The following is a 524,039-nucleotide window of genomic DNA, read 5'->3' on the forward strand; positions in this document are numbered from 1 at the left end:
GTCAAATGTTTCAGGTAGCCTTCCACAAGCTTCCCACAATAAATTGGGCGAATTTTGTCCCATTCGTCCTGACAGAGCTGGTGTAACGAGTCAGGTTTGTAGGCCTCCTTGCTCACACATGCTTTTTCAGTTCTGCCCACAAATGTTCTAGAGTATTGAGGTCAGGGCTTTGTGATGGCCATTCCAATACCTTGACTTTGTCCTTAAGCCATTTTGCCACAACTTTGGAAGTATGCTTTGGGTCATTGTCCATTTGGAAGACCCATTTCCAACCAAGCTTTAACATCCCGCTCAGACCTTTTAAAACATGACTTAAAAAACATAAGCCTATGCAACATTAACCAATTAAAAACAGTTCTGTAGCGATGAGGTTTGTGCAGTAGGCTATAGGCCCAATACATTTTCACTGCATATTGTCTTTGCTTGAATTGCCCTGCCAATGTTGTTCTTATATAATTTTGAAGTTATATTTTTAAAAATGTAGGTATATGATCATAGATAATTTGTAGTATTTACCTGTGAGGCACAGCTGAGTGAGCATAATAATTAGTTTAATTTGATGGCCTGCATCTGATGGTCAGTCTGAGGGGAGGGAGGGAGCAGCAATCCGTTAATAATAACGCAAGCTTATCGGAACACTTTGCTATAGTCATTCAGTGCAGCTGCAGTGTTAGTTGTAGCGTGAGTGGAAGGAGGGAGAACACACATTTTCGGTTGGTGACCACTGTTCTATCTTATGTAAGCATATCAAAAGTAACATATCATACTAATTTGAGTGTCCCGGATTTGCGTTTAGTATGTTAAGTCTAGTCTATGAGACCAGTCTGCAGAAACATGTCAGTCCCACAACAACACAACAATACAAATACTTAGTCAGTAGGCCAATGCTTTTTTATTTTCCAATATGCCTCATACAGCTCAGAATAGTAGCCTACTGAAATCCAATGAAGAAATCCAAATCAACGAAAAGAACACTTTGAACTTCGGAATTATACAGTTCAAACAGACATTAGCTAATTGTTTGGACAGAAAGTGTTTGTGTAAAATAAACAAAAAAGAAAAACCATGAATACATCACTATCACTCAAACATATCATTGCTGATGCCACAAATACAGTGGGCATCTAAAATCACATGATAGAGAGATATTAGTGTTCACTCTGTGAGACAAGAATTTCAAATCTTGCAATAATAAGAGATGATACATGAACATTCAGAATTTGATCCATCGCATTCACACATACAGTTGGTAGGCCTGCTATGAGAGAAAAATAATGAAAGAAATAAGTAACACAGACAACGCATGTGATGTATCTCACAATTTCAACTTCATACACATCCATGACCAAATAATTAACATACAATCATTCATTTTCTACTTTATTCTACATTATCTATTTGCTCGAAGCCTATTTCTCACCAGCCACGGACAACAGCAAATATCAAAGTCCAAGAACATAATTTCCATCCCCCTATTCTCTCTAATGTGCCTGGTGTTAACACTGTTACATACCTGGAGATGATTTTTTCCAGGTGCCCACAGTGTAATCACTTGGATAAATATCTTGCAGGAGAAAGAATGTCCTGTTAGATAAACTAGAGAGCTTGATGCTCTCCCCTTCATTTCCTATATAGTTCACTACTTTTGACCAGAGCCCCCGATCTACCCTGGTCAAATGTAGTGCACTATATAGGGAATAGGGTGCCATTTGTGACACAACCCTTGTTCTCTGCCACATGTTCATGTAGTACATAAAAGGCAGCCAGAGAAAATAATGAATTGATATCTCTAAGTGGAGAGCGTACTTAATAACCTGTCTTCCCAACTTGCTGAGTTATAGATTTATCCATTTCCCAAGTTTTAAGCCTGGTTTAGACCCATAATGCATCAGCAGTATTTCTTCTCACTATGCAGTAAGTGTTAAAATCTTGGCCTTGATATATTTATGTAAAGTCTTCTAAAGGACTTACCTAAATATTTATGATTTATGTGGATGTTTGAGATGTGATTTATATCCCAGATCAGTATTCAGCCCTGTGTCCATAGCTCCTTGCTCTGGATGTAAAATGGTTTTCTTGGCTTTAATTGACTCCCTAAGCATTTCCCAGCATCATATTGACACATTTAGTTTGACAAGACATGCGAGTACACAAACACCACAAAAATCAGGATGCAATGTAAATATATCCACAGTTGAACTTCAACATCATAAAACCATCAAACCTGACCCTTTTGTGTCTAACGCCACCAACCACTATCGTAGCACCTGTGTTATGCTGTGTGTTTCTCACAGCTTTAGTGTCCTATCAACTAACGCTATCGTACTAGGTTTTAGCTTGTCGACGCACATTATTGTACTGCACCGCAATTTCACACTTGCCTTGCCTTGTGTTCATTGGTGAGAGTGGGTGATCTGTATGATGCACAGCAAACATAGCAGGTATACTTCACACAGCATTCAAGGTCTTTGACACAAATATATACTTTTCAAAAATACAAACGCAACATGCAACAATTTCAAAGATTTTACTGAGTAACAATTCATATAAGGAATCAGTCAATTTAAATAAATTCATTAGGCCCTAATCTATTTGATTTCACATGACTGGGAATACAAATATTCATCTGTTGGCCACTGACACAGTACCTTAAAAAAAAGGTAGGGGCGTGGATCAGAAAACCAGTCAGTATCTGGCGTGACCACCATTTGCCTTATGCAGGGCAACACATCTCCTTCGCATCAAGTTGATCAGGCTGTTGATTGTGGCCTGTGGAATATTGTACCACTTCACTTCAATGGCTGTGCTAAATTGTTGGATATCGGCAGGAACTGGAACACATCAATCCAGAGCATCTCAAACATGCTCAATGGGTGACATGTCTGGTGAGTATGCAGGCCATGGAAGAACTCAAATTTTCAGCTTCCAGGAATCATGTACCGATCCTTGTGACAAGAGGCCATGCATTATCATGCTGAAACATAAGGTGATGGCGGCAGATGAATGGCACAGCAATGAGCCTCAGAATCTCGTCACAGTATCTCTGTGCATTTACATTGCCATCGATAAAATGCAATTGTGTTCGTTGTCTGCCCATGCCTGCCCATAACATAACCCCACCTCCACCATACATCACTCTGTTCACAACGTTGACATCGGCAAACCACTCACCTCCACAACGCCATACACGTAGTCTGCGGTTGTGAAGCCGGTTGGAAGTACTGACAAATTCTCTAAAACAATCTTGGAGGTGGCTTATGGTAGAGAGATTAACATCATATTATCTGGCAAAAACTCTGATGGACATTCCTGCAGTCAGCATGCCAATTGCATGCTACATCAAACCTTGAGCCATCTGTGGCATTGTGTTGTGTGACAAAACTGCACATTTTCGAGTGGCCTTTCATTGTCCCCAGCATAAGATGCACCTGTGTAATAATCATGCTGTTTAATCAGCTTCTTGTTATGCCACACCTGTCAGGTGGATGGATTATCTTGGCAAAGGAGAAATGCTCACTAAAATTTGAGAGAAATAAGTTTTTGTGCATGTGGAACATTTCTCGGTTATTTTATTTCAGCTCATTAAACATAGAACCAACACTTCACATGTTGCGTTTATATTTTGTTCAGTGTACCTGTCCATTCATTACTCCTATCCTTTCATTTTTATACATGCCAATTACACATTCTGCCTTACAACATACTTTATGCCCATTACGTCCTCTAAAGAAATACTATTGATTTCACTTACTTTGAATGCCACTATCGCCTCACAGTGTTGGATGAAATGAAAGCCTCTGAAGCAAAAAGAAGGGTGGAATTGCACCGTCAATCACTCATTGATTTTTGTCCAATGAAAACTTGATAAAGTTCAACTCAATAGTGGCCCATTTGCTGAAATAGAACCATCATTGACAGTGTCCCCAATACCAAAACATTTACTGGCTTAATCTGTCTGGCATTTATGCGCACTTGAATGCAATGCAACAGTTTGTCTCTCTCAACTAAATTCTGGTGCGGGAATGTCATCATCTGTATACTCCTAGCAGTATTCTCAGTGAAACCGAATAAGCAGATCTAAAACAGACCTCCCTCTTAAACTCTCTCCTATACACATCACAAACATAATAGCTAGCCCCTCACTCTCCTCAATCAATGTGTTATCCCATTGTCCCAAGTTTTATTTAATGGTGATATATATGGCCACAATTACCAGCTTCATCTGAATATCCTGGAGTTACTTTTTGGTCTTGTTATGAAGTAACCATCATGTTTGTCTGCCTCTAGCGTCTCCAGCTCCAGTTAGTGTGGTACACAGATCTGTAGCTCGGCTCCTGCTGGCCCCCAAGGGGCCTTCCGTACCCATGAATAGCCCCAGAGGGCCCGATGTTGGTCTCCGTCAGGGACCTCTGTGGCTGCCACTGTCTGGGCAGGGACCTGTAGCCAGTCGGACCAGTGGGGGCCGAAGCTATGCTCTTGGTCGGGGACAGGAACGGAGGCATAACTCTGCTGTAACTCCGACTCTGATCCTGGCTCTGACCCTGGCTCTGACCCTGGCTCTGACCCCAGCTCTGTCTCTTGTTCCATCTTTGGTTCGGGTTCCATACCTCAGTCTTCCTGGGAGGGTCGTCAGACACCCTAGCCTTCCACTCGGCAGGGGGCTCAGGGAGGAGCTTGCGCTGGGCAGCCGAGCGAACGTTGAAGGCGATGGCCTGCTGGAGGTTCTGGAAGGCGAAGGCCTCGTCAACCAGGCCCATGGGGTGGTGAGCTGCGGCCTCCCAGGGGGAAGGAGGCTTGTGACTCCTGTCCAGCCATGACGTCTGCCTCCCCGGGGGGGCCTGAGCAGCCGAGGCCTGTACCAGGGGTTTGTATGAGGGAAAGGGGGATCCAGACGATGACCGGAGGCCCAGCGATGGTGCTTTGGCGGCGGGTGGGGACAGTTTGTAGCTCCGGCCAAACTCCTGGAAAAGGGACATTCAGACATGTTTACTTCAGACAGAGGCAGATTTTGATATTCTTGTCTGTCTACTAGCAAATAGCAGAGTTTAACTTTGAAAATGTCTTCGACAAATTTTGAGAGCTTCCTTTGAGCATTTAAAATCCACATATAATCTCCAGTATGCTCTTCAATCTCATGCAGCACAAGAATGTGTAACTATAAAACTTATGTTAGGTCATCTTTCAAGTAATATTTTTGATGTGGTATATTATTATTATTAAATCGAGAACCTAACTAAAGCAATTAGATGTTTAGAACCCCCATTAGTTATGTTATAAATCATTTGTTTGTGTTCTCTTGAGTAAATGGAAATAACACAGCATTAGTCCTACATCATATGAGGAGTATTTTGGTAATCAGAATCTTTTAGGAGTTAAGATTCATGCTGCAATGTTCTAAAAGAAGAAAACTACCACAATCAATAGAGGACGACTACTCAAGGAGGCTACTTCACCATTTTCTATTGTCTCAATTCCAACACTTTGGTCTTTGGATTTCTCAGAACAATTGGCTTATGAGTATGTGTTTCCATTGAAAGTCACATTTAGCTTATTTCAATTGGATCTGACTGGCTTCGTGGATTACATGCTTCACTTTTAAGGTATCTCAATGAGTCAGCAAATCTCCCCAATGGCTGTTATCTTGTGCCTCTCGTATCAAAGACCAGGGTCCTTTTAAGTCCCCATTAGAATGCCTGCCCAGGCGGAGGAAATGTGTCGAGTGGGCAATGCCGGCAGCGTCTCTTGTATGATCCAAACAGTCTTCCTGTAAACCGCTCAGATGGGAGCGTGCTGCCATCTGGTGAATATGTGTAAAAACAGCCAATAAGATCAGCTCCTATAGAAACTTGTGACTCATAGGACAGCAAGAGAGTGAAGTCAATTGCAGCAAAATGTGAGTAATTTTAGGGCGAAATTCAATTAATAACTTGTTTAGTCAAGATATCCTGTAAGCTGTAGGAGGAATCCAAGATCCAGCTGTCTTTGTGATCCAGCTGTCATTATTTGGACTGGGACACATATGAATGGGCTTAACTAGATTAGTAGACAATGTAAACTCATATTTATTCTAAGAATGATGTTAAAGAGGATTTGTATGGCCTCCCGAGTGGCGCAGTGGTCTAAGGCATTGCAGTGCTTGGGGTGTCACTCCAGAACTGGGTTCAATCCCAGGCTGTGTCACAGCCGGCTGTGACCGGGAGATCCATAAGGCAGTGCACAATTGGCCCAGTGTCGTCTGGGTTCGGGAGGGTTTGGCCGGACGGAATTTCCTTGTTCCATCGCACTCTAGCGACTCCTTGTGGAGGACCAGGCGCCAGCAAGCTGACTTCGGTCGCCAGCTGGACGGTGTTTCCTCTGACACATTGGTGTGGCTGGCTTTTGTAGTTTTGTAATGATTTTTCCCACTGTTCAAAGAAATTAGTAATTGAAGTTGTTGGGTTTATGTCTCATACTGATATTACCAGGTACTGACCACTAGATTGTGTTGATCCTGAAATTAGGTGATTATTTTTTATAGTTCACCCAAATTACATATTGGTTTTCTTGTAAGCAGTCAATGGAACAGGTATGACAGCAACCCATGCTTTGGTTTTGTTTACATGGCCACTGTTTCAAATGCTAACTTTTTAGCATTTGTGTCACAAATCCAATGCAACTCAATTGTACCTATATTTTCACACTTCCTGTATCAACAAATGTATTGTGTAACTCAATGATGTTACTTATAGATGATTTGAAAATGAAGTGTGAAAGGGCTAATATAGGTACTATTGACTTGAGTTGGATTTGTGCCACAAATGCTGAAAAGTTACTTTTTAAACAGTGGCCAAGTAAACAAAACCAAAGCATGGGTTGCTGTCATACTTTTTCCATCGACTGGTTAACGATTAACCATTAAGTGTTTTGTGATTTGAGTGAACTAACCCTTTAACAATAGTGGGAGGGGGGGGTTCTTTAAAAATCACCTAATAGCAGGAACAGCACCATCTAGTGGTCAGAACCTGGCAATATCAGGATATAGGATATATATCAGGATATAGGATAGGACATAAACCCTAATTTCATAAACCCTAATTTCTCTGAACAGGTAAAAAAAACTCACCAAATGTACTGAGAATATATTGTTCAGAAGGAAGGAATGCCCCAAAAATGGTCAAAGACTCCAGTCACCAAAGTCATAGACAGTTCTCTCTGCTACCGCACGGCAAGCGGTACTGTACCACCAAGTCTAGGTCCAAAAGGTTCCTTAACAGCTTCTAACCCCAAGCCATAAGACTGCTGAACAATTAATCAAATGGCCACCTGGGCTATTTACATTTGTTTATTTAGCTAATTTTGTCTTAACTCTATTTCTCGAACTGCATTGTTGGTTAAGGGCTTGTAAAGTAAGCATTTCACGGTTTTTGTTCATTTATTCTATTTAACATTTATTTAACTAGGCAAGTCAGTTAAGAACAAATTCTTATTCACAATGATGGCCTACCAAAAGGCAAAAGGCCTCCTGTGGGGACGAGGGCCTGGGATTAAAATAAACAATAAAAACAATATAAATATAGGACAAAACACACATCACAGCAGGAGAGGCAAAACAACACTACATAAAGAGAGACGCAAGGCAGCAACACATGACAACACAGCATGGTAGCAACACAACATAACAACAACATGGTACGAACACAACACGGTAGCAGCACAAAACATGGTGCAAACATTATTGGCCACAGTCAACAACACAAAGGTCAAGAAGGTAGAGACAACAATACATCACACAAAGCATCCACAACTGTCAGTAAGAGTGTCCATGATTAAGAATGAATGAAGATGATTGAGATAAAACTGTCCAGTTTGAGTGTTTGTTGCAACTCGTTCCAGTTGCTAGCTGCAGCGAACTGAAAAGAGGAGCGACCCAGGGATGTGTGTGCTTTGGTGACCTTTAACAGAATGTGACTCGCAGAACGGGTGTTGAATGTGGAGGATGAGGGCTGCAGTAGATATCTCAGATAGGGGGGAGTGAGGCCTAAGAGGGTTTTAAAAATAAGCAAAAACCAGTGGGTCTTGCGACAGGTATACAGAAGATGACCAGTTTACAGAGGAGTATAGAGTGCAGTGATGTCTCCATACCCGAGAGAATACTATAGACATCAAGAAAGCCAGTCAGTTGATTATTGACAAGTTTTTCCAACACTTTTGATAAACAGGGCAAAATAGAAATAGGCCTATAACAGTTAGGATCAGCCTGATCTCCCCCTTTAAATAAAGGACGAACTGTGGCTGCCTTCCAAGCAATGGAACCTTCCCAGAGAGGAGAGACAGGTTATAAAGGTCAGAGATAGGCTTGGCAATTAAAGGGGCAGCAACCTTAAATAAGAAAGGATCTAAACCATCTGATCCAGATGTTTTTTTGAGGTCAAGTTTAAGGAGCTCCTTTAGCACCTCGGACTCAGTGACTGCCTGCAGGTAGAAAGCGAGACAGGGGAAAAGGAGGGAGAAGCATCGGGGATGGTTGCATTAGAAGGGGTGGGAGAGAGGAAATGGTGCACGTGAAAGGAGGCATGGCTGAGTCAAATAGGAATCCTGACTTAATAAAATGGTGATTAAAGAGCTCAGCCATGTACTTCTTGTCAGTAACAACCACATCATCATCATTAAGGGACATGGGCAGCTGTGAGGAGGAAGGTTTATTCTCCAGGTTTTTAACTGTTTTCCAGAATTTCTTGGAGTTAGACCCATAGAGAGAGAACTGCTCCTTAAAGTAACTAACTTTGTCCTTCCGGATAGCCTGAGTGCACTTATTTCTAATTTGCCTGAACGATAGCCAGTCAGCTTGAGTAGGCTTGTGCCATGCCTTTCGCCAAATGCAACTCTTGTGGTGGAGTAACTCTGCAAGATCACGGTAAGGTCTACACCTGTTGTATTCGGCGCATGTGACAATTTTTGGGGGATTTGATTTGATAGAAACAATACTCCAAGCTGCAGCTCCATACTACCTTTCAAACATAGAGAATTGATACTATATACTCGTTGTTTGGGTTGGATTGGTGTGGGGATCCGTGTATGGCTTTTGCCCACTTCTTTGGATTCCTCATGTCTTACTCAATAGCTAGGTTTCCATCCAATTGGCAACAGATTTTTATGTGAATATACTAAAATGTGCCTACTCTGGTCTTGGCACGTGCGCTCTAACCAACAACTCGCAGATACAATGTGGGTAGGCTAGTCTACAGGATGAGATTATTATGGATTCTTATTTGTCAAACAGCAGTCAATCATCGATCATCATGTCACCAGAATCTTACCCTCTATATTTATTGGAAAGGAGCATCAAGATCACCCTTCACCACCCTGTGAAGTTCATCATAAGTTATTTCATCTGTAGCCTAGTAAAGTGCATGGTTTCCTGAGTGGTAGTGGGAGGACCACACACCATTTCATCACATGACTCCAAGTTAACTTTGATATGATGGTTATTATACTGAACAAAAATGTCCCTCAGAATCTCGTCACAGTGTTTTTGTTCCTTCAAATTGCCATCGATAAAATGCAAGTGTGTTCATTGTCCGTAGCTTATTCCTGCCCATACTGCCAAATTCTCTAAAATGACATTGGGGGAGAATAAATGGTAAAGAAATGAACATTTAATTATCTGGCAACAGCTCAGCATGCCAATTGCACACTCCCCCAAAGCTTGATACATCTGTGGCATTGTGTTGTGTGACAAAACTGCACATTAAGGGCAGCAGGTAGCCTAGTGGTTAGAGCGGTGGGCCAGTAACCGAAACATTGCTGGATCGAATCCCCGAGCTGACAAGGTAAAGTAGCGCGCTGAGTCAGGAAGCAAGTTCACGGAGGGAGTGTTTTAATAAACACAACACAAAATAAGAAACACGAATAACACAGGAACAGAAACAATAACGTCTGGGGAAGGAACCTGTGTAATGAGTGACAAGTATATGGAATGGAATCAGGGAGGTGATGGAATCCAGGTGAGTTGGATGACGGGCAGGTGCACGTAACGATGGTGACAGGTGTGCGCCATAACTAGCAGCCTGGTGACCTAGAGGCCAGAGAGGGAGCACATGTGACAACAAGGCAGTTAACCCACTGTTCCCCAGTAGGCCGTCATAGTAAATACGAATTTGTTCTTAACTGACTTGCCTAGTTAAATAAACATTTTTAAAAAATTAAGAGTGGCTTTATTGTCACAGAAAAAGGTGCACCTGTGTAATGATTATGCTGTTTAATCAGCTTCTTGATATGCCACAAAGGTCAGGTAGATGGATTATCTTGGCAAAGGAGAAATGCTCACGAACAGGGATGTAAACAAATTTGTGCACAAAATCTGAGATCAATACATTTTTTGTGCATATAGAACATTTCTGGGATTTTTTATTTCAGCTCATGAAACATGGGACCAACACTTTACATGTTGTGTTTATATTTTGGTTCATGTCGAATTAACAAATTATCTCCATCACAGCTGTTGATTTTTTTTATACGGTATGACTTTATCGCATAACAGTGGATAGAAATGTGGTTATTGTTAGAATTTTTGTTGGGTCCAAATTGGATGTTAGGTACTATAGTTATTGAATATTACATGAGTCCTATAAATTGAAATTGCCAATTTGGGTGCAATCAGTTAGCTTAATGTCTCAGAGATCAATTATATTTCAACAAAATAATGTTTCCGGAATGCCTATCTTATCTGTTTCTAACTACAGAAACGATTTCAGAACAATCCGAGATGGTGGGTGTCATGGGTTGCTGAAATGACATGGAATGACCCAGTAGGAGATTGAGAGATTTTGAAAATGATTGGAAAAATGGAAAAGAAATATCCCACTGTTGTGGCGTGTTCTATTTAACTTTTCTATTTGTTTTCCATTGCTAACCCATAGCTTAAGTTTACTTATTCATAATGTATCAAAAATGTATATGAACAGAATGACAGTTGTTAAATGTGGGTAGAATATGAATAAATCAAATCAAATTGTATTTGTCACATTTGCCGAATGTGTGTGTGGGGGGTTGGGTGGGGGGGAGGCATGAACTAATCGCTGATTCCCAGCCACAGCCAGGGACGCTTGGGTGTCTGCCTTGGGTTGGAGGGGGTGACGGTAGGGAATGGAAGGTCAAACTTAGATGGGCACCATTGAGTCTGGCTCTACCACACCATTGGGAAGTCCAGTTAGCATTGCGTGTCACCGTTAGGAATTTGATGATGTCATGGCAACTGGGGCCATTGGAGAGAGAGTTTCCTGGTCTGTCGTGATAGTGCTACAAATGGATTTGATATTTTCTATGTTTTCCACTTGGCTCCTACGTCACTGGTTTATAAGCAAGCTCTGTCTGTTACTACCTGTTGACTACCTGAGATGAAAAATACTGAGATGAGGGCATTTGTTGGCAAAGACATAATGTGTGAACAACATACACATTTTTGGGTCTTGTCTCAATCAATCTACCAGGAAACACGTTGTGCATCAACAAATGCATTTCTGTTCATTCTAGAACTCTCCCATTCCTTAGCTATAAGCCAGCCAGTTTTAGTCTTGATTGTGACTTTCCCGTAACTCATACAGAGGTCTATACAGTAATTAAAATGGACAAGCAAGTAGAACACATTTTACATTTCAAATCTAGTCATCTAGCAGACCGTCTTATCCAGAGCGATTTACAGAAGCAATTGTGGTTAAGTGCCTTGCTCAAGGGCACAACGACAGATTGTTCACCTAGTCGTCACTGGGATTCGAACCAGCAACTTTTAAACCAACACTCTTAAGTGTTAGACTAGCTGCCATCCATCTAAATAAGTATTCCTTAGCATGCATAAAATACATAAATCTACATGAGATTAAGAAGCAGGTGTAGCCAACAGGCCAGGACAGGACTTCAGGTCAGGTCATTCAAGTAGGGATCAAATTTCCACCCGATATAGCCTGTTCCTGCAGCCTGCTCTGGGCACCGATTGATATTAAGACTCCCTCTAAACAGATGACATCCCCTTGACAACCCCTCTAACATGGATCCCAAAACGACGTGATGATGCAAGACTGACGGGTAAACACTTAGGTCACAGCTTTGCTCATCCTCCAATCTTATCCAAAGAGGTCACTCCAAGCTCCAATTCGATGAGGTCGTCAAAGATCGAAATACCCTTGATGCAGAATCAGTGACCATGCGTTCAGGGATGGGAATGTGCCTTTTGAGCACTTTCCTAGCATTCTAGATAACTCTGGAGTTTGGGTGAGGAACATATCCGATTTCTAAGCAGGGGCAGCTGGCTGGTTACAAGGCTTTTATAGAAGGCGAGCAGTGAGCTATTATTGGAAAGTGGTTGGCTATCCATTGAATTTACAATAATAAAACCCAGTGGTAACAGTGGTAGCTATATCCACTCTGACAGTACAAAATCATGTTGGCTATGCCAATAAACATGTCAGTTGTTTAGAAGGTGACATGGATTACCAGCACAAGTTTCTTCTCCTCTGTTCTAGTTGTCTCTATGTTCTCAAAGTCCCTTCGGCTGTGATTATTGAAAGTATGATTTGTATTTTGCTATGACTGAAAATAGTCCAAGATGTGTTGCAGTTTTGTAAATCTAAACCTACAATCCATCCGTTGTCATATTTGAGTAAAGAAGTAACAAAACAATGAATACATATTTTAATTGTGTGGGTGTGGTCATTTGTTTCGTACAGAAAATAGGGTGAAGTGGTGACAAGGTGGGGACAATGTTGTGCCAAGCATAAAGAAGGTATAGAGGAAAAGTAAAGAGTAACAAACAGAACGGGATCTAAACAATGCATGCAGAAGAGACCAACCAAGGAAACGCAAACAGAAGGGTAAAATACATTTTAATTGCACCGATGTGAATCTTACAGAAAGTGCACTATGGAGAAGAAACACACAAAAGAAAATGAAAAAGAAACAACTTGAAGAACGAAAGGAAGCAGCCCTATACGAAATGATACCTTTAACATTTCAGGGTGGTTTCATCCTAGCTCACCTATTTTCTGTAACTGTGCTTATTTAAATATCCCTTTAATGATGTTTGTTTTTGGCATTATGTAAAATCAAAGAGCAGGTGGACAGAAACATAGAAAAAGGATGCAAAGCTGAAATCAGAAAAGTGAGAAAAGACAATAATTTGTAGGCCAAAGCTAGAGAGGTAGTGCGTGACTGCCATTCGTGTAGGTGAAATACAAGCCGACTAACCCTCCCAAACCAACAGCTCTCACTACACACAAACATATAATCTGTGACATTGGGACAGTTTAAATGTAGGAACCTAACATGACGCAACAGCTGGTAAAAAGTTTAAAATAAAACCAAACCATTCAAGTAGGGTCTTTGGAAGACGCTGAAGGAAATTGTACACGAGCTAAATCCTACATTCGTCCAAGTACATTCCACCTCTCAGAGATGGGGGCCAGACACACACACACACACCCTTTAAACCCCCCATGCTCCTTTGAGACCCCTCTTTCAAAGTCACTAAGATCTCTTCTAGCCATGGTAGCCAAAATAATGGGCAACTGGGCATTTTTATACATGACCTTATGCATGATGAGATGAACATTTCTTATTAATGAACTTAGGAACGACACCTGTGTGGAAGCACATGCTTTCAATATACTTTGTATCCCTAGTTTACTCGTGTTTCCTTTATTTTGGCAGTTACCTATATACTTCCATAAAATACAATACATTCACTTTTTGCAATGTAATTTATGAATATTTTTCTGTGAACATTATTTTGGCAGGTTTCCTATTCATTATAGCATATGAGCATTATATCCACCAAATCGAAATAATTTCACTATACATACAAACCATACATATCCTCCTAAGATCCAGGAATTCATTTTCATCCTCTCTAATGGACATTTGTTTTTGGTCCGTATCTCTTAGGCCATACATGCCACTGTGGTAGATCCTGTTGTACCTTTGAGAGGACATTCTGGGCTTTCCAATGATAACATGTGTGGGGGTGTCACCTTGATCATTTTTTTCTTTATGGTTCTTCAAAATGCCTACCATCACAATTAGCACATTTCATAGTAAGTGTCTGTAATTGTACAATTATCATTTTTGTGAGTTTGATATTCAAATGGTTTCTAATAGGTAAATATCTCAGGAATAGTTTGTTGAGTTTTAGAGCAATGTAATCATATGTGACATTAAATAAGAGCTAAACAATGTTCTTTACCTACTGCCCCCACTTACTGTAATCGTTAATATTTTTTCATATTTACTAACAACACAGTCCTAATGGCCACTACAGTGAACATCCTTTGACATGTTTCTTTTCTTCACCCCAAAAACTTAATAAACTTAATGAAAAAAGTATAAATGATCTAAAACTGGGTCTCAGGAGAATATGTCAAATAAAGTCAGACAGTTCTCAAACTTGTCTCTAAATATATTTCAACTGACCAGTCCTGGTCTCCCTTACCATGTTTTAAACCTCTTTAGTCTCTACTAATCATTTAGTCTTCTCTTTGTCATCAAGGTCAATTTTGACAAACCATTATTGCACATCTTAACAGCTAACAAATACACTGTTGATATTGCAGAAGAGATTCTCAAAATTAGCACTCGCTCAGGCACCTCCTTAGTACTCATCAACCAACATTTTCTTAAATCACCTTTCAATCTACTCTCATTTCCATTTTTTTCTCAGCAATAAACACTCACCTGTTCACATTCTGTCAATGCCTGCTCACAGACTCCGATGAATCAACACTGATTCACATCATAAGTCCATTGAATGCATTTCATGGCTTTCCTGAAAATCTACATTTGATCATTTTTGTTGGCTCGGGTAAGTAATAAGCTATACCAATATCATATACTTCATGTTCAATGTGTTTTGCATTGCATTAATGCTAAGAAACAAACTTTGAAAAGCTTTGCTTAGCTGGTGGAAAACTACATCCGAACTTTATGATATTTGACATTCTAAAATGTGTCATATTGTGACATCATTTAAAAAAATATGTTGGCTGTAAAATATTTAGAAAAGCCATCTTAAAAGCCTTCTATGAATATATTGCATTTGTATGAATGTCTATTTTAACTAGATCTTATGTTGTTTCAAGCAAATATCACTTAGTCATCCTATCAAATTCACTCTTTCTCCACAGGTGCTGGCTTCCATACCTGGGCTGAACTCTTTTTGGCCATGAACCTGGGCTTTGGAGCGGTGCTGCCCCCAGAGATGGACTCAGGCTTTGCCGCTATCGGAAAGCTGGGGACCACATAGGTACTGGGAGGTAGTGGCTGGTAGGGAGCTTGGGGTGCTGCTTGGTAAGGGGGGCTATGGGCTGGCTGATATGGACCTTGGGGGGTCGGTTGGTAGGAAGAGTTTGGAGCTTGGGGCTGGGGATGGTGCTGGGGTAGATAAGCGGCTGGAGGGGCTTGTTGGTAAAGGGGATTATATGGTTGTTGGTAAGGGCCAGCAGGAGCTTGCTGGTAGGGGTTATTAGGTGGCTGGTAAGCATTAAGTGGGACTTGGTGGTAGGGACTATCGTGCATGTGTGGTTGAGGGGGCATCCCATAGGGCTGCTGGGGCTGCTGTGGATAGGCAGAATTCATTGGTCCAGCCGGCTGGACAGGGGAAAGTTGCTCATAACTGATTGGTTGGTTTTGGTTTTGGTTTGGAGGGACTGGGGCAGGGGCTGGGGCAGGCTTTGGTGCAGCGGCCTTGGCAGCCTCGGCAGCCTCCACTGCTGGGCCATATGTAAAAAGGGAGGCATTGAGCTGATACGGCTGATGTTTCATGACATCTATAACAGCAAGGGGTTTGCAGGCAGGTTTGCCTTTCCCTTTCTTGGCTTTGGCCACAGGGCTAGATGGAGGGGGTTGCTTAATGGCCCCTGGTGGGTAGGACGGGGACTGTATGGGGTTGTAATTTGATGTAGGGGGAGCTCTGCAATTGGGTGAATATTTCCACGAATGAGGTACGGAGGGAGAGGGCGATGTGGACCTTGCCTTGTTTTCCTGCGCAGTGGCTGCCTGGGCTTGCTGGGCTGCCTGTGCAGTGGCTGCCAGCACAGTGTCCGAATCCACTACATACTTCTCCATACGAGACTGCCTCTTGGCGAACAAATCAGCTCCTTTCCCTGTAACAGCCGGCATCGACAAAGCTGAGCCCATGCCTCGCACTGGTACCAACACGCTGGCCATTGGATTGATGAGGGGTGACGATGACCTTTCTCCAAGCGTGTAAGAATTCATTCGCTGTGGGCGAGGTGGAGGAATAGAACGGGGAGCATTTTGTGGCGCATTCCCAGGTTTCGGAGAAGGTTGAGCCACTCTGTCCATCGGGGTCTGGGTATTTACTGGGGTTTGCTGTGGTTGTGGGGCCCAGGTACTTGTGTGTGTCTGAGGCTGTGCCTGAGCCGGGGCCCATGCATTCATAGGTGGCTGTGGGGGTATCTGCTGTGGAGGTGGCTGTTGCCAGCATTGCTGGGATGGGGATTGGGTTGGAGTTGTTTGGGCCCAATGTGACTGTGGCTGGACCTGATTCTGATCTGGGGTCCAGGTATTAATGGGTAGCTGTGCTTGAGCCTGAGCCTGAGCAGGTGCTTGAGCCTGAGCAGGTGCTTGGGACCATGTATTCATATGGGGTTGGGGCTGAGCTGTAGGTTGGGGTTGGGCTGATTGGGCCCAAGGTGGCTGTGGTGGCTGGGCCTGGCTCTGTGGTGGTGTCCATGCATTCATTGGAGGCTGAGGTGATGACACCCAAGGTGGCTGAGGCTGGGCCTGGGCCTGGGGCCAAGCCTGTTGTGGAGGCTGAGGTTGTTGACCCCATGGTGGCTGGGGCTGTTGCTGTACATGTTCTTGAGGCTGAACCCAAGGTGGCTGGGGCTGTTGCTGAACTTGTTCTTGAGTCTGAGCCCATGGTGGCTGGGGCTGTTGCTGAACTTGAGGTTGAACCCATGATGGCTGGGCCTGTGCTTGTTCTTGAGGCTGAGTCCATGGTGGCTGGGGCTGTTGCTGAACTTGTTCTTGAGGCTGAGCCCAAGGTGGCTGGGGCTGTTGCTGGACTTGTTCTTGAGGTTGAACCCATGGTGGCTGGGCCTGTGCTTGTTCTTGAGGCTGAGTCCATGGTGGCTGGGGCTGTTGCTGAACTTGTTCTTGAGGCTGAGCCCAATGTGACTGGGGCTGTTGCTGTACTTGTTCTTGAGGCTGAACCCATGGTGGTTGGACCTGTGCTTGCTCTTGAGGTTGAGCCCATTGGGGCTGGGCAGCCCAAAAATTAATTGGTGGCTGAGGCTGAGCTTGAGGCTGAGGAGGAGGAGGTTGGGGAGTCACCCAAGGGAGCTGTGGTGGGGACTGACTTGGAGCTGGAGCTTGGGGCTTCATTTCAGCAGGTGTCCAAGTACTCACGGGTGGCTGCAGTTGTGGCTGCTTTTGTGCATGTGTTTGTGGTGGAGCCTTAGAACTCACTTGAAGCTCGGGTTGTGAATGAGGCTGAGGTGGAGAAGGTCCATTTCTTCCCCAGGCTGGCGCTTGCTGGGGCTGCTGCTCTGCCTGGGACCCTGGGGGACTCCATGTGTGTTTTTCTGGAGAGGGGGTGTTGGCAGGAACTTCCTGGGGTGCAAGAGGGGGGGAGGGTTCTGAGGCCGGTACAGGGGTTGGATCCAGTTCTGGAGCAGGGGCGGACTCCGGCTCGGAGGCTGTAGCAGGTGCGGGGACACTATTTTCAGCATGCAGTGGCAACTCCTGGTTGGCCAGCTCAGGCTGAGGGGACCAAGGCGGAGAGTTGGGATTAATGATGGGCTTAGGAGCGACTGGTGGAGGCGTCTTATGTTTGACCCTTGGTGACTGGAGAAAGTTGCAAGCCTCAGCCCCCAAGCTAAGGTAGTCCTCTTCCGTAGCTGACTCGAAATCCAACTTCTTGTCACTCCTGTTGAGGAGATTCATAAGCTCCGGGTTGGGTGGAACTTTGGGAGCCTGTTTGAAATTGAACATTGGCTTGCCCTTGAATCTGTTCCTTGTGTCCTGCAAGATCCCAGACTTAATAGCCGGCGTGGAAATGCGCTCGTCGCGCGAGGCAATCTGCTCCCCCTGACTCATCGCTTCTTGGTTGTTCCCACTCATTGGGGTAAGAAATGGGACGGGCACCTGGTTTTGTACCGAGAAGGGTTGGGGGGTTCGATTGCTCATGGAACTCTGCATTTCATTGCTTTGGTGGTTGGCGACGCCATTCATGTTAGATGAGTACTGTTGAATTTGCTGCTGCTGGTGGTACTGCTGCTGCTCGTACTGTTGTTGCTGCTGGTATTGCTGCTGCTGGTTGTATTGCTGCTGCTCGTACTGTTGTTGCTGCTGGTATTGCTGCTGCTGCTGGTATTGCTGCTGTTGCTGCTGTTGCTGCTCGTAATACTGCTGTTCTTGGAACTGCTGATACTGTTGCTGCTGCTTCTGGTGCACGTTCACGTCCATGTAGGCCTGGCTCTCTGTGGTGGCCTGCATGTACGAGCGCTCCTCCATCTGCTGGTAGGCTGCATGCTTCTCCACCTCCTGCACTCCCTCCACAGGAATCCCCTGGCGCCTCATCTCCTCATGTTCGGCAGCGATCTCATCCATGCGCTGGCGGCGCTGGGAAAACATCGTGGCCCCCTTGCCCGTGGTGTTGGGCAGTTGCTCCATCTCCTCTCCGGAATTGAGCTTGCGCTCGATATTGAGTAGTCCCGTGTCCCAGTCGCAGGTTATCACTCTGCCTCCACCATGGGCATTAGTAATGAAGTCCTCGTCAAGCTCTGAATCGCTGGTGTTTGCTAAGAGGGTAAATTTGATCGCTCGGGGGTCTTTTTCCTCGTAGTCTTCCTCGCTGTCGTCTTCCTCGTACTCTGGTTCGCTCTCACCAGTGCCGTAGCTGATGAGTGTGTACTTCTTGGCCCTCTGTCGATGCCTCTTGAACATCAACACCCCCTTGTTGTTGGGGTTGGGAGCGTCAGCGTTCAGAAGAATAGCAATGCGCTTACATTTAGACTTGGCCTCCTTCACCTGCTTGTCTGACAGGCTCTCACTGCGCCTGAGCCCTGCAAAATAGAGAGAGGGAGAGAGATAGCGAGAGAGAGACAGGTGGAGGGAGGGAGGAAGAGAGAGGGTAGAGGGAGAGAGACGAGGGATATTTCAAATGGTTGCTTCTTGTGGCCTATTTAATTGAACTGCATATAATGGTTATTAATAGCTTGGGTCTAATTGAGACGACCACAAATCATTCCATTTGGATGAACATCCATCGGAAAATGTTTTCCACACCAAGTTACACTGTTTTCAGATACCAGCAGGCCTGCAATGCAACCACATTTTCTTATGAGTCTTATGATAATCTTGAATACATCTTATCACTGCATGTCCACCCTAATGACATTATGAAAACATATCATAATACATTAAAGCAACCACTCACTAATTACGTCCACTGATATTTCACTCATATAAACAATCACTGTTTAAATGGCAGACATGAAAAATAGCAGAAATTCTGACAAACTGCAAACTTAAATCACACCATGCTATTAGATAGTAAATTAAAAGCAGCGCCAAATATCATAGCAGACAATTGTATTCACCCCATTATATTGAAAACCGGAATCTTTTTTTCAAGCAAAAAACATTTGTAGAAATCCCTCAAGTGACATAAATGCAAACAATAACCTACACATTTCCATAAACATACATAAGAGCTAAATCTAATCCATTCATTCAATATTTTCCTGGTCCTGATCTTATACTTGGTTATCTATAGCCCAACAAAAAGTCCTTTAAAGCCCTTTACCTCAGTGCCGATACTTATCACAGAGATTGATCAATCAATCTCCAAAATCTCTATTAAATCAACACAAAAAGCAATTACCTAATTCTCTGACCAACTGTCTAATATCCTCCTAGTTTGTTCCCCGATAATACACGATATTATCAAAGCTGTGAAAGCCTATTCAAATGGGTGGTCCCCATAGTTTGAGCCAATGGCAGAGCATAGAAGAGATAAAATGAATTAAAAATAGTCTGTGGGACGGGAGTGCATTCACCAGCACCCAAGCACCTTACCCACTCCTTATCTGTAAGTCCACTCTCGGATCTGTCACCTAAACCCGAGGCGACGACAGTCATGTCCACACACTCTTTCACAGCACCAACCCTACACACACATACGCAAACATAAAAAGCGGTGATTTAAAAAAGTACCCCGTCCTTACATTTTTATTTCTCTCAGTACGACTAACCTCAAGGTGGAGGAAGACTGGGAGTAGTGAGCGAAGCTCGCTTTACGGCTTGGGCTAAGACATACGGTTTTAAAGGATCGGGTAACGGGCTAGTGCAGCACATGCTGGTGTCCGTCAAAGAGCACTTCTGCAGGCATCATCAATGCGCTGGCATTCAATTAAATGTCATACTTATTACCCTGAAAGAGACATCCTCATCAAGCCACTATTCTATTCTATTTTTTTAAAACATGATCATTCTCTATCTCTACCCATTATATTGCCACAATCCTGCCCTCAGTGATCTTGGATACTACAAACTGGATACTATTCAGGCTTGAACTGGACCTCTCTGCTTCAGTCCAAACAAAACCCCTCCCAAGTAAGAAAGAGCATCTACTATTTTTGGGGCCACATTTTTGTGTGCAACAGGGCACCGGGCTAAGGAATGCACACATGCCTCCCAGAGTTGAGTTGACAAATGCAGTTCACAGCAGTGCTACAGTATGTCAGTCTGCTATTAGTCTGTGCACCCTATAAGACAACAGTAATTTGACCCTCATAAATACACACACAAAGCAGGACAAGTAGCAGTGGAAACAAGCATAGAGTACTCACTGGCGTGCCTGGCCCGGTGCTTGTTGGGTTTCCCAAGGTCCTTCTCCGAATCCGAGTCTGGCTCCTCTGCCGGCTCGGCACCCTCTTTGGGAATTCCGAAGGAGACAGTGAAGGAGGCAGGAGCTCCCTGGCTTTGCCCTGCTCCTTCCTCCCTGGGGGCTCCACCAACATTTCCACTGGCCCCACAGGCACCCTCCCCCTCTACCAGACATGGAGAACACCTTCCGGCTGCGGGATGCTGCAGGGTGATCTCCACCACTCCATGCTGACTTAGGGGCTCCCTACCTGGGCCACAGACGTAGAGCGAGTGGGTGGTGGTATGGAGGAGGGCCTTGTTCTGGAGGGCCTCTCTCGCCTGGATCTCCCCCTCTATTCCAAGAGCACTCCCCAGGGAGGTGCAGACAGGATCCTCCAGGGTGTGTTCAGAGAGGGACAACTGGAGCTCCACCATTGCCCCTGGGGAGAAACCCCCTCCCTGGGGTCCTACTCTACCTCCGTACCCTCCCCCTCCGAGTAACTGGGACTCTGGGCCGCAGAGCTGGGTACGGACCAGATGGGTCCCTCTGGCGGCCTCCGTGTCACTCTCCGTCTCCCCATAGTAGGTCTCATCCTGGGACTCAGCGATGTAGAGCTCTCTGGGTGGTTGGGGCCTGCAAAGGGACAGGATGCGGAGGTTGGTGCTTTCCAAAGCCTCACCAGAGGACTCCCTTGTGCCAAAGTAGGTCTCCTCTGAATTAAATGCCTCGGGGGTTAGTGCACAGCATCTGTATGAGAAGGGGGGGTGGAGAGTTAGGAGCATAACACATCATACAATAGTTCATTGAAAATCACTTTGAATTTACAAGTGCTTAGACTGTGCATAATAAGAGTATGGTCATTTGGTTTGAAATGGGATAGATAGATAGATAGATAGATAGATAGATAGATAGATAGATAGATAGATAGATAGATAGATAGATAGATAGATAATATGTCTCAGTTTCCTTTTCCCTTGAAGACACAGGCAAAAGGTTATCTGGGGACTGGCATAAAACATCTCATTTAAAAAAAACACATGTTTTTTGATCTCATGGTTTGATTACCTGGATTTCCAATATGTAATGTCGTTGAATATTGTGCTGCGCACCAGAGCACTTGACGTTTGTGTTAACTAAAGCCATCTCACCACTGACCCCTCAAGTGTTCACCATAATCACGCAAACTCAATCTCTGTCCCTCATGTTAAATGACTGGAGTGAAGCACTAAAGTGGAAGGTAATCACATTTCAATTGGGCCCCACTTCATTTCCCCTTTCAGCGTCATAGAGAAATGCAGCATGTCGTTGTGTCACTACAATTATTGCATTGGAGTCAATTAGAACCTAGCAACCAAAAGGGAAGGGGGTGAGAGATGTGACCAAGCATATTTAATTAAGTGATAATGTCCTCGAAGCCAGTGTTTGGAGGACATATTGGCACGTATTAATGTCAAAATAATACACAAAACAGGCTCTGCCCCACCTGCCCTGAATTTTATTTTGTTTATTTTTATTTCACCTTTATTTAACCAGGTAGGCTCGTTGAGAACAAGTTCTCATTTACAACTGAGACCTGGCCAAGATAAAGCAAAGCAGTGCGACACAAACAACAACACAGAGTTACACATGGAATAAACAAACATACAGTCAATAATACAATAGAAAGAGTCTATATACAGTGTGTGCAAATGAGGAAGGATAAGGGAGGTAAGGCAATAAATAGGCCATAGCGGCAAAATAATTACAATTTAGCAATTAAACACTGGAGTGATAGATGTGCAGAAGATGAGTGTGCAAGTAGAGATACTGGGGTGCAAAGGAGGAAAATAAATCAAATAAATAACAGTATGGGGATGAGGTAGTTGGATGGGCTATTTAGGGTTGGGCTATTTACAGATGGGCTATGTACAAGTGCAGTGATCTGTGAGCTGCTCTGACAGCCGGTGGTTAAAATTAGAGAGGGAGATATGAGTCTCCAGCTTCAGTGATTTTTGCAGTTCGTTCCAGTCATTGGCAGCAGAGAACTAGAAGAAAAGGTGCCAAAGGAGGAATTGGCTTTGGGGGTGACCAGTGAAATATACCTGCTGGAGCACGTGCTACGGGGCTGCTATGGTGACCAGGGAGCTGAGATAAGGCGGGGCATTGTATGGCATTGTATGGCATTGAAGCCCATCTGGAGGTTAGTTAACACAGTGTCCAAAGAAAGGCCAGATGTAACGGCTCTCCTCTTTGTCTGATGATGAGGAATAGGAATCATCGGACCAACACGCAGCGTTGTAAGTGTTCATAGTAAATTTAATGAAATAAACTGAACACTGAATGACAACAAACAACAAAGAGAGTGAATGACATGAAACAGTCCTGTAAGGTGAAAAAACAACCCACAAAACCCACGTGGGCAAGAGCTACCGAAGTATGGTTCTCAATCAGAGACAATGATAGACAGCTGTCCCTGATTGAGAAACATAAACGTCCAAAAACAAAGAAATACAAAAACATAGAAAAAGGAACATAGAATGCCCACCCTAGTCACACCCTGGCCTAACCAAAATAGAGAATAAAAGCCTCTCTATGGCCAGGGTGTGACAGTAACCCCTGACTCTAAAGGGGAGGGTCAGGGTGGGCCTTCCTTACGGCGGCGGCTCGGGTGCGGGACCTTCTCCACCTCAGTCTTGCAGCGGGCCCTGGAATGAAGACCCTCATAGAGGGCGCCACTGGACGGAGGGGCGCCTCTGGACTGAGGGGTGCCTCTGGACTGAAGGTCTGCGAGTCTGGCAGCTCCAGAGTGAAGGGCGACTCTGGTGGCTCCGGAGAAGGGCGACTCTGGCGGCTCCGGAGTGAAGGGCGACTCTGGCGGCTCCGGAGTGAAGGGCGACTCTGGCGGCTCCGGAGTGAAGGGCGACTCTGGCGGCTCCGGAGTGAAGGGCGACTCTGGCGGCTCCGGAGTGAAGGGCGACTCTGGCGGCTCCGGAGTGAAGGGCGACTCTGGCGGCTCCGGAGTGAAGGGCGACTCTGGCGGCTCCGGAGTGAAGGGCGACTCTGGCGGCTCCGGAGTGAAGGGCGACTCTGGCGGCTCCGGAGTGAAGGGCGACTCTGGCGGCTCCGGAGTGAAGGGCGACTCTGGCGGCTCCGGAGTGAAGGGCGACTCTGGCGGCTCCGGAGTGAAGGGCGACTCTGGCGGCTCCGGAGTGAAGGGCGACTCTGGCGGCTCCGGAGTGAAGGGCGACTCTGGCGGCTCCGGAGTGAAGGGCGACTCTGGCGGCTCCGGAGTGAAGGGCGACTCTGGCGGCTCCGGAGTGAAGGGCGACTCTGGCGGCTCCGGAGTGAAGGGCGACTCTGGCGGCTCCGGAGTGAAGGGCGACTCTGGCGGCTCCGGAGTGAAGGGCGACTCTGGCGGCTCCGGAGTGAAGGGCGACTCTGGCGGCTCCGGAGTGAAGGGCGACTCTGGCGGCTCCGGAGTGAAGGGCGACTCTGGCGGCTCCGGAGTGAAGGGCGACTCTGGCGGCTCCGGAGTGAAGGGCGACTCTGGCGGCTCCGGAGTGAAGGGCGACTCTGGCGGCTCCGGAGTGAAGGGCGACTCTGGCGGCTCCGGAGTGAAGGGCGACTCTGGCGGCTCCGGAGTGAAGGGCGACTCTGGCGGCTCCGGAGTGAAGGGCGACTCTGGCGGCTCCGGAGTGAAGGGCGACTCTGGCGGCTCCGGAGTGAAGGGCGACTCTGGCGGCTCCGGAGTGAAGGGCGACTCTGGCGGCTCCGGAGTGAAGGGCGACTCTGGCGGCTCCGGAGTGAAGGGCGACTCTGGCGGCTCCGGAGTGAAGGGCGACTCTGGCGGCTCCGGAGTGAAGGGCGACTCTGGCGGCTCCGGAGTGAAGGGCGACTCTGGCGGCTCCGGAGTGAAGGGCGACTCTGGCGGCTCCGGAGTGAAGGGCGACTCTGGCGGCTCCGGAGTGAAGGGCGACTCTGGCGGCTCCGGAGTGAAGGGCGACTCTGGCGGCTCCGGAGTGAAGGGCGACTCTGGCGGCTCCGGAGTGAAGGGCGACTCTGGCGGCTCCGGAGTGAAGGGCGACTCTGGCGGCTCCGGAGTGAAGGGCGACTCTGGCGGCTCCGGAGTGAAGGGCGACTCTGGCGGCTCCGGAGTGAAGGGCGACTCTGGCGGCTCCGGAGTGAAGGGCGACTCTGGCGGCTCCGGAGTGAAGGGCGACTCTGGCGGCTCCGGAGTGAAGGGCGACTCTGGCGGCTCCGGAGTGAAGGGCGACTCTGGCGGCTCCGGAGTGAAGGGCGACTCTGGCGGCTCCGGAGTGAAGGGCGACTCTGGCGGCTCCGGAGTGAAGGGCGACTCTGGCGGCTCCGGAGTGAAGGGCGACTCTGGCGGCTCCGGAGTGAAGGGCGACTCTGGCGGCTCCGGAGTGAAGGGCGACTCTGGCGGCTCCGGAGTGAAGGGCGACTCTGGCGGCTCCGGAGTGAAGGGCGACTCTGGCGGCTCCGGAGTGAAGGGCGACTCTGGCGGCTCCGGAGTGAAGGGCGACTCTGGCGGCTCCGGAGTGAAGGGCGACTCTGGCGGCTCCGGAGTGAAGGGCGACTCTGGCGGCTCCGGAGTGAAGGGCGACTCTGGCGGCTCCGGAGTGAAGGGCGACTCTGGCGGCTCCGGAGTGAAGGGCGACTCTGGCGGCTCCGGAGTGAAGGGCGACTCTGGCGGCTCCGGAGTGAAGGGCGACTCTGGCGGCTCCGGAGTGAAGGGCGACTCTGGCGGCTCCGGAGTGAAGGGCGACTCTGGCGGCTCCGGAGTGAAGGGCGACTCTGGCGGTTCCGGAGTGAAGGGCGACTCTGGCGGCTCCGGAGTGAAGGGCGGCTCTGGCGGCCCCGGAGGGAAGGGCGGCTCTGGCGGCCCCGGAGTGAAGGGCGGCTATGGCGGCTCCGGAGTGAAAGGCGGCTCTGGTGGCTCCGGACTGACGGGGGGCTCAGGCGCCTCCGGACTGACGGGCGGCTCTGGCAGCTCCGTACTGACGGGCGGCTCTGGCAGCTCCGGACAGACGGGCGGCTCTGGCAGCTCCGGACAGAAGGGCGGCTCTGGCAGCTCCGGACAGACGGGCGGCTCTGGCAGCTCCGGACAGACGGTCGGCTCTGGCAGCTCCGGACAGACGGGCGGCTCTGGCAGCTCCGGACAGACAGGCGGCTCTGGCAGCTCCGGATAGGAGGGCGGCTCTGGCAGCTCCGGACAGGAGGGCGTCTCTGTCAGATCCGGACTGGAGGGAGACTTGGTTCTGGGAGCAGGCACAGGACTCACCAGGCTGGGGAGACATACAGGCGGCCTCTTCCTTGGCCGATACATAGGGCCATGATGGCGCACTGGCAGTCTCGACCGCATAGCTGTCGTCGTCGTCGTCGTCCCCCCCCCCCCGTTCTGGCTGGATGCCAGCTTCCACCCGGAAAATGCGGGACACTGGCACCGAGCACACCGGCCTGTGAATACTCGGCTGAGACACAGTGCGCATCACGCCATAGCACGGGGCCTGATCAGTCACATGCTCGCCCCGGTAAGCACGGGGAGTGGGCTCAGGTCTCCAACCTGACTCTGCCACACTCCCCGTGTGTCCCCCCCAAAAAATTATTGGGGCTGCCTCTCGGGCTTCCTCGCCAGCCGTGTTCCCTCGTCAACGCTGGTTCCCTTCTCCTGCTGCCTCCCCTCTCCTGGCTGCCTCCACCTGTTCCCATGGGATGCGATCCCTTCCAGCCAGGATCTCCTCCCATGTGTAGGATCCTTTCCCATCCAGAATGTCCTCCCATGTCCATTCCTCCTTTTCTCCACGCTGCTTGGTTCGTTTGTGGTGGGTAGTTCTGTAACGCCTCTCATCTTCGTCTGATGATGAGGAATAGGAATCATCGGACCAACATGCAGCATGGTAAGTGTTCATAGTAAATTTAATGAAATAAACTGAATGACAAAAAAACAACAAAACAGGAAACAACTACCCACAAAACCCATGTGGGCCAAGAGCTACCTAAGTATGGTTCTCAATCAGAGACAACGATAGACAGCTGTCCCTGATTGAGAACCATACCCGTCCAAAAACAAAGAAATACAAAAACATAGAAAAGGGAACATAGAATGCCCACCCTAGTCACACCCTGTCCTAACCAAAATAGCGAATAAAAGCCTTTCTATGGCCAGGGTGTGACACCAGAAGTATACAGAATGGTGTTGTCTGCAAAGAGGTGGATCAGAGAATCACCTGCAGCAAGAGCGACATCATTGATGTATACAGTGAAAAGAGTCGGCCCGAGAATTGAACCCTGTTGCACCCCCATAGAGACTGCCAGAGGTCCGAACAACAGGCCCTCCGATTTGACTCACTGAACTCTGTCTGAGAAGTAGTTGGTGAACCAGGCGAGGTGGTCATTTGAGAAACCAAGGCTGTTGAGTCTGCCGATAAGAATATGGTGATTGACAGAGTCGAAAGCCTTGGCCAGGTCGATGAATACAGCTGCACAGTATTGTCTCTTATCGATGGCGGTTATGATATAGTTTAGGATCTTGAGCGTGGCTGAGGTACACCCTTGACCACATCGGAAACCAGATTGCATAGCGGAGAAGGTACGGTGGGATTTCGAAATGGTCAGTGATCTGTTTGTTAACTTGGTTCGAAGACCTTAGAAAGGCAGGGTAGGAGAGATATAAGTCTGCAGCAGTTTTGGTCTAGAGTGTCTCCCCCTTTGAAGAGGGGGATGACCATGGCAGCGTTCCAATCTTTGTGGATCTCAGACGATACGAAAGAGAGATTGAACAGGCTAGTAATAGGGGTTGCAACTATTTTGGCAGATCATTTTAGAAAGAGAGGGACCAGATTGTCTAGCCCGGCAGATTTGTAGGGGTCCAGATTTTGCCGCTCTTTCAGAACATCAGCTATCTGGATCTGGGTGAAGGAGAAATGGGGGAGGCTTGGGCAAGTTGCTGTGGGGGGTGCAGGGCTGTTGACTGGGGTAGGGGTAGTCAGCTGTAAAGCATGGCCAGCTGTAGTAAAAATGCTTATTGAAATTCTCAATTATTGTGGATTTATCGGTGGTGACAGTGTTTCCTAGCCTCAGTGCAGTGGGCAGTTGGGAGGAGGTGCTCTTATTCTCTATGGACTTTACAGTGTCCCAGAACGTTTTGGAGTGACGGGTCGCCACTGGCTAGCAAGCAAGGGATAAGAACTTTGCCAGCCATTATGACAAAGGATATAGGATATGTGCCAATATATCCTCCAAACAGGGCATTATCACTTGTATGCAATGGGTTACCAACATACTCAAATAATGTTATTTTGATGAATTTATTCATACAAGTTGGAAATCGCATATTCAACAATGAGTGATTTGGAAGGGATCAGTGACAGTGGCTAACTGCAAGCATTGCAAAGCAATCACTAGCCTGCTATTCAGTAGAGTGGCTGTGTGGTCCCAAATCTGGGATTAAGGGGCTCTTATCCAAGTTTAAAATGATAAACATTCATCATTGGCCATGCTGTCAATGAAGCCTGATTTGTGCCACCCTCCTCAAAACTGTTAACTCGGAACTGCGAAAACTTGACTTCAGTGAGTTCAAGACAACTGGGAAGTCGGGAATAAACAACCTCCGACTCGGAATTGTAAATCCGGCCTCTTTCTAGAGCTACGACCTGAAGATGTGTACCAAACTCACTCCTAGACCTTAGTGCTGCTTTTGATACCATCGATCACCACATTCTTTTGGAGAGATCGGAAACCCAAATTGGTCTACACGGACAAGTTCTGGCCTGGTTTAGATCTTATCTGTCGGAAAGATATCAGTTTGTCTCTGTGAATGGTTTGTCCTCTGACAAATCAACTGTAAATTTCGGTGTTCCTCAAGGTTCCGTTTTGGGACCACTATTGTTTTCACTATATATTTGACCTCTTGGGGATGTTATTCGAAAACATAATGTTAACTTTCACTGCCATGCGGATGACACACAGCTGTACATTTCAATGAAACATGGTGAAGCCCCAAAATTGCCCTTGCTAGGAGCATGTGTTTCAGACATAAGGAAGTGGATGGCTGCAAACGTTCTAATTTTAAACTCGGACAAAACAGAGATGCTTGTTCTAGGTCCCAAGAAACAAAGAGATCTTCTGTTGAATCTGACAATTAATCTTAATGGTTGTACAGTCGTCTCAAATAAAACTGTGTAGGACCTCGGCGTTACTCTGGACCCTGTTCTCTCTTTTGAAGAACATATCAAGACTGTTTCAAGGACAGCTTTCTTCCATCTACGTAACATTGCAAAAATCAGAAACTTTCTGTCCAAAAATGATGCAGAAAAATGTATCCATGCTTTTGTCACTTCTAGGTTAGACTACTGCAATGCTCTACTTTCCGGCTACCCGGATAATAACTAAATAAGCTTCAGTTAGTGCTAAATACGGCTGCTAGAATCCTGACTAGAACCAAAAAATTGGATCATATTACTCCAGTGCTAGCCTCTCTACACTGGCTTCCTGTCAAAGCAAGGGCTGATTTCAAGGTTTTACTGCTAACCTACAAAGCATTACATGGGCTTGCTCCTACCTATCTCTCTGATTTGGTAGTGCCGTACATACCTACACATACGCTACGGTCACAAGACGCAGGCCTCCTAATTGTCCCTAGAATTTCTAAGCAAACAGCTGGAGGCAGGGCTTTCTCCTATAGAGCTCCATTTTTATGGAACGGTCTGCCTACCCATGTCAGAGACGCAAACTCGGTCTCAACCTTTAAGTCTTTACTGAAGACTCATCTCTTCAGTGGGTCATATGATTGAGTGTAGTCTGGCCCAGGAGTGGGAAGGTGAACGGAAAGGCTCTGGAGCAACGAAGGGCCCTTGCTGTCTCTGCCTGGCCGGTTCCCCTCTTTCCACTGGGATTCTCTGCCTCTAACTCTATTACAGGGGCTGAGTCACTGGCTTACTGGGGCTCTCTCATGCCGTCCCTGGAAGGGGTGCATCACCTGATTGGGTTGATTCACTGATGTGGTTATCCTGTCTGGGTTGGCGCCCCCCCTTGGGTTGTGCCATGGCGGAGATCTTTGTGGGCTATACTCAGCCTTGTCTCAGGATGGTAAGTTGGTGGTTGAAGATATCCCTCTAGTGGTGTGGGGGCTGTGCTTTGGCAAAGTGGGTGGGGGTATATATCCTTCCTGTTTGGCCCTGTCCGGGGGTGTCCTCGGATGGGGCCACAGTGTCTCCTGACCCCTCCTGTCTCAGCCTCCAGTATTTATGCTGCAGTAGTTTATGTGTCGGGGGGCTAGGGTCAGTTTGTTATATCTGGAGTACTTCTCCTGTCCTATTCGGTGTCCTGTGTGAATCTAAGTGTGCGTTCTCTAATTCTCTCCTTCTCTCTTTCTTTCTCTCTCTCGGAGGACCTGAGCCCTAGGACCATGCCCCAGGACTACCTGACATGATGACTCCTTGCTGTCCCCAGTCCACCTGACTGTGCTGCTGCTCCAGTTTCAACTGTTCTGCCTTATTATTATTCGACCATGCTGGTCATTTATGAACATTTGAACATCTTGGCCATGTTCTGTTATAATCTCCACCCAGCACAGCCAGAAGAGGACTGGCCACCCCACATAGCCTGGTTCCTCTCTAGGTTTCTTCCTAGATTTTGGCCTTTCTAGGGAGTTTTTCCTAGCCACCGTGCTTCTACACCTGCATTGCTTGCTGTTTGGGGTTTTAGGCTGGGTTTCTGTACAGCACTTTGAGATATCAGCTGATGTACGAAGGGCTATATAAATCCATTTGATTTGATTTGATTTGGAGGCCGTCTCTGGAGGCTCCGGACTGGAGGCCGTCGCTGGAGGCTCCGGACTGGAGGCCGTCTCTGGAGGCTCCGGAATGGAGGCCGTCGCTGGAGGCTCCGGACTGGAGGCCGTCGCTGGAGGCTCTGACTGGAGGCCGTCTCTGGAGGCTCCGGACTGGAGGGCGTCGCTGGAGGCTCCGGACTGGAGGCCCTTGTTGGAGGCTTCGTGACATGTCTCACCACTAGAGGCTTCCTGCCATGACTACTCACTGGAAGCTTCGTGCCATGGATCATCACTGGAGGCTTCTTGCCATGGATCATCACTGGAGGCTTTGTACCATGGATCATCACTGGAGGTCTCGAGCTAAGACCCTACACAACCCGTCCTGGCTGAATGGTGACTTTGGCCCGGCACGTGCGGGGCGCAGGCACAGGACGCACTGGGCTGTGCAGACGCACTGGAGACACAGTGCGCAGAGCCGGCGTAGGATATCCTGGGCCGTAGAGACGTACTGGAGGTCTGGAGAGCAGGACTGGCACAATCCTTTCTGGCTGGATGCTCATCCTAGCCTGGCAGATGCGGGGAGCTGGGATGTAGCGCACCGGGCTAAGAACGCGTACTGGAGACACCGTTCTGCCAACAAATTTTCTATAGGATTTAGGTCAGGGTTTTGTGATGGCCACTTCAATACCTTAACTTTGTTGTCCTTAAGCCATTTTGCCACAACTTTGAAAGTATGCTTGGGGTCAATGTCCATTTGGAAGACCCATTTGCAACCAAGCTTTAACTTCCTGACTGATGTCTTGAGATGTTGCTTCAATACATCCACATAATTTCCCCTCCTCGTCACGCCATCTATTTTGTGAAGTGCACCAGTCCTTCCTGCAGCAAAGCACCCTCACACCATGATTCTGCCACCCGCGAGTAGTGGATTTAAAAAGGGATTATAGCTTTCACTTGGATTCACCTGGTCCGTCTATTTCATGGTAAGAGCAGGTGTTCATAATGTTTTGGACACTTGTGAAAATGAATATGTCCCCATACTTTTGGTCCCCTAAAGTGAGGGGACTATGTACAAAAAGTGCTGTCATTTCTAAACGATTCACCTGATATGAAAATACCCTCAAATGAAAGCTGACAGTTTGCACTTTGTCTGCATTGTATCATTTCAAATCCAAAGTGCTGGAGTACAGAGCCAAAACAACAACAAATGTGTCACCGTCCCAATACTTTTGGAGCTCACTGTATGCGTTCCCTTAAATATGGGCATCGGTACAAATATCCGATGGCACACCAGACACGCACGGTGTGTGAGGCCCACTGAGTAACTGTTTAAAAGCTGCTTGTTGAGTGTGCACACAAATCTGCAACAGCTGGTTCGTCAGCAGCCAAGACACTCAAAGGTCAACGCACTTACCAATGAACCACTATCTGTCCGTCCGGCCACCATGTTCCAGGCCACTCAAACGTGTACATGCAATTTTACAATAGTTGGGTCTAATCCTGAATGCTGATTGGTTAAAACCGCATTCCAGACGGTGTCTATTCCACAAGTTGTCGTTAAAATGCAATCCACTGTCTCATCATCCCAGCCAGGCAACTTGATCTCCACTATAAAAAGCATCTAGACATTAACTCACATTTATTTTAGACTAACATCTACTTTTCAAGAGCGGAGATTTGTATAAACCTTACTGTCTGTCTCTCTGACTTTTGCAGCATTGTTTCAATATTCAAATTCGTTCTCCTGCTGTCCTATAGTAATGAATGTGTCGGGACGAGAGACAGGCAGGCAACGTTTCTCAGCCAGTTAAAATCATGAATCAGGCGGCATCATTTTTATGGATATATACAAAAAATAATAATAATTAAAAAGGTCAAATAAAATGCAGCTAATTTAGTCTTTCCAGCTTCAGTTTGGAGTGATTGTGTTACTGTAGCTGTGTTGTTGGCTAGCTCCTCTGAACAACAGTGTCCTGATGAGCGAGCACATTTTCCATGCCAGGCGAAATCCTTGGCGAATAAATGTCACTAGAAAACAGCTTAAACAAATGCAAATGCAGCTACTTTGCTGTTATTCTGGCTGCACGTTTTGGCGTGACTCTAAATTAGCCGTAGTTCTCTAGCTAGCAAGCAAGGTATAAGAACCTTGCCAGGCAATATGGAAATGGAACATTTAGAACGATCGACTGGATGCAGAACTAGCAACCCTAGATTTGTGTCGGGACTATATCTTGTAGAAGGATGAAATAGTATAAATTAATTAATCAGAATAACATCTTTAATGAAAATATGTCAATTGTTATTTTCATATGTTGGTAACCCATTATATAAAAGTGATAATACTCTTGAAGCCGGTGTTTGGAAGATATATTGGCATGGTTTGCCGGCCCTCAACTTACTGTAGCCTCGGGCCGAACAACACCCGTGCCAATATATCCTCCAAACACTGGCTTCTCTGACATTATCACTTAAATAATACACTAGTGCTTGCTGTGTTGTGTTGAACCATGCCCTGTAGTATATGGCCCAGTTTATCACACCAATGTAACATTAAGTATTGACATTAAGCATTGAGCATTGACACAACCCCAAGGTTGTGGTGTTAACATGGCAGTCATTGTTTCCAAAAAAGAGAACTAATAAAAAGGCTAAGTATATTTTGGGGTATATAATTCTGGATATTATGTGCAGACCCTGGTTTGAGAAACCATGGTGTAGTTGAAATGGTGTAGTTAATGGTGTAGTTAAAAATCCAGCCTTTAGGGGTTACCTTTTGACCAGTAATTGCAGGCAGTTGATGCAGGCGTCAATGAGAGCAATAGCTTCTGGGAGGGAAAGGTCACCGCAGGGTTCTCCATTCAGCGACACCACCTCATCCCCCTCACAAACCCCGGCCAGGGACGCACGACCTCCCTCTTCCACCTGCGGAATGACAAGCAGTGGTGAGTCCCCAGGACATGCCTCACAATAACAAAATCACCTACACCTATTATTCAGGTTAGTGTATTTACTTTATGTAACTGAGGTAGTTTTGGCCAACCACAGTTGTTTGATGAGGAACATTGCCTGAGATCTGAAGGCTTGTGTTAGCTCGCCGAGTTAATGCCTAGGACTTTATCGAAGCAGGCTAACACAGCCGTTTGCCATAAAAGATACCCAGGTTCAAACTCCACATGACTGTAGGTAACATTTTCAATAGGACATTTACATGGATAAAAGACAGAAAACATTCCCTATTGGACAATGAGGGCAGTCAGTCAAACAGTTTGAGTATGTTTAACCAACTGGATATCGGGTCATTGGCAAGACTTGCGATGATGTTAGTGATGCATTAAGCCAACTATTTTGTGTCACTGGTCTACACACTACCCCATAATGTCAAATAGGAATTATGGTTTTGGAAATGTTTACAAATTAATTTAAAATGAAAAGCTTAAATGTCTTAAGTCAATAAGTATTCAACCCCTTTGTTATTAAGGCAAGCCTAAATAAGTTCAGGAGTTTTTGAACGACTGCCTCATCTCTGTACCACACACATACAATTATCTTTAAGGTCCGTCAGTTGAGCAGTGCATTTTAATCACAGATTCAACCACAAAGAAGGGCACATTTTGTTGTTGTTGTTGAAAAATCAGAAATTTACCATCTCTTTGAGTAGTGAATTACTAATTACACTTTGGATGGTGTATCAATGCAACCAGTCACTACAAAGATACAAGCGTCCTTCCTAACTCAGTTGCCGGAAAGGAAGGCAACCGCTCAGGGATTTCACCATGAGGCCAATGGTGACTTTAAAACAGTTACCGAGTTTAATGGCTGTGATAGGAAAAAACTGAGGGCAGATCAATAACATTGTAGTTACTCCACAATACTAACCTAATTGACAGAGTCAAAAGAAGGAAGCCTGTACATAACATTCATCCTGGTTGCAACAAGGCACTAAAGTAATACTGCAAAGAATGTGGCAATGCAATTAACTTTTTGTCCTGAATATAAAGTGTTATGTTTTGGGCAAATCCAATACAACACATTACTGAGTACAACTCTCCATATTTTCAAGCATAGTGGTAGCTGCATCATGTCATGGGTATGCTTGTAATATTAAGGACTGGTTCAGTCGGCTTTCCACCAGACACTGGAAGATGAATTCACCTTTCAGCAGGACAACCTAAAACACAAAGCCAAATCTACACTGGAGTTGCTTACCAAGAAGACAGTGAATGTTCCTGAGTGGCCGAGTTAGGGTTTTGACTTAAATCTGCTTGAAAATCTATGGCAAGACTTGAAAATGTTTGCTAAGCAATGATCAACAACCAATTTCAGAGAGCTTGAATCATTTTTAAAAGAATACTGGGCAAATGTTGCACAATCCAGGTGTGGAAAGCTCTTAGAGACTTGCTGTTTGATGCAGCCCTCCTGAGAGGACATGTCTATCCCCTCTCCTATGTGAAGACTGAGGCCATGGAGATCTACATACTGGAGAGCCTCAGGGTTTTATCTGCAGGGTTTTATCTGCCCCGTCTGAGTGCATAGCGAGATTTCTTATAGGCGTCCAGATTAGTGTCCCGCTCCTTGAAAGCGGCAGCTCCAGCCTTTCACTCGATGCAGATGTTGCTTGTAATCCATGGCTTCTGGTTGGGATATGTACATACGGTCACTGTGGGGACTTCGTCGTTGATGCATTTATTGCACTTATTGATGAAGCCGATGATTGACGTTGTATACACATTGGATGAATCCAGGAACATATTCCAGTCTGTGCTATCAAAACAGTCCTGTGGAGTAGCATCCGCGTCATCTGACCACTTCCGTATTGAGCGATTCACTGCTACTTACTACTTTAATTTATGCTTGTAAGCAGAAATCTGGAGGATATAATTATGGTCAGATTTGCCAAATGGAGGGCAGGGAAGAGCTTTGTATGAGTCTCTGTGTGTGGAGTAAAGGTGGTCTAGAGTTTTTTCCCCTCTGGTTGCACATGTGACATGCTAGTAAAAATGTGGTAAAACTGATTTAAGTTTGCCTGCATTAAAGTCCCCGGCCACTAGGAGCACCGCTTCTGGTGAGCATTTTCTTGTTTGCTTATGGCCTTATAGAGTTGGTTGAGTGCGGTCTTAGTGCCAGCATCCGCCTGTGGTGGTAAATAGACTGCTACAAATAATATAGATGAGAACTCTCTTGGTAGATAGAGTACCTTATGATAAGCTGTAGACCACACTACCTCAGGCGATAAATACCTTGAGACATAACTCACCAGCTGTTATTGACAAAAAGACACACACCCCCACCCCTCGTCTTACCAGATGTAGCTTCTCTCTTCTGCCGGTGCATTGAAAATCCCTCCAGCTCTATATTATCAGTGTCGTCGTTCAGCCACAACTCAGTGAAACAGAAGATATTACAGTTTTTAGTGTCCCGTTGGTAGGATAATCGTAAATCATCCATTTTATTTTCCAATGATTGCATGTTAGCAAGTAGAATTGATGGCAGTGGGAGTTTACTCGCTCGCTTACGGATTCTCAAAGGTAGCCTGATCTGCGTCCTATTTTCCTCCGTCTTTTTTTCATGCAAATGACGGGGATCTGGGCCTGTTCCTGGGAGAGCAGTATATCTTTCTCATCGGACTCGTTAAAGGAAACTTCTTCAAGTTCGCGGTGAGTAATCCCAGTTCTGATGTCCAAAAGTTATTCTTTGTCATAAGAGATGATAGCAGCAACATTATGTACAAAATAAGTAAAGAAATAAGTAACAAACAACGCAAAAAAACAAACAGAATAGAACAATTGGTTATGAGCATGTAAAATGTCATCCATCCTCTTCGACGCCATCTTGTCCCATGTCCATTGGTCCTGTGAGTACCTGTGCTATGTTGTATCGGCCTCCATGCTACGTGTTATTCTGCACTTGTTTTACGGGTCTCGTCCCGTGTATTATGTAGAGGGTTACACCTCGCTCTTTTGTTTGGGTGGAGAAATGAAAAACCCTATTACGTATTCCTGCACTTGTCTCCTATCATTGTACAGTGTGACACTTACCCAGAAAGACTCACAGTTGTATTTGCTGTCAAGGGTGTTTCTACAAAGTTTTGACTCGGGGGAGTGAATACTTAAGTAAATTATATATTTCTGTATTTCATTTTGATGACATTACATTTGCATGTGTCATTATAGGTTATTGTGTGTAGATAGTTGAGAAAAAAAATATATATCATAAAGAATAAAGATAAAGAATCACCGACAAGGACATGAGGGGGAACAGAGGGTTAAATACACAACATGTAATTGATGGGATTGGAACCAGGTGTGATGGAAGACAAAACCAAAGGAAAATGAAAAGAGGATCGATGATTGAAAAGGTGGGAAAATGAAAAGGCCGGTGACTTCGACCGGACGAACGCTGCCCAAACAAGGAGAGGGACCACCTTCGGCAGAAGTCGTAACAGTGTGAATATTTTATGAAGGCACTTTTTTGTTATATATGTTTGTAATGTTTCTGCTATTGGGAAGAGAATATGATGTTATGCAGAAAAATATGTTGGAAGGACATGGCTATGTATGTTTGAGCACATGGAAGTCAGTCATTTATGTTTACTATAGGTTAATGAGGTTTTACGAATGTGATGTGACTAAAAGGAAAGGCCATTTAGTTGACTAAAATGGCCCACTGTTTTCGTCATTAACTACACTAAATCATTATTCAACTGACAAAAATGTGACCAAGACTAAATTATATTTTAGTCAAACTGACTAAGACTATACTAAACCTAAAAAAAGAGTGCCAAAATTAACACTGGCCTTAAGTCAAATGTCTTTATTGATATGAGTCCAAATGGAACCTCTATTAAGATATCATTGACTTAGATGACAGCACAACAATACATTACAATACTACTCCATACCACACATTTTCGGTGTAACTGCATTCACATGTTAACCCAGTGCATATCTCAATGCTAGTGTGACCAGCCGGTGTACAGTCGTGGCCAAAGGTTTTGAGAATTACACAAATATTAATTTCCACAAAGTTTGCTGCTTCAGTGTCTTTAGATATTTTTGTCAGATGATACTATGGAATACTGAAGTATAATTACAAGCATTTCATAAGTGTCAAAGGCTTTTATTGACAAGTACATGAAGTTGATGCAAAGAGTCAATATTTGCAGTGTTGACCCTCTTTTTCAAGACCTCTGCAATCCGCCCTGGCATGCTGTCAATTAACTTCTGGGCCACATCCTGACTAATAGCAGACGATTCTTGCATAATCAATGCTTGGAGTTTGTCAGAATGTGTGGGGTTTTGTTTGTCCACCCGCCTCTTGAGGATTGACCACAAGTTCTCAATGGGATTAAGGTCTGGGGATTTTCCTGGCCATGGACCAAAATAATCTATGTTTTGTTACCTGTGCCACTTGGTTATCACATTTGCTTTATAGCAAGGTGCTTCATCATGCTGAAAAAGGGACTGTTCGTCACCAAACTGTTCCTGGATGGTTGGGAGAAGTTCCTCTCAGAGGATGTGTTGGTACCATTCTTTATTCATGGCTGTGTTCTTAGGCAAAATTGTGAGTGAGTCCACTCCCTTGGCTGAGAGGCAACCCCACACATGAATGGTCTCAGGATGCTTTACCGTTGGCATGACACAGGACTGATGGTAGCGCTCACCTTGTCTTCTCCAGACAAGCTTTTTTCCGGATGCCCCAAACAATCGTAAAGGGGAATCATCAGAGAAAATGACCTTACCCCAGTCCTCAGCCGTCCAATCCCTGTACCTTTTGCAGAATAACAGTCTGTCCCTGATGTTTTTCCTGGAGAGAAGTGGCTTCTTTGCTGCCCTTCTTGACACCAGGCCATCCTCCAAAAGTCTTCGCCTCACTGTGAGTGTAGATGCACTCACACCTGCCTGCTGCCATTCCTGAGCAAGCTCTGTACTGGTGGTGCCCCGATCCCACAGCGGAATCAACTTTAGGAGACGGTCCTGGCGCTTGCTGGACTTTCTTGGGTGCCCTGAAGCCTTCTCACAACAATTGAACCGCTCTCCTTGAAGTTCTTGATGATCCGATAAATGGTTGATTTAGGTGCAATCTTACTGGCAGCAATATCCTTGCCTGTGAAGCCCTTTTTGTGCAAAAGAATGATGACGGAAAGTGTTTCCTTGCAGATAACCAAGGTTGACAGAGGAAGAACAATGATTCTAAGCACCACCCTCCTTTAGAAGCTTCCAGTCTGTTATTCGAACTCAATCAGCATGACAGAGTGATCTCCAGCCTTCTCCTCATCAACACTCACACCTGTGTTAACGAGAGAATTACTGTCATGATGTCAGCTGGTCCTTTTGTGGCAGGGCTGAAATGCAGTGGAAATCTTTTTTTTTGCAATTCAGTTCATTTGCATGGCAAAGAGGGACTTTGCAATTAATTGCAATTCATCCGATCACTCTTCATAACATTCTGGAGTATATGCAAATTGCTATCATACAAACTGAGGCAACAGACTTTGTGAAAATGTATATTTGTGTCATTCTCAAAACTTTTGGCCACGACTGTAGACAAACCCGACAGGTCATTTCTCTACTGTCAGAGTTCTGTGACATCAGAGTGTACAGTGTCCACCAGTAAACATACCACAACAGGTGCTCGTCGTGTGACACAACAATGCAAATTGCTGCTTCGTTCAGATCCGTAACCCAGGCATTAAGAATAGCCAAGGAGCTGGAGGGTGTTCAGGTGCAGGAGTTGCCACTGACCTTCTCTGGCACTTTAGATATGGCAGTGATACTATATCTACAGCAAGAACACAAGTCAGCTCCGTAATGCTGTCAGCTCCAAACCATGTCAACTCCATAACTCAAGCATCAGGTGAGGTATAATATTAGATGCATGGACATACCTAAAGTAATAGGGACAACATAAGGTCTCAGCTGACACTGATACTTATTATATTTAATATAACTGTGTCACTTGTGTATTGTTGGCACAGCAATATTAGGTTACTGTACTAATTGAAACTACATTGACCTCTAAAAATATTTGAGAAATACAATGTGGTGGGTACAATTACATCATGCACTGTAGATTAATATAACATACTACTGCAATAACGCTTCACATTATAAAGCTGTAGTAAACCAACATATAAATAGACTGCAGCTAGTTATGGAGTGATACAATTACCACTGTGCTGTGATAAAACAATATAGGGTAAAAGACACACAAACATGTGGTTATTAGTGGAATTAGTAGGATTTGGAAAAAGTTATTCATTAAAAGGCGCAATCTGTGATTGCTAAATTTAAAAAAATACTTTTAAATTAATGATATACGTGTATCCACGAATTCTTGAAGAATATACCTTATAAATGCAGCATGAGCTCAGTTCAACTTGTAGCGGTATTTATTACAAACTGTCGTACCCCATTAGAACCCAAAGTACAAGACTGTTTTACTCCATTGTTTGTAAAGAATGTAATTATAAACAAACACTGTAAACATTTAAAACATGGTTAATTTGGCATACATAGCTGTGTCTATGAGAGTGGTGGCATTTCTCCAGCCTAATTCCTCAGCAGTTAATCGAAAGAGTGGCAGAGTGGCGGCTTTGTTATTGTTTGAACTGCAGATTGCCCCTTTAAACAATATCCAGCACTGGCAGTCAATTGCTTATGGTCCGTGTAGCACCTACTGAAATGGCCAGTGTTGTTTAAATGAAGGTTCTCAAGGGGAGTGGAGGCCAAAAGGTGTGCATAGTTATTCATACAAACCATTTATATGCCAGCAAATCATGCAAACGCAAGCATCACTTTTCATCCGTTTGGTAGTGAATCTACTTTGTTCTTTATTAAACTCTCCATTAAATTGTATATTGCGCAAATGACCCAAAAAAGTGTTTTGAAGCAAAATGGTTTAAAGATATTTTATAATATATCAATTCAAATGCAAAAGAGTAATTGAAACATTGCTTATCATTGAAGCAAATAACAACCATTTCATGGCATCTGTATCCAACTAATTAAACAACTAAAGCCTTGATTGAAAGCATTCCCCTGGTCACACTTGATTTGGATATTCCAGCTGTAGATGCTCTACAGATGGACATACTATCAACAAACTATCTGTTGATAAGCAACTGCTTGCTAAGGTTACGGTTAGGGTAAGGTTTAGAATAAGGGTTAAGGTTAGGGAAAAGGCTAAGTTTATGCTTAGGATAAGGGCTAAGGTTAGGGTTAGTAGATAGTCTGTAGAGCATCTACTGTACAGAGGCACTATCCAAATAAAGTGTTACCATGTGTGTGGCTACATACGCCGGTGCTCCATTTGAACAAATGTAAAGGGAACCCCTACAGAAAAACTAACTGGTTGAGGTTTTTCTCTCTTATAATTGACCCAGTACAGATAATGGCATACATTAGTGTGAAAATGAAATGAACAGATTTTTACTTTGTTATTTTTCAAATATCCTGGTAAATGATATATAAGCATATAAGCATTTACTGCATTTACTGCAAATGAACTCTAAACTGTGTGCAGTGGTAAACCGCATTCTAAACAAAGAAGGCATTCCAAACGGAACATGCCCAACAAATAACGTGTAGGCCTTATATAACATTTACTAATGACATTATTCCCAATTTCAGAAACAAATTATACTGAACAAAAATATAAACACAACAAAGTTTTTCTTAAATATATTAGTATTTATTTCATTTAACTAGGCAAGTCAGTTAAGAGATGTGATTGCCTAGGAACAATTGGTTAACTGCCTTGGTCAGGGGCAGAACGACAGATTTTTACCTTGTCAGCTCGGGGATTCAATCTAGCAACCTTTCGGTTACTGGCCCAACGCTCTAACCACTAGGCTACCTGCCGCCCCAGTTACAGGTCATATGAGGAAATCAGTCAATTTAAATAAATAAATTAGGCCCTACTCTATGGATTTTACATGACTAGGATACAGATCTGTTGGTCACAGATACCTTAAAATAAATGGGCCTTACAATGGGCCTCAGGATCTCGTCATGGTATTTTTGTGCATTAAAATTGCCATCAATAAAATGCAATTGGGTTCGTTGTCCGTAGGTTATGCCTGCCCATACCATAACACCACCGCCACCATGGGACACACTGTTCACAACGTTGACATCTGCAAACCACTCGGCCACACAATGCCACACACGTGGTCTTCGGTTGTGAGGCCGGTTGGACATATTGCCAAATTCTCTGAAACTAAATTACAAAAAAATGATCTGGCAACAACTCTGGTGGACATTCCTGCAGTCAGCATGGCAATTGCACACTCCCTTCAAAGAGAGAGACATCTGTGGCATTGTGTTGTGTGACAAAACTGAACATTTTCGAGTCCCCAGCATAAGGTGCACCTGTGTAATGATCATGCTGTTTAATCAGCTTCTTGATATGCCACGGATGCCACCATTTAATCCATTATTAAAAAGTTGAAAGAATATGGCACCACAACAAACTTGCCAAGAGAGGGCTGCCCACCAAAACACACAGACCAGGCAAGGAGGGCATTAATCAGAAAGGCAACAAAGAGACCAAAGATAACCTTGAAGGAGCTGCAAAGCTTCACAGCGGAGATTGGAGTATCTGTCCATAGGACCAATTTAAGCCTAGAGCTAGGCCTTACGGAAGAGTGGCCAGAAAAAAAAGCCATTGCTTAAAGAAAAAAATAAGCAAACACTTTTGGTGTTTGCCAAAAAGCATGTGGGAGACTCCCCAATCATATGGAAGAAGGTACTCTGGTCAGATGAGACTAAAAGTGAGCTTTTTGGCCATCAAGGAAAATGCTATATCTGCGCAAACCCAACACCTCTCATCACCCCGGGAACACCCTTGTGAAGCATGGTGGTGGCAGCATCATGCTGTGGGGATGTTTTTCCCATCGGCAGGGACTGGGAAACTGGTCAGAATTGAAGGAATGATGGATGGCGCTCAATAGGGTTGAGATCCGGTGACTGTGCCCGCCACTCCATTATAGACAGAATAACAACTGAATGCTTCTTCTCTATAGTTCTTGTATATTTTGGAGCTGTGCTTTGGGTCATTGTCCTGTTGTAGGAGGAAATTGGCTCCAATTAAGAGCCGTCCACAGGGTATGGCATGGCATTGCAAAATGGAGTGATAGCCTTCCTTCTTCAAGATCCCTTTTACCCTGTACAAATCTCCCACTTTACCACCACCAAAGTACCCCCAGACCCTCACATTGCCTCCACCATGCTTGACAGAAGGCTTCAAACACTCCTCCAGCATCTTTTCATTTTTTCTGCGTCTCACGAATGTTCTTCTTTGTCATCCGAACACCTCAGACTTCGACTGTCCATAACACTTTTTTCCAATCTTCCTCTGTCCAGTGTCTGTGTTCTTTTGCCCATCTTAATCTTTTCTTTTTATTGGCCAGTCTGAGATGTGGCTTTTTCTTTGCAACTCTGCCTAGAAAGCCAGCATTCCGGTGTCGCCTCTTCACTGTTGACGTTGAGACAGGTGTTATGCGGGTACTATTTAACGAAGCTGCCAGTTGAGGACTTGTGAGGTGTCTGTTTCTCAAACTAGACATTCTAATGTACTTGTCCTCTTGCTCAGTTGTGCACGGGGTCCTCCCTCTCCTCTTTCTATTCTGGTTAGTGCCAGTTTGCGCTGTTCTGTGAAGGGAGTAGTACACAACATTGTACGAGATCTTCAGTTTCTTGGCAATTTCTCACATGGAATAGCCTTCATTTCTCAGAACAAGAATAGACTGACGAGTTTCAGTAGAAAGATATTTGTTTCTGGCCATTTTGAGCCTTTAATCGAACCCACAAATGCGATTGCTCCAGATACTAAACTAGTTTAAAGAAGGCCAGTTGTATTGCTTCTTTAATCAGGACGACAGTTTTCAGCTATGCTAACATAATTGCAAAAGGGTTTTCTAATGATCAATTAGACTTTTAAAATTATAAACTTGGATTAGCTAACACAATGTGTCATTGGAACACAGGAGTGATGATTGCTGATAATGGGCATCTGTACACCTATGTAGATATTCCATTTAAAAAATCTGCCTTTTCCAGCTACAATAGTTATTTACAACATTAACAATGTCTACACTGTATTTCTGATCAATTTGATATTATTTTAACGTACAAAAAAATGTGTTTTTATTTAAAAAACAAGGACATTTCTAAGTGACTAGAAACTTTTGAATGGTAGTGTAGGTGTGCCAAGCTTTTAGCGTCATACCCAAGAAGAGTCGATGGTGTAATCACTGCCAAAGGTGCTTCAACAAAGCATTGACTAAAGGGTCTGAATTCTTATGTAAATGTAATAGTTCCATTATTTATTTATTTTATTTTCAAACATTTCTAAAAACCTGTTTTTGCTTTGTCATTATCGGGTGTTGTGTATAGATTTATGAGAAAAAATAACAGTTTAATCAAGTTTAGAATAAGGCTGTAATGTAACAAAATGTGGAAAAAGTCAAAGGGTCTGAAAACTTTCAGAAGGCACTTTATGGCATCACTGACAGTTGTCTTGTGAACATCTCTGATTTCTGACAGTTCTCAGTTCTCTCTGACTACCATAGGTCATATCTTTAATGCCCCCTAGCTGCCATGATAGTAATCCATTCTGAGAGGTCCATTTGTAACCTAACACCATTTTCCAAAATAAGCTCTTCCATTTGCTATATTTATAGCCTCGTTACCCAGAGTGACCTCTGGCGACTGCTTTCCACAAAAAATCATGTTCAGCTCTCCTTCCAAGCATAACATTTAGGCATTTATATACAGGCAATTACCAGGGACGATCCCCAAGGACTCTCTGACTATTTAAACAACACAGCTGTTTGAGGCTAACTGTAAATAACACTTTCCCATGCCTCGTAGGATTCTCACAACAGTCAGTCCAATGAATAATGAAAGGAGAAATTAAAGTGTGACATTGGATTCATTGAATTGAGTGTGACGTTAAATGCTTACGGGACAAAACTGCTAAAGGTTCAACCTCAATTTTGCTTTGTTGCTCTGTCCCCAACTGCCCGAAAATGACACTCTTTTCACTGGTTATTGCTCTCAGATCACATGTTTTCCTGTGTACAATCATTGTGTAAATATTGTTTAAGGACACACAGCAGTATTATTACTATATTGTTACTTGTTATTTGCCATGGGATGTTAACCACTGACTAATCTCTCGTGGACAGCTTTGCAAGAGTTTTACTTCTGGGTAACCAAGATTAACCACTGACAACAAACACACCAGTCAATCCTGTTTTAGATAATTGTTCACCTTTGGGTGGGTCACAACATCTCATCATTTACTAAGAGGTGAATAACAAAGTTGAATAAAAAAAAGTTATTTCAAGGGACACTAATTCGGACAAAAACATGTATTTCCCATATAGGAGTACTGCATATAGCCTTGTCTAGTCCGTCATAACCTCTTCCCCAGGCTATTGCACATTTGGGCGGAAAGTTTCTGGGAATGAGATTAAGTCACTCACAACACTGATGTTTGTTCCTATACTCTGGCACTAGAGGGCAGTGTACAGCCAATGTAGGGGAGCACAAGTCATAAACTGCATAAATATAGATTTTTCTCCCAACAGGGAATAAAGCTGGGATAAATAAAGTTGTCTCTACTCCCTTTATAAAAAATTAATAATTGGCTATTGATTAAAGGTAAAGGTCCAAGCTGTTAAGGTGCAGCTGTTTTTATTTCAATATCAAATCATTTATGGGTAACAATTCAGTACCTTACTGTTGTTTAATTAAAATGCAATAAATTGTTTAGGAAAAAAAAGCTTCTTAGAAAATAGCTATTTCCCAAGCAAGAATTTTCCTCAGACTGTCTAGGAGTGGTCTGAGTGGGGAGGGGGAAGCTATCTTTTATTGGCAGAGAGGTTTGGAACTTTCTTGTTGGTCTATTAACTAATTTGCTACCTGGTGAGGCAGGCCAAAACTCCATCCCACCAAAATAGGATGAAATTGCAGGGTGTCTTTTCAAACGGTTCGTACACTAAAAGGGCATTATCATAATTTTCATAATTTCACAGAATTATTCCAAACTTATAGTGTGGCAATATATATATATATATATATATATATATATATATATATATATATATATATATACTATAAGTTTGCAATTTCATCCTATTTTGGTGGGATGGAGTTATAAATATATAAATATATATATATATTTGTATAACGTTTTGGACTGCACTGGGCCTTTAAACGCCCACATAAGTAGAAATCCACTTTTTGGAAGGTCAGAGTTTACCCATGATGTTGCACAACGATGTAAGTCAATAAATCAAGTTTTAGTCGAAGTATGATATATTTTTGGCTTGAAGTGACAAATTCGAATGTGTGACTTTGGATGTTTCTGTGAGTCTTATGTGTCTTTTCCTATGATATGACATGCAAATTATTTTCAGCCTACGTTTCGTTTCAGAGCTGGGTTTTATTTAAATGTTACCACCCACCAGCATGGCAATGTTTATTAATCAGAAACACCTACAGCAAAGTTCTTCCTATTCGTGAGTCAGAGAGCCCAACAGCTTTTCTCTTTAGCCTACAGTTGGATTTCCACTAGATAAAAAAAGCCAACAAGTCCAAATGTGCTATATCATACAAATGAATGAAAACAAAAATGAGCTTTTTTGTCTTAATTTAAGGTTGGCAGTGTGGTAAGGGTTAAGGTGGGAGTTAGGTTTCAAATCTGGTTTTAAGAAGAACAATTTTAGAAATAGACGGGGTATATGACGTTTCGTCTGTGTTAAATAGTGACGACCCTACCCTTGAATGCCTTACCATGGAGCAAATTCAAATAGCGGATGCAAACTAACGTTTTTGCACCTCCCCTTTTTACCAGCTAATTATCTTGATCCATTTGATAATAGATTTTTTAGCTAGTTTGCATTAAAAAAAATATGACCATAAAGCTCCTCCCGTCGCCGCAAGATGAATGATTTTGACCACTAACGTTTTAGGCAAATTCGTTTAGCATGGCCTGGCGCCCCAGGTGTGCAGGGTTTGCTAATTTTCGAAAATTCCATTGATCCTAAAAAAAATTCTCCATCCACCGGGGCACCGGTCTATAGAAACTGAACTCGCTCATTGATTTCATACAGGTTCCAAACCGTTCAGTAGTTAGGCTATCCATATTACCGGAGTTTATATTCTTTATATTTCTATCGTGGATTTGCGGCCGCAATTTATACTGAACAAAAATATAAACGTAACATGTAACAATTTCAACGAGTTTACTGAGTTACAGTTCATATCAGTCAATTGAAATAAATTCATTAGTCCCGAATATGGATTTCGCATGACTGGGCAGGGGCGCAGCTGTGGGTGGACCTGGGAGGGCACCCACTTGGGAGCCAGGCCCAGCCAATCAGAATAAGTTTTTCCCCAAAAAAGGGCTTTATTACAGACAGAAATACTCCTCAGTTTCATCAGCTGTCTTGGTGGCTGGTCTCAAATGATCCCGCAGGTGAAGAAGCCGGATGTGGTGGTCTTGGGCTGGAGAGGTTACACGTGGTCTGCGGTTGTGAGGCCGGATGTGAGGTCAAATTCTCTAAAATGACGTTGGGGGCAGCTTATGGAAGTGAAATTAACAAAAACGGATCTGGCAACAGCTCTGGTGGACATTCCTGTAGTCAGTACGCCAATTGCACGCTCCCTCCCTCAAAACTTGACTTAACAGTCAGTATCTGGAGTGGCCACCAGCTGCATTAAGTACTGCAGTACATCTCCTCCTCATGGACTGCACCAGATTTGCCAGTTCTTGCTGTGAGATGTTACCCCACTCTTCCACCAAGGGACCTGCAAGTTCCTGGACATTTCTGGGGGGAATGGCCCTAGCCCTCACCCTTCAATCCAACAGGTCCCAGACGTGCTCAATGGGATTGAGATCTGGGCTCTTCGCTGGCCATGGCAGAACACTGACATTCCTGTCTTGCAGGAAATCAAGCACAGCACGAGCAGTATGGTCGGTGGCATTGTCATGCTGGAGGGTCATGTCAGGATGAGCCTGCAGGAAGGGTACCACATGCAGGAGGAGGATGTCTTCCCTGGAATGCACAGCGTTGAGATTGCCTCCAATGCCTTCAAGCTCAGTCCGATGATGCTGTGACACACCGCCCCAGACCATGACGGACCCGCTCCAGAGTACAGGCCTCGGTGTAATGCTCATTCCTTCAACAATAAATGCGAATCCGACCATCACTCCTGGTGAGACAAAACCATGACTCGTCAGTGAAGGGCACTTTTTGCCAGTCCTGTCTGGTAAGCGACGGTGGGCTTGTGCCCATAAGCAATGTTGTTGCCGGTGATGTCTGGTGAGGACCTGCCTTACAACAGGCCTACAAGCCCTCAGTCCAACCTCTCTCAGCCTATTGCGAACAGTCTGAGCACTGATGGAGGGATTGTGCATTCTTGGTGTAACTCGGGCAGTTGTTGTTGCCATCCTGTACCTGTCCCGCAGGTGTGATGTTCGGATGTACCAATCCTGTGCAGGTGTTGTCACACGTGGTCTGCCACTGCGAGGACGATCAGCTGTCCATCCTGTCTCCCAGTAGCGCTATCTTAGAGGTCTCACAGTACAGACATTGCAATTTATTGCCTTGGCCACATCTGCAGTCCTCATGTCTCCTTGCAGCATGCCTAAGGCACGTTCACGCAGATGAGCAGGGACTCTGGGAATCTTTCTTTTGGTGTTTTTCAGAGTCAGTAGAAAGGCCTCTTTAGTGTCCTACGTTTTCATAACTGTGACCTTAATTGCCTACCATCTGTAAGCTGTTAGTGTCTTAACGACCGTTCCACAGGTGCATGTTCATTAATTATTTACAGTTCATTGAACAAGCATGGGAAACAGTGTTTAAACCCTTTACAGTAAAGATCTGTGAAGTTATTTGGATATTTACGAATTATCTTTGAAAGACAGGGTCCTGAAAAAGGGAAGTTACTTTTTTTGCTGATTTAGTTACATTTAATTTACATTTTGGTAATTTTGGGATGTTCTCTTACTGGTTTGACATTGGGAATGTTCTCAAATAGTTCAAAGAATGTTAAGAAACAATGTTCTTCTGTAGGAATTTCACTACATCAGGATAACATTTCCAACAAGTTTCCTCAAATCAAATCAAATGTTATTCGTCACATGCGCCGAATACAACAGGTATTGTTGTGAAATTAAATGCTTACTTACGAGCCCTTAACCAACAATGCAGTTTTCAAAAATATGGATAAGAAATAAAAGTAACAAGTAATTAAAGAGCAGCAATAAAATAACAATAGCTAGACTATATACATGTATAATGGTTCTATTTAAAGTAATGTTCTTAAATTGTTCCAAGAACGTTAAGAAACAATGTTCTTCTGTGGGAATTTCAGTACTTCAGCATTACATTTCCTATGGTTTCCTCATGATTTTATTTAAAGGCATGTTCTTAAATTGTTCCAAGAACATTAAGAAACAATATTCTTTTGTGGGAATTTCAGTACTTCAGCATATTGTTTCCTACAGGTTTCCTCGTGGTTCTATTAAAAGTCATGTTCTCAAATTGTTCAGGGAATGTTAAGAAAGCTTTCCATAACAAAACATAAGAAACTTTTGTTACGTTCAGAGAATATACAAACATATACATTCCATTCTCAGCATCAACAAAACTCTCTCTATCCTCTATCTTGTTAAGTGTGTTCAGGTGTGTTTGCCGTGCCCACTAATTGGCCACATCTGATCTTAACGAGTGCTTGTTTCTTTTAAACTGAGGTCTGTTTGAATAGAATAAAATGAACAGCTTTTTATCTGTAAAAAACATGGCATGCTAGCTCCATCCTGGTGACGGAGGCAGGTGGCTAGTGCACTAATTCCGCGGATAGAGAACAGAAGATTACAGGTTTTAATTTCACTGATGCCGTGTCACAAAAAAACATATGTGTTTGCATGATTAATGCTTAAGGACATACATTTCCATGTGTCTTATCTGTGCTTGGAGTTCAAAAAGGTTAACCCCAAATATGCTAGCTGTGTTATTAAGGCTTATTGAAACATTTAGTGAATGTTTTAAGGAAGTTATTCAAAAACCTCAAAATAACCTCGAATTTCCGTTCTAAGAGAGTTAATAAAACCTCTCAGGTAAACTTCAAAAGAACCGAGGTAAAACATTCTCAGAACCTCCCTGCAACCTAAAAATAAATGTTCCCAGAATAGGCTAAATGTTCACTTCTGTTCTCAGAATGTTTTTAAAAAAACATCAGGAAACGTATGGTTTTGTTCCCACAACCAATGTGAAACCAAAAACATACATTCCCACAACTTCCAAGGAACCAAATTTGCTAGCTAGGCTGTTTCTCCTAGCTGTCACTCATTCTGCTTACAACTGTAGCCCAGAATTTATTGTGGTGCCTTGCCTACATTATGTTGATCTACATCCTAGCCACCTGCCTCTGTCAGAGTCAAACCAGAGTTCCCAGTCTGTCCAAAATAGTATCAACATGATATATATATGTATATCGTACCATAATAGTAATATACTTCTACTCCTACAAAGGTACAATTTACAGTACATCACATTATCAAACATTTCAGAGCATAAAGCCAAAAAGTGAAAAGGCCACTACGAAAAGGCCACTACCTGACAATCTGTGATAAAAACAAGACCTTGCTATATATATACAGATATGTTTTATGGGTTTCTTTTATGAGCTGGTAACCATCTGATAAAACAGTGTGACTCCAGCCTGGGTTTTAGGAGCAGTCTGTGTGCAAACAGGGCCCTATATGGAGGCCTCCTGTGAGCCTGTGTTTGGACTCTCTGTGGGAGGAAAGTCTGTCTGGACCACCACAGCACCATTCCTCCCTCCCTCCTCCAAAAAAGGAGGGGAAACCTTTCATTTCTTTCCCCTCCTAAGCCACAGTGATAGACACAGATGTCAAACAATGTTCTGGACAGGACTGCTTTGCCACTGTTAAATATCAGCCATAGATTGCTTATAAAATGTTCCTCAGGGTACGCTATATGTTCCTCTGCAATTGTTATTTCTTTTTTTGCTCTTGGTATAGAAAGATCAACATAGGAAACACTCGCTTATTAGTGTTCATAAGAGTGTTCATAAGAGTGTTCATAAGAGGTTTGAATCTGTCATTCAGATTACAAATCAAATCAAAGTTTATTTGTCACGTGCGCCGAATACAACGGGTGTAGACCTTACAGTGAAATGCTTACTTACAGGCTCTAACCAATAGTGCAAAAAAGGTATTAGGTGGACAATAGGTAAGTAAAGAAATAAGACAACAGTAAAAAGACAGTGAGAAACAGTAGAGAGGCTATAACAGTAGAGAGGCTATAACAGTAGAGAGGCTACATACAGTAGAGAGGCTATATACAGTAGAGAGGCTATAACAGTAGCGAGGCTATAACAGTAGAGAGGCTATAACAGTAGAGAGGCTATAACAGTAGAGAGGCTATAACAGTAGAGAGGCTACAACAGTAGAGAGGCTATATACAGTAGAGAGGCTACATACAGTAGAGAGGCTACATACAGTAGAGAGGCTATAACAGTAGAGAGGCTATATACAGTAGAGAGGCTATATACAGTAGAGAGGCTATAACAGTAGAGAGGCTACATACAGTAGCGAGGCTATATACAGTAGAGAGGCTACATACAGTAGAGAGGCTACATACAGTAGAGCGGCTATATACAGTAGAGAGGCTACATACAGTAGAGAGGCTATATACAGTAGAGGCTATATACAGTAGAGAGGCTATAACAGTAGAGAGGCTACATACAGTAGAGAGGCTACATACAGTAGAGAGGCTACATACAGTAGAGAGGCTACATACAGTAGAGAGGCTATAACAGTAGAGAGGCTACATACAGTAGAGAGGCTATATACAGTAGAGAGGCTATAACAGTAGAGAGGCTACATACAGTAGAGAGGCTATATACAGTAGAGAGGCTATATACAGTAGCGAGGCTATATACAGTAGAGAGGCTACATACAGTAGCGAGGCTACATACAGACACCGGTTAGTCAGGCTGATTGAGGTAGTATGTACATGTAGATATGGTTAAAGTGACTATGCATATATGATAAACAGAGAGTAGCAGCAGCATAAAAGAGGGCAGTGTTCAACACAATCTTGTATAGTTACAATGTGGCATTTACCATACATAAAGATTTTAACAGTAACACATTTTATATTGCCAGCTGTAGGGCTAAAATGAGACGATCTATGCTCACGGCCTGCTTGACTGCTCCTCTCCCAATTTTCCAACACCATTTTTAGTGTCTTAAACACAACACAAAACCACAGGAAATACATTGTGCATTGAACACATAGCTTCAGGCAGTTCCTACTCCATGCAGCTTTAAGTAAGGATGTTTTTAAATCTCAGGCAAACACATTCCATCTGTCTTACAGGTAACTATGGAAGTGGGTTCTGCTGTATAGATTCATGTAATCAATAAGGCACTGATTGACCACCACAGTGAACTCCCGCAGTCACCACAAATGAATGGACCGAGCCATTTGTCTCTCTCTGTAACAACTCTGCGACTGCAGGGAATGCTTGAGAAAAGTGTATTTGATAGTACAGCGTCTTTATCAAGCTCATGTGGTCTACCATTAGGACTAATGCACAAGTAACAAAAGGCCTCTATACTCTCAGGGCAGGTTTCCTGGACACAGATTAGGACAAGTCCTGGACTAATAGGATGTTTCAAAGAGATTCTCTACTGAGCATGCTTTTTAGTCTAGAAGACCTGTCAAAAGAAGGGGAAAACGGCTCTGATCCAGGGGCGATATTCCACAAAATATGGGGAATGACTGCCCTCTTCTGAAATTACTTCCATGCGCCTCAAATTCAAAGTCAGAGCTATGGATGCCAGGATTGGCCATCCATGATATCCAAAATATAGTTTTAACAATGTTTTTAGGCTGTACAGTGTTAGTTTACGTTTACTTTGTTTACAAACATGGAGTAAAACAATTGTATATTTTCAGTTCTGATGGGGTACGACAGTTGAACTAAGCTCACATACAAGTTATATTCTTCAAGAATCAATGAGTACATAGCATTAATTTATACATCCAAATATGGATGTAGAAACTGCAGATTGCCCCTTTAACATTGACATTTACATAAAGGGAGTCAGAAGGTCTTTATATTAAGAAAACATTTACTCTGGTCTTTGGACGACGGGATTGACTTGATACGCAGTGGCATACTGTATCTCGGTAATTGGACGGCCCAAATAACCCTATTCATTCACTTACTGCCATCTGTGTACACTACGTAGGACGGTAACTTGAGGGTAACTTTCAGGATTTCTGGATTCAGTATGGACACAGAATCAGGTTAACTTACAGTTCTTATCTCATAGGATTTAATCATGTTGGAATAGCATCACTAGTGCTTTCAAAAGAGCTGTATTTGAATCCCAACTATATTATTTATATTGTCATAGCAATCCATACTAGCCAAGGCCAGAAAGTAGCCTTCATGAATGAATTCCCAGGGAGTTCTTCATCTCATGCATTTTCCCATGTCTGTCTGTCTGTCTGGAAACTGATACCATTTCAAGGGGCTGTAGAAATCAAAGGACTCCGTTTGTCACAACCCCCTGCACTGTGGCAGGAAATGCCACCTGACAGTAATTGATTAATCAACCATGTGTTTCAAGCACAGTGAATGTTACTCTTTAGGACTATGACCATGAGAGATAGGGAAAGGGAAACCGCAACATCCATGTGGAATGAAAGTGAGTTTGGTGTGGTGCAAGTGTTGTAATGTTTCATTGTATGATTAATTCAGTAGCTAGACTGAACCTGAAAGTACTAGTTTGGTCTCTTTATGCTTTTATCAGAGGTAGGCCTTTCCTTTGGAGTTACAGTCCCCTCCATATGTATTTGGACGGTGAAGCAAAATGTTACATTTACAGTGCCTTGCGAAGGTATTCGGCCCCCTTGAACTTTGCGACCTTTTGCCACATTTCAGGCTTTAAACATAAAGATATAAAACTGTATTTTTTGTGAAGAATCAACAACAAGTGGGACACAATCATGAAGTGGAATGACATTTATTGGATATTTCAAACTTTTTTAACAAATCAAAAACTGAAAAATTGGGCGTGCAAAATTATTCAGCCCCCTTAAGTTAATACTTTGCTGCGATTACAGCTGTAAGTCGCTTGGGGTATGTCTCTATCAGTTTTGCACATCGAGAGACTGACATTTTTTCCCATTCCTCCTTGCAAAACAGCTCGAGCTCAGTGAGGTTGGATGGAGAGCATTTGTGAACAGCAGTTTTCAGTTCTTTCCACAGATTCTCGATTGGATTCAGGTCTGGACTTTGACTTGGCCATTCTAACACCTGGATATGTTTATTTTTTAACCATTCCATTGTAGATTTTGCTTTATGTTTTGGATCATTGTCTTGTTGGAAGACAAATCTCCGTCCCAGTCTCAGGTCTTTTGCAGACTCCATCAGGTTTTCTTCCAGAATGGTCCTGTATTTGGCTCCATCCATCTTCCCATCAATTTTATTCATCTTCCCTGTCCCTGCTGAAGAAAAGCAGGCCCAAACCATGATGCTGCCACCACCATGTTTGACAGTGGGGATGGGGTGTTCAGAGTGATGAGCTATGTTGCTTTTACGCCAAACATAACGTTTTGCATTGTTGCCAAAAAGTTCAATTTTGGTTTCATCTGACCAGAGCACCTTCTTCCACATGTTTGGTGTGTCTCCCAGGTGGCTTGTGGCAAACTTTAAACAACACTTTTTATGGATATCTTTAAGAAATGGCTTTCTTCTTGCCACTCTTCCATAAAGGCCAGATTTGTGCAATATACGACTGATTGTTGTCCTATGGACAGAGTCTCCCACCTCAGCTGTAGATCTCTGCAGTTCATCCAGAGTGATCATGGGCCTCTTGGCTACATCTCTGATCAGTCTTCTCCTTGTATGAGCTGAAAGTTTAGAGGGACGGCCAGGTCTTGGTAGATTTGCAGTGGTCTGATACTCCTTCCATTTCAATATTATCGCTTGCACAGTGCTCCTTGGGATGTTTAAAGCTTGGGAAATCTTTTTGTATCCAAATCCGGCTTTAAACTTCTTCACAACAGTATCTCGGACCTGCCTGGTGTGTTCCTTGTTCTTCATGATGCTCTCTGCGCTTTTAACGGACCTCTGAGACTATCACAGTGCAGGTGCATTTATACGGAGACTTGATTACACACAGGTGGATTGTATTCATCATCATTAGTCATTTAGGTCAACATTGGATCATTCAGAGATCCTCACTGAACTTCTGGAGAGAGTTTGCTGCACTGAAAGTAAAGGGGCTGAATAATTTTGCACGCCCAATTTTTCAGTTTTTGATCTGTTAAAAAGGTTTGAAATATCCAATAAATGTCGTTCCACTTCATGATTGTGTCCCACTTGTTGTTGATTCTTCACAAAAAAATACAGTTTTATATCTTTATGTTTGAAGCCTGAAATGTGGCAAAAGGTCGCAAAGTTCAAGGGGTTCGAATACTTTCGCAAGGCACTGTATCTCTATACTCCAGCATTTTGGATTTGATATCAAATGTTTCATATGAGGCAACAAGACAGAATGTCACCTTTCATTTGAGGGTATTTTCATGCATAGCTCCAGTGATGAACAAAAACTGTGATAGCCACGCACAGACCTCTGCGTTTTAAGTAAGTAGGCCTAATAGATATTATTTTTCTGTAGGTGTTTTTGTCTATTTTTCTCCAACGGCATAAGGACGAACACAGTGGTCAAATGGTAGAGTAAGTTCAAATAACATTTATTCAACATGCTGACTTGTAAAGGGACTGTTCCGTCTTCATGAATCTATATGTTAGCAACGAGGGGACAACTCCACACTAGGAAGCCTAGAGGCCAGCACTACGACGTCAAAAGTTGTCAGTCAGCATCGACGTAACATGTTTCACAAATTCGGTGTGGCAGGATGTGGAGACACCGATGTGTTCAAGTATAATACAATTTCCAGATACAAAATACTTCTAAATTCAAAGTAATTAATGTAGGATTGTCTTTACAGTGAATCAGTTAAGGAAATTAAATGAAAATAGACCATGAATAAAACCAACAAAGAAATATCCCCTACTTATATAAATGTGGCTGCATTTCAGTCAGGCCAAAGAGTTTCTGCACTTTTAAAAAATGAAGTGGGTTGTGACTTCACCAAGTTTGTTCTCCCAAAAACTCAGATTAAAAAACAACTTCCCATATATGGACAACAGCTTCTTGAGTGTTACGAGACCCCCTCGCACTGTGGGCCTACTGCATGTCAGTACATTCAACAGTCACTTTCTCTTTAGAAAGGGAGCCCTGCTCACACAATCCAACAGAAGCTTTGAATAACTCCAATTTATCAGATATGAAAGAGCCCTAACTCTGCTAGTGGAGTATTTCTCACAATCTTGGTATGTTAGCTTTTAAAACTTTTACTGACAGCTCTTCTCCCCACTCTCTGCTCCAACCCTCCTCAAAAAGTCTCGAGACAAGCTTAAAGTTATGTCTTCCAGATGACTCGCTGTTACCACGGTCACTCTTCAGATATCCTCGACTGAGGCATAGACTCGCAAGAGACGTATTGCCATTTCACACTGGTACAGGCAAATATTTGGCAGTTAAGCCAAAGAAGACATTAACACAGGGCTTATATAACAATGTGCTCAAACTTTGGAAAGACCCTCTTTTGGAACTTAGCACCCTTGACCCTAAAATACTTCAGTTTAATCAAACTTCATTTGTTTGACAAATCCAAAAACGAGTTCAATGAGGATGTCATGCGCAAAGCCCTTTTCTTGAGGAGTGGTGCATGTTTTCATTCCACTTCCCTACAAATGTAATTCAACTTTAATTTAATTCAATTTGCCCCTATTCCTTATGCTACATTAGAAAGGTCTCATTCACAGCTGCCTTGCCTAAAAAAGGCCTATTGTTGCTGTCTGATGTGAATTAAGCCAAGTTTCTCTACATCAGTCTTTTTTGGAATGTCAACACACTCCCCAATTCTGAAAAGAACAAGGTTTAAAACGAGACTATTTGTCTAAAAATGGATAGTCGACATTACTGGAGTGGCTGTGGCCGAGTGAGGCTTATCGTGGATGATATGATACAGCAGCATTGTAATACTGTCAATCAAAAGCTATATAACTTGTTCTGCCCTAAATAAATTAACTAAATCAATTGAATGTCAACATCAAGGATGACAGATGAAATTGAATTACACAAAAAGCTAACGTTCTCTAAATAGCCACATGTCAGTGCAACGTTGCATGTCCAGAAATCTGTGTATGTACTGTATTTATGTTCCGTTAACATTTCAAATAGAACAGGACCAAACTGCAAAAACTCACTCTGAAACACATATACCCAGAGGCTAGCATAGGTTTATAAAAGCAATGAAGTTACGGTAGCATAGTAACTGAGTGTTTGTCCAGAAAAACAAAGATATTCCCTTTGATCATGCTCCATGACACTGAACAAGTGCCAGGCACTTAAAGCTCGGTGATAGGCGATTCCTCCCACTCTCTTTGAATACCAACCTGACTTCTATCAGATTCTTCTGACCTTTGTGTTACACTGCAATGCTGTTTTGTTGAAAGGCCACTGAGCATATGGGTAAATCAATAATTTAATAGTTTAGGATTGACCTCAATCAGTAGAACAAATTCAGACAAAGTCAAAAGGCTGAATTAAACTATTATAATATATTTTATATAGAGGTAAATGCCAAAATAAAGGAAACACGAGTAAATAAGGGTTCCGGTGCCTCTTATGGTGTGGGGTGCATTTTACTGAGGGGTATCGTACAAAGCAGGTTTGAGGAGTTAGAGGTAACTTTGGTGGCTCACCTTCTAGCCAGCTACATTTCTATGGCAACAAATCCTTCAGAACTAAGCTGCTCCAGGCCAGGCTAACTCCACTCACCCAGAATGAAATGACTGAGGACCAATGAAATCCGATTCCCTCCCTCTTGAAAAGATTGCGTCATCCACAGGTGGCTGGTGTCATCATAATTGGGGAGGACGGGCTCATAGTAATGGCTGGAACTGAAAAATTGGAATGGTATCCAACACAAACACATGGTTTCCATTAGCTCCATTCCAGCCATTATTAACTAGCGTCCTACCCTCAGCAGCCTCCTGTGGCATCATCACCTTCATTTGTTGAAGATTACTGATTACATGTTTTATTAATCAAACTGTTTTTTTCTTAAAAAATAACACCAAAATGTAACACTTGTATCAGGAGTGTTTAAATGTGCTTGTGCATTGATAAGCACACCAAAGACAGCATTAAAGATAAGTAATAAAATAAAGATGGCACTTCTAAAAGCCTATTTAACACCATAGCCTGAATTTGCAAAATAACATTTCATTTTCATTTCGGCACAAATTAAAATGTGGCACTGACTCGCTCATGGAGTCATGTTTCAGCATTGTCTCAATGAAGTGTTCGACTAGTATCGTGCAACATGCACAAGCAGTTATAAGTGTCACGATCGTACTAAGGATTGGACCAAGGTGCAGCGTGGTACACATACATTATCTTTTATCTAATGAACACCGAACAAAAACAACAAACTACTGACCGAAACGTGCTGCTACTGGTGTGCACACAGGCAACTAACTGTAGACAAGATCCCACAAACACAAATGAGGACATGGCTACCTAAATATGATCCCCAATCAGAGACAACGATAAACAGCTGTCTCTGATTGGAAACCATATCAGGCCAACATAGACATACAAAAAACCTAGAGGACCCACCCTAGTCACTATCACACCCCAACCAACATAGAGAATAAACAGCTTACTATGGTCAGGGCGTGACAATAAGCCTGCTAGAGTTAGCGAGCGGCAGGAGGACAAGCAAAATCCATACTCGTAGTATGAATGAAGCCTGAGTTAGGAAAGTGAAGCTAACTGAAGCTGGTTAGCTTTAGAAAACCCTGAGTAGATCTAGGTTGCTTCATAGGATACCCCTGTGGTATGGTTTAGGTCCACTCAAGGTAAACACAAATAAATACACAGCCATTCTGAGTGAATAATTTCTATCCTGATAGGAAAATGCCCCCATCCACAGGGCTTGCGGTGGCCCAACACTTTAAGACACTTTGTTGGTGTTTCCTTTATTTTGGCAGTTACATGTATATTATATGTTATAAATATATGTCAGAGTTCATTAAATGTTTGATTTTCATCTATTGGGGGGATTTTTTGGCACACGTTTTTGATGTCACAGGAATGTATTTACGCTCTCTCTATGGTTGACAAGTTGATGACAGATTTCCATAAACAAGACCTGGGGAGTGTAACATTCCAACACCTGGAGGAGAAAATTTGAATTATTATATGAGCATTCTAGCTTCAAAGTCTAACAAAGTAATGGCAGTAGCCTTGTGGTTAGAGAGGCAGGTCAGTTACTGCCCACTGGGCACAGATGTCAATTCAACACCTATTCCATGTTGGTTCAACGTAATTTAATTGGAATTACGTGAAAAAAACATTGATACAAACATTGTAGGCACAGTGATCGGAGGGTTTTCAGTTCAAGTGAAGCAGTTTTGGCTATTTCGGTCAGGCTTGATGTAAATGCTTTTCACATGGTATCATATGATTAACAAACAGTCTTTGTAAAAAAAAAAATTTGATAAGTAAATTAAGAAATGTTTCACTTGAGGTTAAATAAATCATATTGCTGCTCAAAGGGAGCATTATATATCTATAAAGTGGACAGCTCTTTTAAAATGTATTTACAACATTCTATTTAAGGAATTATGCCATCTATGAAACGCTGTACAGTGTACATTTCTGTAGATAAATGGAGGGGCTTCAGTAAACTATACTCTCATGATGAGTACATTTGCCTGAGACCTGAACACTTGTGTTAGCTCCCTGAATAGTTCAGTGGGCTAACAGTCTTGTGGCACACTTTGGGACGATTTCCAGGACACAGAATAAGCCTAGTCCTTGAATTAAAAAGTAAGATTCTCCATTGAGCATGCTTTTTAGTCCAGGACTAGGTGAAATATGTGACTGGGAAACCACCCCTTAGTGCTTAGTACTTGGTGACATCATCAATCCTGTCAAAAAAGGACCTTTAAAATAGTTGAATTCTTCAAAAATGTAGTCCATATGTTTGGTCCATATGTTACCAATGTCATTCCCTGGAGTTCCACAAAGCAAAACCAGGCTCTCCCTAAAACAAAGGATGTAATGACTAAAAGAGTCATATAACCCAGTAAATGGCTACAAGTGAGATTTGGGTCAGTGATGTGGGTCCACTTAAAATTTCAATTAGGAGAGAGTACCCCCACAAAGCTTAGGAACCCTAAGTTATTTGGCCATTTGAGAGTTAGTATTTCATGATGAGATATTAAAATATTTATTGGTTCAGCCTTTTTTATTGGGCTGCCTATTAGAACTTTTAGTGCAGGGGAAAGCATTGCTTGCGAGTTGTTCTCCTGGCCAGAACAAATCAATGCCGCAGAGTCCTAGACCCCCTCTAAGCTACACCTTGACCCCTTGCTGGGGGGATGGATGTGGTTGATGGGGTACCCATCTACACCATCATTCACAAGCATAATCATTTTCACTTCCTTTACAATGCACTTGACATAGCCTAGTCATACTGATCCATCAACTGTCTTTGGATGGCATTCCTACATAAAGCATCCCTGTGCTTTAAGGGTCTGCCTGTTTATCCTTACGTGATGCTTCTTAGGTAGCTCCATGTGTGGCCAATGAAGGAGCGGATTGCCTTTTGGTAAGTATTTCTGTCAAAATGGGCTCACTGTCCATTCTCTAAGACAGTAGTGTACATAGTAATGTGTAGCCAAGTGGCCACTGTTCCTAAACATGAGGAGAATATGTGACCAAGAATATGTGACCAAGAAAGTTATGCCATTGGGAAAGGCACCATTATTCCAGCTGGATACAATTACTAACATGTAGAAAGTAATAGGCTACAAATTAGACCAGCATGGGATAGGTCTACCGTATGAATCAACATGTGGTTGGCTGCACAATTTGGCCTATAGGTTTCAATTAAACAAGATTGAACAAATCTACCATTTTCGATTGAGACGTATCTAAATAAAAGTTCCCATCCAACAGCTTTCCATCTTTTCCGTTTTGTTTAGGTTTTTATCACTCCGTGACCCCTGAAGGCACGGTCTCCACAGCTCGAGGATGTTTAGTTTCCTAATTAAATTTTCACTTGTGATGTGATAACTGATAGATCGCGCTGCACGCCACAGTCCTCGAGCCCTGACCATATAAGGGTCCCCAGGAATCATACCATAAAAAACCCCATCTCCGACACACCAGAAAAAAAGGGGAATTCTGCCCGTCTCAAACACACGCTCTCTAAACTCAAAACATTTGCCCAAATAAAGTAGTTTCAAAACAATTAATTCACCATATGAAATGTAGGCCACAACATCAACCCTAAAGATCAACATCATTAGGATACCTGTCTCAACTTCGCATCAAATAACCTACATGTCCAGCGTAGCTAATGGATTCATTTCCAAGTCGCCACTGTTCCTGAACATGAGGAGAAAAAAAACTTGTTGGCCTAAAGCCGCATTGTATGACATGTAAATGCACGTTTTACATGGTTCAATAGAAACATTCCACAAATAAACGCGAGACAAAACAAACTTGCAATGCGACAAATCATGATCTTGATGAAGGCTCCGTTGACATATGTTCTACACTGCAACGCCAAAAGCATAAACAATTAACAAAAAAATACTTCTAACTAATTATGTTTCTACCTGATAAACCTGCAAAGGTCGGTAGGCATCCCCCTCTCCTTGGCAGAGACTGAAGCCCCAGGGCGCGCCTCCGCGCACCGTTACACAGATATAATCCCCAGTGCCCATGCCACACGCAACAGGCTCCCACCAAAACCGCTATCATCAAATTGTCCGGAGTTGGACCAACAGGGCTCTAGGAAACCAAGAGCAGCACAGTGCAGTATAATTCCCATCATCTGCAAATTATCCCGATTCCAGCCCTCTCGTCCAGCCCGCTCTGAAACGTCATTGCACATTGCCCCGCCTGCTCATCTAGTTGTGCGCTCTTGGGAATGTCTTGTAGCTGCATTTGTGTGGGGCCACCGTCGGGGTTGAACTTCTCATACAGTGTAGCTACAATAATAATGAGCTTTGATATCTCAATTAAGTTTATGTATCGATTATGCTGGCTGTTTTCTAGTCATATGTATGTGTTGGCCTATTGGTTGAAAGGGATTTAGGCCACATTTTTTATTGTGTATCCCTATAAATCAGTTGATTACTTGTATTGTAAATATAAAAATAATATCTGATGACTAGACAAATAATGGACTATTGGAACCTAACTTTGCTCCTTGTAGTCCAAGGACCTTACATGCTATTTTAATCGGTGTGAAATGGCTAGCTAGTTAGCGGGGTGCGCGCTAATAGCGTTTCATTCGGTGACGTCACTCGCTATGAGACCTTGAAGTAGTTGTTTCCCTTGCTCTGCAAGAGCTGGGGTTTTGTGGAGCGATGGGCAAGGATGCTTCGTGGGAGGCAGTTGTCGATGTGTGCAGAGGCTCCCTGGTTCGATGCGAGAGGAGGGACAAAAACATTACTCTTTTCAGAGGCGAATTGGCTCTGGCAGCCAAAACAGTCAAATACTCCATCCACACACAAGTGTTTGGAGACGCAGATATAGCTCATTAGCACAGGTACCACCTCTGTTTTCCATAACATGGAAATGCTCTGTAACATGGAAATGTGGCTTAATATGTGTAGTAATTTAACCTTCTGTTTTTTGAAAATTATTTATCGCTGAGCGTTGGGGCTCTTAACAAACTCCCCCAGGCAGAAGATAGGCCCATTGTCAATAGGCGCTAAAGGTTGTTAACGTCTATGAATGGGTTGTCAGTAAGTGGTGGCCCGCGGAAAATTCTCGAGTATGTGCATGTGAGGTACCCAGGATATTGAGTGTACGGTTTGGCAATAGGCCTACCTATACAATATAATAAAATACAATATAATAGCCTATAATAGAGAGACTAACTCTTGGCAATAGAACATAGTAGAGACATTGCATTGATTGGGAACTTGTCTTGTGAATATGCAGGCCTACAAAACACAAGCAAGTGAATAAACACAATACAGTCACATGTAGTCTACAAATATGCAGAGATGCAAACAATTGAATTCAAGTGCTGATTGTATATTGAGACGCTTTATGTTTACACATCAAATACATTCTGCACCTAACCTGGAGTTGGTAGGACTACCCTGATGGGACTGTTATGATCCAATTGGCCTGGTCTCAATTACATAGACATTGTTGATAAGCCGTTTTAGATCACCTGATAGTGGATCTATTCCAATTGCTACTGCCTATTGAATGGAGAACGAAATCAAGTTTAGATAGGCCTACTGCCTAGTTTCATGCTGCCTAGTTTACATTATGAGCAGTTGATTGCCTGCGTGACAGATCAGAAATGCATACATTTCTAGAGAGTTTTATGCTACGCAATCGGCGCAATAATATTTGTCTACGCTGACGTGTTGGGTTTCCCACAGGTTGGTGCATGCGCATTTACCACTGGGAATTACAGCGAGTTACGTACCGACCGGTGCTGTGTTGGAGTTTGACGTGGCACTCTACTTTGACTATCAGGAATTCGTAGAGAAGAGGACTCGGCAGGTACTCCCCAGAATACAGGTAAATAATAAATTAGTCAGAGAAGCCGAATGCGTTTTATAAGAGGCTATTTCACTGTCTGTTCTAGGCATATTAAAATACATTTTATACCAGAATGCTTTCATAGCTAGCTAACGCGTTAGCAATTTCCGTGTATGAACGCCACATTTTGTTTATTTGTAACGTTAAATACACCGCGCACACACGAATCACAATGGTGCTGGATAGATGGATATTGTTTCGGGTGGTGTTAACAACCGATATATTTTCATGCGGTTGATAAATATTTATGTATGTCTGGTTGTAACTGAATGGTAGCTAGGCTACCTAGCCTAGGTCCTGGGTTGGTAAAGCTCAGCTTTAAACCATCATAACGGTCTTTGACGTGGCAATTCTGAGTTGTGGCTGAGCTACTCGTCGTACATTAGCCTACGTTTTTAGCCATGACTGTTTCTTTTGATATTTCTGTCTTAATTTATGGATCCCCCCCCTTTTATTTTAAGTACTTTGCATTTGATATGAGTCGCAAATGCCAGACAGCTGTTTGTGGCCTTAATATAGCAATATTTGACAGCTGTTGTATAGGCTTGTGGAAGTCCATCAGGTCAAGGTGGTCAACTCAGGTTGTTCTAAAACTGGAAAAAAATGCAACCTTACCGAGAGATTTAAGGACAAAGAATAGTTTACAAGGGAGACCAATAATTCGTTTAATCCATTATTATTATTAATTGCCTATTTGGAGAAGGTGACTAAATGATTTAGGCCTACTGTATGTATTTATTTATAACCATTGGACTTACTGAGAGGCCTATTGCTCAATAATGATTTCACCAACACTGCACATGAGCTTGTGAAGCTAGGCCTGAATCAGTCATTTAATCATTTGAACCGCAATTAAGAGAGACTGTATCTACCTACAATTTCTGCTCCAATATGTCATTAAGCAACCATTACACTTGCTTTCATCAACCAACAGTTGTAAGAAATAATATACATATATATAATAGTGTAATTACATTGTGTTATTGCATATATTCATCTTGAGAATATGATTATTATTTTAGGACCATTGTTGCAGGAAACTGACTGACAACAACAGTATAAATCAGTCACTTGTAGATTAGTCTATGTTATCAAAGATGGAACTCTCTTATCTCCTAATAGTCCAATGTTCTTGGGTCTTGTTACACGTGAGCGTTGACGTTGTTTTGAGGTCAAATATTGCTTGTTGGCTTTGCCTGGTGGAGAATACCACTTATTTACTTTGTACTGGAGGAAAGTACTGATTTTAGGTATGAGGAAAATAGTGAAGACAACAAAGGATATTAAGTGTGCAGTCTATGAAAAATCTTCCCATGGGCAAGGTGACAGATGTAGGTTGGTTTGTGAAATTCTGTGAATTAGAGCTTTTGTAATCTCATTATTAAACTCAAACTACTGCTTTGGCCCTTCAAGTCAAAACTACGAGAATGCTAGACCAATAGACAATTTAAGAAAGTATCTGCCTCGTCAGGTAGCAAAGTTCCTTACTCTGTGCTTTCATCTTTGCAGATTGTTGGATCTCTGCCATTTTGTAATGAGAAGACCTTAACAGCACAGGATGAGTCAGCAGGGTTATGTTGCCACACCTCCCTATTCCCAGGCCCAGCCTGGGATGGGGGGATACCCAGCCGGGTTTGGGAGCGCGCCTGCCCAGCCCCTCTATAGACACTATGGGGGACCACCTCAATCATTCCCCGCCCCACCAACAGGTAAAGACACGTGCCTTTGGTCTCCCATTCCTCCCGTGAAGTCTTCTGTTTAGCTTTTCATTTAACAGGTCTGAGCTTGTCAGTTGGAAAGTGTCCCGTAGCAGTCATTCATGAACAAGTCAAGCGATGCAGCTTCAATTAAAATGACAACATTTAAGACTACGGTTATGTTTTTTTCTGCATGGCCATGCTATTTCCTAAAACAATTTTTTTTTGCTCGTGTGTATTGTACTCTGTATGTAATGTGTGACCGTAATGTGTGATGCTTTGTGTATAGCCATTCTATTGCCATAGCATTTTGATTAGATGTTTTGCTCAGGTGCATGATTTGTATATAATGTGTTGCCATAAGAGAATGCTTTACCTTCCAGGTATGATGAAGCCTGTGTCGTCCCCTTCCGGCATGCCTCCACCACAGGTCCCCAGCCATTACGGCTCAAACGGCCAGCAGAACGGAGCTCACCCTCAAAGGTAACAGAGCTTCCTCCACCGAGCAGAGTCCATTTACTACAATAACATTGTTATGGCCAATTCTACCCTTCTCCCTGAAGTATGCACTTGATCTGTCCACCCTCATGGAATTTGATTTCATTTAAAATGAATGGACTGGTGCAATACATTTGCTAGAAACGCCCTCTAGCCAATGTTAACACGAATTCATTGCTTTCAAACCCATGAGTGGGAGGGAGATAATGCACACTTCAGGTAAATAATTGGAAGGCAACCATCTGCATTCCAATACTCTTAGTACATTCCTTCTTCCATTTTCTACATGACAAATAGGTGAGTTGGTTTTCCTCTACTTTGAAATCAGTAATGAAGGAAAATAAACAAGGAAGGTAATTGATACTATTGGAACAGACTAAATATGTAGCTCTTTGTTTACTTTCCTCCAGCTACCCCGCCCCTCCGTATGGACAGCCACTTCAGTCCCCCTATCACAGCATGGCCCACCAGGGTCCTCCCCCAGCACAGCAGCTCACCAATCAGATGGGTGCCATGAACCTCGGATATGGTAATTAACCACTGTAGAAATCAAGACTGATGTTTTAAGGATGGTTAGGGCATCTACTTTGGCTGGTTAACAAGATGCAAACCAACTCTCAAACAAGTTAAAAAAGTAAACTGCCTTGTTGCCCACTTCTGTTCACTTGATTTAGAATTCCTCACAATCAAATGTCGACCGCATTATCTACCAAGGGAATTCTCTTCGATTATAATCACAGCCGTATATATTCTCCCCCAAGCAGACACATCGATGGCTCTGAACAAACTTTATTTGACTCTTTGCAAACTGGAATCCATTTATCCGGAGGCTGCATTCATTGTAGCTGGGGATTTTAACAAGGCTAATCTGAAAACAAGACTCCCTAAATTTTATCAGCATATCGATTGCGCAACCAGGGCTGGAAAAACCTTGGATCACTGCTATTCTAACTTCCGCGACTCATATAAGGCCCTGCCCCGCCCTCCTTTCGGAAAAGCTGACCACGACTCCATTTTGTTGATCCCTGCCTACAGACAGAAACTAAAACAAGAAGCTCCCACGCTGAGGTCTGTTCAACGCTGGTCCGACCAATCTGATTCCACACTCCAAGACTGCTTCCATCACGTGGACTGGGATATGTTTCGTATTGCGTCAGACAACAACATTGACGAATACGCTGATTCGGTGAGCGAGTTCATTACGTGCGTTGAAGATGTCGTTCCCATAGCAACGATTAAAACATTCCCAAACCAGAAACCGTGGATTGATGGCAGCATTCGCGTGAAACTGAAAGCACGAACCACTGCTTTTAATCAGGGCAAGGTGACCGGTAACATGACCGAATACAAACAGTGTAACTATTCCCTCCGCAAGGCAATCAAACAAGCTAAGCGTCAGTATAGAGACAAAGTAGAATCTCAATTCAACGGCTCAGACACAAGAGGTATGTGGCAGGGTCTACAGTCAATCACAGATTACAAAAAGAAAACCAGCCCCATCACGGACCAGGATGTCTTGCTCCCAGGCAGACTAAATAACTTTTTTGCCCGCTTTGAGGACAATACAGTGCCACTGACACGGCCCGCAACTAAAACATGCGGACTCTCCTTCACTGCAGCCGACGTGAGGAAAACATTTAAACGTGTCAACCCTCGCAAGGCTGCAGGCCCAGACGGCATCCCTAGCCGCGCCCTCAGAGCATGCGCAGACCAGCTGGCTGGTGTGTTTACGGACATATTCAATCAATCCCTATCCCAGTCTGTTGTTCCCACATGCTTCAAGAGGGCCACCATTGTTCCTGTTCCCAAGAAAGCTAAGGTAACTGAGCTAAACGACTACCGCCCCGTAGCACTCACATCCGTCATCATGAAGTGCTTTGAGAGACTAGTCAAGGACCATATCACCTCCACCCTACCTGACACCCTAGACCCACTCCAATTTGCTTACCGCCCAAATAGGTCCACAGACGATGCAATCTCAACCACACTGCACACTGCCCTAACCCATCTGGACAAGAGGAATACCTATGTGAGAATGCTGTTCATCGACTACAGCTCGGCATTCAACACCATAGTACCCTCCAAGCTCGTCATCAAGCTCGAGACCCTGGGTCTCGACCCCGCCCTGTGCAACTGGGTACTGGACTTCCTGACGGGCCGCCCCCAGGTGGTGAGGGTAGGCAACAACATTTCCACCCTGCTGATCCTCAACACTTGGGCCCCACAAGGGTGCGTTCTGAGCCCTCTCCTGTACTCCCTGTTCACCCACGACTGCGTGGCCACGCACGCCTCCAACTCAATCATCAAGTTTGCGGACGACACAACAGTGGTAGGCTTGATTACCAACAACGACGAGACGGCCTACAGGGAGGAGGTGAGGGCCCTCGGAGTGTGGTGTCAGGAAAATAACCTCACACTCAACGTCAACAAAACTAAGGAGATGATTGTGGACTTTAGGAAACAGCAGAGGGAACACCCCCCTATCCACATTGATGGAACAGTAGTGGAGAGGGTAGCAAGTTTTAAGTTCCTCGGCGTACACATCACGGACAAACTGAATTGGTCCACCCACACAGCCAGCATCGTGAAGAAGGCGCAGCAGCGCCTCTTCAACCTCAGGAGGCTGAAGAAATTCGGCTTGTCACCAAAAGCACTCACAAACTTCTACAGATGCGCAATCGAGAGCATCCTGTCGGGCTGTATCGCCGCCTGGTACGGCAACTGCTCCGCCCACAACCGTAAGGCTCTCCAGAGGGTAGTGAGGTCTGCACAACGCATCACCGGGGGCAAACTACCTGCCCTCCAGGACACCTACACCACCCGATGTTACAGGAAGGCCATAAAGATCATCAAGGACAACAACCACCCGAGCCACTGCCTGTTCACCCCGCTATCGTCCAGAAGGCGAGGTCAGTACAGGTGCATCAAAGCTGGGACCGAGAGACTGAAAAACAGCTTCTATCTCAAGGCCATCAGACTGTTAAACAGCCACCACTAACATTGAGTGGCTGCTGCCAACACACTGACTCAACTCCAGCCACTTTAATAATGGGAATTGATGGGAAATGATGTATCACTAGCCACTTTAAACAATGCTACCTAATATAATGTTTACATACCCTACATGATTAATCTCATATGTATATACTGTACTCTATATCATCTACTGCATCTTTATGTAATACATGTATCACTAGCCACTTTAACTATGCCACTTTGTTTACATACTCATCTCATATGTATATACTGCACTCAATACCATCTACTGTATCTTGCCTATGCCACTCACTCATTCATATATCTTTATGTACATATTCTTTATCCCCTTACACTTGTGTGTATAAGGTAGTAGTTTTGGAATTGTTAGCTAGATTACTTGTTGGTTATTACTGCATTGTCGGAACTAGAAGCACAAGCATTTCGCTACACTCGCATTAACATCTGCTAACCATGTGTATGTGAAAAATAAAATTTGATTTGAAATAGTAAAATGGAAGCCTTTAGGTAGATCTACTATTCTTGCTAGTGTTAGTCTATATATATTCAACAGAGGCACCACAACTTAGGTACACTAGCATGCAATATGTTATTGTTAAGGCTTCATTCATGCAGTGTGTTGAAAGTGGATCACCCTCCCCTTGCTTTTCCTGCAGGTCCAGGGGCCGTGCAGAGCCCTCAAGCACCTCCCACCTCTCACCTAACCCAGCAGCAATTCCAGACTTCCCCTCCCACAGCCATGGGACATCCACCCATGGGCCCCCACTCGTCTCAGATGGCTCACCCACAATCACCCCTAGCTGGTCCAACTATGGCAGGGCCCCAATCTATGGGTGGCCCCCCGCCCATGGGAGGCATGGGTAGGCCCTTCCCTGGCCCACCCCCTCCAGGTGCTGGGGGCTTCCAGCAGCCTGGGCCTGGAGCTGCCGGACCACCAGGACATCCTCAGCAACTACAAGGTACAGATAGCACAGTAACCTGGAGCTCAACAGTGGCCATTACAAAGCTTTATGGATTTGTAGGGCCATTTTCCATGAGCCAGATTAAGCCTATTCCTGGAATAAAAGTATGTTTTCAGTCCAGGGATAGGATTAATCTGGGTCCTTGTATATGGGAACTCACTGTGGAACTCAAGCTTATTGTATTGAATGTGGCGAGGAGTGTGCACAAATAGCTTTTGGAGGACTGTACCGCTAAGTGTGTTCTTGCCAATAGGATTGCACCAGGTACAGGTTACCAGAGCCTTACACTGTGGAATTGTTTGTGTGTCACAGGTCAATTTGGGGGGCAGATGGCGGGACCCGGGATGGCGGGACCCGGGATGGCGGGACCCGGGATGGCGGGACCCTTCCAAGGTGGGGCAGCACAAATGGCCGGCCCACCTCAGAAAAAGCTGGATCCTGACTCCATCCCTAGCACAGTGAGTCCATATTTAATTATCCCGTGACTTCACGTCTTTGCATACCAGAATGCCATTTCACATGTTTCCGAGCTACCTCCAGGCCAGTATTTCCTTTAAAGGCATTATAGCGTGGACCCACACTATACTCTTTAGAAGATTTGGCTACTTCACATACAGTATGGGCCCAGGATAGACATGTTAGTCTATCCCCCCCAATTACCCTGTTGATCATGTTTTTTTGTCTCATTTGGGGGAAATACAGTGCCTTGCGAAAGTATTCGCCCCCCTTGAACTTTGCGACCTTTTGCCACATTTCAGGCTTCAAACATAAAGATATAAAACTGTATTTTTTGTGAAGAATCAACAACAAGTGGGACACAATCATGAAGTGGAACGACATTTATTGGATATTTCAAACTTTTTAAACAAAATTATTCAGCCCCTTTAATTTCAGTGCAGCAAACTCTCTCCAGAAGTTCAGTGAGGATCTCTGAATGATCCAATGTTGACCTAAATGACTAATGATGATAAATACAATCCACCTGTGTGTAATCAAGTCTCCGTATAAATGCACCTGCACTGTGATAGTCTCAGAGGTGCGTTAAAAGCGCAGAGAGCATCATGAAGAACAAGGAACACACCAGGCAGGTCCGAGATACTGTTGTGAAGAAGTTTAAAGCCGGATTTGGATACAAAAAGATTTCCCAAGCTTTAAACATCCCAAAGAGCACTGTGCAAGCGATAATATTGAAATGGAAGGAGTATCAGACCACTGCAAATCTACCAAGACCTGGCCGTCCCTCTAAACTTTCAGCTCATACAAGGAGAAGACTGATCAGAGATGTAGCCAAGAGGCCCATGATCACTCTGGATGAACTGCAGAGATCTACAGCTGAGGTGGGAGACTCTGTCCATAGGACAACAATCAGTCGTATATTGCACAAATCTGGCCTTTATGGAAGAGTGGCAAGAAGAAAGCCATTTCTTAAAAATATCCATAAAAAGTGTTGTTTAAAGTTTGCCACAAGCCACCTGGGAGACACACCAAACATGTGGAAGAAGGTGCTCTGGTCAGATGAAACCAAAATTGAACTTTTTGGCAACAATGCAAAATGTTATGTTTGGCGTAAAAGCAACACAGCTCATCACCCTGAACACCCCACCCCCACTGTCAAACATGGTGGTGGCAGCATCATGGTTTGGGCCTGCTTTTCTTCAGCAGGGACAGGGAAGATGAATAAAATTGATGGGAAGATGGATGGAGCCAAATACAGGACCATTCTGGAAGAAAACCTGATGGAGTCTGCAAAAGACCTGAGACTGGGACGGAGATTTGTCTTCCAACAAGACAATATTCCAAAACATAAAGCAAAATCTACAATGGAATGGTTCAAAAATAAACATATCCAGGTGTTAGAATGGCCAAGTCAAAGTCCAGACCTGAATCCAATCGAGAATCTGTGGAAAGAACTGAAAACTGCTGTTCACAAATGCTCTCCATCCAACCTCACTGAGCTCGAGCTGTTTTGCAAGGAGGAATGGGAAAAAATGTCAGTCTCTCGATGTGCAAAACTGATAGAGACATACCCCAAGCGACTTACAGCTGTAATCGCAGCAAAAGGTGGCGCTACAAAGTATTAACTTAAGGGGGCTGAATAATTTTGCACGCCCAATTTTTCAGTTTTTGATTTGTTAAAAAAGTTTGAAATATCCAATAATTGTCGTTCCACTTCATGATTGTGTCCCACTTATTGTTGATTCTTCACAAAAAAATACAGTTTTATATCTTTATGTTTGAAGCCTGAAATGTGGCAAAAGGTCGCAAAGTTCAAGGGGGCCGAATACTTTCGCAAGGCACTGTATATGACTTACAAATGATGACGTCAACCCTGTGTCCCGTAGTTAAAAACAAAATGTTTGACTGATTGTGGTTGGGTTGTTGTCAGGCAAACGGCAACAAAGCAACAGCAGCATGTGAATTTGTACAATACCAATCTGTGTCCTATACCACACGCAGCCAGCAAAAACAGTGGAACTGATTGAAATCATTCACCCATCTGACTGTTTGTCAAGGAAATGGCTCACCACAGTAGAAGCTCTTTTACCAACAATGCAACCTCTTTTGGTTCAGACACAAGTCATCGAGGACGACCAAGCCAAACGAGGGGGACAGGTGTACACTACGAACCTCAGGGGCCAGGTGCCCCCGCTGGTCACCACTGACTATACAGTACAGGACCAAGGTAAGGCACAGGAATACCAGCGTACAGTACTACAAACCTGTCGGTGTCATTGAACAGAACTAAAGGACACAGCTTTACTTCAACACACTTCTGAAATCCGTTATTGCTTTATTTCCAGTCCATCACTAGCACACCTGACTCAACTAATCAAGGGCTTTGTGATTACTTGACTAGTTGAATCTGGTTTGTTTGTGCTGGGATGGAACAATGTGGTGTTCCCCAAGAAATTAATAAGTAAAACGTGACCGATGGCTTTGGACAACACCGTAATAGCCTTAGTTCAATCATACACTTTTGAAAGATTTTTTTAATGGCAACATGGGGAACATGATATGGGTGTATTCATTAGTGCACATCGTAGCAAACTAGCAAAACGTTTTCGCAATGAAAATGAGTTTCTTATTGGACAAGTTCAGGTAGGTTCCTCTCCGTTTCGGACTGTTTGCTTCCGTTTAGGTCGAAGTGAATACACCCCTGCTCTTCATCAAACAAATAACTCAGGAAGCTATTACTATTAACAGCTCTACTTCAGACACAAACAGTTATTTACAACCTGATGAATCTTTAAAGTTATGAGGGAAGAACTGAATGATATTGTGAAAATGCAAACCTGTTTTTAAATTGTATTTATATTTTTTCTTGAAACAAACCAATATTATTACATTCTTTACCAACATCATTAAAATATATTTTTTATTTTTTAAACTGGATCTGTTTCCATTTCTTCTTCCCCTTTAGGAAACGCCAGCCCAAGGTTCATGCGTTGCACCACATACTCTTTCCCCTGCACGGCTGACCTGGCTAAGCAGTGCCAAGTTCCCCTGGCCACCATCATCAAACCCTTCGCCACAGTGCCGAAGAATGAGGTAGGCACTTGCCCTCTGTATGTTTGCAGAGATTATCCACATTGTTTTATGAAGTCGGACAACTAAGCCGCTTATGAATTCTGAAACCAATATGTTTAAACCCAAACACTTCATAGACCTCGGGTACATAATTGTAGAAATGTTTGGGGAGGGAGACACTAGCACTTTTTGTTTTCCTCAGAAGCTCAATGACTCAAACTTTTTCATTCCTTATAATATTACACTTTGTCCAAGTGCTGTAAAAGTTTGTGTCCCAAGGACAACCTCGATGTAATCCTGTGTGGTCCCAGGAAACCTGCCTTAGATATTCTTCCCCTCGCCTTGTCATCGGCGCCAAAGGCCCTTTTTAGGCGATGTTAATGTAGCTTTTTTCTCTGTCTCATAGAGAGTGCTAATCAGCTAATGTCAAGATCTGCAGGGACCACAGAAGATGAAAGCAGTTTAACAAAGCGCTCATGTCAAGCGCACTGCCATCTCAGGTTATCGCTCAGTGTCCAGACAGTGCTAGCACGATTCCCATAGTAGGAAGTTAACGTATGCTAAAGCCCTGCATGGATTCCAAATCAAATGGACTAGCATTTTATCAGCGTGGAGCATTTAAGTTTTGTTTGTTTGGAATTAATGACTTCACTGCACAAGCACTCGAGTGTTAACATTAAAATCTTGTATCGCACATGTACTTATTATAAACAAATGTATAATAACTTCATGTCCTCTTTGGATGAACTGTTCTAAAAATATAACTACTTGGCTGCATTGACGTCTGTCTGCAGTTTTATGGCCTTGGAGCCCATATGAAACACATACTGTTGTTTGTAAAAGCCTCCCTTCAAGAAAGAGGAGAAACCAAGGTTTTTGGTTCTGTTCCCTGAACCGGTTTCTTCCTCTGGTTAAAAGTCTAATTGGAGTTTCTCAGGATAGATTTGGATTACATTTACACCTAGTAGTGACCATCTTTTAGACAATGTTTTGGTTGTTAGGCTACAATGTTTTGGATAGTGTATCACCTTCTGTGGTGCTAATAAATTGTCTGAACTCATTTGAATGAGGCTTGGCTCTAAGATTTTATGCCCTCAAATAAATCTTCTAACTAAGGCTATATTTGAACTGTGTGTGTGTAATGTGCACAAAGTTGTTTGTTTTCGTTAGTAAATGTTTGTGAGTCTACAGACTGTGCATTTTTAGAGGCAATTTGTACCATATGTTCCCATGGGTTTGTTTGTGTGTGTTAGTGCTGAGCGATTAGTGCTTTTTGAGGTTGATTTTCAATTATTGAAAAATAATCAGATTTAGATTGTTTTTAGACATTAAATGCATCATACATTACGTGGGTTGAATGCTGTAACACAGAATAGAACAATTAAAAAACATCCCATGATGGTAGTGACTACCCATTACTGCTTATCACTTATTAACCCTAATTTATTCACATTACTTTAATACATTATTTCAGTTTTAAATTACATTTGTTTAATTAGATGATTTTATTATTTATTTCCAAGTCATCTCTATAGAGCTGCTGCCTATGCTGTCAGAATATATATTTTTTTTTCTTGTAGTTTTTCAAAGTAAATAAGACATACTTTTATGACAGCTAAATACTAACTATCTATAACTTAGTTCATGTATTTTCAGGTAGAGATACCTCGCGAAGAAACTGCTCTCCATCCCTCCCGATTGTGTATTGTTCTGTCTCTTCTCTGTCTGCTCCTACCGTAGCAGGTGTAAAAGAATCACACAGACTGGACAAGTAAGCGCGCAATGGACTATCGTCATTGTAGTTAATTACCACATTTTCTGCGCTAAACTATGTTGAATATTGGCCTGTTGGAAACTATAACTGCCTACTACATCGCACAGTTCGGGCTTGATCTGATGTATCTCCAGAGAAACTGCGCATTAAACTCACAGAAAAAAAACTGAACAAAATGGAATTCAAATAATTGATTCAAATAACATCGTTGGTCAATTAGTTGTTTAAAAACCAAAAAAGAACTAACGTTTCAGTTAATCGCTCAGCACTACTGTGTGTGGGCTGGATAAGCTATAGGAGCACCTATACCATCTTTATTCCTACACATCCCCACTCGGCAGGAGACATATTTCATCTTTACATTAAACAAAGCCTTATCTGGCAAGAAACATTCTGCAATGGACACATGTAATGCGTTCAGTAGATGTACCATGCAGGTATTTACATGGCCCATGAGATTGAGACGTTTTCAAGGAGAGAATCTGCTTTTTGTAGCATGTCGGCATGTGTTTAGTTGCATGAGAATAACTGTTTTGAAGGTATAGATGAGATCACCAACAATTTTAAGATGCTTTATGACTGAGTGTGTGGGTCTACACAGGCAAAGATCTTGCTAGAACTCACACTTGTTTAACAGGGCAACAACTTCACACTTGTAGACCGTTGCACTGTGTTAGGTTTTGGTTTTTTTCCCCCACAAAGGCTATTTGTTTTTTTTAAAGGTTTGAATGCAAAATTGAACAGTTAGAATGATTATCTAGTGTTGCTGAACCTAGGGATGAGGCATGAACTGAGGCCTGGGAAATTGGTCTGCCTTTTGTCCAAGGCAGTTACTACAGCTCAACTACTCAGGAGGACTGGCACACCTTTAAACATTCCTCCAATCTTTCCTCCAATATAAATGGTTGATATCATTTAAAAGTTTGACATCCCTGTCAGTAAGCTATCTTATTTCTGTAAAAATGATTTTTTAAATAAAATTTTTATGTAAATGATCTAAAAAAACAAGTAAAATCGTATAATTGTTATATTCACATGTAGCCTATGCCCTATTTTACATCATTTAACATGTATTATGTGTTGTGCCCAGCATTGGTTGAGACAACATGCTCTTGAATACAGGGTAGGTGTCATATTTCGGTTGATAAAAGTACTAAAATGAGAATAAAGTTGACATTTCAACTTTCAAATGGTACCACAGAGATGGAGGTCCACACGTCAGAGAATGTTGACTTGAATGGGAATGTTTTTTAAATTCTACTATCAATCATCCAAAGAAACCTATTGAAAACATAGAAATATAGAAAATAAATGACAATTTTAAGTTGAGATTTGATGGTGGGTGGACCTGCGGTCATCTTTGTGATAGTAATTAGAAGTGAACATTTTAAATTTCGATGGTGTACCAGCTAAATTGCAGTGGTCTGAATGGATAGGTCCATTCTATTAATTATATTTCTATGATTGAAAAGACTAAGAGCATGTTGTGTCTCAACCGATGGCGGGCAAAACACAAACATTTTTTCAGATAATGATAATGTCAGATAATGTGAAATAGGGTCTAAGCTACAACGTGAAGGAAAAAAAAAAGAGTTAACACATTTTTATATAATTTACATTAAAGGTTATAAAAATGACAATTTGTATTAAAGAAGTTTGACAACACTGTTTTGTAAGCTTTTAAATGCTATCAAACTCAACCGTTTATATTTTCCAATGATGAAGACATGGATGTCTCATGATATGGTGGGGTATGCAAAATGAGTCAACTTTTATCTCTTGAATGTTTTGGCATTCAGGTCCAAAAAGTTACTTTCTGAGCACTTCTACAATGGGCAAATATTTTTGGAAGGTTTCATTCAAAACAAAAGGGGTGCTGTCAAAGTGATTGAATTCAAATGGATTTATCCAGATAGGACATGGGCACAGTGTTTTAAATCACTCTGTTTGACAAGGGTTAAGGGTTTGATAAAAGTTATATTTTTGACTGTAACCTTGCATCCTGGTCCTGTTTACTGATATTCATTCATTTGGATGCTTCTGTTGGTGTATAGCCAGCTGGTGTTGCTCTATAAACTGGTGAAGATGAGGCCAATGAAATGCATTGTAATCATCATGGTTAACCTGAAGCCTGTCTATTTCACACAAACTACCAAATAAGGAATCATCTATCTGTACAGTTGACTATAGCCTACAGTTGACTCTAAAACAAGCATGTGTGCGACTGCTGTCGTGTGTGTGTGTGTGTGTGTGTGTGTGTGTGTGTGTGTGACCACTGTCTTATGAGACTGCCTATCTCCTCTGTTGTCTGGCCCAGACTCCTATGTACGTCGTGAACCATGGTGAGACTGGCCCAATCCGCTGTAACCGCTGCAAGGCCTACATGTGTCCCTACATGCAGTTCACGGACGGTGGCCGCCGTTACCAGTGTGGCTTCTGCAACTGCGTCAACGAAGGTACGTCCACCCGTAACAAGGATGCCATGCAGGGCCTTACTGGGTCTTAATGGTCTGTGGATAAAAATAAGTTAAGGATCTGACCAACCTTCTTTTTTTCTTTTAAGCTCAAAGCTAGAACAGGTTTCTTTAATTTGGGTAACCAATATCTGAATGATTGTTTTTTTTTTTGGGGGGGGGGTTATTCTTAATATTTCAGATATAAGTTACAACCAGTGCTGTGCTTTGGGTTAATTTTGAACCCCCTTTTCCATAGAAACAAGTGCACTCTGTTAGGGGACACTGCCTGAGAAAGACAGTTAAGGGGGGTGGTTGCTAAGCGGAGGCAATATTATGTTTGGGTTTGTTTTTGTCGCCACTGCTAAAACACGTTATTTTGTTCTTTCATAGTGCCAGCCTTTTATTTCCAACACCTGGACCACATGGGCAAAAGGGTGGACTTCTATGAGAGGCCAGAGCTGTCGCTGGGGTCCTACGAGTTCGCCGCCACCCTGGATTATTGCAAGGTACGCCATGCCCTACTATTGCGGTTTTTCTGCCTTTTTATAGTGAACCGTATGTATAATATTGCTTTGTTTCATTTCATACAAATAGATAGGAATTGGTGGAATAACTAGTTTGAATGACATTTATATGGATGAAAAGTAAATTAAGTAGTGGTATACGTCACCAATAGACCTAATAGCCTACAATGTGAATTGACATGGGGGAAAGCTGTGACGATGCACGGATAAAACTTTCAATGCTTGGCAAGAGTCTATCTCCTAAAAACTTATATGGACAGAAAGTGAAAGTTATTAGGATCTCCATTCCCAGTGGTCTTTCTGGGGGGGGGGGGGGTCTATAAAGTGTGTGTGTGTATAGGAAGAAGGTGCTCACCTCTTGGCAGACACTGCATTCATTCTTCATTCAGGACCAAATGATTAGAAGGAAGCACAGGCAAAAGCATGTTCTGTTACATTGAGACCACTGCATTAAAGCCAAAAGAGATCTATATGTTCTCAATTTTGTTGCGCTCTGGAGGGTTTTCTTATCTTGTACATTATGGGTAGAGGTAGGTGGGGGATAACAACTTCACGTTTCGCTACTTAAGCCAACGCGTTACTTCAATCTGTTTATTAATATTTAGAAATGTAGTCCTGGACAGCTTTTATCAAAAGCCTCGAAGGTAAGCTATGTCACAGACTGTTACCACGGAAACAAAACAATGGCGTGCTCATCCACATTCCTAACATGGAGGGCAGTTGGATGTTACATAGTCTTTCCTAACGGCTCCAAGATCCAAACAAGCTGTAATTTTAAACACAAAGAAAGTATTGAGTGTGGTGGAGGTATACACCGGGCAAAACATGAGCAGAAGACGGAGTATTTGCCAAAAATTAGAGTCCATTGACCAATGTAGTTTTGATAAGAGTAGCCTACAATTTCAAAGGTTAGGGGATAAGTGGCTTCAGTGTAAACACTTCTTATGGGAGAGGGAGACGGGGAAAAAACATGAACGGAAAAGGAAAGGGTTTGACCAAAAATTGGGGTACATTAATGGAGTATGATTTCAAAGGCTAGTGGGAAAGTGATCTCTGATTCAACGTCTCTGGTGTGTTCGTTGTTATGTGTTTGACATTTACATTTTATGTTTAAGCAATAAGGCCCAAGGGGGTGTGGTATATGGCCAATATACCACAGTTCTTATGTGCACCACGGAGTACCTAGATGCAGCCCTTAGCGGTGGTTTATTCTCAATATACCACAAACCCCTGAGGTGCCTTATTGCTATTATAAACTGGTTACCAACATAATTAGAGCAGTAAATGTTTTGTCATACCCGTAGTATACGCTCTGACATACCATTGCTTTCAGCCAATCAGCATTCAGGGCTCCACCATCCGATTTATAATAATATTTTTGTCATTAAGCGACGCTCTTATCCAGAGCCACTTACAGTTAGTGCGTTCATCTTAAGATAGCTAGATGAGACAACAGATCACAATCGAATCAAGTACATTTTCTCTCAAAGTATGTATCAGTCAATGCTAGTGAGAAAAGAAGTGCTATTTTGGGGGGGGGGGGGTGTCGGGCAGTAGAGTGTGCGGGTGACATGGGAGAACTTAAGAAGGTTAAACACTAGGTGGGCTGTGTCATTCTGGATAAGAGCCCAGGCAACAGAGAGTTGTCAGTTCCCGTCTAGTCTACAAGTGCCTGGATTAGGGCCTGCGCCACTTCCTGTGGAAGTGTACTCTACGGATGTTGTAGAACATGAACCTGCAGGAGCGAGTCCCTGCTTTGACATTTGCAGAGAATGACAGGGTGTTGTCCAGGGTCATGTTAAAGTTCTTTGTACTCTGGGAGGGGACAACGTGGAGTTGTCAACTGTGACGGAGAGGTCTTGGAGCGGGCAGGCCTTCCCCAGGAGGAAGAGCTGACATCCGAGCTCTGATGTCTGCCAGGCACCTTTGGCCATTGGAGGCATTGTCAATTGTGTTGATTTTATGGTATAATTGAACAATAGTTGTGTTTGTGTTACAGGGTTTTAAAACTGTATTTAGACAGTCAAATACATTTGACATTTCAAATATCTGCAAAATATGAGCAAATAAAATAAACAAGGTGAAGTAACACTAGTTGAATTGAAGTTGTAAATCAAAATGTCCTTGCTCTTTCTCTATCAGAACAACAAGCCAGCCAGTCCTCCAGCGTACATCTTCATGATCGACGTGTCCTATGCCAACATCAAGAGCGGACTGGTCAGACTGGTGTGTGATGAGCTGAAGACCCTGCTAGACAACCTGCCCAGGTACACACACACACACACACACATAAGCATACGCACGCACACACACTATCAAACACTGACTTCATAGTCAAGGAATGGAACCTTGAACGGCCTGCATTTAAGCACTTTATAGAAACTGTCCCAGCATCTCTCTGCCTACAGCCTAGCTCCAAGGTATTTTATATAAGATCTGCCAACTTGGAGTGATAGAGGTCTTTGAGACTCACTACATAGCCTTGGAGGTCACAGTAGGATTACGTAAGCGGTGGCCAAAATCAGAATCCTTCATGCAATGCCGTGCCCTCCAAGGTAATTGGATACCATGCTAACTGGTGTCTGGAGGCAGAGAGAAATTACATTAGATTTATGGAAGTGTTGGTTTTCCATACCCCCATCACCCATAATGTGTAGCTGGGTGGTTTGTTATTTGGGTGGTGGGCTGTGATACACTGCCAAATAAGGAGGTCCCACAAGTCCAAGGCAAAGAAAAAAGCATTAAGCCAAGTATTCAAGTATCTCATCGGTTGAAAATTGTTGCCTGAAGGTTGCTTGGTCTGGGTTGGTGGGAGGGGGGAGATGCTAGGGGAAGGGAAAGGAGGAGGGTGGGCTAAAATGGAAAATGTTACTGTGCAGATTCCAACCTTGAACCCCGTCCAAAACACAAGAAGTCAGCTGCACAGATGGGTCTGATTTTGGCTGTTTTATGTGGGTTGCCGGCGAGGAATAAAGGTTTTGATTTACCACTGAGAAAACAATGATATACTTCACCTGGACTTTCCTAAAATAACTTATTTGGAAACTCTCTCTCGTCCCTAGCCTGCAGGACATATTTGTACAGAACCCTTACATCACCCCTGAAACCGTTAGGTAGTGCTCTCTAAATAAGCCCTCTGTTTTTAAATCAGACTTTTCTTCCCTGTTCTCTGTTTTGAAGCTTTTCTCTCTGCTACATTTAAACTGATGAAAACATGTTGGACACCCAACACTTATACGGATCAGCGATGCTGCCGAAATAGCCACATTTTTGCCTTTAAAATAGCCACATTTTTGCCTCTCGCTTGCTCGTGCGGAAATGGGGCTCGGAGAAAGCAAAAACAGGTGTAGACTAAATCCTGTGGCATTTCTCTGTCATCTTAATATTTCATCACTGATACTTGGAATGAAAAGAAGCAATAACAAGCCTGCATTGCCGGACTATTTCTCCTATCAGTTCTTATGAATGATGTAGATAGAAGTCCGCTCTATGGGACTTTACATTGAGTTGAGGTACATGTTCTGTATTGCTCTTGCAGTGCTCAGAAAGAAAGAAAGACAAACCCCAGTTGCCCCTTGTCAGACGGGAATGATTTTAGATGCAGGCCACAGTTCAACAGACCTACTAGTCCCACAGGCCAATTCCAAGTGCTCTGGTCTATGTCACACTTGGTCAGGTTCTCTTTCTGTGCTACTGCAGCTACTTTCCCTCTAGCCTCGTCGAAACAGAGGTGTATAAAGTAGATGTAATTATTTTTTCATCTCGACTGCATTGAATTCTCCAGTCCATGAAAATTAAAGCGAGGTCTGTAAAGGGAGGAGAACAGTCATATATTTCCTTGACAGTTTCTTATTAATGTAATTGCACTTCTGTTGAGGTTGGAGAGGTGTGTGTGTGTGTGTGTGTGTGTGTGTGTGTGTGTGTGTGTGTGTGTGTGAGAAGAAAATTGTTGGTGTAGTTTAATGTGCAAGAAAGTGTGTGCTTAATTGAAAGCATACGAGGCCCCTTGTTTCCTTCACCAATCAGCACTTTGCCCTGAAGAAAAACATCCCTGCGCCTCTCTCTCCTTAGCCCCTCCAGCCTCAATACCCCACTACCCCTCCTAGAGAAAAAGCATAGTCAGGACCTTCTCAAGTGTAACTCTCCAACACACTTGTTCTCTTCTTCCCACTCTCCTCTGCCAATAAACAATCCCATATTCTGTTATTCTACTTTTCCGTGGATGTTTGTGTAAGTTTGTTAGGCGTGCCTGGGTAATGGCCCTTTTAATTTGCTGAGTGGTGGCTGCTGCAAGAGGTGCCCATACCCGGGAATAAGACATTTTCTTTTGTTTTTGTTTTTGCAATTCTGCCCCGAGGAATGTTTTTAGCGCATCAGTTGCCTACCCTAAAAATTCACTGTAATTTATAGGGCGAGAAGTTATTTGTGTCCGTTCACATCAGGAACACTGTATTTTGTATTTTGAGTAACACTTCAGAATAGCGGACATATTTGCTGCTTATTTGCCATTATTTCTAAGTGGATAAACGACTACAACAACAAAGTTGTTCATATATGCTGTAACATAGTGCCCTCTAAGGACCAGCATGTTTAGTAAAAAAAAAAAATCCCTATTCTGACATACTCTCTCCTCGTCACCTGGTCCCAAATCTGTCTTTTAGACAAATATGATCAATGACATGACTATAATTCATGACTCACGTCAGGCTACTCTCTCTTTCTTTCCATCTCTCTCTCTCTCCATTGACACACACACACACACACACATCCCCTACTTTTCCTCTCTTCCTCCCCCACAGAGAGGATGGTGCTGAGAGCTCGATGGTGAAGGTGGGCTTCGTCACCTACAACAAGATCCTACATTTCTACAACGTGAAGAGTGCCCTGGCCCAGCCCCAGATGATGGTGGTATCCGACACGGCAGAGATGTTCGTCCCGCTGCTCGATGGCTTCCTTGTCAACTTCCAGGAGTCGCGGGCAGTCATCAACAAGTAAGAGAAAGGGCACATCTTACATGACAGTTGATTTGAGTAGTGATCCCTGATGGCGTATTTTCTAATATTTAGATATGTTAGTTAGTGTGTATGAATGGCCATAGGTAATGTGAGGAAGCTGCTACATCTTTAGCTTATGTAGCCCAATGGAAGCTCTTTGTTTAAAAAAAGAGGATATCTGCACACTGCAATCTATGCTCCAAAGTCAGACAGACAACCTGATGAACACCAAAGGGTGAAAATCTTGTCTGGATGAATCTCACTTTGGAGTGCAGTGTGTTAGTAGTGGTCGTTTTCTTTTTCCTAAGCGTATACTTTGTCTTTTTATCTCCAGCTCCTTCTCAAAGCCCATGGATGTGCATCTACAGTTGAAGTTGGAAGTTTACATACACTTAGGTTGGAGTCATTAAAACTAGTGTTTCAACCACTCCACAAATTTCTTGTTAACAAACTATAGTTTTGGCAAGTCGGTTAGGACATCTACTTTGCGCATGACACAAGTAATTTTTCCATCAATTGTTTACAGACAGATTATTTCATATATAATTCATTGTATCACAATTCCAGTGGGTCTGAAGTTTACATATACTAAGTTGACTGTGCCTTTAACAGCTTGGGAAATTCCAGAAAATGATGTCATGACTTCTGATAGGCTAATTGACATAATTTGAGTCAATTGAAGGTGTACCTGTGGATGTATTTCAAGGCCTACCTTCAAACTCAGTGCCTCTTTGCTTGACATCATTGGAAAGTCAAAAGAAATCAGCCAAGACCCAAGAAGTCTGGTTCATCATTGGGAGCAATTTCCAAATGCCTGAAGGTACCACGTTCATCTGTACAAACAATAGTACGCAAGTACACTGCTCAAAAAAATAAAGGGAACACTAAAATAACACATCCTGAATGAATGAAATATTCTTATTAAATACTTTTTTCTTTACATAGTTGAATGTGCTGACAACAAAATCACACAAATTATCAATGGAAATCAAATTTATCAACCCATGGAGGTCTGGATTTGGAGTCACACTCAAAATTAAAGTGGAAAACCACACTACAGGCTGATCCAACTTTGATGTAATGTCCTTAAAACAAGTCAAAATGAGGCTCAGTAGTGTGTGTGGCCTCCACGTGCCTGTATGACCTCCCTACAACGCCTGGGCATGCTCCTGATGAGGTGGCGGATGGTCTCCTGAGGGATCTCCTCCCAGACCTGGACTAAAGCATCCGCCAAGTCCTGGACAGTCTGTGGTGCAATGTGGCGTTGGTGGATGGAGCGAGACATGATGTCCCAGATGTGCTCAATTGGATTCAGGTCTGGGGAAGGGGCGGGCCAGTCCATAGGATCAATGTCTTCCTCTTGCAGGAACTGCTGACACTCCAGCCACATGAGGTCTAGCATTGTCTTGCATTAGGAGGAACACAGGCAGCAGAAGGTTCTCCACGGCGTCTCCAGACTCTGTCACGTGCTCAGTGTGAACCTGCTTTCATCTGTGAAGAGCACAGGGTGCCAGTGGCGAATTTGCCAATCTTGGTGTTCTCTGGCAAATGCCAAACGTCCTGCACGGTGTTGGGCTGTAAGCACAACCCCCACCTGTGGACGTCGGGCCCTCATACCACACTCATGGAGTCTGTTTCTGACCGTTTGAGCAGACACATGCACATTTGTGACCTGCTGGAGGTAATTTTACAGGGCTCTGGCAGTGCTCTTCCTGCTCCTCCTTGCACAAAGGCGGAGGTAGCGGTCCTGCTGCTGGGTTGTTGCCCTCCTACGGCCTCCTCCACGTCTCCTGATGTACTGGCCTGTCTCCTGGTAGCGCCTCCATGCTCTGGACACTACGCTGACAGACAAAGCAAACCTTCTTGCCACAGCTCGCATTGATGTGCCATCCTGGATGAGCTGCACTACCTGAGCCACTTGTTTGGGTTATAGACTCCGTCTCATGCCACCACTAGAGTGAAAGCACCGCCAGCATTCAAAAGTGACCAAAACATCAGCCAGGAAGCATAGGAACTGAGAAGTGGTCTGTGGTCACCACCTGCAGAACCACTCCTTTATTGGGGGTTTCTTGCTAATTGCCTATAATTTCCACCTGTTGTCTATTTCATTTGCACAACAGCATGTGAAATTTATTGTCAATCAGTGTTGCTTCCTAAGTGGACAGTTTGATTTCACAGAAGTCTGATTGACTTGGAGTTACATTGTGTTGTTTAAGTGTTCCCTTTATTTTTTGGAGCAGTGTATAAACACCATGGGACCACGCAGCCATTGTACCGCTCAGGAAGGAGACGTGTTCTGTCTCCTAGAGATGAACGTACTTTGGTGCGAAAAGTGCAAATCAATCCCAGAACAACAGCAAAGGACCTTGTGAAGATGCTGGAGGAAACGGGTACAAAAGTATCTATATCCACAGTAAAACGAGTCCTCTATCGACATAACCTGAATGGCTGCTCAACAAGGAAGAAGCCACTGCTCCAAAACTGCCATTAAAAAATGCCAGACTACGGTTTGCAACTGCACATGGGGACAAAGATTGTATATTTTAGAGTATTGTCATCTGGTCTGATGAAACAAAAATAGAACTGTTTGGCCATAAGGACCATCGTTATGTTTGGAGGAAAAAGGGGGATGCTTGCAAGCCGAAGAACACCATCCCAACCGTGAAGCACGGGGATGGCAGCATCATGTTTGTTGCAGAAGGGACTGGTGCACTTCACAAAGTAGATGGCATCATGAGAAGTTAAATTATGTGGATATATTGAAGCCACATCTCAAGACATCAGTCAGGAAGTTAAAGCTTGGTCGCAAATGGTTCTTCCAAATGGACAATGATGCCAAGCATATTTCCAAAGTTGTGGCAAATTGTCTTCAGGACAACAAAGTCAAGGTATTGGAGTGGCCATCACAAAGCCCTGACCTCAATCCTACTGAAAAAGCATGTGAGCGCAAGGAGGCCTACAAACCTGACTCAGTTACACCAGTTCTGTCAGGAGGAATGGGCCAAAATTCACCTAACTTATTGTGGGAAGCTTGTGGAAGGCTACCCAAAATGTTTGACCCAAGTTAACCAATTTAAAGTCAATCCTACCAAATACTAATTGAGTGTATGTAAACTTCTGAACCACTGGGAATGTGATGAAAAAAATAAAAGCTGAAATAAATCATTCTCTCTCCTATTATTCTGACATTTCACATTCTTAAAATAAGGTGGTGATCCTAACTAACCTAAGACAGGAAATTTGTACTCCGATTAAATGTCAGGAATTGTGAAAAACTGAGTTTAAATGTATTTGTCTAAGGTGTATGTAAACTTCCGACTTCAACTGTATTTCTGTCGAGGTTGATTTCTGAGTGACATGTTTCATGTTGTGAAAAATAATGTTGAATGACAGCATTTGATTATCTTGCCCATCAGAAGGTTTCCAATGCCTAATTTTCTCTGCATCTCTAGTTTCAAATCAAATCCATTTTTATTTGTCACATGCGCCGAATACAACAGGTGTAGACCTTACAGTGAAATACTTACAAGACCTTAACCAACAATGCAGTTTTAAGAAAAACGATTGTTAAGTAAAAAATTGATAACCAAAACATTTAATTTAATTTAAAACTTTTCATCATAAATGCCAAGATGGAGATAAAAAAACGAAATGTCCAGAGAATTCATAGGAGGTTAAGTGGTCCCTGGAAGGATTTTATATTAAAAAGGCCCATGTGGATTTATATGGAAAAATAGTCTTATCTTTGCAGTTGTGTATGGCACAGCACCAAAATGATTTATTACCACTTGATATTTTGATATGTCTATGCAGGCGTACAGAGTACATGGCGGTAGTCCATCTCAAACAGGGACTTTTGGCAAAATCTCTTACTCCCGATATAATTAAACAAATGTGAGGCCTTGGTTTAGATCCAAATATGACTTTGGAAGAATTGAGTAGCTGCCTTGCAGGGTTTTTGTCTACTGTATGACCTGTGAAATGGACTCTTCTGTACTTGTGCATCATAGTCCCCCAATGATCTGTGGAATTGTAAGGACATCGCCTATGGAGCCAACCACTGGCTGTCCCAGTAATCTCTAAAATGACTTCCTTTCCTTATCCCTTGGAAACCACACACTTGTGAAAGTACTACGGTCAATGTCCATCCAGTTAACTATCTGTTCAGATTAGATGTCATAAAGGAGGCAATGAAACAAAGATGTTTAACATGATTATCTACCAAGTGTTGAAAACATGATACTAGAGGTGAACGATTGTGACACTGTCCTTTTCTGCTAACCCCTGTCCAGTCTCCTAGACCAGATCCCTGACATGTTTGCCGACACCAATGAGAGCGAGACGGTCTTTGCCCCCGTCATCCAGGCTGGGGTAGAGGCACTGAAGGTGAGAGGCTGGATGTCAACTCCCACTCACACACGAGGGAAGGGGAGATGGCAAGTCAACTGTTACTTTGTCCAGGCGGTGATGGACTCTAAAGTGCTGATTTCATTTGAATTGTTTATATACATTAGGACAGATACAAAACACTGGCACATTGAAATGAAAAGTCAACAGATTAAAAGACGACAGAAGCACATAATAAGTTGATACAGTGCGTTGTGTAATCCTACTAGATGCTTATCAACCAAGCTTAAAACTCAAGGAAATAGAATAGTCCAAACAAATCACAGCTGTAGAGGCCAAAATAAATTTTTGCAGTCCCAGCCTCCTTACCGCCAACTCCCCCCCCCCCCCCCCCCCCCAAAAAAGGGATTGTTTTCTTTTGTCGACAGACTGTTATACTGCGCTTCCGCAATTGGCATTGTGCAGTAAAGTTTCTCCAACCCAATGACTCTGCAACTTTCCTTTTCTCTTCCTAATAGAACTGCTTATTTAATCGGCTCCAACTGAATATTTCCCAACGACTTGCCTTCAGTTTGATTGAATGTGTGGTAGAGGTGAAATAGATTTGACATGCGAACAGACAGACTTGCAGAAAATGCTAGTACTTGAGCATAATGGTGAGTCAGCAACTAATTTGGTTCAGTAATACCGTTGACTATATTGCCTTCGCAATCTGTTGACCTAAACTCCAACCATAGAATCCCCTTACTGAAATGAACACACAGAGACCCGTCCAGGTCAAATCAATGTTGTCTCCTTCATTGAAAAAGTCCCACAATGAAATGCATGCATGTGCACACCTTCTTATATTAGCACACTATTGTTCTCTCTCATCTCTGTCTCTAGTGTGATATTTATTTTTGTCCTCTCCAGGCAGCAGAATGCAGCGGCAAGCTGTTCATCTTCCACTCCTCCATCCCCACCGCTGAGGCCCCTGGGAAACTGAAGAACAGGGACGACAAGAAGTTGATAAACACAGAGAAGGAAAAGGTGAAGCAAAATTGGCAGTATTTTAACATTTGTATTGAAAACGCAGACTTTAAGTGCACCATATCATCGGCTATCACACTTATTTTGAGTGTTTAAGATATCCATAGCCTGCTTTCTAACGTGTGTGTGTCTTGTTTGGGTCCCCTGCGGTGTCCTAGACTCTGTTCCAGCCCCAGAAGGCTGTCTATGAGCAGCTGTCCAAAGACTGTGTGTCTCAGGGCTGCAGCGTGGACCTCTTCCTCTTCCCCAGCCAGTACGTGGACATCGCCACCATGGGAGACGTTGCCACACACACAGGTGGCTCCGTCTTCAAATACAGCAACTTCCAGGTACGTACACATTACACACGCAGCCGAGGACAGACTCCACAACAAAACATCTAAATATTTTGTTACTGGGTGTACATTGGCAGCTAAGAGCTGAGTTGCAGTGCACAGTCCATAAAGTAAAATAAACCAATAAAGAAATAATGTGATAATGTGGAGGGAGGGAGGGAGGGACTTAGTCACAGCCTCTGGAGCCTAGGTCCGAGTCCGGCACCACCACCAAACATGGCATGGTAAAACGGGATAGTTTCTCCAGAGTGCTCCTAGTATGCCACAGAAAATTGGATTTTGTCCAAACTGCCATTTGAGTCCATCAGTTCTGTTATTGAACACATGTGATGTATCAAATGACCTTAAATGCATTAGAGCCAGAATCACATTGATCTTGGCCCTGGTACAATCGTCCATGGAGAGTAAATTGGGGAAACTCTGACACCTTGTGGTTGACTGTAGCACTACCTGTGTATTTCAGGTGGAGAGGGATGGACAGCATTTCCTGAGTGACCTGAGGAAGGATGTGGAGAAGGCCATCGGGTTTGATGCCATCATGAGAGTCCGAACCAGCACAGGTAATTCAGCCATCTAATCTATTAAGTGTATGAGCTCATTTCATTGCCCTTGTATGTACTCAGGAACCCCAAAATATGTAGTCTCGATTGTAGGATTTTTTTGTTGTTTACAACGCTGCCAGATAATACATTATTAATTGATTCAAATTTGAGGTAAAATTGGTTTTAATACTGCTGGACTGTAGTGGCGTGCCAAGATACTTACTAATATGTTTCCCTTGTCTCTCCTTCCAGGCTTCAGGGCTACAGACTTCTTTGGTGCCATCCACATGAACAACACCACGGACGTGGAGATGGCTGCCGTGGACTGTGACAAGGCTGTGACGGTGGAGTTCAAACACGATGACACACTTAGCGAGGAGACGGGCGCTCTCATGCAGGTCTGTGTCTCGCACACCACTCAAAAAAAATCTAAACGAACACTGAATCTGATTTTAGAGGGGTTACCACTAATAGATATTTAGGCTCACTGCAAAGTAGGTATTTGACTCCAACCAAAATAAAAAAATATGCATCCCATTTAATAACCAGTGATGTAAAGTCATTGAAGTACCACTTAAGTCGTTTTTGAGGGTATCTGTACGTTACTATTTAATTTGACAACTTTAACTCTACTACATTCTGAAAGAAAATATGTACATTTTACTCCCATACATTTTCCTACACCAAAAAGTACGTTACATTTCAAATGCTCAGGCAAGACAGCAATATGGTCCAATTCATGCACCTATCAATATAATATCTGGCGGACTCACTAAACACACATACTGCATTTATAAATTGTGTTGGCGTGTGCCCCTGGCTATCCGTAAATACAATTAAAAATAATCAGGCTGTCTGGTTTGCTTAGTAAAAGGAATTTGATGTATAACATTTACTTTGACTTTTACTCAAGTATGACAATTGGGTAAAGTGGTGGAAAAAGTACTCAAGTACATTTAAAACCAAATACATTTAGACACATTAAGTATTTTACTGGGTGACTTTTACTTGAGTCATTTTTATATTAAGGCATCTTAACTTTTACACACGTATGTACTTGTACAAGAGTACTTTTTCCAACACTGCCAATATATCCCTTTCACAATGTGTGTTTTCTGGCAAGGGTTCCACAAAGCCTTAAACATCCCACTCTGATATGTTAGATTAAGACCCAGACAGTCTTTAGACTCACTAATGGCTTCTGTGTGTGTTCTGTTTCCCAGTGTGCATTGCTGTACACGACCATCAGCGGCCAGCGGCGTCTGCGGATCCACAACCTCAGTCTGAACTGCAGCGCCCAGCTGTCTGAGCTCTACAAGAGCTGTGAGACGGACGCCCTCATCAACTTCTTCGCCAAGTCAGGTGACTACAGCAGAGTTTTACGGTCTTTAGGCCTGTGTCAGTATGGTCCAAATGAGGGAAATATCCTGTGTATCATAAGACATTATAAATCCACTTTAAAGGCATTATGTATGTTTGCCTCAGAAGTTACCAAAAGGTTTGATTGCAGAAGAGATGCCTCCTGGGCTTGTCCACTTGGAATGTTCATTTATGTTTCCTGTTTGAATATATTCGCTCCCTCCCATCTAGGCATATTGAATGAGATTCAGGTACAAATAATATCAGTTAAATACCACTTAGTAGTAGAACATAGCTGGCTGATGTGTAATTCTGCATTATATACAGCATACTCATACCCTATATGTACAGTGAGCTCAAAGTATTTAGACAGTGCCAATTTTTGTTGTAGTTTTGTCTCTGTACTCCAGCACTTTGGATTTGAAATTACAACACTTTTTGTACATGGGTCCCCCATTTTAGGGGACCAAAAGTATTTGGACAAGTCACTTATGTATATTAAAGTAGCCAAAAGAGTATTTGGTCCAATGATGACATCAAGCGTGTGACTGCAAATGCATCCAACTAGTTTGTAGATTGTTTCGGATGATTTAGTGCCCAATAGAAATGAATAGTAAATGTATTGTCATTTTATTTTAAACAATAATAGAATATGATTCTTAACACTTCTACATTAATCATGGTAGCATTCACATTATAGATAAACATGAATGAATTGTGAATAATGATGAGAAGGTAACGGGCATAAATATCATACCCCCCCCCCCCAAAATGCTAACCTCTCCTATTATTGGTCATGGTGAGAGGTTAGCATGTCTTGTGGGTATGATCTTTGTGTACAACTTTTCACTCATCATTATTCATGATTATCTGTAATTTTCAAAAAACTTCATGCTTCACTTTAGCTACCTTGTATATGTAAATCACCTTAAGAAAACTAAGAGGTGAGACCTCCCATAAAGTATTAGTGACAAGCAAACCCCTTGTATGAGAGCACTTCAGACAGCTTTGGTGTGGGAACACAGTTACTGACCTTCAAATGCCCTCTTCCTCCCAGCATACCGTGCCATGCTGAACCAGCCCCTGAAGACGGTGAAGGAGATCCTGGTCAACCAGGCGGCCCACATGCTGGCCTGCTACAGGAAAAACTGTGCCAGTCCCTCCGCTGCCAGCCAGGTCAGTGGCATACAACAACACAGTTAACTTGGATAGAAAACTTTATTCTCAATTTGTGACAAATTGTCTTTGTGTATGTAGGGTAATATGTGAAAGATTTCTACTAATCCAGCACTGTGAGTGCGGTGTGTAAGATTGTGGTGTGATTCACTCATAGGTCAGTGTGTAAATGCTAGAAACTGAACATGGAGCAGCATGGTCTCTAGGGACATCTCAAGGATCTAGTTTCAACGAAGTGTACTAACATCTAGAAACGTACAGGTGCAGAGTACAAAAGACAGATTCCGGCACGATTGATTCCAACTGCAGTTTTATGCTTGCTTTCGTCTTTTCAAGAATTGCAAACAAACTGTGGCGTCAGTGAGTCCTGTGTGTATTAGGGGTGTTCTCACTAGCTCATCTCTCCTTGTGTAGCTGATCCTGCCTGATGCCATGAAGGTGTTCCCAGTCTACTTAAACAGCCTGTTGAAGACTGGTCCCCTGGTGGGCAGCGCTGAGCTCTCTACAGATGACAGGGCTCACCAGAGACTCAGCACCACAGCCATGGGGGTGGAGGATACCCAGCTGCTGCTCTATCCACGCCTTATCCCACTGGTGAGACAACACACTAGGCACTCTCTCCTGCCTTATCCCACTCATGAAAGTGTGCGCGTACACACACACTCTTGTCCTTTTTTACCAACTTAAAAAAAAAGTTTCCTTTCTCATTGAGGCTAATGGACCTCTTAGTAGTTTTATATCACTCTTTTCCAATCCCACTTCATGTACTCATATCAGTGCTGAGTTCTGACTACAAGTGATACAATAAAGAAACAAAGATATTCTGTGTGGATCCCAGGTTAGCTGAAGGATTCTGAGGTAAAGAAGTGTTTTACAGATGAACAGCAGAGGGCAGCCTTTCAGTGTGCGTCTCCTATAATTGAGTTGATGCATTTACTAGTTATTTGGTATTGGCATCCCTTAGGTGTGACATCCTCTTATTTGATATGCCAACTAATTCGATAAATATGATGGCAGTGTATGAGGCTGTGTTATTGTATGCCAGCACACAAACAATTACCCAGCACTTTATCAAAACCTGCCATTTTGTGGTAAGAAAAGCTCAGTAAATGGTGTCCATGAAAGACTTCTGAGAAGTGTGTTTGAGTTTAAATATATAAAAGTTGCCCTCAGAATAATTACATGCTTCGTAATTGTGACCAAATGTCTCAGACAATGGCAGTTGTTCTCCTTCACTTCAATTGCAGTGTTTGCTGGGAAGTGGCCAGGCATTTGTGATTCATTTTGTTTTAATTTGTGTGTCAATGTCAAACACTGCAATTGTTTTTAAAGCAACACTGTAATATTGCATAATTAGGGGTGGAATGGTCCTCCTAATAATATGCTGCAAACTCTGGATTACCGCTCACTCTGACCTAAATGAAAGATGGATTTAACTTGTCAGGCTCATTTCTCCAGCCTCAGCATTCCTTCATCGATTCCTTTTCTTCCAGCACAACATGGACGTTGCCAGTGACGTGGTGCCAACTCCGGTGCGCTGCTCTGAAGAGCGCCTGACAGATGCCGGCATGTTCCTGCTGGAGAATGGGTGCTCCCTCTTCCTGTGGCTGGGCCAGGCCTGCCCCCCAGAGATGATCCAGAGCATCTTCAACGTGCCCTCCCTCGCCCATGTGTCCATTGACCTGGTGAGGACAGTAACTTCCTTAACCCCAAGCTCTACAGAAGATGGTGTTTGGAAACACCGAAGTTATTTCGATACCATTAGTTCAGATGGTTGAAAAGTTCATTCTAGACTGTGTAGAAAGCACAGCATATCACTAATATTCATGTGTGTGCTTTCCAGAGGTCCCTACCAGAGCTGGATAACCCCCAGTCTCAGAAGCTGCGCTCCATCGTTGACTCCTTGCTTGACCAGAGGCCCAGCTCCATGAAGGTACACTATTCAATGTTGGTTACTGTTACAATGCATACTTTCCCCTGGATGTCTAAACTACATTGATATAATAATATTTACATTTATTTAACTAGGCAAGTCGGTTAAGAACAAATTCTTATTTACAAAACGCAAAACACACATCACAACAAGAGACAACACAAAGAGAGACTTAAGACGACAACATGGCAGCACAAAACAGGGTACAAACATTATTGGGCACAGACAATGGCACAAAGGGCAAGAAGGTATAGACAACAATACATCACACAAAGCAGCCACAACTATCAGTAAGAGTGTCCATTATTTAAGAATGAACGAAGATGATTGAGAACTGTCCCGTTTGAGTGTTTGCTGCAGCTCGTTCGTCGCTAGCTGCAGCGAACTGAAAAGATGAGCGACCTAGGGATGTGTGCGCTTTGGGGACCTTTCATAGAATGTGACTGGCAGAACAGGTGTTGAAATTGGAGGATGAGGGCTGCAGTAGATATCTCAGATGGGGGGGAGACCATTTTACAGAATATCTGTTTGTTGAATTGGGAAACAAACATGTAACCAAATTGACCACAACTGTCTTAAGCCCTGGACACTAACAGATTAAATTCAACAGGCTGCTCAAGCTTACCTGGTTTTGCCTGTAAGCAATTGTCAACAAATGTAAGGAGTAGTGAAATATTTTTGCTGTCTATTCTCACTATTTATCAATTAAGTGCCAGGGAGAAACAAGCAGCAGGACTGTATTACTCCAGTGCACAGTTTTGTCCCTCAAGGTTGAGTGAAAAGTCATAAGCTGACTATGTCCCCATTTTTATCCCCCTCATAGCTCATGATTGTGAAGCAGAAGGACCGGTCTGAGATTATGTTCCGCCAGCACCTGGTAGAGGACAAGGGGCTCCACGGTGGAGCCTCCTACATGGACTTCCTGTGCTATGTCCACCGCGAGATCAGACAAGTCCTCACTTAACACCACCCACTGTGGATATCACCTAGCTGGGCTGGGCTAGGACCAAAACAACCAGAGGACCACACCACCTCTGACTCCAGAGCTGCCTTTCCAACACCCCTTTATTCCACACAAACCTATGGGCTACCGCTCGCTCATTGTCAGTATACCAGGATCTGTGCTCCAGTCTGCATTGTACATTTTCGTGTACTTGTACGTGTCAGTCTGACTGCTTTGTCTGTTGAATTTATGTACATTAACAATTTAACTGATTTCTATGTAAATGGGCCAATGATGGTAAAATGAATTTTGTGGGGTTCAGAACATCAGGACCACAGGGTTGGCTACATTTTGAAACAGACCATGTTTCACTATTGACCAAACCAAATGTAAAAAAAATTCTGGTGCGATTTAAATTGCCAACATCTGTTTTAAGCACATGCATTCTTTCCAAAATTGCAGGTTTGCCACAATTTCTCATTATTAAGGAATAGTTTTGACAATGTCACAGCACCAAATGGTAATTTAGCTACATGGACTGGAATAAACATCTGGTTGTAATGACTGAACACTGGTGCCGTGGCTATTAAATTAATGATTCACTCCACCATTTGTGATTGGATCCATTATTTTTGCCATTCCCCTCAGGAATGGAGAGGATGTGCTAGCAAGATAATTCATACAAGGCTGATTCCAGTGACAACTCACTGCTGTAAAAAAAGGGAGAAATAACCTAAATCAATTTATCCGTAAAGATGCAATTAAACATTCCACACTTAATTCATTCCAGTTATAGAACTATATGCCGTTTAGTTATCAAGTTATTGCCGTTATTCATTTTAATATTATGTCAAGAATTGTGCTCTGCAAACCAATGGTTGTGTTAGTATGCGACGTGGAGGTTTTGGGGGAACTGTTCCTGTGCCAGTTAACCGTCTGCCTTAATTAAATTGTTTTTATGGTAGTAAATACTAGAGGCCATTATTCTATTCCAGTGTGATATAGATTGCATACAAACCAAATAGATTGAAAACATCTCAGGTAATTTGTGTACCTAACAATTGTGGTGCAGCGCTGGAACACAGGGGCGTTACTATTTTAACTGGAAAGACGGAAGTGTGGCTGGAATGGATGTGTTTGAGGGAAGGGCCTTGGAGTGGTGTGCCATGTACATTTTGATCTCAAAAAATCTCTTGTTTTTGATTAAATTCCTGACTATATCAAGATTGAGAGGTTGTGTGTTTTTTAAACTTAATTCCACTGATTCTCACTAACAATTGAGTTGGTTTAGTCTGGTGTAGAAGTTTAGTAACAAAATAATGTAATTCAACAGTAAGTAGTATGGTATAGAATACTAAATCAAACTGTATTTTGTCATTTCGTCAACCAAAGAACATTTCAGCACAACATAACTACACACACACACACACACACACACACTTAATATCAGAACACAGGGGCCCGTGAACATTCGGAGCCTTTAATTGAATCGCTGTGTAATTAGGTGAGCACATTAAATGCCCAGTGAGCTCACTACTTGAAGTCCTTAATATCTCACTGCTAGGCCCCTACACAAATTAAACATACACTATCGATGGTAGCAGTTTCCAAGATGTAGCAAATGGCAGATTGTTGGGGTGTGAAAGAGGAACATAAATAGTTGATCTCTCTATACACACACACAGTACCAGTCAAAAGTTGACACCTACTCATTCAAGGGTTTTTCTTTATTTTTAATATTTTCTATGTTGTAGAACAATAGTGAAGACCTCTAAACTATGAAATAACACAGAATCATGTCACCAAAAAAAGTTTTAAACTGATTGGGGATGCCAGGTCATCTGTTGCAGGAATCCATCACTCTTAGTCAAATAGCTTCAATGCCATACAACACTCCTTCCGTGGCCTCGGACTGCTCTTAAACGCTAGTAAAACCAAATGCATGCTTTTCAACCGTTCGCTGCCTGCACCCGCACGCCCGACTAGCATCACCTGGATGGTTCCGACCTAGAATATGTGGACATCTATAAGTACCTAGGTGTCTGGCTCGACTGTAAACTCTCCTTCCAGACTCATATCAAACATCTCCAATCCAAAATCAAATCTAGAATCTGCTTTCTATTTCACAACAAAGCCTCTTTCACTCACGCCGCCAAACTTACCCTAGTAAAACTGACTATCCTACCGATCCTCGACTTCGGCGATGTTATCTACAAAATGGCTTCCAATACTCTACTCAGCAAACTGGATGCAGTTTATCACAGTGCCATCCGCTTTGTTACTAAAGCACCTTATACCACCCACTACTGCGACCTGTATGCTCTAGTCGGCTGGCGCTCGCTACATATTCGTCGCCAGACCCACAGGCTCCAGGTCATCTACAAGTCTATGCTAGGTAAAGCTCCACCTTATCTCAGTTCACTGGTCACGATGGCAACACCCACCTGTAGCACGCGCTCCAGCAGGTGTATCTCACTGATCATCCCTAAAACCAACACCTCATTTGGCCGCCTTTCCTTCATATTCTCTGCTGCCTGTGACTGGAACGAATTGCAAAAATCGTTGAAGTTGGAGACTTATCTCCCTCACCAACTTTAAACATCGGCTATCCGATCGCTGTACATAGTCCATCGGTAAATAGCCCATCCAATTTACCTACCTCCATCCCCATACTGTTTTTATTTACTTTTCTGCTCTTTTACACACCAGTATCTACCTGCACATGACCATCTGATCATTTATCACTCCAGTGTTAATCTGCTAAATTATAATTATTCACCTACCTCATGCCTTTTGCACACAATGTATATAGACTTTTTTTATAAAAAAAATCTAATTGTGTTATTGACTTGTTTATTGTTTACTCCATGTGTAACTCTGTGTTGCTGTCTGTTCACACTGCTATGCTTTATCTTGGCCAGGTCGCAGTTGTAAATGAGAACTTGTTCTCAACTAGCCTACCTGGTTAAATAAAGGTGAAATAATTGTTTACATTTTTTAAATAGCCCTTACACAGCCTGGGTGTGTTTTGGGTCATTGTCCTGCAGAAAAACAAATTATAGTCCTAAGCGCAAACCAGATGGGATGGCGTATCGTTGCAGAATGTTGTGGTAGCCATGATGGTTAAGTGTGCCTTGAATTCTAAATAAATCAGTGTCACCAGCAAACCTCCATGCATCACGGTGGGAATCACACATGCAGAGATCTGTTCACGTACTCTGCGTCTCACAAAGACATGGCGGTTGGAACCAAAAATCTATAATTTGGACAAATCAGACCAAAGGACACATTTCCACCGATCTAATGTCCATCAAGTCTCTTATCATTGGTGTCCTTTAATAGTGGTTTCTTTGCAGCAATTTGACCATGAAGGCCTGATTCACACAGTCTCCTCGTAATAGTTGTTGAGCTGTGTGTTACTTGAACTCTTATTTGGGCTGCAATCTGAGGTGGCTAACTCTAATGAACTTATCCTCTGCAGCTGTCTTCCTTTCCTGTGGCGGTCCTCATGAAACATTTTCATCATAGCGCTTGATGGTTTTTGCGACTGCACTTGAAGAAACTTTCAAAGTTCTTGACATTTTCCAGATTGACTGACCATGTCTTAAAGTAATGATGGGCTGTTGTTTATTTGAGCTGTTCTTGCCATAATATGGACTTGGTCTTTTACCAAATAGGGCTATCTTCTGTATACCACCCCTACCATGTCACAACACAACTGATTGGCTCAAAGAAATTACACCTGTTAATTAAAATGCATTCCAGGTGACTACCTCATGAATCTGCTTGAGAGTGTGCAAAGCTGTCATCAAGGCAAAGGGTGGCTATGTTGAAGAATCTCAAATATAAAATGTATTTTGATTTGTTTATATGAATAGTGGTAGGCTCAGAGTACCAGAAGGTGGCAGCATTATATTATTTTTTCACCACAGGCTACTCAAATAAGAGAGTGATTTTTTTATATTTTTAGTTATTTATAATAAGGGTTACATGGAGAAAATCTGGACTCTCAAATGAAAGTGATGGCCTTCCCTTCACCAAAATATATTTGAGCTAAATCCTCCCTTGAAAAAAGTGACCCTCCCCTATACCCAAGATAATAATTAAAACAAAGTGGGTAAAGACCATCTCGACCGTTTACCCTCACTTTTTGGACAGACCAGAGGTTTAGATATGCAGTTTTAGAAACTGTTCATCATCCTGTAAGCGTTACATGGCAATGCAGGAATTTTGATAGCACACAGGACCGCAGCCAGGTTGTGGGTTCGCAGACCACCGTCGACAAGAGTAGGGATTGAAAGATCTCCATTGTAAAAGCATTGCCGGAATCGATCATTGTATTTGCAGGTCCAAGAAAATTGGTCTTTTATAAACATTATGCAATTCTGCATAATTTTACATATTAACATAATATTTTAATACCACACAAATTACAGGCTAAGAATGTACAGAGATAGGCCTGTGTTCATCTTATCCTATTTCTCCAATACCAAATCAGTGTGCCTTATTTGAGGCGTCATGAATCTGAGCATGGTACACGCAAAAGTTAGGCCTACCGTTCCACCCCAGAGTAGACCTATGGGGAAAATGGAAGCTTTAACTGCTGGCTACTTTTCTTCTGTGGCTTAACCCAAAAAGAGAAGATCACAAGTGTTTCCCAAAAAATCTGTCTAGGTTTAAACATCTATTGTACAGAAAGTGAATAGCTTAATCAATTGATAGTGACAGAATTCGATTGCTTCCCAAGCAAAGTACATTTTTTGTCTCCTTGGCTATAGACGGTTGTAACTCAGCCTCTGAATGTCATAGAAACTAAACAATGATATCCCCATATGCATCGCTGTCATGTCTTTCCCAGGTATTTTACAGCTTGTTTCGAGCATAAAGCATTGCGGACCAAGGCTCTGTTAATTAACTGAACAAAAACACAAAACGCAAACATGCAACAATTTCAACGATTTTACTGAGTTATAGTTCATATAAAGAAATCAGTCAATTTAAATTAATTCATGAGGTGCTAATCGAGGAATCTCATATGACTGGGCAGGGGCGCAGCCATAGGCCCACCCACTTCACCCACCCAATCAGAATTACTTTTTTCTCTGCGGTTTTAAGGCCAGTTGGACGTACTGCAAATTCCCTAAAACGACATTGAAGGCAGCTTATGGTGGATAAATTAACATAAAATTCTCTAGCAACAGCTCTGGTGGACATTCCTGCAGTCAGCTTGCCAATTGCATGCTCCCTCAAAACTTGAGAAATCTGTGGCATTGTGTGACAAAACAGCACATTTTAGAGCCTTTTATTGTCCCCGGCACAAGGGGAACCTGTGTAATGAACATGCTGTTTATTCAGCTTCGCATCCTTTTTATTTTCATCAAAATCTTAAGCTAAGGGGTCTGTGCTTTTTACCATTTTCTTTAATAAAAAGGTAGGCCTATGGTATACCCTCTAATACCCCCTCAATTCAAGTCTTGGTTTTAAGTCAACAGCCCTTCACTGACACTGAGGTTGGCCGAAGAGAACGTGGTGGGTAGAGGAATTGAGCCTATAGCCTATTTTCGTCTGTCAAACAGGTAGACCTACCTCTTTTCTTGAATAGGATAATAAGAAGAAGACAGTGTATGTAAACTTCTCTACTATTATTCTGACATTTCACATTCTTAAAATAAACTGGTGATCCTTACTAGGATTAAATGTCAGGAATTGTGAAAAACTGAGTTTAAATATACTTGGCTAAAGTGCATGTAAACTTCTGACTTCAACTGTTCCTAAAATCTGTCTTATTCTGAGGTCAATAAGTCTGATAAATACATCATGGGCAAGAAACATTGATTTTAATCAAATCTACTATAGCAGTAGCAAGTTACACTATGTAAAGTTTGTAAACCTAAAATTTCACATTTATATAGTGGCAAGAAAAAGTACGTGAACCCTTTGAATTATTTGAATTTCTGCATAAATTGGTTATAAAATTTGATCTGATCTTCATCAGTCACAACAATAGTCACAACTAGAGGTCGACCGATTAATCGGAATGGCCCATTAATTAGGGCCGATTTCAAGTTCACATTTTTTACACATTTATTTAATCTTTATTTAACTAGGCAAGTCAGGTAAGAACACATTCTTATTTTCAATGACGGCCTAGGAACGGTGGGTTAACTGCCTCGTTCAGGGGCAGAAAGACAGATTTTCACCTTGTCAGCTCGGGGGAACCAATCTTGCAACCTTACAGTTAACTAGTCCAACGCAATAACGACCTGCCTCTCTCTCGTTGCACTCCACAAGGAGACTGCCTGTTACGCAAATGCAGTAAGCCAAGGTAAGTTGCTAGCTAGCATTAAACTTATCTTATAAAAAACAATCAATCATAATCACTAGTTAACTACACATGATTGATGATATTACTAGATATTATCTAGCGTGTCCTGTGTTGCATATAATCTGACTGAGCATACAAGCATACAAGTATCTAAGTATCTGACTGAGCGGTGGTAGGAAGAAGCAGGCGCTAAACATTAATTCAAACAGCACTTTCGTGCATTTTGCCAGCAGCTCTTCGTTGTGCGTCAAGCATTGCGCTGTTTATGACTTCAAACCTATCAACTCCCGAGATGAGACTGGTGTGACCGAAGTGAAATGGCTGGCTAGTTAGCGCACGCTAATAGTGTTTCAAACCTCACTCGCTCTGAGCCTTGGGGTGGTTGTTTCCCTTGCGCTGCATGGGTAATGCTTCGATGTGGTGGCTGTTGTCATTGTGTTGCTGGTTCGAGCCCAGGGAGGAGCGAGGAGAGGGACGGAAGCTATACTGTTACACTGGCAATACTAAAGTGCCTATAAGAGCATCCAATAGTCAAAGGTTAATGAAATACAAATGGTATAGAGGGAAATAGTCCTATAATAACTACAACCTAAAACATCTTACCAGGGAATATTGAAGACTCATGTTAAAAGGAACCACCAGCTTTCATATGTTCTCATGTTCTGAGCAAGGAACTGAAACGTTAGCTTTCTTACATAGCACATATTGCACTTTTACGTTCTTCTCCAACACTTTGTTTTTGCATTATTTAAACCAAATTGATCATGTTTCATTATTTATTTGAGGCTAAATTGATTTTATTGATGTATTATATTAAGTTAAAATAAGTGTTCATTCAGTATTGTCGGCGGTGTTGAAAAATCATAATCGGTCGACCTCTAGTCACAACAAGACAAACAGTCTGCTTCAACTAATAACACACTGTAAACATTCACAGTGCAGGGTGGGAAAAGTATGTGAAGCCTTGGATTTAATAACTGGTTGACCCACCTTTGGCAGCAATAACCTCAACCAAACATTTTCTGTAGTTGCGGTTCAGACCTGGACAACGGTCAGGAGGAATTTTGGACCATTCTTCTTTACAAAACTGTTTCAGTTCAGCAATATTCTTGGGATGTCTGGTGTGAACCGCTCGAGGTCAGGCCACAGCATCTCAATCGGGTTGAGGTCAGAACTCTTGTTTCTTCTGTTGAAGCCATTCTGTTTATATACTTCTGTGTTTTGAGTTGTTGTCCTGTTGCATCATCCAACTTCTGTTGAGCTTCAATTGGCAGATAGCCTTACACTCTCCTGCAAAATGTCTTGATTCACTTGGGAAATAATTTTTCCGGCAATGATAGCAAGCTGTCCAGGCCCTGAGGCAGCCCCAAACCATGATGCTCCCTCCACCATATAGTTGGGTTGAGGTTTTGATGTTGGTGTGCTGTGCCTTTTTTTCTCCTCACAGTGTTGTGTGTTCCTTCCAAACAACTCAACTTCAGTTTAATCTGTCCACAGAATATTTTGCCAGTAGCGCCGTGGAACATCCTGGTGCACTTTTGCGAACTTCAGATGTGCAGCAATGTTTTTTTTGTACGGGAGTGGCTTCTTCCGTGGTGTCCTCCCATGAACACCATTCTTGTGTAGTGTTTTACGCATCGTAGACTCAACATAGATGTTAGCATGTTCCAGAGATTTCTGTAAGTCTTTAGCTGACACTCTAGGATTCTTCTTAACCTCATTGAGCACTCTGCACTGTGCACTTGCAGTCATCTTTGCAGGATGGCCACTCCTAGGGAGAGTAGCAACAGTGCTGAACTTTCTCTATTTATAGATAATTTGTCTTACCGTGGACTGACAAACGTCAAGGCTTTTAAAGATACCTTTGTAACCCTTTCCAGCTTTATGCAAGACAACAATTCTGAATTAGGTCCAGGTTCAATTAGGTCTTCTGAGATCTTTTTTTGTTCAAGGCATGGTTCACTCAGGCAATGCTTCTTGTGAATAGTGTTTTTAATAGGGCAGGGCAGCTCTAACCAACATCTCCAATCTCGTCTCATTGATTGGACTCCAGGTTAGCTGAGTCCTGACTTCATTAGCCTAGGGGTTCACATACTTTTCCCAACCCACACTGTGAATGTTTAAATTATGTATTCAACATAGACAAGAAAAATACAATAATGTGTGTTATTAGTTTAAGCACAATGTTTTGTCTGCTGTTGTGACTTAGACAAAGATCAGACACAATTGTATGTCCAATTTATACAGAAATCCAGATAATTCCAAAGGGTTCGCATACTTTTTCTTGCCACTAAGTATTCTGACCCTTAACTCAGTACTTTGTTGAAGCACCTTTGGCAGCAATTACAGCCTTGAGCTTTCTTGGGTATGACACTACATGCTTGGCACACCTGTATTTGGGCAGTTACCCCCATTCTTCTGTGCAGATCCTCTCAAGCTCTGTCAGTTTGGATTGGGAGCATCGCTACACAGCTATTTTCACTGATGTTCGATCGGGTTAAAGTTCAGGCTCTGGCTGGACCAATCAAGGACATTCAGAGACTTGTCCCGAAGCCACTCCTGCATTGTCTCAACTGTGTGCTTAGGGTTGTTGTCCTGTTGGAAGGTGAACCTTCATCCTAGTCAGAGGTCCTGAGTGCTATGGAGCAGGTTTTCATCAAGGGTCATTCTGTACTTTGCTCTGTTCATCTTTCCCTCGTCTCCCAGTCCCTGCCGCTGAAAAACATCCCCACAGCGTGACGCTTGGCATTCAGGCCAAAGAGTTCAATCTTGGTTTCATCAGACCAGAGAATCTTGTTCCTCATGGTCAGAGTTGTTTAGGTGCCTGTTGGCAAACTCCAAGCGGGCTGTCATATGCCTTTTACTGAAGAGTGTCTTCCGTCTGGCCACTCTACCATAAACGCTTAATTGGTGGAGTGCTGCAGAGATGGTTGTCCTTCTGGAAGGTTCTGGAACTCTAGAGCTCTGTCAGAGTGACCATCGGATTCTTGGTCACCTCCCTGACCAAGGCCCTTCTCCCCCGATTGCTCAATTTGACTGGGCGGCCAACTCGGTCTTGGTGGTTCCAAACTTCTTCCATTTAAGAATGATGGAAGTGTCTGTTGTTGGGGACCTTCAATGCTGCAGAAATGTTTTGGTACCCTTCCCAGATCTGTGCCTCGACACAATCCTGTCTCGGGGGTCTATGGACAATTCCTTCGACCTCATGGCTTGGTTTTTGCTCTGACATGCAATGTCAACTGTGGAACCTTATATAGACAGGTGTGTGCCTTTCCAAATCATGTCCAAATCAATAAAATTTTCCACAGGTGGACTCCAAGTTGTAGAAACATCTCAAAGATTATCAATGGAAACGAGATGCACCTGAGCTCAATTGAGTCTCATAGCAAAGGGTCTGAATACTTACGTAAATAAGGTATGTTTTTTTAAATGTTAAAATACACTGCTCAAAAAAAGAAAGGGAACACTTAAACAACACAATGTAACTCCAAGTCAATCACACTTCTGTGAAATCAAACTGTCCACTTAGGAAGCAACACTGATTGACAATAAATTTCACATGCTGTTCTGCAAATGGAATAGATAACAGGTGGAAATTATAGGTAATTAGCAAGACACCCCCAATAAAGGAGTGGTTCTGCAGGTGATAGCCACAGACCACTTCTCAGTTCCTATGCTTCCTGGCTGATGTTTTGGTCACTTTTGAATGCTGGCGGTGCTTTCACTCTAGTGGTAGCATGAGACGGAGTCTACAACCCACACAAGTGGCTCAGGTAGTGCAGCTCATCCAGGATGGCACATCAATGCGAGCTGTGGCAAGAAGGTTTGCTGTGTCTGTCAGCATAGTGTCCAGAGCATGGAGGCGCTACCAGGAGACAGGCTAGTACATCAAGAGACGTGGAGGCGGCCGTAGGAGGGCAACAACCCAGCAGCAGGACCGCTACCTCCGCCTTTGTGCAAGGAGGAGCACTGCCAGAGCCCTGCAAAATGACCTCCAGCAAGCCACAAATGTGCATGTGTCTGCTCAAACGGTCAGAAACAGACTCCATGAGGGTGGTATGAGGGCCCGACGTCCACAGGTGGGGGTTGTGCTTACATACAGCCCAACACCGTGCAGGACATTTGGCATTTGCCAGAGAACACCAAGATTGGCAAATTCGCCACTGGCGCCCTGTGCTCTTCACAGATGAAAGCAGGTTCACACTGAGCACATGTGACAGACGTGACAGAGTTTGGAGACGCCGTGGAGAACGTTCTACTGCCTGCAACATCCTCCAGCATGACCGGTTTGGCAGTGGGTCAGTCATGGTGTGGGGTGGCATTTCTTTGGGGTCCGCACAGCCCTCCATGTGCTTCCCAGAGGTAGCCTGACTGCCATTAGGTACCGAGATGAGATCCTCAGACCCCTTGTGAGACCATATGCTGGTGCGGTTGGCCCTGGGTTCCTCCTAATGCAAGACAATGCTAGACCTCATGTGGCTGGAGTGTGTCAGCAGTTCCTGCAAGAGGAAGGCATTGATACTATGGGCTGGCCCACCCGTTCCCCAGACCTGAATCCAATTGAGCACATCTGGGACATCATGTCTCGCTCCATCCACCAACGCCACATTGCACCACAGACTGTCCAGGACTTGGCAGATGCTTTAGTCCAGGTCTGGGAGGAGATCCCTCAGGAGACCATCCGCCACCTCATCAGGAGCATGCCCAGGCGTTGTAGGGAGGTCATACAGGCACGTGGAGGCCTCATTTTGACTTGTTTTAAGGACATTACATCAAAGTTGGATCAGCCTATAGTGTGGTTTTCCACTTTAATTTTGAGTGTGACTCCAAATCCAGACCTCCATGGGTTGATTAATTTGATTTCCATTGACAATCTGTGTGATTGTTGTCAGGACATTCAACTATGTAAAGAAAAAAAGTATTTAATAAGAATTTCATTCATTCAGATCTAGGATGTGTTATTTTAGTGTTCCCTTTATTTTTTTGAGCAGTGTACATTTGCAAGAATTTCTAAAAACCTGTTTTCGCTTTATCATTATGGGGTATTGTGTTTATTTTGATGACAAAAATAATTCAATCCATTTTAGAATAAGGCTGTAACATAACAAAATGTGGAAAAAGACAAGGGATCTGAATATTTTCTGAAGGCACTGTATACAGAATACAGCAACTGGTTAAGCAGCACACAAAAGGTTTTTGATCAGCAAGATCAGAGCAGGCCGGGGCTCATTGTTGGAATATCCATTACAGTGTGTAATGCAGCCTAGTATTATTTACACCATCCCAGCAGCTATCTTTGAAATATAACTTTTTTCTGTGCTTCTCCGAGCATGCACTTCATAGACAATAGGCTATGGATCATTTGATTGAGACCTCACTAAATAGCCTATAGGCACACTTGATATTGCGCGCCCAGGGGTGAATCAGAGGTGAGGGGCTGCAACCGGCACACATCGATCTATAGCCTAACAACTCATTCTAAAATACTGAGAAATATAGACATTTCATCAATTACAAATTACATGACCCACCCCTGGACTAAATAAAATATACTAAACCCTCCCCTTGATTGAAATTGAAAAAACATGACCCTCCCCCCTTTTTCCTCCAGATACCCATTCTGTACATTTCTATCCATCCCTAAGTGTCTGTCACAGTGCTAAAGTTGAAGGTATCATTTGGTAGGCACAAGCAAATTAACATTCAGTACAGAAGTGAGTACAGAAAAAACATGAGAAATTATAGTTGATTCATTTTAACAGGCTTTTTTCTGATGCATTTAAATTCTCCAAGATCATAGTTTGAGTGCATAAAATCAGAAATCATAGAACCCAATTACTACCCTCATGCACCTCATGCTATAATGATCGATTTAAATACATTAGGATGTAAGGTTGAATAACAGATTGACATAAGTCACTTTATCATAGGGAACTTGTTTTCCCAGAGACATATTCAGTAAGGAGAAAATGTTGAGATGGAACAGGTAGTACCTGAACTTGCCTAAATATCAGACTTATCATGGTTACGCCATGGATAATCAGTCTGAAAAAAGTCGCTGTTAAAAATATGCAATAGTCTCTACAAACGAGGTATTTTTTTTTACCGGTTGTCCGTGCTGTTGTTCCTTTCGCTGGAAGGTATTGGCGATCAAATGTCCATAGGAAAGTATTGTTTACCTGACTTTTTGCTGCACCGGTAGGTTCGGTCGCTTGTATTTTCCACCTCCTGATGCATTTCACGTGACGCACAATATGTGAACAATAGCCAAATGTAACCAAATGTAGTCGACTAAAAGCCTGTTCCCTGCAATCAGCTGGAAGGGCTTGTGAAATTAGTTTGGGACAACATTTAGTCTGTACTTCGGTTAAGCTCGGCCATTGTTGACATATTGTGCAAGTTGCATGCAAATTGCGTCAGCATTGAAAATACATACCGATATAGACCAGCGTACTGAAAGTCGTGTTAATAATGCTACTCGGTGGATATTTTGTCTCAGATGACTTCCTACATAAAGGACAAAAATCAGCGGACAACAGGTAAAGTACGTTCAAATGAAGTTTATTCAACATTCTGACTTGTGATGGGACTGTTCACAAAAAGTGAGCCTTCATGTTAGAGAGGAGTCTTCCACTCTTGGATTTGTAGAAGCTATACCTGAACTTGTTTTTCATTGCAGGCTTTTCTGTGCCCTACTTAACTTGACCCATATGTTTAGGAGATAATTAGCCAGCTGAACAAAATCATTGGTCAAATAAGATCAAGTTAGGTACACAAACAAGTTATTGTCCTAGACTTTACTTAATCATATGGACATCAGAACATATTCCAATGGATACATAAGGAATTGCCAGTTAAGGCAAGAAAAATGAATTGCACAAAATAGTGCAGATACTACCTTGCTCGTACCAACCTTTTAGATAGATGAGGACTAAATAGCAGGGTTTTTGGAACCACCTGTGAGTGAGATTGGGGAGGGTGAGGCCCCATCTGCTGCCCAGCTTGCTCTGTGCTTGCCGACATTTGGGGCCTATCAGGGCTCTAATCAGAGACATCCACGGCCAATCAGTCTTCATTATGCAAAGAACCTGGACACATGCCCCAAACAAGAGGAAAGAAAACACAGACCTCATCCAGAAGCAACCTCTATCCAGCAACACAATCTAGACCCTTAATACACTTGTAGGTGGTTTGATTCCTGGCCATTCTAATTGGGTTGAACGGTCAAATCTGATTTCCCTCATGTGGTTTTTAGACTTAGTTGGCATATATTGTTGCTTGCTAGCTTGTTGCCAGTTTAACAAGAACATGTAGTAGGTAACTAGTTTGTTTAAACACATTAGTGAAAGCTAAACAGCTACCACTTGTTTTGAAAGTTGGATAATCTTATCCTTGGATCATCTTATCCTTAAAAGTTTTTGAACATTCAAAGCAACTGGAAAACTTCCATGGCAGACATTGTTGTCCCCTTAACTTGCCACATAACTTCTGAGAAGCACGAGCACCACCACCAATCAGCCTACACCACTGTGCACACACCCGTCATTACTATGACAACCAGCAAATGACTGCTGTCTGAACACACAAATCCGATTTGGTCACTTGTAACCTACTGTTTAGACAGTCAATGTTCCAAAATGGATTTTAAAAACAAAAATGATTTGAGCAGTGTGAAGGCCTGCAGTGTAAACAAGGCTTGAAAGGTATGGATAGATACAAAGTGAAGTAGGTTATAACTCCACCTTGCCTTCTGACAGGCCGAGTGGAATTATCGCCATATTGATTACACCTGTCCAATCCTCCCATATCTCTGCAATCGCCTAGAAAGTTGGGGCTAGGGGTTGTTTCTGGACAGGGATATATATTTACAAAACTAAAGGTGACAGAGATCAGATTTGCTTGTATAACTTCATCCCAGTGAACCTCTTTATAAGACAGTGATCAATATACATTACATACCCAAGAAGACCGTAAATTCACCCCAAGAGTTAGCTTCTGCTTAATACTGAACATCTGACTATCCCTTTGTACACTGACTACCATATTATATAAATAAAATCAAACATACCACAAAATAGTGATTCGAAACATGAATGGAAACATGTCGACAGGAAACATCTCAAAACAGGGAAATACACACATGTAGGGTCACAAAATACATTTAGAAGCAGCATAATCTTGTGACAAGATGATCATTTCTCCTATGCGTAGACCCAAGGTAAGTAATACCAACCTGTGTGCTTCTAAGGATTACTGTCCAGACTCATCAAATGCAATGTGGAGTGCATTGTCTCATTCTAGTTGGCAAGTAAACATGAACAAAGTTGAACAGTCCTCAGATAGTATATACATATATATTTTTGAAATGGTACAATGTTAAGTCTACATTTTATCTGGGTCCTGGGAGAGCAAAGGATGGACCATGGTGGGTGGAAAACCGCTCACCTTTCAAACTCATTGTTGTCCATCTGTTCAAAGTCAGTGGCAAAATCTAACACAGCTGGGTTTCCTGTACTGCAGATAAATACTGACTGCGGCGCAGCTGTTAAGATCTTTGTACACAGGTTTGAAGAGTTCAATTTACTCAATCAAACCACAAAACTCAAATTGAAAAGGTAAGATTGGAAAACATCAATGCTTTTTTTGCAGTTATTCCAGAATGTTTCATACCGTTACATCTATACTGCATTTGCCGTGTGACAATACTTCCTTATGTTTGTCTGAACAGCGTACAGTTGATAGAATAGCGTCTGTCGATAGTCCGGTCCAGAGCTCTCCACGTCAGCCACAAGTTAAATGACGTTATCAAAGAGCTGCATCGATCTCATGATGTTCTCATCCTGGTGGACAAACATACATTTTAGAGATATGTCCCTACTTCACCGACAAATCTTATGTGAATACCAGAGGTACTAAATACTGCATTGTGCAAAACATATGATGCGATTGCAGAAAAGAAGGCAGAAATAACTCACATTTTGGCAGCAGTCAATAAACTCATCCATGGTTACAACTCCATCCTTGTTTTTATCCATCTTCTGTTGGTCAGGAAGGGCAGAGATGTTGAGACGCAATATGATGTAACAGTATAGACAGAAATAAACTGAAAAGATGGTCAACTGTTCATTTCATTCCACACAACAAATGTCACTGTACTTTGGGGTTATTTGTATCTAAATATGACAAGCATTGGACTATGGGTCCATACAATAAATGCTGCTAATGGTGAATATAATATGCACATTTTGGCAACAATGTACGGAACCTAAAAACAAAAAACATACCTGAAAAAATATCTCCACGTGTTGCCGAGGCGTATCGTCTTTGAGTAGGGGATATGTGCATTTCCCCATCATGTCATAGATGGCCTTCATGATGTCAAGCATTTCCTTTAAAACGGAGAGTTAATAAGATAATGGAAATGTTGACAAGTACATTATGCAATACCCGACTTTCAGGGTATCATACTATGAAACATTGACAAAGTAGGCGATCGTTCTTTACATATCATTAGACTGGTTGTCCAGTATTCAACAGACGGCATGCTTTATATCTACATACAGTAGGTCATCTCTCATACAACACGTTACAATCATTAGAGCAGTATGGTTATCCCTTTTATTCGTATTTAAAGAAATCAATATATGATTCACTCTGTTCAATCATCTACCGTATCAACATCATCGTTGACAGCAAGTTGCAACATTAATGGTAAGTACCTCCTTAGTAATATAGCCATCCTTATTAATATCATACAGATTAAAGGCCCAGTTGAGCTTCTCCTGGACTGAGCCTCGGAGCAGGATAGAGAGGCCCATTACAAAGTCCTGCAGTAGAAACACAACCCATTAGACCTTTGCACTTAAACAAACACAATACAATTGTACCAAGAATATCTCAAACATCAGCTAAACCTGAATGGATTGATATGATACTGGTACATCCAACATACGCAAAAGTATATTCATGTAGAAAGAATTAACTTGAATTGAACTTGGTTTGATTACCATATCTAGTCTAAAAGACATAATTCATTCATTGGTATCATTCTTCCCAACAATATTCTTCCCAAAAAGCAACAATTGAACAAAGAGAACATTATATCCTTGAAGTGCTGAAACTTAAATATAAAAGAATGCATATGATTTTTTTAGGATCCCAATGAAATAGGCTTGAGGGTTATCCAGTACTATGGGACAGAAGGTACCAGTGTTTATTAACACCAGATAACTAGGGTGTAGAGCAATGACAACATGTCTGTTGTAATACGTAAGCCTATACTCTTCCTTAATGTTAATTATATGTATGCTGAGGGGGATTACCATATATATATATATATATATACAGTTGAAGTCAGAAGTTTACATACACCTTAGCCAAATACATTTAAACTCAAGTTTTTCACAATTCCTGACATTTAATCCTAGTAAAAATTCCCTGTTTTTAGGTCAGTTAGGATCACCACTGATGCTGCCACCTCTATGCTTCACAGTTGGGATAGTGTTCTTCGGCTTGCAAGCCTCCCCCTTTTTCCTCCAAACATAACGATGGTCATTATGGCCAAACAGTTCTATTTTTGTTTCATCAGACCAGAGGGCATTTCTCCAAAAAGTACGATCTTTGTCCCCACGTGCAGTTGCAAATCGTAGTCTGCCTTTTTAAAGGTGGTTTTGGAGCAGTGGCTTCTTCCTTGTTGAGCGGCCTTTCAGGTTATGTCGATATAGGACTCGTTTTACTGTGGATATAGATACTTTTGTACCTGTGTGTACCTGTTTCTTCCATCAACGTTTGTTCTGGGATTGATTTGAACGGTATGATCAAATCAGCGGTATGATGGCTGCGTGGTCCAATGGTGTTTATACTTGCATACCATTGTGTGTACAGATGAACATGGTACATTCAGGCATTTGGAAATTGCTCCCAAGGATGAACCAGACTTGTGGAGGTCTACAATTTTTTTTCTAAGGTCTTGTCTGATTTCTTTTGATTTTCCCATGATGTCAAGCAAAAAGGCACTGAGCTGGAAGGTAGGCCTTGAAATACATCCACAGGTACACCTCCAATTGACTCAAATTATGTAAATGATCCTATCAGAAGCTTCTAAAGCCATGACATAATTTTCTGGAATTTTCCAAGCTGTTTAAAGACACTGTCAACTTAGTGTATGTAAACTTCTGACCCACTGGAATTGTGATACAGTGAATTATAATTGGAATAATCTGTCTGTAAACAATTGTTGAGGACTGAGAAGACCAACTTGAGTATCTCATCAGAGACTGATATACTGTATATAAGGAATCTCCACAACTGTATATTCTATATTAAAACCTGTAATGTTAAAAAAAATGGAGATATATAAATGGAACATTCCTGGTTAAATATAAACTAAAAAAAAGGTATGGACTAGTGTCTGTCAATCCTTTTCCTGGAGACCTGCAGGCTCTTGTTCTTGCCCAGCATTAACACACATGCACCAACTTTGACACTATAGAACCAAATCTCTAATGTAAAATGTATCAACGCCATTATACTTTAGAGAGTGACGTCAGTCAGTGATGAATTGTCAAGGACACACTAGCTTACCTCAAAACTCACAGATCCATCTTTATCTGTGTCAAACGCGTTGAACAGAAAATGTGCATATGTCGAAGCGTCTGAAACGAGAGACACAGTCTCGGTCAAACATTGTAATGACAAGTCACAACCTTAATTGACATGGACAATACATGCTGACAGCGGTTCCAACTAGACATTTTCAACTGTGGTGTTTTTTCTCCTTTGGTCAACATAAAAGCCATCATAAGTTTGTTTCCCAAAGCAGAGTAAGAATAAGAGATTTTAGAGTTGTTTCAATTTGATAGTTTTCCCAGTAGCAGGCCTTTAAGCAAGATGTATCGCTCCCTTTCAAAGTTGCATCTTCACATGTTATGGTTGCAACTCTCTGGCAATCCTAAAATATTTTCAAGCAGCATAACAGAACTAAGTGTCTGTGTGTGTGTGCCTGCGTGAGCTCTCAAACCTTGGCCTGTTTGCGACTGACTGACACCGTGTGTGTTTGCTGTAAAGATGAGAGATAAAAATAAAAATGTGCTGAGTTTCTTTTGTTGAGTTGTATGGGCTAATGCAGATGACAATTCCATCAAACGCAAGGAACCCAGGGGGACTAGCAGGAAAGACTGCCCCAGTCAGTGTAACAAATAAACGGAGCACAAAAGAACAAGCGATATAACGACATTACAATGTAACATTGCTTCTTAAAAGGAAATCCATCATTGTACAGTGGACAATAAGACACATACTGCAGATCTATTACCTACAGTATGAAGACAATATTGCTTCATGTACTGGTTGAGGAGAACGTATCTGTGTGACTTTGGCTGCAATCCAGCACTGTCATGTACAAACAGTTTATAAAGAAAAGGTATATATTTTTTATAGGTTTTTAACGTACTATAGGCACCTGTACTTTATCATTGGGAAAGAAATGAAGATGTGTGTTTTGCAGAGGTAGACAAGTCTTCCCATATCCCTGGCGTTTGTCTCTCTTGCTGTAATGCTAGAGACCTCCAGAGCCATATATTTTGAGCTATATTTAGCCACGGACACATCATATAAAAGTGATTTGGGGGACACATCCTCCAGTGTCTTATAAACATGTTTTGTTTATATTTGGGTGAGATATAGTGCCTTAAAAAACAACAATGTGTGAATAAAAAAATGGGAGAACTTCGAAGTAGAAGAACATGACTTTACCTTTGGGCTTTGTGAGCTGAATTAACTGAATATCGATGTGCCACAGAAGGTTCAGGTGCTCAGGTGCTTATTTCCAAGAACCCAAACCCCTGTCTTTCCAGTCATACCAATTCCAATGACCCAATTCCACTGGCTAATCAAAAGAAAAAGCACACCTTTGGCCGAACACATTTTGTCCATCCAAATGAACAATTCTCACCAGATGTGTCAACATACCTCCCTGTGGAAAGAACTGGGAGTAGATGTCTTTGAAGGTGTCTTCGTTGACCACACCACTAGGGCACTCCTGCAAGGAAAAGAGAATATCATTCCATTTGATTCAGACGCACAAGGCATTCTTAATTTGCCTCTGACATGGCCAACCCCATGCTGCAAGACATGAAAAAAGCAATATTTTGTACTGCTTAGAAAAAGACCGCCGTAGCCTTTCAAGTTTTTAAAGTTTATTTGTTACGTGTAAACAGTACAATGAAATTCTTACATTGCAGTGATAAAACAGAATAAAACGTTTAAGACTAAAAAAACTGCAAAAAGTATATACAGATCAGTGCCAGTGCCATTCAATGTGCAGGGGTACTGGAGTGGTTGAGTTGAGTTAATACATAAAAAGTGACTGGTAGTAGGATATATATGTAAACAGCAGCATACCACCCTGCATCCCACTGTTGGCTTGCTTCTGAAGCGAAGCAGGGTTGGTCACTGGATGGGAGACCAGATGCTGCAGGAAGTGGTGTTCGAGGGCCAGTAGGAGGCGCCATTTCCCAAATCACCAGGGCAGTGATTGGGGACATTGCCCTGTGTAGTGTGCCTGTCTTTTGAGTGGAACATTAAACGGCTGTCCTGACTCTCTGTGGTCACTAAAAATCCCATGGCACTTAATGTAAGAGTAGGGGGTGTTAACCCTGGTGTCCTGGCTAAATTCTCAATCTGGCCCTAACACTGTCATCTAATCATCCCCAGCTTACAATTGGTTCATTCATCCCTGTAACTATTCCCCAGGTCGTTGCTGTAAATGAGAATGTGTTCCAGTCAATTCACCTGGTAAAAAAATGGGGCTGAAAGGTGACTGGTAGTAGGATTATATACATACTAATGGTAATATATACACATGTGAACAGGAGTAAGTGTGACCAGTACCATGATAAATGTTAATAGAAATCAATGGACAGTGGCGTAATAAATCTAATCAATGATAATTGTAGTAGGAGGGTGGTGTTCAATCCCTGGGTTAATACAGGGCTTGTAGCGTGACAATGTCGGCGATGCATTTCCTGATGAAGCCCAAGACGGAGGTGGTTAGCTAGTCGATGCTATCTCTGGAGTCCCGAATCATATTCCAGTCAGCGCTAGCAAAGCAGTCCTGCAACATAGCCTCTTACTCGGAAGGACGATTTCTCTACAGAGCGAGTCGCTGGTACTTCCTGGAAACAGGAGCATAGACACATGATCTGATTTGCCAAAGGGGGGGCCTTGAATGTTTAGTTGTGGGTTGAGTAGCAGTGGTCTTTATCCTAGTGGCGAAGGAGACGTGTTGATAAAAGTTGGGCCTCACGTGTCTTACTGACGCAGAAATAACTCAGTAAAATGTTTGAAATTGTTGCACGTTGTTAATATTTTTGTTTAGTATACTTGTAGTGTGGTTTTCTTGATTTACTGATAATAGGACTCAGTGCTAGAGGCGTCACTACAGACCCTGGTTCGATTCCAGGCTGTATCACAACTGGCCTTGATTGGGAGTCCCATAGGGCGGCGCACAATTGGCCAGTCAAAACAGTGAGATGGGTACAATTAATCCATAAAACAGTAAGAGGAGTTCATGACTGGAACCCATTAGGAAATGTGTTTCAGGCAAATACACTGGCATTCAGTGGGGAGCGGTCTTCACCTAACAGCACAGAACTACAGTATATCAGATGCATTAGGCTGGCCATTATCAACCAAAAGAGTGTTGAGAAAAGTGTGTACAGTTCACAATAACCAAAATGAAATAGGGATATGAAAGGGTTTGTGGTGAATGGTGATGTCCTTTTTGAGAAGAAAATAGGGTTTGTGGGGCCTCTTATCAAATGAGGAAGACGCCCTCTGCACAAGTCCAGAGGTATACATGTATCTGCCCTTGTCAGCGCAATGGAAATCTGTAAAATTATATTATCACAAAGGCCTAACCTCTGGAGCTATTGTCAATGCAATCTAGCTTTTGTTTCTTACAAGCTAGAAAAATTGTGCTCAATTTCTGTTTAGATATCCACCAAGGACACCTTTTAAAAAGAATGCTTGACATGAATAACTGTTTCCTTTCATTCTCGTCTGTAAACAATGAGCAGCAGCATACAATTCAACTTTTATCTCGTCTCTGTACAACAAGACAGAACTAGAATATCAATATTTTATTTACACATACAAAATATCATTCGGATAATGTAAATAATATTGCTTGTGTCTCATTTCGTAATCTAAAGGACATGAATGGATTCCCAGCTCAAGATGCCATATGCCTTTAACCCCTAGAGTTGACGTCGGCACCCCCGCAGAAATCCCATAAAAACAAAGCGCCCGAACGATGATGAATACGATGGTGTTCTACGATCCTCACAAGCGTTACGGGACTCGTCTGAAGTCGGTCCCGCCAATCTGCCAACTTTTGAATGTAGCATCCGAACAGCTCGGGCTACACACTAATGACGCCTCTACGGAAAGATGACTCACGAACACGTAGAGTTGAAGTCGGAAGTTTACATACACCTTAGCCAAATACATTTAAACTAATTTAAAGTAGATGGCCAAATCGACTTGCCAAAACTATAGTTTGTTAACAAGAAATTTGTGGAGTGGTTGAAAAATGAGTTTTAATGACTCCAACCTAAGTGTATGTAAATGTCTGACTTCAACTGTACATGTTGATTGTTTTACAAGACTAGTCCGAAGGTAGCCAGTTGAAGTCAGACATTTACACCAGTTAAACAAGTGAATGGAAGTAGTTTAGTGCCTAAAAAAGGGGTTAAATACAGTATGTGTAAAACATATATTCATGTGGCCACCAACTGCATTAAGTACTGCAGTGCATTTCCTCCTCATGGACTGCACCAGATTTGCCAATTCCTGCTGTGAGATGTTACCCCACTCTTCCACCAAGGCACCTGCAAGTTCCCAGACATTTCTGGGGGGAATGGCCCTAGCCCTCACCCTCCGATCCAACAGGTCCTAGACATGCTCAATGGGATTGAGATCCGGGCTCTTCGCTGGCAGAACACTGACATTCCTTGCAGGAAAGCACGCAAAGAACGAATAGTATGGCTGGTGGCATTGCCATGCTGGAGGGTCATGTCAGGATGAGCCTGCAGGAAGGGTACCACATGAGGGAGGAGAATGTCTTCCCTGTAAAGCACAGTATTGAGATTGCCTGCAATGACAACAAGCTCAGTCCGATCATGCTGTGACACACTGTCCCAGACCATGACGGACCCTCCACCTCCAAATCGATCCCGCTCCAAAGTACAGGCCTCTGTGTAACGCGAATCCGACCATCACCCCTGGTGAGACAAAACCGCGACTTGTCAGTTAAGAGCACGTTTTGCCAGTCCTGTCTGGTCCAGCGACGGTGGGTTTGTGCCCATAGGCGACATTGTTGCCGATGATGTCTGGTGAGGACCTGCCTTACAACAGGCCTACAACCCTCAGTCCAGCCTCTCTCAGCCTATTGTGGAATGTCTGAGCACTGATGGAAGGATTGTGCGTTCCTGGTGTAACTCCTGTACCTGTCCCGCAGGTGTGATGTAGCGATCCCGTGCAGGTGTTGTTACAAATCAAATCAAATGTATTTGTCACATACACATGGTTAGCAGATGTTAATGCGAGTGTAGCGAAATGCTTGTGCTTCTAGTTCCGACAATGCAGTAATAACCAACGAGAAATCTAACCTAACAATTCCAAAACTACTACCTTATTCACACACAAGTGTAAACGGATAAATAATATGTACATAAAGATATATGAATGAGTGATGGTACAGAACGGCATAGGCAAGATGCAGTAGATGGTTTCGAGTATAGTATATATATATGAGTAATGTAGGGTATGTAAACAAGTGGCATAGTTTAAAGTGGCTAGTGATACATGTATTATATAAAGATGCAGTAGATGATATAGAGTACAGTGTATACATATACATATGAGATGAGTAATGTAGGGTATGTAAACATTATATTAAGTAGCATTGTTTAAAGTGGCTAGTGATATATTTTACATCAATTTCCATCAATTCCCATTATTAAAGTGGCTGGAGTTGAGTCAGTGTGTCGGCAGCAGCCACTCAATGTTAGTGGTAGCTGTTTAACAGTCTGATGGCCTTGAGATAGAAGCTGTTTTTCAGTCTCTCGGTCCCTGCTTTGATGCACCTGTACTGACCTCACCTTCTGGATGATAGCGGGGTGAACAGGCAGTGGCTCGGGTGGTTGTTGTCCTTGATGATCTTTATGGCCTTCCTGTGACATCGGGTGGTGTAGGTGTCCTGGATGGCAGGTAGTTTGACCCCGGTTGTGCAGACCTCACTACCCTCTGGAGAGCCTTATGACTGTGGGCGGAGCAGTTGCCATACCAGGCGGTGATACAGCCCGACAGGATGCTCTCGATTGTGCATCTGTAGAAGTTTGTGAGGGCTTTTGGTGACAAGCCACATTTCTTCAGCCTGCTGAGGTTGGGCGTCTTCACGACGCTGTCTGTGTGGGTGGACCAATTCAGTTTGTCCGTGATGTGTACGCCGAGGAACTTAAAACTTACTACCCTCACCACTACTGTCCCATCAATGTGGATAGGGGGGTGCTCCCTCTGCTGTTTCCTGAAGTCCACAATCATTTATTTATCATTTATTTTCCTGACACCACACTCCGAGGTCCCTCACCTCCTCCCTGTAGGCCGTCTCGTCGTTGTTTGTAATCAAGCCTACCACTGTAGGCCGCAAACTTGATGATTGAGTTGGAGGTGTGCATAGCCACGCAGTCGTGGGTGAACAGGGAGTACAGGAGAGGGCTCAGAACGCACTCTTGTGGGGCCCCAGTGTTGAGGATCAGCAGGGTGGAGATGTTGTTACCTACCCTCTGCCACTGCGAGGATGATCAGCTGTCCATCCTGTCTCCCTGTAGCGCTGTCTTGGGCCTCTCACAGTACAGACATTGCAATTTATTGCCCTGACCACATCTGCATTCCTCATGCCTCCTTGCAGCATGCCTAAGGCACGTTCACGCAGATGAGCAGGGACCCTGGGCATCTTTCTTTTGGTGTTTTTCAGAGTCAGTACAAAGGCCTCTTTAGTGTCCTAAGTTTTCATAACTGTGACCTTAATTGCCTACCGTCTGTAAGCTGTTAGTGTCTTAACGACCGTTCCACAGGTGCATGTTCATGAGTTGTTTATGGTTCATTGAACAAGCATGGGAAACCTTGTTTAAATCCTTTACAATGAAGACCTGTGAAGTTATTTGGATTTTTACGAACTATCTTTGAAAGACAGGGTCCTGAAAAAGGGACGTTTATTAATCTCAGATATAGGATAGACTAGGCTTTAGCGGTATACCGTATATACCCTAGGTATTTGGTATTTGGAAAAAGCCACAGGAAGGTTTTTCAATACTGTCAAAACCGTTAACTTGAAAATGTGAATATTTGTAGCTACTTTTCATGTAAATACCTGCAGTCAACTTGTGCCATACGTAAGAAGCTAAAGAACATTGCATTCTTCATTTCACCTGTCACATTATTATGTACCTTACGGTAGTCCAGTCAGGTGATGTTTGTTTACAAGCACACAGCGACACCGGAGCCTTGTGACTCACTCACCATCATGCAGGATACTCCAGGTGATCTAATTACACTATAGAATTCACAACTAAATGTTTGCCAGCTAAATATCTTAGAACTATTAAGTGAAGTGTCTAAAATGTTCTAAATACCTTGCTAATTTAGTAGCTAGTTAGCTATCTAGTTAAGTGGTGGGCTTCTTCCAAAATCAAGCATTTGCTTAGTAACAGCATAGAATCCCCTCCTGGATCAAGACCCTTGCAGGCTAATATTTGTTTTGAGCATGAAACAAACTGTGTAGCGTTTTTAAGTTACTTAATTGATTAGGTCAGAAACTGTACAAATTGTTCTCAATGTGCTCATTAGCATTGAGTTAGCATTCTCTATGACGATTCCTTAGTACTTGTTAGCATTTTGTTAGCATTCTGGTAAGTGATGTTTTTTGGGCTTTGAATATTAGTACTTGACTGCAGGTATTTATTTAAACTTGTGCACTCGGTAATATATACAATAGATTGCGTTCATCGTTTCTCCCGTTAGATTTTTCATTCTGAAACTTTTTCAATATGAAGCTTACCGGTACTCGCCACCTCTCATTTCCCAAAACAGCGGTTTAAGCCAGTCGGGTGTGTTTGTTTACAAAGAAGCACAACAAGCAAAATGGGTGCTTCATAAGATGAGTCACTCCTGCAGCGCAACTTAAGTGAGGTGATCAAGTTACACTTGTATGAAATGCATGACTAATTATTAAGTTAACTATCTAAGATGTGCCAAGCTGAGTTGCTAATGTTATATAAACTCGCAAGATCAAGCTTCTTGGTAATAGCTACAGAGACAATCCCCTCATGAATTAAGACACATATTCAGCTTTTACAAAATGTTATGCTGTTTTCAAATGAAACACAATAACTTGCTCGTTAAAGCTCTTAGAATTGATTTGTTTGGAAATCCACAGTGTTATTTTATCGCTATGAATACTGAGGTAGCACCGGTCATTGCTACGGTGGCAATGTGGTGCAATACCCCCAAAACAATAAGAAATTGGATAGAAATAAAGTGAACTTGACAAACTGAATGAACTTGACGCGAACACAACTAAGTTGGCACAAACAAAATATAAATTGGCCCGCAACCGGTCACTTACAACATTTAGAGAACTCGCCCATGCATGCAAAACTGTATCAAATCTGAGGGAGACAGCGAAGGTTGGTAATTGTGTGGGCCACAGCTGCTGTATCGATGTTTGTGGGTGAGGGCCAACTACATAAACAAGGCTGGTAGGTGGCACCCTCAGACTTTAAGGGCTGCCTCGACTTGTCGAGAGGCAAATCACATCAACACCAGCAGGCATTCGATCAGCTGTGTGGCACATGAGTTTGTGTTTAGATCGTTGATTATAGCTCCCGTGTATTATGGCACTCTTAATGGTCCACGGGATACTCCAAAAAAGGTGTGATAGAAACAAATATGTTTTTATCAAATGCAAAACCAAACCTTCCCACACATTAGATAAATTGTACAAGAGATTGTACAAGAGAGTACTAGAGAGCTGTGTACCTAAACAAAAAGGTTTCTCCTCTACAGACAAAGTTTGACGTAGACAATATTTATTTGAGCCTTTGTTGTTCTGCAAAGCTACAGTACTGCTAATTAAAATGATGTTTTGTGTTCTTGTCAAACCCCCCCCCCCCCCCACCTCTTGTTCACGCTGCATGAGGGCATATCGAGTAATTACACTCAGAAGGGTTACAGTATGTTGAGACATTAAAACACTTCCCTTAGCTCACCTCTATTGTCTGCTGGTCAAAATAGAGTGGAAATACAGTTTGTTCACACTATCCTCAAAATCCCAGGGACTGTTGGGACATTAGATGTCAAAACTAATTGGACTTAGTGACTAAATGTGAAAGTAATGAAGAATTTGTTCCAAACCAAAAAATTTCCTACCTCTGCCCTTTATACAGTGCAGTAACTCGACCGAGCACATTTGAGGAGACCATATAGATGAAAGCATATATGCGATTCAATAACATTGCTTAATGTATGCAGTCAATCCAACGTGATGATGGCAAGTCAACAAGGGCAGGGAGAATGTAGGTTTGGAATCCAGCCAATTGACCCAAATTTAAGCACCCGAACAATAACATGTTTACTTCAGATCACACAACATGCCACACTTTGCTGCATGTGTTGCTTTTCATGGCGAACATACATCTAAAATGGCTAACAGATACATTTAGAGGAGAGGGTTTGGATAAAGGCAGCGAAGACAGGTCAAGTGGGCAAGCCTGCTGAAAGAGACAACAAAAATATTTTCTATCGATTCCATCAAAAAGCTAGGCTCAAGAACCTGCAAGAAACTGCCAACTTCACTTTTGTCTCTTCGTCCATCTAAGTTTTTTTTATTTCAAATCTATAAAGATCAGCGTTTTGAAACGGAGTAGGACATTACCCTTTGCACTTCCATATTATATTTCAGGGGGACATATCCACTGGGGAAATCTCATGGGGACACTTGTATTTCAGACTTTGATTCTCAGAGGTGTGCTACACTGTGTCCCTTGTTGCTTCTTATTTGTTGTTTAATAAACCCATTTTAATATCCTTTCAGGAGTAGCTTAGGTCAAGAAGTCCCTGAATGGAAAAGCAGGCAAAGAAATAAAGTTTGAACTAAGTAGGTCACAGGTTTTTATTTTGGCTGTTTCGTGACATGATTCGGTGAACAGTGAAGTGTAAGGGAGCTGTGAAGGGTGTTGTGGGGTTAATCTCTGACCTCTCTGATTATACTGTCTACGTAAGCATGATCTATTCCTGGCTTTGAAAGTACTGTGGTGGGAAATTCTTGGTTACACTTTGAGGCTGTCACTGTAATAAATACAGCATATTTTACGAATGCAAAATCATGGATATTACAGTAATTCTAATGTACCTCAGATATTTGGTCATTTGAAAATGCCATTCAATGAAAGAGCAATTTCAGGGTTTTGCACAGGTCATCTGAGGCCATGGTCATTATTGTGGACACAGCACAGTGATTACAAACATGTTTCTATCAAATGCAAAACCAAACCTTCCCTTACATTATATCATTTGGTTACCACACATTTCGAGAGATGTACAACGGAGAGAGTACTAGAGAGCTGAATCAACTTCAAACCTATTCCTTTTATACCTAAACAAATCAAGGTTTCTGCTGTGCAGACACAAAGTTCGACATAGACCATTATTCTTTAAAGCCTTTGTTGTTCTGCAAAGCTACTGCTAATTAAAACTTTTGTGTTCTTGTCAACCCTCCCACTTTTTGTTCACGCTGCATGAGGCTATAGAGGAGTTACACTGAGAATGGTTACAGCACGTCGGGATTTTATACCGCTTCCCTTATTTCACCTCTATTGTCTGCTAGTCAAAATACTGTATGTTTGTGAGTCTTGCAGAGTGGAAATGCAGTGTGTTCACGCCATCCTTGAAACCCCAGGGACTGTTGGGAGATTACAGATGTCAACGCTAATAGTACATAGCGACTAAATGTGAATGTAATGAAGAATGGCTGGGCTCCAAACCAAATAAGGTCCTCCTCCTTTCTACCGTACAATGCAAAAATCCCCAGTTGCCCATTATTTTGGATACCACGGCTAGAAGAGATCTCGCTGACCTTGAAAGAGGGGCCTCAAAGGAGCATAGGGAGTTTAAAGAGTGTGTGTGTCTCAGTCACCAGATCTCAACCCAATTGAACTATCAACACACACCTCGCCATAATAAAAACTGAAAGCACGAACCACCGCATTTAACCATGGAAAGGTGACTGGGAATATGGACGAATACACACAGTGTAGTTATTCTCTCTGCAAGGCAATCAAACAAGTGAAATGTCAGTATAGAGAAAAAGTGTAGTCGCAATTCAACGGCTCAGACACGAGGCGTATGTAGGCGTACACATCACGGACAAATTGAAATGGTCCACCCACACAGACAGTGTGGTGAAGAAGGTGCAACACTGCATTTCCACTCTGCAAGACTTCATACAATGCATTTGGAAAGTATTCAGACCCCTAGACTTTTTCCACAATTTGTTACGATAGCCTTATTCTTAAATGGATGAAATAAAATATCCTCAACCTACAAACAATACCCCACAATGACAAGTTTTTAGAAATGTTTGCGTTCTTGTTAAAAATAAAACATAGATACCTTATTTACATAAGTATTCAGACCATTTGCTATGAGACTCGAAATTGAGCTCAGGTGCATTCTGACTCCAGGATGCACACCTCAGGAGGCTGAAGAAATTTGGCTTGTCACCTAAAACCCTCACAAACCTTTACAGATGCACAATTGAGAGCATCCTGTCGGGCTGTATCACCACCTGGTACGGCAACTGAACCGCTCACAACCGCAAGGCTCTCCAGAGGGTGGTGCGGTCTGCACAGCGTATCACCGGGGCAAACTACCTGCCTTCCAGGACACCTACAGCACCCAATGTCACAGGAAGGCCAAAAAGATCATCAAGGACAACAACCATCCGAGCTACTGCCTGTTCACTCCGCTACCATCCAGAAGGTGAGGTCAGTACAGGTGCATCAGAGCTGGGACCCAGATAATAATGTTTACATATTTTGCATTACTCATCTCATATGTATATACTGTATTTTATACCATCTATTTAATTTTGCCAATGTCATTGCCATTTTGCTGTTGCTGTCATTGCTCATCCATATATTTATATGTATATATTCTTATTCCATTCCTTTACTTAGATGTGTGTGTATTAGGTAGTTGTTGTGTTAGATTACATGTTAGATATTTCAGCACTGTTGGAACTAGAAGCACAAGCATTTTGCTACACTTGCAATAACTTCTGCTAACCACGTGTATGTGACCAATAAAATGTTATTTGAGTAGGGAGAATCTTGAGCGGCGCCGAAACAACGTTTTCAACCACCATCAACAAAACATGGAATTTCTTGTGGAAGAATGGTGTCACATCTAGAGTTCCAGACACTTGTAGAAGCTATGCCAAGGCGCGTTCTGGCAGCTCATGGTGACCCAACGCCCCATTTAGACACTTTATGTTGGTGTTTTCTTTATTTTGGCAGTTACCAGTACATAGTCAGCAGCATTCACATTCACAACTTGAACGGGCCCGTGGTGACTCAATGTATCTGTATTCATTTGATAAGCTTGTGAGATGAACTCATCCATGACAACAAAATCATAACTGTAATTTGTGGAATGCAAAAACCAGCCGCATGTGAAATTCGTTTCAATGACTCATCCCGGCAAGATTGGGAAGAAAATGTATGGGGAAAATAAGGTTATTGACAGAGGTTTGAACAGTGGCATCTCCACTGATGGAATTGAATGTGTCACAATCTGAGATGGCAATCTTCTGCCCCATGCCGATGCCCTGGCTCTGAATTCCTGAGTAGCGCCGAAGAGTTTGTCAGACGTGATGACATCTAGGTTGCAATTACCAGGAGTCTGGCATTCAAAAAGACGATATTCTACCACCCGTGGACGCTCACCCTGGAGCCATTTGATTCGCACCCAAGTCTGAGACGTCAAAGACACAGAGCCAAATTGCTCGTAATGGAGACTGTGCCAGACTACATTTGTCTGGCTAGTTTTAAATATTGCCTTTATTCTGCCCTTGTCACTGGGTTAGTGTGAACCAGAGATCAGGTATTTGACTAGCACAAAGGCCGGCTGATGGCGATATTGAGTCGTTTCATCTTATCCTCCAAAGGGAATATATACATATGGCTAAACACTCGTATGTCCCGTGGGCCTATTCGTACATAAAACATTCTCCATTCAGACTGCAAAGGCATCGATTTCCTCAACTATATTTCATGCAGTTAAGAAGTGATGGGTCTAGCTTCTGCTGAGAGAGGCCACTATTATTGAACATGCAAGACCTAAAGCCACCTTAAAAAGGTACTCAGCAAAATGACGTTGCCATGAGCAGCACCGCAGATATTGAAATGAGCGAGATGCAATACATTCTCTCTCACAGTCACACACAGTATCTGCGCATGTGCACGGGTTCCCTTCAGGCTGTTACATAGTGGTAGTCACGGGAACCAAACCACCGGAGAAGTTGATCCTCGCGCTTCAACAGCCTTAGTTGTTGCAGAAATGTACCCACTATACCGCTAACTTTCTGGATCTATGTCATATCGCTGAGCCTACCTTTAAAACCCTGGTCTTGGTTGAAGAGGAGACAAAACCAAAAGCTCTAGAGGTAGGAGAGCGGAAGGGGTCTAACAAATCTTTTGATGGGAGATCTCATTGGGTAAAGGAGTCGGGGAGATTACAGGGTGCCAATTAACAGCCGCCTCACTCATTAGACCACTTATCAACCCCTAATTCCAGTCTCCTGTGGTGAAGGGCTAATGGGTAGAGTTGACCTCCGTCCTCCCAGGGTCTCAGGTTAGGGTCCATGGGGGCCAGGGCCACTCAGGATGCAGGTATCATAGACCGTGGCTCCCTTCTTCCATTTGTCACCAGACAGTTTGGGTCAAATTCATTCTGGGTCATCTCATTACGGTTCACAACAGAGGTGACGATTTCAATTGTATACATACCTCTCTAAGGATCTTTGTGTCATCTGATTGTACGTTAGTCATAAACTAGAATGGAATATATTCTAGGTATGACCTAATTGTTCCTTGAGTACTCTAGAATATTCTCGAGTGAGACATCTTCCAACTGTGAGTACACTTGTGCCATTTGACAGAAGATCACACATAACATTTTTTGGTCCATTAAACCTATTGAATACTTTCAATGCCCCCCCCTACAATTCCATAGACAGAGTTGAAATGCCATGAACCCAAGGTCAGGGGACAAGTTTTAAAAAAGTTTCCCCCTGCACCAATAAGAGCTCAATAAGGCAGACGAAATGAAGTTCAATAGGTCAGATCATCTTTAGAAAGGAAAAACAAGTGTAGCAAGTAGACTACACACCTGGCCATAGTAGGAAAAAAATAAATAAATAGCTATCTAAGAATGGAGACACGAATTCGACTGGATGGAGGAGGACCTTAGCGGTGAGACAAAAAAGACCATGCACGTTATTTCAATGGCTTTGGATGCGTGGTGAAACTGGGCCACTTACGTTCTTGAAGCCTCGGTAGAGGATCTGCAGCTCCTTGCGGTTGAAGCGGGTCAAAGCCTCCAGTTGCTCCAGACCCTCGGGGCGATGGCGGACGGCCGACAGCTCCAACTCATCTTCCACGCTGTCTGAAGAGGAGGAAGAAGGAATCTGACTCATTCAGAACAATTCAACACAAATGGCTGCATTTCACCCATAAAAGAAAAGTGTGTCCTGTCCTACTTCAGTAAGTTTTGCAGTGCCACACAGCGTTCTGGAGCCCACAGAGGTCTCACAGCACTGACTCGCCCTCTAAGAACAGAGATTAGCAGTGTAGTTTACACTTGCCACGTTAACCAAAGGATTTATACGAAACAATAATGCTCTACCGTATGCTAGTTTGTGTTAAAGCAGCAAGGTTAATGGCGTTAATGATATGAATGTCAAACACATTCTAAACATGCTAATTCTGGATCCTTAAGTAAGCACAGCACTGCAAATATTGTGAAACCAGTTACTTCACAGGCTATTGTTATATAATTGTAGGGATAGCATACCATTACCATAGCAGCACCATAGTGAGCCAAAGGAGTCTATAGCCACTTTGAAATGTTTGATTATTATGGGAGGAGCAAATGAGGATACAAATAAGTATTGGAACCAGCCCACCTGTCGCTGCTATCTGATATGATCATTTTTATCACCCATGTTGCTAATGTAATCCCATTGTAATCCCATTGGAATGCCATTCACACAAAGGCCTACAGCCAGGTGAATCTCAGCCACAGTCTCAGGAGGGGTAGAATATAGGCTAGTAGTGTACGTTCATTGTCAGTTTAGCCATACCCACTTGATGATCCCTACAATTTTATGTTATTTGATATTAGGCTTAAGGTTAGGCTTCAAGCACACTTCAAAGCCAACCAATCGAGGAAGATCTTTTCACATCCTTGCTTGGTCCCTCCACTACAAAACCAGGCAAAACCCCCAAGCACTTGGCGGTGTCCCGATCTCTCCTCATGAAATATCACAGCAGAGGTAATTAGCGTTATCGAAACCCAGGAACAAGGGACCTCTGGCAGGGAGCCTCCTCGAGATGGGGGCCGTTGAACTCGGAGAGGCGCTTTAATGGGCCTGTAATGATGGCAGCCGCCGTCTCGGGCCTGTCAATGCCAGCGGTTGTCCTCAGAGCCGAGCACTTGAAAAGTCTCTCTTGCACACACTCACCTGAGGTATGCCAGCGTCTCACCACCTCTCATTAGCCCTGAGAGGAGTCTTGTGGATGGTGGCCAAAATGCTACGTCTCTTCTCAGTATTGGATTAACCTGCCGAAGAGCTGGTGTGTATGTGTGTGTCTACAAGCATCAATAGGATAGGGAAGACACTCTCATAGCTCATATGCTGCCAATTTCAGAGTTTCCCTTTGATGTTGGTGAAAACCCTATGCTCCCACTCCAAAAGAATACAGTATCTTGTGATCTGGTTTATTATGCTAATGACAAGGTGCTCGTCGTCCTCAGATTGCTGTAATCAAATCCTGCCATCCCTCACACTTTCAAGTCAATTAATCACACACAAAGGCCATGGTGAGTCTGTCCAGTCCACTGAGCGTGTTGGCACCACACGGTGAGGTAAGAAACTGCGTGACGGTGATTCTTCAATAGCGCTATGGAGTCTGACTCTACAGTGAGCTGGTTGGATGATGAATGGGACACACACAGGAACACACAGACAACCCAGATTAACGATTCACCCGTTTCTACTGACTCAGTTATGATATAGTCATAGGGTTTCAATTCATGTGTGTGTTATTTAATAGACAAAGTACAATGAACAGGTGAGTTGTATCAGACTTAGCTTAACACTTCGCCCTCAGTGTCTAACCCAGTTCTTCCATATTGGCACTTGCATGTCTTTTCCTATGCATCTTATTTCTCATGACATTAAGGAGCTCACTCAGTGAAGTTTGAAATTGATTTGAAAAGGGGGGGGATTAGACTTTGGTATTAGGTCCCACATTTTGTGTAGAATCTGAAGTAAGGATTAGGTGTCTAAAAATGTTGCTTTGGTGGTGCCTCTGGCCATTGGCCAGCCACATAAGGACACCAGAGAAGAGACTGGAGAAGCAGTGACTGCTGGCCTGAGGTTCCTTTCAAAAACCTCACTGACTGTACTACAACACCACAGAGTAAAGGGTGGGAGGTAGGATAATATTTAGGAGGAAAGAGAGGTAAAGGGGGGAAAGAAAGAAAAAGAGTGTGAGAGAGAAAGATGTTCTGGGAGAGAGATAGATGTTCTGAGAGAGAGAAAGTCACTTGCTTTGGCTACTGGCCGATGACTTTTTGACGGCGGAGCACGGTAAGAGCTTCATTAGTCGAGCTTTGACGCCGTGCCTGTCGCCGTTCTGAGGGTAGACATAACCTAGGACAAACAGCATGGTGAGTGTAACAGTTACCCTGACAACCGACGGCTGCTGTGCATGCTGGGAGACTGAAACGGAACGGAGAGTGCAAGCTGTGGAGATGAGTGACTGTCACCAATGGCTCTCAAGACAACACTGGACGTGTGTGCATTTACGTGCCATGTGTAAACATTCAGAGTCGGCACATATATTCCTCAAAGGAAAATGAAGCATCTCAAATCTGGGCACAAATGAACAAAGAGCATGCATCTCATGTCCATTTGTTAAAGCAGCTTGGGCTCACGATAATTCAGTCAAGTATTGAAAAATACTGCAATGCAGCAACTTTGCTATTACAACACTGGTACATCAAAGAATCTATCCACTTCAGTATGGTACTACTGTATATTTTTTCATTTTTAACTGTATTTATTTAACTAGGTCTTTCTTCACTGTAAATCAGCTCCAGAGTTGAATGTTTACTGTATTTATATTATATAATCTGTGTATTGACTCCTGTCTGTATCCTGTTTGCACATTGTCAATTGCTGGCAATTGAAAGCAATCCTAGGGGAAACACTGACTGTAGAGATTCAACTCTTATCAGTCATTTTAATCTCCTATTGCAACGTTTGCTCCATGGAAACCAGTCAGTATGTTACATGACTTTTTAATATACTGTAGTATTGTGGCACTAAGTCATCACTGTAAGCGTGGCTTTGAATACAATCTGTAGCACATGACATCAGGTTGGACTTTTCACTTTTCACACACAGTCAAGTGTATCGCTTCACAAAACACACAGGGGTCCATATTGTACTTGCCACTGTAAGCAATATTATACATGACTGACAAATAGATGATGTTCCACGTAATCCACTCTCGCAACAGCATCGTGTGTCAACACAATTTCTACCCACTCAAGGGGATCCAAATGCTCAATCTTTATGATCGCTATAGCGTGTAATAAAAAACGCTACAAACATTATCTACTTAGTGTTCTAATGGTGCCCCGCACTCAACATGAAAGTCTTTAAATAACACGTTTAAGAGTCCTCTCTTACAAGCACTAAAGTTGTTTCTACCCTCTTGCCAGAGGCAGTGCTGAAAAAATGTAGTTCAAGGCTTTAAGGTAAGCATAGGCATGAGACAAGCTCTCAAATTATGTCGTTCACCACTCACTTCCAACACGTGTAATTCCAAGACAGCTTTGATGTTAGGTATAAAGAATAACAGCGGTGTTGCGTGTTTGTGAGGAACACACAGTGAGGACTCCGACACACTGACAGTCTGTAGATGGGAAATCTACAGAAATTCTATAGTGGCGTCCCTTTATTTGGGACTTGTTCAGTAGGCGGCTACATTTATCAGGTTGAAGTACACTATGTAAAGCTTACAATGATCTGACACTGCAGTGTGTGTGACAATGGTTGGTCAAATACAGCAGTATGTGTGAATTATGACATACAATGTATAGTTAGATTCTAGAATATACAGTGCATTCTGGAAAGTATTCAGACCCCTTCCCTTTTTCCACATTTTGTTACATTACAGCGTTATTCTAAAAGGAATGCAAAAAAAAAATTCTCAATCTATACACAATACCCCATAACGAGGCGAAAACAGGTTTTTGGAAATTCTTGCAAATTTATAAAAAAATAAATAATAAAAAAACCAGAAATACCATATTTAAATAAGTATTCAGACCCTTTGCTATGAGACTCGGAATTTAGCTCAGGTGCATCCTGTTTCCATTGATCATCCTTGAGATGTTTATACAACTTTATGGGAGTCCACCTGTGGTAAATTCAATTGATTGGACATGATTTTAAAAGGCACACACCTGTCTATATAAGGTCCCACAGTTGACAGTGCATATCAGAGCAAAATCAAGCCATGAAGTCAAAGGAATTGACCGTAGAGCTCGGAGACAGGCTTGTGTCGAGGCACCGATCTGGAGAAGGGTACTAAAACACTTCTGCAGCATTGAAGATCCCCAACAACACAGTGGCCTCCATCATTATTACATGGAAGAAGTTTGGAACCACTGAGACTCTTCCTAGAGCTGGCCACCTGGCCAAACTGAGCAATCAGAGGAGAAGGTCTTTGGACTGAATGCCAAGCTTCATGTCTGGAGGAAACCTGGCACCATCGCTACGATGAAGCATGGTGGTGGCAGCATCATGCTGTGGAGATGTTTTTCTGCGGCAGGGACTGGGAGACGAGGGAGAGATGAACGGACCAAAGTACAGAGAGATCCTTGATGAAAACTTGCTTCTTCAAAGTAGCCACCTATTGCCTTGATGACAGCCTTGGACATTCTTGGAATTATCTCATCCAAGAATCTCAAACATAAAATATATTTTGATTTGTTTAAACACTTTTTTTGATTGCTACATGATTCCATATATGTTATTTCATAGTTTTGATGTCTTCACTATTATTCTACCATGTAGAAAATAGTAAAACTAAAGAAAAACCCTGGAATGAGGAGGTGTGTCCAAACCTTTGACTGGTACTGTATTTTTTTATATTTAACAAATGTGCAAAAATGTATATTTTTCATTATAGGGTATTGTGTGTAGAAAAACAAGTTGTATCAATTCTAGAATAAGGCTGTAACGTAGCAAAATGTGGAAAAAGTCCGGGGGTCTGAATAGTTTCTGAATGCACTGTAACTATAGAAGCTGATTAATGACATTAATCTGGTTAGTTCTTCGAGACAATATCCATCCAGGCCAATAACCTGTGTGAGCTATGTCGCAGACAATCTGGCAGACACAATCGCCTCCTCCTCTAGCATGATGTCAGACAATTTTATTGACAATACGGTCAGATGTCTTGCGTTTGTCATCCATTCTTGTTACCACACTGACACACACCCTTCTGCTGACTGGCAAGGAGAAGTCTGTGCGTGTTGGCAGTTCTTTGGAGAGCAGACATTTATGTGGAATGATTAAGGTAGTGCAGTGACAAGCCTTTAGTAGCTCAGTGTCTCAACTAGAAATGTTTTAAGCAGTGGTGGCAAGGGTAGGGGGGGTGCATTGCTACTAGCGTTAGCACAATGACATGCTAGCTGTTCTCATAGACTTCCAGTCATTGAGCCAACAACTATCCATTTAAAAGTGCGTATAGGCAGAAATATATATATATATGTATATATGCAAAAATTTTGTATATGCAGTATATATATACAGCATATACAACATTGTTGCAGCTGCTAAATGAATCTAGGGGAAACACTGAGTAGCTCCACTAAGAGCTAAAGGGAATAATCAAAGGAAGTAATGTGACTACTGTGGCCAGTATTGACGACATTCAACAATAAGTTTTGACTGAAGTGAATGTGCTTATACGAACATATCATTGCATGTTTTGTTCTTTTCTGGAGCTGTGCAGTAAGGGAATAAGTGTCTGACTTGAGAAATGGCAGACAACAGTGGAATTAATGTAGGGTCTGAGTGACGCGGCCCTTAATCAAGGAGGAAAAGAGCATGCAGCCAGTGTGTCTGGAGGAATACATGCCCTTTGTTCCTTTATTGACTAAATGGATGTGATATGTAATATGTAGGGGACAGCTTTGACTAGGAGTTGGCAGGGGTCACAGGGACTGCTTCCTTACCACTGCTCCAGTGAATTGTCGTGCCAAGTTCATAGTGTGACATACAGTATTAATGATACGCAAAGGTTGGGCGTTGTTGTTCCTAACCAAGACACTGTTGTAATACGGACAAACTGGGGGACCCAGCATTTTAAATCATAACGCAGCATAAAAACACAACATGCACACTGCTGTAATTTCATACTTTTGGCTTCTGTGAAAAAGTAAACAAAACCTGGAACAGTTAGTTAACAAATAGATTAATATAGTGTTACAGGAATGGTAGGTTGTTAAGTGCAAAGCTCATCAAAATGCTGGAGCATTTTACTTTGATCCAGCCTCTCATCAATAAAGTGGTTGCCTTAAATATTTTGCCCTAGAGGCAAAATGAGGAATGAGTTCCGATCCTGTCAATGGCTTAGGAAAGGCAATAAATGCCCCAGCAAAACAATTACCAGGGGATGCTATTGCTTTGCGGCCAGACAAACACAAAGTATACAGTTATGCTAAAAGACAAAAAGGATGCCAGAATAGCGCTATTCCCTACAGACTGACTTCGGACACATCAAATCCCAACTGCTCAATTTCATAAAAGTATGACATTCACAAGAGTCATTTTTCCTACAGTAGAGCTAACCGTTACAATTACACTCACTGCCATTAATATGATATATGGCCTGAAAAACATGGTTTAATTATTTGATAGATTAATAGTATGTATAAACTCAATTGCCTTTGTTTGAGTAGACAAATAGTTAGACATAGTTGCGAATACTTATAATCAATTCATAGTTAAATAGCATTTTTCTGCTGAAAGAAACTATTTGATGATTTCTTCTGCTGTGCTTGTGTAGGTCCTATTGTTTTCTTAAAAGGTGAAGGGTAGGGTTACCATAGTTCTGAGGGGCCACGTGCTGACGTTATTCAGTACACATACAATCCATTGTTTTGCTGACTCAAAGTTCCCTCACATACAGTAGCTTATCTTATAAAGTATCAGCAGTTCATTTTTGCAGTTCATTGCTTACATTTAAGCAGACCATATATTTTTCCACAGATGACTTACAAGCTGAGATGCAGTATACCAAAGGCATGACAAAGTCCAGATCAGGGAATCGTCCTGAACCTTTCCACGATGAAGAGTATTCTGGGTGAATGTCCTATTATCAGAACAGACCATGTATCATGAAGAGGAAACATAATTCCCTTCCAGCTTTTCAATCTTAACATCCCTCATGTAAAGCTCTGACCTTCTCATGACTTGCATCAAACCTCATAGGTTACCCTCCCCTAACATCCCTTACAAATATCCCCCAATAGTCCAATATTACTGGATCATCAAACAGAGATAAACTTCAGTTAGGACTTACAGTGTTCTGTTCAGAAAGCCTTTGTTTCTCATGCCTGTCTTACCCTGGCATGAGTTAGCGTCAGATCCCAGACATTATGTTCGCTCTGTGGCGTCAGGAAGCCGGGATAAAAAAAAACAGGCCACCACTCAGAGGACCTACAATTTATCATCCGGCGACACACCTGCCAGTGTTACAGGCAATCACACTCGTATGTCATAAGATCCTTTTCGTAGGTCTGTAGATCTCTTAACTGTGCCTGGAATGTCATTCCATTACGGTAGATGACAGGTTCACCGTAATTACTGTAACCCGTGTTGACCTGAGGATATCCAGGCCTTGTTTGGTGATAATGTGGTCAGGTCGTTAACCAGAGGAAAGGAAACTCCTCTTGGGTGAAGAGAAACCCAGTTGAATAATTGAGTAGAGTCATTAACAGGTGACCATACTATACCATATAGTGTCCACTCCAAACACAGAGGTAACATTAGCTAGCTGCTGGGAGGATGTCATGTCATTTTTTCCCCCCCATATCGTTTTTTGTTGGCTACAGCTAGAGATGCGGGTGCTATTTGGTTAGCTTGCAAGAAATGTCAATAACTTTGCTAGGTAGCTATGCTGAACTTGAACAACTTATCCACAGTTAGCATATATCTTAGTTGTCAAACTAATTAATTTGGCATTGATACAATGGATGGGCAGGCAGGCAGGTACCCACTCAGTTGACAAAATGTGGGTTGGGACAAGCATGCTTTGGCAGGCAAGCTGCAGAAAGGCGAGCAGGCTACTATTCCCCATTGTATATCAGTGCAATTTTGAAAAAGTTTGAGGGTTTATCTACTGTTCCCTCGTTAGACTTTAGCTCATCTCACTCTGGCTAACGTTAGTTGTTGTTGATGTGCATAGGCAACTGAGGGAGAGAGCCTCCATGGTTCTTTGATCAATAGGATTGTAAAGTTCCCCAAAGGTAAGAGGACCCGTGGTATTTACATATTTACAGAAATCCATTCAGGTGCATTTTGTGGCTTTTGGTGAATGCTTTCTAATGATCTAAAGTCGTGCTGTTGCTACTGCCTGTAAACACACAGTCTAGTTCAAAGTGAATGATGGCAGGCCCATGTGGCAAATGGTTTATTTGCATATAGGCCGATTGTAGCTCTGATTGGCTATGGCGCACCGGTCTGTGTAAAGTACAGTCCTATGCAAGACAGGTGTTTTTATTAGTATTTATTTACTGCAGTGTCTATTAATTGTCCAAACACACAGCCGCTTTCCCACTCTATATTGCTATAAGATTTTCACAAATGCCTTACTCCACATCAGGGGTTCCCAAACATTCTTTCACTCAGGCCCATCTACCAGCATTGGGGAACATCCTGGCGCACCATGTCTATTTCTATGGGCACTGTTCATGAAACAAACTGTTCACACACTTGTTGGTTTCGACTTAGAGAATATTTTGTCATGAGCTGCAGATACATTTTTGCAGGTTTAAAGCTCATTATCTTGCAACTCTATACATTTTGTCATGTCTAATGTGTATTCATGTGATATGAGTGACTAGCATTACAACAACAAAAACATCGATAGGCTAACAAAACGTAGCTCAACAAAAGTTTGCTGACATGGGCTGGTTGATCTGGACATTTCGGACAGGTTATAAATAGCTCTCTAAGGTTTGCAATGACTGACATGACAAGAGGAAAACTGATGATGTACTAGCCAATTTTGAAATTGCACCTTGTGCATTATACTATTACAACTTTCAAGTCCTTGCCGATGACAAGCATTCCCATAACATGATTTAGCCACCACCATGCTTGAAAATAGGAAGAGTGGTACTCAGTGGTGTTAGCCCCAAACATAAATCTTTGTATTCAGGACATACAATTATTTTCATTGGCAAATTTTTAACAGTTTTATTTTAGTGCCTTATGCCTTCCTTTTTTTCACCCTGTCATTTAGTATTGTGGAGTAACTAAAATGTTGTTGATACATCCTCAGTTTTCTCCTATCACAGCCATTAAACTCAGAAAATGTTTTAAAGTCACCATTGGCCTCATGGTGAAATCCCTGACCGGTTTCCTTCCTATACGGCAACTGAGTTAGGAAGGACACCTGTATTTCCGTATTGAATGGGTGCATTGATAGACCATCCAAAGTGTCATTAATAACTTCACCCTGCACAAAGGGATATTCATTGTCTGCTTTTTTAAGTGCCCTTTGCAAGGCATTAGAAAACGTCCCTCGTCTTTGTGGTCCTTTTGTTATATTAAAAAATCATGTTAAACACTATTAATGCACACAGAGTGAGTCCATGCAACTAATCTTTTGACCTAGGCACATTTTTACGACTGAACTTATTTAAACTTGCCATAACAAAGTGGTTGAATTACTTAACTTAAGACATTTCAGCTTTTCATTATTAATTCATTTGTAAAAAATTCTAAAAACAAAATTCTACTTTGACATTATGGGGTATTGTGTGTAGACCAGTAACAACATCTAAACTGTATGTATTTTAAATTCAGGCTGTAACAACAAACTGTGGAAAAAGTCAAGAGGTGTGAATACTTTCTGAAGCCACTGTACATGAAGAGAACAAACGGGCATAGGGCAGGTCAGTATCAGTTCTTTCTCCTTCCTGGTTGCTTGTTGCACTAAGAGTGAAAAGGAAGCCTGGTCGGCACAAACCATGTGTTGTGATCTCTCGACATACGACACACCACAGCACACTATAGTTGACACACTGAACCCTGAGCCAAACTCTAAACTGATCTTATCTCCACCTCAACAATCTCCTTATTTAGTCTCCATTTGGGACCTGGCAAGACAACAGAAGACCGAAGCAGGAGTCTCGTATTCATAGTGGGCAAAGCAACATTCTGCCATTGTCCACTTCTAAGGAAATGTATAAAAGTGTATTGAAAAGTCACTCCACCTGTCAGTGGTGCGATATGTGACAAATGTCAATGAGTGTGAAAGTGTTCTACGGGCATTGAACATGTCAGGATGGCCAACATCACAACAGTCTGGGGAAGGTTATTGCAAGAGAGCGTTATTGGACCGGCAGTCGCAAGGTATTGATGTACAGTCAAAAATTTGGACACACCTACTCATTCAAGGGTTTTTCTTTATTTTTACAATTTTTCTAAATTATAGAATAATAATAATTTTAAAAAACTATTAAATAACACATATGGAATCATGTAGTAAACAAAACTTTTAAACAAATCAAAATATGATTTATATTTGAGATTCTTCAAAGTAGCCACCCTTTGCCTTGATGACAACTTTGCACTCTCTTGGCATTCTCTCAATCAGCTTCATGAGGTTGTCACCTGGAATGCATTTGTATTAACAGGTGTGCCTTGTTAAATGTTAATTTGTGGAATTTCCTTCTTAATGCATTTGAGCCAATCAGTTGTGTTGTGAAAAGGTAGGGGTGGTATACAGAAGATATCCCTATTTGGTAAAAGACCAAGTCCATATTATGGCAAGAACATCTCAAATAAGCAAAAAGAAGCGACAGTCCATCATTACTTTAAGAAATGGAGGTCAGTCAATGCTGAAAATGTCAAGAACTTTGAAAGTTTCTTCAAGTGCAATCGCAAAAACCATCAAGCGCTAGGATGAAACTGGCTCTCATGAGGACCACCACAGGGAAGGAAGACCCAAAGTTACCTCTGCTGCAGAGGATAAGTTCATCACAGTTACCAGCCTCAGAAAATGCAGCCCAAATAAATGCTTCACAGAGTTCAAGTAACAGACACATCTCAACATCAACTGTTCAGAAGAGATTGCGTGAAATCAGGCATTCAGGGTCAAATTGCTGCAAAGAAACCACTACTAAAAAACACCAATAATAAGAAGAGACTTGCTTGGGCCAAGAAACACGAGCAATGTACATTAGACCAGTGGAAATATATCCTTTTGTCTGATGAGTCCAAATGGTTATTTTTGGTTCCAACCGCAGTGTCTTTGTGAGGCGCAGAGTAGGTGAGTGGATGATCTCCACATGTGTGGTTCCCACAGTGAAGCATGGAGAAGGAGGTGTGATGGTGCTCTGCTGGTGACATTGTCTTATTTATTTATTTAGAATTCAAGGCACACTTAACCAGCATGGCTACTACAGCATTTTGCAGCGATACGCAAAGCCATCTAGTTCACGCTCAGCGGGGCTATCATTTGTTTTTCAACAGGACAATGACCCAACACACCCCCAGGCTGTGTAAGGGTTATTTGACCAAGAAGGAGAGTGATGAGAGCTGCATCAGATGACCTGGCCTCCACAATCATCCGCAGAGTGAAGGAAAAGCAGCCAACAAAGTGCTCAGTATATGTGGGAACTCCTTCAAGGCTGTTGGAAAGGCATTCCAGGTGAAGCTGGTTGAGAGACTTCCAAGAGTGTGCAAAGCTGTCATCAAGGCAAAGGGTGGCTACTTTGAAGAATCTCACATTTAAAATATATTTTGATTTAACACCCTGCAATGAGTAGGTGTGTCCAAACTTTTGACTGGTACTATATATGCATATATATGCGTGTGTGACAGGGAGAACAACGTAACCCAAGTGAGAATCCACTCACCGTACTATGGATTTCAAAATTGCAACCCAAGTTCCAATATTGGCGGGAGCATATTTTCTTTAATTCTGCTTTCCAGGAGGCAGTCAGCAGGTGTCTGCTATAACACCAATCAATCCGCATGTTCTTTCGGAGTTGAAATGAGGATGAACAGACTATTCCTTAGCAGACGGTAATGAACTGAAATTACACAGCGAGAGACGGAGTATGACTGCAAACGGGAGAGTCCTGCAGTCTGGGCAATGGTAGATTTAATAGGTTTTGGTTCAGTCCTGTGGAAGAGGTTGACCAGCATGAGATCAGTTTGACCTTCTCTCCCGCCATTTTACCGACATCACCTGCTTTTCCCAGCACATTCCTGAGATTTTGGAGAGCCGGATCTGATCGCCCCCAGATTGACAGTTAGTACAGCAGTTCTGGCGGCTTCATAATTAGCCACTCAGAAGCACATCTGCTCATGTTTGGGGATGAGCCTCACTAACTTTCCACTTTTTTCCCCCTCCAGAATTTGAAAAGAGGCAAAATCATGTCAGGTAAGGCTTAGCTAATAATATCAAAATGATGGTGATTAGGCGCGAAGCCAAATCTGGTGGAGAGGCTTGAAATGATTTGAACCCACATAGGCACTGAGGGAAGTGGTGTTCAACTGTTGCACCCATAAATATTTCAAGCACCTGCTTCTCAGTCAGATGGAGAAATGGTGCTGGTGAGCCCCAAGGGGATGGAGATCTGTCTTTCAGACTGACAGACAACTGTAGCTTTGGTTGGTGAGGTTTTGCGTTTGAAATTTGATACAATCCTCTGGCACCAGAATAACATTTCTGTTCATCTCCATCCTCCAAACTTCAACAAATGCCTCATCATTACAATCCAGGACGCGAATGTGGACACACCTTCACTTATAACCTGGCCCAAGCACATTTTAGAGTCAAGACTATGAAGCTCGTTTCCAAATGTGATTATGAAGCAGCAACATCCAGGTACGGTCAGAGACAGAAATGTGTACACCCACCACAGGCAACACGTGCCATCATTTCAGTGCACTGCGGTCAATGGTGCTGCTCAACGAAGCAGGTGAGCGCAAACATAAACACGGACCTTGTGCCTTCAAGGCCCCAAGCTGTTTTATCTGATGAGGCAAGAGGCATTAGTCTCTTTGCAGGGTAGCAGACAGCAACAATTCACACACGTATACAATGAGACCCCTTTCCTTATTGAATGTTGGAGCAGCACATACTGTATAAGGCCATAGACAGCTTAGTTGAGGCATGCCAAACTGACGACTCAAAAGGAGGCATTTTCTTTTACAGGCAGTGGAAAGGAGGACATCTATTTGCCATTGTCTCCACTATCAATCTGAATGTTGACCTTTTTAAAGTATAGTTTTTTGGAGACGGCATGAAAATGCTCAGTGCCAGAAAAAACCCACCTCCACTGACAACCACTGGATCTTGTGTACAAGATGGCTGTGTGTGTGTGTTTGCAATGTTGGCATTCCAAGGTCTAGTTTGTAGGAAGTGGCTGCGACCAAGTCGCACCTGTGGTGCCCTAGGGCCGTATTCCGATATTCCGCCTGAGTTTCCTGAGGAGTAATAGATTCCCCTTGGCCATCTCTCACAGTCACAAATATTTTCAAATGATCCAACACAAATGCTAGACCACAGCCTGACTCCAGAATACAATACAACCACTGCCAAACAATGGACATCCGTCAAATTACTTCTCTGCATCGGTGTTGTGTCTGATGTACAAAGTCGATTGAAGATGGTACTTTCGACCACACTCTTGACTACCTAATGGGGAAGGCTCATTATCTCCCACATAGCCATGGAAAATATGGGGGATGGTAGATACAAATAAATGCAGCCATTCTTTCCCATTTGCTACATCTCAAACACAAACGTGCCTTAAAATTGCAGTCTGGGAAAACAATATTACATTGCTGTTATCTAATAAATCAGTAGCATCTATAGTGAACAAAAATATAAAACGCAACACACAACAATTTCAAAGATTTTACTGAGTTGCAGTTCATATAAGGAAATCAGTCAATTGAAATAAATTCATGAGGCCCAAATATATGGATTTCACATGACTCGGCAGGGGCGCAGCCATGGGTGGGCCTGGGAGTGCATAGGCCTACCCACTTGCGACCCAGGGCCCACCCACTGGGGATCCAGGCCCAGCCAATCAGAAGGTGTTTTCCCCCCACAGAAGGGCTTTATTACAGACGGAAATACTCAACACCCCCACTCTCCCACAGGTGAAGAAGCCGGGTGTGGAGGTCCTGGGCTGGCGTGGTTACACATGGTCTGCGGTTGTGAGGCCTGTTGGACGTACTGTCAAATTCTCTAAAATAACTTTGGATGTGGCTTATGATAAGGAAATTAAATTCTCTGGCAACAGCTCTGGCGGGCATTCCTGCAGTCAGCATGCCAGTTGCACGCTGCCTCAAAAAAAACTTCACATTTTAGAGTGGCCTTTTGTCCCCAGTACAAGGTGCACCTGCTTAATGACCATGCTGTTTAAGCAGCTTCTTTATGTGCCACACCTGTCAGGTGGATGGATTATCTTGGCAAATTAGAAATTGAGAAGTTTTTTTAACAGGGATATAACCAAATTTGTGCACGAAATTTGACAGAAGTTTTTTGTGCATATGGAAATTTCTGCGATCTTTTATTTCAGCTCATGACTTTACATGTTGCGTTCATATTTTTGTTCAGTGCAGTTCCATGTTGCTGGCTCTGAGGACTGCAGTGGAATGGCTTTGGATAAGAAGGCTGGTCATCGTTTCTGCGAACCCCAGCCACATTGGCAACTCATTTTCACTAACACCAATAGAGCCAACTGTTCGTGCAATGGCATTGGTTATTAAAGCAATTCTGGATTTTTGTTTTACATTTCCTATCAGAACTGTCAGTCCATTTGTGCTGTATGCAAATCTTTGCCACTGTTTAAATGCAATGCTTTATGCTGTCAGCACAAGGTCCACTCCAGGTGAATTAGCCTAAACTGTGGTGGCAGAGAGAGTAGACAGGGAGAGATAGGCGAACAGTCAAAAACCATGTTTCAGCTATGGGCCATCTTGCCAGGTAAGATATCTCAATTACAGTGTTGGTCAGCACACACTAATAAAGCACAGGTGGTGAATCAGAGCTAAATCTGGCTTAATAATCAGCATGGCATTCACTGGCATCAAATAGGGGACCGTTATGTACTAAAAGACATAATTGGTCAACAAAATGATGTGATCATCTCGATCTTAGATGTTCAAGTGTATGAATTTGGTTTAGTTCATTATAAACTATGTTTCCATCCACAGTTTTAACGAGAGTAAAGTAAAAAATGACAGAAACAGGTTTCAGTACCATTTTATAAACGCCGATAGATAATTTGTTCGTTCGACATGGTGGGATCTTTGTGTGTCGATACAATTCATTATGAGATAAATGGCGGAGGGAATGCCTTTAGGCGGAAATATTGATACAATAACCATCATATTGAAGCAAACAGAGTCACCCGGTGATATGGTTTGGTCCTCCCACTACGACTCTGGAAACTATATGCAGTTCATTAGGCTACAGGCGAATCCAATAAATATTCTGGTGACATGATGATCGATGCCTGACAAATAAATATTCTTGCTCTTATCCATAATCATTTCATCACGTAGACTAGCCTACCCACACTGCCTACCCGCACTATCGGCGAGCTGTTGGCTAGAGCGTACGCGCCATGACCAAAGTAGACACATTTGCTATTAAACGCAACAGTTTTTTTTGTGTGACTAAACTATCGGTAGATCTTAAAATGCGACGGAAACATATTGAACTTTAGATTTTTATTCAGTACATGAAAACTTAAGAGAAAAAGTACATTGTGTGCACTGTCGTCACACGCGGTTGTTGTTTAAAAAAAATCTGCAACAAGTCTGTTAGGTAGAAACACTGGTTTTCTTTATGCAGATAAAAAAAATATTGACATGATAAAACTGTCACCAATTGGATGTATACCTAGCTACTTACTGTAAGCAATGTTTTTTGTGCATTAAAGTTCAAATGTGCAGCTTTTCCAAAATACCATAGTTTTTTAGATGTACCAGAACATCAATCATTTACTTTGGTTAGAACTCTTGAAAAAGTCAAGTCGTCCCTAAACTGTTTTTCCACCGTTCTTAAGCTGATACGGACATCACAAAGTGTTGTCCTTTGCTATTATGGACAGTGAGTGACTGCATTTTGTGGCGAGGGATTTGGTGACAACATGCTTTAGGACGGGGCATTTTCAGAGTTGAGGTGAGGGGGTTTTTGCTGTTGAAAAGTGCAGTAATTTAGAAGGTTAATTAATAATTGCAGTAATCTGACAGTGGAAGTGTTTCCATCATACATTAGTCTGCCTGGAGAAAACTCAGACATGGTAGAAAACACCCCTTTCCCCAGTGGCAAAAAGTAAAAATCCTTTAAAGTACTACTTAAGTCATTTTTTGGGGTATCCATACTTTCCTATTCATACTTTTACTTCACTACAATCATAAAGAAAATAAATGTACTTTTTACGCCATACATTTTCCCTGGCACCCAAAAGTAATCGTTACATTTTGAATGCTTAGTAGGACTGTAAAATAGTCCAATCCACACACATCAAGAGAACATCCCTGGTCATCCCTACTGCCTCTTATCAGGCAGACTCACTAAACACCAATGCTTCTTTTGTAAATGATGTCTGAGTGTTGGAATGTGACTCTGAAGATCTGTAAATTAAAACAACAAGAAAATGGTGCTGTCTGGTTTGCTCAATATAAGGCATTTGAAACAATTTATACTTTTACTTTTGATACTTAAGTATATTTGAGCAATTACATTTGCTTTTGATACTTTTACTCAAGTAGTATTTTATTGGGTGACTTTACTATAGTCATTTTCTATGTAGGCATCTTTACTTTTACTCAAGTAAAAGCTGCTCCACCAATTCACAGATATACAAAAATAAAGTTAATGAGAGGTGAGAGAAACTTCAGGATCCTGTGCAATTAAATCTCAACTTTTATTTCATGAAATGAAGAAGCTCTTGAGTTTCAAAATCAACTTGCTAAGTTTTCTTTCATTGAGTGTGCATTGAGTGTGCTAAGTTTTCTTTCATTGAGTGTGCAACCAAATATTGGTTGGAGAAGTGACAAACACATTTTCACATTCATGTTGCGATAACACATACATAATTAGATAACATGAGCTTTAGATTTTTTTTTTTTTTTTTTAAAGACATGCATTATTAAAGAAGTTGGGGGGAGGGGGATTAGTCAGACCCCTTCCCCTTTTCAACATTTTGTAACGTTACAGCCTTGTTTGAAAAATTATTGAATTCGAAAATGTCCTCATCAATACCCCATAATGACAAAGCGAAAACAGGTTTTCCATTGATCATCCTTGAGATGGTTCTACAACTTAGAGTCCACCTGTGGTAAATTCAATTGATTGGACATGATTTGGAAAGGCACACACCTGTCTCTATAGGGTCCCACAGTTGACAGTGCATCTCAGAGCAAAAACCAAGCCATGAGGTCAATGGAATTGTCCGTAGAGCTCCAAGACTGGATTGTGTCGAGGCACAGATCTGGGGAAAGGTACCAAAAAATGTCTGCAGCACTGATGGTCCCCAAGAACACAGTGGCCTACATCATTTTTAAATGGAAGAAGCTTGGAACCAGTAAGCTCCTTCCTAGAGTTGGATGCTTGACCAAGCTGAGCAATCAGGGCAGAAGGGCCTTGGTCAGGGAGGTGACAAAGAACCCGATGGTCACTCAGACAGAGCTCTACAGTTCCTCTTTGGAGATGGGAGAACCTTCCAGAAGGACAACCATCTCTGCAGCACTCCAACAATTAGGCCTTTATGGTAGAGTGGCCAGACAGAAGACCCTCCTGACTAAAAGAAACATAACAACCCACTAGGAGTTTGCCAGCAGGCACCTAAAGGACTCTCAGACCATGAGAAACAAGATTATCTCGAGGATGCAAAGCGTTACATCTGGAGGAAACCAGGCACCGCTCATCACCTGGCCAATACCATCCCTACGGTGAAGCATCATGCTGTGGGGATGTTTTTCAGTAGCAGGGACTGGGAGAGTAGTCAGGATCGAGGGAAAGATGAACGGAGAAAAGTACAGAGAGATCCTTGATGAAAACCTGCTCCAGAGCCCTCAGGACCTCAGACTGGGGCAAAGGTTCACCTTCCAACAGGGCAACGACCGTAAGCACACAGCCAAGACAATGCAGGAGTGGCTTTGGGACAAGTCTCTGAATGTCCTTGAGTGGGCCAGCCAGAGCTCAGATTTGAAACCAATCAAACTCTCGATCTCTGGAGAGACCTGAAAATAGCTGTGTAGCGATGCTTCCCATCCTACCTGACAGAGCTTGAGAGGAATGGGAGAAACTCCCCAAATACAGGTGTGCCAAAAACCTGAAGCATCATACCCAAGAAGACTCAAGGCTGTAATCGCTGCCAAAGGTGCTTCAACAAAGTACTGAGTAAAGGGTCTAAATACGTTTGTAAATGTGATATTTCAGTTTTTGGTTTTTAATACATTTGCAAAGATTTCTAAAAACCTGTGTTTTCTTTGTCATTATGGGGTAGTGTGTGTAGATTGATGAGGGGGAATAAAACAATTGAATCAATTTTAGAAAAAGGCAGTATTGTAACAAAATGTGAAAAAGTCGAAGGGGTCTGAATACTTTCCGAATGCACTGTATATCAGCCCTAAAATCTCAACTGCCATGTGTTCAATGTTTGGAAACTGATGCAGAGTTGGGGTTCATTGAGTCTCACAACTTAAACTCAAGGAGCCTTTCCATTACAATCAACAGCACTGAGTTACAATTGGTTTTGTGACGGATTACAGCAAGTGAAAGCACAGCAGAGGCTTTCACTTGCAATTCACATGAAAGGGTTCACCCCGTTCATGCCTTCGCCAGTGGTTGTGTGACAACATTATTTATATCCTGCAAACTTCAAAGCCACTGCAAAATTCTATGAAAAGGTGGTTCCGTGTGGCTCAGTTGGTAGAGCATGGGGCTTGTAACACCAGGGTGTCTGCTAAATAACTCAATTGTAAAGAGATATCTCTAATTGGGAGCATTCCCATTTGCTGATACCGCAAAGCTCCCTGGTATTGTTGTAGCCTAACTTCCAATGATGTATCCAATCCAATAAAACTGCAGAGTCCCTTGTTACAGATGGTCCCTTTTATCAGTCCTATGGCAAATTACAAACCTGTCTGTGTGGTTGATAGTTTTCACTGTTTCATACATCAAGCAATGGCAGTGGTGCCCTGAGGCGGTGGCATCCCCTTTAAATGAAGCGACTTTAGACCAGTCAGCACTTTCACAACTCAAACTAAAATGGCATGAACTCACTCACAACAACTTTATGTGCAGACTTTAAAACGTATGGGTTAACGATTTTCAATGCCAGATAAAACACTCCGACATTCAGGGATATCCGTCTGGAAAGAAAAACAAAAAAACAAATTCATAAATATCTGATCTACATTTGCATAATGCATGAGACCACCTACCTCCTCTGCATAATTACAGAAAACATATATATATTTTTTTACTTAGCTCGATAATTCACGTGATCAAAGTGCTGATTGACAGTATTCCCTGTATTGTCTTGATTGAATAATAAATAACGAAAGATACTTAAGACCTCAGGCAGTCAGCTTCAAAGCTCCTCAAACAAAATGGAAAAGTTTCAAGAGAAAACAAAAATAAGATAATACTTCATACATTTTTCATGACAACCATAGTTTAATTTAATAAGTATTTTACAGTCTGTGATATGGGCCACAAAAGCATAACAACTGCAGATGTTTTGAATTCATTAATGCGTGGCAACACTGCGAAGCCCTTACGGTCTTGAATAAATGAGTCAATCTAACAGTCCAACACCTCAAACATTGTGAGACTTACATGGTCACACTGAATTCAAACGGCATTATGGAGATACATGACTGTTTTCCCCATTGCTCTGAAACCGAGGTCATTTAACCACCTACAACTTGAAAATCTGTCTGTAGCCCAATCTGTTATTAGCCTTAGGCATCACAATCATCCAAAACGAATTCACCTCATCACTGTCAATCTCCCGTCAGAATTAATTAACTGGGATACTTTCATCAGTATTGATCAGCAGGGTGCTACTTTTTTTTTTGTCTCTACCACTGTAATCCTAATTGACGGGGACGGTCCAGACCGTTTCAATAAGTTTCCCTCCCACTGATGAGCGCTAAAGACAACTGAGGGGACCATGGGTCAGGACACCGTGGGAAAGGTCATGTCAATCACTCCAGCGCTGTCTTTAGGCATCTCTTTAATATCATCATCGTCATCATCTTGCATGTAACAGATGAGGTTTCCCCTTACAGACAAGTAGAGACTTTATGGCAGTAGAAATTAACGACATTTATGTTTTATTAAGGAAGGTGTCCAGACATGACAGAGTACGCCAGACGAGCCAGGTTGTAAATTGAGACTTTAATGGACATTTGCAAAAGACGTAAATAAACTTTAAGTGACTTGGTTGAGAGAGGGAGAGGATTTGCTGAGGTTTTTCTCTTACAGTCCAATACTTTCAGTCAGAGGAGGCAACATACTGAAACTATGTGGTGTCATTTGAAAGGGACACTACTTAAGGCAACAAAATGATACAAAGCTCACATGGTCACTTAACTTTTATAAACGTGTCAATCAACACGAAACTGCATGCCACGTAAAAATCGATTGCTGGTTGAGTCACACACACACACACACACACACACACACCTATCCATACCGACTACACAGTAAACATTGCATTAAATTCAACCAAGAATAACCCTTGAATTCTCATAGTTTTAGAACGACCCTTGATAAAGATATTGTGTCATATGTACCACAACAGCAAACAAGTACAGGGAGTACAAGGAGCTCTAATTGTAAGTGTAAAAAGGTTACAGTGAAAACAAAAGGTTGACCAAACCAGGGCATTGGCACCACTAGCAAATTCTGCTGAAAGCCCAAGGGCAAAGCACCATCTCTGCCACAGACCCCTTTCAAAAACCCAGCCTCCCAAAACAAACCGCAGAGAGAACATTAACGTTATGTAAGACACCAAAGGACAAGGTTAGCAAAGAAATGAAAATGTCTGGAAGCCATGTTTCTTTTTTACTGGACCTTTGGTCATTTTACAATTGGCTCATTCATCCCCCTCCTCTCCCCTGTAACTAGGCCTAGATGTGTATTTGTTTCAAATAAATACAAATGTATCCTGGCATAGTAAGTTAATTGAGAACCAATCTGCATGTGTTGCTATGTATATATACTATTATAATAATAAACTGGGTGGTTCGAGCACTGAATGCTGATTGGCTGACAACTGTGGTAAATCATACTGTATACCACATGTATGTCAAAACATTCTAATTGCATTTATAGCCAGTTTATAATAGCAATAAGGCACCTCGGGGGTTTGTGGTATATGGCCAATATACCACGGCTAAGGGCTGTATCCAGACACCCCATGTTGTGCGAAAGAACAGTGCTTAGCCGTGGTATATTGGCCATAGACCACACCCCCTCGTGCCTTATTGCTTAATTATATTACTGTACATCTATAGTCCTTGACAGCAACATTTTCAATTGAGTTAAAGGTGCTACACATAATAGTTTTACATTTTTACTTTGTAATTTCAGAAAAGGTAATACAGAATGTCTGTGGTAATAGTGGATTGATAGTGTTTCACTGTATTACTTAACTGCCAGTGTTGTGATTGGCTGTGATATTCACATATAGATTTTTCCACCGGAGCAGCATCTGCTGTGAAAGTGTGAAAGCTGTTCTGACTTTGTAGCTGTGTAATCTAGTAGATATCACTTACTGGTTGCTAAAATTCTACACTGTTCGCTCTGTATAGAATGACTTCTGAAAATAACTTTTCGGTTTTGGTTCACCAGCTTCAAACATTTTTTGTTATTTAAAATATACTGAAAAATATCAAATGCAACATGCAAAAATGTCATAGATTTGACTGAGAAACAGCTTATATAAGGAAATCAGTCAAATTAAATATATTCATTAGGCCTTAATCTATGGATTTCACACAATTGGGCAGGCCCACCCACTTGGGAACCAGGCCCAGCCAATCAGAATGAGGTTTTTCCCCACAAAAGGGCTTCATTAGAGACAGAAATAGGCCTCCGCACCCCCTCAATCAATCCCACAGGCGAAGAAGCCTGATGTGGAGGTCCTGGGCTGGCGTGGTTACACGTTATCTGCGGTTGTGAGGCCAGTTGGACGTACTGCCAAATTCTCTAAAAGAACTTTGGAGGCGGCTTATGGTATAGAAACAAGCATTCAATTCTCTGACAACAGCTCTGGTGGACATTCCTGCAGTCAGCATTCCAATTACACGCTCCCTCAAAACTTGGAGACATTGGTGGTATTGTGTTGGGAGACAAAAATACACATTTTAGAGTGGCCTTTCATTATGCCCAGCACAAGGTGCACCTGTGTAATTATCGGGGGTGCAACTATCACATTTAGAAATTGTATTTTTGTCCCCATTTTTGTAATTTAAAACGATGTCCGTGTGCTTTAGGACCATGCGTATGCCTCCAAGCGGTCGGGTAGGCTGTTTGGAGTGTTTATCGAACTGGATAAAAAAAATAACATATACAGTACCTGTCAAAGGTTTGGACACACCTACTCATTCAAGGGGTTTTCTTTATTTTTTACTATTTTCTACATTGTAGAATAATTGTGGCTGTATGAAATAACACATTTGGAAATCATGCAGTAACCAACATTTTATTAAACAAGTATATTTTCTATTAGAGATTCTTCAAAGTAGCCACCCTTTGCCTTGATGACAGCTTTGCACACTCTTGGCATTCTCTCAACCAGCTTCACCTGGAACTCTTTTTCCTCAGTCTTGAAGGAGTTCCCACACATGCTGACCACTTGTTGGCTGCTTTTCCTTCACTCTGCAGTCCATCTCATCCCATCTCAATTGGGTGGAGGTCAGGTGATTGTGGAGGCCAGGTCATCTGATGCAGCACTCATCACGCTCCTTCTTGATCAAATAGCCCTTAAACAGCCTGGAGGTGTGTTGGGTCATTGTCCTGTTGAAAAACAAATGATAGTGGGACTAAGCATAAACCAGATGGGATGGCGTATCGCTGCAGAATGCTGTGGTAGCCATGCTGGTTAAGTGTTCCTTGAATTCTAAATAAATAAGTCACAGTGTCACCAGCAAACCACCCACACACCATCACACCTCATCTATGCTTCACTGTGGGAACCACACATGCGGAGATCATCCGTTCAGCTACTCTGCGTCTCACAAAGACACGGCTGTTGGAACCAAAAATCTCACATTTGCCTAATCAGAGTAAAAGGACAGATTTCCACCAGTCTAATGTCCATTGTTCGTGTTTCTTGGCCAAAGAAAGTCTCTTCTTCTTATTGGTGTCATTTAGAGGTTTCTTTGCAGCAATTTGACCCTGAAAGCCTGATTCACAGTCTCCTCTGAACAGTTGATGTTGAGATGTGTCTGTTACTTGAACTCAGAAATTGCAGCCCAAATAAATTCTTCAGAGGCTGGTAACTCTAATGAACTTTTCCTCTGCAGTAGGGGTAATTCTGGGTCTTCCTTTACTTTGGCAGTTCTCGAGAGCCAGTTTCATTATAGTGCTTGACGGTTTTTGTGACTTTACTTGAAGAAACTTTCGAAGTTCTTGAAAGTTTAGCCAACCACAAATTAGAATTATAACTAGAAGTATAAAGTATCCACAGTGTTGGGTCCAGTGGGGCAGCCAGTGCCTGATGCAATGTTCAAGTTAATGTTTCCAGAACATGGAAGTGCAATAGGAGAAATTGTGTGTTTTGCAGACGGCACTCAGTCTACTGCCTGGTGTTGCTCAGAAGTGATCCGAGCATGCTAATGGGAAACTCCCTGGGTCATACTGTACACGATCCCTTGCTGGGCAGGAAGGGACATTTCCAGCTCCAATATAGTCATGAATGGGAATTCATGAATGGGTATATAGACTCACGTAGGCCAGTTTATTATGTACACACCTCTAGTACCGGGTCGAACTATCCGTTGCCTCCATAACAGCCTGAATTCTTTGGGGCATTCCACAAGGTGTCGGAAACATTCCACAGGGGTTTTGGTCCATGGTGACATCATGCAGTTACTGCAGATTGGACGGCGGTACATTCATGCTGCGAACAGCCGGTTCCATCTCATCCCAAATATACTCTATTGGGTTGAGCTCTGGGGACTGCGCAGGCCACTCAAGTAAATTGAACTCACTGTCATGTTCCAGGCAATGTTTTTCCACTCCTCAATTGTCCACAATTCTCCTGAATTCGTGCCCACTGGAGCCGCCCTTCCTGTTTTTAGCTGATAGCAGTGGGACTTGGTGTGGTTGTCTGCTGCAATAGCCCATTCGTGACAAGGACCAATGAATTGTGCTTTCCGAGATGTCGTTCTGCACACCACCGTTGTACTGTGCAGTTATTTTTCTGTTTGTGGCTCACCTGTTAGCTTGCACAATTCTTGCCATTCTCCTTCGACTTCTCTCATCAATGAGCTGTTTTCCCCCACAGGACTGCCGCTGACTAGATGGTTTCTGTTGTTTGGTTCGCACCATTCTCGGTAAACCCTTGACACTGTCATTTGTGGAAAAACCCAGGAAGGCGGCCGTTTCTGAGATACTGGATCCGGCGCGCCTGGCACAGACGATCATACCACGCTCAAAGTTGCTTAGGTCAATCGTTTTGCCCATTCTAACGTTCAGTCGAACAATAACTGAATGCCTTGATGCCTGTCCGCCTGCTTTATAGCCACGGCGACATGACTCACTGTCAGTAGGAGTGATACATTTACATGAACGGGGTGGTGGACCTAATAAACTGGGCAGTGAGTGTATGCTAGGTCATCTGTGGATGACAGATATAGGCTTACAGTATTATTACTGGAATGTGGCATAACTGATGTTCCTATGGGGCAGTGTAATGGACATATGATTCCAATGAGAATCAAGTACATGTTCAGTTTGTTTAATCAATTTCAGGTTATGGTAGAGCCTGCGAGGCAAAGGAGATGGGACAAGCATGTATCTTTCACCAAGGAGAGAAAGACAGTGTTCTTTGTACAACTGTACCCTGAACAAGAATTCTAAAATGAACAAAAAGATCAGGTGAATTTCTAAACTATAAGTCCATCACTTCTACCCCCCAAATACCAGACATCGGCAAGACTGTCTAAACACCAATCCATTCTAAAACATGACTGGATCGGAGATGCAACACGTCAATGTAGTTATTGACCAACTGTCAGGCGGTCTAAAAGCTTTGCCACCAGACATCCTGTCAAGGTGATTATGCCGGGGTGAACTGATTCATGAGATAGTGACCACATCATCTGCTTTTCGCAGGTTCATACCACACACTGTGAAGGTTGATACAGTTCCCTTATCCAACCACCACAGCAACAGATCGATACAATGACCACTGCTGAAAAGTAGGACAATTGTCTTTCAAAGAAAGACTAAAGATTTACCTCCAGTATATCAACCTAATTTAGTGTCACTTGTGATGTATAAAAAATATATATATACAGTGGGGCAAAAAAGTATTTAGTCAGCCACCAATTGTGCAAGTTCTCCCACTTAAAAAGATGAGAGGCAAAATACTTATTTTCCACCATAATTTGCAAATAAATTCATTAAAAATCCTACAATGTGATTTTCTGGATTTTTTTTCTCATTTTGTCTGTCATAGTTGAAGTGTACCTATGATGACAATTACAGGCCTCTCTCATCTTTTTAAGTGGGAGAACTTGCACAATTGGTGGCTGACTAAATACTGTAAATTATTAGGCATGCTTGAATCTGCTTGTAGAACTTCTTAGGAACAATAAAAGAGAGTAACTGAAAGCATGTTTGTATATCACCACAATTGATATTGATTAAGCAATGGCAATTGAGTCTCTCTCTCAAAACAGTGAAAACAGCCTTTAAGCTGTTAATGCACATCACTATTTCCTATGTACATGTGAATGAGAATACAAGGACCCACCAACGTTTGATTCATAGTCTTAACAACGGTTTAAAGTGTGTTTACCACTTGTGTGTTTACCGCCTGACAGATGGTCTTTAACTAAACTAAAAGTGCTTACTAAACATTTCTACTAGACAACTGTTCTCCCAAATTAAACAGTTTATTTAGCCATGCCACATTCTGTGCTCAGTTCAACAGTCTGCCCTTACTTAGTAACATCTGAGTGGCAATGATGTCCCTTGTGTACACCAAATGAGATGTGTACAGAGCATATAATAGTAATTCACACCTCCTATGATTAGCCAACACACTACAGCACAGAGGAGAAGGGCGCTTTCTTGCGTATGTAAGCACAAAGCGCAATACAGCGATGATTACACAAGCGCATTGACAGTACACACACACCAAGAAAAATAATCCCTCCCACAAACTTTTTCCTTTTTCTTTGTAAAAAAATCTAAATAAATTTATGAGCAAAAAGCGCAGAACGACTTAAATTCAGGAGGCACTCTTGACCTGTAGGCCAATATAAACCACAACTGGAGATGCATTACAGTATGTCTGAGTTGACTAAGCCTCCAGCACCCGTATCTTCCTCAGCTAATTCGGTATCTCTAAATGCTCTTTTTACACCACACTACTTTGAGACACATGCTAGTCCAAGGAAATATACTTTTGTAGCATAAAGAGACAGATCTGGATTAAAATCTCTTTGAGAGTTGTTTCCCACACTACCTCCGGAGCAGGGTTTCTGTTAGCCGGTAATCCCAAATAAAATTGTTGCTGGCCAAATTGCCCAGGAGAATACACTGTGCTCAGAATGGAGAATACACTGTGCTCAGAATGCAAAAATCACATTACGATTATGGTAATTCATTTTAACAGAACATGCAACTCCTGTAATGAAGCAGACAATAAAACATAATTTTCAAACATTTTCCAAAATTCAATTTCGCCAAAAACTCTAAACAGAGCACCTGATTAGAGCAGCTCCATATGTGATGGATGAAAATCTCTGTTAGAAATGTAGAGGGGAATCTAAAGATGCAACAACTAGGATGGGCTGCTAATATGACTATGATTGTGCCTTTGGCTGCTGGACAATGAAAGAAAGTTGATATGAAAACAAATACAACAGGAGAGAAATGCATGGTTTCAATGGCATATGAGGAAGTATTTTAAAAATAATTGCCCCCATGTTTCTATGGTCAGATTATGTCTAGGCTTCTTTGAAGCAAGGTAAGACAGGCCTCATAATATGAAGTAAAATGTTCAGATTTCAAACAATTAAGCGCATACTGCCTCCAGCTCACAATACAAAGACGGTTGGGGGATGCGCTGACAGCCTACCGTTGCCTATACACTCGATGGGCGAATGGAAGGCGTGCTTCAATTACCAGTTGAGAAATAAAAATAGAAGCTCTTTTTAAATCGTGGCCATCAAAACTGTTTAACATGCGATTGCATTTAGAATTGTTGCGCAGTTATAAAAGCACATTCCACCCCAGCAGAGGAGAGAAGCTGCAGCAGCTCTAGCACCATCTGACCAGTGATCCTCTGCTAAAAATAGGCTCTGTATGCTGTGATCAATAAGATACATGACGGACTACAGAAAATACACACGCCCCAATTTAATCCCCCCAAATTTGGCTAATTAACCTAGACCAATAAGAAGGACAATCAAATATTTATCCATTTATTTACATAAATGAATAAAAAGCATTCTGCAATTTGCATTGTTTTTTTCTCCTGATCAATTTGGCTGGCAACTATTTTATTTGAGCCAAAAGCCGGCAATTACCGGCTAACGGAAACCCTGCTTCGGAGGTAGTGTGGGAGAAATCTAAACCACATACTCCTCTTAGTGGTACAGTGTAATGAAACTACACGTGTCCCACACCACATCCCTTAAAACCAGAATACAGCATTTTTGCTATGTTAGCATAACTGAAAATGAAATGCTTTTAAAATATCCACACATTTGCAAATCATTGCATTAATCAAGTGTGCAACATTATGTGCAATATGGTTTAGATTTTGTTTGTCTATATATTATGGTATTTACGGTATGCTAATAGCTGGCCACACCACATCCAAGGCTAAAGTAAGGATAGTGTAAACAGAAAAGTTGCAAATGATGTTGAACACTACGCATATATTACTAATGTAAATTCACCCTTACACAGTAGTTGACCACCCCGGTCTTATAGTGGCTGGCTACACCCGTTTAAGTTTCCCAAACTGCTCTCAGACACTCAACAAAATGAAACAAGCTTAATTGGCAAGAAAGGAGCAATATAATACAAAACATATTACATACCAAAATAACACATTATAATCAAGTAAGGAGAGCCACCAATGGACAAATATCTCTCACTTATACTACAATTCAAAGACCCTCACTCTCTTTGTTTTCCATTGCTGTCTCTCTCCTTTCTATCCATCTCTCTCTTACCCTCGGAGAAGTTGATGAGCCCCAGCAGGTGCAGCAGTTTGAGCGAGGCACACACCAGCACCACGATGCCCACTGTCTGCAGCCCCTCAGTCTCCCACACCATGTTCAGCATGGCGCCGCCGCCACCATGCCCAGACCCTGCAGCCCTGACTTCGGACCCCGGCCCGGCCTCCTCGCCCTCTGGAGCCCCGGCCGCGCCCTCGGCGCTCCAGTTCCCCCGCGCCCACTCCACCTCCGTCGTGTCCAGACACACGGGCTGGGCGCCCCGAGGCACCCCCCTACTGCCCACTCACTCCCCAAATCCAGACTGGGTGGGTTGGAAGTGGAACGGGTGGATAGGGAGTCTGTCTGCCTTAAAGTCCCAGAAAGTCTGCTAGAAGCATACAGGAAATGTTAGTCTCGTTAAAAAGTAAGAAGGTAGAGGAAGAGTGATGAAGATAATAACGTGGCTCCTAAAGTCCTTTTAAAGAGTGCCTCTTTCTCTTCGACTCTCTTCTTGTCTACGTATGTATCTCTCTCTGTCAAGGGAGAATACTCTAAGAGCTACGGATGAGGAGTGAATGAACTGCTATGTTCCCTCTGACAGTCACTCTGGCTCAGATGTAGAGAGGGGAGGGAGGCAAAGGAGGGAGGGAGTCCAGGAGGGAGGCAGAGAAAGAGAGGAAGGGAGGCAGAGGAGAGAGAGGCAGAGGGAGGGATGGAGTACATGTACAAGAGAGCACGAGCGAGGGTATAAAAGAAAGCAAGAGAGAGAGGGAAGGTATATGAGAGAGAGGGAGATAGAGGGAGGTAGAGCAGGAAGGTATATGCGAGAGAGGGAGATAGTGGGAAGGTATATGAGAGAGAGGGAGAGAGAGAGGGAGAGAGAGAGAGAGAGAGGGAAGGTATATGAGAAAGAGGGAAGGTATATGAGAGAGAGGGAAGGTATATGAGAGAGAGGGAGATAGAGAGGGAGGTAGAGCAGGAAGGTATGAGAGAGAGAGAGAGAGAGAGAGAGAGGGTATATGAGAAAGAGGGAAGGTATATGAGAGAGAGGGAAGGTATATGAGAGAGAGAGAAGGTATATGAGAGAGGGAGAGAGAGAGGGAAGGTATATGAGAGAGAGAGATAGAGAGGGAAGGTATATGAGAGAGAGGGAGATAGAGCGGAAGATGGGAGGGAGAGAGAGAGAGAGAGAGAGAGAGGGAAGGTATATGAGAGAGACAGAGATAGAGAGGGCAGGTATATGAGAGAGAGAGAGAGGGAAGGTATATGAGAAAGAGGGGCAGAGAGAGAGAGAGAGAGGGGGAAGGTATATGAGAGAGAGGGAGATAGAGAGGGAATGTATATGAGAGAGAGAGAAGGTATATGAGAGAGAGGGAGATAGAGAGGGAAGGTATATGAGAGGGAGGGAAGGTATATGAGATAGAGAGGGAAGGTATATGAGAAAGAGGGGCAGAGAGAGAGAGAGAGAGAGAGAGAGAGAGAGGGGGAAGGTATATGAGAGAGAGGGAGATAGAGAGGGAAGGTATATGAGAGAGAGGGAAGGTATATGAGAGAGAGGTATATGAGAGAGAGAGAAGGTATATGAGAGAGGGAGATAGAGAGAGAGAGAAGGTATATGAGGGAGAGGGAGATCGAGAGGGAAGGTATATGAGAGAGAGAGAGAGAGAGAGAGAGAGAAGGTATATGAGAGAGAGGGAGATAGAACGGAAAATGGGAGGGAGATAGGGAGAGAGAGAGAGAGAGAGAGAGAGAGAGAGAGAGAGAGAGGGAAGGTATATGAGAAAGAGGGAAGGTATATGAGAGAGAGGGAGATCGAGAGGGAAGGTATATGAGAGAGAGGGAAGGTATATGAGAGAGAGGTATATGAGAGAGAGAAGGTATATGAGAGAGGGAGATAGAGAGGGAAGGTATATGAGAGAGAGGGAAGGTATATGAGAGAGAGGGAGATAGAGAGGGAAGGTATATGAGAGAGAGGGAAGGTATATGAGAGAGAGGGAGATAGTGGGAAGGTATATGAGAGAGAGGGAGATAGTGGGAAGGTATATGAGAGAGAGGGAGATAGAGAGGGAAGGTATATGAGAAAGAGGGAAGGTATATGAGAAAGAGGGAAGGTATATGAGAGAGAGGGAAGGTATATGAGAAAGAGGGAAGGTATATGAGAGAGAGGGAGATAGAGAGGGAAGGTATATGAGAAAGAGGGAAGGTATATGAGAGAGAGGGAGATAGAGAGGGAAGGTATATGAGAAAGAGGGAAGGTATATGAGAGAGAGGGAGATAGAGAGGGAAGGTATATGAGAAAGAGGGAAGATATATGAGAGAGAGGGAAGGTATATGAGAGAGAGGGAGAGAGCAGAAGGTGCGGAGAGAAAAAAGTATTATGTATGCACTCACTACTGTAAGTCGCTAAATGACTAAAATGTCAAAGTAGGGTAGAGAGGGGGCAGTAAAGAGAGAGATGGTGAGAGCAAGAGAGAGAGGTAGAGAGTGAGAGAGAGAAGTAGAGAGGGGAAGGTAGAGAGGGAGTGTGTAAAGCTGTCATCAAGGCAAAGGGTGGCTACTTTCAACAATCTAAAATATATTTGGATTTGTTCAACACTTTTTTGGTTACTACATAAGTCTTATTTTATAGTTTCACATCACTATTACACTATTTTCTGCAATGTAGAAAATAGTAAAAAGAAAGAAAAAACCCTCGTGTCCAAACTTTTGACTGGTACTGTACATATTAATTACCCCAAATAGGACAATTAACAATCAGGTCAATCTACAACAGACACTAGGCTCGTGGGACATATGAACATACAGTACAGTTCTCTAATATTATTATATGAAGAGGAGGCTAAACCCTGTGAATACTGGTCTAAACCCTGTGAATACTGGTCTAAACCCTGTGAATACTGGTCTAAACCCTGTGAATACTGGTCTAAACCCTGTGAATACTGGTCTAAACCCTGTGAATACTGGTCTAAACTTGGCAAGAATACAACTATTGGATACTGGGACAGTTGTTCATTTACATAAATGCATATTTCCCCAATGTGATAATAATGAGATAATAATAATGAGAAACAGTCCATTTGAAGGGACAACGGACAGCTACAGGGACAACAGCGCCATAGATTAACATACGCTCAGTTATAGCCAACAGTCAATTAGGAAAGTGGAAACTTCAATCTACTAATAGCAGCTTTCATTTCAGTGACTGATTGTAACATATAGTAATGGTTGTTTAAGCCTCTGTCTAACTGAACTGTAGATTGGGAAGGTCACTTCATTTGAAACAGGAACCTTTTCCAACAAGAGGAAAAAGCAAATTGATTACTCTAGCTCATTAAATGTGACTGATTACATTTAGGATCCATTTGATTCAACATAAATCTATTGAAGTGGGAGGGAGGTAGAGGGGAAAAGCAATGTAGCTTCTCATATCCTAACTACCCTCTAGCGCTGTGTGTGTGTGTGTACTCGCTCCAGAAAAGAAGCCAGTGATCATACCCCCACCTACAGGGCTGCTATAGAACTGTTCACAATACCAACGACTTTATTATGGTTTATGACCTCTTCTGAGCTGTTCTCCATCTACCCACTTAACCCTCCTTTCAAATAACAGTTCAGTCACATGGAGGCAAAAAAAAGATTTAAAAAAAGATAACTTGTGACTGACAGCACCTTTGTTACAGTAAGTCCCCTATGAAGACAAATCTATATCCGTTTCCATTAACACTTTGCTCAAATTTACTCAGCTCTTATACGGAATGCAAATTCAAGAACAAATGAGAACTATTTTCATCTTCTCGCATGAATAATTTCACATAGTGCCATTTTTTTTAATCCACCAAACATAGGCTACTGTATTTAATGAAAACGGTATGTGTGTTTCATTCACAGTGCTAAGATGTCCTCAGTGACAATATTATTCTAAAAGACCCCTGGGAGTAAGGGATCTCAAATGTCAGATTTGTGTTATTGCAGGAGAGGCACCAAGGACATACTCTATCAAGAGTAATCGTGATACAGGTGTAAGATACAGTACATTGCACAGAGAAATAGCTTGTTATCAAAAGTCAACTCAGCTGTTTTCTCACTGGAGATGGGAAAGTGTTTTTATTGATGTCAACAGTGTAAATGACAACAGAACGAAGGCAACACTACACCTCGACTGCAATAAACCTACAAAATTATGCACATGCTTTTTAATCATTTGACAGGGTTAGACCAGGATTTTAAGTTTTCCAAACAACCTCCAAAACAATGCTAATTTTCAGTGGCATAACATTTAACGTCTTTACCTCAGGCCACTTGAGGGCTCTACCAAAGCCAAAAGGTGGAAGACCTCCAGGATAAACAGTCATTAAGATAGAAATGTGTACTGTATACACTACCGTTTAAAAGTTTGGGGTCACTTAGAAATGTCCTTGTTTTCCATGAAAACAATACATGAAATGAGTTGCAAAATGAATAGGAACATTGTAAAGACGTTGACAAGGTTTCAATAATGATTTTTAATTGAAACAATAATTGTGTCTTTCAAACTTTGCTTTCGTCAAAGAATCCTCCATTTGCAGCAATTACAGCCTTGCAGACCTTTGGCATTCTAGTTGTCAACTTGTTGCCTGCTCCTAGAACCAAGTCTCCCTTCTGTCCGGAGCTGCCAGAGCCGCCCGTCACTCCGGAGCTGCCAGAGCCGCCCGTCACTCCGGAGGCGCCAGAGCCGCCCGTCAGTCCGGAGCTGCCAGAGCCGCCCGTCAGTCAGTCCGGAGGCGCCAGGGCCGCCCGTCAGTCAGTCCGGAGGCGCCAGAGCCGCCCGTCAGTCAGTCAGTCCGGAGGCGCCAGAGCCGCCCGTCAGTCAGTCCGGAGGCCTCCGAGCCGCCCGTCAGTCCGGAGCTGCCAGAGCCGAGCCGCCTCCGGACTGACTGACGGAGCCGAGCCGCCTCCGGACTGACTGACGGGCGGCTCTGGCGCCTCCGGACTGACTGACGGGCGGCTCTGGCAGCTCCGGACTGACGGGCGGCTCTGGCGCCTCCGGAGGCGCCGTCACTCCGTCCGGAGGCGCCAGAGCCGGCCGTCAGTCAGTCAGTCCGGAGGCGCCAGAGCCGCCCGTCAGTCAGTCAGTCCGGAGGCGCCAGAGCCGCCCATCAATCAGTCAGTCCGGAGGCGCCAGAGCCGCCCGTCAGTCAGTCCCGGAGGCCTCCGAGCCGCCCGTCAGTCCGGAGCTGCCAGAGCCGCCCGTCTGTCCGGAGCTGCCAGAGCCGCCCGTCTGTCTGGAGCTGCCAGAGCCGCCCGTCTGTCCAGAGCTGCCAGAGCCGCCCGTCAGTCAGTCCGGAGGCGCCAGAGCCGGCCGTCAGTCAGTCCGGAGGCCTCCGAGCCGCCCGTCAGTCCGGAGCTGCCAGAGCCGCCCGTCTGTCTGGAGCTGCCAGAGCCGCCCGTCTGTCTGGAGCTGCCAGATCCGCCCGTCTGTCCAGAGCTGCCAGAGCCGCCCGTCAGTCAGTCCAGAGGCGCCAGAGCCGGCCGTCAGTCAGTCCGGAGGCGCCAGAGCCACCCGTCAGTCAGTCCGGAGGCGCCAGAGCCGCCCGTCAGTCAGTCCGGAGGCGCCAGAATCGCCCGTCAGTCCGGAGGCGCCAGAGCCGCCCGTCAGTCCGGAGGCGCCAGAGCCGCCCGTCAGTCAGTCCGGAGCCGCCAGAGTCGCCCTTCACACCGGCGCCGCCAGAGTCTCCTGCCTGTCCGGCGCCGCCAGAGTCTCCCGCCTATTCGGGGCCCGCTGTAAGGGTCCCCAGTCCGGGGTCGGCGGCGAGGGTTGCCACTCCAGAGGCGCCACATAAGTGGGCCAAGACTAAGGTGTGGTGGGGTCTACGTCCCGCATCAGAGCCGCCACCGCGGTGAAATGCCCACCTAGACCCTCCCTTATAGGTTCAGGTTTTGCGGCCGGAGTCCGCACCTTTGGAGGGGGGGGTACTGTCACGTCCTGACCTTAGTTCCTTTTTTATGTCTATATTTTGGTTTGGTCAGGGCGCGAGTTGGGGTGGGGATTCTATGTTTTATTTGACCTGGTATGGTTCCCAATCTGATCTTGACTACTCTTCCTCAGACGAAGAGGAGAATCGTTACATGTAGTTCCTTGAGGGCCGTTGTGGTATCGGCTTAAGGGGGAATATACATGGCTGTGACTATAACCAAAGAAAATTATTTTGAGAGGTAATACGGTCTTGCATTTGATTGTGAGGTATTCTAGGTCAGGTGAACAAAACCACTTAAGTTCCTTTACCTTATCACAATCACACCATGAACAGTTAATGAAACATACACCTACGCTTTTCTTCTTCCCGGAGAGTTCTGTATTCCTGTCTGCGTGATGTACTGAGAACCCAGCTGGCTGTATGGGTGGGGACAGTATATCCGGAGAGAGCCATGATTGCTTTAAACAGTATGTTACGGTCTCTGACGTCTCTCTGGAAGGAGATCCTCACCCTGAGCTTGTCTACCTTATTGTCCAGGGACTGAACGTTAGCGAGTAATATAATCGGAAGTGGTGGATGGTGTGCACACCTCAGTCGGACTAGAAGTCCACTCCGAATACCTTTTCTCCGCCAGCGGCGTCTTGGAGGAGCCTCCGGGATAAGTTAAATTGCCTTGAGGGGTACAAACATAGGATCCAATTTGGGAAAATCATATTTCTGATCGGAATGCTGGGTGAGTTACTGCCGCTGTGATATCCAAAAGTTTTTCCGGCTATATGTAATAACACAAAAAACTTTCTGGTCGAATAATGTAAGAAATTACAACAACAACAAAAAATACTGCAAAGTTGGTTAAGAGCTAGAAGCAGTGCTGCAATTTCTATCCTACAGTACAGTAGAGCAATAAGGGGTAAGCGAGCACGAGAAAGATAGGAAGAGGGAGAGAAAGAGATAGAGTGAGTGTTCTCCTTCCATCAATGTTACAGATTAACCTACGATCTGATAGATCCTTTCATTTTTATTCCAATGGAGGACATGGGTCAACTGACATAACAGGTTGTTTGTGGGAACCTGGTGAAACTTTTTTTGTTGGAATACAATCAAGTCCCCATATTCCAGCAACATCTGTCTTCCAGTACATCTATAGTAGCCAGTGTCTGAAAATGTCACTCGGCTTCATCGATGGATAGTGCCTCTCCATTCCGAGACTGATTCCTTATCATGGAGCACATGTGCCACTGAAAAACCTGAGGCCTTTGTTCCTCTGTCTCTGCAGGCGAAGATATTGATTTTGGGGACAGATTACATATTTTCTCTTCTCATGGCTGTCTTTCGCTGCCCTCCAGCCTGCCTCGTCCTGTCATATTCGCATGGGGGGGGGGGGGGGGGGGGTCTTATCACCCGGTGTCTGGACTGAACAGGCCCTGCAGGAAGAGGTAAAAGACAGTCCTCTACATCGACAGTGTGTTTCTGTTTGGAAGCTAGAATTGCGTTTGCACGGGGAATGAAATCATGAAATTGCATCATGAATAGCCAGCAATCGATGAATAAGCACTGTACCCAGTGGGATGGTCTTTGTCAAATGGGCAAATGAATTTGCATCAGAACTTAAAAGTTTAGAGTAACTGATGTTTTTTATGCCTTTTCATCCCAAAACCCATAACTCTGATGATTCCAGAATGACAAATAAAAAATGCTAATATAATAACACCACAGGGGAGATAGTAATTATATTTGCTGTCGTTGAAAAAGTAACCTTATTCCTTGTTTATTAGAAGAGAGGAGCTGCATATGCAATGAATGGTGGAGGGACTCTTACAATGCAGACACATTTCTTAAAGGCTATGCATGGTCAATCCGACCTCGGCCTCATTTACTTCAATGCTGCCTCTGCAAAAGCCAGATCAAACATATTTTTTTTGCGGATCGCAGAGCTGTTGTCAAGGCAGTGAGTTAGTGTTTATACAGGACCTCCCGCCCCCACCTACAGTTAACCAATCATATCAATGCGGAACGATACGGAGTCCTCCGCATTGCTACAACATTTGCGTCACACCATACATACAAAGCCTCGGACCACATTTTCCGATCAAGAATAAATAGGCTTTTAGTGGCCTCTTTGGATCTTGCAGACACACACAAAGGAGAATGTCACACAAGTACACATCTACAGATGCCACGTGCTTACATCAAAAGCACAAGACCCCTTAGGTCTGACACTAGGCTTATCGCTCACTCCAAGGGGCTACATAGGCCTCCTTAATTTTGATTCACTTCAAGCCCCAGGACTCCTTGTGAGAATTGTTCATCTCGAACAGGTGACAGGGATTTATTTTCACAACACTCAAGTTGCCAGTGTGCCCTGTGGCTATTTTTGCTGTCAAATGGCTTGCTCCACACCATCACACACAATAATCTGAAATCGCCTGACTTCAGGAGACACAGATGGCCTTAACCCCTCACTCACATGATATTGATTGATCCATTTACACAATGAGTTGCTATTGGTTTTGAATACTCATGGCTCTATTGACAGATACAGGAGATCAATGGGTCCAATCAGTTGTACAACCAATTGCAGCCAGCTGGACAGGCATTGTCTGCAGGTGGACAGTCACACAAAAGCCATGGGTTTGAACTCAGGACAGTGTGCTGCTGCTGATAACATTGACTCGCTGTTCCATCTGTCTTAGCCTGGAAGCTAACATGGTCTAAACGCCTTACTATGGACGTACTGCATGGAAGACAGAGGGCAAGATGCCTTTTTGAAGGACTAGCTTTGTACTCTGATTTACAGTATAGGCTGGGTTACCATCCTTCGGTGGCAAGGTACCACAAAAAACAACCATTGATTAAAGTTGGCTGAAGAATATGAGGTGGCTGTAAAACAGTAGGAAAAGACATGGGGCGCATAAAAAGGAAGTGGACATGGTGCTGGGTGATATGGCCATATTGATTTTTTTTTCAAACATATGGGTGATTCACCACACAGCCCATTTGGATTTTTTTCCTCCAAATAAGCTTTGTTGTACAGTTAAAGGTCATATACCCTGCATTTTAAACAGTCAGGAATAATATAATAAATTCAGGGCTTGTGAAATTATACCTAGGCTAAATTTAACCCTTCCACAACCATAAGAGCCACTAATAGGCTTTTTTGCAATAATCACTGATTTGGCTTTCATGACTGTCTATGAAAATGCTTTTCCCATTACAAATTTAATCAGAACCATGCATAATGCACAATCACTAATAATGACTAACTTCATCTAGCAGGCATTATAGAACATTAATACAGGTCTCATAAACAATCTCTCAAGCACAAGCCCACGTGCTAGTGAGTAGCCAGCTAATCTTTATGAACTCAGCAAAAAAATAAACGTCCCTTTTTCAGGACCCTGTCTTTCAAAGATAATTCGTAAAAATCCAAATAAACTTCACAGATCTTCATTGTTTCCCATGCATGTTCAACGAACCATAAACAATGAATGAACATGCACCTGTGGAACGGTCGTTAAGACACTAACAGCTTACAGATGGTATGCAATTAAGGTCACAGTCATGAAAACTTAGGGCACTAAAGAGGGCTTTCTGCTGACTCTGAAAAACACCAAAAGTAAGATGCCCAGGGTCCCTGCTCATCTGCGTGAACGTGCCTTAGGCATGCTGCAAGAAGGCATGAGGACTGCAGTTGTGGCCAGGGCAATAAATTGCAATGTCTGTACTGTGAGAGGCCTAAGACAGCGCTATAGGGAGACTGGACGACCAGCTGATCGTCCTCGCAGTGGCAGACCACGTGTAACAACACCTGCACAGGATCGGTACATCCGAACATCATACCTGTGGGACAGGTACAGGATGGCATCAACTGCCCGAGTTGCACCAGGAAGCGCAATCCCTCCATCAGTGCTCAGGCAGTCCGCAATAGGCTGAGAGAGGCTGGATTAAGGGTTTGTAGGCCTGTTATAAGGCAGGTCCTCACCAAACATCACCGGCAACAACGTCGCCTATGGGCACAAACCCACCGTCTCAGACAGAACTGGCAAAAGGTGCTCTTCACTGATGAGTTGCGGTTTTGTCTCACCAGGGGTGATGGTCGGATTCACGTTTATCGTTGAAGGAATGAGCATTACACCGAGGCCTGTACTCTGGAGCGGGATCGATTTGGAGGTGGAATGTCCGTCATGGTCTGGGGCGGTGTGTCACAGCATCATTGGACTGAGCTTGTTGTCATTGCAGGCAATCTCAACGCTGTGCGTTACAGGGAAGACATCCTCCTCCCTCATGTGGTAGCCTTCCTGCAGGCTCATCCTGACATGACCCTCCAGCATGACAATGCCACCAGCCATACTGCTCATTATGTGCGTCATTTACTGCAAGACAGGAATGCCAGTGTTCTGCCATGGCCAGCGAAGAGCCCGGATCTCAATCCTATTGAGCACGTCTGGGACCTGTTGGATCGGAGGGTGAGGGCTAGCTCCATTCCCCCCCAGAAATGTCTGGGAACTTGCATTTGCCTTGGTGGAAGAGTGGGGTAACATCTCACAGCAAGCACTGGCAAATCTGGTGCAGTCCATGAGGAGGAGATGCAGTACAGTACTTAATGCAGCTGGTGGCCACACCAGATACTGACTTTTGACCCCCTCTTTGTTCAGGGACACATTATTCCATTTCTGTTAGTCACATGTCTGTGGAACTTGTTCAGTTTTTGTCTCAGTTGTTGAATCTTGTTATGTTCATACAAATATTTATACGTGTTTAGTTTGCAGAAAAATAAATGCAGTTGACAGTGAGAGGACATTTCTTTTTTGCTGAGTTTATTTCAAGTTTAGGTAACTTGAAAGGTAGAACAGTTTAATTCTTTATGAACCCACACTTCTGTCAGTCTCCAACTGTTTGAACAGCATGCTTGCGCCCGCAACCGTCTGTACAAGCACAAGATATTGTAAGCAAGTCGTGGTTGCTGAGAGGAAATCAATTCAGACAGTTATCTCTTGATGGGATCATGAAAATGGTGAAGAAACAGGAAAGGTAGAACGTTTGTCATCAGTGTTCAATCTAAGTGTCCTCGGTTCAAGTCAGGAGTCCGTAGCAAAGAAAGGCAGTCAATGCTCATGGCTTGTCCTAATGACAAAACTGTCAATGCGGTCTAGTCTCCAAAAACGTCAAAGCCGTATGGCTATTTCCTGCACACTGAACAAAAATATAAAACGCAACGTGCAACAATTTCAAAGATTTTACTGAGATACAGTTAATATAAAGAAAAGTGTTAACTGAAATAAATAAGGCTCTAATCTATGGATTTCACATGACTGGGAATATAGATATACACCTTTAAAAACAAAAGTAGGGGAGTGGGATCAGAGATCCAGTCAGTATCTGGTGTGACCATCACTTGGCTCATGCAGCGCGACATCTCCTTCGCATAGAGCTGATCAGGCTGTTGATTGTGTCCAGTGGAATGTTGTCCCACTCCTCTTCAATGGCTGTGCAAAGTTGCTGGACAATGGCGGGAACTGAAACACGCCGTTGTACACGTTGATTCAGAGCATACCAAACATGTTCAGTGGGTGACATGTCAGGTGACTATGCAGGTCATGGAAGAACTGGGACATTTTCAGCTTCTAGGAATTGTGTACTGATCCTTGTGAAATGGAACTGTGCATTATCATAATGAAACATGAGGTGATGGCAGCGGATGAATGGCCCGACAATGGGCCTCAGGAGCTTGTCATGCTCTCTGTGCATTCAAATTGCCATCGATAAAATGCAATTGTGTTCATTGTCCGTAGGTTATGCCTTCCCATACCATAACCCCACCACGGGGCACTCTGTTCACAACGTTAACAGCAAACCGCTCACCCACACGATGCCATACAGCATGTCTGCAATCTGCCCGGTACAGTTGAAACTGGGATTAATCGAGGAAGAGCACACTTCTCCAGTGTGCCAGTGGCCATCGAAGGTGAGCATTTGCCCACTGAAGTTGGTTACGAAGACGAACTGCAGTTAGATCCAGGCCCTGGTGAGGATGACGAGCACGCAGATGAGCTTCCCTGAGATGGTTTCTGACAGTTTGCGCAGACATTCTTTGGTTGTGCAAACATATAGTTTCATCAGCTGTCCAGGTGGCTGGTCTCAGACGATCCTGCAGGTGAAGAAGCCGGATGTGGTTGTCCTGGGCTGGCGTGGATACATGTGGTCTGCGGAAGTGAGGTCTGATGGACGTACTGCCATATTCTCTGAAATGTTGTGTGAGGCAGCTTATGGTAGAGAAATTAATATTAAATTATCTGGCAACAGCTCTGGTGGACATTGCTGCAGTCAGCATGCCAAACTGCTTTCTCCCTCAAAACTTAGGACATCTGTGGCATTGTGTTGTGTAACAAACTGCACATTTTAATGGCCTTTTGTCCCCAGCACAAGGTGCACCTGTGTAATGATCATGCTGTTTAATCAGCTTATTGATATGCCACACTGTCACGCCCTGACTTTAGAGAGCCTTTTTATGTCTCTATTTGGTTTGGTCAGGGTGTGATTTGGGGTGGGCATTCTATGTTTTTGTTTTCTATGATTTTGTATTTCTATGTTTTGGCCGGGTATGGTTCTCAATCAGGGACAGCTGTCTATCGTTGTCTCTGATTGGGAACCATACTTAGGTAGCCATTTTTCCTCCTTTCAGTGTGGGAAGTTAACTTTGCTGGTGGCACATAACCGTGAAGCTTAAGGTCTGTTTTGGTCGGCGTCATCCTAAATAAAAGGAATATGTACCACGCTGCACCTTGGTCCTCTTCTTCCAGCAACGGCCGTGACACACACCTGTCAGTTGGATGGATTACCTTGGCAAAGGAGAAATGCTCACTAACAGGGATGTAAAGAAATTTCTGCACAACATTTGAGAGAAATAAGCTTTTTGTGTGTATAGAACATTTCTGGGATCTTTTGTTTCAGCTCATGAAAAATGCAATCAACACTTTACATGTTGCGTTTATATTTTTGATCAGTATATAAATAGCTTAGAAAAAGCCTTTGGAAAAAGTCAACAAAAAAAGTAGAGGAGCGCACCACATTTCAAATTGATTGGTCCAAGCGCCACTAACATCTGAGACATGTGTACGGCTTCCAAAGCTTTTCCTCCAATCACAATGGGTGAGTAACACTGACATCACAGTACAACAATTGAAACGGGTCAATGGCAAAATCCACAAAATCCACTCATGATTCAAGATTCAAGAAATCGGACCTTTAACCTCTTTCTTTTTAGTGATTTAACTACAGTGTGATCTGTAGTAATGTATTAAGGCTCTGTTTGCTGAGGATGGGGAGGGAGAAAATGTCCACTGGTTACAAAGACTAACTGCAGTCATATCCAGACCCTGGTGAGGACGACAAGCACGCAGGTGAGCTTCCATGAGACGGTTTCTGACAGTTTGCGCAGACATTCTTTGGTTGTGCAAACACACATCAGCTGTCCAGGTGGCTGGTCTCAGACCATCCTGGTGATCAACCAGTGGTGGAAAAAGTACCCAATAGTCATACTTGAGTAAAGATATCTTAATTAACCTGACTCAAGTAAAAGTCAACCAGCAAAATACTACTTGAGTAAAAAAGTAAAGGTAATTGGTTTTAAATACACCTAAGTATCAAAAATAAATGTAATTGCTAAAATATACTTAAATATCAAAAATAAAAGTAGAAAATAATTGAAAATCCCTTATATTAAGCAAACCGGACGGCACCATTTAAGTGTTTTTCTAAATTTGCGGATAGCCAGGCATACACAACAACACTCAGACATTTACAAACAGAGCACATGTGTTTAGTGAGTCCGCCAGATCAGAGGCTGTAGGGATGACCAGAGATGTTCTCTTGATAAGTGTGTGAATTGGACCATTTTCCTGTTCTGCTATGCATTTAAAATGTATCGAGTACTTCTGGGTGTCAGGGAAAATGTACATCATTTTCTTTAGGAATGTAGTGAAGTAAACATACAGATGCCCAGAAAACCTACTTATGTAGTATTTTAAAGTATTTTTACTGAAGAACTTTAGACCACATTTGATCACTGTAAAACTTTTCAGAGTTATGGTTTTAAGACCTAAATGGCTAGATGCTTTCAAGATGCATTAATAGTGGTCGGATGCAAGTGTAATGCAGAATGTGCAGATGTCCAACACTGACATGTTGCGCACACCAGTGTCTACAAACGGTGGGTATTATGTCCATCCCAGGGATGGGCAGCTCATGGATTGCATCATTTCCTAGAACATTTAGGCCCAGAGCCAATATAAAAGTGTCTTATTTTAATTACTGGGAATATTCTAATAAATCCCTATCAGATTCTTGTATCTAATTGGGTTGAGTAGAGAATTCACATCGGAAGTGAACATGAACCTTCATTCTTTTATCAAGTACTCTCCTCCATTTAACCTCCCAAGGGATACAGCCATCCCCAAAGGGAATGTCTCTTTGGTTTTAATAATGTTCCACCACTTTATATTTCAGGATATTTTCTTTCTCGCATAATCCCAGTTAATTGTGTGGAGACATCCCTTGTCATAAAGCAGTTGACGCCGGCACAGCATTATCAGGGGCCATCTGTGCAGATTTGCAAAATGGATCAGATATCGTCGACAGCAGACCCCCCCCCCCCCCCCCCCACACACACACACACACAAAAACTGAGCACATCGAGTAGGCCGGGGAGTCCGAGAGAAATGGATAGTGACTGCCCGTAGATAATAGAAAAGGAACTTAAAGGGATAGCTAATACAGATAGAAGTCAGCATATGGGCTAAACTGATTTCCACTTATGACTCAAGGACTGGAGTGGAGAACGCTCAAACTGAAAAAGGTCCGTTTGCGGATTCTGTATTTCTTGTTGATGGTAGAAATGTTGAAATTACACATTCAAGGCATGTTTTGGGGGGGGGGTAAAGGGGGTTGAAAACATAAAACCAATTACGATAATACAACAGCCAGAAGTGAAGCACTTAGCTGCATAAAACATGCTGTGCGAGGCTACACACCAGCATACACTGCATTTACAACATTGGGAGAGTCTGTGTTCAAAGTCAATTAATTAAGCACTTCTGATCATTAATCACCATGGAAACAGATCTGTAAATTACTGTATGTTTTTCATGCTTGTGACAAGATACCTGACTTTGCATGTTGTGTATTAGAATCTCTGACATTTATGAATAGCTTTTAAAGTGATGACAAAATATGGGGAAAAGAGGAGCACAGGCAAGACTGCAATATTTCAACGACCCATATTTTGCAGGAATGTGAGGAATATACAGGACTAATGATTTTAAAGATGTGAGACAGTAGAAGACAAGATGTCTCAGTTCAAGGACGATGGGCCCTTTCGAAGTCCGGTATGACCCATGACCTGCTCTAAAAGTGCACTTTTAAATGTGAAAGCGACTCCGTTCACGGAGCAGTGAACAAATCCAACTAATTGGGCTGAACAAAGAGATGTAAAATAGAGTATCCCCCTTAGCCAAGTTTAAAACAGAGCGACTGTCATAAAATCATTCCTACGCCGGGAGTGTGTCCGGGCCAATACAGACGGGAACAGATTATTAAACAAAGCCATTAAAAGTCAGCTCCAAAAGCCTGTTTGACCTGGTGTAAAAAGGGATGACTTTGCAGAGACTTACTACCTCTGCAAAACGTCCGCCTCGTAAATCATTTGGTAAGACCAAGACCGCCAAGTGCTCAAGGAGAAATTCAAAAGCTCAACCTACTTTTTTAAATTCAAGAGCTCAGAGTGGAAGCTTCAATCGGTTATTTTCCATTGTCCTTTCCCCCAAAAATTTTTTTTACTTGGTCCTATTCGGGATATAGGTAATTAGCTTCATCAGCTGAAGAGTCAATCGCTTGGGTGAATACTATGTCTATTGAATAGTCTCTGCTCTGTTCTGTGTCTGCTTTGAAGCTGAATGGTTTTCTGGGGGGGGGGGGTTAATCTCATAGAAAAGTGTTATGTGTTTCCAAAACACTAACATGGAGACTCTCATCTCCTCTATTAAAAAGGTGTATGTAAGCAACATAAAACAAATTACAGCAGAGCGAGTACGCGGATGAACAAATTGCATAGACTTTAATGTGGCTCCCACTTGCACCGTGATGCATGATTCTGTAGAACTAATGCCTGTGGAAAGACTGCCTACTCAGCCATAATTCAATGTAGAGCTCCCTTTAGTGACAACACGCCTGCTATTCCACATCTGATATTCCAAGCCATTAGAAATATGATAAATTGTACAGTTTGTAGATTTGCATTGGGTCTGTATTCAGCTATACCCAGTTAATTCAATCAGAATGTAATAAAAAGGTGCAGGGCAGAACTTTAATATGAATAAAACTGACAAATAACTTAACGCTAGATCATAAGCAGAATGTAATGCTTGTCTTTTTTATTTTCGCAAAACAATAGGTTTTTTGAATACTCATTAAAAAGTGGTAATTTGTTCTAAAGCTGTTTTAACAGCTTGGAAATGTTGTATAGAATAGTACATTTAAGCACACAGAAGGGTGCAAAAAAAATAAACTCATGAATAAAGCAACAAAGCCTCTCACTCACATATGCTTTTTGATGGTTATTTATTGAAAAGCTAATTTATCCACTCTGAATTATTTATTTTTCAACTGTTTTTCAGTAATGGCTATAAAATAAAAACACTGAGCAGAGGTTGTCTAGTGGTTGCCATTGTGTTTGCCTTTCCTCTTCAAAAGGCCCAGACTGCAGCAGTTCATATTCCATCAGCAAAATCTGACAGGTCCGTCAAGGGGTAAAAAAACAGCCTATGGCTCCCTCCTGTGGCAGATCTTAGAATTAATTCATATTCTTTCTGCGCAACAAAGAACGTCATCACTTTTCATGGAAACCAGGGGTGTATTCACGACAAGAGCACAACCTTTTGCAACGGAAACGAGAGTTACTGTGGGACAAACATTTCATTATTTTTAGTTCCATTTGGTTCCTAGTGAATACACCAAGTTATCGCGTTTTGACCAGGCCCACCATATAGTGTCTGAGGTTTGTTTTTATATCCAAATGGGTTCGGCCTTAAAAAAAAACTATCAATCATATACTTCAGAGCAAACACAAGCAATGTAAGCAATGGAATCTAGGCTAAATCTTATGGCTTACGTATTTGAAAGAAAACAAATACTATACCGATGTCTGCTTTCAAACGATAATGACAGCTTGCCATTGTGCTACCATAATGACAATGACGTCAGAGAATAGTGAAGGGAAGTGAATGGCGCTGCCATGGTGATTAGTGAATCACTGCAGAGTGAAAAGTTTCTCCGGTAACAACTTTCAGTCACAAAACAAGAACATCACACAATGTCACTAGTCGCTATGACTAAGCAAGCGGTCTGCAATTAGAATGCCATTGTAGGTTTAAGGCTAATTGATTTAGTGACAACTTAAAAACGTATGTCATTTAGCTGCACCCCTCACATTGTTACTTGCGTTATTAAAAATAAAAATGTAATAATCAAGTTTGTTGAGCTCAAGATAGACAAATGGTTTGTTCCAAAACTAAATGGTGAGCTGTAAAATTTGCACTTCCTTTAAAATCGTTTTCGAGTAGGACCCGACTACCTGTCAGACCTACTCTCCCCCTATGAACCTCCCCGCAGCCTACGTTCAAGCCAGGCCAAACTGATCAACCTGCTCCATGCCTCAAGGACCACGCTCCACACGATGGGGGATTGTGCCTTTTCTTCCCATGTACCACGCCTATGAAACTCCCTGATAATCTCAGGGCTGTTCAGACTGTTGGGGCTTTTAAAGCTGGCCTTAAGACTCAACTCTATTGGCTGGCCTACCATTATGCCCTTCCTCATAGATGTTATTGTTGCTTTCGTGATATATACACAATATATACAAAAGTATGTGGACACCACTTTAAATGAGTGGAATCGACATTCAGCCACACCCATTGCTGACAAGAGTATAACATCGTGCATACAGCCATGCAATCTCCATAGACAAACATTGTCAGTAGAATGGCTTTACAGAAGAGCCGAGTGACTTTCAACGTGGCACCATCATAGGCTGCCACCTTTCCAACAAGTCAGTCTCTCAAATTTCTGCCCTGATAGAGCTGCCCTGGTCAACTGTATCAGCTGTTATTATGAAGTGGAGCAACAACGGCTCTAGGAGCAACAAAGCCTCAGCCACAAAGTGATGAATCACACTTCACCATCTGGCAGGCCGATGAAAGAATCTGGGTTTGGCGGATGCCAGGAGAATGCTACCTTCCCGAATGCACAGTGCCAACTGTAGGTTTGGTTGGAGGAGGAATATTGGTCTGGGGCTGTTTTTCATGGTAGTTCCTATGAAGGGAAATCCTAAAGCTACAGCATACAACGATATTCTAGACAATTATGAACTTCCAACTTGGTGCCAATGTAATAGTATAACTTTAGTCCGTCCCCTCGCCACTACCCGGGCTCGAACCAGGGACCCTCTGCACACAAAGACAACTGACACCCACGAAGCATCATTACCCGTCGCTCCACAAAAGCCATGGCCCTTGCAGAGCAAGGGGAACAACTACTTCAGGTCTCAGAGCGAGTGACGTCACCGATTGAAACACTATTAGCGTGCACCACCACTAACTAGCTAGCCATTTCACATCGGTTACACCAACAGGTTGGGGAAAGCCCTTTCCTGTTTCAGACAATAAAATAAAATACAATTGTATTTGTCACATGCGCTGAATACAACAGGTGTAGTAGACCTTACCATGAAATGCTTACTTAAAAACCCTTGACTCTATTTAAAAAGAAAATGCATTGTTGGTTAAGAAAATATTTACTAAATAAACTAAAGTACAAAAAATAAGTAAAACACAATAACAATGCCCCCGTGCACAAAGTGAAGTCCATACAGAAATGGTTTGTCAAGATCGATGTGGAAGCACTGACCTCAACCCCATCGAACACTTTTGGGATGAATTGGAAAGCCACCTGCGAGTCAGGCCTAAACAACCAATGCGTTCTGTCTCCTAGAGATGAATTTACTTTGGTGCAAAAAGTGCAAATATATCTCAGAACAACAGCAAATTACCTTGTGAAGATGCTAGAGAAAACAGATACAAAATATCTATATCCATAGTAAAACGAGTCTTATATCGACATAACCTGAAAGGCCGCTCAGCAAGGAACAAGCCACTGCTCCAAAACCGCCATAAAAAATACAGACTACGGTTTGCAACTGCACATAGGGACGAAGATCGTACTTTCTGGAGAAATGTCCTCTGGTCTGATGAAACAAAAATAGAACTGCTTGGCCATAATGACCATCCTTATGTTTGGAGGAAAAAGGGGGAGGCTTGCAAGCCGAAGAACACCATCCCACTGTGAAGCGCGGGGGTGGCAGCATCATGTTGTGGGGGTGCTTTGCTGCAGGAGGGACTGGTGCACTTCACAAAATAGATAGCATCACGAGGGAGGAGAATTATGTGGATACATTGAAGCAACAACTCAAGACATCAATCAGGAAGTTAAAGCTTGGTCACAAATGGGTCTTCCAAATGGACAATGACCCCAAGCATACTTCCAAAGTTGTGGCAAAATGGCTTAAGGACAACAAAGTCAAGGTATTGGAGTGGCCATCACAAAGCCCTGACCTCAATCAATCATTTAGAACATTTGTGGGCAGAACTGAAAAAGTGTGCGCGAACAAGGAGGCCTACAAACCTGACTCAGTTACACCAGCTCTGTCAGAAGGAATGGGCCAAAATTCACCCAACTTATTGTGGGAGGCTACCCGAAATGTTTGACCCATGTTAAACAATTTAAAGGCAATGCTACCAGATACTAATTGAGTGTATGTAAACTTCTGACCCACTGGGAATGTGATGAAAGAAATGAAAGCTGAAAGAAATTATTCTCTCTAATATTATTCTGACATTTCACATTCTTAAAATAAAGTGATGATCCTAACTGACTTTTGACAGGGAATTTTTACTATGATTAAATGTAAGGAATCGTGAGAAAAAAACTGAGTTGAAATGTATTTGGCTAAGGTGTATGTAAACTTCCGACTTCAACTGTAACTATTCAGACCCTTTGCTATGAAACTCAAAATTGAGCTCAGGTGCATCCTGTTTCTATTGATCATCCTTGAGATGGTTCTACAACTTGGAGTCCACCTGTGGTAAATTCAATTGATTGGACATGATTTGGAATAACACACACACACCTGTCTATATAAGGTCTCACAGTTGACAGTGCATGTCAGAGCAAAAACCAAGCAATGAGGTCGAATGAATTGTCAGTAGAACTGCGAGACAGGATTGTGTTGAGGCACAGATCTGGGTAAGGGTAGCAAAAAATGTCTGCAGCATTGAATGTTTCCCTTGAACACAGTGACCTCTATTATTCTTAAATAGAAGAAGTTTGGAATCACAAAGACTCTTCCTAGAGCTGGCCACCCGGCCAAGCTGAGCAATCGGGGTAGAAGGGGGTTGACCAAGAAGCTGACGGTCACTCTGAAAGAGCACCAGAGTTACTCTGTAGAGATGGGAGAACCTTCTAGAAGGACAACCATCTCTGCAGCACTCCACCAATCAGGCCTTTATGGTAGGACGACCAGACGGAAGCCACTCCTCAGTAAAAGGCACATGAGAGCCCGCTTGGAGTTTGCCAAAAGGCACCTAAGAGACTCTCAGACCATGAGAAACAAGATTCTCTGGTCTGATGAAACCAAGACTGAAATTCTTTGGCCTGAATGCCAAGCGTCATGTCTGGAGGAAAACTGGCACCATCCCTACCGTGAAGCATGGTGGTGGAAGCATGATACGGTGGGGACTGGAAGACTCAGCGGAAGGGACTGGAAGACTAGACATGACTGAGGGAAAGATGAACCGAGCAAAGTACAGAGAGATCCTTGTTGAAAACCTGCTTTAGAGCACCCAGGATCTCAGACTGGGGCGAAGACTCACCTCCCAACAAGACACAGGAGTGGCTTCGGGACAAGACTCTGAATGTCCTTGTGTGGCCCAGACTTGAACCCGATCAAACATCTCTGGAGAGACCTGAAAATAGCTGTGCAGCAACACTCCCCATCAAACCTGACAGAGCTTGAGAGGTTCTGCAGAGAAGAATGAGAAAAACTATGTAAATACAGGTGTGCCATGCTTGTAGTGTCATACCCGAAAAGACGCGAGGCTGTAATCAAAATCTATTTTATTTTTGAAATTCTTAAAAGTAGCCACCCTTTGCCTTGATGACAGCTATGCTCACCCGTGGCATTATCTCAACCAGCTTCATGAGGTAGTCAACTGGAATGCATTTCAATTAACAGGTGTGCCGTAAGTTAATTTTTGGAATTTCTTTCCATTTTAATGTCTTTTTGAGACGCAGAGTAGGTGAACGGATGATCTCCGCATGTGTGGTTCCCACCGTGAAGCATGGAGGAGGTGGTGTGTGAGGGTGCTTTACTGGTGACACTGATTTATTTAGAATTCAAGGCACACTTAACCAGCATGGCTACCACAGCATTCTGCAGTGATACGCCTTCCCATCTGGTTTGCGCTTAGTGCGACTATCATTTGTTTTTCAACAGGACATTGACCCAACACAACTCCAGGCTGTGTAAGGGCTATTTGACCAAGAAGGAGAGTGATGGAGTGCTGCATGAGGTGACCTGGCCTCCACAATCACCTGACCTCAAACCAATTGAGAAGGTTTGGGATGAGTTGTACCGCAGAGTGAAGGAAAAGCAGACAACAAGTGCTCAGCATATGTGGGAACTCCTTCAAGACTTTTGGAAAAGCATTCCAAGTTAAGCTGGTTGAGAGAATGCCAAGAGTGTGCAAAGCTGTCATCAAGGCAAATGGTGGCTACTTTGAAGAATCTAAAATACTAAATATATTTTGATTTGTATAACACTTTCTTGGTTACATACTACATGATTCCATATGTGTTCTCATAGTTTTGATATCTTCACTATTATTTTATAATGTATAAAATAGTGAAAATAAAGAAAAACCTTTGAATTACTAGGTGTGTCCAAACTGTTGACTGGTACTGTATATGTGTGATATATATATATCTATATACAGTTGAAGTCAGAAGTTTACATACACCTTAGCCAAATACATTTAAACTCAGTTTTTCACAATTCCTTACATTTAATCACAGTAAAAATTCCCTGTATTAGGTCAGTTAGGATCACCACTTTATTTTAAGAATGTGAAATGTCAGAATAATAGTGGAGAGAGATTTATTTCAGCTTTTATTTCTTTCATCACATTCCCAGTGGTTCAGAAGTTTACATACACTCAATTAGTATTTGGTAGCATTGCCTTTTAAATTGTTTAACTTGGGTCAAACAATTCGGGTTGCCTCCCACAAGCTTCCCACAACAAGTTGGGTGAATTTTGGCCTAATCCTCCTGACAGAGCTGGTGTAACTGAGTCAGGTTTGTAGGCCTCCTGGCTCGCACTACGTCCATCCTAGTTCACTCATTGTCTTAATCGAGATTACGAATGGCCTCTTATCCGCTCGTCGTTTCCTTATGCCATAATTTGTACATCTCAATTGTCAGTAGAAACCACATTTGTTTTAGGCAAGTCAGCCATATCATCATATTTTCAATAAAGGCAGTAAATGAGGCTGAATTAACTGTTTCACTGCCAGACAAGGCTCCGTTGACAGCCAGGTATAGCAATGGTAAGGATTCACTCCATGTTGCTGAAAATAAAGCTCTGCTTTTGGGACAGCTTTTGTAGGCCCTAACAGTTTGCGGGCACTGTTTGAGTGCAATTAATGTATTGTTTATTTAGTGTTGTGGCTTTGCTGGCATGCATCTATATTACATTTGGGGGGCCCCACCAAGATTTACATGCTAGAACCGCCACTGCACTCCAGTCACTCATTTTTCTTACATAGTCGAGTCGTTGATTCCTAGCGTAATTGAAGCTTGACACACAGAAATGGGAGTCAACAATTATTTTTGAATCGACTCCCCGCCACTGCTTAAGTATGCCCTTACCTAAGGAAAATGTTTAAGGGACTCTATGCAACACCCTTAAACAATTCCCTTAGGTAAGGGTAAAGTATTCCTTAAGGGAAACACTTAGGATGTTTTATGCAACCGGGTCCAGTCCTTAGAACCACTGGGTTAAAGCTCATTTCAAGTTTCATTAGTGTATGTACAGCATACACATGGTATACACCGTCCAAAGAAATGCTTACCTACAGGTTCCTTCTGGACAATGCAACAATAAGAAACAATAAGAAAGAAAACTAAAAGTAAATGGTTCAGTAGAATAAACATTGTAGCAGAAGTATAATACAGGAAGGCACAATCTATAGTCAAATATTTACACGTGCTTTGGTAAGGGGGGATTGGGGGGGGGGAAGTGTTAAAATTGTGCTGTATTTAGAATTAATAAGAGTATTTTAGCAGCAGCTGTGATGCGTGTGTAGCATGAATGTATGTGTGTGTGGACATGTTTAACTATACTTGCCCCCACAAGAATAGTAAACAAACAACAATTTGACCAACGGGGGACATTTTGAGCTTGTTGTCATTGCAGGAAATCTCAACGCTGTGCGTTACAGGGAAGACAACCTGCAAGACAGGAATACCAGTGTTCTGCCATGGCTAGTGAAGAGCCCGGATCTCAATCCCAAAGAGCACGTCTGGGACCTGTTGGATCGGAAGGTGAGGGCTAGGACCATTCCCCCCAGAAATGTCCGGGAACTTGCAGGTGCCTTGGTGGAAGAGTGGGGTAACATCTCACAGCAAGAACTGGCAAATCTGGTGCAGTCCATGAGGAGGAGATGCACTGCATTACTTAATGCAGCTGGTGGCCACACCAGATACTGACTGTTACTTTTGATTTTGACCCCTCCCCACTTTGTTCAGGGAGACATTATTCAATTTCTGTTAGTCACATGTCTGTGGAACTTGTTCAGTTTATGTCTCAGTTGTTGAATCTTGTTATGTTCATACAAATATTTACACATGTTAGGTTTGCTGAAAATAAATGCAGTTGACAGTGAGAGGACGTTTCTTTTTTGCTGAGTTTACAAAAGTCTGTGTCTCTTCAAGATGGCTGTGAGACAGAGACTTTTGTACTCCCAGGTAAGGCCCTTGCTTTAGGTATCACTGAAGGCCCCATTATTCAGTCAAGCAGCTTGAAGAAGATGTATCATCATCCAGGCCCATGTCACAGCATGCATGGTCCTGATAGTGTACATGATACATTTATCTCCCTAACGTTCAAAGGTTAGAAATGTCCTTGTTTTTGAAAGAAAAGCACATGTTTTGTCCATTAAAATAACACTGATCAAAAATACAGTAAAGACATTGTTAATGTTGTAAATTACTATTGTAGCTGGAAATGGCAGATTTTTTTAATGGAATATCTAGGCCAGCATCCCGGAGTCGCATCTTCACTGTTGACGTTGAGACTGGTGTTTTGCGGGTACTATTTAATGAATCTGCCAATTGAGAACTTGTGAGGCATCTGTTTCTCTAACTAGACACTCTAATGTACTTGTCCTCTTGCTCAGTTGTGCACCGGGGCCTCCCACTTTTCTATTCTGGTTAGAGACAGTTTGCGCTGTTCTGAGAAGGGAATAGTACACAGCGTTGTACGAGATCTTCAGTTTCTTGACAATTTCTCACATGGAGTAGACTTCATTTCTCAGAACAAGAATAGACTGATGAGTTTCAGAAGAAAGTTCTTTGTTTCTGGCCATTTTGAGCCTGTAATCGAACCCACAAATGCTGATGCTCCAGATACTCAACTAGTCTAAAGAAGGCCAGTTTTATTGCTTCTTTAATCAGAACAACAGTTTTCAGCTGTGCTAACATAATTGCAAAAGGGTTTTCTAATGATCAATTCGCCTTTTAAAATGCTAAACTTGGATCAGCTAACACAATATGCCATTAGAACACAGGAGTGATGGTTGCTGATAATGAGCCTCTGTACGCCTATGTAGATAATCAACATATTTATTTTTAAATCAGATGTTTCCGGCTACAATGGTCATTTACAACATTAACAATGTCTACACTGTATTTCTGATCAATTTGATGTTACAACACTTTTTTAGCTTTTCTTTCAAAAACAAGGACATTTCTAAGTGACCCCAAACTTTTGAACGGTAGTGTACCTTTCATCACCAAAGCCATGTTAGCATTCACTGCACATGTTGCTGAACTATTCACCCCTTTTGTTAGTGTCACATTGATATTTGGAAATTCACATACAATATTCAGTTAATAAGCATCGACTGTAATACCTCCAGGGTCCTGTGGTGAAACTACTGCGGTGCAAGGTATTGGGCAATAGCTTTCTCCACGGCCCCATATACATAAAACGTGTTCAGAGTAGGAATAGTGACCTCGGACCAGCTCCCCTTGTCAAGGTAATCATATTATTTCTTATCTAAAAAAAAGAAAAACTGAAAAAGTACTCCTACTCTTGAGATGCTTTGTGAATATGGGCCGCAAAAACACCAACAACATAAGAATTAGCCTAGTCAGTAACTTAGCAAACTAATGAAACACTCATGTAAATGTGCACAGGCCTATGCAGCCATATACAAAAAAAATCAAGAGCAGCATTTTTCTTGCGTTGGTGACTGAAAAAGTTGGCATCATTAAACAGGGGAACGAAGTAGTGTTTAATAGTAAGTAACTATCCTTTCATTAGAAAATATACACAGTGTACAAAACATTAGGAATACCTTCGTAATATTGAGTTGCACCTCCTTTTGCACTCAGAACAGCCTCAATTCGTCAGGGCAGGGACTCTACAAGGTGTCTAAAGCGTTCCAAAGGGATGCTGGCCCATGTTGACTCCAATGCTTCCCACAGTTGTGTCAAGTTGGCTGGACGTCCTTTGAGTGGTGGACCATTCTTGATACATATGGGAAACTGTTGAGCTTGAAAAACCCAGCAGCGTTGCAGTTCCTGACACATTCAAACCGGTGCACCTGGCACCTACTATCATACCCTGTTCAAAGGCACTTAAATATTTTGTCTTGCCCATTCACCCTCTGAATGGCACACTTACACAATCCATGTCTCAATTGTCTTAAGGCTTATAAATCCTTATTTAAAACTATCTCATCCTCGTCATCAAGACCGATGGAAGTGGATTTAACAAAGTGACATCAATAAGGGATCATAGCTTTCACCTGGAGTCACCTGGTCAGTCTCGTGGAAAGAGCATGTGTTCCTAATGTTTTGTACACTGTGTAGTTATTTTCGAGAACCCTGGCTACAGTCCACTTAGCTAGCTAGCTTGGGTGAACTCAGACTGATGGTTTGAGTTAGGTAACGTTAGCTTTCAATCCAGCTTGCTTGCTAATGGCATTTTCTTTTAATCAACTTTATCAATCAAATGGATAGCAAGCAAATATATGTTTCCACCCAACTCTCCCTGATTCAGCTTGCCAGTTGCTAGTAAAGTAGGATGAGTAATTCAGAAGCCTAGCTAGCAATGTCAAGTTCATGCCTTTTACCCAAATAGATAATTGACACATATAAAAGAGACGATTACCTTCAAGCCGATAATGTTTAATTCTCGTACTTCAGGCCGAGAAATAATGGTCACTTGTTTGTGGAAATGGCTTTTTCTCCAGATGTTTGTCCCCAGTCAGCTCCAGCATTCACTTGAACTGACGTCACCATCTTGGCCAGGTCGCAGTTGCAAATGAGAAGTTGTTCTCAACTAGCCTACCTGGTTAAATAAAGGTGAAATAAATTAAATTAAATAAATAGGCTGTGAACTTGAGGGAGCATTGTTTACTAGCGCACATGCTTAATAAATTGGTTTCTCTAGCAGCCCGGAGGATATTTTGTGGCATTGAAATCACTTGGGAACTGTGCACACTTTGGAGAGGTGTGTGGTCTCTTGGAGACTCCAGTTAGTCCCCTAACTCAAACACTTGTCATTTGTTTTTGTCTTATGTTGCACATACAACACATTTTCCAGGAATATTCTTATCATGTTACTGAATGTAGCCTGTCCAGAGTATTTTCAGATTTCATTATCAACAAATGCGACAAAAAGTACAGTAAATGTAAAATTCACATAAAATCTGTGTAATGTTTAGATTCAGTCTTGTGTCAGGTGAACTGTTGTGTCCTCACCTTTTGATCTAATCATTTCCCCATAATCTCCAAACCCTTTCAATTTCTACCATGGTTATGCATATGCTTTTTATACTTCTTTTGCAAGAAACATTTCAAATTAGCTCTAGCCATGTAGACCAATTCCCACGAGTGTAAAGGGTTAACGTTCTCTGAACTATGAGAACATTCCCAATGTCAAACCAGTTGTAGAATGTTCCTAGAATATTACCAACATTTAAATGAAATGTAACTATGTTTGACATTTTAGGAAACAGGACGTTAAACCAATCAAATACCAAGAAAATCGTTTTTTTTTGTCAAGTTCCTTAAATGTGCTGAGAATGTTCCAAAGCCAAGCAACTATTCTGCACCACTCCCAGAAGGTTGTGGGAAGGTTGTATGCAAAATAACCACTCTCTCACCAACCTCTAAGAAACATATGGTCCTCAGAACATTATGTGCTAGCCGGGCATTGTTTTGACCCTCTTGCCAATCACCATCTTGGTTCACCTGTCGTTGCATATTACAACTACCTATTTCTCACCCTCTCACAGTTTGACTACTTTGTACTGGACATGTGAATGGCTAGCAAAAAAAATGAAATCTTATTGTAACACTTACAGAGTGTGGTCATAGAAAAGGAAATAGCTAAGAGAGCACAGTCATGGCCAAAAGGAATTTGTCGCAGAGGGAACTACAGATTCAAATATGTTAACAAGATTAATGCCTGACCTGTTGACTATTTCTTAGGATGTACATAAATGTACATAAATAGCTATGAAAACACAATTGTAGTCTGCAACAGGAGCTATACTCAACTTTAAGTCAATATATCAATAAGGAACCAGACAAGTCCACAATTAAGTTGAATAGTTTGTAGTTTGAGTAGTGACAGAGCTAAATAAATCAGTTTCTATAAACTGTGGAAAATCAAATACAACGTTACATTCAACCAGGTAAGACAAACTGACAACCTTTGTTCAAAAAAGTCCTCAAAACTATTTTAGTGCTCTGACAAAACAACAAAGTCTTGGTTCTATCTTACCGTCGTTACCCGCCTCTAAAAGTCCAAACTGCTCCAGAACCTTGACAAGTAGGACCACCACCACTAATACCGCGATCATCTCCAGCCCCTCCAGGTTCATGGTGATCAAGTCTGTCGGGTCATGGGCTGCCCATGCCACGCTCACAATCACAGAGCTCACTGCCCGTTTACAGGCCAGTTACCTCCACTTAGAGAGCCAGCATCTCAGACTTGACGAGACACCGGAGAGAGAGAGAGAGACAGAGAGACAGACAGACAGAGACAGAGAGAGGTGTGTGAGGTTAGGGGAGTAAGGAGAAAGAGCAATGAGAAGAAAACAGGAGAGCGGGTGAAGAAACTACCAAAAATAGAGGAAGAGGGGGAGAGAGAGAGCAAGGGAAATGGAGCGACACAAAGACAAAGAGCGAGAGAAAATGAAAGGGAGAGAGAGAGAACCAGTTGCCAGGGGCTGTAGGGACTACCAAACCCCTTGTTGTCTTTTCCCCACAGTGGGACACACCAACGCTACAGAAAGGACTGCAAATCACATCCCAGCATAGGAGAGTCACATAGGAGCCACTCCCCAAACGTCCTGTTCCCCCCTCCATGATACCTGGACTCTCCCATGACCCCATGGATCTGGGAAAGTCCAGAAGGCAGCTCTCTAGGAATAACGCACTTCTCAATACAGTACATTCAATAATGGTCCAGTACGAACAGAATGAAGCATTCAGAATAGCCTGTCGCTATGGTGATGGTAAACATGTATGGAACTATAGAGATATTTGAGCAGCTGTGTACATTTATTCAAGCACATGGTACAGTAATGGGGCAAAAGTGTTTGAGGTGAAACATTGTGTCCACTTGATAATCTTCTGTACCCATCTACATTTAACAGCTTTAGAAGTCGGAAACAAAAACACCTGGGACCAATGATATTTTTCTGTATTAAAGGGAATTTCCTTCTAAATGCATAACTAGGTAACCGTGTAACACTGAAACCATCAAAGTATGGTAGGTTACATAAGAAGACAGTGATAAACCCGCAATTAAGTATATAGTAAAATGATTTTCTTAAAGTATCATGTTCTGCAATTACTACCCAGAATTCACTACACAGTTTCAAACGATTCTAAAGAATTGGTAGAAACGTCATTTGAACTTTTATTTAAATGTGTGTTTTTTTGCCCATTGCAGTCACATGGCCACTTATATGGGTCTCTTTAACTGTTGTAATAATGACATTATGCATTAGACTTGATTGTGATGATATAGCCTCTCAGGTTGCCCTTTGATTAGAGTTTGGGCTAATTTAATTAACATGTTTGCCTGCGCTGCGCTGCCCTCAAACATTAGCAAGGTAAATGCATTAGCCCAACTTGATTTATGAATCCACTTCGATAAAAAGGGGTCTAAATAATTATATAAACATGGTTTGTTCTCATGGGAGAGAGTTTAATTGAAAGCCTGGTTATTTTTGTACTGGCGTTTCATGGAGATATGAATTGTAATATTTACGAAAGTAGTCATTCAATCGTTCTTAAAACATGCACTCTTGACTGGAAGCCTTCATTAGCATATATTTCCTCCTAGCAGGCCAAGCATGCACTAAGGAAGTTAACTGTCAAACATTTGGCTGTTTTAGATAACAATGGACCAAGTGAAACTCATGAAGCGGAGTATGGGCCTCTCACCATCTCGATATTGCAAAAGAGGCAAAACTTGCTAACACTTTACTTGACACCTAGTTTTATAACAGTCATAACCATGTCACAATGTCATAACAGCTGACATAACATGTCATAACCTGCCATAATATTTTGAATACACAGTTAAGACCCGTATATTTACACCTGTTGTGACATACATTGCATTTTTGTAAGGCTGGTTATTATACCGACGTAGTGTGAAACCCCACATATTGAAATTAGTTTTTTCCGTGCCAATTAGTTACCTTTCGTTTTGAAAGTTAATTTCTTAAATCCTTGTCTGTTGTTGTAATTAATTCTTTAGTCATTTTTCTCATATTTTAAATAACTTGTAGAAAAACATTATGACCATCCTGTGTCACGTTACTTGGACTAAGAAAATACACTTTATAACACTACCAAGAAGCATTATGACCATAATAATCATAAGGCAGATAGGCCTATCACATACATGCCCTTATATCAGTAATCAGTCAAAAAGTGGGTGTCTTGTCCTGCTCCTGAAATGTGCACCGGCATTCATCCCAGTCATCAGCAAGAGCATTGTGGTGGGTGCATGTCTGACATCAATGTATGCACAATTACAATTATAATTGAATATGGTCAATAAAAAAAAAAGTATATTATATATATCAATAAATAAATAACAAATATACTGTTGACACGTAGGCTATGGTGTAATGGTATGTTTTGCCTTGTGTTGTAGATTTTGTGGGTTTTGATACTATTATGTATGTGTAATAACCACGTAGCGCAATGCACACTAAATACACTAGAGTATGTGGACACCCCTTCAAATGAGTGGATTTGGCTATTTCAGCCACACCCGTTGCTGACGTGTATAAAATCAAGCACACAGGCATGCAATCTCCCTAGACAAACATTGGCAGTAAGATGGCCTTACTCAAGAGCTCAGTGACTTTCAACATGGCACCGTCATAGGATGCCACCTTTCCATCAGTTCGTCAAATTTCTGCCCTGATAGAGCTGCCCTGGTCTACTGTATGTGCTGTTATTGTGAAGTGAAAACGTCTACGAACAACAACGGCACAGCCGCGAAGTGGTAGGCCACACAAGCTCACAGAACGGGACCGCCAAGTGCTGAAGCCCGTAAAAATTGTATGTCTTTAGTTGCGACACTCACTACCGAGTTCCAAACGGTCTCTGGAAGCAACATCAGCACAAAAACTGTTAGTTGGGAGCTTCATGAAATGGGTTTCCGTGAACGAGCAGCCACTCACCAGCCTAAGATCACCATGCTCAATGCCAAGTGTCGGCTGGCGTGCTGTAAAGCTCGCCGCAATTGGACTCTGCAGCAGTGGAAATGCGTTTTCTGGAGCGGTGAATTACACTTCACCATATGGCAGTCTGACGGACGAATCTGGGTTTGGCAGATTCCAGGAGAACGCTACCTGCCCCAACTGTAAAGTTTGGTGGCGGAAGAATAATGGTCTGTGGGGGGGGGGGGGGTCTTTCATGGTTCAGGCTAGGCCCCTTAGTTCCAGTGAAGGGAAATCTTAATGCTAGAGTTTACAATGACATTCTAGACGATTCTGTGGTTCAAACTTTGTGGCAACAGTTTGGGGAAAGTTTCAGCATGACAATGCTCCCGTGCAGAAAGCGAGGACCGTACAGAAATGGTTTGTCGAGAAAGGTGTGGAAAAACTTGACTGGCCTGCACAAAGCCATCACTTCAACCCTAATCGACCACCTTTGGGATGAATGGGAACCGACTACGAGCCAGGCCTAATCGCCCAACATCAGTGCCGGACAGCAATAATTATTGTGGCTGAATGGAAGCTACTCTCAGCAGCAATGTTCCAACATCTAGTGGAAAGCTTCCCCAGAAGAGTGAAGGCTGTTATCGTAGCAGGGGAGGGGGGCATATTAATACCTATGATATTTGAATGACATGTTAGATGAGCAGGTGTCCACATACTTTTGGTCATGTAGTGTATCTGTGACCAACAGATGCAGATCTGTATTCCCAATCATGTGAAATCCATAGATTAGAGCCGCATGAATTTATTTCAATTGACTGATTTACTAAAATGATATGTAACTCAGTAAAATCTTTGAAATTGTTGCATGTTGTGTTTATATTTGTGTTCACTGTACATGTAATATTCAAAAGTTAAGTATTTGTGTGTGTTGGTGTGCAATATTAGCTAACTTAGTTTTACGCATTGGAAGCCGGCAATTCTTAGCACATATTTGCCTCATATCTGGGGGCATTTTCCCTTGATTAGATTCTAATAGTGTTTCCAATGAGCCTGATCATTTTCAGCTCCTGAACTATGAAGCCAGGAAATTAATTCCATAGATTTCTGGTATTGACCCCCAGCCACACAGACAGAGTATGAGTCGTATGGCCTCCTTGGCAATGAGAGATCTCATTATGACACACTCAGTGCTCCTCAGTAGAATAGACTGAATGGTGGCTCCTGGTGTCTGCTGTATTTGATCTCACTGTATACAGCACTAACATGCTGGTAGGAGAGTGACTTGTGAGTTTATGACGAAGGGCAATGAGGATATCATTTTGGTGATTTGATTCATCTGGATGATGTGAAGTGTATTACCGCACTTGTGTTGCAGAAAGTGAATAGCGCCGTCTGAAATAATAACCCAATTAAACATCTAAAGTGGTCTCCAATTCAAGCAAATGTTAAAATATATTATTTCCAGTGGTTCCTAAACTCTGGTCAGCCCTCCCTGTGGGTGTCTATTCCCGGAGAGCAGTGAAAGTGGTAGGGTCTTGGCGGAGGCTGAGAGGCGATGAGCTGACCATGCGTCACCCTGATATGGATGGCACTCCACAGCAGGCACAGAGTGAATTAAAAGAGTAGCCCTGGAGCACTGAGAAACGTGAACGCCGTAGCTTCCTCGGTGTGTGTGAAGTGGGTGGCACTGTGTACATGCGTACGTGTGTCGCAGATGGCCAAGTTAGCTTTGCCACTGCTGACCTGATGTACTGTCGCTTCTGACTTTGGTAGCGTTGTCATGCGTTAGAATCCCAGGTAGGCTGTGAACAATGTTGTGTGTTTTAGTTGGTGTGTTTGTCTGAAGCTCTTTATATCAGGAAAAAGAACAACCAGCTGTGAAGTAACTGTCCTCAACATGGAGGTTCATTTTGACATGACATCCACAACATATAGGTCACGTTAGCTACATGCTTGACCGATGTCCCCTAATCAGAGACGCACGGTCATTTTATGTCTGGCATGTCTTCTTTTGTTAAACACGCTCGTACATGAATATCAATGAACCATGTCCAGATGTCATAAAAATACATGTAACAGGCCATTAAGAACCACAGTTCCCTGCATTAATATGGATGACTTCTTCGCACTTCAACACCCATAGACAACGCTCACCGTTTAACTTCGCTTCCCGAGGGAGCGTAAGACTCCTTTCGACAAAGTGCTAAAATGAATCACCGGCTGAGCTCAATATTGATATATGCAATGCATAATTCAGGTACAGTACACATTTCTGCCAGTCAAGTTACTCATGCATGATTTATGATCGTAAACGTGGAAACACAACAACCTAGTTGATGCATACAGTACGTGCCATGTTTGATCCGTTTCTAGGAACATGTCCTATACATGCTGTATATCATACTATATATACGGTTCTGAATGGTTCTTATTAAATAGGGCATATGACCCAATGGCGTACATTGATAAATAAGTCTCCAAAATGTTTTCGATAAACAGCTACATTTATAATTACTTTGATGTAGCCTTCCCATTCCATTTAATCTAGGGAGATGCTGGAGTAATTTATTGAATCGATTTGTCAGCCGTTACTATAAATTACATTACATTGTTGTCTGATTAACTGATTGTTCTATTATCTGAAGTGCAGCATGTCACCTGGAAGTCCTCCAGTGTTGATTTAAGGTTTCCAATAGCATTGTGCACATGTAGTGTACTAGACAAATTGTAAGGAAAAGTTTATTCAAATTGACAGTCAAATTGATACAACTTCAGCACCATGTCAGTCACATCTGGGGTTGCAGGGGAGGACACTTGAACAGAGCACTGCATGGTTGGTAACATTTGGCACAAATGAAGATGCAGTCCAAGCCAAGATCAAACCTCAAAAGTGATCTAATGTTTGACACTACGTCCCACACCATCTGTTGTGTAGGGCCAACCTGAGGGATACACTGTATATCAAGACGTAGGCCCGACAAAACAGATGGCATGCAATATTGGCCTAATCGCCTAACATCAATGCCCAACCTCACTAATGCTCGTGGCTGAATGGAAGCAAGTCCCCACAGCAATGTTCCAACATTTAGTGGAAAGCCTTCCCAGGAGAGTGGAGGCTGTTGTCGCAGCATAGTGGGGGACCAATGCCATATAAGTGCCCATGAATGTGGAATGAGATGTTCGACGAGCAGCTGTCCACATACTTTTGGTCATGTAGTGTGTTACAACAGGTCTAAATGTGTCATGACAGTGTTAGGACCATATTATAACAGGTTATGTCAGTTGTTTTGACATTATGACATGGTTATGAGTGTCAAGTAACGTAGTGAGAGTTTGCTTCTAGAAATATAAATAGTTCTAGTCTCTCATTTTCAACCTATTTTCCATGAAAAACTAATTTAGTGTCAAGTTTGATAAGGGTGACATCGATAGCCACCTTTCTCAGTGACGACAACAAGAGCTCGTCTTTCGCCTTCCATCGTGTTGTAAAATGGCTATAAACAAAGAGCAACTTAAGGTGGAACCTTAAAACCTGAAATCTTATTCAAATATGTTCATATAAACACCCAGGAAGAATGACACCTTTTTTGTATTTCCTGACAAGACCACACGTTGATATGGTCATTTTCATAAATTCATAGAATGTTTGGGAATGACGTATAGTAGAGTTGGGCGGTATCCAGATTTCCATACCTTCACACCGTGCCTTAGCCATCCATGGATACACGGTAGTACACAAAAAAAGCCTAAAACACATCTCTTGCCAGATTGCTAACAAGTACTAAGGAATTCTCATAGCAGACGCTTGGTAAATGCTAACGCGCACATACAAACATTTACTACTAGGACAGACAACCCAGTTTGCAGCACACACAAAACAATTTCAGGAGGGGATTGTCTATGCTGCTGTTACCAAGAAGCTTGATGTTGCAAGCTAACATTAGCCACTTAGCTAACATTGGCAAGTTTGCAAAACCCAGCTGGAGAGAATTGATTTGGCATATCTTAGATCGTTAACTTGGACACATGCACGTCGAGCATCTCATTCCAACATCATGGGCATTTATATGGAGTTCGTCCCCCATTTGGTACTATAATAGCCTCCACTCTTCTGGGAAGGCTTTCCACTAGATGTTGGAACATTGCTGCGGGGACATGCTTCCATTCAGGCACAAGAGCATTAGTGAGCTTGTGCACTGATGTTGGGCGATTAGGCCTGGCACGCAGTTGGTGTTCCAATTCCTCCCAAAGGTGTTCGATGGGGTTGAGGTCAGGGCCCTGTGCAAGCTAGGCAATTTCTTCCACACCAATCTGGATAACCCATTTCTGTATGGACCTCACTTTGTGCATGGGGGCATTGTTATGCTGAAACAGGAAAGGGCCTGAATCAACTAGAATGACATTATGTGCTGTAGCGTTAAGATTTCCCTTCACTGGAACTAAGCGGCCTAGCCCGAACCATGAAAAACAGACCACAAACCATTATTCCTCCTCCACCAAACTTTACAGTTGCCACTATGCATTGGGGAAGGTAGCATTCACCTGGCATCCACCAAACCCAGCTTTGTCCGTTGGACTGCCAGATGGTGAAGCGTGATTCAACACTAAAGATAACCCGCTTCCACTGCTCCAGAGTCCAATGGCGGCGAGCTTTATACCACTATAGCCGACGCTTGGCATTGTGCATGGTGATGTTAGGCTTGTGTGCAGCTGCTCGGCCATGAAAACCCATTTCACGAAGCTCCCGACGAACAGTTTGTGTGCTGACGTTGCTTCTAGAGGCAGTTTAGAACTTGGTAGTGAGTGTTGCAACCGGGGACAGACAATTTTTACGCGCTACGTGCTTCAATACTCGGTTGTTCCGTTCTGTGAGCTTGTGTGGCCTACCACTTCGCAGTTGAGCCATTGTTGCTCCTAGACATTTCCACTCCACAATAACAGCATGTACAGTTGACTGGGGCAGCTCTAGCAAGGCAGAAATTTGACGAACCGACTTGTTGGAAAGGTGGCATCCTATGACAGTGCCATATTGAAAGCCACTGAGCTCTTCAGAAAGGCCACTCTACTGCCAATGTGTGTATGGAGATTACATGGCTGTGTGATCAATTTAATAGACCTGTCAGTAACGGGTGTGGCTGAAATAGCCCAATCCACTAATTTGAAGGGGTGCAGAGATAACTCACCTCACAAAGCTAACGTTGTGCTTCTTTGCAAGCAAACACACATAACTGGATCATACTGCTGTTTTGGGATGATCTAACGGGACGAAATTATGAACGTGTTCAGCTTTATCTATTACCTAGTGCACAAGTTGACTGCAGATATTTATTTAAAAAAATCCTAATATTCAAAGACCCAAAAATGTTACTTACCAGAATGCTAACCAGTACTAAGGAATTCTCATAGAGAATGCTAACTAAATGCTTTCGAGCACATTGAACATTAAAGACAGTTTCTGGCCTAAACTATACAAGCATAAAATAATACTACTGACACACACAAAACAAATATTAGCCAGCAAGGCTCTTGAACCAGGAGGAGAGTATCTACTGTTAGCGAGCGAATACTTGATTTTGGAAGAAGCTAACTGGCTACTAGCAAACCAAATGCACAATTACAAAGCATTTAGCAGCTTTTAGACAGTTAACTTAATAGTTATAAGATAGCTAGCTGGCAAACATTTAGTTGTGAATTCAATACTATTATTAGATCGCTGCACAACAATGAACAACTCACAAGACTCCGGTCTCTCGTCATTGTGTCACACCACGTGACTGGGGACATAATAATGTGAGTGTAACGAGCCCGCGGAGAGTCGGGAAGCGAGTTCAGGGAATGAATGTTTAAATGAATAAAATAAACAATACACACGAAACACAAACAACGTCCTTGATTATCTTCCCTATATCTGTCACTCCCCTTGGGTTTTTTCCTCAGGTGTTATGGACTCTGTTTTCATGTCAGTGTGTTGTTTGTTTCGTGTTCATTGTTTATTTTATTTATTAAAACACTCACCCCCTGAACTTGCTTTCCGACTCTCAGCGCACTCGTTACAGAATAACACCTCACCTAAAGGAAGCATCAGGGAGTGTTTTTTTTGTGTCAGAGTAATGACGTCGGGTCCGGGAACTGCTACAGGCTCCCCTGCCTCAGCCAGATCGCCAGGCTCCTCTGCCTCAGCCGGTCTGTCAGGTTCCCGCGTTCCAGCCGGCGACAGGTTCCCGCGCATCAGCAGGGGTGACCGGTCCGACTAGTCCCCGGGATCGTCATTTTGGTCGGCGTCCTGCGGCTGGAGCTGCACGTCCCAAATTGAGATTTTAGCTCATCTCGCTCTGGCTAGCATTAGTTGTTGATCTTGTTTTTGTTGATGTACATAACTGAGAGAGAGCTTACCTTTTCATGGTTGTTTGATCAATAGGACTGTGAAGTTACCAAATGTAAAATGTAACTCCCATGGTTTTTATATATTTGCAGAAATCCATTCCGGTGTATTTTGTGGCTTTTGGGCAATGCGAATATACATACATACAGCATTCTGCTGCGATGTGCCATCCCATTTGGTTTGCGCTTAGTAGGACTATCCATTGTTTTTCAACAGGACAATGACCCAACACAACTCCAGGCTGTGTAAGGGCTATTTGACCAAGAAGGAGAGTGGTAAGTGCTGCATCAGATGACCTGGCCTCCACAATCCCCTGACCTCAACCACATTGAGATGGTTTGGGATGAGTCGGACCACAGAGTGAAGGGAAGTGCTCAGCATATGTGGGAACTCCTTCAAGACGGTTGGAAAAGCATTCCAGGTGAAGCTGGTTGAGAGAATGCAAAGCTGTCATCAAGCAAAGGGTGGCTATTTGAAGAAACTCAAATATAAAATATATTTTGATATGTTTAACACTTTTTTTGGTTACTACATGATTACATATGTGTTATTTCATAGTTTTCATGTCTTCACTATTATTCTACAATGTAGAAAATAGTCAAAATAAAGAAAAACCCTTGAATGAGTAGGTGTTCTAAAACCTTTGATCGGTAGTGTATGTATATGAGAAATTCAACGAACCAAAGGTGACAATATGGGATATAATTGCAACGCGCTACAACAATTAGGACGCCCACAGAGACTGTCATTAACAGCACACATACCATGTTTCTCTCAATGTTGCTCTAGAGAGAGACCCTTGGAAATATTGATGATTTACCATGGCAACTACCTCAGCGGCGTTAATGCTTTTAACCAGCTCATTTAAGGTGCTATCAGTTACTTTTTTTTGTAGCAGCTGGGCTCACTAAATATAGCTCTCAGGCCCTGTTGGTAGGTTGTTTTGTGTTGCTAGCTGGTGTGATTTTGTGAGATGTCAGGACAGGCTGGACTGAGTGACTGAGAAAGAACTGACAGTGTATAGGGGCTTAGGGAAAGTACTGGAGTTCATGGAGTTTGTTCCATATTCTATCAATTCTCAAATCACACAAACTGAAGTAAAAGATAATTATAGTCCCTGGGAAATCGAAATGAACGCAATCAAGACCTGAGCTGCTGCATGACAAACGTCACTCCCGCACACAGTTTGCCACATCCAGCAGATGGGTGATGGCAATTATGGGAGCTACTGTACAGCTGAGTCGTCTCAAATGGCGTTCATTAAAGATCAGTGTGGATTGCGGAACTATGAAATCAGAAACTGCCCTGACTAGCAGCCCCAGAAATACCAAAAACAAATCTACAAAGACATCTCCACAATGGTCATTCTTCCACAGGAATAACATGGTCATGTTACGTTTCAATTAGAAATCACGCTATTCAGAACAGTTCAAAGGGCAAGAAGAAAAGGTATAGGCAAAGATTCTTCTGCACCCTTAATCTTAATCTCACGAGTTCCACCCGTATATAAATGTATGCCAATTCAAGGTCTTCCCCAGTGAAGGGAAGCCAGATAACTTCGGCAAACTTCATAACATGCTCAAACACAACAAAAAAAACAGTGGATGCTCAGATGGCGTTTGCTTCATATTCTTGTGCAAACAGCCAACAGCACATTCTTCGAGATTTGCTCTCATTACACCAGCTCTTGGCACGTCCTCACAGTAGACAAACAGAGGGACTATGGCTTCCTGGAGTGCATTGAAATCGAGTTACCATTGAATTCTTAACTCCTGACAAATACTCCTGGAAGCGTAAAAACATTGTTTTCCATTTGTTGGTGAAATTACATGAGGCAAGCCCTTCTGGCCTGTAGCCTTTCAAGCAATAAGCTTAATTGCAAATTTATTTTATTTTGCTCTCAGTAGCTTCCAAGTAATGGAATGGGGTACAATGACAAAATAAAATTGAATCCTGTATGGCTGTCTTCCATAAACTGATAATAGAGCCAGGGCTTGCAAACACACTGACAGAGAATTCACACAAAGAAAGCAATCGTCTAATCCAACCATTTTGTGTTAGGGATACTTAGGGATGTTGACAATGACCCCCTTTATCTACTTCCCCAGGGTCAGATACACTTGTGGATGCCATTTGTATGTCTCTGTGTCTAGTAGGAAAGAAGTTAAAGTTGGTTTTGCGAGCCAATGCAGACTAGTGATCCTTGATGAAAACCTGCTCCAGAGCGCTCAGGACCTCAGACTGGGGCCAAGGTTCACCTTCCAATAAGACAACGACCCTAAGTACACAGCTAAGACAATGCATGAGTGGGTTTGGGACAAGTCTCTGAATGTCCTTGAGAGGCCCAGACAGACCCCGGACATGAACCTGATCGAACATCTCTGGAGAGACCTGAAAATAGCCATGCAGCAACATTCCCCATCTAACCTGCCAGAGCTTTAGAGGATCTGCAGAGAGGAATGGGAGAAACTCCAAATGCAGGTGTGCCAAGCTTGTAACGTCATACCCAAGAAGACTTGTGGCTGTAATCACTGCCAAAGGTGCTTCAACAAAGTACTGAGTAAAGGGTCTGAATACTTATGTAAATGTAATTTCAATTACATTTTTTTTTTATTTTACAAATTTGTAAAAATGTATAAAAAACGTTTTTTTGCTTTGTAATTATGGGGTACTGTGTGTGGATGGATGAAGGAAAAAACAAAATAATCAATTTTAGAATATGGCTGTAACGTAATGATGTGGAAAAAGTCAAGGGGTCTGAATACAGTACTTTCCGAATGCACTGTATATATCTGTTCCAGAGCTTGTAATAGAGAACAAGAAAATGGGACAGGGAAGGGTTGACCATCTTGACCAGCTGAGGAGCTATTACAATGTTTGACGCACAGGCTGAAAATGGTGGAAGTATATGTGTTTGGGGATGCTCAACATTGCCATCACAAAGGCGTACATTGTGTGGGGGCTCCTTTCCAGAAACCACAGGCGCTGGTCCAAGAAGGCATTCAAAATGCAGCCTCTTCCTGGCAGCTACTGTGCCAGGAAGAGGAGAGCAAAGAGAGTGGCACCAGGGCATGTGGACTGAGTTTAAACTCATCATTTGAAAGCAGGTGAAGTTTGAAGATCTGCAAGAGAGGGCGGTGTGCATCCAGAGTGGACACAGGGCAAAGAGTGGGAGATGTGTAGAAACCTTCTTTGGGTGCACTACGTATTCGTTGCCACTTTGCACGATGGGGCCGTGCTTCCAGAAGTTCCATGACATGTTTTAGGCTAAAAATGACAATGTGAAATATCAACATGTACTACAAATCATTTAGGGAAATGGTGTACTTTTAAAAATTGTCCCTGGACAGTTATGATTTGTTTCTTCTCTCTATCTATCTCATATTCGTTACATTCAGTGAATTTTTGTCAAAGTAGGCTACTATTTCTACATTATGTGTCAGGCCTGGTCGGTACTAAACCTTATTGAGAGAGGTTATCTACATGTTGAAATAGTAACTGAATAGTTGTTTGCATTTTTACAGAAGTAAAAAGCATCAAATAGCCTACTTTGTGTGAGTTTTGAAATAATTTCTGAAAATTGTTCTCTGGTCATATTTCGGATTTAAAAAATATATATACAGTACCAGTCAAAAGTTGGACACCTACTCATTCAAATGTTTTTCTTTAATTTGACTATTTTGTACATTGTAAACCCTTTGTTAATATGACAGCTTTGCACACTCTTGGCATTCTCTCAACCAGCTTCATGAGGAATGCTTTTCCAACAGTCTTTAAGGTGTTCCCGCATATGCTGAGCACTTGTTGGCTGCTTTTCCTTCACTCTGCAGTCCAACTCATCCCAAACCATCTCAATTGGGTTGAGGTCAGGTCATCTGATACAGCACTCTCACTCTCCTTGGTCAAATATCCCTTACACAGCCTGGAGGTGTGTTTTGTCTCATTGAAAAAATAAATGATAGTCCCACTAAGCGCAAACCAGATGGGATGGCATTTTGCTGAAGAATGCTGTGGTAGCCATGCTGGTTAAGTGTGCCTTGAATTCTAAATAAATCACTGACAGTCACCAGCAAAGCACCCCCACTCCATCACACCTCCTCCATGCTTCACCGTGGGAAACACACACGCGGGGATCATCCGTTCACCTATTCTGCGTCTCACAAAGACACGGTGGTTGGAACCAAAAATCACAAAAGACCAAAAGGACAGATTTTCATCGGTCTAATGTCCATTGCTCGTGTTTCTTGGCCCAAGCAAGTCTCTTCTTATTATTGGTGTCCTTTAGTAGTGGTTTCCTTGCAACAATTTGACCACGAAGGCCTGATTTGACCACGAAGGCAGTCTCCTCTGAACAGCTGACGTGTCTGTTTCTTGAACTCTGTGAAGCATTTAATTTGGGCTGCAATTTCTGAAGCTGGTAACTCTTTTTTTGTTACCCCTTTTTCTCCCCAATTTTGTGGTATCCAATTGTTTAGTAGCTATCTTGTCTCATCGCTACAACTCCCGTACGGGCTCGGGAGAGAAGAAGGTTGAAAGTCATGCGTCCTCCGATACACAACCTCCGATACACAACCCAACCAAGCCGCACTGCTTCTTAACACAGCGCCATCCAACCCGGAAGCCAGCTGCACCAATGTATCGGAGGAAACACCGTGCACCTGGCAACCTTGGTTAGCGCATACTGCGCCACGCCCGCCACAGGAGTGGCCAAACCCTCACTAACCCAGACGACGCTAGGCCGATTGTGTGTCGCCCCACGGACCTCTCGGTCGCGACAGAGCCTGGGTGTGAACCCAGAGTCTCTGGTGGCACAGCTGGCGCTGCAGTACAGCGCCCTTAACCACTGCGCCACCCGGTAGGCCTGAAGCTGGTAACTCTAATGAACTTATCCTCTGCAGTAGAGGTAACTCTGCGTCTTCCTTTCCTGTAGTGGTCCTCATGAGAGCCAGTTTCATCATAGCGCTGATGGTTTTAGCGACTGCACTTTAAGAAACTTTCAAAGTTGTGGAAATATTCCGGATTGACTTAACTTCATGTCTTAATGTAATGATGGACTGTCATTTCTCTTTGTTTATTTGAGCTGTTCTTGACATAATATGGACCAATAGGGCTATCTTCTGTATACCAACCCTACCTTGTCACAACATAACTGATTAGCTCAAACGCATTAAAGGAAAGGAATTCCACAACTTAACTTTTAACAAGGCACACCTGTTAATTGGAATGCATTCCAGGTGACTACCTCATGAATAAGCTGGTTGAGAGAATGCCAAGAGTGTGCAAAGCTGTCATCATGGCAAAGGGTGGCTACTTTGAAGAATCTCAAATATTAAATATTTTGATTTGTTTAACAATTTTTTGTTTACTTTATGATTCCATATGTGTTATTTCATAGTTTGGATGTCTTCACTATTATTCGACAATGTAGAAAATAGTAAAAATAAAGAAGAACCCTTGAATGAGCATGTGTCCAAACCTTTGACTGGTACTGTATGACACAAAATGTTAAGTACTTATCCTGCATTTCTCTATACAAAAAAAAAAAAACTCTTGACAGCTAGATCCAGGGTTCAGGTTCAATGTCTAATTTAACTGATTAATGCGTAATACAAGATATAACACCAACTTACACTGCCATAAATGCAAGGACAGAAAAGTCATATTTTATGTCACACGATTTATGACATATCTGTTAAAGACACCAACCATAATAAAGGGTTAAACATGTAATGACATAAATCATTGATTATAATCTGCCAAATGTGTTTATCAACAGCTGTAACAAGTGGTCCAAGGTAGGAAATCCTCACTTGGTACCCTAGTTTATACAAGTGACACAGTTACAGTACAAGCAGAGTGATAAAGGCTATAACTGAATGACTTCCAGTACATGGTTGCACTGCATGATTTTATTTAATCCATCTAACCACACACAATACTCACTACCAATCATGCATTCGGACACAACTGACAAGTCTATAACAATATGACCTTATAACGAGGCATGTTGCTATCGATTGCCTTTTAGCAGTGTAAAAGGCAGTGTGCATATCTAAAAACATGGCCCTTTCTTTTCACCTCCCCAGGTTGTTGTATTGTTTAGGTTTCAGACGGCAATCAACATACAATACTGTGTTTGTGACTTTGCTGCCATCAAAAGGCCACTGACAGAAACAACCGGGTTAGAGAGTTCGCCACTATGAATCAATGTAGAGGCCACTATTCATTCAAATACTACCCATTACTCATTCCATTGATCAATTATGCAACAGAACAAAGACACTCCACAGTGAGATATACACTCCCAGGTGCATTTACGGAAACCACATTAACACTACAGGTCTTCATCAGGTCACTGGAGGGGAAATTACCTGAGCAATGAGCAATTTGGGGAGTTGAATAGGTACAAATACACTTAAAACTACTGAAAATAACCAAGGGGTCAGATGGATTATGCAATTTGCGCCATCATTATTTAGCTTAAGTTTCAGATACTGTTAGTGATGCAACAGTCAGAGTGCCCCCCAGAAAGGGTAATTAAAACTGACCAAAAAGGCAATGGTATATGCAATTCTTAAAGGCCCAGTGTAGTCAAAAATTGGATTTTTCAGTGTTGTATATACATTTCCACTATGAGGTTGGAATATTACTGTGAAATTATGATAACCTTTTTGCGTAAGAGCTGTTTGAAAAGAACACCTGAATTTTCAGCCTGTTTGGGTGGGAGTTTTTGCCTTCCATGGTGACATCACCAAGGGGTAAATTAGTGAACAGACCAATAAAAACAATAAAGTTCCAAACCTGCCAATAACAGCTAATTTTCAGATTACCACTCCCCCCTCAGACCACTCCGACAGTCCTAGCTACATTTTAACTTCAGAAATTGCTCTTTGCTAAGAAGCTATTTGTTGCTTTTTTACATATTTTTTTCTCCTGAAAATTACAGTAAAGTACTTAATTGTTACATTGAGATTACTTGATATTGATATAAAAATGTGTCATGGTCCATTCAGTGGGACTAGGCCAGTCTGTGCATGGCTAAGACAACTTCTTAACTGCATTTACATTTGAGTAATTTAGCTGATGCTCTTATCCAGGGTGACTTACAGTAGTGAGCAGGGGCTAGAACCAGTTCAGGGAAAATAACCAGATTTTTCTTTTGAGGAATAGAAATATAACCGGAACTTAAGTGATCTAAACTTTTCCAGAACAGAACCATTATTAGTTAATAGACCAATGTTAACTAATAAGCCTGGGAACCGGTTAAAAGAAACGTTTTTACTTTCCAGGCATTTTCTTCAGACCCATAAAAAACTCAAGCAAAGCCCTCACTCTCACTCAGAAACTGATTTCCAGTGTCTGCCTGCCAACTGAAAATCATGGCCAATGTGTGCGTGTGTAGGCAACTCCCCTCTGAAGCTTAGGCTACTGTAGCCTACAGATATTACAAGCGTGATTTACAAATTAGAGACATTTTTAATTAGAGAAGAATTGTGACCGACCGGCTGAAATCGGTCTTGTGTTGCAAAATTAGAAATTGTGTTTTTTACATTGGATAAAATTAGTTCTACCCAGAGAAGCAGTGTGATGTATTCATACTGATAACCAATGTTACCTCAACAAAAATGTCAGCACTGAGGAAATTTCAGTTCTGCTGAGCGCAAACTTGATGAACTCTGAGGCTGTACCAACTAAGTTACAGTTTTAACAGTGGCCAAGTAGGCTACTGTGGCTATTTGATCATAATGTAGGCCTAGCAGAGGGACCTACTATTAAAAACAATGGAGAAATGTGTATACCATAACATTTTAAAATGGAAATAGCTGTTGTATCCTACAGCAGCAGCAAATGTGTGGTGTTCAATGTAGGCCTACATTCAATGTGACATTTGAAAAAAACATGAAGGACTTGACATTAACCTGTTTATCCACCTGTCCTTCAGACAAGCTGGTGAAAAATGTTGTTTGATGCAAGAAGCCACCATTATTCCCAAACCATTATCAGACAAATGATGCGACCCTCTGCCTATTAGGAACTTATCTTTTTCAAGACAGTCTCAAAATACAACAATGCCCCTTTAAGACATAAAAAAATATCTTTATCTGACTTTCTTTTCAAAGATGGCTAGAAACGCACATTATGTGCTCTCGTAAGAAGCAACCACTTCCCCATCGTTGACTAGAAATGAGCTATAACTGGGCTAATAACTCACTGACCAGCAAATAATATGAACCAATGTGCACAGGTGGCTACATGATCTCAAAACAAGAGCATCTTCTCATGACCGCTCATGCTGTCCTGTTCAAAAGTGAATGGCACAGCTCCATATATGGCAATGGCTATTTACATTCTGTGCTACTGCAGCTCTGATAGGTTATGGCGCACCGATCTGTGTATACAGGCCTGAGGTGTGCATGTCAATGCAATAGAATCATACTCCAATGCGCTCTGCCTACAAGAAAATCTCTTGCACAGTTAATGTTTTTCGGTATGTTACATTGAAAGTGGCTAATATAGGGTTGATTTGAGCACAATTCCCACAGCATATCGAAACAGTGTTTGATTTTTAATTACATTTTATTTAACTAGGCAAGTCAGTTAAGAACAAATTCTTATTTACAATGACGGCCTACCCTGGCCAAACCCTAACCCTGGACGACGCTGGTCCAATTGTGCACCGCCCTATGGGACTCCCAGTCACGGCTGGTTGTGATACAGCCTGGAATCGAGCCAGCGTCTTTAGTGACGCCTCTGACACTGAGATGCAGAGCATTAGACCGCTGCGCCACTCGGGAGCCACATTGTGTTAACTAAAGGGGAAAACGCTAGAAAGTTGAGTGAGGTTCAATCTTGTGCTTTTCTATGTGGGCTGATATTTAATCTGCATGGCAGTCCGAGAGGAACATTGCTGATAACTCCATTATACAGTATGAGCGCGTAGAGTAATGAATAAACTATTCAAGAGTGTGGCTATGAATACTGAAGCAATATCAACAGTAGAGTCCTGCACGTGCATTAATTTTAAGCCCAAGCTCTTCCCATTGCCAGCAGCATACCACCCTGCATCCCACTGCTGGATTGCCTCTGAAGCTAAGCAGGGTTGGAGGGACAGTAGGAGGAACTGTTTATCTGGTCTAAACTAAATAATTCAATTCCACAGGACAGTGATTGGGACATTTCCCTGTGTATCGTGCAGTCTTTCGGACGGGATGTTAAACAGGTCTCCTGACTCTTAGTAGTCACTAAAGATCCCATGGCACTTATTGTAAGAGTAGGGGTGTTAACCCCGGTGTCCCAGCCAAAACATGGCCAACTAATCATCCCCAGCTTCCAATGGGTTCATTTCCCCCCCCCCCCCCCCTCTCCCTTGAAACTATTCCCCATGGTGTTGCTATAAGTTCTACGGTCGCCTCGCATCACGTTCTTAGGAAACTATGCCGTATTTTGTTTTTTCATGTATTATTTCTTACATTGCTACCCCAGGAAATCTGAAGTTTTATTAAATAGAGCCGGGAAGGACTATTGGATATAAGAGCAACATCAACTTACCAACATTACGACCTGGAATACAACTTTCCCGAAGCGGATCTTCTATTTGGACAACCACCCAGGACAATGGATCGGATCCCAGTAGGCGACCCAAAACAACGACACCACAGAAGGGGCAGACGGAGTGGTCTTCTGCTTCGTAGACAGGCTCATCGCTCACCTCTCCTGAGTATACTACTTGCCAATGTCCAGTCTCTTGACAACAAGGTAGACGAAATTCAAGCAAGGGTTGCCTTCCAAAGAGAGACATCAGAGATTGTAATATTCTCTGTTTCACAGAAACATGGCTCACTCTGGATATTTTATCAGAGTCGGTACAGCCACCCGGTTTCTTCACGCATCGCGCCGACAGAAACAAACATCTCCCTGGTAAGAATAAGGGCAGGGGTGTATGCCTTATGATTAACGAGTCGTGGTGTGATCATAACAACATACAGGAACTTAAGTCCTTTTGTTCACCTGACCTAGAATGCCTTACAATCAAATGCCGACCGTATTATCTACCAAGAGAATTCTCTTCGATTATAATCACAGCCGTGTATATCCCCCCCCCCAAGCAACACCTCGACCGTCCTGAAAGAACATCATTGGACTCTAAGTAAACTGGAAACCATATATCCTGAGGTTTATTGTACCTGGGGATTTTAACAAAGCTAATCTGAAAACAAGGCTCCCTAAATTTTATCAGTATATCGAATTCGCGACACGGGCTGGCAACATTGCTACTCTAACTTCTGCGACGCATACAAAGCCCTCCCTCGCCCTCCTTTCGGCAAATCTGACCACGACTCCATTTTGTTGCTCCCAGCCTATAGACAGAAACTAAAACAGGAAATGCCCATGCTCAGGTCTGTTCAACGCTGGTCCGACCAATCGGATTCCACGCTTCAAGATTGCTTCGATCACGTGGACTGGGATATGTTCCAGATAGCCTCTGACAATAACATTGATGTATACGCTGAGTCGGTGAGCGAGTATATTGGCAAGTTATTCAGTGATGTTGTACCCACGGTGACTATTAAAACCTTCCCCAACCAGAAACTGTGGATTGATGGCAGCATTCGCACAAAACTGAAAGTGCGAACCACTGCTTTTAATCATGGCAAGGCGACTGGAAACATGACCGAATACAAACAGTGTAGCTATTCCCTTCACAAGGCAATCAAACAAGCTAAGCGTCAGTATAGAGACAAAGTAGAGTCGCAATTCAACGGCTCAGACAGGAGACGCATGTGGCAGGGTCTACAGTCAAACACGGATTACAAAAAGGAAACCAGCCCCATCACGGACACCGACGTCATGCCCCTAGATAAATTAAACAACTTCTTTGCATGCTTTGAGGACAATACAGTGCCACTGACACGGCCCGCGACCAAAACCTGCAGGCTCTCCTTCACCGTGGCCAACGTGAGTAAAACATTTAAACGTGTTAACCTCTCTAGGGTATGTGGGACGCTAGCGTCCCATCTGGCCAACATCCAGTGAGGTTGCAGAGTGCCAAATTAAATTACAGAATTATAAAAATTCAGAAAACTAAACATATTTTACATAGGTTTAAAGATTAACTTCTTGTTAAACCAACCACAGTGTCATATTTATAAAATGCTTTTCGGCGAAAGCATACCTTTCCCAGAACATACCTAGCCCAGAACATAATTTGATTTGAGTGAGAATGTGTGAGAATGTGTTCTCAGTCAACTTACCTGGTAAAACAAGGGTTAAATAAAATGCCTGCAACGTTCAGGCCCTACCCTACCCATTGCTTCTTCCAAATTCAAGAAACAACTTCCTCTGTTAGTAAATCCATTAGCTGCACCTCAATGTCACTCACGCTCTGCTCATGACAGCTCTGGGTCTGTGAGTATCCATAGCAACAGCTTTGTTTGGGCTGCTCTGCTCAATGACGAGACTTGAGAGCTGTTAGCTACTTCTTTTTTTTTAACTCTAAACTCAGACAAAACAAGGAACATTTTCTGTGAAATAATCTCTCCTGTCTTATATTTGGTGAGGTTGAAGCACTTCTGACACCATGTTATGATCTTAGTCAGAGCACGAGAAATTGGCTCAGCTTCAAAATGTTACAGAATAATTTGGTGATACTCGAGCATTACCCGTATCCTAGTTATTGATGAAAACTGTTTCGGGGCCCATCTGGCTTGGGTCGGTATAGCAGAGGTCTAAATCGGCGGTAATATGCTTTTGAAAAACGTTCAACTAACCCAGTGTGGTCTCAGGAACGAAAAGTAAGTGCTATGGATTTGCTCTGTAAATACGTGTGTTTTGAAAGCAATAGAGTTGTGCCCTTTTCAAAAGGGAACAACCCTCTTGTGATAAATGCCATGGATCTTTAGTGATCAAAAAGAATCAGGACCTTTGTTTTAAAGTTGAATTTTATGGACAGTAGCAATACACAGTGTGGTATAAAGGCATGCTATAAAGCTACTTCATGCACTGTATGTGTTACTTAGTAGGGTGGCCATGAACTGTGGGATTTAGTAGCACTGAGTGAATGGCAACCATGTAATTGGAATGCGATGACAACTTATACAACTTTAGGGATCCGTAACAAAATTCACGCTCAAACAGACATACAGCACAACATATAAACACGTAGTGATTGTGTGCTTGTGGCACTTCTGCTGTGAGCATAGTGGAAAATGGACTGATCATGGCTGAGCAGTACTATGGGTGTAGTGGCAGCTGCTCTCCCTGCGGATGTTACAAGTCTCTTGTAGTCCTGTGAACACCAGAAGTCCTGTACCGGGGCCCGGCCAGCAACACGATCCACTCGAGACCCCCCGACCGAAACAGAGGAAGATCACAACAATCAATTAACAAAACGAACAGGGATTGCCGTAAACAAAAGTGCATGTGTGACCAACTGGGTTCAAACCCAGGTCTTCTACATGCTACAAGACTGTGTTGGTCTCTTGAGCTACAGCCTATGCATTAGATCGGGAAGCTCATCCATGTAGCAGGCAAGGACACACATCACTCAAGTGTGGTACATCATGGTAGAGCTGAAATTGCCTTTTTCTGCCTGGTACATTACATGATTTTAACATGAAACTTAAACTAAATGAACAGTGCAGAGGGAGGGGTGGAAACCATATAGTGCTTGCTTATACAACCATTCACCTTCATATGACAGATTAGAAAAGTACAAAACAGACATCCATTTACCCACTAAGGGGTTGAGTCACTTGATGTTTTGCCGTTTCTATCTGAGAGGTAGTGCATCGAGTGCAGCACTCCTACGCCAACCACTCACAAACAAACCCTGAAAAGATTGATTCACAGCAGATTACGTCGACAACAAGCCCCCTACACCTAGACCTACAATCATAATGAAACCACCATAACTACAATCTTACATCATTTCACATTGGAATACTTCAGAAGCTCAAAAACCCACTCAGACCAACACTGAACAAAAGAGTCATATATCTAGACCTACCCATAGAATTACATATTTAACTCTATATAAACTGATTTCTATGATTTTGGTGGACCTACTGTAGCATCATGCTGAACCACCATCACGAGTACAGTCTCGTATTTTTTCACCTTGAGACACTTCAAAAGAATGGGTCTGAATGGAGTAGAAGAGAGAGGAGTTTGAGGGTACGGTTGGCAAGGCGCTAACTAAAACAGTGGCTCTTCACATGTAGGTGAGAGCAGCTTTGGTAATTAATGTGGAACACTGAGTGGGTAGTGGAGTGGCACTCAGGGCTTCTGGCCCCATGTGTTAACCATGCAACGAATCAGCCCAATTCATAAAATCACTTCCATCCACTGTGATGGTCCCAGGAGCTCAGTCTGGGTTTGAACTCAACTTCAAATCTCATACGCACGCACGCACGCACACACACACACACACTCTTCATGGCGAAATGCTAAATAATTTAGACCATGATAATAAGAGCTCATTACAATGCTGAGCACAGTGAGTGAGTAGTCAACCAATTTGGAGGTTTTGATTTCAGCTTAAATGGAAATTTAACTAAATGTTCAACTTCATATTAAATCATCTCCAGCACCACCCCAACATCAAAGTGTGAAAATATTACCTTTTTTTCCCAACAAAAAATATAGAAAAGGAGGAAGATAAGTGTTTCCAATGACATCAGTGTGCATTGTGATTTGAAGCAATTATGAATAGTAGGCTTGGCCTACTAATTGTCTTAATTGGTTGATGATGTCATTGGAAACACTCATCTTCATTTAACCCCCCCCCCCCCCCCCAAAAAAAAACAGAAAAATGCAATTTTCACATATGTTGATGTTGGGGTGGTGCTGGAGATGATAAATATAAAGTTGAACATTTTAGAAATGTACATTTAAGAGTTTATGGAGGGGAATTGTGCCTGCCTGGTCCACATGTTCTCCTATCTGGGTTCTGGTGAAATGTGCTTACATTGCACAGACAGAGCTGTCAAAACTGATCTATTGCCTAAGAATGGCTCCCCCATTCATTTTGCTTTCAGCTTGTTTCACAAGACTTCAATGAAATATGGCTTAAGATAAGAGTGATCCATCAGTGATCAGTCTCTCATACAGCACCAAATGACTAAATATAACTTTTGACAACTTACAACCCCCACCACTACCACCATGACTGACCCCCTGTTAAATATTTTATTGTCCTTAAATGGATGGTCTTACACTCTGTTTTAAGCTGCAATACGTAACTTTTTGGGCGACCCAACCAACTTCTCATAAAAATGTGACTTATAGATCTGTCATTCTCATTGAAAGCAAGTCAAAGGAGCAGTAGATCTGCTCTATGAGTGTTATTTCCTATGCTTCCCGATCTTAAGTTTAGTTTTTACTTTTGGTTTTGTACATCAGCTTCAAAACAGCTGAAAATACAATGTTGTTGGTTATGGAAAATATATTTCACAACGGTTTACAATAATTCTCTACACTATTCTTGCTTGTTTTGTCACAAACTGAAATTAGGCAAACTATTCAAATTTTTGCAACCAGGAAATGGCGGAGCGAATTCTGCATTGCAGTCAACAAAGCAGTCACTGCATCACTTTTCTGGTAAATAGCTGAGGGATGGAGCTGAATCACTCAAATTCATAAAACACTCAAATTCATCCATTGGATGAACATTATAGTTGTTATCATGTTTTGAAGCTATATAGTGTTTGTTTACAATTACATTGTTTACAAAAACAAGTTTATATTTTGGGTTCAGATGCCAGTTGAACTAAACTTGTGAGGCATTTAGCTTTAAGTTATATTCTTCAAGAACCAATGGCTATATGTCATTCATTTAAAAGTTCAAACATGTATGTATCAATCCCAGATTACCCATTTAAATTGTGGAAGGTGGCATTCGAAAGTTCAAGGGGTAAATTATGTGGAGTCAATTTCATGGACTGGTGGTGTGGCACATTAATTCATACAGGAGTATAATGAACCCAACAACACATTACTAGTGGAAAAGTCAGTAGGGGATTGAAGAAAACAAACACCCTAAAACATGTTGCAAATAAAACACAGGAAATGCATATTAGAGAATGAAAAGATAAGGAACTCATTCAGGTCTGGGCTTTGAAAGCAATTCAAATTGAGCATATTACCTCAATGTCTTCAGTAGTATGAGTAATCTAGCTTAGTGATTACGACCCCCCCCCCCCCCACCCACACACACACACACCCTGGCCTACCTGTCCTCTTGCGCCTCTGATCTTTCTGAAGAGAAAAGATGACCATCAAAGCACCCATGTCTACCCCCCTGTCCCGGTCTCGCTCAGTGATCCAGAAGTCCTGCGAGTTTTGACAACGCTACAGCTTTACACTTTGCTGGCTTCTGAGTAGAGCTGATGAGCTGCAACTATCAGAGTCTCCGGTCTGTGCTTCCTAGCTTCCCTTTTTTCCACCCAGGCTTGGTGAGCTGGGTGCGCAACGAGGGTGTGGAGTGGGAGTCGAGCGCCGGTGCCACCCTTTTTCAGTTTAGAATTTTGACGTGTTTCAGTCTCTGGCCCCCCCTCCTTTTTTTCGCTGAAGGGGGCACTTCGGAGCAGAGTGCTGCTGCACTGCCTGGCTACTTTGTACGAGTTGAGCACCTAGATTAATTGAGCTCTCTCAGCAGGAGCCAGAAACTCACTGTAGGTAATAGTAGCGCCACTCAAGATACCCCCTCACAGAGGGAGGGAACGAGGGAGGAAAGGGAGGAAGCTCAAAGATTAATATTGTTGCTTGTGAATAGGTATCTTTTAACTATAGCCCCCATGCTGTGAGAATAGGAAAACCATGCCATATCTATGACATTGACTAAAAAAACGTTGGCAGCCTGTGTAGATATTTCGATTGCAAGCGGGTCAACCACTTGACGACAACAAGGTCCATCTGCACCATATCAACCCTGAAAAGGAGGAACCAATTTAAAGGCAGATTAATGTGTCAGGAGTCATCCCTCATCATGCTGTGGGTAACACCTATTTTTCTGATTCTGCCAGCATATTCTAATTCTTTATGCAACATAGACATGTTTTTCAAAGAATGAGATCCTGGAAATTACTATGGAAGGGCATGCCTTGCTGCAAATTCCCTTCAATACATTAATCAAGGTTTTCACCTCCCTATATAAATTTGATTGAAATCAATCACAGTCGTTGAGTCCTCTAATTACAATCCTGCAATCACAACATTCACAATACAAAGGAACAGCAATGGGATGCTTGTAATCAAAAACACCACAAAAGACAGAATATTTGGATTGTTTTCCATCCAAATGCATTGATATGCAGAGTGCATAGACTACTAGTGCATCGAACATCAACAGGTTGCACAGGGAGAGAGTGGTGTGTGCAAAGGTAGACAATTCCAATTCATTGAATGTTTGTCAACACATTCAACGTCTCACTCTACCACACCAAAGCCTTTTCTTAACCTACCCATACAACCCTCAAAATGCAACGGCGAGTTTTTAAAGGAGACCCTTCGCCTTCCTATTTGTGTTGGACACAAAAGGCTTTTTGGACTTGGTACTGGCACTCCCTGTATATATAGTACTGGTAGTCCCTGTATATATAGTACTGGTAGTCCCTGTATATATAGTACTGGTACTCCCTGTATATATAGTACTGGTACTCCCTGTATATATAGTACTGGTACTCCCTGTATATATAGTACTGGTACTCCCTGTATATATAGTACTGTTACTCCCTGTATATATAGTACTGGTACTCCCTGAATATATAGTACTGGTACTCCCTGTATATATAGTACTGGTACTCCCTGTATTTATAGCCATGTTCTTTTTTACTCATTATTGTTCTTCACTGTGTATTTATTCCTCGTGTCACTATTTCTATTATCTTTCACTCTGCATTGTTGGAAAACAACCCGAAAGTAAGCACGTCACTGTTAGTCTGCACCTGTTGTTTAAGAAGCACGTGACAGATAAAATGTGGATGGGCAGAGAAGAGGAGGGACCTTGCCGTCCCCCAAGTGACTACTGAAGATCTACAGAACGCTGGCCCGTTTTCTACAGACATGGACTCCTACTTTAAAATGTATCATCACTGGCACTCGACTTTTCTCTTTCACACAACAAAAATACAAAAAATCATTCCGTTCCCACTGCCACCCCTGCAGAACCCTTAGCGGTCTTTTCAAAGAACATCCAGGTCGGCGGTCCAATTTACAACACGACCGCCCGCAATCAAGTACCAATTTCCCCACACCATTATCCCGCTTCCTGCCTCTACGGTGTGCCGGTCGCCGTTCTGGGGCCTCCTACGGATAAAAGTCTAAGGAAGAAACTAGTAAGTGGGGCTGGGGATGATGAAAACAACTTCAGCATGGTATGAGCAAGGCTTTAGAGAGCGGGATGGAGGGGCTAACATAGACATCTACCTGGAAGTGTGTCATCATGACCATCCTGAAGGTAAAAAGCCCTTTGTGTGTCAGCCGCTGCACTGGTTCTACATTGTAATTTGGTTTCTCTTAAGGAGTCCGAGTCCAGTCCACAAGAAGCAATCACACCTGCCTGACAACTAAATTACAACCAGAACCACTCTGACCAGTTTGATAAAATACATGGCTTTGTTGTGGTAGGATCCGGGAATAGGGCTACTGTCACTTGTTACAAATATGTTTTTCTGCCTCCAGTGGTGCTTTCAAAGCATAGGTCACAACAGGAGAGAAATTGCAATTTGCTGGCCAATATCTTGGTTAATCCCTAAGCTATAAAGATCTCCATGAATACAATTCTGGAACGTTTGCATTGCAAATGGATTAGGTTTGGTACAACATCTGATGAATGTACAATGCGTCAGAGAATTTTACTGGGGGATGTCGGATAATGTATTTATTTAAACACCACATCCATAATTTTTGTCCTGTGCGAATGGGCCAGGTCAGTCATTTTTATATAGCGGGGCAAATTCTAAGGTCCTCTGATAATATTAATCCCGTACCCGACATCCCTGTGTTTCCAAGAGGTTAGAGTTTGACTGGTGCTGTTTTCAGTTTGAGCAAGAAAACGGATAAATTGATGCTTAAAACTAAGTGCTGTGCATATATTTCTTCAGAATGGCCTACATTTATCAACTTCCACAGTGAATACTTATTTAGGCTGTGTTTTGTGCCAATGAATTTCAACATCGCCAAAACTCAGAATAATGTCCAATAAAAGTATTGTGCCAAGGCCAATTTAAATGAAACCCTGGCTGTAAAAGTAGATAATATATCGCAAATCAGGACATCCCCAATTCCTCACTGAGCTAAACTTTTTTTTTAATCGTTCACTTTCTAATTTTCATATTATTATTTAGACATCTTCGCGCCTAGAATAAAAACCTCCAGAATTCAGTCCTCATCGACATGAGATTACATCAGTGTTTCTGCTGCAGTCATTTAGCTGTGGCGCTGCACCACAGCAATATTATTGCAGCCACGGCAAAAAAAATATGTAACATGAAAAAATATTACTGCAGTTGGACACATTGAAGACGCTAGAACAGTTCACATTTGCTTTTCCTCTGCAAACAAAACGAGTATTGAAGAGAAAAATCTGACAACCCCATTGTAGAATGGTTTAGCAATTTACCTAACTTCATTGGAGTCCACCTGCGGCAAACTCAATTGATAGGACATGATTTGGAAAGACACACACCTGTCTATATAAAGGTCCCACAGTTGACAGTGCATGTCAGAGCAAAAACCATGAGGTCGAAGAAGCCATGAGGTCGAAGGAATTTTCTGTAGAGCTCTGAGACAGGATTGTGTCCAGTCACAAATCTGGGGAAGAGTACCAAAATAATTGTGCAGCATTGAAGATCCGCAAGAACACAGTGGCCTACATCATTCTTAAATGGAAGACGTTTGGAACCACCAAGACTTTTTGTAGAGCTCGCCACCTGGCCAAACTGAGCAATCGAGGGAGAAGGGCATTGGTCAGGGAGGTGACTAAGAACCCGATGGTCACTCTGACAGAGTTCCAGATTTCTTCTGTTGAGATGGGAGAAACTTCCAGAAAGACAACCATCTTTGCAGCACTCCACCATTCAGGCCTTTATGGTAGAGTGGCCAGATGGAAGCCAGGGAGAGTAGGGACTGGGAGAGTAGTCAGGATTGAGGGAAAGATGAACGGAGCAAAGTACAGAGAGATCCTTGATGAATACCTGCTTCAGAGCGCTCAGGACCTCAGACTGGGGCGAAGGTGCAACAACAACCCTAAGCACACAGCCAAAACAATGCAGGAGTGGCTCCGGGACAAGTCTTAAAAACCTTGAGTGGCCCAGCCAGAGCCCGGACTAGAACCCGATCGAACATCTCTGGAGAGAGCTGATGCTCCCCATCCAACCTGACAGAGCTTGATAGATTCTGCAGAGAAGAATGGGAGAAACTACCCAAGTACAGATGTGTCAAGCTTACGGTGTCATACCCAAGAAGACTCAAGGCTGTAATTGCTGCCTAATGTGTTTCAACAAAGTACTGCGTAAAGGGTCTGAATACTTACAGTACCAGTCAAAAGATTGGACACACCTACTCAAGGGTTTTTCTTTATCTTTACTATATTGTAGAATAATAGTGAAGACATCAAAACTATGAAATAACACATATGGAATCATGTAGTAACCAAAAAAGTGTTAAACAAATCCAAATATATTTAATATTCTTCAAAGTAGCCACCTTTTGCCTTGATGACAGCTTTGTACACTCTTGGCATTTCCTCAACCAGCTTCACCTGTAATGCTTTTCCAACAGTCTTGAAGGAGTTCCCACATATTCTGAGCACTTGTTGGCTGCTTTTCCTTCATTCTACGGTCCATCTCATCCCAAACCATCTCAATTGGGTTGAGGTCGTGTGATTGTGGAGGCCAGGTCATCTGATGTAGCACTCAATCACTCTGCTTCTTGGTCAAATAGCCCTTACACAGCCTGGAGGTGTGCAGGGTCATTGTCCTGTTGAAAAACAAATTACAGTCCCACTAAGTGCAAACCAGATGGGATGGCGTATTGCTGCAGAATGCTGTGGTAGCCATGCTGGTTAAGAATGCCCACACCATCACATCACCTCCTCCATGCTTCACGGTGAGAACCCCACACGCGGAGAACATCCGTTCAACTTCTCTGCGTCTCACAAAGACAAGGCAGTTGGAACCAAACATCTCAAATTTGGGCAGATTTCCACTGGTCTAAGGTCCATTGATCGTGTTTCTTGGCCCAAGCAAGTCTCTTATTCTCATTGGAGTCCTTTAGTAGTGGTTTCTTTGCAGAAATTCAACCATGAAGGACTGATTCAAGCAGTCGCCTCTGAACAGTCTGGGTCTTCCTTTCCTGTGGTGGACCTCATAAGAGCCAGTTTCATCATAGCGCTTGATGATTTTTGTGACTGCACTTGAAGAAACTTTCAACGTTCTTGAAATTTTCCAGATTGACTGACCTTCATGTCTTAAAGTAATGGACTGTTGTTTCTCTTTGCTTATTTGAGCTGTTCTAGCCATAATATGGACTTGGTCTTTTACCAAATTTGTCTATCTTCTGTATACCACCCATACCTTGTCACAACACAACTGATTGGCTCAAACGCATTAAGAAGGAAACATTTGACAGGTACTTTATATAAAATGTGATGTGATATTTCAGTTTTTTATTTTAGAACAAGGCTGTAACGTAACAAAATGTTGAAAAAGAGAAGGGGTCAGAATACTTTCTGAATGGACTTTATAAACTAGATGACTGGTAGGGCGCGCTGTGTTGAAGACACCGTGCCGCCATCTTGACCCTCATCCACCATTGTCAAACATGTTGGAAGCTATAGAATACATAGTATCAGTAATCCAGGGTTTACAGTGCCTTCAGAAAATATTCACAAGCCTTGACTTTTTCCACATTTGTTGCGTTACATGAAAAAAATATGAATATTTCTTCATTATATAAGTAGTCAACCCCCTGAGTCAATACATGTTAGAATCACCTTTGGCAGCGATTACAGCTGTGGGTCTTTCTAGGTAAGTCTCTAAGAGCTTTCCACACCTGGATTGTGCAACATTTGCCCATTATTGTTTTCAAATTTCTTCAAACGTTGTCAAATTGGTTGTTTATCACTGCTAGACATCAATTTAAGGTCTTGCCATAGATTCAAGTCAAAACTGTTGGCCACTAAAAGGCTCTAAATGGTCAATCCGACTTCTGCAGTGGCCATACAGAATTTAATGCTTTGCGGCCTCAGCAGAATTCAGAGCATTCATACTTCTTGCGCTTTGGAGAGCTGTCATACGCATGCAATAAATTAGTCTGCACTGCACCACTCATAGTGATTCAGAGCTAATCTCTATAGCCATCCAGCTAATTACAAGCAACTGGCTAAACGAAAATACCTTCCCTCTTCTGAGATGTTGGAGTCCATTTCCTGGTGCTGGACATAGGAGCTCAGTCAAGATAGCATGAAGTAAGAAGGCTGCACCCTTTTTCCCACCTGCATCTCCACCCTGAATCGTCCCAGCAAAATTCGACGACATTTAGGTTATTGTTTACATACTGAACAAAAATATAAAATGCAACATGTAAAGTGTTGGTCCTATGTTTCATGAGCTGAAATAAAAGATCCCAGAAATGTTCCATATGCACAGAAAGCTTATTTCTCTCAAATGTTGTGCAGAAATGTGTTTACATCCCTGTTAGTGATCATTTCTTCTTTCACAAGACAATCCATCCAGCTGACAGGTGTGGCATATCAAGAAGCTGATTAAACAGCATGATCATTACACAGATGCACCTTGTGCTGGGGACAAAATGCTGTTCTATAATGTGCAGTTTTGGCACACAACACAATGCCACAGATGTCTCAGGTTTTGAGGGAGCGTGTAATTGGCATGCCGACTGCAGGAATGTTCACCAGAGCTGTTGTCAGATAATTGAATGTTAATTTCTCTGCATGGTCCAATATGTTATTCAGCTCATTCCGGTAGGTGGAAGTTATATTTTAGATGGTGTCAGCATCATATAATTTGAATTCATTTAGGAGTAGAATGCCCTTAATGGTCACCAGAACTTAGCTCAGCTCCTCACTGTCTCGAACCACAGATGGCTACTAACTGCTCAGAACTACTCAATAGTGAAATCCATTAATATAAATAACCTCACTGCGACTAGGCTCACTCTATAACCCCAAACTGCAGGAGATACAATAATCACACAGGCAGGATGAAAGGATAGACAGATCCTCACAGTGGCAGAAAAGTTTTGGGTCAAAAACACTTTAAAATGGTACACCCTGTTTCAAAGTTATTTCCTGTGGCCTGCTGGCACAGATCTGGATTTAGATTACCTTCCCTAAACCTAATAATCAGGGGGTCAATACAAAAAATTGGCCATAGATCAGGGGCAACCTGACCCTACTCCTATTTTGACTGCAGCTACCTCTTTGGCTGCATTAGCTCGGGCAACACTTCAAGCACCCTGCCAGCCACTGAGCCTGTGGATTTAAAAATCCGTGAGACTAGCAGTGTAAAATTGCATATCCAATTGAGTCTGCCCTCAAGTTACAATACCCCAGCAAGGATCAGTCCCAAACGCAAAGTCATTATTTTGACACTTTCATGTCTTCCATCATTAAAAGTGATTAGATACAACCCGTATTCTCCGAACCATTATTTCATCTGCAGTAAGGCTTCCATCTTTGTGCAGAGATACCATGTAAGAATCATGCCCCATGTGTTTTAACTGGCAAACATCTGAAATGGCATTCTGTCACAAGCTGCTGTCCCTACTTGTAATGCAACCTACATTGCAAGAGCATAACAATTACTGGCTGTTTATCACTGTCCTTTGTAAGACAAAATCATTGGTTATTTGTTTTTAACACAGTCTGGACCTCAATTTAGACAGTGGCAAAATCACCTTCTCCTTTCTCCTATAAAAGCGTGATGTGATGTTTTTCTGAGGAAACTAAATCAAACCGATTTCGATATCAAGGAAAGAACATATACATCATAGGAACAACGTGAATTGTGTTTTGATTGAATTTGGTCCTACGGTCAGAGAAAAGCAAGGTGGTGAGTTTAAACCGAGTTCACTCCACAGACAACTCAATCAGTCGGCGCCTCACGCACTTGATTTACAGAGACGTTCGTCAGAAACACCCATTACAATCTATCACCGTTTCCAATGTACAAGCAGGGAATGGAAACCTGGCTCATTTCATCATGCTCAATGAGCTGACTGACTCAATGCGTGGCTTTTCTGTATCTCACAATGTTCATTTTACAGTCCCAGATATGTGTGTCTCTCAAATGGCATACATATAGTGCACTACTTTTGACAAGGGCACATGTGGAATACAGTGTGTCAAATAAACAAAAATGATTCAGTTAAACTCATCTAACCCTTCTTATCAGAAATGACTAATCGTATGTCAAATGGAACGGCAGGTAGCCTAGTGGTTAGAGCGTTGGACTAGTAACCGAAAAGTTGCCAGATCGAATCCCTGAGCTGACAAGGTAAAAATCTGTTGTTCTGCCCCTGAACAAGGCAGTTAACCCACTGTTTGTAGACCGTCATTAAAAATAAGAATTTGTTCTTAACTGACTTGCCTTGTTAAATAAAGGTTAAAAAAATATATATGTTAATGAAACCAAATGAAATTGATTGCTTCTTGCTCACAGATAAAACTGAAGAATTGAAAAGCATACTAAGTGCAGCCTGTGTTGCACTGTCAAGTATTGAAAAAAAGACTTTAGAAGAGAAGAGTATAGAAGAACTAGTATAAATGGCTGTTATAGGACATTATTTAGACCAAAACTTTGTCAATTGCTGATATAAAGGAAATCTGTTGTTAGGGGGTTGGTGAGGACATTAGAAGTAAGGAGTGTGGGTGGAATTAAGTCAAAGAATGTGTCAGTGAGCCTTCATGTGTGAGTGTGAAAGAGAGACAGCGAGAGTGAGCGATAAAAAGCGAGAGAGCGGGACAGCGAGAGAGAGAGAGACAGCGAGAGAGACAGCAAGAGCGAGAGAAAGACAGCGAGAGAGAGAGAGAGAAAGACAGCGAGAGAGAGAGAAAGACAGCGAGAGAGAGAAAGACAGAGAGAGAGAGAAAGACAGAGAGAAAGACAGAGAGAGAGAGAGAGCGAGAGAGAGAGAAAGACAGAGAGAAAGATGGAGAGCGAGAGAGAGAGAAAGAGGGCGAGAGAGAACGACGCTGACACATACAGACTTATACACACACCTGATCTCGCTCTCTTCTCTCAATCTCTTTTCTCTTCTCTTCTCTTACTCTCTCTCTCTATTGTCGAGAACTGTTTTATAATTTCATATGTTTCTTGTTTGTCTATCTTTTTTATGCATTGTCTACAAGTTTATATATGTTTACAACAAGCAATTGGAAGATATCAGAATAGGGGCATTGGGGAATCATAACATGTTGTACGAAATGAGCCAAATTCGTCGTAGTGAAGCTGTCTAGAGTAATGCAAGGTCTCTTTCATGATCATGTGAAACGTTAATTGCCTTGGAAATGCTGGGATGTGTTTTTCAATGATGTTAAAGGTAAATATGATGCAACTATAACAGTGATACGCTATGGATTACAATTATCATCATGAATATTAAGGATATAAACACTACATGTTACACACAGACACTCAACCATGCAAATTGGCGGAGTTATTATTTATTTGGACAGCATACATTATAGTCTTACCCTTATACAGACATCGTACACACTCACTAAATCACATCCAATATCATTCACGTCAACCTACTCAGGTTAAACTACGCACATAACATCTTGTCTCAATTTTCTAACATCTGTGGCATTGGCTCACAGGCAAACAGGCAAGGGAATAAAACAAATTTTGCTAGAACCTAATTCTTGAATTCTAAATATCAGACATTTGAAAGCTCTAAGTTTGACCGTCATAATACCTCTGATGGCAGTAACTTTACAAGCACTAATTATGGTCAATTTAGACAGAGAATAGTATCTAGTTATGGTAAGGGATGAAATAAGTATAGCTAGTTATAATTGTAACGGTTTGGCAGATTATAAAAAAAGATCAGTCTTTACATGGCTAAAAGAAAACGAACATATACTGTTTACAGGAAACTCACTCTACATCCTTAGATGAAGTTGCGGAAAAAGGAATGGGGTCGTGAAAAATGTTTCTGTCATGGACAAAGGAACTCAAGGTGTGATAATATTCAAAATTTCGAACTGAATGTGCAAATAGTCAGGAATGATTCGCAAGGAAGGTGAATCTTTTTGAATATGAAAGTGGACGAAAAAGAGATTTGGCTCAATCTATATGGTCCAAATCAGGAGGATCCATACTTCTTCTAAAATATTTATACCAATTTATTGAACTTACAGGCAAAAAAAATGGCGATATCATTATGGTAGGAGACTATAACACAGTGTTAAGTACCTCAATGAACCTTGAACTATCAAACTATCATCACCGTGCCTTTAAGGAAATCACAAATATTATGGACATTAGAAATAGTGGATAAAAAAGTATGTAGTCAGCCACCAATTGTGCAAGTTCTCCCACTTAAAAAGATGAGAGGCCTGTAATTTTCATCATAGGTACACTTCAAATATGATAGACAAAATGAGAAAGAAAATCCAGAAAATCACATTGTAGGATTTTAATGAATTTATTTGCAAATTATGGTGGAAAGTAAGTATTTGGTCACCTACAAACAAGCAAGATTTCTGGCTCTCACAGACCTGTAACTTCTTCTTTAAGAGGCTCCTCTGTCCTCCACTCGTTACCTGTATTAATGGCACCTGTTTGAACTTGTTATCAGTATAAAAGACCCCTGTCCACAACCTCAAACAGTCACACTCCAAACTCCAATATGGCCAAGACCAAAGGACACCAGAAACGTGGGAGAACTTGCACAATTGGTGGCTGACTAAATACTTTTTTGCCCCACTGTACATGGAGGAGACTTAAGTTAGTCGTCTTGACTACTTTCTTGTCTCTTTCTCTCTTGCATCAAAGGTTAAAAAAGTTTTAATAGGAGACAGAATGCGATCAGATCTAATTGGCATTCACATAACTCATAAATGTTCCACATGGACGGGGATATTGGAAATGTTATCAAAGTTTACTGGAGGACAACTTATTTTTAACTAAGACAAAATAATTTATAACTGAATTTTTCCAGTATAATATAGGTTCAGCAAATCCCCTTATTGTTTGTGATACCTTTAAATGTACATTCAGAGGTCATTCAATTCAATATTCATCAATAATTTTGAAAAAACTGTTTCTGGCTAAAGATACAAGACTAACAAGGGAAATCCATGAACTAAAAGTACAGGTAGATAGCAATGAAAACGATACTACAGAGATACAAAATAAGCCAGAGGAAAAACAAAAATAACTATGAATCATCTAATGATATTTTAAAAGAGGAAGCACATTTTTTTAGGCAGATGTTCTCTTTTCCATCCCATCCTCTCCCACTGAATGAAGATTACGGTAAGGAATTCTTTCCAAATAATATTTAAAAAAAGGAAAATTAGCAAATGTACAGAAAGATCAGTGCGAAGGCCAAATTACAGAGGAAGAACTTTGAGGTTATTAAATCCTTTCAGTCTGGAAAAACCCCAGAGCTTGATGGCATACCGGCAGAGGTATACTAAAAGCTCCATTTTGATTTACTAAAAGCTCCATTGTTAGATTGTTTTAACTACTCCTATAGAAATGGTAGCCTGTCAGGTACTCAGCAAGAAGGTCTGATTTCTCTATTATTAAAACAAGATCCAGATGGAAAATATAAAGACCCGGTCTATCTAAAAAACTGGAGGCCCCTTACACTACAATGTTGTGATGAAAAAATACTAGCGAAATGCATAGCACTCAGAATTAAAAGGTTTTAGCAGGTATTGTTCATCCCGATCAGACATGTTTTTTACATGGACAATACATTGGAGATAGTATACGACAACTACTAGAAATAATAGAACAGCATGAAACATCTAAGAAGCCAGGCCTGGTATTTATAGCGGATTTTGAAAAGGCATTTGATAAAGTAAGACTGGATTTTATTTATATATGACTGGATATGATCAATTTCGGCAATTCTCTAATAAAATAGGTAAAAATAATGTATAGCAACCCCAGGTGTAAGATAGTAAATAATGGCTACTTCTCAGAGAGTTTTGAATTGTCAAGAGGAGTTAAAAAGGGTGTCCGATGTCACCATATCTATTCGCTATGGCCATCGAAATGCAAACTATTAAAATCAGATCCAATAACAACATTAGAGGATTAGAAATTAGAAAATGTTTAAAAACAAAAGGTGTCCATGTATGCCGATGACTCAAGTTTTATAATAAGTCCGCAAGCTAGATCCCTGCAATGTCTCATTGAAGATCAAGATAACTTTTCTGTACTCTCTGGACTAAAATCTAATTATGATAAGTGTACAATATTATGTTTTGAATCTTTAAAAAAATACAACTTTGACATTACCCTGCAGTTTACCTAGAAAATGGGCTGATGGTGAAGTAGACATACTTGGTATTCATATCACAAAATATATAACTAAGCTCTTCACAATGAATTTCAATAGACAACTTGTAAAAATAGACAAGATCCTGCAACCATGGAGATGTAAATACCTGTCTATTTATGGAAAAATTGCCCTGATTAACTACTTAGTCATATCTCAGTTTAGTCACTTACGTATGGTGCTGCCTACTCCTGATGATTCGTTTTTCAAATCATATGAGCAAAAAAAAGTCACTTTATTTGGGACTCTAAACCAGATAAACTAAAGCGTGCCGATCTATATAATGAATATGAACTGGGTGGGTTGAGATGATTAAATATAAAAGCACTAAACCTCTCTCTAAAAGCTTCACTTATTCAAAAGTTTTACTTGAACCCTAAATGGTTCTCAAGTAGATTACTAAGAAAAACTCATCCATTGTTTAAAAAATTGCCTTTTTGCCTTTGTGCAGATTGCCATGTCTCATTTTCAATTAATTGAAAATGATACTTTTTTCAAAGTATCTCTCTTTTTCAAACAAGCATTGCAGAGCTGGCTACAATTTCAATTTCATCCCCCTGAAAAGATAGAACATCAAATATTACGGCTGAACTGAAATGTGCTGGTTGATAAAATACGTGTATTTATGGGAAAATGTTTGAAAGGGGTACTTTGTTCTTAAATTATATTGTAAATTGGAATGGTAGAGTTATGTCCTTCATGGAGTTATGAGAATTGTATGGGAAGGTCTGCTCAATGCAAGAGTACAACCAATTGATTACAGCATTACCCCAAAAATGGAGGAAGCAGGTGGAAGCGGGAGGAGGTAGGGAACTGGTCTGTCTACCCAATATATCAAAACTTGGAGGAATAAAAATAGCGTAAACAGGATGTTGACAACTGTGCCATACAGATTGCAAAATAGTTAGGAAGAGATTTTTTTATGTACCGATTCCATGGTAAAGGGTGTATGAGTTGATATACACTGCTCAAAAAAATAAAGGGAACACTAAAATAACACATCCTACATCTGAATGAATGAAATATTCTTATTAAATACTTTTTTCTTTGCATAGTTGAATGTGCTGACAACAAAATCACACAAAAATGATCAATGCAAATCAAATTTATCAACCTATGGAGGTCTGGATTTGGAGTCACACTCAAAATTAATGTGGAAAACCACACTACAGGCTGATCCAACTTTGATGTAATGTCCTTAAAACAAGTCAAAATGAGGCTCAGTAGTGTGTGTGGCCTCCATGTACCTGTATGACCTCCCTACAACGCCTGGGCATGCTCCTGATGAGGTGGCGGATGGTCTCCTGAGGGATCTCCTCCCAGACCTGGACTAAAGCATCCGCCAACTCCTGGACAGTCTGTGGTGCAACGTAGCGTTGGTGGATGGAGCGAGACATGATGTCCCAGATGTGCTCAATTGGATTCAGGTTTGGGGAACGGGTGGGACAGTCCATAGCATCAATGCCTTCCTCTTGCAGGAACTGCTGACACACTCCAGCCACATGAGGTCTAGCATTGTCTTGCATTAGGAGGAACCCAGGGCCAACCGCACCAGCATATGGTCTTACAAGGGGTCTGAGGATCTCATCTCGGTACCTAATGGCAGTCAGGCTACCTCTGGCGAGCACATGGAGGGCTGTGCGGCCCCCCAAAAAGAAATGCCACCCCACACCATGACTGACCCACCGCCAAACCGGTCATGCTGGAGGATGTTGCAGGCAGCAGAACGTTCTCCACGGCGTCTCCAGACTCTGTCACGACTGTCACATGTGCTCAGTGTGAACCTGCTTTCATCTGTGAGGAGCACAGGGCGCCAGTGGCGAATTTACCAATCTTGGTGTTCTCTGGCAAATGCCAAACGTCCTGCACGGTGTTGGGCTGTAAGCACAACCCCCACCTGTGGACGTCGGGCCCTCATACCACCCTCATGGAGTCTGTTTCTGACCGTTTGAGCAGACACATGCACATTTGTGGCCTGCTGGAGGTCATTTTGCAGGGCTCTGGCAGTGCTCCTCCTGCTCCTCCTTGCACAAAGGCGGAACTAGCGGTCCTGCTGCTGGGTTGTTGCCCTCCTACGGCCTCCTCGTCTCCTGATGTACTGGCCTGTCTCCTGGTAGCGCATTCATGCTCTGGACACTACGCTGACAGACACAGCAAACCTTCTTGCCACAGCTCGCATTGATGTGCCATCCTGGATGAGCTGCACTACCTGAGCCACTTGTGTGGGCTGTAGACTCTGTCTCATGCTACCACTAGAGTGAAAGCACCGCCAGCATTCAAAAGTGACCAACACATCAGCCAGGAAGCATAGGAACTGAGCAGTTGTCTGTGGTCACCACCTGCAGAACCACTCCTTTATTACCACCTGCAGAACCACTCCTTTATTGGGGGTGTCTTGCTAATTGCCTATAATCTCCCCCTGTTGCCTATTCCATTTGCACAACAGCATGTGAAATTTATTGTTAATCAGTGTTGCTTCCTAAGTGGACAGTTTGATTTCACAGAAGTGTGATTGACTTGGAGTTACATTGTGTTGTTTAAGTGTTCCCTTTATTTTTTTGAGCAGTGTATAAAACAACACAAGATTCAAGACTTTGTTATTTTCCGCTAAAATTATTATATAGAATTCTTGCCACCAACAAAATGTTGAATATTGGGGGCATATAATCATTGAAGCTCTGCAGATTTTGTGGTGAAGATACAGTATCAATAGACCATTTATTTTGGTATTTGCCCTCAGGTAGCCTGTTTCTGGTCTCGGGTCCAGGAATGGCTGAAAATGCATAGCATTGATCTAAAATTGACCCTTGAAATAGTACTGTTAGGAGATCTGGAGAGATCGGGTCAGTCAATTACAAATATTCGAATCGTCTTAGCAAAAGTATTTATCTTCTACTCGCAATCTGTGGATTCTTTTCGATTATATAGATTGAAATTGTACATTAAACATCACAGCATAGTTGAAAGATATATGTTGCGTAGAAATCCGAAGAAAGTGGCCAGCAGAGAGGTGGGATGGGCTGAGGGAAGCTGAGGGTTGGGATGTGGAATTGGAGACAAGTGGGAGTGGAGTTGCTGTGCGGGAGATAGAATGATGGTCAAAGATAAAAGTCAAAAATAAAACATAATAAAAAGTATGTTTGAATGACAATGAGGGGCAGTGTTTTTACAGCTAATGCCGGTTTGCCTGAGGCTGATGCCATGCATATACACACATTCAAATAAATGCATACAAGAACACACACATACATGTAATAGTGCTAGACATGCACACAAACATATACAGTTTGCATTGCTGTTATGATTTTAGTTGTCCTTCGTTTCTTCTTTTTCTTTTTTCTCTTTAGTTCATTCTCTTGTTTGTTGGTGCATTGGGGGGTTCTTGGGGGTGGGAAATGGAATTAATTCGATTTGTATTTTTATTCCGGGGGGGGGGGACTGTGGGAGGGGTCTCGAATGGTTGAGGTACAGCTATTGGGGAACTGTGGGGGGGGGATCTTGGAGGGTTTGGGTTCACAGTTTTTGGCCTGGTGGGAGATCTGTCAATGTGCCCTTGAGCAGGGCATTGACCCTGGATGCTTCTGTGTGTCGCTCTGAATGGGAGTCTGTTGGATGACTGGTATGGTGTAGTTGTTGAGCGGCTTCGCTGCAAGTATATTGTATGTTTCGGATATTCAATCAAATTAAAAATTAAACAAAGAAAAACAATTCTGGCCAATGAGCTTCAGCCCCTCACCATTTGAGTGACAGCTAGCAAGATACACACACAGCAGAGAGAGCGCGCAATGACGTGGTGAACATATCTGCATGTATGTGACGTAGTACGGAATAGCCGGGGATCACTTTTGGTTCGTGAGTGCTACTTTCATAACTACTGTATAAGAATTATGCAAAAGTACCAGAGAATGTCTTTAATGTGGTACACAGCCATTAGGTAATACACCCCACCTTTGTTGATGTCCAGACAGGGATCCGCCTGAGGTACAATAGCACCAGTGATGTGGTGCTGATGTTTGGACAGCAGAGGGCACTACAGGCTTCTAGAAGAGAAAGACCACACAAACCCTCTCAGCTAAACCTGTTTCCCCATTGTCAGGATGGCCTATGGTCTCATGGTGTACACCATCAGCTTGTGCACTTCATTCTGCAAGATTAACTCCACTATATTACACCACATGATAATCTTCTTGTAAGAACAAGAGATCTGACTCATCATCCGAGTCACGAAATACAATTTCTTAGTGTCGTTGAACAAGAATAACTAGAACATTAATGTACCGTATCATCTATCTATGAAAACATTACCACCGTCGAACACCCCCAACATGCCTTTAAAGACTGCTTTGCTCTCCTCAAAATCAGAAGAAAATGTTCATTCTCCAAAAACGTTGAACCGTGACCGGGGATCGCACCCCCAACCGTCCAATCTTGTGACCACCCTGAGATTGGAAGCCTGAGATTTTGAAAGCAAAAATAGGACCCGATGCCGCTCTGCTTAGCACACAGCATTATGGAGATGAATTGGGGGTAAGGCTCTGTGACAACCTAGCATCCTGTCCAGGGGGTGTACTTGTATATCAAGCTGCCTCACAACACAGAAACAGGAGATGGTCTCCTGCCCTATGGGCTGCTCTGGTTCAGACAAGGGAGGCTTAATTGTCCAAGGCTTACCTACTTGCTTTTAATACACTTAGTTTAGGGCCTAGAAGGATATACAACAGAATATAAATAGTGGAGAACAGACTCAGTAAAAGTGTTATCATGACAGCAACAGATCAGTCTCCCCTACAAACTATAGGGCTACAATCCTGACTGTCTATTCTTAACATTAGAAGTTTGGCTCAAGACAGAACGCCAACCACCTAGGATACAGGTCAGTTACACGGCCTGTATTCTAACTCAGCCTAGACTTTTTTTAAACTGTGGCTTTGTGTTTAGGCCATTTGGGGAAACTACTGGCCTCTTTGGATAACAGAGGCAGTAGTGTGAATCAGTGATTGAGAGGATAGTAGGACACCACTGTAGCTAAACAGATTTTTGCAAACTGCAAGCAGAGCCATCCCACTGTCAGAGGAAGCCAAGTGAAAATGCCTCAGGAATACTAATTTAGCGTTTTCAGCAGTATGACAGGGAAGTTTAAGAAAATTGCAGAGTTAAATCGAGGAATAACAAATAGTCTTTTTTTCGACAGGCAAATAGCCAGAGGGGGGCCGGGGGATAGAGGATGTAGAGCAAAAACCCAAGAAATAAGATTTTTTACAAAAGGACTAAACAGCCAGAACATTGTCAACAGACACAGATTAGAAACCACATTATGAGTCCCTAACACAAGAATCAGGTGCCTGCTTAATAAGTAATGCCACTTCTGTTCCATCTTACCCAACTCTGTGGTGTGAAGACAAGCTTTCAACTGATCCAGAGCTATCAACTGATTCAGGGATGACTTGTCTGTCTTACCCATGTTTGGGAAGATCAGGACCGCTGTACAGGTGTAAGGAAAACTGATCTAGAATCAGTAGTTGAGAATAACTAGAGCATCCAGGTAGGCTACAGCGCTTACATGAGCAGCAGTTGGTGAGAGCATGCAGTCCCCTAGAATGCCATGGCGCAGATGCACATTTGCAGACGAGTCTGCAACCTGCTGTTTTTAATTAGAGCCCAATTAAGACAACAGCCTTATGAGGACAAGGGAGGCACCGGGTGCGGGCAAGCGATAGAGTTGTGTTTGCGTTGTCATGGAAGAGAGCAGACGGCGCCGATTAGAGGGTGCTCATCTCTGTGTGTGATTGAGTGAGAGTGAGTGAGTAAGAGATTGAAGGTCTGTACTGTATGCTTCGTGTCTGTGTATCTCTCTCTGTGTGTGTGTGTGTGTGTGTGTGTGTGTGTGTGTGTGTGTGTGTGTGTGTGTGTGTGTGTGTGTGTGTGTGTGAGAGAGAAGGAGAATTGGCATATTAGAGAAGGTTGCCAATCCTGCCATGTACTCCTGTCCTTCTCACATGTTTTGGTTTTTTAAACAACCACACAAGACAAAAAGGGCACTTTGCCAGATGGTACACTTGTGGAATCCATCAGTGGGCATTGGGCCACACAATGTGTGACATTTGACATCATCAATCACTGACAAACAAGCGCTTTGCTCCTTCCAAAGGGCAGTACAGTACAGAGTCATTAGAGTATGAATTACAACCTATGGGCCTCCTTTAGCTTCAATACCCCACTCATTGAAATGCAATATAAAGGCAGAGGACACTGGATTCGTTAGCACCATGGGGATGGAAGCCTTTATCCTTTCCCACTGTTTAAAGAAAGACAGGTCTGTCAGGTCAGGATACAGCTCAGGTCCATGGGGAGTAGGTAGCAGTTGGCCTTAACGCATCCGTTTTTAACTCAAGAGTAAGAGAGAGGGTAACAATTAAAGTACCTTCTATGATTGTTTTCAATTTACGTGGTTAAAAATAAACAAAAACTAGCTTCTAAGCAAAGAATTTCTCAAGCAAGAATTTTACTATGTCTGGAAGTGGTCAGTGTGGGGAAGGGAAAACTGAAAACTAGCTGTTATTGGCACAGAGATTTGGAACTCTTTCTTATTAGTCTATTAACTAATTTACCCCATGGTGAAGCGGTCTTTCCAAACAGCTCTTACACTAAAAGCGCAATATCATAATTTTCACAAGTTCACAGTATTATTCCACACAAAGTGTGGAAATATATATTTTTTTAAACACAGGACAACTATGCTTTTGACTGCACTGGGCCTTTAACTACTGGACCAGGGTCAAATATTGTTTAACCCCACTAATATTCAATGTTATGATTGGGTATACGGTAACATGATCCTAGATGTGCAGAGAACGTCCATCTCAAGCAGTTCATTTGACCCAATTTTCCCATCATGGACCAGTGGTTATGTGGGACTGGGTAGCGTGGAAAGGCCAGGCAGCAGGACCAGTTGGGCGCCCAGCCCAGTAGCACCTGCTCCGGTCTATATGTACTGTAGCTGATTAGCACAACCCCACCTGCTGCCATTCTGGCCCCTGGAGTCAAAGCCTTTGTCAGTTTCTGTTATCACACTAAGTCATGCTGCCAAGGGCTGACAGAGAGCCCACCAATATGGGTCATCATGTTACAACACAACAAGCTCTAAAAAGGCACAACTCCAAAAGTGTGATATTCATGACAATACAGACTACTATAATACAGGAAATGCAGAACTAAAATATGAGTAGGTTTGGCACAGTCGAAATTCACACCGTCTTGTCCAAAACGGACCTCAAATCATGGCAAAAATGATAATTTATGATACATCTGCAGTTGATAACTGTGCAGCATACTGAATCATTTGGCTCTAGGTATAACCGTGAGGTATAAACTTTGAAAATGAGGGGCAATAGTAAATCCAATATAAGTTATTTGGGAACACAAATACAAGTGAATATCAAAACGCTAGCAGGAAACACAATTTATCGGAATTTTGCATAAAAGAGCAGTCCTAATCTCACTATCTTACTCTTTCAGTCCATACATCTCTACTGTGCAATCTAATATGTTTAACCGAATACAAATGCTGACCCCAAATGCTTTGCATGAAGGAGGTGAGAGTTGGCGGTATATTTGAATTAAATCCCCACACTGATATCCCCTTTGGCTCTGGAGATGGTTCTTGGCAAGAGAGTATCTTTGCATGTTTAAAGTGCTCAGAGATGTTGAGATTACGTCAGAGTGATACATCTCTACTTCATTTGACGTGCTCCTGCATACCATTACCTAAGCAGGGTGAAGATGAGATTAAGAGCTTTGGGATGAGGATTTATACAAATTAAAATCTCTGCCGATTTAACATTATTGAATTATGGGCATTCATTATTTCATTTCTCAAAACTAGAGAGCTCACCAGAGCCCAGATGGGTGACGGTATCGTCGCTCATGTTGCGTTGTCATGGCGATGATTCATCTGGTGCGCTTTTGAGCATATTACTTAAATCCTTCTGCGGTGTGTCAGACTCCAAACTGATTTACTGTCTCCTCTTGAATCATTCTTTACATTATATGTATCTGATATTCTTAAAAGCACTGGTTCGAAATACAGGTGCTGACAGCGGTTTGCAGTGCTTTTAAACTGTCACAGTGTGGGTTTGCTTTTTGGGTGGTCCTCATCAATGAATGTGGGTGTGTAGGGTGTGGGTGTGCGCACAACATGTTCCAGAGGGATTCAACCCCTCTAAGAGACCAGCTTACAGAGAAGTGAGTAACACACCCAGAGACACCAACATATTGCTTGAATTACACAAACCAACTCCCAACAGTAGCAGTGTGTGGCTCACACGTTCCAATTCTTGAATCTTATTAACCATATCTGTGGGGAACCAACTGAGAACCAAATAACAAACTGCAATACCTGCTCAGTGCTCACACCACTGAAATAACCATATGTCACGCCCTGGTCGAAGTATTTTGTGTTTATCTTCATGTATTGGGTCAGGCCAGGGTGTGGCATGGGGTTTTTGTATTGTGGTGTGTTTTGTCTTGGGGTTTTGGTATGTATTGGGATTGTAGCTAGTGGGGTGATCTAGCAAAGTCTATGGCTGTCTGGAGTGGTTCTCAATCAGAGGCAGGTGTTTATCGTTGTCTCTGATTGGGAACCATATTTAGGCAGCCATATTCTTTGAGTGTTTTGTGGGTGATTGTCCTTATTGTCCTTGTTCCTGTCTATGAGTTAGTGTACACAAGTATAGGCTGTTTCGGTTTTCGTTACGTTTATTGTTTTTTTTGTAGTGTTTGTATTTAGATTCGTGTTACGTTTGTTTATTAAATTATGGATCGCAATCTACACGCTGCATTTTGGTCCGACTCTCCTTCACACCTAGAAAACCGTTACACCATATTAAGTATACTTGGAATACAGAACATAGGGATGTCCCCCCTAATCTTGGTCAACTGAGAGTTGTCTGTTCTTTCGACCAATCAATTGGTCAACATTTAAAAAAAAAATATTTACCCGCTTTTCGTGGTATCCAATTGTTAGTAGTTACTATCTTGTCTCATCGCTACAACTCCCATACGGCCTCGGGAGAGACGAAGGTCGAAAGCCATGCGTCCTCAGAAACACAACCCAACCAAGCCGCACTGCTTGGTTGGGTTGTGGCGGGTGGCGCAGAGAACCCTAATTGGTAAACATTTTAAATGTCTATTTTTACATAGTGTATTCGGAAAGTATTCAGACCCCTTGACTTTCTCCACATTTTGTTAGGTTACAGCCTTGTTCTAAAATTGCTCAAATAAAAAACAATCCTCATCAATGGCTAATGGTGCTGAAGGGGAAGGTGGCCGTTTGTGCTATAACTGTGCTATTTAGTTTTTTCACATTGTAACTTATTTTGTACATAATGTTGCTGCTACCATCTCTTATGACCAAAAAGAGCTTTGGACATCAGCACAGCGATTACTCACTTCGAACTGCACAAAGATTTTTTCTTTAACCTCTACCTCTAGTGTCCCTATACCAGGACATAGACATGTCTTATATTTGCAGAAATCTTACATTCTTGTTAATCTAACTACACTGTCCTACACTGTCCAATTTACAGTGGCTATTACAGTGAACAAGTACCATGCTATTGTTTGAGGAGAGTGCACAACAAAAAACTTTTATTATGGCACTTGGTTTGATACATTCACCTCTGTAGGCACCGGGTGTTCAGTAATCAGTAATCTTCAGTAATCTTGCTCTGATTTGTTATCCTCAGGATCCCAAAGATAAAATGTAGCATAGTTTTGTTTAATAAAATCTATTTTTATATTCAAATGTAGGAAATGGGCTCTTAAATTTGAACCCCTGCTATTTCTGGAGGTAGACTACCAGTCAAAAGTTTTAGCTAACCAACCAGGTTCAATGTTAGCTAGCTAACATTAGGCTATAACTAGCCAAGCAAATGGCTCTGAGATAAGAATAATGAGATCATACACAAGGTTAGCTTGCGAGCCAGCCAGCTAACATTCTAACTTGAAATGAAAACGACTGTCAAAATTAGAAACGTGTAATATCTGAAAATTTAGCTAGCTAGACTATCTTGGTTGGATGCTTCTCCCTGTCACATATACCGTAGTTGCAGAGTTTGAAGATGGAGAAAACACCTGTCTTCAGATTACATCTCCTTAGCTATCATACTCTAATTCCACTGATTTCAAAACACTCATTATCTCAGCCAATAATTACTAGCTGGAAGGTTGCCAACCTTTTTCTGTGGCTAAACCAAGTAAGCCCGTAATTGAACAATTTTATTCATATTTCCAGATGGAATTCAAGTTTGATATTAAGGCACATGAAAGTTCACATGTTCGAGAAGGCATTTCTGACAAAAAATGCATATTGATAAAACATTTTTTTTGATTATGTTCAAATAGCTTTCGTGTGATGTAGTGACCAGAGACATGCCTAGTTTACTGAAACGGGTCACATTTACATAAGTATTCAGACCCTTTGCTATGAGACTTGAAATTGAGCTCAGGTGAATCCTGTTTCCATTGATCATCCTTGAGATGTTTTTACAACTTGATCGGGGTCTACCTGTGGTAAATTCAATTGATTGGACATTGATTTGGAAAGGGCACACACCTGTCTATATAAGGTCCCACAGTTGACAGTGCATGTCAGAGCAAAAAGCAAGACATGAGGTAGAAGGAATTGTCTGTAGAGCCCCGAGACAGGATTGTATTGATGCACAGATCTGGGGAAGGGTACCAAAACATTTCTGCAGCATTGAAGGTCCTCAAGAACACAGTGGCCAATCAGGCCTTTATGGTAGAATGGGCAGATAGAAGTCACTCCTCAGTAAAAGGCACAACAGCCCACTTGGAGTTTACCAAAAGGCACCTAAAGGACAAGAAACAAGATTCTCAAAATTGCAAAACATGTATAGCCTAAAAATCCTTATTATTAAGACTAAACAGTATGCGCTCTTAGACCTACATCTCGATGGTGGTTATACAAAGCCAGTGGAAAATAATCATACTTTAAAGTACTAAAGACGTTTATCGGGTATCTGTACTTTACTATTTATATTTTTGACAACTTTTACTTAACTACATTCCTAAATTACAGAATGTACTTTTTACTCCCTAAATTTTCACTGACACCCCAAAGTAGTCGTTACATTTTAAATGCTTAGCAGTACAGGAAATTGGTCCAATTCAGGCACTTATCAAGAGTACATCCCTGTGCATCCCCACTGCCTCTGATCTAGCAGATTCACGATACAACGTGCTTAGTTTGTAAATTATGTCAGTGTTGGTGTGTGCCCCTTGGTTATCCGTAATTTTTTTTTTTTTAAGAAATAAAATTTTTGCCGTTTGGTTTGCTTAATATAAGGAATTTTAAATTATCTGGACTTTTACTTTTGATACTTACAGTAAGTATATTTGAGCAATTACATTTACCTTTGATACTTATATTTCAAACAAAATCCTTTTAGTATTTTTCTAGGTGACTTCACTTGAGTAGGACAATTGGATACTTTTTCCATCACTGAACAAGGCTACTACTATAAGAAGTCTACTAATGATAATGACATTACTTTTTATAATGATGATCATCAAAATAATTGTAATAATAATGAGATCAAGAAAAAGGAGGGTATAGGACCGAGAACTGCGTGCATATTGTGTGTGACAAACGGGTGCTGTTAGATTACAGTACTTTCTTTCTGCCTGTTTGGAACAGTGTAAACACAAAGATTATTATTATTTTATTTTTAACCAGAGTCTGTTCTAAAGAAAAAAAAGTGTAAAGCCTTACATTTACAGCATAGCAAAGATAAAAACAGCCAAATTTGTGAAATGGTCTTGTCCAAAATATTGCGGTTGCGTGAGGTTTGGTGCTCACGGAGAAAATGCATGTTATAAAATAGTACATTTATTGGTGTTGCACCATTAAACTTTCATAAAATAAGTATTTATAATTTCAGTAGCACATGTCTTATAATGATGGACTGCCATCAGACAAGTGTCTTGTGTACCATGAAAAAATATATATATTTGCGACTGCTCGACTAAAGAAATCTCGGTTGACCAACAACCTTTTGACCAAACCACTGGACTAAATGGTGTCGAGCCCTAGAACACAGTGCTTGTTTTTACATTAAGAACACCGTGCTAATATTACGTTGCACCACGCCCCTTTGGCCCTCAGAACAGCCTCAATTATTCGGGGCATGGTCTCTACAAGATGTCAAAAGCGTTACACAGGGATACTGGCCAATGTTGACCCCAATGCTTCCTACAGTTGTGTTAAGTTGGCTGGATGTCCTTTGGGTGGTGGACCATTCTTGATGAACACGTTGCAGTTCTTGACAAACCGGTACGCCTGTCACCTACTACCATACCCTGTTCAAAGGCACTTAAATCTTTTGTATTGCTCCTTCACTTTCTTGAACGGCACACACACAATCCATGGCTCATTTGTCTCAAGGCTTAAAAATAATTTTCTAACCTGCATCATCCCCTTTATCTACACAGATTGAAGTGGATTTAACAAGTGATATCAATAAGAGATCATAGCTTTCACCTGGTCAGTCTGTCATGGAAAGAGTGGGTGTTCATAATGTTTTGTACACTATAGCCATCATGAAAAAAAGGTATAGACTGTCATCTATGAGTAGTACTTCAGACCATGTTCTGTCAGTCACATTGCAAAGCCATTACCGCCACTCTGATGACAGAAAGTCAACAACACTAACAGGTGAAACGTTAGCTGTCATCAATATTAACATTCGTGGTAACGTTGTGGTACCTGTTAATGTGAAGACTATTTCCCTATTCATAGTCAGCTTCTACTTGAGAGTATAAGGGAAACCCTTTCCCTGAGATGGCTTACCTGCTGAAAACATCCCCCAACCTGACCTAAGGACTGTAACAGAGCTAGCAATGCTATCTCGCATGTAACAGAGCACAAACATTATCGCACCATGCCCACGGTTTTCCACGTGACTGTAGTGTAGTGTGTATTACATCACATTGTTCCATCAGTCACTTTCTGGGTTTAAAGTGGAAGTGGAAGGTGTGATTGCCAAGTAATCAACAGTGTCAGTTCCCTTTGATAGTGATTGGTACTGATTCACCCATAGATGCTAGGCAGGGCACTTAATTACCAAAAACTGACTGCCTTTCTTGCTATTTGTCTTTACTCTTTTGTGAGAAACACAAATCGGTTTATATGAGCTACTCAGAGTTAATACAATATGGCTTAAGACCATTTCCATCGGCACCTGCAAGATTCGCTGATGGACAATTGCGATGCAAAAGCTACACTAAACCAAATTAGTTAAGATGTCCATTCAGAGGGTGACCGGGAATTAAAGGTTTGTTGGTGATGTGTTCTTTTCCGCTGTCAGCCTAATTCAATTACAAACACTACAACGTAGACACTCGGGGACAAAAGAATGATTAATGGCACTGGTGGCTTCACAATGATGAAACAGCAGACATGTTTTAGTCGATTGGCCCTGTGAATACTTGCTATAAAATGTCACAAACGAAGGATATGGGATTGAGCAGTAAACCAGGATACATCTTTGTCACCAAGTACTGAAGTTGGGTCTGGATGGTAAATGGGATAGTTCACGCCAACATACAAGTCTGTCATACATTTACAGACACCAGAAGTGGTCGATTAATGTTGAGATGAGCCAATGTTCCATGTCATCTTGTCATATATCAGTTGTGCAGAGGTGAGGACGGAGTCAAGCGCAGGACACAGAACTGAGTAAAATAACATACTTTACTCTGAAAAATAAATCAGCCAAAATAATCCACGCAGGGATAACAAACCCTAACACAAACGACTAACACAAACCAGGAATAATCACGCACAAAACATAATGGGAACCAGAGGGTTAAATAGGAAAATAATAATAACTTAATGGGAACCAGGTGTGTACACTCGAGACATAACAAATGGAAAAAGAAAAATGGATCGGTGGCAGCTAGAAGGCCGGTGACGACGACCGCCTGATCGCTGCCCGAACAAGGAGAGGCATCAACTTCGGCGGGGAAGTACCCCCCTCCCGACGCGCGGATCCAGCCGCGCGCCGACACCGGCCTCGGGGACGACCAGGAGGACGAGGTGCAGGGCAATCTGGGTGGAGACAATGAAATTGCTGCAGTAAGGAAGGGTCCAGGATGTCCTCCACCAGCACCCAGCATCTCTCCTCCGGACCATACCACTCCCACTCCACGAGGTACTGAAGGCCCGTCACCCGACGCCTTGAGTCCATTATGGCTCGCACAGTATACGCCGGGGCCCCCTCGATGTCCAGAGGGGGCGGAGGAACTTCCCGCACCTCAGACTGCTGGAGCAGACCAGCCACCACCGGCCTGAGGAGAGACACATGGAACGAGGGGTTAATACGATAATCAGGGGGAAGCTGTAACCTATAACATACCTCGTTCAGTCTCCTTAGGACTTTAAATGGCCCCACAAACCGCGGACCCAGCTTCCGGCAGGGCAAGCGAAGGGGCAGTTTTCGGGTCGAGAGCCAGACCCGGTCTCCCGGTGCATACACCGGAGCCTCACTGCGGTGGTGGTTGGCGCTCGCCTTCTGTCGCCTGATGGCCCGTTGCAGGCGTACATGGGCAGCGTCCCGGGTTTCCTCCAAGCGCCGAAACCATTCATCCACTGCAGCTGCCTCGATCTGGCTCTGATGCCATGGTGCCAGAACTGGCTGATAACCTAGTACACACTGAAATGGAGACGGGTTAGTGGAGGAGTGACGGAGAGAGTTTTGGGCCATCTCTGTACAGGGGATGAAAGCCGACCACTCCCCCGGCCGGTTCCCACATCCTGGTTAACTCTCTCCAACTGCCCATTACTTTCGGGGTGAAACCCTAAGGTCAGGCTGACGAGACTCCCAGACATTCCATGAACGCCCTCCAGACCCTTGACGTGAACTGGGGATCTCGATCAGATACTATGTCCTTAGGCACCCCGTAGTGCCGGAAGACGTGTGTAAACAGGGGCTCCGCAGTCTGTAGGGCCGTAGGGAGACCAAGCAAAGGAATGAGACGGCAGGATCCACAACTACCAGAATCGTGGTGTTTCCTTGTGACGGAGGAAGAGCCGTCCAAATGAGAAAAGGGTGTTTAGCTCCCTCAAGCCAATGCCTCCACACTTTCAGAGCCCCGACAACAGCCAACAACTCCCGGTCCCCCATATCATAGCTGAGCGTCTTCGAAAAGAAAGCCTAGGGGCGGAGCTTTAGTGGCGTACCCGAGCGCTGAGACAGCACAGCCCCTATCCCAGCCTCGGACGCATCCACCTCAACTATGAACGCTAAGGAGGGATCAAGATGAGCCAACAAAGGAGCAGAGGTAAACAGCGCCTTCAGTTGACCAAAAGCCCTGTCCGCCCCAGCTGACCACTGCAGTCGCACCAGTCCCCCCTTCAGCAAAGAGGTAATGGGAGCCAGTCAAGACATAACAAATGGAAAAAGAAACATGGATCGGTGGCAGCTAGAAAGCCGGTGACGACGACCGCTGCCCGAACAAGGAGAGGCACCAACTTCGGCAGAAGTCGTGACACATCTGTTGCGTAGGGCCTGCACCTTGATATATATCTCAGTTTTGCTCTACACAACAGAAACAGATGGCGTGGGACAGTGTCAAAAATTAGATCACCTTTGAGGTTTGATGATCTTGGAATGCATCTTCATTTGTGACAAATGTTACCAACCATGCTGTGCTCTGTTTCAAGTGTCCTCCCCTGCAACCCCAGATGTGACTGACATGATGCTGAAATCGTATCAATTTGACTGTCAATTTGAATAAACATTTCCTTACAATTCTTCTAGTACCCTACATGTGCACAATGCTATTGGAAAACCTTAAATCAACAAAGACTAAGTGGAGGACTTCCAGGTGACATGCTGCACTTCAGATAAAGGAACAATCAGTTAATCAGACAACAATGTAATGTAATTTATAGTTACGGCTGACAAATCTATACAATAAATTACTCCAGCATCTCCCTACATTAAATGGAATAGGAAGGCTACATCAAAGTAATTATAAACGTAGCTGTTTAACGAATACATTTTTGGGGGACTTGTACGCCATTGGGTCATATGCCCCATTTAATAAAAACCATTCAGAACCGTATATAGTACGATATACAGCATGTATAGGGCATGTTCCTAGAAACGGATCAAACATGGCACGTACTGTATGCATCAACTAGGTTGTTGTGTTTCCACGTTTACGATCATAAATCATGCATGAGTAACTTGACTGGCAGAAATGTGTACTGTACCTGAATTATGCATTGCATATATCAATATTGAGCTCAGCCGGTGCTTCATTTCATTTTTACCACTTTGTCGAGACGATTCCGCTCAATTTAATCACGAGTCTAACACTCCCTCGGGAAGCAAAGTTAAACGGTAAACGTTGTCTATGGGTATTGAAAGGCAAAGAAGTCATCCATATTAATATTAAGTATGGTTCTTAATGACCTGTCACATGTATTTTTATGACATCTATCCATGCATGGTTCATTGATTTATTTTTTCTTTCTTTATTTAACCTTTTTTTAACTAGGCAAGTTAGTTAAAAACAAATTCATATTTACAATGATGGCCTACCAAAAGGCCTCCTGCTGGGACAGCGGCTGGGATTAAAAATAAATAAAATAAATAAATAAAATTAAAATATAGGACAAAAACACACATCTCGACAGGAGAGACAACACAACACTACGTAAAGAGAGAAATAAGACAACACAGCATGGCAGCAACACATGACAACACAATATTCATGCATGAGCATGTTTAACAATAAATGACATGATAGACATATTTTTTTTTTTACATAGGTTAATGATTAGGGGACATCGGTCCAAGCACGTAGCTAACTTGACCTATATGTTGTGGATGTTATGTCAAAATGAACCTCCGTGTTGAGGACAGTTACTTCACAGACATTTTTTTCTTTCTTCCTGCTATAAAGAGCTTCAGACAAACACACCAACTAAAACACACAACATTGTTCACAGCCTACCTGGGATTGTAACGCATGACAACGCTACCAAAGTCAGAAGCGACAGTACATCAGGTCAGCAGTGGCAAAGCTAACTTGGCCATCTGCGACACACGTACGCATGTACACAGCGCCACCCACTTCACACACACCGAGGAAGCTACGGCGTTCACGTTTCTCAGTGCTCCAGGGCTACTCTTTTAATTCACTCTGTGACTGCTGTGGAGTGCCATCCATATCAGGGTGACGCATGGTCAGCTCATCGCCTCTCAGCCTCCGCCAAGACCCTACCATTTTCACTGCTCTCCGGGAATAGACACCCACAGGGAGGGCTGACCAGAGTTTAGGAACCACTGGAAATAATATATTTTAACATTTGCTTGAATTGGAGACCACTTTAGATGTTTAATTGGGTTATTATTTCATTATTATTGCGCTATTCACTTTCTGCGGTAATACACTTCACATCATCCAGATGAATCAAATCACCAAAATGATATCCTCATTGCCCTTCGTCTTAAACTCACAAGTCACTCTCCTACCACCATGTTAGTGCTATATACAGTGAGATCAAATACAGCAGACACCAGGAGCCACCATTCAGTCTATTCTACTGAGGAGCACTGAGTGTGTCATAATGAAATCTCTCATTGCCAAGGAGGCCATACAACTCATACTCTGTCTGTGTGGCTGGGGGTCAATACCAGAAATCAATGGAATTCATTTCCTGGCTTCATAGTTCATGAGCTGAAATTGACCAGGCTCATTGGAGGCACTATTAGAATTTGATTAAAATCTAATCAAGGGGAAATGGCCCCAGATATGAGGCAAATGTCTGCTAAGAATAGCCTGCCTCCAATGCGTAAAACTCAGCAACAGAAAATAATGCACACAAATACTAAACTTTGGATATTACATGTACACTGAACAAACATTAAAAAACGCAACAAGCGACAATGGGCCTCAAGATCTCGTCACTGTATCTGTGCAATCAAATTGCCATCGATAAAATGCAATTATGTTAATTGTCTGTAGCTTATGCCTGCCCATACCATAACCCCACCGTCACCATGGAGCACTCTGTTCACAACGTCGACATCAGCAAACCGCTCAGCCCCCACGATGCCATATACGTGGTCTGCGGATGTGAGGCCGGTTGGACGTACTGCCAAATTCTCTAAAACAACGTTGGAGGCGGCTTATGGTAGAGAAATGAACATTAAATTCTCTGGCAACAGCTCTGGTGGACATTCCTTGCCAATTGCAAGCTCCCTCAAAACATGAAATTTGTGGCATTGCGTTGTGTGGCAAAACACATTTTATTGTCCCCAGCACAAGGTGCACCTGTGTAATGATCATGCTGTTTAATCAGCTTCTTGATATGCTACACCTGTCAGGTAGATGGATTATCTTGGCAAAGGAGAAATGCTCACTAACAGGGATATGAACACATTTCTGCACAAAAATTGAGAGAAATAAGCTTTTTGTTTGTATGGACAATTTCTGGGATCTTTTATTTCAGCTCATGAAACATGGAACCAACACATTACATGTTGTGTTTATATTTTTGTTCAGTGTAGTTCACATGAAGTTCAATTATTGGGAGAGATCCATTTTCCATCCAGTGTTCCTTAATATAATTAGGTAGTGCTCTTCAGTTGAAGAAAATGTTATTTCTCTCAGTCCCTACAAAACATACCCCAGTATGCTTTAACTGTGCTATTAACCCGGGTGCAGAACGTACAGTAATATTCACATCCTGACATGTACTGAATTAATAATGCGAAAGAAGCCGAGTGCCTTTCAGACATACATTGAAACCCTCCTCGTGTATGTTGACATTACATTGCCCTCAAGTTATAAAATGCCACATCTGGGGCTGAAATAACCATGAGAATAAAAGATGTGCATACAGTAGTGTTTACAGTGAAGTTGATGGGTGTTTCTATGCACACATCAAAACATAGGCTCTGAACAAGACATTAGTTAGCGGCACTTCCTATTGGAGAAAGTTTAAAAATGTTCCTAAACTTAAAAACCATATTGAATATGAATATTTAAAAGTAGAAAATATCTGAGTAGACGTTAGCACGGTAAGAAATATTCAATATTAAGTGAATTAAATGAAAACTACGGTGTACTCATTGAAATGTAAAAATATAGATTGAAACTGTAGACATTGTTTCCTAAACATGAATGCCAGAACTTTGGCTGCTGTAGCTCAAGAGTAACTCATAGAATATGGGCAGCAGTCTAGCCAACAACTGAAGCAATTCTATCAATTAGTCGTCATGGCAGAAGTTTAAATGATGCATTTCGGGCCACAAAGCTTGTCAACACTATTGTCAAAACACAAGTGGCCCTGTCAGCATGATACAAATCTACGTACCAGCCCTTTTATCACAATGACCGGTACCACATAACATTGATATGGCAACCAGTGTGACCATCTGCTATGGAAACAGAGTCACACCGCTTCTTGATGTCAGTATGAGGGGAGTGCACGCACCCCCTCTGACGTACGCGCAGACAAACACGTGGCTACAAATGACCTAATACAGCTTCTACCACCAGGTCAGACTGTTGAACAACTAACCCTCGCCATCCACCTGCTCAGACCAGCACCTTAGAGACTATTTGCACCTCAGACTGTCAGTAAAAGACTCTCCACACACAGTCAACTCTGCCGTTCTATAATTAAGCAATAAGGCCCGAGGAGGTTTGGTATATGGCCAATATACCATGGCTAAGGGCTGTTCTTATGCACGATGCATAAGAACAGCCCTTAGCGGTGGTTTATTGGTCATATACCACAAATCCCTGAGGTGCCTTATTGCTATTATAAACTGGTTACCAACGTAATTAGCGCAGTAAAAATACATGTTTTGTCATACCCATTGTATATGGTCTGATATAGCACGGACGTCAGCCAATCAGCATTCAGGGCTCGAACCACCATTATAATATACTATTAATTAAACTGTGCGACCAAGATACTATCCACTTGATATTTGTTAACGTGACATAGCACATTCATCATTTACACTGTATATCCTATTGTGTACATAGTTTCATTACGATGCTACCTTTCCTCTAAATACATCTTTTTTTTTTATTGATTATTATTGATATTGTGCTGTAAACTGTACATGACTAATACAATTTCATGCACAAAACAGACACACACACACACACACACACAACAGACACAAAACACATGGCTACAAAAGGGGCTAAGACACACACACACACACACACACCACCCCCATCTCCCCAACTCATCCTTCACTTTGATTGCCTATTATGTCACACAGATGAAGTTCTCAGACTTTTAAAGCAGAGACCCGCTGCATCACCATGGGTTATTATTTCAATACAGGGGTCATAAAACTCTTGTGGAAGGCAATTAAAGAGGCCAACACGTGAGGTGCCTGCATATAGAGCACTCAAGGCCACAAACTTAAGCGTCTGTCGTGTCTTTACTATCCTTAATGTGATGGCATGCTATTTTATCAAATTGATTACCTAACGTTTAATTGACTACGTGATTGAATTAAACCATGCAACAATTAAACCATTAATAACCTGGGGCACCACGGAAGCATTAATTTATATAGAGCGGTTATCTCCCGATTCCACTCTCTTAAAGATCTGAAGATCTTTTATATCAATAGCAGTCAATTATTAATGACCTTCTATCAGTCTCATCTGAACGTATTAAAATTGGTTATCTGCACAGGCCCAAGTTTCCATAACGAATCAGCGATATACAAATTGGCTTAATTATTTATTTACTAGCTAAATAATAACAGAAATACAAACAGTAGATATTGGTTACTAACAATGATAGGAAAATCCCTAGTGGGCTAAGTCGATATAACAGCTAGGTAGAGAAAAGGAAATGGGTGGGACTGAGAAAGAGTGGGGAAGACAAATGGATTCATTACACACACACACACACACACACACACACACACACACACACAGTCTATAATTATATTAATTGAAATGCTAATCCTTTGCACATGAACGGCCGCTCATTTGAGAATAATTGCACTGTATATATATTTATCTATGTCGTTGTTGTCTTTTCTGCTGGAATCCTCGATCGTCCTGTAGGGTTCATCAGAGTCTCTGGTTAACTTTCATTGAAGTCAAAGTATTATGGTTGTAGGTGGTTAGAATGAATATTTCAGAGTACCATTCAGAAATGTTCTCATAAAACAAATGCTTTGGTGGTTGTTGGTATTCTTGTCCTAGGTTTGCGTAATTTCTAGCTGCAGTCAAGTAATTTGTGTCGTCTAGAATTTCTCACTTCTTCTGTAGTGAATCAATAGTCTCCGAGTTGAACCATTTCCAGCCGTGTAGCCAATGCTCCACGTGGTATAGTCTTGTCCTTTAGTAGAGCCGTAGTTTAAACCACTTCACACACCAGCGTCACATGGCATGTTTTGGTCTTAGAAATGCAATCAGTTGCAACCCTAGCTTACACAGGGTTTTGCGTGATCTGGTGTGAATTTCATCAGGAGTGGGTTTTATACGTTTCAGTAGTAAAGGGCAGTCCATGACGCCTAATGTGATGTCTGGGCTCACGGGGGTGTGGCCACTGACTAGTTAATCTTCATATGAAAATCCATACTCTCATTTAGAAGGTTAATATCACATTACATATTTCACAAATAGTTTTATGTTTAATCACATACGTTTCACAATACTTAGATGTAAACCTGACAGCTGGGAAAGAGATACCGTTGCGTTTCCTGTCCTTCATGAGATCACCAAATGAAACACACTCGTCATAACTGTCCCTTAAGTTTCCACGGACTATTCCCACATCTCAAACGTAGCAATATTGTTTAAATTCTCCCATTTTGGGGATTTAGGAGTTTGGACAAGTAAAGTAATTTGTCCTCTCTTTGTGCTCTCTCCCTCTCTTTCTGCATGACCAGGGGGAGAGAGTCTCTGCCAGGAATATATGACCTGAGAAAACAAACCTGGGTTTAGGAGAGAGAGTGAGAGAGGGGGGAACCACGATCTACACCCAGAAAGGGCCACGTCATGACACGTCTACAGCAGCTACTCTACAGGCGGACCGAGGTCCGGCTCCGAACCCAGAACGGGGTCAAAACAGGCCGCTGTTCCAATTTTAATTTGTTAGGAACTCAGTAGTGCTTTCAATTTAATGTGATTGAGAGTTGTAATAGAACACACAAGGTATAATTTTGAAACTTGGTAGTGCATGGGCAATTTCCCTCTCATGTCATTCACTGACAGACCTTAGAGAGGCATTTATTACCTGTCAAAAATGTCCAGTTGATCAACTAGCCCATTTTAGCGAGATAGCTGGTACCCTAACATACGGAAAGTATTCAGACCTCTTCAATTTTTCCAATTTGTTATGTTACAGCCAAATTCTAAAATGTATTGAATTGTTTTTGCCCCCTCATCAATCTACACACAATGCCCCATAATGACAAAGCAAAAATAGGTTTTAGAAGTTTTTTGCAAATGTATTACAACTAAAAACCTTAAATATCACATTTACATCAGTACTTTGTTGAAGCACCTTTGGCAGCGATGACAGCCTTGTGTCTTCTCAGGTATGACGCTGGAAGCTTGGCACATCTGTATTTTGGGAGTTTCTTTATTTTTTGAAGATCCTCTCAAACTCGGTCAGGTTGGTTGGGGAGAGTCGCTGCACAGCTAATTTCAGGTTTGTCCAAAGATTTTCAATTGGGTACAGGTCCAGGCTCTGGCAAGGCCACTCAAGGGGATTCAGAGACCTGTCCCAAAACCACTCCTGCATTGTCTTGGCTGTGTGCTTAGGATCATTGTCCTGTTGAAAGGTGAACCTTGGTCCCAGTCTGAGGTCCTGAGCTCTCTGCAGCAGGTTTTCATCAAGGATCTCTCTGTACTTTGCTCCCTTCATCTTTGCCTCAATCCTGACAAGTCTCCCAGTCACTGCCGCTGAAAAACATCCCCACAGCATGATACTGCCACCACCCCCATGCTTCACCATAGGAATGGTGTCCGGTTTCTTCCAGACGTGAATCTTCGCATTCAGGCCAGAGTTCAATCTTGGTTTCATCAGACCAGAGAATCCTGTTTCCCATGGTCAGAGTCCTTTAGGTGCCTTTTGGCAAACTAAGTGGGCTGTCGTGCCTTTTACTGAGGAGTGGCTTCCGTCACCTCCCTGACCAAGACCCTTCACCCCCGATTGCTCAGTTTGGCCAGCTCTAGAAAGAGTCTTGGTGGTTCCAAACTTCTTCCATTTAAGAATGATGGAGGCCACTGTGTTCTTGGTGACCTTTAATGCTGCAGAAATGTTTTGGTACCGTTCCCCAGATCTGTGCCTCGACACAATTCTGTCTCAGAGCACTACGGACAACTCCTTTGACCTGACCTTCTCAAATAGCAGTTAAGTACCCCTGGTTTATCGCCTTCTAAAGCCAGTGTGTGATGACATCCAAATATGGACACCGTAGGAGTGACTTTCCTTCTTAGGGGATAAAGCCACCCTAATATAGACACCGTAGCAGTGACTATCAAAGGGATTCATTATATGGACACTGTACCAGACTTTCGTGTATATCAGAAATTGGTCACACATAGCCTAGTGGTTAAGAGCGTTGGGCCAGTAACTGAAAGGTCGCGGGTTTGAATCCCTAAGCCGACTAGGTTAAAAATCTGTCTGTGTGCTCGAGCAAGGCACTTAATCCCAATTGCTCCTGTAAATCGCTCTGGATAAAGCTTCTGCCAAAATGACTCAAATGTAAATAGTCTGGACAGTTCACGTGTAGGTGCTAAACAGATAGTTTGTTAATAGTATGACCGACCATCTGTTGATAAGCAACTGCTTCCTCAGGTTAGGTTTAGAATAAGGGCTAGGGTTAAGTAGATAGTCAAAATGTTTGTCGAGCATCTACAGATGGACTATCCAAATAAAGTGTTACCCAGAGCTGAGAGCCTTTTTTATTAGGCCCGTTTTGGCGCCACTGTCCTGGGAGTTCGATGCGAAGGATCGGCCCATCTTTGCCAAGCAGATCGATCGCTTTGTTAAGGGACAAGTAGTTCACAAATAATTCTCAACTTACCTCTGGGCTGCTTCAAGAGCAATTTGTCTGGGCATCACTCGGCCTGGGGGCTCCAGCATAGAGGGGGAAGACTGAGGGGGGATGCTGATGGTAATGTGATCTCCTCATGATGTGTAGTGAGCTCTGACTGGTCTCCCTTCTTGTCTATCTGTTTTGGGTGTACTGGGAAACGCAGTTAGGAGCCTAGCGCTCTGGTCGAGGGTAAGTGAGGAAGGCAGCTGGAGGTCTTGGGTACTTAGTATTGCTGATCCACTTCCTCTCCCCAGTTTAACAGCGGCGAGATAAGCTTGGTTTTCTGATGCTAACATTCAAGAGGAGCTTGTAGCCATTTCATTTGCTGTCATGAGATGTTTTAGCCTAGGCTAGTGTTGCACGGTATACCGAAACTTTGGTACTATTTTGATACTAGAACATGAAAAACGGTTCAGTACTACAATGTTTGTTACTTTCAGTACTTTATCAAGGTGTCTCGCTTCGTCGACTGCTTGAGAGAGCATCAAGTCTGTATCAATGCAGCTGACGTCCCATTCTAGCGTGAGAGCACCGTGCCCACTCCACTTACACGTTGCTAGCTCTGTCCTGAGGAACCACTGCACTGGGATTCTGGGCTGCATCATGTTAGCTCCCCACTCACGCTGCACAGGCATTAACACACTTGCAAAGTGCAACACGGCATGTAGAAACAGTGCAACTGTAATTACTGTTCGCAAAAATGTCCATTACAGGCTAGAACACTTTACAATGCAAGAAGATACTGGTTGAGTCCAGTTTTGTAGGCTATCTTTCCTTAGGTTACAGCTGAAGCTAACATCAATTCACCGCCAAAGTATTTTGTGATACCATAATGCAAAATATGCTGATTGTTACCAAAAACCAGTCATTGCCAAAAACTTTTCATTCACTTTGTCTCCCTCTCTCTCACTGTGTGTACGACATTCATAGGTCTTAAAATAGATTACTTCTTCTATGCAAATGTTGATCAGTACAATAGAATAAGTCCCATAGGATCAGCCAAAACAAGCTCAATAACAATGCATGCAAACACTCCTATTGAATACGCATTCAACTGTATTGTGAATAGGCTACATCTTGACTTACCCAGTTTATCAAGAGATTACCATTCAAATAAATTATTCTGAACATTGTTATATAGTTAGATTGGTAAATACACAGTTAAATTGATTGTATACTGAAAAAAAATAAAACGCAACATGCAACAATGTCAAAGATTTGATTGAGTTACAGTTCATGAGGAAATCAAGTCAATTGAAATAAATAAATTAGGCCCTAAATCTATGGATTTCACATGACTGGGAATACAGAAGCATCTGTTGGTCACAGACACCTCACAATGGGCCTTTATTTATTTATTTTATTTTACCTTTATTTAACCAGGTAGGCAAGTTGAGAACAAGTTCTCATTTACAATTGCGACCTGGCCAAGATAAAGCAAAGCAGTTCGACAGATAAAACGACACAGAGTTACACATGGAGTAAAAACAAACATACAGTCAATAATGCAGTATAAACAAGTCTATATACAATGTGAGCAAATGAGGTGAGAAGGGAGGTAAAGGCAAAAAAGGCCATGATGGCAAAGTAAATACAATATAGCAAGTAAAATACTGGAATGGTAGTTTTGCAATGGAAGAATGTGCAAAGTAGAAATAAAAAATAATGGGGTGCAAAGGAGCAAAATAAATAAATAAATTAAAATTAAATATAGTTGGGAAAGAGGTAGTTGTTTGGGCTAAATTATAGGTGGGCTATGTACAGGTGCAGTAATCTGTGAGCTGCTCTGACAGTTGGTGCTTAAAGCTAGTGAGGGAGATAAGTGTTTCCAGTTTCAGAGATTTTTGTAGTTCGTTCCAGTCATTGGCAGCAGAGAACTGGAAGGAGAGGCGGCCAAAGAAAGAATTGGTTTTGGGGGTGACTAGAGAGATATACCTGCTGGAGCGTGTGCTACAGGTGGGAGGTGCTATGGTGACCAGCGAGCTGAGATAAGGGGGGACTTTACCTAGCAGGGTAAAGGGCCTCAGGATCTCATCACTGTATTTTTGTACTTTCAAAATGCCAACCAATAAAATGCAATTGTGTTAGTTGTCCATAGCTTACTCCTGCCCATACAATAACCCCACCGCACACCATGGGGATAGTCTGTTCACAACGTTGACATCAGAAAACCGCTCAGCCCCACACACGTGGTCTGCGGTTGTGTCGCTGAGTGAACGTAATGCCAAATTCTCTAAAACGACGTTGGAGGTAACTTATGGTAGATAAATGAGCATTACATTCTCTGGCAAGTCATTATGCCAATTGCACGCTCCCTCAAAACTTGACACCTGTGGCATTGTGTTGTGTGACAAAACTGCACATTTTAGAATGGCCTTTTATTGTCTCCCGCACAAGGTGCACCTGTGTAATGATCATGCTGTTTAATCAGCTTCTTGATATGCCACACTTGTCAGGTGGATGGATTATATTGGCAAAGGAGAAATGCTCACTAACAAATCTATTTTTATTAGTCACATATGCCGAATACAACATGTGTAGACCTTACAGTGAAATGCTTAACTTACAAACCCAAAACCAACAATGCAGTTTAAAAAAAAAGATGAGATAAGAATAAGAAATAAAAGTAACAAGTAACTAAAGAGCAGCAGTAAAATAACAATAGTGAGACTATATACAGGGGGGTACCGGTACAGAGTCTATGTACAGGGGCACCAGTTAGTTGAGGTAATATGTACATGAAGGTTATTAAAGTGACTATGCATAGATGATAACAACAGAGTAGCAGGGGTGTAAAAGAGGAGGAGAGGGCAATGCAAATAGTCTGGGTAGCCATTTGATTAGGTGATCAGGAGTCTTATGGCTTGAGGGTAGAAGCTGTTTAGAAGCCTCTTGGCCCTCTAATAGGGATGGCCCTCTAACAGGGATGTAAAGAAATTTGTGTACAACATTTTAGAGAAATAAGCTTTTTGTGTGTATGGAACATTTCTGGGATCTTTTATTTCAGCTCTTGAAACATGGGACCAACACTTTACACGTTCATATTTTTGTCCAGTGTATAATTGATTCAACGATGCATACGTGGCTGTTTCCGAAAAATGTACAACAAACAATGATATTGAACTCAAAACATCTGTCAGGATCAAGTGCCATTCTGTGACCTTCGCTAATATGCCTTTTTTTGCTCTGGTATCGTTTCTATATTGAGTATCATGATAGTATCCTGGTGATAATAACCTGGTATCGAAGTCAAAATGCTGGTATCGCTGCAACAATAGCGTAGGGAACAGCCTAAAACAACAGACAGTACAGCTCGAGCTCTGCAGTGCCAAGTAAATGCAACATTAGAAAGGCGTAGCTTCTAAAAACAAAATGGTGCCACTTCCTGACAAGTGTCACTTTCAACTAGGAGAGCACCCTATGAACATGTCTGCTGGCACTTCGCTTGACTAAAGTCCATGTAGTCAAGCACTTGGCCCTCCAAAATTACATCAAAGTGAAGGTGCCAGTACCATCCTCTCCTATTTGAATTTATGATGGGTAGACGACATAAACCAGCGTAACGAGGCCTTCGGTGCAGATAACAGCACCGCTTAGCAGTCACATACTATTGATAGCCATCTCACTAAAACAAAATATACACATCGTTAATGTATTCTCTGGTGTTTGTTCGTCACCTGTGGACTGAAAGCTATCCTCATCCCATAGGAGCGCATCAAACGCATATCCAATACCGCATTCAGTCAGATTACCTTCATCATCACTCATGTGAGTATCATCCCTCTTTATGGAGTTTCATTGCGGTGCTGTGGGCTCTAGATTTAGCCACCCATTTTTCATGTCTAATGGTTTCCTTCATTAAAGAGGAACTTGGAGGTATGGTAATTTAGCCTGCTGTCATTAAGCAGAGACCAAAAGATGCTTCTGGAGATACGCTCTTTGAGCTCAGTGTCTCGTGATAAAAGGTTCAAGATGGGAAGAATATACTTTATCTGAAAGGTTAGATAGGATAAATAGACATCAACTGAAATATTATCCATAAAATACACTTTTTCATGGCCTCTCAGACCCATTGTTAAAAGATGATTGGGTGGAATTAGGATGTTAATTTAAAGCAGGGATGGGCAACTTTTTTGAAATTCAGTCAGGGTCTCAATTTATTGTTGAGAGTTAGAATAGTAGAATACACAACGTGCATTTGGTTGTACATCAGCAGTTTCTCCTGTCAGTCACTGACAGTCACTCAGTGGAAATTGATCATGTCAGCTAATATTTTTTAGATTGGTAAATTAATCTAGCCAGCTCAGTGGCGATTTCAGCAAGTAAATATTGGTGTGGGGGAGAGAAAAAAAGTGGGCTGCAATGCAGCAAGGCCACTACACAACACTAAACAATACATGAATTGCACTATAACGGTGCCCACACACTGTTAGGACCTACATAACGCTGTCCCAACAGCAGTCCCAACACCTTACCACTGCTACACATGTGTCGTGTCTTTGGCATCGTTAAAGGTGAAGACTGTTATTTTATCAAATCAATTCTCTGTAATTATTATTACGTGATTAAACTAATCATTTAAATGTAATTAACTAGGAAGTCGGGGCACCAAGGAAAATCTTCAGATTACAAAGTTATAATCTTCCGAATATAACGCTTCAGATATTTTAATATCTGATCAATTAGTCTTCTATTAATGAATTATTCTTTACCTCACGTCAGTCTCATTCCAAACGTCGTAAATTGTTGGTTATCTGCACAAACCCAGCCTAAACTATGTATCATCCATACACCAATTGGCTTAATCATTTATTTACTAACTAACTAAATAATCACAGAAATGGATAAACAAACAAACAGTAGATATTGGTTACTAACAATGACAAGGAAGATTTTCTAGTGTGCTAAAAAAAACAGTTTGGTTATAACACGATAGATTCAGAGAAGAGAAGTGGTTTTGGAAGGAAGGCTAAGGAACATTGGTCTTTATCGGACCTGGAAAGCTATTCTCACATAAATACATATGCCACTAACGATCGCTCATTTATAAAAGCAATGCATTGTATTTACGTGAAGCTGGTTATGAGGCTCTGGTTTGTCCTGTCCTTTGTGGAATCTTCCGGGTCATCGTGTGGTCACGTGGTCTGAGAGGTTCATCTCACTCTGGAGAGTACTAGATTTGCTACCTTTCCAGCTGCAATCTGTTAGGTTGTTATCTAGGACTCACTTCTTCTTGGGTGATCAATAGTTCAGAGTTCATACCATTTCACATGTAGTGCAAGCTCTCACGTTTCCTGGCCTGTAGGGTTGAAATTAGAATTAGCCCTTTTAAAACGTGAGGACAAGACCTCCCCTTATTTGGAACTTTGGGTCACGGGGGCTTTTATAGAAATGTAGGAAAGGGGTCGGTTCATAATTTCCAACAAATGCCTATTCACTTGGGCATGGCTCCTGACAGTTAAGCTTTACAATGAAGGCCAATTCTCTAATTTGAAAAAGGTTAACATCATCATTTCGCAAATAGTTTCATCTCTACTCATTCATTTATTACAAGAATTAGATGCAAGCCTCATAACTGAGGAACCTGTATAAACAGAGTTAGGATAATGTGGCTGTACTGTCTTTCATGATGTCACAAACATGAAACAAAACAGCCCGGGTCGTAGCTGGCTTCTCCACCTACCGTTTACACATTATGCAAAATATGGATATTGTTCAATTCTCAAAACTCTGGAACGTAGTAGAATTTGGCGGGAGTTCCTTTGTTCTACTGTGAAACCCTCTCTCTCTCTCCATACTGCATGGCCAGGGAGTCTCTTTACATAATTTACGACGTGTGGGGTTAAGTTGTAAAACTGCCCCCCTCCCAAACTGGAGAGGGAGGATGTTTACATCTCTGCTAGCCATTTCACTGTTAGGGCTAACGTCATGACACCTGGCTTTCAGCGGAGCCTTGTCAGGCAGCGAAACAGTTCATTCAGCCTCATTTACTGCCCTTTAAGGAACATGGCTGGCTTGCTTAATAAAATGTGGTTTCTACTGACAATTGAGATGTTCAAACTCTGGCATAAGGGAGAACAAGCGGATAAGAGGCCTTTTGTAATTTTGATTAAGACAATGAGCGAGCGACGACGGAAGTAGTCAATATAACTATTTGTTCAGCGCTTTTGAAGTACAGCGACAGAATTCAAAACATGGGCCGTTCTTACAGTGTACTCCCTGTACAAGTCAGAACTGTAGGATAAATAAAGGGGGCATATAGACAGAAATTGAAAGCGCATACAATATTTGATGATTACATTTGTCTAAAAACAGGTTATAGGCTACCTGTGCACACCAGTAGGCGAAATTGAACGGCATTAGGGTCTTTACTTGTCAAAAGGTGCACGTCTTAGAAGACTATTTGATGCATCAAATAATACCATTCTATTATAGAATGTTGTGTGTGCTGAATTTGCACTTGCAAGCCAGGTGCCACTACTACCATCAGTAGCACTGTCAAAGCTGTACAAAACAACAGTGTGTACAATAACGCATTGGTGAAAATAGACCAAATTATTAGGGTGAGGCACATGGGCTACTAACAGCTTACACCTAGTATTATTTTCTTAGCTACAGTATACATATCTCCCTTGCATAGTTCATAATTTATGCAGTAACATACAAGACATTTTTGGACTCACCTTGTGAAGTTGGCGCTACAGTCGATTGTTGGAAGATTTTGTTGCCAAATTTGGTCATCAAAAGTCTGGCATTCTCTGGATTTATGGTGGGAACTCGAAGAAAAAAAAACAGCCCCACCATTGAATAGCAGGCGAACGTTAGTGGTTGCTTTGCAATGCTTGCAGTTAGACACGGATTCCTTCCAAACGACTATTGTTGAATTTGCGATCTCATGTCCAATGGCCGATGAGCACCGATACGTTTTATGTATTATTTCTCTGCATATGACAAGGATTGAAAAAGATTTGCTTGTAGATTATCGACTTGATTCAATGTGAAAGTAAGATGTTGACATGATCAGTCCAATCAAAGCTACTGTACATAAGTGATTTGACGTCATTTTATCTGCAGCCAATGACCTTCAGCTTTCTTGGAAGGGCACTTGTAATATTACTATGGCAGGTCCTAAAGGGCTGAAATGTTGGATGTCTACCTATACTAAGGACTTACTAAGCGACAGAACACTGAGCCAATCACGGCGCAATGCTCCTATTTTCTGCTGGCTCGCCCCACTATCACAGAAAGCACTGAGCGAGACTGATGTAGTTTATGTGTCGGGGGGCTGGGGTCAGTTTGTTATATCTGGAGTACTTCTCCTGTCCTATTCGGTGTCCTGTGTGAATCTAAGTGTGCGTTCTCTAATTCTCTCCTTCTCTCTTTCTTTCTCTCTCTCGGAGGACCTGAGCCCTAGGACCATGCCCCAGGACTACCTGACATGATGACTCCTTGCTGTCCCCAGTCTACCTGGCCATGCTGCTGCTCCAGTTTCAACTTCCACCTGACTGTGCTGCTGCTCTAGTTTCAACTGTTCTGCCTTATTATTATTCGACCATGCTGGTCATTTATGAACATTGAACATCTTGACCATGTTCTGTTATAATCTCCACCCGGCACAGCCAGAAGAGGACTGGCCACCCCACATAGCCTGGTTCCTCTCTAGGTTTCTTCCTAGGTATTGGCCTTTCTAGGGAGTTTTTCCTAGCCACTGTGCTTCTCCACCTGCATTGCTTGCTGTTTGGGGTTTTAGGCTGGGTTTCTGTACAGCACTTTGAGATATCAGCTGATGTACGAAGGGCTATATAAATAAATTTGATTTGATTTGATTTGATTTGAAACACCTGCATTTTGGAGCTGCCTTACTCAAGAAAACAAAAAAGAGACCATGTGTGTATTAGCTTTATTAACTGAATTACATGTATTTATTTATTTTACATTGCTTGCAAACTGATGTGACACATATTAATGCCAAAATAACATGCAAAACAGGCAAGCCCCCCAAAAAATGTGGGGCTCACCTGCCCTGAATGACGGGATGCCACTGAGCCAGCTATCTAAACTTATAGTAAATCATGGGACGAATTACCGACAGGGGGGCCCCCATTGATTTTGTTAATCACTCACTTAGACATTAAAAACTGTAAAGATCTCTCTCCACTCTATGGCAAAATTTGTAGAATTGCAGGAAATTTGCTGTAAAACTGCACATTTCTCTCTCCACCCCATGGCAAAATGACTAGAATTGCATGAAATGAATTATAAATTGCAACATTTCTACACCACATGGCAAAATGAGTAGAAATTAACTAAAACATACATTTTTCTCTCTGCTGTCAAGAGGTGGGCTGCTAAAATGTTTTGATTGCAAGGTGCGGATTTCAACCGCAAGCTCTGGACATTTACACCTGGATCTCACAGCTAGCTAGCTGCTATCCGTGTGACTACTGGCTTACGTCGATCCCGGAGCAAACATCAATTATTTCGGAGCTAGCCAGCTGAAGAGTTCCATCAGCCACTCCTGGGCTACAATCACCTATCTGGACCCGACTGGCCCCACCGGGCCTTCACGACTGGACTACCGACGTTATCTGCCAGAGGGAGTTATCCAACTGGCCCCTCCGTCGTGACGTTACCTGAACGCCCATCTGCGGCCCGCTAATCATTAGCTGTCTTATCGGCTGCTATCTGAATAGGTCTATCGGACAATGTTTCTTGGGTCACTATAACTATATCTATTTTGCCAATTGGATTGAGCCCCTCTACCACACGGAACCCCACTAATCTACCGACTAATCTACCACTAATCTACCGGCTAGCTGTCTGAATCGCCGCGACCCCAACCAACCTCACTACTCACTGGACACTTATGATCACTCGACTAAGCATGCCTCTCCTTAATGTCAATATGCCTTGTCCATTGCTGTTCTGGTTAGTGTTTATTGGCTTATTTCACTGTAGAGCCTCTAGCCCTGCTCATTATACCTTATCCAACCTCTCAGTTCCACCACCTACACATGCGATGACATCACCTGAAATGATGTTTCTAGAGACAATATATCTCTCTCATCATCACTCAATACCTAGCTTTACCTCCACTGTATTCACATCCTACCATACCTTTGTCTGTACATTATACCTTGAAGCTATTTTATCGCCCCCAGAAACCTCCTTTAACTCTCTGTTCCGGACGTTCTAGATGACCAATTCTTATAGCTTTAAGCCGTACCCTTATCCTACTCCTCCTCTGTTCCTCTAGTGATGTAGAGGTGAATCCAGGCCCTGCAGTGCCTAGCTCCACTCCTATTCCCCAGGCGCTCTCTTTTGATGATTTCTGTAACTGTAATAGCCTTGGTTTCATGCATGTTAAAACATTAGAAGCCTCCTCCCTAAGTTTGTTTTATTCACTGCTTTAGCACACTCTGCCAACCCGGATGTTCTAGCCGTGACTGAATCCTGGCTTAGGAAGACCACCAAAAATTCTGAAATCTCCATCCCTAACTACAAAATTTTCAGACAAGATAGAATGGCCAAAAAGGGGATGGTGTTGCAATCTACTGCAAAGATGGCCTGCAGAGTCCTGTCCTACTATCCAGGTCTGTACCCAAACAATTTGAACCTCTACATTTAAAAATCCACCTCTCTAAAAACAAGTCTCTCACCGTTGCCGCCTGCTATAGACCACCCTCTGCCCCCAGCTGTGCTCTGGACACCATATATATATACTGATTGCCCCACATCTATCTTCAGAGCTCGTGCTGCTAGGCGACCAAAACTGGAACATGCTTAACACCACAGCCATCCTACAATCTAAGCTTGATGCCCTCAATCTCACACAAATTATCAATGAACCTACCAGGTACCAACCCAAATCTGTAAATACAGGCACCCTCATAGATATCATCCTAACCAACTTGCCCTCTAAATACACCCCTGCTGTTTTCAACCAAGATCTCACCGATCACTGCCTCATTGCCTGCATCAGTAATGGGTCAGTGGTCAAATGACCTCCACTCATCACTGTCAAACGCGAGCAGGCCTTTCTAATCGACCTGGCCGGGGTATCCTGGAAGGATATTGATCTCATCCCGTCAGTAGAGGATGCCCGTTTTTTTTATTTTTAAATGCCTTCCTCACCATCTTAAATAAGCATGCCCCATTCAAGACATTTAGAACCAGAAACAAATACAGCCCTTGGTTCTCTCCAGACCTGACTGCTCTTAAACAACACAAAAACATCCTATGGCGTTCGGCATTAGCATCGAACAGCCCCCGTGAGATACAACTTTTCAGGGAAGCTAGAAACCAATATACACAGGCAGTTAGAAAAGCCAAGGCTATCTTTTTCAAGCAGAAATTTGCTTCCTGCAACATAAACTCAAAAAAGTTCTGGGACACTATAAAGTCCATGGAGAATAAGAATACCTCCTCCCAGCTGCCCACTGCACTGAGGATAGGAAACACTATCACCACCGATAAATCCACTATAATTGAGAATTTCAATAAACATTTTTCTACGGCTGGCCATCATTTTCACCTGGCAACCCCTACCCCGGTCAACAGCACTGCATCCCCCACAGCAACTCGCCCAAGCCTTCCCCATTTCTCCTTCTCCCAAATCCAGTCAGCTGATGTTCTGAAAGAGCTGCAAAATCTGGACCCCTACAAATCAGCCGGGCTAGACAATCTGGACCCTTTCCTTCTAAAATTATCTGCCGAAATTGTTGCAACCCCTATTACTAGCCTGTTCAACCTCTCTTTCGTGTCGTCTGAAATTCCCAAAGATTGGAAAGCAGCTGCGGTCATCCCCCTCTTCAAAGGGGGGTACACTCTTGACCCAAACTGCTACAGACCTATATCTATCCTATCTGCTATGCAATCTGGTTTCAGAGCTGGTCATGATAGAGTTCAGTGTGTCAAATCGGAGGGGCTGTTGTCCGGGCATCTGGCAGTCTCTATGGGGGTGCCACAGGGTTCAATTCTTGGACCGACTCTCTTCTCTGTATACCTCAATGATGTCGCTCTTGCTGCTGGTGAGTCTCTGATCCACCTCTACGCAGACGACACCATTCTGTGTATTTCTGGCCCTTCTTTGGACACTGTGTTAACAACCCTCCAGATGAGCTTCAATTCCATACAACTCTCCTTCCGTGGCCTCCAATTGCTCTTAAATACAAGTAAAACTTGCCCGCCCGTCCAACATCACTACTCTGGACGGTTCTGACTTAGAATATGTGGACAACTACAAATACCTAGGTATTTGGTTAGACTGTAAACTCTCCTTCCAGACTCACATCAAACATCTCCAATCCAAAGTTAAATCTAGAATTGGCTTCCTATTTCGCAACAAAGCATCCTTCACTCATGCTGCCAAACACACCCTTGTAAAACTGACCATCCTACCGATCCTCGACTTCGGCGATGTCATTTACAAAATAGCCTCTAATACCCTACTCAATAAATTGGATGCAGTCTATCACAGTGCCATCTGTTTCGTCACCAAAGCCCCATATACTACCTACCACTGTGACCTGTACGCTGTCGTTGACTGGCCATTGCTTCATACTTGTCGCCAAACCCACTGGCTCCAGGTCATCTACAAAACCCTGCTAGGTAAAGTTATCAGGAAAGTAAAACATGGAAATATCCATTGTTGTACTTATCAGAAGTAGTCTGCAAAATATTACCAAAGGAAAGGCATTAAGGTGAAACAAGGTTTGTGTACGTAGTATCTTAACAACACCCTCTGGAGTACCATTACAGGTTACAGTGTTTGTACCCAATGTGCTGCAGGAATATGCTTTTCCTCTTAGTTTGAAACTTCACACCACACCTCCTGTGGAATTGACTACCACTTTACGACCCTCACATAAAAAGTCCTTGGGGTTGATAGCACTGTCCTTTCGAACATTCTTCAATTGCAGTCAGGGAGCTCAGTTTGACGCACTCACTCATTGTCCTGTGGTTATGGAATCTCAACTCCTCTCCCAGCTATACTGGAGGAGATAGATTTAAATGGAAACTCAAATAGAAATGCAAAGTGGACGATCCAAAGGCAAAAAGAGTCCATGTCAACGTCACTAACACGTTGGTGAAACGAATTCGTACATAAACGTGCCACCCCTCATTAAGTTATAACAGAGTTATTGTAGCCTATAGTACATTAAAGCAGATCTCAACCTGACATGCAGAGAATGGCCATGAACCAATTAAATACTACCATGCACAAACGTATGTTACATAATCCAGTCATGAAATTTAACCTCTGACAACATGTTCTTAAATATGGTACACATATCACACATACAGTACCAGTCAAAAGTTTGGACACACCTACTCATTGAAGGGGTTTTCTTTATTTCTACATTGTAGAATAATAGTGAAGACATCAAAACTATGAAACAACACATATGGAATCATGTAGTAACCAAAAAAGTGTTAAACCAAAATATATTTTAGATTCTTCAAAGTAGCCACCCTTGCACACTCTTGGCATTCTCTCAACCAGCTTCACCTGTAATGTTTTTCCAACAGTCTTGAAGGAGTTCCAACATAAACTGAGCACTTGTTGGCTGCTTTTCCTTTACTCTGTGGACCAACACATCCCAAACCATCTCAATTGGGTTGAGGTCGGGTGATTGTGGAGGCCAGGTCATCTGATGCCGCACTCCATCACTCTCCTTCTCAGTCAAATGGCCCGTAGACAGCATGGAAGTGTGTTGGGTCATTGTCCTGTTGAAAAACAAGTGATAGTCCCACTAAGTGCAAACCAGATGGGATGGTGTATCGCTGCAGAACACTGTGGTAGCCATGCTGGTTTAGTGTGCCTTCAATTCTAAATAAATCACTGACAGTGTCACCAGCAAAGCACCATCACACCTCCCCCTCCATGCTTCACGGTGGGAGCCACACATGCGGAGATCATCTGTTCACCTACTCCGCGTCTCACAAAGACACGGCGGTTGCAACCAAAAATCTCAAATTTGGACTCATCAGACCAAAAGGACAGATTTCCACCGGTCTAATGTCCATTGCTCATGTTTCTTTATTTGGGCTGCAATCTGAGGTGCAGTTCTTTCTCATTAACTTATCCTCTGCAGAAAAGGTAACTCTGGGTCTTCCTTTCCTGTGGCGGTCCTCAGAAGAGCCAGTTACATCATAGCGCTTGATGGTTTTTGCGACTGCACTTGAAGAAACATTCAAAGATCTTAACATTTTCCAGATTGACTGACAATGTCTTAAAGTAATGATGCACTGTTGTAATATGGATTGTCTTTTACCAAATAGGGATGTCTTCTGTATACCACCTATACCTTGTCACCATACAACTGATTGTCTCAAACTCATTGAGAAAAGAAATTCCACAAATTAACTTTTAAGAAGGCACAAATGTTAATTTAAATGCATTCCAGGTTAGTACCTCATGAAGCTGGTTGAGAGAATGTCAATAATGTGCAATGCTGTCATCAAGACAAAGAGTGGCTACTTTGAATAAAATATATTTGGATTTGTTTAACACTGTTTTGGTTACTACATGATTCCTTATGTGTCATTTCATAGTTTTAACATCTTCACTAATATTCTACAATTTAGAAAAAGAAAGAAAGAAAGAAAAACCCTGGAATGAGTAGTTGTGTCCAAACTTTTGACTGGTACTGTAAATTAAATGTAACCTCAAGGACAGAGAACTGTATTGTTGCAATAATTAGCATACTACACAAGAACCCCCTCATACTGTGAAAGGGAGGGTAATGAGAAGTGCACCAGTGCTGATAAAAGCATTTAGCTTCTACTTAGTTTGAAGTCCCTTGACTGGAGCTCCGTTCAAATGTATTTTTAATAGCCCCTTTAATGGCAGTGCGTTAAGTAGCGAACGCCATGCTGCTCACTCAAGAGAGTTGAAGCTGCAGCAACTCCCTCTCTCTTTGTCACATATACACAGTGTACAAAACAGGTGAAAGCTATGATCCCTTATTGTTGTCAAATCCACTTCAGTGCAGAAGAAGGGGAGGAGACAGGCTAAAGAAGGATTTTTAAGCCTGGAGACAATTGAGACATAGATTGTGTATGTGTGCCACTCAGAGGGTAAATAGAGGGTAAATAGGCAAGACAAAATATTTAAATGCCTTTGAACGGGGTACAGTAGTAGGTGCCAGGTGCACCGGTTTGTGTCAAGAACTGCAACGCTGATGTTTTTTTCTTTCTAGTTCGTGTGTATCCAGAATGGTCCAAAGGACGTCCAGCCAACTTGACACGACTGTGGGAAGCATTGGAGTCAACATGGGCCAGCATCCCTGTGGAACGCTTGACACCTTGTAGAGTGCTTGCCCCTACAAATTTAGGCTGTTCTGAGGGGAAAAAGGGGTTTCAACTTAATAGTATGAAGGTGTCCTTAATGTTTGGTTTACGGGATGAACCCGGATATTAGCAGTCACGTCACACAGAACAACCACCATTTTCCCCCATAGAGAAACATTTAGGATACAAATATTACATGCATGCAATAAGAAAAACAGATGCCAGTCACTCAGTTTTGTCTCTAGTGGGACAGTCACATTTATTTCATGTGTGGCTTTTGGCGAGACGCTCTCATCCCTTTGCTAACAGGCACTGAATGTTAGGATGGGAGAGGGAGGAGAGATAAAGAAATCCCATTTGGAGGGCTCTATATGCTGTTCTGCATCTGTCACGGAGATCTATGGCTGTAATTCTCATTATTAAGCCGTCAAGCAGGGGCACCGATTGCCTGCCTGCGCCGAACGTCGCTGATCGCAACAGTGATTTATTCCCGCAGATCCCCGGAGACAGATTCCTGTGTGTCAACGCTAGGGGTGATAATGATGTTTCGCCCCCTGTTGATGTTTCATTTGTGGCTTGTAAGATCCAGCGGGTCCGAGGACAGGGCCTGGTTCAAACCGGGTCTGGCTCGCTTTCGTCTGTATGTTGCAAGGTGCATTTTTAACATTAGGGTAAAAAAAACATTTGCTTAGTATGTCTCGATCTCAAACACACACGCACACAGATACCTATAAACCTCTTGGCTCCCTTGCTACACACTGTAGCCTACAAAGTGGGTATCTCCAGTAGTATTGTTCCACTGATAAAGGAAGGGCCTCTGGTGGTGATGTATGACACCTCCAGCAGTAACAACAGACAACCCTGTCAGGTGCCATTAGTCAATAGCCTGAGCTACACAAGAGAAAAAAAACACCTGCACCATCCTGGATTACAGGCTCTATCCACATTTCATTCATTAGTTCACTGGATGGAGGACAAAAAAGAAGACAGGGAACACCATCATGTGCTCCATGTCGCTGCACATCAAGATGAGCTGTTCTGTGTTGAGCTCTGGTGTAAAAACCCTGCATTTCCTCAGGACATAGTTTAATCACAGACAACTAAAGCAAAAACAGGATGGACAGACCTTAGAGTAGATATAAGAGAAGGGGGTGATCTATCCTTATTATGTACAAATCTAAATGTATCAAGTAACAGACCGCACTGAATTTCTTTTTTTTGCTATACAGTGTAGCATAAGAGATACAGTTGAAGTCGGAAGTTTACATACACGTTGGACTCATTTTTCAACCACTCCACAAATTTCCTGTTAACAAACTATAGTTTTGGCAAGTCGGTTGGGATATCTACTTTGCGCATGACAAGTGATTTTTCAAACAATTGTTTACAGACCGATTATTTCACTGTATCACAAATCCAGTGGGTCAGAAGTTGACATTCACGAAGTTGAATGTGCCTTTAAACAGCTTGGAAAATTGCAGAAAATGATGGCATGGCTATAGAAGCTGATAGGCTAATTGATATCACCTGAGGTGTACCTGTGGATGTATTTCAAGGCCTACTTTCAAATTCAATGCCTCTATGCTTGACATCATTGGAAAATCAAAAGAAATCAGCCAAGACCTGGTTCATTCTTGGGAGCAATTTCCAAACGCTTGAAGGTACCCCGTTCATCTGTACAAACAAAAGTATGCAAGTATAAACACCATGGGACCACGCAGCTGTCATACCGCTCAGGAAGGAGACGCGTTCTGTCTCCTAGAGATGAACGTACTTTGGTGCAGAAAGTGCAAATGAATCCCAAAACAACAGCAAAAGGACATTGTGATGATGCTGGAGGAAACAGGTACAAAAGTATCTATATCTACAGTAAAACGAGTCCTATATCAACATAAACTGAATGCCCGCTCAGCAAGGAAGAAGCCACTGCTCTAAAACCACCATAAAAAAGCCAGATTACATTTTGCATCTGCACATGGAGAAATGTCCTCTGGTCTGATGAAACAAAAATAGAACTGTTTGGCCTTAATGACCATCATTATGTTTGGAGGAAAAAGGGGAACGCTTGCAAGCCAAAGAACACCATCCCAAACGTGAAGCATGGGGGTGGCAGCATCATGTAGTGGGGGTGCTTTGCTGCAGGAGGGACTGGTGCACTTCACAAAATAGATATCATGAGGGAGGAAAATTATGTGGATATATTGAAGCAACATCTCAAGACATCAGTCAGGAAGTTAAAGCTTGGTCACAAATGGGTCTTCCCGAATGGACAATGACCCCAAGCATACTTCCAAAGTTGAGGCAAAATGGTTTAAGGACAACAAAGTCAAGGTATTGGAGTGGCCATCACAAAACCCTGACCTCAATCCCATAGAAAATTTGTGGGCAGAACTGAAAAAGTGTGTGCGAGCAAGGAGGCCTACAAACCTGACTCAGTTACACCAGCTCTGTCAGGAGGAATGGGACAAAACTTATTGTGGGAAGCTTGTGGAAGGCTACCCGAAACGTTTGACCCAAGTTAAACAATTTACCAAATACTAATTGAGTGTATGTAAACTGGGAATGTAATGAAAATAAATAAAAGCTGAAATAAATAATTATCTTTACTATTATTCTGACATTTCACTTTCTTAAAATAAAGTGTTGATCCTAACTGACCCAAGACAGGGAATTCTTACAAGGATTCAAATTCAGGAATTGTGAAAAACTGAGTTTAAATATATTTGGCTAAGGTGTATGCAAACTTCTGACTTCAACTGTACCTACTCCGGATGGCCCAGCTCATTGATTGCAACGGACCAAACCAACCCTAAACACTTTACATTTTTTAATATGTTGCTTTGCATTTAAATAGAATATTAAGCAGTCGCAATGGTCCGTGGAAAGAAGAATTTCCTAAATGTTCCCGGGTCCTTGAGGCCAATGTCCAACATCTTTCCTCCTAACTGCTCTACAGTGCGTACGCACACACACACACACACACCACACACGCACGCACACGCACACACACACACAACTGCGTGGTCCATACCCACCGCACAGAACAAATCAGTCAATCTATGGCACATCCCTAACACATTCATTAACTCAGTTTCAGACATAACCTCGTCATGAATGCGTCTGGGGGGGGGGGGGGGAATCTAGGTGTGATCCTGTTTTGATCTGCCTTGTGCCATGAAAGTAATGGGTCAGGACCTCGCTGGCTGTCTGCCTCCTGAATGGTGGAGAAGGTGCTCTATTTTCCACATGACGATCTATGACAGGATCTACGACAGGATCCACGAGAGAGAGTGGCGGATCGTCTGGATCTAGAGAAGGGATTTCTGGCTAGGATTACTTGTGTCAGAGCAGTAACTATGCCCCCGTTGACCACTAGTCTTAGGTTGCAGTGTCCGTCACATCCTGCTGGTTAAGACAAGGTCACAGTCGGACTGCTCCCTGCACGCACACATGCTCACTCACACACCTACTTACGCACATCCCCAAACCTGCACAGTCTATACGTGCAGACATTGCATACCAAAGACAACTATACACCCCAGATAGACTCACACATAGCATCCCAAAGGAGAGCAGACCACACATGGGCCCAGTTCTCCCAAATGAAGTAAATAACATCCCTAAACTAGGTTAATTTAAACAGCCCGATTTCTGGAGCAGCTGTGCCACTTGGACAGAAAGAGTCTGCTCAGATCCAAGAGTAGAAAATGCACCAAAAAAAAGAAGAGTAATATTCCTATGTTAATCTATTACCTTCTCAGATGGGACTTCATCCTCGACCTGATGATATTTATAGCCTACCTACCGGCCTTCCTTAAATTAAAACATTAAATAAAATGTTGTACAACATTTGGCAACATACATTTTATCACACTCCCAATATATTTGTTTAAGGCTATAATCAAAACTGCATGGTGCAGACGTTATGATTGAGATAAGATAATATATTTCTCGTCAAGATCAGATTAAAAAGGGGTTGTGGGCATCAGGGCTATCTTCTCTATTTACTCACTATTCGCAATAGCAAAACATAGGAAGGCTAAAAGGTTATGGCAACAGGCAGACTGAACATCCATTGCCTTGAATTCACAGCGGGTTTCTCTCAAAAACTGGCCAAGGCTGGTGGATTTTGACATGATAATGTCATTGGATTGGAAAGTCTCAAGAGCGAGGTGACTAAAGGGGTTCGTTCACATGCTTTCCAGCCAAAACAGTTCGGTAGAGTTGGTGAAATATGACATTTTGTGATGTTTTTATTAGTTTTGGACTTGGGTTTTTCCCAGCTGTTCAGGCACACAACATTTTTTTCTGGAGGCAAGCCAAAGTTAGGTGATTGGTCAACAGTAGGGATTCTTCAATAAAATCTGTTATTATAGTAGAGATTAGTGGTTTTCAGGCCAATTTTTTTTTTTGAAAAATACTGCAAACATCTTAGATGTAAAATTGCACAATTAAGATATCTTCTGCAAAAACATCAAAATGAATGACAGACTTAAGATAACTCAATAAATCTAACTATTTTGAGGAAGTGTATACTGGCTATCGAAGGTCTTTTAAGGAAGTATGCCAGTAAATTCGTTTGGTTCATCTAGGTGCCAGCCAAACTGAAGCACACTGACGCCTTTAGACTAGAGGGGGAATTCTATCTGCACCCGAAGGCAACACTAAGATGTGCACAGCAGGTCTGTCTGGGTGTATTTTGCTGGATGTTATAGAAAGCTGACCTGTAACTACACTGAACAAAAATATAAACGCAACATGTAAAGTGTTGGTCCCATGTTTTGTGAGCTGAAAAAATTAATTACTCAGAAAAATCCGTATGTACAAAACGAGTATTACTGTCCAATTTTGTGAACAAATTTGTTTACATCCCTGTTAGTGAGCATTTTTCCTTTGCCAAGAAAGTCCATCCACCTGACAGGTGTGGCATATCAAGAAACTGGTTAAACAGCATGATAATTACACAGGTGCACCTTGTGCTTGGGACAATAAAAGACCACTCAAAAAAATTGCTGTTTTTTCACATAACACAATGCCACAGATGTCTCAAGTTTTGAGGGAGTACGCAATTGGCATGTTGACTGCAGGAATGTTCACCAGAGCTGTGCCAGATGAATGTTCATTTGTATGGCGTTGTGTGGGCGAGCGGTTTGCTGCTGTCAAAGTTGTGAACAGAGTGCCCCATGGTGGCGGTGGGGTTATCATTATCATCTCTCAAAATGATAATGCATGGCCCCATGTCGCAAGAATCTGTACACAATTCCTAGATGGTGAAAATGTCTCAGTTCTTCCATGGCCTGCATACTCAGACATGTCACACATTGAGCATGTTTGGGATGCCCTGGATCAACGTGTACGACATCGTGTTCCAGTTCCCACTAATATCCAGCAATTTCGCACAGCCATCAAAGAGGAGTGGGACTATGTGAAGGAGATGTGTCACGCAGCGTGAGGCAAATGGTGGTCACACCAGATACTGACTGGTTTTCTGACCCCCGACCCTACCTTTTTTTTAAGGTATCTGTGACCAACAGATGCATATCTGTAAACCCAGTCAAGTGACAGCTATAGATTAGGGACTAATGAATGGATTTCCAATGACAGATTTCTACATACGAACTGTAACTCAGTAAAATCTTTGAAATGGTAGCACATTGCGTTTATATTTTTGTTCAGTGTCGATGAGCCTTCAGCCACGCCAAGGACCGTAAAAACTTATTTAAAAAAAAATTATCCTCTTCATAAATCTCTGTGTGTGTGTGTGTGTGTGTGTGTTTGTGTGTGTGTGTTTGTGTGTATATATATATATATATGTTTGTGGACTGCATTTGAAGCCAGCTGGGGATGAATCTTGCTCAATGACGCACCAAATGAGAGAAAATAACATTAGACTGATAGACAATTACAAAGGTAACAGAGGGTGTAATTACAAAACAACAGCGTTTCAACATTTATGCTTACCCTCATGTTTCCCATAGTACAGTGCACACCATAACAAGGATCACTGAGAAGAAAAAAAACTACAACTACTGAGATTACATAGTCTCTGCATACAATTACTGCTGTGCCATCTCAAACAGTGGCTGGCCACGAATGCGAGCGACAATGTATGATTTGAAACACCATACGATAATGATTCTACATATGTTGCCTACCACCTGCCTACAGATGGACATTAGCCCTTCAGATGATTGATGGGCTTTGTCCCTGACAAATAAATCAAATTAAATAAAATGGAGAGAAAAACAGTCACACATTAATCCAGAAATGAGAGTTACATCTAATTCAATATTGCCTACAGGCAGCTCTCTGTAAGCACATGAAGATTCCACCTCTGTCACCAACGGTGAAGTAAAGCTGACTATATGTACTGCACATATGTACAGTGAAGCTTCCTGATCATGCTCTCCATGTTAGTCAGAGTTCATATGGGAGGAGAATTGAACCCAGGTCACACACATGACAGTGGTGATGTTATTAAAGAGGCTCAGAAAGGAACATCCAAATGTCATTCAATATGCCCTCCACAGGGCATGCATTCATTTGACATTTTAGTCATGTAGCAGACGCTCTTATCCACAGCGAATTACTGTATTGAGTGCATACATTTTTGTATTGGTTCCCTGTGGGATTTGAACCCACAACCCAGGCGTGGCATTGCATGCACCGTGCTCTACTAACTGAGCCACACGGGACCACACTCAAAAAGGGCTCTTCTATTCTGTCCATCTCTCCATTGCCCATTTATTTAAAATCCTGGACATCGTCATTCATATTTTATGGATTTAAATGAACAGGGTCGTTCCATTACAGAATTCAATTTAGCGCAAATCTAAGACTTGAAAGCATTTCCAGGAAATGGCTACATTCAAATCAGTGAAACGGGGTGTTGCTTTTTGTGTTTCTCAAGCACAGGCCAAACAAATGCAACATTAAAAATCAATCATTTAAATAACAAAACAACTATACATGAGAAGGTGCCTCGACGTTCACATTACTGAAACCCCATTCCTACCCAACCCAGCGTAGAAAACCTCTGATGAAACATTCCATTATCTTAAGGCCGTAGTGCTATACTAAAGTTCTTCCAGTTTCCAAGGTACTCTGTTCCATTCTCTCTCCCATCAGGGTGTATTGATTCCCCTTTTGTTGCAGGAAGAAGCAGAGGACTTCAGTGCTGGTAATTGGGAGTTAATCGTGCAGGGAGGACAACGTCTCTCCTGTCACAAGCCGTCTTGGGCAAGAGGATTCATTTATGGAACACCAACCACGTTTCCGTCCACAGTTCTCATGCGAATAAAGTCATGTGTATAAAACAGAATTTGTTCATTCAACATGTCACTTCTGAGCCGTATCTTGGATCTATGACCTACTCTTTTGCCAGGTAGCATGCATATAGCCTAGCCTCTAAGTCGAATGTATGTTTGACTTTTACGGCAGGGCATTTTCTTCCCGTTGCCATTCCTTTCCTACTCGGCAGAAACACTAACGTTATTGGACTCTGATTAAAAAACAACTAATACTGTCTTGTGTGGTTGTCATTTAAGCTACACATTTGGGAGGTCCTTTTAATTTGGCTAGATGGCTAGCGTAGTAATACACGGCTACAATTCCAAGCATTTGCAGAGCTTTTCTTTGTTTGTTTTCTTCCTTTTCATTTAGATACTTACTGAAGGTCTTTTCACCACTTTATTACGCCCTATTGACCATTCGTACATGTACAGACAGACACTCGGCCCCTTTTCTTTTTTGGTAACAGGGTAATATACTGTGGGACACTTATTTGGCCATCCTTAAGACACATTGTACGTGTTGCACTGATTGAAGAATCTCTGCCTCAGGACAGTTCAGTTTCACTGTTATGGGGTGTAGACCTAGTTATGGGGTGTAGACCTAATCACCGTTTTGTGAATGCTTTTTCAAATGTATTTCACCACCGAGTTAGGACAGGAAGGTGTTCTGTTTTATATGCACCGAATGCCGCACAAACCTCAACCTGCTGTCTCCATTCGCTGGAGAAGGAGACGAGGAGTGACCTTTTTCGGTCCTATTTTTTATTTGTTGCTTTTTTCATCAGTTCTCTGTTATCTTTGCAAATGAAATTAATAGTATTATGGGAATAAGTAGGCCTAATCTTATAAAGGTTTCTATCTTGGAATACTAAGGCAATGAACAATCCTGTCAAGAGGTCTAGGATATTCTCTCATTTGAAAAAGCTAAAAGTAGCTGTTTTTTTTACCCGAGACCCATTTACCCATTTCAGATCACTCAAGGCTACAAAACTCCAGGTTTAGTCAGGTTTTCCTTTCAGACTAACTCCCAAGCCAGTGGGGTTGCAATTATGGTTAGTAAAATAATACATTTCTCTACTACTAATGTAGGAATGGGGTTTCAGTAATGGGAGATATTTAATCATAACTGGCACCATTTGACACACACACCTGTAATATTGGTCAATGTATATGCTCCCATTTTTGATGATGTTGAATTTGCCAATGGGTTGCTGGGGAAAATCCCTTCTCTGAACACCCATCTTTTAATATTTGGCGGGGATCTGAATTGTGTTACTAGCCCGGCTTAAGACCGCTTCAACCCAAGAACTATGTCTCCTTCTATTATGTCAAAGACCTTCTCAGATTTTATGGTTCAGAATGGGTATACAGATCCCTGGAGATTTCAGAATCCCCAGGCAAGAGAGAATTCTTTCTTTTCATGTGTACACCATTCTTTTTCTCATCTTGACTTTTTCTTTATTGAACATAAGTTACTTTCAAAATGTCACCTCTTCTGAATATTTACCCGGTGTAATTTCTGACCATGGAGCTTTAGCCCTGGCCATAGTCCTATCAGGACAAACTCGTACTTCTCTCTGGAGATTCAATTCTCTTCTCCTGTCTGATTGCAGACTTCTGTAATGTTATCTCCACTTCTATTGATCATTTTCTTATTTCAAATCAGACAAGCTCAACCTCTCATTCTCTCTCACCTCTCATTCTCTCTTCTGACCCTACGGAGATCAATGACACCTGCAAATCCTTCAATTCATCTGAATTTCCATCAGATACTGCCAATATGACTACATTTTTGGGTGAACTGGAGACTCCCACAGTTGAGGCTGAAACTGCAGATGACCTTGATTTCCCTCTCAGCCTTGAAGTTATTCAGTCTATCAAGTCGATGCAGAGCAGTAAGGCTCCAGGGCCTGATGGTTTTCCATTTTCTATACCAAGTTAGCCCCTTTACTTTTATCTATGTATAATGAATCCCTTGAATCCCTTGAACATGGCTTGTTGCCACCTATCCTAACACAGGCGTCAAATGCGCTTCTCCTTAAAGGTAAAGACCCCACTTCCTGTTCTTCATTTAGGCCCCCAATTCTCCTTAATGTGGATGTAAAGGTGCTGGTGAAGGTGATAGCGAGGCGTCTGGAAGTAGTCTTAGCTGGAATCATATCACAGGAACAAACCGGCTTTATAAAAAGGACAGATGTTCAAATTTTAAACATTCGGACGGTGTTTAACATGATTTATTCTAAACAATTCTCCAACTCCCCCGAGGTTGTCATCTCCCTAGAGACAGAGAAGGCATTCGGACAGAATTGAGTGGGAGTACCGCTGCATCTACTATGAGTCCTATTGATAAGAATCCCTTATTCCCCACTTCTCTAATAGATAATGCTTTCTCTTACTGGACAAGGAAAGGTATTAAGTCCTTCAAAGACTTATATGCAAATATAATTTTTTCTAGTTTTCCCAACCTGGCCTCTAAAATACTTTGCCTCCATTTCACTTTTTCCGTTACCTTCAAATTAGGCATTGGGTCCCCTTCCCAATTCTCTGGCTTCTCTGCTCCACCCTTTTGCCAACCCTGGTATGGCAATTGACTCTATTACCTCAACAGAAAGCAGTCATTTCTCAGATCTGTGTATTTTGTCATTGGGTAAACATTCCACCAACAAAATGAAATCTGCTTGGGAATTTACACAGGAGTGGTGGGATGAGGCGATTGATAGAGGGTGCTCCACTAAATCTTGTGTTCGTCTTAGTCTCATACAATCAAGGTTTCACATAGGGTGCATCATTTTTCCAAATCCAGATTGGCATATATCCAAATGTAAATGTTGAGTGTGATAGTCACATGTTAATTCGATGCTCTAAACTACTAAATTACTGGGATTCTACTTTTAAAACATTATCTAAGGTGCTTGAAATTAACCTGCAGCCTTGTCCCTTGATAGCGGTTTTCGGTGTTCCAGGAAGACTTATTCTCCTTGGACCCTAAACCATGCCCATATTGTTGCTTTTACATCCTTATTAGCTCGACGTAGAACTCTTCTCCAGTGGAAGTCTGCTCAGCCCCCCTCTACTTCAATGGCTCAACCATGTAATGTTCATGCTTGAGAAAATAAAGTATTCTTAGGGGTTCCAACGATACATTTGAAAGAAAATGGCAACCATTTATATTACACTTTAACACTTTAATGGCTTGCAGAGGCTCACCTCTGATGAGATGCTTTAACATTTAAGGCATTATCAGTAGTCATTATATGATAGGAAGTCATCAATATAATGCTATCCAGCCCAAGCAAGGTTGTCTAAGGTTTACTGATCATTTATTTATTTATTTTTGTATTTTTAATCTGTATTGAGTTGTTAGTATATATCTCTGTAGAATGTGTTTTCTAAGACCGAATTGAGGGAGGGTGTGGGATGGGTTGGGAGGGATGGAGGGAATCGAGGAGGGTTGACTGAGGTAGGGAAGGGACTAGGGGTTTGGGTGGATGTGTTGTATGGAGGGAGGGTGGTTGTAATACGGTAAAATCTTTGTAATTACCTTGATGTACATTCTGTTAAACTTGAATAAAAATATATACTCCCGTTCAAAAGTTTGGGGTCACTTAGAAATGTCCTTGTTTTTGAAAGAAAAGCTATTTTTGGACCATTAAAATAACATCAAATTGATCAGAAATACAGTGTAGACATTTATCACTAGAAAACCCTTTTGCAATTATGTTAGCACAGCTGAAACCTGTTGTTCTGATTAAAGAAGCAATTCCACTGGCCTTTAGACTAGTTGAGTGTCTGGAACGTGAGCATTTGTGGGTTTGATTAGAGGCTCAAAATGGCCAGAAACAAATAACTTTCTTCAGTCTCTTCAGTCTTTTCTGGTTCTGAGAAATGAAGGCTATTCCATGCGAGAAATTACCAAGAAAATTAAGATCTCCCTTCACAGATCAGCACAAACAGTCTCTAACCAGAATAGAAAGAGGAGTGGGAGGCCCCGGTGCACAACTGAGCAAGAGGACAAGTACATTAGTGTGTCTAGTTTGAGAAACAGACACCTCACAAGTCCTCAACTGGCAGCTTCATTAAATAGTACCAGCAAAACACCAGTCTCAACGTCAACAGTGAAGAGGCGACTCCGGGATGCAGGACATCTAGGCAGAGCTCCTCTGTCCAGTGTCTGTGTTATTTTGCCCATCTTAATCTTTTCTTTTTATTGGTCAGTCAGATTTGGCTTTTCCTTTGCAACTCTGCCTAGAAAGCCAGCATCCTGGAGTCACCTCTTCACTGTTGATGTTGAGACTGGTGCTATCCATAATAATCTCATCCTGTAGACTACCTACCCACACTACCTGCGAGCTGTTGGCTAGAACACGTGCCAAGACCAGAGTAGGCACATTTGCCATTTAACGCAACAGTTTGTGACAAAACTATCATTAGGGATGAAAATGCGATTGAAAGATTTTTTTCCGGTACATTAAAACTTGAGCGAAAACTTACATTGTGTGTGTGCACTGTGTCGTCACTCGCCGATTTTTCAGCGGTGGTGTTTCTGCCAAGTCCGTTTGGTGGAAACACCACTGGAGGGAAAATGCTCATATTTGTGGATGTTAGAAAATCTGTTGGGAATTAGATGGAAACCTAGCTACTGACAAGATCGACAGAGAGAAAAGGACAGAGGTGGAACTTAGAGAGCCCAAGAAAATGGTTTCCACAAGTACATAGAGTAGCCAGCCAAATAGAAACAGTAGCCAGCCAGGTTTCCAAGGACATCTATTGTGGATGGCCTCTGGTACATTTTAATACCTCGATTCCATCTGAAATATACAGCAAAATGATTTAATAATGTAAAGTTTTACCTCCCAGATTGGAAAAATTACCATTTGAATGACTGAAAAATGTATGAATTCAATGTATTGTTAGTTGTTTTGGATATTGTCTAGGCATACACGATTCAGGACTATTTTCTAAGTAAGAGAACATTAAACCACATCATCAGACCACTTTTGTGGTCCGGGAAACATCTGAGAAATGTAGATTGAGGTGTAGTTACCCTTTAATTAAAGTGTGCACCTAGCAAGAGGCTGTTTAGCTGTGCTTTTGTAGCACACGTGATGGTAGAGTTCGCAAAACAGAGGCAGGGGCATTCTCGTTGCCTCTTCAGAAAGTTGCAGTAAAGACTAATCACTATCTTAAGATAAACTTGGGCAAATGACATTTTCAATACATTTACAGTAGTTGATTGCTGACTAAGGTCAATAAAAAAATGTATTTTGTTGAACTCAGTTTTACTGCCTGGATTCCGTGAGGGCACTAATTATCATATTTCTTCTCCCAATTGTTCCTGCAGTGATGATTCACCATATTCATTGAATGTTTTCATAATTTATAAGCAGATAATCACCAAAAAGCCTAGGCCTAACAGTAGCCTATGCAAATTAGTGATCCAAATGAACAACTCTCACCTATGTTATTCAGTCGGCTACACTGACTGACAAGAGTCACTCACTTTAGAGTCACTGTCTGGCAAGCCCCAACATCCTAGGAGATCCTTTGGTTTAGTTGTCCCTTTGCGATATGGACAACCACGTTGCATGATTGGTTTATAGGATATTGACTTTATTCAGTCAGTTTGACACCTTTTCTAAACTAGTCAACACTTACATTTCAGATGTCAATCAAAGCACTAAAAAGCGCAAAATAAAATAAATGGGTGTCAAAAAAACAAAAATTAGTCGAAGTCTTGGATTTTGACTCATCGTTACCACTTTTATTACATGGGACGTGCAAATTCAGCAACCAGAAATCTATAATGACTAGATGCTCCTGTCTCCAACCTAATAATGGGAGTCGTTGTCCCAAAGGCGAGAAGGCAGGCGACAAGTGTAGGTCCATAAAAATCCCATAGAAACACATTGGGCTCATTTTGGACAGATTTCGGCAACAGTGAAACCTTCCTCTGCTGTGTTTCCCTGCCATCGCTCACTTTGTGACTGACAGCCGCCTATCCTAGCAATAGATCGCTAGAAAATGCATATCATTCATTCTAGCGGGAGAGGTTTCACCGCACTAGAAAATTATTATTTAGAGATGCACCGATATTACATTTTTGGCCCATACCGATATCCAATACTTTCCTTAACAAAAAAACTAAACTATTTGGCAGCCTTTTAAGCATTCTAGTACAGTTAAATAGTTAAAACACACACACACAAAAAAAGTTATTTTGTTGGAATTTACATATGTCCCTATTACCAGTAAAACATAATCAAAACCTATTTCTTTCACTTACTTGCTGTGCTGTGCTTTTCATTCTCAACCAGTAGTTTTTACCGGGGCTCGAGGTGCTCGACCAGTCGGCAAAAGCCAACATCATCCACGACAGAGAACGGTTGATTGTCAAGGGCAATGAATTGCATTATCTTGGCGTTAATGGATTTCGTCCTTGAGCTAAAAAATTTGCTGAAATGTTCTTACTCTTTCAAATGACTGCTCGACTTGAACTTGTTTAGTTGTTGGAAGTGTGCACTTAGAACAAAAGCAGAAAAAAAACTAAAGTAGTCCAACGTCTGGGGGTGATGCACTTTCAAATTATTAATTAGGTTTGTGATAAGGAACTATTTCACTTTCTCCCCTCGGGAAATAATAGCAGCACAAACGTTGCATACGGCCGTTGTTATCTTCCTTTGAAACGTCAAAATAGATCCACACAGCAGACATTGTGGGCCAGGTTAGGAATGTAGCGCTGTATTCTTAGTGGCTTCATTACGTCATCTACCTACATTATATAGGAATGCAAGTCAGCTTTGACATTGGTTTTGCACATCTGCATTAAACTAGACATCGGGCCGATGCCGATGTCGACATTTTTAACTAATATCATCCGATTCCGATATGCTTACCAATATCCTGCATCCCTATTATTATTACATTTTTTAGATCATTGCGCCACTCGGGAGGTCCGCAAAATATAAACTTTTAACTGAAAAGTAGCCTAGTTATATATGAGGTGAAAAATGTAACCGCCTGAAAATGATTAGCAGACAGCCGACGCTAACGTAAAACACTGACGAAAGAGTGGGAGGGAAAAGGTACATGAGATTGAGAGAAGGCATCAGAAGACCAGAAAAAGAGGAGTGAGAACTGGGGGAGAGAAAGAGAAGTAGAGAGAAAGGAAGAGTGAGTATAAGCAACAGGGTTGACAGAGGGGGAGGGAAAGAGAAAGACGATAGAGAACAAGATGGATTAAGTGCGCAAGCAACAGGGCGGGGGAGAAGGGGGTTGGAGAATTTAGTCATCTAAATTTAAATCTAAGTTTCCAACAGTAATGATGTCTTGAGGGAACACCAAAACACAAAAAGGTGCTGAGGTATTGGAATAAGTCGCTGACGTGATAAAACATGAGGAGCCAATACCACAAATCAACACCAAAACAAATTAAGATCCCTGTGTTGATCTAAAAGGGCAAAGCCTTTGTTGGGCTGTTCAATGTCCTTGGGCTCCGGTCCGACGGCCCTGCCTCTTCTTCACATCATTATCTAATAATGAAGCAGGGCCATATCGCTGCAGGTTTTCAATTTGGCTCCACTCCTGCAGCAGCAGCGCTACCCAGGCATCTGTGGTCTGTGGGTCCCCAGGAGGCATCAAAAGTACAGAGGGATCCAATACACAGAGCTCAGCGCTCGACCATGCCCTCCAACGCTACTGCTAAAAATACCCTGGCCATTCTTTCTAGTGAAAGGGACTCTCATTTACAAACATTAGTGCAAATGGTAAAACTGATTACATTTTCTATAGGGGCTAGATTTGAATGGACTGCAGGCTAGGATCACTAGGAGCAGTAGACCAATGTACATCGCAGAAAAACAATGACTTCTCGGTATCCAGAGGGACTGGTGAATTCTCTGATTGTATTGCGGTCGCCACGGGCACAGACTACTAAAAAACAACCTAAGCAAATGTAAATGTCACTGACTTTTGCCGTGTTTCCTTTAATGAAAATATTAGATTTATTCAGGGAAAACCCATCGAGATCAGGGGCTCATTCCCAAGGGTGCCCTGATCACAGTAATACAACAATCAAATACAATAACAGCAAATCAATACAAAACACAGTAAGAAAAAGTTCCATTCCTCGGCTACTACGTCCTCAATCAACACCATAAACGGCCCGAGCTGCACCAGAACATCCAACATGTAAACATCAATTCTCCAGTTTGTGAACCATTTATGAATCTAAAACAAATCAAAAGTCAACCCTAGGGTGTCGGTCATTCAAAAGTTCTTACTTGATCAAACTTGTTTCATATAAATAACTAAATCTTAATGCTGCCGACATACAACACAGATCATACTAATTTGTACAGTGCATGTATACAGTGAATTAAATATTTACACATTAACAAAGGAGTAACTAGAATTAAGCAATAAGGGTGTGGTATATGGCCAATATACCATGGCTAACGGCTGTTCTTATGCACCACGCAACGTGAAGTGCCTGGATACAGCCCTTAGCCGTGGTATATTGGCCATGTACCACAAACACCCGAGGTGCCTTATTGCTATTATAAACTGGTTACCAACGTAATTAGAGCAGTACAAATAAAAAAAATTGTCATACCCGCAGTATACGCTCTGACAGCCAATCAGCATTAAGGGCTTGAACCACCCAGTTTATAAACTGTGGTAGACCAGGGGTGTGGGGGCTTACACACAATAACTCCAGCTCTCGTCCCTGGATACGGGGTGCTGTAATCACTTCTCTCAACCCCGAGGGTGACATTAATTTGACAAGCTCATCATTATCTAATTACTCATTCTAAGTCCAATTAATAACAGGCTACTCAACAATGGGGGTTCTAGCTCTACAGCGACTACTAGAAGGCTGAGCCATCCATATCCACTAGTGTGTATGTGAGCTATGTGCTCACATCATAACGCACTCGTGAGGGTTTTTCGGAGAAGTTGGAGCCAAACACACAAATAATCAAAGTCAGAATAACAGCTGGTTCCCTTAACTTCTGGTTTATAACGGGGTGGAGGATTGCTGAAGACAAGAATCTTTTTCTTTTCTTTTAACCAGCATAATTATTTTTTGGCTTAGAAACCTGGCGGAAGACAACCGAGTAGCCAAATGAAAGACAAATTGATCATGCCCATCCTCTCCGTCCTCTCTTTAAGATAAGAGTGAGCTGGATTACTTTACTACATCCATCCCAGCCCGAGGGATGAGTTGTTTGGACTGTGGACTATCCCTCGCATTGTGTCCGCAGGCAAGCAGTGCCAACTTCGGTCCAGGAAGCCAGTCTGACGGCAACAAAGCAGCGGTACCTCTGGGGACAAGGGGCCAGTGAATCAGACGTGGTAAGAGAGCTGACCTCTTCCTGGTCCGTGCTAAAAGGCAGTGAACTGTGGGAAAGGGGTCACGATGAAAGGTCAATATTCATTGGACATGGGCCAACATGCTACTGAGATGGATACCGTCTTGAGTTTTAGCCATTTTTGTTCAATTATGTGAAGCAGCTTGATAAGACGTTACTAATGCCCTTGTCAGACACTCCTTGTCTTATGTCACCTGGTGTCATGTCAACTGGGCCTGGTTACCTGTCTAAATGAAGGATGAATTAAACAAAATGCCTTTGATCTCTAAGATCAGCTGAAGGGGGTTTGGGGACGTTCGATCACAGAGGTAGAATAAATAGCTCTCGCCTCTGATAGCGGTAATTCAATTGTCCTACTTTACTTTCTTGGCTCCGTCTGCAGCTGGGGGGGGGGGGGGGGGGTTGTCTGAACATTTTCAGTCTAAATTAAATCTAATTATGATGCTGCTTGTACTGTGTAGCTGCTTTGTGATATTTTGGCTTCAGAATGTCTTTGATGAGCCATGCCGGCTCCATGGACTGCAAATTCAAGAAAGACAATTGCAGAGTCATTGCTGTATCATTATGAGACAAACATAAGCATGCTGCAAGCAACAGAATATCCTAGAGATACTTAATGGGCCGGTTCCCCTGTAAGAGAACGACTAGGCTTAATCTGTCGAGACTTTAGTACGTTTTCACTATAAAATATGGACCAACACTTATCTTGAGAAGAGTAGCTCTATCGGAAATAATTAGCAAATTTGCAAAGTAATGAGTCACATCAGATCTTGATTCTCTGCACACAACTCGTATATTGGTAAAAGGGTGCATCTCAGATTCTCAAGCAGATGCCATATCAGTTCACTGGAGGTGAAAGGCAACATTATGAAACGTTCATCAACCATCTGTCATTGTTGTATCTAAATGAAATGTGGAGTTGGGCTGCATGGACTGTATACAACAAAAACTCGAAAGGTGTGTGTCGGTTCAATCAATATTGTCATTGCTTCGCTTTTCCTTCCGATAGGCTGGGTGGAATTAAAGCCACATTGCTTAGACGTATACAATTGTTTCAGATCTACAGTGTCTAGCTGGTAAAGACTAAGGGTTGATTTGGGTTTCACTTAGCGCACAGAGTTCAACAGTGAGCCTTCTCTGGTTACAGAACAGGTAGACTACGTACTGTGAGGGCCAACAACATGCCAACGCAATCTGCAATACGGTATTAAATATTCAGTGTTTGGTCTGGGACTATGGGCTTTGAGAGCGCAGTCTCCAGAGGACAGGTGGAACATAAAGCGAGGGAAAGAAGTACAACTGGTCTTCACGGGGCAGGGAAAGCCTTCACAAGCTCAGTCACATGTGCATGCTCCAGTTACAGACACGCTTGAGGGTACATCCACACAAAGACAAAAAAATAAACATACTAGGAAAATGGTGACGGTCCCGTGAATGCAGATCTTTGCTCATATCTAAACACACACTGATGCACACTCAAACACAAACAACCTCCAAACAGACCCTACTTTGTAACAGACATGAGACGACGAGTGGGTCTCAGTAATGTCCTAAGCTTAGGGCTGGTTAATGTTAATGCAAATCCCTCCCTACAAGCAACTTCCCGTGAACACATCTTCTGCTGAATCGACAGAATTCAGCCCCGACGGTACAACATTTCTCAATAAGGAAGGACGGGAAAATATTAGTCTCGACAGAATTCAAAGTAACTTCATTGACAAGCGAAATAAAATGACTTAAATCAATGAGGGACCACTGAACCGCTTCCAAGAGAATCTAGAAGCCTGTACACCTCTACTTTGACAGGGAGGGAGAGAATTTGTTGCAGTCCGTTGTATGGAAACGTTCCCCAGGTAAGTGATTCAAAAACAAACAAAACAGGAGGGAAATAGGAGGTAATGTTCCAGAATGAGCACCAGGTATCTGAGCCTGTCTGGCTGAAAATGATGCATTACAGGAGCCGCCGCCGGGTGAAATCTGAATGCTAAGGGGGCCATCCGACCGGAGAGGGAAAAATCAAATAAAAAGGAAAATGTCTGATCTCTGATTTGGAGCAAACGGCAGATTTACCGCACGCTGTCTGTAGCGCAGGCAGGGGCAACGGCGGCATAGAAGAGAAGAGGCAGGCCTAATGTACAGGGGAGACTTGGAACACTTGTGCAGAGTCTTTGCGCAAAGTCTGGGGGGATATTGACAAGCAAGGATTGACTCGGAAATTAGGCCGCTTAGGCGTAAACACGTAACACGTACTGGTTTAAAACTTCTAATACACTTCATTAATACTTCGGTGAATATTCCCTCTTTCTTCCTCCCTCTCAATCAGTGAAAATGACTACATAAAAGGGAAATGTGTTTCCCTCAGTGCTCAGATAAATCGTTGTGGTTTTTAATGTATTGAGTGCTGATAGGAATGTTTTGTTTTATGGCTTAAGAACCTGTACAATTTTGATTTGCCCCCCCCCCCCCCCCCCCCACCCCTTTACTCTCAGAGGCAGACCACTGCTGAAATATTTAAGGATCTGCTCTGTGAAAGTGTTAACATAGAATGTGTGCCATGAATACAAATTCAACCGGAGGCCTGACTCTAGCCATTGTACTCGTCATAACCTTATGCGCTGGACATAATAATTGCTCCTCATCCACACAAATAAACCGGAGCATCACATTCATATGATAGTTGGCAGTAAAATAACCAAATTTATATTAAGTCACAAACTGCACTGTAGGCCTATGCATAAATATACAATCTTAGTGACTGTTTGTAACAGAAAGAGCATGCATGGACTGTGCTTTGTAAGTAATGTCTTCAACGTCCGTGGAGCCTATTCTAGAACAATGAACATCTCAATTAAAATCTTATGGTCCAGAAATTTGCATAATCAATCATTCTCCTACTAGATCATCACAGTGATGCGGCCATCGCTCTGGTCAAAAAAAAAACACATGAATCACGTCAGGTTCTATAAAATAATTGTCCGGTGCAGATTTTTCAACAATGGGTTAACTGAGGTGGAAATGCTATTCTGGCTCTAATGGTTGATATAATCATGTGGGTTTTATCTACATCACAGGTATGACTGCTCGTCTTGTTGCATTGCATCATATTCATTGGCCATTGGCAGTTACACCCCTCAGCATATGTTTCAAGACCAAATACAAATGAGCAGTAGTGTTGGTGATTTACAACACATTAAGTCACTCTCGAAAAGCATCTTCTCATTCTCCCATAAGAAAAGGCTCAAATATATCAAATTGAGTAGGGCTAGACTATACTAAATAACTGATTAGAGATGGGGGACATAAGCTTAGTTTAGTGGCAACCGCTCTACACCAAATGTGCAAATAACTGGCAGAGACGGCCACGTTGCGTTATCTGGATTTTGTCGTTTCAGATAAAAGCACCACAGCAAAAGTGCAACACCTCCATATCAAACCATTGGGCTTCTTACAAATCCATACTAACTTACATACTTACATACTGTATTTAATTGTGAACACTTTGCTGTGTCAGAATCTAATTTGATGCCACCAACGGGTATCGGAGGTTAGGAGCAAGAGACAACGCACACTTAGAACAGCTCAACTGGCTTTAAGTGGCCTATAACATTTTGGTTTTCCTAATTCAGTGAGCTTACAGGAATTGGGCTTCCTCCAATGGGAATTACAGCTTCTCAATTTATCCATTGTTATTAATAATTAATATGTTAGGCTTTAGCTGTCAAACAGAGAACTGCCAGAAAAGACTATACCTAAGCAAAATATACTAAGTAGATTCAGCTTTCCTTTTATAAAAAGCATGTTATACTGGTGCATCCGCAGACCTGGAATACGTCAGCCTCTGAAGTTTCCAAACACAAATGACTGACAAAAATGTACTTCATTTGGGCCTATATTATCCCCCAATTTGTAAAATGAAAGGCCAGAATAATGCTACTTTGAGAAAACAATATCTATGTTTCAATGAACAAATGCATAAACATGTACTGATGAAGCAAGGGAGAACGAAAATTGCTGACGTGTAACCTGTCCACAATCTCCTGTAGGTATGGAAACCAACATCTCATTTGGTGGAGAGATGGTACTCTCCTTGCTCCATACCACCAATGGTGATCACATCAACGATTGGTGTAATTGAGTGGAAAAGACCCTCCTGCCCAATTGGTGGAGCAATCGTGACATCTCACTGCAAGGCTGCCCATTGGTGGAGGACATCCATCATTACACATCTCCCCAAGACCACCAAGGATGAGCCTGTGGACTGTTGTTGTTTACCATGTTGACCATGTCTACAACCAGATGTCATATCCAACTAAATCCAGTCAGGTACTGAACTGCTAACTTCCCCAATGCTGAGATGTCCTCTACAGTGCATTCGAAAAGTATTCAGACCCCTTCCCACATTTTGTTAAATTACAGCCTTATTCTTAAATGGATTAAATAACATGTTTTCCTCCTCAATCTCAAAACCAAGCCATGAGGTCGAAGGAATTGTCTGTAAAGCACAGAGACCGGATTGTGTTGAGGCACAGATCTGGGGAAGGGTACCAAAACATTTCTGCAGCATTGAAGATCCTCAAGAACACAGTGGCCTCCAACATACTTAAATTGAAATTGTTTGGAACCACCAAGACTCTTCCTAGAGCTAACCTCTGGCCAAACTGAGCAATCAGGGAGTAGGGCCTTGGTCAGGGAGGTGACCAAGAACCCAATGGTCACTCTGACAGAGCTCCAGAGTTCTGTGGAGATGGGAGAAACTTCCAGCACTCCACCAATCAGGCCTTTATGGTAGAGTGGCTAGACGGAAGCCACTCCTCAGTAAAAGGCATATAACAACCCGCTATGAGTTTGCCAAAAGGCACCTAAAGGACACTCAGACCATAAGAAGCAAGATTCTCTGGTTTGATGAAACCAAGATTAACTCTTCGGCGTGAATGCCAAGCGTCACATCTGGAGGAAACCTGACACCACTCATCATCTTGCCAATATCATCCCTACGGTGAAGCATGATGGTGACAGCATCATGCTGTGGGGATGTTTATCAGCAGCAGGGACAGGGAGAGTAGTCAGGATTGAGGGAAAAATGAACAGAGCAAAGTAGAGAGATCCTTGATGAAAACCTGCTCCAGAACACTCAGGAGCTCAGGCTGGGGTGAATGTTCACCTTCCAACAGGACAACAACCCTGAGCACACAGCCCAGACAACGTAGGAGTGGCTTCGGGACAAGTCTCTGAATGTCCTTGAGTGGCCCAGCCAGAGCCCGGACTTGAACCCGATCTAACATCTCTGGAGAGACCTGAACATAGCTATGCAGCAACACTTTCCATCCAATCTGACAGAGCTTGAGAGAATCTGCAGAGAAGAATGGAAGAAACTCCCCAAATACAGGTGTGCCAAGCTTCCAGCGTCATACCTGCGAAGACACAAGGCTGTAATCGCTGCCAAAGGTGCTTCAACAAAGTACTGAGTAATATACAGAATACTTATTCATTTTGAATACATGTGCAAAAAAAACAACCCAAAAAATGTTTTTACTTTTTCATTATGGGGTAGTGAGTGTAGATTGATGAGAGGAAAAATGCACTGTACATGTATTACAGGGGTGTCCACTAGTTCCCACAGCCACAAAGTCAAAATGGTCTATAAATCGTTAACTTCATGAAAACAAATGTTTATTGATCTTAATTTAAGGTTAGGCATAAGGTTAGCAGTGTGGTTAGGTTAAATATTTTAAGAAGAGAAATTGTAGACATAGACAGGGTTTTTGACATTGTGGCAATGACCGTATTATAGGCATGCGTGCACTAATTAATGTCCATATGCAATGAGTATGGAGCTGCTATTCATGAAGTACATTCAGTCCCACATGCCACTTCATAAGGTGCACAATTGCCTCTGCCAGTCATTAGCATTTTCATTTAGCACCTCTCAGAGGCTTCGGGCCACCTCATACACATAGGGAGATAATCAACCAGCCCTTCTGCTAGACAGCCAAATGAATGTACTAACAAGACAGGGACATGATGTCTACTAGCCTAAGGAGACCACACAGAGATGACAATGTACTCTGGTGATGACAAACGCCAGTGTCTTCATTATACATGAACATCATCTGAATGAGAGCGAGAAGGATAATCAAACACTGATTAAATGAATAATGTATACATGTGAGTTATATAAATACTGCATGCATACAGTATCTATAGAACATGTTCTCCCCACCTGCTACTATAAGTGACCTTTGTTCTGTATTGAACATAATCTAATATGTAATCTTGTTCAATCTCATTTGTTCATTACCAGTCCCATCGCCAAAGCTCAGACGTGGGAGTTTAGCTGGTGCAGAAGTTACAATACATCTGTTAATATAGGCATACTTGGGATGAGTTTTACAATGACACCTAAATCATGCAAACAAGGCAGTGACTATAGAAATTATTTTAGATATATTTTTTCTGATGCAGTATGGCTGTATAATTGACCTGTCAAGAGGTTCGCTGAGGAGCAAGCAACACGCTGACCAAGGTAACTTTGCCAACTGATTGATACTTCGTCACTTCGATGACAAAGAACACACTTTGTCCATGAATACACTTGAACCAACAGCTTTATGAGTAAATGTTCAGGAAACTGATTAGTTTATAACCTTAAACATAAAATATACTGCATATTAAAGTAAAATGCAGTATTCTATAAATCAATTGTGGCCAGGTATGAAAGACTGTTGGATTGTCGGCCATAATGATTCTCAGATTGATCTATGACAAAACCATAAAATACCACACATTATGGGCTTCTTTCATAAAGCTGTGTAAATGGTTCTCAGTGACTACGTCACATTTTGTGTCCTGTAGCTCAGGCATGCTGGAAGGGTTGTACACTACTAGCGATCAGTGACATATATTCAGGCACCTGTCCAAGGTGGAGATGGTGGTGACTTCTTTTTCAGTCCCTCCCACACTCCTCCTTACCAATCTCTCGCTGACACACACACACACACACACCCAATGACCTGGCGCATGTAATAAAGCACACTCCAACTCCGGTATTTTTCATTGTACTCCAACTTGTCATGACCGTATACATGAGCTAGACACCACAAGGCACGGCAAGCATTAAAGTGTGCTTGCTCTGTGTGGAAGTTTTATGCTTCTGTGGAAGCTGTGCTCTGCTTTGCACCGTGAAGTAAGTGACCATAAATGAACACGTTTAGGAGCAGCTTCCAAAAGTACAACAACTTAACTTCCAAGATAACAAATGTTAGGCTACAGCCCATCTCAGCAGGACTGAAAGCAAGAGAGTTACTGTACACACAAAACACAGTAGCAGACAAGGGATGGCACAAAGCCCTTCAGAAACTTTACCTGCATGAAGCGTGCCCGTGACAAGTCTATACAGGTACTGAGCGAATTTAAACATCTCCCTCTTGCACCTCTTCCTGCAGCTGCTCATGTTGGCACAGGGGGTCAGGGGTCGCGAGGGGAATGGACTCTTCTTCGGGGTGTAATCCTTCTTGTTCCGCTCTCCGGGCTCTCTTCTTCTGTCCTCCAGTCCACTGTGTGGCTACGTTCCCCGGCGTGCCCCTGGTCTAAGTGTGAGAGTGGTTGTGTTGGTGGCGGGAGCGCTTTGTGGAGAGCACCCCAGGGCTGCTCTTAATGTGACACCTTTCTCAGGGCTTCTCTGGCGCCTAGGCTCCGATCACCAGTGGGACGCTGCACAGTGAGCGCTGTAAGGGTCATTAATATTTCCTCACCGGCAGTTTACCTCAGGGTCCCCACGGTGCTGCTCTGCATCACTTGCACTCCCTCTTTTTCTCTGTACAGTGACCCTCCCTCGCTTTCTCTCTCTCTCATTGAAGCTTATTTTACAGAAGAGGCTATTCTCTCTCCACCCTTCTCTTTTCTTCCCTGTACAGTGGCTCTCCACCTCTCGCTCCCCTACTACGCCAGCTGCTTACTCTACTCAGCACCATCTGAGAATGTTTTGCCCTCGATGACTGTTACCAAAGGGGGAGGGGCCTGTTTGGCCCTAGGGAGGAGGAGAGATAGCGCAAAAGGAGGAGAGAAGGAAACAAGGGGAAAGTGTCTAACTCAATGAATGAGCAATGACCGCAGATTACGGGCCTGTCAATATCACGCTGCTATATAGACCATAACTGACAGTGATAATGCAATGGAATCAGTTTCCCAGGAGAGAAAGCAAGAGGTAAGATTGAACAGGTATTTCAGGAATTTTTTGAATGTATTGTTTTATTTATCTTATTTAAAATGACAGCCTAGGAACAGTGGGAGAACGACAGATTTTTACCTTGTCAGCTCGGGGATTCAATCTAGCAACCTTCCGGTTACTGGCCCAACACTCTAACCACTAGGCTACATCCCAACCGATTTGAAACTGAACTGAATGAATATTGTATTTTGTTTTAAAATAATCTTTCAGTTTAATTTAACATTCAAGTTAAATATTTATATATTCAGTTTCAATAGTGTAGATATTTAAAACATTGTCTATCAAGTTTGCAAACTATAATTTAAAGTTGATCAAAGTTTCATATATCCAACTTCTCAAATGCATTCCGATTCAGTTTTCAAAAACACTGTTCCCCAAATTCAGATTCAAAACCAGACAACATCCTGGTAGTTTGCCAGGTATGAAAGTTAGTGAACAGATAATCAAATTCTCACTGTAGTAAACAGAAGCTTCTGGTAGTTTCTGAAGCCAATGTGGCATGTTGAATGTATTTTATTTATTTTCTTCCAATTAATTTGGATCTAGCATTTGGCCCGTTTTGTCTATGCGCTATTATGTCCCCATCCCTGAAAGCTAAGACTCGAGCAAGGATTTGCCTTCTGTTCCCAGTCTATGATGATCACAGGCCTCGTTAGAAGGGAGTCATAAAAGCTGCTATTTAGCCACCATAAAAATGTTGAACAGCTCCGTCGCAGCCCTTTTATGGATTGCCTTTCTACTCCCTATTTAATCTTGCTCTTGTGACTGACTGGGTTCGAACTAGGTCTCCTGCATGTCACAAGACTGTTAGCCCACTACTACTGAACAAAAATATAAAAAGCAACAAGCAACAATTTCAAAAGTTTGCCAGGTCCAGCAAATCAATGAGTTTTATTACAGATGAATTCCTCAGCACCCCCCTCCCCAGGCGATCCCACAGGTGAAGAAGCCGGATGAGGCCGGTTGAACGTACTGCCACATTCGCGGAGGGCAGAGCACTCCCCACATTCACATCGACGGGGCTGTAATGGAGCAGGTCGAGAGCTTCAAGTTTCTCAGTGTCCACATCACTAAGGACCAATCATGGTCCAAACAGTGGTGAAGATGGCACAAAAACACCTCTTCCTCCTCAGGAGGCTGAAAATATTTGGCATGGACTCTCAGATCATCAAAAAGTTGTACAGCTGCACCAGTGAGAGCATCTTGACTAAATGCTTGGTATGGCAACTGCTTGGCATCTGACCAAAAGGCGCTACAGAGGGTAGTGTTTACGGCCCAGTACATCACTGAGGCCAAGCTCCCAACCATCCAGGACCCCTTCGTGCTGTTGTCTGTGCCCAATAATGTTTGTACCATGTTTTGTGCTGCTGCCATGTTATGTTGCTGCCATGTTATGTTGCTACCATGCTGTGTTGTCATGTTGTGCTCCCTTGCTGTGTTGTCATCTCAGGTCTCTCTTTATGTAGTGTTGTCTCGTGTTTTGTCCTATATTTTTTAATCTCAGCCTTCAGTCCAAGCAGGAGTCCTTTTGATACGCCATCAGTGTAAATAAGAAAGTGTTAAATGACTTGCCTAGTTAAAGGTTAAATAAATAAAAATACCAGGCGGTGTCAGAAGGAGGCCCTAAAAATGATTAGACTCCAGCCATCCAAGTCATAGAATGACCTCTCTACTACCGCATGGCAGCAATACTAGAGCGCCAAGTCTGGGACCAAAAAAGCTCCTGAACAGCTTCTACACCCAAGACATAAGACTGCTGAACAATTAATCAAATGGCTACCCTGACTATTTGCATTGGCTCTCTTGCACCGGCTCTATGTACACTCACTGGACTCTACCCACAGACTCACACATACTACACTGACACTAACACAGACTACATACAGTGGTTGCTCCACTAAAAGTTGTGTGATTATGCTGCGGGACTTAGAGGTAATTTGTGGTTTAGTACGGTACCCTGCGTCACTACTTCATTGCTCCAGACAAGCGCAAGGGGAAGTTAGAGCACTGATTATGCTTTTGGGTCCCAAGGAGCTACTGTGTCTCTGTAGTCCTGTAGCCTACTCCCGACCAGTCACGTTGTACAGCGCCTTAGTGAGGCAGCGGACAGCAGTGCAAGCTGTGTTGCTACAGATGTGATTCAATACCCGTATCGGCCTTGACTGGGAGATCCATGAGATGGCTGTAGATTTTTGGTTTCTCCCCCTCTAAAAACATAAATAATTCTAAATTTAAAAAAATTGCCTTATTTACTAAATTTGTAATGTCTCAGCCCATGTTCAAGAATGGCCTTCTTCCTCGCTAATTTTACGTTATTTGAAAACAAAATATATATATTTTTAAACAAAGCGATTATTATTATTATTATTATATAAAAGGCCCTTGGATATTCTCACAGATATATTATTAAACCTGTTATTAGCCATATTGGTTATGGCTCCCGATTGGCACACAATGGGATTGCCTTGCAGTTCTCCAGCTGTATCCACTGAAATAACGGGATGGGCCGCAGAGCTGCGCACAGAAATCGGACCTAGCCCATGGGGAAGAGAGGAGGAGAAATGGGATTGCCTTGCAGATCTCCAGCTGTATCCACTGAATGGACAGCTGATGGCGATGGACAGCTGATGGCACCCCCACCCCACCGGGTAGCACAGACCAACACTTTAAGGGGCATTGCACTAATAATGGCGCTGACTACGAAAACGTTCCCGCTGTTCTTCGTGCCAGTCGGCACATTCAAACTAAAACAATGTAACTAATAATGGTGCAAAAAAATGCCCCTTAGATATGAATTCGGAGGGAAGATATTATCAAACATTAAAGCATTAGACTTCTCACTAAAGGAGTCACTCAAAAGTGACTTATATCCGAACTGGATTTAAGAAAAAATGACATGAAAAGCACACATTTGTAGATCCCAAACTCTAAAAGTAATTAGAAAGGTAGATACAAATGATTTGTGATAGTGGTTACAATAAAGAATGTAAACAAGATGTAAACAAGATGCTGTGTTTTTATTTACAGTAGCGATGGACAGCTGATGGCATTTTGAAAACAGGTATTAAAACACTTGTAGCCAGATTAGCAGGACAATAGACTCTTTATAGCCTGGGTACTGTAGGTGTGAAAGTCACAATAAGGTTCAATAAAAATGTAATAAATAAAAATGATTGTATACTAAAAACGTGAATGTGTTTTTGCAGCGCATACAACCATGCCGACAACCATCCGTGAAGATCAGTGGACAAAGGGCTGGACAACGGGCCGCAACGAAAAAACTCATGGTTGCCAAGAAAGCAGTTCGTTTTGCTAGATTCTTCAAATGTGTACGCAGCATGCGTGTTGGAGTCAAGTTAAGAATTAAATGTATCTACCGTTTCTATCATTGGCCACTGTAATCGATGGGGGCTCTGGGTGGTACCATTCTGCTCATCAGATGAAGGTGCACATGGATCAGATTCAAACTTTGAAGCCCGAGATCGAGTCATTGAAGGCAGACCAGCAGAAAGAGAAACATTATCTGAGGGCAGCGATACGGGCGACAGCTGATTCATTGGACCAGAGCCAGGCAGCATTGGCAGAGAGTCAGGCAGAGAATGACACGTTGAAGAGGGCCAGGCACACCTGTGAGCTCTGGAACTCCACCTCAGACAGGAAGAGTCAACATACCTGGCGGGTTCATCAGGTCATCGGTTCACCCTGAAATTTCCATTCCTCTTCTGACAACAGAACTTGACCAACTACTCACCAGGCACATCAAGGGTCGTCTGGACCATTATGCTGTTCTGCTATAGCCTAATAAACAAATGCAGGTGGTTTATCTTCAAAATGTTTTATCATGCAAATGTAAAGACATATACTGTACAGTACTGTATTTCATCATCAGCATCTTTATGCTTTCGTTAAATGGTGACTGTCAGCAGTGATTTGAATATAGAATAGTTTGGAGGTGTGTGCGTGTGCATGGCCAATTTCTGAGGAACAAATTTCTCCATGTTTTACGAGACCTACTCTGCATTTATTCATTGCACAATTAAGCTAATTGAATTGGCATGTCCAAATGTACCTCAAGGTTGAGTGAGAATGAAACCAAAACGAAATGGGACCAAAACTTTACATGTTGTATTTCTATTTTTCTTTAGTGTATATTTAAATGGACTGATTTCCTTATGAACAGTAATTCAGTAAAATATTTCAAATTGTTGCAGGTTGATTTTTGTTCAGTATATTTATTTTGTTAGATACATCTCCCTATTAATGGAAATCATATTTTTTTCAAAGCCATGTTAGCTGTCACGCTAGTTGTTCACTCTGAATAGATTCACAAATTCATAGGAATTTGTCACGAAATGCAGACGTTGACTCCCTCTGAGGCACATGTTGCTCGGCAAGCCCCCTGCACTTGCCTGGGCAGGTCCGCTCCCTCGGTGTCTAAAGCCAGTGTGAGAAATATTGTGAGAACAAACTTTTGTGCTATGAAACTAAACAAATACTGCACTATAACCAACAACTTTTTTTTGCCAAATTCATGATAGTGTAAGACAAAAAAAGGAAAGTGAAATTTTTAGGCTGTTTAAGAAATGAATCAACATGGTAGAATGTGTTTTCTGAATACTGAAATGGATCTCTTAGAGAGGTCACAAGAGGTGACAGCAATCTCTCTCTTCAGTTGTACTAATTCAATATCTCACACTGCTTCTACATCTGCATTGCTTGCCGTTTGGAGTTTTAGGCTGGGTTTCTGTACAGCACTTTGATAGATCAGCTGATGTAAGAAGGGCTACAGAAAAACATTTGATTATTAGACATTCCCACACAAAGGACCTCCAAAAAAGCACATCTCATGAGATGACATTGCACTTCGAGGGTATGGAAATGAATACTCCACATGTCTAAAAATTGAATGGTCAATTAAACACTGTGGATTGGAACCCTAATTGACATCTCACTCGAAAGCCCCATGTGGTTGTTTCACCCCTCCCATAGTTGAACGCACGTATTGAAAATCGCTTTGAATAAGAGCAACTGCAAAATGACTCAAGCAAATGTAAGATTGGTCACAAGACATGGGAAAACTGATACAGATAAGCATTGGTGGTATATTTATACTACATATTCAATGGGCATTTATATTGTGCTACCGATGGGAAGGTTTAATGTTGGCTAAAATAGCCACCTGAAGTCAATCATACTTGTTCAGTTTTGACAGTCAATTGTCTCATCTAGTCTCCACCTGGACACCATTGGTGTGGTATCTGTTCAGTAATTTGCGGTGTAGGGCACCATCCTGTAACCCACCATAGTAAAAACAGTTGTATTACAGTAAATCTGGGGCAGCAGCGTAGCCCAGTGGTTAGAGCGTTGGACTAGTAACCGAAAGGTTGCAAGATCGAATCCCCGAGCTGACAAGGTACAAATCTGTCATTCTCCCCCTGAACAAGGCAGTTAACCCACTGTTTGTAGACCGTCATTAAAAATAAGAATTTGTTCTTAACTGACTTGTCTAGTTAAATAAAACATTTGCTTTGCTTTCCTTACTCTGATTTATCCCCCATATACATATATCCTCTCAGTGGAAAATAATTACCCTCCCTCTTAGGGAGGCACTATTTGTCAGGAAACCAAAAGTGACCTTGTACCGTACTGGATGTTCTGTTTAGTTTAGATCCAGATTTAGGACACTGACTCAGGCAGTTCAGGCTTACTCTCTGAAAATGACATGATTTAGGCCTATTACAGATACATTCAATGTTTAACTGGTTCCTTGTGAAATAGTTTTTGAATACAGAGTATGTCCATGGAATATAATTGGTCCAGCACGTCCATTACCAAGTTACTCTCCTTGAAAGCCACTGCCTTTAACTAGGCAAGTCAGTTAAGAACAAATTCTTATTTATAATGAAGGCCTAGGAAGAGTGGCCTTGTTCAGGGACGGAACAATATTTTTTTTTTCCCTTGGCACTTCAGGGATTTGATCTAGCAACCTTTCTGTTACTGACCCAGCACTCTAACCACTAGGCTACCTTCCCTGCTAATGTCTACTTCCTCCCACATAGAGTGAGATGGATGGTGTACATTATCAGCGTAGAGGGGCATCATATTTAAAGATGTTGCTGGCCTGAGGGATTGTAGGGGAAGGAGATGGGGGGGGGGGGCTTCAGACTCTATAGAAGTTTTAGTTTTTGCTCAGGCAAAATGACAGTTGAGCTCTCACTCCATCAAAGAGTGATAGATAGGAGGAATGGTCGTCATTATTTTCCCTATCTCTGAGGTCTTCATTGCTCTCCATTTGTCTTTCTCTCCTTCACTTCTCTTTCACCCTCTGTGTCTCTTACACCTGGACCCTCCGACTGCTCCTTAACCCATTTGTCAGTCGGACCCAGCAGACAGTCGTCACCAGTGATGTCATTATTCCGACTGTCTCTGACACCTTTCAGGTTTTTTGTTTTTCCTTTTGCAGCTTCCTACACAAGAACAAGGTCTAGAAGAGATGGGTTCATATGTGAAATTATCAGTCTCTTCAAAATAATTCAGACACGTTTGGATTTCTGATTTTGTTCCGTAAACACTTTGACTGGCTCTAGACTTAACTTTTGCTTCTCCTCTGTCTGTACCTCTGTGTAATTTGGCAGGCTGACTGCTCGGTGGACAGTAACTGAAGCGAGTTTTGGCCTTTGGGATGTTTTTAGGCATGTAGAGCACATTTGAGACATCTGCTTTGATGGCACTCCTCCCTGCTTAAGAATGCAGGGGTTTAGAAGTGTCTCGTGTTACAGATAATGTCTACAATGGTAATCATAATAATTGTTGCATTGTCATACACACCAGATAGGTGCAGTGAAATGTGTTGCTTTACAGGGTCAGGCATAGTAGTAAACTGCCCCGGAGCAAATTATGATTAAGTGCCTTGCTCCGCTAACCGGTAGACTTACCTTTCTCCAGTAGTGAGTCATTGTTCACCACTGAGGTTGATATGATAATGCATTATTCCTTCATTCTTAACCATGTGGCACGAGTCATTGTAGATTCTATCAGCGCTTACTCACTTGAGTCACCTCTAAGCAAGTAGTATGAATAAACCTTATAGAAAGTGTGCTTATTTTGCCCACAATCATAATCCTGCTCTATTGTGGCACGGCTGAAGGTATAGTTCACTACCTTGCCATTACAAGAACCCTACCTGTAAATCTACACATTAATCCACATTGGAAACATAAGTGCCCTTCTTACGTTTCCATTGTCAGGCTTCATGCGCTTCACGCTATACTTTAAAGCCCACAGATTTGCCACACCCACATATGGCCATGCATTATATGGTTTCCTGCCTTCTGTGGGATCTCTACATTTGAACACAAGGCTCCAATTTGATTGGCCTGAGCAGGCGACCTTGCCCATAATCAGTGGGCTAAATGGGAGAAGGTAGAGAGCGGAGACTATGATACCCTGTCAGAGGTGAAGGCCCCCATTACAGACAGTACAGGGAAAACAACAATGATTCACACAAGAGAAGAGTCAATGGACATTAACAGACGAAAAGACCAACAATCCCACAAAGAATAGCCGAGAATGCTTTTACCGACACAAAAACAATTAGAAAGGAGAGGCAGGACAAAAAGCATTTATCTCCCTAGTGGATGCTGGAGCCATGCCAAGAACTGTCCTTCTCTTGTTTTGAGTCAGACAACTTTTCCAGAGCTAAAGATTTCCAGAGGTAAGAGTTGTTCATTACAGCCTATTTGCAGCATTGGGCTTTGCAAATGGACAAAGAAAGCAGAGTCTGCACTTAGTTAACTCTTAATCTTGCTGAATCGCTCCTGCAGGTGCTGCGTTAGAGAACTCGTCAGGATGTCCGAAGCATAATGACACAGATATACCCTGTTCCCACAAGGATAAAAGGGATTTATTGACTGCAAGTTTTTTGGTAAATCTTAAGTACCCAATCAGCAAGTTTTGTACTATTGAGGATTGTATCAATATTTTGTGATAGAATAACCATTTGCAAAGGAGCTAGGCGATTCCGAGACATGAAAGCAAATGCAAAAAGTTAACTATTCAATAGTCAACCGGTTCAAATGTTTGATATGAGTGCATTGGTTTGGGGTCTGTCTGCGGGACCCCAAACCAATCCAAATGTGGCATGCATCGGTCAGAAAATAAATTAAAATGTAAAAAATTGCCGTAAGCACATTTTTTTTAAAGATATCCCTCTAGTGGTGTGGGGGCTGTGCTTTGGCAAAGTGGGTGGGGTTATATCCTTCCTGTTTGTCCCTGTCCGGGGGTATCATCGGATGTGGCCACAGTGTCTCCTGACCCCTCCTGTCTCAGCCTCCAGTATTTATGCTGAAGTAGTTTGTGTGTCGGGGGGCTAGGGTCAGTTTGTTATATCTGGAGTACTTCTCCTGTCCTATCCGGTGTCCTGTGTGAATTTAAGTATGCTCTCTCTAATTCTTTCTTTCTTTCTTTCTTTCTTTCTCTCTCTCGGAGGACCTGAGCCCTAGGACCATGCCTCAGGACTACCTGGCAATGATGTCCCCAGTCCACCTGGCCGTGCTGCTGCTCCAGTTTCAACTGTTCTGCCTGTGATTATTACTATTTGACCATGCTGGTCATTTATGAACATCTTGGCCATGTTCTGTTATAACCTCCACCCGGCACAGCCAGAAGAGGACTGGCCACCCCACATAGCCTGGTTTCTCTCTAGGTTTCGTCCTAGGTTTTGGCCTTTCTAGGGAGTTTTTCCTAGCCACCGTGCTTCTACACCTGCATTGCTTGCTGTTTGGGGTTTTAGGCTGGGTTTCTGTACAGCACTTTGAGATACCAACTGATGTACGAAGGGCTATATAAATACATTTGATTTGATTTGTTGTTGCTCAAATTACTTCCAAGGAAAGGCACAGGGTGGCTACTTTGAAGAATCTCAAATATAAAATGATATTTTGTTTTGTTTAACCCTTTTTTTGGGTTACTACATAATTCCATGTGTTATTTCATAGTTTTTCTGTCTTCACTATAATTTTACAATGTAGAAAATAGTCAAAATAAAGAGAAACCCTTGAATGAGTAGGTGTGTCCAAACTTGACTGGTACTGTACATGTCAGCTGCAATATGTTCAAATTAAAATGCCCTTCCCTTCATGCCAAACACATATACAATAATACCTGGAGTATCATATTGCTCTGGCACTTAATTCAAATGATCATCCACATGGTTCAGTATTGCCTAGTTATAGGTCAACATACTGTCAAATCCTTGAGTGGATACAGAACCATCCCAAATTCAAATTAGCACAAGGATGCACACCATATGCCTTTTCCTCAATGCCCTAAGGGAGCAGGAGAGCTAACATTAGCACACTGATGTCATAGCAGTTTAGCGCACTAGGAGAATACTAGGCCTGGCTCATTTCTGAAAAGGCTCGGTGCATTAAATTCCAACTATCACTGATGACACCGTTCTGCCTTGAGCTCGGCGTTACTTTTGTTACCTTCTGAGCCACCGTAGCCCAACAGCTCTCCTTCCAAGACAGTTTGATGTGCTCTTTTTATTGATTCGGTCTCTGAAAATGTTTAATTTAGATTGTATTTTTCCTTTACCCATAGCAGCACGCCCCAGGGGTTATGGAGTGTAGGGGGTTAAAGCCACGCCATAATGAATGATACCTCAGGTGATGTTGAACGATCTGCTCCGAGTGTAATGGTGCCGTGATGGTTACCCTTTTGATGAAATCTGCTCTAATGGAAACCGTTTATTGGTTAGAAAGGCATGTTTGTCACAGGATTTTATGGCCTTGTGACTTTAACACCTACAGTATAAAGATGGGACACCTTTTAAAGTGTAACCAAGTGTAATGTTTTGTTCTCGTCAATGTTATTTTGGTTTTAGAATTGGACAAAAAAAAGGTGTGAATATTACAACAAGTTGGGAGCTTGAAGGTCCAATCAGCTTATTTAAAATATCAATATCAAATCATTTCTGGGTAACAATTAAGTACCTTACTGTGATTGTTTTCAATTAAAATGGTCAAAAAGAAACAATAGCTTCTTAGCAAAGGGCAATTTGTCTGGGAGTCATGCCCCCCTCCATCCTTGACTTTTCCTAAATAAGTCTAAATAACACACTGTCAGTGTTTAGAATCTTAATATCACAAACACAACTGGCGTTATAACCAGTATTAGGAGGGCATGTTTTTTTTATGGTTTCCCCCGTTGCTCCTCCTTAATCCAACAGTAGGGCCTGTTCCACTGATCCTTCGGACAGTTGAAAGTGGTGTCCAGCTGATAATCAAATTGATAATTGCCTCAACTGAACCTAAACTATACTGAAACAAATTTCACACACATAGTAGATGAAACAAGTAAAGTGCGATAAGGGAGAATGGGTGAGTTGATGAAACAAGTGGAAGCGAACAATGGCTAATTACGTTATCGACAATTGTGAATGAACAGGGTGGACTATTCTATTGATTCACTCTAATTATCATACAATGGTATGTACCCTATATCAGTCCACCGAATCAAAGCAGTCTTATCAGCCTACTCTGGCATACTTGGGAGTAGGCTACACAGTGAAAGCGTGCGTAATTGTGTATGCTGAACGGTTTTCAATATCTGTGAAAATATCCACATCTGGGCAGCAAGTAAGCGAGTGTCGGAGAATGTAGGGTTGAGGCTTGTGGAACCTTAGGTTGGCAAGGGGTGGAATGTCACCATGGACAATTTGACTGTAGTTGGCAAACAAGTTCCCAGCAAGGAAAACCTGTCTGGCCGGCACCATGAACAAAGTGAGATGGGAGCTCCCTTCCCTCTGTGAAAAATAAGGCACCTGCACAGCCGTTGCAACAGTGCTGAAGAATGACAAGATGACTGGGACTCATTAATGGGAGAACCAGAGACTTATGCACTACAAATCAAATGTTATTGGTCCCATACACATGGTTAACAGATGTTAATGTGAGTGAAGCGAAATGCAACCAACCAAAAGGTATGTTAGTGTGTCAAGCAAGTGAAAGTTACAAATTGTCAACCTTTATGGCAAGGGATAAAATATAAAGGCAACATGCAACCATTTCAAAGATGTTACCGGGTTACAGTTCATATAAATACATTGGTCAATTGGAATAAATAAATTAAGCCCTAATCTATGGATTTCACATGACTGAAAATACAGATATTCATCTGTTGTTCACAGATACCTTAACAAAAAAGGTAGGGGTGTGGATCAGAAAACCAGTCATTACCTGGTGTGATCACCATTTGCCTCATGTGAATTGCTGATTATGTCAACTTTGTGAACCTTTGTCCCATTGTGGGGTTATGGTATGGGCAGGCATAAGCTGTGGACAACAAATACAATTTGAATGCACAGAGATACCGTGACGAGATCCTGAGGCCCATTGTAGTAACATTCATCCACCTCCATCACCTCATGTTTCAGCGTGGTAATGCGCGGCCCCATGTTGCAAGGATCTGTACACCATTCCTGGAAGCTGGAAATGTCCCAGTTCTTCCATGGCCTGCATACTCACCAATGTCACCCATCGAGCATGTTTGGGATTCCCTGGATCGACGTGTACGACAGAGTATGCCAGTTGCTGCCAATATCCAGCAACTTTACACAGCCATTGAAGAGGAGTGGGACAACATTCCACAGGCCAATCAACAGTCGGTTCAACTCTATGCGAAGGAGATGTGTCATGCTGCATGAGGCAAATGGTGGTCACACCAGATACTGACTGGTTTTCTGCCCTGTTTCTGCCCCTACCCTGGTTTTAAGGTATTGCATCTGTGACCAACAGATGCATATCTGTATTCCCAGTCATGTGAAATCCATAGATTAGGGCCTAATTTATTTATTTCAATTGACTGATTTCCTTATGAACTGTAGCTCTGTAAACGCTTTAGAAATTGTTGGATGTTCCATTTGTGTGCGTGTGTGTGTGTGTATGTACACTATATATACATAAGTATGTGGACACATCCAACTTAGTGGATTCGGATACTTTATAGTTGTGGTTTGAAGGAATGTAAAAACATGTGGAAAGAGAATAGCATAGCTTAAAAACGAGAGCTTCAGCTTCACACGCTACAGTTAATAATTCAACTCAAAAGGCTTGGCTCTGTTCCATCAATGTTTAATTGGGAAAGTTGGCACTTCATTTCATAATAGTGGAATATAAACCAGTGCACTGATGGAAAATTATGCTCTTTTAGTTTTGGGCCAACATGTTAATTTTTTTGTCCTTCAAACAACCCTTTACTTCTGCATTTCAGACAAAAGAATCCATGTTTCCTTTTAAAGCGCTCTCGTCCCCAAGTGTGGCCTAGCTGGTGGGTGATATCACCGTACATTGATAAGTGGTCTATCCTTAATGGGTTTTGTGTCGTTTGAGCATTGAGCTGAGCCCAACCTGATCGTTGAATCCTCTTTACTTTGACCAGCGCTCAATCACCTCGCTAATTCAGAGAATGCGGTCTTGTTCCACTAAGCTAAGAGCAGAAACGTCATTACTTACCATGGTTTTTGGGGGTGTTTATCATTGATAGCCCATGCTAGTAACAGTCCCTCTTAGAAAAGGCCATTGTTGGGTCTTTTTCCATGCACTCAAATATTGATCTGTCCTCTGCCTTAATGACCACATCAGTATGGTCTATTATCCTCAAAGGTTACCATAGCAGGCTTTATAGCCTTGGGCTTTCTTTTGAAGGAATGATGTTCATGCTCACGTTTACTGTGGCTTTATACGGTTAAGAGCCACTGATGTTTATAGTTGATTCTATACTATTTCAGTATTACTTTTTCTGTATCACATTTCTGTTTCAAGCACCTTATTCTACCAACTGAGCCACACAACTGACCTGTGCACTTTGGTTCAAATGAAAGATACTGCATGAGGTGACCAGAGTTGTTTACTTTGTATGAATGTTGTTGCTGATCTCTTCTCAGAAATGTGTCAGTTTTCCAGGGCTTTGAATGGTTTGCGAATGAGAAAAAGCTGTAGGTGGTTTAAGGATTGGCTCTGTGTATATCCATGCCCTGGCTTTTGAGTTCACTGTGTGTGTGTGTGTGAGAGAGAGTGAGAGTGAGAGTGAGAGAGAGAGAGAGAGAGAGGAGAGAGAGAGAGAGGAGAGAGAGAGAGGACTCGGACCAACATGACATGAGAGAACTGCAGAGTGTTTATCTGCTATGCGGCAGAATATATATAGATAGATATATGTATAACATTTTTATATCAGTAGGCCTAGGTCAGAAATGGGCAACTTTGTGGCCCCTACCTCCATCATCATGAGGGGCCGCATTGGCCCGCAGGTCTGCGTACCCACATCATACCGACACATGCAGTCAGAGCCGGTCCTAGATTGTTGGGGGCCCTAAGCAAAATTTAGTTGTGGGTCCCCCCCACCTTGTAAGCAAAACTATTTAGTGGGCCACCTTGACAGAGTTTTAAAAATATATATATGTTTTACATCTAAGAAGTTTTCACTTTTTTAATATGACACAGTATCTGAGTGACTAACAAAATCAAATGGGGGGGCCCCCAGTCGGTAATTCAACCATGATTATTACAATTTCAGATAGCCGGCTAGACTAACCTACCAATTAACAAAAATGTTAGCTGATGGGGGTGTAGCGGTACATGCATTTGTATTGAACTGTTCAGTACAGGGACCTCGGTTCGGTCCACACTGAACCCGAATGAGTACATATTAAAAAATAACATTTTCACCATATGGTTACGTTAGTGTTCTGCGATTTTTATTTATTTATTTTTTTCCAGTTGTGAATGAACTTTTAAAAGGACTCATAGTATTTTGGGAAGTTTAAATAAGTCTTGCATGGCTCAACTCTTTTCTGCAGAGGCACTTGTCATGAACTTGTCTGCGATTAAGTGTCATTTTCCACAGCCAGGATTTCCCATTTCATGTCACTGTGCACATTTGGCGACGATACATCATATTTCCTTTCGCTGTTTGAGGCTGATGAAATTGTGCTCTCAGTAAGCGTTTCTGAGCACAGACGCACTGTATAATCTGAAAATGACTACATCATCGCAGTCTATCACTATTGTTTCCAGTAGTTTCTCCTCATACTTTTCAAATCCACTGCAAAGCGGTATTTGTTCAGCCTCATGACTCTGTGGATTTTCTCCTGTAAAAAGCAAGTGTGAAATTGGAGTTGTAGTCAAGGTCGACATACGTTAGCCTTTTCAATGCAGTATCTTTCAGATGCATTCACATTTGTTGTGGGTGTGTGTGCGCCATGGAAAATTGGAATGAGTTGAACTTGTTATTGACCCTCAGTTTGACATTAATGATCTAGTTATACAATGACACCTTTGTTAATGTTAAATAATGTCCTTCCCTTTACCTGATTGACTTGAATATCAAGGAATGGATCCTTATAATTCACTTGTCATGTTTTGAATCTGTGTCACTGTTGTGTCACTGTTCCTAAATGGTTAGTTGCTTTTATTTCACTCACAAGTTTCTTTGATTTAAATTTTTACGGAATACCTTTCAGATTATTTAAAAAATAAAATTGAAATGGCATTCTATTTGGATCTAGATCCGTTTTCAAAGAGTGAAATCAAAGCTTTGCCTCAGTGGCGATGGTCACAATCTCTCCCCAGGTGCTGCCTTCCATTGTTTTCAGCATCAATACACCTGTCAACATATCAAGAGAATGGCAGTCACCTCACATTGTCCCCATTGCCAGAAGGCTAAATGTCAAAGTTCCTGTTCCACCTGTATAAAACATCAAACAAAACTCCTTCAAACTGTTATGGAAAGTTTTTGAAGGTTTGTTTTGGTTGAAGAGGTAACGCATTGGAAATGTATTTTTCTCTTTGCTTTGTTAGTAGTTCTCTCTCCTCTCCAAGACAGTCGTAAAGAGGGCATGACAGAACCTATTCCCCCTCAAGAGACTGAAAAGGTTTTGCATGGGTCCTGAGATCCTCAAAGGTTCTACAGCTGCACCATCGAGACCATCCTGACTGGTTGCATCACTGCCTGGTACGGCAATTGCTCAGCCTCCGACCGCAAGGGACTTCAGAGGGTAGTGCGAACGGCCCAGTACATCACTGGGGCTAAGCTGCCTGACTTCCAGGACATCTATGCCAGCTGTCAGACTCCAGCCACCCTAGTCATAGACTGTTCTCTCTACTACCGCACAGCAAGCGGTACCGGAGCGCCTGATCTAGGTCCAAGAGGTTTCTAAACAGCTTCTTCCCCCAAGCCATAAGAGTCCTGAACATCTAATAAAATGACTACCCAGACTATTTGCATTGCCTCTCCCCCTCTTCACCGCTGCTACTCTGTCATCATCTATGCATAGTCGCTTGAATAACTCTACCTACATGTACATATTACCTCGACTAAATCGGTTCCCCCGCACCTTGACTCTGTACCGGTACCCCCCCTGTAGATAGTCTCGCTATTGTTATTTTACTGCTGCTCTTTAATTACTTGTTACGGATAAGAATAAGAAATGTTGTTTTTTAAACTGCGTTGTTGGTTAGGGGCTCGTAAGTAAGCATTTCACTTGTATTCGGCGCATACAATTTAGATTTTGATTCCTTCACACTCTCTCTTCTACCCCACCCTCACATTTTCTCTCTCCTCTACCTCATGGCAGAACATGTGGAGTCAGTCTGTCAGATTACAGGTGCCTACTAGGTCAGGATGTGTATATTTCAGCAACAGACCTCACCAGGTCTATAGCCCACGAGGTTCTTGTTTCCTATCTCTGCTGAAGATGGTTGAAACGAGGCTGTGCTTCAGACACCAATCTCCTTGAATAGGTTCAAGGGCATAAGGGAGGAGATAGTGTCTGGGGGGGAAAAAGCAGTCTGCTCAACGTTTGCTGCTGGTGGACTGAAAGTGATGAGCGGGCCTTGGCAAGAGACAATACAGTATTAGCCTAATTTATACAAAGTCATTCAGTAATTGCAGCATTATGTATCTTAACAGAATTAAAAAGTCCGAAAGGAGATGTTTTTCAAAAGGTTTTGTTCTGACATACTCCTATTTGGAATACTAGTACCAGAACAGAAGCTGCCTAATACATAATCGAGCCTCACTGCAAACATCCCATGACATCAGCAGGGCTTTCAAGGCGGCACATTCCACACTAGCTCCTGTAATGATGTGAGTTATCAGCACTGTTGTAGTCATGGTAATTTCCATTAAGGCAAACATCCCTGGTCTTGAGGGAGCTGATGGTACCTGTACGGGCTTGGAATGTGATGGTCATGTGTCATATACATTTTGTATTTCGTTTGCACAGGAGATGCTAATTTACTGATCTATCAAAACCGTTACTTGCTCGTCTGATCGAAGATGAGCGATTGCAGTTTCTAGAACATTACAGTTGAAAAGTATTGTTGTGTACACTAGTTGGTGTTATTTTGTTTCAAATTGGCTCAGGCTTGTGTGAAGGGAACCACTATCTCACTCTGTATTGTAAGATATAGGCCAGAGAACTCCATTGTCCTCATGCAGCTTTAAGCGTCGTCACAATGGACTATCCTTAAAATACCCCAGCATAACAGCATTGAATCACAACTGCGAGGGAATTGGTTGTAGACTTTTAAAGGGACGCTATTTTTTTAAATGAAACACGGCTGGAATTGGAATCCAGGGGCTGGGTGAGAGGTGACAGAGCTGCACAGATTATCAACCCAAATTCTCCCTTGGTTAAACGGTGCAGTCTTAGAGTAAAATACAGTACACCTTCCTTCGTAATGTCTGTCCATGTACCTTTTCAGACCTTGCTGATTGAAATGACTCTATTGAACATGCCTGAGTAGGGCTGCATAACTTCAGGTACTGACTGGGAGCCTGTGACGTGGATTCTTGAGCGGGTAGAACAGCCGTTAGAGCGAGCTTGTTTTTATTTTTTTCTGAGTTTCAAGCTGACGTTAATGTGTGTCCATGTCTGGACTCCAATGTGTTTTGTCTATTTTATTTTACAAGAAAACAAAGTAAACAATGAGCTGACATGGCACAATGATTGATTAGCCTACTCTGAAGCCTTGTATGGAACTAGTGGTGGTACATTTGATCAGTGGTGCTAAATGTACTATATTAGACATGCAAAAGTTGTCATTCATTATGGCATATTATAATCCGGGTAGTTATGGGTATGAGGCAAAAATGCTTTACTGGTCCAATTACATTGGTAAACAGTTTATAATGGCAATAAGGCACCTCTGGGATTGTGGTATATGGCCAATATACCTTGGATAAGGGCTGTGTCCAGGAAGAACTGCCATTAGCTATGGTATATTGGCCATATACCACACCCCCCGGGCCTGTTAAATTTTGCATAATTTTTATACTTATTGGAGAGACTAATTCTTAACTTTAACAACAGTGTGAATTAGAGGTCAACCGAACAATCGGAAATGGGTAGTTTTGGACACCGATGTTAAAAAAATATATTTTTAAACACCTTTATTTAACTAGGCAAGTCAGTTAAAGAACACATTCTTATTTTCAATGACGGCCTAGGAACGGTGGGTTAACTGCCTTGTTCAGGGGCAGCCTTACAGTTAACTCGTCCAACGCTCTAACCACCTGCCTCTCATTGCACTACAAGAGGAGCCTGCCTGCTACGCGAATGCAGTAAGAAGCCAAGCACCTAGCTAGCATTAAACTTATCGTATAAAAAACAATCAATCATAATTACTAGTTAACCTCACGTGGTTGATGATATTACTAGTTTATCTAGCATGTCTTGCATTGCATATAATCGGTGCGGTGCGCATTTGCGGAAAAAAAAGACTATCGTTGTTTCAACGTGTACCTAACCATAAACATCAATGCCTTTCTTAAAATCAATACACATGTATATATTTATGAACATGCATATTTAGTTAATATTGCCTGCTATCATGAATTTCTTTTAAATAGGTAAATTGTGTCACTTCTCTTGCAACAGAGTCAGGGTATATGCAACAGTTTGGGCCGCCTGGCTCGTTGCGAACTAATTTGCCAGAATTTTATGTAATTATGACACAACATTGATGGTTGTGCAATGTAACAGCAATATTTAGACTTAGGGATGCCACCCATGAGATAAAATACAGAACGGTTCAGTATTTCACTGAAATAATAAACGTTTTGTTTTCGAAATGATAGTTTCCATATTAATGACCTAAGGCTCGTATTTCTGTGTGTTATTATGTTATAGACTAATGTTAAAAGGAACCACCAGCTTTCATATGTTCTCATGTTCTGAGCAAGGAACTTAAACGTTAGCTTTCTTACATGGCACATATTGCACTTTTACTTTCTTCTCCAACACTTTGTTTTGCTTTATTTAAACCAAATTGAACATGTTTCATTATTTATTTGAGGCTAAATTGATTTTATTGATGTATTATATTAAGTTAAAATAAGTGTTCATTCAGTATGGTTGTAATTGTCATTATTACAAATTAATTTCAAAAACCATCCGATTAATCGGTATCAGCTTTTTTTTGGTCCTCCAATAATCGGTATCGGTGTTGAAAAATCATAGTCGGTCAACCTCTAGTGTGAATATAATCCACAGCTTTAGGTTTTGACACAAGAATGTCTACAATTTGTTCAAACACTTTTCTACGTGATCCCCGTGCTTCTCTATCCTAAAACAATATACGACAGGTCACGCGCCGGCGAGAGCAAAGAGGTCAGAATCCTCAGACGACAACCGCACTTGCAGACATTCCTAAAATAGGCCTGCCTGCTTCGTATGCACAGAATGACCTATGGAACACTAGCCTCATTTCACAGTTGGTTTCAGCCATCTCATTTCATACCTGAAAGCTCCAGCCGACCATGTTAGTCAGACCAAAAATGAATGATCAATCAAATACTAGGCTTCACAGTACCTAGACTATCCATGGGACAGCAGGTAGCCTAGCGTTTAGAAACATTGGGCCATTAACCAAAAGGTTACTGGTTCAAATCAAGCCGACTAGGTGAAAATCTTGCCTGTGCACTTGAGCAAGGCACATAACCCTAATGGCTGATCCCTGGCTCTGACCACACTCTCAGAGGGTGTCTTGGGTCAATTGTAAGCACCCACCTTATTATCTTATAAATAATAACACTGAAAAGGCATGGTTTTTAAAATTGATGGCGTGGCATGGGAGATAGACTGAGTTGATGGGGGTTTGGGTTAACCACAATATCTTTGACGGGGGACCCATGGTATGGAGCAATTTCAGTGCAAGCAGATTGTATTTTAATTTTGTATTAGGATATTGAATTTAATATATTTTCATGTTTAATGCGCAAAGTGAATCATTGAATTCATAAATTGAACTTGTATTTCATGATTTAAAACTGAATTGAATGAATATTGCATTCCGTTTTAAAATAAAATGTATATTTAATTGAATATTCAAATTCAACATGTCTATATTGTTTCAGTATGGTAGATAATGCATTCATTGTCTCAAGTTAATGATCAATGTTTCATACACTCAAAAAAAAAAGAAACGTCCCTTTATCAGGACTCTGTCTTTGATAGATATTTGGATTTTTACAAATTAACTTCACAGATCTTCATTGTAAAGGGTTTAAACACTGTTTACAAATGCTTGTTCAATGAACCATAAACAATGAATGAACATGCACCTGTGGAACGGTCGTTAAGACACTAACAGCTTACAGACGGTAGGCAATTAAGGTCACAGTTATGAAAACTTAGGACACTAAAGAGGCCTTTCTACTGACTGAAAAACACCAAAAGAAAGATGCCCAGGGTCCCTGCTCATCTGAATGAACGTGCTTTAGGCAGGCTGCAAGGAGGCATGAGTACTGCAGATCTGGCCAGGGCAATAAATTGCAATGTCCGTACAGTGAGACACCTAAAACAGAGCTACAGGGAGACAGGACGGACAGCTGATCATCCTCGCAGTGGCAGACCAGTGAAGAGATCCGGCTCTCACTCCCATTGAGCACGTCTGGGACCTGTTGGATTGGAGGGTGAGAGCTAGGGCTAGGGCCATTCCCCCCATAAATATCCGGGAACTTGCAGGTGCCTTGGTGGAAGACTGGGGTAACATCTCACAGCAAGAACTGGCAAATCTGGTACAGTCCATGAGGAGGAGATGCACTGCAGTACTTAATGCAGCTGGTGGCCACACCAGATAACGACTGTTACTTTTGATTTTGCCCCCCCCCCCCCCCCCCCTTTGTTCAGGGACACATTATTCAATTTCTGTTATTCACATGTCTGTTGAACTTGTTCAGTTCATGTCTGTTGTTGAATCTTGTTATGTTCTTACAAATATTTACACATGTTAAGTTTGCTGAAAATAAACAGTTGACAGTGAGAGCACGTTTATTTTTTTGCTGAGTTTATATTCCGTTTATCAAATGCATTCAGATCCAGTTTTCAAATTAATTCAGTCGAATCACAAAACCAGAGAAAACATCCTGGTACTTTGCCAGCTGAGAAAGTTAGGGGAGAAAGAATTAAACGCGCTCTGTGGTAAAAGGACGATTCTTGCAGTTTCTGAAGCCCATGTGGCATGTTGAATGTATTTTCTTATGAATTTGGCTCTAGCTTTTGAACCTCTTTGGCTATTGCTATTATATAATTCCTGAAAGCTAAGACTGGGGCATGGACGCGCTTTCTGTTCCCCTCTGCTGATCACAGGCTGCGCTTAGAAGGGAATGTCCGAAATAATTCATAATTTTCCCCATAAGAATATAGTTGAAATGCCACATCATAGCCCTTCCACTCCCCATTTAATCTTGCTCTTGTGACTGATTGGGTTCAAACCAGGTCACCTGCATGTCACAAGACTGTTAGGCCACTTAGCTAAAGCCTGTAGGGATAAGTTCAGGAATTGTTAGGTAAAGGACAACATGCTGCTTGCTTTATGAGTACCTCTTCCCCCTGATTCAGCTCATACAGAGACTCGAACTCAGGACATCTGCTTCGCAAACACAGGTCACCGCCCGCCTGAAGCTTCCCAACTATCATGCTATTAAAAAAAGCCTTAATTTGCACAAGAAGCGATACTTCAGGCTCACGAGTGAGATTCATAGATCCCCAACTTCTACATTAACCCACTTAACTCACTTCACAGCGACCCCAGCGGTTAAACCAGCACAACTGTAGAGCGGAGTCCAGTGGCAAAATTGCAAAGGATTCAGCTCATATGGAGACATGAACTCAGGACTTCTGCCTCAAACAGGTGACCGACCTCCTGAAAACTTTCAAAGCATTGTGCTATTAAAAAAGGCCTTCAAATACGAATGGGGCAACAATTCAAGCTGATGAGTGAGTTTCACAAATCCCCATGTACTACACTACTACAAGTCTACAAGATCCAGCAAGGTTACTCACATGGTTTGGTGGTCCATGCTTATGTGATGAGAACCTTGCCTGAGACCGGAAGACATGCTAGTTTGATGTGTTAGTTTGTGTTTGACATGGTCAAGTTTCAAGCAGGGGCGGACTGGCATTTCAGGCAAATGCCAGATGGGCTGGGCCATTTTTAGCCCAGTCGGCCTGTCTACCTTGTGCTTTTTGTACAAAATTATAATCTGGCTACTAATGGGGTCCTCAAGGAAAATAATGGGCTACTGTGAGAGGGCCTGAAGGAAAAGAACGGACCAGTGTGTTAGAATTGCCATCACTGATTTTTGGTCCCATTCCGCCCCTGGTTTCAAGTCTCCGGCAAGAGTAGTCATTATAAGGATAACATGACCGACTGGGTTAAGACTGTTAGCCTGTTGAGCTAAAGCCTAGGCATAGGTCCAGTGACATGGATGGGTCACTTTTTTTAAAAAGGGGGGCTGAAGTGTAACAGGTGGTTCGGTGACAACGCTGTTTTGATGAGTAACTTGAGGAAGTTGCGTTGTTCGACGCCCAGGACACCTCGGTTAGAACCCTATCAGTCAAATTAACATGTCTCTGACAAGGTTGCGCATCACATAGTGCTGCGAGTGGCCTGACTCCACCAGCTGACATGAATGGTTCGCTTCACGCGGTAATCAGTCTGGTAATTACGAGGCTACTCATCACATGGATGGATGGATGGATGACACACCCCCCAATTTTTTTATTGTTTTTTAAAAATACAACAGTGAAATGCTTAGTTGCGCACCGTTTACCAACAATGCAGATTTAAAAAGTATGGAAAATGTGTTCAAGATGAACTATTAACACAATAACAAAATAGTGAGACTATATACAAGGAGTACTGGTACCTAGTCAATGTGCAGGGGTACAGGGTAGTTGAGGTAAAATGTACATGTAGGTAGGGGTAAAAGTGACTTGGCAATCAGGATAGATAATAAACAGAGTAGCAGCAGTGTGTGTTTTGTGTGTGAGTGTATACTGGTTCCTCCTTTTAAAGTTGCGTCATACTGCAGCGGGCTGCTGCAGAATTCTATGGCACGTTATTTAATTGTCAGCCATTTTTACCATTTAATGCAAGTTAGTGACATTTTGACCTCCAGAGGGCATCTTTGAGAAGCATTTGATAGTCTTCCATATTGGCATTACTAGAGAATTTAAAATATTTTTTGTAAAGACATAGTATATGGGTATATGGGATTGATTTTTAGAAATTTAGCTTAAATTGATTAATATTATGATGTTTCTATTCAAAGAAACATGAAAAACAAAATCCTCAGGGTTTCCGTTAGGATGGAACGGAAAATATAGCGCTGTACAACACGATGGTCAAGAGTAGGCTACAGTACTAAGAGGATTTGAGGCTTGAAAAATAATATAGGGGCATAACATTTCCACACCCTAATTGTAGTGTAAAACAGAGATGCCCAAATGGAGATTCAATGAAAATATTTTTTTTATTGATTTATCAGTCCCCATGCTAGTTTCATAACAGCGCGATACAATGCTTCTAACTTCAATATGCTTTTTAAATAAATAAGGATGGAATAGAAAATATGGTGCTGTACAACGTGACCGACGGGAGTAGGCTGCAGTACTGGGCTATTCAGCTAAAGAATCCGCAGGAGACCAGGGTTCAATTCCCCAGCAGGGAGGAAGGAGTAGGGTGTCCTTGTAAATAAGAATTTGTTCTTAACTGACTTGCCTAGTGAAATAAAGGTTACACTAAATGCATAACATTGCTACACCATAATTGTAGTCTAACCAATACCCAAACGGAGATTCAGTGAAAATAAAATGTCATTGATTTATCAAGACCAGTCCTCATTCTTGTCTCAGAGCAGTGTGAAACAGTGCTAAAATAGTTGTAGGCTATTGCTTCAAAATCCTATTGCTTCTAACTTCAATCTGCTCATTAAATTAATAAAACCAACACCACTTAACAGCACATTACTCAACGCTAGTGAGACTCATGTCGCCTACAGTATATTGAAAAATTTGACGTGACTCTCCGACAATAATGACATATTGAGGTTTCTAAATTAATAACAAAAGCCACGTCACGGTTCTCCCGGAACGGGTTTCGAACTTGCATCTGTAGCAACGCATTTTGTACTGCGGGAGCCCCCTTCCACTCTGGAGTCCCCATCAACAAAGTATCAAAATACAGAGAGGTGTCTGGCTATTACAATACTGTAGATGGTGTCCAGGGGTCAGGATAACCAAAACATTTCTTTATTAAAGACTATCACAGAGAATGTTGGTGCTTATTTATTTTGATCCAAAGCCATGAATGAGTGAGTCACTCAGCTTTATGTAGGTGCCGGGCTATATGACTCTGCCATCAACTTGATAATATTTAATATTTTGAAGGTTATTTTGGTTTCAAAAAAAGGAAAGTGAGCAATTTGTTTTCTGAATAAAGGCCAAAACATTTTAGTTTTTTTAGAGGAAGAGAAACGCTAGGCCAATTGTGCGCCGCCCTATCCGACTCCCAATCACGGTCGGCTGTGATGCATAATAATAACAGTTTTTGTTGTACTATTTATTTGGCCTTTTCTGGTGGATTAAACTGAAATTGCAACCAATCACGGCTGGTTGTGATAAAGCCAACCTAACCAAGAAATTCATTTGATGATAGAATTCTCCCTCTACCCTCCTAGGCAAGTCTATTGTCCAGCTACTGGCGCTGTACTACATGACCATGTGTGTTATAGGAAGTGCAAAATAACCCATATCCCACTGTGAATTCGATAGGGTTCAAAAACTACAAACCTCAGATTTCCCACTTCCTGTTTGGATTTTTCCTCAGGTTTTTGCCTGCCATATGAGTTCTGTTATACTCACAGACATCATTCAAACAGTTTTAGAAACTTCAGTGTTTTCTATCCATTACCAATAATAATATGCATATATTAGCATCTGGGACTGAGTAGGAGGCAGTTTACTCTGTGCACGCTATTCATCCAAAAGTGAAAATGCTGCCCCCTATCCCAAAGATGATAAGAAGTTTATCTATATTTCCATATATAACATGTATTTTCATCAACATTTATAATGAGTATTTCTGTGAATTAATGTGGCTCACTGCAAAATCACTGCATGTTTTGGAACTACTGAACATAACACACCAAAGTAAAATAAGATTTTTGGATATAAATATGAACAAAACAAAACATACATTTATTGTGTAACATGAAGTCCTATGGGTGTCATCTGATGAAGATCATCTAAGGTTTGTGATTAATTTTATCTCTATTTGTGCTTTTTGTGACTCCTCTCTTTGGCTGGAAAAATGGCTGGGTTTCTCCTGTGAGTTGGTGGTGACCTAACAATTGTTTGTGGAGCTTTCGCTGTAAAGCGTTTTTGAAATCACACTGTGGCTGGATTAATGAGAATTTTATCTTTAGAATGGTGCCTAATACTTGTATGTTTGAGAAATTTGATTGATGAGATGTCTGTTGACTTTGTATTTGGCACCCTGCAATTTCATTGGCTGTTGGCAAAGTCCTAGACAGGTTAATGACTAAGCCAGTTCCCGTGGAAGATTTGTCCATTCCATTCTCGAGGTCTGGGGAAGCGCCATCAGGATTTATTAAATGCATTGTTAAGCAGCTCTAGTCAAGCTGTCAGGGGCTATATAGATGCTACTCACACCTGACAAGTGAAGGAATCACACTAATTACAATAAGCGGACACGCGCCACAACCACCAGCCTCCGACGCGGTCCCATTCAATTTCTTTATTGGATGCGATTTGCGTTTTATGACATCTAAGTGCCGAATGCGGTGATGCCAAAGTGTCACGAGGGAAACAAAGTAAATTAGCATTTGAAATGAAATGGCTACTGGCTGATAACCACTCATTTACTCTGCATTTCACACAACCTTCAGCAGTTCATGCCAAACCAGTTATTACCTTAAAGTCTACAGTTTGCCAACTATGATAAACCAATTAAGTTGAGACATGGGTCCACGTACAAAAGCTATTTACTGAATGGCAGAGATATATTTGATACAGCCATGGGAATCGGACAAATTACTACAACTACCACCAACTAGCAGTACAGCACAATGATCATTAGCAATGCAACGACTGAATGTGAACCCATTGTGTTTGAAATTCATCAGTGAAAGTAGATTGCCAGTAAGCATTAAAGCATGGAGGAAAGCATTACTCAGGGGATTATGTATTGTTTTTATTTTATTTACTTATCTGCACACCAGTATCTCTACCTGCACATGTTCATCTGATCATTTATCACTCCAGTGTTAATCTGCTAAATTGTAATTATTCACTCCTATGGCCTATTTATTGCCTACCTCCTCATGCCTTTTGCACACAATGTATATAGATTTTATTTTTCTACTATGTTATTGACTTGTTTATTGTTTACTCCATGTGTAACTCTGTTGTTGTCTGTTCACACTGCTATGCTTTATCTTGGCCAGGTCGCAGTTGCAAATGAGAACTTGTTCTCAACTAGCCTACCTGGTTGAATAAAGGTGAAAGAAATTAAAAATTAAAAATGTTTGAAAAAATGTAGCAACTAATGTCCTCCCAGTTTACAAATACACTACTCCCTTGACCAGAGGTTGCTGGAAAAGTCTCTGGCCATGTGCACAGCCACATTGATCACGCATATCTGGCATTGTGTTTGGCCAATAGGACTCTGGTAGTATTCATGATATTAGGATTTCATCAAAGGAGACCCCTTTTCATAACGAGACATAAGTTTCTTGCTGTTACAATGAACGTTTAACATTCGATTGTTTAGTTTTTTGCTTTGTGTCTCTAAAATGTGCCTTATCATACACCCTACTCCTTTATAAACTGAGGTGTTATCCTTTTGCTGGTTCAAGAGGTTCAAGTAAACACACTGCGAGCGCTTATGAAGAATATGTTGGCAAAGAAAGTGTTAGTGTTCGGATGGAGTTCTGTCATAACAGAGCGTATATTGTACCACACTAAAACGGTCTGCGGGCCAGCTGAAGCATTTTCTTTTTTTCCATGACCTCATTTCTTTAGTTGAACTCTAAAAGGACTGTAGTTCTCCGACCTATATTCTATCCAATTCGTCGGAGTCGCCTTGAAGACTGAATCCACACACAGAAAGCCAGTGGAGAGATGGTACTCCTCAGGGATGGTACTCCCATTTTGTCTTGAAGCATTTTGCAAATGAGATGTTCCATTTCTACTCCACCACACCGAGGCTGACCTTAATGTGTAGTTGGGACGCGAGATAGCTAGGGGAAGGGATCACTAGTGCTGTGTGGGTGAAGAATTTACCAACCTAGTTCTGGGGTGACCTTACGGTGCCATGTCAGAGACTGAGTTAATTCACCAAGGGACTAATAAGCATCCATCCATCTCTCTTTTGCAGCCCTCCTGGGGGGCCTTCATTATCACACAAAGGTTATGTGGTTGGGTTTTTCTTGGAAGCTATGACAAGACTGACGGGGAGGGAAAATGCCCTTTGGCAAGAACCGCATAACCCAGGTCAATTAAAATTCCCTGGCACATGGTTAGCAATGAATTGAGCAGATGTTTTCGAAAGCAGATTTTTTAAAATCTAATCATGCTGTGGATTGTCGAGCTCGGTGAGAGCAAGCTAACCTCATAAGTTAGCACAGCTTTTTACCCTCTCTCAACGCCACCCTCCATCTCACCCCAAAACCCACTGCCTTACCCTCTCTGCCTACCCTTTATTGCCACCTTGACTCTCTACGTCTGTTAATCCCTCTCATTCTATACCTTTCTCTCCCAGTCCGGCAATCTTTCAATCGATCCATCTTTTTACCAAGTCTCCCTGCCCCTCTCTCTCTCTAAATATTTTTCCCGCTTTCCATCATCCCAACCTTGCCCTTTCTTTTACACATATCTTATTCCCACCACCGTCTGTCTCCCTGTATTCCTCATCTCCCCATCGCTTCTCCATTTCTATCCCTTAAACACAACCACTTTCCCTCTCCTCTCCAGCTCTCCTCCCCCAATCTCCCTCGCTCTTGCTCTACCTCCATTTCACTCTCACAGAAGTCCCTCTCGGTCACCTGCATTGCTGGTAGTGACAGGCCTTCTAACATGGTCTCCTATTGTAAGCTTTGGATAAGCCGGTTCCCTATAAATCACTGACACTATACCTGGGTCTTGTTCAGGAGGGCGCAACATACTGGACTTGAAGATTAAAATATCTATGTAGAACTGACATGATTAATTGCTCTACATTTCAGATGCATGTCTACACATTCTGTTCCACACAATACATTTCTATCAACAACCTAGAGCGTTGCGTTGTGCCCTGATGAACGTGGCCTATGCACCTCGCAGACCTTCACTCTCATTAATATTACATTTCCATTCAGACTGGGTGAGATGGCTGCCATCTCTTCCATTAGCCCAAGTGATAAAGACGAGGGTCTCGTAATCAAAGTGTAAACAAAGGTGACATTGCCTCAATTATTCATGGCGGTGGCACCTGGCGCCAAACAAATATGAAGGATTAAATATCAACCCGCCAGACATTAAGGGGGGCTAAAATCAGAGAGCAGTGTGGAGGACTTGGAGGGCAAAGTCAGGAAGTGTACTTAAACTGGGATGTTACAAAGACATGGGTATTAAACAAACTGTCAATGGGTCAGTGTGAATCTATTTAGAGTTGCTATGGGGCAATAAAATCCAATTAAGATTTTAAAGCAATGGTGGAGAAGTTGCATTCAGGCTATAGGTGGTTTAATAACAGGCTGTAAATTAGTTCTGCTCTGCTGGAATGAAAAGATAGGCTACTTCATCTCATCTCTGTATTGACAAAAAGTTACATTTGCCGCTAGCACCACATTGAGAAGTCAAGCTAATGTTCAAATGCCAAATGTATTTGCAGAGGGAGGGGGTATACAGTAAATGTCTTCCCCCTCCCTACTCAATCACTATCAAACGTATTTATAAAGCCCTTTTTTTTTTACATCAGCAGATATCAAAGTGCTTCTACAGAAACCCAGCCTAAAACCCCAAAGAGCAAGCAATGCAGAGGCACAGTGGCTAGAAAAAACTCCTTAGAAAGTCAGGAACCTAAGAAGAAACCTAGACAGGAACCATGCTCCAATGGGTGGCCTGTCCTCTTCTGGCTGTACTGGGTGGAGATTATAACAGTAGATGGGCATTTAAGGCAAGATCGTTCTTTAAGATGTTAAAAATATGATGAGCAGAATCAAATACAAACAGTGGCTATAGAGGGTGCAACAGATCAGCACCTCAGGACTAAATGTCAGTTTGCATTTCATAGCCGAGCATTCAGAGGTAGAGACAGCAGGTAGAGACAGCATTCAGAGGTAGAGACGGCAGAGATATACAGTTGAAGTCGGAAGTTTACATACACTTAGGTTGGAGTCATTAAAAGTCGTTTTTCAACCACTCCACAAATTTCTTGTTAACTATAGTTTTGGCAAGTCGGTTAGGACATCTACCTTGCGCATGACATTTTTCCAACAATTGTTTACACACAGATTATTTCACTGTATCACAATTCCAGTGGGTCAGAAGTTTACATACACTAAGTTGACTGTGTTTACATACACTAAGTTGACTGTGTTTACATACACTAAGTTGACTGTGTTTACATACACTAAGTTGACTGTGTTTACATACACTAAGTTGACTGTGTTTACATACACTAAGTTGACTGTGTTTACATACACTAAGTTGACTGTGTTTACATACACTAAGTTGACTGTGTTTACATACACTAAGTTGACTGTGTTTACATACACTAAGTTGACTGTGCCTTTAAACAGCTTGGAAAATAAAAATGTCATGGCTTTAGAAGCTTCTGATTGGAAAATGATGTCAATTAGCCTAACGCCTGAAGGTACCATGTTCCTCTGTACAAACAATAGTACGCAAGTATAAACACCATGGGACCACGCAGACGCCATACCGCTCAGGAAGGAGACGCTTTCGGTTTAAGGACAACAAAGTCAAGGTATTGGAGTGGACATCACAAAGCCCTGACCTCAATCCTATAGAAAATTTGTGGGCAGAACTGAAAAAGCGTGTGCGAACAAGGAGGCCTACAATCCCTACTCAGTTACACCAGCTCTGTCAGGAGGAATGGGCCAAAATTCTCCCAACGTATTGTGGGAAGCTTGTGGAAGACTACCCAAAACGATTGACCCAAGTTAAACGATTTAGAGACAATGCTACCAAATACTAATTGAGATTATGTACATTTCTGACCCACTGGGAATGTGCTGAAAAAAATAAAAGCTGATATTGATCACTCTACTATTATTCTGACATTTCACATTCTTAAAATAAAGTGGTGATCCTAACTGACCTAAGACAGGGATTTTTACTAGGATTAAATGTCAGGAATTGTGAACAATTGAGTTTAAATATTTTGGGATAAAATGTAAGTAAACTTCCGACTTCAACTGTATGTATGTAAAAATAAATACACTGCAAAAAAAAAATAAAGGGAACACTTAAACAACACAATGTAACTCAAGTCAATCACACTTCTGTGAAATCAAACTGTCCACTTAGGAAGCAACACTGATTGACAATACATTTCACATGCTGTTGTGCAAATGGAATATTTTATTTATTTTTATTTTATTTTACCTTTATTTAACCAGGTAGGCAAGTTGAGAACAAGTTCTCATTTACAATTGCGACCTGGCCAAGATAAAGCAAAGCAGTTCGACAGATAAAACGACACAGAGTTACACATGGAGTAAAAACAAACATACAGTCAATAATGCAGTATAAACAAGTCTATATACAATGTGAGCAAATGAGGTGAGAAGGGAGGTAAAGGCAAATAGAATAGAATAGACAACAGGTGGAAATATATAAGCAATTAGCAAGACACCCCCAATAAAAGAGTGGTTCTGCAGGAGGTGACCACAGACCACTTCTCAGTTCCTATGCTTCCTGGCTGATGTTTTGATCACTTTTGAATGCTGGCGGTGCTTTCACTCTAGTGGTAGCATGAGACGGAGTCTACAACCCACACAAGTGGCTCTGGTAGTGCAGCTCATCCAGGATGGCACATCAATGAGAGCTGTGGCAAGAAGGTTTGCGGTGTCTGTCAGCGTTGTGTCCAGAGCATGGAGGCGCTACCAGGAGACAGGCCAGTACATCAGGAGACGTGGAGGAGGCCGTAGGAGGGCAACAACCCAGCAGCAGGACCGCTACCTCTGCCTTTGTGCAAGGAGGAGCAGGAGGAGCACTGCCAGAGCCCTGCAAAATGACCTCCAGCAGGCCACAAATGTGCATGTGTCTGCTCAAACGGTCAGAAACAGACTCCATGAGGGTGGTATGAGGGCCCGACGTCCACAGGTGGGGGTTGTGCTTACAGCCCAACACCGTGCAGGACGTTTGGTATTTGCCAGAGAACACCAAGATTGACAAATTCGCCACTGGTGCCCTGTGCTCTTCACAGATGAAAGCAGGTTCACACTGAGCACATGTGACAGACGTGACAGTCTGGAGACCTATGTAGAACGTTCTGCTGCATGCAACATCCTCCGGCCCTCTCATGCCTTCCCTGGAAGGGGTGCGTCACCTGAGTGGGTTGATTCACTGATGTGGTCATCCTGTCTGGGTTGGCGCCCCCCCTTGGGTTGTGCCATGGCGGAGATCTTTGTTGGCTATACTCGGCCCTGTCTCAGGATGGTAAGTTGGTGGTTGAAGATATCCCTCTAGTGGTGTGGGGGCTGTGCTTTGGCAAAGTGGGCGGGGTTATATCCTTCCTGTTTGGCCCTGTCCGGGGGTGTCCTCGGATGGGTCCACAGTGTCTCCTGACCCCTCCTGTCTCAGCCTCCAGTATTTATGCTGCAGTAGTTTATGTGTCGGGGGGCTAGGGTCAGTGTGTTATATCTGGAGTACTTCTCCTGTCCTATTTGGTGTCCTGTGTGAATCTAAGTGTGCGTTCTCTAATTCTCTCCTTCTCTCTCTCGGAGGACCTGAGCCCTAGGACCATGCCCCAGGATTACCTGACATGATGACACCTTGCTGTCCCCAGTCCACCTGGCCGTGCTGCTGCTCCAGTTTCAACTGTTCTGCCTTATTATTATTCGAACATGCTGATCATTTATGAACATTTGAACATCTTGGTCATGTTCTGTTTTAATCTCCACCAGGCACAGCCAAAAGAGGACTGGCCACCCCACATATGCTCTCTCTAATTCTCTCTTTCTTTCTCTCTCTCTCGGAGGACCTGAGCCCTAGGACCATGCCCCAGGACTACCTGACATGATGACTCCTTGCTGTCCCCAGTCCATCTGACTGTGCTGCTGCTCCAGTTTCAACTGTTCTGCCTTATTATTATACGACCATGCTGGTCATTTATGAACATTTGAACATCTTGGCCATGTTCTGTTATAATCTCCACCCGGCACAGCCAGAAAAGGACTGGCCACCCCACATAGCCTGGTTCCTCTCTAGGTTTCTTCCTAGGTTTTGGCCTTTCTAGGGAGTTTTTCCTAGCCACCGTGCTTCTACACCTGCATTGCTTGCTGTTTGGGGTTTTAAGCTGGGTTTCTGTACAGCACTTTGAGATATCAGCTAATGTACGAAGGGCTATATAAATAAATTATTGGATTTGATTTTGATTTGACCGGTTTGGAGGTGGGTCAGTCATGGTGTGGGGTGGCATTTCTTTGGGGGGCCGCACAGCCCTCCATGTGCTCGCCAGAGGTAGCCTGACTGCCATTAGGTACCGAGATGAGATCCTCAGACCCCTTGTGAGAGCATATGCTGTTGGTCCTGGGTTCCTCCTAATGCAAGACAATGCTAGACCTCATGTGGCTGGAGTGTGTCAGCAGTTCCTGCAAGAGGAAGGCATTGATGCTATGGACTGGCCCGCCCGTTCCCCAGACCTGAATCCAATTGAGCACATCTGGGACATCATGTCTCGCTCCATCCACCAACGCCACGTTGCACAACAGACTGTCCAGGAGTTGGCGGATGCTTTAGTCCAGGTCTGGGAGGAGATCCCTCAGGAGACCATCCGCCACCTCATCAGGAGCATGCCCAGGCGTTGTAGGGAGGTCATACAGGCACGTGGAGGCCCCACACACTACTGAGCCTGATTTTGACTTGTTTTAAGGACATTACATCAAAGACTCCAGCCTGTAGTGTGGTTTTCCACTTTAATTTTGAGTCTGACTCCAAATCCAGACCTCTATGGGTTGATAAATTTGATTTCCAATGATAATTTGTGTGTGATTTTGTTGTCAGCACATTCAACTATGTAAAGAAAAAAGTATTTAATAAGAATATTTCATTCATTCAGATCTAGGATGTGTTATTTTAGTGTTCCCTTTATTTTTTTGAGCAGTGTATATTAATGGTGAGTGAGTGTGTGAGAGAGATCGAAAGAGCAGGTCCGGGATAAGGTAGCACATCCGGTGAACAGGTCAGGGTCAGCAGAAACTTGATCAGCAGCATGACGAGGTGGACTGCGACAGCCAGGAGTCATCAGGCTAGGCAGTCCTGAGGTATGGTCCTAGGGATCAAGTCCTCCAGGAGAGGAGAGAGAGCGAGAGATGGAGGAGTTTGAAAGTGAAAAATGAGGCGATAAAAGCTTGAAAATACAAGTGCATCTGGGACTACATTAGCAATGGAAAGTCAACATGTTTAATTCAGGACCACTCCTTCCATTAGAGATTTGTCATGCTGTAAAATGTCCATTAAGCAACATTTTCCCTGATTGCAACCTATTGCAGAGGTTCAACCTTTTGTGGCTTAATTATGAACTGGAAGTGCACCTTCAGTTACAGGTAATTCTCCAGAACATTCTCAGTTGAAATATATCTATATCCACTACCGTTCAAAAGTTTGGAGTCATTTAGAAATGTCCTTCTTGAAAGTAAAGCACATTTTTTGGTCCATTACAATAACCTACATTTGATCCGAAACACAGTGTAGACATTGTTAATGTTGTAAATGACTACAGTAGCTGGAAACGGCAGATTTGTGATGGATATCTACACAGACCCATTATGAGCAACCATCACTCATGTGTTCCAATTGCACGTTGTGTTAGCCTTTTAAAGTGATAAACTTGGATTAGCTAATTGATCATTAGAAAACCCTTTTGCAATTATGTAACTATTGTTCTGATTAAAGAAGCAATACATCTGGCCTTCTTTTAGACTAGTTGAGTATCTGGAGCATCAGCATTTGTGGGTTCGATTACAGGCTCAAAATGGCCAGAAACTAAGCACTTCCTTCTGAAACTCGTCAGTCTATTCTTGTTCTTAGAAATTAAGGCTATTCCATGCGAGAAATTGCCAAGAAACTGAAGATCTTGTACAATGATGTGTTCTATTCCCTTCACAGAACAGCGTAAACTGTCTCTAACCAGAATAGAAAGAGGAGTGGGAGGCCCCGGTGCACAACTGAGCAAAAGGACAAGTACATTAGAATGTCTAATTTGAGAAACAGACGCCTCACAAGTCCTCAACTGGCAGCTTCATTTAATAGTACCCGCAAAACACCAGCCTCAACATGAACAGTGAAGTGGAGCCTCCGGGATGCTGACCTTCTAGGCAGAGTTGCAAAGAAAAAGTCCATATCTCAGACTGGCCAATAAAAATACAATATTAAGATGGGCAAAACAACACAGACACTGGCCAACATCCCGGTGTCATCTCTTCATTGTTGGCATTGAGAATGGTGTATCCCATGTCATCTTCATAGTGACAGCTTTTTGATCCAAGCCACCTTCGCCAATGGCAGGTTGACAAAACCACCTGTCTGGGCATTCACACCACAGATGAACACATGCCATGTGGTGAAGGGTTGGGACATGGGGAAGCCTAACATACAGTCGGCTGCATGACATTGCAATCAGTGTACTGACGTAGGCATCTATCAGATTCCGATTGGCATTAAGCTGCATTCCAAATGAATACAAGTAACCATGTGTACAGTGTAAACATATACCAGCCAATACAATTACATAGTTTTAAAGGAACACTAACAATACTGGGTTCCCTGGTTTAAATGTAGTGTATAGAAAGTGTATAGAAAGTGTATAGAAAGGACTCAAATATAACAACAAAAATACAATTCAAATCATGAGAACTTTGTGTGTGCAATAATGTGCTTATGTGTGGAACTCCAAGGCCATCTCTAAACACCTTCTGTTGCTTATCTCGCTCGCTCAGCTGCGGCAACGCACCGCTGTCATTTGACAGAGGCAATATATTGGCACCGGGACAGGTGTAAAAGCAGACAAACCATGTTTCCATCCACAGAGTAAAATCATGGCGTAAAAAAAATGGTGCTGGAAAATGTCGGGACAATTTTATAAACGTAAAAAACAGTCGACATGCATATTTTAGTAGTCGCATGAAAATCTGTCGCCAATTGTAATGGAACCTAGCTACAGATGCATATAATGTCACTTCTGGCCACGGGAGCAGACTTTCACTGTTCCTAGTATCAATCACAGTGGCTATTTTTAGCACAGCCAGGCTGTCATGTAAAAATATTCCCAGCGTGAAATAGTTCAGTCGTTCTGATTGTGATATCATGCTGCAAAATTTCTCCCAGCGTGAAAATGTTCCCAGTTCAATAACTACATGCGCATCTCTTTATGTGGATGGCTGAGCTTGTGCGGATGTTTCGCACACTCTCCCTCGACCTCAAAACTTCTGTTGATAGTACACGTATTTGCTTCACACATCTGCCAATCAAATGGTGGCTAGGATATTGACTCTGACCAATCAGTTGAAGTGCTGTGATTTTTTGAGATTGCAAAGACTTGGGCACAACGTTTTCGATTGACAATGCATATATTTGTTTGATAATTAGCTATACAAACAAGTTAAAACTGCACACCTCTGAGAACAAGCCATCGACCAATTTACAGCTAATTATGCTATTTAGCTGGTTAAATCAAGGCGGGTGGGGTGTGAAACATCTGCACAAACTCAGCCATCCACACAGACGTGCATGCAATTATTGACTTGGGAAAATGTTTACAACATGATGTCACAATCAGAACACAACGAATAGGAACTACTTCACGCTGGGAAGATTAAGTGACCTCTGGAATACAAACACAGCTGAAGTATGCTCGTCTATAGAGAGCGATACATATTATCTACGGCGGCCATCTTGGAAATACAGTAACAGCTGATTGATGACAGAGAAAATATTTGCTAATGGCAGAGATGCATTTAAAGACCTATGAAAAACCACTATGAAGGAAGTTTTTCATTTGAAAGTGAAATTAAACTCTGCCTCCACTCTCTAAAAGGCTGACGGAATGTTGCATATCTTGGATTAATTCCCAGTGAATTAGAGTTTGTGGCGGCCCTTGGAACAGCCTGAGAATGACCTATATCAAATATGAAAACTACAGATACTACTGAGTACCAATAGCAAATTTCAGTAGTTTTCATATTTGATATAGGTCATTGTCAGACAGTCCACTGAACCTACATAGCAAAATACACTGTTACAGAGAATGAATGGAAAACAATGGTATGTGGTTACAGATGCAGCTTTAATGATGTAGGCGTATAGAATGAACACCACCTACAGAAAGGACAGACTAGCACGGCGGGGCAAACCAACGAGTGTCACGTGCTCGCGTGGCATCTCAGTTGACGTATCCCATGATAGTTACGAGTCCTATTGTATATCACCGGGTAACTTTGAGCCGTTTTGCAGAGGGCTTCGTTAGCAGGGGTCAACCATTCTGAACGAAGCACTGGCTGTTAGCCACATTTAGCTGCTAATCCTGTTTACCATCACACAGGGTAGGGTTCTATTGAGACAGGCTCCAGCCAAGTGGGGTAAAAGACTGAGTGTCATTATGGATGAAACATTTGTAACTAATACTCAAGTGTGCGTTTTTGCACAACAACTTCTCACACCATTGAGTAATAACACTAATTGTGTCACCCAATGTCATCATAGGGGCCTTTTGGGCCGCCATTCTCAACGTTGCCATTATGAATGGTGCTAACTGCTAAAACAGCTCGTAGTTCGCCTGATCAAGTAAGAAAGCGAGTGTGGCCTTTTCATTTAAATCGACACAGATGGAAAAAGTAAAGGGGTCATGACTAATATTCACTGCAAGCCAGGTGAATAATGATGACTGAAATCAAATCTATCAAAATAAATATATTTTTTTGTCCAGCCATCAGCATGAAAATGGTCAAATTGATTTGAAACGTAAGTCTTTGGCACATGTGGCAAGTGTTTTCTCCTCTCTAGCAATTTCTAGCCATGCGACAATGGTCCGAGGTGATGTAGAGGCAACCCCACTGTGTGCTTCCCAGCTTCGCAAGTGACACATTACAAAATATTAATCAACAAGATGAAAAGGGAAAGGGGCAAGGGACACGCAGGCACTTTTTGGGCAATTACTCTTCCTCCCCTTTCCCCAAACAGCTGCTGCAAGTCTCACTTTAATCCATCAAGGCTGACACAGAGGACCCCCACTCTGGCAAAGTGGGAAGGACAAAAACAAGTCTTTAAACCAATGAAGTGTGACACAGTATGTACTCAACGACAGTAACTGATCCATAGGGGAAATGTCTTGTCTGTACATGGTCTGTCCACTAATAACTCCATTGGCAGTAATGAAATGAAATGCTTGCAAGTCTGAAACATATTCACTAGTACTTCATTTTAAAAAATGATAAGAGGGGATGACTGGCATTAATCCTCAAGGTGAAGAGGCCATTTCAGCAGCATCACTCAGCGCTACATCAAAACCGCTAAGCCTACATCTCGTTCTGCGACTGCACTTTTCCTCCAGCAATAAACTCAATAACAGTGCAAGTCAGACTGAATGAGTTCACCAAAGAATAGCTAAACAAAAAAATCCAATTGAGAAAATGCTTCCTTTTCATGCTCATGTAACAAGAAACTGTTTCCGAGTGCTTCACCCAGGGGAATTGGAGGATATGACCCTGACATGTAATCTCATGGTGAGGGACTCTGCATCTGATGGAGGGATAGGCAGAGCCGTGGAGAGCATTGGTGCCCCCTGTGAGGGGGAAAAGCATAGAAGTTTAATTGGAGCAGCGCTTTCACTCATTTAAGGTGGAAAACCTGGAGTGGTTGTGTTTTTTGTTCTGTGATTCTTAATTTAATTCGTAATTATAAAGACAACTTAATTAAGTGGAATTCTTTGTGTGTTTTCATGTAGCATTTAAGGAATTTCATCTATCTTCGAGCCAACTGAGCATAACAAGTGAGTCAATATCCCAGCATTCACCAAAACTATGATGGTATTCCATACTAATGACTAATTTTGAGCACACGCATTGTTGAGGCTGAAAAATGGAACAATTTGCGAGTGCTTAAGCTCACTCGAGTGCCATCTCATCAGATGAATACTAATTAGCTTCATTTCACAACTGGCCACTAATGACAGTGACATGCCACAATATATCCATATTTATGCCAGCATTATTTTATTATTCAAGTGCGGCCAAACTTCAGCAGAAAACAGACAGTTTATCGCATCAAGTGTGTCTGGGAACAAAACAATCAAAAGACTGCATGACAATGAGGATACTTGCCAACTCTAGCAAATATCTACTCAGCCTAGAGTGACTTTAGCATGTACGCTAATTGCCTAGATAGAGATTCAAGTGTAGAAAATTGGTAGTATTGCAACATAAAGCATGCTACTGACAACCTATTAGCTAGTTTGGATAGTCGTCTAATCTTATTCAAATCCATAGAGCTACAATAAAAGGCCTAAGCTACTATATATTCAAACTGATGTTCCAACTGAAAGATATTCCAGATCGAATAACCGTACAATTATCACACACAAAATTGCCAATTTGACCTGAATATTAGCACCCTGCTGCTAACACATGGTGTAGACCATGGCCGAGATCAAGCGAGCGACAGCAAGTAAATGGTGCTACACATTCAACAACAGTAGCTGTTAATGACAAGTTATTTTACCTGCACAACCTATGGATACACGTGGCGTCCAATTTCATCTTCGACACATACGCCTGCAATATGACACTTTGAAACATCTGAGGATGATCAAATCAAACAGCACTTGTAGAGTTAAAGACAAGTTGTGGTTAAAGCAGAGATCATGATAAATATTGTAGAAATCCAACACGTTTCAAGAGCCTAACCCTGCCTTACTATGTAAATTGAGTTTGGAAATATCATATAGGAGATGGCCTATAGGCTTCATAATTATACAATATGTAACAAAGTACAGTATAACCGATACCATTCCCTTGCACTTGTAGGGGATTTCTTATATTTGTGGGTTGTTTCCATCTTCAGGTGACAAGTATGAGATCTCTAAGACGTAAAATATATTAATCATATTTTTTTCAGGCTAGATCACCAAAATCAAGTTGGCCAATTTCCAATTAACAAAATATTTTTTCCCAAAAGATCAAATACATGAGCAGCTAGTACAGAAGATCATTAAGGAAACAATTAATTACGGAACCTCATTAACTCAGAATTCTAAGAGCAATTAAAAACAGTAAAATTGTTTGCATTGTGCACTATAAACTGAAGATATCCACATTATTAGTTGGTATTAATTCACTTACAAATGGTATTGTATACAGGACAAAAACACTGGTAATGATACATATCTTGTGCTCTTGCCCCCTCTATCGTCCAAATGTAATATTATGCTTGCTTATGCATAGTTTGGAGTCGTCCTGTTTTGTGGACAACATCACTGAAGCACAGAGGATTCTGACACAATTGTCAAAATAATACTTTCATAAAATATCAGTCAACTACAAATATCAAAACTAGGTAGGCCTATATGGACAAAAGGCCTGCCATTCAATTAAATCCAATAACCTCAACACATTTGACAAATCCAAAGTAGCCTAAATCACAGTATTTTACAACCCATCATGGTGGGCGGCCCTCAAAGCTATATTGACTGGACCTTTATTGACTAGCCCTCTAGCTCTGACTCAGGGCATGCGTATTTATTTATGCCCGATTTTAGCAAGCTTGCTCATTTGCCAGCAACTGCTCCTTGGTCCTGACGGGCCTTTTGGCACCTGGCAGGACTGTAGTGTGATTATCTAAGTAATGAAGAAGCAGTCTGTTCTCAGACTGGGGTAATACGCTTTGAGACAAAATGCAGGAGGAAGGAGGGATGGAGAGCACAAACAAATGCTCTGTCTTGGTGGGGCGAGACACCTGACAGGAACACCTGACACTTGCATGGCCTCAGCTGGGTGCCGTAGCTCACTGATTACAAGGTAGAGGGCTCCATAACAACTGAAGGCAGACAAACACACATTTATATTCAAAGACAGACAGACACTAACAACTCCATTGGAGGTGTTACAATGGGATCCTAATGATGGAGTCATCTACACACTGCACCTGCCACACTGAGACAAACTCCATCTGGACAAAAAATTGCAAATGAAGAGAACAGTGATATGACATGCATACATATTAGTGGCACGAGGTCAGCAGGCAGCTGGAAATACGAAGGGTAAATAAAAATGTGTTTTCATCAGTCATAGGGTTAAGTGACAGTGACTTCTGTATGCTTGTGTCCTGACTGAAATATAATTTGAATGCAAAATGTCATTCATGAGTGATATAGCACGTGTCACTTGCTAAAAGGTTATGCTTTAAGAGGTAACTTGGCAGATGCAGCTGGGCAATTTCACTGTAATAAGAGACTCAGCCTCCCGAGTAGCGCAGCGGTCGAAGGCGCCACTACAGTATTGGTTCGATCCCAGGCTGTCACAGCCAGCCGTGACCGGGAGCTCCATGGGGCGGTGCACAATTGGCCCAGGGTTGTCTGCATTAAGGGAGGGTTTGGACCAGGAGGAGGATTTCCTTGTCTCATTGTGCTCTAGCTACTCGTGGAGGGCTTGGAGAAAGCGCGCTAACTTCTGTCGTTAGTTGGACGGTGTTTCCTCCGACACATTTGTGCGTCTGGCTTCCAGAGCAGAGTGTCAAGAAGCACGGCGGCTTGGAAAGTCATGTTTCAGAGGACACATGGCTCTCCTGAGTCTGTTGGAGCGTTGCAGCAATGAGACAACCAATTGGACATCACAAATATGGGGAGAAAAAGGGGGTAAAATATATGTCAAACAAGTTTAAATAACCATACAGCTATGAACTCTGTCAAATAAATGTTCAGGGGAAATTGTTAAAAGTAGTCCTTGTGCATAGAGTTGTATGTTTTGGGGAAAAAACTCCAGACCACCTTTACTCCACACAAACAGACGCGTACTAAGCTCGCCCTTCATTTGGAAAATATCATTATTTTCCGATTCTCCAGATTCCTGCTTACAAGCAAAAACTAAAGCAGGAAGTACCAGTGACTCTGATGATGCTACGCTACAGGATTGTTTTGCTAGCACAGACTGGAATATGTTCCGCGATTCATCCAATGGCATTGAGGAGTATACCACCTCAGTCACAGGCTTCATCAATAAGTGCATCAACAACGACGTCCCCACAGTGACCATACGTACATATCCCAACCAGAAGCCATGGATTACAGGCAACATCTGCATTGAGCTAAAGGCTAGAGCTGCTGCTTTCAAGGAGCGGGACACTAATTATAAATCCCTCTATGCCCTCAGACGAACCATCAAACAGATAAAGCTTCAATACAGGACTAAGATTGAATCCTACTACTAATCCAACGGCTCTGATGCTTGTCGGATGTGGCAGGGCTTGCAAACTATTACAGACTACAAAGCAAAGGGAAACCCAGCCATGAGCTGCCCAGTGCCGCGAGCCTACCTGAGGGGCTAAATGCCTTTTATGCTCGAGTCGAGGCAAGCAACACTGAAGCATGCATGAGAGCACCAGCTGTTCCGGACGACGCTCTCGGTAGCTGATGTGAGCAAGACCTTTAAACAGGTCAACATTCACAAGGCCGTGAGACCAGACCGATTACCAGGACGTGTACTCAGCGCATGCGTGGACCAGCTAGCAAGTGTCTTCACTGACATTTTCAACCTCTGCCTGACCGAGCCTGCAATACCTACATGTTTCAAGCAGAACACCATAGTCTCTGTGCCCAAGAAAGCGAAGGTAACCCGCCTAAATGACTACCGACCAATAGCACTCACATCAGTAGCAATGACGTGCTTTGAATGGCTGGTCATGGCTCACAACGCCATTATCCCGGAAACCCTAGACCCACTCCAATTCACATACCTTCCCAACAGATCCACAGATGACGCAATCTCAAATCGCACTCCACACTGCCCTTTCATACCTGGACAAAAAAGGAACACTTGTGAGAATGCTGTTCATTGACAACAGCTCAGCATTCAACACCATAGTGCCCACAAAGCTCATCACTAAACTAAGGACCCTGAGACTAAACACCTCCCTCTGTAACAGAATCCTGGACTTCCTGGCGGGCTACCGCCAGGTGTTAAGGGTGGGCAACAACACATCTGCCACGCTGATCCTCAGCGGGGATCCCTCAGGGGTGCATGCTTATTCCCCTCCTGTACTTCCTGTTCACCCACGACTGCATGGCCAAGCACTACTCCAACACCATCATTAAGTTTGCTGACGACAACCGTGGCAGGCCTGATCACAGACAACGATGAGACAGCCTATAGTGAGGTCAGAGACCTGGCAGTGTGGTCCCAGGACAACAACCTCTCCCTCAACGTGAGCAAGACTAAGGAGATGACTGTGGACTACAGGTAAAGGAGAGCCGAACACACCCCCATTAACATTGACGGGGCTGTAGTGAAGCGGGTCGAGAGTTTCAAGTTCCATGGTGTCCACATCACCAACAAACTATCATGGTCCAAACACACCAAGAAAGTTGTGAAGAGGGCACAATGCCTTTTCCCCCCCAGGAGAATGAAAAGATTTGGAATGGGTCCAAAGATCCTCAAAAAGATCAACAGCTGCACCATCGAGAGCATCCTGACCGGTTGCATCACCGCCTGGTATGGCAAATACTCGGCATCTGACCGTAATGCGCTACTGAGGGTAGTGCAAACACCCCAGTACATCACTGGGGACCAAGCTTCATGCCATCCAGGGCCTATATACTAGGCGGTGTCAGAGGAAGGCCCAAAGAAATTGTCAAAGACTCCAGTCACCCAAGCCACAGACTGTTGTCTCTGCTACCGCACGGCAAGCAGTACCGGAGCGCCAAGTTTAGATCCAAAAGGCTCCTTAACAGCTTCTACCCCCAAGCCATAAGACTGCTGAACAATTAATCAAATGGCCACCCGGAATATTTGCATTAACACCCTAACCCATTTGTTTTTACACTGCTGCTACTCGCTGTTTCTTTATCTATGCATAGTCACTTCATCCCTACCTACATGTCTAAATCAACTCAACTAACCTGTACATCCAGGACATTGGCTCGGCACCAGAACCCCCTGTATATAGCGTCATTATTGTTATTTTATTGTTATAACCTTTAATAAATCGTGTTTATTTTCCCACTTTATTTAGTAAATATTTTCAGAACTCTTAAAACTGCATTGTTGATTAAGGGCTTGTAAGTAAGCATTTTCATGAAAATCTAAGAAAAAGGGAAATCTCCAAATAATCCAAACTGAAAGACAGCCTTTAGGACAAATTGAGTTGGCTAGCCAAGACTACTTCATTACTTTTTCCACCCAATGGTTAAATCTACATGATAATAATTCCCACTGGTCCTGCTCGTTCTTTTTTGAGGATATTTCCTTGGAAGATGATTTCTAAGACTAAAATATACCCCTGCCAACTTAAAACTATATTTGTGCAGATAATGTCCAAACCATATTTCCATACAAGGCTGTATTGTATATTGACAGAATATAGAAATACCAAATGTTTACTTTTAAGGCCAGTTTTCTGGACACAAATTAAGCCTGGTCCAAAAAGTTATTTCATTGAAAATTCTCCACTGAGAATTATTTTTATACAATAGTCCAAGACCAGGCTTAATTTGTGTCCGGAATACTGACTCTGAAGACATATACTGTTTCTCTACCATTATCAGTTTATGGCCAATGTCTTCTGGTCCAATTGGAGGGAGCTCTCCTATAGCAAATGCTATTCCATAATGCTGTATGACCAATGTACATATACAGTCCACTGAGTAATCAATAACACTGCCGTTACACTGAAAATACATTTATCTACCGATGTCAGCTTCAGCATATGGTGCGATGAGCGCAGGTCATTTTTCATTCTGACTAGACCATAAATTGTGCCGTTCCTACAAAGGTGAGGATAGGGCTGATCGATATCACATTAGTGTTTTAATAGTCTTGGAAGCAGGAGATGTTTTTTGCCCCACATACAGCGAGACGGCCTGATATGAATCAGTGAACAAGGTAAAGGCTATTTCTGGGACTTGTGATCGATTACAAATTAACAGTAGACAGACCAAATCATTAGGCAAAACATTTCTGCCCAAAATATCAGGGATGAAATAAAACTTGACTTTAAAAAAAAAAAAAATTTACTCACCGGTGCAACTTGATCATTTAAAAAAAAACTCTAATTAGGAACCAGCTCTTTGCTGCACATCAATTTTTAAATGTGGGAAAATGATCGGGCCATCCATGGGTATATATCATCGGCTGTCATCAAACCACAAAGTGCAACACCATACGCTCATTACACAGCTGGAGTCCCTGAAGTACTAGCGACGCTACCACCAAAACAAAGACATTCTGAAAAAAAGGTAAGCTTTATGTTGACAGGGGAAATCAACCTGCTAGTAAGTGTTACTCATGTTCTACAATGCAACAATTTCATTGATTTTACTGCGTTACAGTTCATGAGGAAATCTGATTTAAAATAAATTCATTAGGCATCTGTCAATCACAGATAGCTTAACATTTATAAAAAAATATATATATATATTTTTAAATGGGCCTCAGGATCTCTGTGCATTCAAATTGCCATTGACAAAATGCAGTTGTGTTTGTCGTCCGTAGTTTATGCCTGCCCATACCATAATCCCACTGCCACCATGTGGCACTCTTTCCACAACGTTGACACCAGCAAACCGCTCGCCCACACTTCGCCATGCATGTGGTCCGCGGTTGTGAGGCCAGTTGGATGTACCTCCAAATCGAAACTGAGACTGCTTATGGTAGAGAAATGAAAATTTGATTCTCTGGCAGCAGTTCTGGTGGACATTCCTACAGTCAGAATGCCAATTGCAAGCTCCCTCAAAATGAGAGACATCTGTAGTATTGTGTTGTGGCAAAATTGAACATTTTAGAGTGGCCTTTTAAAGACCTCAACACAAGGTGGACCTGTGTAATGCTCTGCTGTTTAAAATCAGCTTCTTGATATGCCACAGGGATGTAAACACACTTGTGCCCAAAACTTGAGAGAAATAAGCTTTTGCGTTTGGAAAATATCTGGGATCTTTCATTTCAACTCATGAAACCAATACGTTACATGTTCCTTTTATATTATTGTTCAGTATAATATTATCCTTTCACCATTTTCACATTTCACAAATGACACATTAGTCAGAGTACATGGATATATTTAAACAAATAACTTTTACCGTGAAGTGAAGCTTTCAAGAATATGACAAGGATGGAAACTGATTTGCTTATTTGCAAGAAAAAAAGTAGGTGTTCAGAGGGCGAGAGAAAAAAAGCTTTGAGATACTGTCTTGCACAGGTGTCCTGACAGGTGTCCTGACAAACCACATGTATCTGACATTGCATCAATGACATGCAACAGCAGATACCATGATCAAGACCCAGCGCTTCTGTATACAAATCAACGTCCTGCTCTGATCGTATAACATGTTCTCTGACACTACTACAAAGCTGACCATTGTATCCAATACACGATATAGCAAACCACCAATCATTTCAATCCTGAGTCTTCAAGTCTCAGGGCAACGTGACGTCACTTTAACAACCATTTTTAGCATAGCTAGCGGCTAAGCTACATTATCAACCCACTCAAGTGGAGTTCCCTGTACCAGGCGATGATGCGTTGGACCAGGCAGCAGTTGAGTTCCCTGTGGAGGTTCTGCAGTTCCTTCCGCCACTGGGTCCTCTTGGTTGGGGCCGACATGCTTGTCACTCACTGCTGTGGAACACGTACAGCACGTCGTTACGTGGCACGGTCATTCCTCGTCCTACTAAACCATGTTGATCAAGAACCAAACTAAAACTAAAAAGTTGATCAAGTACCAAAATTGTTTTCAGAAATGCGTTAAAAGCGGAGGCCAGATGCTCAATTAAATGTCACTGACACAGTACAACCTTGAACTTTCTAACAAAGATATTATCAAATCTGAACAATACTTCATATTACAGAAGTGAATTTATAATTATCCGTTTGGAATAGGCCTATGTAAAATGTGGCTAATTCCTGTCCTCTTATGCAAGTTATGGTATAATTTATAAGCCCCATTAACCCACCTCAAATGGAATGTTGTTTTTCTTTACATCTAAATGCACAGTGTTAATTACTGAGCAGCAGTGATAGATGGGGATTGCGAGACTAGCTTTTAATTACTTCTCATGATATCTTTAAAGCAGATAATGTAGCTATAAAGACAGAGGGGGTGTCTGACTAAACAGACCTGGAAATACCTCCACTTCCACTTCAACCCAGCAGGACAACGCACACACACCATACCTGGAGCAAGTGCTCCGATGAGTCTCCAAGAGATGGTATAATATGCAGTCAAAATAAAAAAATTCTACATAAGGGAACAGGTCCCACAGTTTAACTGAAAGTGACAAACAAGGTGGCACAGTTTATCCTCCCAAAGCTGAATTTAATTGGATTGTATACAGAGCCCTGAGGAATGCCAAAACACGCATGGGGGTTATTGGTTGTGTGTAATGACACACTGAGTGGAACTGGTAGTTCTGCTATTCTTGATTGAGTTACACTCCCGAGACAGTCAAACATGTGGAGCAGAATGAAATGAGGAAGGAAAAGTGTTTGAGCCAAAGATAAACTTGGTCACTACAGAAAATAGTCTTCAAAAGCAAAGCATTGAATGAACCTGTTTAGAACACTATTTAATGAAGACTATAAAAATATAGTCTATACAGGATTATTCAATAATGTTTATGATTTAGCCTCACCCCGTTGACTGAAAACCAAAATGTATTGCCTAATTCCTATACTTTCACTGCTGTGTGGGCGCTAAGCCTGCCGTGTGTTATGTTGGTTTGGGTGAAATATAGCAGAGTTTGTCGATGGATGGCTGAGAGTTGCAACCTCATTGTTCCTAGATTACATATGCATATTGATCTCCAGTCAGAAGGGAACGCCTTAACATATTCACAAAATCAATAGGCCTATAGGCTGTGCTTTACTTCACTTTTTTGTCACGTGTTACAATGGATGACTATGACTGGCTGCAAATACTACCTAAACAAGTAATTGAATCACTCGCACTGTATTTCACAAGATAGTTAACCAAATTCAATGGTCTTAGATGTCATGGGCTGACACCATATCCAAACTAAATATTCACCATATTAAATGAATAATATTAGGAAATCCAGCCAAGTCCCCCTTACAAAGAACCCCTTCCCCTGGCTTTCCCTGCTGTGAGGGTACGTTAAAAAGTATATGAACATACCACAATCCCACACTTAACGATGATGGAACACACACACACATTCAAAAACAATACGCTCCAGCTCTGAATCTCCATAAAGCCATGTGAGGATAATGCTAGAACCTATTAGGAAGGCCATTACTGAGCGCTAAGGAGTTAGCTGTTCAAACAGCAAAGGCTTGATGACATTAGACCAGGACTTGGCTCAGGTGCTCAAAACTCCATGACCCGTATCACTTCATATGAACACTTCCTAGGTTTGTGACGCATTATTTGTGTTAATAGTGTGTTAATGGTGCCGGAAGAAATGGCAGCATCTTTACCCAACCAATTGTGCTATTATGTGTTTTTTTTCACGTTATTTGTAACTTATTTTGTACATAATGTTTCTGCAACCATATCTTACGGCAAAAAATAGCTTCTGGATATCAGGACGGCGATCACTCACCTCGGATTAGACAAAGTTTTTTCTTCAACAAGCAGGAAGCACAGAACATTTTCCAATCACCTGACAGGGCCAACATCCCCATTATTTGCAAGAGGAGGAAACACAGGTAGAGGACACAGAGCGGGATGCCTCGTGAGGACCAGCAGGAGGCGAGTGGTAAAGCTGCTGTTACCGTCAATATTACCCGCCAACGTGCAATCATTGGACGATAAATTAGACGAGGTACGATCACGAATATCCTACCAACAAGACATTAAAAAAATGTAATATTCTATGTTTCGTGGCTGAATGATGACATAGATAGTCAGCTAGCGGGATATAAGCTGCACCGGCAAGATAAAACAGCCGTAGAACAGCCGTCCCAAGATGAGGGGGGGTGGTCTGTGCATATATGTAAACAACCGCTGGTGCACGAAATCTAAGGAAGTCTGTAGATTTTGCTCACCTGGAGTTTGTTATAAATTGCAGGCCACACTAATTGCCTAGAGAGTTTATAGCTATACTCTTTGTGGCTGTTTATTTACCACCACAGACCGATGCTGGCACTAAGACCGCACTCAGTCAGCTGTATAAGGAAATAAGCAAACAACTCACCCAGAGGCGGCGCTCCTAGTGGCCGGAGACTTTAATGCAGAGAAACTTAAATCAGGTCTAACAAATTTCTATCAACATGTTAAATGTGCAACCAGAGGAAAAAAATATTATAGATCACCTGTACGCCACACACAGAGACGCGTACAAAGCTCTCCCTTGCCGTCCATTTGGTAAATCCGACCACAACTATATCATTGTGATTTCTGCTTACAGGCAAAAAAAAGTGACTCGGTCTATTAAAAAAAAAGTGGTCAGATGAAGCAGATGCTAAACTACAGGACTGTTTTGCAATGGCATTGAGGGGTTCACCACATTAGTCACTGGCTTTATCAATAAGTGCATCGAGGACGTCGTCCCCACAGTGACCGTACATACATACACACACCAACCAGAAGCCATGGATTACAGGCAACATTCGCACTGAGCTAAAGGAAAGCTGCCGCTTTCAAGGTGCGGGACTAACCCGGAAGCTTACAAGAAATCTTGCTATGCCCTGCGACGAACCATCAAAAAGACAAAGCGTCAAAACAGGGATAAGATTGAATCGTACTACACCAGCTCCGTTGGATGTAGCAGGGCTTGCAAACTATTAGACTACAAAGGGATGCACAGCAGCGAGCTGCCCAGTGACACAGGCCTACCAGACGAGCTAAATCACTTCTATGCAAGCTGCACTGAGGCATGCATGAGAGCATCAGCTGTTCCGGACGACTGTGATCACGCTCGCCGTAGCCGACGTGAGTAATATCTTTAAACAGGTCAAATCAAATCAAATGTTATTTGTCACATACACATGGTTAGCAGATGTTAATGCGAGAGTAGCGAAATGCTTGTGCTTCTAGTTCCGACAATGCAGTAATAACCAACACGTAATCTAGCTAACAATTCCAAAACTACTACCTTATAGACACAAGTGTAAGGGGATAAAGAATATGTACATAAATATATATGAATGAGTGATGGCACAGAGCAGCATAGGCAAGATACAGTAGATGGTATTGAGTACAGTATATACATATGAGATGAGTATGTAAACAAAGTGGCATAGTTAAAGTGGCTAGTGATACATGTATTACATAAAGATGCAGTAGATGATATACAGTATATACGTATACATATGAGATGAATAATGTAGGGTATGTAAACATTATATTAGGTAGCATTGTTTAAAGTGGCTAGTGATATATTTTACATCATTTCCCATCAATTCCCATTATTAAAGTGGCTGGAGTTGAGTCAGTGTGTTGTCAGCAGCCACTCAATGTTAGTGGTGGCTGTTTAACAGTCTGATGGCCTTGAGATAGAAGCTGTTTTTCAGTCTCTCGGTCCCAGCTTTGATGCACCTGTACTGACCTCGCCTTCTGGATGATAGCGGGGTGAACAGGCAGTGGCTCGGGTGGTTGTTGTCCTTGATGATCTTTATGGCCTTCCTGTGACATTGGGTGGTGTAGGTGTCCTGGGAGGGCAGGTAGTTTGCCCCCGGTGATGCGTTGTGCAGACCTCACTACTCTCTGGAGAGCCTTACGGTTGTGGGCGGAGCAGTTGCCGTACCAGGCGGTGATACAGCCCGCCAGGATGCTCTCGATTGTGCATCTGTAGAAGTTTGTGAGTGCTTTTGGTGACAAGCCAAATTTCTTCAGCCTCCTGAGGTTGAAGAGGTGCTGCTGCGCCTTCTTCACGATGCTGTCTGTGTGGGTGGACCAATTCAGTTTGTCTGTGATGTGTATGCCGAGGAACTTAAAACTTACTACCCTCTCCACTAATGTTCCATCAATGTGGATAGGGGGGTGTTCCCTCTGCTGTTTCCTGAAGTCCACAATCATCTCCTTAGTTTTGTTGACATTGAGTGTGAGGTTATTTTCCTGACACCACACTCCGAGGGCCCTCACCTCCTCCCTGTAGGCCGTCTCGTCGTTGTTGGTAATCAAGCCTACCACTGTTGTGTCGTCCGCAAACTTGATGATTGAGTTGGAGGTGTGCGTGGCCACGCAGTCGTGGGTGAACAGGGAGTACAGGAGAGGGCTCAGAACGCACCCTTGTGGGGCCCCAGTTTGAGGATCAGCGGGGTGTTGTTGCCTACCCTCACCACCTGGGGGCGGCCCGTCAGGAAGTCCAGTACCCAGTCGCACAGGGCGGGGTCGAGACCCAGGGTCTCGAGCTTGATGACGAGCTTGGAGGGCACTATGGGGTTAAATGCCGAGCTGTAGTCGATGAACAGCATTCTCACATAGGTATTCCTCTTGTCCAGATGGGTAAGGGCAGTGTGCAGTGTGGTTGAGATTGCATCGTCTGTGGACCTATTTGGGCGGTAAGCAAATTGTAGTGGGTCTAGGGTGTCAGGTAGGGTGGAGGTGATATGGTCCTTGACTAGTCTCTCAAAGCACTTCATGATGACGGAAGTGAGTGCTACGGGGCGGTAGTCATTTAGCTCAGTTACCTTAGCTTTCTTGGGAACAGGAACAATGGTGGCCCTCTTGAAGCATGTGGGAACAACAGACTGGGATAGGGATTGATTGAATATGTCCGTAAACACACCAGCCAACTGGTCTGCGCATGCTCTGAGGGCGCGGCTGGGGATGCTGTCTGGGCCTGCAGCCTTGCGAGGGTTGACACGTTTAAATGTTTTCCTCACGTCGGCTGCAGTGAAGGAGAGTCCGCATGTTTTGGTTGCGGGCCGTGTCAGTGGCACTGTATTGTCCTCAAAGCGGGCAAAAAAGTTATTTAGTCTGCCTGGGAGCAAGGCATCCTGGTCTGTGACTGGGCTGGTTTTCTTTTTGTAATCCGTGATTGACTGTAGACCCTGCCACATATCTCGTGTCTGAGCCGTTGAATTGAGATTCTACTTTGTCTCTATACTGACGCTTAGCTTTTTTGATTGCCTTGCGGAGGGAATAGCTACACTGTTTGTATTCGGTCATGTTTCCAGTCACCTTGACGTGATTAAAAGCAGTGGTTCGCGCTTTCAGTTTCACGCGAATGCTGCCATCAATCCACGGTTTCTGGTTTGGGAATGTTTTAATCGTTGCTATGGGAACGACATCTTCAACGCACGTCCAGTTCACGTGATGGAAGCAGTCTTGGAGTGTGGAATCAGCGTTGGTCGGACCAGCGTTGAACAGACCTCAGCGCGGGAGCTTCTTGTTTTAGTTTCTGTCTGTAGGCAGGGATCAACAAAATGGAGTCGTGGTCAGCTTTTCCGAAAGGAGAGAGGGGCAGGGCCTTATATGCGTTGCAGAAGTTAAAATAGCAATGATCCAAGGTTTTTCCAACCCTGGTTGCGCAATCGATATACTGATACAATTTAGGGAGTCTTGTTTTCAGATTAGCCTTGTTAAAATCCCAAGCTACAATGTATGCAGCCTCAGGATATATGGATTCCAGTTTGCAAAGAGTCAAATAAAGTTTGTTCAGAGCCATCGATGTGTCTGCTTGGGGGGGGAATATATACGGCTGTGATTATAATCACAGAGAATTGATGTGAATTCCCTAGGTAAGAGAATTCCCTAGGTAGATAATGCGGTCGACATTTGATTGTGAGGTATTCTAAATCAGGTGAACAGAAGGACTTGAGTTCCTGTATGTTGTTGTGGCCACACCACGTCTCGTTAACCATGAAGCATACGCCCCCGCCCCTCTTCTTACCAGAAAGATGTTTGTTTCTGTCGGCGCGATGCGTGGAGAAACCAGCTGGCTGCACCGATTCCGATAGCGTCTCTCCAGTGAGCCATGTTTCCGTGAAGCAAAGAACGTTACAGTCTCTGATGTCCCTCTGGAATGCTACCCTTGCTCGGATTTCATCAACCTTGTCAAGAGACTGGACATTGGCGAGAAGAATGCTAGGGAGTGGTGCATGATGTGCCCATCTCCGTAGTCTGACCAGAAGACCGCTTCGTTTCCCCTTTTTACGAAGTCGTTTTTTGGGGTCGCCGGCTGGGATCCATTCCGTTGTCCTGGGTGAAAGGCAGAATACAGGATGCGCTTCGCGAAAGTCATATTCTTGGTCGTACTGATGGTGAGTTGACGCTGCTCTTATATTCAGTAGTTCTTCTCGACTGTATGTAATGAAACCTAAGATGACCTGGAGTACCAATGTAAGAAATAACACGTAAAAAAAACAAAAAACTGCATAGTTTCCTAGGAACGCGAAGCGAGGCGGCCATCTCTGTCGGCGCCGGAAGTGAGCTCCAAAAGTCAACATACACAAGGCCGCCTGGCAAGACGGATTACCAGGAGGTGTACTCCAAGCATGTACTGACCAACTGGCAAGTGTCTACCCTGACGTTTTCAACCTGTCCCTGATTGTAATACCAACATGTTTCAAGCAGACCAGCATATTCACTGTGCCCAAAAACAAAGGCAACCTGCCTAAATGACTACAGACCCGTAGCACTCACGTCCGTAGCCATGAAGTGCTTTGAAAGGCTGGTAATGGCTCACATCAACACCATTATCCCAGAAAACCTAGACCCACCTAATTTGCATACCGCCAGATCACAGATCCACAGATGATGCAATCTCTATTGCACTCCACACTGCCCTTTCCCACCTGGACAAAAAGGAACACTTATGTGAGAATGCTATTCATTGACTACAGCTCAGCGTTCAACACCATAGTACCCTCAAATCTCATCACTAAGCTAAGGATTCTGGTACTAAACACCTTCCTCTGCAACTGGATCCTGGACTTCCTGACGGGCCACCCCCAGGTGGTGAGGGTAGGTAGCAACACATCTGCCATGCTGATGCTCAACACTGGAGCCCCCCAGGGGTACATGCTCAGTCCCCTCCTGTACTCCCTGTTCACCCACGACTGCATGGCCAGGCACGACTCCAACACCATCATTAAGTTTGCAGACGACACAACAGTAGGCCTGATCACCGACAAAGACGAGACAGCCTATAGGGAGGTCAGAGACCTGACCGGGTGGTGCCAGAATAACAACCTATCCCTCAACTTAACCAAGACAAAGGAGATGATTGTGGACTACAGGAAAAGGAGGACCGAGCACGCCCCCATTCTCATCGACGGGACTGTAGTGGAGCAGGTTGAGAGCTTCAAGTTCCTTGGTGTCCACATCAACAAACTATCATGGTCCAAACACACCAAGACGGTTGTGAAGAGGGCACGACAAAGCCTATTCCCCCAAAGGAAACTAAAAAGATTTGGCATGGGTCCTCAGATACGCAAAGGTTTCTACAGCTGCAACATCGAGAGCATGCTGGTTGCATCTCTGCCTGGTACGGCAATTGCTCGGCCTCTGACCGCAAGGCACTACAGAGGGTGGTTCGTACGGCCCAGTACATCACTGGGGCTAAGCTGCCTGCCATCCAGGACCTCTGAGGAAGGCCCTAAAAGGAAGGCCTCTGAGGAAGGCCCTAAAAATGGTCAAAGACCCCAGCCATAGACTGTTCAGTAGCGTTACCGGAGTGCCAAGTCAAGGACAAAAAGGCTTCAACGGATAATCAAATGGTTACCCGGACTATTTGAATTGTGTGCCGCCCCCTCTTTTACGCTACTGCTACTCTCTGTCCATCATCGTCACTTTAACCATATCTACATGTGCATACTACCTCAGTCTGACTACCTTTATAGCCTTGCTACCATATATAGCCTCGCTACTGTTATTTTTCACTGTCTTTTTACTGTTGTTTTTATGTCTTTACTTTCCTATTGATCACCTAAAACCCTTTTTGCACTCTTGGTTAGAGCCTGTAAGTAAGCATTTCACTGGGCGGCAGCGTAGCCTAGTGGTTAGTGCGTTGGACTAGCAACCGAAAGGTTGATCAGGCCTACTGTTGTGTCGTCTGCAAGATCGAATCCCCAAGCTAACAAGGTACAAATCTGTCGTTCTGCCCCTGTTCCTAGGCCGTAATTGAAAATAAGAATTTATTCTTAACTGACTTCCCTTGTAAAATAATAAAAACTGTTGTATTCGGCGCACATGGCACATAAACTTTGATTCAGGCCATTACATAGTGGTTTCATGACAACAATAGATACATTTTAAACCATGATGGGTGATAGAATGGACTAGAAGTACATTCATAATACACTATTCATATGTGGTTCATAGAAAGTTACCAGAGTTGTCTCCAAGAAGAGGACAGTCGTATACTTAGAATTTCCGGACCCTCCTACTTTCCTAGATAGCTTCCAGTAGTTTGGAATACCATATGCATCCCCTGAACGTGGAGGTGAACTTCACACATCTTTGAGGAAGAGATTATCATTCTAATCATCTCACTTAAAAATGTGTCTACTGTCCCAACAAGTGTGCACAACAGAACTGATGCAATGTATGTTTGATCAACAAATGCTTGGCTTTAATAATCCTTTATCTAGAAATGCCTGTACTGAGTGTGTACCTGCAAACTTGCCCAGTACCACAATGTCATTGTGGTCAGAAGCCCTGTGGTTTCATGACAACAAGTCATTGGGTAACCACAGCAGGGCCAGACAGCAGAAGCACACTGCATATCACACACACCAGGGCTATAATCTGGTCCTCCATCAAAAACAGCAGCTAAAAATAGCAAAAGGGCCATAGCAAATTGCCTCCTTAATAAAATCCCATGCAGCATTTAATGTAAAGAGGTTTTGAGCCTGCCAGGCATTGGATTTAGTACACCAACTGAGCTGGCCCTGTCTTTTTTACAACAAAAGTAATTAATTTGCCAATAAAAGTATATATTGTGCCATTTTAAAACAGAACACTTCACTTCTTGAGCATCATGAATTGTTCGGCTTTTACTCATACACTACCACTCACAAGCACAAGAAATTTGATACTATGACCTCTTGACCATATCAAGTAATATGATATACCATGGGGAAAATCCTAAGACAACAAAGCCCAGCACAAGGAAGCCAATGTCGAGGTCAGGTTAAAAACACCGGCTATGAAACATAAAACTGATGTGTGCGAATTCATAATGCAGTCGACTGCCTATAACTTTGTAAAAAAAACACAAAAAAACATGGATGGTATCAAGAAACATGCCATGACAAGGAAAGAGAGATGACCCATAAAAGACTAACTCGGCACGTTTCTTGTTTACAATAAATCCCTGCACTCACGTGGTGGCATTTCTCAATAAGGAAACAGATATTTGCCTGTTTTTTTGTACTTTGATCAATAGCTACAGGAATCACTCGTAAAAATTATTATATCAGCAACACTAGTTAACCATTGTTAGGAATTCACTTTGTGGCCTGTACTGTATTAAAGGTGCATCTCTTTCTCCAGATGAACAGAACCCTCTAATAGGAGACTAGCGCCATGGCGAAGTTGACCATCCTCCTACTTGTCTGTGCCGTCTTGGAGCTCAGCAACACAACGCCCTTAATGGAGGCCCAACTTCTTCCTCTTGAGCGTTCACTAGAGGCAAACCCGGAGCTCCCTACTTTTGAAATCTTACAGAAGATTGACGCCGAACATGTTCCTCCTATGGAGGACATGGGTGTCGAGGGAAACTACTTTGAACAGAACCCACCTATCTCGCCATCAGAGGAGCTTGGTGTAGAGCGGTCCATGTCTCTGGAGGATGAGCAGGTGAAGACAGAAAGCAGTAGCGTATGCTCCACAGGCTGGTTCAAACATGGGCACCGCTGTTTCACATACATCCGCACCGAACGGACATGGGCCGAGTCGGAGCAGTACTGCGTGTTTCAGGGGGCCAACCTGGCATCCATCCACAGCACAGAAGAGAACCACTTCATTCAGGAGATGATCCGCAGACAGACACACGACTTCCCAAGAGTCTGGATCGGCGGACAGGACGCTACCCAGGAGCGCCTTTGGCTGTGGAATGATGGGTCCAGGTTCTACTACCACGACTGGAGCAATGTAGCCTGATAACGCCATGGGAATTGAGAACTGTATGCATATAAACTATGGAGAAGAAAAACGCTGGAATGATTATGTCTGCAGTAGGACGTTACCTTCTGTATGTTCCATGAAACTATAAGCTCTGACATCACCTTAATCAAGATGTCTATTTTGTTTAGTTTTCCTATGTATTTTCATGATGACTATTAGCAAATGAGTAAGATTACTACTTAACACAAAAAAAACGCACTCCATTATGTGCATCATCGTTTCGATTTTTATCTCTGCATTTGTTAGTTACAGCCACCTTGTTAAGACCAAAATAAGGGCAGTTTGATCATGTTGGTGAAATGTAAATAAAGGATTAGTCCTGTATATATTCAAGTGGCTACGCATGTTATTGTAAGGACAACCTCTAAACTGGTTTGTGGGGTGACACGATTCTTAGACAATGTATCTGTAAAGAATACAACTTAAAAGGGAAAAAAGGACAATCATTGAATATACCAATCAAGAATTTTCACACTACAGTAATAATCATACACGGATTGTAATTATTTCCCAAATGAAACTTCAGCACTTAAAAAAAAAAGGGATTTAGGGAACTAGGGAAAAGCTAGGGACTAGGGAACTAGGGAAGAGGAACTAGGGAAGAGCCAACATCGCATAATTGTAATGAAGTGAGAACGGCGCAGTCCATGTTTGCTTGTTCTCCGACTCCCCCATAGCAGCCTTTTCACCTGACATTAACGGCCTGAGTAGCAAGCCACTTTATAAACACACGAGTCACGACACACACACACAAAGGAACCTTAAACCCATCTTTTCTCAGGCGATGTGCCGTGCTCTGATGGATTGGAATGTTTCCATAAATTATTATTTAGGCATGCGGTGCCTGCTTTTCGCAGATAACAAGTGGCTCTTTAAGCGTGTTCCAAAGACACTGTAGAGATGCACACTGAAGAAGCCACCTGGGATTTTGGCCTCTGACACTCAGCCCTTCACGGACATTGTTGCAAAGGAGCACAATACAAAAGTACTGTATCCTACATACTAGAGGTCACTATTTTTCTCAGGGGCTCTCTTTTCTCAGCTCACTAGCAAGAGGCTATTTGGGGTGAGACTTTACACCAACAGCGACAAAATGTACATCAGGAATGAATTAATGCAGCGTGTGACAGCACTGTTTGGCCCCACCATATGCTAGGCTATCTGTTGTAAATATCAATCTTAAAAATAATTGTTTTCACAGATTTTGCAATCAACAGTGCTGAGCTTAGCAAAAACCCATTAGCATTCTGCCTGAAATACATATTATGACAGACCAGCTGGATCAACTGTCTTTATTATATTATGACAGACCAGCTAGATCTAGTGTCTAAATTGTATTATGACAGACAGCCTATATCTACGGTCTCTAATACATATGATAGACCAGCTAGATCTACTGTCTATTATATTATGACAGACCAGCTAGATCTAGTGTCTAAATTGTATTATGACAGACCAGCTAGATCTACTGTCTCTATTGTATTATGACAGACCAGCTAGATCTACTGTCTCTATTATATTATGACAGACCAGCTGGATCTTCTGTCTTTATTATATTATGACAGACCAGCTAGATCTAGTGTCTAAATTGTATTATGACAGACAGCCTATATCTACGGTCTCTAATACATATGATAGACCAGCTAGATCTACTGTCTCTATTATATTATGACAGACCAGCTAGATCTAGTGTCTAAATTGTATTATGACAGACCAGCTAGATCTACTGTCTCTATTATAATATGACAGACCAGCTAGATCTTCTGTCTCTATTATATTATGACAGACCAGCTAGATCTACTGTCTCTATTGTATTATGACAGACCAGCTAGATCTACTGTCTCTATTAGATTAAGGCAGACCAGCTAGATCTACTGTCTCTATTATATTATGATAGACCAGCGAGATCTACTGTCTCTATTGTATTATGACAGACCAGCTAGATCTACTGTCTCTGTTGTATTTTGATTTGGTAGGAGTGTAACGTAGGGCTGGTCAATCCTGTCAAAATACCAGTATTCCAATATTTTTTTTAAAGTGACAGTATGACGATATTATATGTTCTAAACTTGCCTAAGGTGTAATGCTTGACCCTAGGGTGGCAACACATTAGGTTATTTCAAAATGGGTCTTTCTCCATTCTGATTATTTGAACAGTATAAAACAAACTACATTTCTCAATTTCCACATTTCCTGCACTCATTTTTTTTAATCCACACTGCCATGTAGGGCTGCAAGATATCTAGGCCTTTACCAAATTCTGTTAATTGCGATTTGACTTGAGTGAACACTTGAGTGAACTGTTGGAATCATGGAAAAAAATTATTATTTGAATTCTATAGTTAGAATATAATGGTGGGCACTTTGAATACAGTGTGACATGACAACGAATGAAAATGCTTTTTGACAGGGTAGGAACCAAAGTGTTGTTCAGTGTTTCCTATGGGACCCTATAATCTTTGGCTACATTAAAATGTTCTTTACTTCATGTAGCCAACATACAGTAGCTGCAGTCCAAACACATAATTTTTACCCCCTCAGCCCTATCCGCTTTACCCCCTCAGTGCTATCCGCTTTCCCTCGGGGGAATCCCCATCGAAAACAGATGCAGTTTGATTGGCATCTTAAGTGGAGGTCCAATTCACTAACGTTGCCTCCTCGCCCCCAATTTAGCACAAGGGAGCGAGTGAACAAGTTTGGTCACTTGCGGGGTTGATATGACCCACAATTCAATGCAAACTGTAGTCGCATGTCAAACTCTGGTGGCTGTGATGTGTCAAATATAAATCACAAGGCTGCATTTTCGGCATGTCAAAAACAAGTATCAAGCTAGCCTGGAAAAACATATATAAATACATATTATATATACTGATTTTATAGTTGGCAAATGGGCTTAGTCTCGTAATGAGGAACCTATAAAACATTGATAGATTCATAAACATATTTTTTTAAATAAATGACCAAACTATAAAACTAGCAAGCCAGCTATGGGTAACTGTAGCGAGCTACCTGACAGGAGGGCTACCTACAGTTGAAGTCGGAAGTTTACATACACCTAAGCCAAATACATTTAAACGCAGTTTCACAATTCCTGACATTTAATCCTAGTAAAAATTCCGTCTTAGGTCAGTTAGGATCACTATATTTTAAGAATGTGAAATGTCAGAATAATAGTAGAGAGAATGATTTATTTCATCACATTCCCAGTGGGTCAGAAGTTTACATAATCTCAATTAGTATTTGGTAGCACTGCCTTTAAAATAGTTTAAATTGGGTCAAACGTTTTGGGTAGCCTCCCACAATAAGTTTGGTGAAATTTGGCCCTTTCCTCCTGACACAGAGCTGGTGTAACTGAGTCAGGTTTGTAGGACTCCTTGCTCGCCCACGCTTTTTCAATTCTGCCCACAAATTTTCTATAGGATTGAGGTCAGGGCTTTGTGATGTACACTCCCAATACCTTGACTTTATTGTCCTTAAGTCATTTTTCCACAACTTTGGAAGTATGCTTGGGGTCATTGTTCATTTGGAAGACCCATTTGCGACCAAGCATTAACTTCCTGACTGATGTCTTGAGATGTTGCTTCAATATATCTACGATTTTCCTCCCTCATGATGCCATCTATTTAGTGAATCACACCAGTCCAACCTGCTAGAATCCTGACTAGAACCAAAAAAAAGTATCATATTACTCCAGTGCTAGCCTCCCTACACTGGCTAGCACTGGAGTAATACAATGGCTGATTTCAAGGTTTTACTGCTAACCTACAAAGCATTACATGGGCTTACTCCTACCCATCTCTCTGATTTGGTCTTTAGATAGATATTCCCCTAGAATAGCTCAGAGACCTAGATTGGTGACATCAGTCAGATTACTGCTAAATTAGGTGATCGATCAATAGCTTTTCTTTAATACAAACTTAAAAGGAATACACCTGGTGTAATAGGTCAATGGTCAGATCCAGAATTTATCTGTTTCTCATTTGCACTCAGCAAAAAAAATAAACTTCCCTTTTTCAGGACTGTCTTTGATAAATAATTCGTAAAAATCTAAATAACTTCACATATCTTTATTGTAAAGGGTTTAAACACGGTTTCCCATGCTTGTTCAATGAACCATAAACAATTAATGAACATGCACCTGTGGAACCGTTAAGACACTAAGAGCTTACAGACAGTAGGCAATTAAGGTCACAGTTATGAAAACTTAGGACACTAAAGAGGCCTTTCTACTGACTCTGAAAAACACCAAAAGAAAGATGCTCAGGGTCCCTGCTCATCTGCGTGAACGTGCTACAGATGTGGCCAGGGCAAAAAATTGCAATGTCCGTACTGTGAGACGCCTAAAACAGCGCTACAGGGAGACAGGACGGACAGCTGATTGTCCTCGCAGTGGCAGACAACGTGTAACAACACTTGCACAGGATCGGTACATCGGAACATCACACCTGCGGGACAGGTACAGGATGGCAACAACTGCCCGAGTTAGCCCAGGAACGCACAATCCCTCCATCAGTGCTCAGACAGAGAGGCTGGACTGAGGGCTTGTAGGCCTGTTGTAAGCTAGGTCCTCACCAGACATCACCAGCAACAACATCGCCTATGGGCATAAACCCACCACCCCTGGACAAGACAGGACTGGGAAAAAGTGCTCTTCACTGATGAGTCGTGATTTTGTCTCACCGGGGGGAATGGTCGGATTCGCATTTATCGTCGAAGGAATGAGTGTTACACCGAGGCCTGTACTCTGGAGCGGGATCGATTTGGAGGTGGAGGGTCCATCATGGTCTGGGGCAGACCATGTGTCACAGCATCATGTGTGTCTCACAGCATCATCGGACTGAGCTTGTTGTCATTGCAGGCAATCTCAACGCTGTGCGTTACAGGGAAGACATCCTCCTCCCTCAGGCTCCCTTCCTGCAGGCTCATCCTGACATGACCCTCCAGCATGACAATGCCTCCAGCCATACTGCTCGTTCTGTGCATGATTTCCTGCAAGACAGGAATGTCAGTGTTCTGTCATGGTCAGCGAAGAGCCCGGATCTCAATCCCATGGAGCACGTCTGGGACGTTCCAACCGGAGGGTTAGGGCTAGGGCCATTCTTCCCAGAAATGTCCGGGAACCTGCAGGTGCCTTGGTGGAAGAGTGGGGTAACATCTCACAGCAAGGACTGGCAAATCTAGTGCAGTCCATGAGGAGGAGATGCAGCTGTTGGCCACACCAGATACTGACTGTTACTTTTGATTTTGACCCCCCCCCCCCCCCACCCTTTGTTCAGGGACACATCTGTGGAACTTGTTCAGTTTATATCTCAGTTGTTAAAGCTTATGTTCATACAAAAATTTATGCATGTTAAGTTTGCTGAAAATAAAACACAGTTGACAGTGAGAGGACTTTCCTTTTTTTGCTGAATTTCAGCAAATCTCATTAGGCCAACTGTTTGTAAATGGATGAGAGCATAACAAACTGTCAGTACATAAGACTGGAGCCGTTTCTCTAGCGCCTTTCCCACGTAAAACCTTTAATAATATTTCTTCCATGACCACTAATCTGAAAGGGAATAAGAGGTGAAAGCTGCATGGCAGAAACCTATCCAGTCCTTTCATGTGTCAGTGGTGATGGACGAAATGAGACAAGGAAACTATGCCAATCAACTAGAACATGTCATCCTGTGCTTAGTGTACTGGGATCTCATTTTGTTCTTAGTCTGAAGAAATAGTTCAGTTTCACTGTACTACCACTGGATGTCAGCCTTGCACACCATTACTGCTGTTGTACCAAATAGTGTTTTCTGGGAATGGATATGCTATCCAGCTGTCCATTTCAGATATGTAACAGAAGATAGATTTTTCTTCAGAGACACATTAACAAATGTTTAACAAAAATGTGTTTGATTTCTGAAAGGGGTGAAGGGTTTACACGAAAGACCACATAATGTGAGTTATTGCACACATCATAGGTGTGTACATTGTGGGATAGTAAGAGCAGCAAGACGTTATCCCACGACACTAGGGTCAGTATTGCTTGCCATCTAATGATTAAAAATGGCACTCCAGTCTCCTCTTCCCCTAATTTATAACCTTATTTATTTAACAAAAAAAGGCACATCAATAGGTGGTCCACGTATGACATGGCACAAGTGGGGAGGTGGGCCTTTCTCTTTTGTCCTCCATTGCTTCTGCAATCGTGTATATTACTCTATTTATACTTGGGATATTGTTTTTCAACACGAAATTTCAAAAATAGCCGAGTGTCTCTAAGGTTAGGATTTGGTAAGGATAACTTCTACCCAAAGCAGGGTTGTTTGGGTGCAGAAGTGGGCAGGATTATGGGCGGACTGAGGACATGGACAGGGACAGACCGGCCACTTCAGCTGGTCATGTTCCTCCCATATAAGGTCATGACTCCTCAGTAAAGATGCAGACCCCCCCCCCCCCACACACACACGGCCCACAATGCCCAGCTCCGAAGCGCTCACATCCAGTTCACCTGTCTAACAGAGAGCACACTAAATGTTACACATCAAGTTATTGAAGAACAATGGATTCATATCAAATTCTGTCACATGCGCCGAATACAACAGGTGTAGACCTTAGTGAAATGCCTACTTACAAGCCCTTAACCAACAATGCAGTTACGAAAACACTTTTTTTTTTAAATGAGATAAAATAATTAAAGAGCAGCAGTAAATAACAAACGCAGGGCTATATACAGGGGGTACCGGTACATAGGTAATATGTACATGTAGGTAGAGTTAAAGTGACTATGCATAGATAATAGCAGAGAGCAGAAGCAGCGTAGAGGAGGGGGGCATGCAAATAGTCTGGGTAGCCATTTGATTAGCTGTTCAGGAGTCTTATGGCTTGGGGGTAGAAGCTGTTTAGAAGCCTCTTGGACTTAGACTTGGGGCTCCGGTACCGATTGCCGTGCGGTAGCAGAGAGAAAACAATGACTATCGTGACTGGAGTCTGACAAATCTGAGGGCCTTCCTCAGATAGGGCCTGGTATAGAGGTCCTGGATGGCAGGAAGCTTGGCCCCGGTGATGTACTGGGCCGTACACACTAGCATCTGTAGCACCTTACGGTCGGAGGTCGAGCAGTTGCCATACCAGGCGGTGATGGTGCAGCTGGAGAAACTTTTGTACCCATGATAATTCTGTTCAGTCTCCTGAGGGGGAATAGGTTTTGTCGTGCCCTCTTCACGACTGTCTTGGTGTGCTTGGACCATGATAGTTTGTTGGTGATGTGGACGCCAAGGAACTTGAAGCTCTCAACCTGCTCCACTACAGCCCCGTCAATGAGAATGGGGGCATGCTCGGTCCTCCTTTTCTTGTAGTCCACAATCATCTCCTTTGTCTTGATCACGTTGAGGGAGAGGGTGTCCTTGCACCACACTGTCAGGTCTCAGCCTACAGGGAGGTGATCAGTCCCATCGTTGATCAGGCTTACCACTGTTGTGACATCAGCAAACTTAATGATGGTGTTGGAGTCGTGCCTGGCTGTGCAGTCATGAGTAAACAAGGAGTACAGGAGGGGAGTGAGCACGCACCTGAGAGGCCCCTGTGTTGAGGATCAGAATGGTGGATGTGTTGTTACCCACCCTTACAACCTGGGGGCGGCCCGTCAGGAAGTCCAGGATCCTGTTGCAGAGGGAAGTGTTTAGTCCCAGGGTGCTTAGCTTAGTGATGAGCTTCGAGGGCACTATGGTGTTGAACGCTGAGATATTAGTCAATGAATAGCATTGGTGTTCCTTTTGTCCAGGTGTGAAAGGGCAGTGTGGAGTGCAATAGAGATTGTCTCATCTGTGGATCCGTTGGTGCGGTATGCAAATTGGAGTGAGTCTAGGGTTTCTGGCATAATGGTGTTGATGTGAGCCATGACCAGTGTCATGTCTTTACGATCATTAAATTGAAGACACATTTTTTATCAAAGATTCTCTGTAATTAGTATTACGCGATCAACTGATTAATCATGTAACTGTAATTAACTAGGAAGTCAGGGCACCAAGGAAAAATATTCAGATTACAAGGTTATAATTTCCTAATGTAATCTTTCAGATATTTTCATATCTGATCCATAGTCTTCTGATTAATGAATTGTTTACTTTACCTCACGTTAGTCTCATTCCAAACATCGTAGATTGTAGGTTATCTGCACAAACCCAGTCTTCACTATGAGTCATCCATACATCAATTGTCTTAAATCATTTATTTATTACTAACTAAGTAATTCACAGAAATGCATAAACAAACAAGGTAAATGTGGTTACAAGAAATGATAGGGGAATGTGCCCCAGTGGGCTAAACCAGCATCGCGGCTTGTTAGACAAAAGGGGAAGTGGGGGTCAACTGAGATGAGACACGACAAAGTTGATAATTATAACAATTGAAATGATAATCCTTTGCACATGAACGCTCACTCATTCGGGAACAATTGCAATCAATATATATTTACGCTCATTGTGTCATCTTGATTGCTGTTGGTCTCTCTCTCTCATATATATATATATATATATATATATATATAGTTCAGAGTGACATTCATTCTAGAATGGATGTTTCGGCGGTTGTCGTTCTTCGCGTTCAATGATACCGAATTCCTATTTGCAGACTAGTAATTAATATCAAAGACTTGTTCTTATTCTGTCAGTATCGATAGTCTAAGAGTTTAAAAACGTGGTATGGTTAAAAGATTCAGCAATGGTCTACAACCTTCGTCCTCTCCTAATGGAGAAAAACATGGTCTGGTAATAATTTCTCAAAGTTGGGTTTTATTCAGAATGGCAGAAAAGGGCTGTCCCAGGATGCCTGACTATAACTGGGCTCAGGGGCAGTCTCTGATTTAACTCCAATTCCCTTTTTGAGTTTTTCTTCATTAAACAGTCCAAAATCACATTGTAAAATTGTGTAAACAGTATCATACTCACTCATTCATCTTATACAACAATTAGATGTAAACCTCATATTTGAGGCTATTATAAAAACAGTGTTATGGTAATGTGGCCACACCGTCTCCCATGAGCTTCCCCAAGTTGTAACAAACGGACCAGTTCGTAGCTGGATTCTTCACCGATCTTTTATACTTTGAAACATGAAATTTGTTCAGACCTCGAGTTCTGTGAGGTTCTGTGAGGTGGGAGAAATTCCTTTGTTCTCTATGAAAATTTACTCTGCCTCTTATACTGTGTGACCATGTGGCAGGGTCTTCTCAGGAATTTACGACCTCTCTCTGACCACAGCAGCCGTGTTGAAGGAGGCAAGGGGAAGGCAGGGAGAGGGGGATGGGGCTTGCTATACCCAAAGAGGGCAACGTCATGACACCAGCCTTTCAAAGAACTTCATGCCTACAGACGCGAGTGCTACAGGTCAGTAGTCATTTAGGCAGGTTACCATAGTGTTCTTGGGCTCAGTGACTATGGTGGTCTGCTTGAAACAGGTTGGTATTACAGACTCAATCAGGGACAGATTGAAAATGTCAGGGTAGACAATTGCCAGTTGGTCAGTACATGCTTGGAGTACACGTCCTGGTAATCCATCTGGCCCTGCGGCCTTGTGAATGTTGACCTTTTTGAAGGTCTTACTCACAACGGCTGTGGAGAGTGTGATCACACAGTCGTCCGAAACAGCTGATGCTCTCATGCATGTTTCAGTGTTTCTTGCCTCGAAGCGATCATAGAAGTTATTTAGCTCATCTGGTAGGCCTGTGTAACTGGGCAGCTCACGGCTGTGCATCACTTTGTAGTCTAATAGTTTGCAAGCCCTGCTACATCCGACGAGTGTCGGAGCCAGTGTAGTACAGTTCGATCTTAGTCCTGTATTGACACTTTGCCTGTTTGATGGTTCGTCGGAGGGCATAGTGGGATTTCTTATAAGCTTCCGGTTTAGAGTCCTGCTCCTTGAAAGCGGCAGATCTACCCTTTAGCTAAGTGCGAATGTTGCCTGTAATCCATGGCTTCTGGTTGGTGTATGTACGTACAGTCACTGTGAGGACGATGTCCCTCGATGCACTTATTGATAAAGCCAGTGACTGATGTGGTATACTTATCAATGGCATCGGAAGAATCCCGGAATATGTTCCAGTCTGTGCTAGCAAAAGAATCCAGTAGATCTGCTTAATCTTAACACTTTTTATAGACCGAATCACTAGTGCTTCCTGCTTTAATTTTTGCTTGTAAGCAGGAATCAGGAGGATAGAATTATGGTCAGATTTGCAAAATGGAGGGTGAGGGAGAGCTTTGTACGCGTCTCTGTGTATGGAGTAAAGGTGGTCGTTTTTTTCCCTTTGGTTGCACATTTAACATGCTTATAGAAATTAGGTCAAACTGATTTAGCTTCCCTGCATTAAAGTCCCCGGCCACTAGGAGTGCCACCTCTGGATGAGTGTTTTCCTGTTTGCTTATGGTGGTATACAGCTCATTGAGTGCGGTTTTAGTCCCAGCAGTGATCTATGGTGGTATGTAGACCGCTATGAAAAATACAGATGAAAACTCTAGGTAGATAAGAGTATCATGATAAGCTGTAGACCACACTACCTCAGGCGATCAAAACCTAGAGACTTCCATCGATATCGTGCACCAGCTGTTTACATATATGCATAGGCCCCCGCCCTGTCTTACCAGAGACTGCTGTTCTAGCCTGCCGATATTATATAACCCACCAGCTCTGTTCTTAATGTCGTCGTTCAGCCATGACTCGGTGAAACATAAGATATTACAGTTAATGTCCCGCTGGTAGGATATACATTCTTTCAGTTTGTCCAATTTATTTTCCAGCGATTGAACATTAGCTAGCAGGACAGAAGGTAAAGGCAGATTTCTTCCACTAAACCTGTTTCCTTGTCCAGCCAATGACGGGGATTTGGGCCTGGTCGGGTGTCTGTAGTATCTCCTTCATTGAATATAAACTCTGTCTAATCTGAGGTGAGTAATCGCAGTTCTGATATTCGAGATGTTCGAGATGTTCGGTCATAAGACGTTAGCAGCAACATTATGTACAAAACAACGTGAAAAAAACAAAAAAAATAGCATGGTTGGTTAAGAGCCGATAAGACAGCAGCCAGCCATCCCCTCCGGCGCCATCTTCCAATTCCTATGCAAAACAATGCCTACTGTAACATATCATCCTACTTCAGGGGAAAGTAGTCTTCCAAAGATATCTAATTGACTGCTGGCCTATAGTAAAGAGCAACAGAAAATGTAAGGCAAGAGTCACTTAATTTAAGTTGCTTGTGGCACAATCTTGTCAGCCTGGGTTCATGTCTCAACCAGCAATGTCAACATTAACAAAATACGCCTGATAGAAGAAAAGATGTTTGAGACATATTCCAGTATTCCCATTACATCGGATTTTAGTGTATTATTCTTGGACGAGCACGTTGAAAGACATTACTTTCCATTGTGTTTGTGTCTGCCTATGCATACAAGGAAAACAGTCACTAGTCCGATGTAATACAAAATCTGACTGCAACTACACAGAGACAAGGAATGCCGACTGAGCAAAATTGTGAGAATAGAACGATTAGAATGTTTTAGATTCCACTACATTCTAGTCCAAACTGAAAGAGCAGCAATTTAACACAGTTGGGTGTTAGAGAGGAAACACTCAGTATACTATATACAGGTGGTAAGAAAGTGTTTCTACTTTCCCCTTATTCCTGATCAATGTGTCGCGTATTCGGAGTAATAAACTTGGAGAAATAAGACAAATCTAGAGTTGCCAGACTGCTTCATTGGGGAGCTTTAACAGACTGTGGGTATAAATCATTGGACTTTTTTTTCTGAATGTATATCAAAAATGTCAAACCATTAACATGCCAAACCTTTGTCTGCTTCAACAGTGTGGCAAAATAGTTATAATGCACTTCCATCTGCACTGCACCCAAAAATAATGATAACATTCATTGCTAAAATTTGTTATATCAAAGCACTTGATCACTACACGTTGGGACGGAGTCCATTTGCGCAAATCATTTAATCCTAAAAAGCAAGAGTTGAAACCAAAACTATTTTACAATTGTTATGTTCTGAACAGAATCGTTGTTGTTTTCATTCTGTTCCACCAGTTAGTCCACAAAAATCTAAAAGTTTTGAACAGGTCCCCAAAACAAATCCCCAAAAAGTTATGGTTGATATCATTCCTTTCTGTTCATTTTTAAACCTTGGAAAACAAAAATGATATTCAGCTCAACATTACATCACCAATGGATTGAGCAGTTTGCTATGGAACGGGCAAGCCATGTACACGCACTGGACAGACAACTGTAGTGTTGGCAGGATTTAACTGAAATTTCACAGGTGAGGAGGGTGCTGGGCATCTTGTTATGACATGCATTGTCTGAATTAGGCCCACAGAATTCTACCTACGGTGGAGCGGCTTCTATGAACAAACTTTGAATGCCTTTGAACTTCAGAGAGTTGGCTTAACTAGCGTTAGACCAGAGATAGCACCCTTGATCATGACTCTGTTTCATTATATTACACAGTGCCGCCTAGAGTTCGAGAGCTAGACCAGAGCTAGCTAGCAATGTAGCTAACAAGCTTGTGTGTGTGTGTGTGTGTGTGTGTGTGTGTGTAGAGCAGCACCCAAATGTAAATAAACACATCTAACCTTTGTAGTTAATAAATCCAAAGTGAAACTTGACACTATAGGATCCTTAACCCTCAATGGAAAAGTTATTCCATTCACCTAATAATAAAATATCTCCCTAATTACTGAATCATGCTTGCAATGTCAGTCGCTAAGACAGACTATGCTTCTGAGGGAGGGGGAGGTAGCCTACACACGGGGCAAAATGTATAGCTGGCAGGAAGACACTGGAATAAGATTGAGTGACAAAGTGAGGGCTTTGCATAGGCACTGTTGCGTTTGCGGGGACTGGGGGAAAAAAATGGCTTGACCGTAAAAAACATTATTAACGGGTCTGTTCAGGAACAGTATATGGTACCAGTCAAAAGCTGGCACACACCTACTCATTCAAGGGTTTTTCTTTATTTTTAATATTTTCTACAATGTAGAATAATAGTGAAGAACTAAAAACTATGAAATAACACATATGGAATCATGTAGTAACCAAAAAAGGTGTTAAACAAATTAAAATATATTTTATATTTGAGATTCTTCAAAGTAGCCACCGTTTGCCTTGACAGCTTGCACACTCTTGGCATTCTCTCAACCAGCTTCATGAGGTAGTCACCTGGAATGCATTGCAATTAACAGGTGTGCCTTGTTAAAAGTTAATTTGTGGAATTTTTCTTTCTTTCTTAATGAGTTTGGGCCAATCAGTTGTGTTGTGCCAAGGTAAGGGGGTATACAAAAGATAGCCCTATTTGGTAAAAGACCAAGTCCATATTAGTGCAAGAACAGCTCAAATAACCAAAGAGAAACAAAAGTCCATCATTAGTTAAAGACATGAAAGTCAGTCAATGCAGAACATTAATTATTAAATGTTTATTTAACCAGGTAGGCTAGTTAAGAACAAGTTCTCATTTGCAACTGCGACCTGTCAAAGATAAAGCATAGCAATTCGACACAGAGTTACATGGAATAAACAAAACATAGTCAATAATACCGTAGAACAAAAGAAAACAAAACGTCTTTATACAGTGAGTGCAAATGAGGTAAGATAAGGGATTTAAGGCAATAAGTAGGCCATGGTGGCAAAGTAATTACAATATAGCAATTAAAACACTGGAATGGTAGATGTGCAGAAGATGATTGTGCAAGTAGAGATACTGGGGTGCAAAGGAGCAAGATGCATACATAAATAAATAAATAAATACAGTATGGGGATGAGGTAAGTAGATAGATGGGCTGTTTACAGATGGGCTTTGTACAGGTGCAGTGATCTGTGAGCTGCTCTGACAAGCTGGTGCTTAAAGCTAGGGAGGGAGATATGAGTCTCCAGCTTCAGAGATTTTCGCAGTTGGTTAAGAACTTTGAAAGTTTCAAGTGCAGTCACAAAGCCCTTCATGGTTTTGATGAATTCTGGCTCACATGAGGACCGCCACAGGAAATTAAGACCCATAGTTCATTAGAGAGTCACCAGCCTCAGAAATTGCAGCCCAAAAAAATGCTTCAGAGTTCAAGCAAGACATCCACATCGACTGTTCAGAGGAAACTGACTGAGTCAGGGCTTCACGGTCAAATTGCTGCAAAGAAACCACTATTAAAAAGGACCCCAATAATAAGAAGAGACTTGCTTGGGCCAAGAAACACGAACAATGGACATTAAACCGGTTGCAATCTGTCCTTTTATATGATTAGTCAAAATGAGATGTTTGGTTCCAACTGCAGTGTCTGAGACGCAGATTAGGTAAAGGGATGATCTCTGCGTGTGTGGTTCCCACCGTGAAGCACAGAGGTGGTGTGATAATCTTTGCTGGTGACACTGTCAGTGATTTATTTAGAATTGAAGGCACACTAAACCAGTATGGCTACCACAGCATTCTGCAGCGATACACCATCCCATCTGGTTTGCACTTAGTGGGACTATCACTTGTTTTTCAACAGGACAATGACCCAACACACCTCCATGCTGTCTAAGGGCCATTTGACTGAGAAGGAGAGTGATGGAGTGCTGCATCAGATGACCTGGCCTCCACAATCACCTGACCTCAAACCAATTGAGATGGTTTGGGATGAGTTGGACCGCAGAGTGAAGGAAAAGCAGCCAACAAGTGCTCAGCTTATGTGGGAACTCCTTCAAGACTGTTGGAAAAGCATTCCAGGTGAAATTGGTTGAGAGAATTTCAAGAGTGTGCATAGCTGTCATCAAGGCAAAGGGTGGCTACTTTGAAGACCATCAAATATAAAACCTATTTGGATTAATTAACACTTTTTTGGTTACTACACGATTCCATATGTGTTATTTCATAGTCTTGAAGTAGGGGTGTGCCGACATGGCCATATTCGTAATCGTATCAGAAAATTGACAGTTGATAGTCAGATTAGATGAGACTCGTGATAGTTTTTTTCCTAAGATGTTTTAATATGCCTAAGTAGATGTTGGCAAAAATAGGTTACCAATCTCTCTGCACGTTTAGACCAAACAAGCTGCAGATTAGGAGCCGGGAGGGAGGGAGTGTGTGTGGGAGTGTGTGTGTGGGAGTGTGTGACGTGTCTGTGTCCTCAACTTGCAGAGGACAGACAAGTTGGCTATCAATCAGAATGTGGGTCGACGTGTCATCTTTTTTCCCTACCCTCGCCCCACTTAGATATGATGCACTTTGATAGATTGATAGCAAACATCCTTGCCATTTATCATAGTAGCAGGCTAAAGAGAGGCAGCATCGGTCTGAATGATCAGACTTAAAAACAGAAGAGAAAGTGATGGGGTGAAATGATGAAGTGAGTGGACAGAGATATACAGCTTCACTCTATCCAAACAGAGCAGCAGGATCAACGTACAGCCCACCCTTCTCTTTAGGCAGGCAAACAATACAGTTGAGTTATGTAGACCACATAGGACCTCACTTGACTGACATGAGAAATATGTCAGTCAGGTGACGCCCCCCCCCCTCCAAGGATAATTACATAAAAATACTCGGATCATCCAGAAAATTTCCCATATCGGTTACGATACCAGTTTTGTCTGACTACTCTGCACACCTCTAATGGGTAGTGTGAGATTTGCTTTTCTCTTATTGAATGAGATTGTGAACAAAACAATTTGAAAGATCTATCATATGTTCCAAATGGCAACAATGTTCCAAAAAACAACTACCCTATAAAATCAATACATAGAACTGTATATGACGTCATTAGAGAACGACAATAGAGTACCACAGTATGAGTCATAATAACCCATAAAACCTAGCAGTCAAACAAGGAAAATAGTTCCAATCGTTTTTCCACCATTTCTCCCCATAGGGGATTTTAGAAACAGTTCAAATAAGGTCTGTTTTGTGTAGGCTTACCCTGGTGTGACTTTTGATAACCGTGTAAATCTCTCCAGGACACTATTTCTACCCCCCAAAAATGAAATGTTAATTAGCTGCTAATGTGACTATCATAAAGAACTACAAATGTCATGATCTGGATGAGACTGTGGAATCAAGGCAAAAGGTGAGGATCTCTGGATGAACTATGAATACATTTCAACTTTCATTTAAATTGACAATTCTGTTCACTGTCTTGTGCAAGTTCTAAATTGACAATACTTATTTCGCAAAGCTGTCAACTAAAGATGTGCAGGAGCATGCAGCGATTTGTAGTCTTGCATGATGTCTACCATGATGCTAATTAGCATTTTCGAATCAGAGTAAATAGAGCCGAATACATTGATTAAAGTGACCTTGTCTGAGAGATTTGTTTTATCAAAATATTATGCCAGGGTAAGCCTACACGAAACACAGCCCTTATTTGAAGTGTTTCTAAAATTCCCTATGGTGGAATGACTATTGGAGCCATCTGTTTGACCGCTAGGTTTTATGGGTATTATGACTCATACTGTGGTACTCTATAATGTGTGGATCTTGGATCTCAGCCAGCAAGACTCATGGGCTGAATGGTTTCAAACTGGTGTCTAAACCAAGCTCCTTTACTCAACATCAGATTTATTTTCCACAATCCAATTCGCACCATTTCCAATAGTGTTGTGAGATAAAAAAGAAAGAGATGGGTATTGTGACAACTCTGCAGGGCCCCATTAGCCTATTATCTTTATCCATCAACCTCTTCATCTGTCCAATCAGAACGCAAAGAAGCCAATTGGACAGGCCATTCCATTGTACATGTGATGATTTCACTTAATTGCATGCTCTTACATCATATATATGAAATATGAACCATGACCTCCATCCCACACCAATAAACATACGGATGGGCAGTTGGTAACATTTCATAAATGTCTTTCTTTCAAAGCGTTCAGACAGGACATAAATGAAGAGCGCGGGGGAAGATGAGCATGAAACAGAACATTTATCATTGACATGGGGGACTGATGGCTGTAGATGTAGCGTTCCAGATCAGTACTTCAGGATATGGGCAGGCAGCATGAAATTTCAGATGACCTCTATGACAATAGTGCAACTCTGTACATTATAAGGCTTGCCTACATTCTCTGACACGTTGCCCTAGTTCAAACACCGCTCAAAAAAACAACATCTCACTCTCTTTGGAAGAGCGGGGATAGAGTGCCGTCTGAAACGTCGCAGTGCGCCTCCTCGGACTTGACTTTTGATGATAGGGGCAGAGGGTGCCGAACTCTTTCGGCGTGGTGCGGGTGAATCACGGCTCCGTTTCATGCAGCGCGCCAGAGTTCTTCCACTGTCGGGAGAAATGGTAATCCACATTAATTACATTTTAATTGCTTCGCTACCATAGCCACAACGGAAGCACAATCATGGCCTCGGATTTGCAGGTGGTCATTTGAACAGATCCAGGGTCTGTTTGTGGTGGCAGAAACACTTTGGCTCAAGGTTAGTGTAGTTTTGTTGCCCTTGGAAAGCAGGAAATAACAGTAAATCATGACTTTTCAACAGGGGCACTACAACGTACAAATTGTTTTCAATCTGAGAAAATGTGTCTACATGGCACAGTAGGCTGAATATTGCTAACAGATCTCATGGATGAGACTTTGATTCCTTAGTAAAAAAGGGAGTTATGGAATCTGAAGTCCTGTTCCATTAACCGAGACAATTAAACCAATCACATGAATTGTTTAAAACTTTAAATTATTCAATGCACAGGTGTGTGAATCGTGAAAATCAATGAGCTTTTGAGAGGGGTTGTATGAAAACAAGCAAAGCGCTCAACCATGCCAGGCAGCTTAGAATTTCTATTCAGTTGGACTCGCTTATGGCGTCTGAACTGTGCGTAAGTAGCCTACAACACACTACAGTGAAGGAGCTGACTGGCACTGTCACTCGGTGGCACAACCTGTTTGGCATACCCATCCAAGGAAGTCAAATAGAGTGGAATGTGTGGCATAAACCAGCCTAGGGGTTGACTATCTAAACAGTCCAGTCTCCTTTTGGCCTCCAGCAATCATAAACAAACACCTTCTGTTCACTCCTCCCTGCGTTGTTTATTTCTGCCACCACCGCACACAGACTCCACCACATCCACTCCCTCTCCCCATCTGCCTCGATCCATCTCTCCCTCCATCCCCTTCTCTCGCACTATGGCCCGAGTCTGATGGCCATCCTAGCAGATGCTTCCCACCCCGGCACCCCTATGGAAAAAAAATTAAAGCTGGCTCCAAAGCAAACAGATGGAGGTGGAGAGCGCCTGAGAGACAAACGGGGAAGTTCTCCTCCGCAATTAATCCTCCTTTTCAGAGGGATGCTTTTTTAGATTAAATCAACTTTGTAACTAGTTAGTCTTAAGACTGCTGGCATGGTCTCACCTTTTAAAAAACACTTTCAGAGACCAATTTGTTTATAATGCATCTGTCCTATCGGAGTTCTCTAATGGTTTGAAAATCAATGGGTGAATTTGAAAGCCATGGGGTGGAACCATGCCTTCACTTTCCCAATTCAATACAGAACAGTGGTCTGCTCTTTCTACAATTCATATAATAGTCAGCATTACTGATTAAAACAGTCTGTAGATACACAGACAGATCACTTAGCAAGCCGTAAACCTGGGTGCCAATACTGGAATGGCTTTCTGCTTTTTCAGAGATCTGCATTCTGATGGTCAAGTAATCTGACAAAAATATTTTTTTAAAGGCACATTGCCATTGTTTTAAAGACACAGCCACCTACTGTGTCTTTATAATATTTGCTAGTGTTTGACATTACTTTGTACATATAATACACACATCCTTTGCAGTCTGTAGTCACCAGAAACGTCTGATCATTGATCCGGTGTTAAGAAACAATGTCCTCTGAAACACAAAGATGTACGTCTCTATTGTCGGAGATTGAGGGCAGCCTGTTCAATCTGTCGAAACTCTGCTGTGAGCTCAGGAACATTGGCTGACAAACACAGATGTTTCAAAGATGGCCTTATACGCTCTCACGTGGTCAGCTCTCCTCAATCTAGCTGAACTCAATGCTCCCATCTACTACGAGATGATTAAAGCCAATAGCAGGAATGAAGAGCAGGAACACTGCGACTCTGTGTTATAAGACTAGGTTTAATAGCCGAGTGCTAAAAAACTACGCTGCATGGTTCTCACAATAAAGGTCCCACAACCCTATTACAGGGGCTGAGTCACTGGCTTACTGGTGTTCTTCCATGCCGTCCCTAGGAGGGGTGCGTCACTTGAGTGGGTTGAGTCACTGACGTGATCTTCCTGTCCGGGTTGGCACCCCCCCCCCCGACCCCTCCTGTCTCAGCCTCCAGTAGTTTGTGTGTCGGGGGCTAGGGTCAGTCTATCGGGAGTATTTCTCCTGTCTTATCCAGTGTGAATTTAAGTATGCTCTCTAATTCTCTCCCGGAGGACCTGAGCCCTAGAACCATGCCTCAGGACTACCTGGCCTGATGACTCCTTGCTGTCCCCAGTCCACCTGGCCGTGCTGCTGCTCTAGTTTCAACTGTTCTGCCTGCCTATGGAACCCTGACCTGTTCACCGGACGTGCTACCGGTCCCAGACCTGCTGTTTTCAACTCTCTAGAGACAGCAGGCGCAGTAGCGATACTCTGAATGATCTGCTATGAAAAGCCTGACATTTACTCCTGAGGTGCTGACCTGTTGCACCCTCGACAACCACTGTGATTATTATTATTTGACCCTGCTAGTCATCTATGAACATCTTGGCCATGTTTGGTTATAATCTCCACCCGGCACAGCCAGAAGAGGACCGGCCAACCCTCATAGCCAGGTTCCTCTCGAGGTTTCCTCCTGGGTTCTGGACTTTCTTGTCCTAGCCACCGTGCTTCTACACCTGCATTGCTTACTGTTTGGTGTTTTAGGCTGGGTTTCTGTACAGCACTTTGTGACGTCAGCTGATGTAAGAAGGGCTTTATAAATACATTTGATTGAATGGTATTGTATGCTTCTCCAATAGTGTTCATTGCACATTACAATAGAGACATTACACATAAGTTTGGTCCAAATGTCAGAGGACACTAATGGAAGCTATAGAATGTTATCATAGAGATAAAATAATTAACTATAATTTAGTAATGTTTTGTCAAATCAAAATAAGATCTGGGGGAAATATTGCATGGTGAGGTCAGGTGCAGGCTGCATGCAAAGAGTTAGAGTTCCATACAAATCCGAAAAGCTATTTACAGTCGTCGTAAAGAAGGTACATTGATTGTTACAGGCTGGTTCAAGGGTGGACAAAGCATATAACTTAGTGGTAAAGGAAAGGGGGATGCCTAGTCAAGTTGTACGACTGAATGCATTCCAACTGAAACGTCTGCATTTAACCCAACCCCTCTGAATCAGAGAGGCGCGGGGGGCTGGCAAATGGCTGAATTAGCAAAAACACAGCCGGTGTGAATCTGAATAATACCAATGCAACTAGAACTAATTATTGATTAATGCAGAAGTGTTTATATTATTTATATACAATCTACCTGCAGTGAAGATGCTCAACATTTACACGTGTGTTTATCTTAAAGCAAATTTGTAAAGTAATGCATATGTATATTTGTTTTGAGACCAACTAAATAAAAAAGGTGAAAAAAGATCATATTCTCTCTGCAAGCAGTTTTTATTATGTTGAGAATGCATTTGGACAATGCAAACCAGGGCCCGGCTAAGTTCATTGTTAGAGCCTTCGTAGGAGCATTGTTACATCTCTGAGCAGTTTCCCAAAACCATCGTTATTAACATTCGTAATCAAATGCCTGCCTCAGACTACTAGTAGAACAGCTTAGTGCGTCATTAGATGTTTTGCCCTCCCGCATCACTTTATACACAGAAGATCTCAGCTAAACATAGAATCACATGGTTGATCGGTCTCTTTATCGGGCTCACAGCCAATAACTTCAGAACAAAGTTGACTACAAATAAAGTTTCCAATGACTTTGCAATTAATACAAACAAGCAACACAAAAAGGTGCTTCAAAGGAAAACCAAAATGACTGCATAAAAATATAAATATATTAGGCCAATAACAAACATATTGAAATACATTACATGTTCAATACATTTAGTTCAATTTTGCTACAGTCTAATTTGTTTCAAAATATTTTGTGTAGCCTAACGTTATTGGGTAGGTATTAGAATAAGCCACCTGCTGTAGCCATAGGTGGTTATGTCTAGGAGCTGATCCGTCAGTATGCTGAAATAATTCAAGTTAAGCTAAGATTTGAATTGCGAAAGCTGATCCAAGAGCTACACTGCCTTTCTGACCTATCAGTAGCAACATGCTCCAACGGCGCATTGAGCTAACTTTCTGTGTGGCGTTTTAGGAAACGCATTTTACATCTTCAGCTGTTGTAGGAAAACACTCCTGAGCCTAAGGTCGATCACTATCGAGAAAGCTATCGGGAAAACGGGCCCAGGTCCCGTTAGTGCATACAGGTGCCAACCAAGGTGCTGAAATGGATTTCTGCGTTTTAAAAAAACCCAGACATTACTACATATCTGATAAACCGAACCAAAAGATTCCATTTCCTTCTGCCTATTGGGACTAGGCATGTGACTGGTCATCTGACAGACGGTTGAGGGAAAACCCTACCGTGGTTTATTGTTGATTTAATATAGCTGCCAAATTACAGAATTGCAAGAGAAATAGCAGCCGATCCTACAGAATGCATCTTCCTCCACTGTAAAAGCTCTGTGGTATTCTACTAGGAGGATGAATGAGGCAGTGATGCCAGTCATCGTTGCCCCCACGGTACCCCAAACTGGGTGGCAGGGGGGGGGGGGGGGGGGAATTAGTATCAAGTCCTGGTACACTCAAACATTATGCATTGCCACTTGAGTGACATGAAAAGCTTGATTTGCGGTTGCCAACGCTGATCAACAACTGAAAAGGGTGACTGGCCCCCAATCAGTTTGTTGATGCAATGTAGTGAAATGGCCAAGCCTAGGCAGATATATACACACAATAACATGCAGAGTACCCCTGCCTATTTACACAGCTTGGAGGCAGGATCCTTACATTGCATCATCGGTGGCCAAGTCACCTAGAGGGCTACCAGCCCTGCTCAAAACCACCTAATTCAGCTCATTAATGTCGTGGTAAATAGCAGGTTAGATCAGGGCTGGAGCAAAGGCCTGAATGTACCGAGTAGCACCACAGGAGGAGATTTGGCCACCCCTGTATTACAGAATATGTTTCTAACACTTAGGGTTGATACACTGTCTATCTAGAAGAGACGGCACAAAATGGTATTATGTACAGACACTGCACAGTGTCACTTGTCATTGTACAACATATTTAGCCAACATGTTTAAATTAGGCAACCACTTAGATTATACAGCTACGGAATATAAAACTGACCACTCATGGCCCAAATATAAAGAGAAGACAAATATATATATATATATATATAAAGCATCATGCAAGGTTAAAAAAAAACTAAAGAAATTACAAAGCAGCTAAATGCATTGAATATGCAAATTAACATACTTAAACTAATCTTGCCAGAAGCTGAGAGCATTTATTGCAATACCACAAGAATATCAAATGGTTAATCTTCCTTGTCAGTAGAGTTGGTTTAATGGAGGTACAGAATTACCCAGTCAGAATAAATCAGTTTCATATCTCACATCCGAGTACACATAGGGAAAATGTGAAAAGCACTTCAATTACATACACTTTCTACCTCTGCAGAGGTCAGCACACTTCCATCTACTCAATAAGATTCCTTGAAATCCTTTGATTCAAACTCCTATGCAGGCATAATAAGGACCCAATCAAGAGATACAAACAGCACAAAAAACATTGACCTGTGTGAGGGGATAACTATCTGTTAACTGCGGTTCCACTGCTTTGTGAGAAGAGATGAGCTGCCTGAGGGAAACCCATCAACTATAACAGAGTGATTATCTGCCTGGAAGGCAGCCAAGTGCTCAGATTAGAGAAGCAGCCAGGATTAGAATGCAGGTGTTCTGCAACCTGTGGTCAGTTCTACTGTAGAACAAACTGGATTGTCCATGACCGCCAATGATCGAGCTCCCTTCTCGTCACAATGGACAAATGATGTAGTTGCAGGGACTGCGGATCTAAAAGTGCATTTTTGTTTAAGAGCACTTGGTACTACAGAGGTTAAATGTACTTACTACAGTCAATTGTGTACCATTGTATTAAATTATTTGCTTTCAAGTTGCATAGAAATGAAGTTGAGCAGACAAGAGCAACAATGTTCATGGAGGGAATGTCAGTTATATGGTTGAAGTTTTTTACATGACAGAAATGGTGATTACAACATTAGCTAGGCCTAGTTAAACAGTCTACACAGTTTGGTCCTGACTGCAGTATTGCGAATCATGGGGATTTATTAGCCATTATAACATGGGTTGGTAAACAGCTTACCATAGTGGTAAGGCACCTCAGAGGTTTGTGACACTGTCTATGGCCAATAAAACACGGCTAAGGGATGTGTCCAGGCACTCTGCTTCACATCACCGCCAGCGTCATTGCATTTTGGTACACCAGAATTACATTCATTCCCAATGAAACGCTGCGTTTGCCTTTCAGTATTGCGTTGCGGCGGCAGTGCGTTCTTTGGATGTATCGAACGTACGCGTCAAACTGTATGGGTAGAGGGCTGGACAGAAATGGTAGCAGAATGTGAATGTTGAACTTTTGTTGCACACATATCAAGATGATTATGCATACCATTTTGCGCAAATACGCTGTTCGAAGCATTAGCCTTGGCCACACTGATAGTATGCAGCATCATCTGGATGTGTGTGCAACAAAAGTTCAACATTCACCTTCTGCTACCATTTCTGTCAAGCCATGTACGTATAGTTTGACGCCTACGTTCGATAAATCCAACGTATGCAGCACACAGAACGCACACCAACTGCATCTGCAAAGCAATACGGCACAGGAAACGCAGCATTCCATTGAAAATAAATGTCCTTCTGGTGTACCAAAATGCAATGACACTGATCGAGGCGTTATCCGTGGTATATTGGTCGTGGTATACTGGCCGTATAGCACACCACCTCGGGCAATATCGTTTTATTATATTGGTGTCAGCTACATATGTATTTAATAATCTGATAAACGTTTTGTCCAATATGCCTACACAAATGCTGGGACAGTAATGCTAAACAATTGGGCTACAATACAAAACGATGCGACACAAAGGATGCTGCCCCATTCAGGTGTTGCTAATCATAAACAGCTGTTCAAATTGACAAGAGTGTGCCAAGTAGTATAATGTACACCAAATAAGGTAGGGATGAATTTCATTCCTATAATAACGGAGAAGACACAAGTACACACATGGCTCCTTAAAAAAAGTAGCATTTAGCAAAAGTTTCCATGCAAACTATTCCGAGGGAAAAATAACATGCTTGTTGCTCCAACTGCACCCGACATTTTGATTCATAACAAAACATAGGGGCATAAACATGCAAATACTGTCCTACCAGTTGAAGACCCAGCAGCATCCACTCGGGCAGAAATGCTTTCCACTCTATTCGTCTTTGAATCCATGGTCATATAAGTTGCAGTTTAGTTTGAGTTCCGACGGTGAGTGTTTGGAGCGCTGGATAGTTTGTTGTATAGATGCTCACTTGCAACTTGTACCGGAGTTATTGCAGAAATCTCACGCGCATGACATTCTCCATGGGCGCGCGCAAACAATGTGCTATAATTGCAGACCGTAATTCCGGGCGTTTCGCTCATCGATATCTGCCTTTGGGCGGATCCGATTATGCTTGAATCGCGAGGCACCAAAAGCGTTTGAGGTCATGTTGACGCTGCTTGGTCATGTTGACGCTGCTTGGTCATGTTGTCAACAAAGCAGCATTGTACATCGTCCAGAAACATGCATCTCTTTCCCATAAAATATTATGTTTTAATTTCAAACTAATATTCATTGGGAAGGCAGATAAAAATATAAAAAAACGCTTCATCTAAATCAATCACTTTTGCATGTGAAAACAGAATCTTAATCATTACTCCTCGTGCTTAATTATGTCACTTTTCTTTTGCGCCAACTTCGCCCAGGGCTTTGAACGAGCATCGGGCTCATGCCTGTGATGCAGCTAGGTTCCAAAATGAATGCAATCAACTTTCACCCTGTGTAAAACACGCCTAACGGGGCACCTGGGCCAAGTTAAATTGGTTATTTCTGGTGTTATGAGACTGATGGTTTCTTGACAGATGATTCGTTAACATAGCAGCGTTAACTAATGTGGCAGGTTAGGAGAGGTTAAGGTTAGCAAAATAGTTAGGGTTGGCTACAACGCTACAGTTGTCCCCAACGGACCAGAAACTGGCACAGACCAATGGTGAACGTCAATGTATGTAACTTGATATCAAGAAACACCTAAATCAGAAAACACCGCTAATTCGGTCTTCAATTACACCCTTTTTATTCCAAAATGTGAATAAAATCAGGTAAATGTCTCACTATGCACCCATTTAAATTCTGTAGTCTGCACCGTACAGGGATATGAAAAGCTGACTCAAGGACATATACAAGTTCTTCCTATTGACACAATATATTGACTATATATAATTCTGGGGCCATGCATGAGTATGGTACTGTGGGTAGCTAATATTCCAGCTGTGCATGCACGTGCACACACACACGCACACACACACACACACACACACGTCTTGGTTTTACCATGCAGACCCTAATACTTTAAATTCTGAGATCAAAAGACCACCCAGATTGCGTGTCAACAAATGTAGACAACAAAACTGACGTTTCACAGAAAATGCTTCCTTTCTGCTTTTTACAAACTGTACCGAGTGCCTGTCAGTGACAAATCAAAAGGAGTTTGCGAATGAGTGTAAAAAGTTATACTCGGCATTACTGGGAATAGACATTTTCATCTCTATTTTGGACACTGTCAGTTACCTAAAGCACAACGGACAGCTTTGGTGTAACCATTGGTGTGAAACAGGAGTAAATTTACTCAGTTGATTGCAGAATTTGCTGACAATATGTAGAAGGGACGCAATCCATTATAATCCTTTTTAATATAAGAATTATGATGTGAATGATGTATTAAACCACACATTCACATCAAAAGGTGCAGTTGTCCTGCTGAGCTTTGCTGCAGGACAGGAAGGAAACTGCTTAGGGATGTCACCATGAGGTCATTGGTGATTTTAAAACTACAGAGCAATGGCTGTGATGGGAGAAAAATGAGGATGGATCAACATTGTAGTGACTCCACAATAATGACCTAAATGGCTAGAAAATAATACATTTATAATACAAGTATTCCAAAACATGCATATGTATGGAACAATAACAAAAAGCCAACGCAAAGGGATACTATGTTTTAATAATACGTTTTGACTTAAATCTGCTTGAAAATCTATAGCAATATTTGAAAATTGCCGACCAGCAATGATCCTCAGCACCTGGATAGAGCTTGAAGAATTTTGAAAATAATAAATAAAATATTATACTATACAGGTGTGCACAGCTCTAATGAGACTTACCCAAGAAGTCTCACAGCTGTAATCGCTAGTGTTTCTGCCATATATTGACTCAAGGGGGTGAATACTTATCTAATCAAGGTATATAAACTTAGCAAAATAAGAAACAACACTTATTAAGGACCCTGTCAGTCAAAGATAATTCGTAAAAATCCAAATAACTTCACAGACCTTCATTGTAAAGGGTTTAAACACTGTTTCTCAATGCTTGAACCATAGAAAATGAATGAACAAGCACCTGTAGAAACGGTTGTTAAGACACTAACAGCTTACAGACGGTAGGCAATTAAGTTCAGTTATGAAAACTTAGGACACTTATTCAGGATGGAATAAGAAGGAAATCCGTAAATCCTCCAACCAGGATTTCTAGAAAAACTGGGAATTTTGGGAAAGTTACTGGAATTGTGCAACCCTAATTGCATACAAGCCTAGTAGGGTATACTATAGAAAATGTGTCCCACTTGGATGTTTTGAAAATACCACTGCCAGCACATCCACTTGACTTGAATAGCATATGAATATGTGCAAATGCCCTAGAGTTGAATTGTAGTACATGAAATAAGCTAGTTTACCCAAAAAGCTAGTGGTTCAGTCATAGTAGCTTCCTCTTCAGATGCAATTTGGAGTGATTCTCACAGTAAGCTGTAACCTGCTGATTCTACTATGCAGTTGACGGGTCGCACTAGAACTGAGTGTGGCCTGGGGGTGATGAGGCTAACACACAGTCTGTTATGTGTGATGGGTTTATGTAACTTCAGTCTAAAGTCACCATTTTCTGAGCTATATGGTACACAAAAAGCAGGTCCCTGGATTTGGATATTACAAACACGTGCGTGTTCTCCATTTACCGTGGTCAGTCATTGCCTTTGTGTGGATTATCCTAACGCTCTGAGGTATCGTGGGTAGTTAGAGCCTAAAATGCATGCCTTCCAATGGAAATGTAAGCGAAAATCATGAACATGGCAATTCATATAGAAGACTTTAATGAGTCAAAAGATTTCAGATTATTTTGAAAGAATCAATCAATAGTGCAATATTGTGGCTTTCTTGTAAACCTGTAACATATTGCAACGTTTCAACTAGGTTTAGTGCAGCGGTGTTAGTGCAGGGCTGTAACAAAACTGAGCACTCTGAGTCCTACAGGAATGGAATGAAAGAACCTCTTCTCCTCCTCAACTTCTACCTTCTCTCTTGCTCTTCCTTCTGCTCAACCATCTCTACCTCTTCATCACTTAGCTGAATCTGGACCTCTGCCCATTGCCTTAAAAAAATGGCCCCCACACCCAGCCATCTGCATAGTCAAGAATCCATTTGGATGAGCCTGAAAAGACCATGAGATCCCACTTTCCCATACCAACATCCTAAGTGACTATACCTATAGACCTGCAACAGTTGGAATCAGGACAAGCAAGCCAAACAATGACTTGCTTTGACTTCAGCATAGGCCATTGATGAATGTCCTCCATTTCACTCGGCTCAAGGCAAGTTCTTCCACTCGCCCAGTCAACTCTACCTGGTCTTCTCTCCCCCAGGTGTGACTGCAAACAATGCGTTCAGATAAAAGCACATGACTACTCATCATTTTTAGCTGAAAATACTAAGAATACAGAAGAGAAAAGCTCCATCAAAAGGGACTGCACGGTCTTAAAACATCAGTCCAAATGGCCCCCCATGTGCAGGAGCACACCAAACGATCAACTCTCACCACCACACGGATTCCAGGTTTCATATTTCGCTACATATAATAAGACAATGGCTTGACACTGCCGTAATCATTAGAAACGCTGGTTGCTCATTTATAGTTCAGGCCTCTAAAGTTGTAAGTAATTAAGACGCTCCAGGTAATATATGTATTTTCCTCTTGACAGTTCGAGCCAGCTAATTGTGACTAGCACAGATGGCTCGACTTTGTAGAAGGTATCAATCTTAATTCCCATGGCAAGTTTCCACAACAAAGCCAGATGCTTCTTCCAGGCAAGGTAGGAAGTAAAATCGGGAAAATGTAAAAGACGCATTACTCGTCTGACCTTAACCGTCCTTCGACTCCCATAAGAACGTGGTTGGCCACGCTCCTAAGAAATCATAGTTGATGACAAAAAAAAAACACCATTTGAAGTTTCTCAACTACTTTTGTTTTTTACAGGCAAGTCCTGGAAGCATTGGATATCCTTTGCCGAGTTCTAAACACACATTTGGGGAAGCAATTGACTATTAATATCGGATCTCTGCGTGATTTCAAAGCAGATTGTATCAGCCCGTTGGTCGACTTGATTAGCTCAAGAAAGAAAACAGAAAAGTGTCAACCTCAAGTTAACTTCCTAACAGATGAGATCGACTCCTTGAAACCTCTGTCATTATTTGAAGCTCACTCTCCTGACTGGAGGGAATCACTGAAGCCAACACTAATCAAGCCATAACTGCTCAATACATTATTCAAAGGCCGTATTACAGATTGTCACTTTCAAGATGGTCGGGTAATACATCTCTGCCTGCCTGAAATATGCTTTGTATTGCATCATTAGCATAAACATTCAAGCGATGTCTTTACTTTCTTTGCTGTGTCCTTCGTGGCTTCGAAAGTTAGTCAGTCTTTTTTTTATGAATCCCATCTGGACTTTCTTTTTACATGACCTTCACACAAAAGTTGAATAAAGGACAGGTTGATTCGTAATAGGTGCAGTATGTCAAACAAATGACTGTCAAAACGTATTGTGAACATTTAGGGCAGACCCTCCAGCATGGATTGCCCCTAGGCCCTATACGGGGATTACTAATCAACGGATTAAGACCAGTACATGATAACTGACAAGTGGATGCATCTAGCAGACTAAATGATGGCAATCCATCCCTCTGCGACACATTGTGCGGTAAAGTACAGCTCCGTCGTCACTCCTCCCCACTCTCTCCTAACAGATATATGCAGCAGTATAAAACACTGATGGTCTGCTACAGAGAGGGGAGAGGTATAGAGGTGAAGATGCACTGCACTAATGATCCTCTCATTGCCGACAGTGACTCTCGCTGTCAAATCACTGCAGGCGGTGCAAGCCAGCGGACACCTTGAGCAAGCCAGCGGACACCTTGAGCAAGCCAGTGGTTCCTTGAGCTTGTCAAGGAACCACTGACAGTAGGGGAACTTTTGAGAACCAAGATGTTTTGACTCGCCTTCGCACTCTTGAAATATGCCAGAGTCAAGGTTAACCGAGAACAGGGGAATGAGAGACTTTCAATTAGGTGAATGGAATTAGAAACTGTTGGTTTATTACGTTGGAACACACTAGAAAATACAAAAGAACCTGCCCAATGGATATGCACGGTACAGTAACGGTACAGACCATGCAGTTTCACGTACAAAACTTGAGAACAGTGTAACCAAATCGGGATTAAATGATATAAAAATAGACCATTTATAAAATGTCTCCTACAGAAACAGATGAGTGGCATCCAAAACACACACTTTCACAAACTCAAAATAGTGGGACTATTTATCCCGATACATGTTTCTTTTTAAATGTAAAAAAAAAAATATTGTACAGAAATCTAAAAAGCAACAATAGTATAAAATTAAATTTCACAGTTGAAGGGTAGAGCACGTGATATGCAGTCTTTGGTGCAGAAAACATTCGCTACACGGTAGTTTCGTGTTTCCATAGGCCAGTCTTTATGTTGGCCGAGCTCAAGCTCTCTGTGTTGATTAAAGGCATGTTCTGCCCGTTGTCTTTGAGCGTGCCGTTTTGTATAGCCAAGTTGAGCCCGTACGATTTGGGCTGGCCCTCCACCAGGTCTGTGTTATTGGGCTGCTTTACGCTACTACTGCTTTTACTCGTAACGGAAGCAGCAGTCCCAACCCCCTCACTTTCTCCACCTGATCCTACTATTGTTCCTACACTACCACTTCCAACTCCTCTGACAGCCCCGTTGCCCAGGGTGCTAGTGCTGCCCCCTCCCTTGCCGGCATAGCGCGAGCTTCGGGGCAGGGACGTGCTGGCGTCGCTGCTGTCCTGTTGCATCTGGCTCTGGAGGCGCTCTCTGTATGCCATGTAGGCTGCCCGTCGGCTGCTCCGTGCCTGCTGACTGTCGTGGTGTTCGTGGCGATGCCGCCTGTGGGGGGTGCTCTGCACGCTGCTGTCCACGCTGGTGGGCACATCATAGGCATACTCACGCAGCACCGTGAGTCGGCTGGCCCGGTGGGCCCGCGCCCTGTTCTTGTGGTGCCGGCCCGCGTGTCCATTGGTGGCGGCGGTGGGATTGTTGTTGTTGTTGACAGGCCGGAACTGCACCTCCACAGGAGCCACGTGCATCTTGATCTCGTTGTCCACAGAGTGCTCAGTCAGGCTGTTGTCCAGCAAGGCTGCGCCATTAGCCAGCGCGGGCAGGTGTAGTAAGGGCAGGGACTTGTTCTGCGCCGCCTCTGCATGCAGATTGGTCAGTTTACTTCCCTGGGCGGAGTTTCGCATGCTGGGGACACTCTTATTGGTGCAGGAGGACTCAGCGCTGCTGTGGGCACACTTGACTGCATCTCCGTTGCCCCTACCAATCGACCCAGCCGCGGAGGCCGTGGATGTACCCGGCAGCGGCAGCAGGGCGTCCTCTTGCGCAGAGTATGCCCGTCTCCCAGGGCAACAGGCCTGAGCCCAGTGGTGCCTCATGTCCTGGCGGTTGACGCAGTGGTGCGCCATTAGAAAGCCACCCAGGGCCAGCGCCACCACGCCAAACAGGCAGGAGAACACCAGATCGGCCGGCCTCTCCTGGGACACGGCCATGGCACCAAACACCCACAGCGCAGCGTAGAGCCCAAGAGCCGCGGCCGCGCCCAGGAGCTGCACCGCGAATGTATGCTCGTTCTCCAAGGCCAACAGGGACACGGCGTGGGGAGCCGAAACTGTGGAGGACGAGGCGTCGTGGAGGTGGAGGAGGGTGGCTGGGACATCTCCGGCCTCGCTGCCTGCTACCGCCAGTCGCCGCTGCTCCTCGGCGGGCTCTTTGAGTTCGTAGCGGCGCTCAGGGTGGCGTCGCAGCTGGAGGAGGATGCTAAGGAAATACATGCAGTCCACGAAGACGATGAAGCTGACAGGGCCGAAGAAGGCCCCCAGGCTGGGCTCCCACGCCATCCAGCAACTGAGAGACACACAGAGGGGAAAGGCAACAGTACAAACAGTAAATATTTATGTAAATGTGGTACACACGCACGTTATCATTCACACAAATGTAGTATGCAGTGGTGTTGATATGTCAGCAAAAACATATGTTGGCAATGGAGCCATATGTATTAGGGTCGTGCCACAAAGAGTGCCTTTGATATTTTAAGTAGAAATTACGCACCAATACTGAATGTTAAAAGCCTGTTATATTAAATGAATTGTCCTTTAAAATAGACCAAATTGTTCATTCAATAAATCTTTTTTTTATATATATACTGTATATATAAAGACTTGCTAAAGTGCCAAAATTAGGAATTATCACATGTCCCTCCATCAACCACCTGTGTCACTTCTTGGGAGATTTTAACCTCTTAACCCCAAAATTTCACCAAGTTTCACCAGCTCTAGTTATTTTGTTGCTTTACAAAGTCATTTCTGAGATAATCATTTATTTCATGTGAAGAGTGATTCATTTACATCTGTCCCTCATTTTAAGGCCAACCCTGTTACGTGAACTGAAATGTTGTGTTAATGGTGAAACTATTCCTTTTTGTTATTATTGCAAAAGAAACAAACATTTTAATAGTCAAATAATAATGTTAAAGCAGGTGAGCAGGTTCTCATTTGGGGCATTTTCTCATGTTTTGTGGTGGAAAACTAAGCATAACATCTCAACCCTGTAGATAGGCTTAAAATGTTTTCACAATTTAATTTTGCCACTCCTATTTGCACACAACAAGCTTCTCATGTCACAAGGGGATTTATGGCCAATTTAAGGTGAAATAATCAACCCGATTAGTCATATCTGTTACTTTATTTGGCATTTAATAGACACTTACTATTGTATTTTTCTCTCTTTATGACAGAATGTTTAAATGAGATGAAATCAAAAAGTTACACTTTTCAAAAGGCACCGAATTGGTGGAACAACCCATGAGTCACTGGATGAGTCAAGTGCCAACCATTCAAGTGGTCCAACCTTTAAAAAAAATATATATAATAACTTTGTCATTTCAAGTTTGACTCAACCCCTTATCTCATTAAATCAGGTAAAGACACACGTGCACTCATTGAGCCTCTTTGTATTAAACATCCTGCTCTTCCTATTCTCAGAGAATCGGTTCCAGAAAATTCCACAGGGTGGTTTCCATTCGTCTCGGTAGCTGTGAATTAATTAAACTCCAAAGACTCCCAGGTCCAGATTTCCATATTACCCAGGGCGCTTATGCAACCCAAACAGCTGCCACCATAAAAGAGAAAGGGGGGAGCGAGGGAGAGAGCAAGAACAAGAGCGAGATGAGAATGAGAGAAAAAGAGGACGAAATAGAAGAGAACGTTAGATTATGAAAATGGCAGAAGATTCGAGAGAAAAGTGAGTGAGAAGAGAAAAAGAAAGCCAGAACACGAGATCGAGAGAAAAAGGAGTGACACTGGCAGCAGACGTGAGGTCCCGAGACACTATAAATAGCGCTCCCTAATCGGGTTCTCAGAACTTCACAGGGACTCGGAACTTTTCCTATCCCCGCTAAATATTTGTTATTTACATAAATCCACACACACATTCTGGTCAGTCAAAAACAAAAAGCAATTTGTCTTGGGTATAGTTTTGTCTATATACACACACACACACACACACACACACAAAGCCTTCTGGCGAGATAAAAATGTAACAGAATTTCCATAAACACACAGTATAGTACACGGACTAATTGTTTTCCATACAATGTGACAGACTGGCACTACTTACTATGCCGCGTTGGCCCGACTACCGTAGTTCTTGATGTTGGCGGCTGCGGTTATGCCACAGACTATGATCGGTATCCCTCCGCCTATTAGGTAGAACCTGGTAGGAAAAGGTATTGGAAAAACAACTTATTAGGACCTGCTTTCTTGTGAAAGAGATCAAATTGGTGGTAGAGATGGTATATATGCTTTAGGCCTCTATAGTAACACCCTGTGATGGAATTTAAATCAACCTTTCTCCCTCCACAAGTCACAGAGATAAGAGAAACCTTTCTAGAATATATTTCAACAGTATTAGCAACTCCTTGTAAAGGGAGAGAAAAACATTAAAATGTGAATGTACAGCATTCCAACTACAGTAAACACACGTGTCGGACTCGCTAGATGCCCTGAAAGTGGTACTTCCTGTTTCCTCTTTTTGTAGGCCAGAAATTGGCTTGAAATTTACACAGTCAAATTCATGAAAACGTGGTCATGTAAACATGTATATTAAAATGTATAAGTGTTTCGAGTGAATTTACTTAACATATGCCGGTTTTCAATTTATTTGATGGCCAAGAGGAAGCATGAAGCCGAAAAGTCATTAGAACTACACACTTTAACTACAACTCCCACCAGCTGTATGTATGTATGTATATATATATGTATATCTCTCACTTTCAAAAGCTTGCCGGTCTACAAAAAAAAAAATAGATTTTGTATTTCTTTTAAGTACTGGCTGGCAATGTTCAGTAAAAAAGCCAGAGTAATCTAATATAAAACACGTCAAATGGACTGTAACTAAAGGGTTTTTACCATCCTGTGAGTCCTCAACTCAAGCAAGCACTCTCCAGCATGCTAACTAGACTACAGGAATTGTAGTTCAAATGAGACTAACTTTTGCCGATGTGTCTTACGTATTAAGCATAAAATATTTTGATAAAAGGCATCAGGTACGAGCAAATCAATGCATAAATATGAATAGAATTTTATATATATATATATATATATATATATATATATATATATATATATATATATCTTATACTTCGTTTTCATGAATTTGATGATATAAGCTTGATATAAGCTTGAAGCCCATTCAAAAACTGTACAGGACTAAAATCAGGAAGTAGGCAGGGCTTTCATAGGGTATAATGACCAAGCAGTTTCATAACAGTGCATTGTGGGAACTGTAATATTTTACCTCAGCATGGGTCGTGGAGGGGGCGGGGGCTCGTCCAGCTCTTCATAGCGCTTGGCCTTGCGAGTCACCTGCTTGTAGATGTTGCGTGCCGTCACGCCCACCCACAGAGCTGTGGCCAGGGTAGAGTAGTGCAGAATGATGCCCACCTAAAAACAAGACAACAATCTCAGTCCAACTTCAAACAAAAACCATAGCTGTGAAAAGGTTCAGCACCCCAAACTGTACAACTGTACCAAATTTCATGCTTTTATGAAAAAGTTAAAGTTTTTCCACATATTTTGCCTGTACTATATATGAAGGCTTTATAGAGCATTCATACATTCTACATAGGCACTATATAGATGCTTCACAAATTATTTGTGAGCAAAATACTAGGCATTTTCTGAAAATGTATGAAGTTAAATGTTATTATACTAATTGTCAGTTGTTTAAATTCCTCGACAAAGTAGAGCCTAGCTGTCAGATATCCTTTATTCCTGGTGGGAAACCAGTATTTTCCCAGATGTTCTCCACCAGCCGGGCCCTTTGTATGAGGGACAATTCATTAATAAAAGAACCCATTGAAGATCAGCAGGGGCTGCCTTCAGCTGAAATATAAATATTTGAGAGACAGACTGAGTCCCGATTCTCCACCCTTCTCCCAAAGTGTGCACTTGCACACATCTCATCATGGATTTAACAAATGGTGTAAACTCTCTTTAGCCAATCCAATGCATTTCAATCTATGACGGCAAGTGTACACTTTGGGAGAAGGGTGGCGAGTCGGAACTCAGCCACAAGTCCAGAATCACAGTATCTTTCTCCACAACATCTTGAGATCCCCATATAATTGTGAGATGCTTTGGGCACGGGAAAGGCAGGTTGGCAGTCTGCATGGTAGGCAGATAGGCTTGCACACCAGGGGGGTATGGTGGGTAGTAGGGGGGAATACTCACGGCTTGGCACACGCTGGCGTAGCGTGTCTGGTTGATGCCACCCACAAAGACGCCACAGGTGAGGAATATGTGGAGGCAGAGGTTGACCAGCATATGCCAGTACTTACGGCTGATCCGAACAGACCTGGACAGGCAAACACACAGAACTGACATGGTAAGATTCTGCAAATAAATGCTGAGCTCAGGGAATAAAATATGCCAAATGTTTTTTTGTTTTTTTATCAGAATATTTGTTGTAATTTTGAATGAGTGTGGAATGGTGTAGATGTGCTTGTGGAGTGGTGAAAATCTTACTGGAGCCTGGACAGTATTGGTTCCCAAACTTCTTTGCATTGTGACCCAACCAATAAGAAACATTCTGGCCACAAATCTTATGCTGCGACCCGAAAACGAGTCACAGTCCACCATTTGGTAATATACACGGTATTAGATACCGTACTACTAGTAAGATGGGTACTTGGTATTGTCATGTCGTTGCCCTGTTGGTGAGGTTTATGACCCCTATAAATACCTTTCCCCCTTTTCTCTACTCTACAGATTGGACTCTTAGAAAGCCCTTTGTTAACATAGAGAGAGTCTGGTAACCAGTTGAAAATATCCGTTGGTACATAAAGAATATGATGTCAGATCAGTTGTCGTCTGATACAGTTTGTCATCCTATCATCAGTAATAATGTCCTAGTTATCAGATTCACATGGAATTGTTGTGCAATTTAAATGTTTAAATATGAAACTATTTGTGAAAAGATTCAATGTAATTTTAGCTTCTAAATGAGATAATTATTTTCATGAGTGAACTATGCTCACTCAGTGGCCCCGCCCAAGTGAACAGACATTGGTTGAGAACTATGCAACACGCCGTTCTTTCCACCACTACAAAAGCCCATTGACAAAAGTCAACCTTGTGTTCCCGATGACGTGAGAACTGCTGTCCATACGTTTAAGAGGTAATATCAACTACAGAACTAAGCCAACCGCAGTGTGAGCTCTGGTTGAATGGCAACTTGATATGAACTTTGAACTCTTATTCGTTAAAGAATACATCCTAGACGTCGAGTTAGCAGCAGCAGCTGTAAACGTGGGGTAGGAAAGGACGGACAATCTCTTCAGAAAGACAGGGTACTACAATGTACCCGTTCTACCACACGACGACGGTTCTACAACGTACCCGTTCTATCACAAGACATATTCTTCAAAGGACAAGGGAGATCTCTGCTGGGCAACCCAGTCTTCCATCTACGACCAATCTATCGAAGCGCAGCTCAGAGTAAATATTTCTTGCATTTTCCTTTTCCAAATGGGCAGGTTATTTAGAATGCATAAGATTCTGTATTTACGATAGCAAAGCTTCATAAGGTCCAATAGAGACCCAATCCTTTTGTTCCTCAGTCTTCCCTCGCTTTCATTCAAACACAACCTCCTTTCTTTGTGTAACCAGGCGTCGAATCGGTTCCGTCTGCTAGGGACGTTTTCTTGTATGACATAGTAATCAATGTATGATCCATCTTGTGTATATGTAATTCTGTGTGATTATTTAGGTTAATAATTGACTGCTATCGATATAAAAGATTACCAGGTCTATTCGGAACACAACAGCTCTATAAACATTCTTCCGTGGTGCCCCGACTTTCTAGTTAATTACATTTACATGATTAGTTTGATCAGGTAATATTAATTACAGCGAAATTATTTTATAAAATAGCATGTCATATCACTTAATCCGGCATAGCAAACACACAACACGTATCTTATATACCTGGTATACACTGTATTAGATTCTAACATGTATGCAGGTAGAGCTGTTACCTGTGGTGGTATATGTAGCTAATGATGATGATCAGTAGACAGAGCAAGAGGACGATAGCCGTGGCGTAGATGACTGGGTGGAGAGGCTCGATGCTGGGAGAGAAATACTCCACCCCAGTCAGATCCTGTGGGATCAAATCAAATAGTTTTTGTCACATGCGTCAAATACAAAAAGGTGTAGACCTTACCGTGAAATGCTTACTTAGAAGCCCAATGCAGTTCAGGAAATAAGAGTTAAGAAAATATTTACAAAATAAAATAAAACGTAACACAATAAAATAACAACAAGGCTATATACAGGGGGTACCGGTACCAATGTATCAATGTGCGGGGGTACAGTTTAGTGGAGGTAATTTGTATATGTAGGTAGGGGTAAGATGGACTCTGCATAGATAATAAACAGTGAGTAGCAACAGTGCAAAAACAAGGGGGGGGGGGGGGGGGGGGGGGTCAATGTAAATAGTCATGGGGGCCATTTGATTAATTGTTCAGCAGTCTCATGGCCTTTTGGACCTAGACTTGGCTCTCCGGTACTGCTTGCCGTGCGGTAGCAGAGAGAACAGTCTGACTTCGGTGACTGGAGTCTGACAATTTTTGGGGCCTTCCTCTGACACTGCCTAGTATTATAGGTCCTGGATGGCAGGAAGCTTGGCCCCCAGTGATGGACTGGGCCATAAGCGCTATCCTCTGTAGCGCCTTTTTTTATATACCTCTATTTAAGTCCGTTAAGAACCAATTCTTATTTTCAATGACGGCCTAGGAACAGTGGATTAACTGCCTTGTTCAGAACGACAGATGTTAACCTTGTCAGCTCAGGGATTTGATCTTGCAACCTTTCGGTTACTAGTCCAATGCTCTAACCACTAGGCTACCTGCCTTACGGTCACGATGATGAGCAGATGCCTGCCATACCAGGCGGTGATGCAACCGGTCAGGATGCTCTCGATGGTGCAGCTGTAAAACTTTGAGGATCTGGGGACCCATGCCTAATCTTTTCAGCCTCCTGAGGGGGAGAAGGTGTTGTCGTGCCCTCTTCACGACTGTCTTGGTGTGTTTGGACCATGATGGTTTGGTGATGTGGACACCAAGGAACTTGAAACTCTCAACCTGCTCCACAACAACCCTGTTGATGTTAATGGGGGCCCGTTTGGTCCTCCTTTTCCTGTAGTCCACGATCAGCTCCTTAATCTTGCTCACATTAAGGGAGAGGTTGTTGTCCTGGCACCACACTGCAAAGTCTCTGACGCCCTCCCTATAGGCTGTCTCATCGTTTTTGGTGATCAGGCCTACCACTGTTCTGTCATTAGAAAATGAAACGATGGTGTTGGATTTGTAACTGGCCACACAGTAAACAGCAAGTACAGGAGGGGACAAAGCACACACCCCTGAGGGGCTCCAGTGTTGAAGATCAGTGTGGCAGATGTGTTGTTGCCTACCCTTACCACCTTGGGACGGCCCGTCAGGAAGTCCAGGATCCAGGTGCAGAAGGTGGTGTTTAGTCCCAGGGCCCTTAGCTTAGTAATGAGCTTTGTGGGCACTATGGTGTTGAACACTGAGCTGTAGTCAATGAACAGCATTCTCACATAGGTGTTCCTTTTTTCCAGGTGGGAAAGGGCAGTGTGGAGTGCGATTGAGACTGCGTCATCTGTGAATCTGTTGGGGCGGTATGTGAATTGCAGTGGGTCTAGGGTTTCTGGGAGGATGGTGTTGATGTGAGCCAGGACCAGCCTTTCAAAACACTTCATGGCTACCGATGTGAGTGCTACGGGGCGGTAGTCATTTAGGCAGGTTACCTTTGCTTTCTTGGGCACAGAGACTATGGTGGTCTGCTTGAAACATGTATGTTGACCTGTTTAAAAGGTCTTGCTCACATCGGCTACGGAGAGCGTGATAACACAGTCGCCCGGAACAGCTGGTGCTCTCATGCATGCATCAGTGTTGCTTGCTTTGAAGCGAGCATAAAAAGGCATTTAGCTCTTCTGGTAGGCTCGCGTCACTGGGCAGCTCACGGTTGGCTTTCCCTTTGTAATCAGTGACAGTTTGCAAACCCTGCCACATCCAACGAGCGTCAGAGCCGGTGTAGTAGGATTCAATCTTAGTCCTGTATTGATGCTTTGCCTGTTTGTTTGTTTCATCGGAGGGCATAGCACGATTTCTTAAAAGCATCCGTATTATTGTCTCGCTCCTAGAAAACAGCAGCTCTTGCCTTTGGCTAGGTGCGGATGTTGTATGTAATCTATTGCTTCTGGTTGGGATATGTCCAGTTGAAGTCGGAAGTTTACATACACTTATGTTGGAGTCATTATAACTCGTTTTTCAACCAATACACCAATTTCTTGTTAACAAACTATAGTTTTAGCAAGTCGGTTAGGACATCTACTTTGTGCATGACTCAAGTATTTTTTCCAACAATTGTTTACAGACAGATTATTTCACTTATAATTCACTATCACAATTCCAGTGGGTCAGAAGTTTACATACACCAAGTTGACTGTGCACTTAAACAGTTTGGGAAATTCCAGAAAATGATGTCATGGCGTTAGAAACTTCTGATAGGCTAATTGACATAATTTGAGTCAATTGGAGGTGTACCTGTAGATGTATTTCAAGGCCTACCTTCAAACTCAGTGCCTGTTTGCTTGACATCATGTGAAAATCTAAAGAAACCAGCCAAGACCTCAGAAAAAAAATAGTAGACCTTCACAAGTCTGGTTCATCCTTGGGAGCAATTTCCAAACGCCTGAATGTACCACATTCAACTGCACAAACAATAGTACGCAAGTATAAACACCATGGGACCACACAGCCATCAAACTGCTCAGGAAGGAGACATGTTCTGAACGTCTCCTAGAGATGAACGTACTTTGGTGTGAAAAATGCAAATCAATCGCAGAACAACAACAAAGGACCTTGTGAAGATGCTGGAGGAAACAGGTACAAAAGTATCTATATGCCATATAAAAGCCAGACTACGGTTTGCAACTGCACATGTTGACAAAGATCGTACTTTTTGGAGATATGTCCTCTGGTCTGATGAAACAAAAATAGAACTGCTTGGCCATAATGACCATCGTTATGTTTGGAGGAAAAAGGGAGAGGCTTGCAAGCCGAAGAACACCATCCCAACCGTGAAGCACAGGGGTGGCAGCATCATGTTGTGGGGGTGCTTTGCTGCAGGAGGGACTGGTGCACTTCACAAAATAGATGGCATCATGAGGGAGGAAAATTATGTGGATATATTGAAGCAACATCTCAAGACATCAGTCAGGAAGTTAAAGCTTGGTCGCAAATGGGTCATCCTGTCATGCCCTGACCGTAGAGAGCCCTGACCGCATTCTATGTTTCGTATTCTATGATTTGGTGTTTCTTTGTTTTGGCCGGGTATGGTTCTCAATCGGGGACAGTTGTCTATCGTTGTCTCTGATTGGGAACCATACTTAGGTAGCCCTTTTTCCCCATCTTTTTTTGTGGGAAGTTGACTTTGTTTAGGTCACATAGCCTTTGAGCTTCACGGTTTGTTTTTGTAGAGTTATTTGTTTTTGTTCGGCGTCATTTTGATTAATAAAAGGAAAATGTACGCTGACCATGCTGCACCTTGGTCCTCTCCTTTCAACAGCCGTGACACTTCCAAATGGACAATGACCCCAAGCCTACTTCCAAAAGTTGTGGCAAAATGGCTTATGGACAACAAAGTCAAGGTATTGGAGTGGCCATCACAAAGCCCTGACCTCAATCCTATAGAAAATATGTGGGCAGAACTGAAAAAGCGTGTACGAGCAAGGAGGCCTACAAACCTGACTCAGTTACACCAGCTGTGTCAGGAGCTGTTTAAAGGCACAGTCAACATAGTGTATGTAAACTTCTGACCCACTGGAATTGTGATACAGTGAATTATAATTGAAATAATCTGTAAAGTTGCTGGAAAAATTATCATGCACAAAGTAGATGTCCTCACATACTTGCCAAAACTATAGTTTGAACAATAATTTTGTGAAGTGGTTGAAAAACTAGTTTTAATGACTCCGACTCAAACTGTACGTATGGTCACTGTGGGGACAACGTCGTCGATCCAATTATTGATGAAGCCGATAACTGAGGTGGAATACTCCTCAATGTCATTGGAAGAATCCCGGAACATATTCCTGGCTGTGCTAGAAAAACAGTCCTGTATCATAGCATCCACGTCATCTGACCACTTCTGTATTGAGCGAGACACTGGTGCTTCCTGCTTTAGTTTTTTCTTGTGAGCAGGAATCAGGAAGATATAATTAGGATAGAATCAGATTTGCCAAATGGAGGGCGAGGGAGAGCTTTTTTCCCCCCTCTGGCTGCACATTTTACATGCTTATAGAAATTAGGTCAAACTGATTTCAGTTTGCCTGCATTAAAGTCCCCGGCCACTAGAAGCGCCACTTCTGGATGAGTGTTTTCTTGCTTGCTTATAGCCTTATACAGCTCGTTGAGTGCGGTCCTAGTGCCAGCATCAGTCTGTGGGGGTAAATAGACAGCCACAAATAATATAGATGAGAACTCTCTCGGTAGATAGTGTGGTCCATAGTTTATCATGAAGTACTCTACCTCAGGGGAGCAATACCTTGAGACTTCTTTAATATTAGACATTGCGCACCAGACAAATAGACACACACCTCCACCCCTCGTCTTACCAGACGTAGCTGCTCTGTCCTGCCGATGCACGGAAAACACAGCCAGCTCTATATTATCTGTGTTGTCGTATTTCCTGAGGAAAATAGTCCTTGTTGGGAACAAACAACCTTATGTTGTCACATTTCATCATTAAGTTTAAAGGCCAGGAATCCCCTGGCCACTCACCATGAGCACGGCATAGTTGCTGAGCGAGTCACAGGAGAGCGTGGTGAAGTTGTCGTGGTGGCCCAGGAGACGGCAGCCCTCACTTTGCCAACCGCCCTGCCCACCCAACAGGCTGAAGTTCCAGCAGGCGGGCACGGCGTCAGTGCCACGGGCAAACCTCCGCAGCGTGGCGTTCACCGGCATCCGCAGGCCGCGCAGTGGGAAACCCTCTGACCAGAGAGAGAGGCGTTAGTCTTGACGGTCAAAACATGTCATGGTTCTTATCTTTATGAATCTATCAATCTTTTGTGCGCAACATTTTCAAAAACCTGTTGTAACAAAAAACAAGTTGCCACCTCACACGTAATTAATAGAAAATAAAATGGCCTCACACACTTTCACTACATAGAACTAAATGTTTTTAGCTTTTTCGTACACTGTAAAATGTCAAATTACAGACGGATCCTAAATCAAGTCTTTGAAAGCTTCATTCTAATAACATTTGTTGCCCATAACATAAACTTCACTATTAAAACAAGTCACAACAACATCTTGAACAAAACCCATCTAATACTATAGTGATACAGTGAGGTCCATGCCAGACTCACCTATCTTGGCCAGGAGCACGGGGGTGGCCACGTTCCTCCTCTTTCCCCCGTCGGCCAGCAGGGTGGAATTGCCCGTGGAGGGGAAGAGCTTGCCGTTGCGAAAGGCCAGCAGGTGGAACTTGTAGACGTTGTCACCGGCCTGGCCAGGGACAGAGTACTGGGAGAACAGAGAGGGGGGGAGCTGCAGGGACGCCTCCACTATTGTGTTCTAGGGAGAGAAAGAGGTGATTTATTCTATAATTGTATTTATACCTTATTTCTACAGGTGAATCCCATTGAGATTAAAATAATGGAGTGTACAGTATAACTGTGGGATTCTGGGTAACGCTTTATTCTACAGTTCATCGTTTTAATATGTGTTGTGGGTGAACGTCACATGACAATGGACCTCACTAAAGATGTCCGCATGTTTCCCCATCCGAAACTGTTTGTGGATAATTATGACAACATTTTGGTCCTTGGTATGTCTTTTTTGGGCTGTTCGTGCACACAACAAGCCAAAGTCTACACCCCCAAGGGATTCTTCAATTAGTTGTGTTTTGTCATTCAACAAGAGTTGACTCTTTTTCCTGCTCATATTTTTCACTAGAGAAATACTGCACCAAACAGATTAGTTCAATGTAAAATTTTACAACTAGGCAAAAACATCAACATTTATGACAGATTTCTTAAATGATCTTAGACTAATTCTGACTGTTTTGAGGAGGTGTATAATGGCTACGGCGTCTCAAGATGGACAAGCTAAGGTCTGAAGGGAGTTCACGTCGCCTAGCCGAGTTCTGCTAGGAGCAAGCCAAACCAAGTATTCAGACGCATTAAGGAGGCCCGTTTCAATTAACATGACTGCTGCCGCTTGCTCTTTGCGGTCGAGACTTGGTTACTTTATAAGCACCTTGTGATCGACTCCCTTATGGACATTCCTGTGTACTGACCTTAAGAGCAAGGCTGGACAGGGTGCTGGTGATGTTACACTTGAAGCTGAGCTGGCGGTCAGGGTTGCCATCTAGGTCGATGCGCGGACCCAGGTCTCTGATCCCAACACGTTCAGGCATCAGCTTCTGAAACAGTGTGCAGGTCATGCCGTTGAAGCTGCTCGCCTTGATGGCGTGGGCCTCCAGAGCGATGTTATGGGAATTCTGGGAACAAATTATGGGAATTAGAGAAAGAATAATACACGAGGCGAAATGAAGAACAGTAAGATCAGACGGGCTTTGAAATTCAAATAGTGGAAAACACACATCTACAGACAGTAGTGCGCCTCCCAATGACATCAATGCATTTATGCATCAATGCTGCTTAGGATTTGGTCCGTAGAGTTGTAATAGGACATTATATACTGTGATCTCATGATTTACTGTGATCTTACGGTGGAGTAGGCCTGGGCTGTGCTGGCTAAGCGGTGTACAGCGATCCTCTGGAGACACTCCACGATGCGGGAGCAGGCCCTGGCCTCGTGCTGAGCCATCCACAGCAACCTCTCGTCAGCCAGCATCAGGTTACTGGAGATGTCCACCATCACATCCCCCAACTGAGACAGACAGAGCAGGGTTAACACACACGCCAAGAAACAACATAACTGCACGCTAAAAGTTACCTGCACATACACGCAGGGCCACAGACAGGGCACATGCATACACCAGCCGTATCAACCGAAACAATGTTATTATCATCACCGTGGTTCCTCTCAGCGCTCTCTCCATGAGTGCTGACTGAGGGCCGCAGGTCTCAACCAGGTGTGACATTCAGAGCCCTCTCTAATGAGCTCAAACTGACAGGTGCGCCACTGAATGCCCTTCCAATGGAAACCAAACAGGCAAAGAAACCTGACCCGGCCTTGCTCTGCAGTCCCTCACAGCTCAAATCCCAGACAGGAAACATCCCTCATTCCAGATCCTATCTTTTCCACTCTCATTCAGATTCCTGTGGATTTAACCAGGACAGGATTGCCTTGTCTCAACTACGAGGAACGTAGTGATAAAGTCAAGGGAAGACGCCCCAAATATCAGCAGTAAGATGGAAAGGCCTACAGTAAGTTGTATATTCACACTGTCACTTGCACTCAGAAGAAATGTGGCAAAATTCACTTAGAACACAGTGAACACACACTGACAAACTATTACCTAGTAGCTCGACTTAGTGACCCCATTTCTTCTCATGACACATATGCCCGAAGGTTCACCTCATCGTGCATGGTGTTCGTATCCTCTGTTTGTGCGTCTGTGTGTCTTTATATGCAAGGGCGTGCATCTTATTCGTGCCTAAATGAGATACACGGTGGGACTGTGAGATGGAAGCGGGACTCACCTCCTTGTATTTCTCGGCAAACTTGCCAAACTTCTCGATCATCTCGGCCACGAAGATGACGTCCATCTTATCGGAGAAGTTGGCGGCCTCAATTGTGTAGACGAGCAGCTGGCGGGCCGTGATCACTGCGTTGGTCATGTTCAGAGGCATCTAGAAGACACAGACAAGAGAGACAGACAGACAAAGACAGACAGAGAGACAGACAGATTTAGGGTGAAAGCGTCAAGAAGGAATTTGAGTGTAGGAGGGGATTAATAATAATAAAAACACTGTCAGAAGAAAGAGATGAAAATAACAGACCAAGAGTAAAGACTTGAAAGATGAAAACAAAAGGAAGATGAGGAAAAAGAGAACGATGGATGTAGAGAAACAACACAGACAGACAAAGAGGGCAAATCAAACATGGGCAGAAAGAGTGCCATGGTCACCTGGTTGATGATGTAGAGGATGCGGGTGACGTCCTTCTGGTACTGGCAGCGGGAGTAGTTGTCCTCGGCCCATAGGCCCCCACGGTCACAGTGCCGCCATGCCCGCAGCTCATCACCCCCCGAGCCCGAGTAGATTCCCGCACCCGACGCCAACTTGTTGCAGGGCATGTAGGCTCTGATGCCCGCCATGGTACGAGGCCATCTGAGAGATGGGGGAGGGGGAGAGGAAGAGCCGGAAAGGGGGAGAAAGAGAGAGAAAGTAAGGGGGGGAAGAGAGAGAGAGCCAGATGGAGGGGAGAGAGACAGACGGAGGGGAGAGAGAGGAGAGAGAGAAAGAGAGAATTTGTTCAGTTAGCAAAATGCCAGAATCCCCCTAAGATTGATGAAGTGCTTAATAGATGTGCCAGGTTCACGTTTATTGTCATGAGTCTTCCTCCCAGCAAACCAGTTAATCAGCGAGAGAGTTGGTTATGAAAAAGAAGAGTGGGAATGCCAGAGTGTGGTTAGCATGAGTCACGTGGTGTGTTCCAGGAACATCATGTGATTATTTAGCCACAGCTGCTGCCACTTACTGGTGCTCAACATCATCATCTAAAACCGTGGAAAGCTTTAATTTCAGCCCTGTTCTACGATTCACTCAATGGATTAGACGCTTGTAGACAATTACAATTTTACAAATTGAAAACATTCAGCAATCAAAACAAGCATTTCTTATCGGACAAGTTCACGTTAGTCCTTCCCTCGTTCTGTCAAGTTTTCTTCCATTTGGTGCCTAGTGAATACGACCTCGATATTACTACAATTAACAGTCTGATATTCAACCACTAGGAGGTGCCACAGAGCCGAGCTTGTTCCACAAACAACTGACACACTTAAGGGATGGGTAGCGTCAAGAAGTTTAAACAGCCTAAACAAGTCCATTCAAATTACACAAGTCAGTATATACATACCTGCTTGCATAAAACAATAGATGAGATTAAACCACATGGCTGAGATTAGATTAAACCAATAGATGAATAAAAGTACAATATTCACCTGAAAACATTTATCTGACAGATTACTGACTGACATCAACCCAGCTCACCTGAAGTCTCCCTTGTTGTTTGACACCATGTCGGGTGGGCAGTACTTGGCAGAGCTCTCCAGAACCATGATGTGGACGGTACGTGTGGTGTTCCCACGGCTGGTCCTCACACGACACTCCCAGTTTCCCGTATAGCCAGGCTGGATGTTGGAGATGGTCAACGCACTGATAGAACAGAGAGGGACAACAGTGACATAATATATTACTGCCAAACAGTAGCTAGTTTCAACCATGATTGCTGACCGGTGCCATTTGCATCAAATTAAAGTTTTAAAAAAGGTAACGTTCATTACCATTTCTGACTTTGGCCTTTTACTATAACATAGGAGTCATGCACAGGATTTCTTCAGGGCTGACCGCAATGCTTTTTTACAAATGCATATACCGTGGTTTCATACACTGCCGAGGTAAAGAGGCCGCTTCAACTTCACGGTATCAATAACATTTTGTTTACGCTGACGCTGACCCCCCCCAACAGCATTTGTCAAAGTGCAAACAGCAGCACAGTGAGCAGATAGCAGGAGCACAGTGGCAAGAAGAAACTCCCTGGAAGGAGGAAACAGACAGGAAGCAGATGGGCTTCATCGTACCTGGCGATGAGGGAGCAGTTCTGCACCATGCTCTTCTCGATGAAGATGCCCTGGGCTGCGTCGGGTTCCACCATGCGGCCGTCCTGGTACCACAGCACCTGCATGTCCTCCGCCACGAACGAGGCCTGGCACTGGAAGGGCAGGCTGTCGCCCTGGAACACGACCTGACGCTGGGATGGCGTCAGTTGGAAGGAGGGCAGCTCCAGGGGTGCGTCTGGGGAGGACACGGTTCCATTTAGGGCATTTGTTTCAGGTGTGGTTTATTTTAGAGTTGTGGCTTTTTTACTTGGTGATGTGTGTGTGTGTGTGTGTGTGTGTGTGTGTGTGTGTGTGTGTGTACACATGACCATAGGTGAGTGACTCTCTAGGGGACATGTCTGAGTAGGATGTGGTTAATTCAATGCATTTCAAAACAACTTCATTAATCTCCTGCTGGGATCCCCTCAATAGTCAAATGGTGGTCCTATTCATCACTCAGGTCATGTGTGTCTACTTGTGAAAGCTGTGCCACGTATTTCCTAACCCGTGCAGTGAAGAGTGCCAAACTGATAAGACAGGGCAAGCACAAACAAACGCTGCACTGCGACGTACTGCTGGCCCTTCCCTTATCGCCTGTGCCATTGGACAACTCCCATTCCCAAAAATACCAGCAACACAAAACAGACGACAGAGCCAAACTCACCACTATGGAGTGGGGAGAGAGAGGTTTTAAGTACATCTATATATCTGTCCTGTCTGAGAATGCGTCTTAGGAGGGCAGCGTGCCAAAGACTGCTTGTGAGAGTGTGTTCATCAAGAGTTAGCCTTGAGCAAGGTGATGTATGGTGTAGGTGAGTAGCATGTATGTGTGTTGTTGATTGTGTTCTGACAAAACTTAGGTTTGATGAAGGTGAGTGAGTGTGTGCGCACATGTGCATTGGTGCGTGCCTATGTCTAGTGTTCTCTCTGTGTATATACGTACGTGGAACTTAAGGGCTGATGACTAAGTGTAGGACCAAGTGTGTGTGTGTGTGTGTGTATCCTTACCACAGGTGAACAGTTCAGGCTTGGTGGAGGTGATGAGCTGGCCCTGCAGGGAGCGAGGGTAGGAGCAGCTGGTGTCCTTCACCCCCACGTTGTTGTCATTGATCCAGTGCAGCAGCCACAGCAGGTTGCAGTCGCACAGCAGGTACGGCGTCTGGAACTCCCTGAGGTAACATGGAGACAGACAGAGTTAAAGGGGCAGTTCAACACTCCCGATGACATCGTAGAGAATCATTTTCTTATCTTTTTGACTACAGAATATATTAAATCACCGTTTTACACATCTGTAGAGATAATAAATATGAGGTAAAAAAATGGTAAAGTGCCCCTTTAAGTTTAATTTCCAGTCAAAAGTGCTAGCCCTATGAAGCAGTCTGGAAACAGAGGTTGAGTTTTTTTTTGGCAGAACCATTTGATTGTATGTTTTGTAATGTGTTCGTAGAACCTTGAGTTGCCAACTGGGAAATGAAAGTTACAGATTCCACCTTTAAGTGGCGGCCTGAAGAATGGCGTAGCCCTACCATTTGTAAATAGCTCAGTAAAAACACTGTAAACTGCTAGAGAGACGCATTTCTTTCCGTCACCCCTAAAATCATACTTACAATGTCTTCAACGACACCAAGCTGTCGAACGTCCCTTGGGCTAGCGATGAAAACATATTTCCTGAAAGGTTTCTGAAAAGACAAGACGAAGGCTATCAATCACCTATAACAAATTCATTCAAATATGCCAACCTGTCACATCACACCATCAGGACCCAAACAAACATTGGTTACTCTACTGAGATGTCCAGGAATATCTTAATCCTCACCTTTGTATTGTGGGAACAGGACATGGAATAATGTGTTGCAGCTGTTGCACTGAAACTCGTAGGGGAACCCTGGGTAATATGCTAATATCTCAGCACCTGGCTGCCACCATTTTCTGGTGTTCTAAGAAGGGCAAATACTATTGGGGCACTGGAGCCAAATATGTAACTTTCCCGTGAATGTACTTATGAATGACTTATGGGGTTGTTTTGAAAGTCATTTTTAAAGATGGATAGAAAAAAGAAATGAACAGTTTTCAAAGCAAATTTAAAATAACTATTACTTACAGTCGAACCAGACTTAAGAGCCCCTTGAATATGTCCACGTTGAGGCAGCCAATGCGGTTGTTGGACAGGTCTCTGTAGAAAGCCAAACCAATGGAGATTCTGGTTATATTCTGTCCTGATTTGCTCATGTCAAACAGCAGCAATATTTTTTGAAACATCATAGGCCACCGCAAATTGTACAAACATGGAATGCATACGTTAATTGACATCATGTGGTAACACAGTGAATTCTAATAAATCCACGTTTTCGGTCAACAAATCAAAATCGGAGAAAAACTGTCAACTAGACTGGTGTTGTCGTTCCCCGAGAGACAGGTTGGGGCAGAGGCAGGGATAAAAAATAATAATAATAATTTTAACAAATTAAAAATATCGGGTGTCAGTTGTACAACTTTTCAAGGTGATTTGAGACATCTGTGTTCACCCAGAGGGGGTTTCCACATCAAAGCTTGTGTAACACACTAAACTAGTCAAGATTAACCTCTTATGGTGCATGTCATACACATCAAAGCCTGTGTAACACACTAAACTAGTCAAGACTAACCTTTTATAGTGCATGTCATACACATCAAAGCCTGTGTAACACACTAAACTAGTCAAGATTAACCTTTTATAGTGCATGTCATACACATCAAAGCCTGTGTAACACACTAAACTAGTCAAGATTAACCTTTTATAGTGCATGTCATACACATCAAAGCCTGTGTAACACACTAAACTAGTCAAGATTAGCCTCTTATGGTGCATGTCATACACATCAAAGCTCGTCTTTTTCGCCAGGACGGCAGGTAGCATTATCTATTGCCCGGGGGTCCTTTGTAAAGAAACCATGTTTGGGCAAAGATTTTTCTTTGACAACATTCTGGAAATATGTTGTTTAACTCAAAGATACATTAGGTCAAACTAGAAGAAATGAGGTAGGCAGGGAATTTGAAAACAGCCATTCCAAAAACATGCCCCCATGTATAAAGGTAATGCTGTGGGTGTATATGCAAGCAGTAACAGCTGGATAAAATAGCATCCGCTTAACGACTCAAACGTAAACCAATGACTAAAGTGTAACACCAGTACATGTTACGAGCATGATAGTGTCGATGACATCCGTACAATGGCATCGTCCATATAAGGTTAACCCACATTTACATTATCAAGGTCTCACAATGCAATACAAACCCTAACCCAAGGCCAGGGCAGCATCATTGCTACAACCCTAACACAAGGTCTAATGCCAGGGCAGCATCATTGCTACAACCCTAACCCAAGGTCTAATGCCAGGGCAGCATCATTGCTACAACCCTAACCCAAGGTCTAATGCCAGGGCAGCATCATTGCTACAACCCTAACCCAAGGTCTAATGCCAGGGCAGCATCATTGCTACAACCCTAACCCAAGGTCTAATGCCAGGGCAGCAGCATTGCTACAACCCTAACCCAAGGCCCAATGCCAGGGCAGCAGCATTGCTACAACCCTAACCCAAGGTCTAATGCCAGGGCAGCAGCATTGCTACAACCCTAACCCAAGGCCCAATGCCAGGGCAGCATCATTGCACTGGCAAACATCACAGCACTAGCAACACTTTTTTTCAAATAATTGTGGAGCGCATCACGTAAACGTCCTGGTGTTGGTCTAATTATTGTTGTGGGTCCTAGGGAGGGTGGCAGCTGGGGAATTTACTGTGTGAGGTGGTTAGTTCCGCCTGCCCCGGAACCCGGAAAAACCTTTCGGGGGCTGCCAAGAAGTCGTGCTGGCATCCTGTGTCTGAGGAGGATTACCTAGTGGTGGGGGGGGGGGGGGGGGGTACTTCTTTAGCTAAAGGGATAAACTCTTGTCCTGCCAGTGCTGCCATGCCATATCACTAGACATGGTGCAGTGCTCTCGCAGTTGGGAAAATGTAGTGTGATGTCAAAGCAGCCCACATAAGGAGGAAACCATCTGCTATGCCTCTCACAAATGACATTGTTGTTGCTTGTGTCATCATCAGCAATGATCATAGCAACATCATGTCCAATGAATTTCCAACAATATTTTAAATGACAATTGCAGATCTCCTTGCCAGTTCCCCCCCCCCCCACACACACACTATAACGTCACTTCAGGGCTGTGTGTCAATGTCACAACGATCTTGGTTGTACAGTACTTCAAAACATAAAACCTGTCCATGAACTTGTAATCTGTCCATGAACTTGTAGTCTGTCCATGAACTTGTAGTCTGTCCATGAACTTGTAGTCTGTCCATGAACTTGTAGTCTGTCCATGAAAGTAGCAGCAGAGCTCAACATTACAGCCAGGCAGACCCAGAGCAAGCCGTCTTTTGTGATATGAGCAGATGTTAAAATAGCCTGGTGTGTCAGTAACAAGGCAGGGTTAGTGACTGTTCAGCTGTTGGAGGAATGTTGAGGCTGCTGCTAGGTGGTAAGGCCCTGGAGAGGCCAGTACAGAAGAGGAGGGGTTATAGGGTGAAGTTTCCCCCAGACGCTGATCTTTGGTCAGTTTTGCATTTTCCCCACTATGGGTTAATATCAGGGTTGGGGGAGGGGGAAGTTGTTCCTACATCTGTACCCAGGGGAAACTTCACCCTGGAGTGACTTGAATAGGTGGCACTAAAACACATCCAGTGACTCATGCAGCACAAACGAGCATTGTCATTTCATAGGTGTCATGTGACTATATTGGCAACATATGCATTTAGCTGAATGCAGATGATATATCGACACAGTACTGAGTCGACTACTTGCTCCTCACCAGGACCTTGACTAGATGTATCAGGTGTTACAACAGGGTTGGAACTAGCCTTCCCTGGGGGCTCTCTCCTCCCAGGGTCTACACTCCCCCACCTCTAGCCAGCCCGCCCCTAACAGCTGAGACCAGGCACCGTCTGACTGACACCAGATCAGACGTTTGTCCCGTGAAGAGTCCAGGCGCCAACCTAAAAGCAAAGCTAAGCGACCCTGCCAACGTTGCGGTCATGTTGTTTTGGCTCTGCTTTTTATTTACTACAGTGGGAGTGGATCAGTTGCATATCTGCTGTGCTGTAAGAGCCCTGGTTTGACTTTAATTTTAATTATTTAACCTTTATTTAACTAGGCAAGTCAGTTAAGAACAAATTCTTATTTACAATGAAGGCCTACCCCGGGCCAAACACGGATGACGCTGGGCCAATTGTGCGTCACCCTATGGGACTCCCAATCACGGCCGGTTGTGATACAGCCTGAAATCGAACCAGGGTCTGTAGTGACGCCTCTAGCACCGAGATGCAGTGCCTTATACTGCTGTGCCTCTCGGGAGCCAATCAATAGGCTACAACATTTCCTAACAATGTACACTGGAATGGAAAGAGGACTTTGACCTAAGTAAGTTTTGATTACAAATGATGACAATGAAAGGTGTGAAGTAATGCATTGTAGCGTGCATTGAACATGTCTGTTTATTCATGAGAACATTCAAGTCTGACTTCCCTCTCCTCTCTCTGACAAGATGGGTAAAAGAGGCCTTGGTTTGGCCTAGCCGCCAGCGAGTGGCATGTCTCAAAAACAAGCAAAAATCTAATTAGGGTTTTTGGAAAGAGGTATATGGACAGATGGGACAAACTTAAGATTGGCTGAGGCTGAGTGTGTGTGTGTGTGTGTGTGTGTGTGTGTGTGTGTGTGTGTGAGGGCGCACTGTCTTTGTCACGAGTCTGCTACCGACTGCATTAGAAGAGAGGGAGCATGTATTTTCATGTCCTCCGTGTCAATTAAGTCGATCACCTTTTTCCAGAAGCCCAGCAGAGGGCAGGTGCAAGGGTAGGAGTTCAAGACTTTTTACCTCAGCTACTCTTTTCGCTCTTTCGTTAGCTGTGGAATTGGTTGAAGTGTAAGCGATATATTGGAGACGCAGCCAGTTACCAATCAAATGCATGATTTAACGACCTGACAAGCTGTCTGCAATATATTTCCACTGCCAAACATGTTCATTTTGTGAAAAGACTGCTGTGTCGTTCTGAACAGAAACGCATTGATGAATTTTCACCAATGGATATACAGTGTTTCTGATCAATTTGTTTCATTCTGACCCAACATTATGTTATATAGTCCCATTCAAGATGAAATAGCTGTTGGCTGAATGATATAGGTTAGATAAGGGAAATACGGCTATAGGTTTAGAGAAAATAGTTATACTGTTGGTTGTAAAATGGCCGCGGCTTGACAAGGGGAAATTAAGCTCTGTCCAAACCAAGGAGATGACAACCTTCCCGTCTCACTCACTGCTCTGCACCAGCAGCCAAACTCTAGTTTATGTTGGCAAGGTCCGACCAGTGTGAGATGACAATACACACGCACTCATACAAGCGCACGAACGCACACACACACGCGCTCTCTCCCTAACACACGCGCATACCAAAGCACACACCCATCCCCCTTTTCCCTGTATGTGTGAAAGTAGATCGGGCCTCATGCAGTCCCTGGCAAGGGCCCAAGTGGACTGGAGAACTGAATAGAAAGCTGCTTTACAGCAGTCTCTTATAGACTGGAAACACTAGAGACAGAGAGTTGGCAATAGCCTCAATACGAGATACGACAGATAGGGCCAAAATGAGTCAACAGTATTGATGAAACCTGACCTATCGGTCAAGATGTTGCGATGTGGGACCATATACAACAGTGTGTAGGTATTTCTCTTATCATCATACCCATCTCTTTCTCTTCTCTAACAGTATTGGAAACGCTGCAAATTGGATTCTGTGAGAGAAATCTGACGTTGAGCAAAAGAACTGGGTATAGACACAGGTTTGAAACCGTTCAGCCCATCACTCGTGCTGGCTGCCGTCCAAGAGCTACACATTAAAGCATCTGCCAAGAAATTGACAAATGTTATTAAAATGAAAATGATTTAATGCTGATGATAATACTGATAATGCTCACAGTCTTTTGAGTGCGAGCAGTCCAAGAAAAGCCCCCGGTTCGATACGGCTGATGATGTTGTTCCGCATGTCCCTGTGAAAGACAAAAAGAGGGTAAGACACAAGAAAATAAAGACAAACTAAACAAGTAAGTACACAACAATTAATACAAGTACACAACAATTAATACTTGTAGTCTTGTTCAGATATTACGAATACTTGCAACCAACGTCAGTAAAAATGAGTAAAAATCATATAACACACATTAGAAAGAGTTGATTCATATTCCCTGATTGACTGCTCAAATAAATAGGGCTACTGTTAATATAAGTGCATTGTACATTCAGGGACCACATGAGGGCAAAGAGACTAAAGGTGTTCGCATGTTTCCCAGCTAAAACAGTTCGGAAGAGTTTGTGCATTTTTGTTCGTTTTGGACATCAGTTAGCGTTTTTCGGCTTTTTAAAATGTTCTTCTAGAGGCAAGCCGTCTACATTCCTTCGTCTGCGATTGGTCAACAGCAGGGATTCTTCATTAAGTCTGTTGTCGTCATTCAAAGAGAGAACTCGTTTTGATGCACATTTTCTTCATTGAGAAATACTGCACCAAACATCTTCTTTAGACGTATAATTGTGCGACTAAGATCTCCTTGGCAAAAATGTCTTGAGTGATTTTAGAATAATTCTGACTATTTTGAGGAAGCGTATACTGGCTACGGCATCTCAAAATGGACAAACAGTACTAATGGTGCTTTTTTTTCATATTTAAATAGAAGGTATTTTAAGGGGCTAGCCAAGTTCGGCTAGGCGCCAACCGAACTGAGGTATGCTGACGCCTTAAGGCCTTCACCCAAGAGCCAGCTTTAAGCTAAAAATTCAGAAAAATGCATTGACTGAAACCCCACTGCTGCTCACCCCATTAACCCCTGGTTCTATGGTACTTTGTTACAGGATAACCACATCGCCAACAATCCTCCCATATCCCACAGGGATCACCCACTCAGATCCCTGTGGCTAGGGCACGAGGCCCCCCCCCCCCTACATCTATCAGGCCTCCTCAGCACAATCGCTGACATCCGTAGGTCCCCACACACTAAGGACCCCGCCACGCTTCGTCCAGGACCAAGTTCAAAGGCTGCGAGGTCACAGATACCCGCTAGCACCTAGCGCTCCCCCGCGCCGCCACTGCCGAGTCACTCATTTACGATCCATGTTTCAAAAGATCTCGGGGGTCGCCACCTGAGCCGCTGGGTAACTGTGACTGGGCTGTTTGATGATGAAGAGCTGTCATCTGGTTGGAGGGGGATGGGAGGCAGGGCTACACATGGATCATAGAAGTCTATTGCTTTTGATGTGAACTGGCAGAATTGGCTTTCCTGTAGAGGGGTGTTGAAAGAAAGATGGAAAAAGGGGGAGGACGAAAAAAATTATTCCCTTTGAAATGCAAGGCACAAATAGAGCGCAGAGTGCCTTCGACCACCTGCAAGAGGCGAGGATCTTTGTACATTTCTCTATAGCCAATTCTGTTCTCCCCTCTAAAAACCTTCCAAAAGTTTCACTTTGAAATGCTGGTGTTGCCATCCCCAACCCTAGCTGTGGTTTTTACCCAACTGTTTGATGTTGCTGACCATAGTAAATCAACATAGGGGCAAAATATCACAAGTGGTAGAATAGCAGTCCAGACTCTGGGGGAGGGTGTTCAACAAGCAAAAGGTGGGTTTTACATTTATCCATGTCTTGATCAGGCTTAAATCGTGCCATGGTGGGGCTGGTGCCAGTCAAATGGCCGGTGTCAAAACATCAGTGGGGGCAGTTTAGCACAAAAGTCAATCCCAATCTAATGAGCCTTTCATTTCCTCAAAGAGTAGTGTTGGAATGCTGGCAAAGGGTGAAACAGTCCAACAATTGTTCTGGACTCATTTTGAACTCCAGTTCACATTTCTCTGCGATTGCCTTTCATTAGTTCGTTCAATGGTTTTCCCCAAATAAATGACAGCTTGAAGTGATCAGTTCTGGGCTTCTTGGAAGGAGGTAAATAATGGTCTTTGTTTGGTGGATTACTTGAGGCGAGTCACTGAAAAGGTACCGTTTCCAATCTGTTTGCAATTCAACGGAGTGTGTCAGTTGTTTAAAGATGGAATTTGTATTAGGGGAAACAGCGCCACTGGTCGCCCCCACCGCCTTTGTTATTGTTTGAACAAGGTGAGGAGGGTCACCGTGTGGTAAAGAAGACTTGCAGTACACATTCTTCTGTTCTATCGCGAGTCCAGTATTCGTTGTTGGAAGTAACTTTTTTATTGTTGTAATAGCCCCAACGGACGTGGTCGTTTCACCATTACGGATTCCAGCTTTAAGAAGCTGGTTGATCTAGACGCTTGGGTGAAGTACAATCTGCAGTACCCCACTGTCAAGTCGTCCCTGCTATCACTAAGATGCAATTTGAGGGGTGGCATCGACGTGTTGCAAAGTCAAATCTTACAAACCCAACACTACCACCTTTGCATCTGCAATCTACTGGCAGAAATAGGAGTCAAAGTGCAGAATATAAAACCATTTGAAGTTTCCTTTTTAGAGAAGCTTGTGGATAACACGAGGGAGGGGTTGGGTTAATGGTGGGGGTTGCATTTGGAGGTACACCGTGCACAACCTATCCCAACTCAAATTATATCGTCTCTTTGCAAGAACACACTAGGCCTGCTTGCCATGCTAAAAATGGAAATTACTGGATAATGGAGTGGGAATTAATTTACCTCAAAGTGCTTTAGGGGGTTCCAGAATTATCCTCATGTTCGGTCTAGTTTAAACTAAAAGGTTATGAGAAGCCAATGCAGCCATTTTGGAAAGGTGTAGAAACACAGCCAAATGCGCTGTTCAATATGAGAGCACGGTAGCTACTGGCAAACATTATGACCTTGTCATTCTGAAGGTGGAAAAGAAAGTCTCTTCAATTTCCATTTGCCACAAGCAATATTAAAAGCCACATTGTCTCTTTGGCAGGTTTCTAAAAAACATACTCTACCAAATCTGTCACAAAAGGCTGCATTTTCAAGATGAACATTCATGTTGCGACGAAGAGATATTGCCGATGTTAAACAAGGCTGTCTGCTGAAACAAAATGATGGATGAGTCCTTGTTAGCAGATCACAAGAGTCGATCAAATAAGGCTTCTCTCAACTTTGAGATTTTTCCCTCCACCTCAGTCCGGTTAAGTGAGAAACACAAATGTCTCACCCCATAATATACCTTTTCTGTAATTGTTTTATTATCTTATGCACAATATCTACAGTTCTCTTACATGCCTACAGTTCCAGACTAGCATTCCTCATAAGACGGTTATTCCCCATAATAATGCTTCCTCTTGAAACTCAATACCTCTCCAGTCTTTCCAAATAACAAGAGATTAGTCCTGCTGCATTCGTAATAACCCTTCGCTCTGCATTGAATTTGTGGCAGCTTTGAGAGAGAATAACCGTGCGACGGGGGCTAGCTTGGGTTCATATTACTGTGTAGGAGGGCAATAATGGGGATTCAGTGGGCCCCGTCTCCATGCTAGGACACCTTTGGCCCTAACAAAACACTGCCGTCGTCACAGTTACCCTGCCATTTCACGGCTGGGGCTGGAAAGGGCTAATCAATGTACCCCCTGCCTGCCACTCACAATCAGCTCCAATCACAGAGCGCACCACTGCACATAGACTTACCCAAGCAGAGAAGCCCTATTTTTGTTGGCTGTGATCTGGGAAAGGAGGGAAGGAAGGTAGCAGGGGAGGAAGGAGGGAAGCAGGGGAGGAAGGAGGGATGACAGAGCTCGTCACTGCATGCAAACCGACCAGGGCACAGCATTTTTATTTTTTTGTTGTCGACTGTAGTCAAAGGAGAGAGAGACGGGAGTTGGAGGGAAGAAAAGCAGGGGGCATTTCAGCATGAAACCGGGCTGGCTTTGTGTGTGTGTGTGTGTGTGTGTGTGTGTGTGTGTGTGTGTGTGAGAATCCTTCTGCCGACACCTCTGGTCTTGGCCTCATTAGAATGACAAAGCAAAGAGCTTCTCTGGATGAGGGGGTGGGATGAAAGGGGGTTGGAGAGGATTGAAAGCACAATGGGAGCTGCTTTGAGGTACATGTGCCACTTTCTACATACTTCTTCCACCCAGAGAATTAACTCGCCAGCCGAAGTGACTGGCCGTACACTATGCATTAAGATGAAGCAAAGAGCATTAAAGGCTTCCTCAGCGTGGGGGATCAAAGGAGCTTACACTCACCGTCAGAAAGCACTTCCAGTTTATCTTACGGCAGGGCTGCCCAACCCTCTTCCTGGAGATCTACCGTCCTGTGGGTTCAGTCCAACCCTAATTTAACACCTGATTCTACTAATTAGCACCTAATTCTACTAATCAGCCCAAGAGGGTTGGGCTGAAAACCTACAGGACGGTAGATCTCCAGGAAGAGGGTTGGGCAGCCCTGTCTTACGGCCTTCCACTCCTGACCCACTTCTAAAAACCAGGAAGGAAGGTCGCCCGAATAATCTGGGAGCGGATGTCTTATTAACACGGCAAGGTAGTCGGAGTGAGGTCAGGCATGCGGCTGGTCCAAGCATAACTCAAAACAACTACATGCATCCGTTTCAGTGCAGTGATATTCTAAAGCAAATCCATGCCTAGGTACATCCCTGGCCGTGACCCCACTCTCCAAGGGTGTCTTAGGGGGAGTTGGGACATTTCCATTTCACACCCGTACAGGTTACCCACTTGTACATGCAGTGAAACAGGACAAATATAAGCACCCCCAATTTGACCTTTGATGTCATTCTGGGTCTTCTCATTGGTTCAAGATGCATTAGCATGGATCTACTAGTTAATAGCATCATAACATATTCAGATGAGTGATAGGTATGGTGGGGGGGGGTGAAAGACAAACGGAGGGTAAACAGGCTAACAGACTGGAGCTAAACATGTAGCCTCACACACAGAGGAACCTCAACAAGTGGGAATGTTTACTAGGTAGAACTCAAACTTCCACTGAGCACGGTTACATGCACACAATAGTGTGATTATTGTGGACAGACAGGTTAATATAATAGTTTGTTTAAAATGTGTACATGCTTTGCAAGAAGAACGATTTCCCAGAATAATCCTATTTACATGGACATAACTGAAATCAGGCTACTAAATGGGACTTTTAATAAATGCAGAAAATCACCAATCAGAATAAAACAGTCTACCACAGTGACCATGGTATTCTTGCGGATACTTTTTGACATAAAGTTTGAATGTGAAAACTATTTATACGGATGCATACTCAATTCACTCGTACAGAAGAGGGAGGCTTGCGCTACCCGGTGCTGGCACATGTGCAGATCAAATACACTGCTGGAACGCCGATTAAGCAGTTTTACATGTCCTAATAATTTGAAAGATTGCTCAGAAATCCAGGTGTTTTAATCGGCGCGTGCTTAATTAGATTATGACCGTACGCCGATTACGATAAGCAGAGTACGGTGTTTTACGTGACTAATGCCGCACTCAACCTTCTGCCATATTTAGTTTAATATCGAATTATTAGTGTGCATGTAAACGTACTGTGACCCAACATGAGGGGATACGTTTGTTCTACTCAACCTCCAACCGCCTGGCTATGGTTTCTAGACCAATACCAGATAGCTAACTGCGGCCAAAAAAGGGCTTCCCATACCTCCCACAGAGACTCCTGTACCTTTTAACAAGACCTTGGAAAATATTCCCTTAAAATTCCCCATTGATGCGGTCATTGGTTATTGTAGCCTTGGGTAACAACGTGGCTATTAATGGTCTGGTTATTTTATCTGCATGAAGCCATTGCGAAGCAATAAATCATCAGAGGTCCATACCACACGGCCCGAGAGCATTTCCTCTGAGACTCGGGGGAAACCGCGGCTGATAGGATTCCAAAACAAGACTCTTTACGTTGTGGCAGTAACAACGAATTTCCGCGTGCTCACTCAATCGTTCCGACGCATATTCAATATTGACCGAGCAGAGTAGACTTGAATAAATGTCTTCGTTGCCAATTGACAAGGAGGCAGAGAAAGTACAATAGGCCTAATCCTCTCTGTATTGCTCCCCTCTAGCTTTCGCTCTTACTCTCTGCCTCATTTATCTTTAAAAAAAAATAAGTTATCTTCCTAACACTCATAGCTTATTGCATAATGTTTACTCCCCTTACAAACACTAGATATTGTTCTGAAATGAAACACTAAGAAATATCTGGTGTGTGAAACGAGCTCGGATTGGATTCTGTCATAACTGCCCCTAGAAAAGCTTTGCAAGCCTGTAGTAAATAAACCACATTTCTGTCCAACATAGCACTTCCCTAAGCTTTATTATGGTATATATAGTAAGAGTAATGGGTTTGGTTTAGGACTCATCTCACACATTATACTGAAAGGAAGCTGTCTTGTCAAAAAGTATGCGTAAAGTGAAACGTGATTCTAGATATTGATTGACACAAGACGAAAGGCATAAATTACACTTAGTATTCATTCTCCCATGGCCAGAGCTTGTAGGAAATATCAGAATATTATGAAAATGTTAAGACTCACAATCTTTCCAAAGTAGACAGCCCGATGAAGGATCCATTCTTCAGTTCCTGAATTTTGTTGTTGCTTAAAATCCTGAAGAAGAAAAAGATGTCAACTTCATTTAAAGAATTCCTACAAATGCACAGCAGCTTTCAGCAGTAATTAGTATTAGCAGAATTTTAACTCAACTACATTTCACATACTAAAACGTGCTCATCACCTAACAAGAGTCTACTTTGGACATTTTAAAATTCCTTCAACACTGGAAAAAAAGCCCTAGCTCTAGTAATCCCATCCTATTGTCCCTCAACCCTCCATTCATGGAATGTTCTCTAGTGCCAGAAAGAGGCCAGGGAAAAACAACTTTAGCTTCTGCCCGCCATGGTCTTTCATGATGCTAAACTGGTAGCATGTGTCTCTACAGGGTACAATTCGTCCAGGTTGGTGAGATGTGATAAAGTCGGTGGATGCATACTTTCCATCAACCCTCTTCCCGCGTTGATGATTAAAGGTATGATAATTTGATCCAAAGCAGCGGTGAATCACTTTGAGATTGTTTCCAGAGTGCCACAAGAAGTCATTTGATGCAATGCTATACGCTTGATCGTAGACACCGGTAGTTCAGGTGTCTTGTCTTGACCTTCGATAATGATAGATGCGTTGGCAACCAGGCATTATCTTTTTATAGGGGTTAGATCCACAAGTCACTGGTATTGCTAAATCTAGGTTCAGACTAGTCCTGGTCAGGGCAACAATGACTCAATGAAAGTATGCAGAACTTGTCTGAGAGAAATCTGATCTGTATATATGGTAAGATGCATCACCTCTATATACTATCAATCAGATAACAGATAAAGCATTGTACAAAGTGCTTAACTATTGTACTTATTGACCCCTTATGAATTTGAGAGAAGATGCTATCAGGTAATCAACTTTGTGAGTGCCAAATACCTCACCAGGAGCACATTGCCTGCCCTCCCGGACATTTACAGCACCCGGTGTCACAGGAAGGCCAAGAAGATCATCAAGGACCTCAGCCACGACCTGTTCACCCAGCTACAAGGCGGAGACCATACAGGTGCATCAAATCTGACACCGAGAGACTGAAACACAGCTTCTATCTCCAGGCCATCAGACTGTTAGTCACCACTAGCCTAGCCACCGCCCAGTACCCTGCCTTGAACCTTAGTAACTGTTACTTAGCCAGTTACCACCCAGTACTCGACTGCACCTTAGAGACTGTTGCCCCATGTATATACTCATCGAACAATGGTCACTTCAATCATGTTTGGATACAGCTTTACACATTTCATACACTACCGTTCAAAGGTTTGGGGTCACTTAGAAATGTCCTTGTTTTGAAATAAAAGCAATTTTGTTTGTGGATTAAAATAACACCAAATTGATCAGAAATACAGTGGAGACATTGTTAATGTTGTAAATGACTATTGTAGCTGGAAATGGCTGATATTTAATGGAATACATAGGTGTACAGAGGCCCATTATCAGTAACCATCACTCCTGTGTTCCAATGGCACATTGTGTTAGCTAATCCAGGTTTTTAATTTTAAAAGGCAAATTTATCATTAGAAAACCCTTTTTCAATTATGTTAGCACAGTTGAAAACTGTTTTGATTAAAGAAGCAATACAACTGGCCTTCTTTAGACTAGTTGAGCATCTGGAGCATCAGCATTTGTGAGTTCGATTACAGGCTCAAAATGGCCCGAAATAAAGCACTTTCTTCTGAAACTCGTGAGTCTATTCATTTCTCAAAACAAGAAGGCTATTCCATATTAGAAATTATCAAGAAATTGAAGTTCTCATATGCTGTGTACTACTCCCTTCACAGAACAGTTCAAACTGGCGCTAACCAGAATAGAAAGAGGAGTGGGAGGCCCCGGTGCACAACTGAGCAAGAGGACAAGTACATTAGAATGTCTAGTTTGAGAAACAGACGCCTCAAGTCCTCAACTGGCAGCTTCATTAAATAGTACCCGCAAAACACCCGTCTCAACGTCAACAGTGAAAAGGCCAGGATGCTAGCCTGGATGTCCTTTGGGTGGTGGACCATTTTTGATACACATGGGAAACTGTTGAGCGTGAAAAACCCAGGGGCGTTGTAGTTCTTGACACACTCAAACCGGTGCGCCTGGCACCTACTACCATACCCAATTAAAAGGCATATTTTGTCTTGGCACACATACACAATCCATGTCTCAATTGTCTCAAAACCTTTAAATGTAAGGCGTCTCCTCCCCTTCATCTATAGTGATTGAAGTGGATTTAACAAGTGACATCAATAACAAATCATAAACTGACCAGGTGAAGGCTATGTCATGGAAAGAGCAGGTGTTCCTAATGTTTTGTATACACCGTGTACATAGACTAATTAAACATCTTTCATTGAATCAGATTGTTCATTTTTCCCCCTCAGACCGTGAGGGAAGTCAGTCATTCCAATACCGAATAATGGTAAAGTAACCCTTACTGGTTCTAACAGCCGACCAATCAGTTTGCTGCCGACTTTTAGCAACATTTTGTAAAAATGTTATTTGGCAGGATAGTATTTATCTGTAAACAAACTAAAAGACTTTCAACATGATTATAGAGAAGGGCACTCAGCATGCAATGTACTGACACAAATGACTGATGAATGGTTGAAAGAAATGTATAATCAGAAGATTGTGGAAGCTGTACTGTCATTATCGACCTTAACCTGTTGCTGAAAAAAATCGTGTGTTATGGCTGTTCAACCTCAGATTGCCATATTGTGGAGTCAGAGCTATGTAATAGAACAGAGAGTTTTCTTTAATGGAAGCTTCTCTAATGTTAAATATCTAAAGTGTGGTTCTCTTGGCCCTCTACTCTTTTCTATTTTTTACTAATAACCTGCCACTGGCTTCAAACAAAGACTATCTATTAGAGGTCGACCCATTAATCGGAATGGCCGATTAATTAGGGCCGATTTCAAGTTTTCATAACAATCGGAAATCTGCATTTTTGGACACCGATTTGGCCGATTAAAAAATAATAATGTATACACCTTTTATTTAATCTTTATTTAACTAGGCAAGTCAGTTACGAATACATTCTTATTTTCAATGACAGCCTAGGTGGGTTAACTGCCTTGTTCAGGGGAAGAACGACAGATTTTTACCTTGTCAGCTCAGGGATTCAATCTTGCAACCTTACAGTTAACTAGTCCAACGCGCTAACCACCTGATTACATTGCACTCCACGAGGAGACTGCCTGTTACGCGAATGCAGTAAGCCAAGGTAAGTTGCTAGCTAGCATTAAACTTCTTATAAAAAAAAAATCTATCAAATCAATCATAATCACTAGTTAACTACACGGTTGATGATAGTACTAGTTTATCTAGCGTGTCCCGCGTTGCATATAATCGATGCGGTGCGTATCGTTGCTCCAATGTGTATCTAACCATAAACATCAATGCCTTTCTTAAAATCAATACACAGAAGTATATATTTTTAAACCTGCATATTTAGCTAAAATAAATCCAGGTTAGCAGGCAATATTAACCAGGTGAAATTGTGTCACTTCTCTTGCGTACATTGCACGCAGAGTCAGTGTATATGCAACAGTTTGGGCGGCCTAATTTGCCAGACTTTTACGTAATTATTACATAACATCTCTAAAACTAAAAGCCTTGTATTTGGTACAAATGATTCCCTATGTTCTAGACCTCAGATGAATCTGATAATGAATAATATAATGTAGCTGCTGAGCAAGTTGAGGAGACTAAATTACTTGGTGGTACCTTGGATTGTAAACATTCGTGGTCAAAGCATATTGATTCAATGGATGTAAAGATGGGGAGAGGTATGTCCGTGTTTACGGGATTTGACACCACACTCCACAAAGCAAGTCCTCCAGGCTTTAGATGAATCTTATCGTGATTGCCTCGTCTTATGGTCAGGTGCTGCGAAGAAGGACCTAGTTAAGCTGCAGCTGGCTGAGAACAGAGCGTTACGTGTTGCTCTTCACTGTAATCAGAGGTCTAATACTATGCATGCCAGTCTCTCTTGGCTAAAAGTAGGAGAGACTTACTGCATCACTTCTTTTTTTTACAATAAGTATTTTTTACAAGAAATTCCTAATTGTTTGCACAATAAATTTACACACAGCTCTGACACACACACTGACTCCACCAGACATGCAAGCCTTGTGTCTTTTCAGTCCCCAAATCAAGAACAAATTCAAGAAAACGTAAAAAAAAAAGATAAAGCAACTCCTCACGGCACAATGTCTCTCCCCTATTTGACCTAGATAGTTTGTGTGTATGTACTGATATGTGCAGGTGTGAAAGTATAATTAATTTCTTCCTGGAACAGAACCTCCTAAAAATTGTATGGGCCTAATCATAGAATTGCTATTAATTCAATAGGATCTCTGTGGGCCTAGTTGTAAAAGATTTGTCATTTAACTTTAAAAACCTATTACCTTTTTTTGTGGCATAAACACAACAAGTCATGATGTTCTCGTCTGATTGTCAAACAATCACTTCAAAAAAAGGGCTCCTTTACTAGGCTACCCCCGCACGTTCATCCACTTTAAATATATTTCCAGCCTCAAAACAGTTGTGAATGGAAAGAGACATCTGTTTCTCTCTACGTCTAGTCTAGGACACCAGTCTTGTTACACAAGACACCATTTGGAGAAGAATTTAGGCATCGACTGCTGTCCACACGTGTCTTTGTGTCGGCCACTCATCTCCGCCTTGGCAAAATGTCCGTGTTCTCATCGAACCACATCGCATTTTGGAGCATAGGCTGTACCACCCGTTTTCAAGTCCATTTGCTCATTTTCCATTTATCTGACATGCGGTAATGATCAAAAGTAATGGCCTACAGTTTTTTACATTTTGTTTTTATTATTGTGATTGACTCATGTACCGGACCACCTTACCCCTGGCTATGTGTGACGATTTCATTTGAAGTAGTTCTTCCCTTGAGCTGTTCTTTTCTATTAATGTTCTGCATTATGTCACGTTTCATGTTTGTGTGGACTCCAGGAAGAACAGCTACTCATTTAAAAAAAAGTTTTTTTAAATGGTGGCTTGAGCCAAAAGCATAGGGTATCCAATTAACTACAAAAACTGTTTTGACCAATGGGTAAACGAACAGTGCAGATAATCCTCTAAGAAAACCAACGGTCCAACCCGCTTGTCTCGATCACAATCCGTTTAAAAGTTGAGTTTTTACCCTTGCAGGATGGCCGGAATTAGGGTGACTAAATCAGAGGCCGGGGGGGGGGGAAGAGTGGTCAAAATTCCAACCTGGTCTCAGAGCATTTCGTATTATTCCATTTAGTATGATATGTTACATTTGCTATGGTTACATAAGACAGATGGTTACGTAAGGCAAAAACAAAAGGAAGGTGGTTGGTCGGGGTGGATGGGTATAACATCGAGTTTGAATCTCATCATGGACAATATTAGCATTTTAGCAATTTTTCAACTACTTACTTCTACTTAGCATGTAAGCGAACCCTTCCCCTAACCTAGACACCTAGCTAGAATTTGTAACATAAGTTTAGCAAATTCATAACATATTTAACATTTTTGACAATTAGTAATATGTTGTACCATTTCGCAAACTCATAACATAATACAAATTGTAATTCTTAACATATCCCACAAAACGGGTGATGGACATCCACAAATGAATACATACCATATGAAACGTAACATACTGTATCATACTAAAATGGAGTGTTTCACATTTATGTACAGAATAGTAAAAAAAAGTTTTAAAGGATTCAAAAGGAAAATTTGCGTCAGTAGGCTGGATTCTGTGCAAGAATTAAGGCTACTGGCTACCTGACAGGCTCACTTTCCCGTTAAACTTGAATCCGCAGGAAATATAACGATAGAGGTAAGACATGTCGTATTTTCATACTTATTATACGCTTCTCAATATCAATTACAAATTCCTGTTCTTATAGAAGAGGATTTCTCACAAAAACAAGTGTCTCTCTGGAATGTCAACGAGGCACTGAGCGTATTTTTTATTTTCAAAGCCTTTCACATTTAATTCAGCTTGTGTCATGCTAATTTTGCAACCCGCTGAAACAACTTTGAAGACAAAACACAAAATGTAAAATCCTAAAAAAACAAAAACTGGACCGCTATGTCAGTGCTTGGTGCTTATTATCGGATGTTTAAGGTTAAGATTTCCAACTTTTTAGATTTTAAAAAATATTGTTAGAGAATGACCCCACTGAACGATTCAGAACATTAATAATTAGATTTGTCTTGGTAAAAATGTATTTTATAGCATAAGGAAGTGAATTTATCACCAAAGTGCTTTTAACAGTCATTGGTTTACTCTGAAAAACATTGGTCAGAGAAAATGTCCTGTGACAGAAGCAGTGTCATACATGTCAGAAGAAAAAACAAAGAGCAGGGACATTTTTGGCCCCCAAAAACTCTTTATTCCCCCTTTATTCAGATTTTTAATCACGCTAGTCACATTTCACAGTATAGTATGTTATTCAATAGTATGTTAACATCACTATTTAATTACTAAGCCTTTGGAGGAAGAGGGTGTGAGAAGAGGGGGCTAGTGGTCGCCCTATTTTTTGGCTTTCTGGGGGGGGATGTGGTGGGTCACACACACAACCAGTACCCACAACCCCCGGCCAGATTGGAGTCATTAAAGGGTGTTGAGGGCTAGCTTTATTACAGGGTTGGCCGGTGGAGACTCATTCTATATTTTCTCTTCCCTGCTAAAAACTCCTCAGAGAGGGAACACAAACAGTTCCTGTGTTTCACGGCTGGCCCGTGCAGACTTTTCTCCCTGCTAAAACTCCAGATGTCGGGGCTTGGCGAGGAACGAGACTGCAAAGACTATCACAGCTCTCGACACGTACCGATGATATAGGCAGAGCCACAGGGGCCTCGCATAAAGTGCCCGGGTCGAGAAAATCTCATTTGCATTGAGGAATAACTGGTTTGACTGATTTCTATAGCCTACTTGATTGCTATATTATATGGTTTAGGGAGGGATGGTCTAAAAACACAATTCCATTGTGAATAAATAATAGGTAAAGTACATGAATGGTTCTTGCACTGATGATAATGTGCACAAAGACGAAAGCAAGCAACGCTACAAATGAATTATGTTTGTATATTTGTGGGGGGAACAAAACTGTGCATACAGCTTTGTTTATCCACAAATATCCCTGCTATTTTCTTAGAAAACTGCATAATTCGGTATAGACTGGATTCAGAATTTTAAAAATCAGCACAGCTATATTACAAATACCCACACACACACTGTTTGGAATTCTTCCAAGTCCGTCTAGATAAATATGCACTTCTGACCTTGTGACTCTCTGACTGTCAAAATAAATCTCTGTAAGAGAATTCTCCTGAGTCGTGAGCTTTGTTCTCACTCTTCTCCGGACTCACCCATGACTGGTGTGTGACATCCGTGAAGGGAGCTGATAAGCTTCCAGGACTGCAGAAAAACTTGCATATAGTTTACCATAAACAACTTCCTCTAAACAGCGGGTGTTTATAGTTCTGTTGACCACTCATAATATTCACGTCTTAATTGGAACAACGGTTCTGCATTGTAGATGAATAGAGGAGCCTACGATGAAGAACAGATAGTCACTCTGTGCTGTAGAATCGATTTTGAAAAGTACGTCAAAGTAGGCCTATAGATTGCGCTGTTTCATACGTGAAAGTTCAGTTGAAGTCGGAAGTTTACATACACCTTAGCCAAATACATTTAAACTCAGTTTCACAATTCCTGACATTTAATCCAAGTAAAAATTCCCTGTATTAGGGCAGTTAGGAGTCGGGTTTGTAGGCCTCCTTGCTCTCACACGCCTTTTCAGTTCTGCCCACAAATGTTGTATAGGATTGGAGGTCAGGGCTTTGTGATGGCCACTCCAATACCTGGACTTTGTAGTCCTTAAGATATTTTGCCACAACGTTGGAAGTACGCTTGGGGTCATTGTCCATTTGGAAGACCCATTTGCAACCAAGATTTAACTTCCTGAATGATGTCTTGAGATGTGGCTTCAATTTATCCACATGACTTTCCTCCCTCATGAAGCCATCTATGTTGTGAAGTGCACCAGTCCCTCCTGCAGCAAAGCACCCCCATGTCTGATGCTGTGATTCACGGTTGGGATGGTGTTCTTCAGCTTGCAAGCCTCCCACTTTTTCCTCCAAACATAACGATGGCCATTATGGCCAAACAGTTCTATTTTTGTTTCATCAGACCAGAGGACATTTCTCCCAAAATTATGATCCTTGTCCCCATGTGCAGTTGCAAACCATTTGTCCCCATGTGCAGTTGCAAACCATATGTCAATATAAGACTCATTTTACTGTAGATACTTTTGTACCCGTTTCCTCCAGCATCTTCACAAGGTCCTTTGCTGCTGTTCTGGGATTGATTTGCACTTTTCGCACCAAAGTACATTAATCTCTAGGAGACAGAACGCATCTCTTTCCTGAGAGTATGATGGCGGCATGGTACCATGGTGTTTATACTTGTGTACTATTGTTTGTACAGATGAACGTGGTACCGTCAGGCTTTTGGAAATTGCTCCCAAGGATGAACCAGACTTGTGGAGGTCTACAGCACCCAATGTCACAGGAAGGCCAAAAAAATCATCAAGGACAACAACCACCCGAGCCACTGCCTGTTCACCCCATATCATCCAGAAGGCGAGATCAGTACAGGTGCATCAAAGCTGGTACTGAGAGACTGAAGAACTTTTGATGTCAAGCAAAAGTTCTTCAGTCTCTCAGTACCAGCTTTGTCTGGTTCATCCTTGGGAGCAATTTCCAAACGCCTGACGTTACCACGTTCATCTGTACAAACAATAGTACACAAGTATAAACACCAACAAGGGAGCCTTGTTTTCAGATTAGCCTTATTAAAATCCCCAGCTACAATAAATACAGCCTCAGGATATGTGGTTTCCAGTTTACATAGAGTGGAAGTAAGTTCTTTCAGGGCCATTGAGGTGTCTGCTCGGGGGGGGTAATACACGGCTGTGATTATAATCAAAGACTCCAACCTAAGTGTATGTAAACTTCTGACTTCAACTGTAGCTGGCTCCAACGGCATTTGATTATCAATACATACACTGAACAAAAATATAAAACGCAACATGTAAAGTGTTGGTCCCATGTTTCATGAACTGAAATAAAAGATCACAGAAATGTTCCATGTGCACAAAAAGCTTATTTCGCTAAAATGTTGTACACAAATTTATTTTACATCCCTGTTATTGAGCATTTCTCATTTGCCAGGATAATCCATCCACCTGACTGTTGTGGCATACCAAAAAGCTGATCCTCTTGAAGCTAGGGGGCACTATTTTTATGTTTGGAAAAATAACGTTCCCAAAGTAAACGGCCTATTTCTCATGACCAGATGCTAGAATATGCATATAATTGGCAGATTAGGATAGAAAACACTCTAAAGTTTCCAAAACTGTAAAAATATTGTCTGCGAGTATAACAGAACTGATATTGCAGGCGAAAGCCTGAGGATAATCCAATCAGGAAGTGCCTCTTATTTTGAAACCTCTGTGTTCCTATGCATGCCTGTCCTCCATATAAAGGGATATCAACCAGATTCCTTTTTCTGTGGCTTCCCTAAGGTGTCAGTCTTTAGACATAGTTTCAGGCTTTTATTTTGAAAAATGAGCATGAAGGATCACATTGTGTAAGTGGAGAGGTGGGGGCTCTCAGAGTGAGATGGTGCGCAATTGAGTGAAGCGGCCATTGTTCCTCCCGCTGTTATGGAAAAAGCTACACACTCGATTGATATATTATCGAATATATATTTTAAAAACTACCTGAGGAATGATTATAAAAAACTTTGACATGTTTCTGTGGACATTATGAAGACAATTTGGAATTTCCGTCTGCGTTGTCGTGACCGCTCTTTCCTGTGGATTTCTGAACATAACGCGACAAACAAACGTCGGTATTTTGGGTATAAAAATAATCTTTATGGAACAAAAGGAATATTTGCTGTGTAACTGGGAGTCTCGTGAGTGAAAACATCCGAAGATCAAAAGGTAAACGGTTAATTTGATTGCTTTTCTGATTTTCGTGACCAAGCTTCCTGATGCTAAGTGTACATAATGCTATGCTAGGCCATCGATAAACTTACACAAACGCTTGGATTGCGTTCACTGTAAAGCATAATTTTAAAATCTGAGACGACAGGGTGATTAACAAAAGGCTAAGCTGTGTTTCAAAATATTGCACTGCTGGCCTTTACAGATCCTGCCATTATGCTACTAAAGTTACCAGCAATAGGCTGGGTGTTGGCAACCTTTTCCATTTGGAGCGCCAATTTATCTTACCATTTCTACCGACCTGAATGACAGTTATGATTTTCATATGCACATTTTCATGGAATAGTTTAATTAAAATAAACTAAAGTCTTTTTATCTCAAAATCATTGTCATGTGGTTAATCAACATCCTATCTAATTGAAATTGATACAAATCTAAAAGTACCTTCTATTGCCAACTTAGTAAAAATAGCCTACATGAAGCCAACAAATAAAAACATTACAGCCTGCAGGTAGCAAGTATCCTGATGCCAATGCAAGGCCTGTCCACAACGAACTTGAAACATTGTATCAACTGAGTCATGCTAGCAAACTTGCAACATTGTATAAAATGTAATGCAACAGTGAGCTAGGTACAGACACAGCTGTAGGATATTTGTGCAAGGGATAAAAAGTAATCAGGTATTTTATGACGGTTTAACTGGATCAGAGCTCAACAGCAAGTAGCTTTTGAAATGGAAAGAGCTTGAAGTGTTTTTCAAATAAATTGAGGAACTATTGTCATCCTCAATGGATTCTAAAAACAGACTGTTCACTTGTTGTTTGATGGGAAGAAAAATTACTTTGAGAAGCTCAACAGCACATTAGTGGTGGTCATTTAAGACAAATCAGAAATACTATCAGACATCCCCAAATGGGCACATTTATAGGCCTACATTTGCGCACAGCCCGGGTAGCCTAGACATGCATTTATATGCGCAATCAGGTGTGCGTCTTTATTCAACATTGGACAGGAGTGCTCCAAAAAAAGACAATGAATAAATTGACAAAACTCGCAAATGGAATGAAATAAACCAAAATGTTGTTCCTCACAAGTGCTGCATAGGTTGTGAGCTCTGCAAACAACGTGTCCACTCCAACAATAAGAATGGTAACCGACTGTAATAATAATAAAATAATAAATAGTTCTGTTACATTAACAGAAATTACCGTAACCAAACAAGCATTGTGGAGCTTACATTATGGGAATTAACAGTAAATGAACTACTGGTGACATACAGAATGTAATGGGGAATTGAGAGACTAACAAACTAAGGGCAAACAGTTCACACAATGAAGTTACGAAACAATGAATGTGCATCTTAGCCAAACTCCCCTTCTGCTTGGACCGTTCCATCCCTGTGGCCTCCGCAATTGATTATTCCACTGACACGGTTCAGACAGCTGTCTTGTGTGCCATGAAAAATATATATATATATATTTCCGACTGCTCGAATAAAAAAATAATCTCAGTCGACCAACAGCCTATCGACCAAACAATTAACTAAATGGGGTCAGCCCTAAGAGAGATCCACACAAATCTCTCGTAATATGCTCTAATGTAATAGGGACTGTAAATCACAAGAATTGTAGCCTCTATCATACAAACCGTGCGTGTTGTCAAGCCTAACTGACTCAACTCTCTCTGGTTTCACCACCATTGCGATAATTCCTCATCAATAAAAAAAAACACTAATAAAAATAACAAAACAGGCTGTTCTGTTCTCCCCGTGCTCTTCAAGTGAAGCAAAATAACTCAAAAGATAAAACACACCACCTACAATACGGCTATTCTTTCCCAGAATGGGCCTATCAGTCTTGAAGGTAAGGTTGTACTCTTTTCACAACAGAAAATCCAGCCATTTGAAGTACATCGGCCCCAGGTTATTAGCACTAAAGTTAACCAGGGATTGAGTATAAAAATAAAAAAAAGTCAGCCACTATACAACCCCCCCCCCAAAGGCAACAACAACAAAAAAGCCTTGCAACACTTTCTTTATGCTTAGAAGGCTTAACAAAGGACGACCTGAAGGAGAGCTGGAGCCCTTTAGAAAACACAGGGGTAACAACGTTTCTGACGGCAATTGAGCTCATAAAAATAAAATAAAAACTGCTAAAGAGATTCCAGCATTCACTAAGCTCACACAGAGAGAGGGGATGGGCTGTGTTGGTGAAAGAAAAGGAGGGCTCAATAGCTGTGGTGCTGCCGAGCTTCAGGAGGAGCCTTACTTTAAGCCCTTTACCTCTTGCCAGTCAATATTAAAAAGGGGAAACTATGAACATTCATCAAAAGTATCTGATTGAGATAGGAGGGTAGACATCATATTACTAAATTACATCTGATGAAATAGCGGTTAAAGGTGACCCTGGCACTTTCTCTCCACTCCCTGAAACTGTGGTAACAACCAGAACGCTTGGGAGACCATAAGGAAACTCCTCAGAAATTCCCATAGATTATTCTTTAACTAAGTTATGAATTGGCAGCCTGCGTATTCCGCAAAATGAAGGCCTGAATACTGTCTTGCATTTGGAAGGAAAAATGCCTCATCTTTGAAACAATTCACTGAGGTCACTTGTCATACAAGAACAGACTATGCGGTGTCACTCTCCCACAGCTATAAGCCGGACAATATCTCCTTTTAATTCCAATGATCTACGTTAAAGCATGTATAGAAAACACCTTACAGCTCCTTTACGTGCAAGGTAGAGGTCGACCGATTATGATTTCTCAACGCCGATTGTTGCGGGACCAAAAAAGCGGATACCGATTAATCGGACGTTTTTATAAAAAGATGTGTGTGATATATATATATATATATCACACACACACTTGTCTTTTTGTAATAATGACAATTACAACCATGCTGAATGAACAATGAACACTTATTTTAACTTAATATTATACATAAATAAATACATAATGAAACATGCTCAATTTGGATTAAATAATGTAAAAACAGTGTTGGAGAAGAAAGTAAAAGTGCAATATGTGCCATGTAAAAAAGCTAACATTTAAGTTCCTTGCTCAGTACATGAGAAAGCTGGTGGTTCAATATCCCCAGTTCTTCAATTTTCCCAGTTAAGAGGTTTTAGGTTGTAGTTAGGAATTATGACGCGTCGGCTATTCCTCTCTATACCATTTGTATTTCACATATCTTTGACTATTGGATGTTCTAATCTCAGGAGTTGATAGGCTTGAATCAAGCATTGCTGGCAAATGCAGTGAAGTTTGAATGAATGCTTACAAGCCTGCTGCCGCCTACCACCTCTCAGTCAGACTGCTCTATCAAATCATAGACTTAATATTATTAACACAGAAATATGAGCCTTAGATCCTTAATATTGTCAATTCCGGAAACTATCATTTAGAAAACAAAACTTTTATTCTTTCAGTGAAATACAGATCCGTTACGTATTTTATCTAACAGGTGGCAACCCAAAGTCTAAATATTACTGTTACATTGCACAACCTTCAATGTTATGTCATAATTATGGAAAATTCTGGAAAATTAGTTCGCAACGAGCTAGGCAGCCCAAACTGTTGCATATGCAAAATACAGGGCTAACAGACAAATGAATAGAAACCAAGAACTGGAGCCTTTCAGATAGACAAACAAGAAGGCCCACATCCTTGTACAGAAATTCAGGTACACATAAGACCAAGCCCAAATGAATAGCCTAGCCTTTGAACTTGAGGCCCAAGTATGGTCTGGCAAACCAAATGCTCAACCGGTCTGAGCAAGGAAGTCTCAACCGGTCTGTGCAAGGAGAGACTGAGCCGCCTGGATGTGAACACTCAGCCGCCAGTCATTGCCTCACCTTCGGGATTTGGTTCTCCTCTCCAAACATCACAAAACAGCAATGAAAAACACAGGGGGCGTTGCATTAACCCAAACGCATGCCTGAAAAGCAAAACAAACCTTTCTAGCCACCGGACATGCGTGACAGGGTACTCTTGGGTACTAGTTACACAAGCACTTCAAAAGGCCGCCAGCCTGCCTACTTCCCCTTTTCATGTAGGAGCAGCGAAACAAATCAAGAGAACAACAGAGAGGATTCTACCTTCAGATGCCACAACTAAATTCAGCTCACTCATAACGTAAACAATGAAGTCAAATATAGTGGTGAGAGAACGTAGGCTTGTAAATTACTCGTCTTTGTCATTCATTTAAAACGTTTTATAAAATGTAAATGTATTTTACCGCAAGTTTCAAGTCAAGAGGCAGGGTAGCCTAGTGGTTAGAGCGTTGGACGAGTAACCGAAAGGTTGTAAGTTCGAATCTCCGAGCTGACAAGGTACAAATCTGTCGTTCTGCCCCTGAACAGCCAGTTAACACACTGTTCCTAGGCCGTCATTGAAAATAAGAATTTGTTCTTAACCGACTTGCCTAGTAAAATAAAAAATAAATAAAAAATATATTATGGAGTTAGCTACTCCATTCTAAAAACATGGTCCACTGGCATTCACTGCAGGTTAAGTATTCAGGAAACTGGATGCATACCAGGCCATCCCCCATGATTCCCTGCTGCTGTGAACCTTGTGTTTACTGCTCCTAACTGTGTCGTCAAACTGCACTTGCTTTTCCTGCAGTGGGGAGGAAATCCCTGCCTCGTGCTGACATCAGTTCAACACTCTTCGGTGGACTCCAGGTGTGCTCTGGGCCGCATAGTCAATCCCAGGTGCCTGCTGGGAAGGATCCAAGAGGGGCTGTTCTAATGTAGGGTAAAACAGGAACAGGAACAGCCTCACACACATGCAGTTGCGCATATACTCTTCAAACGACACACCTGAAATTACCACACTGTGCGGAAGAAAGACGCAAAGGTTATGCTAGCACGAGGCCTCATTTTACAATACACTTTTCTGACAAGAGAACAAGCTGGTTGTGTCGATGCGTTTGTGTCATTTCTCTCAGATTCCTTTGGCATGCAGTATCAGTTGGAGAGTCCAAATGCTGGAAATGCAGCACTCATCCTTTCTCCACAGAGGCATTCAGCAGCCTGAACTCACAGGGTCCCCAAATACTTTCCCTATGAGCCTAATGAGTTTGACTTTTAAACCAATCAGTTTTCCAGCCATTTTGATTACAAACAATGTCCAACTAACATTTTTCTAAATCATAGTCCTTAGTTACTCTTGACTAAAATGTCTAGATGAATTTCGTTGAGGATTCAAGAAAGTTTTAAACTTGTCTTTGTTATTCGCTTTAAAGCTGCAATATGCAGAAATCGCGTCGCCATTTACTGGTTGCAAAATAAATTTTTAAAAAAAGGCTATCTTATTTCAATGTATGTGACAAAACAAGCAGTCTGGATAGAGTATCATTGTACCATCTAAACCGCTGTGAAATATGTTTTCTATAACCAAAAATATTGTATTTTCAGCTGTTTGAAGCTAGTGTACAAAAAAAAGCAAAATTCAGAACTTCAGAGCAGGAAGCGTAGACATATTGCACATAGAATAGATCTACTGCTTCTTAGATTTACTCTCATTGAGAATGCAATACCTATAACTCAGAATATATGCGAATTTAGTCAGTTTGCCCAAAAAGTTACATATTGTAGCTTTAACTATGAGCTGCTGAGTTTGGCTAAAGGTCAGATGATCCCTCCAGACAGGAAACAGGAAGTATGTGGGTCAAAAAGGTATGATTAATGGGTCTCTAGTTACACCCAACATGAATCACTGCATCGGACCAAGTCGTTAATTTACTGACAAGCAAGTCTGTCAATAGACCAAGTCTGGAAAGGGACTGATAACGATGCACCAATTCAACACATTTAGAACATGTTATGGTGGTTTCACAGACCCTAGACCAGTGGTTAAGGCTGGATATGATTGTGTGAACTCTGTCCAGAAACATCCATTATCTGCACAAGTCAGAGGTAGCTCTAGATAAGCCATTCCCTGAGATAATGGCATGGTAATCCAAACTAAACCAGATAGAAAGCTTTATTTACCCACAATGGTGGGTCTGACACAGGTCATCTTGACATAGAAAATTCACTAGGGAAACGTTGTAACTTCTGCATTCCACGGACTTAAAGATGAAATGCCCACAAAACAATCAATGTATGTGGTGTGCTTAACCAGAAGTTAAGGACTATCTTATTGGCAGTCCATTTTTCAAGATAAACCGAAAGAGCTATCCAAATGTCCTAACACTATCAATTTAGTTTTTTGCACTTTCTCTCCTCCCAACTTTAGCTTTTGGGGCCAGAAGGCAGGGTGAACTTCTTGGCCCCACAGAACAAAAGCGAGAGGTAGTAGGGCATGACTGGGATCTACGGTGTCCAGGCAGGGGGAAGTGATTGATTTTCAGGGTCAGGGAAGGTCGGGTGGAGCAGCTGGGATCAGGTCAGTCCAGGCCCAGTGTCCAGACCGCTGTTAACCCCTCTGACAGGACACAGAGAGGTCGTAAACGAGCCCCAAAATGTAGCAGCCAAAAAGAGTGCGCGGTTTCATGGAAAGCAGTCACTTTCATCTGGACGGAGTTGCAGTGAGTCTATTTGACAGAAACCTTGACAAAAACTTTAAGAGACCCATGGGGAAGTTTAGTGGGAAACCCATAGGAATGCCTGAGCACTTTGCAATGTGTGCAATCTAATTAGCGCTCTTGTTCTGCAGTGACCAACTCTCAGACCTTGAATCATGGAGCTTGGTTCAATGCTCAAGACAGGAATATGTTTCCACTCCCAATCAATCACTGTCGGGCGGAACAAAATGATGGCCATCCAAGCAGTTGAGATGTAAGGAATTGTAAGGAAGGAAAAAAGAAAGATCGCATACCATGACGGGGGTAATAACATCTCAATCAATCACTGACTTAACCAACATCATGCCTAGTCAGAGTAGAAAAATAATCCTTGAGGAACTACAAGTTTCTTTGGAAGAACTTAAAAATGAAGAAGAAAAAGCAACAGTCTACCACCCACATCCTCTGTTTTAAAGTTCTAGAGGCCCACGTACAATCACTAAGCCTAATTCCTTGCATTCTTGCCTCCTATTTTTGGAAGAGGGACTGGAAGTGGCCACTAGAAGAGAGACAACTGTACCAATGAGGCTTTGATACATGCTTGACGTAGCCTCTTGAAAAGACATCCCATCACGTGGTTTGTCATTCATTTAGCGCCGAACAAATAAAGGCACCCAACAACACATAGATCAAATTAGGCAAAGGCTCAACCTTTCATCAACCAAGTCACAAAAAATGCCTTTTCCATCTCTTGGGCCATTGAAATTAGGCATTAGTGTAGAGTACTAGTATAATGAACTGATGCTCTTGGCTGGTGTAGACTCCAAAACACTTCAGTCTTCTCTCCATCGGGGTAACTGCATGTGCAATATGCTGTGGTGGTTTAATGGTACACAGTGTGGTTGCATTACACAAATAGCTGTGTTGTGGCAATGAAAATGATTACCAACCACACACTAGATGTGTTCAACAATCTCAGTATACGTGTCTGCTTAGCCTATATAAATACCCTTGGGATGCCATACAATTATACACTGCATTTACCATTTTAAACTGTATTCTGGTCACTGACATTTCCATCATACAGGACTAGATTATAGTGAGACATGACAAAGACATCTGTTAGAAAGGATACTTCTATTGTTAAGCAGCTGATGAGGGATGGACGTGGAGGTGATACAATAAAGCTACACATGAAATAGGGACCTCTGTATCCTTGACACAAGCAATAAATAAATGTGGAAATTGAGCAAGTAGAGACGACTAAACTGATTGGAGTAACCCTGGATTGTAAACTGTCATGGTCAAAACATGTTGATACAACAGTAGCTAAGATGGGGAGAAGTATGTCCACAATAAAGCGCTGCTCTGCCTTCTTAACAACACTATCAACAATAGAGGTTGACCGATTAATCGGAATGGCCGATTAATTACAGCTGATTTCAAGTTTTCATAATCGGACATCGGTATTTTTGGACACCGATTTGGCTGTTTGTTTGTTTTACACCTATTTTTAACTAGGTAAGTCAGTTAAAAACAAACTGTGTGAAATGAGTGAAGACTGTGCAAGCTGTGTGAAGACCATTTCTTCCTAACAAAGACAGCCAACTTCGCCAAATGGGGGATGATTTAACAAAAGCGCATTTGCAAAAAAAGCACAATCATTGCATGACTGTACCTAACCATAAACATCAATGCCTTTCTTAAAATCAGTACACAGAAGTATATATTTTTAAACCTGCATATTTAGCTAAAAGAAATCCAGATTAGCAGGCAATATTAGCCAGTTGAAATTGTGTCACTTCTCTTTCGTTCATTGCATACAGTTTGGGCCACCTGGCTCATTGCGAACTAATTTGCCAGAATTCTACGTAATTATGACAGAAATATTTAGACTTATGGATGCCACCAGTTAGATAAAATACGGAATGGTTCCGTATTTCACTGAAAGAATAAACGTTTTGTTTTCGATATGATAGTTTCCGGATTCGACCATATTAATGACCTAAGGCTCGATTTCTGTGTGTTATTATGTTATAATTAAGTCTATGATTTGATAGAGCAGTCTGACTGAGCGATGGTAGGCACCAGCAGGCTCGTAAGCATTCATTCAAACAACACTTTAGTGCGTTTGCCAGCAGCTCTTCGCAATGCTTTAAGCATTGCGTTGTTTATGACTTCAAGCCTATCAACTCCCGAGATTAGGCTTGTGTAACCAATGTGAAATGGCTAGCTAGTTAGTGGCTTTTGTGGAGCGATGGGTAACGATGCTTCGAGGGTGGCTGTTGTCGATGTGTTCCTGGTTCGAGCCCAGGTAGGGGTGAAGAGAGGGACGGAAGCTATACTGTTACACTGGCAATACTAAAGTGCCTATAAGAACATCCAATAGTCAAAGGTATATGAAATACAAATGGTATAGAGATAAATAGTCCAATAATTCCTATAATAACTACAACCTAAAACTTCTTACCTGGGAATATTGAAGACTCATGTTAAAAGGAACCACCAGCTTTCATATGTTCTCATGTTCTGAGCAAGGAACTTAAACGTTAGCTTTCTTACATGGCACATATTGCACTTTAACTTTCTTCTCCAACACTTTGTTTTTGCATTATTTAAACCAAATTGAACATGTTTCATTATTTATTTGAGGCTAAATTAAATTTTATTTATGTATTATATTAAGTTAAAATAAGTGTTCATTCAGTATTGTTGTACTTGTCATTACTACAAATAAAAGCCTTTTAATTTTATTTTTTATTTTAATAAAATCGGCCGATTAATCGGTATCAGTCCTCCAATAATTGGTATCGGCGTTCATAAAATCATAATCGGTTGACCTTTAATCAACAAGGCAGGTACTACAGGCCCTAGTTTTGTCACACCTTGACTACTGTTCAGTCATGTCGTCAGGTGCCACAAAAAGGGACTTAGGAAATTTGCAATTGGCTCAGAACTGGGCTGCACGTCTGGCTCTTGGATGAACACAGAGAGTTTATATTAATCATATGCATGTCAATGGAGGAGAGAGTGTCTTCATCACTACTTGTATTTATGAGAGGTGTTGAATGCACCTAGCTGTCTTTTTGAATTATTGGTACACAGCTCGGACACCATTGCATACCCCACAAGACATGTCACAAGAGGGCTCTTCACAGTCCCCAAGTTCAGAACAGACTATGGGAGGTGCACAGTACTACATAGAGCCATGGCTACATGGAACACAAACATAGGCACATGTATACACCCACACGATAACATACGCACTACACACACACAGATTTATTTAGTACTGTAGATATGCGGTAGTGGTGGAGTAGGGGCCTGAGGGCACACAGTGTGCTGTGAAACCTGTGAATGTATTGTAATGTTTTTAAAATGGTAGAAACTGCCTTAATTTTGCTGGACCCCAGGAAGAGTATCTGCTGCCTTGGCAGCAGCTAATGGGGATCCATAATAAATACAATTTAGTAAGGGCAGGGTCATTTTAGTTGAGCTGTAATGTACAGTATGTGTATGTCAGTAGTTGAATTCATCAGCAGAACGTAGTGATTAACCTAAACATTCCCAAACCAGGTTAGTGTAAAACTAACAAGATATAGCTGGCTATTAGCTAATTGAAGAATTCTGCAGTTGGGATTCTGCAGAATCTATATTGGTCCCCCAAGACCCCTCGCTAAGCAATAGTCTTAACGTTCAAAAAACAACTACCGGTATGTTATGCCAGTTGTGTTGGCCTGAAAGTTGAATAGTAGTTGGCCTCAACAGAAAGAATAAAGTGCCGGTAATAAACAAGACAAACATTTGGCGGTTTGGTTATTTCTGTGTGCCCAAGCTGTTCCAAACAAGGGGACAGCATCATTATTCTTTGGATGCGAGTTATACTTACAACGTGACTGTTCTGTTGGGGAAGGAGTCCGGGGGTAACACCTGATGGAGTTCCATATTGCTGCAGACCACTTTCCTATCGGCCGTGACCGCCGACTGTGTGCTTTTCCCTGCGCTTTTTGAACGTTCATCATATGATTTACAATCAGATGATAGCGCAGATCCATCGCCACCGAGTAGCAAAACAAGTAACAATTGCAACAAATCCACCGCGTTTACCCTCATTTTAAATTACATGTAAGATAATCAGGCTACTGAAGCATAGGTAGAGAAAAGTATATATTAATATCAAGTAGCGTGGAAGGCAGGGATTTGTGGTCGTACTATGAAATGGCCTGGCACAAATAGGCTACTGTTCAAATGGTAAACCAAAACGTCCTTCAGAATATTCTGAGCTTCAATCATGTTGCAAACATCTTGTCCACCATAATGTGAATTTCCCCCTCCATTTTTTTGCAACGGTTTCGATTTGTGTTCGGCGTCAATTACTCCGAGAGAGGGTCTATACATCCTTTGTTTGCCAAAATACACGATTTATAAATCAATTTCTTTATCGGGTCTTTGCTGCCTTCCGAAAAAGAAAAAAAAAACACTCACTTGTAATTGTACCGATTTTTCTAGGCTACACAATTTGACTTCAACGATTGAGAAAATGTTTTCTTTTGTCGCCAATAGCGCGGATCCAAGTGAGAATTGTGCCTACTCCACCAAGAGACAGCTGCAGTCATCCAAAGATAACACACTATCTTAATGAAATCTGATCACGCCTAAACTTTAAAAACGTTCTACCTAAGATAACTGATCCCGAGAGGCGTAGACTGCCACACATTTAAATAGCCTTACAACTAACTAAAACATCTGTAAGCAACTTTTCACTTTAGGCGTCCATCGAGTCCAGTTGTTGGAGCAAAGGGAAATCATAGCACTCCTAAAAAAAACGAACGAAAGAAACATATTCCCACTCGAGTTAGTCAGTAACGTGTAGAAATTCTCCCAAGTTTAAATAGATATCCATAATTGCGGTCCTCGTCTCTCTCTTTGAAAGTACTCATTGGCTTCATTTCCGTTGAGAACTCTTCTCCCACAGTCTTGACCCTGGCTCCATGTTGCATGCGTTTACAGCCACTGACGTCACTCTACAGGCTACACAGACTGCCTCTTGTCTCCCATTCTAGCTGCTGCTCAGGTTTACATTTTACGTGCAGGTGAAGAAAAAGATGAAACACAATAAACAAAATTGTGCACCCCATCAGTTACAGAGAAAACAACCCTATTTTATTTTGTTTAATGGAAAATAGATATGCCTAGCCACTTTGACTATGAAAAATATCCAGTATTTTTTTATTTAACCTTTATTCAACCAAGTAGGCCAGTTGAGAAAAATTCTCATTTACAACTGCGAACTGGCCAAGATAAAGCAAAGCAGTACGACAAAAACAACAACACAGAGTTACAGTCAATAACACAAAATAAAAAAAATAGAAAAATCTATGTACAGTGTGTGCAAATGTAGAAGAGTAGGGAGGTAGGCTATAAATAGGCCCTAGAGATGAAAATAATTACAATTTAGCATTAAAACTGGAGTGATAGATGTGCAGATGATGATGTGCAAGTAGAGATACTGGGGTGCAAAAGAGCAAGAGGGTAAGTAATACTATGGGGATGAGGTAGTCGGGTGGGCTATTTACAGATTGACTGTGTACAGGTACAGTGATCGGTAAGCTGCTCTGACAGTTGATGCATAAAGTTAGAGAGGGAGATATAAGACTCCGGCTTCAGAGATTTTTGCAATTTGTTCCAGTCATTGGCAGCAGAGAACTGGAAGGAAAGGCGGCCAAATGAAGTGTTGGCTTTGGGGATGACCAGTGCAATATGGAGCTGGAGTGCTTGCTACGGCTGGGTGTTGCTATGGTGACCAGTGAGCTGAGATAAGGCAGGGCTTTACCTAGCAAAGACTTATAGATGACCTGGAGCCAGTGGGTTTGGCCACGGATATGTAGCGAGGGCCAGCCAACGAGAGCATACAAGTCGCAGTGGTGGGTAGTATATGGGGCTTTGGTCACGAAACGGATGGCACTGTGATAGCCTGCATCCAGTTTGCTGAGTAGAGTGTTGGGGGCTATTTTGTAAATGACATCGCCAAAGTCAAGGATCGGTAGGATAGTCAGTTTTACAAGGGTATGTTTGGCGACATGAAGTGAAGGAGGCTTTGTTGCGAAATAGGAAGCCGATTCTAGATTTAATTTTGGATTGGAGATGTGAGTCTGGAAGGAGAGTTTACAGTCTAGCCAGACACCTAGGTATTTGTAGTTGTCCACATATTCTAGGTCAGAACCGTCCAGAGTAGTGATGCTACGGGTGAGTGTTGATTTGGAAATGTAGCCTATTTAAATCCTTTCTCATCCTTGGGTAAAATTAATTTGGTAACACTTTACATACTCTTGGTGCTATATGCGTAGTAATACTGCAATAACTACAGTAACAACATTGTTGTTACATAGCAATTTAATTTGTGCAATCAAATGCAATTTTTAAAATAGTATGTAACAACATAACAATACTTAATTGTTGTTAATAGTGTTATAATAGCATGATTACCCGTCCACCTACACATGTCTACCATAATAACAATGCAGCCAAGACAATTAAACAATGCTTTCCTTTTCAAATGTAATAAAAGCAGGTCTTTGCGATGCACCCCCTCTCTCTTTTAGTTCATCCAGCATTGTATCTCCTCTCTTTCTGTGTTCCTTCACACAAAGCTTCTCAAACAAGTTCAGACTAGCTTTTCAATGGGCAATAGCCATGGAACGCCAGAGTCAGTCAGAGAGGAAAACGCCATATAAGAATTCACATGTGCAATACTACAATACCCTTGTCTAACACTCATGCAGAGCCAACCTGTCTTCAGCATCTTGGTTTTAGAAGAGCGACAGACGGACAGATGGACAGACAGACAGAGAAAGAGAGACAGAGAGACATACAGAGACAGAAAGACAGAGAGACAGAAAGACAGGCAGACAAAGTAACCCAATTATCTCAGGAAACCCCATACCCCTGGGCTACGCAGCTTTTACTTCCATTGGTCTTGTTTGTTTTCAGGCTCACATAGGACTTTGACGTCCACTGAAAGAAGGCTGCCTGCAAACATACAGACAACAGCTATTGTAGTAACAAACAAAAAAACAACAACAATTTTTTTTTTTTTAAAGCTATTGTAGTAACAGATTTTCCTGGAGACAAAGCAAGGAGTGCTTCAGGATGACACAATTAAATGTATTGATGAGGTGGTGGCCTTCAATATTTACTACCAAGAGACCAAAATAAGGTAACATAAGACAATTATATGAAATAATGTAATATGAGTCATGTGAAATAACTGTAATTTATCTATTTCTCCAGATGCAGGACTTACTCCTATTATATTTCCCATAAACTATGCAAATTGTCACTATGGTCCAAAGGATGTCTGTTATGGATAGTATGCAATGACTGATAATTTGATTACTAGATTGTGCTATCCCTATAGAGGACAGAGGATTAGTCACATGCCTGATCATGAATGATTCAGGAGGTCATCTCACTCTCTGGGTAATTTTTTTAATCAATGGACTCCTGGAACCACTGTTGTGAGGTAGCCTATAACTAATGCATTTATGGATATATATATATATTTTTTTTAACAAATTCAGCCAGGGTACAGGACAGGTAACAAGTGATTAATGAGCAATGCGCTGATTCACAGATAAATAGAGTGCCTTCAGGAAGTATTCATACCCCTTGACTTACTCCACATTTTGTTGAGTTACAGCCTTAATTCAAAATGGATTAAATAGATTATTTTTCTCACACATCTACACACAATACCTCATAACGACAAAGCAAAAACATGTTTTTAGAAATGTTTCCAAATTGATGGAAAATAAAATCCTGAAATATCAAATTTTTATAATTATTCACACCCCATGAATAAATACATGTTAGAATCACTTTTGGCAGTGATTACAGCTTCGAGTCTTTCTCTGTAAGTCTCTAAGAGCTTTGCACACCTGGATTGTACAATATTTACAGATTATTGATTTTCAAATTCTTCAAGCTCTGTCAAGTTGGTTGTTGATCATTGCTAGACAGCAATTTTCAAGTCTTGCCCTAGATTTTCAAGCCGATTTAAGTCAAAACTGTAACCAGGCCACTCAGGAACATTCAATGTCATCTTGGTTAGAAACTCCAATGTATATTTGGCCTTGTGTTTTAGGTTATTGTCCTGCTGAAAGATGAATTTCTCTCTCCCAGTGTCTGTTGTAAAGCAGGCTGAACCAGGTTTTCTTCTAGGATTTTGTCTGTGCTAAGCTCTATTCTGTTTCTTTTTATCCTAAAAATCTCTAGGCCAAGGCCCAGTTCTCTGTGACATTTTAGAAACACATTTGCGTACACACATGTACACACTTATGAAGAAGATTCCCTTTCACACCCTCACCCAGAGCACAAGAAGAATGAACATTGAGAGAGAATTGACGTTGACTAAGGAAAATACGAAAAATAAGTCAAATAAATTAACTGGGACTGGAATTTGATAAAATAATGATTAAAGGTTAAATATGTTAAATGGCAAAGTGACCGTAAGTACATACCCCAACCAGAAGCCATGGATTACAGGCAACATCCCCACTGAGCTAAAGGGTAGATCTGCCGCTTTCATGGAGTGGGACACTAACCCAGACACTTATAAGAAATCCCGCAATGCCCTCTGACAAACCATCAAACAGTTAAAGCGTCAATACAGGACTAAGATTGAATCCTACAACACTGGCTCCGACGCCCATCGGATGTGGCAGGGCTTCAAACTATTAAGGACTACAATGAGAAGCACAGCCGTGAGCTGCCCAGTGACACGAGCCTACCAGACGAGCTAAATGACTTCTATGTGCGCTTTGAGGCAAGCAACACTGAAGCATGCATGAGAGCACCAGTTGTTCCAGACGACTGTGTGAACAGACTCTCCATAGCCGATGTGAGTAAGACCTTTAAATAGGTCAACATTCACAAGGCCGCAGGACCAGACGGATTACCAGGACATGTACTCCGAGCATACGCTGACCAACTGGAAAGTGGGGCTCCCGAGTGGCGCAGCGGTCTAAGGCACTGCATCTCAGTGCTAGAGGTGCCACTACAGGCCCTGGTTTGATCCTGGGCTCTATCACAACCGGCCGTGATTGGGAGTCCCATAGGGTGGCGCACAACTAGCCCAGCGCCATCCCGGTTAGGTTTTGGCTTGGGTAGGCTGTCACTGTAAATATGAATTTGATCTTCACTGACTTGCCTAGTTAAATAAAGGTTGTATACAAAATGTTTAAAGTATTTTCACTGACATTTTCAACCTGTCCCTGATCGAGTCGGTAATACCTACATGTTTCAAGCAGACCACCATAGGCCCTGTGCCCAAGAACACCAAGGTAACCTGCCTAAATCACTACCGACCCATAGTACTCACGTCTGTAGCCATGAAGTGCTTTGAAAGGCTGGTCATGGTTCACAACAACACCATTATCGCAGAAATCGTAGAAACACTCCAATTTGCAATCTCTACTGCACTCCACACTGCCCTTTCCCACCTGGACAAAAGGAATGTATGCACCCAACAGATCCAAAGATTACGCAATCTCTACTGCACTCCACACTGCCCTTTCCCACCTGGACAAAAGGAACACCTACGTGAGAATGCTATTCATTCACTAATGCCTCAGTGTTCAACACCATAGTGCCCTCAAAGCTCATCACTAAGCTAAAAACCCTGGGACTAAACACCTCCCTCTGTAACTCGATCCTAGACTTCCTGACAGGCCGCCCCCAGGTGGTAAGGGTAGGTAACAACACATCTGCCATGCTGATCCCCAACACGGGGGCCCCTCAGGGGTGCATGCTCAGTCCCCTCCTGTACTCCCTGTTCACCCATGTCCGACACCAACACCATCATTAAGTTTGCTGACGACACAACAGTGGCAGGCCTGATCACTGACAACGATGAGACAGCCTATAGGGAGGAGGTCAGAGACCGGATAACAACCTCTCCCTCAATGTAATCAAGACAAAGGAGATAATCGTGAACTTAAGGAAAAGGAGGGCCGAACACACCCCCATTCACATCGACGGGCTGTAGTGGAACAGGTTGAGAGCCAATGAGCTATCATGGTCCAAACACACCAAGACAGTCTTAAAGAGGGCACGACAAGACCTATCCCCCCCAGGAGACTGAAAAGATTTGGTATGGGTCCTCAGATTATCAAAAAGTTCTACAGCTGCACTCTCGAGAGCACTGGTTGCATCACCGCCTGGTATAGCAACTGCTTGGTCTCTGACCGCAAGGCACTACAGAGGGTAGTGCTTATGGCCCAGTACATGACCGGGGCCAAGCTTTCTGCCATCCAGGACCTCTGTACCAGGCAGTGCCAGAGGAAGGCCCTAAAAATTGCCAAAGACTCCAGCCACCATAGTCATAGCCTGTTCTCTCTGCTACCGTACGACAATCGGTACTGAAGTGCCAAGTCTAGGTTCAAGAGGCTTCTTAACAGCTTCTACCCCCAAGCCATAAGAGTCCTGATCAGCTAACCAAGTGACCCCCCCCCCCCCCCCCCCACTTTACCAACATTTACAGTGGGGCAAGAAAGTAGTTAGTCAGCCACCAATTGTGCAAGTTCTCCCACTTAAAAAGATGAGAGAGGCCTGTAATTCTCATCATAGGTACACTTCAACTATGACAGACAAAATGAGAAAAAACATTGTAGGTGGAAAATAAGTATTTGGTCACCTACAAACAAGCAAGATTTCTGGCTCTCACAGACCTGTAACTTCTTCTTTAAGAGGCTCCTCTGTCCTCCACTCGTCACCTGTATTAATGGCACCTGTTTGAACTTGTTATCAGTATAAAAGACACCTGTCCACAACCTCAAACAGTCACACTCCAAACTCCACTATGGCCAAGACCAAAGAGCTGTCAAAGGACACCAGAAACAAAATTGTAGACCTGCACCAGGCTGGGAAGACTGAATCTGCAATAGGTAAGCAGCTTGGTTAGAAGAAATCAACTGTGGGAGCAATTATTAGGAAATGGAAGACATATAAGACGACTGATAATCTCCCTCGATCTGGGGCTCCAAGCAAGATCTCACCCTGTGGGGTCAAAATGATCACAAGAACGGTGAACAAAAATCCCAGAACCACACGGGGGACCTATTGAATGACCTGCAGAGAGCTGGGACCAAAGTAACAAAGCCTACCATCAGTAATACAATACGCCGCCAGGGACTCAAATCCTGCAGTGCCAGACGTGTCCCCCTGCTTAAGCCAGTACATGTCCATGCCCGTCTGAAGTTTGCTAGAGAGCATTTGGATGATCCAGAAGAAGATTGGGAGAATGTCATATGGTCAGATGAAACCCAAATAGAACTTTTTAGTAAAAACTCAACTCGTCGTGTTTGGAGGACAACGAATGCTGAGTTGCATCCAAAGAACACCATACCTTCTGTGAAGCATGGGGGTGGAAACATCATGCTTTGGGGCTGTTTTTCTGCAAAGGGACCAGGACGACTGTTCCGTGTAAAGGAAAGAATGAATGGGGTCATGTATCGTGAGATTTTGAGTGAAAAACCTCCTTCCATCAGCAAGGGCATTGAAGATGAAACGTGGCTGGGTCTTTCAGCATGACAATGATCCCAAACACACCGCCCGGGCAACGAAGGAGTGGCTTCGTAAGAAGCATTTCAAGGTCCTGGAGTGACCTAGCCAGTCTCCAGATCTCAACCCCATAGAAAATCTTTGGAGGGAGTTGAAAGTCCGTGTTGCCCAGCTACAGCCCCAAAACATCACTGCTCTAGAGGAGATCTGCATGGAGGAATGGGCCAAAATACCAGCAACAGTGTGTGAAAACCTTGTGAAGACTTACAGAAAACGTTTGACCTCTGTCGTTGCCAACAAAGGGTATATCACAAGTATTGATAAACTTTTGTTATTGACCAAATACTTATTTTCCACCATAATTTGCAAATAAATTCATCAAAAATCCTACAATGGGATTTTCTGGATTTTTTTCTCATTTTGTCTGTCATAGTTTAAGTGTACCTATTATGAAAATTACAGGCCTCTCTCATATTTTTAAGTAGGAGAACTTGCACAATTGGTGGCTGACTAAATACTTTTTTGCCCCACTGTACATGTTACTTCAATTACCTTGACTAACCTGTGCCCTTGCACACTGACTCTGTACCAGTACCCCTGTATATAGCCTTGTTACTGTTATTTTATTGTTGCTCTTTATTGTTTATTGTTGCTCTTTAATTATATGTTATATTTCCATTTTCTTATTTAAATTTTTTGCAATTTTTTTACTTTTATTTTTTAGTAAATACTTTCTTACTTATTTTCCTTAAAACTGCATTGTTGGTTAAGGGCTTGTAAGGAAGCATTTCACTGTTGAATTCGGTGCATGCGACAAATACAATTGGACTTGATTTGAGTGCATTGGTAGGAGTCGTAGGAGGGGAGATTCTGGGCTAAGCCAACCCGGGAGGGAGCCTCTCATAGTGCTCTAAGGTGGAAGCTCTGGTCTGGACGATCCTGCCGGGATGCAGGGTGAAAGAGCACAGGCAATCGACTTTGGGGATAGCCCACTCTACCGTAAGGCCCTCACTGTTGAGTCTGAAGGACAGTCCCTAGCTGTACACTAACCCAGTGGTAAAGCAGAGTGGCATCTATCAGATCTGTGGGGATTAGGGGCAAGAGATAACGGAACTGCCATTGGGTAGACAGGGCCTATTTGAGTCAGTTAATCCTGCAGGGGTGGTATTTTAGCTTTGACAACAGCTATTAAACTCTGTAACTGTTTTAAAGTCACCATTGACCTCATGGTGAAATCCCTGAGCAGTTTCCTTCTGCTCTGGCAACTGAGTTAGGAAGGACAGCCTGTATCTTTGTAGTGACTGGGTGTATTGATACACCATGCAATGTGTGATTAATTACTTCATGATGCTCAAAGGGATATTCAGTGTCTGTTTTTTTTTACCCGTCTACCAATAGGTGCCCTTCTTTGCAAAACCTCCCTGGTCTTTGTGGTTGAATCTGTGTTTGAAATTCACTGGTCGACTGAGGGACCTTACAGATACTTGTATGTGTGAGGTAGTATGCCTGTATGTAGCCTTCCTACTGTTATAGCCTTGCTACTGTATATAGCCTCGCTACTGTTATTTTTCAGTCTTTTTACTGTTGTTTTATTTCTTTACTTACCTATTGTTCTCCTAATACCTTTTTTGCACTGTTGGTTAGAGCCTGTAAGTAAGCATTTCACTGTAAGGTCTACTACACCTGTTGTCTTCGGCTCACGTGACAAATAAACTTTGATTTGTATTCCACTTTGACACTATGGGGTATTGTGTGTAGGCCAGTGACACAAAATCAAAATTACATGTTTAATTCTGGCTGTAACAATAAAGTGTGGAAAAGGTCTACGGGTGTGAATACTTTTTGAAGCCAGATAGATCCTCATCTTCCAGCTATGTTTTTTCACTCCAACCTTCATGTAGCCTACAAACAGAATTTGCGCAGCGAGAGTTCACAACAACGATTGCGAACAAGCCCTAGTGATGTAACGCATCAGAGTCTACGTAACTAAAAGCCAATTTATGCTTTGTTCTAAATATGGTTGGAGGCGGTGTGTGTCGGACCAAATTGAGTTCTGTACCGCACCGCTGTGCACTTCCCAAATGTTGTAACAATGCGGAGGGCTCCGTATAGACATTGATGTTTGACAGTAGGTAATGGCTGGAGATCCTATATAAACACAAACTCACTTCCTTGAAAACTTCCTTCACAATAGCAATGCTCAACAGTTTTGCGCTGCTCCACGTAGCATGAATGCCACGGTAAATGCTGCACGGCCAATGCAGAGGACAGATTGACTATGCAGCTCCTTTAACTCTAACTCGTGCTTGCTTGACAATACAATATTTCACAACAAGAGGGTTGTTGTCTTTTTTAAATATATTTTTTTGTACATGTAGGCAAATATAACCAACAGGCCTGAATGGAATTGTATCCATACGAACGATTCTGAAACCATGTTCCCGACTAACTTTGCATGGGGCGCGGCTACATCCGCTTATCAAATCGAAGGTGCGTAATAAGAATTTGTTTGGCGCCGGCAGTCAAACTGTATAAGTGTTTTTTTTTGTGTGTGCATTTGTAGATACAGTAATTTGATTAGGAAAGGTAATGCGCGTCCCCGAGAAGACTTTCTCTGGCCTAGCGCGAGAAGTTGCCTAACCTACACACAACTACTTGAAACCTATAGGTCTACCGGTAGGCTGCAGTTAGATCTCTAATGCAAAAGGTGGACTTTAACTCAAGAGTTTCTCTCAACCACTGTATCATGTATTGATAGTAGCCTAATAGTTGAAACATTAATGTAGTTATGTATACATTTAACAACTACAGCATGAGCTATATACATATATAGAATGAGCAACCATAGACTTACAGTAGCCCATTGACAGTGCATTCAGAAAGTATTCAGACCCCTTCACTTTTTCCACATTTTGTTACATTACAACCTTATTCTAAAATGGCTTAAATAGTTTTTTCCCCTCATCAATCTACACACAACATCCCATAATGACAAATCAAAACTGTTTTTTAGATTTTCTTTGCAAATGTATAAAAAATACAAATTCATACTCTTTACTCAGTACTTTGTTGAAGCGACTTTGGCAGCGATTACAGCTTTGAGTCTCCTTGGGTATGACGCTACAAGCTTGGCACATTTGTATTTAGGGAGTTTCTCCCATTCTTCTCTGCGTATCCTCTCAAACTCTGTCAGGTTGAATAGGGAGCGTTGCTGCACAGCTATTTTCAGGTCTCTCCAGCGTTGTTAGATCGGGTTCAAGTCCGTGCTGTGGCTGGGCCACTCAAGGACATTCATAGGTTTGTCCAGAAGCCACTCCTGCGTTGTCTTGGCTGTGTGCTTAGTGTCGTTGTCCCGTCTGAACCTTCCAACAGGATAACGAGCGCAGGACAACGAGAGCAGGTTTTCATCAAGGATCTCTCTGTACTTTGCTCCGTTCATCTTTCCCTCGATCCTGACTAGTCTACCAGTCCCTGCCGCTGAAAAAGATCCCCACAGCATGATGCTGCCACCACTATACTGCACCGTAGGGAGGGTATTGGCCAGGTGATGAGTGGTGCCTGGTTTCCACCAGAAGTGACGCTTGGCAATCAGGCCAAAAGTTTCCCATGGTCAGAGTCCATTAGATGCCTTTTGGCAAACTCCAAGTGGGCTGTCATGTGCCTTTTACTGAGGAGTGGCATCCATCTAGCCACCCTACCATAAAGGCCTGGAGCTCTGTCAGAGTGACCATCGGGTTGTTGTTCACCTCCATGACCAAGGCCCTTCTCACTCTATTGCTCAGTTTGGCCGTGGTGGTTCCAATCTTCTTCCATTTAAGAATGATGGAGGCCACTGTGTTCTTGGGGACCTTCAATGCTGCAGAAATGTTTTGGTACCCTTCCCCAGATCTGTGCCTCGATACAATCCTGTCTTGGAGCTCTTCGGACCATTCCTTTGACCTCATGGCTTGGTTTTTTCTCTGACATGCACTGTCAACTGTGGGACCTTGTATAGACAGGTGTGTGTCTTTCCAAATCCTGTCCAATTAATTGCATTTTCCACAGGTGGACTCCAATCAAGTTGTAGAAACATGTCAAGGATGATCAATAGGAAACAGGATGCACCTGAGCTCAATGTAGTCTCATAGCAAAGAGTCTAAATACTGATGTGAATAAGGTATTTTTTTATATATTTTTATGTACATTTACAAACATTTCTGAAAGCCTGTTTTCACTTAGTCATTATGGGGTATTGTGTGTAGTTGATGAGAAAAACAATACATTTTAGAATAAGGCTGGAACGTAACAAAATGTGGAAAATGTGAAGGGGTCTGAATACTTCCCGAATGCACTGTATATAGGCTACATACAGTACAATAGCTATTTTTAGGAATTGTAGGCACATTGTTCTTTCAAAATTTTGGTTGTTGATATTCAAACAGTGCGTTATGGATGATCAGTACTGCTATGAATTGAACCTCGCAGGAGGCTGGAATGTGGATGACAAGGGACCGAGCATTTGGGACACGTTCTGTCACAAGGGGGGCAGACTAGTGTTCGAGGGCCAGAGTGGAGATGTCACCTGTAACAGCTATGAGCTCTGGGAAGAGGACCTCCGGTGTATCCGTCAGCTAGGCCTGACCCACTACCGCCTGTCTCTGTCCTGGTCCCGCCTGCTACCGGAGGGGATAACACGGCATGTCAATCAAAAAGGTAGCCGTACTCTGAGACTGTGTAGTGGTTACTTACGATAAGATTCCTCCAGTATTTATTGGTGGTGAATGCGTATGATATGATAAAAAAGAAATATCATACATTATTGTGTTATGACCTGGCTTTTGTTTATGTAAACAATGCAGTGCCACAAACTCTGTCAAGGGGTCTGGACCCTTTTGCCACAGTTTATTGTGTGCTACTCTTAGAAGTGCAGCGTCCCTGATTGAAGCCTAATTTAGCCTTGATACCCATGATTTACTACTAAGCTATGTGTCTCTGTCCTGCAGGTTTGCGATACTACAACAAAGTGATCAATGATTTGGTGGCTAGTGACGTGTTGCCCATGGTTACTCTGTACCACTTTGACCTGCCACAAGCTCTCCAGGACCAGGGAGGTTGGAAATCACCTGAGATTGCGGCCATCTTTGACAGCTACGCCCGCTTCTGCTTTGAATCGTTCGGGGATCGTGTGAAACTGTGGATCACGTTGAACGAGCCATACGTGTGCGCTAAACTGGGCCACGAGGATGGCATCTTTGCCCCGGGGGTAAAAGAACCAGGGATGGCTGCCTACCTGGTGGGCCACAACATGCTACGTGGCCACGCCAGGGCCTGGCACAGCTACAATGTCCTCTACAGGGCAAAACAGGGTGGCTCGGTGTCCTTAGCGATTAATAGCGACTGGGCTGAACCGTTGGATCCGGCCAGTCCACATGACACGGCCGCCACCGAACGCTACCTGGCCTTTACACTAGGGTGGTTTGCCTGGCCCCTGTTTGTCACTGGAGACTACCCAGAAGTGATGAGGTCTAGTATTGAGGTCAGAAGCAAAGAACTGGGTTACCAAGAAGGTTCTAGACTGCCCAGGTTCTCTAAAGACGAGCCTAGTCTTCTCGGCACGGCTGACTTTTTTGCGTTGAACTACTATACGTCTCGGAGGGTGAAGCCAGGGGAATGTTGTCCAGGGGTGTTGGGGTTGAAGAGTGACCAGGATGCAGAGGGGGTGGTGGACCCATCCTGGCCGGTATGTGGGGTGTCATGGCTGGCTGTGGTTCCTGACGGCTTGAGGAAACTGCTGAAGTACATTAAGGTAAAGAGGACCAGGGTCCTGTTCCAATACTTACAAAAATAAAACAACTTTTTGAAAGTTCCAATCCACGTCATGTCAGATCAGTGATTACACTAAGGAAAGTACACATTTTTAAAGTATCCGAACAGCGCCCAGGTTAACAGGGTCGGCTCCATTCGAAAGCAGTCAATTCAAAGGATGAAATCAAGTTTTAGAATACATTTTTTTCTGATGATTTTACATTTAAGGATTATTCAATTCATGGATTGAATCCCCTGCCTTGAGCCAATCAAATTGAGCCAAACTTTTAGTGAGGAGAACATTTAACATTAACATAGTTGCTCGCTATTGATTGTTTTTTTGCACAGTAAACAGATTGAAGAGCCATTACAGTTGTCACACTGAATTGTGTCACATTGATCGCTTCAGCTGAAAACAGTTTTTTGAGAATGAGAAATATCCTGCTGTCGTGGTTTGTCACCGGGTTAAATCGATTTGAATGCAATTTAGCTAGTATACCATTGAAATTTAATTGAAAATGTAACTTCTAATACTGCAAAGATGACCGGTCCACCCACCTTTGAATGTCAACTTAATGTCTATTCTATTATCTATATTTCTCTGATTTTCCTATGGAGGATTGACAGTATAATTAAAAATAACATATTCCCATTCAAGTCAACATTCTCTGATGTGTGGACCTCCAACCAACTTTGTGGTACCATTTGAAAGTTTAAATTTGTGCAACGAAACCAACAGAAGCCAGAACACACACACACACACACACACACACACACACACACACACACACACACACACACACACACACACACACACACACACACACACACACACACCACTGTACTTTAAAGCCTTCCACTGCGTTGTTTGACTGTCATTATTGAACTCGTGTTTTCTTGGACAATGATAGCAACACATTTCTTTGACAGGACACATTCAACAACCCTGCGGTCTACATCACAGAAAATGGCTTCTCCCAGGTGGGGCCAGTGGACATGGATGATTTCAAGCGTTGTGGGTTTTACCATGACATCATCCAGGAACTAGCCAGAGGTAGAGACCAGAAAGTGGCCGCCATAAAGCTACCGTATATTATGGAGAATCTATCATTATTTAATGTGAATTTCTTCCAGTCGCTACTTGTACTATTTAAACCTCTGAGGGGTTGCTTCTCACTTAAAATCGTAGTATTTATACCATCCAGAAACTAAGTTACAGGGGGCTGAGTGACTTGAATCCTTCGTTGATGAACCTGTTCTTTTGAATTAGTGACAGTATTTAGCTAATTTCAGGTCAATGGAGAAGGTTAAGAGAGTGACTTATGGCAATCATGATACAATGGGATCTTGTCCTTTTGTTATGTGTGAACAAAGTATTTTCACATGACCTCTTAATGCGCACTGTCACGTATTTAAAAATAAAAAAAGACCATGTATGTTTGTCTCTTTGTTCTAGCTCTCCGAGAGGATGGTGTTGACGTGCGAGGCTATTTTGCCTGGTCTCTCCTGGATAACTTTGAATGGGCCGACGGGTTCAGCGTACGTTTTGGCCTGTTCCACGTGGACTTCTCTCGACCGGAGCGACCACGGACTGCGTACCGCTCTGGAAGGGAGTATGCCGGCATAATTTCAAAGTACAGATCTCAGACCATGGTAAATATCTAAACAGCCAATGGGCACAGTGTTAATCAGCCAATAACAGCAATTTTTTTTGCTCAATGTTCTGTTCTAATCGACTGCAACCAAGCTTGGTCCATTGCAATTTTCCTACAGGCAATTTTGAATTGAAGCCCATCTGAAACAGATTGTAGCTCCACTTTTCTCTGTCAACCCTGAAAAGGTTTTGTTAAACAGTGCTAAGCTTATTCTGCTTCCTTCGCAATAAAGTGATTTTTGTCTGATTTCTTCCCTGACTTTGGCATATAATTGCAAGGACCCAGCCAAAGAGTGTTACATTTATTCAAGTGAATGGAAAAGGTATTCTATCCTGCCCAATTCCCATTCAATTTGTACAAAGGGTTTATGTTGCTATGCCAAGCTGTTGTGGCCAATGCAGGGCTTGGTGAGGGGCACAAGTCTACAGAGGTGTGTGTGACCTCATATCTCAACCCTCAAGGCCCCTGTATTGCTCAGATGATAAAAAATCTATTTAAAAATCCTATACAGCCCTCACGTTGAAACAAAATACACAATGCAACTCACTGTGCCCCGGTGGAGAGTTGGGGTTGAGTGAGAGCTTGATTTAACACTAAAAATGACGCCAGGCAGGAGCCCATGCCCAGGTAAGAAGGATTACATAGTCTTAAAACACAGGTTTGTATTTACAAACAGAGAATTGGAGATAATACACCGGGCGGAGTCCCTTGTATGTCAGTACATTATGAGGGACGAGAGTTACGGACATTCAAATGTCCAAGATGAGGACAAACATGGAAAAACATTTACCAGCCGCATGTTAGCAAATGTCAACATTGTTACTGCTGCTCAAGGTTTGCTGCTCATTGTCAGGAGAAGCCTTCAAAACAGCCAATTCGTCAGGGCATGGACTCTACACGGTGTCGAAAGCGTTCCACAGGAATGCTGGACCATGTTGCATCCAATGTATCCCAACTGTTAAGCAATGAGAAACCCAGTAGCGTTGCAGTTCTTGACACAAACTGGTGCGCCTAACACCTACCACCATACCCTGTTCAAAGGCACTTAGAGTTTTTGTCTTGCCCATTCACCCTCTGAATGGCACACATAGTACCTGTGCTTCTACACCTGCATTGCTTGCTGTTTTAGGGTTTTAGGCTGCGTTCCTGTACAGCACTTTGAGATATCAGCTGATGTAAGAAGGGCTTTATAACTCAATTTGATTTGACATACACAATCCATGTCTCAATTGTCTAAAGATTTTTAAAAATCCTTATTTAATCTGTGGACTTAACAAGTGACATCAATAAGGGATCATAGCTTTCACCTGGATTCACCTTGTCAGTCTGTCATGGAAAGAGCAGATGTTCCTAATGTTTTGTACACTCCGTGAATACTGTACATACTATAAAAGGGAAACAGTCCTTTTCAGCATCAAGGGAGAAAAGGCATCCGTCAGATGTGTTTTTAGTTGAAAGGGTAAAGGGTCCGCCCATTGGGGGCTGAGGTACAGACAACCTATTGCTCTCTTAATGGATCCAAACACCAGGGGGATTATGCTACTTCCTGTGTATGAGACCCTAGTCGAATGGAATAGCGCTGTGGCATAAAGACTCATGGACAGGAGTACTGAGAACTCCAAAACAGCAAATGCATCCAACAAACTTATACAGTCACAAGCTTGATGTAGTCATTGAATGTGACCATGAATGTGAATGAATGTGACTATGAATATTGGACCAAACACTTAACTTTTTACTACTATAACCCACATATAAGTCATATATGTCCCAATACTGTTGGTCTCCTAAAATGGGGGGACTATGTACAAAAAGTGGTGTAATTTCTAAACAGTTCAACCAATATGGATGAAAATACCCTCAAATTAAAGCTGACAGTCTGCACTTTAACCAAATTTAAATCCAACCTTTTGGATTATACAGACAAAAGATGAAAAAATGCTTCACTCTCCCAATAATTACGGAGGGCACTGAATGGAACATCCTGTTTGTGTTTCCCTGAATCGGAACCCTTTTCATACAAATGTTCCTTTGTGAACTGCAGTGTGTACTGTACAACAGCCTTGACCTGTAGTTTTGGTAGTAGCTCTGTTTTGCCATCTCGTCTTTCCATTCATTGAATTCAAAGCCACCAATGACATTCAATAAAAGGTATTAAAAAGATACAAATAGATTTATTGCATTATGAGCCTGTCGGCATGGATACAACCCATTGGAACACCTCTGATCGGAATGCCATGCTGAACAACAGATGTCATCATGCCACCTGAAAATGTTAGAAACTACCCAAAGAACAAGGTGAAAATCCTCCCTCAAGTTCTGTGTTTACTTGATGTACATACTGTGGTTAATTCTGGTTTCATTTTACATTGACCGTCAAACAATGGACTGCAAAACGTGCACAGCTGAGGCTGGTCTTTCTCTGGGCAAGCCATTGCAAAACACCACTGAATGGCATGTCATGCACCCAAATATTTTGAGGGGGGACTTAAGGGATGACCAAATTGAATGTATTTGAATTAATACAGTGTAGAATTAACTACATGTATGTTTTATCCGACAAATTAATGAAATTGCTCACTTAGTTTCAGTGGGCATTGACGATTGAACAGCCTCAATTGAGGCTGAAAATGTTCAAATAGAATTATACTTATTTTCAGTTAAAGAATTTTATTTATTTGTTGTTTTGTTGTTAGATAAAAAAATATATTCCTTTACGTGAACAACGTTGGTTCTTTTTGTTGGCTTACACTGCCGCTGTGTGGTACTAAATGGAACTACAGCTTTAGTGCAAAATGAAATGATCATGGACACAACGTGGCATCACACAATAAAGTGTTTTGAACCAATACAATGTATCACAGACAATCTATCTATCCACAAGTCCCTAAACCATATCTGTCGTTATGATATATTTCACATTAAATATTAATATTTCTGCACCAGTAGGATAGAAAGCATCATTTATATTATATATTATGTGACTTTTGTTGTTTGCATTAATACGGATATTGTGGCATGACGTATCGTCGACTATGCAGATTGTTTTCAACAGATGTGAAAAATGCCTCCGTGGCCCTCCTCTATCTAAGTCAAGCAGAATGAATTTGTCTTTTGTCTTATGATGAATAACAACCTATTGTGCGGCCATCAATAATGTCTTTGAAGTCGGCAGTGAATATTTCTATGCAAATGTCTTTGATATGTATGTGTGATTTAACAACCTTTCACACCACTTCTCCAACCTGTCTTTCCCAACCTGTCTTCTCCAACCTGTCTTGAAAACCTTTGGACCAGACAATACATGCAGTTTGCCTCCTCTTTTACAGAGGGAATAACAACATTAACAGCAGAATGTTAAGTTATTAATTAGGTTATTAATTAAAGGGGCATGTCACCACATTTAAACACATCTATTCACATCTATTCATCTATTCTCTCCAGCACCATACCAATGTCTACGTATTTGAAAACAGCGATAGAGACCAGAAAGTGTGGAAACCAGTACATTAACACACTACTAATCATTTTACACAACATATCAATAATCCTACTCAGTTTGAACCATACAAAACTTTGCACGTTATAATTCTACCAGCTTCCAAACTATAAGGCTACATTTAGAACACGTGACAAGCCCGTATTCAATTGGGTAAGCACAATAACTAAGTGTTTCTTTTCAGCATCAAATTGGAGGAAAAAAATAAGAGATCTTGAGTTATTCCCATATGACCTTTGATTGTCAAGGTATGTAATTTTCCCTGTAAATTCTAGCCTGGACTGGGGTGAGTAATTTCCCAGCCTGTCTTTCCCAACCCGTCTTTCCCAGCCTGTCTTTCCCAGCCTGTCTGTCTTTCCCAGCCTGTCTTTCCCAGCCTGTCTTTCCCAACCTGTCTTTCCCAACCTGTCTTTCCCAGCCTGTCTTTCCCAGCCTGTCTTTCCCAACCTGTCTTTCCCAACCCGTCTTTCCCAGCATGTCTTTCCTAGCCTGTCTTTCCCAGCCTGTCTTTCCCAGCCTGTCTTTCCCAGCCTGTCTTTCCCAACCTGTCTTTCCCAACCCGTCTTTCCCAGCCTGTCTTTCCCAGCCTGTCTTTCCCAACCTGTCTTTCCCAGCCTGTCTTTCCCAGCCTGTCTATCATTATTGATAGATTCAACTTTCCATGTGACTAACTAGGGACTAGTATGTGTAAGAGAACTACTTCGGGAATTGATTGCCTGAAATATGAGGAGAAGTTCGCATTGCCCCTAACGAGCGACAAGATTGGTCTGTTGTGATAGTTAGGATGTCATAATATGTGCCTACTGCAGGTTGGAATGCTGAAACATTAATTAACATGTTAATAATTCTCTGTTACAGCCTCCTTTAATCAGCCCCACAAATATTAAACTTTAATTCTTTATGTAGGGAATTAATTCATATTAGGCTGTGATGTAGAAAGTCACTAAGCAAGCCGTTTCCGAACGTGCTTTCCAATTAAGCCACAACTGTATAACGTATAATACATTCATAATACATTATTATTGTCATTATTATTTGCATTTGGACAAACTTAACTTGTTATATTTGACAGGCCCTATAAAATATTCAATGGCCAGGGAACTCATTTTCTTAATATAAGTTATCGGAATAATTTAGCTGCAAATGAACGAGTATCTCCAGAACAAATTACAGCGCGTTGGGAAAGTATTCAGACCCTTTGACTATTTCCACATTTAGTTACGTTACAGCCTTATTCTAAAATTGATTTCAACATTTATTAAAAATAAAATACATAAATACCTTATTTACATATAGTCCCAGTCAAAAGTTTGGACACACCTACTAATTCAAGGGTTTTTCTATATTTTTTTACTATTTTCTACATTGTAGAATAATCCTGAAGACATCAAAACAATGAAATAACACATATGGAATCATGTAGTAACCAAATAAGTGTGAAACAAATTTAAATATATTTTATATTTGCGATTCTCTAAAGTAGCCACCCTTTGCCTTGATGACAGCGTTACACACTCTTGGCATTCTCTCAACCAGATTGATGAGGTAGTCACCTGGAATGCATTTCAATTAACAGGTGTGCTTTGTTAAAAGTTCATTTGTGGAATTTCTTTCCTTCTTAATGCATTTGAGACAATCAGTTGTATTGTGACAAGGTAGGGGTGATATACAGAAGATGGCCCTATTTGGTAAAAGACCAAGTACATATTATGGCAAGAACAGATGAAATGAGAAAAGAGAAACGACAGTCCATCATTACTTTAAGACATGAATGTCAGGCAATCTGGGAAAATTTCAAGAACTTTGAAAGTTTCTTCAAGTGGAGTTGCAAAACCCATCAAGCACTGTGACGAAACTGGCTCTTCTGAGGACCGCCACAGGAAATGAAGACCCAGAGTTCCCTCTGTTGCGCAGGATAAGTTCATTAGCGTTACCAGCCTCGGAAATTGCAGCCCAAATAAATGCTTCACAGAGTTCAAGTAACAGACACATCTCAACATCAACTGTTCAGAGGATACTGCGTGAATCAGGCCTTCATGGTCGAATTCTGCAAAGAAACCACTACTAAAGGACACCAATAAGAAGAGACTTGCTTGGCCCAAGAAACATGAGCAACGGAACTAGAATTTTGGTTCCACTAGATTTTTGGTTCCAGTGTCTTTTTGAGAAGCAGAGTAGGTGAACAGATGATCTCTGCATGTGTGGTTCCTACCGTGAAGCATGGAGGAGGAGGTGTGATGGTGCTTTGCTGGTGACACTGTCAGTGATTCAAGAAACACTTAACCAGCATGGCTACCTCAGAATTCTGCAGTGATACGCCATCCCATTTGCATTGCGCTTAGTGGGTCTATCATTTGTTTTTCAACAGGACAATGAACCAACACACCTGCAGGCTGTGTAAAGGCTATTTAACCAAGAAGGAGATTGATGTAGTGCTGCATCAGATGACCTGGCCTCCACAATCACCCGACCTCAACCCAATTGAGATGGTTTGGGATGAGTTGGACCGCAGAGTGAAGGAAAAGCAGCCAACAAGTGTGCAGCCAACATGTTTCTACAACTTTATTGGAGTCCACCTGTGGTAAATTCAATTGATTGGACATGATTTGGAAAGGCACACACCTGTCCATATAAGGTCCCACAGATTTCAGTGCACGTCAGAGCAAATACCAAGCCATGAGGTCGAAGGAATTGACCGTAGAGCTCCGAGACAGGATTGTGTCAAGGCAGCACTGAAGCTTCCCAAGAACACAGTGGCTACCATCATTCTTCGTAAAAGAGGGAAACGTAGCGGTCTTCTGGTCAGACTCCGGAGACGGGCACATCGTGCACCACTCCCCAGTATACTTCTCGCCAATGTCCAGTCTCTTGACAACAAGGTTGATGAAATCCGAGCAAGGGTAGCATTCCAGAGGGACATCAGAGACTGTAACGTTCTTTGCTTCACGGAAACATGGCTCACTGGAGAGACGCTATTGGAATCGGTGCAGCCAGCTGGTTTCTCCACGCATCGTGCACCGACAGAAACAAACATCTTTCTGGTAAGAAGAGGGGCGGGGGCGTATGCCTTATGGCTAACGAGATGTGGTGTGGTCACAAAAGCATACAGGAACTCAAGTCCTTCTGTTCACCTGATTTAGAATTCCTCACAATCAAATGTCGACCGCATTATCTACCAAGGGAATTCTCTTCGATTATAATCACAGCCGTATATATTCCCCCCCAAGCAGACACATCGATGGCTCTGAACAAACTTTATTTGACTCTTTGCAAACTGGAATCCATACATCCTGAGGCTGCATTCATTGTAGCTGGGGATTTTAACAAGGCTAATCTGAAAACAAGACTCCCTAAATTGTATCAGCATATCGATTGCACAACCAGGGCTGGCAAAACCTTGGATCACTGCTATTCTAACTTCCGCAACGCATATAAGGCCCTGCCCCGCCCTCCTTTCGGAAAAGCTGACCACGACTCCATTTTGTTGATCCCTGCCTACAGACAGAAACTAAAACAAGAAGCTCCCACGCTGAGGTCTGTTCAACGCTGGTCCGACCAATCAGATTCCACACTCCAAGACTGCTTCCATCACGTGGACTGGGATATGTTTCGTATTGCGTCAGACAACAACATTGACGAATACGCTGATTCGGTGTGCGAGTTCATTAGAACTTGCGTTGAAGATGTCGTTCCCATAGCAACGATTAAAACATTCCCAAACCAGAAACCGTGGATTGATGGCAGCATTCGCGTGAAACTGAAAGCGCGAACCACTGCTTTTAATCAGGGCAAGGTGACCGGTAACATGACCGAATACAAACGGTGTAGCTATTCCCTCCGCAAGGCAATCAAACAAGCTAAGCATCAGTATAGAGACAAAGTAGAATCTCAATTCAACGGCTCAGACACAAGAGGTATGTGGCAGGGTCTACAGTCAATCACGGATTACAAAAAGAAAACCAGCCCCGTCACGGACCAGGATGTTTTGCTCCCAGGCAGACTAAATAACTGTTTTGCCCGCTTTGAGGACAATACAGTGCCACTGACACGGCCTGCAACCAAAACATGCGGCCTCTCCTTCACAGCAGCCGAGGTGAGTAAAACATTTAAACGTGTTAACCCTCGCAAGGCTGCAGGCCCAGACGGCATCCCCAGCCGTGTCCTCAGAGCATGCGCAGACCAGCTGGCTGGTGTGTTTATGGACATATTCAATCAATCCCTATCCCAGTCTGCTGTTCCCACATGCTTCAAGAGGGCCACCATTGTTCTTGTTCCCAAGAAAGCTAAGGTAACTGAGCTAAACGACTACTGCCCCGTAGCACTCACTTCCGTCATCATGAAGTGCTTTGAGAGACTAGTCAAGGACCATATCACCTCCACCCTACCTGACACCCTAGACCCACTCCAATTTGCTTACCGCCCAAATAGGTCCACAGACGATGCAATCTCAACCACACTGCACACTGCCCTAACCCATCTGGACAAGAGGAATACCTATGTGAGAATGCTGTTCATCGACTACAGCTCGGCATTCAACACCATAGTACCCTCCAAGCTCGTCATCAAGCTCGAGACCCTGGGTCTCGACCCCGCCCTGTGCAACTGGGTACTGGACTTCCTGACGGGCCGCCCCCAGGTGGTGAGGGTAGGCAACAACATCTCCACCCCGCTGATCCTCAACACTGTGGCCACGCACGCCTCCAACTCAATCATCAAGTTTGCGGACGACACAACAGTGGTAGGCTTGATTACCAACAACGACGAGACGGCCTGCAGGGAGGAGGTGAGGGCCCTCGGAGTGTGGTGTCAGGAAAATAACCTCACACTCAACGTCAACAAAACTAAGGAGATGATTGTGGACTTCAGGAAACAGCAGAGGGAACACCCCCCTATCCACATCGATGGAACAGTAGTCGAGAGGGTAGCAAGTTTTAAGTTCCTCGACATACACATCACAGACAAACTGAATTGGTCCACCCACACAGACAGCATCGTGAAGAAGGCGCAGCAGCGCCTCTTCAACCTCAGGAGGCTGAAGAAATTTGGCTTGTCACCAAAAGCACTCACAAACTTCTATAGATGCACAATCGAGAGCATCCTGGCGGGCTGTATCACCGCCTGGTACGGCAACTGCTCCGCCCACAACCGTAAGGCTCTCCAGAGGGTAGTGAGGTTTGCACAACGCATCACCGGGGGCAAACTACCTGCCCTCCAGGACACCTACACCACCCGATGTTACAGGAAGGCCATAAAGATCATCAAGGACAACAACCACCCAAGCCACTGCCTGTTCACCCCGCTATCATCCAGAAGGCGAGGTCAGTACAGGTGCATCAAAGCTGGGACCGAGAGACTGAAAAGCAGCTTTTATCTCAAGGCCATCAGACTGTTAAACAGCCACCACTAACATTGAGTGGCTGCTGCCAACACACTGACTCAACTCCAGCCACTTTAATAATGGGAATTGATGGGAAATGATGTAAAATATATCACTAGCCACTTTAAACAATGCTACCTAATATAATGTTTACATACCCTACAATATTCATCTCATATGTATACGTATATACTGTACTCTATATCATCTACTGCATCTTTATGTAATACATGTATCACTAGCCACTTTAACTATGCCACTTTGTTTACATACTCATCTCATATGTATATACTGTACTCGATACCATCTACTGTATCTTGCCTATGCCGCTCTGTACCATCACTCATTCATATATCTTTATGTACATATTCTTTATCCCCTTACACTTGTGTGTATAAGACAGTAGTTTTGGAATTGTTAGTTAGATTACTTGTTGGTCATTACTGCATTGTCGGAACTAGAAGCACAAGCATTTCGAAACACTCGCATTAACATCTGCTAACCATGTGTATGTGACAAATAAAATTGGATTTGATTTGATTTGATTCTTAAATGGAAGAAGTTTGGAACCACCAAGGCTCTTCCTAGAGCTGGCCACCTGGCCAAACTGAGCAATCGGGGGAGAAGGGCCTTGGTCAGGGAGGTAACCAAGAACCCAATGGTCATTCGGACAGAGCTCCAGTGTTTTTCTGTGGAGATGGGACAACCTTCCAGAAGGACAACCATCTCTGCAGCATTCCACCAATCAGGCCTTTATGTTAGAGTGGCCAGACGGAAGCCACTCTTCAGTGAAAGGCACATGACAACACGCTTAGAGTTTGCCAACAGGCACTTAAAGGACTCTCCGACCATGACAAACAAGATTCTCTGGTCTGATTTAACCAAGATTGAACATTTTGGCCTGAATGCCAAGCGTCACGTCTGGAGGAAACCTGGCACCAACCCTACATGGTGGTAGCAGCATCATGCTGTGGGGATGTCTTTCAGTGGCAGGGGCTGGAAGACTAGTCATGATTAAAGGAAAGATAAACTGCGAAAATTACAGAGAGATCCTTGATGAAAATCTGCTCCAGAGCGCTCAGGGCTGGGACAAAGGTTCACCTTCTAACAGGACAACGATTCTAAGCACACAGCCAAGACAACGCAGGAGTGGCTTCCGGATCAGTCTTTAAATGTCCTTGAATGGCCCAGCCAGAGACCGGACTTGACCCCGATCGAACGTCTCTGCAGAGACCTGAAAATAGCTGTGCAGCAACGCTCCCCATCCAACCTGACAGAGCTTGGGAGGATCTGCAGAGAAGAATGGGGGAAACTCCCCAATTACAGGTGTGCCAAGCTTATAGAGTCATACCCAAGAAGACTTGAGGCTGTAATCGCTGCCAAACGTGCTTCAACAAGGTACCGAGTAAAGGGTCTGAATACTTATGTAAATGTTATATTTCAGTTTTTTTATTTTTAGAAATGAGCAAAAAATAAAATAATAACTGCTTTTGCTTTGTCATTATCAAATCAAATTTTATTTGTCACATGCGCCGAATAAAATAGGTGTAGACCTTGCAGTGAAATGCTTACTTACAAGCCCTTAACCAACAAAGCAGTTTTAAGAAAATACCCCCCAAAAAGTAAGTGAAAAGAATAACAAATAATTAAAGAGCAGCAGTAAATAACAATAATGGGGCTGTATACAGGGGGTATCGGTACAGAGTCAATGTGTGGGGGCACTGGTGTCGAGGTAATTGAGGTAATATGTACATGTAGGTTGAGTTATAAAGTGACTATGCATACATAATAACAGAGAGTGGCAGCAGCGTAGAAGGGTGGGGGGGGGGGATGCAAATAGTCTGGGTAGCCATTTGATTAGCTGTTCAGGAGTCTTATGGCTTGGGGGTAGAAGCTGTTTAGAAGCCTCTTGGACCTAGACTCCAGTACCACTTGCCGTGCGGTAGCAGAGAGAACAGCCTATGACTAGGGTGGCTGGAGTCAATTTTTAAGGCCTTCCTCTGACACGGCCTGGGATAGAGGTCCTGGATGGCAGGAAGCTTGGCCCTGTATGCACTACCCTCTGTAGCGCCTTGCGATCGAAGGTTTTTTATGGGTTAGTGTGTGTAGATTGATGAGAAGAAAAAAACAATTAAATCCATTTTTGAATAATGCTGTAACGTCTTAGGTCTTGACATATACAGGTACAGATACCTTTTCTATTTACTCTCATATACATATTACTGGCAGAAATGGTGCATTGAAATTGTTAATTTATTATCACGACAAAGAGATGTGCCCTTTGTGTACTGAAATGATAGATTTCATGTATTTCACCATCTCTTCCTCACATTCATAGTCTCTCGATCTCGTTCTCTCTCTCAGCCAATCAGAAAGGGAATGAGGAGAGGTCTATACAGATCTCTGTATCTCTATCTCTCTCTCGCCCCCTCTCCTTTTCTCTCACATCTACAGTATATGCGCGCCTCTGTCTATCTTCCCCATCCCTCTTTCTCTTTCACCCTCTCTCTCTCTCTCTTCCTCTTTTCTCTCTTCCTCTCTCTCACCCTCTCTCCTTCCTCTCTCCCCTCTCTTTCTCTCCAGAGCTCATCTCCTTCCCTCCTTCTAATCGCATTGCTGCTCAGTCTCCATTGACAAGAGAGGAGAAGAAAGAAAAAAAAAACAGGCCGAACTTTCTAAATCCCATTGACCTACTTCACCAGACATTTTGCTGGGAATTCATATTAATGCGAAACACTGAAAAAGAAATGTAGAAAAAATGTGTTCTCTTTTTATTTTTTTCTCATCACAACCTCAATATCCCCCTCTTCTTTGAGCTCGAAGCCATTTCCAGCACATCACATTCTGAGGGTGGGGTGGGTGGGGGGGGGTAAAGGCTTTTGCGTGGCATAACTCGCTCTTTCTGAGCTTTTGTCCATCTCGTAAGAAGTGTGACATCGGAGTTAAAAAGAGATTGGACGGCCTCGACATTGATTCTTGAATTTGGGGATGAGACAAGATTGAGGGATGAGTGCTTCGGCCTCGAAGACAGGAACTGACATAGCAGGAGCGATGCCGAGGACTAAAGCACACAGAAACTATGAAAAAAAAGAACAAACTATTCAAAGTTTTTCTTTGTGGTCCCACTGAGAGAGAGGAAATGACCTCACTGACGGCTGTTCTAGCCCAACTTCTCCCGCGTACGACAGCTCTCCGTGATGGGAGTTCACATACCCCTTGAAAAATCAAAACGCTTGTGGAATATTCAGCTGCTTCTGAGAGCACAGTGGGTGAGGTGTGAGGAGATTGGTATTCAGTGTGTGTGCGTGGTAGGTAGGTCTAGCGGGGGTGGGAGAGAGACCCCCTGTGTGTGTTGAAGTGACCAATGAGCCAAGTTCTGCCGTCTCTATCTCATGGCGGAAACCGCGGGAGAGAGATAGAGTGAGTGTGTGTGTGTGTGTTTGTGTGTGTGTGTGTCACTCCAGGACACCTGCAGCAGCTCGAAAATCAGAAGTCAGTAGTTAGGAGCCAAGCAGAGAGAGAAAGAGATAATATATTAAATATAGACACTCTTGTGACCACTGTGATTATTATCTGACCCTGCTGGTCATCTATGAACGTTTGAACATCTTGTAGAACAATCTGGCCTTAATGGCCATGTACTCTTATAATCTCCACCCACACAGCAAGAAGAGGACTGACCACCCCACATACCTTGGTTCCTCTCTAGGTTTCTTCCTAGGTTCCTGCCTTTCTAGGGTGTTTTTCCTAACGACTGTGCTTCTACATCTGCATTGCTTGCTGTTTGGGGTTTTTGGCTGGGTTTCCCTATATGCCCAAAACAATACCCAACTATTTCCACAAAAACATAATCAATGATCCCTACCAAAATGATCAATAAAACCCCATGATCATCCGATAATCACCTTATTTTTGCGTGAAGGATTATGGTTCCAGCAATCGCTGTCGACTGCCGCCTCTAGCCTTACACCAAAAGGTATGTGCTAAATAAAGGGAGATGCCTCCGTCCTCTCGCTAGTGACAGAGCAAGGAGGTGAGGTGGTGGTGGGGAGCGACAGTGTGCTACTGCCTCGCTAACCAGTGGTGGAAAACGTACCCAATTGTCATACTTGAGTAAAAGAAAGTAAAGATACCTTAATAGAAAATGACTCAAATGTCAAATGTCACCTACTTGAGTAAAGGTCTTAAACTATCTGGTTTTACGTATCAAAAGTATTACCAAAAGTGGATGTAATTGCTAAAATATACTTAAGTATCAAATGTAAAAGTGAAACTAGAAATAATTTCAAATTCCTTATATTAAGTAAACAACATGTCACTATTTTTGTGTTTTTATTGAATTTACGCATAGCAAGGGGCACACTTCAACAAACAAAGCATTTGTGTTTAGTGAGTCCGCCAGATCAGACGCGGTAGAGATGACCAGGGATGTTCTCTTGATAAGTGTGTGAACTGGACCATTTTCCTGTCTTGCTAAACATTCAATGTGTAATGAGTATGTAATGAGTATGTAATGTAATGGTTGTCAAGGACATTTTTATGGAGTAAAAAGTAAACTATTTTCTTTAGGAATGTAGTGAAGTAAAAGTTGTCCAAAATATAAATAGTAAAGTACAGATACCCCCAAAAACGATTTAAGTAGTACTTTAATGTATTTTTACTTAAGTGCTTTACACCACTGTCGCTAACACTAATGAGCTCTAAGTGTTGTACAACATGCTCCCTCTCACCCGCGTTGTCACTCAGGGTTGGAGTGTGGCTATTGAGTGAGTAATCTAGGCCCCAGCCCCGGTGATAATGCATTCAAATGAACACCGCTGACCTGACCTACGGGATGGCTTTTTAATCTCACCACTTAATACCAATCAGACCGCTCGCTCGACGCTCGTTAGCTTAGCTTCTTTCTTTTTTTTTGCCCAGTCGATGTCCATTTTGGGCATTGATCAAATAGGTGTGCTAATTGGGTTTAGTTTCTCTGTGATCCACACGTGGATCGTCAGGTGTTTTGGAGCGAGGGGGGGTGAAGTGGCGCACACACTTGAGTCCTGAGACAAAGTGACATGGGTGTGTGTCAGGGTGTGTAAACCCCTTATCGTGGGTATACAGTCAAGGATTAGGGAGGTTAATAAGGTCACGAGTTTACAGCGGAATTCCACGACGTGCAAAAGAGCTCTCGCTTTGTTTGGATTTACATAATCATTATCGGCTGGCGCCAAAACCCGACACTGGATTGTTGTGCAAACATTGTTTTCCAACGCAATACAAACCTTCCAAAGGGTTGCCGGGGAAATGTTATAATAATTACCTGGGTGATATTAGTAATTTAAGTGTTCACACTTTAGCAAATAAGCTTGACATTTTTTAATTGGATAAAGGTTGTTGTGAAGGAGGGAGGGAATGTGTGTCTGTGTCGCTTTCTGCCTCTCAGCCAGACAACATTGAACCCCAGCAAAATGAGGAACAACTCCCTTCAGGTGTTTGGATGTTAGTGTTTTTGTTTTTCCAAGTGATACCGGTAATACATAGCGGATCAGGCAGAGTTCAAGGCCGCGCACAAATGGGCTTATGAGTTCGCTGGCTTTTTGGGGTCTTTTATCGTTATGAATCTCTTTGGTGTTTGGGTGTGTCTATGTGTGTGTCTATGTGTGTGTCTATGTGTGTGTCTATGTGTGTGTCTATGTGTGTCTATGTGTGTGTCTATGTGTGTGTCTATGTGTGTGTATGTGTGTGTCTATGTGTGTGTCTATGTGTGTGTCTATGTGTGTGTCTATGTGTGTGTATGTGTGTGTCTATGTGTGTGTCTATGTGTGTGTCTATGTGTGTGTCTATGTGTGTGTCTATGTGTGTGTCTATGTGTGTGTCTATGTGTGTGTCTATGTGTGTGTCTATGTGTGTCTATGTGTGTGTCTATGTGTGTCTTTCCGTCTGTGAATGTGTGTGTGTCTGTTGGGGGGGGGGGCATTAGCAGTGTTTTAACTCGTGAGCAGGACTATGAAGGTAAATCAAACCCCCTTGGCCCTCAGACGTCACAGGGAGCGGAGAGGATGGAGAGAAAAGAAAACAGAAAGAAAAAAAAGGAAAAAGCAAACTCACACCTACACACTCTCTGGAGTGACTTACATAGAAGGCCCTCCACTCCCCAAACTCACACCTACACACTCTCTGGAGTGACTTACATAGAAGGCCCTCCACTCCCCAAACTCACACCTACACACTCTCTGGAGTGACTTACATAGAAGGCCCTCCACTCCCCAAACTCACACCTACACACTCTCTGGAGTGACTTACATAGAAGGCCCTCCACTCCCCAAACTCACACCTACACACTCTCTGGAGTGACTTACATAGAAGGCCCTCCACTCCCCAAACTCACACCTACACACTCTCTGGAGTGACTTACATAGAAGGCCCTCCACTCCCCAAACTCACACCTACACACTCTCTGGAGTGACTTACATAGAAGGCCCTCCACTCCCCAAACTCACACCTACACACTCTCTGGAGTGACTTACATAGAAGGCCCTCCACTCCCCAAACTCACTTCTTTATATTGTGTACAAGAAATTTGAATCGAACTGAATAGCGTGCAATTAAGAGGGACTTAACAGGATTTGCTAAGAGGGTCACTCCGGGGAGATCAAGGCCTATACCTTGGATAGCCAATTCGGTCCGGAATGTATATTTCCAGTTCAATTAAAAAACGCAACAATGGCCACTCGAAGACTACTGTCATCTTATGGGAGTTGCTACGCCACCCCGGAACCTCAATAATGACGGGATTAGACGCATGGCAATTGTTATTCCAGCCCTTTTTGTTTAGACAAGAGCTTTTTGTTAGTGCATCGCTCTGAAACATACTTCCATCCTCTCCTCTGTCACTCCGATGGACACAGAAAACTCCACCAGCCAGTGGACTTGAAACGTGTTGGATACTGTGGAAGTGTAGTCATTCTTATATAATTCTAACTCTCTTAGAATCTGTTTTTCAAGGGAGATTTGGCCCAAGACTTGACCATGGAGTACATGATTAACGCATAAATGTGAAGGCAATTGTCGCGTTCGACATCACGAGGAGACCAAGGCGCAGCGCGATTGGATTACATTATTTTATTTAACGAATAACACTTGCCACTATAAACAACTAATGCTGACATGCAACTACACATAGACAATAACCCACAAAAACCAAAATGGAAAATGGCAACCTAAATAGGATCCCCAATCAGAGACAACGATAAACAGCTGTCTCTGATTGGGAACCAATTCAGGCCACCATAGACCTACATTTACCTAGACAATACCAAAACCCCATAGATATACAAAAAACCCTAGACAAGACAAAAACACACATACCACCCTCGTCACACCCTGACCTAACCAAAATAATAAAGAAAACAAAGATAACTAAGGTCAGGGCGTGACAGCAATATGTATTCAAGCAGTGAGTGGTGTAATGTACTTAAGTAAAAATACTTTAATGTACCACTTATGTCGTTTTTTGGGGATCTGTATTTTACCTTACTGTTTATATTTTTGACAGATGTTACTTTTACTCCACTACATTCGTAAAAAAAAGATGTACTTTTTACTCCATACATTTTCCCTGACACCCAAAAGTACTCGCTACATTTGGAATGTTAACATTTAACAGTTAACACTTATTAAGAGAACATCCCTGGTCATCCTTACTGCCTCTGATCTGGCGGACTCACTAAACACAAATGTTTGTAAATTATGTGTGCTGGAGTGTGCCCCTGGCCAGAAGTAAATAACAAAAACAAGAAGGTTGTGCTGTCTGGTTTGCTTAATATAAGGAATTAGAAATGATTCATACTTTTACTTTTGATACTTACAGTAAGTATATTTGAGCAATTACATTTACTTTTGATACTTAAATATATCTAAAAACCAAATACCTTTAGACATTCACTAAAGTAGTGTTGTACTGACTTTCACTTTTACTTGAGTCATTTTCTATTAAGGTATCTTGACTTTTACTCAAGTATGACAATTGGGTACTTTTCCCACCACGGTATACACTACCATTCAAAAGTTTGGGGTCACTTAGAATTGTCCTTGTTTTTTAAAGAAAAGCACATTTCTGTCCATTAAAATAACATCAAATTGATCAGAAATAGAGTGTAGACATTGGTAATGATGTAAAAGACTATTGTAGCTGGAAATGGCTGGTTTTGAATGGACTATCTACATAGTTGTACAGAGGCCCATTATCAGCAACCCTCACTCCTGTGTTCCAATGGCACGTTGTGTTAGCTAATCCAAGTTTATCATTTTAAAAGGCTAATTGATCATTAGAAAACCCTTTTGCAATTATGTTAGCACAGCTGAAAACTGTTGTTCTGATTAAAGAAGCAATAAAACTGGCCTTCTTTAGAACTTTCTTCTGAAACGCGTCAGTCTGTTCTTGTTCTGAGAAATGAAGGGTATTCCATGTGACACATTTCCAAGACACTGAAGATCTCTTCACTGTTGACGTTGAGACTGGTGTTTTACGGGTACTATTTTAATGAAGCTGCCTGTTGACGACTTGTCTGTTTCTCAAACTGTTCTGAGAAGTGAAGGCTATTCCATGTGAGAAATTGCCAAGAAATTGAAGATCTCATTCAACGCTGTGTACTACTCCCTTCACAGAACAGCGCAAACTGTCTCTAACCAGAATAGAAAGAGGAGTGGGAGGCCCCGGTGCACAACTGAGCAAGAGGACAAGTACATTAGTGTCTAGTTTGAGAAACAGACGCCTGTTGTGTTACAGCCTGAATTCAAACTGTATTAAATATATATATATATATTTTTTATCTCACCCATCTACACACAATAACCCATAATGACAAATGTATTGAAAAGGAAATATAGAAATATCTCATTTACATAAGTATTCACACCCCTGAGTCAACACTTTGTAGAAGCACCTTTGGCAGTGATTATAGCTGTGAGTCTTTCTGCGTAAGTCTCTAAGAGCCATGGCCTCCTGCTAGCTGTGCCACTAGAGATTCTGGGTTCGAGTCCAGGCTCTGTTGCAGCCGGGCCGCGACCGGGAGACCCATGGGGCAGTGCACAATTGGCCCAGCGTCGTCCGGGTTAGGAGAGGGTTTGGCCAGCAGGGATATCCTTGTCCCATTGTGCACTAGTGACTCCTGTGGCAGACTGGGCGCAGTGCATGCTGTCACATTCACCAGGTGTACAGTGTTTCCTCTGACACATTGGTGCGTCTGGCTTCCGGGTTAAGTGGGCATTGTGTCAAGAAGCAGTATGGGCTGTGTTACGGAGGACACATGGCTCTTGACCTTCGTCTCCCCAGAGTCCGTATGAGAGTTGCAGCGATGAGACAAGACTGTAACTACCATTCGGGAGAAAAAAGTCTCTAAGAGACACCTTAATTGTGCACCATTTGCACATTATTACTTTCAAAATACTTACAGCTCTGCCAAATATTTCTTCTTGCTAGCAACCATTTTCAGATTTTGCCATAGATTTTCAAGTAGATTTAAGTCAAAACTGTAAATCGGCTACTCAGCTATTCACTGTCTTCTTTGTAAGCAACTCCAGTGTAGATTTGGCCTTGTGTTTTCGGTTATTGACCTGCTGAATTAATCTCCTAGTGTCTGGTAGAAATCAGACTGAACCAGATTTAGCCTGTGCTTAGCTCCATTATTTTTTTATCTTGAAAATCTCCCCAGTCCTTAATGATCACAAGCATATCCATAACATGATACAGCCACCACTATGCTTGAAATAATGGATCATTATACTCAGGAATGTGTTGTATTGGATTTGCCCCAAACATAACACTGTTGTATTCAGGACAAAAAGTTAATTGCTTTGCCACATTGTTTGCAGTATTCATTTAGTTCCTTGTTGCGAACAGGATGCATGTTTTAGAATATTTGTATTCTGTACAGGCTTTCTTCATTTCACTCTGTCAGTTAGGTTGGTATTGTGGAGTAACTACAATGTAGTTGATCCATCCTCAGTTTTCTCCTATCACAGCCATTAAACTCTGTAACTGTTTTAAAATCAACATTGACCTCATGTTGAAATCCCTGAGCGGTTTCCTTCCTCTCCGGCAACTGAGTTAGGAAGGATGTCTTGTAGTGACTGGGGGTATTGATACACCATCCAAAGTGTAATTAATAACTTCACCATGCTCAAAGGTATATCTAATATCTGCTTTTTGGTTGAATTAACATTGTTTAAACATAATTTGTCTACATATTGTGAAGTGGAATCTACGTGGAAAATACATTGGAATTGAAAAAAGTCCTTAAGGTTAACTGTTGTTTTGAGGGTGAAATTTCAAACACAAGATTATTAGTCATCATGGTAACCAAATTTCAAATGCGCTTGCTTGAAATGAGACGGTCCTTCTCCACTTGTGCGTCATTATGCTAATGACAGTTTACAGGGTGGAATCACAAAATAGATGTTTAAAGGGATCAAAACAAATGTAGCTAGTTGTGTACGACATTTTATAGATAAAAGGATATGTAACATATTGTTTTGAAATGTTTTCATGCTTTTCTCCTTTGAGAAAACAATAGCTGATTCAAAGGGGGGTGTGGCAGATTTCAAAGTTCTTCCGCAAAGGACTCAGGTAGTCCACTTGTATGGCAAAAGGAGGCTATTGGAGGAGGACTTCTTCCATTTGCCTACTAACGAATTGAAGCACTCCTTTTTTTGTTGAATTTTTACCCCTTTTTCATGGTATCCAATTGTTGTAGTAGCTACTATCTTGTCTCATCGCTACAACGCCTGTACGGGCTCAGGAGAGACAAAGGTTGAAAGTCATGCGTCCTCCGATACACAACCCAACCAGCCGTACTGCTTCTTAACACAGCGCGCGCAACCTTGGTTAGCGCTCACTGCACTGCGCCTGGCCCGCCACAGGAGTCGCTAGTGCGCGATGAGACAAGGACATCCCTACCGACCAAGCCCTCCCTAACCCGGACGACGTTAGGCCAATTGTGCGTCGCCCCACGGACCTCCCGGTCGCGGCCGGTTACAACAGAGCCTGGGCGTGAACCCAGGGACTCTGATGGCACAGCTGGCGCTGCAGTACAGCGCCCTTAACCACTGCGCCACCCGGGCGGCCCCTTGACGCACTCCTTGACCACTCGACCACTTATCGGTTACCTGGTCACGAGAAGAGAGGACAAGGGCGATAGGACAGAGGACAGACTTTTGCCAAAACAAGAAAACCCCGTAGACAAACCTTGGAAAACACATGTTGAGTTTTTACCTTTAAAACAACAGCAGACTTTCAACATGATATCCACTATCATAAAAAAGAACAATAGGCTGGGCAGCACCTCCTACAGAAGAGTTCATCTATCTACAGTTACCCTTTGGTCTCTCATCCAAGATTTGAACCAAACCCAGTTTGGTTGTCTATGCAATGAAATATCAACATTTGAAGGAGATGTATCTTCCGCTTGGATAGTTCCGTCTGTCCCACTGACTTAGTCTGGCTTTAATTCCAGTTTGTCAACCAAAAATCGACGTTAAAGAAGAAGACTAAATCAAATCGAACTTAAAATGCCCTTGAAATAAAGTTTGGTTTGATTGTCCTATTCTTTAACTTAGATTTTTGTTTGAGATGGAGACGTGAACGCAACATATAAATGATTCATTTTTAGACTGGAATTAAAGCCAGACTAAGTCAGTGGGACAGATGGAACTATCTAAGCAGAAGATAAATCCCCTTCAAATGTTGATGTTAGGTCATGTTGACAACCAAACACATTCAATATCACTTTTAAAATGCAAGAAATGGCCTATTAACGTGTCGACAAGTTAACAAATGATATGTTGGATTCATATCTCCAACTCAACCTAAAATAAACATTAAAGAATGGGATTAAGCCAGTTGCTCAGATGGAACTATCTGAGCAGTAGATAGATCTCCTATAAATTATTATATTTAATTGCGTTGTCAACCCCCCAAAAAATCCATGTTACTTTTAAAATATAATAAATAGCTTAAAGTTAAGGCTTTTCTTACAAACTAATGTAACATTCAACCTTAAAATGAGTAACACATCCGTGGCCACATTTTGAGGTTTCTGTAATTGTACATTTCTTCTTATGGAATCATATCAAGTGTTCAAGATAACATGCATAGGTCATCCCAGGTCTGTGAGACCTTCACAAGTGCTGTGATCATCCGCACAGAATCTCGAATGGCATTGATCACTTGCACCATGTACTTTTAATGTAATCTCAACTGCAATCCAGCTCATTTGCTTCTGCTATTAGATGATATCAAATTCATCTGGTTGTATAAATTCATCTGTTGTATAAATAAACAAAACGTCTGACATTGTATTCCCATTGGAACTGCTGTGCCTTTAAATGGTTGAAAGCGCAGTGATAGACATTTGGGTGACACTAAAACAACAATCATTGGAATTTGGTCATGCTTTTAGATGGTATAGCATAGTGATAACACAATTGGAAATTTAACTAACTTGTGGCTGTCTTATTGATTGGGTGGATATATGTTGTGATTCTCATTGATCACCGTCTCAACTAAATATGACCTAATTATCCACGTTGAAATGTCGTGGTGTGCCCAGTGGGTAGCCTCTTGTTGAAAGCCACGAGAGTGTTCTATATGGCCTATGGGAGGCAGATTCATCTCTCTATCTATCGCGGCGAGGCCCACTGTCACCCAGTGCCTCGGGTAAAGAGCCCAATCGTCACTTAATCCAGTGACGACCGACGCTATCTACCCCGGTGACCGATGACAGGGGTGCCTGAGAGTGTGTGTGTGTGTGTGTCATTTCCGAGGGGGGTCTGGTGGATGGAGGCTGTGTATATGGGAGAGATGAATGCCACCCTGGCCAGGTGCTCTGTTGGAGGCCGGTGGGCAGTGCCACGCCGTGCAGCCATGCCCATGACAGAGGAGGGGGGTCTGGTGGATGGAGGCTGTGTATATGGGAGAGATGGATGCCACCCTGGCTAGGTGCTCTGTTGGAGGCCGGTGGGCAGTGCCACGCCGTGCAGCCATGCCCATGACAGAGGAGGGGGGCGGACGGACAACCAAGGGCGACCACTGTCGCCAAGATGGATCAGTTGTAAAATGGTTGTTTGTTGGTGTGCCCTCAGAGGGTGCCCATTTTTGTTCTAGCCCAGCACTAACACATCTCATCCAACTAACCAAAGGCTTGGTCATTAATTGATTAGTTGAATCAGGTGTGTTAGTGCTGGGCTAGGACAAAAATGTGCACTCTCTCTTGAGACAGACCCAGTGAGTCACAATCACCAGCCTGGCCGAATTGCCTGAAGCCGTCTAGTGGACACAGGGGTATGTAACTCAATGTGACCATGGGTCATTACTGGACCTATAGCAAGGACTCGTCTCTGAGGTGCTGAGGTGTGAGGTGCTCGAATCACCACAATGAACTCTGGGTGCTGAGTGTGTCTGTGTGTGTGTGGACTGAGGCTGAAGGTGATGTGCATGTGTATGTGTGTGTGTTCTCACGCAGCCTTCCCTGAGAAGATCAATGTGTCCCCATGGAACATTGTCCTGACTCTAGTGAGTAGAGACTAAGGGTTTGTAGGGGAGGAGGGGGAGAAAGAACAGCACACTATGGATGTGATGCAAATGGCACCCGAGGACATCAGAATCAATTTACCTTATTGAAACAAATGGGGAGAGCAGCTCAGCCAGGCGGGAGACATTTTCGTTGGCAGCCCCCATTGTTATTGTAATTAACCCTCCCAACCCAAATCCGTGACACCCCCCTGTTAACTCTCCCCCTGCACCCCACTCCCGGCGACCCCGTTGCCGGGTCCTGCCTCAGATCCCTTTTACCTTAATGAAAAGCCCTGACGTTCTCAGGTAACATGTAAATGCAGTAATTGTGATTCATAGTCCCGGGTGACACGCTAAAAGGCATATGAGATTTTACATTTACATAAAAAAATACAAAAATGTAGAGACTTAGCAGAAACACTCTCTCTTATCTGGAGCGCACACATTTTAAAAACTTGTCCCCTGTGAGAATTGAACCCACAACCCTGGTGTTGTAAGCATCACCCTGGACCCCAGACCTGCTGTGGAAATCATTTACCAAGACGATTCCATGTAGGTTGTAGCACCCACTCTCAGCACCCCTCTGAGATGGTTACGGTCATTCCCCAGAACGCTCTCATGTTGATAAACTCAGCCACATTCATGAAATCCTAAATATACAAAATGGACCCCCTTCGGCAAAATGACCTCGCGAGACACCAAAGCGGCCACTCCAGCACAACGATTATTATTTCAGTGATGTGTGTCCTATTGAGTATTTGCCATTGTTGTTGTTTTTTCTTTGGCTGGCCCCATTGACGTCTGTGGTGGCAGCGGCTATTCCTGAGCGCGGCGGGGCAATGTGATGCGGTCACAGTGGTGATCAATGCCTCCATACAAATGATCAAGAGCCGCCGCTTGACCCCCGAGACTGACTTTTCGCCAAACGCCCTCCATACTGAAATGCCACGATGGCGGGGCGGAGGCAGGTCTACAGATGCCGCGGATCCATAACAAAAAGAGGCTATATGCAAACTAACCCAGCACCCGGGAAAGTGCCGCCAGTGTAGCGCCCACAGTTTACCCTGTACTACCTAAACACAAACACATGCACCTGAGAATGTAAATTAGCCTATGCACAGTGCATGTGCCCCCCCGCTCATGGCTTGCGTTTAACAGGCAAATTGGGATTCATTTGGGAAATGGCAGGCGTGGAGGTGACACCGTGCCGTTCCGCCCCGAAGAAAGGGGGTTTTCCGTGGAGAATGTGGAGCGGCAGGCGACATTGATTGTTCCCCCATTACCCGAGTGCCATTTTGCATAAGCGCCGCTTGGCTGTGATGAAAACAAGTGGCGGTTGGTTTCAGGGGTGTGAGGCAGACACACAGACAATTAGTTTGTCTTTTTTCTCTTCTCGGCCCTTTCCACCCACAGCATAATTCAGGGGAGCCATCTTGTGGAAATGTCAGCGTGTGATGGGGCCGCAGAGCCGCCGGCGTGACAAAACGTGACACCTCCCAGGTTGCCGGGCCCTGAGACGGGCTAAGTGGAATGAACGCCGCTGCACGCCTGACCTTGTGGCTGGTGATGTATGCGGCCGCATTTGCGTCATGAAAAACTGAAAACGGATGCCTCTGTTTTGGGCAATTCCATGCCAGGACAGCTACAAAATATTTTGTCTATCTCAGATTGTTCTGGCAGTTGTCACGCAAGGCTGTAATTGCTGAAAATTGAGGACTCTTTGACGAAAGCAAAGTTTGAAGGACACAATTATTATTTAAATTAAAAATAATTATTTATAACCTTGTCAACATATTGACTATATTTCCTATTCACTTTGAAACTACTTTCATGTATGTTTTCATGGAAAACAAGGAGATTTCTAAGTTACTTTTGTACGGTAGTGTACATAGACAACAACTATTATGGTTGGCGAGTCCAAGCTAACCAAGCTAGTTGGTGATGTTAATAGTCATGTTTCCATTGATGGCACAAGGTGGAAGAACTGTCCATGGTCCTGGTACTTTTTGGTGACAGACATTACTTGCCTCTTCTTTGGTGGAGAATGGAATTTCCCACTCACATCGTTGCCAGCTAAAACAGCACTCCAGCGCTTCTTGTTCTCCATGTTCGGAGCTGCTGATAACTCGAGTGAGCTCTCACACCGATGACCACTTACAGCCATTATTTCCCTTGCCTCCAGGCGCGCATCTGGTAACCTTTGCATTCTGAAGTTGATACCCAAGCGACTGTTTGACCCAGTCTTCAATTCGAATAATTCTATTCATTCTACGTTGCTATGCTAAACAAATCATTGGCATGTAGCTAACTAGCAGATAGTCAATGATTATGAGAGACAAGAACCTCAATAAATAATGATTTAATAAATACCCAATAGGCTTACATAGGTCGCAATGCGCTGCTTAGTGAATACATGGAATTCTGAGTGTTTACAGTTTCCATGATGAACAATTAGGTTCACGTGCATTCTTGGGCTAGCTAGCCTACTGGCATGGGAGAGATCGCATTTGTAAAATGATGCATTGTTGCACAGGTCGTGGAGGCAGAGAGGTAGGTTTATACAACACCCAATAGGGCGGCAGGTAGCGGAGTGGTCAGAGCATTGGACTAGTAACCGAAAGGTTGCAAGATCGAATCCCTGAGCTGACAAGGTAAAAATCTGTCGTTCTGTTCCAAGGCCGTCATTGAAAATAAGAATTTGTTCTTAACTGACTTGCCTAGTTAAATAAAGGTAAAAAAAATGAGTTGCAAACCTGCCATTTAAATAAAATGACCCAACGTAGCTCATTTCCTTCTTCAATCATGCAGAGATGGGCAGCATGAATATTTTGTAATTGAAAGGGGAGAAATTGTACTTTTCAATGGTATTCATATTACAGTTGACCTGGAAGTATTACGCTTTTTGGGCACTAAAATAAATGTAATTGTATGTTACAAAGTGAAGCACAAAGTGTGTTCGCTAACTATACAGGTCTAAAAAGCATATAAAATGGCCACATTCATCATGATTTCCTTAAAAAGAAATTGTGATACAAATGTAAAAAGCATGTCAAACATCCTTCCTCCCAATTAAGTTCATAAGTGAGAATTGCCAAACAATTTGAGATACCCAAAAATATTTCTAGAATGTCCCAACTCCTGGCGGCAGGTTGACATTTATTGGGATGAATCTTATCCAGACGGCAAAGCTCATTTCTACTAGATGGGCCAGCTGTAAACATGCATGACAAAAATGATCTATTTTGTCTTAATCTAAGGTTAGGGTTAGGCATAATGTTAGACGTGTGGTTAAAGTAAGATCTGATGACTTTGTCAGCTAGTGGCCACGCTGCGGTGCAGCAGTCACCCCAATTGTACATTTAAGTGATTTAGCTCTTATGTAGAGCGACTTACAGTAACGAGTGCATACACATTCATACGTAGGAATTGAACCCACGACCCCGGCGTTGTATGCACCACACTCTACCAACAACAGCCACACAGGACCAACCTGCATGGAATCTTGGCGGGGTTTTGTCACCGTGAGTGAGAGTGCACCTTTCATGGAGAGGGTGTTACGTTTTTATTTTCCAGAGGAACATTTTTCCTGCTCCTTATTTTAATAGAGGTCAATTATCTACCTCACATATATTTTTTTGTGCCCCCCCAATTCTTTGCTGTATCAATTGGCACATCCGTAAACCTTCCACTGTTCGATCACAACCCGCTCCACCCCCTACTTCCTACATTGAGAACAACAGCAAAGGTACCATCACCATTTCTGCCACCTCCTCTCTCCTTTAGAGACCTGATTACAAATGGTCAACTTGAAAATAGAGTCAAATGTCCTCCAAGGCCGCTTGCTTGTCAATTTGAAAAGGCACAAGGACGAGTAAGTCGCCTGTGTCCTCATCTTGATATTCCGAGGCGAGAGAGATAGAGAGAGAGGGAGGGAAAGAGAGAAAGGGAGAAAGAGAGAGATAGATAGAAAGAACATAACAAATTGTCCCTGTTCAGCAGGCAAGGCGATGGTAGGTGATGTGGATGCGAGCGAGGAAGAAGCAGAGGCAGAGGGGGGAACATCTAGCCCTCAGCATTTATATCAGAAGTCTCCACAAAGCCGCAATGGATCACTCCAGTCAGCTGGTGTTCGCGGTATCAGGAAAACCATGGGACTTTCATAATTTACCACAGACAGGCCCTACCCTTTTCTCCCTCAGCCTCAGCCTCAGCCTCACTCAAATGCAGACGCAAGGCTTTGAGGATAATATCTTCTCAAATCACTCTTCACCATGCTGAGAGAGAAGGCTATTTTTATTTCATATACTGTATATATATATTTATTTCATTCTCTCACTATCTCTCCATCTTCCGCTTGTTTGTTTTCACCGTCTCTCTCTCTCTCTCTCTCTCTCTCTCTCTCTCTCTCTCTCTCTCTCTCTCTCTCGTTCTCTCTCTCTCTCTCTCTCTCTCTCTCTCTCTCTCTCTCTCGGCCTATGACTTTACTGCTTGTGACTGCTGGAGGAATCGCTCCAAAGTTAGTCGGGGAGTGGTCTTAGCACGGTTCATTTTTCTGCTGTTGTCCACACTGATTCACTTCTTCAAAGTGGAAGTGGTATTTTCTTGTCTTTTGGAGTTGTATATGTAATACCAATTTATACAGTCCCCATTCAAGTATTTTCACAGTGGTAATTTAACAGTAAGTACCACAAGTCGAAAATATTAGGCAGCGAAGCCCCAAAAACATTTAATCTGAAATAAACCTGTGACAGTGATGATTAGCTTTGGCACTTGCTCTCCTAATAATTTATCACACAAATTTCACCCATCCTCTGTCCATAGAAATACTAAGGCCATTGTAATGCTACAAACCAACGCTATGAGAGATGTCATCTAGGCATCTGCTGTGATTTTTTCGCATTCATGATGGCCCGCTCTCTGATTAATCATAGCTATGATGGAGAGTGCCCTTTGAAACACTCCAGATGCCGACTGCACCGCAACTCTTCGAAGATTGCTTGTAATCAGATGGGATACACGCTCCTCCCCCCCACCTCGCTGTTTTCCCCCACTCTCCCGGAATATATTATGGAGGAATATGAGCGACGGAATGGTCTTTGATATGGCAAGGTGAATTGAAGAGGTCGTGCTTGTGTCGTACTCAAACAGTTGAATGGTAATAGATAGTAGAAGACATATTTTGTTTTATGTGAGCCCGGAGCTCACCAGGATAGCTGTGTAGGTACACTGCCCTCAACTCGTACAGATAAAAGGGAATATTACCATAAATCACTCTATTGGGCCATTACCATGCGGGTGCTTATCACTGACTGTTCCAAAGCTGCAACATCACCCTAAATGTGTGGATCCTGTGAACTTTCCCCCCACTTTGCATGACAGGGGCTGTGTTTCATATTGAATGCTGAGCTAGCTTTTGATACCTATCTGCCAACACAAAGCTAGAAAGGAGTGGAAAATGTACAGTATAGCTTTCCCCTCTAGGCTCAATGACGTCTTTAGGGTTGTGACCAGAAATACACCTGGTAGAATATAGGTGTGCTAAATGTATTCCTTTTGTTTCGCCCTGATGAAGGCATTTCCCCAGAAGGTGTTGGTTTTTACCAATAAAGCATTGGTTTATAAAACAAACTATTGTCCTAACTATTGTCCTGCCAAGAGTTGCTGAATATCTTTTCATCTAAGATGAGAAGCCTTATAAACTGACAGGTTCTCCACCAAGCTAATAAGACGATGCTACTGTTATTAATGCAGACACCTATAGGCTACTAGATAAACAAGGCCACATCGACCTAATTATTTTTTATTTTCTCTCCTCTACTCCTCCTGACAGTTGTTTTTTTGCACACGAAGGCACATTTGAAGTTGTTGTCTATTATTCTTTATCTAATTCCCTCTAACTACAGTTAAAAAACAACTTTCCTATCTTCCACTTCTCCACTAAGCCGGGTCTTAGTGCGGCCCTCTGCTTACGGGGTTGGGGAGGGATGGAGGGTATAAAATGCTTGGGTTAGCAGAGTAAGGATTCCTTCTTTTCCAGGTAGTTTTCCCCCTTTAGCTGAGACGAGTTTTAACCCTGACTTGTATTATTATTATTATTATTACTATTATCAGCAAACAAGTATTTTTGACGATGATAAGTAATAGCGGAATCCGTATGTGTAGGATGAACATCTCGTTGGAATAGCAAAAGCGATGTGGCCATTTTTCGTTTCAGTTCAGTATCTAACGTTCACTGGGAAAATGGAGTGTGTGCGGGTGCTTATGATTTGTTGTTTTTGCTATTCTCAATTGGCGGCAATGAAGGCAAACTGCTGAGAGTGAGTAGGCCTAATGACACAGACCAGGTGTGGCCACCAAGTGTTTGGTATACTACAACAGCTTTATTAGTTGAGAGTTAAAGTCAGATTTGTTCAAGGGATGAAATGGCACATTATTTAGTCTTGAATTCCACGCACGCACGCACGCACGCACGCACACACACACACACACACACACACACACACACACACACACACACACACACACACACACACACACACACACACACACACACACACACACACACACACACACACACACACACACACACACACACACACACACACACACACACACACACACACACACAATGTGGATAATACCCCATGATCAATATGTCAAAATGTACTAGCGAAGGAAAGCAGCAAGCAGAAACCTTGCACTTGCAAAAGCAAATCTATAATCTCTTTATGGTAGCAGTAGCACAAATGTCAACTCAACGTGAATAATGCATAGAAAAAAGTTTAGGCCCATTTATGTATTAGCATACAATGCTGAATTCTCAGCTGCAACTAAAACCCACAGAAAAGGTCAGAAAGTTCCTCTGCAAACCATGCATTAGTTAACTAACCCAAACCCTAACCCTAACCGTAGGCATAATCTGCATATTCCTTGGTTTGTGAAGGAAGGTCGGCTTCAAAATCAGGTCTATTCCTCCTGACAGAGGTTTTGCATCTCGCTGTTGATGGGAGGATGGTGAGGAGGATGAAAGAGAGGCATGGACAGGAGGAAGATATATGCTAACCAAGTGGACACAAATAAACAGTGTCTCAGGGCCTCTAATCCTGGAGACATGCTCGGCAGTGCCCTGTCAAACTGCACGTCGCCAATTTCAATGCACAGCGGGAACTCCCCACTCATCAATTTTGAGGGATCTTGTTCATTTGCAACCCCTCTCTCTCCACATCACCAAAAAAAACTATACCCCTACAAAAAAAAGTGTATTATTTGTTTGTGTGCAATTGCTGTTTGACATTGAGGAACAGGGGGAGGATAAGTTGTCCGAAGACGAAGGATTTGGATATTTCAGTAATTGGGAAAATAAAGGTGTTGGCCTTGTGGACAAGAGCTTTCAGTCTGTTGTTGAAGCGTCAGCTATGAAGTCTTGAAGGCCTTCAGGTCCCTTGCCAAGTATGCCATTCACCGACAGTGGAATTCGAAGCATGTGTCCAGACCAATATATCAACAGGGCTGTGGCCCCGCCAACGGAGCATCACACTGGGAGGTGAGACTGAGGCTAGGTTTGAGGGTTGTGGGGAGGAGAAAGGGTAAAGAGAGTTGCCTCATACATTTGGTCTTTAAAGCCTACTGTTGTCTGTGGTAAGGACACTTCCCAAATGCGACAGGCCGTTTATTTGTGGTTGCAGTCCCACTCCTTACGGATTTTGTCATGTTTATTGAATAGAGAGTTGAAAGGTAGGGGAGAGTGTGCTGAAAGAGCACTGGGCTGGATTGGAATCCATGCTGACAGTGGTACATCGTACATGTGCTTCAGAGGCAACTGCTTAGACCACAAGACCACCCCAGGCCAAAGGATCTAACGTTTTAAAAAATCCTGTTGTTAGGGCTAACACGCTTGGTAGATTACAACATCCTGCTAGTCAAATTTATAACACTGGTTAAGTAATGACGTAGAAGGGTAGAAGGGCCAACCATTTGAATGCAAATTACAGTACGTTTCCTCAGACTTCACACGGAAGTTTGGCTTCCTATAAAGTCAGAGGAACAAGCAGAGGAACAAGCAACTAAACAAAACATTTTTTATTATCACCTGAAAAAACATGTTTCTCCTGTCTTTAATGAACATTGCAATCTCCCCAAATAAATGTGAGCTCTGATGAGGTCTCGTCCATCTTGCGTTACAAAGACTGCACTTGTCCAACCAGCAGCAGAATAAGATTGCATGAAAAGGACATACAGCTGAAGGGCGGTGAGTAGCCGAGTGGTTAAGAGTGTTAGTCCAGTAACTGAAAGGTCACGGGTTTGAATCCCTGAGCTGACTATGTGAAAGTTCCGCTGATGTGCCCTTTGAGCAAGGCACTTCACCCTAACTCCTCCTGCAAGTTGCTCTGGATTAGAGTGTCTGATAAATGACTTAAATCTAATTCTGTCTGGCTGTGGTTAGGGAATAACACACACACACACACACACACTAATGCCTGTTGGGTTGCCTGACAAGTAATGCCTTGCAGTGTGCATGTAACCACACCTTCATGTTCCTGTTTGAATATGTTGTACACGGCACTTTCTCTCTCTCGTGTGAGTCGCCTACAAAGGGAAGGAGCTTGGAAAGACTCGGCCTTGTTCTATAAATAGGACTTGTCATTTCCATATGTGCCCAGGCTGCACATGTGCTGTAACTGAGTTACTCCATCATGAATACAAATCAGAATAGTTAGGTTGATGGGGGGGGGTCATAAAGTTATCCCTGTAAAGGGAATTGTTGGACAGTGCCACACCTCGCGCCACCCCCATCTTTTTCTACCTCTTTGTCTTCCTCAAGAGTTCCGACAAGGTGTTAATTGTGCACCGCTGTAATTCATCCGCGTCAGGTCAAAAACAGGCAAAAGTGTGATTGCCACGTATTGTTTCACATTGACAGGGAAATGTAGGAGCCCAGAGGAGCTCTTGCTGAGTCTTCTTCTTCTACAGTGCTTTCATGTTTTTAATGCCTGATAAAGCCTCACGTGGCTTACAGCAAATAGTACACATTCACTGCTATAGGATACAGCTTGGGGTTAGAAGTGACAGTAGACTTATGAAGTGGAAATGTCCATTCAATGGACACCATGGAACTAATGTACATGTGGCCACTGCCTAACCCCGATTTCTGGTCCAATCACCAATTCAAAAGAGCATGTTGATGTAATTCTTATGAAAAATATGTTCCCAAAAAGAGGATGAAAGTACGCCATGGTTCCAGGATAGATTGGGTTCGGAGTCAAATGCCTGTCCTCCCAGCAGGAACCCACGGGGCACAGACATCAGTTTAACGTCTAGTTTTGATGTATTCAAAGTGAAGTCAACCAAAAATGTCACCCTGTCATTGGATTTAGGTTCAAAGTTGGGTGAAAATAAAACAAAATTCCCGAACATTGATGACTTTTTGCAAATCCAATCAGTTTTCCACCTTGATTCAAGGTCGTCACATTTCATGTTTTGGTTGAAATTACGCGAAAACAACGTTGATTCAACCAGTTTTTTTCCCAATGGGGAAAAAAATCACCGGAGTCCAACCGCCAACATGCCTGGAAAAGGCCCCGGGTGATGATGCACCATATCATCAGAATTTAGCTAGCAGTGTAAAGCTACAGTAGTTACAGTAACTCTACACTGTACCAGAACTCACACCGGTTGTAAAAAATCCCGAAAACATCTACTCTAGCACTCCTGGAAGCCCTTGCCACCTTTCCCGACAGGTGCCATGAGGGTTCTGACATCGACTGCTTGGATGAATCACTTGCAGCAAAAAGGAGTTCAAATTCGATCGATCTGGACGAACAAAGAGCATGAAAACCCAGGTAGCTTTTAACAAGTACGTCACGGGGGGTAGAACATGAACGTAAACATGAGGTTGAAGAACGGGAGGAGGCCCGGACCACTTTCAGAGTACACGCACATCTCGAACACTCTGAATACACCTTGAAATGTCCAAATATACCAAGCACACTCAGAGGCAATCAAGAAAGTCCCACATGCCCTTTCCTCAGATTCTACTCTCTTAACATCTGTGAGTATCTAACTGTTTGGCCCATAATATAGAGCTGCTCTATAGAAACAAAGCTTCAGGTGAAGGGGGGAAAAAGACCTCCCATGAATCTCTTGGCTCAAAGATGAGAGCTAGGGTAGAGTATTCTAAAGGGATCTGTGTTTAAAAAAAAACTTTATTTAAGCTTTTTATTTTTATTTTTACACAGGTTCATAAGTTTGCTTCATTATCAGGTCTGATTAACATTTCTTAAATGAAAAGTCAGACGAACCAGCGATGAGAGGGAGAGAGAGAGAGAGAGAGAGAGAGAGGACTTGGGATTTTAGGTGCGATGAGGGAGACGAGGCGCCAAATAATTGCGGCATAAAAAACTTTTTTTGAACAGATAATGAACAGGTAATGAACAGATAATGAACAGATAATGTGGTTCTCCCAGGACTCCGTCAAAGGAAGAGCGATTTTGGTTTTCACTCCTGCCCCGGTGCTCATTTAGACCCTATTAATCTAATTACTCGGCCAATTGTACATATTTAACATTTGCAGGGTTCTCTCCACACTTGACGATATCAAGACATGCCGTGAACCAAGGTGCTTTACAACACGATAAAAGAAATTGCTGAAGCTCGCAGATACAAAAAAAAGCTAAATGGCCGCAATTCATCAAGCGATTACACCAATTATGGTCCTGGATTTGGATGGAACCTCCGGATCACGAACCTCTCCGTCTGCAGTTCCTGGCACCGCATCCCAACACCGGCCCATCCATCTACCGTTGGGAATACCGGACCCAAATGTCGGAGTTCCGGCGCATAGACATTAATGTCCGGCTATAATTCCCGACATCCCTCTGCCTGGCCGGTGACACAAGCAGTTTATATATATGTTATTAATAGCCTATAAATATTCACTAGATGTTTAGTAGGACTTTGTGGTGAGAGATTAGCTGAAGTCATTCTCATGGCGTGGCAAGGAAGAGAGGGAATTTTTTTATGTTCTGACGTGACAAAGTGCCATGCTGTGGCTCACCTTGGGGATCCGATGATGGGGGAATAGACCTTGGTTTGAAGCGCCCACTTTTATTCTCACGCTTTTCATGACTAGCCAGGCAGAAAATGAGGGGCTGCATGCTCCAGACGACTCTCTCTCATAGCCTTCAATCCCAGACCCCCAAAATCCAAAAGAATCCAGTACACCAGGCACGTGTGACTGTCTGGGATTCAAACCCAGGTCTCCAGCATGACTGCGTTAGCCCGCTCAGCTAAAGGTTCGTTTTCAGATCTGAGGCAAGATTATTCATCAAGCCACCTCTGTTAAATAAGGCAATAAGGACATGCCTTCACTTGCTCAAATAACACAGCCAATTCAATCCAGTCTTCAGTCCACTTCAATTTTCTACAAATACACCTTTAATAACTGAGCCAACACCTCTCATTGCATAAACCCTTTTCTAGACAACACACAAAGCGGGGAGAAAAACACAGAGAAAATGTATGTGTATTGTGAGAAAATTTGTCGGTTGACTATTTCACCACAGGTGAAGAGAACCAGATCCACACGAATACCAAATACAACCAGATATCTTCCTGGAACAAGCACACACTGCTATGTACACCTCAGCTCACAGAGAAACAAATTGCCATCGACAAAGTCTTGTCGCACATTCTCCTACGCTGAGTATGATCTAAATTGTATTCATATTCATACAGATTATTTTGGAGAGAGAGAGAGAGAGAGAGAGACAGAGAGAGAGAGAGGGAGAGAGGGAGAGAGAGAGACAGAGACAGAGCTAAAGAGAGAGAGAGCGAGAGAGAGAGAGAGAGCGAGAGAGAGAGAGAGAGAGGGAGAGAGAGAGAGACACAGAGAGAGAGAGAGCGAGAGAGAGAGAGAGAGACAGAGACAGAGACAGAGAGAGACAGAGACAAAGAGAGAGAGAGAGAGAGAGAGAGAGAGAGAGAGAGAGACAGAGATAAAGAGAGAGAGAGAGAGAGAGAGAGAGAGAGAGAGAGAGAGAGAGAGAGAGAGAGACAGAGCTAAAGAGAGAGAGAGAGAGACAGAGAGAGAGAGACAGAGACAGAGACAGAGACAGAGACAGAGACAGAGACAGAGACAGAGACAGAGACAGAGATAAAGAGAGAGATAATAGACAGAGGCGCACAGATAGAGGCACAGAGAAAGGAAGATGAGAGCACAAGAAAGAGGAAGAGTCTCACTGTCTCACTGTCTCTTTGAGTCTGGCTAGGTTTGGTTCACTCTAATTCATGGAGACAGGATAGGGGATAGATTGCTAGCCTTGGGTGTTTAAGGACAGGCCCATTCTCCCAGAGAGATGGATTAGGAGAGGGAGGGGAAATTAATGATCATGGGTTTTAATGGCCTTATGGCTTTCCTACGCCACACCTTCATACCATCTCTGGTTGGGGGACTTTTGGGATTATATTATTTTCGCATATAGAGCATCACCCATTGCAGTTTGACACCACTACAACCACTCCTGACTATATTATGTGATTGAGAGGTCTCACAGCCAAAATGGGCAAATGGTAACAGCTAAAGTATAAATAAACCACTGCAGGTTGACAAAGTACTGAGGCAGAAACAGACTGGCCATAGCGAAGATTGGACAGTGGGCATGTCTATATATATATATTTTTTAAACACAATGATCATTATTTCGCTAATATTGTGGAAGATATAGCCTGGTGAATTGGAAATGTCCAGGATGTCTGGTCACACTCCGTCCATGTGCCTCGATGTTCGCATGCTCTATAAGTCTCTAGAATGGACGTATGCATCCAGCAAGGTTTCTTGGCTAACTCAAACGGTGCCAACTCAAAAGGTTCTTCACAGACGAGCAACGACCCCACACCCCAGATAAACCTTATTCGCCCCCAAGTTGCCCCCCACAAAGCACACATTGTAACCTAACTATGTATGGGTCAACCATTGCCCCCTGCAGGGGTTGGAAGGTTAGATCTACTTGGCCGGAAACCAGCTGCCAAGCTCTCTATCTATACTGCACTACTGTCGACGTGAGCAGAAGTGATAAGAGGAAAGAACATGAGAGCCATAAATATGAGCCCGGTCAACACTATCTCAAAATACAGCACATCATAAATCTTTTTATGCACAAGGCACATAGAAGTCTCTAATAGTTGAATAATACACTGTGCCATTACTTTATATGGAAATGTAGCCTTGGGTCTTGGAATAACGAATGGGGCTAGCTCTTAATTTCTGTTATGATAAGTTCTCTTCATGATTGCCTTCCATAAGGCAAAGATCTATCTTCATGAGGCTCTGTGAGGGTTGTGAGGACTATTAGTGCTGATAATCCATTGGTGTGATTTATTTCTATTACAATATGCCGGGTTACATCTTTTTTTTAAGAGATGACCAAAGAGTCCGACAATGAAAAGGAATCAGGGGATGAAAGACTTGTTTGTGCACGTTCGAATGAACTTTTTCTCCATTCAACTTTCAACTTTTTTTTATTGACAAAGGAGAAGACGTGGTAACATTTTGGAGGTCATCTTTCAGAATTTCTGTGTTTTTTAAATCTTCTGCAGGGGCCTTTATATTTGTATTTCACCTTGGTTTTGAATCGGATCGATCTTTAACGACTTAAAGGGACACTCTGGGATTTTGGCAATGATGACCTTTATCTTCTTCCCCGGAGTCAGACGAACTTGTGGATACCATTTTAATGTCTCTGTGTCCAGTATGAAGGAAGTTAGAGGTAGTTTTGTGAGCAAATGCTAACTAGCGTTAGCGCAATGACTGGAGGTCTATGGGTATCTGCTAGAATGCTATGCTATCCATGAGTTAATCTGACTCTGTGGAAGTATATACAGGGCTGCATTACCAAAATCCCCCAAAATGGACAAAATGAAACAGAACTGAATATTGCAACGCGAGTCCAAATAAGAACTTGAATCCCCATTTTATTATACATGTCCATTTGAGGCTGTGACCATGGAAGATGAGAAGAGCACAAAGTCAATGCATCACGCTCTCTCTCTCTCTCTCTCTCTCTCTCTCTCTCTCTCTCTCTCTCTCTCTCTCCCTCTCTCTCTCTCTCTCTCCCTCTCTCTCTCCCTCTCTCTCTCTCTCTCTCTCTCTGCCCTTCCCTTCTCTCTCGCTCTCTGCCCCCCCCCCCCTCTTTCTCTCCAGCCCCTCCCTCCCTCACCTTTGACCAGGCCAGGGTCGAAGGGATTAACAGCCCAGTTTAGGGCAGAGACTGGAACGAGTTTGGGGGGCTTCGGCCTGTCTGTCCAGCCCCGGGAATCCGTCACCGTCACACCGACCCTACTGCCCCCCACTCTGGAATCGGTAGGAAAGGGGGATCGGAAGAGGGAAGGATAAAGATAGATGGGTAAGGGGCTTGTGCTCCTCTATCATCATTTCACAGCTCTGGGACAGCTACACCTCACACTGGGAATCATCCCTAACTGTGCTGGAGGACGGAGGGAGAAAGGGATCGAGAGAGGAAAATAGGTTGGAGAGAGTGGGACCAATATACTGAATATCAACCCAGTGTGGCTTGTCACTTACAAAGAACAGCTACACCTATTTGCGGTCAGACATTGAATTGACAGACTGATTGAAATCCAATTTAAACTGATGTGACAATAGATTGTTTATGGGCCACTTGATGAAAAGGTCCATCAAATACTACCTTGCAAGAAATTCGATCACTCTTTTCAATTCACCCAATGTGTTTGACACCTCTGTGCATAATCATGAAGGGAAGGGAACTTAGCGAAGCCATATGCAGTAGGCACACAGCCATACAAACATGTATCCTCACATAAAGACTTCACCCCCCCCCCCCACATACAGATTAGGCCACTGCTGGGACTGAGGAAAATAGGTTTAGGGGACCCAGAGCTGCGTCTGTGGTTCCCCGTCTGGGCTTAGACACAGCCTGTCGATAACTAATCCTGACCTTTCCCTAGCCGCAAAATTGAAAATAAGAATAAGAAAAATAACATAGATGGTGGATGCTATCAAGAGGCGTGCGGCTCCAGCGGAGGATATGGTAGAGCTAATGGATTCAGGGCAAGGGTAAGGGGGAAATTGGACAGGCGTTCAGTTGGACGGCCCTATCAGTCCGGGGGCGAGGCCACACAGCACAGGGACTAATTCCTGTCTCCTTGTTCCGACCCAACAGCACAATCCCATCCAGGAGAGGAGTGGCAGTCACGGAGTGGCCGATTGCAGTGGGGATAGAGGGCAAACAGAATGGGAAATGTGCGTGTCGGTCTTCTGGATAGATAGAGATCTAGAAATTGACACCTGAAATGGCACCTTCAGGTAATTGGTGACCTATACAGATTGTAATGTATGTGCAAAGCACTCTTCCGGCTCACGTCCTCCTGGTTCACACTGTGCAGGGAGTAGGGACGATATCTGTGGCCTCACCTATCATTTAGCATCCCTTTCCTTACACACACACACAAGTACATACACACATGGTGGCATGATCACACACACACACACACACACACACACACACACACACACACACACACACACACACACACACACACACACACACACACACACACACACACACACACACACACACACACACGGCGACACAAACGAACACACACACTCCCATAAACACACACTCCTGCTTGCTCTGTCATACCTGTTAGAGCTCTAAATGACCTTCCCCATCGCCATGGCGAGGGTTGCCATGCATCTCAGTGTAGCGCATACATTTGGTTACATTACCTAGCCACCCATGGAGCTGGGGGGAGTAAGTACTGGGCTAACTCTCCCCAGGATCGAAAAGCAATTCATGCAAAAACATCATTTCGTCATCTGCAGATGGTAGTCATGTCATTGTGTGAACACTAGATACATTAACTAAAATAGTGTCAACTATCTGCCTCGTACAAGTCACTCATTAATACATGTCACTCGCTCAATGTCACTCATTTTCACTGGTTGACAGGTGCGGCTGTGTCGCCTTTCCACACAACACGACAACTTCTTAATTAGGTTGATCATTTAGCAGGCTGTGAAACCTTTCGCTATTTAATTCTGAAGCATGATACATAAGAGAGCTAAAACTAGGAGCATCTGCCAGTGGTGTTAACTGCTGAGCTGAGCTCTCCAAAACCAGGCCACCAAAAACCTGTAGAAGATCCTGGCCAGCTCTCCTAAACAAAATCCAACAAGGCCCAATCTCATTTAAATTTACAAACAGCCGTGTAGTTACAGCCACCCTGTCCAACTGGAACTAGGCTCCTGGGTATACATTCATACGGCGAGCCTTGGCACGGAATGGCCACTTTCACACACAAAGGATAAAGAAACACACACACAGAGCTATACACACAAGGGCAGGCACGCACGCACACACAGATGCATTCACAAGCACACAGAGACACAACACACACACACACACATACACACTAATCAAAGTGCCAGGCTGATGTACTGCTGGGGGCCACTAGGGGGAGCTATTTCCTCTTTACTTATCGGACAAGTGCAAAGGCAGTCAGTCTGTCCAGTCAGGTCTGTTTAATCTCTTCTATGCTGCGCTGGTGTTGTGATTTAGCTCTAGCTCATATACAGCCCTCACTCCAGGTCACCAGAGGGATTTCAGGTCAGTCCGTTTGCAGCTCCTAATTCCCTGCCTGTTGGTGGTTGGGATAATAAGGTGCAAGGATCTCGGCCGGGTCATTAGGCAAACCTAATCCGGTTTGAACAAGTCGACTGTACATACAGAGACAGAGAGGAGGAGGAAGAGAGAGAAAGAAAGAGCGACAGATGGAGGAGGGAGAGAGAGAGAGAGAGAGAGAGAGAGAGAGAGAGAGAGAGGGAGAGAGAGAGAGAGAGAGGGAGAGAGAGAGACTGAGGATGGGGTGAGGAAGAGAGAGAGAGGAAGAGAGCAAGCGAGAGCAGTGAGAGAGAGAGAGGAAAGGAAGAAGCAGACACAAACCTGTACACGTACTGTTTACACACACACTCACTCACTAAAATGATTGGTTTCGCAGACGTTCGGGCATGTGGCATCGAGAATGAGAACGGTATAATCTCCCTCCCTCCCTCCCAACCCTCCCTCTTTCGGTTGGCAGATCAACAGGCCATACCTGTAACTGCCTCTTCCTGGGCGCTGGCACGTCTCTGCTGCTGAAAATGCGCCATGCCTTTTGATGCAAATAATACACATTTGTAAGACTCATTAGTTGCTCAGTGGGTAATGGTGCCAGGCAGACGCAGAGGCCCGGGCTAAACAAAAGGAGATAGCATTTTAACAGCCGCCCAACACAGTATCCTTCCCAGAATTTTCATGGTATTGTTCGTTCCTGCCCAAATAACCAGAGTGAAAGAACATGGAGGTAGCGTAGGGGAGAGACCTACAGAGGTGTATTTTACTCTTCTGGGTAAATTGAAATATGGCTTCGCTTTTTTTCAAGGGAAACCAAAAGGCAGGTCCACGTTCGACTTAAAATGGTAGAAATAGTGTCGGTGGATGTGGGTTTATGGACATGTTGAAATACTCCTTTCCTGCCCCCTTCCTTCAAAGTTACCAACAATCTGACATGACTGGAAAATTAAAAGCTAGGCAGTCAAGGCTAACACATCCTAAATGTATGTCTATGCCATTTTATGGCAGATAGAGCTATGGCAGGTAGAGCCCCTTGTAGAGCTACGGCAGGTAGAGCCCCTTGTAGAGCTATGGCGGGTAGAGCCCCTTGCAGAGCTATGGCGGGTAGAGCCCCTTGTAGAGCTACGGCGGGTAGAGCCCCTTGTAGAGCTATGGCGGGTAGAGCCCCTTGTAGAGCTATGGCGGGTAGAGCCCCTTGTAGAGCTACGGCGGGTAGAGCCCCTTGTAGAGCTATGGCGGGTAGAGCCCCTTGTAGAGCTACGGCGGGTAGAGCCCCTTGTAGAGCTATGGCGGGTAGAGCCCCTTGTAGAGCTATGGCGAGCCCCTTGTAGAGCTATGGCGGGTAGAGCCCCTTGTAGAGCTATGGCGGGTAGAGCCCCTTGTAGAGCTACGGCGGGTAGAGCCCCTTGTAGAGCTATGGCAGGTAGAGCCCCTTGTAGAGCTACGGCGGGTAGAGCCCCTTGTAGAGCTATGGCGGGTAGAGCCCCTTGTAGAGCTATGGCGGGTAGAGCCCCTTGCAGAGCTATGGCGGGTAGAGCCCCTTGCAGAGCTATGGCGGGTAGAGCCCCTTGCAGAGCTACGGCGGGTAGAGCCCCTTGCAGAGCTATGGCGGGTAGAGCCCCTTGCAGAGCTACGGCGGCTAGAGCCCATTGCAGAGCTACGGCGGGTAGAGCCCCTTGCAGAGCTATGGCGGGTAGAGCCCCTTGCAGAGCTATGGCGGGTAGAGCCCCTTGTAGAGCTACGGCGGCTAGAGCCCCTTGCAGAGCTACGGCGGCTAGAGCCCCTTGCAGAGCTACGGCGGGTAGAGCCCCTTGCAGAGCTATGGCGGGTAGAGCCCCTTGCAGAGCTATGGCGGGTAGAGCCCCTTGCAGAGCTATGGCGGCTAGGGCCCCTTGCAGAGCTATGGCGGGTAGAGCCCCTTGCAGAGCTATGGCGGGTAGAGCCCCTTGTAGAGCTATGGCGGGTAGAGCCCCTTGCAGAGCTATGGCGGGTAGAGCCCCTTGTAGAGCTACGGCGGGTAGAGCCCCTTGTAGAGCTACGGCGGGTAGAGCCCCTTGTAGAGCTACGGCGGGTAGAGCCCCTTGTAGAGCTACGGCGGGTAGAGCACCTTGTAGAGCTACGGCGGGTAGGGCCCCTTGTAGAGCTACGGCGGCTAGAGCCCCTTGTAGAGCTACGGCGGGTAGAGCCCCTTGTAGAGCTATGGCGGGTAGAGCCCCTTGTAGAGCTATGGCGGGTAGAGCCCCTTGTAGAGCTATGGCGGGTAGAGCACCTTGTAGAGCTACTGGCAGTGCAGAGTTATTCTCCAGCACTTCATCAACACACCAACTAATTTGAATCAGCCGAGTCAGGTGTGTTCAAGCATGGCTGGAACAATATGCTGCATATCCACTGGCTCTGCAGGAAGGTTGGCCACCCCTGATTTAGACTATAGTTGCATCTATAATGGCACCCTGTTCACTGGTCAAAATAAATGCACTATATAGGGAATAGGGTGTCTTAAGGGATGCCACCTATTCCTCTTTGTCTGTGAAGGTCAATGGTGTGGCGCCCCCTAGTGGAGAGCGTCCTGTTTCTGCATACAGAGTTGTTTTTTTAATGGAGTGTTCGCCTCCAGCTATCCACAGCATGGCTAATTAGCTGGAGTAATTATTTGCTTAGGCAGACAAAGTGAGCGTTTTGTCTGCGTTCGGCACTTTCAAGAGAGGGAACATTGTGTCCGGATGAGGACACAGTCAATAGATGGGAGTAGCCGTGGGTGAGAAACTGACAACAATGGTCACGACGTGCCACCGTGAGTCGTGACCTGTCCGAGGAAGAGATACGGAGTGTTTGATTTTGAACTGAATAATAACATTTGGGATCAGACATTTATATTTGTAGAGTTTGATCGTTTGCGAATGTTTTGAATCACGGCAGTGATAGGTATATGATGCCTCTCTTCAATTCCTGACCTTCATAACATCATCTGAAATGGACAATGTGCAGATATAGGTTTGCGTCCCAAATTGCACTCTTTCCCCTATGTAGTGCACTACTAACATATGGGCCCTGGTCAAAAGTTGTGCACTATAAAGGGAATAGGGTGCCATTTGTCACCTGCAATAAATGAACATTAAACTACAGAGTTACTGAGCAAAATGCTAAATTGGGCTTTGGTAGAATATAATACTGTAACTTCATAAATAGAAGACAGACAAGAGCCTAATGCGTTGGTGTTGTTTAAGCTGTCACGTCATGGGCAGTGGTCTGTGAGAGACTTACTGTATAGAGGGACTACAGAATGAACCTGTTCCCACACACACACACACACACACACACACACACACACACACACACACACACACACACACACACACACACACACACACACACACACACACACACACACACACAGTGTGATAAAACAAAGCACTTAGGAAATCAAAGTGAGAACGGCAGGGGCTGGGAGTGAAGGACACCGATCGGGGCTGGGGGGTGGTGGGGGGAGCCATCACCCCCCCACACACACACGTCTGCACACACACACAAACACTTGAGGAAGCTGTGGCTTATGATGCTGTATGCATTCATATGATGCCATTTTCTGTTCTCTCTGCTACCGCATGGCAAGCGGTACCAGTGCACCAAGTCTGGAACCAACAGACCCTGAACAGCTTCTACCTCCAAGCTATAAGACTGATAAATAGTTAGTTAAATAGCTACCCGGATTATCTACATTGACCCTCATCACATACACTGCTGTTACTGTTTATTATCTATCCCGTTGCATAGTCACTTTATCCCTACCTATATGTACATGTCTACCTCAATTACCTCGTACCCCTGCACATTGACTCTGTACTGGTACCCTGTGTATATAGCCAAGTTATCATTACTCATTGTGTATTTATTCCTTGTGCTATTATTTGTCTATATTATTGCATTGTTGGGAAGGGACCGTAAGTAAGCTTTTCAATTGTGATATCATCACATTCAAATGTAAGTGTTTTCTTATGACTAGAATCCCCAAGGCAAATAAATAGAATGTTTCAAATCAACACTGTTTCTCTTATCACCAAAACATCTGCTTGACATTTGCTTGATTTTGCCTTGTTATGTTAAAAAAAATAGATTTTGCCATGACAAGGAAAAATAGTGACATTAAGTGTATCACATACGCACACACACACGCACACGCACACACACACACACACACACACACACACACACACACACACACACACACACACACACACACACACACACACACACACACACACACACACACACACACACACACACACACACACACACACTTCCCCTTACATAATATATAAAAACAATATCTGCCGTTTAGCGGATGGCTTTATCCAAAGGGACTTACAGTCATTTGTGCATACATTTTATGTATGGGCGGTCCCAGGAATCGTACTCTCCATCCTGGTGTTGCAAGCGCCATGTAACTGACTGAGCTACAGAGGACCAGCATTGTCGCAAACATACATGTTCGCAAATAGATAGTTATAGAAACATTAGAACAGGCAGGAACATGCCGGTGAACAGCTAAACAGCACATTTACAGACAGGCAAAGCAATTCCACGTAGACAAAAATGCCTAACACCGCAAGACCCCCTTCCCACCTACACCCCCATCGCCTCCCATCCCTCTCCTAGGTGTATTGAACAGCCGAGTCGAGCACCTTAAATCTGTTAATCTGTCAAAGCCGTCAGAGTCTATGCGTCATCCTGAGTCCTCGGAGCAGTGGGGTAACAAACACAAATCCCAAATGGCACCCTTTGCCCTACACAGTGCACTACTTTTGACCGAAGTATATGGGGCTCTGCTCAAAAGTAGTGTACTATATAGGGAATATGCCATTATCTCTCTGAGATGCCAGAAGAAGGAGGTTTACCATATTTGAAATAGAACCAGAGCGGTGCAGTTTGCCAAGTAATGAAATCCTATTCCGTCATGGCTAGTTCTGTACGAATTAGACGTCATTATAAACTGGCAAATTTTATAAGTATGGATTATCCATTGTGAACTACAGCATTTTATTGAGCATAGTATAGGATGCTCATCTCAAGGATCTTATTCCAGAGGCACGAGAGCAATGTACAGCTAATTCCTCCTTGACTAGTTTACTTACTACACAGCTACTGTACACACATAAGGAAAAACAAATCATAGTCATATCATCAGACACACACACGCACGCGCACGCGCACGCGCGCACACACACACACACACACACACACACACACACGCACACGCACACGCACACGTACACGCACGCACACACACACACACACACACACACACACACACACACACACGCACGCATTCAAAGACAATGACACACACCCACAAAAAAATGACTTCCATTTGCTCTTTAGGGATCTGCTTACATCAGCATGCTGAACTCACATCCCCTGGCACTAACACAGGGGGCACCAGGGAGGTGTATTTGGGCACTGAGGTGTGTTCAGATTCTACATGCTCCAGGGCTTCAATGACCTTTGAGAGTGTGTGCATGCACGCGCGTGTATGTGTGTGTAGCTGTCTGTGTGTTTGAGTGTATGTGTGTGTGTGTGTAGAGCTGCTTGCACTCCTTAGCATTCCTGCCAGGTACCTTTCCAGGAGGACGTTCGGTGTCATCGCGGACCGGTATACAAGCACCACCTGAGCGCTGCAATCTCTCTAATTGATTGCGGGTGTTGTCGCCACGCCGCACCGTATCCTGACTCAAGAGGCCTCCGTATCTCCCGCTGACATGCCTCACCTTGTTCCCAGCGAACATGGGGTTTCAAGGCGTGCGGTCGCACCATTGTTTCAAGGCGTGCGTGCGGTCGCACCATTGTGAAACGTTTGCGTTTGTCGAATTCAATACAAAGGAGAATATTTTTCGACTCAAGCTCGGGTGACGTTGAGTCTAAGGTGTGAAGTTGGACAGTAGTATTGAAAACCGGTCTGTGAATACGACAATTCAAAGTTTGGCCCAAACGCTCTTAGTCACTAGTACACATATTACCTCTTCTGAAGACATTCCTCTATATTTGTAGCCCTCTCTATCTACCTTACTCTCTCTTCCTATAGACCCTCCCTTAAGGTCACTCTCCCTTTCCCTCTTTCACTCTCCTTCTATTTTTCTCTCTCTCTTTCTCTCTGTCATTTACAGTTTTTCTCTCACCCTCTCCCACCATCTCTCCTGTGAGCAGTGAGATGAGAGTGTGTGTTTGACGCGGTAGGGGAGGAGGTGTGGGGGTTTAATGTCAGACCGTGCCATGATCCGCTCTGAGGAGTTGATTTGCTCCGGCTCAGCGCCCAAGAGGCCGATTAGCATTCTATCGCTAACCCCGTCTCCCACATACTGTACCCGTATGCACGGCCCCATACATCTGCTGCCACCGCCATCTCTTCACCCGCTCAACCATTTCCTCCTCCCTTCTTCTTACTTAGTCGTTCCCACCACCCACGCTAATAGCGAGGCCTACGACTACAGTCTTTGAAAAAAAGTTGCTATGTAGAAACTAAAAGGGTTCTTCGGCTGTCCCCATAGGAGAACCCTTTGAAGAAACCTTTTTGGTTCCAGGTAGAACCATCTGTGGAAAGGAGGGGGACCCTTTTTTCTAAGAGTGTATGACTGCCACATCCATTCCCAGCTATCCTGGAGTTAGTTCTTATAGATTCAGAAAAGTACTTGTGAATATAGGAGTAATTATCCAAGCAGGAAATAGGCCAATTTCTTTCCCACCCTGTAGGAGTTTTACCTATTGTGATGATGCTGTACCTGTTCGAACCTACACTCAGACAGAGGCCTACGCCTTGGGCTATTAAAAGACTTGCCAGTCTCATTGGCATTGAGACACAGTCACGGCAGGTTGGAGTTTGTGGGCCCGCTCCTTCACACAGTGGTAATGAGACTAGCACCGATGCCGGTGGGGAGACATTGATCGGTCTGAAATAACCAGATTACTGGTTGTTGGGTTTGGAACTCCGGATAAGCTCCCCGCTCCAATTGAATGCTAAGATAATTGGATCTGAAAGTTCAGAATGAAATGTATATTGTTTTGATAACCCAAATAAGCAATGTAATAATACTCAATAAGATACAATGTTGGTAAAGCCGAATAAGAAATTAAAATGTGTGCTGATATGCCAATAGCTATTGAATAAGTATTGACAAACAAAGTTTATGGTCAAACCTTGTGTGGAACATTGAATAAATATACCTACGACATTTCATTAGAGAGATTTAAATTAATTGAATTCAATCAAAGCCTATTGGATGATAACTTATTTTTAAGTAGGACAGAAGAATTTATAACAGACTTTCTCCGACATAACATAGATACAGAAGATCCCCTTATTGTATGGGACACTAAGTGTCTTTAGAGGCGGTGTGATGGTGGAGGAGGTGGTGTGATGGTGTGGGCGTGCTTTGCTGGTGACACTGTCAGTGATTTAATTAGAATTCAATGCACACTTAACCAGCATGGCTAGATGAACGATGATCTCTGCATGTATGGTTCCCACCAGGAATTCAAGGCATACTTAACCAGGATGGCTACCACAGCATTCTGCAGCGATACACCATCACATCTGGTTTGCGCTTAGTGGGACTATAATTTATTTTTCAACAGGACAATGACCCAAAACACAACTCCAGGCTGTGCAAGGGCTATTTGACCAAGGATAGTGATGGAGTGCTGCATCAGATGACGTGGGCTCCACAATCACCTGACCTCAACCCAATTGAGATGGTTTGGGATGAGTTGGACTGCAGAGTGAAGGAAAAGCAGCCAACAAGTGCTCAGCATATGTGGAAACTCCTTCAAGACTGTTGGAAAAGCATTCCAGCTGAAGCTGGTTGAGAGAATGCCAAGAGTGTGCAAAGCTGTCATCAAGGCAAAGGGTGGCTCTTTGAAGAATCTAAAATCTAAAATATATTTTGATTTGTTTAACACTTCTTTGGTTACTACAAGATTCCATATGTGTTATTTCATAGTTTTGATGTCTTCACTATTATTCTACAATGTAGGAAATAGTGAAAATAAAGAAAACACCCTGAATGAGTAGGTGTGTCCAAACTTTTGACTGGTACTATATATTTACAAAAAAATATATGGGGGCTCCGTAATGATGCAGACGATTACGCTGATGAAAGCTACAATCTATCTGCAATATTAAAGCTGATCTACACCCTAAATGTACTTTGGGGAATTCTAAAATGCAATGAGTTACAGATGAACATTGGCTTGTGAATATGTTACATTTGTCTTATTGAACTGATACTAATGTAACTGTCGACTGTACTGTGTATCTACACGCCTTCTTTTGAAAATGGTGGCTTGACATCAGTAAGGCTGGTAGATGCCATCCAACCCATGCATTTCATCTCCTAACTTGAGATGTCATAATTTGATTAGGTGCTCAAGGTCTGTTATATGAGCCATAGTTGGTATAAAATCCATAGGTGAGGAGTGCAAACTTTATTGAACTAAAGTGAGAATAAACTTTGGATTATTGAACTCACCCCAGGTGCTCAATAAATGTCATGTTCGATTAGGTGACGGAGCCAAGGTAATGAGCATCAGAGTTTGTGTTCCACATCTCCAGCAAAGGAAAACAAGGCTATAACTGTGTAGGAGTGAAGTTACCATTGAGATAACAGAGTTAGAGAAAGACAGATCCGTTTAGGGTATTTCCAAGAATCTTCGAACCAGCCCATTAGTGAGTCCCTCAACATTGCGAACAACGAGACGACTCCGTAAAATAATAATAATAATAATAGAATAGGAATTTTCAAACGTCAACCTCGAGGAAAAGTGCTCGATCATCGGCGATCGGTGCCCTAATCCCTTGTCTGGGCACAGCTTGAAGCTCCTGCCTTTCGTCCTGCTGCTAAATCACAGAGCGCCGTCACTTCATTCTTTCATACATCAAAATAAGAGAGGAGTATGTATTTTGTCTGCAAGTGTATATTCACAAATGAGCGCTTTTAATTCAAAAGAATGACTCAATTCTTCTCCAGTGTCAAAGACATGATGACTAATGCTTTGCCTGGAGTCGTGTTGCAAGGGATTGGTTTTCTATTGCATCAAAATCAGAGATTCACAGATCATGATAAAGTGGTGCGGCCTGGACAATGCTTCGTTAATGACTAGGGGAAGCTGCAGACAAGGAAGCAATTTTTTCAAGAAACAGAGTTCTACAAATACAGCTTGATCGCACTGGAAACGTATGTTGCTTTCAAACATCGTTCAGAAGTATGACAAAGTTACCCGACAAAAAGCAAGGTTGTAAAATGTATGTGATGCTGGTGGTGCTCAAACTTTCAGGTAACTACTGTACATTGGAGTGATTCTACTGCATGGTGATTGAGTACAGGGGTTACTGTAAGAACACTACAGTGGCCTGAAAGGGTAAAACCTTTACTCGAAGCATCATTGCGTACTGTGCTGTCATTTGCACTGAGAAGAACCTATGAGGCTGCTCTCGGAAACTTTGCAGGAGAGTGGTAGAAGGAGGGATAGGCCAACATGAGGACAGGTCCTTTAGGACATTTCTGACTTCTGTTTTTCCTTCCTTCTCAGTCTTTTGCTTAGCTCGAGTCCTTGAGGTAGCTCCCCTGTTCCCATTCCCCTCCTGGCTGTGTGGATTTTTAATAGAGAACCCCCTCCACCACCACTTCCCCTGCCCTAAAACTATATTTACAGTTGCTCCGTGGCCCTGCCAAATCAGGAGCCCTCAAATTGGGTAGTTAAGGGCCCGGGAGAGTGAGGAGCGTGTTTTATCACTAGATATGCCGAGAAATCAATGTGCCCTCACCAATGACTGTCTCTTTATGGACAGTCAGGGAAATGCACAGATGAAGGAGCAGGAAGTGAGTGAAGGGCTTCATTTTCACCCTCCCAAACTTAAACACAGGTTTTAGCACATTTGGCTCTGTACCTTATAGCTTCCGTATTGGAGTCCATTTGAGCAGTTGGGGAGATTCTTTGTCTTGATGGCTTTGCATAAAACGACGAAGGAAAGTGTACAGGCAAGATAACTCAGCGTAGCAAATCAATTAGACCTGCATACCTGCTACTGTGTGAGAGTATGAGAGTACAACAGTGGAGGCTGCTGAGGGGAGGACGGCTCATAATAATGGCTGGAACGGAGCGAATGAAATGGCATCAAACCACGTGTTTGATCTATTTGTTACCATTCCACCTATTCCGCTCCAGCCATTACCACCAGCCCATCCTCCCCAATTAAGGTGCCACCAACCTCCTGTGGAGTACACACACACACACATGGGCAACTCCACAGTTCAATCCCTAGGTGTGTTGCAAATGCCCGAAGGGGAAACTATGCAACTGACTCAATCGCAGCCGTGTCTTTATTTAGAAAGGCTGCGGCTGCTTCCCAGGTCCAGACTCAAGGTCGGTGGTTGCATCACGTATGGACAGCGCCTGCCAGCAATGAAGCCTATCAGTCATCAGCCTTAATGAAGAGGGGGGTCAGGCAGTCATTCTGGCATAAAAATAGACACCAGGGGAGGCAAATGCGTAAGCTTTCAGGGACGAGGCCAGGAATGGGACTTGGCAATGGGGGTACCTCTGGATTATCAGTCGCCTGACGACTCACACTGAATTCCAGCGCTTTCCAACCTCCTTCACAATACAAGTCTACATATCCCATTCATGTCCATAACGGAAATTCAAATGTTCTTTAGTACACCTGTTCTCTGAGCTTACTTATGGACAAGTCTGAAGACATGTTTTAAATCGGCCAAAGCGTTTGTTTACAATGTGAGGTTTTTTTATATTGCACTACATTTTGTTGTTGGACGAATGGGGCTACTTTTTTTTTTACACATTTCATTATTAAGTCCTGTGAATACATGTTTATTATTATACATACAGTGCCTTCGGAAAGTTTTCAGACCCCTTGACCCCCCCCCCCCCTGTTCTTGGCATTATATGGACTCGGTCTTTTACCAAATAGGGCTATCTTCTGTATACCAACCCTACCTTGTCACAACACAACTGATTGGCTCAAAAGCATTAAGAAGGAAATCAATTCCACATAATCACTTTTAACAAGGCACACTGTTCATTGAAATGCATTCCAGGTGACTACCTCATGAAGCTGGTTGAGAGAATGCCAAGCGTGTGCAAAGCTGTCATCAAGGCAAAGGGTGGCTACTTTGAAGAATGTCAAATATCAAATATATTTTGACTTACATTGGATTTGTTTATGCTGCATTAAGACTTGAACATGTTTAAGATCTAAGAAAGAGAACATATGCTCTAGGGGTGTGTGTGTGTGTGTGTGTGTAAGAGAGAAAGAGAGTGTGTGGATTTGTTTAGATATTGTTTTTATATTTATATATTCGTCCAGACCATCTATATACCAAACATTATTAAGATCTAAACATGTTTCAAATATTTCTCTCTTCAGTCTCCGTTGACTTGAACTAGATTTGGAAATAATCCATGTCCTCTTGGGTTCTGTGTGTGCAAGGAGAAAGAGTGTGTGGATTTCTTTCAGCATTGTTTTCATACAGTGCCTTGCAAAAGTATTCAGACCCTTTGGATTTCTTCACATTTTATTGTGTTAAAGGTGGGATTAAAATTGATTTGATTGTAATTTTCTTCTCAACAATCTACTGAAAATACTCAATAATTTTTTTAAAAGATGAATAAAAACTTGATAAGTCAAATATAGTCATTGCATAAGTATTCAGCTCTTTGTTAAGGAAAGCCTAAATTAGATCAGACACATACATCGAAGACACAGTTGTCCTTCTAATTTTAAAACTATTATAGAGCAATGGCTGTGATGGGAGACAAATAAGGAAGGATCAACAGCATTTTAGTGACTCCGCAATAATGAAAAGAGTGAAAAAAACACAAATATACAGAATAAAAATAGTTCAAAGCAAGTCACTAAAGTAATACTGCAGAAAAAAAACTAAGCAAATGAATACACTTTTTTTTGACCTAAATGCAAATCCTTGTGTTTGGGGCAAATCCAACACAACACATCCCTGAGTGACTGCCTCTTTATTTTCAACTATGGTGGTGGCTGCATCATTGTGTGTATGCTTGACATCGGCAAATACTAGGAAGTTTTACCGGATAAAAATAAACAGGATGTGGCTTAGCACAGGAAATAATCCTAAAGGAAAACCTGCTTCAGTCTGCTTTACACCAGACACCAGGGGATAAATGAACCTCTCAGCAGTACAATAACAAGGCCAAATCTACATTGGAGTTGCTTACCAAGAAGACAATGAATGTTCTTGAGTGTCCAAGTTATCATTTGGACTTGAATCTGCTATGGCAAAACTTGAAAATCGCTGCCTAGCCATGAACCCCAACATCTTGACAGAGCTAGATGAGTAATGAAAAGAATAATGGGCTAATATTATACAATCCAGGTGTGTAAAGCTCTTAGAGAGTTACCCAAGAAGACTCATAGCTGTAATCTCTGCCAGGTGTTTCTAACATGACTCAGGGAGCTGAATATTTATGCAACGACTATATTTGAGTTATTTCATTCCTATTCATCTTTAAAAACGGTAAAATAAATTGCTTACAGAGTATTTTGTATAGATTGTTGACAATTTAAAAAAAAATTAAATCCCTTTTAATCATACTTTGTAACACGATACAATTTGAAAAAATCCAAGGGGTATGAATACTTTTGCAAGGCACTGTATTTACAGTTGAAGTCGGAAGTTTACATACACTTAGGTTGGAGTCATTAAAACACATTTTTCAACCACTCCACAAATTTCTTGTCAACACACTATAGTTTTGGCAAGTCGGTTAGGACATCTACTTTGTGCATGACACAAGTCATTTTTCCAATAATTGTTTACAGACAGATTATTTCACTTATAATTCACTGTATCACAATTCCAGTGGGTCAGAAGTTTACATACACTAAGTTGATTGTGCCTTTAAACAGCTTGGAAATTTCCAGAAAATAATGTCATGGCTTTAGCAGCTTCTGATAGCCTAATTGACATCATTTGAGTCAATTGGAGGTATTTCAAAGCCTACCTTCAAACTCAGTGCTTCTTTGTTTGACACCATGGGAAAATCAAAAGAAATCAGCCAAGACCTCAGATTTTTTTTTGTAGACCTCTGGTTCATCCAGCAATTTCCAAATGCCTGAAGGTACCACGTTCATCTGTACAAACAATAGCACGCAAGTATAAACGCCATGAGACCACGAGACCATGATGAGATCATACCACTCAGGAAGGAGACGCGTTGTCTCCTAGAGATGAACGTACTTTGGTGCGAAAAGTGCAAATCAATCCCAGAACAACAGCAAAGGACCTTGTGAAGATGCTGGAGGAAACAAATACAAAAGTATCTATATCAACAGTAAGTCCTATATCGACATAACCTGAAAGGCCGCTCAGCAAGGAAGAAGCCACTGCTCCAAAACCGCCATAAAAAAGCCAGACTACGCTTACCAACTGCACATGGGGACAAAGATTGTACTTTTGGAGAAATGTCCTCTGGTCTGATGAAACAAATATAGAATTGTTTGGCTATAATGACCATCATTATGTTTGGAGGAAAAAGTGGGATGTTTGCAAGCCGAAGAACACCATCCCAACCATGAAACATGGGGTGGCAGCATCATGTTGTGGGGTGCTTTGCTGCAGGAGGGACTGGTGCACTTCACAAAATAGATGGCATCATGAGGTAGGTAAATTATGTGGATTTATTGAAGCACCATCTCAAGACATCAGTTAAAGCTTGGTCGCAAATGGGTCTTCCAAATGGACAATGACCCCAAGCATACTTCCAAAGTTGTGGCAAATGGTTTAAGGACAACAAAGTCAAGGTATTGGAGTGGACATCACAAAGCCCTGACCTCAATCCCATAGAAAATATGTGGGCAAAACTGAAAAAGCGTGTGCGAGTAAGGAGGCCTACAAACCTGACTCAGTTACACCAGCTCTGTCAGGAGGAATGGGCCAAAATTCACCCAATTTATTGTGGGAAGTTTGTGGATTAAATGTCAGGAATTGTGAAAAATTGAGTTTAAATGTATTTGGCTAAGGTGTATGTAAACTTCTGACTTCAACTGTATATATTAGTCTGGACAATCTACATACAAAAAAAATATGAAGATCTGATAATTTTAAAACATATTCACGTGATTTGTGAAAGTGTTCAAAAACAATAACCCCATGTGTCCAAAGACTAAATATACTCTAGTACGATACAGAAATGGCTGTAGTTCTGAAATGACAATGAGTTGAATCATATCATTTTATTTTTATTTTGGAATAATTGGGTCTAGAATAAGTCAAATAACAGTAATACATGCTTTTAAACTATTTCATTCTGAAATGTGTTGCAGAATACATATGCTGAAGTCATTTGAATTGACTATTTCAAATTTTCAGAAAATCGAATAAAAATCTAATCAAGTCACATTTTATTGGTCACATACACGTGTTTAGCAGATGTTATTGCGGGTATAGCGGAATGCTTGTGTTTCTAGCTCCGACAGTGCAGTAACATCTAACAAGTAGTATCTAACAATTTCACAACATATACCCAATACACACACATCTAAGTAAAGGAACATCATGAAGAATATGTAAATATATGGATGAGCAATGGTTCATCCTAGTTTGATTTGGCCTGGTCCAGCTTGGATGGGTATATTCAGCGAGTGTGCAGAGCGTGCTCTCAACCTACAAGAGCCAACCTCTGGGTCCCATGAGTATGCCACTCAAGTCATGACACTTCCATTTAAACAGCTGACAAGCCCCCAACAGCATTTCTCACTCTCACACACGTGTCTACTGCGTGTATGGAATCTGTCCCCTTTAAAGTAAATTGTCTGAGTATGTGTCTGTGAGTGTGTATTTTTTTAAAGAGATGTGTTATAGTGTGTGTTCATTATTTGATTGTGTGTGTGATAGTGAATGAGAGAGAGAATGTAAGTAAGTGCATGTATTTGATTGTGTGTGTGTGTGTGTGTGTGTGTGTGTGTGTGTGTGTGTGTGTGTGTGTGTGTGTGTGTGTGTGTGTGTGTGTGTGTGTGTGCGTGTGTGTGCGTGTGTGTGTGTTTAAGCACACATGCACTAGGGCAAGGGTAAGACGGGGTCAGTGCAGAAAGGGAGTATGTGTCTCAAGAAGCCCTGTCACATGAGAGCAGAAGGACTTTAAAGTACATTAAAGCGCTGTCACTGTTAATGATCAAACAGATGGACAGATTTAGTTTGCAATTAACGCTAACAAAACTATTTTGCCCCAGAGGAAAGACAAACTACTATAACGGCCCTGTAGTACACCACTCCACTGAAGAAACAAGGGGCTTTTTTCAAAATCAATCCAAAAGTCGAGGGAGGGTGTACCAATCAAGCGTCCTGATTGTCTCAATTATGGAGATGAAGCTAGGGGTAGAATTGACACCAACCTGCCCTTAGGTAAAAAAACATGTTTCTGGTAATCATAGTGCTTCAGAACCTTCTTCTCCTCTATTTTGAGAACCATGTTATACTCATTGCTGAAAAATGTAAACTCCAAAGAGAATCGAGATGTAATCTCACTTGAATAGAAATTGGAGGCTGCGATTTAGTTGAAAGACTGAAACTTTTGAAAACTTGGTTTAATCAAACCAAAATATGAGGGTTGGAGAAAGGATGTCTGACGAAGATTATGCTTCAGATTGAAAAGATGAGTTCACAAGGGCTGTGTTTAGACAGGCAACCCAATTCTGATAATATTTTCATGAATTGGTCTTTTGACCAATCAGATCAGCTCTGAAAAAAAAACTGATGTGAAAAGATCTGATGTGTTTGGTCAAAAGACCAATTAGTGGGATTATTATTATATATATTTTTTTATTAGGCTGCCTGTCTAAATGAAGCCAAAGGCCTGCTCTGAAAACTCAGTGTTGTCTATATCCACACAAAATAACACTTCAAAAGCAATTATCTCCATAGGCTACCAGTGCTTAACAAAACCACAGGCTGCAATATTCCTACATTTGACAGCATGCAGCGTCAATGCCACTGTCAGAACACACCATTTCATTTCTATAATATACTGTAGAACTACTCATCTACATGGGATGCAACAGATACAAGACTGAAGTGTATATCTATACGTACTGTATGTATCAGCAATACAATTCTGACCTTGCATCAGTTGTACCTGCATGAACATACCAGAACGCAAGGATTTAACATAAATTCCACATATCGGGCATATTATGGTTTCATATGACATTTACTGTCTGTCACTCTCCTGCATTGAGCCCAAATGGGACTCCCATGAGGCCCTGAGGTAGCTAGCGACAGATGGTAGACCCCCTTACGGAGCGGGTATAGGGTTGGCGCTAGCATACCCACCAGCCTGGAGTAACCACACATGCTCCCACAACGTGGTCTCAGGGCAATTCCGTATTATTCTGTACTTAAATCTGTGACACTCCATTTAGTATATGTTATATTAAGTTAGGTTACATTATGAATGGAATAGGGGTTTTACAATATCATACGGATTGTATGATGTAATTTATTATACGTCTTGGAGGATATTTAGTATTATAAATCTATCTCTGAGACCAGATCGCAAAGGAGAATTACAGGGAGAATTTACATTGATGGTTAGGTGAACTAACAACAAAGGTTAGGATCATTTGCGTAAAAGGTTAGGAGAATTAAAACAACAAAGGTTAAGTGAATTTGCGTAGCGGGTTAGGTGAATTGGGTTAAGTTTAGACAAGGGTTAGCTAAAATGCTACAGTTATCCCCGACGCAACTTGAACACGCATCCTTTGGATTGCTAGACGGTCGCAGATTATGCCCACCCATCCCCAACCAAGCACCCTACTTTAGTTTTTGTCTAAAGTAACTAGACTATTAGTACATATCATACATCTTGGAGATGGTCTGACATTCGTATAGTATATTTCGTATGGCTCTGAGGCCAGGCTGGTTCCCAGTGCAATTAAGTCTAGCTGACCCCTTTGAGCCCTGGTACCAGTGGGGTGTTTCCGTCGCATTTCCCCATGCAGATGCTAACGCATGCATGTCCAATGTGAAACACCCTTTCCCACACGTCATGCCGTGCACATATGGCCACTCCGTGTAAGGCACGGTTAATAATGCTGACATGTTTAGGAAACATGACACGATACCATAACGTGCTGCTGGAATACCGGCGGGAGACCTAGATTGGTGTGACCATCTGAATGAAAGGGAAAGGACCAACAAAGTTGTTGAGATATATACAGGTAACTGCCAAAATAAAGGAAACACTTGAGTAAATGAGGGATGCAATGCATATTGAAAGCAGATGCTTCCACACAGGTGTGGATCCTGAGTTAATTCAGCAATTAAAACATCCCATCATGCTTACACTTCAGCTCCACTATAAGCCTTGCGTTGCTTTGCCATCAGAGTCGTGTCAATGTGACGTTCTACCTGCTACACAGAGCGCCTTGTTTTATAAGCGGAGAGGAGCAGAGGGGAGAGGGTTTATTCTATTTTCCCCTACTGTACTGTAGCATATTCATCGATTATGCGTAAGTACAATAGCTCTGGTCCAGTTTTTCACAAGTACTCATTAAACTGTACAACAGTATCGTTTAATTACACAAGTTGCTTTTGTTTATATTGTGAGATAGCTAGCTAGAGTTTCTGCTAGCTTGTAGCATCTTGCCTTCATAAATCTTAATCAATTATGGACTATTTTACTTTTGGAGAATCTCTTATGCCATGGGTTAAAGTTATGTATAGTAACCCCAAGCGTAAAATAATCAATAATGGCTACATCTCAGAAAGTATTAAACTGTCAAGAGGAGTAAAACAAGGTTGTCCACTATCGGCATATCTATTTATTATAGCCATCAAAATGTTAGCTATTAAAATGAGATTCAAAACTAATATCAAAGGACTAGAAATCCGGGGCTTAAAAACAAAGGTGTCATTGTACGCTGACGACTCGTGTTTTCTTTTAAATCCACAATCTAGATTCCTGCACAGCGTCATAGAGGATCTAGATCATTTATCGAACCTCTCTGGATTGAAACCTAACTACGATAAGTGTACTATTACGTATTGTACTGCAAAAAAAGACAACTTTTACATTACTATGTAGTTGACCAATAAAATGGTCTGACGGTGAAGTGGACATACTCTGTATTCATTACCCGAATGATCGCAATAAAATACATGAAAAGGTAAACACTTGTCTATTTGTGGAAAAATCACCCTGATGAATTATTTAGTCATATCCCAGTTGATCTATTTACTGATGGCCCTGCCTACACCAGACAACTTGTTTTTTAATTATTGTGAGCAAAAATTATTCCTCGTGATTTGGAACGGCAAGTCAGACAAAGTTAAACGGGCCTATTTATATAATGAATATGAATTCAGAGGGCTAAAATGATGAAATATTTAAACATTGAACCTCTCACTAAAGGCTTCAGTCATACAAAAGTTATACTTAAATCAAAACTCATTTTCGGGTTATTTGAAAATGAAATAATCTCCAAAATATCACTATTTTAAAAACAAGTCATATGAAGCTGGTTCCAATTTCAGTTTAATCCACCAGAAAAGACAGAATAAATATTTTGACTAAACTCAAATAAACTAATTGATAACAAAAATCATATACAGTGGAGCAAAATAGTATTTAGTCATCCACCAATTGTGCAAGTTCTCCCACTTAAAAATATGAGAGAGGCCTGTAATTTTTATCATAGGTACACTTCAACTATGACAGACATAATGAGAAAAAAAATCCAGAAAATCACATTTTTGGATTTTTAATGAATTTATTTGCAAATTATGGTGGGAAATAAGTATTTGGTCACCTACAAACAAGCAAGATTTCTGGCTCTCACAGACCTTCTTCTTTAAGAGGCTCCTCTGTCCTCCACTCGTTACTTGTATTAATGGCACCTGTTTGAACTTGTTATCAGTATAAAAGACACCTGTCCACAACCTCAAACAGTCACACTCCAAACTCCACTATGGCCAAGACCAAAGAGCTGTCAAAGGACACCAGAAACAAAATTGTAGACCTGCACCAGGCTGGGAAGACTGAATCTGCAATAGGTAAGCAGCTTGGTTTGAAGAAATCAACTGTGGGAGCAATTATTAGGAAATGGAAGACATACAAGACCACTGATAATCTCCCTCGATCTGGGGCTCCACGCAAGATCTCACCCCGTGGGGTCAAAATGATCACAAGAACGGTGAGCAAAAATCCCAGAACCACACGGGGGACCTAGTGAATGACCTGCAGAGAGCTGGGACCAAAGTAACAAAGCCTACCATCAGTAACACACTACGCCGCCAGGGACTCAAATCCTGCAGTGCCAGACGTGTCCCCCTGCTTAAGCCAGTACATGTCCAGGCCCGTCTGAAGTTTGCTAGAGAGCATTTGGATGATCCAGAAGAAGATTGGGAGAATGTCATATGGTCAGATGAAACCAAAATATAACTTTTTGGTAAAAACTCAACTCGTCGTGTTTGGAGGACAATGAATGCAGAGTTGCATTCAAAGAACACCATACCTACTGTGAAGCATTGGGGTGGAAACATCATTCTTTGGGGCTGTTTTTCTGCAAAAGGACCAGGACGACTGATCCGTGTAAAGGAAAGAATGAATGGGGCCATGTATCGTGAGATTTTGAGTGAAAACCTCCTTCCATCAGCAAGGGCATTGAAGATTAAACGTGGCTGGGTCTTTCAGCATGACAATGATCCCAAACACACCGCCCGGGCAATGAAGGAGTGGCTTCGTAAGAAGCATTTCAAGGTCCTGGAGTGGCCTAGCCAGTCTCCAGATCTCAACCCCATAGAAAATCTTTGGAGGAAGTTGAAAGTCCGTGTTGCCCAGCAACAGCCCCAAAACATCACTGCTCTAGAGGAGATCTGCATGGAAGAATGGGCCAAAATACCAGCAACAGTGTGTGAAAACCTTGTGAAGACTTACAGAAAACGTTTGACCTCTGTCATTGCCAACAAAGTGTATATAACAGAGTATTGAGATAAACTTTTGTTATTGACCAAATACTTATTTTCCACCATAATATGCAAATAAATTCATAAAAAATCCTACAATGTGATTTTCTGGATTTTTTTTCTCATTTTGTCTGTCATAGTTGAAGGGTACCTATGATGAAAATTACAGGCCTCTCTCATCTTTTTAAGTGGGAGGACTTGCACAATTGGTGGATGACTAAATACTTTTTTGCCCCACTGTATATATATATGATTTTATAAAAACAGTATAAACTTTGTTAATGATATCATAAATAGGACTGGAGGAGCAATGTCACACACAGAGCTACAAAAATATATGGAAATGTCTGCTTTATGCAAAATTACAACCGACAGATTGCAGCATTACCGCAAAAATAGAGGTAAGTGGAAGGGGAGAAAGTAAGGAACTTGTTTCTCACCCCTGCATTAAATGCCAATATTGGTTTAAGAAAATGTGATGAATAAAAAAGTACACCAATTCCCTTTAAGGACCAAAAAGTTTACATAGTTTAATGTGCCGATTCTATGGCAAAGGGTTTAAGAACTGATACACAAAACAACTATGGATACAAAACTTAGAGATTTTGTACCGCGTCCGTGTACCGTGTCTGTTGTTCGTTACAAGTTGGATGGAGTGGAGGGCTATGAAGATCCCAGTGGCCAGGCCTCTGAGCGTATGGTGTCGAGAGGGAGCTTTGCTGGGTTGGGCGGTTGTTGTTATTCCATTCGGCAGACCTCCGAAGGTATGGCGCAGAGAGAGAGAGATCTGCTGGGGTGGGGGGTTGATGCCCCTCTCGCCAGACCTGGCCGGATCAGAATAGGATGTTGGTTGGTTTTGTATATCTCTAGGTGGGCAAACTCATCAAGCATGCTCACTATGCACAAACACACACAGCTTCTCCCTCTGAGGCTCAAACTATTTAGAAGTGGTACAATACTCATATCAAAAAAGTACATCTCCTCATCCTCTTGAGGTACATGTGGCTTTTGGGGCTGGTCCTCAAGTAAGTGAAGTAGCCATCGTCAGCCATTGCGTCACCCGGGGTGGTTGACATGGATGTTGACACAGAGGGGGAAGTTGAACTGGGCCTTTTTTTCTGTCTTTGATTTAGGGTCAGAGGGGAGGGTACAACAGGTCTAAAAGCCTGGCTTTGACTGGGAGTGTCTGTTGCTGGAACCGTGGTTGGTCTTCTAGGTTCTGGATTTTCATCCCTTAATGATGCTGATGAATCACTATCACATGAAGGGGACATACAATGCTGCTTCGTTTCTGTTGATGTCTCCTCTGTATCGACAAGGTGCATATTCACTGGTCCACTGCTGGGTTCACAGTCGGAATTCAATTTTCCCTTTGACCTACAAATAGGACAGAAACCATGAGTTACATAATAAAAAAATCAATTAGCCAGCAATTGAAGTTGAATGTATCTCCAATGAGAGTTACTTCTTTTCAGGTTTGTAGATGAGGCAACACAAATGTTATAATTTGTTCCTACTTCCACTCCTTCTCTTTGCTGGCACCCGAGCCACTGGGGAAACGGTTGGTTTTGTTCTTTCTGTGTCTGTTGAATTGGTCCCTCAATCAATCAATTAAATGTATTCATAAAGCCCTTTTTACATCAGCTGATGTCACAAAGTGCTGTACAGAAACCCAGTCTAAAACCCCAAACCCCAAACAGCAAGCAATGCAGATGATGTCCATATTTCTCTGCAGTCTTGACCTGTTGATTGAACTATGACATAGGTCAGATAATCATTCGTTTGTCTACTGTAAGAACACGAGTACTAACGTCCTCTCTTTGCACACAGGTTCCTGGCAACAGGCAAAAGTCTCAAGAGCCTTCAGCTACCGCCTGGGAAGGAAAACAGTGCCAGACAGTGTCTACATGACCTGTGACGCCATAATCCAGCTGAGAGACATTTGTCAAGACAAAGCTGATCGGTTTTGGAACAAACTGAACTTCCCGAACTGCTTGGGGGAAATCAATGGGAAATATATTCTCATACAGACACCTCGAAAGTCAGGAAGCATTTTCTTCAATTATTGTTTTGTTTTAATTAGTGGATGCAGACTATAGGTTCCGCGTCGCCCAAGTTGGAGACTACGGCAGAACCAGTGATGGTGGGATATATGCAGAGTCACCGTTTGGGAAGGGAATGGAAGCTGGGACAGCCCTGCCAGGCTCTAGTGAACTGGGGGAAATGCCTTCTGTTAATGGTGGGGGAAGCAGCCTTTCCCCTCATTACCTACTTTGTGAGGCCATATCCAGGCAAAGGTCTGCCCAGAGAGATGGAAATATTATGTTATAGATCATCAAGGCAAAGGATGGTTGTAAAATGTAGACATTGTGGTATTGGCAGCATGCATCTTGCACTTCTACCTGTTGACCCCTCAGGATGCCAGGGCCCTGCAGAGAGAGGCTGAGGAGTCTGGGCGAGCACTAGAAGCCATGAGACAAATTGGGGCCAACCGAGCAGGAAGGGCAGCCTACAATGTGCAGAATTGTCAACAGGGAAAGATGTGGAGAAGAGTGTGTACGGTAAACAGCACTTGAGCCTGACAGATAGCTGTCCTGTTAGTACAGTCAGGTTCTCATTTAGCTTCTCATTTATAGTACACAGTTTATGCAATTCTTGCTTCCTGACTGGTATTTTTTTGTAGTCATTTACAGTGAGAGAGAGAGATAGAGAGAGATTTGTTCACGTAGTGAAATGCCAGACTCCCCCTAAGACTGATGAAGTGCTTAATAGGTTGACGTTTATCGTCAAGAGTCTTTCTCCCATCAAACCGGTTAAAGAACTCAGAAAGGCTTTTCCTTCAACATTCTTGCAACATCAAATGACTGTTTTGTGCACACTGATTGAAACATTATCTGAATGTCAGCACAACTGGGCAGTTTTTGTGTTTTGGGAACCTGTTTCCACAACCAATGTTCCCTCTAAGCTGCGTTTGTGCGCAGGCGTACAGTGGCCCTGAGACTGCTGACCAGAAGAAATATCAGCCCACGGAGAGAAGCATGACATTCAACTTTCTAGACTTTTCCCCGTTAGTTAACACTATCAACGTTTCCCTTTACTGTGGCAATTGTGATCGAATCAACGCAACATTACCCACTTTCAATACAACATACAGAAACAATACGGACTATGCAAGACTTAGTATGCAAAACTAACTATGCAAGAGATTTTGTAGTAGGCCGAACACCTCAGAGTAGGATTATATTGGATTGCATGACTCAGCCGTACTCTACATAGACCGGTGCAGCATAACCAATCAGAGCTGCAGTAGGCCTATATGCAAATAGACCATTGCCATATATGGATCTGTGCCATTTACAGCATGAGCCATAGTGAGTAGATCAGCTTGTGTTGAGATCAATGCGAGAGATGCATGTAGCCAGATGTGCACATTTTGTTAATATCCTTTGCTAGTTAGTGAGTTATTAGCCCAGTTAGAGATAATTTGCAGTTAAACCATAGGGGAATGATTGTGTCCTACAAGAGCACAAAACATGTACATTTCTAGACATCTTTGAAAATCATGTAAAGAGCTTTTTTTTGTCTTAAAGGGGAAGTGTTGTATTTTGAGACAGGCATGTTGTATTTGAATGCCTAGCCCTGCATGTTTACAAAAGTCTCATGGAATGTGGGCCTACATTTTCTCCATTGCTTTTGATGGTAGGCTACATCATGATCAAATAGCCACAGTAGCTACTTGACCACCGTCTGGAATTGGTACTTTAAGCGGGCACGGCCTCAGTGTTCACAGTAAATGTGCGCTGGAAGTTGCACAGTATTTTCACTCAGAAGACCTGAAATGTTCTCAGTGGCCCCCAAAACATTGAGGGAACGTTGCCCACAACCTAAAGAAACATTCTGGGAACCTTTTAAAAACGTTATTGTAACATCAGGAGAAGATAAACTTTTTATTGGTTTGTTAATAAAAAAAAAACCATTTGTAGAGCAGTGTTGTGTACACTTTTTTCATCTTTTTTATAGGCTATTTCAAAGAACAACATGACTATATTGTCAATGTCATGTAGGCCTAATTTTGTACATACATATACCACACATTTGCAGTATATTATAATATTAGTAATATTTTTTATTTTTTATGAATAGCTAGCTAGCTGTCCTTCCATTGACAATATCTTTGTGATATTATTGCAGTGCTTTACCTGCAGCTCCAATGATGGACTCAATCACATCTCATGCCCATTGTTTTACTGTAATGTCCTTGCACAGTGTGTCACTTTGATTGTATACAATCCTGTACTTCTCAACTTCTACAATCAGTCATTTGTCATCCATCACTTTGCTCATCAACTTTATACCGTCAAAATATAGGTACCTGTAGGTTCACTAGTGGGGTGAATTAGCTGAACTGCAGCATCTCCCAAATAATTATAATAAGAACCGTCACTCCCGAAAGGTATTAAAAAGGTATTAAAAATAAAACTGAAATATCACAGTTAGATAAGTATTCAGACCTTACTCAGTACTTTGTTGAAGCACTTTTGGCAGCCATTACAGCCTCAAGTCTTCTTGGGTATGACGCTACAAGCTTGGCACACCTGTATTTGGGGAGTTTCTCACATTCTTCTCTGCAGATCTTCTCAAGCTCTGTCAAGTTGGATGGGGAGCATTGCTGCACAGCTATTATCAGGTCTCTCCAGAGATGTTCGATCGGGTTCAAGTCCGGGCTCTGGCTGGGCCACTCAAGGACATTCAGAGACTTGTCCCGAAGCCACTCCTGCCTTGTCTTGGCTGTGTGCTCAGTCTGAGGTCCTGCATGCTCTGGAGCAGGTTTTTGTTAAGGATCTCCCTGTACTTTGTTCCGTTCATGTTTCCCTCAATCCTGACTAGTCTCCCAATCCCTGTCGCTGAAAAACATCCCCACAGGATGATGCTGCCACCACCATGCTTCACCGTAGGGATGGTGCCAGGTTTCCTCCAGACGTGATGCTTTGCATTCAGGCCAAGGTGTTCAATCTTGGTTTCATCAGATCAGAGAATCTTGTTTCTCATGGACTGAGAGTCCTTTAGATACATTTTGACAAACTGCAAGCGGGCTGTCATGTGCCTTTTACTGAGGAGCGGCTTTCGTCTGGCCACTCTACCATATAGACCTGATTGGTGGAGTGCTGCAGACATGGTTATCCTTCTGGAAGGCTCTCCCATCTCCATCGGGTTCTTGGTCACTTCACTGACCAAGGCCCTTCTCCCCTGATTGCTCAGTTTAGCCGGGCGGTTAGTGGTTCCAAACTTCTTCCATTTAAGAATGTTGGAGGCCACTGTGTTCTTGGGGACCTTCAATGCTGCAGAAATGTTATTGTACCCTTCCCCAGATCTGTGCCTCGCCACAATCCTGTCTCGGAGCTCTACGGACAATTCCTTCGACCTCATGGCTTGGTTTTTTCTCTGACATTCACTGCCAACTGTGGGACCTTTTATAGACAGGTGTTTTATTTTCAAATCATGTCCAATCAATTGAATTTACCACAGGTGGACTCCAATCAATTTGTTGAAACATCTCAAGGGTGATCAATGGAAACAGCATGCACCTGAGCTACATTTTGTGTCTCATAGCAAAGGGTCTGAATACCTATACCTACACTTAGGTTGGAGATTTTTCAACCACTCCACGCATTTCTTGTTAACAAACTATAGTTTTGGCAAGTCAGTTAGGACATCTACTTTCTACTACATTTTTTCCAACAATTGTTGGAAAAGATTATTTCACTTATAATTCACTGTATCACAATTCCAGTGGGTAATAAGTTTACATATACTAAGTTGACTGTGCCTTTAAACAGCTTGGAAAATTATTCTGATAGGCTAATTGGCATCATATGAGTCAATTGGAGGTGTACCTGTGGATGTATTTCAAGGCCTACCTTCAAACTCAGTGCCTCTTTGCTTGACATCATGGGAAAATCTAAAGAAATCAGCCAAGACCTCAGGAAAAATATTTGTAGAACTCCACATGTCTGGTTCATCTTTGGGAGCAATATCGAGGGTATGAGGTTCATCTGTACAAACAATAGTACACAAGTGTAAACACCATGGGACCATGCAGCCGCCATACCGCTCAGGAAGGAGACGCATTCTGTCTCCTAGAGATGAATGTACTTTTGTGCGAAAAATGCAAATCAATACCAGAACAACAGCAAAGGACCTTGTGAAGATGCTGGAGGAAATGGGTACAAAAGTATTTATATCCACAGTAAAACAAGTCCTATATCGACATAACCTGAAAGGCCGCTCAGCAAGGAAGAAGCCACTGCTCCAAAACCACCATAAAAAAGCCAGACTACGGTTTGTAACTGCACATGGGGACAAAGATCATACTTTTTGGAGAAATGTCCTCTGGTATGATGAAACAAAAATAGAACTGCTTGGCCATAATGACCATCGTTTTGTTTGGAGGAAAAAGGGGGAGGCTTGCAAGCCAAAGAACACCATCCCAAACGTGAAGCACGAGGGTGGCAGCATCATGTTGTGGGGGTACTTTGCTGCAGGAGGGACTGGTGCACTTCACAAAATAGATGGTATCATCGGGGAGGAACATTTTGTATATATATATTGAGGCAACATCTCAAGACATCAGTCAGGAAGTTAAAGCTTGGTCGCAAATGGGCCTTCCACATGGACAATGACCCCAAGCATACTTCTAAAGTTGTGGCAAAATGGCTTAAGGACAACAAAGTCAAGGTATTGGAGTGGCCATCACAAAGCCCTGACCTCAATCATATAGAAAGTTTGTGGGCAGAACTGAAAAAACGTGTGCGAGCAAGGAGGCCTACAAACCTGACTCAGTTACACCAGCTCTGTGTCAGGAGGAATGGGCCAAAATTCACCCAACTTATTGTGGGAAGCTTGTGGAAGGCTACCCGAAACCTTTGACCCAAGTTAAACAATTTAAATGCAACGCTACCAAATACTAATTGGGTGCATGTAAACTTCTGACCCACTGGGAATATGATTAATTAAAATAAAAGCTGAAATAATTCATTCTCTCTACTATTATTCTGACATTTCATATTAAAATAAAGTGGTGGTCCTAACTGACCTAAGACAGTGAATTTTTACTAGGATTAATTGTCAGGAATTGTGAAAAACTGAGTTTAAATGTATTTGGCTAAGGTGTATGTAAACTTCCGACTTCAACTGTATTTCAGTTTTTTATATTTTATACATTTTCCCACATTTTTACAAACCAGTTTTTGCTTTGTCATTATGGGGTTTTGTGTGTAGATTGATGAGGATAAACATACATTTAATCCAGTTTAGAATAAGGCAAGTGGTCTGAATATTTTCACTGTATATGGAGAACAGCTACAAACTACCAGTCAGCTACTGCAATTATCACTTTTTGTGCTAACATTGTAGTCACTCAGCTGCATCTCTCTCTCTCTCTCTCTCTCTCTCTCTCTCTCTCTCTCTCTCTCTCTCTGTCTCTGTCTCTGTCTCTGTCTCTCTCTCTCTCTCTCTCTCTCTCTCTCTCTCTCTCTCTCTCTCTCTCTCTCTCTCTCTGTCTCTCTGTCTCTCTCTCTCTCTCTCTCTGTCTCTCTCTCTCTCTCTCTCTCTCTCTCTCTCTCTCTCTCTCTCTCTCTCTCTCTCACTCTCTCTCTCTCTCTCTGTCTCTCTCTCTCTCTCTCTCTCTCTCTCTCTCTCTCTCTCTCTCTCTCTCTCTCTCTCTCTCTCTCTCTCTCTCTCTCTCTCTCTCTCTCTCTCTCTCTCTGTGTGGGGTGACTTAAAGAAGAGTAAAGTTACATTCAAGCAAGATGTTGAGGCCTTATCTGAATTGACATCTCTCTGAAAGTTTTTTAAAGTTCTGAAGGAATAGGCTTACCTCGTCGCAGCTCGTTTTCTTGTACATTAGAGTTACAGTAAGTGTTAATGATGTAAGAATAAACATTCTGAATTCACTGAACATAAATGTAATAATGTTTGTGTTTCATTCAAAAGTCAAAACTCATTTTGGCGTTAGTTAGGAGTCAGTAGTAACCACATTTGTTTAGGTTAGTCAGCCATATCAGCTATGGTTTTTAAAAGGGCAGGAAATGAGGCTGAATGAACTGTTTCGCTGTCAGACAAGGCTCCGCTGATAGCCAGATGCAGTGGTGGGAAGGATTCACTCCATGGTGCTGAAAGAAATGTTCTGCTGTTGGGACAGCTTTATTTAGGCCCTAACAGTTTGTGGTCACCATTATAGTGCAATTAATGTATTGTTTAGTGTTGTTATGTAGTGGCTTTGCTGGCATACACCCCCCCCCCCCCCCCCCCCCCCCCCCCGAACCCAGTCAGTCACAAGAGCAATATTAAATAGGTAGTAGAAAGGCTATCCTTAGAAGGGCTATGACAGGGCTATTCAACTAAATTCTTATGGGGGCCATATTGCGGTTTTTGTGACACTCTCTTCTAATGCGGCCTGTGATCATTATAGAAGGGGAACAGAAGGCACATCTATGCTCCAGAGTCTTAGCTTTCAGGAATGGTGTCATTCATACTAGCTTATAACCAAAGTGGTTAAAATGTTAGAGCCACATTTATAGGAAGAAAATAAATTAAACATGCCATGTTGACTTCAGAAACCGTCAGAAGCTTCTGTTTACCACAGAGAGCTTTTGATTCTATCTGTTCTCCTCTACTTTTCCTGGCTGGCAAAGTACTAGGATGTTGTCTGGTTTTGAATCTGAATTTTGATAACTGAACTTGAAAACCTTGAAATGATGGTCTGTAAACTAGATACACAAACAATGAATGCAATATCTACAATATTGAAAATGAATATTCAGTATAAATATTGAACTTGAATATTAATTCAATTTAAATATAATTTTTAAACTGAATGCAATATTAATTAAATTCAGTTTTAATTCATGAAATACAAGTTCAATTTCTGAGTTAAATGATTCAATTTGTTCATTACAAATTCAGTATTGTAATACAAATTGGCACTTGTCCGTAGGGTTTAAAGGGTGTGTGTGTGTGTGTTTCAGTCACCAGATCTCAACCCAATTGATTCTGAAGCGGCACTGGAGACAGCGTTTTCACCCACCATAAAAAAAGACTGAAGATTGAACTCGTTATGAAAGAAAGGTGTCACATCCCTCCTATAGAGTTTCAGACAGTTGTAAAATATATTCCAAGGCTCATTGAAGCTCTTCTGGCATCTCTGGCAGCTCGACTCCACTCAAAATATATATATTTTTTCATTAGTCAACTATTGATACAGTCCCAACATGTTTTGCAGGTCAGCAGTCAAGTTTTCAAGATATTGGACTTTCAAGAAGAAAAGTATCACCGGCCACATCATCATGATGATGCAAAATGCAAAAAGAGTTCAAATTGGTGGGGAGGAAAACTTTACGCTAAATTCTCTCTCTCCAGCTCTGTGCTCCAAGTCAGAACTCAAGACTTTCCCCACCATATCTGTATATACTGTAACTTGCATTCTCGTGTTTTTTTAATGTTTTATCATGTATTACAACTCGTATTTCATAATTCTTTGACAGTTTATCATATTACTTGAATCGGCATTGTTGGGAAAGAGCTTGCAAGTAACCATCTCACTTTACTGCTTTACATCTTCTGTGTCCTGTGCACATGACAAATAAACATTGAAACTTTTTATTTATTTATCTTCTGATGTTCAGATGTCACAGCCAGAGGGAAAGGGAGCTTTTCCTCCTGTCTTGTTATCCCTGATCAAAACTGGTTAAGTAATAGAGGCAGACGTAGCCTTGCGCTCCCCATTGCCTGTAATAGATTAAGCAAATTCCGCGCTTGTCCCAACATTTATATGGGCGTAGTTGTGCGCGGCGGCAAAGAAGCGTGGGTATAAAAACAAACGACTTGATATATCACAACACAACCTGATTTATCGGCGTCTGGGCGTTCGCCGCGACAAAAATGCCTTTTCCTGCCATTACCATCATGTGATTCATTTGAATGTTATGGGTGATTAGGGGTGGAGGCCTGTGCGTTCATATATTAGCATGCTCAGAATGTGCTCTGTTGTCTCATGCCTTGTGACTTCTGGGTAAATGAGAATGTCTTCCTGTGCAGATGCATCTGCAACCAAACGTGAGCTGAACATGGCTGCCAACAGCACACATTCATGAGGCAAAGAATTGGTTAATCCTACTACACTGTTGTCTATCTACTGGTATCCTTCTATCTATTTTATCTATTTATATTGACATCTATACATCCACCTATTCATCCACCCCTTCACCCGCCCATCCATCTCAGTCTGTTTTTCTGTCAGTCAATCTGTCTATCTGTCCATCTATCCAATTTGGAGAGAGAGTGAAGCTACTCCACTGTCTGGGCACTAGCCCCGGTTCTTCTATCTCTGAGTGTTGAGCAGTTCAGGAGCTCAAAGAGCATCATAGCTGTCAGCCTCTCTGTAAATTGCTCTGGTTCCCAGGGATCTGTCCGACTAGATGGCCAGGGTCAGGCCAGAGTTAATCTGATCTCCTCATCCAATTACGAAATGAGTGAAAACCCCAGTGTAAGGGTTAGGGTTACAAATGTGCACGCACACACACACACACACACACACACAATCTGTCCCATCACTCACACTATTTCTTAATTTAGATCTCAGGAGGGATAACCAGTCAAAACACACTCAAACACACAGAAGGATAAATAGTCTGTCTGTCTCCTCCCCCTGCCACACAAGCCACGACACAGAGTCTGCTTCACACACACGCAAAAACACACACACACACAATCACACAATTCAGAAAAATGCACACACACACAACATCAACCACACACACTCGCCGGTGGCTCGTGGCAGGAGTGGACAGGCCTTTGTGAGATAACGGGCAAACGCGGGTTGACAAGCTCGGCTGGGCCATTATTGAATTGCAGTGAAGACTATATTACTTTAGAGTGAGATAAAAGACTACGTACAAGACTGATGGGCGAGGGACATCAAACAAGACTGTGTCCGGATAGTGCCAGGAGTAATCCAGCTGAAGGCAGCACTGATTTCCCTCAGGCCAGGTGCCATTTCTCCTTGAATAATTCTTATGAGGAATGCGACAGGGCTGCCCGCTTTGGCCTCTTTCTTTCTTTCTTTCTTTCTTTAGCCTCTCCTCTCTTCTTCCTCAAACCCACCCCCTTGCTTTCTTTATCCCTTTCTTTTTTTCCTCTGCCTCTGTCGCCGCTATCTCATCCCACAAATCGCCATTGCACCAAACGGATGTTATGATTGGAATTCCTCAGAATCGTTTTATTTCACGTTGTGTGCTCTAGGCCGAGGATGCTTGCGTGGTGTACGAAGAAGGAAGGACCTCTGGGGAAATCCGTGTTATAGTGTTTGGCAAGGGGTGGCCTCGAATGCAATGCGGCCGGTGTAAAGGCATCTGATGCTGGGAAAACATTGTCTGCCTCGTGTTGTGTTTGGGCAGGGCAATTCCACGGGAATAGAGTGATGCTCAGATTTTTCACTTTAAAATGTATGTCAAACAAAGACCAATGATCGCAAAGTAAAACAAACCATACAACTCTATCAAATCAAAATGTATTTATTTAGCCCTTCTTACATCAGCTGATATCTCAAAATGCTGTACAAAAGCCCAACCTAAAACCCCAAACAGCAAGCAATGCAGGTGTAGAAGCACCGTGGCAAGGAAAAACTCCCTAGAAAGGCCAAAACCTTGGAAGAAAACTAGAGAGGAGCCAGGCTATGAGGGGTGGCCAGTCCTCTTCTGGCTGTGCCGGATGGAGATTATAACAGAATATGGCCAAGATGTTCAAATGTTCATAAATGACCAGTATGGTCAAATAATAATAATCACAGTAGTTGTCGAGGGTGCAGCAAGTCAGCACCTCAGGAGTAAATGTCAGTTCGCTTTTCATAGCAGATCATTAAGAGTATCTCTACCGCTCCTGCTGTCTCTAGAGAGTTGAAAACAGCAGGTCTGGAACAGGTAGAACGTCCGGGTGAACAGGTCAGGGTTCCATAGCCGCAGGCAGAACAGTTGAAACTGGAGCAGCAGCATGGCCAGGTGGACAGGGGACAGCAAGGAGTCATCATGCCAGGTAGTACTAAGGCATGGTCCTAGGGCTCAGGTCCTCTGAGAGAGAGAAAGAAAGAAAGCATACTTCAATTCACACAGGACACCAGATAAGACAAGAGAAGTACTGCAGATATAACAGACTGACCCTAGCCCCCCGACACAAACTACTGCAGCATAAATACTGGAGGCTGAGACAGGAGGGGTCAGGAGACACTGTGGCCCCATCCGATGATACCACCGGACAGGGCCAAACAGGCAGGATAAACAGGAGGGATATCTTCAACCACCAACTTACCATCCTGAGACAAGGCCGAGTATAGGCCACAAAGATCTCGCCACAGCACAACCCAAGGAACATCAGTGACTCAACCCACTCAAGTGACGCACCCCTCCTAGGGACGGCATGGAAGAGCACCAGTAAGCCAGTGACTCAGCCCCTGTAATAGGGTTAGAGGCAGAGAATCCCAGTGGAGAGAGGGGAACCGGCCAGGCAGAGACAGCAAGGGAAATTCGTTGCTCCAGAGCCTTTCCGTTCACCTTTACACTTCTGGGCCAGACTACACTCAATCATAATGGTTGTACAGTCGTCTCAAATAAAACTGTGAAGGACCTCGGCATTACTCTGGACCCTGATCTCTCTTTTGAAGAACATATCAAGACCATTTCAAGGACAGCTTTTTTCCATCTACGTAACATTGCAAAAATCAGAAACTTTCTGTCCAAAAATGATGCAGAAAAATTAATCCATGCTTTTGTCACTTCTAGGTTAGACTACTGCAATGCTCTACTTTCCGGCTACCCGGATAAAGCACTAAATAAACTTCAGTTGGTGCTAAATACGGCTGCCAGAATCCTGACTAGAACCCAAAAATTTGATCATATTACTCCAGTGCTAGCCTCTCTACACTGGCTTCCTGTCAAAGCAAGGGCTGATTTCAAGGTTTTACTGCTAACCTACAAAGCATTACATGGGCTTGCTCCTACCTATCTCTCTGATTTGGTCCTGCCGTACATACCTACACGTACGCTACGGTCACAAGACGCAGGCCTCCTAATTGTCCCTAGAATTTCTAAGCAAACAGCTGGAGGCAGGGCTTTCTCCTATAGAGCTCCATTTTTATGGAACGGTCTGACTACCCATGTCAGAGACGCAAACTCGGTCTCAACCTTTAAGTCTTTACTGAAGACTCATCTCTTCAGTGGGTCATATGATTGAGTGTAGTCTGGCCCAGGAGTGGGAAGGTGAACGGAAAGGCTCTGGAGCAACGAACCGCCCTTGCTGTCTCTGCCTGGCCGGTTCCCCTCTTTCCACTGGGATTCTCTGCCTCTAACCCTATTACAGGGGCTGAGTCACTGGCTTACTGGGGCTCTCTCATGCCGTCCCTGGAAGGGGTGCGTCACCTGAGTGGGTTGATTCACTGATGTGGTCATCCTGTCTGGGTTGGCGCCAGGCCAGAACTTGTCCGTGTAGACCAATTTGGGTTTCCAATCTCTCCAAAAGCATGTGGTGATCGATGGTATCAAAGCAGCACTAAGGTCTAGGAGCACGAGGACAGATGCAGAGCCTCGGTCTGACGCTATTAAAAGGTAATTTACCACCTTCACAAGTGCAGTCTCAGTGCTATGATGGGGTCTAAAACCAGACTGAAGCATTTCGTATACATTGTTTGTCTTCAGGAAGGCAGCTTTTTTTTTTTTTTGGAGAGGAATGGAAGATTCGATATAGGCCGATAGTTTTTAAAATATTTTCTGGGTTAAGGTTTGGCTTTTTCAAGAGAGGCTTTATTACAGCCACTTTTAGTGAGTTTGGTACACATCCGGTGGATAGAGAGCCGTTTATTATGTTCAGCATAGGAGGGCCAAGCACAGGAAGCAGCTCTTTCTTTCAGTAGTTTAGTTGGAATAGGGTCCAGTATGCAGCTTGAAGGTTTAGAGGCCATGATTATTTCCATCATTGTGTCAAGAGATATAGTACTAAAACACTTGAGTGTCACTTTTAACCATTTCCACTGAACATTTTTACAAAATCATATTTACTTGAAGAACAGTGCAGATGTAAAGTTTGGTAACAGAATGATTGTTTGAGCTGTTTGTGCATTTAAAAAGGAAAAATCTGCATCTCAGCATTTCTCTGTTATCGTGGAATTGCCCGGCTGGTTCACAGTCAAAACAAGTGGCTTTCATTCTTTGCTTTCTCGCAGAGGAAACACATTTCCTCTAGACTGTTCAGTTCAAGCACTTTGGGCTGCCAATTGTTGAATTAAAGGCCATGCGTATAATGCTATCGATGAAGATATTATCATTATCCAATTAATACACAATACAGGGTATTAATGACAAAGTCCAGACAAACAATGCTGAGTTCGCTCTGAGGAAACTGTCAGCAACAACATACTTTCTTTGTATCCTTTTCATCCACCACAGGGAAATCATCATCTTTTCTGACTTTGCGGTGCTAAACGCCGTTGGACTTGACAGGATTGCTAGCATGTCATTAATCAAACATATACTCATGGATCTCATCCCTGAACCTCGACACAGGTTACGCTCAGGTGTTGGAACAAATCAAATAACTGAGGTGAAATGAAACTTCTCCACGCTGAGAATCCAATGCAATTCCCATGGAAGTCTAATAACGGAATGCTCCGTAACATCAATCTGAAATCTGAATGAATAAAACATATAGATGCTCAGTGATACGGGGAAATCAATCTAGTTTCAGACTGGGCCGCCATTTTGTGCCTTGCTGGCAGAGATTTCCTGGGTAACTGGGTGAGTATATTGTTCACAGCCTGAGTCCTGAGGATAGACAGCTTCTGAACTGTGGAACCAGAGGCACAACCAAGGTCTTATCCCAACAATAGTTGCTCCCTATTGTATTACTGATAAATTGCACCAGTGCCCACAGTTGAGGACGAGATGCCTTTGTCAAGATGTGACTTCATATTTTAAGAAATGACTTCTACAGATCCGCAGCAGCATTCTTTTGGTGGTGCAGCGTCCTCCATTGGCTCAAGGCTTAATTGATATGCAAATGATGCCGTAGCACAACTGAAGACCTCTTCGCTATTCCTGGAAAAAATAAATAAATCTGTTTGTTGAAATTCTGAACATACACCTCAGAGAGGAGCAGCTGCGAGTAGTGGCGAACTCCCCTCTCTTCTTTAATGAATTGACTTCCCATTTAATCCTCCAGTTTGTTTCATTGATTAAGCGCCCAATGCATTATGACCGCTGCAGTGGGATTCAGTGTGGGAATAAACATTGGTTTCTCCTTAATTAAAAAGCTGGCTGAATTGCCAAATAGAGTGCCACACACATTTTAAGCTACTACTGCCGTCTATGCTTTCCGACGGGGGACGGGGGACGGGGGACGGGGGGGGACGGGGGTCTGGTCGGTATAGCGACAAAGATACCATTGTCTTATTTATCCTCTGATGTGATTCACAACACGATAATAATAATTAAGTGAGGTTATTAATTTTTAATGAGAGCCCTAATGGTGTGCCCCTTGGGCCTATAACCTCTTGGTTTTAATTAATATGTAGTGGGTGCACATTAGGCTTTCAATTAGAGTGGGGGGAATGGCCAGGCAATCACCGAGCGCTTTTAATCCATATGCTCATCAAGGGTCCGAGTCATGGCTTTTTAATCAACCACCCGAAAGGAAGAAAGAAGGGGGAAAACGCACATCTATCAGTCATTCGCTTAAGACGAAGCACACCGATGTTAAAGATGGGTGTGGGGGATTTTGAACTTCAAGAGTGCTCTTTTTTAATGAGGTTGGATTAAGACAGTAGCATGGCATTAAAGAGAGAGGGAATTCAGAAGAGGAAGGGGAAAAAGGTCGAATCCCTCAAGAAAGGAGGGGAAGGGGAGATTAATGAGATGCAAATTAGCCCACATTTGTTAAAAATGCTGACAACTGAAGTGTCGCATTGACAGAGGCAATGTCAGCCAAACAAGCGCGAGTAAATGCTCAGAGCGAAGCAGACAAGACGCCAGCACCCTGAGGGCAGCGCCTAGATCTTCTGCACAGATTCTGCCAGACCTGGGCCATGACAGTAAATCTCAGTAAGACAAAAATAATGGTATTCCAAAAATGGTCCAGTCGCCAGGACCACAAATACAAATTCCATCTAGACACTGTTGCCCTAGAGCACACAAAAAACGATACACAACTCGTCCTAAACATCAGCGCCACAGGTAACTTCCACAAAGCTGTGAACGGGCTGAGAGACAAGGCAAGAAGGGCCTTCTATTCCATCAAAAGGAACATAGAATTCGACATACCGATTAGGATCTGGCTAAAAATACTTGAATCAGTTATATAACCCATTGCCCTTTATGGTTGTGAGGTCTGGGGTCCGCTCACTAACCAAGAATTGAGTCTCCGCATGCAGAATTCTGCCACCCAAAATGTAATCTGTGTACAACGTAAAACACCAAATAATGTATGCAGAGCAGAATTGGGCAAAAGCCTGCTAATTATCAACATCTAGAAAAGAGCTGTTAGATTCTACAACCACCTAAAAGGAAGCAATTCCCAAATCTCCCATAACAAAGCCAACACCTACATAGAGATGAACCTGGAGAAGAGTCCCCTAAGCAAGATGGTCCTGGGGCTCTGTTCGCAAACACACACAGACCCCACAGAGCCCCAGGACAGCAACACAATTAGACCCAACCAAATCATGAGAAAACAAAAAAGATAATTGCTTGACACATTGGAAAGAATTATCAAAAAATACAGAGCAAACTGGAATTCTATTTGGCCCTAAACAGAGAGTACACAGTGGGAGAATAACTGACCACTGTGACTGACCCAAACTTAAGGAAAGCTTTGACTATGTAGACTCAGTGAGCATACCCTTGCTATTTAGAAAGGCCGCCGTAGGCAGACCTGGCTCTCAAGGAAGACAGTCTATGTGCACCCTGCCCACAAAATGAGGTGGAAACCAAGCTGCACTTCCTAACCTCCTGCCAAATGTAAGACCATATTAGAGACACATATTTCCCTCAGATTATAACATTTTGATAAACTCCCATATCTACTGGGTGAAATACCACTGTGTGCCATCACAGCAGCAAGATTTGTGACCTGTTTCCACAAGAAAATGGCAACCAGTGAAGAACAAACACCTTTGTAAATACAACCCATATTTACGTTTATTTATTTTCCATTTTGTGCTTTAACTATTTGCACATCATATGAGATATGAAATGTCTTTATTCTTTCAGAACTTTTGTGGGTGCAATGTTTACTGTTACTTTTTATAGTTTATTTCACTTTTGTTTATTATCTACTTCACTTGCTATGGCAATGTTAACATATGTTTCCCCATGGCAATAAAACCCTTAAATTGAATTGAATTGAGAGACAAAGACAGAAAGATAACAGAGAGAGAGAGAGAGAGAGAGAGAGAGAGAGAGAGAGAGAGAGAGAGATTCACTCTCCCCAATTTAGCCACACAGACACTCAGCAACCACCTCAGCGCAATCTAGCTTGGCCACAATGCCTTGTACACATATAGCACATCAACAAGACACCGTGGCATTTAGCTGGAAGAGATGGAGGCTTCAACCAACAGGCCTATATCCCTTTATGACTAGTCTGGTGAAGCCAAGTGACATTTAGACGCCTCTAATACTCTGAAAAGACCAGGACTATAGGATCAAACCTGCTTTAGTGCTCTTTGAGTAATGGACCGTAGGAATGTGCACATTAAGTGTAGTTTTTCACCCTTTGTTTTGTTCCACCACACTCACTCTTTGTAATACATGGGCATCGTTTTAGTGCTTTGTTGACTGCACATTGCAACACGTGCTGTCAAATTGCAGAGCTTTAGAGTGTAGTATTAATCCATGCAGCAGTTGCTCAAGGGAAAAAGGTAAAGGATGCCCTTGCTTAATGTATTCCTTCCTTGTTGTTGTTCAGGAGCGTTTGGTTTTCTACTGTCACACACACACACACACACACACACACACACACACACACACACACACACACACACACACACACACACACACACACACACACACACACACACACACACACACACACGGAGAGAGAGCTTAACAAGGTCATTAAGCATTCTGGGAGTCCCTATAATTTCCCAGGCACTGCTATGGAACCTTAGGTCTCAGCTAATGTAAATATTAAAGCTCAGAGCAAAACAAACCACAGGACATGAACAAAAAAGCTCTGTTGGAAGAAATTGCAGAATTCCTCACCACTTAATTGTGATATCAGTGAGTATTTTGTATTGTTAATAAAATGTATGCAATTTAAAATATATTATATCCAACTCAAACAGTGAGTATGGTTGGTCCCAGCGGGAATCGAACCCACAATCTTTGCATTGCTAACATCATGCTCTACCAACTGAACCAAACAGGACAACTGTCCGGTTCTCTGGAAGCCATTATTAATAAGCATTTCACTGCACTCGCTATAACTTTTGCTGTGTACACGGACAATAAACTTTGATTTGATTTCTTAGCTGGGAGCAGTGTATTCTTAGCTCTATAAACACACTGGAAGGGTATGAAGAGTCCACAGGGTCCGATAACTTTTCAAACACAACATTGGATGAGAATGCATCCGCATCCTCAAGAAAATGACCACCTTTTCGAAACGTGTTACAGAAATGGCTCCAAATGAGAAACACTCTCAAATACTTTCCCCCCTACATACCCTGGTGAGGAAGAGAGAGCAAGAGGGACTGCAACGGCTAATGTACACCAGCAATTACCTACCATCATAATCACAGCATCCAGTGACAACATAATCACAGCACAATCAGGTGATGAATCAGTGACAATTTGCAAAGTAGCCCTACATCTTGGAGAGGTTGGCTAAATCCTCCATTTGTGCATGGAGGGCTGACAAGGTCTAATTAATGTAATGAGGGGGTGTCAGAGAGGCTAGGCAGGAACCACCTATGACTACGAGACAAACCTCAGCAAGCGTTAGCCTCTGTCGCTAACACCTGGAAACTGCTTTCGCTGGCTGTTCTGCAAACTCCATTGCGGTGCCAATATACACCGAGCAGGTGTCAAATTGGGCTTGATTGAGAAGATGAGAAGACAAGAAACGTTAGATGTACAAGTTGTTGTGGCAATATGTCCTGTAATCTTTTGAATGTGTGTGTGTGTGTGTGTGTGTGTTGCGTGTGTGCGCGCGTGCGCACACGCACACATTTAAAGACTCGTGATAATGAGCTGCATGAATATCTATATTCCCTATGGTGGGTGATTATCCTTGCAAAGGTCTGGCTGCAAGCCAAGATATGTAGATATTGGTTAGCTTGCCTTTTTAGTTGTATAATGTATTCTTGAACAGGAATGGGGTGGGGGGGTGGGGGGGGGGTCTGTAAAGGGACAGACAAAAATAACTGCTGAAATTGCTCAAGATATGCCAGCATGTTAACTGGACAAAAAAGAAATACCTTGGGGTTATGTTATTAAACTTAAAAATGAACAACAAGGAAATGGAATTAAATCGGCACCAAAAAAGAAGGCAGATATTCACAGTCGAGCAAATTGAATTGGAATGTAAATGTTAAAAAAGTGTCACGTACCGGCATCCAAATTCACAGTCTGTGCTTTTCCCTCCGTTGCTCAAATATGTGGATAACAACAAAATTAATTATGCATATTAATGCTTGCTAACAATTTCTTTTCCCCTCGCATCTCCTTGAAAACAGCTTTCTTCAAAAGCTGCCAGTCCAGAATTTGAACGAACTCATAATCTCAGTCTGTCTGAAGAGAGAAAACAAGCTCCTTTGAGGGAATAAGTTACATTCTGTAACACTGTTTACATGTGTGGGTGAGCACAGAGCCTCAGACTTGGCATTTCAATCAAGAGCCATCAGAGGAATGGTTAGCAGATAACACAGTAATGCTACAGAAACTACTGTGCTTTAGAGGGGCAAATAAACAGAGGCACAGAGGCATACCCCAAACATATACATACAGTGCGATTAATAATGAAGGCCCAAGTGTCCCTTATAATTCTGATTTCACATGGTAGTTACATATGCAGTTACAATGTAATTACAAGGTATTGACAGCTGTTTTATAAACACACATTAATGTGCAATTTAGGTATTTCAGCAAAAAGTGTAACAGGCATACCTAGGCAAGGCTTATTACAGTATGACAGTACAAGCAGGACAATCAAAATCAAGTGCAACATAAAAAGATCTATAAATGCATACAAGGCGGATCAACAAAGTTTAGCTAAGCAAACTGCAAGGTTCTTTGCATTAACTCCCCAAGGCTATCATTTAGAAAGGTATGCCCTCAATTCCACGTATGCTGTTTTCCTGTGCTCTTCAAAACACCTATGTTATGTCAGATGGGAGCTGGACGCCTCCCAAATACCCTTAAGGCTTATTGGTACAATGTATCTACCGAACCCACAGAGGACACCTAAAGATAACAGGGGAAGTTGGAATTCATCCGAAAAGTGAGAAGTGAATTAACTGGGGGGGGGGGGGGGGGGGTTGTGTGTACATTATGTAGCTACATTAGGTTTTCATAACCCCTACAGGTTTATGTCACCCGACATAAAGATTAATTCAAATGCACCTTTGTGAAACTACCCCATCTATTGACGCATCACTTTTTAATGACAACCATGACCTTTGCGAATCGCAACCTTGAGATAGACAAATACATAGGGGTATTTCCCATGCTGCATCTGATAGTGCTCAGAAACAAAGTGAACCTGCTTCTCTGCTCCTCATACTGTGGCCGTGTCCCAAATGGCACCCTACTCCCTAGCCCTATGGGCCCTGGTACAAAAAGAATGCACTACGTAGGCAACAGGGTGCCAATTGGGATGCAGCCCGTAGCTCTATTGCCATTACAATCATGGAGTGACTATTGCTGTTGCATCACGAGTGACCTATGCAGTATGCTTGGCAAGATGTGATGAATGAGTTTGTTGGGATGTTGAAGGTGAGAACGAACTGTGTCGGGAGTCCAGAGCTCTGGCTCAGCTATTAGACCTCATTAAAAGCTTGCTCCACGCTCACCTCAGCTGAAATACAAAGAAGGCCAGATACAGTGTCCGAGTAGAGTACACCGAATCATCCAGCAGGGTTACGTCTAGTGCTTCCTCAAAAGGGAACTGCTGGGGTGTTACAAAGAGATCAGTAACCCTAGAAACATACAGCACTGAGTTTATTCGGTGCTGATCTTTTCCATGCATAAGGTTGAAGCATATTAATTTTTTTATTTTTTATTTCACCTTTATTTAACCAGGTAGGCTAGTTGAGAACAAGTTCTCATTTACAATTGCGACCTGGCCAAGATAAAGCATAGCAGTGTGAGCATACAACAAAGAGTTACACATGGAGTAAACAATTAACAAGTCAATAACACAGTAGAAAACAAAGGGGGGGTCTATATACAATGTGTGCAAAAGGCATGAGGAGGTAGGCAAATAATTACAATTTTGCAGATTAACACTGGAGTGATAAATGATCAGATGGTCATGTACAGGTAGAGATATTGGTGTGCAGAAGAGCAGAAAAGTAAATAAATAAAAACAGTATGGGGATGAGGTAGGTGAAAAGGGTGGGCTATTTACCAATAGACTATGTACAGCTGCAGCGATCGGTTAGCTGCTCAGATAGCTGATGTTTGAAGTTGGTGAGGGAGATAAAAGTCTCCAACTTCAGCGATTTTTGCAATTCGTTCCAGTCACAGGCAGCAGAGTACTGGAACGAAAGGCGGCCAAATGAGGTGTTGGCTTTAGGGATGATCAGTGAGATACACCTGCTGGAGCGCGTGCTACGGATGGGTGTTGCCATCGTGACCAGTGAGCTGAGATAAGGCGGAGCTTTACCTAGCATAGACTTGTAGATGACCTGGAGCCAGTGGGTCTGGCGACGAATATGTAGCGAGGGCCAGCCGACTAGAGCATACAAGTTGCAGTGGTGGGTGGTATAAGGTGCTTTAGTGACAAAACGGATGGCACTGTGATAGACTGCATCCAGTTTGCTGAGTAGAGTGTTGGAAGCCATTTTGTAGATGACATCGCCGAAGTCGAGGATCGGTAGGATAGTCAGTTTTACTAGGGTAAGCTTGGCGGCTTGAGTGAAGGAGGCTTTGTTGCGGAATAGAAAGCCGACTCTTGATTTGATTTTCGATTGGAGATGTTTGATATGAGTCTGGAAGGAGAGTTTGCAGTCTAGCCAGACACCTAGGTACTTATAGACGTCCACATATTCTAGGTCGGAACCATCCAGGGTGGTGATGCTAGTCGGGCATGCAGGTGCAGGCAGCGACCGGTTGAAAAGCATGCATTTGGTTTTACTAGCGTTTAAGAGCAGTTGGAGGCCACGGAAGGAGTGTTGTATGGCATTGAAGCTTGTTTGGAGGTTAGATAGCACAGTGTCCAAAGACGGGCCGAAAGTATATAGAATGGTGTCGTCTGCGTAGAGGTGGATCAGGGAATCGCCCGCAGCAAGAGCAACATCATTGATATACACAGAGAAAAGAGTCGGCCCGAGAATTGAACCCTGTGGCACCCCCATAGAGACTGCCAGAGGACCGGACAGCATGCCCTCCGATTTGACGCACTGAACTCTGTCTGCAAAGTAATTGGTGAACCAGGCAAGGCAGTCATCCGAAAAACCGAGGCTACTGAGTCTGCCGATAAGAATATGGTGATTGACAGAGTCGAAAGCCTTGGCAAGGTCGATGAAGACGGCTGCACAGTACTGTCTTTTATCGATGGCGGTTATGATATCGTTTAGTACCTTGAGTGTGGCTGAGGTGCACCCGTGACCGGCTCGGAAACCAGATTGCACAGCGGAGAAGGTACGGTGGGATTCGAGATGGTCAGTGACCTGTTTGTTGACTTGGCTTTCGAAGACCTTAGATAGGCAGGGCAGGATGGATATAGGTCTGTAACAGTTTGGGTCCAGGGTGTCTCCCCCTTTGAAGAGGGGGATGACTGCGGCAGCTTTCCAATCCTTGGGGATCTCAGACGAGATGAAAGAGAGGTTGAACAGGCTGGTAATAGGGGTTGCGACAATGGTGGCAGATAGTTTCAGAAATAGAGGGTCCAGATTGTCAAGCCCAGCTGATTTGTACGGGTCCAGGTTTTGCAGCTCTTTCAGAACATCTGCTATCTGGGTTTGGGTAAAGGAGAACCTGGAGAGGCTTGGGCGAGGAGCTGCGGGGGGGGTGGAGCTGTTGGCCGAGGTTGAAGTAGCCAGGCGGAAGGCATGGCCAGCCGTTGAGAAATGCTTATTGAAGTTTTCGATAATCATGGATTTATCAGTGGTGACCGTGTTACCTAGCCTCAGTGCAGTGGGCAGCTGGGAGGAGGTGCTCTTGTTCTCCATGTACTTCACAGTGTCCCAGAACTTTTTGGAGTTGGAGCTACAGGATGCAAACTTCTGCCTGAAGAAGCTGGCCTTAGCTTTCCTGACTGACTGCGTGTATTGGTTCCGGACTTCCCTGAACAGTTGCATATCACGGGGACTATTCGATGCTATTGCAGTCCGCAACAGGATGTTTTTGTGCTGGTCGAGGGCAGTCAGGTCTGGGGTGAACCAAGGGCTGTATCTGTTCTTAGTTCTGCATTTTTTGAACGGAGCATGCTTATCTAAAATGGTGAGGAAGTTACTTTTAAAGAATGACCAGGCATCCTCAACTGACGGGATGAGGTCAATGTCCTTCCAGGATACCCGGGCCAGGTCGATTAGAAAGGCCTGCTCACAGAAGTGTTTTAGGGAGCGTTTGACAGTGATGAGGGGTGGTCGTTTGACTGCGGCTCCGTAGCGGATACAGGCAATGAGGCAGTGATCGCTGAGATCCTGGTTGAAGACAGCGGAGGTGTATTTGGAGGGCCAGTTGGTCAGGATGACGTCTATGAGGGTGCCCTTGTTTACAGAGTTAGGGTTGTACCTGGTGGGTTCCTTGATGATTTGTGTGAGATTGAGGGCATCTAGCTTAGATTGTAGGACTGGCGGGGTGTTAAGCATATCCCAGTTTAGGTCACCTAACAGAACAAACTCTGAAGCTAGATGGGGGGCGATCAATTCACAAATGGTGTCCAGGGCACAGCTGGGAGCTGAGGGGGGTCGGTAGCAGGCGGCAACCGTGAGAGACTTATTTCTGGAGAGAGTAATTTTCAAAATTAGTAGTTCGAACTGTTTGGGTATGGACCTGGAAAGTATGACATTACTTTGCAGGCTATCTCTGCAGTAAACTGCAACTCCTCCCCCTTTGGCAGTTCTATCTTGACGGAAGATGTTATAGTTGGGTATGGAAATCTCTGAATTTTTGGTGGCCTTCCTGAGCCAGGATTCAGACACAGCAAGGACATCAGGGTTAGCAGAGTGTGCTAAAGCAGTGAGTAAGACAAACTTAGGGAGGAGGCTTCTGATGTTGACATGCATGAAACCAAGGCTTTTTCGATCACAGAAGTCAACAAATGAGGGTGCCTGGGGACATGCAGGGCCTGGGTTTACCTCCACATCACCCGCGGAACAGAGAAGGAGTAGTATGAGGGTGCGGCTAAAGGCTATCAAAACTGGTCGCCTAGAGCATTGGGGACAGAGAATAAGAGGAGCAGGTTTCTGGGCATGGTAGAATATGTTCAGGGCATAATGCGCAGACAGGGGTATGGTGGGGTGCGGGTACAGCGGAGGTAAGCCCAGGCACTGGGTGATGATGAGAGAGGTTGTGGACATGCTCTGGACATGCTGGTAGTAATGGGTGAGGTCACCGCATGTGTGGGAGGTGGGACAAAGGAGTTATCAGGGGTATGAAGAGTGGAACTAGGGGCTCCATTGTGAACTAAAACAATGATAACTAACCTGAACAACAGTATACAAGGCATATTGACATTTGAGAGAGACATACAGCGAGGCATACAGTAATCACAGGTGTTGAATTGGGAAAGCTAGCTAAAACAGTAGGTGAGACAACAGCTAATCAGCTAGCACAACAACAGCAGGTAAAATGGCGTAGACTAGGCAACAGGGCCAACAGATAAAACAAACAAGCAGAATGGAGTACCGTGATTAATGGACAGTCCAGCGTGCATCAGCTATGTAGCCAAGAGATCAGTGTCCAGGGGGCAGCGGTGGATGGGGCAGGGAAGCTGGACTGGCGAGTGTTATCCAGGTTTTAAAAAATAACAATGACTAAATAGCTTGTAGCTAGTTAGCTTCTGGAGGTTCTTGAGTGTGTTCTAAAAATAAATAAAAAATAATAGCGATTCCGTATCACATTGGGTGAGGCAGGTTTCCGGAAGGTATAAACAAATTAAAAGTCAAAAGAGATAGAAAGTAAATATGGGTCCGGTGGGCGTTTGGGACGCGGCGATTCAGGCGGTTAGCAGGCTTGTGCTAACAAGCTAACAGTTTGTAGGCCCGGGCTAGACAAGGTAGCAGTTAGCGGACCGGAGCTGGACAAGCTAGCAGTTAGCAGGCCGAATTAGCAAGCAGGGAGATAGCGAGGGCTAGAGAGTTAGCCTTTGGGGGACGTCGCGATGGGGTGAGTCTGTTTATTCCTCTTCATGCGGTGACATCGATAGACCGGTCGTGGGCCCGGGTATTGTAGCTCAGGAGTATGCTACGGTGGTAGCGCAGGCCGGGCTAGCTTCAAGCTAAGTGGGTGGAAACGCTAGCCAGGGGTAATCATCCGGGGTTGCGGTTTAGCTAGATAGCTAGTTGTGAAGATCCAGCGTATTTGGAAGCTTAGGTTTAGCAAAATGTTTTTAAAGGGATATAACTGGATCGAGACAACCGGTGCCGTGGGAGGGAGACTCTTCTTGACGCTACACCACTTTTGAGGTCTGACAACGTCTGGAGAACTCTTGGAGTAGACCATCCTTTGAAATCACCCTCAGTAAAGTGCTACGTTTGATTAAAAGCAAGATCATCTCAACATACTAAATCGGACATCCTTACCACAGTTTCCTACATGCTGAATAGCCTAGCTACATGAATCATGTTTAGAAGAAAACCACGTAGGCATTTACCCCTCAGAATTGACATTAAGCAGTTTTCCATATTAGCTGGGACTTTTTCGACAGTCAGAATAGTTGTGTGTGTGTGTGTGTTTCCAATTTCTGTATCAGTTTGAGTCTGATGGTGTGCGTAGGTTCAAATCACAGAAGACAGTTGAGTTGGCAGGTTAGCGTTTTTCGTCATCAATCATTTTCTGGAGGCAGCTCTGCAGAGTGGTCATTAGCTGGCACAAAGTCATATCATCTCATTTTAAACCTAACCCTAACCTTGTCCCTAATCTTAACCACACTGCTAACCCTAATGCCGAACCCTAATCTTAAATTAAGAACAAAAAAAGTTTCCAGAACATTCGTTACTGTAGGCCACGGCAAATATTCTCATAACACAAAATCTGACCAGTTGTGCTGATGATTATAGAATGTTTGTATAAAACATTTGCCTGATTGTGGCAAGAACCGTTCTTTAAAAGTTTCCCAGAATGTTTCATTAGGTTGTGGGAACAGTCTGGTGGGAACATCACAAAAGATATGTTCCAAAAACACAAAAACTGTCCAGTTGTGCGGATAATTCTACAATGTTTCTTTTAGGGTACAAAAAACATTCACCTGATGTTATAAGAACTGTTTTTTAAAAGGTTCCCAGAATGTTTCTTTAGGTTGTGGGAACATTGTGGGGATATGGCAAGAGATTGATTCCCAAAACACGAAAACTGCCCAGTTGTGTTGACATTCAGATAATGTTTGTATCAGGGTGCATTAAACATTCCTTTGATGTTGCAAGAATGTTGACAGAAAAGCCTTTCTGAGTTCTTTAACCGGTTTGCTGGGTGGAAGACTCATGACAATAAACGTCAACCTACAACATCTATTAAGCACTTCATCAATCTTAGGGGGATTCTGGCATTTTACAACCTGAACGAATATCTCTCTCTCCTCCCCTCTCTTCGCTATCACTAATAGTTTTGTATGCAAAGAGTTGACGGGCAGGAGGAAAGAATTGTTAACAAGGTGACACTCCATCTTAGCTCCTCCTCCACCTTTACTGGATTGGTTGAACAGTGCAGAAGAGAACCTCCCCAACATTTAAAAAAAAAATCTCAACAGACCAGAATGTGCGGGATCTAGTTTCAGACTTTAACTTTTACGCCTGGCTATGTGACACGCACGTGCACACATACACACACACACACACACACACACACACACACACACACACACACACACACACACACACACACACACACACACACACACACACACACACACACACACACACACACACACGTTTGTGGCTGGAGTTGAGAGTGTGAGAATGAGTGAGAGAGAGAGAGAGAGAGAGAGAGAGAGAGAGAGAAATAGAGTGTTTGTGTGTGTGTGTCACAGGCAAGTGCTTTTGTAAAGACTGACAAGGTCAACCTTGAGGAGTGAGGAGGGGAGGGGGAGAAAATCATTAAAGGGAAGTATGAACGGGAGCGGGCCAGACCAAAGAGACCTAATCCTTCTCTACTAGTGTTAATGAAAGTCATCAGTCACATTTCTAATCACAGCAAAGATACACAGGTACAGGTACACATACACACATGCACGCACACACACCTGTAAATGTGCATACGACAAACGCATACAAGCGCTGTATCTCAAACAAACAATCTAACTGGCTTACGCCTTCCCTGTTTTAATCACATGACATGCTACTGTATGTTTTTTCACAGATTAATATTTCCAAAATGCCTATCTCCTTGGCAACTGGAGGAGTCATGCACCCCAGAAATCTGAGGGGGCACAAAGCATGTGAGTTCGAGAATTTAGCATTTTTCAAACAACTGAAACAGTTTCTTCCTGCAATCTAGAGCCATAATCATTATGCTTAATTCTACATAAAAAATAAATAAAAGATTCTGCATATTTAAGCATACCTGGTGAGCTGTCTGGTGACTGGTGGTTCTTTTTTTTTTTTAAGAAAAGAAATATGCTTCTCTGCAAAAATCTGGGTAAAAGATTGAAAGGAATGTCAGCCTTCTTCAGAACATTTAGGTATTGCTTGCTTTTCTACCAACCTTGCCTGCAGGCATGCCAGCTAAGATAGTTAGACAAGTTGCTTCTTGGCAGCTGAAAATGGCTTCTTGGCAGCTAGTTATGAGGTTGGGATATTGGGAACCTATCTTGGCTAGCTTAAGCCAACTTCATAAAAATGCTAGGTGGATAGAAGTATTACAGAGAAACAACAAAATAAATTAAAATATGATTTTAGTAAAAAATTTTTTTACAACAAATCGTATGGGTATGACGCATCCCACCCCCCAAAAAAGGCAGTCACCTGGGGATTGGCTTGTCATTTCTGTCATTATGCACTTTTGAGTTTGACGCTGACTTTGTGAATTACCTACTTTCTAAATGGCAACTATGTTCCATTGAATGAATGTGTCACGTCCTGACCATAGATAGTCCTTATTTTCAATGGTAGAGTAGGTCAGGGCGTGACTGGGGGGGTTAGTCTAGTTTATTATTTCTATGTGGTGTTCTAGGTTTGTTTTCCTATGTTGGTGATTGTGTATGATTCCCAATTAGAGGCAGCTGGCAATCGTTGTCTCTAATTGGGGATCATATTTAAGTAGCTGTTTTTCCCACCTGTGTTTGTGGGATATTGTTTTGAGTTAGTGCACGTAGAATCTCTGTAGTCACGGTTCGTTGTCAGTTTATTGTTTATTTGTTTTTGTCTTTGCTTAGTTTCACTTTCTAATAAATAATGTGGAACTCAACATCCGCTACGCCTTGGTCCGACATTTATTCCAGCAAACGTGACAGAATGTAATGATAAATTGACGAGATACCAAACCCTGATATTCCATCTAATTTCTACAGCGAGTGAAATACTTTGTATGAAAGGTAGTCTACAGTCCTAATCTAATATATCCAGAGGATCCACTGATAATATCCTTGCAAAACGTACTTTCCCAAAGTAAACACCTAACCAGTGTTCTACTTTTACGACCGATTTACACACATAATCCTCTCCACCCCCTACCGAACCAACATCAAGATACCGAAATAAAAACAAAACAACTAAACTACCTCCCCCACGCAAACTCAAGCCACTACTTCTGAAGGGAGGGGACTGCAGGTGGGGTGAACTTTCCCGTTCGGTGGCTTTAAACTCCTCTGCCCGTTGCAGATTTGCAGTGTCAAATTTTATTTGGTGTGCATTGTCGCGTCACCTTGGCGAGAGAGTTTTGAATCATTTGATTAGTTGCCCACTAAAAATGGCTCTGTCAGTTTAATGGGATTACGGTGGCTTTTAAAAAGCACCCTGCAACGGCTACATGAGAACAGATGTGGGAGAAATAGGTGCTAGAGGAATAAGTTGACACCATCTGGGAGCGGAGGACATCCCAGGAATAGGTTAACTTAAACCTCGACAAACAAACACCAAACAATCTGACCCCAGTCAACCAGAGAGAGTAATAGTAGCCACTGTGATGAATTAAATATCACATTAAAGAGCAGCATCAGTCAACCAATGACCATGAATAGGCCCACTGTACAGAAGGGCTTCCTCTTGCACAAGTAAGCAATCTGC

General features: G+C 42.6%; 6 protein-coding genes and 1 long non-coding RNA gene across 8 annotated transcripts; 3 read left to right on the forward strand and 4 right to left on the reverse strand.

The window, feature by feature from the left end:
* Positions 1–868: 868 nt before the first annotated feature.
* Positions 869–61,587, reverse strand: LOC109906511 (synaptopodin-2). The gene is made up of 5 exons (XM_020504234.2): positions 61,460–61,587; positions 33,403–33,554; positions 20,844–21,607; positions 15,135–19,055; positions 869–4,969 (listed from the first exon to the last, which is right to left on the reverse strand). Exons 1-5 carry the CDS (start codon positions 61,565–61,567, stop codon positions 4,284–4,286), a joined length of 5,631 nt encoding a protein of 1,876 aa, XP_020359823.2. The 5' UTR covers positions 61,568–61,587; the 3' UTR covers positions 869–4,283.
* A 1,656-nt stretch (positions 61,588–63,243) lies between these two features.
* Positions 63,244–95,733, forward strand: sec24d (SEC24 homolog D, COPII coat complex component). Its single transcript, XM_020504236.2, has 23 exons — positions 63,244–63,392; positions 64,923–65,122; positions 65,494–65,593; positions 66,019–66,137; positions 69,262–69,564; positions 69,880–70,025; positions 72,139–72,250; positions 72,989–73,116; positions 77,187–77,325; positions 77,716–77,831; positions 79,992–80,116; positions 82,649–82,840; positions 87,136–87,229; positions 88,103–88,219; positions 88,378–88,548; positions 89,018–89,114; positions 89,349–89,494; positions 90,320–90,458; positions 91,513–91,631; positions 92,046–92,225; positions 93,125–93,316; positions 93,475–93,564; positions 94,388–95,733. The coding sequence occupies exons 2-23, from the start codon at positions 64,972–64,974 to the stop codon at positions 94,526–94,528; spliced, it is 3,117 nt and encodes a 1,038-aa protein (XP_020359825.1). The 5' UTR covers positions 63,244–63,392; positions 64,923–64,971; the 3' UTR covers positions 94,529–95,733.
* Positions 95,734–107,377: 11,644 nt separating this feature from the next.
* Positions 107,378–364,433, reverse strand: LOC109906514 (Kv channel-interacting protein 4). Its single transcript, XM_020504237.2, has 8 exons — positions 363,508–364,433; positions 126,493–126,617; positions 113,802–113,871; positions 112,416–112,486; positions 110,552–110,659; positions 110,117–110,221; positions 109,808–109,870; positions 107,378–109,672 (listed from the first exon to the last, which is right to left on the reverse strand). Exons 1-8 carry the CDS (start codon positions 363,578–363,580, stop codon positions 109,625–109,627), a joined length of 663 nt encoding a protein of 220 aa, XP_020359826.1. The 5' UTR covers positions 363,581–364,433; the 3' UTR covers positions 107,378–109,624.
* On the reverse strand, positions 205,103–206,036 carry LOC109906516 (uncharacterized). Its single transcript, XR_002257414.2, has 3 exons — positions 205,992–206,036; positions 205,438–205,513; positions 205,103–205,201 (listed from the first exon to the last, which is right to left on the reverse strand). It is a non-coding gene; the product is annotated as an uncharacterized LOC109906516 (long non-coding RNA).
* Positions 338,384–339,390, forward strand: LOC109906515 (ladderlectin-like). The gene has a single exon (XM_031792067.1). It carries the CDS (start codon positions 338,458–338,460, stop codon positions 339,031–339,033), a length of 576 nt encoding a protein of 191 aa, XP_031647927.1. The 5' UTR covers positions 338,384–338,457; the 3' UTR covers positions 339,034–339,390.
* Positions 364,434–368,772: 4,339 nt separating the features above from the next.
* Positions 368,773–421,352, reverse strand: LOC109906517 (adhesion G protein-coupled receptor A3). The gene is made up of 19 exons (XM_020504239.2): positions 420,204–421,352; positions 399,743–399,814; positions 393,193–393,264; positions 388,292–388,363; positions 387,798–387,869; positions 387,199–387,359; positions 386,173–386,386; positions 385,583–385,747; positions 384,499–384,700; positions 384,071–384,220; positions 383,133–383,294; positions 382,699–382,902; positions 381,767–381,974; positions 381,180–381,388; positions 376,350–376,474; positions 374,545–374,668; positions 373,610–373,755; positions 372,431–372,526; positions 368,773–370,660 (listed from the first exon to the last, which is right to left on the reverse strand). Exons 1-19 carry the CDS (start codon positions 420,425–420,427, stop codon positions 369,169–369,171), a joined length of 4,170 nt encoding a protein of 1,389 aa, XP_020359828.1. The 5' UTR covers positions 420,428–421,352; the 3' UTR covers positions 368,773–369,168.
* An 8,550-nt stretch (positions 421,353–429,902) lies between these two features.
* gba3 (glucosidase, beta, acid 3) lies at positions 429,903–435,563 on the forward strand. 2 transcript variants are annotated; one of them, XM_020504241.2, is made up of 6 exons: positions 429,903–430,005; positions 430,252–430,363; positions 432,338–432,565; positions 432,856–433,658; positions 434,588–434,711; positions 435,114–435,563. In XM_020504241.2, the coding sequence occupies exons 2-6, from the start codon at positions 430,309–430,311 to the stop codon at positions 435,320–435,322; spliced, it is 1,419 nt and encodes a 472-aa protein (XP_020359830.1). In that variant the 5' UTR covers positions 429,903–430,005; positions 430,252–430,308; the 3' UTR covers positions 435,323–435,563. The 2 variants fall into 2 exon arrangements, with proteins under 2 accessions (XP_020359830.1, XP_031647928.1); XM_031792068.1 differs by lacking the exon at positions 429,903–430,005 and having other exon boundaries at positions 430,050–430,363.
* Positions 435,564–524,039: the final 88,476 nt, after the last annotated feature.

Source organism: Oncorhynchus kisutch, linkage group LG16 (assembly GCF_002021735.2).
Source record: "Oncorhynchus kisutch isolate 150728-3 linkage group LG16, Okis_V2, whole genome shotgun sequence".
In the NCBI taxonomy this organism is placed as follows: Eukaryota; Metazoa; Chordata; class Actinopteri; order Salmoniformes; family Salmonidae; genus Oncorhynchus; species Oncorhynchus kisutch.

Excerpts from the sequence above, each read along its gene's own strand:
- LOC109906511 (XM_020504234.2), bottom strand. The coding sequence starts at position 61,567 with ATGGGCACTGGGGATTATATCTGTGTAACGGTGCGCGGAGGCGCGCCC. Across the intron at positions 19,056-20,843 it reads GCACCGGGCCAGGCACGCCA|GGCTCAGGCGCAGTGAGAGC; the intron begins GTGAGTACTCTA and ends TCTATTTTGCAG. Across the intron at positions 4,970-15,134 it reads AGCACCTGTGGAGAAAGAGT|TTTTCCAGGAGTTTGGCCGG; the intron begins GAATTTGATAGG and ends TCTGAATGTCCC.
- sec24d (XM_020504236.2), top strand. The coding sequence starts at position 64,972 with ATGAGTCAGCAGGGTTATGTTGCCACACCTCCCTATTCCCAGGCCCAG. Across the intron at positions 66,138-69,261 it reads TGCCATGAACCTCGGATATG|GTCCAGGGGCCGTGCAGAGC; the intron begins GTAATTAACCAC and ends CTTTTCCTGCAG. Across the intron at positions 92,226-93,124 it reads ATCCACGCCTTATCCCACTG|CACAACATGGACGTTGCCAG; the intron begins GTGAGACAACAC and ends CTTTTCTTCCAG.
- LOC109906515 (XM_031792067.1), top strand. The coding sequence starts at position 338,458 with ATGGCGAAGTTGACCATCCTCCTACTTGTCTGTGCCGTCTTGGAGCTC.
- LOC109906514 (XM_020504237.2), bottom strand. The coding sequence starts at position 363,580 with ATGACCATGGATTCAAAGACGAATAGAGTGGAAAGCATTTCTGCCCGA. Across the intron at positions 112,487-113,801 it reads CCAGTTCTTTCCACAGGGAG|ACGCTTCGACATATGCACAT; the intron begins GTATGTTGACAC and ends CTCTCGTTTCAG. Across the intron at positions 110,660-112,415 it reads ATGGATCTGTGAGTTTTGAG|GACTTTGTAATGGGCCTCTC; the intron begins GTAAGCTAGTGT and ends TTTCTACTGCAG.
- LOC109906517 (XM_020504239.2), bottom strand. The coding sequence starts at position 420,427 with ATGAGGGTAAACGCGGTGGATTTGTTGCAATTGTTACTTGTTTTGCTA. Across the intron at positions 382,903-383,132 it reads CAGCCCAGGCCTACTCCACC|AATTCCCATAACATCGCTCT; the intron begins GTAAGATCACAG and ends ATTTGTTCCCAG. Across the intron at positions 373,756-374,544 it reads ACGCCAGCGTGTGCCAAGCC|GTGGGCATCATTCTGCACTA; the intron begins GTGAGTATTCCC and ends TCTTGTTTTTAG.
- gba3 (XM_020504241.2), top strand. The coding sequence starts at position 430,309 with ATGTTCCCGACTAACTTTGCATGGGGCGCGGCTACATCCGCTTATCAA. Across the intron at positions 430,364-432,337 it reads ATCCGCTTATCAAATCGAAG|GAGGCTGGAATGTGGATGAC; the intron begins GTGCGTAATAAG and ends TGAACCTCGCAG. Across the intron at positions 434,712-435,113 it reads CATCCAGGAACTAGCCAGAG|CTCTCCGAGAGGATGGTGTT; the intron begins GTAGAGACCAGA and ends TCTTTGTTCTAG.